General features: G+C 43.5%; 9 protein-coding genes and 2 non-coding genes across 39 annotated transcripts; 4 read left to right on the top strand and 7 right to left on the bottom strand.

Moving 5' to 3' along the window:
* Positions 1-65,331: 65,331 nt before the first annotated feature.
* TRIM66 (tripartite motif containing 66) lies at positions 65,332-145,335 on the bottom strand. 11 transcript variants are annotated; one of them, XM_059931056.1, is made up of 23 exons: positions 139,170-139,311; positions 136,685-136,823; positions 121,006-121,097; positions 113,429-113,533; positions 111,834-111,981; positions 110,795-110,927; positions 110,361-110,477; positions 108,627-108,741; positions 107,938-108,084; positions 105,628-105,745; positions 103,324-104,207; positions 101,813-101,974; positions 89,711-90,232; positions 89,358-89,550; positions 87,845-87,905; positions 87,218-87,392; positions 86,614-86,903; positions 86,024-86,150; positions 85,666-85,740; positions 85,119-85,271; positions 84,487-84,705; positions 83,697-83,750; positions 65,332-65,415 (listed from the first exon to the last, which is right to left on the bottom strand). In XM_059931056.1, exons 4-23 carry the CDS (start codon positions 113,435-113,437, stop codon positions 65,395-65,397), a joined length of 3,723 nt encoding a protein of 1,240 aa, XP_059787039.1. In that variant the 5' UTR covers positions 113,438-113,533; positions 121,006-121,097; positions 136,685-136,823; positions 139,170-139,311; the 3' UTR covers positions 65,332-65,394. The 11 variants fall into 11 exon arrangements, with proteins under 11 accessions (XP_059787039.1, XP_059787041.1, XP_059787043.1 ...); XM_059931058.1 differs by lacking the exons at positions 121,006-121,097; positions 139,170-139,311 and adding an exon at positions 145,176-145,251; XM_059931060.1 differs by lacking the exon at positions 136,685-136,823.
* RPL27A (ribosomal protein L27a) lies at positions 139,250-142,424 on the top strand. The gene is made up of 5 exons (XM_059931069.1): positions 139,250-139,491; positions 139,894-139,957; positions 140,391-140,466; positions 141,142-141,316; positions 142,257-142,424. The coding sequence occupies exons 1-5, from the start codon at positions 139,489-139,491 to the stop codon at positions 142,383-142,385; spliced, it is 447 nt and encodes a 148-aa protein (XP_059787052.1). The 5' UTR covers positions 139,250-139,488; the 3' UTR covers positions 142,386-142,424.
* On the top strand, positions 140,631-140,760 carry LOC132371146 (small nucleolar RNA SNORA3/SNORA45 family). Its single transcript, XR_009504771.1, has one exon. It is a non-coding gene; the product is annotated as a small nucleolar RNA SNORA3/SNORA45 family (small nucleolar RNA).
* On the top strand, positions 142,020-142,148 carry LOC132371219 (small nucleolar RNA SNORA3/SNORA45 family). The gene has a single exon (XR_009504837.1). It is a non-coding gene; the product is annotated as a small nucleolar RNA SNORA3/SNORA45 family (small nucleolar RNA).
* Positions 145,336-149,609: 4,274 nt separating the features above from the next.
* DENND2B (DENN domain containing 2B) lies at positions 149,610-300,076 on the bottom strand. 4 transcript variants are annotated; one of them, XM_059931072.1, is made up of 22 exons: positions 299,943-300,076; positions 297,587-297,649; positions 256,136-256,224; positions 199,289-199,393; positions 182,936-184,195; positions 179,401-179,537; positions 171,331-171,482; positions 169,208-169,423; positions 168,173-168,269; positions 167,506-167,550; positions 166,313-166,497; positions 165,118-165,227; positions 164,857-164,926; positions 162,007-162,084; positions 161,328-161,468; positions 158,324-158,472; positions 154,317-154,494; positions 153,992-154,033; positions 152,896-153,007; positions 151,903-152,142; positions 150,923-151,009; positions 149,610-150,389 (listed from the first exon to the last, which is right to left on the bottom strand). In XM_059931072.1, exons 4-22 carry the CDS (start codon positions 199,366-199,368, stop codon positions 150,355-150,357), a joined length of 3,414 nt encoding a protein of 1,137 aa, XP_059787055.1. In that variant the 5' UTR covers positions 199,369-199,393; positions 256,136-256,224; positions 297,587-297,649; positions 299,943-300,076; the 3' UTR covers positions 149,610-150,354. The 4 variants fall into 4 exon arrangements, with proteins under 4 accessions (XP_059787055.1, XP_059787056.1, XP_059787054.1 ...); XM_059931073.1 differs by lacking the exon at positions 297,587-297,649; XM_059931071.1 differs by lacking the exons at positions 256,136-256,224; positions 297,587-297,649; positions 299,943-300,076 and adding an exon at positions 255,402-255,639.
* Positions 300,077-322,556: 22,480 nt separating this feature from the next.
* Positions 322,557-330,443, top strand: AKIP1 (A-kinase interacting protein 1). Of its 5 annotated transcripts, none has more exons than XM_059931076.1 (6): positions 322,559-323,011; positions 323,491-323,571; positions 325,901-326,005; positions 327,334-327,405; positions 328,470-328,563; positions 330,217-330,306. In XM_059931076.1, exons 1-5 carry the CDS (start codon positions 322,628-322,630, stop codon positions 328,554-328,556), a joined length of 729 nt encoding a protein of 242 aa, XP_059787059.1. In that variant the 5' UTR covers positions 322,559-322,627; the 3' UTR covers positions 328,557-328,563; positions 330,217-330,306. The 5 variants fall into 5 exon arrangements, with proteins under 5 accessions (XP_059787058.1, XP_059787059.1, XP_059787061.1 ...); XM_059931078.1 differs by lacking the exon at positions 328,470-328,563 and adding an exon at positions 328,785-328,839 and having other exon boundaries at positions 322,561-323,011; positions 330,217-330,303; XM_059931079.1 differs by lacking the exon at positions 328,470-328,563 and having other exon boundaries at positions 322,562-323,011; positions 330,217-330,443.
* A 214-nt stretch (positions 330,444-330,657) lies between these two features.
* Positions 330,658-339,938, bottom strand: C8H11orf16 (chromosome 8 C11orf16 homolog). Of its 3 annotated transcripts, none has more exons than XM_059931082.1 (7): positions 339,881-339,938; positions 339,032-339,216; positions 337,621-337,777; positions 335,788-336,022; positions 334,494-335,150; positions 331,780-332,001; positions 330,658-331,045 (listed from the first exon to the last, which is right to left on the bottom strand). In XM_059931082.1, exons 2-6 carry the CDS (start codon positions 339,196-339,198, stop codon positions 331,814-331,816), a joined length of 1,404 nt encoding a protein of 467 aa, XP_059787065.1. In that variant the 5' UTR covers positions 339,199-339,216; positions 339,881-339,938; the 3' UTR covers positions 330,658-331,045; positions 331,780-331,813. The 3 variants fall into 3 exon arrangements, with proteins under 3 accessions (XP_059787065.1, XP_059787064.1, XP_059787066.1); XM_059931081.1 differs by having other exon boundaries at positions 339,693-339,923; XM_059931083.1 differs by lacking the exons at positions 339,032-339,216; positions 339,881-339,938 and having other exon boundaries at positions 337,613-337,690.
* Positions 339,939-342,576: 2,638 nt separating this feature from the next.
* Positions 342,577-346,587, bottom strand: ASCL3 (achaete-scute family bHLH transcription factor 3). Of its 2 annotated transcripts, XM_059929537.1 has the most exons (3): positions 346,559-346,587; positions 342,908-343,405; positions 342,577-342,755 (listed from the first exon to the last, which is right to left on the bottom strand). In XM_059929537.1, exons 2-3 carry the CDS (start codon positions 343,391-343,393, stop codon positions 342,696-342,698), a joined length of 546 nt encoding a protein of 181 aa, XP_059785520.1. In that variant the 5' UTR covers positions 343,394-343,405; positions 346,559-346,587; the 3' UTR covers positions 342,577-342,695. The 2 variants fall into 2 exon arrangements, with proteins under 2 accessions (XP_059785520.1, XP_059785519.1); XM_059929536.1 differs by lacking the exon at positions 342,577-342,755 and having other exon boundaries at positions 342,848-343,405.
* A 3,757-nt stretch (positions 346,588-350,344) lies between these two features.
* Positions 350,345-364,364, bottom strand: TMEM9B (TMEM9 domain family member B). Of its 3 annotated transcripts, XM_059931085.1 has the most exons (7): positions 363,916-364,006; positions 361,512-361,603; positions 359,124-359,208; positions 358,081-358,189; positions 355,837-355,971; positions 351,358-351,531; positions 350,345-350,871 (listed from the first exon to the last, which is right to left on the bottom strand). In XM_059931085.1, exons 2-6 carry the CDS (start codon positions 361,591-361,593, stop codon positions 351,376-351,378), a joined length of 567 nt encoding a protein of 188 aa, XP_059787068.1. In that variant the 5' UTR covers positions 361,594-361,603; positions 363,916-364,006; the 3' UTR covers positions 350,345-350,871; positions 351,358-351,375. The 3 variants fall into 3 exon arrangements, with proteins under 3 accessions (XP_059787068.1, XP_059787067.1, XP_059787069.1); XM_059931084.1 differs by lacking the exon at positions 359,124-359,208 and having other exon boundaries at positions 363,916-364,364; XM_059931086.1 differs by lacking the exons at positions 359,124-359,208; positions 361,512-361,603 and having other exon boundaries at positions 363,916-363,938.
* Positions 364,365-377,359: 12,995 nt separating this feature from the next.
* On the bottom strand, positions 377,360-396,000 carry NRIP3 (nuclear receptor interacting protein 3). 2 transcript variants are annotated; one of them, XM_059929538.1, is made up of 7 exons: positions 395,767-396,000; positions 381,757-381,918; positions 381,137-381,219; positions 379,137-379,276; positions 378,108-378,160; positions 377,898-377,992; positions 377,360-377,598 (listed from the first exon to the last, which is right to left on the bottom strand). In XM_059929538.1, exons 1-7 carry the CDS (start codon positions 395,938-395,940, stop codon positions 377,583-377,585), a joined length of 723 nt encoding a protein of 240 aa, XP_059785521.1. In that variant the 5' UTR covers positions 395,941-396,000; the 3' UTR covers positions 377,360-377,582. The 2 variants fall into 2 exon arrangements, with proteins under 2 accessions (XP_059785521.1, XP_059785522.1); XM_059929539.1 differs by lacking the exons at positions 377,360-377,598; positions 378,108-378,160 and having other exon boundaries at positions 377,904-377,992.
* Positions 396,001-415,712: 19,712 nt separating this feature from the next.
* Positions 415,713-480,078, bottom strand: SCUBE2 (signal peptide, CUB domain and EGF like domain containing 2). Of its 6 annotated transcripts, XM_059931087.1 has the most exons (23): positions 479,932-480,078; positions 478,621-478,743; positions 472,350-472,475; positions 467,919-468,053; positions 463,094-463,219; positions 460,605-460,721; positions 459,784-459,873; positions 457,252-457,368; positions 456,171-456,293; positions 453,625-453,741; positions 452,144-452,266; positions 451,608-451,724; positions 451,262-451,348; positions 449,443-449,547; positions 446,823-446,978; positions 446,222-446,428; positions 431,586-431,756; positions 429,193-429,360; positions 428,310-428,471; positions 422,240-422,437; positions 420,643-420,795; positions 416,692-416,771; positions 415,713-416,024 (listed from the first exon to the last, which is right to left on the bottom strand). In XM_059931087.1, the coding sequence occupies exons 1-23, from the start codon at positions 480,050-480,052 to the stop codon at positions 415,872-415,874; spliced, it is 3,075 nt and encodes a 1,024-aa protein (XP_059787070.1). In that variant the 5' UTR covers positions 480,053-480,078; the 3' UTR covers positions 415,713-415,871. The 6 variants fall into 6 exon arrangements, with proteins under 6 accessions (XP_059787070.1, XP_059787071.1, XP_059787074.1 ...); XM_059931088.1 differs by lacking the exon at positions 478,621-478,743; XM_059931091.1 differs by lacking the exon at positions 472,350-472,475.
* Positions 480,079-506,153: the final 26,075 nt, after the last annotated feature.

Below are 506,153 nucleotides of genomic sequence, written 5' to 3' on the forward strand. Positions count from 1 at the left end.
GTAATCATAAGCCTGCCTAAATCCAAAGGGAGTGAACATAAATCCATGTCTTGATAGGAATGACAAAAAAAATGCAGAAATGTTTTAAAACCACCACAGCAACAAATCTGAATTCTAGAGGAAATTAAGTTTCGAGCAAAACATGAATTCCCAGTCATGACCCAAGAAGAAGTAGAAAGCTTGAACAGATCAAATGCCATAGAAGAGATAGGAAAAGTGATTAAAGATCAGCCATTAATTAAATGCATCAGGTAGTTTCACACTTGAGTTACACGTAACTTTTAAAGAGAGAAGTGCCATGTTATTTAAACTTGAGGATCTCGAACTTTAGTGAGCACCAGAATCACCTTATCAACTGGTAAACATGCAGATGACTGGGCACCATCCCCAGAGATTCTGATTCACTTAAGTCTAGAGTATGGAACAAGGATCTGCATTTCTAACAGGTGATGTTGATACCATTTTTCCACAGATAAATTATGAGTAGCAGTGATTTAAACCAGTTAGCAAACTATGGCTTGTTGGCCAAATGTGGCCCACTGCCTGTTTTTATAAATAAAGTTTTACTGGAATACAGCCATGCTCACTCATTTACATATTGTTTATGCCCACTTTTGCACTACAATGAGAGCTGAGTAGGTGCAATAGAGACTAACCCACAAAGCCTAAAATACCTACCATCTGGCCCTTTGCCAAAAAAGTTTGCTAGCCACTGTATTATTCTACCTCATTACATTTTCCCTTTTCCAAACTTCAGCAGACTTTTGGTATCTTCTGTTGATACTAAAGGTTAAGGTGCAAAACAAATACAACAAATAGCTTTCATGTCACATGCATTCAGTTCACGACCTGGACCACCAGGTTGAAGAGGATGTGAGACTGTCCAAGCTCAGTGAGGAAGAATATTGTGATTGATTAGAGATGTCTTCCATGGGCATCTACTTGCTGAGCCTGATTATAAAGTATACAAGTTTTAAGAATCTTCTAAAAAAACTGTTGGATAACAGCAACAAAATATGGATATAATGCACACATTTTTAACTACACCATTAACAATGTATCAGATTTTGTTCCAACTGCTGTGGAAGCTATTGTAATAGTATGTAAATATTTCACATTCATAAAAAAGTGAAGAAGAAAAAAAAAGTGAAGAAAATAAAATCATTTTGTGATTTTATTAGAGTGTAATACAGACCAATTTTGTCATTTTTGTACACAAGATTTCTGAGATTGATGTCTGCTCTTGAAAGAATACTAATACTGTTTCAAATGCTATGAGCCTATATTTTATCAGTTGAAAAACGTCCCCGTTATTAAGATATCTTTCAAAGATCCTCTCAACTTTGGGGGTGATTTTTGCACATTAACACCATTTTCCCATGATGTTATTTCTAAAATTGTGACCCAGAACATACCAATAGGGAAATGACATTTTAAGATTTGCATATTTACATTATTATTTAAAAGGAAAATACGTATTTTTTTTTGTTCTAGGCAAAAGAAAAACTGTACAAGAAAATATATGTGTATGCTTGTTGTTCTAGGCAGGAAAAAAAATTGCAGATGAAAATTTCCAATGTGGGCAAGAAACAGTTAAATACTAAACCCCAATAAAGCAGGAAGTAAGCAGCAGTGCTGCCATGAAGCCCAAGGATGGTGGCACAGGAGAACTAACCACAGAGCAGAGGTCCTAGAGGAACAAGGCAAGGGTAACCAGGCATACCCAGACGTGAGTTTTTCTTACCACTGTATTATTCCTTGCATTAACAAAGCGTGGCCCACAGAAAAAAACTCAATAAACATTTGTGGCAGGAAGGACAGAACGCATGAAAGGTGAAAGGGAGAGAGGGCAGAAGTTCACACAACAAAGCTGTGGCTCCATTCGAATTACCAGATGGTGGTTATAAAGAACAGTTGGGGAAGGTAACTGGTAATAAATAAGTCTCTCCACTAAAAATGAAGACGGCCGGGTAATCAGCCTCCAGTTGCTAAGGGTCTGATGTGCTAAGGTCCTAGCGAAGGAGCAGCTCTGCAAAGGACACAATGGCTCCTGACATATCAGAAGCAAGTGTTTGTCTCTCCAGTTCCTGTGCACTGACTCTAAATACTATAAAGACAACTATATACCCAGGAAGAATAAGGATCCTCTGAGACTTTTAACCTTGATATGCAAGAGGAAGTTTTATTTATTATGTGGGTTCTCTGGTCTACAACACTGTATCAACAATACCTAGCAAGATAAAGGGAGGAAGGGCAGAAGATCTACTGTGCAGTTGATGACATTTGGTATGCTGGGTGACATGTATCAGCAAAGCTAGGTAACTCCAAATTTTATATGGCATAGAAGTTTTTAGAACTGGGAAGTCCATGTATATGCCTAAAGACTGTGAATCTCCTGAAAATGTATACAAAACATGTGTATGTGCATTTTTCTGAGAAGAGTCCAATACTTTCATCAGAGTGCCAAAAGGTCCACAATCTACCATACCCCCTTCCCAAAAATATTAAGAATCACAACTGCAATGATTCACAAACTAGATCATTTGTGGGACACAACATTCTAAAATTAAATATAAAAGAATATATGAGAGTATAACACTTGTCATAAAGGTATTATTTCTTCAAACTTGCTTCAGGTGTATGTGTGTGTGTGTGTGTAGCAAGGTAAATTTTTCACACTGAGGTCTGGGTCAAAATGTTTGGAAGCCACTGCTCTAAGGCATGAGAAATGTATATACACAACTCTGTAACATATTAAATCATCATCCATTGAAAACAATTAGGTTATTTGTGGTTCCAGTGGGTATTCTAGTGTTTTGAGTGACACATGATCCACCAAAACAAAATTGCTATTATTAGAGAACTGCAATCTGCAATACTCAGAAATGAAAGTATATCTTATATGGTCCTATTGATCTTAAGGAGACCAAGGACTACAAAGAGGTTGCCTTTGAAAGGACCCTGCACACCGGGTGTTTCTGAGAAAATGTGAAAAACTGAATTAAGTGTTTAGGAATGAGAAAAGTGCAAATATTTTTCCTGGGATGACAGAATCCTCTAAGCATCTCAGAAATATATCAGGGAAGGGAAGAGTATGGAAATTCATCCCTAAACATGGTACAGCAATGAGATTTAGAAAAATTATTATTCTTTTATACAAAAGAGACAAAAGAATATGGTAAATTTGCCATGACAGCTTGGGTTTGGGGGTGTCACTTTAGTCCCAATTACCAGTAACTGGTACTGTCCACTAGTCTCTTCTAAGCCTCAATACAAGAAACATAAATGGTCCAGGTATTGAATTACTTGGCTTATTGTCTGAAATACTACTAAAGCAATCTGTAGATTTGAGTTGTCCCAATCAATGCAAAAATTTCAAAAGTATCACTAGATTCTGCACAGCCAGACCACTACCTTCCTCAGTCTACAAAAGACTAAAAGTTACCCCTCTCAGATAGGTTCTGGCTTGTGGTTCAAGTATACCTGAAATCAAAAGTGAAGTACCATACTGAAATACTCCATCCCTCTTCCCCTGCTTACCTCCCAGAATGCTTGGAGCCAGGCTTATATCTCCTGGGCAGGAGACTAGAGCCAGTGAGGAATCACTGGAGAAACTGCCTGATATATGCGAAAAGGTGCACAGGTACTGACATATTGGGATTCTTCCCCTAATTCCAGCAGCCCCCAGGAAAAGAGCTTAGATCATTACCAGGTCACCTTTACTAGTTGACACAGATCTTGTGATGCAATTTTAATACCTCATTCTCAAATAGGAAAACATACACAAGGATAGTTAGACATTTTATGAAAGTCTCAAATGTGAAAGAGAACAAAACAAATGGAGGAAAAGGAACTCAAAGAAAACAGAGAGAAGGCCAGGAGCAAAATTATACCATATATTAAAAAAAATCCTCTGAGAGTTAAAAGATACTGTATCCATGAAATAAGAAGCTACAATAAAAGAACATGCAGAAACCAGCAGGAGTCCTTCAAATCTAAAGAGTTTATTTTAAAAATTAAATAAAGGAGTTAGATGATAAATTTGGAAAATGTCTTAGAAAACAGACCAAAATGACAAAAAGATGGAAATGGGAGTGAATAGATGAGAAAATTAAGGATCAGTCCAGGAGGTCCAACATTTGAATAACAAGAGTTCAAGCAAAAAAGAATATAGAAAATGAAAGAGAAGAAATTATCAAATAAATAATACACATAAACCTTCCTAGGAGTAAAGAACATCAATTTCCAAATTGAAAGAGCCCACAGATTTCATAGAAAAATTAATGAAAAATGATCCACATCAATAATCATAAAATTTCTTGGGGGCTTCCCTGGTGGCGCAGTGGTTAAGAATCCACCTGCCAATGCAGGGGACATAGGTTCCAGCCCTGGTCCAGGAAGATCCCACATGCCGTGGAGCAACTAAGCCAGTGCACCACAACTACCGAGACTGTGCTCTAGAGCCCGCAAGCCACAACTACTGAGCCTGGGTGCTGCAAATACTGAAGCCCGCGCACCTAGAGCCCATGCTTCACAACAAGAGAAGCCACCGCAATGAGAAGCCTGCGCACTGCAATGAAGAGTAGCCCCTGCTCGCCACAACTAGAGAAAGCCCGTGTGCAGCAATGAAGACCCAACACAGCCAAAAATAAAAAATAAAATAAATAATTTTTTTTAAATAATAATAATCATAAAATTTCAGAAAACCAAGAAGAAAGATTGGTGAGGTACCTTCATAATGGGGGGGGGGGTGTGAGGAGTCAGGCTGATACCACCTGAACCTATTGATTAGTATTAGTCTCACTAAAAGTGGGAAAACCAAGACACTACATGTCTGATGATGTGATGCAAAGCTTAAGATGTGAGACAATAGAAAATATACAGCACCACTAATAAAGTATTATTGTTTAATAATTGAACTAGAACTTAATCAAGCATAAATCTAGTGAGTTTTTTTAATTTCAATTGTTGTATTTTTGAGTACTAAAATTTCATTTGGTTATTCTTATATCGTCTATTTCTATGCTGAGATGTTCTATCAAGGGAAACAAACAGTAAGGGTGAATCTTGTCATTTTAGCAGTCATAAGTATACTTTTATAGAGTACTTTGTTGCCACTAACTAAAGAAAAAAGCCAATAGCAAGAATTTTTGGAAAAACAAAGAGCTCAAGAACACAGGCAATTTCCCACAAATTTTGCAGAGTGACCCAAACCGACAAGATGTGTCCTGCACTAATGTCTGGTGTTCAACAAATGCTGAATAAATGAATGAATGAACACATATGTATGCACATCTGTACAGATGTTGAAAGAGGAGCAGAATGTCTACCCCTTTTAAAAGGTGCCATGTGGGCTTCCCTGGTGGCACAGTGGTTGAGAGTCTGCCTGCCAGTGCAGGGGACACGGGTTCGAGCCCTGGTCTGGGAAGATCCCACATGCCGCGGAGCAACTAAGCCCGTGTGCCACAACTATTGAGCCTGCGCGTCTGGAGGCTGTGCTCCGCAACAAGAGAGGCCGTGATAGTGAGAGGCCCGCGCACCGCGATGAAGAGTGGCCCCCACTTGCCGCAACTAGAGAAAGCCCTCGCACAGAAACGAAGACCCAACACAGCCAAAAATAAGTAAATAAATAAACAAATTTTGAAAAGTGAAATTCTAAAAAAAAAAAATAAGGTGCTACGTATGGTCACCTTATGTTTGATAAAGGAGGCAAGAATATACAACGGAGAAAAGACAGCCTCTTCAATAAGTGGTGCTGGGAAAACTGGACAGCTACATGTAAAAGAATGAAATTAGAACACTTCCTAACACCATACACAAAAATAAACTCAAAATGGATTAAAGATCTAAATGTAAGGCCAGACACTATAAAACTCTTAGAGGAAAACATAGGAAGAACACTCTGTGACATAAATCACAGCAAGATCCTTTTTGACCCACCTCCTAGAGAAATGGAAATAAAAACAAAAATAAACAAATGGGACCTAATGAAACTTAAGAGCTTTTGCACAGCAAAGGAAACCAAAAACAAGACGAAAAGACAACCCTCAGAATGGGAGAAACTATTTGCAAATGAAGCAACTGACAAAGGATTAATCTCCAAAATATACAAGCAGCTCATGCAGCTCAATATCAAAAAAACAAACAACCCAATCCAAAAACGGACAGAAGACCTAATTAGACATTTCTCCAAAGAAGATATACAGATTGCCAACAAACACATGAAAGGATGCTCAACATCACTAATCATTAGAGAAATGCAAATCAAAACTACCATGAGGTATCACCTCACACCAGTCAGAATGGCCATCATCAAAAAATCTACAAACAGTAAATGCTGGAGAGGGTGTGGAGAAAAGGGAACCCTCTTGCACTGTTGGTGGGAATGTAAATTGATACAGCCACTATGGAGAACAGTATGGAGGTTCCCCAAAAAACTAAAAATAGAACTACCATACGACCCAGCAATCCCACTACTGGGCATATACCCTAAGAAAAACATAATTCAAAAAGAGTCATATAGCCCAATGTTCATTGCAGCTCTATTTACAATAGCCAGGACATGCAAGCAACCTGAGTGTCCATCGACAGATGAATGGATAAAGAAGATGTGGCACATATATACAATGGAATATTACTCAACCATAAAAAGAAACAAAATTGAGTTATTTGTAGTGAGGTGGATGGACCTAGAGTCTGTCATACAGAGTGAAGTCAGTCAGAAAGAGAAAAACAAATACTGTATGCTAACACATATATATGGAATCTAAAGAAAAAAAAAAATGGTTCTGATGAACCTAGGGGCAAGACAGGAATAAAGACACAGACATAGAGAATGGACTTGAGGACACGGGGATGGGGGAGGGTAAGCTGGGACAAAGTGAGAGAGTGGCATTGACATATATACACTGTCAAATGTAAAACAGCTAGTGGGAAGCAGCTGCATCGCACAGGGAGATCAGCTCGGTGCTTTGTGACCACCGAGAGGGGTGGGATAGGGAGGGTGGGAGGGAGACGCAAGAGGGAGGGGATATGGGGATATATGTATACATACAGCTGATTCACTTTGTTATACAGCAGAAACTAACACAACATTGTAAAGTAATTATACTCCAGTAAAGATGTTAAAAAAAAAAAAGAAAAGAAAAGATGCTAAAGAGGGGAGGAACTAAAGCTATAAACTCCTAACAGAGAGCCTCTAAAAGTTAGGGGTCAGGAACTGTTTCAGGTGATAATGATAGGACAATGAACCACTACTGGTCAATTAGTCATTCTGACAACAGGAAGGTATATAAAAGCTAAGAGAAATGTTTCCAAATATACTGATGATATAAACTGGTATGATTGAGTTTAAGAATTGTCCAGGGACTTTCCTGGTGGCGCAGTGGTTAAGAATCCGCCTGCCAATGCAGGGGACACGGGTTCGAGCCCTGGTCTGGGAAGATCCCACATGCCGCGGAGCAACTAAGCCCACGTGCCACAACTACTGAGCCTGCGCTCTGGAGCCTGCGAGCCACAACTACTGAAGCCCACGCACCGCAACGAAGAGTAGCCCCCGCTCACCACAACTAGAGAAAGCTCGCGCGCAGCAATGAAGATCCAACGCAGCCAAAAATAAATAATAAATAAATTAAATAAATAAATAAATAAATAAATAAATAAATAAGAGTTGTCCAAAATCTGTTCTCCCTTTGATGTTCAGCCATGTCCAAGAAACGTCAGATCTAGCCAGAAGGATTTCACTACTGAATGATATGGCAAGTTCACAGAAAAGGCATTCTTATATTGATATCAAGTTCAGTCCTCCAGGGACTTAATGACAATCTCTGGACACTATGCTGCATCTCAAAAGTTTTTCTTTCAGTGGAGGTGATGGACCTCTCTGTCCCAGTCTGATGAGAACATTAATAATCATTTGGGAAACAGCGTATCAGTGAATAAGGTGGACTAAGACAGCTGGCCAACATGGTGGAGATTAAAAACTGACTTGGAGACTCACCAAACCAAACTCTCAGCAAAAACAGGTTACATTCCACAAACAGGCGAGGATATTTTCACTTTTAGCCTAAGCAATGGAGCACCCGTAAAACATCAATACCAGTAAGGGCAAACTACCCTAGGTTTGGATTACAACAGGACAGCAAAAGATTTGAAGAATCTACCTGCAATTGTTTCTCTATGTTAAAGAATGCCCTAGCAACTCATGCAATAATTACTTGACATTAATACAGTCATGTGATTTATTTGGCACTTAACTAACATGAATATGTATAAAACAACTTGGGGAGGTTACCGTATCTCTTTTATAGCTAACTCATAACTAAAGTAATACACAAACAGAGGCTAATATAAATTTTAAGCTTCTATAGATTAATAAAGAATATTTGATATATCATCCTTCAGTGAGCCATAAACTAAAGATTATATGATCAATGTAGGTTCTAAACAACATTTTACAATGGAAAATAGACAAAGCAAATCAGGGCCCCTAAAGAATTCAATTCAGCTTTATACCTTTAAGATAGGAATGGGATTAAATTATATCAATTACTTGAGAAATGTGTACATTTTTCAATGAGCATATTATTTTAAAACTAACCTAATTTGCTAATGAAAGAACAAGAGGCTTTTCATCTCTCCTTTTCCACAGAGGGTTTTTTCTTAACTAGTTTTCAGTTTCTTGACTCAGTAGTGTAATACAATTTTACAATTCCTGCTTTATCTGCTGAAGCAAGATAACTCACTAGCTATTGTCCAGATAGATTTTCATTTCACCCAGTCCATAGTTTTGTACGAAGTGAACTTCCTAACTTCAGAGAACTTAATTATTCCCAATGAGAAACCCTTTAGGCAATGCCAGGAACCCCATGCAACCCCATGAAAGAAATTCTGCTCAAGTACAGTATGAACAACTCCTTACTAAATAGCTTTTTTCACAAACTTCAGTGCATTAGGTATGTTCCATGCGTATCTTTCTATCATTGTATATTTTGAAATTTAAAAATATATAAAATCATACAGTCCTAAGTCAGTTGCTCTTTTACTTTCCATTTGTTTCAAATGTTTCACAACTTAAGTCTGTGATATTACAAGCCCCTCCAGAAGACTTAAATAGTATTAAAATACTGCTTTCAATTTAAAGGGCTAAATATCTGGAAAATTAAGGTCACAATGTTAGAGAGTCTAATGGAGTATGGATTTCTGCTTGAAGTACTTCAACCAGAAACCTCAGCAATCTTAAATCTGTCTCTCCTGGATATAATAAGTTTTAAAGCTTTGAATGAATTTTCGGAATATGTTTCACATCTCTCATAACTTTAGAAAAGGATGCTGCAGAGAAGCAAAGAGAACAGTTTCTACAATAATAGAATTTTTATGCAGGACCAATAAGTTACAGAACCTTTAAAACAAAAGATGAATAGGATCACCTTTAAAGGAGGAAAATAAGCATTAGGTTTCTTTGTAAGAATTTGTTTGTAGGTACAAAGTACTTTTTAAAAGATCAAGAAATAGTAGATTATTTGATCCCAGGTGTCATAAATCCTATAGAATCATGATTAAATCAACCGTTAATTTTAAAATATATGGTTTTTATTTCAGTTATTTCTATAGGTAATACGGCTAGTTTCATATTCCATTATAAAACCTAAGTCATTTTTCCAGATAGGGCACTACCTGGGAAGTATTGAAAGATCAAATCACATGAAACATGTACAATATTTGAAATAGGGAAACAATGCAAAATACATTTCAAAAAATTTGCTTTTAAAATGTTCATTTAGAATAGTGGTTCTCAACCAGAGGTGACTTTGCCTTCCTGGGGACACTTGGCAATACCTGGGGATATTTTTAGTTGTCACAACTAGGGGAGTGCTACTGGCATCTAGAGGTTAGAAGCCAAGGATGCTGCCAAACACCTGCAATGCATGGGACAGGCCCACAAAGAATTATCCAGCCCAAAATGGCATTAGTGCCAAGGTTGAGAAACCTTGATCTAAAACAATACCAAGGACACTATCAAATGTGCTTGAACAATGAACAAATATTTGCTGAATGAATGAATGAATCTTAATAAGCAAAATTACTTCATTTCTACTTTTTATAGCTTCTTATTATCTCTATCAATCTGATTCTGCCTAATACAGACTCTATTTCTATTCTCAAGATCTTTAGCTACTCATTCATCAGATTCCCCTGTGATGTCAAATATGACCAAATGAAACCACATGTCTATCAAGGATCTTGCCCTGCGATATGGTTCCAAGGGAATCCAAAAGAGGGACACTATACAGACCATTTAATTGTCATTAAAATTAGCAGATGAAAACATTTTCAAGTGCCTTCAGTGATTAAGAGCTCAAAAATACATAGTTTTTTAACTATGGGAATTAAAACACTTATTTTATTTGGCAACATTTGTTGATAAACCAAGGTATTTCAAATTTATATTTCAAGACTAAACAATTAAAACAAATAGTCTTCAGCAAAAACTCATCATGTGAACAATGTAACTAGGAAAGGTTAAAAGGCCCATATGATCTTCCTAAATAGTAATTCATAATTCCCAGGTCAAAACAATCTTAAAGAAATATTTTAAACTCTAGGGTCCCCAATTTAATCTAATATGAAAACTGCATCCAGAGAGGAAATCAGATTTTTAAGTTTTTTAATTCAGATTTATATGTATCCTTAACTGGTATTTATTTAGAGATTTCTTTTTATTAACAAATACCTAGAATCATGATTGTCTCTGAAAAGAAGAATTACAGATATTTTATTTTTTCCTTATAACTTAAAAAATTTTTGTTTTACTACATACCTAATAATTTTGTAAGAAAAGTAAATGATACAGTCAAAGAAAAAGAGCCTTTGATAATTCACATATACTCCTCAATTTATATAGAATCTTATATTATTCAAGGGTTAAATTTTAAGAATAGAGTTAATCATAAAGACATGAAATTTCTAAATGATTTCTTTTTAAAGAACGTGCCACTTATATAAGGGGGAGAAGTGAATAAAACTGAAAGAGACTTATAAAGAAATGCTTCTAGCCAAAACAATAATGTTAAATGAATTACAAATACTAAATCAATCATAAATATTTACACATTATTCTGCAACTATACTTTGTTTTACTTGTCCTTGGAGACAAATGTTTCTATGAGAAATCCTGTATATTTAAATATTGCCTGAGATAATGTTATTTCAAAAAAAAAAACAAACCCAAGAATTACATCAACTAAAGCCATGACATGGTCCTATAGTCATAGATTGAAGAGCAATCTAAAAGCTGTTCAAATGTTTATTCAGACAGAAATAAAGGGCACAACTTCTCAAAGGGAAATGGCTTTTAATAAAAGCTTATAAACAAAAAGTTGTCCACCAGAGGTATAGGTCCACATGAACCAGTGAAAAAGGAAATTCTATGTGGGATTATTCCAAACTCATTTAAAGTCACACATACTTGGAAAACCCAAAACAATCAAAATAAGTACATTATCTAGACATGCTTTCAAATCTATTTCTCCCCGCTGGGTATCAACAACTGGAGAGGGTGTTGATTTGTTCTTTTCGTTCTTTTTTACAGCTAAATGAGCATGCAAACCTTCAAAAGAGTGGCAAAAATGGAAATGACAGCACCATTTCTGAATCTAAAGTAATCTCTGTGAATCAGTGTCAGTGAAATGGCCAAAAAGACATATAAACATCCCAAGTGAGTAGTATCTCTGTAAGAAAATCAGAATTTGGGATGACCAACATTACAAAGGATTTTTGTATATATCAATCCCTTGAAGCATTTGTTTAGAGGCCACTAACAACTGTCTAAGAGCAATCTAGCAACCAACAACTAACTCATAAACCCCTTCCAAAATTTTTTATTTAGACCCTACCATATGCAAGGGACTCTGTTAGGCACAGTGAGAGAAGCAAAGACTTGTCCATCACAGACTAGCCTCAAGAAGCTTACAAGCTTAGTGGGGAAGATAAGACATGACTAGAAATAACTTCAAAACAAAATAAAAAGGGTGAAGTGCTTAAAGAGCAGTAAAAATAAAGTGTCTTAAGAAGCAGAAGAAAAAGAAGTGACTTCCAGCTGGGGTGATCAGAGAAGACATTATGATTAGGTGCTAACATCTGTGATAGGTCTGGAAATATACATGTGATTTGGACAATCTCAGAAGGAGGTAAACATTGTAAGGGAACAGAAACAATACAAGTGAAGGTGGACCTATGAGAAAGCATCCATGCTCATCCAGAAATTCTACTGGCTAACAGAGAGTACTGAAGAAAGAGGAGTAGTTAAAGATGCAGTAGGACATTGAGACTAGGACCAATTTGGGAGGGCTGAGAAGTCTGAACTTTGTTGGGTAACTGGGAAGCTGGTAAAGACTTCTGAGCAGGAAAAAGCATCATCAAAGTTGTGCTTTAGAAAAATCAATCTAGCTGTAATTGATGTAACTGAACATCAATCAAAGGCAGGCGATATAGCACGCTGAATATAATGTAAGCCTGCAGGAATTCAGGAATTCATTTATAAAAATGTAATTTATATGCATCTTTTCAGTAACACAGCCCTATAAACTGTCTTGCTCATAGACTAGTACCTAATTATGTAAGCATCTAAAAAGGTCATAAGTACTATAAAATGATATCACAAAACCTCCCTCTGCCTGGAAAGTCTTCCACCCCCTTTCCCTTCCGGTAAACTCCTTATCCTGTAGGTCTAGTTTAAATGTCACTTCCTCAGAAAGGCCTTTTTAAATCACTTATCCAAATTAGGTCTCCCTGTTTTTTCTCTTTCTAAGGAATTTGTACTTTTTCCACATAGCATTTATCACAATTTATATATTTTGGTCAGTAATTGATTAAAATCTCTCTCTCCCACTAGATTGTGAAAGGAAGGACAGTACTATTTTTGCTCATCATCATATTCTCCAGAGCCTAAAACAGTACAACACAAGGTAGGCATCTAACAGATATTTGGTCTATGAAGAATGAATGAATGAAAAAGAACAGATTTTAAGGTCACTACTGTAATGCCCTTCTTTGCTAAATGTGCTATTGGCCAAGACACTTTCTTTCAAAGGGAAAATTTAAAGAAATCTTAAATTTCAACTTAGAAGAATGTGAAATTCCTATCTTCTAAAACCAGAATAAAATTTCTGCCTTCTAAAATCAGAATAAAAGTCTATACTTCTATAAGGAAAACCTTAAACCAATTATTCAAACCAGAATATACATTTCTACTTCTTATATTCTTACAGAAATAATTAATAAAGCAACTACTAAATGAACTGGAATAAGGAACAGAATCTGAGTACAAAGTAAGCATTATAAGTCATGTAAAAAAGGTGATCACATACTTGAGGTGACTCCTTGATCCATGCATATCACGTCAGAACCTCAAAGAGAACTTCAGCATTCAACAGGAAAGATTTTATGCTAACCTAAATCATCACTGGAGTAGATAAAACCCTCAAAAAAAGATGGCTAAGCTTCTTCACAAATAATTCATTTCCACATTAATAAATACGTGGCTTTGAATCACATTCTACTTGTACCTTTGATCTCCAGGCCATACACGTGGTATAATGTTTTCTTCATATAATAATAAACTCATAGAAGATTAGCAATGTAATGAACCTTGAGTCACAGAGGTCTGGAGAAGTCCAAAGGAGTTCAACATGTGGCATTTGGGACCTTATGACAAGATGCAGCCCTTATAAAAATTTAGGAAAATCACCCAATTCATTCGTATACGTGAACTAGGAAGGCCTAACCAACTATCAGTAAGGAACTAAAGAAGTTGGCTGAACTCTGGAAATGCTGAGCTAACTTGGTACAGTGGAGCACCTAGAACAAAGGGAAAGCATGATTTCCATCATTCTTTTGGGGCTCTTTGTGCAACTAAATTTTGCAAACCAGATGCACTATCCAAACTTAAAATGAAAAAAGATCAGCAGAGATTTGTTCAAGGAGGTAGTTAGTTTTGCTATAAAGAGACACCTGCATTCCCCAAAATCACTACAATATGTAAAAATCACAGAATAGAAAACATAGGCCTTACAGAGAAAATGCAGTTAGGGACACAACACTCAAAAATTTTGTCAGAGACACACACACACACACACACACACAAGATAGGAACCCAATACAAATGGTAGCATAGTTTCACACATGTTAAATGGTTAGGAAAATACATAAATATGGCAACTTATCTTGAAAAAGACCTGAAGTTTGCTTGTGGATGTGAACATTTGAAAGGTTGTAGCTTGTGAATTAATTGTTAAGTGGTGGAAAGAAGGTTATCTGAAATCACAGGGAAAGGTGTAACACCAGCTGTGGGTGGGTGTGGCCCATAGCACACAGTGAACTGAGGGAGCTGGTAGATATTCCAGGCGTGTGTATATGTGTCCATTTTGTGTATTCCTATATGGCTCGGTTCAACTGGGTGCAATATTCTGTGTTCACCTGGTGCTTCTTGCTGACAAAATCATACATAAGCAAACATGAAATTTACTTATGCTCAAACTGCTTCCTAATATATCAATCGTGTTGCAACAAATTCAAGTTTTCAAAACAAGCATTAATAGCAGAACTGACTTTATGGATATTTAGAATCAAACAACCAATGCCAACTTGATACTGCAATCATTTCCCATTGCTCAAATGTCTTGAGCTCACAAGATTTTGAGGAATCACAGAGTCTCTCATAGAAAAAAGTCACAATTCCTAAATAGATCTGTATAAATCACATGGCCAAACTCTAGAAAACGTTGGAGTCTGCTTGGCTCCATGAAAGTACAGTCTTCTTCATAAAATCATTGCCTTTAAAGCAATAAGTATATAGTGACATAAAATCTTAACATCACTGGTAAATATAGCATTTGATCAAATCTAGTTTTTACTCAGAAATTAGGATCTTCTTTTCCTATCATCATCACTATTATCATTAGCACACCTTCTCACATTTTTCTCTTGGTCTTCAGCAGTCACTACTGTGATAACCAAGGCACAAAAGCCAACACATTGGCATAGTTCACAAACCTTAGCAACAGCATTGTTCTTGCCCCTGGTGCTAGTTTCTAGGTTGGTTATCATAACAATTGTCATGTAGTGAAAATAGTATCTGTGAACAGACACCATTTCACTTTGATTTAATTAGGAAAACCCAACCTCTAGGAGAAATGTCTGAGCCTCTACTTTCAGCATTTATAAAGCATTACCTATTCCACAGGCTTGTGAGCATCAAGAGCACTCAGGTCAGTGCTTTATAAAAATTAGGGGCTTACGTAATTTTCATTAAATAAATGTTAGTTGAGCTTACTTGATTTGTTTTGCTATTTATCCAAAATAATTTTAGTCCCAAAATATTAAATTCCATTTTCAAAAGCAACATAGTCACCAGTCACCACTAGTCAAAGATTATTTTTGTTTGTTTTTAATTACTATCAAATTAGAAGATAATTGCTGTAAGAAAAAATTGGAAGAGTCAAGAGTGTACCAAAAGTCCACAGCATCTCCATTTCTCACCTGAGAAAGAACTAATTTTAATGGTTCTCATGTAATATTCTAGAAATTTTCTATTCATATATCTAAGAATAAATTATGTATTATTTTTAGCAAATAAGACCATACTATATTCTCATATAACTTACTTTTCCCCTAAATATTATAGCCCAGCCATTTTTCCATGATCAGTAATATATATATATACAACTTTCACTTTAGTGGCTATATAATATTCCAAGGTATATAAGCACCTTAAATTATTTAACAAACTCATATCAATAGTCAAGTAAATTGTTCCCACATTGTTTCTATTATAAGCAATGTTATAAAACAACATCTTATTACATATATCTTTGTACTCTAGGATAAATATATTTGTAGAATATATTCTTAGAAGAACTGCAGAAATAAAATATATGAACATTTATAATTTTGATAAATGCCAAATTGTCTTCAAGAAAGGATATGAGAATGCCTATTTTATTACATCCTTTTCACCATTAGATATTTTCAGTTTTTCACCTTTGTCAAATCGATAAATGAAAAATCGCATCCCATTTTCATTTCTACCTCTTTAATTATAAGTATGACTAAGTACCTTCTCAAATTTTTAATATTTTTATTTTTCTGTAAAATGTTTGTTCATATCGATTACCCATTTTCATACAGGGTTGCTTATATTTTCTTGTTGACTTAGCAGTGATCCCTCAATATTAACAACATCAATCCTTCTTCTGTCAAATATTTTGCAATTATTCTTCCCCACTTGTGTATTTGTTCATTGATTCTTATCATGGTGATTTTGCCATGCAAAGGCCTTTATTTTTTATGAAGTCAAATTATTAATCTTTTCCTTAATCATCTCTGGGTTTAGAGTTATACTTAAGAAGACCTCTGTCCTAAGATTATAAAACTATTTTGCCCATATTTTCTCCTTAAAATAATTAATAATAATAAGTAATTTTTATTGAATGCTTACTCAGGGCCAGGCACTGTTCTAAGCACTTCGTATACATTATTGCATTTAATCCTCACAACAAGCTTAGTAGGTGGGTAGTGTCATTATCATCATGATACAGATGAAGATTCTGTGACTACAGATGAGGTTTAAACTTATCTGAGGTTACACAGCTGGTATGTGGCAGTGTCAAGATTTCAACTCAGACCAATAAATTCATCAACTTTAAGCTGTACCTACTGATTTTCTCTGTCTCTCCACTAAGAAAAATGAGTTCACATACTTATACATAACTTTACCTCTTCTTTCTTCCCCACCTTATATTTATTATTTAATTCCTTTTTTCATTAATAATTGTATAGCCTTTACATTTACTTCTGTTTTCATAATATGCAGTTACTTAGATTTGACTTAGTTCCATATTTAAATGGATTCCACATACCCTGCCAATCTTTTAATAGATCTGCTTCTCCACTCCCAAGTTCTTTTTCCTTATTTACCACTTAACAGACTAATTTTATTCATGAGGCAGTTTGTTGGGAACTAGATCCTAGAATGGTTGAAAATATCACTTGTTACCTTTATACATAAACCACTGCTTGACTAGGTATCAAGTCTGCCCACATGTATCCCACCAAGCTCTAGAGACACTGCTCCACTGTCTCCTGGCTTTAACTGCTACCATGATATCTGAGGCCAATATGATTTTCCCACTTTTGGGTAACTTGCTTTTTCTGCCTGTAAGCCTATAAGATCCTTTTCTTAACCTTGTAGTACACTAACTTTACTATTATATACTTACCTGGTATTGATCATCCTGTCTCAGTTTTTCTTGGAACTGTGTGCCCTTTTGATCTACAAATTACAAATTTCCTTCATCTCTGAAGGTTTTTTTCCTCCATTATATACCTAAATATTTTCTGTCCATTTGTTCTGCTCTCTTTATTAGGCACACCAATAATGCATATGTTGGATCCTCTCTGCCTATCTTTATTATTTGTATTATATTAGAAATTTTAGTTGCAAGCCTATGGGAGAAGCTTAACTTGAACTAGCCTAAATAAAAGGAATATACTGAAAGGACACTAGAGTACCTCATATAACTCCAAAGAGCAGCTGTCCCTCAGGGATAACTAGAACCACAGACTTGACCACCAACACCACCAGGCCTATTAATCTACCAGGAGTGTCTCTCTCATCTTTTATTTCTTCTACGTGTTAACTTGGCTCTTACCACCACAGACAGACTCGCTTCCTTCATGAGGCAGGAAACACGGCCAACAGCTCCAAAGTCTCTCACATCCCATGATTCTCACTAGTGAGTGACTGCCCTGCTTTCCTTAATCCCAATTGTTAAAAATCTTATGTTCCCTTCAAATTATTTAAGTGACTATAGACGTATTTTTAGAGAATTTCTGTTTCCCAAAATAATTCTGAACCTGAAATGTATGCTTAGAGTAAAGCAGTTTAGCCAACTTTGGTTTGCTAATTTATTGTTTATTCATTTCTGTTCATTTGATTCTAGTCAACTTCTACAAAGCTCATTGTCATTTCTTCCCCCTCACTTCATTATACATTAGAAGTCAAGCATAAAAAGGTACCATTCCCTTAGCCTTATTTCTCCCTCTATTCTAAGATATGGAACTGGCTCCCTTGAGGATTTTCCAATTTTTCACATGGCCTGCCCCAATGTTTAAACCTCAAAGGATGGGGCATTCAGGGCCCTCCACTGACTTTCTGAATTTTTAGAAGTAATAGTTACTATTAAAATTCTACTTTGGAAAATTTACAATCCATTCACTCATCAAACATGCATGGAATGTTAACTATGTGCAAGACACTTTGAGAGGCGCTAAAGATACATCAATGAAGAAAGCAGAAACAGTTCCTCACTGTAACTATTCCTTGTAAATAGTTACAGTGAGGAAGACAAACACCTAAGCAAATAATCACAAGGATAATAGATCAATAAGTGAGTAAAAAAGTGGTTGTTAAAGCAGAGATTAAATAGAGGGTCCAGGAGTTATGGATTAAGTTATTTAGCTATAAATTCTCTGGGACTTCCCTGGTGGTCCAGTGGTTAAGAATCTGCCTTCCACATACAGATTGCCAACAAACACATGAAAGGATGCTCAACATCACTGATCATTAGAGAAATGCAAATCAAAACTACCATGAGGTATCACCTCACACCAGTCAGAATGGCCATCATCAAAAAATCTACAAACAATAAATGCTAGAGAGGGTGTGGAGAAAAGGGAACCCTCTTGCACTGTTGGTGGGAATGTAAATCAATACAGCCACTATGGAGAACAGTATGGAGGGTCCTTAAAAAACTAAAAATAGAACTACCATATGACCCAGCAATCCCACTACTGGGCATATACCCTGAGAAAACCATAATTCAAAAAGAGTCATGTACCACCATGTTCATTGCAGCACTATTTACAATAGCCAGGACATGGAAGCAACCTAAGTGCCCACCGACAGATGAATGGATAAAGAAGATGTGGCACATATATACAATGGAATATTACTCAGCCATAAAAAGAAACAAAATTGAGTTATTTGTAGTGAGGTGGATGGACCTAGAGTCTGTCATACAGAGTGAAGTCAGTCAGAAAGAGAAAAACAAATACTGTATGCTAACACATATATATGGAATCTAAAACAAAAACAAAAACAAAAAAGGTTCTGAAGAACCTAGAGGCAGGACAGGAATAAAGATGCAGACGTAGAGAATGGACTTGAGGACACGGGGAGGGGGAAGGGTAAGCTGGGATGAAGTGAGAGAGTGGCATGGACATATATACACTACCAAATGTAAAATAGATAGCTAGTGGGAAGCAGCCACATAGCACAGGGAGATCAGCTTTGCGCTCTGTGACCACCTAGAGGGGTGGGATAAGGAGGGTGGGAGGGAGATGCAAGAGGGAGGAGATATGGGGATATATGTATATGTATAGCTGATTCACTTTGTTATAAAGCTGAAACTTACACACCATTGTAAAGCAATTATATTCCAATAAAGATGTTAAAAAAAATCATAAAAAAAAAAAAAAGAAAGAATCCACCTTCCAATGCAGGGGACGCGGGTTCGATCCATGGTAGGGGAACTAAGATCCCACATGCCGTGGGGCAACTAAGCCCGCGTGCTGCAACTACAGAGCCCACACACCCTGGAGCCCACGCACCACAACTAGAGAGAAGCCCGCACGCTGCAACGAAAGATCCCACGTGCCGCAACTAAGACCCAATGCAGCCATAAATAAATAAATATTTTTTAAAAAAAGAAAGAAAGAAAGAAAGAAACTCCCTGAGTTGCTTCTCAGTATGGGGAGAGTCAAAAGCCTCCTTGTGGCTAATTTTATTTATTTTGTGATGTCACGTAAGTTGCCTCCCTTAGTGACAGATTGCAAGATGAGGACGTACCCTATAACTGGGTATAATAGGACCTTTCCTGGGGAGGGTCCAACTTAAAAATAACTACCTTTTTTCTTGGTGTGCAAAGCCCATTGGCCTTCTGGGAGTATTCCTTGGTATTCAAAGTTAGGGAAAACTGTTGGGATAAACCTGACATGGCACTTACCAAAGTCTTCTGTCAAGAAGGGATGCAGAGATTAACCAAGATGGCGGAGTAGAAGGACGTGCTCTCACTCCCTCTTGCGAGAGCACCAGAATCACAACTGGCTGCTGGACAATCATTGACAGGAAGACCCTGGACTTCACCAAGGAGGATACCCCACGTCCAAGGACAGAGGAGAAGCCACAGTGAGACGGTAGGAGGGGCGCAATCAGAGTAAAATCAAACCCCATAACTGCTGGGTGGGTGACTCACAGACTGGCGAACACTTATACCACAGAAGTCCACCCACTGGAGTAAAGGTTCTGAGCCCCACGTCAGGCTTCCCAACCTGGGGGTCAGGCAACGGGAGGAGGAATTCCTAGAGAATCAGACTTTGAAGCCTAGTGGGAATTGGATTGCAGGACTTTGACGGGACTGGCGGAAACAGAGATCCCACTCTTGGAGGGCACACACAAAGTAATGTGTGCATCAGGACCCAGGGGAAGGAGCAGTGAGCCTGGGGGAGACTGAACCAGACCTACCTGCTGGTGTTGGGGGGTCTCCTGCAGAGGCGAGTGGTGGCTCTGTTTCACCGTGGGGATAAGGACACTGGCAGCAGAGGTTCTGGGAAGTTCTCCTTGGCGTGAGCCCTCCCAGAGTCTGCCATTAACCCCACCAAAGAGCACGGGTAGGCTCCAGTGTTGGGTTGCCTCAGGCAAAACAGCCAACAGGGAGGGAACCCAGCCCCACCCATCAACAGTCAAGTGGATTAAGGTTTTACTGAGCTCTGACCGCCACAGCAACAGGGAGGGAACCCAGCCCCACCCATCAACAGTCAAGTGGATTAAGGTTTTACTGAGCTCTGACCGACACAGCAGCAGTCAGCTCTACCCACCACCAGAGCCTCCCATCAAGCCTCTTAGATAGCCTCAACCACCAGAGGGCAGACAACAGAAGCAAGAAAAACTATAATCCTGCAGCCTGTGGACCAAAAACCACACTTACAGAAAGATAGAGAAGATGAAAAGGCAGAGGGCTATGTACCAGATGAAGGAACAAGAAAAAACCCCAGAAAAACAACTAAATGAAGTGGAGATAGGCAACCTTCCAGAAAAAGAATTCAGAATAATGATAGTGAAGATGATCCAGGACCTCGGAATAAGAATGGAGGCAAAGATTGAGAAGATGCAAGAAATGATTAACAAAGACCTAGAAGAATTAAAGAACAAACAAACAGAGATGACCAATACAATAACTGAAATGAAAACTACACTAGAAGGAATCAATAGCAGAATAACTGAGGCAGAAGAACGGATAAGTGACCTGGAAGACAGAATGATGGAATTCACTGCTGCGGAACTGACTAAAGAAAAAAGAAAAAAAAAAAAAAAAAGAAATGAAGACAGCCTAAGAGACCTCTGGGACAACATTAAACGCAACAACATTCGCATTATACGGGTCCCAGAAGGAGAAGAGAGAGAGAAAGGACCAGAGAAAATATTTGAAGAGATTATAGTCGAAAACTTCCCTAACATGGGAAAGGAAATAGCCACCCAAGTCCAGGAAGCGCAGAGAGTCCCATACAGGATAAACCCAAGGAGAAACACGCCGAGACACATAGTAATCAAAGTGGCAAAAATTAAAGACAAAGAAAAATTATTGAAAGCAGCAAGGGAAAAACGACAAATAACATACAAGGGAACTCCCATAAGGTTAACAGCTGATTTCTCAGCAGAAACTCTGCAAGCCAGAAGGGAGTGGCACGATATACTTAAAGTGATGAAAGGGAAGAACCTACAACCAAGATTACTCTACCCGGCAAGGATCTCATTTAGATTTGATGGAGAAATCAAAAGCTTTACAGACAAGCAAAAGCTAAGAGAATTCAGCACCACCAAACCAGCTCTACAACAAATGCTAAAGGAACTTCTCTAAGTGGGAAACACAAGAGAAGAAAAGGACCTACAAAAACAAACCCAAAACAATTAAGAAAATGGTCATAGGAACATACATATCGATTATTACCTTAAACGTGAATGGATTAAATGCCCCAACCAAAAGACATAGACTGGCTGAATGGATACAAAAACAAGACCCATATATATGCTGTCTACAAGAGACCCACTTTAGACCTAGGGACACATACAGACTGAAAGTGAGGGGATGGAAAAAGATATTCCATGCAAATGGAAATCAAAAGAAAGCTGGAGTAGCTATACTCATATCAGATAAAATAGACTTTAAAATAAAGAATGTTACAAGAGACAAGGAAGGACACTACATAATGATCCAGGGATCAATCCAAGAAGAAGATATAACAATTATAAATATATATGCACCCAACATAGGAGCACCTCAATACATAAGGCAACTGCTAACAGCTATAAAAGAGGAAATCGACAGTAACACAATAATAGTGGGGGACTTTAACACTGCACTTACACCAATGGACAGATCATCCAAAATGAAAATAAATAAGGAAACAGAAGCTTTAAATGACACAATAGACCAGATAGATTTAATTGATATATATCGGACATTCCATCCAAAAACAGCAGATTACACGTTCTTCTCAAGTGCGCACGGAACATTCTCCAAGATAGATCACATCTTGGGTCACAAATCAAGCCTCAGTAAATTTAAGAAAATTGAAATCATATCAAGCATCTTTTCTGACCACAACGCTATGAGATTAGAAATGAATTACAGGGAAAAAAACGTAAAAAGGACAAACACATGGAGGCTAAACAATACGTTACTAAATAACCAAGAGATCACTGAAGAAATCAAAGAGGAAATCAAAAAATACCTAGAGACAAATGACAATGAAAACACGACGACCCAAAACCTATGGGATGCAGCAAAAGCAGTTCTAAGAGGGAAGTTTATAGCTATACAAGCCTACCTAAAGAAACAAGAAAAAGCTCAAGTAAACAATCTAACCTTACACTTAAAGAAACTAGAGAAAGAAGAACAAACAAAACCCAAAGTTAGCAGAAGGAAAGAAATCATAAAGATCAGAGCAGAAATAAATGAAATAGAAACAAAGAAAACAATAGCAAAGATCAATAAAACTAAAAGTTGGTTCTTTGAGAAGATAAACAAAATTGATAAGCCATTAGCCAGACTCATCAAGAAAAAGAGGGAGAGGACTCAAATCAATAAAATCAGAAATGAAAAAGGAGAAGTTACAACAGACACTGCAGAAATACAAAGCATCCTAAGAGACTACTACAAGCAACTTTATGCCAATAAAATGGACAACCTGGAAGAAATGGACAAATTCTTAGAAAGGTATAACCTTCCAAGACTGAACCAGGAAGAAATAGAAAATATGAACAGACCAATCACAAGTAATGAAATTGAAACTGTGATTAAAAATCTTCCAACAAACAAAAGTCCAGGACCAGATGGCTTCACAGGTGAATTCTATCAAACATTTAGAGAAGAGCTAACACCCATCCTTCTCAAACTCTTCCAAAAAATTGCAGAGGAAGGAACACTCCCAAACTCATTCTATGAGGCCACCATCACCCTGATACCAAAACCAGACAAAGACACTACAAAAAAAGAAAATTACAGACCAATATCACTGATGAATATAGATGCAAAAATCCTCAACAAAATACTAGCAAACAGAATCCAACAACACATTAAAAGGATCATACACCACGATCAAGTGGGATTTATCCCAGGGATGCAAGGATTCTTCAATATACGCAAATCAATCAATGTGATACACCATATTAACAAATTGAAGAATAAAAACCATATGATCATCTCAATAGATGCAGAAAAAGCTTTTGACAAAATTCAACACCCATTTCTGATAAAAACTCTCCAGAAAGTGGGCATAGAGGGAACCTACCTCAACATAATAAAGGCCATATATGACAAACCCACAGCAAACATCATTCTCAATGGTGAAAAACTGAAAGCATTTCCTCTAAGATCAGGAACGAGACAAGGATGTCCACTCTCACCACTATTATTCAACATAGTTTTGGAAGTCCTAGCCACGGCAATCAGAGAAGAAAAAGAAATAAAAGGAATACAAATTGGAAAAGAAGAAGTAAAACTGTCACTGTTTGCGGATGACATGATACTATACATAGAGAATCCTAAAACTGCCACCAGAAAACTGCTAGAGCTAATTAATGAATATGGTAAAGTTGCAGGATACAAAATTAATGCACAGAAATCTCTTGCATTCCTATACACTAATGATGAAAAATCTGAAAGAGAAATTATGGAAACACTCCCATTTACCATTGCAACAAAAAGAATAAAATACCTAGGAATAAACCTACCTAGGGAGACAAAAGACCTGTATGCAGAAAACTATAAGACACTGATGAAAGAAATTAAAGATGATACCAACAGATGGAGAGATATACCATGTTCTTGGATTGGAAGAATCAACATTGTGAAAATGAGTATACTACCCAAAGCAATCTACAGATTCAATGCAATCCCTATCAAATTACCAATGGCATTTTTTACGGAGCTAGAACAAATCATCTTAAAATTTGTATGGAGACACAAAAGACCCCGAATAGGCAAAGCAGTCTTGAGGCAAAAAAATGGAGCTGGAGGAATCAGACTCCCTGACTTCAGACTATACTACAAAGCTACAGTAATCAAGACAATATGGTACTGGCACAAAAACAGAAACATAGATCAATGGAACAAGATAGAAAGCCCAGACATTAACCCACGCACCTATGGTCAACTAATCTATGACAAAGGAGGCAAAGATATACAATGGAGAAAAGACAGTCTCTTCAATAAGTGGTGCTGGGAAAACTGGACAGCTACATGTAAAAGAATGAAATTAGAATACTCCCTAACACCATACACAAAAATAAACTCAAAATGGATTAGAGACCTAAATATAAGACTGGACACTATAAAACTCTTAGAGGAAAACATAGGAAGAACACTCTTTGACATAAATCACAGCAAGATCTTTTTTGATCCACCTCCTAGAGTAATGGAAATAAAAACAAAAATAAACAAGTGGGACCTAATGAAACTTCAAAGCTTTTGCACAGCAAAGGAAACCATAAACAAGACGAAAAGACAACCCTCAGAATGGGAGAAAATATTTGCAAATGAATCAACGGACAAAGGATTAATCTCCAAAATATATAAACAGCTCATTCAGCTCAATATCAAAGAAACAAACACCCCAATCCAAAAATGGGCAGAAGACCTAAATAGACATTTCTCCAAAGAAGACATACAGATGGCCACGAAGCACATGAAAAGATGCTCAACATCACTAATTATTAGAGAAATGCAAATCAAAAAAACAATGAGGTATCACCTCACTCCTGTTAGAATGGGCATCATCAGAAAATCTACAAACAACAAATGCTGGAGAGGGTGTGGTGAAAAGGGAACCCTCTTGCACTGTTGGTGGGAATGTAAATTGATACAGCCACTATGGAGAACAATATGGAGGTTCCTTAAAAAACTAAAAATAGAATTACCATATGACCCAGCAATCCCACTACTGGGCATATACCCAGAGAAAACCGTAATTCAAAAAGACACATGCACCCGAATGTTCATTGCAGCACTATTTACAATAGCCAGGTCATGGAAGCAACCTAAATGCCCATCAACAGACGAATGGATAAAGAAGATGTGGTACATATATACAATGGAATATTACTCAGCCATAAAAAGGAACGAAATTGAGTCATTTGTTGAGACGTGGATGGATCTAGAGACTGTCATACAGAGTGAAGTAAGTCAGAAAGAGAAAAACAAATATCGTATATTAATGCATGTATGCGGAACCTAGAAAAATGGTACAGATGAGCCAGTTTGCAGGGCAGAGGTTGAGACACAGATGTAGAGAATGGACATATGGACACCAAGGGGGGAAAACTGCGGTGGGGTGGGGATGGTGGTGTGCTGAATTGGGCGATTGGGATTGACATGTATACACTGATGTGTATAAAACTGATGCCTAATAAGAACCTGCAGTATAAAAAAACAAACAAAACAACTAATACTAAACTTTCATTGGGTTATTTGTATGGAAATATGTTAATATAAATGTTTCAGACATTACATGAAATTTCTAAAAATCATATTTGTATTTGTATGGAAATATGTATGGAAATATGTTAATATAAATGTTTCAGACATTAAAAAAAAAAAAAAAAAAAAAAAGAAGGGATGCAAATGTCACCAAAAGAGTACTTGCTAGGCAGGAGCTGTCTGAGTTGGTGACCCAAGCTCAAGCCAGCCTAAGGGTTTATGGAGGAAAGGTGACTCTAGCCCAGCCTATAATCACCATGATACAAGATTATGCTCAGAGGAACAATGGGTAAACGAATGTAAACTAATGATACATTCTACAACCTGAGCAGGTCATCACAGTGCAATAGATAATTGTGCAGGACCATCTTCAACATCAACAGTCTTTTTCAGCAACAGCTATATTGTACTTACCAGATTTCCAGTTCACTCCCCAACTGGTACATGAACCTTTAGGCTCTTAGACAACACACAAAGTGAAGGGAGAGTCCTCAAAAGGGAGATACTGACCTTTCTGGCAATAAAAGCATGTAGAAAATAATGCAATTAACTTGATAATTAAAAGAGATATGACTACATTGGGATTTCTCTCAAAGAGTGACACTTGAGCAGAGATCTGAAGAACAACAAGCAGCTATCTCGTTGTAAAGAATGCATTCCAAAAGAAGGATCAGGAAGAAACTTGGAAGATTTGAGAAAATTAAAGAGGGTCAGTATGGCTGGACTGTGAAGAAGGGCTACGTTGTTGACAGTCAAAGATGGTGAGGTAGGCAAGGGGCTGTCTCCTATAGGGCTTTGTAATCTACCTTGAGTATTTGAGGCTTTATCCTACGAGCAATGCGAGGTAATAATTAAGCTTTAAGAGTGACATGACCACATTTGTATTTGTAAAATATGACTTTAGTTGTAGGATGTAAGAGAACAAGAGTGGAAACGAGTAGGAAAGCCAGTTGGGAAGTTATCTGAGGAAGAGTGGGTGGGTGCAGGTGCAAGTAGGTTTATAGATTTAGTTGTAGGGAATTCCCATCAAATGTCTTCCTTCTCTATGATATAGCAAGTAGAAGAGTAAGTTGACTTTGGGCATTCATAGGATTCAAGTGATGAGTAAATTCAATCCCAAAAGTCTCTTGGAAGAAAGCAGACACTTTGGCCTTACAGAATTCTGCTAAAGGCTTAGAAGGGAATTCTGGCACTTATGGATTTAGTGTTACATTATACTGCTAGGTTAAGGATTCTGTGTTATTTTGTCAAAATAAATCAAAGTTTTACCCAAGAGATTAAAAGCTATATAAAGAAAAGAACTTTCCATTTGCTTGCCCTTGTACAGCAAGTGGATGTACTCTTCTTAAGTATCACCTTCAAGCAACTTCAGATGAAAAAAGTGAGAGAACTTAGGAAATACTTTTACAGTTGACCATAGATAGACCCTGGCTAGACCATAAGAAAAGAGGGCCTTATTAAAAGCATTCTTAGCTGATGGCCCTTTCACCATTTACCAGTCACTTAGGTCAAAAAACAAAAGATAAATGCTATTCCCCAGGTCTAGTGTCACCATCAACATGGAGGAAATGATGAAAGCCCTAGATTATAGGGGAAATTCAGCAACGGGTGCCTTTGGGAGAAGAAAGCTGACATTCTGTCCTCATCCCTTCAAAAACATATCCCAAGCAGAAAGAGATCTAGGATCAAAGCTATCTTTAAAGGACTAAAAGGTCTCAGAAGCACTGCTGCCTGCAGGTGTAAAAATAAAGTGACAAAAGTATACTGACAGACCAAATTAGTGATCCCTAAACTTCCTTTTAGGCTGGCCCACTACTCTTCTTATTAAGACTCTAGAAAGTCCTTGAGAGGGCACCTCCAGGAGTGTCATTTATGAAAAACCAAGGCAACAGAAAGAACACCTAGTAAGATAATTAGTGGATTTTAGGAGAGGGGAAAAAAAACAACAAAGTAGTGAGAAGTACAAAGGATAGATTCACCACCATCTAATCACTGCCACATAAAGAATATAGGTTTTACTGTGATTTATAGGCAAAGGTTAAAAAACTTCACATTTTTAACAAAAATATCCCCACCCCCATCTCCCTGGAAGTTATAACCCTCTACTTTTGTTGTAATTGGGGTTTACCTGTGGGGTTAATTTCCCACTGGAAGTAAGCCTATGAGCATCCCTATACTGCAGGCAGCATAAAACTGGGGCAGAAAAAAAAAAAAAAAACCTTCTGCATCAGGAAGCAGAGTTTCATAGCTGGAGTCACAAAGCACTGGGTTCAAATCCCAGTTCTACTATTTACAAGCTATATGTCTCCGGGCAGGTTACTGAAACTCTTTGAGCCTCAGCCATCTTGTTTGTATAATAAGATTATTATAAAGAGAACATGAGACATAAAGTGTCTTAGCATAGTATCTGACACACAATAGTACACAATAAGGGAAAGGTACTGTTAGAATTAGAAATCATAAATCCTTACCTTCATGTTCTTTTGTTCTTCTCTGCTGCCTTTGAAGAAGTCTTTGGTCTCAGATGCAACTTGTCTACCTGGAACCCCAATATCCTGTCTGCTTCTGCCTATTTATCTCTATCTACAGGACTCTGTTGTTCCTCACTCTACCAACAATCCTTGGACTTAACTTATTACCTATCCAGACCTATAAACTCTGCTGACTCACCCCTGCTGTGTATTCCCTCCCCGGCCTCCTCTTCTGCATGTTGCCTTTCATTTCCACTGTGACAAATCTGAAGTCAAGTCAGATTGTTTCCATTACTTTGAAGGCTGCCTGAAAGGCTTTATTTAACCTACAGTAGCCAGAAACATTAACTTACATATAACTAACATCATTGATCAACTGATAAATCACTCTGTACGCAGGACCACACTAAACTCCCAAAATAACTATATTTGATCCCTCCAAAATGTGACTCTCTCCTTTTACAATCACAGAAGTTGCCACAAAATGTTGCTTCTAAATGAAGACTCTTGGTTTCTGCATCTTAACTCAATACCTTAACTATTTTGAAAACTAGAAAGATGAGAAACAAAAGTCTCTAGGCTACTTTAAAAAAAAAATCTTAGACCTATACTGCTTTAAAATTACCAGAGACTGTCTATTAGGGAACATTAAATAATTTCACTATCTCATTACTCTCAGGTTATAGTCTAAGTCCTTGATTGAATTAAGTGAATCAAGAAAGGGAATTTGGAGTACTAGTAACCCAAGTTTGGTTTAATGTTTAATGTGTGGTTAGTTTAGAGGCAATAAAGAAAGGTCAAGGTCATTAGCCTTTTCTATGCTGGATATCATCTCACAGGACATCTTGATTAAATTCTGCAAATACAATCTATTGAGTCTACTGGGTCTTGTAATAGTCACGTATGCTTTTACTACTACAAAGATGACTCTTTGATTATATTTATAATTCAAAAATTACTCTATTGCCCAAGTCTCTTTCACAGCATAATTCTTTAACTTAGTATACTTGAAATTTTGTACTTCCAAGAACAGAAAGTATTGATAGATAATGTACATAAAAAAACTAGGTGATAGACTGCCCTCTAGTGGAAAGTAAAGAAATTACTGAACAAGCTTCTTGGACAGAGCTCGAATACAGAGTTACAGCTGTCTAACTTATGACATTATTTAAATGATGTTTAAAACACTGAATAAAATTTACTTGGGATTTATTAATCAATTCAAGCTATGCAGAATAGAATAGAGTAAAAGCAGAGACTGGTTCATAGCTCATCTCTGTTACTTTCTAGCTGTGTAATGTTTGTCTCAGTTTCCTCACCTGTAAAATGGGAAAAATAATATTACCTACCTCATAGGGCTGACATGAGGAGTAAATGAGTCAATATATTAAAAGTATATAGAACATTGTGTTACAAAGTTAAGTGATATAAAATTATTGGTCATTATTATCTGTAGCTATTATAGGAGGGATTATGGCTGGAGGCAAATCATAATTTCAGAGGATATGAAGAAAAGTGAAAGAGTCCTGGTAGGAACACATTTCTTTAGGGATTAGGCTGTAACATACTAGTAGAGCATCAGCTCAGTTTGTCCTCCCATTTTCAGAAATGCATGAGCTATGCCTGTATATAACAGAACACAGGGGGAACTCAGAAGCAAGTGAACTGTATGTGGATAACACTTTGTGGGAAATACTGGGAAGTTTTTTTGTTGTCCCAATGCAAACACGATGAAGAATACCGCATACTCTTTTAAACCAAAAACACTTGCAGCTTCAGCCCACCTGGATCTTTCAGGCTTTGGACTCCTTTTGTACCTAATGTCTATAGCATATACAATTAGTACCTTGCTGCACACTAACCATTAGTCTCAGATTCTCTGAATCACACATGTAGCACTTTTCTACAATCAACTTATTCACTGATTGGGCATATATTACAGAATTCTAACTTTTAAAAATAATATTCCGCTGCATCTAGAACAACATATCTAATTAACGACTAAAAGATGACTTCCTACAAAGTTAATAATATAATTTCTACCTCTTTTTCCAAGGAAAGCCCAAATCAGTAATTTTTTTCAGCTGAAAATAATGCCCATAAAATTGAAAAATGATCTATAATTCCCAGGTACTTCTTTACCACAAATAGTTGTCATCCAGAGCAAAATGGCTTGTTTTTCTCATAAAACAATATGATCACTCTAATAAAATCAATATAGTTCTTAGTTATTTCCATCACTGTCCTGAGGTGCCCTAATTCATTTAATTCAAATTTTTTATTCTGTGAACACTCCAAATTGAAATTAAAAGTTGCAATTCAGTTATTCAATACAAACACGAACCCATTAAAATGACATAAAAGTTCCTCTAAGATCTTATTCATAACATTTCCATGTATTTACTGCAAGCGAGTAAAAAGGACCAATTTATGTAATTGGAGTAATAAATTGCAGATAATGTCTTATATATGTAAAACTGCAACTCAGAAATAATTACAAAAATGAATACTACAATATGGTTAGGTAAATTCTAGAAAACTCCATACCTACTGTAATATAATTCTCTCTGTAATTTGAAGTCACTAAGAAATGTAACACTATTAAAGCATATAGTATTTGAAGATAATTGCAAAAAATAGGCTGTTTGAAGTTTTTGGAAAATTCAAGTTTATTTGGAAATATAAAAGCAATAAAGCTACTCCATTACAGTATTTGATATTTCACTAAGCACAGTGCCATAAAAATTGTGTCCCTGAATATGTCCCTGATACCTGTCTAGAATATATAATGTAGCAGAAGGAAGATCAATTCTGATACTACAGAGGAAAAAAGCTCATTCTGTTACATATCCTTTGTAGACGTACTTAATCAATGATGTGCCTGCTGTGTTGTCTTGTTTTTCTTGTACTAAGAAAAACACTTGTATTTCTTAAGACTGAGACAGTAACAATGCAGTTCTACCAAAGATGCCAAAATACACAAGGCACCTATGTACCCAAAGACCTAAAGAAAAGTATTTATTAGTATAAGTTTCCTTTTTAGAAATTAAAAGATTTTAAAGTTCAAATAGAATAAAGCCCAGTTCTCCTAAAGAGTATTTTCTAGAGAAGGCTCACAGGATGACTTCTAAGAAACATTACAAGGCATAGATTTACCAAGGTCTGTTCTGTGATTCTCAACCTTGCTGCACATTCTATAGAAATTGGCAAACTGATTCCAGAATGTATTTGTAAAGACAAAGGTCCCAGAAAAGTCAAAACAATCTTGAAAAAGAAAAAAGCTGGTTTCAAGACTTGATATAAAGCTACAGTAGTCAAGACACTGCGGTACTGGGGTAAGGACAGACAAACTGATGGAACAGAACAGAGGTCAACTAATTTTCAACGAGGGTGGCAAAGTAACTCAATGAATTAGAAAAATCTTTTCAACAAATGGTGCTGAAACAACTGCATATCCATATGGAAAAAAAATTTTAACTTCAATTCCTATCTTCCACAACATACAAACATTAACTTGAAATGGATGATATGCATAAATGCAAAAGTTGAAACTAAAAAGCTTTTAGAAGAAAATATAGAATATTTTCATGACTTTCAGATAAGTTAAAGATTTCTTAGAACGAATATAGAAAACATTAATAATAAAAGAAAAATTGATAAATTAGACTTCATCAAAATTAAAAACTTCTGCTCTTCAAAAAACACCAATAAGAAAGTGAACACGCAAGCCACGGACTGGGAGAAAATATTTAGAATACATATATTTAACAAAGGACTTATATCCAGAATTATAAAGAGCTCCTACAACTCAATTATAAAAAACATAAATAACCCATCACAAAAATGGACAAAAGAACAATACCTTACAAAGGATATATGAATGGCCAATAAGCATATGAAAAAATTCACAAAATCATTAGTCATTAGATGGATGAAAGTGAAAACCACAATGAGATATTCCTACACACCCTTCAGAAAAGTTAAAATTAAAAAGACTAACAAAACCAAATACTGGGGAGGATGTGGAACAACAATAACCTTCTCATGTTACTGCTGAGAATATAAAATGGCATAATCACTTTAGGAAACAGTTTGACACTTTCTTATAAAGTTAAACATACATCTATCCTATGAACAAGAAATTCAATTTGGTACATCCTAGGTATACACCAAAGAAAAATAAAAACATATGTCCACAAAAAGCCTTATACAAATATGTTCTCAGCAGTTCTATTTGTGATGGCCAAAGACTGCACACACCCAAATGTCCACCAACAGGTGAATGGGTAAATAGATAGTGGTACATCCATACAATGGAACACTGCCCAGCAATAAGAAGGAATAAATGATTGATACAGACAACAACATGGATGAATATCAAAGTAAATACACTGAGCAAAAGAAGGCAGACCCAGAAAAAGCATACTATATGATTCCAATTACAAAAATTCCAGAAGATGCAAATTAATCTTTAGTGACAAAAAAATGATCAGGGGTTGCCTAGAAATGGGGAGTTGGCATACAGAGGCAGGAAGAAGGTATTAAAAGGGGCATGAGGGAACTTTTGAGGGTGATGGATATGTTTATTATCTTGATTGTGGTGATGGTTTCACACGTGTACACATATATCAAAATTAATCAAATTGTACACTTTAAGCACATACAATTTATTATATGTCACTTATATATCAATAAAGCTGTTAAAAATATACACACACATATGCACACACTGGAGATTTCTACTTCCAGTCAAGATGGAATAATGGGTGACATATTTACCCTTTTGCCTTAAACTGAAAGAAAACTGGACAAAATATGTGATACAACAGTTTTCAGATATCACACAACAGACAACACAGGGTTGTGTTAGCTGGGAGAAGGAAAACAAACACAGTGAGTTCTACAATTGTACCAGCTTACTGCCTAGAAGCGGTTTCCAGAATGCAGTACAAGGAGGAGGAACCTCCCCTGCCCCCCAACCAAAAAAAAAAAAAAAAAAAGCCCAGCAGTCCAACTTAGTTGTAGGAGGAAATTCACAAAAAGAGAGCTCCAGAGATTTACAAAAAGGTCCATGTGAGTCTCTGGCTAAGAGCTGACATGCACATGTGTGAGACCCAAACTACGCAATATAGATAAAGCTGGAAGACATTATGCTATGTGAAATAAACCAGATACAAAAGGACAAACATTGTATGATTCTACTTACATGAAATACCTAAAACAGGCAAATTCATAGAGACAGAAAGTAGATTAGAGGTTAGCAGGGGCTGGGGGAGGAGAGAATGGGAAGTTATTGCTTAGTAGTTACAGAGTTTCTTTGGGGTGATAAAGCTTTGGAACCACATGGTGGTGACAGTTGCACAATATTGTAAATATAATTAATGCCATTTAATTGTACGCTTAAAATGGCAACTTCTATGTCGTATGTATTTTACCACAATAAAAAATTAATTTTTTTAAAACCCTACCCAAGGCTGAGGCGGTGGCTGGGGTTGGGGGATGGAGGGGAGAGGCAGCCTTGAGAAGAAAAAGCAGAACAACTTCCAGAGCTCATACAGGATTGGGAGCAGTTCTTGTTCACCCCAGCCAGAATGGAGAGACCTCAAAATACACAGAGCAGCAAAGAGAATTCTCAGAAGGGGCTCATCTTAGTAATAGAGACCAATCAGCCCTACACTAAAGGCTGCTCTGGACTTCCCTAATTAAGCTTAAACACAAGTCTCAAAAGGCTTCAGCTGACTCCAAGCAACTTAATTGCATACCAGAACAAAATCCAACACCGTGCAAGGAAGTCAACTAAATCCATCAACCAACAGCATGAAAGTCACAATATCTCTCATCCAATTAAAAACTGGCAGGCATGCAAAGATTCAGGAAAATGTGGCCCCAAAATGCAGAGATCATAGAACTAGCAGACAAGGATGTTAAAATAACTGTTATAAGTATGCTGTACATGTTTAAAAGGATAGAGAAATACATGAACGTGAGTAAGAGAGAAATGGAAGATACTGTTTAAATGATCCAAATGGAATCTCTACAGATAAAAAAAAAAAAAGAAATAAAAAATAGAGTGGATAGGATTAACAGCAGATTAGATACTTACAAAGGAAAAATCAGTTAATTTGAAGACACAGAAAAAGGAACTACCCAAAATGAAGCACAGAGAGGAAAAAAAAAAGGCCACAAAAAAAAACAAAACAAAAAAACAGAGCTTCAGTGATCTGTGGGACAATATCAAGCATCTAGTATACATATAAATGGAGTATCAAAAGGAGAAAAAGGAGGGCAGAAAAATAAATAATTGCTGAAATTTTTCCAAACATGATGAAAACTATACACCACAGAACCAAGAAATTCAACAAACTCCAAACTGAATGCCAGCTTTTTCAAAATAAAACAGATAAAAAGAAAAAACTGATATGTTAACTTCACCAAAATTTTTAAAATTTTGCTCTGTGAAAGACCCTGTTAAGGATTAAAAAGACAAATTACAGACTAGGAGAAACTATTTGCAAATCACATATCTGACAAGGACTTGTGTCTAGAATACATAAGAGCTCTCAAAACTCAACATTAAAAAAACCCAACTAGAAAACAGGAGAAACACAAGTAGACATTTCACCAAAGAAGATACACAAATGGCAAATAAGAACATGAAAAGATGATCAGCATTATCAGCTGTTAGGGAAATACAAATTAAAATCATGAGATATCACCAATCAGAATGGCTAAAATAAAAAACAGTGACAATGCCAAATGCTGGCGAGAATGTGGAAAAATTAGACCATTCATACAGTGCTGGTATACAGTGCTGGCTACAGATATAGCCACTCTGGAACATAGCTTGGCAGTTTTTTTAAAAACTAAAAATGGACTTACCATACAACACAGCAATTGAACTCTTGGGCATTTATCCCAAAGAAATGATAAATTATGTTCACATAGAAACTTGTACATGAATGTTCACAGCAGCTTTATTAGTACCAGTCAAAAACTGGAAACGACCCAAATGCCCTTCAATGGGTGAACCATTAAACATCCATACCAGGGAATACAACTCAGCAATAAAAAGGAAACAAACCTCAAGGGAATTATGCTGAGTGAAAAAAGCCAATCTCAAAATGTAACATACTTTATGATTCTATGTTTATAACATTCTTGAAATAACAAAATTTTAGAACAAATTAGTGGTTGTCAGGGGTTACAGAGTGGGAGAGGTGGGTATGGCTATAAAGGAGTAGCACAAGGGAGCCTTATGGTGGTGGTATAGTTCAGTATCTCGACTGTAGTGATGGTTACACAAAACTATACATGTGACAAAAAGGTCTACAGAACCATACACACACACACACACCCAATAAATGTACAGAAATTTCCTGGTATTGATACTACACTACAGTTATAAGATGTTAATGTTGGAGAAGGATGGGTAAAAAGTGCATAGGAATTCCCTGTACATTTCATTGCAACTTCCTATAACTCTATTATATGGGAGGGAGATATTACAGAGACTAACTCAATCTAAAGAGTTAGCCAATCAGTAACAAACCAACATTTGCAGATGGTGTAGAAAATGTTTGTAGGACGATGTGCCAGAAGGCAGCAAGCAGAAACCCGGCATCTGAGATGGAGAGGATGAAGAGAGAGCTCTAAGAGGAGGACTGAAGGGGAGCTAAAAACAAACAGCAGTAGCTTCCTAATCCTTCTCATTCTCTCACTATCGGCATTTAACCAATGCCTGGCAAATTCATACTAGTGATCATAATTTGCATGGACAACAAAAGAACAGTCTCTATTCTGAAGTGATCTCTCTCATTCAAAGCAAGAATTACAAGCAACAATCAAGAAAGTATATGTGCCTAGGCTTTTAAGCTTTCTTTTTTTTAGTACTTTCCAAACTATTTGATGTCCATGAAACCATCTGATGTTACAAGAGGAAATAAACCTGGAATCCATTTTCCAATTATAGATAAAACTCTTATGATACATTACTATATGACTAAATGTATGCCACAAATTGGTGTTATTTCAACTGCTTGATATGTGAATAAAACAGATATTAACTTTCTCATACTGAATAATAATAGCTAACATTTATTAAACATCTTTTATGTGACAGGAACTGGTCTAAATACTTTTGGAACACAGTCTCACTTAATTCTTATAACAATTCTATAAAATAAGCTCTAATGTTATCCCCATTTTACAGATTATGAAACCAAGATATAGAGAGGTTAGGTAATTTGCACAAAGCCACAGAGCTAATAAATGATAGAGACAGGCTTCAATCCCAGGAAGTCTGCCGCCAGACCAAACTCTTAAGAGTAATTCGATAAAATGAAACCAGTGCTAGATGTTCTAGAATTCTATCAATTCACAGAAGACTACTGGATGGCTTTAGACAACCCTGAATAGGATTTGAAAAGAACTGTTCTACCTCCCTGAGATTTAATGTTCCAAACAAATCATTGGTGGACTAAATTATCATAAAATGATTCAGACATTTCAGCAATATACACCTAAACTCAGGCATAGTCAGGGCACCATAACAAATTAAAATTTATCATCAAAGTAAAAAAACAAAACAAAACATGGGCTTAGAATATATGTTTTCAGACTCATGAAATGCATTTCATACCGTAACAGCATTTTATGTATAGGTACCACTCTGGGCACTGGAAACATGAAGTGGAAAACACAAATAAGGTCCCTACTCTCATGGAGCTTATATTTTAAGAGGGTAAAAAGGGAGAGAAAGACAAATATATAAACAATAAAATGAAAATAAGAGGACAATGAGATCAAGAGTAACTTGGGGGCTACTTTAGTTTGAATAATCAAAATAGTCTCTCTGAAAAGGTGATAGTTAAGTGGAAAGCTGAATTAAAAGCATTTTTTAATGTGTCAACTACACAGATTTAGTAACTCAGCATTTTAGTATATGAAAACTATAATTTATGCCCAGGGAAAGTAATCTACCTAGAAAACATTAAAGTGATTATTTTCCTATCAAAGAGAACCTTAGAACATCTAACAATGTAGAAGCAAACATTAAGAATCCTTTGCCCTTTTTCTTGTAGCTGTTCTTATTTTCAGACATCATGCATATGTAGGGAGAAAAATAATAAGGGACTTGTATATAACATTCTTGAAGTGACAATATTATAGAGACTAGATTAGTGGTTGCCAGGGGTTGAGTGAGGAGAGAGGGAGGAGGTTGTGGCAGGAGGGATCCTATACACACACACACACACACACACACACACAGGCATGTAAAACTGGTGAAATCTGAACAAGGTACACAGATTGTATTTATGTCAATTTCCCAGTTGTAACATTGTACTATGATTATACAAGATGTTATCATTGGGCTTCCCTGGTGGCACAGAGGTTAAGAATCCGCCTGCCAATGCAGGAGACACGGGTTTGAGCCCTGGTCCGGGAAGATCCCACATGCCGCGGAGCAACTAAGCACCTGTGCCACAACTACTGAGCCTGTGCTCTTGAGCCCGTGTGCCACAACTACTGAAGCCCACGTGCCTAGAGCCCATGCCCTGCAACAAGTGAAGCCACAGCAATGAGAAGCCAGTGCACCACAACGAAGATTAGCCCCCGCTTGCAGCAACTAGAGAAGACTCGCGTGCAGCAACAAAGACCCGATGCAGCCAAAAATAAATAAAAATAAAAATAAATAAATTTTTAAAAAATGTTATCATTGTGAGAAATTGGGTGAAGACTCCAAAAGAATCTCTGTATTACTTATTACAGCTGCATATGACTCTACTGTTATCTCAAAATAAAGTTTTTTTAAAAATATAAGGTGAATGTCAGATACACATTTAGGAAGCATCAGAATACTGCAAAGAAACAGCTTTCAACAAATTTCATGCACTAATCCATTGATCTAACTTAAGAACTAATCCTCACATCCATTCTCTACATCTGCCTTTCTATTCCTGCCCTGCAAATAGGTTCATCTGTACCATTTTTCTAGATTCCACATACATGTGTCCATCAAAAAGAGTAAATTAGACTTTGAGGTTTATAGACCAAAAGTTTAGAAAATATGCATTTTTTGTATGAGGCATCTGTAATCTCAAATTGTGACCTAACTGTAAATGTACTTTAACCTTCATCATTTTCAAACCAGGACTCAGAAAATAAACTTATACAGTTAAAAGTAAGCAAGTCAAATACACTAAGTAAATAGCAGCAACAAGAATTTCAAGTTTCCTGTATGTATTTTGAAATTAAATAATGCTAATAATACATTTTTGGGGGGGGATACATTCTTGAAACTAGAAATTAAAGAGGTTAATTTAATTTTAAAGTGAAAATGTTTCCCAATTTTCAAATGTAAAAGCTATTATTCTACATTTTTTTAACATCTTTATTGGAGTATAATTGCTTTACAGTGTTGTGTTAGTTTCTGCTGTATAACAAAGTGAATCAGCTATAAGCATACGTATATCCCCATATCCCCTCCCTCTTGAGTCCGCCTCCCACTCTCCCTATCCCACCCCTCTAGGTGGTTGCAAAGCACCGAGCTGATCTCCCTGTGCCATGCAGCTGCTTCCCACTAGCTATCTATTTTACATTTGGTAGTGTACATATGTCAGTGCTACTCTCTCACTTCATCCCAACTTAACCTTCCCCTTCCCCGTGTCCTCAAGTCCATTCTCTACATCTGTGTCTTTATTCCTGTCCTGCCCCTAGGTTCATCAGAACCATTTTTTTTTTTTAGATTCCATATATATGTGTTAGCATAAGGTATTTGCTTTTCTCTTTCTGTGTTACTTCACTCTGTATGACAGGCTCTAGGTCCATCCACCTCACTACAAATAACTCAATTTCGTTTCCTTTTATGGCTGAGTAATATTCCATTGTATGTATGTGCCACACCTTCTTTATCCATTCATCTGTCGATGGACACTTAGGTTGCTTCCATGTCCTGGCTATTGTAAATAGTGCTGCAATGAACACTGTGGTACATGACTCTTTTTGAATTATGGTTTTCTCAGGGTATATGCCCAGTAGTGGGATTGCTGGGTCATATGGTAGTTCTATTTTTAGTTTTTTGAGGAACCTCCATACTGTTCTCCATAGTGGCTGTATCAATTTACATTCCCACCAACAGTGCAAGAGGGTTCCCTTTTCTCCACACCCTCTCCAGCATTTACTGTTTGTAGATTTTTTGATGATGGCCATTCTGACCATTGTGAGGTGATACCTCATTGTAGATTTGACTTGCATTTCTCTAATGATTAGTGATGTTGAGCATCTTTTCATGTGTTTGTTGGCAATCTGTATATCTTCTTTGGAGAAATGTCTATTTAGGTCTTCTGCCCATTTTTGGATTGGGTTGTTTGTTTTTTTGATATTGAGCTGCATGAGCTGCTTGTATATTTTGGAGATTAATCCTTTGTCAGTTGCTTCATTTGCAAATATTTGCTCCCAGTCTGAGGGTTGTCTCTTTGTCTTTTTTATGGTTTCCTTTGCTGTGCAAAAGCTGTTACGTTTCATTAGGTCCCATTTGTTTATTTTTGGTTTTATTTCCATTTCTCTAGGAGGTGGGTCAAAAAGGATCTTGCTGTGATTTATGTCATAGAGTGTTCTGCCTATATTTTCCTCTAAGAGTTTTATACTGTCTGGCCTTACATTTAGGTCTTTAATCCATTGTGTGTTTATTTTTTGTTTATGGTGTTAAGAAGTGTTCTAATTTCATTCTTTTACATGTAAGCTGTCCAGTTTTCCCAGCAACACTTATTTAAGAGGCTGTCTTTTCTCCATTGTATACTCTTGCCTCCTTTATCAAAGATAAGGTGACCATATGTGCCTGGGTTTATCTCTGGGCTTTCTATCCTGTTCCATTGATCTATATTTCTGTTTTTGTGCCAGTACCATACTGTCTCGATTACTGTAGCTTTTTAGTATAGTCTGAAGTCCAGGAGCCTGATTCCTCCAGCTTCATTTTTCCTTCTCAAGATTGTTTCGGCTATTCAGGGGTCTTTTGTGTTTCCATACAAATTGTGAAATTTTTTGTTCTAGTTCTGTGAAAAATGCCATTGGTAGTTTGATAGGGATTGCACTGAATCTGTAGATTGCTTTGGGTAGTTTAGTCATTTTCACAATGTTGACTCTTCCAATCCAAGATCATAGTAAATCTCTCCATCTGTTTGTATCATCTTTAATTTCTTTCATCAGTGTCTTATAGTTTTCTGCATACAGGCCTTTTGTCTCCTTAGGTAGGCATATTCCTAGGTATTTTATTCTTTTCGTTGCAATGGTAAATGGGAGTGTTTCCTTAATTTCCCTTTCAGAATTTTCATCATTAGTGCATAGGAATGCAAGAGATTTCTGTGCATTAATTTTGTATCCTGCTACTCTACCAAATTAATTGATTAGCTCTAGTAGTTTTCTGGTAGCATCTTTAGGATTTGCTACATATAGTATCATGTCATCTGCAAACAGTGACAGTCTTACTTCTTCTTTTCCGATTTGGATTCCTTTTATTTCTTTTTCTTCTCTGATTGCTGTGGCTAAAACTTCCAAAACTACGTTGAGTAATAGTGGTGAAAGTGGGCAACCTTATCTTATTCCTGATCTTAGAGGAAATGGTTTCAGTTTTTCACCATTGAGAATGATGTTGGCTGTGGGTTTGTCAAATATGGTCTTTATTATGTTGAGGTAGGTCCCCTCTATGCCTACTTTCTGGAGAGTTTTTATCATAAATGGGTGTTGAATTTTGTCAAAAGCTTTTTCTGCATCTATTGGGATGATCATATGGTTTTTATTCTTCAATTTGTTAATATGGTGTATCACATTGATTGATTTGCGTATATTGAAGAATCCTTGCATTCCTGGGATAAACCTCACTTGATCATGCTGTATGATCCTTTTAATGTGCTGTTGGATTCTGTTTGCTAGTATTTTGTTGAGGATTTTTGCATCTATGTTCGTCAGAGATATTAGCCTGTAGTTTTCTATTTTGTGATATCTTTGTCTGCTTTTGGTATCAGGGTGATGGTGGCCTCGTAGGATGATATGGGGAGTATTCCTCCCTCTGCTATATTTTGGAAGAGTTAGAGAAAGATAGGTGTTAGCCCTTCTTTAAATGTTTGATAGAATTCGCCTGTGACGCCATCTGGTCCTGGGCTTTTGTTTGTTGGAAGATTTTTAATCACAGTTTCAATTTCAGTGCTTGTGATTGGTCTGTTATTATTTTCTATTTCTTCCTGGTTCAGTCTTGGAAGGTTGTGCTTTTCTAAGAATTTGTCCATTTCTTCCAGGTTGTCCATTTTATTGGCATATAGTTGCTTGTAGTAATCTCTCATGATCCTTTGTATTTCTGCAGTGTCAGTTGTTACTTTTCCTTTTTCATTTCTAGTTCTGTTGATTTGATTCTTCTCTCTTTTTTTCTTGGTGAGTCTGGCTAATGGTTTATCAATTTTGTTTATCTTCTCAAAGAACCAGCTTTTAGTTTTATTGATCTTTGCTATTGTTTCCTTCATTTCTTTTTCATTTATTTCTGATCTGATTTTATGATTTCTTTCCTTCTGCTAACTTTTGGGGTTTTTTGTTCTACTTTCTCTAATTGCTTTAGGTGTAAGGTTAGGTTGTTTATTTGAGATTTTTCTTGTTTCTTGAGGTAGGATTGTATTGCTATAAACATCCCTCTTAGAATGGCTTTTGCTGCATCCCACAGGTTTTGGGTCATTGTGTTTTCATTGTCATTTGTTTCTAGGTATTTTTTGATTTATTCTTTGATTTCTTCAGTGATCTCTTGGTTATTTCATAGTGTTTTGTTTAGCCTCCATGTGTTTGTTTTACAGATTTTTTCCTGTAATTGATATCTAGTCTCATAGTGTTGTGGTCGGAAAAAATACTTGATACGATTTCAATTTTCTTAAATTTACCAAGGCTTGATTTGTGACCCAAGATATGATCTATTTTGGAGAATGTTCCATGAGCACTTGAGAAGAAAGTGTATTCTGTTGTTTTTGGATGGAATGTCCTATAAATATCAATTAAGTCCATCTTGTTTAATGTGTCATTTAAAGCTTGTGTTTCCTTCTTTATTTTCATTTTGGATGATCTGTCCATTAGTGAAAGGGGGTGTTAAAGTCCCCTACTATTATCGTGTTACTGTCAACTTCCCCTTTTATGGCTGTTAGCATTTGCCTTATGTATTGAGGTGCTCCTATGTTGGGTGCATAAATATTTACAATTATTACATCTTCTTCTTGGATTGACCCCTTGATCATCATGTAGTGTCCTTCTTTGTCTCTTGTAATAGTCTTTATTTTAAAGTCTATTTTGTATGATATGAGAATTGCTACTCCAGCTTTCTTTTGATTTCCATTTGCATGGAATATCTTTTTCCATCCCCTCACTTTCAGTCTGTATGTGTCCCTAGGTCTGAAATGGGTCTCTTGTAGACAGCATATGTACAGGTCTTGTTTTTGCATCCATTCAGCCAGTCTGTGTCTTTTGGTTGGAGCATTTAATCCATTTACATTTAAGGTAATTACCAATATGTATGTTCCTATTACCATTTTCTGAATTGTTTTGGGTTTGTTTTTGTAGGTCTTTTCCTTCTCTTGTGTTTCCTGCCTAGAGAAGTTCCTTTAGCATTTGTTGTAAAGCTGGTTTGGTGGTGCTGAATTCTCTTAGCTTTTGCTTGTCTGTTAAGGTTTTAATTTCTCCACCGAATCTGAATGAGATCCTTGCTGGGTAGAGTAATCTTGGTTGTAGGTTTTTCCCTTTCATCACTTTAAATATGTCCTGACACTCCCTTCTGGCTTGCAGAGTTTCTGCTGAAAGATCAGCTGTTAACCTTATTGGGATTCCCTTGTATGTTATTTGTTGCTTTTCCCTTGCTGGTTTTAATATTTTTTCTTTGTATTTAATTTTTGATAGTTTGATTAATATGTGTCTCGGCATGTTTCTCTTTGGGTTTATCCTGTATGATACTCTCTGCGCTTCCTGGACTTGATTGACTATTTCCTTTCCCATGTTAGGGAAGTTTTTGACTATAATATTTTCTCAGAACCTTTCTTTTTCTATTCTTCTTCTGGGACCCCTATAATTCGAATGTTGGTGTGTTTAATGTTGTCCCAGAGGTCTCTGAGACTGTCCTCAATTCTTTTCATTCTTTTTTCTTTATTCTGCTCCCTGGCAGTTATTTCCACCATTTTATCTTCCAGCTCACTTATCCGTTCTTCTGCCTCAGTTATTCTGTTATTGATTCCTTCTAGAGTATTTTTAATTTCAGTAATTGTGTTGTTCATCACTGTTTGCTCTTTGATTCTTCCAGCTCCTTGTTAAATGTTTCTTGTATTTTCTCCATTCTGTTTCCAAGATTTTGGATCATCTTTACTATCGTTACTCTGAATTTTTTTTCAGGTAGGGTGCCTATTTCATCTTCATTTATTTGGTCTTGTAGGTTTTTACCTTGCTCCTTCAACTGTAACATATTTTTTTGTCGTTTCATTTTTTTTTTTTAACTTTGGGTTTTATTTATTTATTTATTATTTATGGCTGTGTTGGGTCTTCATTTCTGTGCGAGGGCTTTCTCTAGTTGTGGCAAGTGGGGGCCACTCTTCATCACGGTGTGCGGGCCTCTCATTATCGCGGCCTCTCTTGTTGCAGAGCACAGGCTCCAGACACGCAGGCTCAGTAATTGTGGCTCACGGGCCTAGTTGCTCCGTGGCATGTGGGATCTTCCCAGACCAGGGCCCGAACCTGTGTCCCCTGCATTGGCAGGCAGATTCTCAACCACTGCGCCACCAGGGAAACCCCGTTTTTTTTTGTTTGTTTTTTTGTTTTTTGATGGATGGTGCTGTATTCCTGTCTTACTGGTTGTTTGGCCTGAGACGTCCAGCCCTGGAGTTTGCAGGCAGTTGGATAGAGCTGGGTCTTGCTGCTGAGATGAGGACCTCCAGGAGGCCTCACTCCAATTGATATTCCCTGGGGTCTGAGGTTCTTTGTTAGTCCAGCGGTTTGGACTCGGAGCTCCCACCACAGGAGCTCAGGCCCAACCTCTGGCCTGGGAACCAAGATCCTGCATGCTTTGTGGAGTGGTTAAAAAAAAAGAAAGAAAGAAAGGAGCAGTACAATATTAAAGAATAAAAAACAAAATAAAATTAGAAAGATAAAAAATATATTAGGAAAAATAAAACTATAATTGAAACAACTGCAACAAGGTAAAATAAAACCACAGCAGAAAAAAGAAAAAAAGGGGGGGGGGAGGGGCAACAAGCCAAAAGGAGAGATCACTAACAAAGTACAAAGAATAAAATAAAATTAGATCAGTGCTTTGTGACCACCTAGAGGGGTGGGATAGGGAGGGTGGGAGGGAGACACAAGAGGGAGGAGATATGGGGATGTATGTATATGTATAGCTGATTCACTTTGTTATACAGCAGAAACTAACACACCATTATAAAGCAATTATACTCCAATAAAGATGTTAAAAAAATAAAATAAAATAAAGTAAAATAAAATAAAATTAGAAAAATAAAAGATGTATTAGGAAAAATAAAAATATAAAAGAATCAACAACAATGAATCAGTAAGGTAAAACAGAACCCCAATCTAAAAGAGGAAAAAAGAAAAATAAAATAAAGCCTTGGCTATGGGGGCAGAGCTTAGGCAGGGATGGAACTTAGGCAGGGGGTGGGGTTTAGGGTGGGGCAGGACCTAGGCAGGTGGGGCGGGGCCTAGCCAGGGTGACATTCAAGAGTGGGGCAGAACCTCTGCTTACAACCTTCCCGGAAGGGAGAGGCAGTACTTGTTCCTGAGTTTGGAGGTAGGGCCCTGGGTTGGGGGGGGTGGGGGCGGGGCTTGGGCTCTGCACGGCAGGAGGGAGGCTTGGAGGGCCGAGGATTAGGCCTGGGAGCCTAAGTGGACAGGGAAAGCACTGGCCCCATTCCCTTCCATTCCTTCATGCCCCTGCCCCCCCCCGTCTCCCCCAGGGTCTCCCCCATTGCTGCTGGACCCCTAACCATGGGTGGGTCCCACTGGATGTAGGAGCTCCTCCCCTCCCCTGGCCACCCCTCAGGGGTGCCATCCCAGAGGTCCAGACTTTACTTTTGCTTCCCCTTCCCTCCCTCTGACTCCCTCAGGACCCGCCTGGCTGGAGGGGGTCTAGGTGGGCAGAGGATCAGGCCTGGGATCTCAACAGGTTCCCGGGGGTCCAAGTGGGCAGGGGAAACCTGGCCACGCTCCCTTTTGATCCTCTGCCCTCCCAAGGGTTCCTAATTTCCCTCTTTGGGCGTGGAATCCCTTCCCCTCCCCCAACCTCCCCTCAGGGGCACCAGTCCCATCCGCCTCCACTTCTCCTCCCCCTTCACTCCCCCCACACCCCACGTCCTACCTGGTCGCTGGGGGTTCCTCCCGTCCCCTTAGGTGTCTGTGGTCCCCCACCAGTGCCTGGTAGGTGCCCTAGTTGTGAGGAGACACGAATTCCGCCTTTTAAAAAATTATTGGGAAAAAACAGAAATTAAATAAGCCTAGAATCTCCTTTAATAAAAGAGAAAAAATAATCCTACCACACCATTTTGGCAAATTTATGAGAAGCAATCAAAGCAGAATGTACCATGCAGGATAACTTTAAATAACTAATCAACTATTTTTATATAATACAAATCACTATCATCCATTACCACTCCTTGATTAATAATAAATGACCAAGAACAAAAGAACAGACTGCTGTAGCATCACCTGAAACTACTTAATCAGAGAGACTCAGAGAAGTATGATCCCATTGGTGGAATAATACTCAGATCCAACTCCTACTGTGCTATTGAACATTCAGTATTCCTGAGCAAGCTATTTAACCTCTGCACCTCAATCTTCTGAGCTGTAAAATGAGAACCATGATAGCTGCCAATTCATAAACAGGGATGCTGAAGCTTAATGTAAGATGCTGCATCTAAGCTACCACAACCCAATAGATTCCAGCAGTTCTTGCTCAAGTAAAACTTCCAAAAGTGCCAAAGTGAACCCCAAACTCTTATTGCTTTCCATTTTATCTCCAAATATGTGGACGAACATGAGAAGTTGAATATTATCACTAGAACATTTAAAAACCAATGCCTGACTCAGAGACATAGTAACTTTGTAACAGTAGCTGATTTAATGGTTATTTTATAAATGCATTAATTTGTTATATCAGACTAAATATAAATATAAGCATTCCACAGAAGTATCACAACCCATAAAAGAATGAAATAGTAATAAGATATATCGTATCACATCATAAAATTTGTTAATTCTTATTTTGTTTCTTCCTTCTCTAGCAAAGAGAATGTACAGAACATACAAAGTGAGAGGTGAAGATGCAGACAGATACAAAAAAGGGTATAGCCACTCTAGGCCCCCCTGAACTATATGCTAAAGAAAAGCTGCAGGTGTAACCTCAGCGCCAATATTGACAGACTTTGAAAAAGTGTGGGAAATAAGAGAAGTCCTTAGATATTGACAGTCAAGTGTTATAAAAATGAGAATATCTGATCATTTCACCTTTACATACCAAGGAACACAGGTCATACACTGCTGGAAAACCTAAGTATCAAATCAGTTAGCCATCTCTGGTCTAATCACACTTTCAGGGAGGACAGTTGGCTATGCCAAGAACTCAGATGTGTCAGAACAGAGGTTGTGGGACAGGAAGATTCATTTAGAAAATGCAGGAGGACAGGAGCCCAAAAAATCTAGTACAGAGTTAACAGAGAGTACTATAATAGCTTATATGATACAACTATAAAAATATGATAGCATCACTCTGTTACATGCAATAATTATCTATGAAACACAATACAAATAAACTAAGTTATATTTCTGGATAAGAGATTTTAATTTTTTCAACAATTAAAGTGACTTTAGTTTGCATCCTAAAGTTCATTAACTATAGATTCTAGAGCTAATAGCTAAGAAACAGAAAAGAGCCAGAAAGAAAAATCAACAAAGATATTCCAATGCATAATTAATAAATTAGAATATTACAGAGCAAATCAAACTCAGTCTTGCCCCTAATTTCAAAAGCCTATATGACTTTTCACAAACTTCATTTATTATTTACTATTTATCATGTGCTATAAGCAGAATAATCTTAGATATGTTTCCTGATTCTACCATGTTACCCTCCTTAAACTTGTTTATCTGGGCATATAAATATATTTCTATACTCTTCATGATTATTTTAAAATATCTAGTACCACTCCTGAAAAATAGTAATTGCCTACTCAGTAACAGAAAAATAAAAGTACTGCGTAATATTATTGTTTATCTTCATAGTCACTTTTTTTTTTTTTTGGCTGCTTTGGGTCTTTGTTGCTGCGCGCGGGCTTTCTCTAGTTGCGGCGAGCGGGGGCTACTCTTTGTTGCAGTGCGCAAGCTTCTCATTGCAGTGGCTGCTCTTGTTGCAGAGCACGGGCTCTAGGTGCACAGGCTTCAGTAGTTGTGGCACTCGGGCTCTGTAGTTGTGGCTTGCAGGCTCTAGAGTACAGGCTCAGTAGTTGTAGTGCACTGGCTTAGTTTCTCCGCAGCATGTGGGATCTTCCCGGACCAGGGCTTGAACCGGTGTCCCCTGCATTGGCAGGCGGATTCTTAACCACTGCGCCACCAGCGAAGTCCCCTAGTCACTTTCTATTCTACCAATGCAGAAGCTATGAAGATGTGAGTATGTATTCCACTCGCACACCTCTCCATCTGACAGCTCTGCAGGTCTTTCCACACAAGCTTACTTTAGTTCTCTTCATTTCACATATGGATCTTTTAAAATTCCCTTTTGCCTATTTTCTGGATATACTCAATGGCAACAGAGCCATTACAGCCATTTTTATATGGCAAATTTCTTGAACAAGAATCATACCATAATCCTACCATAATCATAAAGGTCAAATGCATCAGTGCTTCTCCAGGGAAGTCTTTCCATCCAGTAATGAGCCATTTTTCTTTAGGAATCAAAATTTCACTCTGTTGAGTAAATGACTGCTCACATGCAGACGTTTCTCACTCTGAGTCAGTCAACTATGCCATAACCTTCTCTTTTCTCATTTTTTTTTGAAATCTGCAAGCTTTTACATATATATGATTGCAGTGCTTGATGTAGAGCCCTGCTGATGGAAAAGCACTCACATATTTGTTGACTTGTCATACATCTGTACTTGGAATTTTAAAAACTTCCATATTAGTAATAAATAGAGCTCTTCCTATAGTGAATTTCACCATATTCAGAGCAATCCCTTTGGTTCTTGTTTATCAGACACAGTGGACTCACACATGTACAAAATAACCTAAATTCAAAGTTATTTATTATAGCATTGCTAGCAAAATATTGGAAATATTCAAATGCCCTTTGATAAAGGACTAGTGGTACATCCACACAGTGGAATACTATGCAACAATTGAAAAATGAAAAGACTTTTTTTTAACTGAAACAATCTCCTAGATATTGTTAGGCAAAAAAAATCAAGGTATAAAAGAGGAGTGAAATTATATTTATCTGTAATATACCAAATGTTATACACTAAATATATTTATATATAATATACTAAATGTTATTATATATGTATATTTTATATATTTAATTTATACAGACTCATACATCTCTGAAAGGATACTCATTGTAGGGAAATAAGTGTCAAGAGGACAGGGACAAAAGGAAGACTTTTTCACTATATACCCTTCTATTTTTAAATTATGTACCAAACACAATTATTATCTATTCAAAAAATAATTAAACTTTAAAAGAATATATAGTGTGGTAGTTACATACAAAGGTTCTGTAGATAAAAAGACCTGAGTTTAAGTCCCAGCTCTACCATCTACTAGTGTGTGACCTTAGGCAAGTTCTCCAAGCCCCAGTTTCCTCATCTGTAAAATGGGGGTAATGATAGTTACTGTGAGAATCAGAGCAAATCAAGTATATAAATCACTTAGCACAGTTCCTGGAAACTATTATTATTCAATGTTCTATTTAAATGGTACTGTAGACTTGGAAGTCACAAAGTTACAGTCATCATGAATCATTTTTTCTCTTATTCTCAGTGAGCAAATTTTGTTAGTTCTTCTTTCAAAAAGATACAGCATCCAACCATTTATGTCCATTGTATAACCACTAGAGATTGGCCCAGACCCTGAAGTATTAGCTAAAGACTTTGAATTTCATAAGAAAGTCAGTTAGAAGCCCCTGCACATTTGCCACTATATACAGACATATCTATATAATCTCTACTCTACTAAATACCAAATGCCATCAATTGATATCTGTATTCCCACTTTACTGTTTATAAAGTATTTTCAAACACTTTAGTTCAATTCCTGGAATTGCATCTTGGAAACAGAAGGTCCATTAAAGGACATTCTAATTTTTCAACCACTATGAAACAAGCAGAGCAGGCATTTTTGTTCCTCTTTTGTAGATAAACATTTTTAGTTGAAGAGTAACCTATTAAATATGAATTTAAATGATTTTTAAATAATAAATTAATTAAATGAAAGCCAAAGAAGAGGAGTGACGTGCCAAAGGCCACATGCTTTACAAGAAAAAAAAAATGCCTAGATTTCAGATCTTCTCATTTCAGCACTCATTTCACCTACAGTCTTGACAGGAAATGTCTCTCTTACCAGGACATCATCAAGCATACTGTTCTTCCCTTACCTAGAAGGCTCTTACCTATGCCAACCAAGACTTTGTTCACAGAAGCTTCCCTGGATCTGGTAGCCCCAGGTCTCTGAATTCTATCTACTGCCACAGCAAACAACTTAGGCCCACACTGATTATATCTACAAGGATGACCTACAAGCACCTCAAATTCAACATGTTCACAGCAGTAACATATTCACGGCAGTAACTACCTTGCCTCATTCCTCCACCCTCAACCCTTGCCTGGACTTGCTCTTCCACCTCCACCTCCTGGGACCCCTACTTCAGTGAATTGTCCCACCATCACCCACATGGGAAACCATAAATCTAAGAGTGATGCTACTCTCCTCCCTCTCCCTAAATCCACCAATCCTGCTTCTACCTCTAACTATCTATAGAATGAATCCGCTTCTCTTCAGAATGGATGTAGAGCAGGAGAAGAGAGAGAACTGGAGAAGAGGGCCCATGCCTAGTCCCCCAGACTTCCAGGACTGGAGAGCAGTGACTGAGAGGTCTGACCCAGGCACCAAAATAGCATGGTTCAAATCCCAGCTTAGGCACTTACCAGCTCTCTGACCTTGGGCATATTACTGAACCTATGTCTCATTTTTCTCATCTGTCCAGTTGAGAAAATACTAGTAGCTATCTCATAGGATTATTGTAAAGTGCAAAAGAATTAATATAAAGCGCTTAGAATAATGTCTGGTATACTTTATAGTATACACTACTATTTCCAACAGAAGCATGTTTTATTTTTAATGTCATAAGATATTTGTTCCACAATGGTGTAAAATCCAAAAGTTTTTCATCAAGACAGAAAATAAAAACATAGTCTAATGTCCAATTAATCTGAGTCTCCATCCCACTTAAAGTTTTAGTCATGTTGTGCCTATGGCCATGTCCCTACTGTACAACTGCAATATCTCTTACCTAGATTACTATACCAGCCTCCAATTAATTGATCTCTTTATCTCTAGCCCTCTCCAATATATTCTCCAAACTGCAGCCAAAATGATTTTTCTAAAATGCGTATCTACGTATGCCGTTCTCCTACTTAAAGCCCTTCGATCACTCCCTATTACTTTGAATTAAAGTCTAGATTTTTTTTAACATGGCTTAAAGAGCCCAATATGATATGTGTGATATGGTCTCAAGCTTCATCCTTATCTACCTTCCCACCCCGCCATCTAGGCGCCTGTCATCACTCTTTCCATTCCTAAAATTCTTTCAGGTCCCACACCTCTCAGGTCTAGGCTTTTATATATATTATGTCCTCTGCTTGAAACACCATGCCCCTTCACTCTTCCTCTTACCTGCATAATTGCTACCTACCCTTCAGTCTTAATTTAGATGCCGCTTCATCCAAAAAACACATCTCCTGGCCCCCAAATCTGGATTAGGTGCCCTTCCTATGATTCAAGCAGTACCATATACTTCCCCTATCAGAGCACTTTTCTCAACTGCCTATTTGCTTATCTATATTCCCCCATCAAACTATAAGCTGTACAAAGGTAGAGACCACACCTCTCTTTCATCCCAATGCTCACCACAATGCCTGCCACGTGGCAGGTGCTTTATTAAATATCTGTTGAATAAATTAATATCACAAATGGGGCTCCAGAAGGTTCATGAATATTTTGCAAACAACATTAAGTGTAAGGATTTTTTTAAACTAAAGTAAATCAAGTAAATTTATTAGTAATTAATACAGAAGTTGAAAGTCTTACAGAGACACTCAATATGACATAGAATCTAATCATTATGACTGTCTAGTGACCAGGTCAGAATATTTGGGAAACAGCAAAAGAGGCCTCTATGAAGAATATAGGTAGAAATAGTTTCCAGTAATACAGAGGTAAGAAATCATGAGCAACAATGTATCTCCTGCTAAGCCTCTGGAAACCAAAAAAAAAAAAAAAAAAAATCTATCATAGGAAATCTTTTAAAAATATAAAATACATGCTTTAATCTCCTGGCCAACTGTAAGTTCTACCACACTGAACTGAAAAATCAACACCTAAAATCCATGCAGATTAAACACACTGACAAGTAAAAAATTAATAAATATTCAATCTCACCTCTACCTTAACAGGCAATTTTCAATTCTCTTATTTTCCCCACCTCCATACACAAAGTAAGCTTCTCCATCCTCTATACCTGGTAGCAATTTATACACAGCTCTGGTATTACTTTCTTTTTTTTTTTTGGTATTACTTTTATCACACTCGATCGTTATTACTTAAGTACCTCTCCACCACCAGACTCTCAGGAAGACAGAGGTGGTGTCATTAATTCATCATTGTATCTTTAAGGCTATCACTGCACATAGTAGGTTTTTGGTGTTTGTGGAAAGGAGAAAAAGGAAGAAAGAGACAGGGAGAGAAAGAGCAATCTATTTATACAAGTATGTCAAAAGGTAGTAGTTGAAGTGGTAGAGAACTCCCACAGATGTAAGGAAAAGAAGCCTGAAAGAAGTTAAATTTCTAAAAGTTAACATGCAGATAATTCAGTGAACTTTAATATTAATTAATAATAGAAATAAGGACTACTCATTCTCATCCAATGGCAGTCTACAAGAAAGCTTACAGAGTAAGGAGTTCCATGTAGACTTCTTTATGTAGCCTATGTAGAAGCACAGAGCGCCGCCCCCAAAAAAAAGGAGGAAGAGGAGGGGGGAAGAGAGAAATGGGAAGAGAAAAATAAAAAAATTGTTCCATGCCCCACTCGGTGTCTAAGAAGTCAAAGTGATTCAAACACTTCAAAAATGGTTGTCCATGGCCAATGTTATTAACATTTTGAGAAAGATGCATGAGGATGTTTTACTATTGGGGGAGAGAAAAATGTTGGATATTCTCAACAGAAATTCATTGTCATATTTTCACTTAGCAACATGACTCTAAAATGTTCAAACATGAAGTGAAAAATTCATTTGTTCAGTGTTTGTAACAGATACTCAAATATTTGAAAAATCATTAGTTCAACATTAAATATCACTATTTACACTACACAGTATGCAGGCTGGAGTTAGAAGAAAAGACTATCATGTGGAAGATTTGCTTTTAGCAGAGTCAGACAATCTGTTCATTCTCCAAGATGCCAAGAATTTACCTCGCTCCCCAATAAACTTAAGGACATTCCCCATATACTCTAATACCAATAGCTGTGTAAGAGTTCGTGGAAGAGAGATGTAATCTGCTATCAACACATATGCAATGAAAAGTATAAAAGAATTCTATAAGTCCTATAAAACTTGTATCTTTCCCACCAGGGAAATTCTCCCAGCACAGTGACTTCCTTTTTCATAATACCAAATCAAAGCTTTAATAGCATCCACGTTGTGCTTAGGTTCAGCCCAGAAAACAGACTTCTCTAAAGACTTTGGAAAAGAGACCCAACACTTAGATGGAGGCTTATCACTTCAGAAGAAGGTCTATTCCAAAAGAGAACCATCTGTCCCTGAAGGCTGAGCTCATTCCAAAGAGAAGATATGTAACTTCCCCCTTTTTATTAATTTACTGGCATCATAACTCACATCAATTTAAAGGCATTTCATCCACAATGAGCAAACTGTTTGAAAGCTAAATGCACTAAATCTTCTTTCACGGGGCCTGTAAGTATTTTTTGAACTCTTAGTGGTTTGCACTTAATGTTTTATTTTAAAATCAGTTTAATCATTTCCTAAAACCAGTATTTCTTCAGGAAGATGGATTTCATTTTACCTCCATATCTATTACCCCAGGTCAGAATTGCAATGAATTGTGATTCCATTTGAAACCACTAATACTGCACTCAAAAATCCAATCAGTAAGGGAGTCTGAAAACACAATTTTCCAAAACGACTATAGTGCTCCTACTTCCTATTCTTAAATATCTAAGACACTAATTGAATGTCCATACTATTTTATTTATAGATCTTTCTCAAATACTCTCACAATAAAATCACCAGTTTTTAATTCCCACTTCCACAAAAGCTCTTTTTTTTGGCTTTATTTTGAAGACTTAACAACTGTATTTTTTAAATCAGTTTGATAAATAAATGTTCAAAAAAAAAATGTTCTTATGAGACTCAGAAGTCTCTACAGCATATAGCTTGATATGTTTTATAACAGCAGGAAGAGAGGACAAAACTATGAAAGTATAGTAACACTCAATTATACAAAACAGATGTATGAATATGTGTATAAGTATATATGTGCATGGGATATATATCCACTTGTGAATTATCTACGAAAACAATTTAATGTCAGGCAGCTTTTATCCACCATGTCTTCTTGGCTATGGTATGATCATGAATATAAAATCAATCATATAAATCACTAAAGCAAAACCTAGAATGGAGAAGTAGCCACGTCATAGTATCAGGCAATCACAGAATCCTGGAATTGGAAACAACATCAAAGGACATCTGATACAGCACGGAATTTCTTTCATAGATCTAATGAATGCTGACATGGACATTGTTAAAAGTTTTCCAACGACAGGGAGCCCATTCTTTACTTTCCCCAAGAAGCTCATTTCATCAGACTCCAGTGACAGGATGTTTCTCCTCATATCAAGCCAAAATTATCTCCCTATAAATTCTCCTGTCAGGTAGTACCTAGTCTGTTCTTACAGATATTCCTAGTCCATCTTTAACAGGTCTCTGTGTTCTAGATATGAAGGAAATGAACATGTTCCCCCTGGTCATATTTCCTAGAGGCTAGCCATCTTTTCTACATCCCCAATACCCTCAGCTGTCCTTCATATCATTTAAAGACCCTTAACCGTCCCAGGCACTTCAGTCTCCTCTTGGTGAAATTCAATTTGCCAGTATCTCTATTAAAAAACGGCATCTAGAACTAAAAATCATACTCCACAAATTATTACCAACATTTATTCACTAGGAAATAGATATTTGGGAAAGTGTCAAACCAAAGAACCCTCTGCTTCCTAGGGAGCAAGTTTTAACGTATACAATGGAAATGGCTAGATAAACAGAAAATATAAATCAATGCTATCCAAAGACAGTGATGAGAAAAATGGGGGTGGGAGGGGAGTTTAAAATACAGTGTCATTAAGCTATTCATTCTGAAAGAAATTAAACCACACTATGCGCTAGTCCACAACCTAAATTACCTGAGAACTGGTAATGCTAAAGTAATATGACCAAAACTTTCTAAATTTGCAATAAGCACGGTTATATATAGTCATAGCCTTTAAAATAAATTACTTTTAATCTCATTTAAAGAATCAAATGAAATCAAAATACTGGATGTAATTAAGACTGTTTAGTTTCCCTGGAGATTATACGAATCAGACATGTTAAGCATTCTAGGAATGAAACATTTGATACAATTAAGAAAATCCTATTGAAAAAAATTAGTCTGTAAAACAGAGATAATATGGGGCTAAGGAATGGCTTATTAATTACTCATTCAATTCTGAGTATAATAAATACAGCTATTACCATTTCAATTCACTAGTGGCTGAGCTCAGAAAGCTAAAACACTGCCACTCAATCTGCCTCCAGAATCTATTGATCTAATCAGTATAGTCACTGCCTGCCTCATTTATTGAATCACAGAATTATTTTAGGCTGAAAGGAACTTAGATGAAAAAAAAATGTAAGAAGGAGGACCAAAATTAAAGACCAAAATCTGGTACCTTGTCTCCTATACTTGAACAACCCTTCAAATACTTGAAAGCAGCTGTCATACCCTTCCTTCCCGCCCTAACCAATCTTCTTTCCAAGGCCAGTTCCTTCAATGACTTATAATATAAGGAGGATCTCAGAACAAAGTCCTATATAAGTGACCTCTGGAAATTCAGACATGTTCTTTCATGTCTGACAGGCCAGCTTAGACTGTGTCTTGAGGGGATAAATGAGTGGCTATCGGGAGGAGGCTGCCCCCAACAAGATGAAGCCTCTTGAGCCCCACTCTTCAACCCCTCAGTTACTCTGCATAAGGCAAGCAAGAGGGACCTGAGACACACAGCCCTGGAGCAGAGCCAATCAGTAAGTGACTATGGAAGAAGATCAGAAGAGACGCTATGACTATGCCAACATCAGAAACACCAAGGGACAGCACCTCCAGTTCAGGGGACTTCCCCTATACCTGGCCTTTCTCCAATAGCGCTCTCTCCACTAGGTCTCAGCCAACCTAATGGGTCTTTCCTGTTTCTGACTAAGCCCTGGGGCAAACAGGACAGAGACTCCTCCAGAGAGTATATAGCCACAGAGGGAGCTCTCCATGAGGATAAGGTCATAATCCCAAAGTAGACAGGCAAGTAACCTAGGATGATATTAAAGTGGCAGGATGCTATAACAAGAGAAGCAGGATGGCAAAAGCCCAAAATATTAGATGCTTGGGGGAAATGCTAAAGACAAAGAAAAGCATTTTTTTAAGCTAGGCTTAAAATAAGAAGAATAAAACCAAGACAGTTGTTAGTTCTTAACTACAAATTATGCATCTGTCTTCTCCATCCAAACTGACCTCAAATCTCAGCCCAGCATAACAGGCTCTTTGTAAAGCTGGGCACTGCTGGCCTGTCAGTCATTGTCTTCTATTATTCCCCTGGATATCAGCTTCCTTAACGACCTACACTTTTCCCCACCTCCAGGCTTTTGGGTCTGCTGCTCATCCTGCCTCAGATTCCTTTCCCCTTCAGCTCATCCTCCCCTGACTGCCCCAAGCAGACTAGGGAGTACTCTCCTCCAGCTCTGATAGCACCAATCCATGTGTCTCTTCCAGCACCTCCCACAGGATATGATCATTTCTTGGTTTGCTTCCCTCCAAAACAGACTGTAAGCTCTCAAAGACTGTATCTTCATATTCCAAGAATCTAGCATAGTGTCTGGCTCTTAATTTAGTAAGTGAATGAATCAAATGAGGGAAGTAGGATAAGTAAGGTGACAATCATGTGCCAGGCTTTGTCTCATGTATGTCTTTTATCTCTTCTCTACTGACTAATGACAGATATACAGAGAACAGTGCCTGAAACACATTAAGTGATCAATAAAAACTGACTGAATAAATCAAGTGAATAAACATGAAAAGAGCTTTGACAGATTCAGCAAAGTGATATAGTCATGAGTATGAAGGTCCCTTCCAGTGCTAAGATTCTATGGAGTTTTAAAAAACTGTACTTATACAAATTTCCCAGAAGATTTGGAAAAGAAAAAAGGGAAACTAGCATTTATTGAGGAGCTATAAATTTGTTAGGCACTTTATATATGATATTTGATCTGTTTTTCATAATAATCCTGGGAAGTTGGGATTATAATCCCCATTTTACAGATAAAGAAACCAAAGATAGAGATGCAGAGACAAAATTTGAAATCAGGTGAGCCTGACCCCAATCCTAATATTTTCCCACACTGCACACATGAATCCCTGGGAGAAACACAATTCTCCCTTCCCTATCACTCCATTCCAAGGAAAAGGAGTTCTGAAACAAGCCAAGGCTCAATCAGGTCATGATTCCAGAGGGTAGAGCTTTCAATGGGAAGTATGAAGAGGTGAAAAAGCTCTACCTTCCCTTAAGAATACCCCTCTTTTCCTTGTCGAAAGGTTCACAACTCTTCCCATGTTCCTCCCATGAGTCTAGAAGGAAAATTTTAGGACCTCTCCAGCTTATAAAGGGCCTCTCCAACGCCTCTTTTACTCTTCCCGGTCCCCAAAAGGTCAAGTGGCAATCAAGTTATAATTCAGAGGAATGATGGCAAGGAGAGAGCTATGGGTCTACTTGAGAGGCCTTAGATTAGAGGGGGAAGCAGCCCTGAAGCTTACACATCCCCTGCAAGCCTATTCACCAAGTTATAAGCCTACATACAAATGGTAACCAAAGTCCTAACTAGCAATACAGATATTTCTTTGCCTAGGATGTCTTCTGTGTAGGATGGTGGCATCTAATTGAGGTGACAAGGAATCAGCCAAATTTTGTTTCCCCAAAACATGACTCACAAGTTGACTTAAACAAATAACGTGAGGTGTACAACAAATGGTCCTGGGACAACTGGTTATACTCATACAAAAGAATTAATTTGGACACCTACATCACACATATACAAAAATTAACTCAAAATGGATCAAGGCCTAAATACTAGAGCTAAAACCACAAAACTCTTAGGAAAAAAACATACGAGTAAATCTGACCTTGAATTAGGCAACAGTTTTTTAGATATGTCATCTAAAGCCAAATGACCAAAGTAAAAACAGATAAATTGAACTTCATAAAATTAAAACTTTTGTTCCTCAAAGGACACTACCAGGGACTTCCCTAGCAGTCCAGTGGTTAAGACTCCGTGCTTCCATCACAAGGAGCATGGGTTCAAACTAAGATCCCACATGCCACAGGGCGAGGAGGCCAAAAAAAAAAAAAAAAAAAAAGACCCTATCAAGCAAGCAAAAAGACAACCTACAGAATGGGAGGAAATGTCTGCAAATCATATGTCTGATAAGGGTCTAATATCCAGAATATATAAAGAACTCCTCCAACTCAAGAATAAAAAGAGAATCCAAATTAAAAAAATAAAGAAGTTAAATAGATACTTCTCCAAAGAAGATATACAAATGGCCAAAGATGTTCAACATCATTAGTCATCAGGAAAATGCAAATCAAAAGTATAATGAGGTACCACTCCACACCTACTCAGATGGCTATAATCAAAATGATAGACAATAACAAAGCATTGGGGATGGTATGGAAAAATGAGACGACTCATACATTACTGATGGGAATGCAACATGGTGCAACCACTTTGGATAACAGTTTGGCAGTCTTCAAAACGTCACACATAGAGTTACTGTATGACCAGCAAGCCTACTCCTAGATATATACTCAAGAGAAATGAAAAGATATGTTCACACAAAAACTTACACACAATTCATAGTGGCATCATTCATAACAGCAAAAAAGAAGAAACAGCCAAAATTGCCATCTACTGAGGAATGGATAAAAACAATGTGGTATAACCATATGATGGAATTTTATTTGTTTATAGAAAAGAATGAAGGACTAATACATACTACAACAGAAACGATTCTTGAAAACATCATGCTACGTGAAAGAAGCCAAATGCAAAAGGGCCCATGCTGTATGATTCCATTTATATAAAATGTCCATAATAATAGGCAAATCCATAGGGAGAGAAAGTAGATTAGTGTTTGCCAGGGGCTGGGGGAGGGGAGAATGAAGAATGACTGCTAACAGATGTGGGGTTTCTTTTTTGGGGCAATGAAACATTCTAGAATTAGATAGTGGTGATGATTGCAAAACCTTGTGATATACTAAAAACTTAATTTTACACTTTAAAAGGATGAATTATATGGTATGTTAATTATATCTCAATAAAAAAAGGTGAGCTGCAAGTATAAAAATGAGCTAAGTGTACACATTATAACATATGTACCATCAAAGAGATAAAACAGAAAAGCAATTAAGTTAACTTGAAAATCACTGCTGGACATTGGTGTTTACTTTCATAATAACAAATATGAGAAGTATTACATTTTATTGCCATAAACTGCACACCAACATCAAGAAGATTGATAGGAAAAATTAATTTGATTCCATGAAAAACGTCCAAGGATAAATATTTGCTTTCTTCCCAATATCTCAGCTGGTTGGAAGCTGAGCTCCCTGGAGCAGATATAAGAGCCTCTATGTTAGATTTGCTGACAGCAAACAGACTTGAAAGAATTCAAGTATAAGAAACTGAGCCTCAGACACACTGCCTTTGGTAAATGGTAAATGGATTCTCTCCCAGCAAGCTCTGTCACTGCAGACAAGCATTCCACCATGATAACGATAAAGTAACAGAGTAGAACTTTCAATTACCAGCATCTCAACCTTAGAGACTGGATGAACATCTTCCATAAGGCTTTTCTCAGATTCTCTGAATGAATATGTGTGAGTCCAAATGACCAGTTTTTCCAGGTGAACACAGTTCATGTTAAGAATACTGAATCAGGGCTTCCCTGGTGGCGCAGTGGTTGAGAATCTGCCTGCCAATGCAGGGGACACGGGTTCGAGTCCTGGTCTGGGAAGATCCCACATGCCACGGAGCAACTGGGCCCGTGAGCCACAATTACTGAGCCTGCGCGTCTGGAGCCTGTGCTCCGCAACAAGAGAGGCTGCGATAGTGAGAGGCCCGCGCACCGCGATGAAGAGTGGCCCCCACTTGCCGCAACTGGAGAAAGCCCTCACACAGAAACGAAGACTCAACACAGTCATAAATAAATAAATAAAAGAACGTGAATTTCTTTAAAAAAAAAAAAGCAAACTGGGCTATTCATTTCAGTAACAGTCAAGTGGTCTTAGTTTGCATTCAATTTCCAATCAGTTTCTCAATCTATTAAAAAAAAAAAAAAAAAAAAGAATACTGAATCACAAGCACACTTTGTAAACATACAATGTAAAAGTAAAAACATAAGACAATATTCTAGAACTATGCCTGGAACATAGTAGGCACCCAATAAATACTTGTTGAATAACGTTTATATAGTTAATAATATCTACTACATAATTTAGATCAAATACTAAGGCAAACAGTAGCAGTATTTCTAAATCAACTTATCTTCATCAATAAAGCTGTTTTTTTCTTGCTTTATTCCTGATGTTATACCACACCCTTATTGAGAGTCAAACTGAAAAATCAATGGTTCTTAAGAAAGATAATTAGTCTATCATAAGTAGAAAGGATATTCTGATTAATTCTAAAACTTACTGCCCCTCATCTTACAAACCTTCCTGAAATAAAACAACTTTGGGTTAATAAAACTGCAGGAATTTGTGAGGTGGTTAGTCTTTCATGTACCCTAAGATTTATTTTAGTTAATAAACTAAGAAAAAGATATATTGATACAGTTTAATAATAAGTTGTTTACTCTTCACATTCTGGAACCCTAAGACAGGTCCAAGCAAAACACAATTCACCTCATTGATCCCTATTGGAGCTCAGTAGGAAGGGAAATTCTTTCTGAAGCACATATTAAAGCACACTAACTTACCAATGCCTAGAAGGTCAGCAATTAATTCTACATTACATTTTCCCTTTTTAAAGCCTCTTTTAAAAACAGGGAAATAATTTCTCAGAATCTAACAACTGTGGGTGCTTGAAATACTATATAGAATCATCAGATGGATAAAAGAAGTAGAAAATCTCTTCAGAGGTCACATCTTTTCCTCTTTCAGGACACTTCTAAAAGTCTCTAAGGATACCATTCTACAAGTTCACGATCTATGACAGACTGTCAGAAAAAGTCTTCGTCAGTTTCTTTTATAGCAGTATAAGCTCTTATCTTCTATCTTCAAGGAGACATGAAGATGACATGAGTATCACCCTTTACATCATCATCTTTTAGGTTTTTTATTGGAAATCACAATGCTCAATTCTCTTTCACTTTCATTAACTCTTCCTTGATTTGCTGACATCACAAAATAACATTTTTAAAGAAACTGTAGTTTGTTAACTGGTCTCTGCATGAAAAAGACTTTCTAAGCATAAAAAGCAATGAATCAAAAAAGAAAAGGTTAACAAGTAAACAACATAAAATTGTTTTAATTTCTATAAATCAAAAGCCATCATAAATTAAAAGAAAAGGCAACTGTAGGAGAAATGCCCCAATATGACAAGCAAGGGATAATATCCTTACTCTATAAAAAGTTCACACAAATCAGCGTCTGGCCAAGACAAGTGCCCCCTACCCCATCCCGCATTCCCCTCCTCATCCGTACAAGAAATTGCTAGGCCCCTACAAAAAAAAAGAGGTTACAGCTTCTTTCTCCCAGCTTTCAGAATCACTGTGCCTTTCTTCTGCCTTAGTCCTTTGCCTCCTACCCGGATGCCCTTTTTCTTCTCAGCCCTGTTAGCCAGGAGATTCAGATAAACAGCCTGATCTTGATTTCAGATTTTCCCCAAGATCCAGCCTCTGAAACACTGCTTTCTACATTGCTCTGTAACCAGTAGGCAAGTAACAACTCACCCCAGGCTCCAGGGATACCTTATCCAACTAATTGCAGCCAAAGCCCAACATACTGGCTCCTGCCTGGGCTGGGGAGGCAGAAATCAAACAATTAAACAATTAAGAAAAAAACTGAGACTCCAATATAAAAACCATCAAAGAGCTTGTGCAGGCAATCTAATAGCTAATAAGATTTTTAATGCTTTAACACATTAATAATGGAAGATGTGAGTTACAATGAGGTACTATTTTTAATCTGTGAAATTTGCGAAGATTTTTAAAAAATAATAATGCTAACACAGGTGTCATAAAACTGATAGCAGGATGGTAAACTGGTATAATCTTTATAAAAGTGGCAGCATGTGTGAAGAGCATTCATCTGTCCTTTGACCCTGTAATGTCATTTTTAGGAATTGATCTTCAGTAATCAAAAATCTAGTCAAAAGATTTAAGTATAAAGATATTCATCTCTACATTTTTGTACGTGAAATGTAACTATCCAACAGTAAGTAAATTGCAAATAAATTATGCTTTATCCACAGTGTGGATTATTATGGAGCCAATAAAAATGATATAGTAAGAGCTGACTATTCTATAGCACTGATTAAGGACCACTGACCATCCTAAGCAGTTAACATGTATTCACTCATTCACTCCTCCAACAACATAAATGGAAACTGTGAGGTAGGTAGGTGCTAGTATCATCTCCATTTCACAGGTGAGAAATCGGAGGCACAGAGAAGTTATGTAATTGGTTCAAGGTTACACTGGCACAGACTCACATGCCCTTTTCTGAAATTCTAAAACCCAAAAAGCTCTGAACACCACGTGTTCTCATAAATTTGTGGCAAATTCATTTGTTGACAAAACCTGACCTGAACTGAAGCAAAAGTATGTATAGTCTTTACTTACCCCACTTTGAGTGGTTATCTTGCTAAAGAAAACAATGCGTTTGATTACAGAGTGCTGCCCCAGACCCCACGAGAAGGGATGCAGTTTATACACCATGTTGTCTTTCTATAATCTGAAAAATTCTGAATTTTAAAGCACAGATAGCCCCACGAGTTTCATATAAGGAATTGTGGCAGAGCTGAAATTCAAATCTATGCATCTGCTTGGCTCTGGAGTCTATGCTCTTAACCACGATGGTTATTTTAAGAGCCTGTTTAATGGCATGGGAAAATTCTTATAATTAAAATATTTAAGTATTTATTAACTACATACTACGTGTCAGACACACAGACAAAATTAAAATTGGGACAATGCTACTAAGGACAGATAACTGGTGTCAGAAGAGCCTATACCCTAAGGGGGCTTGTCCTAGACAGACTGGTTGGTCAGTGGCAGTTTTCCTGAGGAACCATCTGATCTGAGAAGTGAAGAATGAGCAAGAGTTAACGAGAAGAGGGAAGAGCATACCTGGAAGGAGAAGAGCATATGCAAAGCCCCTGTAGTAGGAGGGAAAACGGAGACAAAGGACTCAGAGTCAGTGTAACTGGAACACAGAGAACCAAGAGAGCCTAGTGTAAGATAAGGCTAGAGAGGAGGTAGATGCTACAGGACCTTATAGGTGGAGTACCCCAGTTTGCCTGAGGGACAGTCCCAGTGTAAATAATAGCACTCTCTTTTACTCTCAAAGGTATATTGGTTTATATGATAAAATATATGGCCATCCAATTTATCGGCCATATTAAAGAGTTGTACTTTTATCCTAAGAGCAATAAGAAATCCTGATGGATTTTAAGCGGCAGGGGGGCAGAAGAAGGGTATCGTAATGAAATTTTAATTTTCAAAAGATTAGTCTTGCTACAGGGCAAAGAATAGACAAGAATACTGAAAGGACAGGGTGAATACCTTTAGACCAGTTTGGAGGCTACAACAGGAGACCAGGCAAGAGACAATGGCAGCTTGGTCTAGGGTGACAGCGGTAGAGACAGAAAGAAGTGGATGGAATTGAGTTTGGTTTGAACATAAACAGACCTTGATGATGATTTGCACATGGAAAGAGAGTGCAAGACTTCTGGCTTGCAAACTAAATGGATGGTGTTATGATTCACTAGAGATTTACATGAGCTAGAAATTTAAATATGTGAGGCATCTGCATAGCAGCTGTAATTTGAAGCGGGGGAGCCTGGAAGAGTGTCTAAAACAAGAAAAGTTTAGGTTCAAAACTTGCTGATGCTTCTTTCCATTGGCAGAGCCCTCTTCCGATGCATGACCCTATTTTCTGGTTGAATATTGGAGCTGTTTGGTGGTTAGACAAAAGAGAAGGTCCCCCTTGCCTGGTGATACGGGACAGGGGGAATCAAACCACGTGCAGCATGTAAACACCCGTTACAACTAAACCCCAAGTGCTTGATATTTACTGTTCACAACGCAGTCTCACATACAGGCTCCTTGGAGCCCACAACACTTTGTGAGAAAATGTGGTCTGCAATTACGGATGAGGAAACTGAGGTAGAGCGCTTAAATTACCTGTCTACACAGAGGCTGCTCTTATGCCATACTATCTCCTCAAATGTGCCATCCACTGTGTGCAAGCAACTACACTAAGTGCTGTAAGAACTACCAAATAATGAGGTCCTACTAGGTGCCAGGCTCTAGGAGATTAAAAAGAGAAAGAGAAAGGAAAAAAAAAAACAACGCAACTTCACAACTTTTAAGGATGTGTTACACTTACCCTAGAGTAAATTCGCTTTAAATTTCAAAAAGGTTCACGTCCCAAGCTGGGGTTGAGGTGAGAAGGTGGAGATGAACCGGGACAGCCAGGGACCACCCCAAACACCGACCCAGGGGGAAATGAGGTCCCAACGTCTGGGCCCCGGGAAACACTAGGAAGGGACGGCGGGGGCCACCAGCCGACTGAGCGGCGGAGGCCCAGCTGCCCGTTTGCCAGCGCGTTGCCACAGCAACGGCCAGGTCGGCTTTAGCCCGGGGCCTCCCGCCCACTTCCGCGGGGTCCGCCCTGCACCGCAACGCCAGGGGGCCACTCACCCGGGCTGTCGAGCGGGCTGGCTCCCAACTGGCGCGCACACTCCGCGCTGGTGGTCGCCAAGTCCGGAATTCCGCACCTGAAGAAACTTTTCGGCCGGCGGGGCAGCCGCAGGGAGGTGGACGGGGGCCGCGTCGGGACAAAGCGCGTCGGCTTGGCGCGAAGCCCTTCTCCCCGCGGCGGGGCTGGCGAGGATGGTGCTCCCAGGTGCGTTCGGAGGCGTTCCCGCGAGCAGCTCCTCTTAGCGATGGACCTGAGAAGCCTGTCTCGGGGACAGAGAAGCAGACACATGTTACACTTTATAACAGTGATATCACAGTGCTGAGGTGATGTCCAGGCTAATATTCTCGCTCAGGGCTCGAGGCCTTGTGGTCCAGCCGGTTGGAGCTGGGGCTGTAAGCCTCGCACTGCAGTGGTTTCCGAGCTGGCCTAAAAGTCAGGGAAATGAATACCAGTGCTGGGGGGACAGACCCCGGAGTGCAGGGTGTTTGTCCCCACGGAGGCGCTGAGAAGGCTCTTGAGAGATCAAATGACAATTACCAGGAATATGTTTTAGCCACAGAGCTCTGTGGAACCATCTGAATGCGTGCCCCCCTGCAATAGAGGCTAGAAATGCGGGCTCCAGCTGTATGCTAATGTATTTCTGACCTGAACTAGGAATGGCTTCTGTGGACACGGGTCTTGTTCTCTAGCAGCTGCCGCGGGGGTGGGGGGACGAGGGGTGGGCTCAACTCTCCAGATACTAGCCTAATTATTCAGGCAGATGTCCTCTAAAATTTATTTGATTAATAGCCAAGAACTTGGTACAGCAGGTCGATTCATTTTATTGCTTAGAGGTAGAAGTCCACCTTTGGCAACGGGTTCCTCCCGTCAGCTTCATCTGAAAACTCATAATGGCCGTGGTAAGCAACCGGTAACTTCAGTTTTGCAAATTTTCCGAACACAAAAATAATCCCCACCATGTCCTGTACTCTAGAACTTTGGGGTATTGGCCAGACTTTGTTCTGAAGAAGTACAGAACTGTTGTCTAACAAGGGTCTGGAATAGCCTGCAAGAATTTTCTCTCTGTCTCTCTCCCCGAACCCTGCCTCTATCCAAGCATGAGTGTTAGTGCCACAATGTCCAACAAAAGAAGATAAACTCTACCATCTGCTTCACTGAGCTGTGAAGTGTGTGGATCTGCCTTTAGTCAGCAGCTGTGTAGTCTTACACTCCACAGCCTTACCAAGAAATAACTTTGAACTGTCCACTTTCTCATGGCTGTGAAAAGCCTGGTGGAGAGAAACTACAGTTACGGAGAATTGTTTGAAAGGCATGCAGATGACCCCCTCCTCTACATAGTCTCTGGGTCAAGTGAGTTCCAAACCTGCTACATATCAGAGACATCCGGGGAGTTCTGTTTGTTTTGCTTTGTGTTTAAATACAGATTCACAGGACACGCTTCCAGAAATTCTGATTAAGTAAATCTCATGAAACCATTTTTAAAAGATCTTCATATGAGCTTGATACAAAGCTAGATTGGGAACCACTGGGCTATGTTTTATCCTGAATTAAGCCAGACCATCAAAAAGCTGTTTGTACCACTTTTTCTTCACCCTTACAAAATTGTCTCTACCAAGTCATGCTTTACCCTTATGCCATCTGCTTATATTGAGATGCTATTAAAAAAAGATACGCATGACACCTCTGAATTTACTGGAGGGATTATTTTAAGAATGATGTTTATTACATCCCAGTAGCAGAATCCTACCATATTGCCCAGCCCAGGGTTTTTCAAGTTTTTTGGACGATAATCCACCAAAAGAAATATGTTTTACGTTATCACCCAGTACACAGGTACCTACGCATTTAATAACTAAAACAAGTTTTATAAAATATTACCCATTCCACATGCATTTTATCGCTTTTTAATGCTGGTTTCCACCCGTTAAATGATTTATTGACCCCTAGATGAGTTGCAAGTTGCATTTTAAAATCAGCAGTATAGGGACTTCCCTGGCGGTCTAGCGGTTAAGAGACGTGGATGGATCTAGAGACTGTCATACAGAGCGAAGTAAGTCAGAAAGAGAAAAACAAATATCGTATATTAATGCATGTATGTGGAACCTAGAAAAATGGTACAGATGAGCCAGTTTGCAGGGCAGAAGTTGAGACACAGATGTAGAGAATGGACATATGGACACCAAGGGGGGAAAACTGTGGTGAGGTGGGGATGGTGGTGTGCTGAATTGGGCAATTGGGATTGACATGTATACACTGATGTGTATAAAATTGATGCCTAATAAGAACCTGCAGTATAAAAAAACAAACAAAACAACCAATACTAAACTTTCATTGGGTTATTTGTATGGAAATATGTTAATATAAATGTTTCAGACATTACATGAAATTTCTAAAAATCTTATATTTGTATTTGTATGGAAATATGTATGGAAATATGTTAATATAAATGTTTCAGACGTTACATGAAATTTCTAAAAATCTTATATTTGTATTTGTATGGAAATATGTATGGAAATATGTTAATATAAATGTTTCAGACATTGCATGAAATTTCTAAAAATCTTATATGTTATGGTATAATGTTATAAGTAATAATCCTAGTTATTACTTTAAAATGTATATCTCAGAAATAACTAATTTTCTTGTCAACTGCATTATTATGAACTTTCATCAAATCCTTAACAGTGGTCATTTTTAAGTCTTTTGTCATTTACAGACAGTTCTGGGTGTACTCTGATGATTTTGCAAATATGTTCCTATAAAAGGGTTTCATCTTCAAGAAATTCATGGAAAAGACTCTGACAAGTACAGGTTTCTGGTAACTGTACTGCTGAACTGAATGAATAAGCATTTTCAGAACTCTAATGAAAAACTGATGAACTCATAAAAGTGCTAACAAAAGATCAAGATGAAAAAAAAAATTAATTACATGGGACTGAGTGAACTGATGAGGATGAGTATAATTTTTGTGACTTTCTGTTTGAATTTAAAAAAAAAAAAATCCCACAAGGACTCAGAGGCAAAGAATATACAAATCAATTTTCACTGCAAAGTAAAGGAGCTGTTACAGTGGAGGATTACTGGACTGAATGTCAATATTATGACATAGTATGAGTGTGTTTCATGTTTGGAAATTGCAATCATTGTTGCTTTTGTTGTGGTCATCCATGTACAATGCTTGGTGTCAGTCTATTTATCTCTTGTAAAAATAAAATACAGTGTGTGTGTGTGAAAAAAAAAAAAAGACCTCACCTTCCAGTGCAGGGGGTGCGGGTTTGCTCCCTGGTCGGGTAGATAAGATCCCACATGCCTTGCGGCCAAAAAAAACCAAAACATAAAACAGAAACAATATTGTAACAAAGTCAATAAAGACTTTAAAAATGGTCCACATCAAAAAAAATCTAAAAAATTAAAATACAAAAATAAAATTAGCAGTATAGCCAGATATCTTTTTCTGGAAACTAGCCCTGATCCTCAGACAAACCAGGCCACCTGTCCACAGTCTATTGCTCCAACAGCAGTACCAGAGCCAACCCAATCACATCTTTCTCCCAGGAATCTGGAATTAGGACTGAGAGATTTTACTTTTTCTAAATCTAGGTAGCTAACAGAAACATAGAATGCTGTAATATTGAAAGTCAGAAGCTATCCACAGCCATGCCTTCCCATAATGTGGCCTGGAGAAATGCAGAAAACCAAGTTGCAGGAAAAATGTGAAAAGAACAGGAAGTATGAAAGAGATTCACAAAGAGGAGAGAAGAGACCAAAAGAGTTGTGACAGCTTTCCATCCCTGATCATTTTATTTCTTGAAATGAGCTGCATTCCTGCCTTTGAATTCCATGTAATATTCCAAATCTTTATAATAAGATGCACTCTTTTGCTTAAGCTAGTTCAAATGGCTGAGTTTCTGTTATTGCAACCAAGATGAATCTAATTATATTGGTTTTATATGGCTTTTGTAACAAATTACCACATACTTGGTGATTAAACAATGTAAGTGTATTATCTGGCAGTTCTATAAGTCAGAAGTCTGACACAGGACTCACTGGACTAAAATCAGTGTCAGCAGGGACTTGTTCTTTTCTGGAGGCTCCAGGGGAGAATCTGTTTCCTTGCCTTTTCCAGTTTCTAGAGGTTACCTACATCCCTTGGGTTCATGGCCCTTTTCCTCCATCTTCAAAGGCAGCAATATTGCATCTTTCTGACCGTGCTTCTGAGGTTACATCTCCCTCTGATTCTAGCTAGGAAGTTCTTAGCTTTTAAGGACCCAAATGATTAGATTGGGTCCACCCAGAAATTCCAGAATAATCTCCCCATCCCGAGGTCCTTAGCTTAATCACCTCCGCAAAGTGCTTTTTGCACGGAAAGTAACATTCACAGCTTCCAGGAATTAGGACATGGACATCTGGGGGGAAGGTGGGGGTGGATGCGCACTAACATACGATCACTCTGTGCCTTAATGTATTTCAATCCTGAGTGCCAGGGAAAAGAATCTTTTTCTCCTTGAAAAACTGATTTCCTTATAAAGAAAGCAAACCATGAAATTGATCACTTTTCCCTTCTCACCTTCGTTTCTAGGAAGACAGGAACCAAATTTGCAGCTCAACATTAGTAATTTTGTCAAACTCTACTGCTTGCATATCAGTGTTACAACTTTCTTCTGTTCTCTCTCTTCCATTTTCCCTCATTTCTACCTTTTTTTTTTTTTCACTGTATTGACTGTATTATTTTAAGCTGCTTCAGATATTTTGACTTGTTGTTTCCTCTGCCTGTAAGTCTCTGCCCCCATACCTCCACAAGGCTGGTTCCTTTTAATCATCTATATCTCAGCTCACATGCCACCTCCTCAGAGAAGCCTTCCCTGATCCCCCTATCTAAAGTAGTCCCTCCCACAGTCTATCACATTACTTTACTTTGTTGTCCTAGAGCACTGAACACCATCTAAGACCATCTGATTTATTTTCTTTCTTCCCTCACTGGAAGTTAAGCTTCAAGACAGTAGGGACCCAGCCTCTTTGTTTATTGCTTGCTCCCAGTACCTGGAACAGTGGCTGGCAGTTAGTAGCTATTTAATTAAAAACCATGGCATTAGTAAATGAAAGAATGAATAAAGGAAGCGCAGGAAGAAGGAAAGAAGAGACTTTGTAGAACATGTTGATATATAGATGGATAGATAAATAGGTAAATAGGCTGACAGACAAATATTCATTTCTAATGTGCAAATGTCACCAATATTTATAGGGAAGAATCAGAGAAACCACACAAGGAAGTAAAACATAACTCCCTACAATATGTTCATAGAGCTACTGGGTTTTCTTGGGGAACCCTTTATGTAAATGCCTTAGACAGAAAGTTTCTTGAAGTTTTCCAGTGGCTCAAGGCAGCTATGTTAAATATCCCGGCTGGTTACCATGTCTGAAATCATCAGTTCTCAGTGAGGTGATGGATTGCAACACCATGACCCCTAACAACAACAAACTGTTGACACTGCCAAGGGAGCTCAGTCTATTCCAGGGGTCATTACTGCACAGCAATGGGCTCTCATCCTAGTCCAGTAATTATCAAAGTCACCACTGCCAACAAGTGTTATATGCTGTTTACTTAAACACTCTATGGTAACATCATTGTTACAATGCAATATCAAATTGCTTGACATTTAAGAAGGGAGATCAGAATCCAAGTTTGTCAATGTAACAAAACATAGAAGCAATTAGTATAGTTTGTTCCAGGGTTTGTTGACCCTGTTAGTAAAAATACCAAAGTCTTGGAGGGAAGAGATGGACTTCAGTTTTTGTAAGTCAAGAAGCAGTTGATTTACACATTAATTACAATTTATCTCTGTTATTCAAAAGACTCTATATCACAAAAACATCACTCCATAATTTTTCTGTTCTATAAGATAAATTATGATATTTTAAAATCATTATGTGTTATATTAAGATTTCTTAAACTGGGGGACATGTCTTTGAAAAGTGTATAATGCAAAATGTAACTTTATCCTAATGATAGCTCTTTGATTATTGGTAGGCTCTACCAATTTATACAAAGTCTTTCCACTTTTCTCTTCTCCTACCTTGACAAAAGTAAAACTGTACCTTATCCCCATAGCTCAAAAGGAAATAAACATTTAGCAATTAACTCAGTTTTTCTGATCAACTGTGGATGTCTGACACAGCCCCCTTGTCAGATAAAACTAATAGAGTTCAGGTTAGTGCAAGCCAAAACTAAATTAATGGTTCATAGAGTGGAAGACTTGATATTGTTTAGATGGAAATACTCCCCACATTGATCTACAAATTCAATGCAATCCTTACCTAAATTTCAGCTGCCTTTTTTGTAGAAATTCACCATCTGATCCTAAAATTCATATGGAGATGCAAGAAACTCAGAGGAGGCAAAACAATCTTAAAAAGAAGAACAAAGTTGGAGGACTCACACTTCTGGATTTCAAAACTTACTACAAAGCTTTAGTAATCAAGACTGTCATATTGGCATAAGGATAGACATATAAAACAACAGAATAAAAATGAGAGTCCAGAAATAAATCCATGCATCATTGAACAACTGACAAGGGTGCCATGGCAATTCAATGGGTGACAGGATAATCTTCAACAAATGATGCTAGGAAAACTGCAAGTGAGTATATATGAACCTGTACCTCACACCATATACAAAAGTTAACTCAAAATGGATCAAAGACCTAAACATAGGAGCTAAAACAATAAAACTCTTAGAAAAAACACAGTTATAAATCTTCAAGACCTTGGATTAGGCAATGGTTTCTTAGATATGGCATCTAAAGCAAAAGCAACCAAAGAAAAAATAGATAAATTGGACTTCATCAAATTAAAACTTGTGCTTCAAAAGACTATCAAGAAAATAAAAGACACCCACAAAATGGGAGAAAAATATGTGCAAGTCTTATAAGTGACAAGAGTCTAGTATCTAAAATACATTAAGAATTCCTACAACTCAACAGTAAAAAAACAAATAACTCAATGTAAAAGTGGGCAAAGAATTTGAAGACATTTTTCCCAAGTAGATATACATAAAGCCAATAAGCACATAAAAAGATGTTCAATATCATTTGTCATTGGGGAAATGCAAATCAAAACCATAATGGGTACCACTTAATACCCACTAGGATGGCTATAATCAAAAAGACAGACAATATATGCTGGTGATGATGTGGAAAAATTGGAACCTTCATACATTACTGGTGGGAATATAAAATGGTATAGCTGCTTTGGAAAATAGTCTGGCAGTTTATTAAACAATTAAGCATAGGGTTTCCCTTGTGGCGCAGTGGTTAAGAATCCGCCTGCCAATGCAGGGGACATGGGTTCGAGCCCTGGTCCGGGAAGACCCCACATGCTGCAGAGCAACTAAGCCCGTGTGCCACAACTACTGAGCCTACGCTCCAGAGCCCATGCGCCACAACTCCTGAAGCCCGGCGCCTGGAGCCCGTGCTCTGCTACAAGAGAAGCCACTGCAAAGAGAAGCCCGCGCACCACAACGAAGAGTAGCCCCCACTCACCGCAAATAGAGAAAGTCCGCGCACAGCAGCAAAGACCCAACGCAGCCAAAAATAAATAAATAAAATAAATAATAATAAAATTAAAAAAAAAAATTAAGCATAGAGTTATCATACGACCAGTACCCAAGAGAACTGAAATTACATGTCCACACAAAAAACTTACACACAAATGTTCACAGAAGTATTATTCATAATAGCCAAAAGTGGAAACAACCCAAAATGGCCATTAAATGATGAATAGATAAACAATAAATTGTATATCCATACAATGGAATTGTATTTGGCTACAAACAGGAATGAAGTACTGATACATGCTACAACATGGATAAACCTTGAAAACATTATGCTAACTGAAAGAAGCCAGATGCAAAAAGCCATATCTTGTATGATTCCATTTATACGAAATGTCCCAAATAGGCAAGTCTGTATAGAGAAAAAGTAAATTAGTGGTTGCCAGGAACAGGGAAGAGGGAATGGGGAGAGACTGTTAACAGGTACAGAATTTCTTTTGGAGGTGATAAAAATGTTCTAAAATTAGACACTGGTGATGGTTGAACAACCTTGTGAATATACTAAAAACCATTAAATTGTACACTTTTAAAAAGTGAATATTAGGTATATGAATTATGTCTCAAAGAGTAAAGTAAAAACAACTAAATAATACTTTATATTTCATGGATTCTAAAACCCACATATTTTTCACTTTTTAAACTTCTTTGAAATTGGGTTGCATAATTGATTACATATTACTATTGCTGTCAGCCAGGTAGCAGTCCTGACATGTGTAAAAGTCTCCCTGAAGGACCAAGAAAGTGCCAGCATCTTGGTGTCTTAGTTTTCACAAAATACAGGTGATATTCACTCACCTAATATCATCAACTCTGTTCCAGGCACTGTCCCAAATGCTTTCTGTATTTTAACTTATTCAATCCTCACAACAGCTCCATGAGATAAGTACTGTTATTATCCTTATTTTACAGACAAAGAAACAAAAGTACAGTGATTTGTCCAAGATCACACAGCTGGTACGTGTGAGTCCCATCCAGGCTGTTCTGGTCCAGAGTCTGTGCTCCTAACCATTAGGCTTCACTGCCTCACTTACCTGTGAGTGCAAGACAGCCATTACTGTCAACGGTCTTCAAGGTTTCCTACCAAAGTTGGCCAAAAGAGTAACGAAAGCTAATAATGAGTCTTGCAATGGTTCAGTGATTAAAAACACCATTCATTTGGAAGTTTGACTGGTTCATTCAAACATCTTTTGGCTATGTCTAAGGGAGTTCACAGCCCGGAACTTCATTTACAGAGCTCAGATAAGAGGGAGTAACCGCTTCCTGCTTGACTTACAAGGTGAGTAAAGGGAGCTGGAGCTTTAGTCCAGACCCTCCTCATTTTTCCCAGCTGACTGCAGAGACTGACCTCCTTCTCCTATGAGCCTGACTGGGTAAGGGACAGGGCAGACCAGGTCCCAGCATGGGGATGGAGGGATGAAGTCTCTTTTACTCATACGTGAAGAGTGTGGAGCCAGAGGAAACACCAACAGAAGCCATCTCAGGAAGAAGTGCAGGATCAAACCTGAGGCAAATATTCCACCTCCCTATTACCTGACATCCAACCTTGCTGATTTAATGCAAAGTCAATCGTTGGAAGATTGGAAGGACTCCTGAGGGTTCAAGGGTGTATAGCATTCCAGGCTCAGGAGAGAAGATGGATTGTATCACTTCCAAGAAACTACAGGCAGAAAGAAAGGATAGCTAAGCCCTCCCTGTCCCCATTCTGCCAAGGCTCTTGCCACACCCACCCCAGCTGAGCCCCTTGGATACCAGATGCCTCTTTAAGATGACTGGGGAAACCTAGCCGAAGCCAGATTGCTTCCAACAAGCTGACCCCACAGACACCCTCAGTTCCTGGAGGCCAGAGTGAGGATGGAGACTAAACTCAGAGCCCTTCACTGCCTCTCCACATCCCCTTACAGAGACTAGCAGTAGCATTTTCCAGCCATGAGGTAATTTCACCTCCTCCAGCTTAGGCCTCTGCCTCAGAGTCCAGAAGCCAAACACAATCCTTTCAGTAGAGAAAAGACGGAAGCAAAGAGGACAGCAGAAGATACACCCAAATAAGGCAGGGTACCAAGCTCTGAACTGTTGCATAATGGAAAGAGGAATGGGTGGGCAGAGGAGGTGCCTGGAATCACCATCCTTTAATTCATTTTTTTCTCTTCTTAAATCTTCATTTGGTAACAATTTCAAACTTACAGAAAAGTTGTGAAAATAAAAATAGTAGAAAGAATACCCATATACCCTCTAAACCCAGATTCACCTATTAACATTTTATCCCATTTGCTTTATTTGTATCCTGTATATATTTTTCTAATTTTTTCTAATTAGGTATTTTTCTAATTAAATATATAAATATATTGAAAAATACAATATAGATAAATTATATTAAAATATATTTTTACATACTTAAATTATAAAAAAAATATTTTTTGCACCATTTAAAGGTAAGTTACATACACTATGGCCTTTTACACCTAAATACTCCAGTGCATATTTCCTAAAAAAAAGGGTAATTTATTATATAACCACAGCACAGTTATCAACTGTAGTGTAGTTAGCATTGATACAATACTGTAATCTACTATCCATATTCCAATTTTGTCAGTTGACCCAATGATGTCCTTTAAGCATTTCCCCCCTTCCACTACAGGACCCAGTTTAGTCCTGGATATTGCATTTAGTTGTCATGTGTCTTTAGCCTTTTTTAATGTGGAACATTTTCATAGCTTTTCTTTGTCATTAGTGACATAGACATTTTTCTAAAATCCAGCCCCCTATCCCCTGACTTTAACATAACATTCCTCATTTTGGGTTTGTCTGATGTTTCTCCATAATTAGGTTCAGAGTATGCATTCTAGGCTGCGATATTGGATGGGTGATGTTGTGTCCTTCTCAGGGTATCACTTCCGGATGCACAATGTGTCCACCTGTCCCTCACTGGTGACGTTATTTTGATCACACAGTCAAGGAGTTGTCTTATTTCTCCACTGTTTAATTACTGTGTATTTTTTTCTCCCTCACAACTAATGAGCCGTCGGTAGAGAGGCAATTTAAGGCTGTGCAAATATCCCGCTCCTTATCAAAATGTCTCCCTAGCACACTTTCCTGACTTTGCCAGAGAGCTAAATGAGCACCGCTGGCGCCACCTATGGGGCTTCTGGCACACTGCAACAAAGGGAATGGGCTGTGGATCCTCCCTCACTCCTGCCACTTGTCTGGTGCCCAGGAGCTATTTTGGCCTTAGACATTTTGAAAGAAGAGCTTTTTGAGACTTAAGTCACAAGGCTTGAGTTCTAGCTCTGACATCGCCACCAACTCATGAGGAAACTGGGACAAGTCCTTCCCCTTCTCAAGACTTCAGTGTTCCCAGTAAAATGGGAGGTTGGATGACAAAGACCTGATTTCATTCATTCATTCAACAAATATTTGTTGAGCAACTACAGGCACTGTTCTAGGGTCTGGGCAAGATTTCTGCTTTCAGGGAGCTTACACCATATGAGGGGCGACCTAGACAATGTACAAGAAAACAAATTAAGGAAATGGATAAATACACACAGTAGTAAGTGCTATGCTGACAATAAAACAAGATTGTGAGAGCGAGTGCCTGGGGTCCACTTTAGATTGGGTAGTTAGGAAAAACTCTCGGAAGAGGGGTTTTGGCTAAGACATAAAAGATGATATTTGAAATATACCATGATAAAAGTTTAAAAATACATATAAAAGTATTTGTATAAAAGCAGTACAGCATTTTAACACCAAAGTTTGGGGAAAAGACAGAAAAATTATGCATAATGCTACCACCCTAATATATTTTAGGATAATAACATTTTATATATTTGTATTTGTATCATTTTTCTTTTATTTTACATATAATTCTGTTTTGCTTTTTTCAATTTAGCATCATCTCCTAATTATTTTCCATGTTGTTATTCTAGATGCAAACATTGCATGCCTCATATTCCATTTGTTAAAATTATTTGCCCTTTTCCCTCCCAAGAACAGTGTAATAAACATCCATGTCCCCTTCATCTAGATTTACCAGTTGTTAACTTTTTGCCACATCTGTTTTACTTCTAATAATGTAATATGTAGTTTTTCTACCCCTGAGAGTTAGTTGCAGACATCATGATCCTTTGTCCCTAAACACTTTAGCATGTACCACCTAAAAACAAGGCCTTTTTCCTCTGTAACCACAGCTCAAAGTATCGCTCTCAGGAAGCTTAATATTAATACAAGTTATCAGCCCGTATTAAAATTTCCCCACTTGTCCCAATAATGTCCTTTCAAATGAGCTCGATAATTATTTTAACTGATATCTCTGCTTTCTGAAATACTTGAGAGGTTTCTCAAGCCAGAAGAAGTTTAGAATTTCTTTCTCCCTTTATGTATCTTCTGACTCTGTTGGATTCCTAATTCAAACAAAGACTTTGAGAGTCTTTGTCTCAGTTCAAGTATGCCTATAGACTCTTTAAATATCATTTTAAATTATATCATATTAATTATTTAACCATCTTCTATAGGCTTTTCATTGTTTCTAATATTCTACTGTTACAAATCTTGATCACACCTAAAAAGTAACATAAAAATTAAAGATAATATAAAGTAATAATAACACTAAAAATAATAAATCCTAATATCATCAAATATCCTGAGTTTTTATCTATTCCCAATCGTCTCATAATATTCTTTAAACCAGGATGCAAATAAGTTCCATACTTTGCAATTGTTTTATATGCTTTTTTAAGTCTCTTTAGTCTGTAGGTTTCCCCCCCATCTCTTTTTTTTTTTTCCTTGCAATACATTTGTTGGAGAAACCAGGTCATTTGTTCTGTCATTGCTCACAGATTGGATTTTACTGATTGTATCCTTGTGATGTCATTTTAAATGTTCCTCTGTTGTTTTTCCTCTCAATTGGGAACTACATCTGTAAATTGGTAGTTAAATCTAGAGACTTGATTAGATTCAGATTCTATTTATTTGGAAACACTTCATAGATGATGTTGTGTATCAGGAGACATGTAATGTCCGGATGTCTCTGTGATATGGGTAACCTTGGAGGGTCACTGCCTAGATCCATTCATTCACTGGGGGTTGAAAAATGGTGATATTCGAGTTTACCAACCCTTCCATTATTAGCTAGAAAACTTCTGAAAGAGATACTTCCCCTTGCAAACAAAGAAGAACAAAGAGCATCGCTCACCACCCAGTTGGACAAGGATTAAGCTATCAGTCACAGCAGGCACTGACTGACATGCACCCTGAGAGGAATTCAGGATGAAAAACAGGATGAGGCACTCTGTGCTTTGGAAAAACAGGGCCTACCTAGATAGTTAGGTCAAAATGAATGACAAATATTCATTACAGTGTCCTTAACCCCCACAGTGGCTAGAAACCATTGGGCAGAGAGGAGCACTAAGGTTAGGTAACTGGGGGATATCACTATATAAAGGATATTCCTAAAGCGTTTAACGTCCAGAAGTGGTGGGCATTCTTAAGCTGCTTTTCCCCCTAACTCTCCTTCAGACTTGCTGCCTGTATTTTAAAGAACAGGATGTGTTCGTGCAATAAGAAGCAGAGAGCTGAGTTCTTCCCTAGAGAGGAAGCTCCCCAGTCTACTCTTCCTCACCTTGTGTCTTAACGATGTTGGAGTCTGAGGGTGAGAAGACCATGAAGCATGTTCAACCATCTCCACTCAAAAAACACTCCAGGACACAATTACTGGTAAAGAAAAGTGCTATCTTTTAATTTGTTCTAGAATGTGTAGGTCCTATTAAGATCAGTGACACTTCCCCTTATCATGTTCTTCCCTCATGCCCCCAACCACTTGGGATCCAACGTCCACTTCTAGAAAAGGCCTAGGAGGAACTCACCCTACATAGCCAACGAAGGGGTGCAGTTTGAGGAATGGGTATATGGCTCCAGAAGCAGCACCAGCTACTAAAGACTTTCCTCAAAGCAGCTCATTTTGGCCTGTGAGTCCCTTTGCCCTGCCTTGGTCAAGACTCCCTAGCTGTGAACTGCTCCAGTGTTCCCTTGCTCCCTGTGTGGCCTGAGCTTTAGAATTAGAATCACCATTACCATCTTTAGAGCTGGAGAGCCTCTGAGAGAGCACTGTTTTCACCATCCTTCCTCCCCACAACTTTATAGATGGGGAAACTGTACCCAAGGTCACACAGTTCACAACTGGCAGAGCCAAAATTTTGGTGTTTAGCATCTCAAATCAGATATCTTTCTACCATACCCTCCTGCCTCCAAGAAAACAACCGGCATCTGCTTCTAGCTCCAGGAACAACTGGAGCAAGCAGGTGGTGGTGACCAGAACAGACGGGAAAGACCCAGCTAAAGAGGCCAGGCTGACCCCAGCTGAACCCCAAGCAAGTGATGAATCACAGCACTGCCCAGTTTCCCTCCGTCAGAATGTTATCAGTGGCAGACACTCACCCCCGCCCCCGCCAGGATTCTCCCCCTGGCTAGCAGAACTGAACCATGCATGGAAACATGCTTACCATGATTCCAAGACCTTACTGACTAAGGCAGGCTCTAACTGGTATGAGGATCCTGGTGAAGAGCTGCCCACCAGCTGGGTAATCCAGCTTACCAAGTTTCTTCTTGGTAAGATCCAGTCCACATTCTTGGGCTGATTTATATGGGGCCTCTTAGCAAACATGGCTAAAATCTGTCTCTGTGCTGCACTGGGAGAGACAGACAGAGACAATCACAGATGGTGTCCTCCCAGCAGAGCTCATACACATGCTTGGCATGAGGAGAACTGAGTCCAGGAGAAGAAATGAACTCAAAGAGAACAGGCAGACACAGACGGTAGGGAGCAGGAGCAGCTGTGCTTCCTCCTGACTATCCTACCCCTAAAGAGGAGAGACCACAGAAAGCTACAGATGTGTCCCCCTGTCAATATTTCAAGGAAGGCTCAGCCTGTGTGGCTGAAAGGTAAGAGGATAATCCAGAGAATTGTGCTGTCATGAAAGCCAAGTGAAGAGGGTTTTTCAAACAGGAAGTGGCAGATGATGTGAAATGCTGTAGAGAGTTCAAGACAGTTGAGGACCGAAAGGTATTCGCTTGATTTGGCAACTGGGTGGTCACTGGCGACTTTTATGAAAATCTATAGAGGATTGGAAAGTGATGAAGAAGAAATCAATGGAAAGATTTTTTTTAAAGAAACTTGGCTATTGAGGAAAAAACTGTAAGTGCGACAGACTCTAAGAAATTTTGTTTTAATCTTGGGGAGAACTTTGTTTGTTTGTAAGCTATGTGGAGGTAATCAATGGAGAGGGAGGTTGAAGACCCTGGAAAATGGGAGCAGTGGGATATGCAATGGAGCAAAGTCTTGGAAGACATATAGCAGGATTCAAGAACAGAGCACCAAATAGGAGCAACTGGAAAGGACCTGAGGAGGGATACAGACACAGAGGGATGGGAGGGGGAGAGGAGCACACGGACAGGAAAGTTTTTGCTTTAGGGCCTCTCTTCTGTGAAGCAGGCAATGAGGCCAGTCATTTGCTGACAGCAAAGATGAAGGGCATGGATAGAAAGCAGAGTAGTAACAAGTCAAAGACACACCAATCAATACTGAGAGCCCAACTGAGACTGTCAACTCTGAATTTTTCATGCTTAGGGGCCCAGAGAGAGGGAGCAAAAAATAGGTTGATGCAGAAAATGGAGAATGGTTGATAGTTTCAGCAGAAGTTGGAGGAGATGAGGAAGTTCAGGATGCTGACAAAACCGTCAGTGTGTCATGGGCCATGGGTTTAGGCTCAGGAGAGGAAGAAGTCCAGGAGAAAGCTGAAAGACTGGGAGAACAGAAAGCTAAGGTCTTGGAACTGGGCTAAAGGAGCAGGCAATTTATTTAATAGCAGTGTTGGAGTGGGAGAAGAGGAAGCATAGGGGATGGTAATCCAAAAGGAACAAAGTCTCAGTTCAGGAGTTCAGAAGAGAAGACTATAGGTGACACCATGGAGTGAGAGAGAAAGCAGAGCAGAGCCCAGGAACAAACAAGAAGAGGTCTAAGTCTTAGAGGCAAGGCAAAGACCTGTTGCCAGAAATGGGTACAGAGAGCCAGAGTCCGCCAGGGTTGATGGTAGGGTCTTCTGTGGAGCAGAGACTGCAGAGGATCTGGTGGCTGCTGCCAGGGAGTGGGTACCTGCAAAGACAGGCAGGGTGTGTAGCTGGCAATCGCTGGAAGTTAGGCAAGGCCAACCTACCCATTTCTAGAAGAGTGCACTAAAATCTCCTTTGCATCAACCGAAGCCACTCCATTCTTCTGTTTCTCAGTATACCCAAGAAACCCAATTTCTCTTCTAGGACTGCATTCTATACCATAAGAATCCAGAACTCATTGTATTTCCATTTCCTGACTTTGTCAATGACCAAAGGACTTAACTGACTCCAAAATGGGGCCATTTTGGGAATAAGTCAAAAACAGGATTAGCTCAAATGTTAGCAAAGAGCCAGTGAAGTCAGTCACTCAGCTAGTAGCCTTTTGTTCAACTTCTGAAACATCATGTTGTTTTCTGCATGCAAAAACAAAACAAAACCATCAGTTAAAACACTGGTGCTAGGTACACAGGAAAAGCCAGGGAGAGGGCACTGTTGTGGGGTAACCAACGTAGGGATGGTGGGCCAGGGCCTCGCACCCTTGGAGGAAAGGACACCCTACCTCCCACCCCTCCCCCACTGCTCAGGTGCCTAAAGGGAGCTTCTCAGCATGCAGGGTCTCTGCAGTGGGAAGGGAATATGTGACTCTCTACCACATTACTAAGGTCCACTGGCCCAGCAGGCTACACCCAAGCTGGGAACTTCACTGATAGAAGAGAAGCCAAGCACTTAACTAGGTATTTTGCTTCATATTTGTGGTTTCTAGCTGGTCTTGGAGAAAGATGTCAATTGGGTTTGAGCCTGTCATAGTCCTCACCCAGCTGCCCAACACAAAACACTGGTGAAGCTCATTCAGAGAAGGTGTGAAGGTGGGCCACACAAAGGAAAGATGACCAAGAGGAGGAATTAATGAGGTAATTACAGAGAGAACCTTGCCAAGCCAACTAAACAGAGAAAAAGATTTGAAAATTGAAAGGGAAGTGGTCAGAGCCCAAACCATAAAGTCAGGTGAGCTCCAAAGAGTAGAGGGTTACATGTAAAGATTGCCTGGCTACTGGATTATTCAAGACTTAGTTACCCCAAACTAGAAAATAGGATTATGGAAGTTCATCTGCTTAGGAGAGCTTGGCATGTGCTGGTGAAAGAATGGCAAGTCAGTGGGCACAGTCTGCTTTGAAGTGAAGATGCTCTCTCAGCCTGGGTGGAAAAGCAACGAGCAGTCCCATCCACTCACAAGGAGAGAAGAAATGTTTTCTCTGATCAAAATTATCCCATTAACAAGGGCCCTACAAATAAGAACTTCCTGAAACTGCATCTCTTAGCAAAAGTAAAGCCATGACCTACAGCCCCCTTGAAATTAGCTAAGCCATGACAGGACCAGGGAGAGCTGTCCCCAGGCCAAGCCAACATCAGTAATAGGTTCCTTCTCAACCAAGCCCTTGCTCGTGAGGTGGCCTGACCCCCAGCATCATCTGCCTATGCCTGTTCCTCCCAAACACCTTGCACAGACCACAACAATCCATCCGAGATGCAGCCTGGAGCTCCGCTCCTGTGCCTGTGACCTCCAGAACACTTCTCTCTGCATTCTAGGAGAAATAAAGTCCTGAAGTTGCTTCAGGGTCACCAAAGGACACCAAAGAGGCTTCTCGCCTCTCAGTTTTCCCCTTTTCCACCCCAGATAGAACTTCCACGAATGCTTAGGTCTGGCTCCTGCTGGCCCCTCTGGCCTTCTCCAACCTCCAACAAAAAAAGGGCTGCCAGCAGAGTCTTGGCTTTTTCTGGGCTGTGGACAGCCTGAGGGCAGGCGAGTCAGAGGACTCACTTCTGATCTTTGGCTCTGTGAAGTGGAGAAGTTGAGAACTAGGATCTCTAAGCAGGAGGAGAGACCCAGCAGAGTGAGCTGGTTGTGGGTCATTCTCCTTGGCCTGGAACCTCTGTATGTGAAGCAGACAGCAGCTTCCTCATAGTTTTCCCAAGCAGAACTCAGGGTCTGGACCTCTGAATGGACATAATGAAGGGGTGGCCACCAACAATCACTTCTAAGAAGCAGGTTCTGACACCAAAGTAGTGGCACAGATGGCACGCTCTGAAGTTAACATCTTCTTAAGCCTGCCAGTGAAATCTGAGCCTAAAGATGTAAGTGGTCTCTGCACAGCCACCCAGCCCCATCAAGAATGCCATACTATCCAGAGCTTCACAGAGGCCACCTAAGTCAGCATCAGGAAAGGGGGCATGAAAAACAAATACCCTGAAAACCGTTAGAACCCGAATAGGCACCAGTTGAGACCTATGGCCTCTAGAAGCCTCATTGCCCTGTCCAGGGCAGGTGCCTCTGTCCGAGCAGGCCAAACAAAGGCAAACAGTGACAGTCTTTGGCTGTGCTGGGCCAGGGGTCACAGGCCTGCCATATGTCAGAACCTCTCTCCCTTCTTTTACCCTCTTCTGGGCCCAGGAGGAGTTCAGATATATACATTGCTCCTGAGCCCTGCACACTGAAAGGTGAGAAATGTCTGCCTTCCTCAGCAGAAAGAATTCACCAAGGAAGTTTGGTCCTCCCAAGCCTAACTGGGCTTGGTCTTGTCAAGTGGACCCTACACATCTGATGGTTCTGGTAATAGGGAACACCCCCCTCTTTGCTGTTTATTCTCTGTAGTGGATGCACTATGGCTCCAAAATAAATGCTGTAAGATGCAAACGGCAAAGAAGGGCACTATGAGCTCAACAAGACTTGTCTCACATCCACAATCCAAAGAGAATGAGCTGAAAGGTGGGGAGGAGTGGTCAGCAGGATGGGGCACCAGCTGCCAGAGTACTTGGTCTCCTTCCAGCCCTCACACCTGGGAGATGCTGTTGGCCAGGCGGAACGACACTCTTTTTGCTCTTTCATTCTCCTGAAAGAAGAAAAAATATTTGGAATCAGAATGGCCCAGTGTAGGGTTTATCAACGTGAAAAGGCCAACTGTCCAGACTGGGATTCCCCAGAGCCAAAGTGTTTTATTCCACCCCAGGAATGCAACAGCAAAACGCACTGAAGCCACTGAACACTGTGTGCCAAGTGCTGCAAACAACCGGGGATGGCTAGTCAGACCCTGGCACACAGTGGGCAGGCAATACATTTCAGCGGAATTAAATAGCCCTGAATTGATGTTTCGGGTCTGCACAGGTGAGACCAGACAAAAGGTCAGATTAGATGTCTTTCCTGCAAGCAAAACCTCTCCTTCCTTCTCTACACCAAGGGGCTGAAAAGACTCTCCCTTTCTCCCAAACCCAAGTTGAGATCAGGCACTGAGACCAGGTCCTTCTCTTCTTATGGGCGTCACAGTGTGGAGTAACCCGCACTGAGCTGGGAGTCAGGAGGCCTGGTCCTGCTGCTAATTTTCTGGGTGGCCCTGGGCAGGTACACCCATGTCTCAGGGCTCTGAGCCTCAGTGGCCCTTGGAGCTGATGAGCCCTGCACTGCCTTGCCTTTGTCTTAGGCTAAGGGGTTGCAAGTGAGGGCTCATTGTCACCACTCTCTTGTGCCACCTGAGCAGCTTCACTTCCGGTTACTCTGTACATGCTGCGTGGGTGCCCCCTGCCAGCCCGGTCACCCACCCACCTGCCTGCCAGCTGGCAGCACCTCCTTACCATATGTCGCCGCCGCCTCTTGGGTTGGATGCCCTCCTGCATGTAGTGGGGCCATGGAAAGCCCTGGGGAGTGGAATTCCCACTCTCACTAGACTCCTCCTCAGAGTCTGAGTCCTCTTGCCTTGGCTGAGCAAACCGTTTCTCTGGGTAGATCTCCTTCAACCAGCCCTCAAAGAACACCTCCAGGCAGCGGCCTGCCTCTGCAACCTCTGAGTCGGGCTGAAGGGAGAGGAGAGCAGTGAGGGTCTGGCCCCCTTCCACCAGCCCATCTCTTCCAGGCCCCTCAAGAGCTATACAGAGAGTGCAAAGCCTGGCTGGGTCTCCTGGATGTCTGGAACTTTACATTTTCTCCTCAGGGCCCAGGATAACCAGTTTAGTATCAGCTCTTAAAGCAGACGTGACCCTGACAGTTACCCACAGATGGCCAGTCTCTAGCAGCCCCCATATTCCTCCTGAGTCCATGCTGAGGCCCAAATGTGGGAAAGAGCTTATAAACATTCACTACGGTAGGCCCCAGGAGGCCTGCTCCCAGTTCCTCATGGCAGCCCAGGCCCAAACCAGACACTTCTGCCCAGCCATGACAGTCTTGGGGTCATTGGAAATAGGGGAGAGGGAAAACAGGGAAGACATACATAATTGAACTTAGCACAGTTCCAGAACATGAGGCGGACGTCTGATACCACCTCCTCCGGGGTGGTGTAGTGAGCTGGGTCCTTCTTTTGCAGCTTCCTCCGGATGATCGACAGGTCCATGGGTCTCTTGATAATCTGGTAGTAATGCCGGGCCTTGCGGGAGGAGAGAAGAGGAAGCAAATAGGAAGAGAGAAGTAGAGGAAAGAGCGAAGGATAAGAAGGAAGGAGAGAGAGAGAATGAGTTGGAATGGAAATAATAGAACATAAGACAAAGGCAGCAAGAAGAAACGTGTGGAGGGAAAAGACAAAGAGAAAGGGAAAAGGAGGAGTGGTTTACATGTCAAGTCAGGTCTGACGCAGCAGCAGTTGTTGGCTGGGGGGCTGTAGTGGCCACGGCCCCTGGGTCCCCTACGCCATGCACAAATTACTCCTGCTTCCAGTGGCCACACTCTGAGCCCACCCTGGGGACCGCCACGACCTGCTCCAGGCCCAGGGCGCTCTGAGCAGAAAGTCCAGTAGCCGGCAGAAGCGGTGAGGCTTTCCTTACCAGCGGGCTGACAGGCTCGTGGAAGGGCAGGCTGAGGCTGTTGCAGCACAAGGACAGTACCAGCTTCTCACACTTCTGCAGAAAGCAGAGTTGGCAACCGTGTTACTTTGTTCTGGCCCCACCTCAGTAAGGACTAACGATAGTGACCCTGATGGCTCTGTCCCACATGGTATGAGTCACTATACTAAGGCACAGTTCAGCCGCCCAGGCCAGAGGGAAACAGCTGGCAGAAGAAAAATCATAGTCAACCCCCATAGGCATAGCCCAAAAGAGAGGGATCCAGAGAGGCCTCTCACACCCTCAGAAAAGACTCAGCCCCCATGGGCACAGGCAGGCTGCCCCAGGGACCCCTCCCTACCTTCTGGTCACACGCGCTCAGGCCAGGAGGGGCCCGCACTCCAGGCTGGTTATAGCGGGCATTCTCGCAGTCGTACTCCATCTCAGGCTGGGTCAGGCTGCGGCACAAGGTACACACCCAATCTCCCCTGCAGAGGCAAGTGAGGCCAAGTTAGCCCTCAGCACGTTGCCCAGAGCCCCCTCCCTTGTCCCACTACCCCAAGACAAGCTTGGGGGGTGGTGACATGAGAAACTGAGTCCCTAGCCCTGCCCTGTAGAGAATGGCTTCCTAGCCACAAGCTTGAAAGAAATTTAGTAACTCAGGATTTAGTGAATCCAGAAAACTAGGAGTTAGCAAGGGTCTGGGAGAGGGGTATAGGGACAAATCTGGACAGGAGGAAGCTGGGAACAGAGGAGGAAGGGAAGCATCCACCTGCCTGTGTGCAGAAGACACACAGCTATAGTGCCACGAAGTCACAGACCTGTAATTCATGCAGGCCCAGAGAGGGGAGGAAGTCCACCTGAGGGAGCTCTGTGGGCCTGGCCTGGAATAATCTCCCTTGGAAGATCACCATGCTATCCTGGCCAGGGCCTGGGGTTGGCGTGACTCACCCTGGGAAGCTGAGCAAGGCTGGCAAGTGGCAGGAAAGGTGGTACACTTTGGGGCAGCGGTCACAGCACAGCAACTCTCCCCCGTTGAGGCACACAGCACAGAAATCCTCATTCTCTATCGGTACTGGGGGCCCCTTCTTGGCTCCAGGGGTTCGAGGAATGAGCCTGTGTTCTTCAGGAGATGCACTCTCCACTTCTGGTGGCCGCTGCCCAGCCAGAGATGTGACAGTGACCTTTCTTCCCCCCAGGTTTGGGGCCTGGATGGCATCAGACAGGTGGTTCTGGCTGACCTTGGGGAAGAAGTGAGTCTGAGCAGTCAGAGCACGGCACCAAGTGGTGGAGGGAGGGAGAGGAAAGATGACAAGCCCTGGGCACCGACTTATTCCAGGACCCCAAGACAGCCAAGCCCCAGGAACACTAGGACAGCTCACTCCTAGTGCACATCTCACAGACTACTTGTAGCAGGGTACAAGGTCTGGCCAAGCTACAGCCCCATTCAGAGACTCAGAACAACGCCAGAGCCAGAATTCTCCCAGTAGCAGAGAGGAAAGAGAGGCTCCTAGGCTGGGCCAAGGTTCAAGGAGAAGGCAGAGAAAAGTGGTACCTTAATGGACATGCTGGAGGACTCAGTACCACATTCAATGATCAGCAGCAAGCTCCCATCCTGCTCATTCTTCTGTGGCTTCAGCTTGAACACAGGCATCTCTCCTGAGGAGGCAGCACAGATCTTGAGCCGCTCCAGTCGCACATAGGGAATCTTGGGCTCACTATTGAAGGGTCTAGGGCAAGAACAACATCCCTGGGTCTCGGTGGGAGCCTCCTCTGGCCCCAACCTCTAAGTCAGGCTCATCCATGATCCCACAACTAAATTGCTGCTCAAGATCTCCTCAGTCCAACCCTCGACAGGCCCCTATTCCACCCTGCTACCAGCTCTGCCTGGCCAGGTCCTGCCAGGCCCTGGGAGCCCTTTGATCAGAGAAAGGGGGGTCCCTGAAGAGGGAGGACCGCGCACAGACCGCATGCCTCACGGCGCAGGAGCCAGGACATCCTCCCACAACCATCCCAGACGCCCAACCACACACCCGACTCCAGGGTCTGGGGGTTGAAGAAGACAGTTGCAGGCAAACTTCTGCTTCTAGTTAAGTCATCAAGGATGCTCACTTCCTGTGCCAACCTCCCAGGACATGAGGTTGGAGGGTGAGAGAGGGAGGGTGGACCCAGCGTCTGTTACCTGATGCTCTGGTTCCCTTTTGTACCCAGGTCTAGGGCTCCTTGTTCAAAATTCTCACAGTCTAAGGCAAAAGACAAACAAATACACTTATGATAACACACCCTGTCACCCACACCTTCTACTCATATCTGCTACTCATACTTTGGCCACACACCTGTCACACCATTGTTACCAACATCGTAAGCACTCATAGTGGTGACAATCCTACCATATCTCCCCCTCCTGAGGGGGGAAGAAGGCCACTTTCTTTTAAAAAGATAAACAAAGGTAACACTCAGAGGCTGTCTGGGGGTGAGGGTTTGGTCAGGTGCCAAGGGTCCAGCTTCTTACCCTCAAAATGAGCTCAGAAATCACTTGTTCCCCATACATGCACTGGTGTCACCTGCTCTTAGGAGTCATTCTGTCCAACCCCTGCCTTTTCAGCCAAGTGCTGGGATTTCAGCACAGCCTGAGAATCCAGCTCACCCTCCAGGGGCAAGAGGCTCCCAGGAACCCTCCCCTGAGAAGTGCAATCTGTGTAGATGGGCAGGGAGCAGTGAGGGGAAAGAGGAGGACACTAGCATTTACTGAGCGCCCACTCAGCACCAGACACTGTCCTGAGCACTTTCTATGGGCAAGCAGGGTTCAAAAATTTAATTGCTTAAAATTCGGGGTTACATTATTGTGTAGTTAAGAAGAACCAGTGTGAGGAAAAAAAGAGAAAGATTGTTTCATTTTCATCTATTAAATATGTAGGAAATAGACCGATCATTTACACACTAAACATTTATGAATCATACACTGAAATGAGAAGGCCCCCAGTGCTCACTAGGCAGTTGCTAACTTCCCAACTCCCTCACTTTCTCCAGAAGGAAAGAGCCTTAGCCTAGCCGCATTTGAGAAGGGGTGTGGGTAGCTGAGAAGAGAATCAGAGACAACCTCCACCAGTCCAAATTCCCTTTACTATGAGGCACAAATCTACATTAATGCCAGGTGCAAGGCAAATTCTTGTTACTACAGAGTAAGTCATCAAGTGATTTCACTGTAGTTATTTGTCCCAATAGACTATGAAGTAGCTATGATTAGCCCCGTTTACAGAGAAAGAAACTAACTCAGAAAGGTTAGGTATCTTGCCCAGGTTCAAACATAAAGAGATAGAGCAGGTCTGCTAACTTAGATCTATCACACTCCGAAGTCAGACATGCTCTTTCCCCTAAAATATTTTGCCAAGGCTAGCCCTTCTAGGATGTGCTCTTCCTGTTTTCCCCTACCTATAACCCAGACCCCCGAAATTTTGCATGGGGAATTTTACAAGGAGGCTAATTTCTGGCCATGCCTGGATCAGTCATGGCCACAGTGAGGGAAACAGAACAGGCATCAATAAGTCAGTTCTGGGGGGAGAAGTGAATTTAGCCCGAGAGAAACACTGCTCCCTCAGGCTCACAGCAGCTCTGTTGACCTCTTTCTCACGGCAGCGCTGAGCCCATCTGCTCAAGTGTGTGGTCAGCACGAAAGGCAGGCTGCTGAGTCTCACCTTTTGGGCTCCGGTACTGCTGCAGGGCCACGGATTTGTTGACCACTGGGACCAGTGCAGGTTTTTTCACAGAGAGGTTAATTGGCTCCTCCAGTTCTGAGGGGATAGCCAAATCCTTGGAAGTGTCCGGACCAGGGGCTGTGGGGCCTTGTCCCAGAGAGTCAGTGAAGCGGGTAGAATCCTCATTTTCCATCTTTCAAAAGTGAAAGGCCAACAAGAATCAAAGAAATCAGACGTTTTTCCTGTCGGTGGTCACAGAGCTGTTAAGCTAAGGCCAGAATAAGGCCTTCAGGGGCTACTCTTTTGCCCAGCAACGAGCAGAGGAAGTTGAATGGCATTTCCCCAAGACCTACCTTACACAGGGCATTCCCCAGGGAGGGGTCAGCCCCATCCCCAGGGCACAGGCTCCCTGAAGTTCGGCCAGAGCCAGGACTGCAGCTGGATCCGGTTTCCGACTGCATGTTAGAAGCCGGAGGCACGCTCTGCAGAGGACAAGCTGCCAGGCTTGGTACAGTGTGGGTGGGACCAGACATCAGGTTGGGCCCAGTCTGAGAGTGATCACTTGCCAGGCTTGTGATGGCCTGGGAGGGATCACTCGTCAGGTTGGGCATGGAGTGGGGTGTGCCACGCACAAGGCTGGGCATGGTCGGCAGGTGACTGGCTGTCAGGCTGGGCATAGCCTGGTTCTGACCGCCCACCAGGCTGGACACGGTTGGTGGGGGGCCACTCAGCAGGCTTGGTACCACCTGGGGTGGGGCAGCTGTCAGGCTGCTCGCACTCTGGATCTGTGGTTCTAAGGTCCTCGCCAGCCTGGTAGACGACAGTTCCATCTCCAGTGTGTTGGAAAAGCCCATGACGCTCACAGAAGTGGAGTGCTGCAGGAGCAAAGACAGGGGACAGTCAGGCTGTTAGCTAGGAATGGTGGGAGGGAGAGGACAGATGCAGCCCACAAGAGTTCCATGCTCAGATTTCACTCTGCCTCAGAGTCTGGTAGCTGCAGGGAACTCAGACAGCACATGAAGTCCTATTTCCATTCCCCTACACCAAGGAGGCTGGTGGGCTATGACACAGAGAGGCAGGCACGGCTGAGGACACTGGTGTGCATGCATGTGTGCATGTGTGTACGTGTGTGTGAGAGGGAGAGAGAGACAGACTGACAGACGAAGAGAGGGAGAGAGAGAGGGACAGCCTACCACCTGACCTGAGGGTGGTACACACTCACACACACACATACAATCAGCCACATCCCTCACCCCCTTTCCAGTACCTAAGCAAAGGGTCAGACTGTAGGACTACCCTCCCACTTCACATTCCCCTCTGACTACAGCACTAGTGGCCTCTCTTCCCTTCTGGGGGTCCTACAGGATAGTTTCTGCTACATAAAAATGGGAGGAAGTTCAGAAGGCTCAAACCCTGATCTGCTGCAGACATTCTCTGAGATAATGCCAAGGCTTGGGGAGCCCCAGTCAGTCCTGGGTAACCTGGGTCAAACTCCAGAGCCTTCTCACAGCCTTGCTCAGATCAACTCCAGCACCACCAGCATCAGATTGAAGACTTTGATCAAGAGATGTGAAGGTCTTTTCTAGCCCTGCTATACCTGCCAAAGACATTCTAATCCAGGGGCAGAGAACATCAGAGCAGCTAAATCTTAATATGGACAATCTGGACAATCATTGGATGAGGCAATAATATTCCAACCCCCATAATTCCTTTCTCATTTCTAACTGCTTGGTGACCTAGGCAGAAGAGACTTAAAAGCTTGATAAAAAGAAGTTAAAGACATAGATACTGCACTGAATCCATTTCAGTTTTTCAGGTTGGAGAAAGAGATTTGATGGAAGGGAGACGGTGGGAAGACTGGTTCTAAATGCAACCTTCAGGAATTTATAAGTTTGATATCCTTGCCTTTTTTTAAGACAAAAGATATAATAAGTTGACATCTTTTGAAAATCGAAGGAGAAACAAGGAGTAAATATCTCTAAGTTTCCAAAATCAGTGTCATAAACCTGTCATTCTTTTTCCCATGAATAAGACATTCAGATTTCCACAGGAAAAGAAATACTTCAAATACCCTCTCAAGTTTCCATATTAAGTTAGTAAAGCTAATTAACAGTGAAGAAAAGACTCCTCACCTCAGTGAATGTCACCCTAGTCACCCAGTTCTTCAAGCTGAATCCCAGGAGGAAGACATCAGTGGAGCATCCTTCCTCCCTCACCCAAGCTGATACCAGACCTCATCAATTCCACCCCTTAAACATCTCTCAGATATTCCCACTATTCCTCTCTGCTGCTGGTGTCCTAGCCTGGGTTACACATTCATATTTTCCCAGACTACAGTAGTGGTCTCCTCAGTGGAGAAGGAGTTTCAAAACACAAATCTGACCACATCAGTCCTCTGCATAAAACTGTACTGTGCTCCACTGAGAAAATGCTCAGCAAGGCTCCTAAGGCCTTGATGCCCTCTTCCCTGTCCTGCTTTGCAGCCACAGTCCATACAACAGCTCTCTCCTCATTCTCTGAACTCCAGCCACTCAGACAATTTTTCAGTTCCTGAAACATGCCAGCCTCTCTCTTCAGACAGACTGCTTCTTCTGCATGGAACATTCTCCTAGCCCTGCCCCTGTTCCACTTACCTTCTGAATTCAGCTCACCTGTGAATTTTCGCTCTAACCCAGACCAGCTCCCCCCTTTTATGCTCTCATAACTCCTGGACCTTTTCTCATAGCACAATCTGTGATACCATTTGGTTAATATCTATTTCTCCTACTAAACTGTAAACTCCATTAGAGTGTGGATTTTGTCTGTTTTGCTTATCCACTGTATTTCTAGACGCAAGAGCAGTGCTTGGCTGAATAAATGAATTAATGAGCTATTCACAATTTTTTTAAAACAACAACAATGCATGACTGTTTATTACACAAATTGTAAGCCAAATGAATAGCAGCTTAGTTCTACTAACAACTAAGTCTATGAGTTTCTCTAAAATAATGCCTATTTTTTTACAAATTAATTAATTAATTAATTAATTTTTGGCTGCGCTGGGTCTTCGTCGCTGCGCGTGGGCTTTCTCTTGTTGCAGCGAGTGGGGGCTACTCTTCATTGCGGTGCACGGGCTTCTCATTGCGGTGGCTTCTCTTGTTGCAGAGCACGGGCTCTAGGCACGTGGGCTTCAGTAGTTGTGGCGTACGGGCTCTAGAACACAGGCTCAGTAGTTGTAGCGCACAGGGTCAGCTGCTCCGCGGCATGTGTGGTCCTCCGGGACCAGGGCTGGAACCTGTGTCCCCTGCATCGGCAGGCGGACTCCCAACCACTGCGCCACCAGGGAAGTACCTGCCTATTTTTATATAGCTAAAATTTATTGAGAATTTATTATACACAAGGCAATTTGCTAAGTGTTTTACATATATTTCCTCATTTAATTCTCACAGCAAACATTAAAAGGTTGTGAAGGTTAAAAGAAATAATCCATGTAAACATTTAGAGCAATGTCTGGCAGAAGGTACTCAATAAATCCCAGCTGCTGTTGCTGCTATTATTGTTATTGTTATTTTTGTCGTAGCCCTAATTTTACACCTGAGAAAAAATGAAGCTCAGAAAGGCATCTGAAGTTTTTTATGTTATTGAAAACATAATTTTATAAATCTCCATTTCTCTTTGTTTGTGTTCATGAACTTGCATCCAGGGACCTTACTAAAGTCACTTTGGGATTTTCTGTGCATACAAATCATGTCTCCTATGACTACTGAGTTTTATTTCTCCCTTTGCTTACATTTGTTTTTCTTGCCTTACTCCACTAGCTAAGACCTCCAGTATGAGGTTGAATAGAAGTAGTGACAGTAGCCATCCTACTCTCATTCCTAATCTCAGGGGGATCCTTTCACTATTCACCACTAAGTATGACATTTGACATAGGATTTTTATAGATTTAGAATCCAGATCTCTGGCACCAAAGCCACACTCTTCATTCTGGCCTGCTTGCCTCTGCCCTTTTCTGTGCTCACCCCCTTTCCTGATCTCTCCCACATTCTGTTCTTCCATCTCTTTGTCCTTCCTTCACCTGCTCTTTGTCTCTCTTGACCTTTTCTCTCTTCTCCTCTCTTTTTCTTTCTTCTCTTTTTCTTCTCCCTCCAACACTTTTCCCTTATTATTTGTTTAACTGCTTTAGTAAAGCTTATATTTTCTATTCTTAATTTTCAGTTTTAAAAGTAGATGAGCTAAATACCCTTTATTTCTCCAAAGAAAAGTTTGCTTTTTATATGTTTCTTGGTATTTCAATGGTCTTCAATAAAAAGCCTTCAATTTGCTGTATAGTCTAAATCCCAAGATTAAAAAGGTGAGGAAAAAGAGCAATGGGGGGGGGAATGCTCAAACCAAATGGGATAAAGTAGGCATAGAGCCCAGCTTAAGGGACTGAGGCCAGAGGCCAAGGGCTATCTCAAACATGCCCTGGCCTGCATCCCTTGGCGTCCTCTTGTTGTCCTGGTAATGCACTAACATAGCTCTCTAATATTCTGTATTTCCTTATCTTTGGATAAGAATAACCAATGATCATTGCATTCCCTTTTGTAATATATGACTGTCTAATCCTTTGAGCTGGACTCTTTCACCCTTTCCCTATTTTACATGTATACTTAATGCAGTCATCTCATCTACATAGATGACTCTCAGTGAGGTCCTTGGTGCCAAGCATTAAGAGCACCAAAATCCCTCTGGGACCATTCTGGGTAATAATGGTCATGTGCTGTATGTCACAAGATATGCACAAGATTAAATCCCCAAACACAAAACTTTCCAGATTAGGGGTAGAGATCACATTTGTATGATACCGACTCCCCTTTCCTGATCACTTATTGCACATCATGAAATGTGAGTTAGTATAATGATAGAGAAGAGAGGGCATGCAGATTGAGCCACGGAAGAATTGTGGAAACTCTGTTGCAGCTTATTTTGAGCTGGGCCTGCTGGACCTGCTCCCACAACACCTAGCAGACAGCATGAGGTCAGTAACATGTCCTAAGATACTGAAGAGTAGACTGGTCTCTTTCCTGTCCATATCTACAGCCAACCTCAAGGAGGCCAAGGCTATCAGTAAGTGGTGCAAAGCTCTGGTAACAGTAACAAGAACCTGGGAAACATCTATAGGGAAATTCTGAGAAGGGACTCAGAGAGAGTACTATGAGGAAGCCGGCCCCAGTCCCATATCTATAGGCTATGCAAATACAGTGGCATTTCTGGAACCTATTATGCTGTGTGTTAGTTATTTTTGATACTTCATCTGGCTCTCTGGAGTGAAGAGCTACAAAATACTAAAACAAAAGGTCCTTATTTCATGTACAGGAAGAAAGAGAGGAGTTGAGACCCTCCATCCTACCCTGCTACAAGGTGAGTAGGGGTAAGGGGAGGGCCAACTTTCAGGGCCAGGAAAGCAGGCTGAGTCTCTAGGGCCTGGAAGGAAGGAAAGGTCTTCTTGAGAACATACTAGGGTTGGAGAAGGACTTGGGAACGTGACCAAGTTGTCTGACATTTGGTGCCTCACACACAAGAGGAGCTCATATGTCAATGGAGATGATGCCACCTGCCCTCTCCAACACCCAGGATTGTTCAGAGGTCAAATGAGAGAAGGTGAAAGGGTATGGCCAGCTGGAAAGTCTGTATAGGGCAATCACTGACACCGCCAAGCTTAACTGGCACCTTGACTTCATCTTCACATATAAAACCTTCAGATTTCATGAGGGAAAATAAGTATTTTGAGGTTTCCAAGTAAAAATAAACTATTTTCTAGTTCAGGGAGGAAGAAAAGTCAAAAATGCAAAAAACATACTCTGGTAATCAGCTCAGGTCATCTTTGACGTATGAAGGGAGCTCCCTCTTACCTCCATGACCTAGTGTCTCCTTACTTGCCCCTAATTTTCTCTCCTCTCAAATTGTATGTCCCTGTGCCTTTGTTCTCCTTGTCTCTTATCTCTTTATCTCTGCCTCTTTATCTGTTTGCCACCTGCCTGACCCGTGACCTGTCTGAATCGTATGACCTTCAACCTCTTCTCCTAGTCACCTATGTAGTCCTTTACCCATCTAATCCTGTTGATCTGTGCTCTGTTACCTGCTGCCTTTCCTCTCCCCATTCTCACCACCCAGATCTTTTGCTGGAGTTCAATGTGCCTATATTGCCATTCCAATGATTGCCACAAGATGTTGTCAAAATTCAGAGAAAACACTGTTCTTTCATTTTAACAGGAAGGGAAACTGAGACACAGAGTGATTACCCAAATTTTCCAAGCTTATAAAGGAATCCAAGACTGGGCCCAGCCTTAGAAATCTGCTGGCTGGTTTTGATTTTGTGCCATTAGGTAGAAAGCTAGTGCCCTAGTATGATGTGATTAAGAAGTCAGTAAACAGACACTTGGTGCACATACCCTGAGTTTAATACAAATTTCAGGTTGTTACAGCAAGATAATATTGCTGGGGATAAAGTAGCACAGATAGGGTGGTGTTCCACAGAAGTCAATTTTCCAGATATCTGAAACATACCTCTTTCGATAACAAAATGCAGTTAGCTTTAAAATATTATTTTGAAGGGGAGTATTTCTAAAATGCTTTGCACACTACCCTGTCTTACTAAACAGAGCACATGATGCCTAACAAGACCATTTCTTCGTGATGTAAAAGAACTTTGATGGGGGCTTCCCAGGTGGCGCAGTGGTTGAGAATCTGCCTGCCAATGCAGGGGACACGGGTTCGAGCTCTGGTCTGGGAAGATCCCACATGCCGTGGAGCAACTGGGCCCGTGAGCCACAATTACTGAGCCTGCGTGTCTGAAGCCTGTGCTCCGCAACAAGAGAGGCCGCAATAGTGAGAGGCCCGCGCACCGCGATGAAGAGTGGTCCCCACTTGCCGCAACTAGAGAAAGCCCTTGCACAGAAACGAAGACCCAACATAGCCATAAATAAATAAATAAATAAGTAAACATTGCTGGGGTGTTCTGTAGTTCACTGGTGCTTTAGGGAACTTCTAGGAATGTAGGGCTTAGCTTGTCCTTTCAGTGAATGACTTCACATCGTGGCACATTTCCAGGTGAAGTTTCTTGTCTTCTCCCTTGTTGTTAGCTGCCATTATAGAAGTCCTGACTTCCTGCTTTTACTCTGCTTACTGCTATAATATAGGAAAACTAAAAATTTCCAAAGAAAACCATATACCTAAGCTTGCTAGATCAAGAATGCTGACTAGATCAGGCTTATAGTCTCATACAGAATATAATGAGTGAGGTTTGTGACATCTGTTCTTGCTGCTGCTCTGAAGCCTTGCCTGCTCACTTCTGCTTTCAGGTTTTTGTTCTAGAAGTTAAACTTGTCAAAAACTCATCACCATGTAAATGTACAGTAGAAGAAGAGACCAATGTGCCATGTTTTGGAAACATACTGAAGGCCTTCACCCTGGCTGAAGGAAACAGATAAGGAGACAAGGATGGAGGTAAATAGATTTGTGAATTAAATCCTTGGGATATTTGAGAATTTCAACAGCTTCAGATTAAGTAGACTTGTTTAACAGCAGCAGATCTTGAGACAGCTGAATCAGACACCTGAGGGGGGAACTAACTTTTCTTGCAAGTGGTTTCACAAGTTGATTTTTAATATGAAAGTTGCTCTTGCTGATGGTGAGTGCCCCTCCAGCTCAACAAAAAACTCTTGTATGAAGTAAGGCTATTGCTATAGATGTAACTATGTTGATATCTGCTAACTGACCAAAGTCAAATGGCAAAACAATCATGGCTGGTGAAGAGAGAAGAAATGAAGACTGCCCAGTGCCCTGATGATACAAGAAGATGGAAAAAGCAAAGAGGATCCCAGAGTCTGAGGTGGAAGGAAGAGGAAAAGAATAAGTGGATTCCAGTAAATCTGAAGTGAAAGCCAGAATGAGTAGAATCCTCAAAACCCAAATTTGGGAGACTAGGAAAAATTAAGCCAGAGGTATTTTTCCCAGGCTGGGTTAAGGAAATTTAAGGCCTAGGAACAAGAACCTGTTTTCACATGAACCAGGAGACCTAGACAAAGATCTTGGGTTTGGTCTGTGAATAAAATCAGGTTAGAATGAAGGAGACAGGCTTCCTAGAGAGTACAAAATTCAGGGAGCCAGACCTGGGGAGTGTTAGCTCTGTAGGACAGAACACACCTCTGTACAGTTCTGCACATGCTAACTGGGACACAGGCTATGCCCTAAGAAAGCCTCACCAAGCCCTGGGAACATTCTGAGAAAAGCTGCTGTCAGTGGCAGACTATGAGGAAAAGACGGTTGCTAACGTTGAGAACCCATGACCTGGTCCGTAGCAGTGTATTTAGAGACTGTGAAGGCGGGACGCCTAGTATTCACTTATGTCAAGGTTTGGAGTATGTATTTAAGCAAATCATTTTCCATCTCTGGGCTTTAATTTCCTCCTCTAGAGGTTAATGTAAATCTCACTGAGTTTTAAGAATCAAATCAAGAGCTCAGGCATCAAAATGCTTTGATAATGACATAAACGTTATTCATCTGAGTCATTATCCTTGACTCTTCTGCATCACTCTTAATAATCGGGACCACAGGAGTGCCTACTACTTCTGTATCATTTGCTGAAAATACATCGAAGGCTCCTCTCAAGCCTTCAGCAGCATCTTGGTGGCCTGAAAGTCCTTTGTTGAAGATCTGGGGCCACATTATGAGCAGAAAAGAGGTCTCTCTTGCAAGTGAACCGGGGTTCAGATAGGGCTCTCTGTGATGTGTACAGCCTTGACTCCATGAGTGTTTTGAGGAAAGGAATGTGTGTATTTTTCAGCAGTTGACTAGTTAAGAAGTATGAAATGAAGCCATCGAAATGGCTTCCAGTTTCACTTGGGATTTAAAGGGGTTCTGTTCCAGAGTTGTCTTTCTTCATCATCTTTCTTCAGAGTGGCTGAACCAAGATTAGGAAGCTTAGGCAACAGCTAGTGCCAAACAAATGTCCAAGTTCATACAAAAACATCCTGCTGGAGGCAGGGAAGGTGGTGGGATAAAATGCTCCCGAGACTGCAGAGCTCAAGCCGCTAGAAAACCCATTCTAGAACTTTCACTTCTCATTTTCAGCAGCAATCTGTTTTCACCATCAGCTTATTTAGTACCAGCTCCTAGGTACTTGTGCACAGCTGCTCAGCTGTAACAAAAGTCCTCCATGTGGTGACACAAAGCAGCTCCGAGCATGAATAGGTCCCTGTGGAACACACGGAGCAGTGCCTGGAGCCGCAGGTTCCTCTCGTCTGTGGCCTCAGATAGACTTCTGACGTCCCCTGGCACTCACAGGCCAGTACAGGCTGAGGAGTGGGCTGGGGGCTAAATGCCTTTACCAGATAAAGATAGCCAAGACCAAACCAGCCTGGGTCCTAAGACCTCTCCCCAGCAAGGTCTCAGGCTACTTCAGAGAGTATAAAGATAGGAAAATCCAGCAGGTGAGAGGCCACATGGAGTCCTACTTCTCCCACTGCAGTGCACAGAGAGAGGCAATTTAACCTAATCATTGAACACAGGGCTGAGGCAGGAACCTGTGCTCTGGTCCTAACACTGCCAATAGTTGGCTGTGTAACTCTTAGTTGATCACTGAAACTCTCTGTGTCTCAGTTTCCACATCTTTCAAAGGGGAGTAAGAAAGTGGCTTCCTCATAGTATTGCTAGGATAAACAAAGAGATAAAATGGAATAATCCATGTAAGAACCTATGAAAAAAGTAGAAAATGCTATACAAAGTATTATCAATCAATGATAAGATGCTCAAAATGTTGTTTGGTAACCTTGACCTTCATACCCCCACCCTGCCCGATCCCAGATTCAAGGCAATGAATTCCCTCAAAAAGAAAGCCCTTTTTCTTATTTCAGGAGCTTTGTGTATAAGCAGTACCTCTCTCAGTCAAGACCCAAAGGTTCCTCTGGGCCAGGATGGCAACCTTGAGGTTCCTTTTTCTGGGAGTCCAAGCCACAAAGAAGCCTACAAAACATCTGAAAAATGTCAGGCCACTTGCCCCTCCACACCTCTGCATGAACCCAGGTTAACGGCCGGGGGCAGCTCAGAATGAGAAGTTAGAGCTCTTAGGATCTTCATTAACCCCACTGCCACTCCATGCTTGCATGTGGCTCACCTCCTTTCCTCTGTACTGGGTGGAGGAGCAGAACTGAGACTCATTAAATAAGCAGAAGCATTTTCAGCATGGCTCCCACTACCAGTTGAGCGCTGGCAATGCCCATGCTTCCTACTGACCTCTAAAGCTAGATGCCTTCCATTCATCTTATAATGTAACTTCCACAGGAGAACACCAACAATTCAAAACTTAACTTTTTCCTCCCCCGCAAATATGCTTTTCTTCCCATGCTCCCATCTCAGGTGAATGGCAACTCAGTGAGCTAAGACACACCTTGGACTGTCTTTCCCTCACTTCCCATTGCCAATCAGACTCCAAGTCCAAAAGCTCCTGGGATCTGATCTCTTGAAGTCCTTGCTGCCTCTTCATTCCCATCATTACCTGATTTCATTCAACTTCTCCTATTTCTCCTCTGTACTATTTTGGTCTCTCTTACTACAACTAAAGTAACCTTTCTAAAATTTAATTCAAACCATGTCCCTCCTTGCTAGGAATCCTTCATTCACGCCTCACAACCCCCAAGACTGAATCCCAACTCCAGAGCATAATTTACAAGGCCTTCCAACCACTCTGGTTTCAATCACTCCCATTCCCCAGTACATCTCATGTTCCTACCAAGCCAAATCATCTGAAACCCCCTAAGTACCCCAGGCTTTCTCTCACTTCTGGACCTTCCTACTTGCCATTCCCTTTGACTATTTATTCTAGCCTTTCCCCCATCCCTTCTTCACCAGCCTAACTTCTCCTCCTTCAAATCTCAGCTTAAAACCATGTCCTCTAGGAAGTCTGTGAACAGTCCCTTCTCCCAGAGTTAGGTGCTCCTTCTATACACCCCAATGACTATCACAGCACTTTATCATACTTTATTGTTGTTGCTTGTTTAACTATCTCTCCCACTAGAATATAAGCTCCAGTGTGAGACTCTTATTCACCAATGTGTGTCTGACACCTAGGAAAATATTTGGCATATAATAGGAGATTAACATATATTTTTTGAACATTGAGTGAATACATAAATGGGTGGATAGATGGATGGTTGGATGGATAGGTATCTACCCCAGGTGTAAGAATGTAAACCATTAAGAGCCACAAAGGACCAATTTACAGCATCTCTATGGCCTCTAGGCCAGACAATTTTCAAAAGGATAGGGCAGGATGGGCATAGACAAAAAGCCATTAGTACCAGAGGCCTGCCCAGACTTCAAGGGATTTCCAAGTTAACATTTCATTTTTGCCATCTCTTACTTTTTAAAATTCTCTTCTCAAGTATCACTGAGTTAGACTGATCTAAGACATATATGGCAATGGTGCTGCTGGGAGAAACATGATGAAGGGTAGGTACACAGAACAACTAGTGGAACTGGAGTTGTATAGCCTAAGGGATGCTGCAGGACTGAGGGTGCAGGCTGGAAGGATACAGAATAGCTGACAGAGCTTCAGGTACAGGGCTGAGTGGAAGTACCAGGAAGGTTGAGGGGACTAGACCAGAAAAGGCAATTGGATAAGTGGAACAGGGCCAAGGAATACATGGAGGGCTGATGGGAAGGCATGGCACAGCACTGAGGTTCCAGCTAGGAGGATGACCAGGGTAGGGATGAAGGGCAGGGGTGAGAGTAGGACAGCTGAGGAGTCGTGGGATTCTGGGTTATTGCCATGAACGCTTCCACCAGCAGGTAGGTAGATGGACAGGAAGGGCTCCAATAGCTTGTCTCCAAGAGATCCCAGTGCCCCTAGATGCTCAGCTACCTCTGCAGGATATCCCTGCAGAGCACTCACCCAATAAATTCCATTAATCCAAATTCTAAGGCCAACGAACTTTGGATTGTGGGACCATATAAAACATTTTCCCCATTTTCATTCATTGCAGACAGGAGAAAGTTCAGGCTTTGGATTCTCATTTTAAATAAACCTTAGCCCTTCTATGTACTAGCTGTAGGACCCTGGATCTCAGTTTCCTTAGCTATAAAATTGGGGTGCCCACCTCACAGTACTGTTGGGAAGGTTAAGTGAAATCACCCTGTGAAGCACCATGCACAGTTCTAGGTACAGAGTGAGAGTTCAATAAGTTGGCTTTCTTTCCCTTTCTCCTTCCTCTCTAAATGAAGCTCAGTTGCTCCCATTTTTAGTGTATGTGGGTGGAAATGGGGTACAGGAGGACCTTGCAGACTCATTAGGACAGAAGGCATGAGTCAGGGCTGTGCAACATCCAGGGATGGAACAGGGACACTCCTCCCCCCACCCAATCATCCTCATCCAGGTCCCTGGGGTCTTGACTGGCAGTGGGTCCCGTATGGTCAGCGAAAGCAGGCTCCGTTAGTACCTTTCTCACCACATTCGGAGAGGAGTGCTGGATGGCGCTGTCCAGTGGGGGAACACTGTGAGGAGTTTCTTCCCCAGATGCCTGGGGCAAGTTAGCAGCAGTATTCTTGTCAAGAGGGAGAACTGGCTTTGGGCCTTCAGATGCTGGGGACTCATCTGTAGCCTGGAGAAGAAAATAAGAACTTGGGTGGGTTTTACCGCAAAGAGTAGCAGCAGCAGCAAAGGCTAATGCCCACCCTGCACTGCCCATTGTTACCACCTACACATTGTCAACTGCTTGAAATTTTTTTAGAAAGAAAGTTAGTCTTATCTAAATTCTTCCTAATATCACAATCTTAGGATAGAACACAGACCAAGAATTATGAGCTAACTCTGTCATAGTCACCTTAGCAATCATAACAGTTTTGACTTACATTTAAAGAGTTTATGGTCCTCTATAAACCCTAGACCCTTCTCTGCCATCATAAGGATTATTCCCTATCCCCTCAAAGGAACTGAGCCTCAGAGGAAGACATTTGAAGCATGATCTGAAGCTGTCAGTGCTGAAGCATAAATGTGAGGCCTTGTATTTTGTAATAAAGTAAAAGTCTGTAGAGCTGCTTTGAAGATATAAATGTGGTTACATGTTTAAAGGAGACACCACTATGAAAAAAGTGAGAGGGGAGGAGGAAGGGGCTGGAACAGGAAGCTCTGGGAACAAAGAAAAGCAAGAGTTAGGGATGAAGATGTGGAGTGCTGCAAAAATCCCAGAGACACAAACTGCACCTCTTCAATTGTCTTTTAGCTGAGAAAAGAGAGGAGCAGCCTTCATAATCCCCCTAGGGAGAGAACAAGGCCTCCTCTGTGGCATTTCAGTCAGCAGGCCTGGATCCAAGTCTTGGCTCTACCACTCAACGATTTATGATCTCTAGGCAAACTGCTTGCCCTCTCTGACCTCCACTTCTGCACCTAGAAAAACAGATGGTAATGCCTACATAACAACACTGTTGATAGGACAAATGACATAGTGTATATAAAACATTCCTAGCTTAGTAGGCTTGGAATAAACTCTAAGTCTCTATCTGCTCAGTGTTATGAAGTTGCTGCCCACTAGCATGTAGGGCACATCCTCACTGCCCTTCCCCCCATCTGGGATACACAAGTTACAGCAAGGCAAGTGAGGTTACAAAGGTAAGAGACAGCCTCCTTTCTGCCCTGGCACTAGCTAGAATCCAGCACAGCTCAGGAAGTTCCATTCATGGACAAGGTCCCTAGTGTCACCCAGGAGGACAGGACTAAGCCAGGCCACTGGACAGTATCAAGCCCAGATCTATGTTGGGGCTAAGTACTCTGTTCTCTGGAGCTTTCCGGAGATGGGAGGTGGAGCCCAGCACAGCCTTGAATTGTGAGGGCTGAGTTCAAGGCCACCCTAAAATGAAGAAACTGTGCTCTTGCGCCACCCTGTGATTGGGAGGCTGTGTTTCCTGCACTGTCCTAGGGAGAATATGTGTTCCAGGCCACCCTGAGGCTCACCTGCACTGTGTCCTCCTGGCTCTGGGACTGGACGGGCGCCGGCTGCCTCACAATGTAGTTGATCTGCCCCACGATGGTTTGCTGAAGATGCTGAGGCGATTTGGTCTGACTCAGCTGCAGGCTGGGCTGTTGAGCCTGAAGGAGAAGCTCCAGGTCCTTCTGCATTTCCTCCAGCTCAAACTTGTGGTGCATTATGTCCACATTCTGGGAACAGGCAGGCCCAGGAGGGCTCTCGTGCTGACTGGAAGCCAGATGCTGGGATGGAGGGAGAGGTGGGGGTGGCTGCTGCTGGGGCGGAGCAGGCGGCGGCGGCGGCTGCTGCTGAAAGTGGCTGAGCTTCAGCTTCTGGTGGTGGCCCAACTGCACCTGGACAGAGGGTGTCTGAAAGGTGGGCGGGGCGTGGGCTCCTTGCTGAACATCCTGCGGGGGGACGATGCACACGGGCTGGGAAGTCAGCTGCTGCCCCAGCCGCTGGGATGTGCTCTCTTGCTCCGCAGGGGGCTGGGTTTCCAGCCAGGGTTGAAGTAGCTTTGGTGGATGAGGACGGCAGGGCAGTTCCTTTTCCCTGGGCAGCAGCGGGGAGCACTGCAGTGACCTCAGCTGTTGGGGCACCGTCTCAGAGGGCTGCCTAAAGCTGTGGGCTGGGTGTATGCTGGGTGGCGGGACCTGGCCTTTGAGGGAGGGCGAGACTGGGGAGCAATGGGAGCAGCACACAGACGAGGAACACAGTGCTGGAGACTGGAACCTGTGTGAGGGACGGCTGAGAGTCTCCTGCTGAGCCCCTGGGGACTGGTGGCTTTGATAGAAAGATGTCGGTCCCTGTAAGCTTCCATAAGCAGGAGTATCTGCCGGGGACAGCTGTCCACCCTCAGTAGTTATACAGCCTAAAAATTCAGAATAGAGAGTGTTTCCAAAGGTAATCTGCAGCTGTTCCCCCTCTACTACCTCCCACTCCTGGGACCGAAGGATAGCATTCAAAAAAACTTGTACCAGATGCAGAGATTAAGAAATTCAACCCCTGAGCCCCAAGACTCAGTCTAGAATGCTTCCAGCAATAGGACCTATATAGATCTGCTTTTGGGGCTTGGGACACTTAGAAATTAGCTCAGCTTTTACTAGATGCTTAGTCCTGACTCTGTTTGTATCCCACTAGAGAAACCATGGGCTCCCTCAAAGAGCACCTACTTCTTTTTTAACAGAATAGCCCAAGAGAGACTCAGACCAAAAAAAATCAACACTGGGGGAGAAGAAGGAGTGTGCTGGAAAGTGGCAAAGGAGATTCATCCCCAGGACAAATGAGCAAGTCTTCAAATATGGTTCTGGGGAACTGTGTGTTGGGCAAGTAGGATGGAAGAGAGTGGGGAAGCTCTAACACCAGGGTCAATGCCAGGCACCAGTGCTGCTGACTGAGGCCCCTGGGCCCTCATGCATGAATAGATGATATCTATTGCTGTTTCAGGCTAACGGCTCCTTCAGCTCATCTGAGGCTTATTTAGGGGAAGACCAAGTGTCTTGAGGGCAGGAGGTGTGTTTTATTCACCTTTGGTCACTTGGTGGCCAGGGTGGGGCCTGACTCAGAGCAGGTGCTCACCAAAGGTCTGTTGAATTAAATCAAAATGGTAAGGGAAGCAAAAAATAAACCTAAATATATCATTTATCACTCTGTTAAGTTCAAAACACTTTCACTGAGAATAACAGCCCAGATGAAGGTAGCAGTTGGCCATTAGTTTAACAAACCTACCATTAGGTTGTCAACACAGGCACAACTTCAAGGTGTGTCTACATTCTGCCTAAAGACTGAATGCCAGCAAGTTATTGCAGCAGGGAAGAAAAATGCACAAGGTCATGAATTATCTGCTTATATCTCAACTCCAAAGGACACGTGTGACATTGTCTGTCTGTCTCCTCTCTGTGTCACTGAAATATCTCTGTTTGTGCTCACACACACGTGCACTGCCATACAGCATTCTGGAGAGTAGGGCCACTGTCTTGTCTCCTCTTCTAGCAATGAAAACAAGGGAACAGGGACATTCATGCAGAATAGGAAGCTCAGATTTCAACTGGTCCTGTTACAAAAGTCCTGTATTGCCATTGCTATTTAAGCTACCAACTCTCCCCACCCACACCCCAACCCTACCCTCATCACCCCCAGAAAAAGGTTTGCTGAATGACTCCATGACCACTGGCAGTCTCAGGGAGTGCTTTCTCTTGGGCATATGCTGATCTATCCAGTAAGCTAAGCAGATGGCCTATATGTGTTCTTAGCAATCATGCACAGGCCCACAGAGTAGGCCCTGGGCTCACCAAGGGAAGCCAGCTGCTTGGTCCAGAAGTTAGGCTCCCAAGTGAATCTGATACTCCAAGGGGAACCAGGGTCTGTGTTACAGTTGGTCTCCAGCAATCGCTGCATCTGAAACACAATCTGACAACAGCACCAAAGGTCATTTCTTTGGGCATCTTGTGCCTGAATGACAACACCCTCTCCCTCACTCTTTGGACAGGTTGAAGGGCCAAAGTCATGGCTGTTTAGCCTGTGGTCCTCCCCCATATGCTTGCTTATTTCCTTACACCTTAGTATCTTCACATTCCTCTACTTTCCCCCACCCCTACTGATCCCCTTCTTCTTACTGAGGCTTATGGAAAGCCTACATTCTTATCTCTTCCAGGCCTCAAATGATTTTAATTCTCCCTCAGAATATCACTTGCCTGGCAGCCTCTCAAGAGTGTTCCTTTCATTCTACCATAATCTCACATGAAAAGCCAATGGGGGCAGACATTCTCTGAGTTCCCCATAGCTGTCCTTCCATCCACTTGTAAAACTCCATTACATCCTAGTCAACTGCCCTCTTCCTCCCTCATCCCTTTCACCTATCTCCTATCACCAACTCTCCCATTTATCTAGGACTTTGGCAAGTATCCAACTACCCTGCCAACACCTAGTTAACCAATGTCCTAATCAACATCTTGGCCTCTTACTTCCTTGATCTCTTTAATGTAAATCACCTTCACCTCTCTTTTCAGTTCAGTCACCATATCTAGACCATTTTCATCATCTAGAACCATTCTACCTATGAGACCTTAAACTCCAACAACCTACTCCCTGATCATAACCAGCTCTCACTCTTTCTGAGCATGCTCTTCAGCCTCACTGAACTCCCCAAGCCCTGATCCCGCAGTCCATAGGGCCGTCCCAGTGTCCCATCATTTTCAGTAACAATGTCACTAGTGCCCTAGTTCCCTTCCCATCCCCAGTGTCTGACCTTGGGTCAATCCAGCCATCCCAAAGCCATGTTATCTGGGGTCGCTACACTGATCATTCCCCTCAGGGGTACCCTTCAGTCCTTCTTCTTGTCACTTCCTATCTTGTCAGCTTCCTCTTCCATGGTCCTTAATGACTATCTAAAATTTTACTTCTCTCCTCAATGTCATTTACCCAATGCCTAACCCTCTCATTATCACCTCCTACTTCACAGAGGGTGAAAAAAACCATAAAAGACAAATTCCCTCAAACTTGTATCCCTCCTATCTCCAAACTTAACTACATTATATTGACACCTTCCTGTCCTCCCATCTCAGAGAAAAGGAGTGCCTCTTGTTTAAGGTCAACAAGTTCACTCTAGATCCCACTTCTTTCTGCCCTTCCAGTATGCTTCCTCTACCACACATCTCTTCTACCTTCAACCACTTCTCCCAAATAAACATGTGCAAATGTCTTCCTTACTTTAAAAAAGTATCCCAACCCTGTCTCCTTCTCAAGCTACCTTCTTATTTCCCTTCTTTTCACTTCTGTCTCTACTTCCTCACCTCCCATCCTCAGCTTCCTCATTCTAGCTTTTGACCCTTCTACTTTGCGAGAATGTCTTTCAGAAGATTACCAGGGACCTCCTGATTCCCAGATCTCAAGGCTTCGCTTCACTACTCATGCCCTTTCACCTATGTAGCAATGATAACACTGATTACTTAAAATTTGAAACTCTGTTAATTTCTGTGCACCACACTCTCCTATTTCTCCTCTCACCTCTGATGCTTGCTTCTCATCTCTTTCACTCATCTTCTTCCTCTGTCTATGTGAAAATGACGGCATTTCCCTGGGCTCCAGATTTGTTCTTCTCTTCTTCCTTCACACACTCTTCCAATATCACTGATATCCCAGTGACTCCCACATCTCTCTCTCTCTCTAACCCTGACTCTTCTTCTGACTTCCGGACCCATCTATCAAAACAGATTTGGGACAGCTCCCTTTAGATGCCCTATAGGCACCTTCGCTTCAACATATCCAAATATAAACCCCATCAACATCCTTCAAAATTCTTGCTTATTTTCCTGGGGATCACCACCCTCCCAAGCCCAACACTTCAATGTCATCCTCAACTCCTCCTTTCCTCTTAGGCCCCATTTAAACCCAATAACTTCCTATGGAATGTTCAGTACACTGCTAGTATTAATGCCTGGATCCATGACCTAAGACAGAACTACAGAACTTCCCAGCTCAGTTGCCTGGAGGAAGGCAGGTCTATTCCAGCACCTGGGTCCTTTGCACTGTGGGGTTTGGTCAAAGATGGTTTTCACTTACTAACTCAAAGTCAGTGATTGAGGAGTGGGAGTTCTTCTTACCAGCTCTTTGCTGAAAAGGAAAGGGATGCTGGTTTTGCTGCAGACAGCCCAATTAATGAAATTCTGCACATGCTCAAACTGACGGTTGAGAACCATGATGCTCTGTAACTGCTGCTCCAGCTTCCGCTTCCTTTCATTAGTAATGCCCTGGTTACGAAGAGAGAAGACAGAGTCCCTGATCCTGTTCTTGGACTGCAGGCCACATGCCTGGGAAGTCTGGTGGTCTGTGTGTATCAGTGTAAACACAGATGGAATCAGATGAAACTGCACCCCTGAGAGGAGGACATGGGCTGCTGAGGGATGGAGGGAGGGAGGGAGGGAGGGTAGGTAGATTTTATACTACAAACATGGAATGGCTAATAAATGAATGAGGAAATGAATGAATGTCTGCATCTCTTGGGCATAGCTTGTTTCATGTCTCTTTCAAGGCTATAACCCTGCATAGTCCAGGAAGGCAGTTGCCTTACTGCCACAGCATTAATGGGAGTTGGATCTGATTCTCTAGCCCTTAATGAGCCAACTTCCCAAAATTAGACTGGACATTTTAGGATACAGGGAGCAGCAGAGAGCTATGGAAATTACACATCTGAATTGTAGCCCAGGCACCTCTGAGCCCTGAGACAAGGTTGCTATGTGCCTGGTTTCTGCCCCAGGGAGAGAAGAGAACCCATCCATCTGCTCACATATACCTCCAGCTCCTCTAGGAGCCCATTGGCCTGTTTGTTCAGCTCGTTCATCAGAACCATCTTGGCCATTTTGATCTGGTTTTCCACCTTCCTGTGCTGATGCTTCACCTCAAAAATCCTGTAAACAACAGGATGAGACAGAGCATGGTGAGCCCTTGCCCCGAGGCCTATGAGGGCCTACAGAGAGCAAACGTAAGAGCCTACAGTGTGGAGGCTGCCTACTGAGATCAGGGCCCACCAGGTACCAAATGTAAAGAAACAAGAACCTTCCTCCACCACCCAACCCACTCTTTGTACAACCCAGCCCACTTGATCTAAGTGGGACAATGGCCCAAAGTTCAGCGCAGTTTTCTCTAGGTAAACTGCAGGGCCACGCCCAGGTCAACCCAGTAGCTCACCAGTTCACACAGCACTAGAGGCAGGAGAGAGGGAGTGAGTACAGATATGACTTCATGTAATCTGTTGTTTTATTAAAAGGGGGAATACTCCACTAAACAGCATCATGCAGTAAAAAGAGCATAGGTAGAGACAGAAAGTAGACTAATGGTTGCCAAGGGCTGGGGATGTTGCAGGGTGAATGGGGAGTGACTACTAATGTGTATGGGGTTTCTTTTTAGGGTGATAAAAAGGGTCTTTCAAAAGTAGACAGTAGGGGACTTCCCTGGTGGCGCAGTGGTTAAGAATCCACCTGCCAATGCAGGGGACAAGGGTTTGAGCCCTGGCCCGGAAGACCCCACATGCCGCGGAGCAACTAAGCCCGTGCGCCACAACTACTGAGCCCGTGCACCTAGAGCCTGTGCTCTGCAAAAAGAGAAGCCACCGCAGTGAGAAGCCCACGCACCAGAACAAAGAGTAGCCCCTGCTCCCCGCAACTAGAGAAAGCCCATGCACAGCAATGAAGACCCAACACAGCTAAAAATAAATAAATAAATACATTTATATATTAAAAAAAAAAGTAGACAGTAATAATGGTTGTATAACTCTATCAATATGCAAAAAAACCCTCACAGAACTGTACATTTTAAAAGGGCAATTTTATGGTATATAAATTATATATAAAGTCATTAAAGCCATTTTAAAAAGCCATTAAAAAACAAACATGGGCTTTGAAGCCACATAGACTTAGCTTCCAAACCCAGCTCAGTCTCTGACTAGCTGTGTGATCTCAGACAAGTCACCTAACCTCTCTGAACCTTAGGCTCCTCATCAGTAGAATGGAGATAACCCCAACTCAAAGAATTATAAGAATTGATCAAAATGATGCATGCATGATGCCCAACGCAGTGCCTGTCATGATGATCTCTCAGTACATACTTATTTCTCTTTCCACAGAAAATACTGACGATTTCATGTCATGTGTAGGTTTACATGGAAAACACTGGGAAAGGGGTGATAAAGGGTAGATTGCCACTGACTTGTACCCACATGATAAGCAGCACTCTCTTCCCCAATATCTACTCTATGCCCTTGCTCTTAAGCACCTACCTTTGGCTAGTTCATGGCCACTTTCAGAAGGCATGTACTTTAGCCCAGGCTCACTGTGATCATCCTGACCTAGCTTGGCCCCATTCACCCAGTGATGACCCAAAACCCCCTTCCTGGCCCTGAGACCTCTAAGGCCAGGACATATGCCAATGTCTGCATGTCTTCCTCATAAGTACTCCATCCTAGTACTGTGACCCAGGATGAGAGGGAACAGGGCATTTCCAGGGCTGGCAAGGGGCTAGCCGATGTTACCTGTCCTCAATTTGCTTTGCAGATGTCTGTAGACTAGATTTCTTATGCGCCACCTGTGTAGTCACACTTTCCAGAAGCATCCTCTGGTTTTGCAAAACTTCTTCAAGATGTCTACACCTAGAGTAGGAGGCAGAGAAAAAGCTGAGGAGGACTGAGTCTTACCCTGAGCCTGCCAGCCAAGCGAGAATCCCCACAGTGCACTGTCTCAGCCAGGTCCACGGAGGCTGGGGTTACATGTAGTGAGTCAGAGACTCTTGGCCCTTCAGGCCTTCTCCAGAGAAAGCCCACAACAGGAACAGGGAAAAACTTCAGCCCAGGGGCTGAAGGTTGGCTTGAGCAGGGAGAGGATTTTGATGTACTGGGAGCCCAGCCCTCTCATAGGTAGAGAGTCCAGAGCCCTCCCAGTTCCCCTTTGGGCAGCCAGCCGGCCCCACCTGTGTTCTTTGTGTTCCACCATGAGGCAGCTATGGCATGTGAGCACATCACAGGTCTCGCAGAATAGCTTGAGCACTTCCTGTTTGTGTAGAGGACAGTACAAGGCGAAGTCTCCAGAACCACCATTCACTCCTGCCAGAGAAGATGGAGAAAGTGGGCTTCTCTTGCTCAGGAAGACCTCTTAGTTAAGTTCCACTGAGCAGCCCTCAGCCCTCTATGGACACAGGGAAGACACAGAGCTTGGAGGGAAGGTGGTGCAAAGTAAGAGAGGCCTCTCTCTGGGCCAGTGAGGTTCCAGGAACACAAGGAGGAAGGCAGGCTTAGACTGGCTGGATTTGCCCAGCTGTCCAGAAATAACTGGCCATCAAGCCCCAGGCATCCCACCCCCTGGTGAGCCTGAGGAAGGTGCTTGCTACCTGCTGCACATGGATCTCCTGCAGAATAGTGAGTCCTCTAAAACTCAACCTAAACCTCCTCATTAACCAGGATTCTGTTATGGTGAGGCTGAAACAAGCTACCCAGCCTTGCCAGGCTCCAGACCAGATCACGTGGGTCATGAACTTTGGTTCCTGTCTGACGAAGGTAAAACCTTTCTCACAGTTCAAGGGCCCTGAGAAAAGACTTTCAAGAAGACTGTCACTTAAAACAGATGGTGCTGGATGGATAAATGGACAAACCCTGATCCAGGCTGTCGAATTAATCAAGTAACTAAACAGAAGTGAGGGCTGCTTGCTTGAAACAGAGGTAAAAGATAGGGAACTCAATTAGCTTCCGTGGTAATTCAAGACTATTCCTCCCTGCACCACCTCACCCACCCTCACCCACTCCCCCTCCGCCCCCCAAGCAGGGAGAGCCTACAGTGAGCTTACATTGTGATGTGACTCTGCAGGGGACAGCTTTCCTTCAGGAAAGTCTCTGAGACCACCCCTACCCTCACCCCCAGCAGGGAAACGAGGTCAGAGAGCTATTCTCCAAAGATTCTATGGTTCGGTACAACTTAAGGGCATGTGAGCTAGTGGAGAGGGTGAGGAGTGATACCTGGAGATCCCTTCTGGGTCCGGGGAAAGAGTGGGCCCCCAGGGGCAGGGCCATGCCGGTGCTCCTCCGTGCAGGAGCTGCACAGCCAGCGGTTGCAGTAGGTACAGAGGATGTGTGCCGCCCTCTTCTCCTTGCACTCGGAGCAGTTCTAGAGGTAGAGAGTTCTGGAATTACTGACAGTATCTTCATCATTTGGGCCTGCTTTTATGAGTGGTAAATACTCTAGGGACTGGGGTCCTGCAGGGCTGTTCCTCCACTATTTTGGAGTGCAGTCAATTCTGGAGAGCTGCCTGGGAGTGACATGCAGGGGCGTGTGAAGGAAAGCACCCTTTGTGACTAAGAGTACTGCCCTCAGGAGCTATTCACACAAGTCCTGTGCTGAAGCTGAGGATACACAGATGAATAAGGCAAGGATCTGCTCTCAAGGTACACACAGCCTGGACGGGGTGGCAGACATTCAGTGGGTAATGCTGTGATGAAAGAATGCACCAAGTGCTAAGGAAGCAAAGCGAGGTTTCCAGGAGTTCCATCTAGGAGTGGCCAGGAAAGGTTCCATAAAGAGGTGACATTTGAGTTGGATACTGAATGACAAGTAGAAGTTCACCAGGCAGACAAGGGAGGAAAATGGAAAGCACAGGCGAAAGCAAAAACTTCAACGTGCCTATGGAGAGGAAGAAGCTGCAGCTGTATGAGTACACAAAAAGATGATCATATACAGCCAGGAAAAAGTAAGATGGACCAACTCTCAGAGCTGTGTTTCCACTGCTGCGGCTTGCCAGGACCAAGAGTCCCTAGCCTTCTTCTAGTACAAATGTTCATTCATTTGGTCAGCAAATATCATGCAGGGCTGATATAAAAGAAGAAAAATTAGTCTGTCTGTGCCTGAATAATACAGGCCACCAAACTGATGTGGATTCTGACAGCTTTGTCCTCACACTGGGATCTGACAAACCCACAGCAAGAAAAAGAAAATAGAGGAGAAATACAAGTTTTACTAACCAAACTATGAATTCCTTGAGGGTAGAGACATGGGTCTCTGTCTTCCTAGCACCCAGAACAGGCCCTGGCATATCAGACATTCAGTAAGAATTTAATACAGGTGCAAGTAAGTAAAATGGCAAATGAATAAAATGTAGTGGCAAGGATACCCCAGTGGAGAAAGGAACAGAAGGGATACCAGTCAGTAAGTGATGTGAAATTTCAGAAACTCAGGCATTAGTCGTTAAATATAAGCATAACTGATGAACCCATTTAACCCAGGCTGGTGCATGAGTTTCAACTCAGTGTGCTGGGGTGGGTGGAGGGTGGGGAATAAAAGCTCAGTATCCATAGTTTTCAGTAAGAGCTATAAGAGAGAGAAAACAGCCCAATTTTGCTTCCCCAACTGAAACATTCTGATTCTCTTCTGGACAGAAGTATGGATGGATGGATAGATGGATGGATGGATGGTTGGATGGATGGATGGATGGATGATTAGGCAAACTGGTGGAAGGTAACAAGTCAGATGGAGTGATGGGTGGACAGACAGACTTATGGACAGGGGTCCCATAGATTTCTGAACAGGATCAGCTGTTTCTTTGCTTGTCCTGACTTACCCTGGCCATCTTGGATTGCTCAGAAGAAAAGCACTGCAGCAAAACAATGTTCAGTTACATCCTTGGTAAGGTATACTCGCTTACACCCAGGACAGGAGATGAGCTCTGGGAGAAGGTGGGAAAGATAGCAAAGTCAGGGCAACATTGCAGATTATACATAACATAGGACCTAGACACAAGGCTTTCTAATACACAACACCAAGGTATGTACCAATACCACTTGTGCCAAAATGAAATACGTTCGATGCCATAGCCTGCACTTACCATCTAGGTACTCTGGACATGACCATCCCGTTAGCGGCCTGCCCTACAGAACTTCCCACATCCTCATCTTTGCCTGATCCTACATTCCTTTCCTCCCTACAAGCCATGTTACTACAGGCCCAACCCTGCTCCAGTTCTGATAATTAGGTGCCTTCCTGCTGCTCCCACTCTGCATTCCACAGTCCTGAGAGCCTAGTTCCCACTACTGGCTAAGTTCAAAGGGGTCAGTTTAGCCCAGGGCACAGCTCCAGCCATTTACATTACTGTGTAGTAGAATCACTTTAAAGAACTCAAAGCTAGAGCTTCCAAGAAGGTTCTAGCCAGAGAAAGGCAAGGACTCCCTGCCTGCTCATCTAGGAGGTATTTTTCTCTTGTTACAACCAATACCAATTGGTCTGCCTCTGGGGCTCAAAGAGGTTTTGCTGGGCCTTCTCCACACAGTCCATGTTGGGTGCACCACATATATGTATGTTCCACCCGTGAACATGAACATCTTGTCCTACTCCCCTCTCCCCAGAGAAATGCAGCAGTCTCCAACACATTCAGCAGCATGGTGGACTCCTGAACTATATAAGCAGCATGACACTGCCACCCTGGAGATTGTAGTACTTCAGGTCCACCCCAGTGGCACTCAGCCCACTGGGTACAAGGAGATGAGCTTCCTGAGGAGGGCCAGGTGCCTGCGCCCAGGGATGAGGACAACCTGAAAAGGGGCTGGCTATGCCAGTGCATGCAGCAATACCACCACAGTCTTCTCTGCCCCATATCACCAAAATGATACAATGGCAGTTGCTCTAGACTTGCAGGCAGACAAACTTAAGCCCAAACACCATGTCTACCACTCAGAGACCTTGGTTGGGCAAGCCACTTAATCTCACTTAACTCCTCTGTGCCCCAGTTTCTTCATATGTAAAATAGAAAGGAAAAACAAGAGTTGCTATGAGGACTGAATTAAACAATACTTGAGAATTCACATGATCCTCCATGAATGTTGACTTTGAATTCAAATGATTTCTCATATCCCATTCATGGTAGGGCAATAACCTCAATTATCAACTCTCCCAGGTGATGAAAGTCAGATAGTCTGAGAGAGAGACTGAAAAAGTGGTCACAAATTCTTCTCCTCCCTGTGTCCATGCCTTGCAATCCTATCCATTAAAAGTGGAGTCTTCTCTATCCTTTGAAGCTAGGCTGCCCTCATGACCTGCTTTGGCCAACAGAATGCAGCAAAAATGACACTGAATAAGTTCTAAGCCTAGACCTCAAGTGGCTTTATATGACTCTGCTCTCGCTCTCAGAACTCTAAGACTGTCACGTGAACAACCCCAGGTTAGACTGCTGGAAGATGAGAAAACATGTGGAGAGAGGCCTCAGTTGTCTCAGGTGTCCCACCTGCAGCCGTCACAAACCAGGTAGCCCCAACTGACCCACCAGCTGAACACAGACATGGGAAAGCACAGCAGAGATTAGCCCAGCCCAGCCCAGACCAGAAGAACTACCCAGAGCATCCCAGCCCAAACCCTCAACCTGTAGAATCATAAATAAAGCTTGGTTGTTGTTTTAACCACTAAGTTTTGGAGTGGCTTTTTATGCAGCAAAAGCTAACTGATATATTCTGGAAAAATCAAAATCTACAAAATCATGCAAAATAATATTTTAATACTCTTCTTTCCCCCACCTACCCCTCCGCTCCCCTGCCCCCCAAAAAAACCCTCCCCTAGCCTCCAAGAGTCATGGACTTTAATGACAGAACTGGATCTGCAATCTCCTAGATACTCTCCTGCCTGTCAAGAACAGTGCCCACGATTACTGAGCCTGCGCATCTGGAGCCTGTGCTCCGCAACAAGAGAGGCCGCGATAGTGAGAGGCCCGCGCACCGCGATGAAGAGTGGCCCCCGCTTGCCACAACTAGAGAAAGCCCTTGCACAGAAACTAAGACCCAACACAGCCATAAATAAATAAATAAATAAATAAATAAATAAATAAATAAACAAACAAACAAATAAACAAACAGTGGCCAGAGGTGGAGAAGGATGCTCTCTACAGGTGGCATCATCCAGGGGCATCACGTGACTGTCCCTCCCTACCACCTGGCTGCCCAGGGAAGATCCTCCTCATCTACTCCCAGGTCAGAAATGCTGTTCTAATTGGTGAAAATAATTTCCACAAGGCTTCCGACTCCCTGGTACCAGATGCTCAAACATTTGTCATAGTCACACAGCCTCATTATCATCATGAGAAAAAGAGAAATAACTGAATAGATCAGACAAGGCCCCATCACACATCCTGTATCTCCCCTGGCCTTAAGGACCAAAACCCTCAGCCTGTCACTCAAGGCCCTTTCCAAGTTGGCCTTAACTCTCTCTAGTCTCATCTCTAGCTTCACCTGCCACACACCCTATGTCCTTGCCATGCCAAATACCTCTGCTATCCCTAAATGCACCAAACCTTCGCATAACTCTATGTTTGTGAAAGTACTGTTCCCTCTCCCTAAAATACTCTGTCTTGCTGCCCCACTCCTTTTCAGATAAACTCCTATTCATCCTTCCAAACTTGTTCAAATGTTCTACCTTTGAGAAGCAGGGTTGATTTCCCTTAGGAAGAGTTAATTATTCCCTCTTTGGGGTTCCCACAGCATCCTGAACATCCTTCTAGTAAAACAAATATCACATTGCATTTTAACTATCTGTTCATATGCCTACATACAAAAATAATCCACAATTGATACTAAAAGATATTGCATGATTTTTATGTTTCTTGTGGGTTTGAGTATTCCACGTGTGTTCCTTGCACTCACAGCCAATGAAAGTAGTCAAAAGCCATTTGGAAGTTTTCGGGGTGGTGGAAAAAACCAGCCCAGGAAAATAAAGGAATCAGGTCTGATCCAGAGCAGAGGTGTGCGGCTTGGGAAAGGCTGTGAACTGGGAGATGTGGGTTCCAGGCCCAGGACTGTCACTAACTGTGCAACCTTAGGTAAGTGACCCCTTTTCTCTGAACTGTACTTTCTACATCCTTAAATGAGGGGAATGGGAATAAAAGGGAAGTATGGATTATCCAACCCTCCTCCTCTGCCTACTGCAACCAGGCTTCAGAAATATTCCCCTGGGCAAGATGGGAAGGGACAGACAACCACCTTCGTCAGCAAGTCAGGGACAGGCTTGTGGCTGAGGGCAGCCTGGATCTAAGACCTCCTCCAGTCTGAACAGGGGCTGCTGCAGCAGACAGCAGGGCTGGAGAACCATGGCAGTGATACACACAGGTACCAGGGCAACTGTGGGGACCAGAGTGGACACAGAGGACATGGGCTCTCTTTGTGTCACAACTTTTGCCCAGAAATTCTTATCTTCCCTCAGAAGGTCCCTAACCCCCATCGAGCTGTGTCAACCTTGAGCTCTTTGGTTTTTTTTTGTTTTTTTTTTAATCTAGGCATTGCTTTTTTTTTTTTAATTTTATTTATTTATTTATGGCTGTGTTGGGTCTTCGTTTCTGTGCGAGGGCTTTCTCTAGTTGCGGCAAGTGGGGGCCACTCTTCATCGCGGTGCGCGGGCCTCTCACTATCGCGGCCTCTCTTGTTGCGGACGGAGCACAGGCTCCAGACGCGCAGGCTCAGCAATTGTGGCTCACGGGCCTAGTCGCTCCGTGGCATGTGGGATCTTCCCAGACCAGGGCTCGAACCCGTGTCCCCTGCATTGGCAGGCAGATTCTCAACCACTGCGCCACCAGGGAAGCCCCGAGCTCTTTGTTTTTTAAAGAGGGTTCCCCATTTTTCAATGAGGATACCAAAACAAAGTTTTTTTAGACAACTAGAATACATGAACTCTTAGGGCTCTGGATATATATATAAAACGACCAAACATTAACTTATAATATTTAACATTAATTTAGTTTTTAATACATATTTAAATCACATAAAATATTATTTAGATATATTGCTTTTTTCTTTCTACTTGAATTATTCAAGCAACAGCATTGAGCTTCTATTTCATACAGAGGAACATCAGTTCTGAGAAATGTAGGGCCAGGGCCCAGAGGCCACACAACCATCCCCAAAGGGGGTGGGCTTCTGCTTCCAGAATGAAGAACACACAGGCACCAGAGGTTCTCTGAACACTGAAGATGTTCAGTCCATCTGTCACAAGAGTGAGCACTTCTGGTCCCTGGGAGGTATGGGGCAAATTATTCTTTTACCACCACTCCCTATATTAGGCACTTTACCTGTCTTATATAATCGTCAAACCATCTCTTAGAGGTAGGCATTGTCCCCATTTCATAGTTGGATAGACTGAGGCTCCAAGAAGTTGTCACCTACCAAAGATCATAGAAAGCAGAAGCAGAACTACAATTGGAGCCCAAGTCTGTCCACCTCTAAAACTCAGCCCTGTCCACTATGCTATACTCCTCTCTAATTCAAGTGTAAATAAACAAGGTAATTTTATTTTAATTAACTAAATGATTTGATTTTAAGTAAAATATTCCATAATAATGATCAGACTCTAATGATGACCTGGACCCAGCTTTGAACTTGGAATCGAGAAGGAGCTGGAAGCCAGCCCCAGCTATGCTTAAAGTTTTAAGAAATATGATCTTTGAGAAAAGGCAAATGAAGCAAGAGTTCTTCTGCCTAGAAAAAATAAATCTGGGGGCAGTTTCATTCTACAGATCAGTGGTTCTCAAACTTTGTTACATATTTGAATCATATGAGGTATTTTTAAACATCCTGACGTCCAGTCCACATCCCATTATCAATTAAATCAGAGTTTCAGGAGGTAGGAGCCAGGCATCAGTATTTTTTAAAATTCCCCAGGTGAGGGGACTCCCTGGTGGCGCAGTGGTTGAGAGTCCGCCTGCCGGTGCAGGGGACATGGGTTCGGGCCCTGGCCCGGGAGTACCCCACATGCTGCGGAGCGGCTGAGCCCATGCGCCGCAGCTGCTGAGCCCGCACGCCTAGAGCCCGGGCTTTACAAGACAAGCCACCGCAATGAGGGGCCCCCGTACTGCAACGAAGAGTGGCCCCTGTTCGCTGCAACTAGAGAAAGCCCACGCCCAGCAATGAGGACCCAACGCAGCAATCAAGCAATCAATCAATCAATCAATCAATAAATTTATTGCCAAAAAAAATTTCCCCAGGTGATTACAATGTACAACCAAGTTTGAGGACCAGTGCCAAAGAGAGAGTACCCCTTTCCCCTGTGGCTGAGCCAGATAGATCTGCCCCCTGTATCATGCAGCTGAGAAAGACAAGCTCACCCAGTTTTAAAGAGGCTCCAACAAGTTAAGAAAGACTCTGAATGCAGCCGTCATGTATTTCCCCTCTGGCAGAGAAGAGAAAAGGGCAGATGCCCAACAGACAGAAGGGTGTCCTGATACCTAGGTACCCTGGGGGTTGGTGGGGAACTGGAGGACAGCTTTTGCGTCCCCTAACTCCCAGCTTCACTGAAGGACCCATGAGCAGGCTTAGGGTGCAGCCTGAGGTTTGGCACTACAACGACTGCTGCTGGGGCCTAGAGAGTGTGCTGAGCCCAGGACTTAGTGAGGCAGCAAGGGAGGTGGGCCAAGACTAGGCAGTCCACCCTTAGACATGAACGGCAGTGCCAAGGCAACCTGGGCATAGGGCTGGGGTGGGAGAGAAGTCCCAAGGAGGTCTCAGAAGACTAGCATGGGTCAGCTCAGCCCACCAGGTAGGGACACATGCACATAAGCCTGAGCTCAGTGCTAAGCAACGCTCTGAGGGTTAAAAAGCCCTTCATTCTAGAGCTCTTGCCCAGGGCTCCATGAAACTTTGCCGCTGGGGCCCAAGCTCTGACTCCAATAGAGCAGTGGCACCATCTGGAGAAGACTGATGCTCCACTGCCGGCTCTCACCTGTAGAACCGAAGCTGGGCAAACCTAGTTTCCAGACCTAGCTTTTTCCACTGTTCATCGACCAGTTCCCTCATCATAAAGATGGTGACACAGAGGCCCAGAGAGAGGGAGGGACATAGCTAAAAACCACAGATCCTTGTAAATCACAGGTGGCACCTTGAACCACTGAGCAGTCCCTGATTACCTCTGTCAGGGGTATGCCTCTATCAGACATTATGCAAGGAAAAAAACACTCCAGTTATATTCTCTGGCAGGCTGGCCATCCTCACTAACCATTCCTGCCCTCCCACCCAAGGCAGCCCCAGGGTACTGGGCATCAGCTAAGGCCCCCACCACACAAGCCCCCGAAGCCTTCCTTTAGCCCATAGCTCAGAGCAGCACCACCTTTGAGAAACATGTTGCACCCACTCCCCAGATGCCCAGTCCCTGCTAGAAAGACAGATTTCCATCCTAAGGTGATTCTGCTCCTGCCCCTGGCTGCCAGAAGGCTTACCTGTGGGGCCTGCTGCCCTGTGATTAGAGCAACACCTGGGGGAGAAGTCAGAAGAGCGACAGGTGAGACCACCACAGGTCCCAGAGGATGGTGCTTACCAAGTGCCCAGGAACACCCACCCTGCACTCTGCAGCCAGCTGGGCTGCAGGGCCTAAGCCTCAGGGAGCTGGGTACGGGGTGGGGAAGGGGGAGCAGCCTGGGTCCTCTCCTCCTTTCCCTGATGCATCCTCAGCCAGGGCTGCATTTCTCCAGCTCACCTGAGACGCTTCTGCAAGAAAGGGCTTGGTTGGCTCCTCCTGTTCCTGTTTATCTCGAAGGCTCTGCAGTATTTTTCCCAAACTGAACAGCAAGAGGAAGACCTCAAAGAGGCGACTCTCTTCCTAGCTGCATCTCCTTCCTAATCCTCTGGGTGCCTTGGAACAGACGCTCAGAAGGAAGAAAACGAGATTTTCAACTTTCAGGAACTAGCTCTGTCGCCCTCTGCATAGCTCAGGAGGCCATCACTCTCAGCCTTTTAGGACTCGATCCAAAAATCCTTCAGCCCTCCATGTTCCCCAAAATGACAGTGCTCATGTGTGGCTGGAACCTGCCCCGATCCGGCAGCTCATTTAAATAGAGCTCATCACAACAACAGTGTTGGTAGAGAAGTGAGTAGCTGCAGGGCCCTGGGGACCCCCTGTTTATACATAGGAAGAATGATGCAATCTGGGTATCAAAATAGCAATCCAGAATGGAATAACAGGCTCACGCAGCAGCGGTGCCTGCACAGCCAGAGCTCAACTTGACACACTCTGTCAGCCCCACACTACTGCAGCACGCAGATGCCAGGCACACACTCTCACCACAGCATTTTAAAAATCAGCAGGAGCCCGAGATAGCCCTCCATGCCCCCGGCACTGAAGGAGGGTGGGGGTGAGGGAGCTTCGACAGACATTAAAGTCTGTCTCCTACACACTCACCTGCTCCTGCCACTTCACCTGAAGTCCTTATCCTGTGATGTCACAGTCAGTTGCCATAGTGACCAATTGTCCGTCACAGCGGAGGATTAGGACTTCACATGGAGAAGACACACATTTATAATGCACAAAGGTCCTGAGAGGTGTCCCTCGGCAGCTACCTCTACCCCTCCCCCCAGGGAGATACAGTCACACACAAACTGGGAGAGAAAGAGGAAGGAAAAACAGGGTCAGGTTAGAGGAAAGATATTAGGATGGGGCAAGATTACGAGCCCAGGATAATTGCAAAAGCCCAGAGTACAGGCAAATTTCAAGAGCACAGAGGGGAAGTGACAGGGAATGAACTTGGAAAGACTGGCAGTAGAGTAAGTGCCTGAAGAGCCCTGGATGCTAAGCCAAGGAGCTTGACATTTATCCTAAAAGCAAAGGCCACTCAAAAAGGTTCTGGCTTTATGACTATCTTGATGGACTGGAGATTGGGGGGCGGGCAGGGAGGAGGCTTGTCCAGTTAAGGATTAATGGGATCCTGAATGAGGGTAGAAATGGGAAAAAAAAAGGGACAGAAGAGTTGTTTCAAAGAGAACCAAGAGGACATGACCAAAGTAGGATGCTGAGGGGAGTGGTGGTGTGTGAAGGAAAAAGGGTCATGTGGATGGGCTGCCATGAACAGAGGTAGGTAACAGGAGGAGGAAGAGGGCAGTTGCCAAATCTTATCGTACCTGTATCCTACTTTCTCTGGCATCCATACCTTCTTAAAAGGATCAGGCCTCATTCTGCCCTGCTGGACCAATGATTCACAAATCTGGAGGGTTTGTTAGAAATCCCAAATCTACCAAATCCAAATCTCTTGGGTGTGGGTACGGGACCAGGAATCTATATTTTAGCAAGTTTCCCAAATAATTCTTAGGCATCCAGACCAGCACTGGTTCAAGGACCAGTAGTCAGAAACCAGTGGCCTGGACAACTACAGTAGCTTCCTAGCAGGTCTTACTGCATCCAGTCTTGTCTCCTCCAATCATTCTTCTCAGGAAGCCAGAATGACTTTTCAGAAATACGGATTTGATTATATTCCACTGACCCAAAACTTTCAGTGGCTCCCCACTGTCTACTGAATAGCCTAAATTGGTCAAGACCCTTCTGTTTGGAAAGGAAACTTGGCTCTAAATTTCCTTTCCAAACAGAGTTCCTACTTCTCTCCTTCAAGCAATCCTATATTCCAACCAAAGTTAATGCCCTTCTGTTCCTCCTGCCCTCTCCTCCCTGTGCCTCATGCTAACGCTATCCCCTACCTGTGATTCCCTTCCATATTTTTCTGGCCCTGCCTGGCTCCTACACAGCTATTCCTACTTGATGCCACCCACGGGTTCAAATCCACCAATTTCCCCAGGCAGAGCCTAAAACAGGGGTCAGAAAACTACAGCTCACCTGTTTTTGTAAATAAACTTTTATTAGAACACAGTCATGCCCATTCACTTCCATATTGTCTATGACTGCTTTTGTGCTGCAGTGGCAGAGTTGAGTAGTTGTAACAGAGCCTCTATGACCTGCAAAGCCCAAAATACTTTCTATCTAGTCCTTTACAGAAAAGGTTTGCTGACCCCCGAACTAAAGCAACAGCTACTTTGTTTTAGTCTCTCCCTTTGAGGTTCCATTCTGGTAATGGGGATCCTGCTTATTCCCAAGTCAACTCCCATCCCTGTGTGCTCCAGTTCTGCTAACTGGCTCACATTTGAGCTAGAACTTCAGTTTGGGGTAGGATGTAACAAACAAGGAAAGGACATTTCAGAAGGGGGGAACACCATAAACAGAGGATTACAGGTGACAAAATATGAGGCCCTCAGGGAATGAGTGATAAAGCTAGCTCATGCAGAGGAATGACAGATGAGGCTCTGAAATTAGCATGGGGTCAGACTGGGAAGAGCCTTAAAGGCCATGCTAAGCTTCTGTTCTGAACTGCAAGCAATTAGGAGCCCTTTAGGTAGCTAGAAATTCAGGTCCAGGATAGGAGAGAGTGATCAGAGTTGAAGCTAGAGGATTTCGGAGCATAATCCACAAAGGCAATAGGTGGAGTAAGGTCAGGCAGGGGGATCCAGGGACTGTGGGGCAGGGCCAGGTAGCAGATCTAAGCCAAGAGTCAGAATCTGGGCATAAGAGCCAGGTGACAGATTGAAGCTGGAGATGGATGATCCACAGCCTTCAGAGCCCATGCTCCTAGGAACCACCTGACTGTGAAATAAGCTTTCTGTGTCAAGAAAGTACCCATAGTGGAATGCAGAAGGTATGGGTAGGATGACCCTGGATTCACCTCATCTGATAGAGTGGTACCTTTATCTCTTTTCACTTCCTATCTCAACAGTCAATCCAAGGGCTGATGCATTGACATACTCCATGCAAAGCCACTGTCTCCATTTCCAACTGGGCCTGGACAGAGGACCAGTGGGGGAACCAAGGGCAGCACCCTACTCTAGGTCTGTGGTTCCTACTGCCGCTGAAGCCCAGACAAGCCCCAGATTGGCAGGCAAGGGAGCTGGATTTTTTTTCTGGCTCTCTGTAAGTGACCAATTACGTGACATTCAGCAGAATTCTAGAACTTTCTGGAATCCTGATGTCCCATTTATTCAATGAGGGGTTAGAGATACACTCTAAGGGCCTTTCCTGCTCTCCAGCCGTCATAGCAGTTAACCAGTGACTGGTCCCTCCTGAATGAGAGTTCCCGCAGACAAGAGGCCCCTCCAAGACCCTGTCCATCAATCACATCTACCTTGAACTCCCTCCCTAGCTACAGCTTTCCAAGTAGTGCCAGCAGCAGCAAGCACATCCCCCAAAACACTGCCTGCCTCCTTCCCATCACCAGGGGAATTGCTCTCCCAGTAACGGTTCTAAGGTACCAGTGCTACTCCCAGGGCCCTAGAGGGCCAATTAAGGTGGGGAAACTGTTCATGAACTAAAAAACCATCCTGCTGATAGGGCTCTGGAGCTCCAGCTCCTGCACCTGCTGCACACCCAGCTCAGCCCAGCTCAGCAACCTGCCCTCCACCTGGGAAACTTGGGTCACTGGCCACAACAGATCCCACAATAGTTGCGCACACTGTTCATCACCTGGAGCGAGCAAATAGCAGTCACCTCGCCTGCCAAGCTGCTGGTGCTGAGATCTCATCCCCTCTGCCTCCCGCTCTCACCCCAGGCCATTAGAGCCCCTCCAGCTGAGCTGCTCATTAAGATAAGTATCATTTCCCTCTCTGACTCTGAGGTTGTAGCATCTTGCATCAGGTCCCTCTCTTTGGATCTTCCCAAAGCCCCAAAGCCTGCCCACTGAGGAACAGAGATTGTTCCCCCTTTCAGCATTTGTAGTTTTCAAGGGATATGCTGTTACATCACTAGCTTCAGGAAGCAGGAGGCTATGGTGGTTATTTGGTGTTCTTAGAGCTCTTCAAGTCCAGTCCCAGAGAATACCCAGGATCACCCAGTCAGTTAGTGCTAGAGTCCAGACCGAGCTCCAGGGCCCATGACTTCCAGACCAGGGCTCTGCCCATATGTAGACTGCATCATCCACACTGAGATTGGGAAAATTAAGATACTAAACAAAGAGATTCTGGAATCTGGACCTCAGAGTCAAGGTCTCCCATCTAGGATATGTCTTTTAGTAGATTTGAAGAGAAAGAATAATGTTCCTTTTATTCACATGGGGAAGGAAATATTCAAGTAATGGCCTTCCTCCCCTAAAACAACACATAAAACCATAGGAGTCCTGAGAATTTTGAAGACAGATCCAGCACAGAGTAAACAGTTTCAGGCATGCCAGCTTCCTTCAGAGCTTGCTACATTTATTTAAAGTATCACTTGGGGACTCAATGGCCAACTTTCCAGGTAGAATTTGACCTGGGACCATTTTCAAATAGGCTTAAAAGCAAACAGTCCCAAGCAGATATTCTCATTGGTTGAGCAGATCCGTTTCCAATATCCAGCCTTTCTGGAGCCTTCCACTCCAGTCATCACATAGCACAGCTAAGACATTGTGTGCTCAGCATACTACTGCCTTTGCTTTGGTCCCCATCATCAGCTTTCAAAGACCTGGTCCAGCTGGTCCCCTCAGAGCCTAAGACCTAATGCAGACCTACTTCCTAGTGTGATGGAGTTGCTGGGGAGAATCTCAGTTAGGCTGTGGCTGCATTAATGCAAGATCTGCACCTGATGGCTCGGGCTGAAGGGTTGGTCCTCTCGTCAAAGATTCTCCATGGAGTCTCCCCATCAGTTCAGTGATTCCAGGTGAGAGTGGAATCTCCTCCTGAGCAAAGTGCTACAGTGCAAATCACAAGCTTTAAAGATGGGTGAACTTGAGTTTGACTTGACCTGACCTTACACTTAGACCTTACACTTAGACCTTAGACCTTACATAATCACAATTCCCAGGGTTTTTTATCTGTAAAACGGGGATAATACCTACCTTATAGGGTTGTTGTGAAGTTTAGAAAAGATAATACAGGCATAAGCACTCGGTACAGCATCTGCCAACCAGAAGGTGCTTGATAAATGTGTTTCGCACCTCACAACTTGAGGACTAGAAAGGGGCAGTGTCATAAGTGAAAAAAGTTTTCCTTCCAGGCAAGAGCCATGGGAGATCTTTGTGGATCCACTGATTAAATCATTTGTTCAATAAATATTCACTTAGGCCCTCGTCCTGTGTCAGGTCTATGCTGGGCTGTGGCATTGTAGAGATGAAAGGCAGAGCCCAGTTGAATGAGAAGATGCCCACCTCACACCCTCCCCCAGTGCTGAGCCCCACTGCAAACATGCAGGCCTGGGGAGGCTCCACTGAGGGATCAGAGTTGAAAACCAGCTGGACAGACACTGAGCTCAGGCACAGCCCCTCTTCCATTCAACTCAGCAACTTCTCAGTTCTGCCCAGCAACCAACAGGAACAGATTTATGGAAATGGACTCATCCCCATGCAATGTGGCCACAACTGGCTGGAAGCGTTGATGCTAAGGACCTATTTAATTCTTCAGCCTCTATCCATCTCCCCTGCCAACCCTCTACCTATTCCCATATTTAACTTTTGAAAGCTCCAGACTGGTAGAAATAGGATAAGCCTTTTAGCAAGTCTGTACTCCTATTCTGCTGGATACAGTGGCAGTGCTAAAAGCTCTTTCCAAAGAACCAAACTCCCAAAGCATGGCTTCTCAAATTACAACAGGAATCTAAGTTCAGGTATTGGGTATCTCACTGGACTTGCCAGAGATAGGTGACATCTCTGCTTTTCATCAGTCAGCTCATTTGAGTGACATTCTTTTAGTCCTTCAGAAAACATTCAGTGAGCAACTGATATCCACCAGTCCTTGTGCATGGAGAATCTCCCAAAGGTATTGCTCCTTTGCCTAAACTTTAAACAGTCTTCTCTTCACATTCTTACCACACTGTATCATTATCATCTGTTTAGTTATCTGCCCTTCAATAGAATATGAGTTCCTTGAAGGCAAGGGCCCTGTCTTTTCATCTCTGCACCCTAAATTCCATAGGGCCTGGTACATAAAAGTCAATAACTACCTGTGAAGGAGATAGACATACAAACCAACAAATACCACACAGCATAGAATCCTAAAACCTCCAAGTAGCAGAGGAAGCTTATTCCACTCTGATCCACAAATGCAAATATGGTAGGTAACAATAGCCTGGCCAGACCGCAGGACATACTAAATAATGTAAGATGCCACATATTCAAGAAATTGCCTCTCTGGTTCCAAGTCAAGCATGTTTGCATCTAACAGATTTTTTTCCACTTCAGTTTCACAAGTTCTAAATAATGGTATTTTTTCACATTTCTTGGTCTCTTACTATATCCTAAGCACAGTACAGAATGTTCTATGTGTATGTTCTCATTTAATCTTCATAACAATCCTATAAGTTATTTACTACTATCATCATCCCCATTTTACAGGGAGGAAAACTTACCAAGCTATACAACTACTGTATTAAGTGGCAGGTAGATTAGGACTCACACTCAGATGCCCAGATATATGACATCAAAGCTTATGTTTTCATTCTCCCTTGCACTTAGAATAACTTGGCAACAAACACTATGATTCTAATAATTGTCACTAGTATGAATTTAGTTTTCTGACTTTAGAGTCAAACATATCCTTGAGACATGCATAATTAGTTCATGTTAAAAACCTTTTTTTTTTTAAAGCATTATGTTGTGTTTTTTTTAATGTATTTTATTTGTTTATTTATTTGTTTAGGCTGCACCAGGTCTTAGTTGCGGCATGCATGCGGGATCTAGTTCCTGGACCAGGGATCGAACCCGGGCCCCTGCATTGGGAGCACGGATTCTTACCCACTGGACCACCAGGGAAGTCCCTAGTTCATGTTAAAAATCTTAAGTGAGATCAAAGACCTAAACATAAGAGTCAAAACTATAAAACTCTTAGAAGAAAACATAGGGGAAAAGCTTTATGACAATGGATTTGGCAATAATTTTCTGGATCTGACACCAAAAGCACAGGCTTTTGGAAAAAATAGGTACGTTGGACTTCTTTAAGATTTAAAACTTTCACTATGTTAACAGGACACTATCAACAAAACAAAAGGCAACCCATGGAATGGGAGAAAATATTTGCAAATCATTTATCTGATAAGGGTCTAGCACTGAGAATACCTAAAGAACTCAACAACAACAACAAAAACCTGATTAAAAAATGGGAAAAACTTGAAACTAACAACACTGTAAATCAACTATACTCCAATAGAAAAATAAAAATTTAAAAAAAGGCAAAACTGAAACTCTATATCATTAAACAACTCCCCATTCCCTCCTCCCCCCACCCCTTTGCAACCACCGTTCTACTTTCTATCTCTATAAATTTGGCTACTTTAGGTACCTCATGTAAGTAGAATCATAGAGTATTTGTCTTTTTATGACTGGCTTATTTCATTTAACATACTGTTCTCAAAGGTCATTCATGTTGTAGCATGTGTCAGAATTTCCTTCCTTATTAAGGCTGAATAATATTCCATTATATGTGTATACCACAATTGTTTATCCATTCATCTGTCCATGGACTCTCAGGTTCCTTCCACCTTTTGGCTATTGCAAATAAGGCTGCTATGAACACAGGCATAAAAATATCTCTTCTAGTCCCTGCTTTTAATTACTTTGGGTATATATCCAGAAGTGGAATTGCTGGTAATTCTATATTTAAATTTTTTGAGGAATCACTTTACTGTTATCCATGGAGTCTGCACCATTTTATATGCCCACCAACAGTGCACAGGATTCCAATTTCTCCACATCCTCACAAACACTTATTTTCTGTTCTTTTTTTTTTAATAGTAGCCATCCTAACAGATGTGAGGTGGTATCTCATTATGGTTTTGATTTGTATTTCCCTAAATATTAGTGATAGTAAACAATTTTTCATGTGCTTGCTGGGCATTTGGATATCTTGTTTGGAGAAATGTCTATTCAAGTTCTTTGCCCAGTTTTTAATTGGGTTGTTTGTTTGTTTGTTTTTATTGTTGAGTTGTAAGAGTTCTTTACATATTCTGGATAATAACCCAACAGTGCTGGAACTTTTAAGACATATTTAAGATTCACCTTATTTATACATTTAACTTACTGTATTTCCAATAGTTCTTTAAGTAATTTAGAATGCTTATTTGCTGGACAATGGAATTATTTTTAAAAATTTAGTTTATAAAAGCAAATATTAACTGTAAATATGTTTAAATATTAATGAAAGGCCCTTTAAAAGTGATTGTTAAATTTGCTATATTTATAAATAGAACAAGATTTGCAAGTTAAAATTAAAAGCTTAAGGAAGAACTAAGTCTAAGTAGTAAGTTTAAAAATCATGTATTAATTAAAAAAATCAAAGTATACAATACCTATTCTGTACTCTGAACTCTCAACAGAGACTCAGAGAGCTTAGGTAGCTTGCCCAAGGGTTTAGAGGCCTTGAAATTCAGATCTAAAGACAACTGCAGTGCTATAATGCCTCAAAGATAGCCTAGACTTGTGCTACAAATCACTTTGAAAATACTGCAGACAACAAAACAAACAACAATGATGATGTTTCTGAATGCTGTCAACTTATTTGGCTTTTTCATCCCACGAGTTCATTCAGCAGACACTCACTGCATCTCTGTTACATGCCCTGTGCTAGAATACTGAAACGAACGAAGGGACTTGGCTCTTGTCTCCAAGGACTTCACAGTTCTCAATGAGACTGTTTCCTAGGAAACCTGATGTTCAGAAGAAAGACAGAAGCTCCTCCCTGCTGGAGGAGGGAGCAGCTTAGATGGTGAATGGTCCATTAGTCAGTGCGAGTCTGTTCAAAATCTGTTCCTGACTGACCCTAGGAGCCCAGCCATTCTCCCCCTGCCTTGGAAGTTCAGTGGGTCAGGACATGTCCTCTCCTTCTGGGGAGTCAGCCAAACCTTGAATCAAAATCTTCCCAGGTTTCTTAGCCTGCCACCAATTTAAGGAAATCCCAAACATGAAAAATCCCAGCTTACAAAACATATATTAAGCATCAAGAGGATTTGCTTTGTCTCACAGATTCCCCAAAGAGTTGCTTTCAGCAATGAGTATCCCTTGGGCTCTTACATTCTGATTCTTTCTACACCTGAAATTCAGTACCTATGAAATGGGAAGAGACCTGTTATACAGAAGGGGGTGAACCTGTGGTGTTTTTGTACTTACCATCTGGGACAGTCCCATGAACCCCAGCAACCTGCCCTAGCTCCTGGATCAAGCCCTGGAAGCAGTCCTTACAGAGCAAATGCTGACAGGGTAGGAGCCAGGCACCTATATCTTGCAGGTCCTGTTGGCATAATGAGCAGATCAGTACAGCCTCTATCTGTCCACTTCTGTGTTTCTGGTCAGCTAGTGGTCGCCCCATAAAGCTCACACCTATATCCATGCCCATGCATGTGCCCAGAACCGGAGCTTTTCCATTAATATCCTCAAGCATGAAGCAGTGTGTACAGCGAGCAAGCTCCACTCCCTGTAAGTGAAGCACAAAGCAGAGTGATTTGCTTCTTTGGGGAGACAGATATTCCTGGACAGGCCAGAAAGGACTCAGAGACCAAGGCCTCAGAAGTCCAGGCTATGTCCCTCTCCAGAACTGGAGGCTCATGCCCTACAACAGGGCACAGACTCAACCTCTCACTTGGGCCCAAAAGACAGTCCAGCATCTTTGCTGTGGAAAACAAAGCCTGGAGGGGTATGCTGGGTTGTGTGTTTATTACAGGGTTTGTTTGCCTTCAAGTGTCCCAGATCTACCTGTGCCTCTCTTTATTAGTGGACAAGCTTGATCCAAGAGTTCATTTTGGAAAAGAGAAGGAAATTTATTAAATGCCAAGTTTATGCCAGGTGCTTTATATACTTTATCTCCATCCTCACAATTACCCTTGGAGATAGGGATTATGATATTTTTAAAAATTAAATAAAACCATCAGAGACAGGATGAGGAAACTGAGGTTCAGAGAGGTTGGGTAATTGCACAAAGACAGACAGTAAACAGCAGAGTTCAAATTCAAATTCAAATCCAGGTCAGTCTGATTTCAGACTCCATACTCTAAACTGAAATGATTCTCAAGCTGAGGTCCACACACATGTCCTCAGGAGCTCTCTCTGCCAACATTTTTAAATTAGTGTTTCATTCTGATGAGTTTTTTAAAGTATAAATATTCCGGATCATCTATATATTCATCATGATGAGATTTTAGAGGCAGTGTTAAGAGTTAGGATCTAGTTCTTACCAAGCAGTATTACTTTGCCTCAGGCTAATGAGAAGAGAAAGGAGCAGACAATATGTAAATGATGCACTCCTGCCACATGAAGCTAAAATGAGATTATGGCACACAATGATGAATGCTTCACAGTACTTGGAATAGACAAAGGTGGTGGGGAAAGTGGGGCACCATCATTGTGGCACAAGTTTGCTAAACTTAGCCACAACAGGGTCCACCACACTTAAGCTGTAGTGACAGTTTCGTCTAGCAACACATCATCTGCAAATGAAATTAACATTGTTAATTTGATTGTTTTGGTTTTTTATAATTTATAAACTGTATTAGGTTTTGTCATTGTATAAGAGCAGAAAGAGTGCACCTAGTTTTATATTTGTACTTATTTAAGAAAAAAACCAAAGATCATTTAATTCAAATCCGGAGCTCTGTAATTATGCAAATTTGAGAGAACTTTCACCTTCAATCCACAGTCTTTCAGAGCCAAGCCCATTAAGGACAAAGGACGAGGGGGTTGGGGGAGACCAGGCTTCTTGCGGGCCCAGCAAGATGCCACTAAATAAAGTAATGGGGGGGCTTTCACCGCTAATTCATTCTGAGGCTCAAAGGGCAGTTATTTCCCAGAGAGCAGCCATAGTAGGCGAGGTGAGGGCAATCTCTCTTAGAAGGTTTAAACGTGGTTGAGTTTATTTCATTAGACTTTGAGAAGATCAGACCTTTTAGTCTTAGAACTGCTTTACATATTTTAATTATTGAGCACCCCAAAGAGATTTTGTTTATGTGGTTATATCTACTGCCATTTACTATATTATAAATTAAAACTGAGATAATTTAAAAATATTAATTCATTAAAAAACAATAAACCTATTACAAGTCAACATGAATAACATACTTTTCAGGAAAAATTAACTACTTTAAAATAATAAATTTAGTGAGAAGAGTGACATTGTTTTTCCCTTTTTGCAAATTTCATTAATGTCTGGCTTAACAGAAGACTTAATAGAAGCTGGCTTTCCATACCTGCTTCTGCAGTCAATCTGTTACATGTTGTTTTGTTTATAGTATATGAAGAAAATCCAGCCTCACACAGCTATACAGTTGGAAAAGATAGGAGTATTTTAGTAGCCTTATCAGATAATTGTGGATATTCTTTGATACTACTGCAAAATTTAACAAGCGGTAGTTTCTTAAAGGTTAGTTGTAATGTGGAATCTGAAACTACATCAGTGAACTTTTCTTACTCTGTTATATTAACATCCACTGGTCTGTTTTACACTTTGAACTGCTCTTTTACCCAGGCATAATTTTTATAACACCAAGCATTGGTGATTTGGAAAATACTGGTTCAATGATTTACACAGATGCTGCAAATATTGACATGTTTCATTATAGAAAAAAATCACACTCTTTAATATCACCTCTAATTGCATCAGAAAATTCTGTAACTATTATGAAGTTGTCAAACTCATGGAGGCAGCTATAACTTCACCCGAAATCTAATTCTTGCTTGCAAACTCAAATTTTATCATTGGCAACAAATATTGTCAGTTTTCTTCCTTGAAGTGACAGGCTCACTTCATTGAGAAAATATCTGCCAAATTCCCAAGCCTGAATAATCACAGTTTGTCTGTCAGTTGTTCTTTCAAATAAAACTATTGTTCTACAATAATAATAATAATAATAAGGCTAGTGCAGCGTGCAACTCAAATAGTAGCACAAGTGCAGTTCCTCACTTTGGTAAGTAGCAGAGGCGCTTTTTGCATACTTCCAATTTCTTCACATAAAATATTAAAAAGACTTGTATTCAAGAATTGAAATTTAGGAACTTCCCTGGTGGCGCAGTGGTTAAGAATCTGCCTGCCGGGCTTCCCTGGTGGCGCAGTGGTTGAGAATCTGCCTGCCAATGCAGGGGATACGGGTTCGAGCCCTGGTCTGGGAAGATCCCACATGCCGCGGGGCGACTGAGCCCGTGAGCCACAACTACTGAGCCTGCGCATCTGGAGCCTGTGCTCCGCAACAAGAGAGGACGCGACAGTGAGAGGCCCATGCACGGCGATGAAGAGTGGCCCCCGCTCGCCGCAACTAGAGAAAGCCCTCACACAGAAACGAAGACCCAACACAGCCAAAAATAAATAAATAAAAATAAATAAATTTATAAAAAGAATCCGCCTGCCAATGCAGGAGACATGTTTTCGAACCCTGGTCCGGGAAGATCCCACATGATGCGGAGCAACTAAGCCCATGCGCCACAACTACTGAGCCTGCGCTCTAGAGCCCGCAAGCCACAACTACTGAGCCCGCGTGCCACAACTACTGAAGCCTACGCGCCTAGAGCCTGTGCCCGCAACAAGAGAAGCCACCACAATGAGAAGCCAGCGCACCGCAACAAAGAGTAGCCCCCGCTCAATGCAACTAGAGAAAGCCCGTGCACAGCAACGAAGACCCAACGCAGCCAAAAAATAAAATAAATAAATAAATAAATTTATTAAAAAAAAAAAAGAATTGAAATTTAATAAAAATGGACATTCTTCAGTGAAACTGGCTCTTTTCTTTTTCTTTTCTTTTCTTTACAAGCAAATGCCTGGCAGTGAAGAACACACTGACTCGTCTTTGGCTTTGGCTTTAGCATCATCAGTGCAAATGTCAACCCAGTGAAAAGGGCAAATAACATCTTAGTATTACTATGAAAATTGTTTTGACCTTGTGGAACCCCTGAAAGGGTCTCAGGGACCCCTGATGGGCCCTCAGACCACACTTTGAGAACTGCTGCACTAGACTCTGAAAAACAATTCTGGGCATTTGGGGGGGGTGGCACAGCTTTCCAAACCAGTGGGTACTACCCAGGGTAAGAATATAAAGAAATAAGTATTTCATTTCTGTCTTAGAAGAGCAATTGAATTAACTCTATGAGGGTAAAGGTTAAATTAAAGGCACAGCAATGGGTCTCTGATTTGAGGAGAAGGGGGGAAGGTCAAATGATCTCTTTTTTATCCCCTTCCTCCTTTTCACCATAACTTAGCTCTTCCCTCTCCTTCCTATCTCCCCTGACCTGGGAAAGTGAAGGGGATAGTTTGGCAGAATGTACTTAAGCCAGGAGTAGCCAATTCAAATGCCTCCAGGGGACAGCCATATAAAGAGTGTGGGTCCAGTGTTGCCAAGTCTTAGTTTTTTCAAAATACCAGAAATCCGGATTTTTATTTAAATTTTTAAACGTTGGCAACCAATTAAATTTTTAAAAACATAAGAAAACAGCATGAGTCAAACAGAATATACCAGCAATCAGTTCTGCTTTAAGTCATGAAGAGACCTGAACTAAATGAAACATCAAGTGAAAGACTGGAAGGACGGACAGGAAACCTCACCTATATTACCTTGCTTACAAACCACCTCCTTTAATATCCCACACCCAGATGTGAGAGAAGGGAGATATTAACTGGGTTTCTGTAACCTTGCCAAGGAATAACAGAGCAGGTCATTGCATGCCACATTGGGAGTTAGAATTTCAAAGATTGTTTGCATGGGTAGTACAGAACAAATTATCATCAAAATTGTACACATTTTAGGGGAAAAAATGGGAGGGAGAAACACCAAGTAATGGGAGAGCACCTACTCTAATGCTAGACTGTGTTGAACGTGATATATTATTTGTTTGTTTACTTGTTCACTGCCTGTTTTAGACACAGTCCTAGGTCAGGACTTTGTCTTTCTTGTTCACCATGGTACCTTCCCCTCTTTGCCTGGCACCTATATATAGTGCCTGAACATAGCACGCACTCAATAAATATTTCTAAAATGAACAAATGAATCTCAGTATTTTTTCACTATACAGACAAGAAAACTAAGACTCAAAGAGAATATGCTACTTGTTCAAAATCATTCAGCTAGTGAAAACAGAGGTAGGAAATGAACCAAAATTTTTGTGTTCTTTCCATGAATTTTATCATCTAAAATTAAATTAAAACCGAGGAGCAGTTCAATTTGTTGTGCTATTGGATGAACTGCCCTCAAAGATCCTGGCATTCCTCCCTTCACATTCTGCTATTCTGAGTTTAATGGCAGCGGGGTTTTCCATCCTAGCTTCCAACAAAGCTGTTAGGAATGCATTTGCCACGTAGTACAATGAGACTTTTGAAAATCTATCCAACACAGAAAGGAAGGACTCTTAGTCCTCGAGTTATATTTATTTTTACTTTGTAATGAAGAAAATCTTGTGTGGTCCTATGAATTTTCCCCTAAATGCCATATTGCCGTATATCAAAAACTACTGATAAAAGCAAAAACAAAACAAAACAAACAAACAAAAACCCTGAACCTGGAGTAGTTTAAATTGGAAACTATACATGCTGCTGGTGCATAAATTGGTACAGGTACAATCCATTTGGAAAAAAAAAAAAAAATATATATATATATATATAGCAACATAAAATGAATCATAAAAATGTTTATACCCTATAATACAGTAATCTCACTCCTGGGAATTTATCCTAGACAAGTTATTCAACAGAAGAAGAAAAAAGCCACATATACACAAATGTTCACTGCATCATTTTCTCCAATAGCAAAGAACACAATGAGAACAAGAAAAAAAAATACATGAGAAAATGGCTTAGTAAATTACAGTACGTGCTGAAGATAAATTACTCTTCAGCTGTTAAAAATAATAATCATGGATACTGGGTAGTGATACAGAAAAAAATGTAATAGTATTAAACAAAAAGCAGAATACAAAAGGATTTGCACACAATGATCATCAGCTTTGAAGATAGCTACGTCTAGATGTAAATAAAAACTGAAAGGTAATATTCAGACATGAAAACAGCATTGTAAGGTATTATAATTTGAGATGTTTACACTTATTTTTTTCAAAATTTTCTTTAATGTTTTACTGTCTTTTCTATTACATATAAGTTTTAAAATTCCTTCTGAAGTAAATTTGGATTTCTGAGTTTTTCTCAAATTCTCACTTAGAAAAGACATCCTGACTCTTCCCATCTTAAATTAAGAATCTTCTACTTGAAAAAGGAAAGCAACATAATATTTCCAAATGTCCAAGTCTAAAGGTGGAGAGCAAGAAAACAAGGCTGGGTGCCCCCATGCTGTTGCTGCTGTCTGAAGGACTGCTGATGAAGTCAGGCACCCAGAGAGGAGAGGAAGAGAGAGGGACCACCAGGGCCCTCTTCAGGGTGGCAGTATGTTTACAAGGCCACCTGGAGAGAGGGCTGAGGGAGCAAAAAGGTCAGCACTGCATATACCTGCCTCACCAGGCTGCTGCCTGGCTTCCTCTCCCTTCTGCTCATTTCACAGGCATTTTTCTGAGGCCCTGACCCTCTGGGGGAGCCCAGATGTCTGAGATATCACAAGGCCATGCTTTACTTTAGAAGAGATGCCACAGAGAAAGAGGCCTCTTACGGGTCATGTCCACCATCACGTCCTGTGTGCCTGGCGAGGAGGGACAGATCACCTAGTGCCTCATGTCTGGCTGCTACTTAACTTTGTATATACAGAATTCAGCTTTGTTTGCTCTCTCAGAGCTGGCTGACCCACAGTGACAAACCCCACAGGAGCCTTACGTTAAAGCTACATAATTTCCTCGGGAAGAAGAGGGAGCTGGCTAGAAAACCAAAACCAGACAACTGTCCAGGGCACTCCCCCTACCCTGGAGATCAAACCACCAATGAGGAGAATGTTCGGTGAGCACAGAACCCAACACAGAGTGCTAGTCCGCTCAGGGAGGCCTTCCATTCAGAAGGATGGCCTGAAGGATAGGATGTAGCCCCTCTGTAACAAAGGAACCTGACAAAACTATCCAGAAGCAGTGTCCCATCAACCAGGCTCTACCTCCATGCCCTGGGCAGTCTTGGTCCTTACTTCAGTCCCTATTTACTAGACACCTGAAGGTAACCGTTCATTCCCAAAACTCTGCCCAGCTTACCTCCATTCACAGACCATCTTCCCAAGGGTAGTTTCTAGGTAGCTCAGTTCATCACTTGTGCACTTACTGGCCAGTTTTGATGTCAAATAGAGGACGATCTCTTCCTAGGCCTTGCCCCCAACTCTCAAGGCCTCTCTTTCTGCTGGTAACAGACAATATGTGATTAAGGACTGAAGGAGTGATGAAGCCCATAATGCTGTGAGGTCAGAGGGGGAGGAGTCGCTAAGGTAAAAGCAGGAGATCCGGAGAAAAAAGACTAAAGGCTAGGCCCAGGCTCTATATCTTAGCAGCTCTATAGCCTCTGGCAAGTCAGTCAACCTTCTGTGCCTCAACTCTCTCATCCATAAAATGGGGCTAGTAGAGTTGACCACTCAGGCAGACACATTTTGTAAACTGCAAGGTGTATTTGGTTATTCTCACTGTGGGCTGGAGTGTTCTGGGAACACTCCAGAAGAAGAAGAATATAAGGTAGGGCTTAAAGGTTGAGGAAGCTTCGGGACATCTGGTCAGAAAGAAGATGAGTACTCCAGGCATGAGAAATGGCACTAGCACAGGAAAAAAGGTAGAAGGGATGCACCAAGTTTGGCTGCAGTAGAAAGCTTGTGTAGGGAAGAAGCTGAGGTTAGTTTGGAAAGGCAAGTGGGCTGTATTCTGTTGGTAATAGGGAGCTATCAGACTTTTTGATCAAGTAAGTGAAAGGATGAGAGTCATGTTTTAGGAAGATCAACCTGACAGAGGTGTGAAGGACAGAGGGATGGGAGGAGGGTTAGAATACAGGCAGGGTGATCACAGGAGGGTGTTGAACTCCAGATAAGAGATAAGATGAGGGCTTTAATGAAGGCTATGGCACGAGGGCTAAAAAGGAGAAAGCAGATTTGAGAGATAGGTATAGAAAAACGGACACGGTGACAGCGTATTAGAGGAAAAGAATGCTTGGGGACAATTTTCAAGTCTCCCTGACATCACTATCTGGGTGGACAAGGCTGCTCACCAAGCTATAGAATAAAGAAGGCACCAGAGAACTGGGAAGATCAAAGTCTTTGGATATGTCTATCTAGGATGTCTTAGAATGTCCAAGGAATACTAACCAGAAATTAAGTGAATATACGAGTCTGGAGCTCAGCAACAGAGATGTGAATTGAAGTCACCCAAGATGAGTTCACCCAAGAACACTGCGTACTAGGAAAAGTTAAGAGAGGCAAGGACAGAAGGTTGAAGAACACCAACACTTAAATGGTGGACAAATTTAGAAGAACCTGAAAGGAAGACAGAGAAGTAGCCAGAAAGACAGGAGGAAGGCAAGAGATTAGCTAGAAAAAGAAGTCAAATGGGTAAAGTACAACAGAGAATAAGTGGTATGAAGAGTACATTCAATTCGGTGTTTAGTTAATTGATGACCTCGGTAAGAGCAATTTCATTGAAATAATGAGGCTGAGAGCTAGACTGCAGTGCATTAAACAATGAATGAATTAGCAAATGGACAGGATTTGTTGACTATTCTTTTGGGGAGCTTGGCTGAAAAGGAAAGAGCAAGGGTAATAAATAGAAACAGGGAGAATTTAGGATATTTTAGCTAAAATGTATTTTAGCTGAAGGGAACAAGGCACAGAAAATACACCCAAACACACACTGAGTAACTGAGGGAATGTGATCTTGAACACTGGTTGAGACTTAAGACGGAAAGGATGTCTCTTGCACTTTAGTTTAGAAAGGGAGGTGAGGGTAGGTGCATTCATTCACTTAACGATCAACTGTTGAACATGTACCACATGCCAGGAGCTAGGAGTCCATGGATAAAAGAAAGTAATCCTCCAGCCTTTAAGAAATTTGGTCTAGTAGGAAAGACAAATGTGGATCAACAATTACATAAGAGCTCTGTACTAGATTTTGAGGTGGGACAGTGGGGGAAGGTGAGCCACTATGGCTGAATGGGTCAGAGAAGTATTACAAGAGGAGACCCTTGCATAGGGTCCAGAATGAGCAGGGGCTCTCTGGTCCAGGAGAGGAGGGGGTCACGGGCATGCCAAGTAGGTTGCAGTGAAAATTAAAACGTGGCGGGTAGAAGATTTACAGGGTCTGGAGAATAAAGAATCCTAAAGCGACCAGGCGTAGAGGTCCCTGAACTGAGATTGTTCAAACTGAGGACGCCCGGGACGATGGCACAAGAGCAAAGGAGAAAGGAAGACCTTGAGCCCACTAGGTAGTGTGGGTGAGCAGGTCCCAGAAGGTGGTAGAGACATCTAGAAAGACTTTAAAGGGAGCAGGAAGAGACATCGGGTGGGCACACAGGGTCAAATAGGGCCTTGCGGTTTCTCACTGCGGCCAGGGGACAAGCAAGCAACCGCTACCGCCCGGGCCGAGCCGACCACCAAAAACAGCGAGACGCATGGGGCTGCTCAGCATGCGGCAGTTGGTGAGCAGCAGAGGAATACAGCGTCCCCTTCAAACTCCTGGGCCGTGGCCCCTGGAAAACCGCCCGGCCCACCTGGACCGCAGCTGCGTGCACTACAGCGTCCCAAGCCCCGCCTTCCGCGCCAGCGCTCCGCCTCCGAGCCCGAGCGCACGCTGGACAGCACGGAGAAGGCTCTCGGCCCCCGCAGCCTCCGGAACAACGCTATGACGGAAAGTTCACCCCACAGGAAGAGGAAACAGCAAATCCTGCAGCCGCTCAAGACCCGCGACGCCAAAAAAGCTCCGCCCGCGGCCCGGCCTCCGGACCGGAAGTGAGGCGATTGGCTCCGCCCCCGAGCTCGATAGCTCGCGAGACTTTGCAGAGCCCTTCCTTTTTCGTATCGGTCGCTGACATGGTAGGTGATTTTTCTAATGCGTCCGCATAGTTGCTGGCCTAGGCCGCGAGCTTTACTCACCTTGCACCCCAGCCACCTACTCCCGAGCTTGGCCCGGTTCTCCAGGCCGCGCATGGCCAGCCGCAGGGCGGGGTAGCCGGCGTGGGTCCGGGGCGGGGCGAGGAGCCTGGGGCCGCGTGTTCATCCTGGGGTTCGGTTTCTCGAGACACGCGGTCCGGGGTGTCCGGGCGCCTCCCTGATGAGGCCGCACGGCCCCGGGCCAAGCCGTAACCTCGACTTTGCTGAAGGCGCAACAAAGCACATCCTTGACCCCTAGGCCTACAGGCCACTCACAGACTGGCACGCTTCGCCCCCTGCCCCTCTTCCCTTAGGCCTTATCACTAAGCATCTTTTCCCACACAGCCATCCAGACTAAGGAAGACCCGGAAACTTAGGGGCCACGTGAGCCACGGCCACGGCCGCATCGGTAAGTGCTGTCTCCCCATCCTGGTCGGCCTTGGGCTATCTCTGCACGGCGCTAGCTTGTCAGGAAGTAGGTAGCTTAGAGAAGTGGGTTAGTCAGAGCTCTGTGCAGTCGAGTTGGATTGAATTTGATCATTAGCTGTTGGCTTTTTCTTTGAGAATTCTCTAGTGTTCCAGTTTTAGAGAATTTCACATCAGTTGGGGGTTTGGAAATTGAGCGGGGTCCAGTATTGAATTGGTTGAAGGCATGGAGTACTGTGTTAGTGTTGTGATGTGGAACACTGTAAAGTGATGATTATCCCAGAGTCTTGAAGGAACAGCATTGCTGGAAGAGGTATGAAGCAAAGGTACAGAAGTATGGGGAAATGCTTTTGCGAGAAGTAACATCGAGGGGTTGGAGAAGGCTGTTTTAGCCATGTAGCTTTGTGTTCCTGCAGGCAAACACCGGAAGCACCCGGGAGGCCGCGGTAATGCTGGTGGCATGCATCACCACAGGATCAACTTCGACAAATAGTGAGTGTTTTTTGGACTCTGCCTTTACTGACACTGACAGCTTTGGATTTAGGGGTAGAGGGTAGTTAACATCTTCAACGGGAAGCAAGCCTCTTACCACTCAGAAACCTTGCCTGTGGCTGGGTTTTGTCAAGTTAATATTTGATGTGAACTGAGAACTTGTCACCGAGGCTAGAGTCACGCTTGGGTATCGGCTATTGCCTTAGTGTGCTAGAGTCCTCGAAGAGAAACTGCTGACCTTATTCACTGGCTGTGGCCCTCATGGCATAGTCAGTCACCGGGTTAGTGACATGCATCATATTGACTTACACAACTGTTAGATCCATTTAACGCCCACAAATTAGGGGGGGTTGTATTTTAACTATTTGTTTAGGAGACCTGTGTTACAGGAGTGTGGAGAAGCTGTCAAGTGACCTGAATCCTAGTCTTGGCACTGCCTCTGACCTTCTCAGTGACTTACTCTGGTTCCATGGAATAAGGCTAGTCTTTTTCACCTGATAGTCTTTGGTGGCTTTTTAAAGATTTGTTTTATTCGAGAAGTGGAGTACCTGCTATGTCACTCTTCTGCATGAGTGAACAACGTACACTGTAATGGGGGGAGATGGACTGTGGAGATGGTAAACATAGCTTCTTAGTTGGAGTGAGGTAATGGAAATGGTTGCCTTCTTTTCCCAGTCACCCAGGATACTTTGGGAAAGTTGGTATGAGGCATTACCACTTAAAGAGGAACCAGAGCTTCTGCCCAACTGTCAACCTTGATAAATTGTGGACCTTGGTCAGTGAGCAGACACGGGTAAATGCTGCCAAGAACAAGACTGGAGCTGCTCCGATCATTGATGTGGTGCGATCGGTGAGTGAATTGAATATTTTTTGCCTTTATGTGGACCCTTGCCTCTCAAAATTCTGGATAATATACTTGCACCTGAAGTCTGTACCCAGCTGCCTACTAGACAATTCCACTTTCCGTAGCATTTCCACGGGTACTTACTGACCAAAATTGAACTCTTGTTCAATTGTGATTCATGCAAAACATTTGAAGAGTAATTCTTCCACTCCCTCGTTCATTTACTTCGTTTTTCACTTGAACATTTTCCAATCAGTTATCTTATTCCTAGTGTTAGTGCCCTGATTTGTATGGGTTTCTCACCTGAACTATTGGTAGTGATTTAGGTCAGCTAGCTCTGGTCTGTTTTACACAAGACTGCATGAGGCACAGCCCTTGACCCTTTATGTTTCTTACAGAATAAAATCTTAATATGTTCAGTTGTTATTTAAGGCCTGACATTATCTGAAGAGAACCCCCCCCCCCCCCCAAAAAAAGGCATTTTGTTTATCATTAGGAGTTCTGGTCCTTGTGTCAGCCTTACCCCCTGTGGGTATGGAGGTGGTGGGAATCCTGAGGGGGCTTTCAGTAAAGTTTTAAAATTCCCTTTCTCAGCCTCTTCTTTGAGCATTTCTGATGACCATGACTTCTTGGAGCATTGCTGGAAATGTGATTTTCCTTTTTTGCTTATCAAGTCGTAACTGAATAGGAGAAAGGGATTTGAGCTCTGCCCGAGACTAGAGTCACATCCTGACAGCTCTTGTCCTGGTGTGCTAGAGTCCTCGGAGAGAATCTGCTGGTCTTGATTCACTGGCGAGGGCAGTCAGTGCCCCCGGGAGTGCCCAGATCAGAAACATGCCCTCCCTGGCTCCTAGATGGAGTGGCTTGGTAGGCATCTTTCTTCCTACCCATCACGGAGTTGGTGACTGCCACGGTGCATTATAAACCCTTTTCTCTGTTCTTCTAGGGTTACTACAAAGTTCTGGGGAAGGGAAAGCTCCCAAAGCAGCCTGTCATCGTGAAGGCCAAATTCTTCAGCAGAAGAGCTGAGGAGAAGATTAAGGGTGTCGGTGGGGCTTGTGTCCTGGTAGCTTGAAGCCACATGGTGGGATTCATTAAATGATAAGTGCTTTTCTCTTCTGGTCTGAGTGAGGGTTCTTTGGCACTTCTACCTCCCTACCTGTACAGAAACCCACCTAACAGGTTCTAGGAGTAAGGGTGTGAGGACCTGGGCTCTGCTACGAACTCCCCTCAAAGTATGGAAGAGATGGCACCAACACTTAGAATAAGGCCTTGGCTGGTTACCTAATTTGAGGCTTCTCACTCACAAAGTGAGAATGATACCTGTTGATAATGTATATATCGTATCATTGAAAGGCCTATTGGCATTGTATGCTCTGAATTTATAAAGGAGTGGGAGAATGTGCCCTTAATTGTTCCATGGGGCTCAAGGGGGGGAAACTCATGATCTTTACAAGATTTTGATGAGTCGTATTGGCAAGATGAGTCAGTGGTAGGATAGAAGTGGTTCTTTGGAACTTACTTCCTCAGTCTAAGGTTCTTCCACCTGGCTTCCTCATCTCAGACCAAACCATTCTGGTCATAATCAAAATGTTGGAATGGGGCCCAACAGGCTGAATTTTAAACACACCAGGGCTTTTATACATCAGAGTGGTTTGGATTCTAGAAAGCAGTTGTCAGGATTTATGTGTCCCTGTGCATAGGAGTCTTAATGTTCAAAGAAATAACGTCATGAAATGCTAATGATTTTCCTTCCAGTGTGAAATGTATCTAATAGAGAAATTTGGGGAATGCTAAAGGCCAGAAACCAGAATCAGGTTTTCTAGGGTTTGTTACCTCCCGCAAAACCAAGATGAGCAATGCTTGTGTGCAGATAGGACTCTCTTAGGTCTTGGTAAATTATAATTTGCTATAGTTTTCCAAGCTTTTGAAAGTTTTTTGACCCATAATAGAACTTGCAGGCTAGAACCCTGACCAAAGAATAGTTAAGATGGCACTTACTTAAGCCTACTGAAACTCTACTTACGTGTTTAGTTTGGTAGAGGGTGGTTTCTGTATTGCTTTGTGGGATCATAAATGGACTGGGAACTATGACTTTCTGTGAGAGTAATTTGTCATGACAGCCTTCAGAAGATACTGGGGATGGTCAAATGTAAGGAAGCACAGGGAAGGAAAATTGATTTGTATAATGGAGAGTTAAAGATGTCAGGAAGGCACTCAGTTGGATAAGCGAATAACTGGATCATTTACATCTTCTGCTGATACTGGTGAAGAAAGGTAAAAATCGGTTTTCCCTTAATGTCTATTGGAGGACTTATAATAGGGAAGCTTTGATGCCTTCTAGACACTGAAGGTACAGAAATATGTAAATACAGTGTCTTAAGATTCAGGCCGGATTTGAAATTTATATCTAAATCTAATAGCTGTGTGACTTAGGCTTAGTCCAGTTTTCTCATCTTTAAATTTAGGTAAACGTACCTACTTGAGGATTGTGTGGATTAAGTGAAATGGAAAGCATTTACTAAATTTTTGTGTTTAGCTCTTAGTAACTAGCATGTAAGTGAACCATTATTACCCGAGCAGACAAGTCAGTTAACCTTGGTGTGATTCAGTCAATGGGAAAGTGGTCTTAAACACAGGAAAGAGCAAACATGCATTTAGGAAACCCAGTTTGGAAAGGTTAGGCAAGTTGGGAGGTGTTTTATGGGAGATGAGCCTGGAGGGAACAGGTATTCTGGCCCGGCTGTAGTTTAGGCACAAGGCTACAGTGGAAGGCTGGAGGCGGGACCATGAGGATGGAAGACAGGATTCAGAAGACAGAAGGGACAGACAGGACTTGGTGACTGAATTGGGGTGGGGCTGGCAGCAAAATATGGTTCAGGGGGAGGATAGGTGGTCAGTAGTCCCTTTATGGCTAGCTTCTTCCAAGGTTTCATTGTTAGAACCTTCCAGCATAACTATCCTGAAACTGGATGGGATAATGCTCATCCCAATCCTATATGGAGGTGCTGCTGTTGGACATGCATGCTAAATATGAAAGTCAGTCACTAGTACAGCCATTCTGAATAGGGAGGATACCTCAAATACCATCTCCAAGCCTGGAGAGTATAGCTACTGATCTGTGTGAGCTGCCATGTTCCGGCTTGCTCGCTCACCATTATCTACAGGTAATAACTGGGCAGATGCTCTGATTACTCCCAGGTAATACTGTTGCCAAAGGAAGCTGGGTTACTGGTGAAAAGCCAAACATGTTCCAAGATAATGGAGGACACGGACCTAGAGCAAGCGCTTATCTTTCATAGGACCTAAGGCAAACCTTACGCTTTGATTTTATATCTATCATCTGAGAGTGAAACGTGCCAATGCTGAAATACAAAATATAGCCGATGCATAGGAAAAGCTCATGCATGAGACTGTCAAGCTTTGATTAGCTTGTCCGGTAGGCACAGACCCATACTGCCACTGCCTCTTTAGTGGCCGATGATAAGTGCACGGTGTTGATGAGATTCTCCCATGTAGGGGGAGCAGGTGCCCCCTAACTCAGGTTAACGGCTAAATTTTCTATAAGCTTGAGTTGCTAAGGATATTTCTAGCCTAATAATATAGCCTAATAATGTATGTGCTTTAAATACATTGTTACTCAAACCTCGGAGCTGCCGCTGTAACTTCCAATTTATGGGAAATGTCCGCCACATAATTAATTTGCAAAAGCCCTCATTGTCAAAACCAGCTAAATAGGATTTTAACTTTTCAATTCAAATAAACATTACTATTCGATGGCTAACTAGCCCAGTAGCAGCCAGCCCGGGATGAAAAGCAGCCAAAGGCGTGCGCCATCGGCGGGAGGCAGGCAGCACTCGCCTACCTGCGCTGCGGGGCGGGAGGTTACCGGGATACCGGCGGCTGGAGCCCTGCGGAGGCTGGCGTGGCGCCCCAGCGGCCGCTCTCGTTGGTCCCTGCCGCCTGACGTCCTTGGCGCCCTCAAACCGTCCGCACCGCACAGCCGCTCTCCTCTTCCCCGCCCCTGAGCCACTTCCGGAGGGTGTGAGGTTCTGGTTCCGGCGTCACTTTGATCTCTGTCCCACCCGACGGCCGGAAGCATGATCGGCGCCGGTCCACCATTTCCGGTAGGGGCGGGGCCGGGCCCGTGGCATGCGGACGAGGCGGGAGGTTTAACCCGGCCAGGGTCCAAGTGAGGCGTGGTGGGCGGAAAGCCCAGGTCGCCAGCCTCGCCGCACTTAATTTCCGCCTTGGCCGCGCGGAAGAAGAGATGTGGCCTTTCGATGCACTTTCACACTTTCAAGATGGGAATTTCCATATCAGATTACGTTGCCGTTAAAAGATAATGAGTGTTTGAGGTACTTTGGAATTAAAAAAAAAAAAAAAAAAAGCTTGTACGTGCATGGGAAGGTTCTGGAAGAACAACGCAGAAGGGATTTCCTCATGAGTTTTGGGAGGTGAGGAAGATGATGTATGCTTTGGTACAGTTTGAGTTTCTTCCTTAAGCAAATGCATATTACTTTCACGTTAAAAAGCAATCTAAATAGACAACTTTAAGAGTTATGGTGGGGGCTTCCCTGGTGGCGCAGTGGTTGAGAGTCTGCCTGCCAATGCAGGGCACACGGGTTCGAGCCCTGGTCTGGGAAGATCCCACATGCCGCGGAGCAACTAGGCCCAGTGAGCCACAACTACTGAGCCTGCGCGTCTGGAGCCTGTGCGCCACGACAGTGAGAGGCCCGCGCACTGCGATAAAGGGTGGCCCCCGCTCGCCACAACTAGAGAAGACCCTCGCACAGAAACAAAGACCCAACACAGCCAAAAATAAATAAAATAAATTTAAAAAAAAATAGTTATGGTGGCTTGTCAGTGCTGCAAAGTAATATTTTCTCTTATTCTAGAACTTCATGACCTTTTAAAATTACACCCACCCCCATAGGCAAGTAAATTCAAGATGTTTTGGAATGCCACATTGTGTGGCTCTAGAAACTAATTTTGTGTGTCGCCCCTAGGAAGAATATAGGTTAAATGTATGTTTCATTTCTGGCTCTGTTTTGCAGTCCAGTTTTTGTGTTACTTTCATTTCCACTTAAAGTTGGTTTAAAAAAAAAATACTTATGTATCCTTATAAATCAGACCTTTGGGGTACAAGGTGAGTTATAAGTCTATTTGCCAAATGAAGGGTATTATTTTTAACAAAATTTAAACTGATCTGTGATATAATTAGAATAATTTTCTTGGGGTCCTAATTCCACATACCATCCAATGTGAACCACAGTTGCTTTCCAAGAGCATTCCAAAATATTGCCTTTAAAAAGCCCATACTTCTCATTTCAACATTGTGTTTACCAGAGCATGGTAATTTACTGAAAAGAGCATTTAGAAAGATGTAATGGCGCAATCTGCCCTGCTGTAAAAGTTACCAGACTGATTACTGGAGAAAACCCCAGGGCCTTTCTTAACTCCAAAATGGAGGAGGGCTGACAGTTCATAGGCGCTGGGACTTCTGGTAGAGGAGACAGCATTGCACTGCCCCTGAGCAATTTCCCAGAAAGGCACTGTCTAAGCACCGTTATTTTCGGTAGTGGCGACACCATCCTCGGGGGGCTGGGGCGCATTTTGTAAAGGTACGGGAGCATTTTTGGTCACAATTATGGAAGGGAAGCAACCAGATATGCTTGATGTCCTGCAATGTATGGGTTGATTCTAAACCAGGGGTCCGCGGTCTGTTAGGAACTGGGCCGTACAGCAGGAGGGGAGCAGTGGGCAAGTGAGTGAAGCTGCCTCTGCTGCTCCCCATCACTCACGTTACTGCCCGGACAACCCCCCAGCCCCACCCCTTGCCTGGAAAAACTGTCTTCCGTGACACCGGTCCCTGGTGCCAAAAAGGCTGGCGACCGCTGCTCTAAACAGCAAAGGAAAACCTAGCTTACAACCTACCTTCATTTTACACACAATCAAAATCAAAAAGATGTGTTATTGGTTTTTTGTGTTTGTTTTTGTTTTTTTTTTGTAGTTTTCATAATACTTCTCAGTTTTCCAGGATTCCAACTATTGTTTAAATCAGGGGAAGCTCAAAATGTGTTTTGTTTAGAATATTGCCCAAAATTGTTCATTTCAGAAAACTCTCTTACCAAGTGGTTAACACCCACTTAGTAGAATCTGAGTTGCTAATTCAACACACCTTTTCTGCATGTGTAGCTGTTGCATTCACAGTAATTGTGTACAGGTGTAAGCATCTGACTTAATTATATCTTCTAATACAGTTGTGCCCAAGCATTCACGTATTTAAGTACATGTTATTTTATGACAGAATACTTTTCCTTTTATTTCTCCCCTTTTATATTATGGTTAAGACTATATTACAGTTAAGATGTGTTTAGGTACGTTACATTATCTATGAATTTCATTTCAGGATAGTAAAAGGGGGAGTTAACAGTATTTGCTATAGAGGAAGAGTGTTGCATCTGCTAGGATTGAGAACCATCAGTTTAGGTGTCCAGAGATCACGTGAAAGCAGAACTTGGAAAGAAGCCCTAAATACTTTTTGTCAACCCCAAACCAGGCCCCCTGGACACACCCTCCTCTACCTTCCAGATGAGACTTCTGTGCCTCGCCCATAGCAGTCACTGTATGGGCCCTTGCAGCCCATTCCAAGCCATTGTGTGCCAGTATCAGTTTTCTAGATTGGGATGAGAGCTGTGGCCATGGGAGGAGGTGGGAACCCCTAGGGTTAAAATGCAGTGTATTTTAAAGCTACATAAAAGTTACAGATTTTTAAAAGTAATAATTTACACCTATATATCTTGTGATCTGATCACATGTCTGAGGATTCTGTGGAGCCACATTAAAAAAGAGAGGGAGGGCTTCCCTAGTGGCGCAGTGGTTGAGAATCTGCCTGCCAATGCAGGGGACACGGGTTCGAGACCTGGTCGGGGAAGATCCCACATGCCGCGGAGCAACTGGGCCCGTGAGCCACAACTACTGAGCCTGCGCGTCTGGAGCCTGTGCTCCGCAACAAGAGAGGCCGCGACAGTGAGAGGCCCGCACACCGCGATGAAGAGTGGCCCCCGCTCGCCGCAACTAGAGAAAGCCCTCGCACAGAAACGAAGACCCAACACAGCCAAAAATAAATTAATTAATTAATTTAAAAAAAAAAGAGAGAGGGAGAGGAAAGGAGAAAGAAATAGCACCTTTTGTAAACTATTATTTTATTAAGGAATCCACTTCTATGACTCATGAAGCCCAGGCTGAGTTAACAGTGACAAGTTCTGGAGGTAACGATACCCTACTCTGGACTTTCCAGTTATAACCACTGTCTTCTCTCTCTACCTCAGCTGAAAACCCAGACTACTCATGAGGCCTCAATCCCTGCCCTCCTATTCCTGGAAGATGCCAAACCCAACTATGTAAGAGGCTTTCTCAGAGGAGAAGACGAATTTGTCTTCCCAGAAGACAAACCCTCTACTTTGCTTTATGAGACAGACAGCAACCCCAAACCACGGACAGGTTGGGACCTGTGCAGGGCTCAGTGGAGATGGGGAAAAGAAGGAAAGGGGATTCAGGAAGGGATCATCTCCTGTTTAACAAGCAGGCTAGGGTAGAAGGACAGGAAAACTTCACTCTATGATTCAAATCCACCAAACTCAAAGCCAATACCAATGAAGAGACTTCCAGCTTAATGCCTCATCCTGTGAATTTTCAAGGTCTCAGCTCTGTGAAGGCCTTGGGTGAGTGGAAAGCCTAAGCCACCCATATTCCCCACCTTGCTTCTCTCCTTGCTTTTCCAAGGAATATAGCAGAATTTTCTATATGCACACCTACACTTGCAATGGTAAAAAAACTTCACAGACTGACATGGAAGAGCCATAGACAATGGGCCAGGGCTATAAGCAAGCCCTGGATTGGCTTTAGCTGGGCTTGACTCCACCAGTGTTAGGATACCCAATGATGTCTTAAGGGCTTCATACTGAATAGGAAAATGTCAAGATTCACCTAATAGTGGAGCCAAGGGGCAATGAACATTCTCTCCATCACTGGAAACACATAGAATCTGAACAGTTAGCTGTTGGAGAGGGAAGCTGAGCTAGAGCAATGATTAGTTATCTTCTAAGAGCAGTCATACAGCTCAGGCCAGAGAACTCAATTTCAGGGGAGGTCAGTGACCCACACTAAATCTAAACTCTTAATTAAATCAAGTACTCAGTTCCCTGCATGAAGGTGTTTCATCCCTGATTGGCCTGCCTCAGCCCATCCCCCTGGAGAGAGAACTCTAGATAATAAAGCCAAGAAACACATGGGGCTCTGGGCCCAAACAACTATACACTGTTTATTGAGAACACCCGTAGATGATGGGAAGGAGGGATGCCCTGTACCGCATCATGGCCACCACTGAGTGGGAGCCGGGCCCAGAGGACACTAGCAGAGCTGGGGGGTGGGCTTCCCATGACTCACTGACCATCACAAAGGTGGGAGGAATAGGAGAAGGCCAGGCCCAAGAGCCTGGTACCATGCTGCAAATGGGGGTTGATTGGCCTTTGCCTTTCAAAAACAGAGGATTAGGGGAGGGGGACTACTAGAAAAAAATAGAAACTCTAAGATTTAAAAAAAATAGTCCTGTACATAACAAGACAGCATCTGCTCTCCAGGGCCCGAGACTGGCAGCAGGGGCCTTAGGCAGGCAGGCCAGGAGCCTCCAGGGGAAGATCAGTGGTTCGGCTGAGACAGTCAGCTGCACATAATTGGCCAGTCACCAGCACCCAGCAAAACTTCATCCATGCTCCGGCAGGGCAGGAAAGCACCCGGCCTCTTGGGAATATACAAATATTTACCGGATTCTCTTTGCTTGTTACAAAAACAGATAAGAAAGCTTACAGCAGATTATTTACAAACAGTATCCTGGGATATTGTGAAGGCAGAGGTGGGCTGGCTTGGGGGGTGGGGTCTGTGGGGGCAGAGCAGCCATAGCAGCCCAGAGGGTCCAAGGCCGGGCCCCTCCCCAGGCTCCAGGCTCTGCAGGCACTGGACTCTGTCACTGGGAGAGGGGCTTAATTCTTCTTGTGGAGGAACTTCATTTTGTTGCCTGTGGGCCAGAGGAGGGCAAGAGTGAGAACATTTCAGTATCATCTCTTCCAACAGCCCTGACCCTCTCAGTGGGAGAGAAGGATTAGAAAGACTGGATTACAGCTAGATATGATCCAGGATGGTGAAAACACTCTAGAGCTCTAATTAGAGCACTGGTATTAATCATGTATGGCTTTGGGCAAGCCATTTAACTTCTTCAGTCTCAATTTTCCTTTTAAAGTGAGACATGCTATGATTCTGTGATTTAGTTGGCTGAGCTCTTTGAAGGGCACTCTGGTGCTGCCACTTTTGTAGTAGACCCCTTATAGCCTCGAGGAGAGCTCACTGGTCCTAATGGCCCTTGTGCTCACTCAGGAAGAAATGCACCCAGAAAGACCTGACCTAGGTGAGGCTTTATGAGATCTCTTCCTGTTCTGTCTACAGCCCCGATACAAATACCCACTGGCATTGGTTTAGAGTAGTTTGGGGTACAGATTCCCCCAGTCCCTCCCTTCTTGCTGAATATGTCTCATTAGTGACAAAGCTACTTACCCAAACCGCGGAGAAACTTGTTCATTCCACTCTGCTCAGTGTCTGGCAGTTCCTCTAAATACTGCTCCACTCGCTGCTCAAAGAGGCCTGGGGAAGAGAAGAAACAGGAACAGGGAAGAGAACAGTCATAGGAGGGAGGGAAGGGGAGGCCTCCTGGAGGGGGACCAAAGGGCACAGATCCCAAAAAGGGGGAAACCAAAGATCTGCAATTATAACTTATAAGAGCATCCTACCAGAATTCAGACTGGCTCATCAAAACTATTATTAATGACATCTCACTGTGTTCACTGCTGATGGCAAGAGCCCCTTGCCTCCCAGTGCACGTTCCTGAGCCGCATTATGGCGAGGATGCCACTCCTCGTATCAGAGCTGCCCCCAAGTGGACACCTTCTCCAGCTCCTTTTAGACCACTCTACCATGTTGTTTCAAAAGGTCTGTTACACTAAATGGACAGTATTAGTGGGCAGAAGAAATAATAACCCTGAGGTTAGAAAGGTCTTGATGAGATGAAAAAGCCCTAGAGTGAGCAGAGCTGATGAAATAACAGAGATAAGATAACCTTTGTGCTCTGAGGGCAGACTGTCACCAACCTAAGACAGAGAGCTAGCTCAGTTCTCTTCAAGGGCTTTCTCAACCCTGGATTCTCAGGACTCCCTAAACTGCACAGTCTGGTCTTTTTCTCTGAGTAAGGAAGGACCTGTGAATGCGGGGATAGGTGGGGATAAGCCCCACTCTTGCCACGTGGCTCCAGCCTGTGCCCAGCCTTGTGAATGCACATACTGGGGCAGGAGGAGAAAGTGCCCTTGGCAGTCTCTCTCAGAAGAAAAGGGATGTTAGGAGGCCTGCCCTGGCTAATAACTCAAGAGCTTCCTGATGGGAGCTCACCAGTGCCTGGCTACTCAGCCCTGCGGGTAGCAGAAACGTTGGAGGACGCCTGACATCCCCCCAGAACCCCCCACCCCAGGCTCTTCTGGCCTTACCCTTTGCCCGACACTTTCTTAGCTCCCTGTCTTGGATGAAGCCAGCAAACATCTGAGACTCCATAAAAACTTCAAGAAAACGGCGGATGCTTTTGGAGGCCACAGACTTGCGGAAGGCCTCTCGCTGAAAGGCCCTCTCCCCCTTCTCACTCTGGGTCAGGAAGAGGGAGTAGTGCCCAACAGTCTCCACAAAGAACCGGATAAACACCTCTGACACCAGCCCATTGAGGGTATTACATTCTGGAAGAGAAGAGAAAATCTTTGAGGTTCAGGTCAAGAGCCTGCATCCCCAGCCTCCATCTGGTGGTGTCTCCCTCTCCTCGACGGAACTCCAGCCAGAACCACTTCTCTGTTCTTGAAACCTTAGCTCTTGTGCTCCCAGGCTTGTAACTAGCTCCTGAGCCAAGAGGTCGGAAACTGTGCTCTGAACACGGAAGCTGGGGAATACTTGCTGGATGAATGAGAATGGAGATTAGAGACCAGAGCGCCACTCCCCACACCCCTTAAGCTCGGTGGTTTCCCTGGCTTCACAGGAAGAGGAAGTTCCCTCCATCTCCTGCAGCGGCTCAAGGCAGGGCCTGAGAGGGAGGAATAACTAGTGTCCTGTCAGCGAGAAGAGTCTTTGCGGTTGCCAACTGTCTTTAGGGTTTTTCTCCCCAAACTTCCTGAGGTAGAGAATTAGAGGCAAGAGGTAGCTCTGTAGCCTGGGCCACCCTAGAAGCAGCCCCGATGTTGTCTAAGTTTCTGAACTCCCTCTGATAAGATACTACACTACTTCTCTCCCCTCAGACCCAGTCAAGCCACAACTCCTAGAACCACACTAGTGGGGCTAGAGAATTCTAGGCTAAAGTGAGACCAAGGTCCTATACCTGAGCTTCACTAGCCAGAAGGGTCTGGTGCATAGAATCAGGGTCCAAGCCCCATGAGGCCCAGGCCCAGAGCAGAGGGAGTCTGGGACCAGAACTGATTCTGCCTGGGGCAAGCCTCACTCACCATCATCGGAGTCGCTGTCAGAGTCCTGGGAGATCAGTTCATTCTTCCTCTCTAGAGCCTGCTCCAGAGCCGCCTGTAACTTCCTAGGTAACAACGTGTCCTCGTCATCCATCTGCAGGAGAAGGAAACCGCACAGTGACACTGACTGAGCACTTAACTTTGTGCCAGCCCTGTTTGAAGAGCTTGAATATATCATCTCATTTCATTCTCCCAAGAACCCTGATACTATTATCAACCTCATTTTAAGATGAGAAGCTGAGGCTCAGAGAGAGGTTAAGAAACTTGTCCAAGGTCACAAAGATAAAAAGCGGTGGAGCGGGTGGCATTCACTGCCCAGGACCAACAGGGGCTCCTACCCCAGCACCACGATGAAGTCTCCCCAGTTCCTCCATCTTCGGCTCCAGGGGGGGAAGCATGGTTGGCTGGGGGAGGGGAGACTGTGGCCCAGCCTGTGTCTCAGGCGTGAGGCGAGGCTGTTGTGCCTGTCTCTGTATTCTGGTTCAGTGTCTGCATCGTGACGCTTCGTACCCAGGAGTCGTAGCTCTGTCAGTGGTGTGTAACAGACTACATTCCCAAAGGCTACGGCATTGGGTTGTGTTCCTTTATAGAGAGCCAGGAGGATTTCCACCACTAACAGAGGCTTTTTGAAGTTGACAATGATTGCAAACCTTTACATTCCGCCGCATTCTGTGTGTCATGTATAATCCTCCAGCAACATTTCAAGGCAGGTGTTATCACCATGCGTGTTTTAGAGATGAGAATTCTGGTTCAGAGAAGTTCAGAGGCCTGTTCAAGATCATGTGTCTCAAAGGGGGCAGAGGGCAGAGGTCAAGCCTTTGGATCCAGGCCATGTTCTTCACACACCCACACTGCCTTCCAGAAGCTGATGATGCCGACCAGAACAGCAGATCCTGCTGAGGTCAAGACTTCTCAGACCAGCTTCTTTCTACCCTTGTCTGTCCTGTGAATGTGGAACCCAGAGGGCTCAACAATCAGGCTGTGAAGGTGGAGTCGTGTGTGTGACAGTGCTGGGTGCTCTGCATCAAACAAGCACCCACCCTGGGTCAGGCCATGCTCTGCAGCGTCCCACTCTTACCTGTCGGATGAATCGGTCAGACCCCAGATTCACCATCAGTGCCTGAGAAAGAGTCACGAGGGACAGTGATTCAGGATATGAATCCCTGCAGTGCCCTTCCCAGGCCTCCAGCCCTCCTGGATTCCCAGGGTCAGATAACAGGAATAACTCCAGCCAGGGAAAGACCTCCCAAGGAGAAAGGATAAGAGCTGGGTACACAAAGGAGAAGATCCCAGCAGCCTCCGCGCCACCCCCATCCCTCCTGGGGGTTTCTGTTCCTTCTGTCCCTTCCTTCCTCCACACCAACCCCCCCACCTCCCCACCGCTGGCTCCCCAGGTGGCCCACCTCCTCCACAGGCAGCTCCTTCAGTTTGGGGAGGGAGCTGGAGAGCAGACCAACCAGGAAGGGGGTGGGACAGCAGACGATGTCAATCATGGAGGCCGGGAGGACAGGAATGAAGGTGTGCTGCCAGGAGAAGGGGTAGAGCAAGGCCACCACCGCATGGGAGCAGCTGGATAGGGTACTGGCAGACAGACAGACAGACAAAGCACTGAGCCCAGGCCCAGCACCTTCGGGGAAGGGGCGTTACAGCCTGCTGGGCCAGACTCAAGACATCCTTTCATGTTAAAACTCCCAGTGCCACAAAAATGCTAAGGAGCCTTGGGCCTGGGTCTGACCTTGCAGACTGGTAAAGTTCCCACATTCCCACTGCTCGGGACCTCAGGGACAATGGCGCTACCCTCTTTGGTGGCTCTACCTAGGAACAGTCATAAAGGTACATAGCAACACTTGAACACACATACACACCCCCAAGAGCCACCCAAATGCACAGGTGGGCCTGACCTAGTGTGGGAGTATCAGCTCAGGCCAGGGAGTACAAAGGTAACCTGAGCAAGGGTTGATCACAAATTCATAGTAAGAGCTGGAAGGTCATCTTATCAGGTCCACATGTTACAGCTGGGGCCATTGATACCCAGGGTCAGTCTGGTCATAAGTGGCACACCTGGGACACAACCAGTTTTCCTGTCTCCCAGCCCAGTGTTACTTCTACCATTCTTCCTCTCTATCCGTTCCTCCCTCTCCTAATTGGAAAAAGCGGTCTGACTGAGGACCACTGACTGAGGTGAGGCTGGCACCATTCTTAACCACTCCCATCTGTCCTCTCATGCTCCAAAAAATAGCCAGAGGTCTCAGTGGGGTCACACTTCTCTTGGCCTAGAGGGGGGCTCCAGGCCTCCAGCACCACAGGGCTGGTTGGCCAAGCAGAACGACCAACGGGAGACTGGAAGGACAATCTCCCCGACGCTAAGCAGAAGGCACAGAAGTGAGTGCTGAGGGAGAGTGTGGGTCACCGGTCAACACAGGAGACACACCTGGCTTTAACCATCCACCCGTCAGGAGAGGGGTCAAAGGCACTCCCCTAAGGGCCACATTACATATGAGGAGACAGAGGCCCAGAGTCAAGTTCATTCTCAAGCCTGCCTTTCCCACCCTGTCTCTCCGCATCTATTGGTCCCACGTGTTAGCTATGAAAGCCCTGGGCTCCACTTGATCAGCTCCAGCAGGGACTCTCACCCTTTCATGACTAATGCCCACCAGTCAGAGAACATGGTTCCAACCCATGACAGAAACAACCCCTCTTTTCCAGAAGGACCTCGGTGGACATTTGCAAGCGTTTTGGCAGCCAGTGCCTTGCTTGGCTGTCCTACCACCCCATGGATGACTAAAATACCGCTGGGCCTTGAGGCAGAGACACAGGTATGCTGGCCCTGAGAGCCCTTCCCCTAGGGACAGCAGCTCCCCATACCCCAAGGAGAGCCATCTGAAAAAGATCTGGAAAGGGGCTGTCCAGGGTCAAAGGAAACACAGCTCCACAATGCCTTCCAGTGGGCCTGGGGCTCGGGAGGCAGAAGGCTTGTACAACCCTTAGGGCTGATCACTGCAGAGCCTGTGTATGCGTGCGTGGACGCGCGTGCACCTACACACACACACACACACACACCCTCCCACTTACACAGACATCAGAACTAGGCCAGAGGGACCAAGGACTTGTGGAAAACCTAAAATGTGAGCAACGGAACAAGAGGTGGCTGGGCTTACTGAGCCTTGACCCCAGTCCAGGCCTGTGTGCCCTCACTGGGCTGCCTATTCTGCCCCTCTTCAGTCAGAGGCAGACCCCAAGCAGGGAAGACATCTTTTCTAAGACCCAAGATTGGCAGGACTTGAATGCTGAGCCAGGCCAGATCAGGGCCCTGGGGTATTTTCCTCCCCAAATGGTCCAGGAGTGTGTTCAGAGGCAGCTGAAGCCACGGGAAACAATCACTGTATTCACAGCCCTGTTGGAGCCAGGCTGAGGGCCATGGGGGTGGCCAAGAGGAGGCTCTGTCCTGGGTAAGGGAGTGGAACCTTCAAGAAAAGAAACCTCGGGGTCCAGGCTCTGCTAGGGGCATCAAGGTCTGACCAGACCAGAGCCTCACAGCTGGGTAGCGGGGGCTTTGCTGGCAGACAGTGAACACGGATGGCAGAAAGGCACAGACGGGGCCCCAGGAAGCTGCCATACCTGGCTAGTTCCGGTTGCCGGCTCGGTCCCTTCACAAGGCCTGACGGGCCCATGACGTACATAGAACTGTGGTGTACAGAAGCACTGAGGCTGTGACGGGAAGTGGGAGACAATCTTCTTTTCTAAACCTGGCTCTCTCTGGAAAAGCCAGAAGCTCTGGGTTTTCCTCCTCTTTACTTCTCCTGGGCTGAGGGTGGCCCTGAGTTCCTGCGCCAATGCCCTATGAGGGCATTTGGGAGTCCATTTCCTCATGACCCTCTCAAGCACACAAAAGAAAGACCCCAGGGATCCTGGGCTTATTGGGGGACAAACCAGGAAGAGGAATCTTCTTTTCTGCCTCTCATATCAGCGCCTAGCGTATGTTATGGCACATAGCAGATAGCTTAATAAACGTCTAAATGACTAAATTAATTCCACCACTCTAAAGAAACTACTGCCCCCCGTGATGGGTTCTTTGACGAAAAATCATACAATGTGTTGCCGAGATCTCATCCTCTCCCTGCCTGTCCCATCCCCTACATATACCCTTTGCTATGGTCTGAATGTTTGTGTCCCCTCAAATTCTTTGTTGAAATCCTAACCCCCAAATATGATGATATTAGGACATAGGGCCTTTGGGAGGTGCTTAGGTCATGAGAGTGGAGACCTCATGAATGGGATCAGTGTTCTTATAAAAAAAGAACCCCCCTTCCACCATGTGAGGACACAGTGAGACGCCGACAGCTATGAACTAGGAAGAGGGCCCTGACCAGAACGTGACCATGCTGACACCCTGATCTTGGACTTCCAGCCTCCAGAACTGTGAGAGATAAATTTCTGTTGTTTATAAGCTACCCAGTCTGTGGTATTTTGTTATAGCAGCCTGAATGGACTAAGACGCTCTTTTAAAGAGGAAAAAAACCCTTGGCTGCCTAGAAGAGCTCGGCCTCTTCCAGAACACCTCATGTCCAGTGACATTTCTGCTGCCCCCTCCCATGGCCACAACCATCTGGAACTCCTCTGCCTCTAAAATCATAAATGCCAACATTTCAGACTAAGACTTGAGATCTAGTCAGCTCTTTTCTTATTCTTCTTAATCCAGCTCCCCTGCCTCAATGACACCTCCAGTCCCTGGGCTTCTTTCTCCCTTTCCTAGTTTGGCCAACCTTCCTACAACCACTCTCCTCCCCAGCACTCTCAAGACCCTCACCTGGTCCTTCTCTGCAAACCCCCACATGCCTGGCCCTGGGTCACTCCATTCAGTTGCCTTCTCCAGGTGACACCCTCACTGGCCCCCTCACTGGATGGCTCAGCACTCCTCATACTATCCCTAGTCAGTGCCCTTGCCCCTTCCTCACTGTGGCTCTTCCTAAAGTTCATCGCTCTCTTAAAATTCAGCATCCCACAGAGGTGGCCTTGCCTCCGCCTCCAGAGGAAGTGTGGCCCTCAGCTAGAAATCTTACTTTCTTACCTTTCTGCATGTAGATAGATTGGTACCCCTACAATCTTGGCCGTTGCAAAAGCAGCAGCGTTTGTCTTTTTCCCTCCAGCCAAGTCCTCCATTGGGTTCTCAACCCTGCCATCTTGTGTGCTCGCAAGCCCTGCTCCCTCAGTCATCCTCTCTGCCCGGGTTTGCTAACCTTTCCTCTGCATTTGATCTTTCTCTCACCACACACAGATGCACACATACACATACACACACACTCCACGCACTAATACGACAGTGGCTGGCATATACTAGGGCTCGTAAATCACATTGGATGAATAGTGGATGTGCTTTACCCCCTTCTTCACCTCACCTGCTGGGCCCTACCTGAGCTTATCTGCTACAAAAATGACGCGGCGCTCCAGCAGCAGTGAGGCGAAGATTCGGATAAGCTGGCGCACACTGAGGCAGGTAAAAAGGCACTCGAAGTCCACATGCTCCAGCCGGGAATCCATGGGCCGCCGCAGCTCTAACACCTGCAGGAGAGCAGTGGGGCAAGTGGGTCAAGGCAGATCAGGTGGGTGCCACTCCTGGGTCCTACACAAAGCGACCGGAAGCTGGCTCCCCTTCCCACCTGCTTTCCCAAGGCCTCTAATCCACCCCACTGTGTAGTAAGACCCAGTCTCCTCCTCCACTCAGACCACAGCTCTGCTCCCACAGTACTCAGACGCCCAGCCTGTGGGCAACAGGGCTAACTGAATATGGGGGAGGCTCCGGAAGGAAGGAGCTGGGGAGCCATATGCCAGGCTCTCAGCAAAGGGGGGAGGAGAGCTGACTGCTCTTACAGATGAGGGCGGGAGGGAGCCACACAACTTCATCTGCACTGCCCTCCCTGCCCTCCTGCCCTTGCCCCACGCGGAAGAAGTCACAGTGAAGCTCCCCCAAGCCTCCCTCCTGAGAGCCTGCATGCAGCCAGCGCCCCACTCCTACTACCCCGAGGGTCCGGGCTCCTCCAGGGAGTGAGAGTTCACACAGGAAGCTCACAGGACCTGGGCCTCTCTTCATCCACCTGCCCTCAAGGAGATCATAGCCCAGTGAGGCTGAATGAGCCTAAACGATCACAGCCCACCAGCTTGGTGTCAGGACAGGGGAAAGGTGTAATTAACATCTGCACAGGGCGCTGAGAGGGCTGAGAGGTCAGGGCAGCAGCTCAGAGCACAAGACGCTTAACTTGGTTGTCCAAGGAGAGAAGAAGGGAAGTGTCTACTAGGCAAAAGGAAGCAGGGTTCAGGGACAGTAAGCAAGTCAAGTCAGAGCGTTGAGACGAGGCTGCTGAGCGGGCTGGGCCCCATCCTGAAGGACTGACTCCCAGGCATGCTACTGGACTCTCAGGGTAGGGTCGGGGGTCCTGCCCCCAGGTCATGCAGGAAGCAGAAAGTCCCTCCGAAAGAGCGTGGGAGAAAAGATGCTACAAGAAAGGCCTTAAATGGCATTCGCCACTCCCAGCAAACCCAATGTTTCTTTAGTCAGACCCTCTCCACTCCCTGCAGCAACTAAGTTATTTCTTCTTCCCTCTCCTCAAACCCAACATCCACCTCTCACTCTCAGAGGATGACCTTCTTTTCCATTTTGAGAAAACTGAAGCCATCAGATGAGAATCCAGAATCTACAAGCCATGGCCCTTCCTTGCCATTACACAAGGAAGTACCCTTCTCTCCTAAAAAGCCAGTCTCTCCCTGGATCCCACTGCCCTGCCTTCTCACTGACAGTCTGACTGTCCCCTCCCTCTGCTGCTGCTTTAACCTCTTCCTCTGATGGGCCACTGCCACCAGCACCCAGACAACCACCTTCAACTGACTCTCCCCTGGCTCCACATTACCGTTCAACCACTGCCCCTTCCCCATTTCTCCCCACAGCCAAGCCTCTTAAAAGCTGTCTCTACAGGCTATTCCCCCTTCTCAACCCCATTCACTTCTCAAGTCTCTCTACTCAAGCTTCTCGGCCCCCTGACCCCCCACGTTTCTGAAACTCAAGGAATCCCGCCACGCCTCATCCTGACCTCGCCTGATCACTCCTTCCTTTCTGAGAGGCCCCCTTCCTTGGCTTCCTGGCACTCCTCCTGTCTTGGTTTTCAGGGCTGCTGCTCCTCTGCTGCAGGCCCTCTAAATGCTGGAGGCCCTTGGGACTATCTTCTCTTCCCTGTCTACACTGTTTGCTACTAAACGTCTTCTCTGGGGTGTCTCACAGGCATCGTAGACGTAACGTGTACAAAATCAAACTCTTCCCCCTCACAAGCCTCCCCCTCCTTCAGGTGCTCCATCCGCTGACCTGCTGCTCAAGCCAGAAAACTGGGAATTCGCCTTCAAGTCTCCCTAACACTATCCCCTACTTCCAATCAAACACAATGTGCTATTGACCCTAATTCTAAAGCACATCTCAAATCCATCTATTGTCTCCATCTTTTCCTCCACACCTTAATCCAAACTCCGATCATCTCTTGCCTGTACTACCGCAACATATCCAAGCTGGTCTCCCTGTTTTCACTCCAGTCCGTAATCTACATAACAGCCAGAGGGAGCTTTGAACATCATATCTCGGATCTTATAACCCTGCTTTAGAGACATTCCAAAACCCTGAACTTGGCCTACAGGTACATTGTGATTTGGCCCTGCTGTCTATCCCTCCTGCTCACTCACCTTTTCAACCATCCTGGTCTTTTTTTCCGTTCCTTGGCAAGCATCCACGCTTTCCCAACTTTTGCCTTTGCATGCTGTCCCTCTACCTGGAATAATCCTCTCCTGCCCATACCCTTCTCTTTCAGTCTCCCTCCTCCCACTTCATCTGGTTGACTCTACTCACCTTGGGTCCCCAGTAAAATGTCACTTCCTCAGAGGAGGCCTTTCCTGGCCCCTAATCTAAAGCACATCCCCTGTTACACACTCTCACTCTGTGCTTTCACTTGGCACCTAACACTTTTAGGAGTTATCTGTTTCTACGTACAAGTATTTATTTAATGTCAGTCTCTCCCACTAGACTATGAACTCCACAAGGGCCGAGCTGTGCCCCTCTTTAACTATATGACTCTGCCTCAAAGTCTGCAGGAACCCTGACTATAAGAGAGCACATATTCTGTAAACATTTGATGAATGAATAAAAGGTGGCCTGCAGTTTAGTCCAAACAGGTCAGGGAAGGCCCCTAGAAGCTGCAGAGAGTTGAGCAACAATTACAGTTCTGTCATTCACTTTTTTTAGCCCCTGTTGGTGAGGTATACAAATGTGTTGAGCAAGGAAGGGGCCGTGCTCTGCACCCCCAGAGATTGAGCCTTGGCTCAGCAGGTCCCACTCCAGCCCCAGTCCATGGTCTGAGAGAAGAGGCAGCAGAAATCCCTACCTCATTGCCAGCCCCCGGCAGGAATGTCTTCACTTTGATGGTCTTCCCTGGGGCAGGGAAGGGTGATTCCATGAGACTTCTCATGAAGGGATAGACCAGAGCGGCGGAGATCCCACGCCGGCGCTCCACCTCATCTAGGACCTGTGCCCACCGCCAGCAGCCCAAAGAGGAAGGGTGTCAGGGCGCCACCCTCCCCTACCTCCTGGGCAGAGAAGAGGGCAGCCCGGCATCTGACCAGCCTGGGCCGAAAGCTGGGAGATGGCGGACTATCTCGCCAGGAGTTTCACACCCTACCCTTCCCGTCTCCCTGGCCACTCGGTGTCAGCTCTGCTCCCTAACTAGTCCTTGCCTCAGACTCCAAGATCTGAGTAGCTGGGCAAAGGAAATACCACTTGAGGTCGGGTTCCTGGGCACTTGGCTTCCCGCAGGGTCTCTGTCCCCAAGGACTCAGCTCCGCCCATGGGCCAGGGTGAGCTGTGACATTAGCAGACACTGCCGGTGCAGGAGCTGGTAGATGGGGAGGGAGTCAGAGAGCTCCCTTGCACTTGCCCTTGCATTCTCGCCTTCTCTCACCCTCTCACACACACAGGTGGTTTTCTCATCTAAGCCGCATGCAGATACTCCTATGGGAGCTGTCAGCTCGGGGAAGGGGGAGGGAAGTAAGCCAGAGCCCTCTTACCTTGGAAAACAAGCCGAAGCAGCCAAGGCGGCTGATGACACAGTATACCTCTGGCAACCGAGGCCCTTTCCCACTTGGCTGGGCCAGGACAAGGAGGAGAGAGACACAGACACAGAGAATGCATGATTACTATATCTGACTCCTTTTCCTCGGGAACTGAGGACTAAGCACCTCTCTTCTAGTGAAGACTCCGGGCCTCTTCTAAACCTCTACTCAACCAGGCCCCCAAGGAAAAGGCTGCCACTCTTTGGGGGCAGGCTTCAGCCTCTGCTGGGCCTTCCAGCCCAAGGTGCCAGACTCCTGCCAAGCTCTACACAGGCTCCACCCTTCTCCCCCAGGAGGACACTGATGGGGGCTGGCAAAGGACGAAGAGGTTTGGCAGAGGCTATAGGGTGATGTGTGGATTTATATCCCTAAATCCCCAGGCCCCCAGTGGTAAGGGAGGGACTTGTGTACATCCTTAGGAGCAAGCCAGGCGGTCTTCTGCCTCCCAGAGGGGATTCTGCAAAACATTCCTTTTCTCAGTTGCTCTTTTCTCCCTTCCTTGATCCATCCCCATTCTAGGAAAGCAAACTGACACCAGATAAGAGAAGCAAACTACTATTTATTGAATATTTGCCATATCTGAGTCCTGGGCTTGGAACTTTCCAAGAACTTGTTAGATAGGCATTATTATCTCCCTTTTATTGATGAGGAAACTGAGTTCAAAATTATTAAGCCATTGTCCAAGGTCATGTATTTAGAAGTCATGGAACCAGGAGTCTGTTTCTGCCTCTGATTTGCTGTATTACCTCTAAAGTATGCTGCCTTCTGACAGAAAGGAAGGGAAAGAAACACAAAGAGACTGGACAGAGGCATGTACAGAGTAGAGGAGAACAAAGTAAAAGGGGGATTTAAAAGGTAGGCAGCTGAAGGAGATGTGCACTGAGAGCTCCCCAGGCCTGGAGCCCCCAAATGCAGGCTGGAGTGAGTCCACAGGAGTTGACTTCTCCAGCCAGGGGCTGGCAGGGCTCTGTGGCTGCCTCTGGCTCAGAGGCCTGGAGTGCCCAGCAAGGCCGAGCGGGGAGGGAGCAGAGCAGCAGGTGCTGGCCCCTCATGCAGGCTGCTAAGCAAATGCAGATGGGCTATTTCAGTCTCCAAACCTGCTGGCCACACGTCACAGATCTAAAGAGAAGGCAGAATCTGTTTTTGTCCATATTAGGCCTGAAACTCACTCCTCTCTTCTTCCCTCTCCCCCGCCTCCCCTAAAGCCCCAAGTGATTAAAACAAGTATGTGGGATTTGGGTTAGAATCATTGTGTCCAATCTGTAGGAATGCCGAGCCAGTGCCAGCCCCCTTGGCAGGGACCCAGCCCAGGCCCTCTCTGAGCAGCCAGGACAAACATGCTCTTCCCTGGGGGCAGCAGGCCCGCGGCAAAGGAGCAGCTCTGCTCCATCTCTGCTCCTGCAAAGGCAGCCTTTGGCACGCTACCCTCCCCAGGCCCAGGTGAACCTGCCCGGCTCCCCACCTGGCATCTGTACTGCTCTACTTTCCCTTAGCCCCACTCACCAGGCATTCTATCTCCAAGTACTCCTTCTCCCCAGACTACCCTTTGGGGTGATCCAGGACTACCAGATTTGGTGTTAAAGGACTTGGAGTCAACCTGGCTCTGGCCCTGATTGGCTGTATGACCCTGGGCAAGTCATTCCACCTCTGAGTCTCGGTTTCTTAATCTAAAGAACATATATAATAATACTGGGTTGGCCAAAAAGTTGGTTCGGGTTTTTCCATACGATGCTATGGAAAAACCCGAACCAACTTTTTGGCCAACCCAATACCTCATAGGCTATTATGAGTAACAAAGAAAATGACATACTTAAAGCATCTAGCCTGGAACATAAACAGATCCCAAATCACAGTTCATTCTCTTTGCCCTGCCTTCTACATTGAAAGTCCTACCTCCTCTACTGGACTATCTAAAGTTCCTTAAAGATAGGAGCCATGTCTAACTCATCTTTATGTGCCTTTAGCATATGCTGCCTAACCCTCAGCAGGTGTATGCTACATGTTTCTGAATGAATGAATGAATGAACAGCCCAGAATCCTTCACCTGGAGTCCCTGCTATACATCACCTTTGCCAAAGATCCCCCTCATCTGCCCCTTCTCCCACTAAAGCCTGGGAACCCTGAAACTCTGTCAACAACCCAAGCCAACAATACCCCTGGTGAGCCCCAGGGGAGTGTGTGACAGGACTCTCTTTATCTTTACCTCAATCTATTTCCCAGGACTAATGAGAAGAGGGATGGTGTAGTGCTTCTCTCTCTACAACATGGCTTATATTTTCAAAACCCTCCCTTTCCCTTGAGTTCAAGGCATCTCTCCCAGAATCCCATAGAAGGTACTGCTCTGTCCCTGCTCAGCCTCCAGCCCTACCAGACCATGGACAGGATGCACATCAGGTTGGCCAGGTATGGGGGCGAGGAAGGTTTGTCCTCCACCCCAATCTGATGCACACACACATACTGCTGGGTTGATGTGATCCTGCAATCAGGATCAGCAATCTGAGCCTGTAAGCCCGAAGTAAATGAACAAAAAGAAAAAGTATAGAAGAGCTAAAAACATATGACAGCCCAGTAGAAAGTGATCCAATCTCTTCCCTTATTGTAGATTATCTTAGATCCTGGGGCCCAATCAGAGGGGCCACTTTAAGTCCTGCCATCCCAGGGAGTGCTTCGTGGTGTGTGTGTGTGTGTGTGTGTGGCCTGCAGAACATAGAACAACTTAAGTTTCTACAAGCTCAAGTTAAAGAAGAGCATACACACATACAAACACTGTGGCCCAGTCCCTGAGGACCGAATGGCCCTACTTACTAGTAAGCGCCTGCAGTAGCCAAAGCGTCTGCTGCCATCTTCCCCAGTCAGCATGAAAGAGAACGTCTCACTGGAACATGGAGAAGTCTGGCATCAGGGAAATATCAGAGGACCCAGGAAACAGCCCCCAAGAAGAGGGACCGCCCAGGGAGGGGGTGAAGGACCAGGCTGCCGTAGGAGAGGAGACTGGGACTAGGGTGGGCCAGACTCAGCTGCCCACTGTTATGGGGGTAAAGGAGGCTATGCCAGGCCGGGCCTCACCTGCTGTACTCTGACACAGGAAGCCAGTCTTTGGCATCAGGGAAGCAAAACTGGGGAATGGCCTTGAGCCTCTCCTCTGCCTCCCGCATCTGCTTGGTGGGTCGGTCCAGCTGCAAGGAAGAGGAATGTGGGGAGAGACAGATAAGAGAAGACGTGGAACTTGGGGCCGGTGGGGGGTAGCTGACAAATATCTCCTCCCCCGAGAGTCCTAGGTGGCGTTTGCCCAACTGGCATGCTTCTCAGCAACCGTACCCTGACCCCACTCCCATTTCTCACAGAGAGGTCCGGGTGTGGGCTGAGTCATCATTTATTCATTCAATATATGCCAAACTAGCACTTTCTACGTGGCACCTGGCATGTGCTGGGCTACCAATAGAAAACCAAGTGGACAAGGTCCCCGTCCCTGTGCATTCTGGTCAGCAGAGTGAGATAATCAACAACAAAATTTCAGAGGGTGCCACAAAGGAAATAAACAGGGCGATATGACAGAGATAAGTGGGTGGGTGGGGCTACTTTAGAGTATCTAGAAAGATCTCCTATTTGAGCGGAGAATGAAGAATGAGAAAGAGCCAACAGCCAAGTGAAGAGCTAGGGAAAGAAGGTTCCCCGCAGAGGCAATGGCAGAGAGAAAGGGCCCGAGTGTTACAGGAAGAGAAAGGAGGCCGGGTAGGCTGGCTGGGGCGAGCAGGGAAGGAGTGGCAGGAGCTCCGGTAGGTGGGGGAAATGGGGAGTGAGTGCTAATGGGTACAGAGTTTCTTTTGGGGGTGATGAAAATGTTCTAAAATTGATCACATAACTGTGACTACACTAAAAGTTATTGAATCGTACGTTTTAAACAGGTGAATTATATAGTATGTGAATTGTATCTCAATGAAGCGGTTAAAAAAGAGAAAGGAAAAGTAATAAGGTAGGAGAAGTAGCTGGGGGCCCTTCCTCAGGACCCTTGAAGTCCTGTAAACAACGTGGATCTCATTCTAGGCACGCTGGGGGGCGTTCTCTCCGCCCTCATCCTCCGAATACTCACTGGCCCAAACCCACCCCCTCTCCTCCCTCCTGGCTACAGGCAGCCATGCTCAGGGCTAGCGCAGTGAGGTGAGTTGCTAAGGCAGGAACAGGATCTCTCTTCTTCCCCAGATGGGCCAGGCAGAAAGGAGGAGGCAGAGGAGGGGGCAGGGAAGGAGGGAGGGGGCCTCACCTTGGGAAACTGGTAGGAGACCTCAGGGAGGTAAGTGTTTCGGGATGGCTTCCTCTTGAGGGACACCACCACGAAGTACTCAAACAGCTCCCGCTCCTGCCACTCGAGCAGCTCCAGCTCCAGGGTCCGGTAGCTGGGTGCGCGCTTCAGCATGGACTGGATGTGGACCAGGCGCTGCGTGTGGGCTGGGGGCAGGTCACACGTCAGGGACAAGGCCCCCACGTTAGCCCCCTCCACCCCATGCTCAGGGCTCCATCCCCGTGGGTCACCTCTAAGTGCAGGAGCCTAGTCTGATGGCCTGACCCAACGAGGTCCGGGGGAGAAGTGGCAGGAGCAAGGTGTGTAGCCTGTCTGCCCTGACACAGTCAGGGCCTCCTGGAGCCTCTGGAGGCTGAGCTGGGGCCAACAGACTGCCTGAGCCAGGCAAATCCAGGGATGCATCAACGGCACCCAGCCACCCCTGCCCCTGTGCCAGCAGGACTAGAAGATATGAACATCCACGAAGCCTTCATCCTAGGGCCCCTAACAGTCCTTGGGCTTGGACCCTTTTTCCCTGTCCCCAGGCCCAAAGTCCACTTGCCCACTTGCCTGGGGGACCAGCAGAGGAGGGAAGGAGCAAGCTAGCTCCCACATACTTTAATCATCCAGAAAGGTCTAGGCAGGGCTTCCCAGTAGAGAAAGAACAGAGATTTGCCCAAGGCCCTGTGGAACATGAAGGTCCCAGAACCTTTCCAGGGAGGTGGCAGTTCTCCTTTCTAGGGAGAGGGAAGATGAGTGGCCTCAGAGCCTCCAGAGTACCAGTTTCCTCAGACTTTGGCACATTTCTTCCAACCAGAAGAGGTACTTGTAACCTACTGAACCCACCTCTGACCCTCCATATTCACATCACTTACCAGGCAAACCTAGCACCCAATTTTCATGGACAACGGCTTGGGAAAGTAAGGCAGGGTCACCAGCCTTAAATTTGGGAAAAGGGAGATGGTTGCAATTAACCTCTCAGGGCTGAGCTCCATGACTGTAGGAATGGACTCCCCTAGAGCTCCTTGCTCTGTTGGCCTCGTATCCTGCCTGCCAACGCCTCTCCAAATGGGGCCACTCTGGGATATTGGAACTGTATGTGCAGAGAAGGGAAGGCTGATTCCCCACAGCCAGGGCAGGAGAGGGTTCCATGCTCTTGGGGAGCCATGCCTCACCTTTGAACCTGTCGTCGGAGTCGCTCTCACTCTCACTATTCTCATCTGGAAAAGTTAAGAGCAGAGTGCATGCTTGCTGAGCCATTGCCCCACAGCAAATGTTTTCTGTGCCCCCCCACCCAACTCTTCTCATGAGGGATGTTCCTCGTCCGGGCTCCAAAGGGCCCCTGGCCAGGTGCTGCATGGCCTGGGGCCAGGGTCCCTCAGAGCTCAAACTGCAGGTGCTAATCTATATATAAACCCCTATCCATCCAGTCCTGATTCGGGGCAAGCTGAGGGCCGAAGTTGGAGGCTGAGCCAGCAGAGAGGCCTATCAGCCTGGAACACAAGGGTCTTGCCTCCAGGAGGCCAAGATTTGAAATGGGAAACAGACCACAGTGCTCAGTAAGTCTGGCCTTTCCTTTTGCCAGATGCAGATTCCCACACCCACTTTCCTATTCAGGGCCTCACAGCCCAAAGTCTGCACTAACCCTTCCCAAGGCTTTCTTCCCTCTTTGGCCCTCCCCTCCTATGTGGCCACTTTTTCGCAGGGCTCTACCCTCCTAGAAGACAGGAGGATCCCACGATTGCCCCATGGAAGGGTAAACTGAGGCTACTCCATGCCTCTCCCCACTTCTAATGCCCAAGGGCCCCAGAAACCTGAGCCAGCTCGGGCATCCAGGCCTACCTCTCAGTGATGATGTCTCAATGCTGGACATGGACAGCTTTTTTAACCTCTTCTTTCCCCGCTTGGCATTGTAGATGGAGTTAATTCTTTGGACAAGCTGGGTGAGAAAAGCAGGGAGGGTGAGGCAACCCTAACACCAACTGCCCCTGCTCCTCAGAAGGCTGATTTACAGAGGCCATCCGTTCCCTTACTGGTACAAGCCTTCTGCCCTCCCTGCACTGGGCCCAGTACTGGTCTCCCTGCTGCACTGGCCCCAAGGGCAGACTGGTGGCTCCCCATCTCCTTGTCCCCTTAGTGGTCTCCTGCCCCTAAGACAAGGACTTTACACTTAGCTCCCCAGAGGAAGGAACTGTGATCAAACTAGACAGGATGGGAGCTCCTGGGTCTCAAGAGTCCCTGAACCAAGTGAGACAAAGAGCTGCTCAGAGGCAATAACAGGAACAAGGACTGAGCCTTTCCCCTCTGGGCTACAACCTGGGGCCCTGGCAGGAAGGAGCTAAATTCCCAATATACCCAAGCATTGTTTGTAGGCTAAAAATACCACTTGGCTAAATCCTGCTGCTTTGGGCTGGGGATTTGGGCCTGGCTGCCTATGTGTGCAAATCATTGCTGAACACTCTCAATTCTGAGAGTTATAGAAAGGAAGACCCATGTTTGAATCCTAGGTCCTGCAAAGCCTGGAGATGTTTCTGTGTACACAGAGACTTCGCGCACCCCACACTCACTAATGGGGAGCTTCTTAAGGACTGTTTCCATCCTCCCAGCGGCGTGGAGCACTCCCTGGGGGCCAGGCTAGCCTGTTTTCCCCTAACATCTGCACAGCATTAATCACTTAGTGCATCTTTATTGATAAGAGAAGGAAATTAGCCAGATGAAAAAGAAAGGCCAGTGCCTGGACCTGAAATTGATTTCAGGAGAATTGAGGAAGCAGGCCCAGATTAGGGAGGGAGGGAGGGAGGGAGGGGGAGAGAGAGAAGAGCCACCGCCTGCCTGCCCACCTGCCCAGCCCCAGCCAGCTCCAGCTGGGGAGGCTACCTTGGGAATGCGGCGGGCCCGGCGGCTGGACAGCAGTTCACTCGTGGTGCTGAGGCTGTCCTCATTGAGGCTGGAGGGTGAAGATGGCAGGCTCAACTGAGCCAGCAGCAGCATGTCGTCATGGCTGTGCCTCTTGGGTAATCGTGGCAGCCGGTGGCTCTTCCTTTCTGACCAGTTCCCACTGCGTAGGGACTGGCTGCCGGGTTTCAGGGAGAGCTGGCATGGGAGAGGGGACATGGGAGAAGGACTCAGCACAGATGCCTTGGCCGGCACCTGTCTGCTGGGACCTGGACAGAGCAGCCACAGGCTGGCATCCCAGACTCCTCCAAATCCCACCTGGAGTTTCCATCTACCAGGGTTTCCTCTTTTAAGAGCTCAGCTGCTGAGCAGCAGGTCAGGGCTAGATTAGATACTTGCTTCCACAAAGGAAGCTTAACTACTTCTTCCAGAAAAAAGAAAGCAGAGACCAAGAAAACTGGGCTGTCATCTGAGTGGAAAAAGAAGGCCAAGCGAGAATTCTGCGGGCCCCTCCTGAGCTCTGGGACAAGGCTTAGACTCTGCTCATTACTGGGTGTGGTCGACGGAGCCAGTCTTCCCCACTCAGCCCCTGAGTTAGTCCTAAAAGGCTTCTCTAGCAGAGGCCAGAATCTACATGTCAAGTGAGCATGCCAGCCCTGCTCACTTCTTCCAGGGAGAATACAGGGCTCTGACCACCAAAGCCTGGCAAGGCAGGCCTCGGAGCCAGTGGCTCCCTCACCTACATGGTCCTGCGCTGCTCCCATCCCTGCCCGGATCTACTTTCTGCCTCCCTCTGGCTAGACTGACACCCTTCAGCACAGGGCACCTTACTCTCGGCGGATCCTGCTCACCACCAAAAAGGCAGCACCCCTGCAAACTTGGCATGCCTTCCACCTGCCGTCTGGATCTGGCATTGCCTCTCATCACTCTTCAACAAGTCCTCCTTCCCCCCCATCCCCCAATTTCCCCTTCCCACCCAATCAGTCTGGAAATACAAATTCAATGGAAGCTTATTTGAACAGAGCATATTAGAAAGGTAAATCTTTTATAAAAAGTCACATCATTCCAAAGCCAGAAGAAATAATTTTTATATTCTCTAGCCAGTGTTATAAAATATCTAGGAGAGGGGCTTCCCTGGTGGCACAGTGGTTAAGAATCCACCTGCCAATGTAGGGGACACGGGTTCGAGCCCTGGTCCGGGAAGATCCCACATGCCGCGGAGCAACTAAGCCCATGTGCCACAACTACTGAGCCTGCGTGCCACAACTACTGAGCCCACGTGCCACAACTACTGAAGCCCGCGCGCCTAGAGCCCGTGCCCCGCAGCAAGAGAAGCCACCGCGATGAGAAGCCTGTGCACTGCAACGGAGAATAGCCCCCACTCGCCGCAACTAGAGAAAGTCCACGCGCAGCAACGAAGAACCAACGCAGCCAAAAATAAATAAATAAATAAATATATAAATAAAATTTATTTAAAAAAAAAAAGATCTAGGAGAGTTAGAGTTGCTTGGGTAGGTCCAAGATAGGATCTCCATCCTCCTGCCTCCTGCCCACCATGGACAAGGCCAGAATGAGCTACAGTCTAAGAGCTTCCTTCGACTCTTCACCTTTCTTCTCATTCTGCCTCTATCAGTCCATTCCTTGGAGATTCATCCATTCAACCATTTACTCAGTGGGAGTGGTTCCAGGTCCTGGAGACACCTGTCTAGTTCTCCAAATCAGGTTCTTAGGCCTACGCCTGTCCCCTAAGTGCCAGTGCTGAGGTCAGTTCTGCCAGAGCTGCAGAATACCAAGACTCCAACCTGGGCCCTGTCTTCCTGTTTCCAGGAAGGGGAGGAGAAATAATGATTAGACAGGAGACTACAGGGGCTCCTGCCTTAGTTTTGCAGCTCAGAGCTCAAGCAGTGAAGGGAAGAAGGTGGGACAGGGTGCCCCTAAGAGCACATCTCGATTGTCCACAAGCATATCGACACGGCAGAAGTCCCTGAGTGCAGAGCTCTTCCCTGACGTCATCTTCGCCTAGCACTAGTGAGGCAAAAAGCCTGAGCGGAAGCTGGCCCACGCCTCGTGCTGACCCTACAGACCCAAGTCAGGGCTGCTGTTACCTGAGTGGGTGGGTTGTTGTACTTCCTGTCCTGAGGACTCCACATCCTGTGCAAAGAGTCCAAGGAGTTCTCAGACAGTTGCTGGGATTTTCGTCCTGCTCTTCGGCTCTTTAAGTCCACATCCTCATATGGATTCTCCTTGGGCAGATCTCCTGCAGAGGAGGAAAAGTTAGAGAAGGGGGCGAAGGGAAGAAGGAAACACACACACACACACACACACACACACACACACACACACATATAAACAAGCAGAATTCCTGTGAGCCAAAGAGAGTGGCTTCTGCCTGGCCCTTCAGCTCATGAGTCATGCAGCTGCCCGTCTGCAGTGGGGAGGCTACAAACAGATCCTGGCTCCGAGTCCAGAAGCTGAACCCCCCACCTCCAGTTCAGCTCAGCCTTGCCTGGCCTCTGCTTTGTAAATTCAGGGATTGCACAAGACTGGCTCAGCCACCCATGCCTGTGCCCAGCCAGAGGACAAAGCCAACACCAGGCGTCTCTCCTTGGCTCCAGTCCCTTTGCTGCGAAAGCCCCAGAGATATACAGTTCAAGGTAGGAAAGGCTTTCAGAGGTCACACGGCTGTCCCTTCACCCGCTGCTCCCTGAGGACCACTTCTGGAGATGGGCATGGAGGGAACTCTGCGAACGCTAGGGAGCCGGGCTTCACCAGGCCTCCCTCCTGCCTGTACACTGTGCCACAGCTCTCTCAGGACAGGGCTTTTGTCTGGTCCACTGAAGTAGTGAGCCCTCAGTATTACTTGTTCAATGAACCACTCTGACTACAGCGTCACTCCGCTTCCTCCACCACAGACCTCAGCAAAAAGACAATGGTCATCAATCCCCTTTCGGAATAAACTCTCCTGCTATGACACATGGGAGATGTGAAAGGCCTGAAAGGAGTTTGGGCTGGAGGGGTGGGGTTGGTGGGGAGTTCTTGTTTCTCTTCTCAGGACTCAATTCTAAAATCCCTGGCAGTAGGCACTGTATTGGCACTACGAGAAAATCACAGAAAGTCCAAAGTATAGTCCCTGCCCTTGAAGAGCAACCCCTTCCCACAAGCCATGCCCTCCTGCCTCTTTCCTGCCAACACACACCTGGACTTTTCTAAAATACAATACTATCATGAGCAGGGTCAGTCCTGGAACCACAGTCGTGCAGCAGAATCACAGTGGTGACAAGGTCCACGGGGACAGTGAGTAAATACTGCCCTCTACTGCCCTTCGTCTTGTCTTTCCTTAGCCTCCCCTCGGTATCAAGGCCACTGTTTGGGACGCAGGTACCAGTGGCCAGAACGCGGCTTTGCTGGAGGTGGCACACAGGAAGCTGCTAGCAGGGCTCACTCCAGCTTCTCCGATCAGCAGCGGGATTGAGCTTGGGTGATCACTGAGCCCCAGGGATGCCTGCCCGTGCCTCCCACCATAGAGGAGTTCAGACGTCACTTCTCAGGGAGCAGACAGAAGAAAGAGCCATAGACTAGCCACAAAGGCCACTGGGTGTGTAAGCTTTCCCAGGATAGGACACAGCAGAAAAACCAAATCCCTACATGCTTCTTCCAGATTTTTCCATTTCCAAAACCAAGATCTCCCCCAGTTGTGGTATCTACTTATTACTATCATGGAAAACCACCATGAACTTAGGAAATGCCTTTACAGAGGTGTAGGGGGGAGGGATGGGGGGGGCTGTGAAGGGGGGATTTCGGTCACAGCTAATTAGACTGCCATGGGAGCAATACAAATCTCTGTAAACTTATGAGTCAAAGATGGGTCAAGGAAGGATTTGGGACTGAATTAAGTGATTCCCAACACCAGCAGAGTCCCCAGCAATTGAACAGACGTTTTCCTGTAACACAGTCATGCTATGAAAATGACTTGTCTCCATTCCAGAGCCCTGACTAAGCAGAGCTGGCCCAGCAACCCTGCCTCCAGAAGCCAAATATGAAACCTGGCATCCCCTGCATGTTTTCTCCAGCCTACCCCACTGTGGGCACTTAGGGAGGAATCAGGATAGACTCTGTATGTCTTGGTCCCTCTCCAACATATATCCTACAGCAGTGAGGTTGGGGGACCAAGGACTGGAGAAAGCCAGGACATAGTCTTCCTGATCCTGTGAAACAGGACAGAGCAGAAGGGGTCAGGAAGAACATCTATTCCAGGCTCATCAAATCCAAACTGCTTTGGGCTGGATGACCAGCCAGAGTCCTTATCATCATCCCCCAACCTATAGGACGACTCTGTCTCAACTCCTTTAGAAGAGTTGCTCCAAACTACTGACACTTGGGGCTGGATAATTCTTGTGGTGGTGGACTATCCTGTGCATCTGTAGGACGTTTAGTAACAACCCTGGCCTCAATCCACTAGACAGATGACAGTAGCATCCCCAGTTGTAACAACCAAAAAAAAGTCTCCAGACACTGTCAAATGTCCCCTGAGCAGATGGGTGGATAAATGGATGATGGGTGGATGGGTGGACAGATGGATGATGGAAGGAAGGAAGGAAGGAAGGAAAAGGGAAGGAAGGAAGGAAAAGGGAAGGAAGGAAGGAAAAGGAAAGGAAGGGAGGAAGAAAGGAAAGGTGGATGAGTGGATGGGTGGATGAAACTGTACCCCCATCCCCACCCACCCCATTAAGAACCACTGCTTTAGAGAGATGTTTCTAAACTTCCTAATAGCTTCTGAGTGCCATGACGTGAGTCCCAAGGCAAACCCTCTTTTCCTCCCTCCTTCACTCTTTCTCCTCTCTCCCTTCTTTCTTTCCCCAGAATCAAAGCTGTGAACATTAATATAAAATCCAAAGCTCCGGACTTCCCTGGTGGCGCAGTGGTTAGGAGTCTACCTGCCAATGCAGGGGACACGGGTTCGATCCCTGGTCCGGGAAGATTCCACACGCCACTGAGCAACTAAGCCCGCGCGCCACAACTACCGAGCCTGCGCTCTAGAGCCCTCACGCCTAGAACCTGTGCTCCGCAACAAGAGAAGCCACCACGATGGGAAGCCCGCGCACTGCAATGAAGAGTAGCCCCCGCTCGTCGCAACTAGAGAAAGCCCGTGCGCAGCAGCGAACACCCAACACAGCCAAAAAATAAGTAAGAATTTTTTTTAAAAAGTTAAAAAAAAAAAAAAATCCAAAGCTCCAAGAAATAGATGCAGGAGACTGAGGCCCAGGGAAGTAACAGATGCACATCAGTGATAACATGGGAACTGAAAACAGTTGGGAACACCAGGCTCTCAAGCCCAGTGTTGCCTCTGGAAACTAAATTTCAGGAAAGCCTTAAATGCCTGCTCCTCCCGACTGCCCAGCCCTAACGTCAGCCTCTTTCTTCTCCAGCAAGGTTAACATCCTCTCTGATATAACCAGGCCACTAATCATTTCTCCAGGAAATGATGGCTGGCCCTGGCCCAAGCCCTGCCTCCCAGCCTTAGCTTGGGCCCTTCACAGCCCCCGTTCACCTATTACTCTCAGCTTCCTGGACTGTTCTGACTACCCTTCTGGAGCTGCCTCACGGAGACACTCCCAGCCATCTGTCCAGGTGGTAAGGGTGCCCAGGGGATGGGGATGTGCAGAGACCAAGCAGTCCCCGAGGCCTAGAGCCACTAAATGGAATCTGCTGAGAGCAAATCAATCCCAAAGCAATGGCTCAGAGCTGGGAGAGGAGGAGGGCTGGAGAGCCGGGCTCGGAACCTTCTCTGGAGGAGCAGAGACACAGCGAAGCAGAAGAAGCTGGAGCCGAGGGGAGAAACCTGGGGAAGCTTTGGCAGGGACATGGATGGGAGACCAGAAGCCTGGCAGACCTCAAGACTTTCACCTGCATTCTTGCCCACGCAGCTTCCTCGAGGGCGCTCCACGCTGCCCTTGGAGAGAGAGAAGAGGTAGGCCCTCCTCCCCCGAGGCCTGGCCTGAGCAGCTCCATCTCATCAAGCCCAGCTGTGGAAGCCAGAGGTCTCAACCTTTCCCAGCTTTGCTGATGAGACAAGGGACAGGGGCATCGCCAAGAATTTCTGCTTTGCACTCTTTTAAAGGCGCTGGTCAGAGCCCAGACTTATCATATGGATCCTCTTGAAGGAAGAACCCAGTCCCACCTAGCCCTGCCCCCACTCCTCCCCACGTCTCCTTTGGTCACTAACCACAGGTGCCAAGCACCCCACCCCCCAACAAATGCACAACTGGAAGAACCAGTTAGAGAAGGGGTGTGTGTCTGTGCACAAGCACTGAGAATTTCCCCAAACGGAATCTTTAGCTTCCCAGACCACACCCATGGCTAGGGCCATGGGTCTGCAGCTTCCCTCCCCAGCCCTCTCCTGCTTCCAACCAGCTGTTTCTCCTGGTTCTCAGCCTCTTCCCCTCCCTCGCACAGTGGAGACAGGGCCAGATTAGGGGCCCAACTCCCCCGACAATACATAGCACATCAGATGGGGAGCTCTAAGGGGCCAGTTGTTACCACCCTCCGAGGTTGGACAACATTTACCAACTGCCCGGGCACCGTTCCCTGGACTGCACCTCTGGGCGGCAGCCTCTATGCTGTTAGATGTCTCTGTCTCCCAGCCTTGGGACAAATGAGAGGAGAAGGCAGAAAGAGCAGAGGCTCAAAAAGCTTTGCAGTAAGGCTGACTGGCTCCGTCCCCAGCTCCCACCCCGCTCAAGTTCCTGGAAACTCTCCCTCAGCCCCAGCTAGCTGATGGGAGTGGGAATCTCTGCAGGAATGCAGCCCAGGCTCCTTGGTCAGGCGCCGAGGCCACGCCACATAACTCTCTAATAAGCTGCTTCCTTGGGTGCATTTTTAACTGTCAGGCTCAGAACGCAAACGATTATAAGGCTTTGTAGGATAGCAGCATCTTCCAGAGGCAGATGTCAAATTGGACAGGCGAGAATTAACCAGCCCCACAAAGCAACATGGCAGTAACTTTATTTCTGAACCACTCTATTGCAAATTAGCAAGATAACCTCAGCCTGCTTTGGAGTATCTCACCCCAGTTCCCAAGGTGTCGTGCCTGGCATGGGAAGGAGGCTAGCACACTCCCCAGGGCCCCTCGTTCAGGTCCAGGGCTCACGGAGAAGACGTGTTAGTGTCTGGGCCAACTGGCCCTCAGCCTCTTACAGACCAGGAACTCCAGACCAATGGGCTGGTCCCCGAGACAAAGACTCAGCACGGGAGCTCTGGCCCGCGCCCACCTCCTGCCACAGCCCGATTATCACACCCCCAGAACAAAGCTCCGTCTGGCCCTGGGCAAGGGAGGCAGCACAAGAAAGAGCTGGATAGTCCCAACCCGAGCACCTCAGCCTCGCAGAGCACAAGCTGGGCCAAGAAGACAGAGAAGGCTCCCAGGAAGTCAGGCACTGGTCAACCGGAGGCAAAAGTGAAAGTGACATTCAGAGTTCAGCAACAAGGGCCCCCCACCAGAGCCTCTACGGGGGTGGGTCCAAATTCTTGGGCCTGTCGCCAGGGAAGGAGAAAGGGTAAGTCAACCAGAATCTGAGAGAAAGAGAGATATTCTCCCTTGTATTTCCCTCTAGCCTCCCTGGTCAGGTCTAGAAGTTCAGACGGGGCTGCTAGGGGGACACTGAAGAAGAAAAACGTGCCCAGGGCACTGAACAACCGGAGACGCTGAAGCCCACCCTACCCTCACACCACAAGGGCAACGCAAAACACCCAGGTGCCCTCCCTCCTCCCTCCTCCCCATCCCTCTCCCCCCACTCTCTACACAACGCTCCAAAGACCCAGAAGCTAGCTGAGCAGCTAAGGAACATGCCCCAGCCCCAACCCCAACCTCACCTCGTACCAGCCCTCACCCCTAGCTTCCGGCTCGTCCAGCTAAGAAGCAACCAGGCTGCTCCTCTATTTTCTTGCCTCCTTGAGCAACATCTCAAAGTGGCCGGAAGTCCCCTCCACTGAGTGAGGAGGCTGAGGCTCAGATACGCTAGCCTCCCCCCTTCCTCTTCTAACCTGACCTCGGGACGCCCAGAGAACGGTTCCGTTGCCCAGAACGGTGCCTCCAAAATTCTCACCGCCCGCCGTGCCCCCCACACACCACACACCACACACCGTCCCCAAACAACCCCGAACAGAGCCCTGCAGTTATGGAACTCTGGCCAGGGAGAAAAGGTTGAAGCAGCCCTTTCTCTGTTCCAGCTCAGCTGATGCAAGAACATTCCCCCGCATGAGATCCCTGGGCAGCACAGAAAGGCTGCAAAGCCTCCTCCGAGAAGAGCGAGCAGTGAGGCCCCAGCGTCGGCAGCGCCTGGATCCTGAGCGGGGGCAGCTGAACACTGGAGTCTGCCCTGTCCCCTGCGGCAGCCACACTGGGTGCTCCCAAGGGCCCTGGGCAGCAACGACACGTGACAGTTCCTCTCAGACTGGAGGAAATAGACCTGTACCCTGCTCAGGGGTGGGAGGCAGATGGGGCTGTGCCCCTGATCCCCACAGCTCTGGACCTCAGCTCTGGGCGACCGTGCATACAAAGCTTTTTCCCAGTAGTAAAGGAAGAGGCCTCCCTCCCCAAACCCGTTTGCTGTTCTGGGGAATCTCGTTCCCACAGTCCTTCTGATATGACCGAATTTCGGACGGCTACATACTGTACACTCCCATCCTGGGAAAGCAGTGCCTGTGTGGACCTGAGCACTGATGCTGGCTTCCCAGAAATCCTGGCCCAGCAAGTTGTACGGAGAAAACTGGGAAACTGATGGCTCCAATCAAATCAGGGAATAGAGGACCCTCTCTTCCGAAGATTCCACAGTCTTATCTGGAGGGTTCTCCACTAGGGCCACTCCTCTCTGTATCATGCTCACTAAGACTATGTTCTTCAGCCCCCAACCCCGGCCTAAGGCAGAGATAAGAAAGAGACAGAGATGAGGGCAGGAGCGGTCAAGGGCAAGGGCACTTGACCTTCCTTTCTCTTCAGAGACCTACGCTGAGACACACGCTTTACTTGAACAAAACTGAAGCCCCCACTGAAGAGAATGAGGCCAGAATTAAAATAAAGGCCAAAAATAAACCCAACCCAGCCTAGACAATGGGCTTTTTGCTGTTGCTCAAACACAAGTTTGGCAACACAACATTCTCCCAGTTGTTGGAGGGCCATTCTCCACGGTGTCCTACATTTCTGACCTTCTGAGCAAGAGGAATTAACGGTTCCAGACTATCTTTTCAAAGATGTTTATAGAGCAAACAGCCTTGGAAGACAGTGTCTCCCTCCAGGGCAGAGGCAGATTTGTTTGCTGACCAGAATAAAAAGGATAAGGTCTCCTTATGGGGCAAAGGTTTGCTAGCAGCCCCTTGAAAAGCTTGGGGTTTCCTAAGCTTGAGGTTCCTCAGCTGGGATGCAGACCCACCACGTGTGCAGCCTCTACCTGGGCCTCCTCCCCACTGCTGCATGGGACTGGCGAGCAAGGGGAACCCATGTGAACATCAAGCTCACGTGGCCTGCTGTGCCATGAGTAACAAAGTCCTTTGTCTGTGATCCAAGTGTCTGTGTCTTCTGCCAGCATCTGTGAACTGGGGCAGGCTAGACTTGTTAGCTTGCAAGCAGAGTGAAATCTCAGATACTTTCACAGTTCTGACACCACTTACTTTAAGGGAAGAGTAGGTGAGATACATATTAAGGACCAGGCATTGTGCTAGGTGCTTTGATATATATTTTATCTCATTTAATCCTAACAATAATCCTGTGAAATGTTATTACTATTGTTATTGTTGTTGTTACCATCAAAATATCATCATCACCATTTCATAAGAGAAAAGGTTCCAAAAAAGTTAAGTGATTTGCCTAAGGATACACAGCTAAGAAAGGGCACCTGTTGGACTCCAAAGCCTTGCGAAAATAAAAGGAAGGGATGATGTGGTTTCCCCCTTCTTGTGGTCCCAGAAGCCCTTTGGGTTCCGATTCATTCAAGGCCAGGCTTTAATCTCTTAGCTGCTCAGTCTTTTAAGCTGCTTTCTCTGATGCCCGTTTCCTGGAGAAGTTCCAGAAGCTGGGCCAGGTCTGCCCACAGCGAATGAAGTGGAACCTGGAAGTGCCCCTCCTGCAGCCATTCTTCTGCAGCACCACAGACAAGCCAGCCCGCCACTCTACCCCTGCTTACCCACAATATCTTCATAGGCATTCTCTTCTAAAGTGCTTTTGGATCCAAACTTGGGTTGGCTCTCAGTACCATTCTCAGTGGGAGAAGAGGGGTACAGGGACTGGAGACTGGATGCATCCTCAAACTCAAAGGATTTTCTGCGGATAACAAAGAGTTTGAGTCATTCCGGCGGAACCCGACTCCTGCTGCCCTGGTGGGGAATGGCCAAGGGCAATAGCAAAGACCGGAGGTCCTCCTCACAAAACCAGCTACTGAGCAAAGCATCAAGATGGATCCAAACTTGCCATCCAAATGAAGAGACAGATGGTCTGAAAGGCCCCAGCCCCGGTGCCTGCAAATAATACCAATAACAACTACCACAGCTGAAAGGGATGTTACGTGTCAGATGCTGTGTCATATGCTCTACACATGTTAGCCCACTAATCTTCACAATGCTGCTACTAGGTATCGTGCCACTTTAACACTGATTAGCTGGAGGCTCAGGGAGATGAACTGATAGAGGTAAGACTCGCCCAGGATGTCTGACTCCACGGTCTGAGCTTTCGACTTGGGCCTCCAAGCCCCGGAGAACATCATTTTTGAGAAGTATCTACCATTACCAGAGGAATTGAGTGCCTCACCTGCTCTTAGAGTCTCACATCATGCCTGTATCCGAGCAAGGTCTCCGGCACTGAGCAGGCAGTAAGGGCTCAACATTGGATGGGTGATGCTCAGGGCTGTTTGGGGGTTGGGGAAGCAGCTGGTGGTGGATGGTTTGTTGAAACAAGAAGGCGCTGAACCCTCAAAACAAATCACACCACTTCTGAGGTAGAACTAGGAGGGGGCAGTTGCAGCCAGCAGCTACTTCCATGACCCTGCTTCCCTTCAGCTCGTCACCTGCTCCTTTCCATCCCCCAAATAACCTTCCCTTCTACTGCAGAATTTCAAAACCACAGCTGGTTAGCTTCTCAGACACCCTGAGCCCACAGTACCCTCTACTCCTCCCCTTCATCAGGGAGGTTCTTCCCTTCAACATCTAAGGCTTGGTCCCAGCTGCACGCTCTCCCTCTCCAAGGCAGGTCCCTCCCAGGGAGGGAGAGAAGGAAGTGCACTGACTGAATCCATCCTCTCACCCATTAACACCTCCCTCATCTTTGGGAACCATTAGGCCTTTCAGCTGATGCAGTCCTTTCTCTCTTGTCTAATGAACAACACCCCAAGGGCCCTGGGGTGCAAGTCAAGGACTAAAAGTGTCCTAAAGGCCACATCTTGTTCTCAGCTTGCCTGGCTACTGTGCAGCCCTCGACACAGACAAACACCTCACGTTGGCCCTCTCCTCCCTCCCCTCTGTGACACGGTCCCTCCTAGTTTTCAACTGCGTCTCGAGCTCCTGTGAGGGAGCCCCTTGTCTGCTTGCCTCTTCAATGCCACGGTCTCAGAGTCCGGTCTTCAGGACTCTCTTTCTCACTCTGCACTTTCTGGGGCCCCAATATTGACGACCATCACCATATCTACCATTTCTACCACGATGACTCCCAGATCTCTCTGTCACTGGCCCAGACTTCTCAACCAGCTAAATACCCAATGGCTGAGCACAGTGGTTCCTGAATGTTGGCCCGCAGACCACTGCTGGTCTGAGAGCAAGCTTTCACTGATGTATACAGTGGAGTCAACATCTTATGCAGGCGGTTCTCAAATCAGCAAAGGACACAAGTCACGTTCAGCCAAATTATCCTCGAAAATCCCTCAGGAAGGTTCCATGTCGAGGACCAACACACTGTCTTTTATTATAACTGATATAGTCAGTTAAAAACAGATTTCTTTTTCTTTGGTTGAATAGCAGAAATATATGGCTTGTATTTTTTTCTTAAATAAAGAAGTATATTAAATACAAGAATCGTACCTGGCACAGCAGATACAAACTTACTATTTCATGCTCCTCAGGGGAATACGCTCACTGTGTGGAAAGGCAAATAAAACAGCCTGTGCTTTTTGAACTGTTTTTCTTTTTTCTTTTTTTTTTTCTTTCCAAGAGCACAGATTTAAATTTGCTGTTAATTCTTACTGGAAGTGACTCCACCATATATGGTATATGTGTGTGTATATATTATAAATGTAATGTGTGTGTATGTGTAGAACCTTCAGGTTGATGTAACCTCCTCCCATCCCCTATTTTCACCTAGCTAAATGCTTCTTGCTCTTCTAAATTTAGCTCAGCAACTCCCTCTCTGAAGAGGCTTCCCCCACTCCCCACTCAGATGCCTCTTCCTCTGGGTTTCTGCAGCATCCCACCCAGAGGTGGATCAGGGCACGCAGCACAGCATCTATGATTTATTTATACATCTACCTCCTGCACCAGATCACCAACTCCTTGAATGGAAGAGCCACATCTTATGTGCCCCTGTGTCCCCTTGACCAGCACAAAGCCTTGGTGCACAGCAGGCTCTAGACAGATATTTCTAGAAACAGATGACTAAAGACAAAGCAAACACTCTTGGCAGGCCTGACGTAAAGAGTCCGTGAGCATGCTGACGTGGGCCAAAACATGGGATTACCTTTAGCCAAGGGCTCTTCTGCCTCATGAGTCTGAACCTTTGTGATGTCTTCCTCTCTGCACATGGCAGGAAAGTTTCTATATGAGATGGGATATGCTGGATGGAAGCCTGAACTATGGGGTCAGATTGAAGAATCTCCAGAAGCCAAACAAACCTGAATGCCCACCTGACTCTGGGTTAGAAGAGAAAGGCAGTGAGGGATAGGAGGACAGGCCTTCCAAAGGAAGCTGGCTCCCAGCCTACTCCAATTCAGAGAACAAGATGCCTGTCATCTTGCACCAACTCCAGCTGCTCCAGCTCCCAACTCACTAAAATTGTGGAGATGGCCGGGGTACTCCAGTGTCAGGAATACTGAGACTGACCAGGAAACCAATGTGACCAGGTCCTTCTTGGACATGGCCAAGAAGCAGATCAAATGTTCTTTCTCTCCTATTTCCATCAGTCTCCCCTTTCAGGATCCAAAGATCCCCTCTTCATATAAGCCCAGGGTTCCTGTATGGCCACGCAGCCCTCAGGAAAGAGGAAATCATGTTAAATGTGTCAACACTTCTGTGTTAATGGTAACATGCAATATTTAGATAATGCTTCAGTCAAAGAAATAAATCTCTAGCTGGCATTTCAGGTAGTTATGAGGCTAAGATCTTACTAGTCCTCAAGGGACTGCCAATTCTATCTAAAAGTAAGGTGGCCCTACCCTTCCCACAGAGGAATTTCCAACAGGGCTCTACCCCAAAGGCCAAACCCAGCCAGCATGTTCAGTACACAGCATTTGGAAGAAGCGCTTTCACCCTCCCACTCACATTGAAGTATCCTTACCCCGCAAGAGCAGAAGAACAGTCAATCTTTCTCACCTAGCTCATGCTTCACCTAACATTATTTGGTGCTCCAGAATTTATAAAGCACTACTGACTGTGACCCACAACTAGAGTCTGCTTCTGCATCCTCTACTGACAAGAAAGCCGCCGGGCCCAGCTCTATGTCACCGGAGGGGCATTCGTTACCTGCTCTGGGACTTGCGGTGACTGCGCATGTCCTTCTTGGGTCTCCGGGTGACTGGTGGGGCTGGGGTGGAGGGCAGGGGGGGCGGAGCAGCAGGTGTGGGTGAAGGAGGTAGACCATTGCTTGGCTTACTCTTGGGGTTCTTGTCAGCCTCATATTCAAAGGTGCGCTTGGGTTTGGGGACAGGGTTCACAGCGGGATCAGGGGAGCTCTTCGATGGCAGCAGCTGGGAGGCCGGGCTATTTCCAGGGGTCCCCGGCTTAGTGGAGCCACTACCTTCCCTCTCCGGGGGTGAGCCCGCCTCCCCCCCAACGCCAGCCACTCCTCCTGCCTGGCTGCCAGCGTTCACACTCGCGCTCCCTGTCGGTTCCTCCAAGGTGCCCAAGATCTCAGTCTTCCTTCTCCCTCGGTCTACACTGTAGCAGCTGCTGGGGAGCTGGGGAAGCCCCCCACCCGGCTGCTCCTTCAGGGCCTGTTCAATTTTCTGGATCCGACTCAGCACCGCTGAGCTCTCCTTCCTGCTGCCGTGCCCCCTGAGGAAGGCACTGGGCTCACTCCGGCCTGGCCGTTTCTCCAGACGATAGAAAGAGTCCCGGACAGGGAGTGCCTCTCCCTCCTCCTCGGTCTCAGGGTAGGAACACTCAGAGAAGGTCCTGCTCATCCTCCGGAGGCCCTTGAAGTCGAAGGTCTTTTCTGAGCTGCAGGGGGACGGCACTACACTGGGACAGCCCACACTGGGGCAGCCCTCACTGGCCACCCACTCGCCCCCAGAGCCCTCCCGCTTCTCTCCACAACCGCTCATCCTGGGCGAAGCCTCTCGGCGACCCTCCCATGCTGAAATCTTCTCCCGGATGCCCAGGCTGTGGGCACGGGGGCCAGTGCGGTTCAGAAAGATGCTCCGTGGGCCCGCTGCTGACCCCAGGGACGGAGTGCTCTGGGCGAGGGGGAGGCAAGCAGCTACTCCCTCTACATCCTGGGCTGCCCCCTGGACATTCTCCTTCTGGTCCTCTCTCTTGCACACTGAAGGGCTTCTGTCCAAATAACCGAAGCTGGTGGCCTCGAGGGGACAGACGGGGGGTGAAGTGTCTGGGGAGGGGGCTTGAGGATTTTGGGGTGAAGGATCACGGGGATGCCAGTCCTTGAGGAGCAGCCGGGAACTGCAGCGGCTTGGGTACCTGCAGGCTGACGTTTCACTGTCACTGAGAGGGTAGATGGGACTCCTCGGTGGGGAGAGAACTGGAGGTGGAGAGACTGACTGAGACCTAAGAGGGAAAAAAAAATAAAAAAGAAGAAGAGAAAATGGCAGTGAGTGGCCTGACAACACTGTTTCATTCTTAAAGAACTCAGCATCCCTTTCCTATAGGACTCGCAAGCTCAAAGTACTGTATGCAAGTAACGGACCTTCCAAGGCTGTCCTCAAGGAAACAGCTCCTTATCCACAGCAGGCTAAACTCAATGGTCCTCTCTGCCCAATTCATCCCTAGAGACCCTGAGTACTGTCTGCAACAGAAGCCAGTTCTATGACAGGCCAGGGCATCCCCAAAGTCCACATCTGTCAATCAGAGAACAGTAAGATCAGTGGTGTGCTGCTAAATGTTTAACAATCAGCTCCTTGGGCGAGAAAGCATAGATATGTAGCATCTGCCAACTTCCACAGTATAAATATTCCTACTATGGCTGATTTCAAACTACCAATGTGACCTCATTGGATGTGGACTTGGGAAGAAACACTAATGATCAACTCTCATGAACTGTTACAAAGCATCTCCAGCATGCCACTTCCCAAAGTGGCCCCAAATATGCACTCAAGCCCTTTGATTTATCTCCTTGACAAGCCCCATCTCCCCCGAGGCTTCTGCTACTAGACGCAAGATACCGCACCTCAGCTTGGGTCTTGATCAGAACTCAGATTCCTGAAGGTCTCAAAAGGATCAGGAGGGCCCTTCACGAAAGAATCCTTTCCACATTCTCAATGAGGAGGCTAATGGGGAGGGGAGACCAACTCCTTCGCAGCTCTAGCCTCTAGCAGTGGCATCGTATCAAACAAGCATCAGCCATTCCCCAGCTCCAAATCAACACCCCGGTCTTAGCAACTATCGGGAACAGTTCTAAATAAATGTTTTTACCTATATTTACTCATTGAATCTTCACAAAAACTCTGTCTTATTATTATACTTTATTATTATCTTCATTTTGCAAATGAAAAACACTGAGGCATACAAAGATCAAATATCTCATTCAAGGTCTCTAGCTAGTACGTGGTGAAGCCAGGACTACACTATACTGCTGCTCTGAAGAGGAAGCAGTGGCCTCTGCCATCTTTGTGAACTGCCCGGCCCACCAGACATAGGTCAGCAGAAATCCCTGCAGCACTGAGCACAGCCCTGTCTCCAATGTAGCGTTTGTAAGTATCAGGGAACCTCTTAGTCTTCCCTACTAGACCACGATTTCTTCCAGGTGGAGGGACACATACTCAGTGTCTAGAAGGTGCTCAGTAAATGATGAACAAATAAAGACAAGAAAAGGTAAAGGTGAGCTTACCGAAGAGAACCATGGGCATACTTCCTCTTCAGCACACTTTTCTAGTTGTCTACTAGGGTCCTCACTGTCAACTTTCAGAATTTTTCCCAAACCATTTTAGTTCAAAGACAGCAGGGCTTTGCCAACACTGCATGCTACCAAGGCCTACCTGACCCTAATGCTGTGGCCCTCAAAGCCAGGCGGTCCAGCCTCACAGGCTCCAGAGCGCCACACCATCCGCGGAACGCAGCCAGCTGCCCCTGAGCCAGGCTGCAGTCACTGCTCCATCACACACAGAAAACTGCAGCTCGGGTGAGTCAGGGATTGGCCAGCAATTCCCTGTTGGGTCATAGCCTCTGGCTGCCCCCGATCAACAGGAAACCTCAACATGCTTAAGTTGTTTTTAAAAGGGCAAGTCAAACAAGAGCCCTCCTACGTGTACATGGGCACAGATGAGAGAAATTCGGTGCCCAGCCAAGCCGATGACCAAAGACACTCAGCTCAGCGAGGAGGTGTGAAAAGAGTAAGCCTCGGTACTCCCTAGGGTAGGCAGTGGTAGGGCAACGAGCCAAGCTTGAGCCTGGGGAGAGCCCAACCTACTCACGATAGAGAAAGGCCCAGGCCCCTCACTTTTTTCACAGAACCATGGATGCAAAAGGTCATCCGTCCAGCCCTGGAAGCCAACAAGTGTCCGGGCTACACAAAGGACTCTATGTTTCAGTTATTCTCCGTTGGAGGCGGGAGAAGATGCCTTTTATAGAGGATGACCTTATCATGTGTTTATTCATTTAATAAATACTTAGTGAGCACCTACTATGTGCCAGGCCCTGTTCTACATGCTAGATACAAGAATAAACAAGAGACAAAAATTCATGTCCTCATGAAGCTTGAATTCTAGTCGGTGATGGCCAGTACCTAATGAGACGCAGAATCTTTTAGGAAGCCTTTTCAAACGACATATGCCTCATTTCTCCAGACATTTTGATAAACGCTCCCCTAGCCACGTATCTCTTTAACCCTCAAGGTGAGAATTCACCGGTCCATGAAGCCACCTATGGGAGGGTGGAGGGGTGGGGGGTGGCTCCCATAGGGGGACAGAAAAATGGTGAGAACCTCTGGTCTGTTTGATTCCAGCATGCTTCTGATGATTTCAGAAAGGATGATTCTGTAACTTCCCTCAGTAGTTCAAACATGGAGAAATTCCCACAAGTTAAGAAATTCTCTCCATGCCTAGTCTGCTTTAACTGAGGTTTAGTTTTTCTCCTCTGGTGAAGGATAAAACAGAGAAGAGACGGGTCCTTTCCTTTAAAGGTCCTGGTCTTCGGATCTTTGCTGATCTGGGGCCCAGAGCTGCAAGTGCTCCTCGCCCAGCCACCCCACACAGGCCAGGTCCAATGTGCTCCAGCAACTCAGGGTGAAAAGGGGGCCTGCCTATGCTGACCTGGAGCCCGGGCATACCCCGGCTCATCACAGAGAAGGCAATGTTCACTCACTCTACGATCACAGATAAGGCCCTGCCCTCATGGGGCTCCGGATGCTCACCTGAGGGTAGAGGTCACTGCATCTCTCTACATGTTTCTGATTCTACCTGTTATCAGGAACATGACCATGGGCAAAGCCACACCCTCTCTCTGAGCTGCCAGTTTCAATTCCTCAGAATTGTTCTAACTGTATCACAGGGTTGTCGTAACGGGCACATGTGACTATGGATATGAAACGATGTCATACATTGTAACTCATTATTACTGTTAATTATTAGTTATAAGTTTTTCACCAGGTTATCTAGGCCAGTTGTTCTCAGTAGAGGGTAAGAACATCACAGTTGCAGGGTTTAAGTTCCACCACAGCCACTAACAAGTTACATGACTTTGAGCAAATAACTTTCTCTAAGCCTCAGTTTCCTTATCTGTAAAATGGAGGTTAAAAGGACACATATCTCAGAGGATTGTTGTAAGGAATAGAGACAATACGCATCAAGTGTTGAGCTCAGTGGCTCACACTAGTACTCAATCTTAGCTTAATAATTACTAATAGTAACAAGGAGCTGCCTAATCAGAATAATCACTTGGCAAACTTTTTAAAACAGTTTACCTCTGTCCTTGGGTTCTAAACATTTGGGGTGTGAGGGGAAAGGAGTAAATTAAATATGGCCATAAATTCTTTGCAGCTCATGCTATCAAAAGGTTGAGTCTATTCTTCTGCCCCTTGAATCTAGGCTGACCTTGTGATTTGCTTTGACGAATAGAATATGGTGGAAAATAAGTTGTCTCAGTTCCAAACTTGAGGCCTCAAGAAGCCTTGCAGTTTCCGCTTCACGCGCTTGGAACGCTGCCCTGAAACTGTCACGTAAGAAAGCCAGTCTAGTGTTTCAGAGGAGGAGAGGCCGTGCGCAGCATCACTGAGGTCCCTCAGCCGACAGCCAGCCGCCACATGGGCCTGACACATGGTGAGGTCATCTTGGACCCAACTGAACCAGCTACATGAGCGAGCCCAGGGGAAGCCAGTAGAGGAACTTCCCAGTGAACGCACAGAAACACGAGAAATCATAGGTTGTTCTAGCCCACTAAGTCTTAGGGTGGTTTGCTACAATGTAATAGTAAAATGATGTGGTGGGAAAGGCACTGTGTGTAATTGGCCCTCCCCACCCCAGTGCAGGACCAGGGCCCTGGGCCTTCCATCCCCGTGCCTCTCTCTTCCTCCACTTCCCTACAGACCAGCTGCCAAGGTCTGAATGTTTGGACTGCATCCCTCTCCCCCTCTCTCTCTCGCCCTCCTCGAGGCTCTGGCACTCTTTTGGGAGTCTCCCCTGAACACTCCCTAGAAATGAAGCTAGTCCTGCAATCCCAAGAGTCAGCTTCTATCAGTGCTTGCTCCCAGGTTGAGGGAGGGCTCAGGAGAATCTGTTACCTAGAGAACAGGGAGGCTTAAGGAGGAACACACTGGGGGCTAGCAGTCAGGATGAGTGTGTCCTTGTGACAGTGAGTTTACACAACAGGTGGCACCTCCTTGGCATGGATGGGAGAGGGTGCTCACTTTTGGGCTTCAGTTTCACTCTCTAGTTGTTTCCCAGTTCCTCAAACTGAGGTCGGAAGTGAAAGCAATTCTCCCCCTGTTGGACAAGGAAAGACTATGGCCAAGAGAATGACAGTGCTGGGACCCAGGCTGCCTTAGGAAGCCAAGCGCCTGAGCAAAGCCTTCTTTTGGGTCTGGTCTCCCATTCTGCCACTGACCGTCTCCAGCTTCACTTCTTCAGGGCTCTTGGACAGCTCCTTGCCACCCTTCCCTGAACCCTGAACAAGGGAACAAAGGAAGCCACCTACTCCCCAGGCCACAGTGTGGTAACTGTACCAGGCTTGAGACACACACCTTGGTTCTTCATCCATTCAACCAGTATTTACTGAGCACCAACTATATACCAGGTACTATTCTAGGCATTAAGGATTGGCAGAGACTAAAAATAGACAGTCTTTCTCTACAGGTTACACTCTTTTTTTTAAAATTTATTATTATTTATTTATTTATTGGCTGCGTTGGGTCTTCGTTGCTGCACGCAGGCTTTCTCTAGTTGTGGAAAGCGGGGGCTACTCTTCGTTGCCGTGCGTGGGCTTCTCATTGAGGTGGCTTCTCTTGTTGCGGAGCACGGGCTCTAGGAGTGCGGGCTTCAGTAGTTGCGGCACGCGGGCTCAGTAGTTGCTGCGCGTGGGCTCTAGAGCACAGGCTCAGTAGTTGTGGCGCACGGGCTTAGTTGCTCCACGGCATGTGGGATCTTCCCGGGCCAGGGATCGAACCCATGTCCCCTGCATTGGCAGGTGGATTCTTAACCGCTGCGCCACCAGGGGAAGTCCCTCTACAGGTTACGTTCTGGTAGAGGGAGACAGTATGGCTTTAGTTGTCTCGAGTGAACAGACAATAAACAAATCAACCCTGTGAGATGGTTGTGGGGCCAGTGAAGAAGAATAAAGCAGGGTAAAGGGGTAGAGCTTAACAGTGAAGCAGATCAGGGGAGACCCCTCTGCCAGGGAACATGTGAACAGAACCTTGAGGAAGCAATGTGTATATCCGGGGGGATGGTGGTGGTGGGGAATGTTCCAGGCAAGAGGAGCAGTAGGGCAGAGGCTTGAGGCAACTGCAAACTTACTGTACTCTGGGGGCAACAAAGGGGCCAGTGTGGCCAGCGTGGAGTAAGAAGAGAAGGAGTGGGCTGGAGATCAGTCAGAGGCACCAGAGAATCCCATGGACCAACGATGAGGCTTGGGCTTTTACTCTGAGAGAGAAAGGAAGCTCTTGAAGGGATACGAGCAGAAGAATGACATGCTCTGACTCCATATGAGAGAATGAAGTGTAGGGATGCAGGGGTGGCCACAGGGAGATTACTTAAAGGCTACTGTAACAATCCAGGCAAGAGGTTACAACCGCTTGGATTAGATCGGCAGATCTATCAACATCTATCTCGAGGGCTGTGCCAATCAGAGTTGCTGACGGAGTGGATGAGAGGTATGAGAGACAAAGGGAAGTCAAGGATGAATCACAGTTTCTGGCCTGAGCACCTGGTAGAAAGGAGTCACGGTTACACCTTTCCATTTCGGATTCATCAGTAGTATATAGATATTATGTAAAACTATATGGCTAGATGAACCATCAAGGGAGTCAGCATATCTAGAGAAGTCCAAGGGTTGAACCCTGGGGCACTCCAGCATTTCCAGCTCACGTAGAGGAGGAACAACTAGCAAAGGAAACTGACTGGGAAGAGCACGTAGTGAGGAAGGAAGGAAACCACGAGGAGTGATATTCTGAGACCTTCGAGAAATAGGGAGTGATCAGCTGAGCCAAATCTGCTAACAACGGAGCAAGGGAAAGACTGCGGAGTGATCCCTAGATTTAGGTAGTCACTGTGACCTTGAGAAGAGAGGTTCTGGTGGCAAGGCAGGGAGGGAAGCCTGACTGGAAGGAATTCAAGAAATGGAAGAGAGAAAGTGGAGATAAAGAGCTCGGACAGCTCTTTCAAAGGGTTTCCCTAAAGGGGGAACAAGGCAACGAGGTGGTAGTTAGAGGGGAATGTGGGGTACAGAGCGTTTTGTTGGTGGGTTTGAGATCAGTTATTACAGCATGCTTAAATGATGACTGGAATAATCCAGTAGAGAGGGGAAAAGCTGTTAATGCAGGACAAGAGTATAAGTGCAGGCAGTGAGCAAAGTGAGCAGGCAATGAAGGGCTGGGGACTCAATGCCCATCTACAAGGAGCGTCTTAGACTGAAGAACCCCATTTGCTCTCATTCCCATGTACCCAGGCTGAGTGTTTTCTCACACGATCTCATTCCTATGCTGCTTTATGCTTCCTTCACCGTGGCTTTGACTCCTGCATATATTTCCAATTCATTCCACAGAGGGAAGAAAAGATCCAGAAATGTTCTTTCTTCCTGTCCTTCAAGCATCTGGATCCAGCTTCCTCTCCAACCTCAATGATCTACTCAGTGCCTAAGTCCTATCAATTCTACGTCCTTCACATCTCTCAGATCTGTCCCTCCTGTGCCATTCCCACTGCTACTGCTGCTGCCTTGATTCAGATCTTATCTACCGGGACCATTCAAACAAGCTCTCAACTTCTCTCTCTGCTTTCGGTCTTAACCCAGTTCCAAGTCCAGCCTCTCGTCTCCTGACATCTTTCAAAAATACAAAACTCATCATGCTTCAAACTCCCCACTATATACAGAATGAAATGCAAATTCATCGGCATGGATCACAAGGCCTCCATGATCTGGTCCCTATTTTTCCTTTATCATTTCATACTGTCTTTTCCTCCAAACAAATCTGCATCCCACTCTTAGTCACATCAAACTCCTTGCTTTTCACAACTTTAGGCCTCCACGCATTCAATATTTCCTTTGCCTGCAGTGCTGCCTTGTGTCCACTTACATGTCTCTGTAACTCCTCTATGGAATCTCTCTTCACCCTACCCCCCTTACCCAGGTGGAGATGTCTGATTTTTGATGCCTCCACTGTGCCTGGAAAAATGTCTATTATGGTACTTGTAACACTTTACTGGACTATATTTTTCCTCACCTTCCTCCCTTACTAGACTATGAGTGAAGCTACTTGAAGGTGGTGACAGGGTCTTGTTAATCTTGGTATCCCCTGCTCTTTGTACTGCATCTAGAATTTAGTAGGAATTAATGTATTTGTGCTGAGTGACTAAATGAATGAATACAAAAATAAATGATTAAAACCTAGGTCTCCTTATTACTCCTCAGGGCATTGCTTACAGACTTCGTTGCCTCTCTCTTTGTGCCATATGACCTGAAGAACAACACAGAAAGGTACGCAAAGCACTTAGTGCAGCCCAGCATGGCTGTCAGTCCCTAAATCCCTCTCCCATAAGGCAAAAATCGTACCCTAGACCAAGAGTCTAGAGACCTGGGTTCTGCTCTGGTCCTGGTTCCATCACGTCCTGGATGGGTTCATGAGCAAAGTCACCTGAATTCTCTGAGTTCCCCCTGCCTTGGAAACATGGAGTCTTAACCACTGGACCGCCAGGGAAGTTCCCTCAGGTTCTTTATCTACAGAACAGGAGGAAAACACTTGCTCTGAGTATCCTCACATACTAGCTGTGTGACTAAAATGATGTAAATTTTAAAAGTGTTTGAACGCCATTAAAAGTTCCATGAAGACAGAAGAAATATAAAAGAAAAGTAAATACACAGCAGCTAAGACACTTAATATGCTGCTCTTATCACCTCTTTATTGCCCTTTATTCTAAAATCTCAGAGCTTGCCCCTGGGGAGGCAGACACTGTGAAACTGGGCCCTCGTGCCACCACCTTGCCAGCAGGCAGCCAGCTCTGCTCCTCAGCAAAGGCGTGGATGCCAACGCTGCAGCACATGACTGGCCAAATCCAACATTTACAGGAGAGGGAGTAAGATAAACAGATAGAAGGAGAAAGAGAGAAAGGGGGCGGGGGAGAATGCAAAGGAAATTTAACAGAGGAGCATAAGCACGCACACACACGCACACATGCACACACGCACACACACACACACACACACACACACAAACGTATAAGACAAGTGAGCAGGACAGAAAGGGCATGAACTAAGGTAGAATGAGAAACAAACTTAAAGAGAGGGCAACGTGTGTGTGCGCATGCACGTGCACATGTACAGACAGAAAATGAGAGTTAAAGTGCAAAATACGTGCCCTTCCCTCCAGTACTGTTTCACAAGAATACAACCCAACCCTTGGGTTAGTGACCTGGGCCATCCTCCAGTAACATAGCAGGAAGCATTCATGCCAAGGGACACCCCATATATTGTCAAGGTCGCCTAGGGAGGGACTTTTTGGGAGGGAAGGCTGTCTTTAGTCCTTGATGACAAGACAGTTCTGAGCTCAGCATGCTCTGGCCACAGAGCTCCTGAAGTGTCAGTATCAGGAAGCAAACCAAATTGGGGCCAGTTGGAGAAGGCTCCTGGGAGTCCAGGAAACAGCCCCAGAGGCACCAAGATGGGCTGTGGGCTCCATGAAGTGAGCCTGTCCACAGATTAAAGTTACACAGGGCCCAGCTTCCAACATGCCTAGTCCCTACTGAGTAGGCGTCTAACCTGCTTCCAAATGGAACTGCCTGGGAGTTGGCCAACCACCCTCCCAGGGCTGCTCAGCTAAAGCGGGTCCTGGTGGCTCAGCGGGCAGCAGCATCCCCCCATCACTATGTGACCGCCCCAACTCTGGAGATGGCATGCTCACTGCACTCCCCCAAGGCCATATTCTGAGGCACCCAGAAGGAGAAAAGGGAGCAAGTCTGCCTGAGTCCTATCAGCAAGTCCAGAAGTTTGTTCCCCAGGCCAGAGCAAGGGCTCAGTTCAGTAACGGACATCCCACTCTGGGACAAAAGTCAAAAAGTCAAAAAGAGGGTAACACTCACAACTTGATCGTCTTGCTCCCAAATGGCTGGAAGCCCTCAGTAGGGTCCAGGACAGCCTCATCCTCCAAGTGGGGCTACATCTGGACCACTACCTACAGAGACTCAAAGTCAATCACAGCTTGTCAGGGTAAGTAGAACAGTAGCTAGGATCAGAGCAGAAACGGAGTCACCTTGTCACCTCCACAAAGCACATCTACCTGCTTGTCATCTAGCTGATTTCTAGGGAAGCACAAGTAGAATTGGTGAGCTCTTCTCTGGGAAGGAACCCCAAGTCCTCTAGCAAGTAACGGCAATGAACATAAAGAGAGCATTTATAAGACAGACGTCTTCTCTGAGACAGGTAAAAAAATGATGCCTATGGGAACGTCCCCAATGCCCTAGTCTGGCAAAAATGGAGCTGCTGTATAAAGCAGAACCAGGCACTATGCAAAGCCAAGAGGGAGAGAAAGGTAGTTGCAGGAAACCGTGCTAAAGACATTTGTGATGGTTTCAAAACATGGTCCCCGAATTCTTTGACATGCCTGCTGTCAACATGACCGCTTCTCTTGAACCTGGGCTCTGTGATTGCTTGACCAATAGAATATGGTAGAACTGAATCTGTGCTACTTTTCAGGCCCAGGCCTCAGGAAACCAACAGCTTCTACTTCCTGTCTCTCAGGCTGTGAGAGAGCCCAGGCCATGTGGGGAGGGCAGGTGTTCTGATGGACAGTCTCAGCTGGGGTCCCAGCAATAGCCAGCATCAACTCCCAGACATGTGAGGTAAGACGCCTCCAGGAAACACCAGCCCCTGGCCACCGAGTCACCCTAAGCCTTGAAGTCTTTCCAGCTGAGGTCCCAGATATCATGAGCAGGGAGCAGCCATCCCTGCAGTCTCTGTCTGAAATCCTAAACTACAGAGTCTGTGAGCATAATCAAATGGTTGTTTTACACTATAAAATTTGGGGTAGTTTTGTAGCAGGAGATACCTGACACAGATTTGGGTACCTAGAAGTGGAGTGCTATTGACACAGAATCCTAAAACATTGACCGTGGGACTGGGTGATGGCTGTTGGGGGTGCTTAAGGCAAAAATAAGGAAAACATTAGAAGCTAGAGGAAAGGGGACCCTCACAATGTTGAAAAGTTTGGCAACTCTGTCACCTGTGGTAACATGGAAAATAGGAAGTATATCTAATATATTAGATGAACTAGCCAAAGACATTTCCAGGCAGAGTGCCGAAGGTGCCCTCTGACTCCTTCTCGCTGTCTCTAGTGAAAGGAAAAGGAGATGAGCCAAACAGGGAACTGTTTTCAAACAAAATTTAAAGGAAACATAAATGAGAAAGGGCTTTCTGAGTTAGAAAATAAAACTTGTTTCAGTCTCTGTCTCTCTAGACAAGAAAAAATTCTCAAATTAATAAATGGCTTCCAGATTGTGGTGACGGTTCCATTCAGTGGGTGTGTGTATGTGTGTATATGAACTCATCAAACTGAAAACTTTATTCTTTTGGTTTTTTGTTTTGTTTTAACATCTTTATTGGAGTATAACTGCTTTACAATGGTGTGTTAGTTTCAAACTGAAAACTTTAAATTGCGTTTATGGTACTTTAATTATCCCTCAATAAATATTTTTAAAAAAATCTAGAGTTGGACTGAAAGATCCTTTGCCAAGACCTAAAAAAGACTTAAAGTGTTGCCTCACAGAATCTTACACACAGACAGACAAAAGGCCTTCTAAGGATCTTAAGGGTGAGCCCTGAAGAGCCTCTGTAAATAATAAGGCCTCTAAGACTCTTAACCACCATCGTCCCATAGCAATCTCACAGGGAAAAATCCACTTATCCACCTTCTGAAGTACCACAAGTGCCATTTGGAGGCTCTAAACCTAGGGTTCTAAGAGTGAATACAGAGAGGGGAGGGGAATCCTTCCTAGCTGAGTGGTCAAGAAAAGGACTGGGAGGAAAGTAACATCTGCATCCAGACTGGCAGAAATGTAAGGTTCGCATTAGAGAGCAGTGCAAGATTAAGGTAGAAAGAAAAACCAGGGCTTTTTATGAAAGCCTTAAAAAGCAGGCCAAGTTTGACTGTATCATAGATGACAGTAGTTTTTGAGCAGGGAAATCCCAGTCATGTTTACAGGGAGGTGAATATAGAGGTACAATAAAATAACAGAAGGAACAGGAGAGCTAGGCTTGCGTTCTTCCCCCCGTTAGCTTTGTATCCTTGGGGAGTACCTCCTCTTCTCTGTGTCTGTTAGCCAAACTGTCAAACAAGTGGGTGAGACCGAATGAGCTCTAAGGTTCCTCTTCAGCTCTGCCTTTCTCAGAGTCTATGGACTGAATGGAAAGGGAATCCAAAGTTAACAAGACCTATCATGGAAGATACTGTAAGGACTCAAATAGTACAAGTAGCCTGTGCTCTAAGAGGCTGATCTCCCAGCCATCTAGATAACTGGTCAACAAACAGTTAGTCTTCTAGGTACCAGGCACTGTTCCAGGCTCAGAGGAGACAGAAAGCAGTCAAAGTCCTTGACCCCAAGAAGTTTACACTTTTACAGGCACCCAAGTTTCCCACATATACATCCAGAGGTAAAGTTTCCAAAACACAATACAGACAGCCTATATTTTCAAGTCACAATGATCCAGATGCTGGAGTTTCACAGTGAAGAAGCTGTTGAGGAAATAAGCAGGCATGACAAGTCTTCTGAGAACAGCCCCTGCTGCCTGCCAAGTCTCACAGTACAAGTGAAATCTCCTGAGAGCAACAAGTGCAAAGTTTACCCCACCTAGATGGCCGAACTAGCTCTCAACGTAACACTTTCTTAGCAACCATTAGCATGACCATTTCTTTTTTTTTTTTTTTTTTGGCTGCATTGGGTTTTTCGTTGCTGCATGCGGGCTTTCTCTAGTTGCAGCGAGCAGGAGCTACTCTTGGTTGAGGTGCGCGGGCTTCTCATTGCGGTGGCTTCTCTTGTAGCGGAGCACGGGCTCTAGGTGCGCAGGCTTCAGTAGTTGTGGCATGCGGGCTTCAGTAGTTGTGGCACACGGGCTTAGGTGCTCTGCGGCATGTGGGATCTTCCCAGATCAGGGCTCGAACCTGTGTCCCCTGCGTTGGCAGGCAGATTCCTAACCACTGCGCCACCAGGGAAGCCCAGCATGACCATTTCTTAGCAAGCAAGTCACTAAACTGCTTCTAGTCCCACCCAGGTCATCAACACCAACATCATAAAGCCTGATCTCTGGAATTCAGAGGAGCTTTGAGAATCTCACCTCCCACCCCCAGAAATGGATGCAGCCAAATCTAACGAGCTGGAGTGGGAACAGCCTGTCGGGAGGTGAAGCAGCTAAGGGTGAAGCAACATGCCCCTTTGGCCTCACTAACAGAGAGAAAGGGAAGCCTGCTCCAGGAGACCAAAACATAGCAAAGAACAAAACTTTGGTGGTAAAACGAGAGGTTCAGATTTCCTCCTCCTGCATATCCTGCCAAATCAAGAATGGTCTATAAAGGAAAAGGAAAAGAATAAAGTAGCAAAACACTCCTAAGAAGCTAATAATGGAATGGAATCTAGGATCTTTACCCCAAACTAGCTTAGTGGTGGCACCAGGTGAAGTCTTATTCAAATTAAGGATATGGCCTTGCAAATACGTATCTTGGCATTTCCACAGGGTCCCATTTGCCCGTCCCCACCAGTTTTCCATGCCCCAAAGTACCCCTGCCCCCAAAGCTAGATACAAATGCCTCTCAGTATCATCGGGTTCCTCTGCCTCCGTCTGGATGATGCGGACAGAGGTCCCCAAAGCAGTCAGGGTTCAAAGGCCCAGCTTTCCAAGGCCCTAGCACCCCTGCACCAAAGTTCCGGTCACACCTGGGAGTCTTTTCTCACTGGAACTCCTGGGCTGGCAATGATTAAAGGTCCCCAGGTCACAGGCAAATGTCTACTGGAAGGTCAGACTAAGAAATCTGGGTGCCAAGGTCACCAATCCAAACTGTAAAAGCCTTGAAAAAAGAGAATGGGTCATCCCTCTTTTTTCCCCAGTGTCCACCAAAGAGCCCAGCACCTAGGAGGAGAGCCCTCAGAGTTCACTGACAACTTCCTAAGAACAGTCCCAGATTTGGCTGGGGGTGAAAGCAGCCAGAGAAACCACCAGATGATAATTTTGAAATAATAACAACTACAGTGCAGCAGTAGCCTCTGAGAGAAGGCTGTAGCTAGACACAGAGGCCTGTGACTCCATGCCAAAAGCCCAGGAAAGGAGGGAGGGAGGGAGGGAGGGAAGCGGAAAGGTGGCAGGAAGGAAGGGAAGTGAAGACTTAGAAGGGAAAAATGCCTTTTTTTAGGCACATCAGAGGCTCAGATATTTACAAATACCATCCGTCATGTTATGATGGCAAGCAGGCTGGGAAGCTAAAGGAAGAGCAATTTCTAAAAATGTTTAAAACATGTAGGTATATACTCCAAATAGAAACTAGGGTGCCTGTCAGCAGTTCTGATTCTGCTTTGTGACTTTATGTAAACACTGCATCTCCCATCCCGGTCCCCACAAAGTGGAAATTAGAAAAAAAAAAGAATACTTGAAGGAGTTGAGGGCTTCTGTGTACAGTAATTTCTAATTCAGGTTCTAAATATACTATTTCTTTTAATTTAAGAATAAAATGGTAAAATCACACACAATGCTTATTTCACCCATATAGTCTCATATAAAAAAGTTGGGAACCTTAATTCCCAGTCTCTATCTGCCAACTCAGAGTCAGACTGCAGAGTAAGAAATGCCACCAGACTTGGGGGGAACCCAGCAAAGTGGTTCCCGAGAAGTAGATAATGGGAGACAAAGACTCTGAGATCTAGACCTGTCTCTGCCTTGGCCACCGACATGCCCTGGGAGAGGTCAGTTTTTCTATCTGCTTTACCCAAGAGGTTGTTGGTCCCTGCCATCCTCAGCCTCACCCAGTTCAGGGAAGCAAGTATGCAAGCAACTCTAGTCCAGGTTAGACAGGGTGTGTGCGCAGGGGGTGTTCTTACTGGTCTTGCTGCCACAGAGTAGATATTCAATTTGTTTGTGTAAGCCCCAAGCTCTTATGTACCTAACAAGTCAGAATCTATCAATTTCTGTTCGGTTGGCACAGTCAATCCAGACCATTTCCACTGGGACCAAACCCTGCACGTATGGTGTACAGAATTCCTCTTGCCTCATTCACGCCAGTCACTCCCCAGGGGCCACATCCTATGCCCCATTCTACCAACCATACCTGGATATTAGCTCTGAACGAACCAAACATCTACCACTACCTCTGGCCAGACCTGAGTGTGTGCCACACTCCACTGGACTCAGCCTGGTAATGCACAGCCCAGACCTCCAGGAAGGAACTAGCCCGACCCCAGTCTAAGATGAGCATCCATGTCATCTATCCATTCTAGTGGCTGAGGTTCCAAAGGCCAAATTTGCCCAACTGAGATTCAGCAGAAGGGGCTATGAAAGGTACGTGGCTTTAATAAAAGAGGTTCTTCTAGGACAGCAGCATCCAGCCTTGGCCAAGACCCGAGAAGCCCCGGTGAGAGTTGTACAGCTATCTGCCAGCTCTGGAAGCTTCTACCCCATCACCAGGAGGAAGCTAACATTTACTGAGTGGCTTTTTGCCAGGCACTATGCTAAGCACTGACATATATTATCTCATTTAATCCTCACAGAAACTCTGTGAGATAAGTACTATTATTATTTTACAGATGAGTAACCAAAATGTTAGAGGGCGTAAGAAAATGCCCTGAGATCTCACTATTTGGTAAGTAGTTAAAGTTTGGCTCAGATTATGCACCTCTACGACTGTCCAAATCATGATGATAATCATTTACATTTGGCAGGAATCCTATCCAGGACACAGGTCATTAAGTGTCCTTTGATGCTACCCTCCAGAGAGCCCCATTCCCTCAGCAGTGCTCCCCAACTCACCTGCTCAGAGTCCCTCGAGGGGCCTTAGTGCCTCCAGCTCCGTGGGTGATACTGGAATTCTTGTTGGCAGTCATGGTCATTTCTGCTCTCTGCAAACACAGAGCCCTGCAAAGAAGACAAGACCCATAAGCCAAGTTTCCATGGGCAGCGAAAAGCACCTCAAACATTTCCAGATGACCTCCAAAACTGCCAACAGGGTTTCTGTGGTGGTTAGCAGGAACCACTTTCCCACATATATTTAATTTCATGTGTTACAGATTAAGAGCCTCAAGGGATCCCTGATCTGGGTTGGGGAAGAGTCTGTGAGCTAACAGATAACTTATCACTTCACAGAAAATGATTTTAAAAACTCCATTTCCATCCTGCTTCTTCTCATTTCTTAAGTTAGAGTTTCCCAAACTTCTGGCATGCCATACAGTCTTTATGAATTTTACCATATTTGCATACCTCCTGAACAATCATTTACTCAATGTTTTTCTTTAATCAACTTGAAACTGGCTTACTTTTCTTAAAATATTTAACCTTGTTCTAAACAATTAATCATTGATAAATATTTACTGAGTGAGTACCCATGTCCTAGGCACTGCCATCCAGCAAAGAATGAAACAAAGTCTCTGCTCTCATGGAGCTTACATCCTAGCGGAGGGAAACAGACGATAAGCAGGCACAAGTCATGTGTGTGATACATAAGTGTACATTTGTGTATAATATGTATAGTGATAAGTGGTAGGAAGAAAGCATGAAGCAAGGTAGAGGGAGAGTGAAGAAGATTTGTTTTTAAAATAGGATGTTCAGGGAAGAACATCCTGATAAAGTGACATCTGAGACAGAAACCACAGTTATGAGTTATCATATTTTTAACACCCATTAAAATAAAATTAATATACTTTAAGGTATTTAAGTATTTACAAAGTAAAAAATGTCTGTACATATACCATATACAGTTAGCTAATATAGTAACATTATTTTATGCTAAAATAATAAAAGGAAGAAAAATATTAAAACTTAAGGGTACATCCAGACTGGAAATTGTCTCCTATTTGCAGATGGTATGATCCTCCATGTAGAAAATCATAACAATTCCACTAAAACACTCTTAAACTAACGTATAAAGTCAAGCAAGTTTGCAGGATACAAAGTAATATTTAAAAAATCAGTTTTCTTTCTATACACTAGCAATGAACAATCTGAAAATGAAATTTTTTAAAATTCCATTAATAATAGCAACAAAAAGAATAAAATACTTAGGAATAAACTTAACAAAAGAAGTGCAAGACTTATGCACTGCAAGCTACAAAACATCACTGAAAGAAATTAAAGAAGACATAAATAAATAGAAAGGCATCCCATGTTCATGATCGGAAAACTCCAAGTTGTTAAGATGGCAATATTCCCCGAATTGATCTACAGACTGAACAGAATACTCATCAACTGCAGAAATTGACAAGCTGATCCTAAAATTTTGTGGTAGTGCAAGGGACCCAGAGCAGTCAAAACCATCTTGAAAAAGAAGAATAAAGTTGGAGGACTCGCACTCACCAATTTCAAAGCATACTACAAAGCCATGGTAATCAAGACAGTGTGCACAGACGTAAGAACAGAAATAGAAATCAACAGAATAGAATTGAGAGTTGAGAAATAAACCCATACATTTATGGTCAACTGATTTTCAACAAGGATGCTAAGACAATTCAAGAGGGAAAGAAGAGTCTTTTTAACAATATTCAGACAACTGGGCATTCATATACAAAAGAATAAAGTAGGACCCTTACCCTTATACTATACAAAAGAAAGTAAAAATGGATTATAGACCTAAATTTAAGAGTTAAAATGACAAAAGCGAAGCCTGGAATAATACAACATAGAGGTAAATCTTTGTAACACTGGATTAGGCAATAGTTTCTTAGATATGACACAAGTAACAAAAGAAAAAAGATATAAACTGTATTATACTAAATAAAAAACTTTTGTGCTGTAAAAAATACCACAAGAAAGTAAAAAGACTCCCATAGAATGGGAGAATTATTTGCAAATCATATATGTCTGCTAAGCAACTTGTATCTAGAATATATAAAGAACTCTTCCAACTCAATAATAAAAAGACACATAATCCAATTAAAAAGTAGACAAACAGAAACTAACACACCATTGTAAAGCAATTATACTCCAATAAAGATGTTAAAAAAAAAAAAAAGTAGACAAAGAATTTAAACAGACATTTCTCCAAAGATATAAAATTGGCTAAGAATCACATGAAACAATGTTCAACATCACTAGTCATTAGGGAAATACAAATCAAAACCACAGTGAGGTATTACTTCACATCACCAGGATGACTGTAATCAAAAAGATAAAAACAAGTGCTAGTGAGACTCTGGAGAAATGAAAACCTTCATTCACTGCTGGTGGAAATGTAAAATTGTGCAGCCACTTCGGAAAATAGTTTGGCAGTTCCTCATAAAGGGATACATAGAGTTACCATAAGACCCAGTATGATTCACCCCTGGGTATACAGCCAAGAGAAATGAAAACATGTCCACACAAATACTCATACCAATGTTCATAATAGCCAAAAAGTGGAAACAACCCAAATGCCCAAATGTCCATCAGTGGACGAATGCATTAACAAAGTGTGGTATATCCATAAAATGGAATATTATTCAGACATAAAAAGGACACATTCCACAACATGGATGAACTCTCATGCCATTTTTATGAAATGTACAGAATAGGCAAATCTGCAGAGACAGAAAATAAATTAATGGTTGCTTAGGGTTGAGTTGAGGGTAGGAGAATGGGGAGTGACTGCAATGAGTATGGGGTTTCTTCTGGGGGAGTGAAAAAAAAGTTCTGAAATTAGATAAACAGTGGTGATGGTTGCATAACTGTGAATATATTTAAAAGATGAATTGTACACATAACATAAGTGAGTTTTATGGTATGTGAATTATATCTCAATTTAGATGTTAAAAAAAACTTTAAAAAAATTTTAAGTGCCTTGGAGAATGGATGTGAGAGACAACAATAATTCACATTATTTCTAATGTGAATGTGCACTCTGTTCTGGGCCAACACAACCTTCACAACGCTGAACAGTTCAGGAACAATAGTTCTCGCACTCTGATCGGCATTCTCATCACATTGACCAAAATGAAGTATGTTTGGATGTGAAAGTTAAACATATTTATTTATGGCCACTAATGACCTTAATCCTGGAGGCCATCTTACTTATTATCTTGGTGCAAATAAGTGATTGGTTTCGATGATAAAAAATAAGCCAGACCCTAATTCTTGATATCATTTATAATTCTTTCCTAATTTCAACATGAAATGCACTCTCTCTAACTTCCTTACCTTTATGCGATCTCTCAAGGTTGTCGTTTTGGTGATGGTAGTGGTGAGTGAAGTGGGAGCTGGAAGGGAGAAAGCAGCCCGCAGGTACTAGCAATGGTGATAGCAATGAAACATCCCCCACGATGTTTTTAGAGAAAGAAAACAAACCCTGAGCCTCATTTTTATCCTTCATGAAAAGCCTTCCCGGGCTTCCCTGGTGGCGCAGTGGTTGAGAATTCGTCTGCCAATGCAGGGGACACGGGTTCGAGCCCTGGTCCAGGAAGATCCCACATGCCACGGAGCAACTAAGCCTGTGCACCACAACTACTGAGCCTGCGCTCTAGAGCCCGCGAGCCACAACTACTGAGCCAGCATGCTGCAACTACTGAAGCCCGCGCGCCTACAGCCTGTGCTCCACAACAACAACAAGAGAAGTCACCGCAGTGAGAAGCCCACGCATCACAATGAGGAGTAGCCCCAACTTGCCACACGCAGAGAAAAGACCCAATGCAGCCAAAAATAAAATAAATTTAAAAAAAACAAAAACAAAGAAAAGCCTTCCCTACATATTGAGGAAAAAATCTTTACAAACGTAAGTATATAGCATAATGTTAGTATGAGGAGAAGGAAGAAGGGGAGTCAATCCCGCCACCAGAGCAGCTGTGCACACCGGCTCTGGTGAGATATTCTTTACCTGCACCAGCCAAGGGCCAAGTTAAGTGCTTGGTGTATGGCTGTGTGTGTTAAACAGAAAGAAGGGAAAGGAGAGGCAGCCTCTGGAAGCTTTCCCAGGCCAGTTATCAGGGTCCTCAGGGAGCACAGTGCTACAAGGAATCAACTTGCTAAGCATCAGCTTTCAACTGTGCCCATGGTAACAATGGTCACAATAATCATCAGAACCCATCATAACAACACTGGACATGCTCTACCAGCTCCAGGGCAGGCCCTCAGGGAAAGGACAGAAGATTTGTGGAAAGACCAGAAACTGAAATATATTAAAAGAACATGATGAAAAATATATTCTTTCCTTCCCTGAATTTCTGATCTAAAATGCTCTGAAATGCAATCATATATTTGAATATGAGAACACAGAGCCAACTTAGTCAGAAGGAAAAATGTAGATAGCTGTGATATTTGCTTGGGCCAAGAAGAAAAATCCTGTGAAGATGCAACGAAGAGAGGAGTGGGTCAAAACTACCAGGGTCAAAACTACCAGGCCCACGGCATTGACCCTCGGTCACACTTCTGCAAGAAAACAGCTGCTATTCTCAGCCGCGGCCCAGGAGTTGAGGCATCTTGGGCAGGCACTGCTGAGAACCCCAGGAGAGCCTACTAAGTCAGAGATGCTTACTCATCGTGCTCCCTCCCACCTGCTCTCTCTAGCCAGGTCTACCAGGTTCAGGGAATAATCCAGCGGCCTGAGGAACTAAGGACCAGGCTAACCCATAACACCTGAAGCACAGACTTGAGCACTCTGCGTGGCAGGCTTCCTGGGGGACACTGCTTCTCCCAAGGCCCTAAGAGCCACCCGCAGGCTCCCATCTGTGCTTTCAGCCTGATTTCTTGGCTAGTCTGGCTGCAAAGAGAGAGACACTCCCAAGCAAAAGAAACACCCACTGGGAATAGAGCAGAGAAGCCAAGGGGATGAGAGGTGTTTTGCTAGCACCCAGGCCCATCAATGGCAAAAACTACGTGTTTGGAAAATGAAATTGTTCAATTAGCATCTACCACCGATCACGAATTGCTCAAAACCCCAGCTCTGACAAATTACAGACAACTATCTGAAGAGTTACAACCCAGAGAAACGAACATAATAAGGTACCACTAGAACTTCTCTACAAACCCTGCATCGAGACAGAGACCACAGTCCCAGGTTCTCGAGGTGCAGAGGGAAGAACACTCAACCTGGAGTCAGCCCAACCCTGCCTCTAGCAACTGCTGGCCAAGGGTCATTGTACACGTGAGTTTTGAGGACTCAACGTTCTCGCTATAAGAGCAATAATAATAACATGACCTACCTCACGTGATTGTTATTTTGGCACACTGAAGCTTAATAAATCATTTTTCTTCCAGATCATGCTTCTCTACGTATTTGGAAGGCACTCTCTCCATTCCCAAGCTGGATTCATTTTTCAGACTCCCCGGCACTGCCATCCAATCCATTTACTCTACGCTAGGCACTGTGCAAGGTACTAGGATATGAAAATGGACAGATACAGTCCCTGCCCTGGAAAAGCTAACTGTAAAGGGAGAAAAGTGAAGGAAAAAGTGGACTCCACGAAGGCCTTACAGAGAGGTGACATTTGAAAGTAAGCCTTCGCCTATTTGTTACCCATGGTAAGAGGACTTAAGAAGAAAAAAAAAAAAAGCAAAGGCACATTTATTATCAAAGGTGCTGCTAGATTCTTTATAAAATTATAATAGCTAAAGTTATAAGCATTTTAAAGGATTAAATCATTTAATCCTTGTGACAACCCTAAGAAGTGGGTACTATTATTATTTACATGTTACCAAGGAAACCAAGGTACAGAGCAGTTAAATCGCTTGTCCCAAGTCACACAGCTAGAAAGTGGCAAGGCAGGAATTTGAGCCCAGGTGGCCTGCACCAGCCCCTCCATGGCTCTGAGTCAGCACTCTGCATGGCCTCCAATCATCTTCCATTTCAGCTCTCACCATCCCATGACGTAGTGATAATACAGGCCCAATTTTCCAATCAGGAAATTGAGATTCAGAGAGATTAAATGATTGGCCCAAGATCACTCACCCAGTGAAGGAATAGGGCAGAACTGTGGACTCAGCTCTGACTCCACTGTCCACTTACTTTTCTTAACATTGATAGGGGTGCTTGTTAAAAATGCAGAGTCCCAGGTCCCACCTCCCCCTCTTGAAAGGAGCCTAGGAATTTGTATGTTCAGTAAGCACTTCAGGCTAGTCTTACACACCTGTAAGTGTGAAAACTTGAGTCCCACAACGTGCTGAGGACTTGTAAAGGTATGAAGGGTCACTACTGACCATCCTCCCAAGAGTCTGCCCAGCTGTGGGCAAATACAAGATGGACACTCGGTCCCCTTCCTCTTCCCACGCCCCCAGCTTCTTCCACCTGCACAGAACCACCGACCCTCAACAAAGGAGCAGGCACGTCACAGGATCCAGTGGAAGCATTATCAATGTCTGCTCTAAACAGTTCCCTCAGTCTTTGCTGTACTCTGAGTTCTTGTATCTCAAAACAGCTTTTCCCGCCACCCACCCCTGGTAGCTAACGACCGCTTTCCTCACTTTCCCCTCACTTCCAAACTCCTGGGAAAAAAGAGTTTACACCCGAAGACATTAACTGGTGGTTTGCAAGAGCAAAAATATGTTCCATTGGGTTTTCCCTTTATTTTTTTATTTTTATTTTTTTTTAAAATATTTTATTTATTTATTTATTTATTTATGGCTGTGTTGGGTCTTCGTTTCTGTGTGAGGGCTTTCTCCAGTTGCGGCAAGTGGGGGCCATTCTTCATCGCGGTGCGCGGGCCTCTGACTATCGCGGCCTCTCTTGTTGCGGAGCACAGGCTCCAGACGCGCAGGCTCAGTAGTTGTGGCTCACGGGCCTAGTTGCTCCGCGGCATGTGGGATCTTCCCAGACCAGGGCTCGAACCCGTGTCCCCTGCATTGGCAGGCAGATTCTCAACCACTGCGCCACCAGGGAAGCCCTTCCCTTTATTTTTTTAAAAAAGTTGAATTAGTTATCAAACGTTTTAAAAATTGGGTGAGTATAAATGAAATGCAAATAAAAATTCAGATTCTGGCTTCTCTTGAAAAATTAGAAAACCTGCCATCACCGTCTGCATTTCTATATGGCAGCAGTTGGCAGTCCAGTTAGATGTAGCAAGCGCTCCCCAATTTACCACTGTCCCTCCCCACCCAACGCCTACAGGTGGCCAGCTTTGCTCAGCTCTGTGACCTGACTCTCCCAGTCAGCAGGAGAGTGCTGCATCCCACGTCCCAGCAGGGAAGGGGTAGGGGGCACTGCACTGAGAGCAGCCGCACAAAGCCTCCTGGAGGGCTGGGCTTGAGCAGTGCAGGGAGGAGCCTACTCCGGCCGCTTGAAACCCTCCATCTATTCCCCTCACTGCCACTGGAGGAAAGACCCTCTGGAAGGCTCCCTGCTGTCACTCAGGCCAGCCTGCATCTTGCAGTTATCTCTCCAGCTCCCTTAGTGCTCCCTTTCCCTACAATCCAGTCTCATCACCCAATCCACAGATGCTCTGCCCAAGGTCTGAGAAGGGATCCCTCAGAGGTCAGTCTCTGAAGGGAGCTCCTTCTGAGGGGTGCCCAGCCTCTAAGAATGAACCTTCCTATCCCAGAGCAAAAAACTGTTTCCCCTCGTTAAGTGACATTTCTAAATGTCTGTGTGGTACTTTTCCGCAGGCCTAATTTTGGACATGACAGTATGCCTCGCCCCTGAGAAGGAGACATTTGAGCCCTGAGAGCGCTGAAGAATAGATGCAAGTGTTTGGAGGGAAGCCTCCCGTTCTGCTGGGGTTAAGGTCGCCACTGAGAGGAAACACAAACACTGCCCAGCACCCTGCTTGTCTAGTCTAGGTAAGAAGTCAGGACGCCCCCACAAAGGAAACCTCTAAAGCACATGAGAATTTCTGCCAACGTCGACATTCCACTAATCTCTTAAGCAATCTCTGGTGTGGAAGTAATAACTTAGGAAGCAGCCCAGAGGGAAGGAGAAGGTGAGAAAGGGAACGGAGCTCTGTGTGCCCCCAGAACCTGGCTTCAGCCCAGTCCGGCTCTGCACAGCTGTGGTCTGACTGCCCTGGAGTCAACCTGCTACTCACCCTGCCCAGGGAACACCTACCTGACCGCCCTCACCCCCTCACTGACTCCCTCCTACTGCCCTTGGTCATCTAGGCCCTGCGGCAGGCCGAGCAGAAAAGGATCAGACTGGCAGCTTCCCCAGAGGAGGGCCTACGTCTCTCATTTCTTCCTCCAGGAGTCTCGGCAACCAGCACTGGCACCGCAAGTTTCAGGGAGGGTCATCATTAGAGAGAGTTCCTTTTAAGTACCCAAACCAGAGTTCTCGAAAGCGGGAGCATTTGATTCCCCCTTTCTCTCCTGCAGGTGTCCTTGGACTGGGCCGAGGCGGGAGGCGCCTCATTTACCTTTCATAGCTCTGCCTGGACTGACAGCTCAGGCTCTGCTGTAGCGGCTCACCTGCACAGCCTTCCTAGGAAATTCAGCCATCCCACAGGTCCCCTGACATCCTGGCGCCCTCTGTCCCTATGCGGCTGAGAAAGCTGTAGGGCAGTGCTAGCTAGTTCTTCTCCACGTTTTGAACAATCCTCAGTACTTGGCAGAGAGTTCTGCACATAAAAGACAGGCAAATAAATGTTAACTGATTTGCTAACTGATGGCAAAAGAGGGCCCCCAAGGAGTCAAAGGCCAGGAAGAGAAAGGGCCCTAGAAATTCTAGCACTGGCCATATCTTTTAAGGTGCACTCCTTCGCTCCCCAAAGTCATGGCTGCAGTAAAACCAATGAAACGGAGGTTTCCAGCTGTAGCTGCCACCCAGTTGGACTGTCACCAGCAGGCCTTTTCCTCCCAGCCCTCAGCCAACCCTGTCTACCTCAGGAGTTTCAGTCTCCTCACAAGTGCCCCTATTATCTTCCAGGGCCCTCCTGCAGTAACAGTTCTCATCCAACACACCCATGAGGAAAGGCTGCTCCTGGGAAACCTGCCTTCACCTCGGTCATGCTGGCTTTCTCCTCCCCCACCCCTCTTTTCCCCCCTTCCTTTCCTGACTCATTTCTCACTGGTTATCTGCCCACAACCTTGTCTTTGGCTCTGTTGTGCCTAAAATCAAGGGGTTACAAGGGAAAGGGGAGAAAATGGGCTCAGAGGTTGGGTGGGTGGGTATCAAAAACTGTAGAAAGGGAGCCAGGAAGGTTTTTCTCAAGTCTGTCCCCTAATTCCCTCCAAAGTGCCAGACCCCTTTTCTCCGTCGGCACTTCTACATACCTGGTACCTTGGATCTTTTCCATTCCAGCCCCAAGCTCTGGGGCTCTAGGTCCAGAAAGCCCTTTGAGCAAAAATGTTGAGGGGATTATGAGCCTGGTCAAGTGGAGAGGAACCAAGATTTGTTTTGCTGGGAGATCAGAAGAATTGCTGGGTGTTTTTACAGGTCCCTAATGAGGCTGAAATCTGCCTCAACCAGTCACAAAAAAGATGATTTTTGTTGTTGTTGTTGTTAACAACCAGAAAAAAATTAAGCTCTCTTTCCATCTCCTGACTGTCCACTTATCACTCCCACATCCTCTTTCCCAACTCTCCTCCCCAAAGAGGCCTTTAAGTTTGGGTTTTCAACCTCAACCATTTTCAATCCCTTTTCCTGCCAGATGGTCCTTCTCCAGTTCAGTACAGATTCTGTGGAGGTTTGAAGTTGGGTTTAAATGTTTCCTGAAAGCCCAAAATGGGGTGAGGGCTTGGTTAGGCAATTCCAGGCCAAAGGAAATCTGGTTGCTTCCAAGACAGTTTTAAAAACCTAGACATGGCTCTTTCTGCCAGTCTGGAAACTCAGCCTCTCAGCAAGCGGCTTAACCCAGCTCTGCCAGGACGATGGGGCCCACTCTGTCCATAGAACGGAGGCCTGCCCCACAAAGAGCCCTGCCCGCTTTCACCCTTGGCAAGAAGAACCCGGTGGGTCCTGTAAACATGATGATGATTCCAAGGCCACAGACCTATCTCACACCAGTGCCTTCCCTCTGCCAGTCACAGCAGACTGATTGCCATTTCCAGCACATGCCAGGAATGTTCATGCCTCCAAGCTTTTATTCAACCAATTCCTTCCATCATGAAGTCCTCCACCACCATTCTTTCCAGTTCAAATGTTGACTTCTTTCTGAAGCCTTTCCTGACCCTAAATCTTGACCTCATTCTCACCCTTCCCATGCTCCCCAGCCTAGCTGAACTCAACCTGACTGATGGCAAGATGCCTGCCCTGATCCAGAAAAACACACCACCCACAAGCCAATTTTCTCAGAAGAGGACTAGGAAATAGTAAGGGCTAAAGGGACTGGGCAAGTCTCAATACCTCCGTTTCCCTATCTGTAGTATAGGAAGAATAGTCTACCTGTATAATGAGAACTTGAAGACCAATGAGAAGCCATGTGTAAAAAACAGAGGATACTCAGAACCAAGAGGGAACACACTTGAAGTCTCTGGCTTTCCCCCAACTCTCAGCCTCAGGACCTCTTCTCTTGTCCTCACTCTCTTAGCTCTTACTCTGTTTCCTATTTCACTGAGAAAATAGAAACAATCAGAACAGACCCTCAATAAGCTACCACCATCACATTTACCCACCACCAGCAACAGGGCAGATCTTGTCACTACTCTGCTCAAAACCCTAACATGGATCCCAATCACTAAAAGTAAGAGCCAAAATCTTCACAATGACCTACAAGGTCTTCATCATTTAGGTCTCTATGATATCTCTGACCTCATTTCAACTACTCTTTCCCTTTACGTTTTCCCCACCAGCCACACTATCTCCTTATTATTTCCTCAAATACACCAGGCACATTCCAACTCCGGGCCTCCACACCTGCTGTCCCCTGTCACTAGAACATACCCCCCCAAGAGAGCCTGCTCCCTCATCTCCCAGGTCTTTGGTCAGACATCATCTTCTTAGTGAGGCCTTCCCTGGATCACACTAAAATTTAGTGTTAAGAAATTACTATTAGGGACTTCCCTGGTGGCGCAGTGGTTAAGAATCTGCCTTCCAACGCAGGGGATGCAGGTTCGATCCCTGGTCAGGGAACTAAGATCCCACATGCCGCGGGGCAGCTAAGCCCATGCGCCACAACTACTGAGCTTGCGCTCCTCAACTAGAGAGACCATGTACCGCAAAACTACAGAGCCCACGCACTCTGGAACCCGCGTGCCACAACTAGAGGGAGAAAACCCGCATGCCACAACTAGAGAGAAGCCTGCACACCACAACAAAAGAGCCCGCATGCCTCAACGAAGACCCCGCGTGCCACAACTGAGACCCAACGCAGCCAAAAATAAATTAAATAAATAAATGAATAATAAATAAATCTTTAAAAAAAGAAAAAAGAAATTTGTTTTTAATGAAAAAACATTTGCCACCATCTCAGAGTGGCTCTACCTGGACAGAGTGAGCAGGCTGGGGCTCCACTGTCCAGGCCCATCTTCCAAGCCCACCAGCCTTCCCAGTTCAGAGTCTGACCTACCCTCAGCAAGCAGACCCACTCAGAAAATTGAAAAGTGGGCCACGTCCTATGAACACCCAAAAGATTCAGGGCAGGGGTGGCTTCAGCCCCAGAACAACTGAAGTCGCTCTCTGCAAAGATTACAATGATTTTCCTATTATAAAATGCAAAGATCCTTTCTCCGGGGCTTAATGAATTAGAGGACCTTCCTTTCCTCCTGTCTACTGTTTGGGACACTACTGATCAGCCCTCTCTGAAGCACTGTAATGTAGTTAACTCTCAATCTGGAGTACACTCTCTGGGGGTAGCATTTTACCATCTGCCTGGAGGATCCTTATGCTCATCAAAAGAGGGCACAGGTTAAGAAAGGTTGGGGGAATACTGTCAGAGAAGGAGAGAGAGACAGGTGTGGCACTAAGACTTTTATTTGTTTACTTACTTGAAGCCTCTGAGGGCATCTTCCCAGCCAGGCCCCCATGCTACTGTGCTATACTCTCTGGTCCTTGCCCTTGAGCAGCTCCCCATCCTGCCTGAGACAGACAAATAAAGAAAAGATTCTGGCACACTGTAACAAGAGCTGTGAAAGATGTATGAACACAGAGCTCTGAGAGCAAGGAGAAAAGACACCTAATCAGGTGGACAGGATGGATGTAGGGGAGGGCTTCTGGAGGAGACAAGAAGTGACACTGGGCTGAGTCTTGCAGGACTTGTGGAAGATACAGAAGGCATTAGAAGAACACTGCTGCAAGCAGAAGAAAAACCATGAACAAAAGCCAAGGAGATCTTAGAGCAAGAACAGGACACAAAAAGCAATAACCATAATGGAAAACATTGATAAAGCAGACTACACTAAATAAGAACTCTGTTCATTAAAAAATGCCACTTAGGCAGTGAAAAAAGACAGTGAAAAACAGGTTACAGAACTCTGCAGATTAGGAACATTAGATACACAGAGGAAACTTATCAAGAAGTAGAGCAACTGCAGATCTTGGCCAGATCATTAGGGCTGAATTTCCCTTTGGATAAAAGTCTCAGTTTTGGAAGGGAGTAGAAGAAAGTGCACATATACAGCCAGGCTCTGCTGGTTCTAAGTATGCATTTATCTCATTTAATCTAGCTGCCATTATCTCTATTTTATGGATGAAGAAACTGAGGCTCGGACTTCCCTGGTGGCACAATGGTTAAGAATCCACCTGCCAATGCAGGGGACACAGGTTTGAGCCCTATTCCGGGAAGATCCCACATGCCGCGGAGCAACTAAGCCCGTGCACGACAACTACTGAGCCTGCGCTCTGGAGCCCACTAGCCATAACTACTGAGCCCGCGTGCCACAACTACTGAAGCCCACGCACCTAAAGCCCGTACTCCGCAACAAGAGAAGCCACCGCAATGAGAAGCCTGCTCACCGCAACAAAGAGTAGCCCCCGCTCGCCGCAACTAGAGAAAAGCCCGCGTGCAACAACGAAGACCCAGGGCGGCCAAAAATTAATTAATTGATTTTAAAAAAAAGAAGGAAACTGAGGCTCAGGCTAAGTAATTTGCTCAGGGTTTCATAGCAAGTGGCAGACCCCAGAGTCTAGAGAGGTTGGCACTGAGCTCTCTAATTGACACCAGAGCACATAAGTCCTCTGGTCTCTGTCATATCTTGTGACAGGAAGTCATCCTCCAACCCAAGTGCACCCTTGCAGCCCAGCTCTGTCTGTAAAGAGTTAGAAACGGATATTGGCAGTAGTCTCATGCCTGGCCCCCAAATGCTTGGTGTTAAAATCCCATTTTTCTTTAAGCCATCTAGTTCAGAGGGCCCTGAATCAATTAAAAATAAACGTAAGAGATGTTCCTCTCTTGCTGTTCTTCAAGCCTTTTCTCCTTATCATTCTTCCCCACCTAGGGGACCCTGGTCAAAGAAAGGCCTTCCCCTAACAATGCAGTCCAGCTGGAGCTGAGACTGAAGATAAGGGGCATCTGTCTGTCCATCTATCCAACTTCTTTAAGGGTTATGATGGGGACAGAATTTGCCTTTTTCCTCCTTTAAATAAAGCAAGTGTTACTTGGCTTCTGTGGTTCTCAAACTGTGTGCTGAGGTGCCCTAGAGCACCGCAGTGAACTCACAGGCATGCCGCAAGATATATATATTTTTAATTAATTTATTTTTTTATTGGGGTATAGTTGTTTTACAAGTTGTGTTAGAAGATATTTTAAATTTTTGAGGGAAACGAGAGCAATATCCAACATTTGTTTGGACACCCCGTGAGTCCACAGTTTTAACATTAGATTGCACTACATTCTTTTCGATGATGTCATCTCTTTGTGAAGCTGGGTTTTCAGCAGCTGCTGTGATTAAAAAGCAATAACCGTGTGAAAAGCAATGTGGAACAGGAAATGGGGATGGCAGTATTCAATCTGATTCCAAGATGTGAGATGTTGTGCAGTGCCCAGTACATCCCATAAGTTAGTAACTGTGGTTATTTAAGAATGAAATAAAAAATGTTTGTAATTGAAATTGATGTACAATATTATGTTAGTTTCAGGTGTACTACATAGTGATTTGATATTTGCATACATTATGAAATGATCACCATGATAAGTCTAGCAACCACCCGTCCCTATACAAAGTTATTACAATATTATTGACCATATTCCTTATGCTGAATATTACATCCTCGTGACTTATTTAGTATATAACTAGAGGTTTATACCTCTTAATCCCCTTCACCTATTTCAACCATTCCCCCAACCTTCCTCTAAAAATATTTTTCCTTTCAATTTATATACATATATTTTTCAAATGGCTACTCAGTTATCAGGATATAAGCACTTACTAAATTGTTTACACCTAAACACTTAATAAATAAAAATAAGGTATTTCTTTTGGCCTCTGGGCACTGTGAAAAATTACTAAAACACGAAAGGCCCACGAACTGAGAAAGTTTGGGGACCTCTGGTGGCAGGTGTTTTTTTAAGTCTCTGTGTCAAGGAGTCAAGGAGGAGCTCCCAGGGCAGGCCCAACCCTGCCCCACAAGCAGGCAGGCAGCTAGCACTCAGGCCTATGGACGGCACACTCAGGCTTTCACTGCAGCTGACAGAAGAGCTGCCCCTCTGCCTGAAGAGAAGAGGCTGCACACTAGCTCCCTGTCAGCCCAGAGGCTGTGCACATCTGCCTCAGCTGTACCCCAGGCTCCCGGGCTCCCCTCTGAACTCCCTCCCTGAAAAGCTCTATTCAGCATGGACCTCATGAATAAAACCCAAGCCAGGCCAGAAGCCAGCAGGGGGACTTCCACACACACTCAGACTTGGGCAAAGTCCACAAACCAAACCATTAATCCACTGAGGGAGGGAGGGATGGGAATCTGGGAGAGGGCTTCCACTGACAGCCCATCCACTAAAAGGCCAACTGGGTTTTTTGGGTGAAGATTTACATGAAAATAATGCCATTGTTCCCCAGGGGTTTCTGGCCTGATATACTCCCTCCCTCCATTCTTCCCTGAAGTCATAATCCTCTGTTGGTGACATCACAGCTGTTGATACAATAGCCAACTGTTGTGATGTCACAAGACTCAACTTTTGTCATTTTCAGTGGGGAGTGGGGTTAGAGAATGTGACAAAGGGCTGGAATTGAATAAGGTTATAGAACTGGAATTTGCTTTTTCATGCTAATTTCCCTGGTAACGAAGGGCAGTGACTCAGAGAATGAAAGGCAAGCAAGCCACTGGCAGCAAGGCTGTGTGGAGATTCATCTACACCAAGGGGAGAGGGATGGGGTAAGGGGGGCTAGGGCAGAAAGGAGACAAAAGTTTTCAATTCCAGGATTAGCCAAATATGAAGATGTTCTCAGTCTGGCCAAGTTCAGGACTTTCTCTTTCCATTATCCATCATCTGAGCCCAGGGTAAGCAGAGAAAAGCTGAACTGCAGGAAAGGCTCCAGGCTGGAATGTTCCCTGGAAATTAATGTTTGGGATACTGCATTGGGTTCTGGACTCTACACTGTCCAAGGGATAGGCTGTGTTTGGACTGCATCCTGAGGACAGTGACCAGCATGGAGAGGGCACTCAGAGGCATGTCACAGGAGAAATGACTAAAGGAACTGAGAGTGTTTACCCTGGAGAAGAGAAGGCTGTGGATGGGGGAGGCTGATAATTGCCTTGAGAATTCTGAAAGGCTCTCATGTGAAGAAGGGACTACATATGCTATTTATGGTCCCCCAAAGAGACCTCAGACAATGAGAAGATCCAGAATGGCCAATATGAGAGAGAACTTTTTATTCTTAAATTCCAGTTAGAGACTATAAGTTTTTTTTAATTCCTAACTTCTTACTTACAGACGAGGCTCTTTGAGGACAAGGACTGTCTTGGTCACTTTAGTGTATACCCCAGAATTTAGAATAAGTGGCACATAGTAAGAGCTTATTAATATTTGTGAAATAAATGAACAAATGAAGCAAGGACAATGGTCTGCTGAAGTTGGTGCTTACTCATTCAATAAGTAGTTTTGAATCCCTACCACATGCCACTCACTCAGTTAAGATGCTGGGGATACAAGGGTGAAAGAAGCGGATAAGGTTAGTCTTCCCCCTCCCCCTGCTTTGTAGATTAGCACAGATGGCATGTAAGGTCCCTTCCAATACTGAGACTCCTTGATTTTTAGAGATGACTAAAATATTTTAAACTGAGAGGAAAGAGGACCCCAAAGGCCATAGATAAACCCTACCTACCACCGCTGCTATTATTCACAAGCCTGGAAATCTAGACCAAGCTAAGGCTGCCTTCTCGGCTGGGGAGGGGCCTGATGCTGAGACAGCCCTGTGCTGGGCCAGACCAGACCAACCAGACTGGGCATTTTATCAAAGCCTCCCAAGCACCCTAGACAAGACAGAGTAGGCTCTCATGTGAACCTGGGCTCCCTCAGCCCAGCAATAAGTAAGTATGGTCCAGTTAGGTAATATGAGGTATTTCAGATACCCTCACTTCTCTAGGGAACTTAAAATTTCCCCATCAGCCTCAGGGCAATTATCCTGCTAGGGGCCATCTGAATGACAACATAGTCACTACAGAACAATTTTCAAGGAGATAATTCCAAGATTTTCTAGGCTGTGCTAGGGATACAGGCTTGGTTCCAACTTCTGAGGGCATGAGAGTACAACTAAAGGTAATGAAACAGATGATTTAACAATAACGATAGACAATATACCAGAGACACAATACACACAGACATTATCCTCTTCAGGGTAGTCCTTAGAGGCCTGAATGTTTATTCCAATACATTCTCAAAACATTCTTGAAATTCCTGTTTGGAAATTGCCCTCAGAGACTTTGGAACATTATCTGAATTTTCTATGAAGGAAAATCTGCATCCTTCAAGGGTGCTAACTCATTCAGAGCCATGTGGCAAAAAGGGTGCAAACGAGAGAAAAGCATCTTGGGTCAGAATAAGCAGTATCTGTCAAGTATACTGTGGAGCATACTGTATACTGATATCAAAGGGGATGCATACTGACACCGTCCCAAATCTCTACTTTTTAGAGTACAGCTGTATGAGTTCACAGAGCTCTCTGAGTATCTAATAAACCCCAAGAACAACCACAGAAAATTTCTAAGAACATAAACTTCTGTCTACCCTTTAAGGATGTTCACAAGCTCCCAAAGTTCCTCCACAGACTCATTGTAAGAATCCTTGTCCTAACCCATTTTACCTGCCCCATAAGTGCACAGGTAATTCTGAATGGAGGCCTACAGAGCTCAGCAGGTATGCCAACGTTGGGCACTGAGAGAGTGGCAACAAGGCACCCTGCTTCCGTGAGTCCTTGCACCATTGCTTCAAACCTGGATGTCAGCAATTTACAAACTACTACACATCACAGGCCTTCAGGAGTGTTAGGAATAGTTAAATCCAAAAATATCAGACTTACAAATGCCAAAGACCCTGAGACTCAAATGTGACATTTTCTAACGTGGTTTGTAAACTGGCACTGAAGACAATTCCCAAAGAGGAATCAAATCTACCTATGGTAACCACAGGTGTTTAGCCGTGTAAGTGCACATATGAAGAGCAAGCCATGGTCACAGCACGTATTTTCTCCCCCTTCTCTAAGTCCCCAGTCTCCCTGTGTGAAGCACAGGGAAGATGTCTCCTGCCTTCTTCTGAGCCAGCCAGCATGCCCACCAAGCAGCTCCCGACATACTAAAAGCCACCCAAGTCACATCTGGCTCATGCCATTGCTCTCTGTAATGAGGTATGACATGTATCTAAAGCTCTTGTATATTTTCACATTTGTAGCCTACAATTAGGCATTTTTGAGGGATGTAGCTAACTACAGTTCTGTTCAGTGACCTATAATTATTCACACAGGCATCATGGCCAACCCAGGCAACTATCAGGGTGAAGGAAGGCACTCTGAGCTCAGACCTCATGGAAGAGGCTGCTCAGCTCTAAGGAGCCCCAGAGAACACTGGTTAGTGACGGGCCTCAGGGGGCCACATTGCTCTTCCTTGGCTATACACAGAGACACTGCCCTCTCTGTCCCCTGCACCAGTCTTTCTCATCCACCGCCTGGCTCAGCACAGCTCAACCCCAAGCCCAAGGGATGGCACCTTGGTGAGCCCAGTGCCCACAGAAATGGACCGCTTTGCCAGACACAATCTCCGTTACCAAGGCAATAGCAATTTAAAGCAATTTCTCAAACTCCCTACAAATCTCTCACCTGAGGAAAAACGGGTCACACCCACCAGGCCACAGAATCCTGCAGTCCACTGCTGTGCAGCTGGGCTGTGGCAGCTGACATGGGCCACCTCCCTGAGCCAAACTCCCTGCCACCAGTTGCAGTGGCCTCACTGCTCCCAAGAGCCCAAAAGAATAATTCTCCCCCTTGCAAACGCCCACCACCATTCTTCCCCACTGCTTCCCTGGCTAGAAGGGAAGGCCTGGTTAGCCCTCAAGATCTGTCTCTAGTGATATTTCATATATATATTTAGCTCCATTAAGAACTGGTTTCTTGATTCTTTAATGGAAGCTCAAATCCCGATTCTAAATATAACCAAAGATACTGCCACTAGCCAGCCCAGTGCACTGTGAAGTACAACTATGGCCCACACTCAGAGCGGCATGCACATTAAGTATGAGCCCAATAGCTCAACCACAATTCCTATGCAAGTTACCCTCTTCCCCAACGCTGGCTCCAAGTCCTTTAGCGTGCTTTATACTTTTCAAAAATACTTTCACATGCCACCTCATTTGAGTCTGCCAAACAAACCCCAGAGGTTAAATGCAATAGGTATTTTCTCTCCTTTTTACAAAGAAGACAGGCTCAGGGAGGCTGTCTTGCCCCAAGGTCACTCAGCTAGTAAGTGCAGAACCAGGTCTAGAACTACTTTGTAGCTGTGCGACCTCAGTTCTTCATATGTCAACAGTTAATAGCGGCAAACTCATAGGGCTTACTGTAAGAATGAAAGGGCTGAAATACGAAAGGTGCTTGGAATGGTGTCTGGTCCACCGTGAGGACTACGTTATTACTGTTGCTGTAGTTGTTATTATTAAGAGTACTATTACCACCACCACCCAGAACCCCCAGTTCAAAATCTAAAGCTCTTTCCTCTCCCTCCTTCTGCAACTTTGCAAGGATTACTCAGGAGGCAGTTTCATCTAACCTTGAGTGAGTCCAGACCCAGTCCCTGCAATATGCCTATGGAATCTGGAACTCACTGGGCCCTCTATCTTACCACTCCACAAACTTCTCCACGCTTTTGGGTGCATACGCATACACACATATACCACCTTTCTGCAAATCTGACTCTCTAGTCTCCTGGCCTCCGATGTCACTTATGCTATGTTAGCCACCATTCTGTGGCTCACCCTGCCTGCAGTACCCAACTTTTCATTCATTTGGTTCCTCCCTTCAATCATCAATAATGAGCACCCGACTCTCTCCCAAGCACTGAGGGGAATATACCTTGCCCTCCAAATACACCAAATGAAAAGTACAGGAAGAGTGGGGTGCACAAGGGGAGTGACAGCACAGAGGTGCCAGAAAATAACTCTGTCTGAGGGCAGCACAATAGATTTCAGAACAGCAATGCTTGAAATGAGTTTTAGAGAGTGACTAGAGTTTTCCAGGCAAAGGGAGAGAAGGACATTCAGAGCTAAGAGAACAGCATTTACACAGAGTTACAAGGCAGAATCATACAGAATTGATCATCTCACACTGCCACCATGGAGGGGCTGTATGTGTGTGCACTCGTGTGTGTGTGTGTGTGTGTGTTTGAGAGGGAGACAGAGAGAGAGAGGGAAACAGAAAAAGACACAGAAACAGAGACAGGGAGAGACAGAAAAAGCGAAGAGAGAAAAATTAGATGTAGGTGGGTGAGCCCATACTGCCTGGGGGTGGCCAGCAGCCGGGACAACAAACGTCACGTCTGCTTTCCATAGTCTGAGTGGCAATCTCGACTCCCTGGTACGCTTACAGTGCACCAATTTTAAATGCAAAATCCTTTAACAACTGTTTTCTCTTTCATTCTGTCTTCCCCTCCTTCTAAAGATCTGTTTATCCCAATTCTCATTTCTGCCCCGCTCTGAGCCCTGAGTTTTAGTGCCAGTGCTTTTACACAAATCCAGCTTCACGTCCTGAGTGAAATATAATTTCATAGGAATGTAATTCTGGAATGATCTCATTGAAAAAGCACACCCAGCAAAGGCCATGAGCAAACTTCAGGCCAGCCCATTCACACCCAGAGCCAAGGAGATTGCAGACCCCTTTCCCTTAAATGGACAATGTGCCTGGGGCCCAAGCAAAGCACACCAGCTGCCCACGGATATTATTCTGCCCACAGCCAGCCTGCCTGCTGGCAGACCAAGGCCTAGGCCCACAGCAGTGACCACCACAAACCATTCTGCACTGTACAAGGACAGACTCAGGAGAGCATCCAAGCAAACGGGCCTTACCGCACAGACGTTCCCCGTGCCCCTTGGGAGGGCTCTGGCTCCAGGCCAGGAGACATCAGCTAAAACTATTAAGACCCCCACCCCCCATCACATCCATGCCAGGCAGAGGAAGGTCCAGAAGCCAAGCTGGTAAGGATCCTCACCACAGCTACCTGTCTTCCCTACCTCTCTGAAACTCAGCCTCTATACAACTCTATGGAGAGAGTCAAGAAAGTAGGGTATTTGACTCTGGAACCAGATGGCAAAGCCAGGTCTAGCCCAGTCCAGCGGGCTGAGACAGGGTAGAACTGGGGAAGAAATAATATACTCTGATGGACTTTCAAAAACTCTAGCTGAAAAATCACTAAGTTGGAATCTTTGGAAAAAATGTCCTTACTCCAAATCTGTACCTCACCCCCAATGAATCCTCATAAAATGGACCAGAAGAAGAGGAAAAAAATGAATGGCTTGCAGGGTCTACAGGAACTCTATGTACTATTTTTACAACTTTTCTGTAAATCTATAACTCTTCTAATATAGAAAGTTGACTAAAATTAATGGTTTGTCATGGTTTCCTCTGTAAGGAACAATGGGAAAAGAGTAGTGTCGGGTATAAATTCCAACTCTACCTCTACTAGCTACGAAGCTGTGGATGAGCTTCCTAGGCTTCAGTTTCCTTAACGATGAGGTGGAGACGACAGTGTCTTTGTGCAGATTAAATAAGATCTTGCCCACAAAGGCCTTACCGCTGCCAAAAATGCTTTCTTCCTGGGCAGTAGCAGCTCCGCAGTTCAGTCAGCCTTCACCTTGGGTTCTCGGCGACTGCAGTAGGAGGCCTACCTCCACTCCACGGCCCTGTGGTCTTTATGATTTACAGCCTCTTCCACACATGGCATCACACTTTAAGCCCACAGTAATCACCCAAAGGGCTGAAAGCCGCCTTACAGCGAGTTCCAACTAGTGAAAGCTCCCCTTTGTTGACAGAAACATGTTCTCCTTCCTGCTTTCCCTTCCTCCAGTAGGATCCAATGTCACTGCCAGGAGCTGAACTACTTTCCTGCGGTTCACAGGGGTCAACCAGAAGGAAAGGCAGACGGTGACAGAGCTGGGCTCCCAGTTCAATCAGCCATCCATGGCAGAGGGTGGGCAGGGGAAGAAGTATGCTCTCCAAGTTGCCGCAAAAGACTGCACCCCTCAGCAGCACCACCACCCCCAACACCTCCCACACCCTCCCTGCCCCGTGCTCCCCACCAGGCCCCACATGAAGCTGGGTTGATAAACTACAAATCCACCAAGTTAATGGGCACAGCAAGTTCCCCAAAGCCAAGAGATAAGCCCCCGGGTCAGGCGTGAAGTTGCGCCCAAGCCCCGGAGCCAGGCTCTCAAGCCTCAGCCACCCTGACTCTTGGCTCCATGATGTGCTGTCCATTTTCCCCCAGCAAGACTGAGGTGAGTGGACAGGGGCCCCATCCTGGTCTCATAAGTGGATGGGCTGGAGGCCAAGGAAAGAATCAGGTGAAGAAAGGTATGCCTCTGATGTCACATTATCTCTTTGAAAATCACTCACAAGGATATCAGGTCCTTAAAAACTCTCCTAAAACAAAGGAGAAGGCTAATCTCACCCTGAAATTTTAGTGTCCAAATAAGGGAGCAGTCAGTGCTAGAGCTGTTAGCTTGTTCCAACTTCGAAAAGCCCTGTGAGAGAAGCAGTTCCCAAGCTTGAGATTCCACTGACAGGTTGTAACCCCTCGAAGCACTAATGGGTACATTCTAGTGGCTAATTTCTCTGACCTTCCAGATGGCTGTACTGGGGACACACCCCAGCTGAGGCCCAAGGACATTAGTTCCTGGCAAGGAGTATGCAAAAGCTCAGCAGCCCAGCCGAGTCAGATAACAGCCCCAGCTCCAGCGGCTTCAAGGACACGTTTTGGGAAGCAGAGCTCAGGAAGAAGATGTCCTTGGAGCTATTTCTTATTTAACCAAATAAGAGCCAAATATAGCCAAATATGAAGAAGCTAACTATGTCATCTTCCATGCAATTTTTCTCCAGCTAATCACCTCATATCAAGCTTACTACAATGGTCTCTGATTACATGAAGAACACTTTATCGAGTGCCAGCCCATCGAGGCAGTAAATAAATGTGAAGTGTTACTATTATCATTACTAGTTCTCCTTTCTTCTTCCATCTCTAGTCCTCCTGCTCATAAATGACAGACTAAGTATCCTAGAATCTCAATATCATCATGTCATTCCTCTGGGCTCCTTAACTGCCAAGTCCAGATTCTTCCGGTTCCTCCAGAACCTTGTCAAATGCTACCAACCAATCTGGCTTTCCTCTTCTTCCTTCCTCCTCCTTCCACCATCCCTCATCTTACCACCACCATTCCCCTACCATCCTCCATTCCCCTTCACACAAAGCCACACAGACTTGCATAGACACACACACACACACACACATACACACACACACACACAAATGCACTGAACTTCTCTGTCCAGGCAGGATGCCTCCCTGCTCCATACATATCCATTTCTGCACCCATCTTTTTATGTGCAAACCATTTCCAGCCTGGAGTACTCCCTTTCCCCCCTGCTATCCAAATCCTATTCATGCTCCATGGCCCAGTCTAAGGTCCCTCTTAAACTTAAGTTGGGAAACCATTAGATCCACAAACAATGACCAAGCATTTCCTCTGTGCCAGGCACTAGGCCACTAACTAAGGACACAGTAAGGAAAACAACACAGTCCTCCATGCTCCTAACTGGTGGGAGGGGCTTCAACAAGATCCTCTCTGGGGGCTTCCCTGGTGGCGCAGCGGTTGAGAATCCGCCTGCCAATGCAGGGGACATGGGTTCGAGCCCTGGTCTGGGAAGATCCCACATGCCGCAGAGCAACTAAGCCCGGGTGCCACAACTACTGAGCCTGCGCTCTAGAGCCCACAAGCCACAACTACTGAGCCCTCGTGCCACAACTACTGAAGCCCGTGCCCCTAGAGCCCGTGCTCTGCAACAAGAGAAGCCACCGCAATGAGAAGCCTGTGCACCGCAACGAAGAGTAGCCCCCACTCGCGCAACTAGAGAAAGCCCGTGCGCAGCAACAAAGACCCAACGCAGCCAAAAATAAATAAATAAATAAATTTATAAAAAAAAAAAAAAAAGAACCTCCCTGCTCATCTGAACTGTGCAAGTAGGAGAGTCAACAACCAGACCTCAGAGGCAGCTTGTTGTGACACTTGTGGGGGCAAAGGTGGAGGCGGGAGATGAAGCCCCAGTTGGGTGAGGTCATCTTGCCTCTCCTTCAGCCTTTCTACGAAGCTACCTAGGCTTGGTGGTTTAGAATGTATTCTATTACAAGAATCATCGTTCTCTCTGACCACCTTGTCTCCTGCCCTGCTTTGGAGTTTATCAGCTTCAGAGGTTGGCTGGGTCCAATTCCATTCAATAATAACCCTAGTCAACTACCCCTCCTAAGGACCAGATACACAGCTTCACATCCCCACCCTAAGCCCGGGAAAAGAAAGAAAACAACCAACCCTTTCCTCAGGAGTTCCCAGACTTTGTGTCACCGTGACTGCATAGCTACTGGAGGCCACATGGGAGGCAACTCCCTTAGGCCTCTCCAGGGTGGTAGACAATTCTCAGACCCTAATAATAACTTCACTTCTCTCTCTCCTATTCAAGAAGGGTTACTGGGTTAGGAGTCAGATTGCTATTATGACAGGAATAATCCTGCATACCTTCTAAATTGTAAAAATAGATAACCTATTCACATGTACCTCGGTCCTTTAACTCCTGTAGTAACAGATGTAATAACTCTACATGTCATAACTCTACCATATCAACGCAGTCGCTCTTTCTCCCTGAATCAGAAACAGAAGAGGCCCTCCAGAAGTAATCTTAGATACCTTTTAGACTCAGGGAGGAAGGAGGAGAGAACACCTAACCCATCCCAATTTACATTTCCAGCAATGGAGACTCACAGCCTTCCTCATCACAGCCTATCTAAACCTCAAGTCTCTGAATAAGCTCATGTCACTTGAGACTCAACTGTTACTTCTTATTACAGTTAACGATTCAGCCTCCTGCTAGTAAAGATCACCCTTCCTAGCAAGGCTGAATTGGTCTCAGGAACCATTCTAAGGAATGGAAGCTCACAGCGTTCAGGAGCTCACCCAAAACGGCAGTCATGTGTTTAGGTGTGCAGACCTCAAGGGCCTCCGATAGGTCAGGGCTGCCAGAAAGGCCACAGCTGCTGCTGATCAATGTACACCACATGTAAGCAATACAAGAGATCAGTGAGGAAAGCTTTACAGAAAAGGCAGGACAGAAGGAAGAAGCTGCCGTCAGCCCTCAGATCACTAGCACCTAGCTCAGAGGAGTGTATGCCTGAGCAAAGCTATGCACCCAACCATAACAAGCACCTAGTCTTTGAAACCCGTGGCGTCCAGACAGTATCATCTCATACTTGACCCTGCAGGCTGCCCCCACTCAGCTACCCTGAGGGCGGTCCATTGCCAAAGGCTGAAGGGAGGGCCCAGGGCACACTAAGCATCTTCAGAGACTTAGTTACACATTTTCAGTCCCCTTCCATCTCAGCCCCTCCCCCTGCCCCTGCCAACTCAAATTTTCAGTCTCCACACATGTGTGTCTTTGTGTCTGCGTTTTATTTACACTACCCATGTCTGTTGTTAGCAACAGAAACAAAGTACTTTAAGGCAGAAAAGGCAAGCTGGCCAACTGGCCTGCTGCTCCCTGTCCTGCTTCCAGCTCAGGGAAGAGGCTGTAAGGGATCCTTCGAGCTCCAAGTGACCATGGGGGCCGACAGCTCCCATGTACTCGGGGAGCGGGCATGGAGCCAGGTCACCCCAAGTCAAACACAGCTGTTTGGGGCCCCAACCACTGGCCCTCCCCCTTCTTCCCTGGAGGCCACACTCTGAACACCTCGTTCTCTCACCTGCCTAGATGCTGACTACTGCTGGAAGGCAGAGCTTCAAAAGCCAGAACTCAGGAAACCCACTCTCCTCCCTTATACACTAGGAGACTGTAAAGATGAACAGGCATTGCCTCCCCAGACCCAGACTCTATAGAGAAGCAGCCCAAGGCTAAGTTTTACCTTCATGTCCTTTCCCATCTTCAGTTTTTCTGCTACTGATAATCTTCCAAGTTCTAGTATCAGGCTCCTCAATAAAATCAACAGTAACTACTGATCACTGCTTTGTTTTTAGCACTGCACTCAAGGAGCTCACGGGCTAACTCAGGGAAACAAGACACAATAGGAAATAATTCAAATGTGAGATACAGACTAAAAGTGCTCTGAAGTACAGTGGGTGGGAGTGGAGGGGCTCAGGACAGGATTTCTGTGGGAGAGGAAACATGAGACAAGTTTTAAAGGACAAACAGTAGTCGGACAGAATGACACAAAAGGCTGTTGTAAGATTTAGAGTTAGACTCAAGGTCCCAAGGCAGGAAGAATGGCAGCCCTGGGAGGTAAGAAGGAAAGAGAGTGGCCTGATGACAAAAATAAAACCCTCCCCTCAGGGTCACCATGCTCTGCAGTCCCTCTGCTCCTGCCTCTGCCAAGAGCACGCTCAGTGCTTCCTTTTGCTGCACTACTGTGAAACCCTCTCCCCTAGAGTACACAGAGCGCAGCCAGCCCAGCTCCCTAACCCTGAGAACACCCCGAGGGAACTCCTGGTACCCAAGGCTCCTGCTCCCACAGCAGGACAAGCTGCACGCTCCCACAGCTGCAAAGCGGGTCAGGAGTTGGGTCTATTTTTCTGCTGGGTCAGGTCAAGCTAAGTCCGATTTTTCACTCACCACAGCAGGAGAAGGGGTATGAAATTTAAATACAGTCTCTAGTTAGCCAGGGCAACAGTCTCTCCTCCTTCCATTCACACTTACCATCATATGTATATTCAACTAATACATATTGAACACCAACCACGTGTAAACTTATGTGCTTAGTGCTGGTTGGGACACCGAAATACAAAAGGCATGGGTCCATCCTCAAAGAGCTTACATTCCAGTAAGGTGGATACAAAAGACACATAAATATAACAAATGCCAGGAAGACTATTTTAAGTGCCATTAGGGAGATAAAAGGCTGTGGATTTGGTTAGAGGGGGATTATTTCCAACTGAAGAAGCAGGAAGGGTTCATAGAGAGGACTGCCCTTGCACTGGTCCTGGAAGATCAAATGGCAAAAGAATAGGGGGGAAATCCTGGGCAGATGGAACTATATAAGCAAAGTCTTAGAGGCAGGAAAGTAGAAAACACACGAAGGACAGTAAGACGTTCAGTCTGATGGGAGTTTAACTGGAAGTAGACCAGAGGGAAGGAGAGCTGGAAAGACAGAGAAATGTCGGATCTTAGAGGCCTTTGAGAAACAAATTAAGGATCTATCTTTTCTCTGGGAAATCAAGGAAATTTTCTGAGAAAGGAATAATGGGTCAGGAGATGTGCTTCTGAAAGATGAAGCCATACTCAGAAATCTAGGGGCTACAGCAGAAAAGTCTGTTTTTGTAGTCTACCAGGACTGAAGATTATAGTTAGGATAAGAGAGGGAGGGAACTCAGGTAATCAAGTATATGCCTGGAATTCTTGTCTTTGAGGTTCAGGCGGATAGGACAATAAGTGGGCAGTCCTGAGGGCAGGGCAAGGCTGGAGAACCAGCGGTCCAGAGGGAGCCATGTAAGAGTCAGGGGGTGTAATCATTCAGGGGCTTGGGGAGGGAACAGAATTTCAGAGTTTAGCATCCTGAAAGTGGAATAGCTCCAAGTGATGAGGGCAAAGCTATGAGTACCTTAAGTGGAATGAGGGTAAAGTCTTTAGAGTTGAAAAGATTGAGGGACCTTGAGGCCAGAGCACTGAAGAATTCTCGGCATGAAGTCCCAAGTCCTATTGGGCCAGACAGGAGACCTGTGAAGAAGGCTGTAAGCAACTAACATGGAAGGCAAGGGGGAGTCAGCATCAAGAATGAGGAAAGGAGATATATGTGAAGGGAGAGACTGACTTCAAATAGGAAAGGTTGCCAGACAGGGCGGGAAGCAAGGTAGGGAGTAGAGAGTGAAAGTCAGGGGAGGAGAGGAAGCTGCATCATTAGAGAGGGTCCCAAGGGAAGTGAGATCTTCAGGGAAAAGCCAGGTTTCAGGTAGGAATGCTCAAGGAGAAGGTAGAAAACAAGAGGCAATACCACTTTTTGTCTATCAGATTAGGCAATCAAATGATAAAACTAATCCCAGAGTGAGGTAGGGTGTGGTGAATGGAGCACTCTCCGACACTGGTGGAGGTACTGGAAACCAGCACAACTTTTCTAGAGGACAATTTAGGAATACATAAGCTCTGAAAAATACACGCTCACAATGATACCCTACACAAAGTTAAAAGACAAGCCACAGCCAGGAAGAAAATACTGCAAAGCACACAACTGACAAATGATTAAATATAAGAACATGTTAAGAACTTAGAAAATCAATAGGAAAAAGACAAATAACCCAACTGAAAAATAGGTAGAAGATATGAACAGACAATTCAAAGAAAAGGAAACCCAAATAATCAATAAAATATGAAACAATGCTCAATCTCTCTGAAATCAGGAAAACACAAATTAAAGCAATGAGATGCTATTTCATATTCATCAGATGGGGAAATACTGAGAGGTGTAGAATCTTCAAGTGTTAGCAAAAATTTAGGGAAGTGAAAACTTGTATACATTGCTCAAAATACTTACAATCACTATCAACAGCAATCTGGTATGACCTAACAAAGCTGAAGAATCACATACCCACTCCAGGTGGCTGGTGTACATAAACTCTTGTGCATTCCTTGTATAAGGATGCTCACCACAGCATTGTTTGTAACACACAAAAAGTGGAAACACTTTTATCATCTCTCACTATCATACAATGGTACATCATATACCAATTAAACTGAATGATTTTATACATGCATACTTTTCAAAAATGACACTGAGTGAAACAAACCAAGCTGCAAGAGGCTGCATGCAGGAATGGTGTCATGTGTATAAAATTTTAAAACACACAATAATACATTACTTATGGACACATATATATAAAGGATAAGATATGCATGGGGATGATATGCATATCAATTTCTGAAAGGAAAGGACAGGGGAAAGCTTAGTCATATCTGTCATATTAAAATTTTTTTAAAATAAGAGATCTGAAGCAAATATGGTAAATGTTAATATTTATTAAATCTGGGTGATGGGTACACAGGTTTTTATTATATCAATTTTTTTCTTTTGCTTAAAATTTAAAAGATATTATTAAATAATTTATGTATATTATATACCATTTGATACAGCAATTCCATTTCTAGAAATTTATTCTGAAGTTATACTCATAAAATTAGGGGGAGATATTTAGATATTTACTACCACATAGCTTTTAATAGCAAAATAATAGAAATAACCCAAAGTCCACTGTCAGGAGATTAATTAAATAAGTATTGATTCATCCATACAATGGAATTCTCTATGCAGCATTAAACATTACAAAGTAGCTCTATATATGTCCCTGGAAGATACCCATGTAAGAATATTAGTCAGAGAAGGAAGTTACAAAACAATGTTATGTTTGTATTTTTAAAAAGCATATCTAGGGGACTTCCCTGGTGGTCCAGTGGTAAAGAATCCGCCTTCCAATGAAGGGGACGTGGGTTCGATCCCTGGTCGGGGACTAAGCTCCCACATGCCATGCAGGGCAACTAAGTCCGCACACCACAACTACTGAGCCCGCACACCACAACTACTGAGCCACAAACTACAGAGCCCACGTGCCACAACTAGAGAGAAAATCCACACACCACAACTAGAGAGAAAACCTGCATGCCACAACTAGAGAGAAGCCCGCACGCCACAAGGAAGAGCCCGCGCCACAGTAAAAGATCCTGCATGCCGCAACTAAGACCCAACACAGCCAAAAAAAAAAAAAAAAGAGCATATCTAGAACATGTAAGAAAAAAAGATCCAAAAGGATATATACCAAAAAATTAACAGTAATTATGCTATCTCTGGTAAAAGGATGACACGTGATTTTTACTGTCTTCTTAATATTTTTTGTTATGGACAAATATTCTGCAATGAGCATGCACTTCTTTTATTATTTTAAAAAATCAATAAAGTTAGTTAATTTTGCACAAAGGAATAGAAAAAGGAAAAGGAAATAGGAGGAGCTGGTCTGCCAGTAGGAGGGGGGGGTTTACCTGGAATAATGCAAGAGGTTAGCAGAAAAAGAGGGAGACGTTGCAGACAGAAGTGTAACAAAAGCTCTACAAAAATGAAAGGGTTGGGAGAGCAGGGCTCAGACGTTTTCACCCAGGGTAAGAATCTTCAGTAACAAGAGGAAGAAAGCAAGAGGTAGGAGGTCAGCTGGGGATAACTCTTTGTAACTGAAGGGCAGAGAATGTGGGTCAGAGAGAACTACACAGTTCCCAAATTTCACACAAAATGTTAATAATAATTCATTCTCCATTTCACAGATTCTGAATCTGCCGTGGAGACCAGCTTCTTTTGGTGTAGCTTGAGTGATGGAAAGAAGACTCTTGGCTAAGCTTCCTGGGTATAACGTCTGTCATAAGAACAGATTCCAGAAGAGTGGACTTTTCAGCCCAAACTATCTTTCCTTTATTCAACTCACCCCACACCCACACCCCTCATGCACCCTCGGAAGCTTTAAGGAAATGCCAGTCATGATTGAATTATCTGTGATGAGGAGGGTGACTGAGGCAACAGAAGCAATGGCCTCACAGTGACTTTGGTCTAGTCTGCACAACCAGCAATTCTGTTTCTCTAGAATTAGTGAGAAAGGCAAAGGAGACTCAAGGAACGGAATGAGAAAAGTGGGCTAGTGAGCAAGGTGGTAATCACATGCCAGTCTTGCATTTAGGCAAATGTGAAACATCTAAAACCTAAAACCAATCAAGAAAGTATTGGCTGTACAGCATCTACGAACCGACATAGATGTTCTCTTGGCAAGTATATCTTCTTTCTGGGTACAGTACCCCCTATCGCATAAGCCCCCAGAGGGTCAAGTAGTTGTTAAGAAAGCACAGGAAGGTACAACATCTGAGACTCCAAGAGTATCCACTGAAATGAAGCCACTCTGTGCTTTCACTAACTGTGGGTTTCATCCAAGGAGCCAGCTGCCTGCATTTCCACAGCAGCCAAGCTTTACTCTCAGGCCCCAAATCCTTAATTTGCGCTATGCCAGTGAAAAAACATCATCAGCTTTTCTTTACATTAAAAACTGACTGTGTAAAACTACAATGAGCTACCACCTCACACCGGTCAGAATGGCCATCACTTAAAAGTCTACAAATTACAAATGCTGGAAAGGGTGCGGAGAAAAGGGAATCCTCCTACACTGTTGGTGGGAATGTAAGTTAGTGCAGCCACTATGGAGAACAGTATGGAGGTTCCTTAAAAAACTAAAAATAGAGTTGCCATATGATCCAGCAATCCTACTCCTGGGCATATGGCCAGAGAAAACTATAATTCCAAAAGATACATGCACCCCAATGTTCACAACAGCAGTATTTACAATAGACAAGACACAGAAGCAACCTAAATGTCCATCGACAGATGAATGGATAAAGAAGATGTGGTATATATACAACAGAATATTATTCAGCCATAAAAAAAGAATGAAATAATGCCATCTGCAGCAACATGGATGGATCTAGAGGTTATCATGCTAAGTGAAGTCAGTCAGAGAAAGACATACCGTGTGATATCACTTATATGTAGAATCTAAAATATGACACAAATCAATATATTTACAAAACAGAAACAGACTCACAGATATAGAGAACAGGCTTGTGGTTGCCAAGGGGGATGGGAGGTTGGGGAGGGAAGGATTAGGAGTTTGGGATTAGCAGAGACAAACTATTATACATAGGATGGATAAACGACAAGGTTCTACTGTATAGTACAGAGAACTGTATTCAATATCCTATAATAAATCATAATGGAAAAGAATATGAAAAAGACTATATAATATACATATAACTGAATCACTCTGCTGTACACCAGAAACTAACACAACATTGTAAATCAACTATACTTCAATAAAAAAATTAATAAAATAAAAAATTGACTGTAATCATAGCAGTTTTTCCTGTTTTCCAGGATCACTGCTGCAAAGAGGAAAAGGTACAAGAGTATAAAAGAACACACAGGCGTGGGACTTCCCTGGTGGCACAGTGGTTAAGAACCCGCCTGCCAATGCAGGGGACTTGGGTTCGAACCCTGGTCCAGGAAGATCCCACATGTCATGGAACAACTAAGCCCATGCGCCACAACTACTGAGCCCACATGCCACAACTATTGAAGCCCGGGCGCCCTAGAGCCTTAGAGCCTGTGCTCTGTAGCAAGAGAAGCCACCGCAATGAGAAGCCTGTGCACCACAACTAGAGAAACCCCACGCGCAGCAACGAACATCGGTGCAGCCAAAAATAAATTAATTAATTAATTAAAAAAGAAAAAAAAAAGAACACACAGGCAAATTCTTCTGTGGCTCAATTTCTCCTCTTTCTACCTCTGACCAACAAGGATGACACAGAGCTAGGGTTACTTCATGCATGTTAAAGGCAGTCACCTGTCTGCCCTGTTGTTTTTCATCTTCTGGAAAAGTCACCCACTCCCACCTAGAATCTCTCCTTTGTCACTATAATCCCATGATTTGTTGTGATGTGAGCTTCATTCAGCAATTGCCCAGGACTGGTGTTATCTAGAAGTGATGACAGTCGTTTCCAGATCAGAAACAGTCACAGAGATAAAGCAAAGGACAATCCCTGCCTAGCATTTATGACCCAAGAGATGGAGAAGAGAAGGGAGGAAGGTAATGGGCTTGTTCACCTGATCTCTCAACACTGAGTCAGCCTCCCATTTGTAATTGGAGGAAAAGCCCGATACCTGGTATTTCAGAGGGAATTAAACGTTTGGTCAGTTCCCTTCTACCCCAAGGCTATTGTAAAGATTAAACAAAATAATGTTTTAATACAGGCAAGAGTACAAGTTGCGTGGCTCTGTCATGTAGGAAGTCAACCCTTCCATCTGTTTTCCAAAGTCCATGGATCTGCTTTCATTTGGAAATAAGTAAAGAATATGGAACTCAGGGCCTTGAACTGATTGCTGTCCAACTCTTGAAAATCCCAACTTTAAAAAGTGATATTTAAAGACCATCTACTGGGGTGTGATGAATATCCATGCCCCTGGGTATGTTAAGCTCCATTTTTCTATCAGATCACTGGAAAGCTACATAGATACACCATTAGCTCAGCTCCTTATAGGGTGGTTTTCACCGAGTTGCAATTTCATGTAACACATTTGTATTTTACCAGCAGTCACTATATGAGAACTATTGGAAATTGAAATCACATAAGCATTTGTTGTAAAAATGGTAAAGAAATATCCTGTGGTTGTAAAAACAAGAAAAAAATAAAAACATAACTCTCAATTTAAAAAATGGTAAGGATTACCATCTCCAACAACGATATCCATATAAAAAATTTCACTAACATATAAGACTTTGTCCACCTTGAGAAAATAGTACGTTTCCTCTTTCTTAATGGTAAGGTGTCAGAAGGTCAGTTTCTCAGACAGCCAAAGGACTCAAAAGTCGAAGGCCATTCATAGCAACAATCTTAATTAACAAGATTAGGACACTTGTATGCTCTTCTTTTCTTTGATGTTGATGATCTGTTTCCATGTTATAGAAATCTCCCTTTATCAGTCACCCACTGTGTGCCAAGCACTGTCCCCATGTGTTAACTGTGTTAATTAATTTAACGCTCCAAAACAATCCTAGGAGGTAAATGTTATCAATTCTATTTTACCAAATAAGAAAACTAATGCCCAAGGCCATACAGCTGGTAAAAGGAAAAGCCAGAATTCAAACTAGGTCTGACTAAAGTTCCTGTTCCTTCCACTATCCCATGGAACGTACAGTCAGGTGCTGTTTTTATTATGCCCTCTGTAGCCAGCCACCTCAATTCCTCTTGTGAAAGAATATAAAACCAATGAAAGAGAGTATGTGAAAATATTTTATATACTGTAAGTTACTATTCAAATGTAAATAACTATCATTATCCTCCAGGAGAAGATGCAGAAAGCAGGGCTGACGTCTCTGCTTACACGCACACACACGTGCACACCAGCAGTCGGCAGGAAATGAGCTCCAAGTACAGCCCAACAGGAAAACATTTCTCTCAACATTAAAACTCATTAAACCATAAATGCGTGTGGTCCAGACACTCCCTTAAACATAGGTGTTTGGCAAGATAGTGAGAAATCATCCCACTTCTAGCCTCCCCTGGGCACAGACTCCACTTGCTTCGGAATCAAGAAGATGCTGGTATTAAGTCAGCTAGGCCTTCTTTTCTCCCAATTCCCCTTAATCTCCTCTTCTTCCATGATGACCTTCCTAAAAGCACTATTTCAAGAGGTACTATCTTTGGGAGGAGGAATCATTGTTTCAAGTTTTCATTTCTGACTCACCCACAAATCCACGACTTTAGCTCAAAGTTCTTCAAAACTCTGAAACCCAGGATACGCTTCTTTCCTATAATGGATGGCCACACCCCAGGGGAGATATATATATGCCTTCCCTGGTATTTCAGAGCCAAGGTTCAGAATAGCCAAAGTCAGAAAAGGGGACACTCCACCTCTAGTCCTCAGGCATGAATGGCTTTTTAGAAGTTTAAGAAGCTAGTGGTCACCAGCAGCAAGAAAATGCCAGGAGTTCTCTGGACCAGTGCTTCATCCAGGGACAGGCACCCACTCTACCTGCCCCCAACCAAAGTCTATAAACAAAATGTAAAGAATGCAACACAAATCTTCACAGAGACTGGCTAACAAAATAACACTCAATCAAATGGCACCAGGGGCTACTACACAAAGGGATCCCTTAGGGATAAAACAGTGAGCAGGGACTCACTAGGCCATCTCCCTAATACCAGCGCTACTTAGATGATCAAGTATGTCTCCTCTGGAGGCGTCCTGCTTCAACCCCCCCCCCCCCACACACATATCACAACTCTTTCCCTGTTCATTTTTAATCCCCTACCCCATTAGTTTTCTCCCACCCCAACCAGTGGACAGTAATGTCTACTAGAGTACACAGGCTTAAAAGCTGCTTAAAATGAAGTTTTGCAATATCATATAATATCGCTTATATGTGGAATCTAGGAAAATGGTACAGATGAACTTATTTGCAAAGCAGAAATAGAGTCACAGATGTAGAGAACAAACTTATGGTTACCGAGGCGGGGAAGTGGGGGGTGGGATGAATTGGGAGATTGGGATCGACATATATACAGTACTATGTATAAAATAGGTAACTAATGAGAACCTGCTGTATAGCACAGGGAACTCTACTCAGTGATCTGTGGTGACCTAAATGGGAAGGCAATCTAAGAAAGAGTGGATATATGTATACATATAACTGATTCACTTTGCTGTACAGTAGAAACTAACACAACATTGTAAAGCAACTATACTCCAATAAAAATTAATAAAATAAAATTTACCACAATTGGAAAAAAAAAATGTTTTGCTTCTTCTTCCACCTTGCCTTCTGCCACCACTGACTGTGCTTCCAATCTATTCCATAGTGCTGCTCCTCTGCCGTAAAGCAACTACCCTCCATCTTCCAACTCTTCACAGATGTATGCACCATCTCCTACCCTAACATATACCAGCTCTCCCTGACGGCCCTTTCTTCACCCTGGCAACTTCAATACCTATGTGAATGGACCCACTCAAAACCCCTGTCTCACAACTGACTCCCTGACTTCAATTTTACTTTTGTCACCCATGCCTATGGACAAATCTTGGACCTTGTCATTGCCTGAGACAACACATCCCAATCTTGTCCTCCAAAATCCTACTCCCTGACCACAGTTTCCCTTCCTGCCTATCTCCTGATCTTTTTACTATCCAACAGCTGCTCTTTGACCTTGGTCAGGTCACTCATCCCTTGAGCCCTCCTTCTTTTTCCTAGCTTATATCAGCCCACCTTTCTGTCCTTCCAGGCAAGAATCCATGATCCATCACACCCTCAAATCCCTGGCCCCGGTCTCCTTTCACTGTACAGTCATCCCTTGGGACGAGAGGGACCCATCATAGATACCAAAATCCACGGATGCTCAAGTCTCTTACATGCCGTAGTACTTGCATATAACCTATGCATACCCTCTCATGTACTTTAAATCATCTCTAGATTACTTATACCTAGTACTATGTAAGTGATATGTAAATAGTTGTAAATACAATGTGAATGTTATGTAAACAGTTGTCTGTTTACATAGCGAATGTGTGTGGCAAATTCAAGTTTTTCTTTTTGAAACTTTCTGGAAGTTTTTTCCCTAATATTTTCCATCTGTGGTTGGTTGAATCCGTGGAGGCAGAACCCATGGATACAAAGGACCAAATGAAAGCCTAACTCTGGATCAATTCAATCATCAGTAATCTCTGTTCTTTCTTGAGGGCCACTAAAAATTGCTGGTCAGAAATCAGTATGTAGGGACTTCCCTGGTGGCACAGTGGTTAAGAATCCGCCTGCCAATGCAGGGGACACGGGTTCGAGCCCTGGTCTGGGAAGATCTCACATGCCATGGAGCAACTAAGCCCGTGCACCACAACTACTGAGCCTGCACTCTAGAGCCCACGAGCCACAACTACTGAGCCCGTGTGCCACAACTACTGAAGCCTGCGCACTTAGAGACCGTGCCCCGCAACAAGAGAAGCCACCACAATGAGAAGCCCATGCACCGCAACAAAGAGTAGCCCTCGCTCGCCGCAGCTAGAGAGAGCCTGCGTGCAGCAACAAAGACCCAACACAGCCAAAAATAAATAATAAAAAAAAAATTTAAAAAAAAAAATCAATATGTCTAAACATGTCTGAAAGGTCTTTTACAGGTACATTCTGAAGTGTTTATGGATGAAATGGTATGATGCCTGGAATTCACTTGCAAAAATCCACAGGAGAAAAAGGAGGGGTAGTGGACAAGGACAGAGAAAAAAGAAGCTAGTCCAAGTGTTGATGACAGTTGAAGCTGGATGATGGATATACGGGGATTCATCTTCTGTTTTCTCTACTTTTGTGTATGTTTGACATTTTCCATAATAAAAAGTTCAAAAAATAAATAACCGCTTAAGTTGAAGATTGATGGGGAGTAGTACCAAAGGTCACCCACAGATTATCTGCTAGTTATAAAATAAAAGCTATAATTTCACAATGAAGAAATTTGGCTTCCCCTACCTTAAGTAGTGACCAAATTTAGCATCAATAATAGTGAGGAAACCAGACGTTACGTGCCTCTGATCTGCTGCACCATTTATGGTTTTTTCCCAAAAAATGCTTAACCTAAATCTAATCAAGCCTCTATATCTAATTTGCAGTTTACAGAAAATACAGGGGAAAGAGGAAGAACTTAAATAACACCCCAAAGAAACAATCAGACAAATCCATAAAGTGGCAAGAAAATTTATGTTAAAAAACTTAAGGAAAAGGAATGCCTAAAACTGAACTCATCATTTCCCACTCCACCTCTAATAAAACTCATTCTCTCCTGTACTTTTTCCACAATGTTACCCACGTTTCTCCAAGTCATCCCTGACTTTTCATTCTCCTTCTTACTCTAGTCCAATCTGTCACCAAGCTGCAAATGCTACCTTCTTAATGTCTTATATTCACCTCCTCCATTCCCCTGTCACTCTCTGACCCAGACTTTATTACTGATTGCTGGACTTACTGCAATAATCTCCTAAAAACCATCTCCTTGTTCCCAGTTTTACTTTCTTCAAATCTACTCTCTGCAATTCAGCCAAAGTGATCTTACTAGCAAATTTAACCATATTGCTCCAGGGCTCAAATTCTTTTAGCGGCTCCACTGCCCACAGTAGTGCTTCCCAAAATGTGGTAAGGAATTGAACGGCAGGAACTCAACATCATATTACACAGAATTAAATGGCATGAAAGCACAAGGTGATGGAGTCATTCACTTTGTAAATCTTTCAAACCTTCTCACTAGATTAAGAAGAAAGTCTCCACTTGCTGAGGGAGAGGGAGGGGAAAGGGGAGGGGGAGGGGGAAGGGAGAGGGAGAAGGGGAGGGAGGGAGAGGAGACATTCATAGGCAGCAGTATCTGGCAAAATTTTTTCAACATTTTTTGCTTTCCTTGTATTTACTTTAAAACTTATCTTCTGTGTATAGCAAGTTATATTGATTTTCTACTTTAAGAAAGTGAGATAATGTTTCCTTTTAAAATAAATTTAAGTTTGAAAGTTAGCTGACTTAAATATGTAAATAATAGTTCAGAGAGGCCATGATAATATTGTGAAGATGGTAGGCAACGAATTAAGTCTGGGGAAAACTGCCCTACGGTTTTAAAATTTAAATTAATCTGTGTGATTGTGGTGATTTCAAAACAAGCTTACAAATTGTTTGATATTTCTCTCCTTGAACTGGAAGGGCCTCTGTAAGTACCTCAAGGAACAGAATGTGGCCTATGTGAAGGTGCTTGCCTTCCCAGGCTAGGTTAGATGGGGCCAGCAACCTCTGCCAGTCTCTAGGGGCGCCGGCTTCCCAGTCCTGAACCACCATGCCGGAGGGGCCACAGGGAGCAATAATGGGAAGGGGGTAGTAGGAGCCAGAGAGCTGAGGGGCCCCAGCTGAGTTTCCCCTGCTCAGGCACCACACATGGGAGTGACTGAGTCTTCTGATGAGTCCAGCCCAGCCACCTTCTGAAAAAAAGTACGTGAGAAGAGCCCAAGCAAGACCCGCAAAACCATGAGAGATGCTAATAAAATTATTGCTTAAACATGCACAATGTTTTGGGGTGACTTGGTACACAGAACAATGGTAGATCCTGCCTTACAAGAGCTATTCCCTGACACCTGTCTCTACAGTCTCATCTTAATGCTGCTCTCTCTGTCCTACTATGCACAGAAAAAATGACCAATTAGTAGTTATGTGCACATAACTTTGCACACACTGCTTCACTCTTCTCTGTCTCTGCATATGCTAATCCCTCTACCTGGAACACCCCTCCTTGCCTTGTCCATTTAAAAAACAACTATTCATAGTGGCCAAAAGGTACAAACTAAAAAAAAAAAAAAAAAAAAAAAATCCATTCATACTTCAAAATCTGAACCAGCACTATTCCCTCTGTGCAACTTTGCCCTTATCTTTCTCACTGTCTTCCCACCAGTGACTGAATTAATCCTTTCCTCCCCATGCCACTTGGATAGTGGCATAATTCTCACAGTAGTGTACTGACCTTGTATATGTCTTGTCCAGTAAACAACTATTTAGTTCCTTAGGGGTAGGGATTGTATGTCTGTATACAGCTGGTCCTCCAGGGCCTAATGAGTGTTTTGCTGATCTGAAGTAGTTTCTCCTTCTGCTTCCGTATTTGTTTACTTCCACTAAAAACACTTCCATCTAAGCTTCTGGCTGACAAGAGCAGAGATGACACCAGGTCAATGCTGTTCTCTCCTTGGTCTCTCACACCCTAACTTCCGGTTCCAGGATTTTACTTACTCTGACCTTGAATAAGGCTTTCTTTTCTGGGTTCACGACCCTTAGAAGCAGCAAGCCTAGGCTGCGAAAAGCTGACTTTTAAAACACAATTAGGGGGGACCTATTAGTTGAGTACCTGGGACATAAGTGGGTCCTCAATAAACATTATTCCTCTTCCTTCTCTCACTTCAAAAATCTTCCTTAATCTGTCTTCTAGCAGCCAAGTTTCTTCATACTTTTTCCAGCAGCTCCCCTCCCATAGTCACACCCTCCCTGGGTCTTAAAATCCCTTCAGACTTCCGGCCCCTGAATCTCCTCAGCACCAAACTGCACTTATTTAACAGGCAATTGCCACCCTGCTCCCACCTCAGCTAGGCTGAGCTCATCACACCAGATATAATTTAAGAGAGGCTTTTATGTCACACCATCTAGGTCTAGTGTGTCAAATTCAATCGCATATAGGATTCACTGTCAAATTTTCAAAAGGGGAGTGATGCAATTATTCCAAAACATTATGAAAAGGAATCTGGCTGTGTTGCGTAAGAATAATAGAAAACAAACCAACAAAAAAACAGGATTGGGAATCAGAAGACCTGGGTACAATTTCTTGATCTGAATCTCTCATTAAATGCTTTTTTTTTTTTTGTAAACTGAATCAGAAATGTTCCTCTATAAATGTTGCAGAAAATGTTTTCAATGGTTATGGTACATAATAAATAAGAAATATAAGAATTTGAATGTAGGTAGCCTCACTCACTAAAAACACTAAAGTGAACAGAAATTTACAGATATAATGGGAAAAAAGGTTATTTTAGGTTTTTTATCAATAAAAGTTAATTCCTACTTCACCCTACTACAAACTTAATTACAGTCTAAATGTAAAAACTGGAACCATAAAAACACTAGAAAAAAATTAATGAATGATTTTTATAATTCTAATGAGTGAAAAAAATTTTTCAAAGCATGACACAAAATTCAACTCAAAAGCCATGAAGGGGGGGAAAAAAGCCATGAAGGAAAATATCATATATTGACCTACATAAAAATTTAAAACATGTGAAAGGCAAATAATTAGCACAAAGTCAAAAATTAAAATAAAACAAACTGAGGGGGAAAATACCAGCAATACATATGGCAAAGAGTTCTAATGTAATATGTATGTAAAAGCTCTTACAAATCCACAAGAAAAAATAATGACAAAGTACAAAACTGAACAAAGTATTTAAACAGAAAATTCACATAAGAATAAGCACAATTGCCAGTGAGCATAAAAGGTATTCAATTTCACTAATAATTAAAGAAATCCTAAATAAAGCAACAATAAGAAAGCCTTTTTCACCTATCAGATTGGCAAAGATTGAAACACTCTAACACTCATGTTGGCAAAGGTGTGGTGGAAACAGGCATCATAATATACTTTTTTTTTTTTTTGGCTGCATTGGGTCTTTGTTGCTGTGTGCGGGCTTGCGGTGGCTTCTCTTGTATGGAGCACAGGCTCTAGGCCTGCGGGCTTCAGTAGTTGTAGCACACGGGCTCAGCAGTTGTGGTTCGCAGGCTCTAGAGCGCAGGCTCAGTAGTCGTGGCGCACGGGCTTAGTTGCCCCGCGGCATCTGGGATCTTCCCAGACCAGGGCTCAAACCTGTGTCCCCTGCATTGGCAGGCGGATTCTTAACCACTGCGCCACCAGGGAAGCCCCATAATATATATATATATATATTTTTTTTTTTTTTTTTTAATTTTTGGCTGTGTTGGGTCTTCGTTTCTGTGCGAGGGCTTTCTCTAGTTGCGGCGAGCGGGGGCCACTCTTCATCGTGGTGCGCGGGCCTCTCACTATCGCGGCCTCTCTTGTTGCGGAGCACAGGCTCCAGACGCGCAGGCTCAGCAGCTGTGGCTCACGGGCCTAGTCGCCCCGCGGCATGTGGGATCTTCCCAGACCAGGGCTCGAACCCGTGTCCCCCGCATTGGCAGGCAGATTCCCAACCACTGCGCCACCGAACCCGTGTCCCCCGCATTGGCAGGCAGATTCCCAACCACTGCGCCACCAGGGAAGCCCCATAATATACTTTTGATGAGAACTAAATTGATGCTACTTCTTTGGAAAGAAGTTTGACAATATTTACTAACATTTTAAACGAGCATAAGCTTTAATCAGCAAATCTTCCCTTCTAGGAATTTTGCCTAAAGTAATACAAGTACTAGAATGCTTGGGCAAAGACAGCTATATACCACTGTTTATTGCAGCACTGTTTATAATAGGAAACACTGGAAATAACTCAAATGTCCATCAATAGAGGTTTGGTTAAATAAATTATGATACATCCACCTGAAGAAACAGAGTGCTGCTGTTAAAACTAATGTACTGACATGGAAAAATAGCCTAGGTAAATTATCAAGAGAAGAAATTTCAACCATTTTTTTACTGTGTTAAAATATATATAATATAAAATTTGACATTTTAAGCATTTTTAAGTTTAAAATTCAGTGGCATTAATTACATTCACAATGTTGTGCGACCATCACCACTATTTCCAAAACTCTTTCACTCTCCCAAACAGAAACACTGTAACCACTAAGCAAGAGCTCCCAATTCTCCCCTATCCCCAGGCTCCTGGTAACTTCTAATCTACTTTCTGTCTCTATCAATTTGCCTATTATAGACATTTCATGTAAGCAGAATCATACAATATTTGTCCTATTATGTCTGATTTATTTCACTTAGCACAATGTTTTAAAGGTTCATCCCTGTTGTAGCATGTATCAGAATTTCATCCCTTTTATGGCTGACTAATATTCCACGGTACGTATACACCACATTTTTGTTCATTCATTTGTGGATGAACACTTGGGTTGTTTCCACCTGTGGGACAGTGAATAATGCTGCTATGAACACTGGCATAAAGTACCTGAGTTCCTGTTTTCACTTCTGTTGGGTTTACACCTGGGAGTGGAATTGCTGAGTCATATGGCAAGTTTTAGCTTTTTGAGGAACCAAAAGAATTCAGTCCCTCGACAACTGCACCATTTACATTCCCACCAGCAATGTATAAGGGTTCTAAATTCCTCCACACTGTCGCCAATGCTTTTTTTTCCGTTTCTTTTCTTTTATTAGAGTATAATCATTTTTTGTAAAAATAAAGTCAATGTATATACAAATGTAAGAAAAAAATCCATTGTTACACAACTGTTAACAATGATTATATTTCTGTGGCATGGGTTTACAGGATAGGCTCCTATTCAGACTTGCATATTTTTCTATTTTGTAAAAGTTTTTAGGACAAATGTATTGCTTTTGTTACCAAAAAAAAAGGAAAACAATCTTAAACAAAAATTAGCCTGAGACAGTTTCATGCGTGCTTGCTAACCTGAAACTGTAGCACCTCACAGTTCTTGTGTTGTGCGTACAGCAATGCCCTGAATCAGTAGCAGTGAAAAGGTGTGAGTCCAGTCCTAGCTCTGCCACCCTGGGCGCTCAGTTTTCTCACCGCTATGCTCTAACGCACCTAGGACCGGATCAGAGTTCCCAATCAGTTTGCCAAGGATGGGTTACAGCTGTGCAGACTCCATCAACGCCTGGCGTAGCACCAGAGCTCAGGGTTACCAGCAGCCTCCTCCTTCTATCCCAGTGCGCCTTACAAAAATCATCATTTTCTGTGGGTGCAGGGATATGAAAAAGGTTGGGCAGAAGTAAATCAGGTAACCTTTAATATCCCTTCCCACACTGAAACAGAATTCTGGACTAACGACGGGAGCTAAGAAAAGAAGAGCCCTGGGACAAATCTAAGAGTCACTGACCACGAAGGAGAGATGAAGATCCTCCTTCAAGGGGAGAAGCAAGCACAGGGAATCAAGAAATGAGAACTCCACGGAAGAGAAGGCAGCTTGTATTTACTAAGTCTAATGTCTCACCTGAAGTCACAGGTCCTTGAGGAGATAGCCAGGGGCAGTGCCTGGAGCCATGCTGCTCTGGGGGAAGCATCCCGAAGTTACCTGCTTGGGCAGCAGACAAGCAAAAAACCTGACCTCTGTGGGAAGAGGCACTGAGGCCTGGCTAAGTGAAAGCCAAGTGAAATCCTCCTGTCCAGGTGTTCTCAGCCTATCAGTTGCCAACTGTGGACTTCGCCCTTGAAATTCAACTCCTGGGCTAAAGAGATAATCTCCCAGGCATGTCCTGTGTAAACTTGGCTAATCAACAGAACAAACTCAACGCTGAGCCTCCCTGCAGTACTCGAAACAGTCCTGCCAACCAGGTGGCTGTGCTGAAGGGCAGGGGAGAGCTTATCCTGCCATTAAGGTCACCTATCCGAAAAGAATCATGTGCCCAGGACAGGCATTTTCCAAAAATCAGTCAACAGCTGTTTAGAGACAAGCACACAGCTGAAAACCTCACGCAGAGGTGACAGGGATATTGTGAGAAGAGTCCTAGGGACAGAGGGCACGGACCTTGACCAGGCTTTGTTGATGTTATGGGGTTAGTGACCCAAGAGGTTCTAAAGTGTAGACATGAAATTCTAAGTGAATGAAGAAGGCACACCAGTTAACATCTGGCCCTCTCACCCTCACTTGAATCTCAGCTGCTAAGCCTGTTAAGCAGTGGTTCCTAACCTCCAGCAGCAGCAGCAGTAACTTAGAAACCTGTTGAAAATGCAAATTCTCAGGCCCCACTTCAGACCTACTGAACTAGAAACAAGATCTCCAGGTGAGTTGGGGGCAGCTCACGTCTGAACACCACTGCTCTAAGGCCCTAGAGGGCTCTGTCATCTGGAGCACAGACCCTCCCTCCCCACCATCCAGACTTCCCTTACAGTCTGCTTTAAATGAATTTTGGGGAACTGGAATATTACCTCTCTAGTTACACCCAGTAAGACAGACAAGTTTCTTCCCACTCCAGTTCTGTCTTCCACATGGTCTCATAGGTTTCTTTTCTACCAACTAAATCCAGTTGTGTTCCTCTCCTCCTTTCAGAAGAACGATTCCCCAATTCCTGGAGCGTTCGAACACTTCAAGTTCTGACCTCCACCAATCTTTTCGGCCTCCCGCTAGCTCATCTGTGTGTCGCTGCTCACGGTAGTTGCGGGCTCAGTGAAGAGGTGCTGGAGATAAAAGCATTCTCTCAAGGAGTCTTTCCTAACCACAGAGCTCTTCCTTCAGAAGCAAAGTAGTTACTAACACAGACAGGGATAGGGGAAACAGGAAAGCAGAATCCCATTACTTAAAAAAGAAATTCCTCTGTGTGTCAGGAATCCATGTTAAATCTGAAATTCAATCTCACCCTGCTCGCCCTTCACAAACTATTCCATCTAGCCGGTAAACCAGGCTGAACACAGATCTCATGAACACCAAGGACTGAAAGTTTATAAACACCCTATACATTTTCATTTCAGAATCCTCACCCTTGATTTATAGAGTCCAAACAGGATCAGTCCCTTGAAAAAGAAGTATCTACCAATAGAAACTAGTCAATGTTCAATTCCCAGCAAGTGAAAGTTATGGCCTAACAAATTTCTTTCCTCAAACACTGCCAACAAACTTGAAGACTCTAAAAGAGACCTGTGAACTAGAAAATCAGAGTTTACTTACAAATGCTATTTTACTGACAAATTACTTAAATTTTCCAAAACCAAATTCCATCTTCTTACTACAAAATAGGGGGGGATCATAATAGGACATCTAATGAGCTACTTGTGGAGTATTGATCAGAAAGATCACTCTTCCTACCCAGGTAAAGAGAGGTGATTCAGGCTGTTTCCAAGTCTTGTCACACACCCCACCCTCCCCAGGTTTTGATATGCACTGGTAGTCTCAATATTTAACCTGGTACTCCTTTCAGAAAAAGATGGAAAAAAACCCAAAAAAAAACCTCACTCAACCCCACAAACATCCAAAATCTATCTTAGCTTCCAATGGACAGAAAGGAGAACATGACAGTAAACAACACTTAACAATTCAGGAAAAAAATGCTCATTAACTATTTTGGATAACTAAGAGGAGGTGGCATCAATCAGAGTGGGGATATAGAAAGAGCACATCCTTTGGAAACATACAGACTTAGATTTGGATTTTAAGCAAGTTAGCCAGTCTGAGTTCCTCAGCTGTAGACAGCAGAATATCAACAAATTCGTTCATGGATTGTTGTGAGGATTTGCTAAAATGATGCAAGTGAAAACACCTAGTAAAACACAATGTCTAGAATAGAGTAAGCATTCATTCTACTAATGATATACCACAAATCTAAAATCTACAGAAATTTTTAAAACACATATTGCTTGATCCCAAGAATTATGCAGAATTGAATTATATTTATTCAGCTTCCTTTAGCTAATCATTTATGTGTCTATCCCCACTCCAGATCCCTTCTATTTCCCCATATTTTGACACCTTATCCCTAGTTGTGCCACACCTAGAATATAGACCCCTCATACTGGTTTTCCAAACTCCTTACCATGGCCAAAAGGCTCTACCTGAACTAGCCTCTACCATCTTATACCCCCCTACATCTACCTGCTCCCTATATTCTAACAATGATGACTTTCTGTTCTCTCAACATGCCAAGCTCTTTCCTACCTCAGGGGCTTTGCCTTGCTGTTTCCTCTTCCAGGAATGTACTTTCCCCAAATCTTCATATTCACAGCTTCTTCTCATCCTTGAACTTGCAGCTCAAATGTCATCTTCTCAGAGAGGTCTCCTCTAACTTCTCTTTTGAAAATAGCTATCAAGTTCCTGTTTCTCGGGCTTCCCTGGTGCCACAGTGGTTAAGAATCCACCTACCAACGCAGGGGACATGGGTTCGAACCCTGGTCCGGGAAGATTCCACATGCCACGGAGCAACTAAGCCCGTGCACCACAACTACTGAGCCTGCGCTCTAGAGCCTGTGAGTCACAACTACTGAACCCGCATGCCACAACTACTGGAGCCCGTGCTCCGCAACAAGAGAAGCCACTGCAAGGAGAAGCCCGCACACCGCAACGAAGAGCAGCCCCTGCTCGCCGCAACTAGAGAAAGCCTGCGTGCAGCAACAAAGACCCAATGCAGCCAAAAATAAATACACAAAATAAATAAATAAATAAATAATTTTTTTTAAAGTTCCTGTTTCTCTCTCTTTTACATCACCATTATTTCCTTCATAGCTCATATCACTATCTTTATCTCATTTATTGATTTGTTTGCTTTTTTACTTACCGCCCCCCCATGACACAAGGACTTTGCTGTGTTAGTTATCTCTACATCCCCAGCATAGAGAACTGTGCCTAGAACAGGATGGATACTCAATAAAGATGTGCTGAATGAATGAATAAATAAAAAGTTTCTAAACAAGAGAGGCAGAGTTGGACACCCTCCCTGCCCCCCAGTGGGATCTCAAGGAAAGAATGTAAATTAAGAGAAAGGGCTGGGGAGAAATAAACCCTTAGGGAACACAAATGGATAAAGTCATCCCAACTCCCCCACTGACAGTAACTGCTATCAGGGGCCAGGACAATGTCGTAAGTGTTGCAATCTCCACAGCTTTCTTTTTCTCCCCAATAACTTTTCTTATTGTGGTAAAACACACGTAACTCCATGGTTTTCTCCTTTAGTTTCTACAGCTTCCCAGGGCTCAACTTCTTCCAGCAAAACTATGGAGACATGTGACCTTGGGTATTTTTCAGATGAAAAGGAGTCTGGATACCATTGCTTTTGAAACCCACCTGGGTTTACCAAACAGATGTGGGTTTTGAGATTTAAAAAAAAAAAAAAAAAAAAAGCTTTTCTACTTCCATTTAATGAGATTTAAATACAACAAAATTTTCCAGTTGTTCCTCATTGTTTTCTTTTTAATTTGACCCCTGCCACTTCCCTTTGGGCACTTACTCAGCGTTAAGAAAACCCACCGCCCTTCTTACCACCAGCATCCTCACAGCTGGCCCTCTCAGCACAGTTGAGCAGTAACCCAATCCTGAGCAGCAGTGATGACTCACAACCCAGAGAGACCGGGTCCCACAGAGGACAGCGCTGCCCACTCCATTTCAAAAACAGCAATTTGTCTGGCATTTCCATTTATGTTGGAACCCAAAGGGGTGAGTAAATCTGGGGGTTAGAGGGGGGCAAAGAAAATAAACTTCGGTGCTCTCTTTCCTTTCTAGATTCCTAAGCCTCAGTTCCCTGAGTTAGTGAAGTCACAGACTGCAAACCAAGGTCACTGACATTGCCAGGTTCAACTCAGCTATCCCAGGTATTTTCCTTTCACATTCAAATACCACACTTCTTTATAGGTGCCAGGGTCAGTCAGGTTCTTTAATTTCCTTTCCCTATTTGCATCCATTTGCCAAGTGACAAAGTATAGGTACACATGGGTCTGACCTTCTTATTCTTAGATCCCTACAAATGAGTACAAGGCCCCACGTGTGGTTTCTACACACTGTGGTCTTCACTTCTTTTAATCACTCCTTCAGAACACACAATAGGTCAAAAATTGCTAATAAACTAAATGAGGGAGGGGAGTCTGGCATAACTCTGTGCCAAGAAAACTTACCTCCAGTAAGGAGTGTGAGGCATAGTGTTGGTAGCTGAAAGTACCATCAAGGCTAAGCGTCTCCTGATTGTACAGGGAGCTACTGTAGAGAATGAGCTCCCGCCTCTGGGAGCCTACAGAAGCAAAACTGTGGAAGAAATAAAATGTTTGACCCTAATCCACAGAGTTTGGTCTTCTAAAGCAAAAGGAACCTTAAATCATAAACAGGCTCACTCAAAGGGAAAATCTGTGAAGCACCTACTCCCAGGAACTCCCCATTCTGCCCTAGGCCAGCCTGGGTTCAGCAGGCCCATAAATTGGCACTGTTGATATGACCTTCCCAGACTCTAGCTCAACAAGAGATAACAACAAAGCTGAGAGCTTTGGTAGCACTCAAAGGAGATTTGAGGGACTTAAAACATGCTGCTAAATATGGCAGCAGAAGTTCCTGTTTCTTGCAGTTGAACAAGGAAATCTCTTCATAATTACACTTGTAGATAAGATGCACCAAGCTACTTGGTACTACTCTTTCTTGTGAGGAACAGGTTAGCACCTCCTCGTCCCAATCCACCGCTCCTCCTCGGAGACTGGTCTCAGTGTTCACTGTCGGGGGCAGGTCTCACCTGGGGCTGGGGAAGCAACATGTCTCCTGGAAGATAAAGTGCCAGGAGCTTCTTACACAGCTCACTGTCTTAGCCACAACCATTTGCCTGGGGATAGTCACCACTCTTCATTCCCTAGCTCTCTCTGCCCCTGAATTTACACTCTCCCTCAGCCCACTTCCCTTCTTGCTCTTTTGCCCAGGGCTCTGCCACAGAACATGCATTACTCATCAGAGAGGGTCCTTTCAACCTAGATGCTCCTTTGTTCAGCCAGATTCCCCCTCTGGTTTACATAATTCTTTACAAAAGCAAGGTACAAGAGCTATGACCTCTGTACTGACAGGGGACACTTACTACTGCCCTGCCGATACTAGATATCTGTCCAAGACATGGAGGAAGGGGGTAGCGCCTCACATTTCTCAGCAGAACAAACTGGACAGACAGACTAGCCCCTCAGAAACAAACTCTACTTGGCTTACAAGGGAATAATAAATATAACTATAATGGCTCACATTGCATGAAGTGCTAGATATGAGGTGCTATTCTCAGCACTTGACATTTAGGCCTCACCACGACCCTATGAAATAGTACTATTACCACCTCCATTCTATAGAAGAGGGACTGGGGCATGGAAGGCTAAGTACCTTACCCAAGGCGACAGAGCTGGGACGTGGCAGAGCCAGAATGTGAACCCCGACAGCCCGACCAGGCTCTAGACATCACTCTTTCATTGGACGGCTCTTCCCTTAACACACAGGTTTGTCTCTGAGCACAACAGGCTCACTCCAGACTCTAAGGAGAGAGGGTCTGTCAAAAAACACTGCCAGTCTTCTCCACTGAGAGAAGGAAACAGTGTTGGCCGTATTTATTCACAGAGCTGGTCTAAGTCTTTACAGCAGAACAAATGAGTACTCCAAACATGTGTTGACCAAAATTTTTCCAGAGGCACTAAGTGAAACCACCACCTCCTTTCTTACTGACGTGGGAGACCTTCTAGCTTACTAAGGGCTAGAGCCTCTTTGCAAGTTGTTGCAACCAAGCCCTATGCAGCTGAGAACAAGTTCCCAGTCTCCAAGTTATATGAACCAAGGCAAAATGCTTCTTAGAATCCAGCTGATGGGGTTAAAAAAAAAAAGTTACCCAAATACGTTTTTAAGCATAAACTATAAGTATGTTGGTCAGTTTGAGGAAATAAAATGTATCAAATATTTTACTTAGCTTCATAGGACTTTAGGGAAATCTAGTTGGAAAGATAAGATAATGCATATCAAGAGTCAAGTCAGAATGTCAATGAAAACACTCAATCCAAACCTTCCACTTCCTGGAAGAGGAAACTGAAGCCTAGAGAAGCCAAGTTACTTCCCCAAGGTCACCCAGCAAGTCATAGCTAGAGCCAGGACTAAAGCTCAGATCTGCTTACTACCTGGCCAGGGCTCTTTCTACTCCTGTATGCGGGCAAAGAAGTTCATAGGAGGGAGAGATCTCTAACAGCAGCAGCAGCTAGCATTTATTGAGAGCATATGTGTGCCAGAAACTAAGCTAAGTGCTTTATGTAAATTATCTCATCTAACCCCTGCAACAGATCTTTAAGATGGGTAATATTACTCCCAATTTACAGATAAAGACACTAAGGTTTACAAAGGTTAACTCCAGAGGTCCACAGACAGTAAGAGGAAGCTCCAGACTATGAACCTCCAGAGCTGGCTGCAAAACCTATGTTCTAAGCTGGGTCTTGAAGGATACAGGATAGAATTCATGGAAGCAGAGGTGAGGAGTGCTAGGGTAGCCAGTGTCCAGAGCACTGAGAGCAGCTTGGGAAGGGCCTCCAATGCTGCGTTAAGGAGGACCTCAAGGTCCTACCTGGGCCAGCCTGTAGGAAAGGGGCAAGCAAGAAGCAGTTCTAGACTCCCATGACTGTGAAGGGTAAGCATCCTACAAGAGGGTAAAGCTGAGCCTATGAAGCTGGGTTGAGAAGGACCACGTCAGAAACTCTCCTGGGTTCTTGAAAGATGAATAAAGTACAAAGTATACACTCCTTCTAAAAGAAGAATATGATTTGACTTTCCTAGCATAGTAACCCCAACCTGATTAAGAGATGCCAGCCTTACTCTCTTCCAAGAGCTGCTCTAAGTTGATAATAATAATGGAAAGCATTGAACATTTACTGTGTGCCAGGCACTGGGCTGAGAGCTTTACGTGTATCATTTCATTCAATCCTCACCACAACTGTAACAAGCTAAGAGTTATTATTATATCCATTTTACAGATGCCTCACAGAAAACTGGGGCTCAGAGAGATTAGATAAATTACCCAAGGTCACACAGCTAGTAAACAGTAATGTCAGATTCTAAACCTATGTTTATATGACCCCTGAGTTCCAGCCCTTAATCACTTCACTACACTGCATGTAAGATACTCTCATTATGTGCAAATAGTTCCATCAGAGCTGCTCTAAGGCAGCACCATACACTCACTGAATATCTAACAGTCACTGAGAGTTGAACAAACACATTACAGGTTGACTCACTTAAAAGCAATCTATAAAACTCAGTTGTCAGAACTCCGTAAGGGAGACTGTGTTCCAAGACATGAATGAACATACCAAAATCAGTTCCTCAAACAAAGCTAAAGAGTTCTAGAAACTAGCTGACTTTATAGTTTTCCTTCCAATTTTCCCATTTCCCTTTTCCCATTCCCCACCCCTGCACACACACCCCATGGTCTGACGCTCTCAGAGAAGCCTAGGACGCCGTCCTCCTATTTCCAGTCCTTTAGTCGGCTCTCTCCCATTACTCAAACAGTGCTTCAAATCAGAGTCTAAGAGTTGGACCCTCTTCCTTTTTCCCAGTCTAAAGCATGAGATGGCCATTAACCCTACCATCAAAACCTAAAACTTCGGGGCTTCCCTGGTGGCGCAGTGGTTGAGAATCTGCCTGCCAATGCAGGGGACACGGGTTCGAGCCCTGGTCTGGGAAGATCCCACATGCCGTGGAACAACTGGGCCCGTGAGCCACAACTACTGAGCCTGCGCGTCTGGAGCCTGTGCTCCGCAACAAGAGAGGCCGCGATAGTGAGAGGCCAGCGCACCGCGATGAAGAGTGGCCCCCGCTTGCTGCAACTAGAGAAAGCCCGCGCACAGAAACGAAGACCCAACACAGCCAAATAAATGAATAAATAAATAAATAAATAAATTTATAAAAACAAAAAACAAAACAAAAAAAACCCTAAAACTTCAGTAGGTCTGTGTTTCTTCTCAGTCACACGGACAGAGGCTCACACTGGGGAGGAAATAACTATACTACAACAAGTAATACTATATATATATATATATATATATATATATATATATATATATATGATAAATCCCACACTTGATACTTTTTTAGATCCTCCCCAGCTCTTGGCCCAGACCCTCTGTATTCACTGACTAAATGGGTAAACAGACCAAGAGAACATATGGGCACCAGAGATGTCTCTGAGCCCAAAGAGCAAATGAACAGGGGTGCTGACCCCAGTGCCAGCCGCCCCCACCCACTCCTGCCCTCCCAGTGCTTGTTAGGACCTACACGACACTGTCTCCTTGAGCCCCTGGGGGTGGGCCGGCATTCTGCTATATCACGAAGGCCTCCTAGGTCAGCCCAGGTACACCCTCTATCACCCTTCCTGTCCCTGAGAACTACCCTCTCCTCAATCTCCTTCCCAGGGCCTCTCTCCTGTTCCTTCTAGTAATCTTTCTACTGCTTCAGATCTTGTCTCCCATAACCCTATGTTTATCTCATTTTTCCCAGGTTCAAATAGTCCTTCATCCACTGTGACGCTTCCTATAAGCCAATCTCCAGCTCACATACAAATCCCTTCAGTGACAAGTCACACAGAAAAAGAGTCTGGATCTTTGAGAAACAGGTGGTTTCATGACAAACTCTTAGGAACAGGTCAGCTTTGGTTAAGAAGGCTTCATATCCTGATTGCATATAATTCACCCTTTATAGAGACAGTGCAATCGAAGATTCAGGCAGTTTTCAGAGAAGAGTACCATGATCATTTCAACAGCCCCTCAACAGCAGTATACCTGAGCCAAAAAAAATGAGAAGGGATCTTTGGAGAAATCCTTCAATAAGGTAGTCTAGACTCATTCAGCATCCTCCTCTCCCCTCAACACACACATACACACACGCAGGCCAGTTTTCTAGGGCCCATGGCTAGAAACAGAGATCCTGGATTTTTCCTATCAGACAGTATCACGTGGCATGTTCCCCTCAGATGGATGCACCCAGCATTTCACCTCACCCACCTCCTGGGACAGGTGCACAGAGCACCTCCTCCCCAGCATAAAAGAGATGCACAGTCTCCCTCCCCACCCCCAGAAGAAGCCACTCACTCATGCAAGTTTTCCCACAGAAAGAGAAATCTCTGCAGACCATGCCAGGTGGTCTTTTTTTTTTTTCTTTCATGCCCTCCTGGCCCCTTCTCCACTTTCGCATGGTTCCTGCGAGGCCCCCTCCCCGCAGCCTGCTCTCCCTGCTTTCTGGAGGGACAGAAGGAAGACAAGCCAAAGCCCTGCAGGGCTGCTGCCCGGCCTCCCCCCGGCTCCACACACGTTCCCTTTGCTTGGCTGCCTCAGCAAACTCTCTTGGGCCCAACATGAGAAATCAGGAGTCTCCAGGGCAGTGACAGATAATAGCTAAGAGAAGCAACAGGATGACATGCTCTCAGCCTCTGAGTCCTGCCAGCCTGCAGGGAGGTGCTTTGGACGGCCCAGGACTCGGACCCTCTACCTCCCTCAGGTTCCTATCTCCCTGAAGTAGTCCTTAGAATCGGGTTAGGTGGGGACAGGGCGCAGCCTCTCTTAGTCCCGGGCCAGCAGTGTGGCCGTGATATCTGGAGTTGGGGTGCCCGTCCAAATGGTACGCCCAAGCCCTGCATTCCAGGGACAGGGGCAGAGCCAGCAGAACTGAGGATGGCCTTGGCCTGTCCTCCAAAGTATTTCAGAATTTCAACTTCCCTGGGTGACTGATTATTCTAATTTTACAGAGAGAAGGAGCCCAGGGGGAGAAAGTGCAGTAAGAGGAGTAAAGGAAGGGGGAGAGAGGGAGTAAGAACAGGAATGTTACTTTTTCACCCTTAAGGAACATGGAGGGATCCGATTTGTGACTCAGCTCTGGGAAACTGGGCTGACAAGGAGTGGGGAACAGCTGCAGCCCCAAGCTAAGCTGTGGACAGCTTCCCCTCAGGCTGGAGAGGATGCTGTGACAAGATTCACCTGGAAAAAAGGCTCCGTTATTAAAAAAAAAAAAAAAAATCTGTCTGTTCAGGGGCTTCTTCCAAGGCACTACTCCAGGGCCTGGCTGGCAGGTGTGCCCTTGCCCTACAACAAAAGCTGCGGCTGCAGATGGGGTGCCAGCCCCTCCCTGTGTTCCCACGTAGTATGCCAGGAGCCTCCCGGGGTCTCTGAGGACAGAGCTGGGACGCCCTTGCCCAGAGGTTCCACTCCCCTGCTATTCTGTTCTTTGCACAGTCCCAGGGCATATCGAGTATCTCTGCCCTTGGAATTCCCACTTCCTTGTTTCTTTCTTATTTCCCTCTAAGCTGTAGCCACAGGTTCCTAAAAGAGCTGCCCAGCCCCCAAGGACCTTTCAGAGCAATAACGCTTCCTGCCAGTTAGAACCCTGCCTTTCAAACCCAAAATGTAGGAGAAAGGCCTCCCTGCTCACTCGAAACAGTTTCCCCAGCAGAACCTAACAGGATGAGGGAACCAGCCCTGGCAACCAGTAGCCTCTCTTCCAGCTTCTAAAATCTATGACTCCGTAAGCGCCAGGCAGCTGTGGGGAAAAGCAAAGGGTCTCTTGGAATCCCTCTCCCCTATACTAAAACATGTGAGTCAGGTGACCCAAGGAAAGCTTCATCTCTGAAGGATCATTTATGGCTCAAAGTCTACAGTGAACATCACTAAACTTCCCAACCCAAAGAAAGCACTATTTGTTTCTTTTCACATCTTGAAGAAGTTTTAAAAGGATTTTCTCATTTTTATTTATAAATGCAAAAGAGAAGAAGGGACTTTATAAATGGGAAAACCAGAACAGAGAGCAAAGTGACTTTCCAGAAGAGAGAGGGACCATCCTTCAAGTGTCAATTCATAACATCTTACATTATATAGGACTTGACTTGTTTAAAACTACTTTCATGGAAATTATTTCATTTGCTCCCCCCAACAGTCCTATGAAGGAGCTATTATCATTATCTGCATCTCACAGCCAATAAATCTGAAGGTCGTAGAGGTTGAGGGCCTTGCCCGTGGCTACCTTTATGGTAAGTAGCAGAACCTGGCCATGGTTCAAGTCTCCTAAACCCAAATCCATTATTCATTCTGCTGCACCAAAAGAAAGATCACCTGCTAGCCCTCTTCACACGTGCAGGGGCCATAAAATTGGAGGAGCTGCCCAAACACAACCACACGAGTAGAGGAGAACTGAGATCCTGGATGTGAGTTGCCCACCGAAGGGCCCACTGACTCAGAGAGGCCTCCTCCTCACATCCCCCAACCTGAGTCCCAGCCAACAGCGCCATGCCACATCCCCCTAGTTAACCGAGGTGTCAACCAAGCAGAGGAGCCCTGGAGTGCAGTGAAAGGAGGCATCACTTTAGAAGCGGCCCGCCTGAGGTCCAGGGCCATGGAGTTCACCCTTATGGAGCCTCGGGCCACAACAGTGATGCACACATGTCCACATTCAGGGAGCCCGCTTGGGGACATGGCCAGTGCTTTCATTGGCAAGCTGACCCGAAGTTAATCAGAAGGCCCCTCTCATTGTTTGCCAGAGTACAAAAGACATTCTGTTCAGAAAGTTCAAGAAGAAAAACCAAAGAGCCAGGACGGCAGCTGTTCCCTCATCCCACAGAGAAACCAAAGGCATCCACCAAGTTTCCTGAGGCCCAGTAGTAAGTTTAAGATATAACATGGCTGAAGCGGAAGCACATCCTGACGGTTCTCCACGGCAGGGAGTGTCCACTGCGTTAACCCTCCTGATAAGATCACTGACAGCCTTAGCTACCTCATCACCTATGAAAGTGCCTTTCTGGAACAGTCTCTTCTCCTAGGCCACAATGAGTTCACCACACACTAGTCCTCTAGGTCAGAACAAGTTTCACCAAAACATAGGACAAACAGTGTAGAAGGGGCGTGCGGCATGGACACTGCATGCCCTGAGATTTGGTTAAAATATTAACCAAGGAATCCATTCAGCACAACCACAGCACTTCATGTCTCCTCAGGTAACCTAGCTCTTAGCAGCAGCTCACTCTGAGATATCTGGATAAGAAACCTCTTTGCAGGTCCCTCAGCCCCCAGACACCACCTGCCTCCACCCCATGTATTTTCTTAGGAAAGCCTGTGATGGACTTTATTAATGAAGGAGGACAGCTTGCTTCTTACCAAGCTACCTGGGGGCCAGAGAGAGAGACCGACCCCGGTTCAGATATCCCTAGGACAGTCCCTCTGTCCTAATAACTACTCCAGAGAGACTTTGAGCTCACCACAGGCTCCCAGTTGAGTTAATTAGCTTTTTTTTTTTTTTTCATTAGGTCAGACATAGCAGCACCAAGAGACAAAACAGACAGTGTTCACTAGAACAAACCAAGCCACTCAAAAGACACCGGAGTTTCCATGTAAGAACTACAAACACAATGCTGGAGTGACAATAACTCATTTTTTCTACATAAAAGACTCTTCCTGTAAAATATCCTGAGCCTTTGTGCTAAATAAAAGTAAGATGATGATTCCTATAGTGAAGTCTAAACACCTCAGGTTCAGTAAGAGTGAGATCAGCTAGATCTGCAAAGTCAAGAAAATTGGCTGTTTCCCTCCTCCTTAAGCTAATAGAATCCAACTGTTGGAGCATGACATCATTCCTGAGCCCCAAACCCCGAGCACAGAGTACAGACACTTGCCTGCCTCCCAGAAAACAGCCCAAGACTGGCCAGGAAAGGAGGAAAAACAATCCAAGCCCGGAGCTGACCTTACCTGAAAGTCCCGGTGCTTTCCTGCCCACTCCATTCTCAGCGGTTTGGCTCACACCACAGTCTGTTAGGGAGCCCAGGGCCCCCAAATCCACTCGCTCCGGCTCGGATACCTGCTGCGAGCTTCCCACGGCTCCTTCCTCTGACCTTTCGTGGCGCTCCTTCCAGCCAAATGAGCGGAGCACGGCTGGCCGGCCAGGCCAGTCGTCATGGAGACCCTGTTCTCGCCAGCGCTCGCTCCCGATCTCTCCCTCCCTCCCTCCCTTTCTCTCTCTCCCTCCCTTTCTCTCCCCCAACCCCTCCCTCGCTGTCTCCCTCTCTCTCCCTCAGTTCTGGGAGGCTTTCACGAAACAGCACTGTCTTTTGATCAGCTTGGTCTCTGCACGCATTCCACTCCTCCTACCTCCCTTCCAGTCAGACAAGGGCTCTGGGCTGCTCCTGGGAACTCGCTTCAACAGCTCAGAGGGGAGAAGGGAGAAGACAGTGAGTGGACTTGTTCTGCTCACCACCAGTGTCTCATTTTTTTACAACTTGGAAGAGTCCTGGCCAGGGGGGGAGGGAGCTAGCTGGAACACTTGGAGGGGAAGCAAGCCCTTCCTCTGGGTCCTGGAGTGAGGGTAGGAGGACCCAGATGCACTGCCTTGACTTGTTTGTGCGCTTGGGATTTTCCCCAGCAGCAGCTGAGGCGGAAATGCATTCACCTCCCTGGAGCTCGCCTGGACTGGCCTCTCTGCTTACCTTGCTGCCTGCCCAGGTCGTGGCGATGGCTTTAACCAGTGCAGGGACTCATGGTACTAGTGCTGGTGCCAAAGCAGTCTCTCATCTTCCTGCAGTGGAGAGGAAAGACACTAGGTCAGGTCCAGTAAGTGTCCTGGGCAAGTCAGAGTCACAGCCCAAGCAACAAATGTGATACAGATACAGCCTAAAGCCCAGGCTTTCTGTGAGCTGTCGTCACGGCCAGAAATAATATCAGTGCTGTTAAAGAGCTAGCACAGTGCCTGGGACACAGCAGGCCCTCTAAGTGTAATCCCCCGGTGCAGATTTCTGCTTTGTAATATATTTTTAAAAATATTTATTTATTTGGCTGTGCCGGCTATTAGCTGTGGCATGTGGGATCTAGTTCCCTGACCAGGGATCAAACCCGGGCCCCCTAAATTGGAAGCACGGAGTCATCCACTGGACCACCAGGGAAGTCCCCTGCTTTGTAATATTCTTTTACATGCACTATTTTGTTCGATCCCCAAAACCTTTTGAAGTATACTGGATAGATATCATTATCACCATTTTATAGATGGGAAAACTAAGGCTCAGAGGGATCAAATATTTAGTCCACAGTTACAAAGCCAGTTTGGCAGTCGAAGAACTAACAGTAGAGACCAGTCCGCTGCCCCTAGTCTGGTACTTTCCTCTAAAGTACACTGCCATCTGATCTTACAAACTAACAGCTTTTTTGACAGCCAGTTATGAGATACAAGGCTGGGTTCCCTGGGGAAGATAGAGACTCCTTCTGAGTCGTGATCAGATAGGCCCTACTATCATCTTTTAGCCTGAAGGCTCTACAATAGCCTCTATGAGATGTGAAACATACTGGTGCACAGATTAGAGAAAAAAAGTCCTGCCCTATAGCTATAAATTCCCTTACACTTCTCCAAAGTACTCTTACAATTCTTGGCTCATCTGTTCAACCCAAGAGACCCAGAGTTAGGATTGGTATTATCATACTAATTTAACAGATTTTTTAAAAAATCTAAAAGAGAGGTCAAATAACTTGGCCCAGGTCACAGAACCAGAAGATAACAGATCTAGAAATAGTACCCAAGCCTTTCAACTCTCTTCCGTATATTAAGCAGAGTAGTTCCAAGAGCACCAGACAGAGCAGGGGTCAGAATATCAGGCAGTGCCAGGCTCCACAACAGCCATGTGCCCTTGGGCAAATCACCTAGCCTCCCAGTTTCCACCTATAAAACCTACCCCCTGGGCAAGTGACAGGGCTGGGACAAGCATGAGAAGATGTGTGTGAAAGCATTCTCCTTCAATCGGGCACTGAGCTAAGAGCTTCATCTCAGCTGTTCTTCACCACCGACAAACAAAAACCTGGGGCAGTCAGTATGCCCCCAAGAGAACACTGAGGCTCAAGGAAGACATTTTTCAGTGTTGCTTCCTAAAACAGTGCTAGAGAGATCCTGATGGAATCTTTAATACTGAGATCCCTTGCAGAATTTCTGTGTTTTTGACTAATCTCCAATATATCACAAATTTCTTAAAACAAGATTTTAATTCAGTCGAGTTTAAAAGGTAAATATATGTCAGGAGGTAAGGTAGGAGGCGTGTCACAAAATACAACAGGAAATAACAGAATGGCACAAACCCTAAGTGGGGGACACTGTTGCTTCAGTAAAGCAATCAGAGCTTCAAAGAGGGCATACTCAACCACCTACTGGAAATACCCAACCCAATACCCTGACCCAAGTACCAACTCAGGAATTTCTCGTAGGCCCTAGTGTCCCCTACCCCCATCTGCAAAGGAAGACAAGATGAAACGGCAAGGGCAACACCATCAAATCACTAAACTTCTCCCCCATCCCATTCCCAACAGGCAGCCCTCTGCTCTTCTCCTGATGCCCAAAATGCACACTCCACTTGCCCAGTCTCCATGATGAGAAAGCAGAGGTGATGCCCATTCATTTCTACAATAAGACAATAGTCACAGTTATAATATTAATACCAACTAATGTTTATTGAGCACCTACCATACGTCAGGAATTCTTCTAAGCAGCATGAAGGGACAAGGTTGAGTACTAAAGCTGATACAAGTCAGTCTCTAATGTAAACTTCAAAAAGCCCTCCAGACCAGACACAGAATGCAGGCCATGCTCCCCCTAGTGGCATACGGGGTTACAGCGGTTCCTTAGGGCCCTCCCCTGGGGGGACCAGGTAGGGACATAGTAAGGGCTGCGTTAGTGGGAGAACTGAAATCGCTGCTTGGGTGCTGCTATTGTGTATAAGCTCCCTGAACTGGGCAGAGCAAAAGGACAGCTGAATCCTTCTGCTGCCTCTGCAAGGCTGGATTCAGATCAATCCTACCTGACCTTTCTGGAAGGATAGGGCTTTTACAGCCGTATGTGGTCTAGCATCTGCTGGGAGGCCACATGCAGACTTGAGCCAGAAACCCAGGAGATATCCTTGTACATCCCTACCTCACACTCCCCGCAGCCAATCCACTTACCGACTCCAAATAATTCTACTTCCAAGATTTATCTTTTATCTGTCCGTTTTTCTGCACCTCCATTGCCACCCCCGTCTTTCCCCTTAACCACTGCACAAACCTCCTAATCGCCCCAGCTTTCACTCTTGCCCTCACACCTCCATTCTCCACAGAGCTGTCTGAATCACCCTTTTACACCAAATCATGTCATTTCCTGCTTAGCACACTTCAATGGCTTCCCACTGCATTTAGGATAAAATCTAAATTCTTACCAGGACCTATAAGGCCCAGCATGATCCTTCTCCAGCCTCCTCTCCTGTCAGCACATTTCCTGCCCTCCCGCTCTGGGTGCCAGCTACACAGGCCTCCTTTTAGTTCCCCAAAGTGTCAGATTTTCTCCAGGCTGTTGCGACATTCCTCCACACCCTAGTCTTCACCTGGCTGAAGGTTACTCATCTGGCCTCAACTTGCCTCTCACCTCCTCAGAGGAGTCTCCCACGATCCTCCAGTCTAAGTGAGGACTCATCCTCCACGGCACTTACCATAACCTGCAATTGCTCATTTGTGTGATTCCTTGTTTCCCCCCTGAGCTCCTTAGGAGCAGGAAGCTTGAAAGTTTTGCTAACCGCCATATTCTCTGCATTTAGTATAGGGTCCAGCTCACGGCTGGCACACAATAAAAATCTGCTGAATGAATGCATAAAACCCCCTTTCTTCCTGTCCAACAGGAAGAAGAAACTTAGAACAGCCATTTCACGTCACTCATTGTATCTTTTCATAGACTTACAAACTATAATTACATGTCTTTTCCTCATGTGCCTTGCCTGTGGGCTCGACCAAAAATTCCTGTAAAGTCTCCCTGTGGTTTGTTTCCCAGAACTTTCCTCGTAAGGTCACTCTTCCGGGGACGCGCTCCAGGGTTTTACAGCCTTTCCCAGTCCCAGAGTGCCCACTCACAGGCACTCCACCACCAGCGTCACTGCCAAACCAAGCGGGATGCAGGAATGGCTCAACGCCCACAGATGAGAAGGTCTCCCAGGTCAGCTCCATTCAAGCACAAAAATGCTTTCTCTCACCTCCACTGTGCAGGTCACTGTGCTTACAGAAAATACACTTTTACTTTAAAAAGTCATCTTATGTTTTATAATTTGGAGATGGGTGTAAATAGTTTGAAAAAATGTTTTTCCATTACTAAAAAGAAACTGAAAACTACTGTCTGGGGGGAAAATAATGAAGGCCTAAATAATAGCAATAGCGGTGTGCCTAAGCCCAAACCCCTCCCGTGACAGACATCGCCACCAAAATCTGAAATCCCTTCTGGCTTCCTCTCCTGCCACACTCCCCCACGACCACCACTCCATTACAGGCACAACCATCACACACCAGCTGGTGCTCTGAAAACTGCATTTCTCCTCTCCCTCCCCAGCTGCTCACACTGTTATCTTTTTCTGAGTGCCTCTCCTCCCCTAACTAGCAAAACCAAATCGCCTTCAAGGCCCAACTCAGTTATCACCTCCTCTGTGAAATATTTCTTGATCTCCTGGCAGGATCTGTTTGTCTACTCTGCAAGCCCAAGCAGTTTAGGATGCCTTTATCATGGTATTTATAGCATTTTATCACTGCTACTTGCACTCCCTCTCCCCCACAGTTGTGAGCCCCTTGAAGTCTATCTACTTTCATATTTCATTCAGAGTGGGCGACCAATTAATGTGTTCGATAAATGAATCATTTAAAAAGACGCTTTAAAAAAAAAACCCACAGAAACAGCTGTCCCCTCCATTAGATGAGGGAATTTGAGTGGATAGACTTAGTCTATCCACTCAAATTCAAGAGAAGAAAAAAAAATTTTATATATATATATATATATATTTTTAATATATATGTGTGTATATGATCATTAGATTCTAGATTTGGTCACTAGAAGAGATTATAGTCTTTTCTTGCCCCTTTAAAAACTGAAATGCCAAATCTGAAAACACAGGAGCAGAATAAATCTTTTAAAGTCACTCCTTACTTTGGGATCACTGGAATTCAAGAAAAGAAAGCTGTTATCTCAATATTACTGGCTGGACCCTAGAATGCCTAAGAGATGCAGTATAACTTCAGATGCCTCTAGGGAGCCTAGCTCCCAGTGCCCACCTGACTGGGGTCCAGCAGCATGTCCGCTGAAGACACCCAGTGCTACCCATGCGTCCTGCGCATTTTCCTACACAGGGCTCTGGTTGCCATGTGAGTAGGCAGGTTTACACAAGAGCTCTTTAGAACTTAACAATTTTCCTTTTCTACCGCTGAGTGGCAATGTGGTTAAGAAGGGAAAAACTAAAAATTCAGGAGTAGAGAAAAGGGTCATCAGACTGGAGTCCAGGTCCTGGTTACAGGGCAGTGAGATCTTGAGCAAGTCCCTGTCCCCCATAGAGCCTCCGCTTTTTCCTGCATGTAATGAGAGGACTATTGGGCTGTTGGAACTAGCTGTTCTCCAATGGTCCCTTCTAGCTTCAATGTTCTACTGCATTGTTCTTTGGCAGTCACCCAGACCCATGGTTCTATCCTAGTCACCTAGTCCCCTTGCTTTCTGAATGAGTCCAAAGCAGCAGAAAGACTTCTTGTTTCAGGTGCTACAGAGCCTCCATCTAATCCTTTCAGCAGAACCCCATGGGGCTCTGGAGTCATCTGCTTGGGATCAGATAGAAGAAGATCATCACCAACATAAGGCAACCTTTCCTAGAGGAAAAGATGGAGATTCAGACTCCCTGCCTAAGAACAGCCGGCCTAAGAGAAGAAAGGCACCAAACACAGGATGGGGAAATTAGGAAATGGCCTGGGAAGTGCCTGGAAGAAGACTGCAGCTCTGCCTGGGACTCACTCCTAGCCATCAGTCTGAGACAAAGCAGCCTTTACAAAGCAGAAGCACTGGCAATATCTAACGAAGTTCTCTTGGAAGACAATCTGCTTACTGCCAATCAAGCAGTCTCTTCATGGGCTCTACCAGGGCCTTTGCATCAGCAAAACAAACGCATTCCTCCAGATAGCAATTCCAGCCCTCCTCTGCCTGGGAGCCACAGCTGGCAGGACCTTCAGTGTGCTGGCCACTGCTACACATACTTTGCTTCATAGCCTTCCTGGGAAAACAGAGAAAAACCCATTCTTTGCTCAAGTCCTGGCATTTTATGGTAGGAAATTCTTCCAGGTCCTTATTCTTGACCTAATCCCAACTGCCTCCAACCCTTTTCCCACCTACTACCCTCCAACCCTGAGGCTCTGAACTCAGAGAGCGTGGGCTCAGCCTATAATTATCCTAGATCCCACTGCCCTGTGGTGAAGCGGCTACTGGACCTCTTCATGCTGGGTTGAGCACACTCCCCTGTGCGCCAGCCTTCTAGCCCCAGTCCACCTCCACTCAGCTCACAACCCTCAATATGAGGCTCAAAGTTCAGATCCCCAGGACACAAGGTACTCAGTGCCTTGATCCAGTCCCTCGGAGTATCTGTCACAGAGTGCATATATGGGCTAATATCTGGACTCTCTCAAATCCACAGGCCCCTGACCACTGCCCCTTGTTAAGTCCAAGCATTTTAACACTGGGCCACATAAACACAGTCTTGGGGCCAGAAACAACTGGACCAAGGAGGCAGTATCCCAGACCCCCTCTAGAAGCCCCATTTACCCTTCCAGAATGGGCTTCTCATGTTTACTTGGCTCAGAACTCCAAGCTCAACCAAGATCTTACCCGTCATGACTAAAGCTTCAGGATGAGGGAGGGAGGTAGGGTGCAAAGTGAAGGAAAAGGAGATGGAGGAATAAGAGGAATGTGCACTCAAACAGGTTTTCCATGATATAACCAAGAAAATACCTTGAGCCTCAGAAAGGAGTACCCCTTAGAATAAGATCTGGGCAAAGCTGCGGGAAATGTGGGTCCAGCAATATCACCTCCTCCATACTGTCTCCCCTTATTTTCCCAGGTTGGACTGGATTCTCTACCTCCACCCCCTGTACTCCCTGGAACAGTTTACTACTCCTGCATCTGCCGTGTTCATATTTTAGTGATATTTAGTTCATATTTTCGTATTTTAGTGCACCAAGGCTTATCCAGCTCATTTCTCCTACTAGCCTATGTCGTAACTCTGAAGCCTAGTTTAGGGTTCTGTACCGAGTACAATTAATAAATTTTTAACATATGAACTAAAGAAACCAACCAACTAATCGATCTAACAAATAAGGGATCAACAATATCACCACAGAACCTAAACCATTTGGCGCTTAGCACCTCAGGGTGGTCCAAGGTTTTCAAGGTGTGGTACATATATACAAGATGATTACAAGTGGTATAAGAACATTTAAAAATTTTTTAATGCTCTTATATTTATCTTAATGTGTATTTTTTAAAAAAAGATAACCAGCTATTAACTCCATTTTCACTGAAGTCATTGAGTAGACCAATGCTAAAGAAGGTATATATGTTTTTTGTTTGCTTTTAGTTTTGTTTTGCTAAAATTAGTGGGTAAACGTTTAAAGAGAAATGGGATACTTACACAACCTCAAAGTATCTCTCTCAGAATATGTATTAATTACAAAGGCAGAAACAGGGAACTTGTCAGTGGAGAAACCTGGCAGACATTACCTTCACCAAGTGATCAAAGTTAACATTACTAGTAATAAGATACACTGACATCATGTACCCCTGACATGAAGCAATGAGAAGGGCACTGCACTTCTGTGGTGTTCTTCCCAAAAATCCATAACCTTAATCTAATTATGAGAAAACATCAAACAAACCAACTTGAGGGACATTGTATAAAAGGACATTGTATAAAATACCTTCCCAGTACTCCTCAAAAGTCTCAAGGTCATAAAAGGCAAGGACAGACGGAAGAACTGCCATAGACTGGAGGAGACTAAGACACAACACCTAAATGTAATGTGGGATCCTGGATTCCACCCTGGAACAGAAAAAGGACCTTAATGGGAAAGACTAATGAAATACAATTAAGGCTATAGTTCACATTATACCAACGTTAATTTCTTAGTTGATAAGTATACCATAGTTATGTTAGATTAGGGGAACTTGTACTGTCTTTGCAGACTTTCTGCAAGTCTAAAATTATTTAAAAATAAAAAGTCTTGTAAAAGCTAATTTAAAGATAAATAAATAAAAGTATATATGGTACATATCATAAACATGGGTAAGAATGACTCAAGTTTGAGAAGCAAGAGTGGCCACCCTTCAAACCCTACCTCCAAGGAAAGCTGCCCCAGAATAAGAAGAACAGCTGTAGAAGAATATTTACTAAAATGGGCAGTGTTTAGTCTATATTACTTGGAGAAAAAGTAATTATCCCATTTTGTTAAATATATATATATGCCACATATATAATGCATAGAAAAAATGTCTGTACTGAAATAAAGATAACCTATCCTGAACCAAGTACAGATGGCATTTATTAAATAGTAAATGGGATATAGCTTTTGGAAAGCACCTTGGCTAGATCAATTAAAATGCTCATATCCTTTGACTCAGTGGCCTCATTTCTGGGAAGCTGTCCTAAGAATAAAATGCCCAAGTATGAGGGAAAAAAATGCGTGTTCCCAGCATTATTTATAATAATGAAAATTAGAAACAAACTCCATGTGAGTCATTACTAAATTGGTAAATGTCAAGTGTTTTTTGACCACTACCCATACTAAAAAATAAATTTTATATAGTAATACAGAATGTGCATGTATGAGAGAGCGTGTGTGCACGTGTGTATGTATACAAAACTGAACCAAAAAGTTTCTGCAAACAATACTTACCTTTACTATGTGTGATGCTCTCTGCCATTTTCTATCCTAATCTATTTCATTAAGAAAACAAACAAAGCTTGTAGATCCCCACTAGACTGATTCCCCATCCCACTAATGATGACCTGCAGTCTGAGAAACACTGCACTAGATGGACAATTGTGCAGCCATTAAAAGAAATGACTATAATCCACAAACTGGTAACAGTGATCGGCTCTAGGGAAAGAAAAGAGAAAGAACGTAGGAGGAAGATTTGCTTTTCACTGTACATCTTTTTGTACCTTTTGAATTTGCAATACATACACGTATTATTTATTTAAAAAGTGACTGTGAAGACTTTAACAGTATCAGACAATGCTAATTTTGCATGACAGAGTTATAACTACATTAAAATGTAGAAAACACATACAAGCGAAAAAGGAAATTATACCAAAACAATAACCACATTAGCAATTTTTTCCTTCTTACTAAGTTCTAAATATGCCACACGGTTACTGTTTTACTTCTACAATTTAATATATATTTATTTTCTAAAATTAATGCAATTATTGGCAAGGGTACATAGGAGATTTCAAAGTTAATGGTAATGTTTTCTATATTAAGCTGGGTGGTAGATACATGAATACTCACATTTAAACTGTACATATAAAAAACATATACTCTATATTTTAATAATATTTTTAAAATGAAAGATTGCAAAAGTGGACCATTTTTTCTGGTCTGCCTCTCCTCACCCTCAAACTCAAGCAGACACTCCAACAAAGTGTGGGATAGGATTTAAAACCATCAGTCAAATGGATACCTTCCATTTTTGTAAACAGGTTGTAACATGTTAGAACCTGGCTTCTAAAGACTTCCATTTAGAACTTTGTAGGTGGGCTAGTTTCAGCGTTCCATTCACACTCAGGACTCTCTAAGTGTGTTTTCTTGATTTCCCTTTTCCCCCCTACTAAGCCATTGTTTATGCCTTCATATTTTAGATCACATATAAGCTCTTCTGAGCAAAGGGACCATTTCTTATCCATCTTTGAATTTCCAACAGGCTATAATGCAGTGTTTTCTTTACACACAGCAAATGCTCAATAAGTATTTATTAAATAGGCAATATCATAGGCAAAACTCCAGAACAGAGTATATGAAACACGAAAAGTAGCAAGGACATAAAGAAGGAAGCACTGATCACTGGAGATTAAATAAAGTCATGCTAAAGTCATTACTTTTATTTAATAAAGTTAACATGGAATTATAGTAGAGAATAAAGGAGATAATATATGTAAAACACTCAGCAATAGATAGTAAGTGGTCTATAAAAGTCTGGGGGTTTAAAAAAGAATATGCACACATATTTACATAATATATATTTACATATGATATATATTATGTATCACATAAACAAACACATACATATGCACACACATATATCAAAGAATGCCAGGACACAATTTATCTGGACTTCAGAAAAATCTCTCTTGATCTTATGGATTAAACAGGAAGGCACTGGCAGTAGCACAATCTGGTAACTCAGGACAGCTGGGTCCAAATGGAAGAGCAAAATGGATCAGTATCAACTACGAAGGAGTACTCTGGAACTCCTAGAAGTCTGGACATTCCCATCTGTTCTAATCCCATCCTGGTCACCCTTTTTTATCAATGACTCGGGTAAGGCACGCTTATCAAAAATGCATATAACAAATTAATTGGGAGGGAAAATTAACATATTAGAGATAATTCCCCAAAAAGGGCCGCCACAAACTTAGAACCATAGGTTAAGTATAACAAGATTAAATGTTAAAAGGACAAAAGATATCATTTTACACTTAAGTTTATTTTAAAAAACTGCATGACAACAGGATGAAAATGGTATAAGTAAATTTTTGTGACTTTCTGTTTGAATTTAAAAAAAAATGGTATAAGTGAAAGACACTTGAGGAATGGTTCAATATGAGTCAACTGATGAGTCCATGTGATTTTGAGTTTACTGACCGACATACAGAGTCCAGGTCAAATGAGGTCCATGTCTTACTTTGCTCCATTCTGGTTAGAACAATAGTGTAACCAGGGGACACACACTATATTTGCAGACCCAGGGGTAACTGGGGTCCTAATAATATCCCAGGCAAGTATGCTGAAGAGAAAAAGAAAATCAAGTCTGTGGAGTCCCTTAAATTGAGAAATAAGATAACATCTCTGGTTCATGAAGTTCTTAAGTCCCCCTACAGAACAGGAAGATAAAAAACTACCCCATCACTTACTCCCCATGGAGTCATCTCTGGGAACTAGTGGCTAGACGAGATAAAGAAAGCTCACAGAAAGAAGAGACAGCTGAGCCCTGCCTGATCTGCCCTTTGTGCCTTCCACTACTCACATCAGAGCCTCTCATTTGGGGCTCTGACCATACAAGTTCTAGTGAGGACGCAGAGAAGCTCAGGAATCCAAACAATTCTTACCCATCATCTCCCCAAACCATGGTTCATCATGATCAGAATTACAAAGTGATGTTTTTAACCATCAGAGTGAATTCTTGTGGATCTTTAACCTTCTATACTAAGCTGTCATCTGATAGCTGTTGTGAGCAAGGACTCGGCTTTGACTGTTGTAACTGAAACATTAGACAGTAGGAATGCAGCAGTTCAGCTCCATCAGGCATTGCTGGGACGTATACATACCAGCATATCTCCCGTAATGAGAAACTACAGTGCTTCTAAGGACTTAAGAAGAATCAGGAGGAGAGAAGAGCAGTGGCCCCTCAAAATTCAGTTCTTATCCTAGGGACATGGATGGTGGCCCTGGTCTACAGATGAGTGTCCTACTAAATAAACTTCAATGTCCTATGGTAGAAGATGCCATTTTTTAAACCCTTCTCTCTCTTTTCCCCCAAGGACAGGAACCTAGACGTTTCTAATTTATGCAATGATTAGCTCCTTCCTTAACAATACATACACTAGGTGTATCCCATTTTTATGTAAAATAGAGCTAGTTTGCCTTTTGTATAAAAAGAGGTGCTTATAAACGTTCATTCACTTAGAGATCAACACAGAGAACGGGTGAGATGATGAGAGGAAAAACAGGAACGTGGAGGGAGAGAAGAGTGCAATTTAAGATCCTGAAGGACAGAAACAGGAGGAAGCTTGTCTGGAAGTCTGAGAATAGCATATCTGGGGGAATTCCTGAGCATTACTCCCTGGGATGTCAAAGAACATATCTGAGTACCACTTAGCCTTTGAAGGACAGAAAAAAATTCAGAAAGTCTATATTCCTTACCTGGGTGAACATGATTGTCTATACCCCATGTAACGGGTTAGCTAACGTTGCTAATGACAGCATTATTAGGAAGAGGGCAGAGTAAAACAAACAAACAAAAAAACACACAAAAGGTCAAGGACTACCGTCCCCAGCACAGCAGTTGCCAGCAGAAGACTTCTTTCTCACAAGCTGTGGGACTCCAGAAGCTATAACTGGGAGACACTGGCTCTCCTCAAACCCAAGCAAGCAAAGGAAGTCAACCACGTTAAGAGTCCTCAAGGTGCTGAAAGACTGCAGCCACTCATCATCGATGCAGATAACATCTGCAATCAGTAATGCAGGGACACACCTCTTCCAAGGAAAAGGCCCACAGGAGCTGAGGAGGGGAAGTTTACTCAGGAAAAATCCACTAAGAAAATGAGGCATGACTGTGTCTATGTGCTTCCAAGAGAGTAACCACTGCTTATTAAATTAGTGTTCCTCTTCAGACTCAGGATTTCTCCAAACACAGCCCGCAGAAACATAGCCACTAGCCAATCACGAAGGGTCAGAGACCCAGAGACAGCTGTGAGAGCTGTGAGAGGCAAAGAGGAGACTAAAATGGGCTGCAGAGGTTTGCAAAATGTTTTTAAGGACAGTGAAGGTGACCCCAACTCTATTTTTCTTTCTTCAAACATGATCTCTCTCTCTCTGCTCTGTCTCCTGCTGTATGGGGCGGTGAGAATGAACACAAGGAGGGAGATCAAGAGCTCTTTGAATAGAAAGCAAGAACTTGAAGGGTAATTGACTGTGGAGGTGAGGGAGGGTCCAGAATGACTCCCAGATTCCGGCTTGATCACTGAGCACCAGCCATCACAGCAGGGAATAGAGACAAAACAGAATATTCCAAGGTGCTATGCTGTAGTCATGTCTGAGTTTAACCAAGAGAGGAAGTTGCTCCAACACAGGAAGTTATCTAGACAAGACAGACAAGAGTGGAGAGAACAGAGATGGAGGAAGGGGAATTAGACTAGAAAAATAGTTAAGGAGAAAAAATAAAAAAGGAAAGAGGAAAAGGGAAATGGAGAGAAGTGCATGCATGCGTGTGTGTGTGTGTGTGTGTGTGTGTGTGTGTGTGTATTTTAAGAGGAGGTGGGGAGAGGATGTGGATAACACAAACAGCCATAACTCTGCAAATACTGAGTTCAAATATTGGCCACAGCCTACTAACAGCAGAGTGTGTCCTCTTCGGTAGTTAGGTTCTGGGGTCAGCATATAACATGAAAATCATGTGGAAACAAATTACTCTTGAAATTCCCTTAGAAAGGCACCACCCTGGAAACCAGCCACAGTCTCTGAGGAAACCCAATTCAATACTTTTCATATACGTTATTTTCATGCACTCTTAAGAATCTCAGAACTAGAAGGACCCAAGGAGTCCGTCTTATCTACTGGTTCTCAAAAAGAGTTCCTAGTAGTAGAACCACTGATCTAGTCTGAAGCTTCTTGAATAAGCTTCATTTTGCGCAGAGAGACTGGTAATCACCTAATGTCACCTAACTAGACAGGACTTTTCTCTGACCCCAGACTCCTTCCTCCATGCTTCTCTTGTCTTAAATTTCCCCTAGGAGATAGAAGGCCAAGATTGGAGGTCCCATTATACCACTAAATAGTTGTGTGAGTTGCGAATAGTACCCTCTCCTTTCTTGGCTCTAACCTCCCCATCTGGAAAATGAAGCCAGATTAGATGAACTCTAAGAGCCCAGACAACTCTGAGATACTTACTGAATGAAAAAGTGCTTTGAAAAGCACTTCCTAAACATAAGATAAGATATCGTAATGGTCAACTCTCACAGGGCAGAAATGTTGGCATCCTCTGTTTTTCCCCTCAGTTTTACCCTTAATATCCCATGTCCAGGTCCTACTTATTCTACTTTTGAATATTCTCTAGGATTCACCCCCTTCCTCTCTATTCCGGTTGCGGACGACCCATACTCTTTGGTGGGTCTCCTTACTGCCAATCTCTGTCCTCTCCAAAATTAGCCTACTCTCTTCCACAAGAGTGCTTCCCACAAAATTCCACTTTCGCTGCCTCTCTTCCCATCCCCTGAGCACCAAGGCAGATCATCGTCGCAGGGACCCTGGAAAGCCACACCCTCTCTATGTCCCTGCTGTTCTCCACAACCAGAACACCTCTCCTTTGCTTATATAAAGTCGATCCAACCTTCAAAGATCAGAAAAGATCCTGCCTTCGCCAAGAAAGTTTTCCTATAGTTTTAAGAACCTTCTTATTTCTGAACTATAAACACATTCACAGTTAGTAACCAAACACAGTTAAGATCTCTATGTTCTCTATTTGTTTAACAAATTTTGTCTCTCCCAATAAATGATAAATTCCCTCGGTGAGAAAAAAAGCTTTATATAATATTTGAATCACAATGTTGGTTAAGCTGAAAAATTCAGCTAGTATTATTGACTGTTTGATGGCTGAAAAGCAAGATCTTTTGCCCTTGACCTTTCGCAGGAAATGTTGGGGGTGCGGGGAGTGGGGAAGGGAAGGGGTGGAATCAATACTCCCCCAACTCCTGAAGTACCTTCCCACCTTTTCCTCCCAACTTTCACCTATTCTGTTTGAACCCTCTATCATGGATTCAAATCAACTTCTTCCCTAAGGATGAGTCTCAGCACATCAGAGCAGGATGCTCTGTAATACTTAGTTATATTTAGACAGTTATATTTAGCTCCATTCTTAACCCTGATCAGTCTTGATCAGTCAGCATGATAGCAGCAGCTGCTTACAATCCCTGACAGTGATGGGAAGGTAAAGGCAAGAGAGAAATGCAGAAGGAGGAAGAGCCAAAACTAGCAGGGATTTTGTAATATACATTTCAGATTTGGGCCCTTGAGGGAGGTCTGCTTCAAATTAAGCCCCATCTGTTCTCAAGCGCCAAAGAGGCAGGACATCCATGGGAAGGCTCTGTAACCTGTCAGCACATAGACACCTCTATAGGCCATGCCACTGAGGACTGCAAAAATGCTTCTCATCCTCAGGGAGCCAACAAACTGGAGGTGGGCACTCTGACTGGCCATCCCTGCCAAGGGATGCTAACGTGTGCTGTCACAACCCAGAGTGTCAACGTAACCAGACTGGAAAGACACCCAGAAGACAGACGCTCTTACCTGCCTCTAAGCTCCTTCCTCACAAAAGGCATCTGCTGCACCCATCTCCAGAGCCAAAAGATCACAGGAAACCGAGCACTAATCTTCCTCCTCACCCCCTTCCTTCCAGAGTGGCAAGGAGACAGGGAAGCAAGTCAGAGAAAGTTTTAAGGAGAATCAATACCACACCGCACCCCATGAAAAGCTAGCTCCTGGTCCCAGGACTGCAAGAAAGGGCAACTCCACATTCAAACTCCTGGTTATCTCCAGGGGCTGGTCTCCATGGAACTGCCCTAGCATTCTGCATCACAGAGGCACGAAGCAACCGCACCCCACAGAGCCCCAGAGGCAGAGAGTTAGGCAGAAAGGAATGCAGACAGCTTCCCAGAAGTGCCCAGCAGAGAAGGAAACCAAGAGCTTACCACAGCTTCCTGGGCCCAGAAGGGGAGGAACTAGGCTCTCAGAAGAAAGACTTCAGCAGCTCAGAGACCTTGAAGGTCCTCATATCTGAAAGCCCAAAAGACGAGAAAAGTACCGTGGTGGGAAGACGTCTGGACAGAACAAGCCTGGGCTGGCCCCAGATGGCTTCCAGTAAGCAGTGGCTACACTGAACGTGAGCAAGAGTCTTAGAGAAACCCGAAGCTATTGATGGCCCCAAAGGAACCCAAGGCAGGCCTGGCATGGGGATGTCTGAACCACCTAGTATAAGCTTCTGCCGGTGGCTTTACCACCTGCCTTCCATGCAGGGGCTTCATTCTTTTCCACATCTTGGGGGAGGAGGGTGGAACGAGAGCAGGTACCCAACATCTGACAGGAAAACAAAGCTAGTCAGCAGATGGGCTTCACAGGCTCCAGTGCCTCCCAGCTCTGTTCTCTTTGTCATGCTGCAGAGGACACAAAGCTTCTTCCATTCCTACTGTGAGTTGTAGGCTTCCCAAGGAGCCCCACCACAGTTCCCAGAAACCCATACAGAGGCAAGGCTGAGCAAAGAGGAAGATCTTCCCTGCAGACGCGCCTTCTCCAATTTGTCACATAGTATGGCTTTGTGAGGCTCTGTTCTAGGATAAGCATAGGGGAAGGAGCAGAACATAGAAAGGAGGTGATTCGGAACACCTTCCTGTTGTATATTAATCTGCCACATTAAACATATCAAACGAAAATAATCAAATAATTTTAACTGAAAAATGAGTTAAATCATAAACTGCTTTCCCTTCCAAGAAAAGGGCAATTCCTAATACAGATTCCCAAAAACCCAGACAACGTTTCTCCTTCTCCTCTCATATCTAACCCCAGTTTGGAAACCCTCATCAGTTGTCAGCATTAACACAAAATACACACAGACACATACAGACATACACGTCTGTTCATTCCTCAAAGCTTTGTTCCCACAGCCAAGGTTACAAGACCCTTTCCAACTTCAGGTCCCTGTGGGGACAGCAGGAGGCAAGAATTAGACGAAGGCTTTTCCCAAGCAAAGGCCTTGTCTGCCAATAGGATTGGGGGTGGCTTTAGACACCCCCAAGTGCAGGAAGGAGGCTGAGCACCTGGAATCCCCCCTTCCTCCACAGCACCAGTAAACCAGCTGACGTCACCGCTCTGGTAGCCACATGTCTGCCTCGCAGCCTCTGGGATTTTGCCCATCCTCACCTCAAAATTGCAAAATAAGTGTCTGGAGCTAGTTAGTTCAGTTACTTACAGCCTGGTACCAGTGAGACAAAGGTGAAAGGTTTGCTCCTTATACAAATCATTAGTTTCACCCTGCCCTGCGGCCATAGGTTTTACTCCCGTACCTTGATCAAAATACATGCTGCTTTTTGCAGAGACAAGACCAAAGATGAGCTCAAACCATCTCTGGGCACCACAGAAAGAAAGACAAAGGAAGAGGTAATCAGCTACGGACCTACTTCTTTAGAACTACATGACATATACTATCCCCAGGCAAAAACATATGGATAAACTTTCCCACTCTAACAGGAAATTCTCAGTCACTTGGAACCTAGTAGAGCTTGGAATTTTATTCAAAAAATTGTTCCATTTTCCTGAATTGTTCATTCCACAAAGAGATGCTACAGTTTACACACAGAGCAGGGACAGCATCAGTTTTCATAAATTGGCAGCAGATTTATCCCACTGGAAATAGACACAGCTTCAAACTAGAAGCTTTCCATTTAAGACCTGACACAGCAACACAACAAGAATGTATTATTTCCTACTCAAGAATAGGAGCAGATAATTCAATTAACTCCACTAAACAACATGTTTCAAGAATGTGGTCCTGTCATAATTGGATCATGATATTCAAAGTAGGGGGACGTCTTCAGGCTTTAAGCTAAAGTATTTCCTGAAGTTACACATAGCAAAAAAAAAAAAAGAGAGAGAGGGAGAGGGAGAGAGAAGAGCTTAGTCAGGCACGGCACACTCCAGTACCTCCAGCTGCCACGCAGAGACTCAGACCAAAGGAAGGACCCAGCTTTCCTGATGGAGCACCAGGCCTCCTTTGGAAGCACTTTTCTTCCTCTCCATATGACAGGAATGGAGTTGGCCCCTTCCACAGCAATATCACCCTTAGGGGCCAGAGGATGAAGATTGTTTTTGCACTGAACACTCCTTTGTCAGTCAGTCACCTTTACAAGTTGAAGAAATTTTCCCAAAGAAACAATATTAGATATGGTAGCTGCATGCCCAAATAGGCTCATTACTGAACATGGTTAAAATATTGTTTATATAAAGATACAAGAAAAATTACCTGTGTAAATAAATACTTGCAATAAAACAAAACATAAGAGAAATAAAATTAAATAATTTTTACATATCCCAAAATTGTGGTACTGGAAGAAGGACAGATTAATTGAAAGATAGGTATTTTTAAGGATTCCAAAAGGTATTCACAAGGACAAGACTGATAGCACTGTTTTTTCACATCATCTCATTTCACTCCCAAATGTGTGACTTTCCTTTCTGAAGTATTCTTTGTGTCATGATTATCAGCTATGATTGGGGCTAGCTTTCACTCCACAATCAAAGAGGGAAGGGGACAAGGAGAGTATTTCTTGAGGTAACTACGCAAAATAGGTAGAAGAGAAAGAGAGTGGAGGAAGAAGGTTAAAGAGGATGTGAGTAGGATTTGAAAAACACCTACCTGAAGGGGAAATATGAGCTATGACTCGTGAGAAACACGGAAGGCAGAGGGTTTGTGAGTATCCAGGGCTGGAGTGGCAGGGAGGATACATCGGGCATTACGTGACAGCTATCAGTTGGGCCATCTTCCTAGGACAAGTTGGTTTAAGAACAAGTGAGACGGGGGAAAGTACCAAATAGCCAGACATGGGCTCACAACTCTTATCAAGCCCCAAATCAAACCATTATTTCGCCCAGATGATGCTGGCATTCACAACAAACACATCTATAGAGCCTATAGGAAACGTTTATGCCTGTTCTCTTGGAGCTGGATGCGTTGGAGTACCTAGCTATCTAAAGGAAAGAAACTATCCCAGAGCTCCACGTCATCTAGTTCTAACAGTCCCAGTAAAGTAGAAGGCATCCTCACTGGTGATGTAGGGTCAGGATGGAGTCAGAGCATATAGAGTACATTAAAAAAAAAAAAAAAAGAGAGAGAGAGAGAGAGAAAGGAGCCCTGTGGTGTATGTCACAGGGACTTAAGATAAATTAAAGGATTGCAGAATAGCAAAGAAGTCCCAGTTGAACGCATACAGAGTCAATTATGTAACTCTTCTCCCCAGAACTAGTCTACTCAGTTCCATGACTTTCTCTAGCAAGGTGCAGCAGCCTGAGAGCCTCCCGAGGTTGGGTGTAGCAACAGTGAGTGCAGGTCCTTATCACTAACCCTGCAGGGACAAGTATTCCTCTGAACTCATTTACCAAAGTTTCTGCTGATTATGCCTGACAAAGGATCACAGGGCAGCAAAAGACTTTGGAGATTGTCTTCCAAATCTGCACTGGAGGAAACCAACACAAATCTTTAACTGGCAAGAAAAAGTATAAACTAGGCAAGACCTGATTAAATCCCAGAATCATTTCAGAAGGGGACAGGGAGAGATCAGGAAGAAATGTAGCTCTGCCTATCTGAGTATGTGTGTGAGGGCTATGGTTTACATAGGCAGACATTAAACTACTTTGTTCTTCTTCGAAGACTTGCCTCTCACGAACACCAAGGAGGCATCTCTCAGTTCTTTTGTCTACTTTTATTTCCTAGTTCCTGGTGATAGGATCCCCCAAATATCCCCCCCTTCCTTGCTGGAACCAAACCATACCACCTTCAGGGCACAAGAACTGGAACGCAGCCATGCACAGAAGGAGTGATCAACAAATGCAGAAGTTGGACATGTTAGCAAACATTTAAGGTTTCTGGAAACTACAACTTCCAAGGACCATTCTCCACATGATGAGGAAATCAAAGCCAGGTGAAGATCTGGGCTGAGTTTCAAATATTTCTGGGTTTATGAAGGAGGTGGAAGGTGGGAGGCAGAATTCTGGAACTGAACCCGCAAAAGGCCCAGCCTCCCACACCTCAAGGGTGACAGCAAACAGGTGTGGACCTAGAGCAGCCCCAGTGGTGGACAAGGCAGTTATCTCTTGAAGTCATCCTTGCCAGAGAATTTCCACCACTTTGTTATCACAGTTTATACTTTTTCAATGTGACTAGACTTACTCATTTTATCTATATTTGGATGTGAGTTTCCTTCTGGCTCCACTAATGACAGTCATGGTCACGGTTCTCTGCCTCTAGCCCATCTACTCTCCTTGATCCCCCAGGCTTACTCTCTGGGTTCCTATCTCCATAGATTCCTGTCTTCTTTATCATAAGGTCCCTTTTGACAAAAGGAAATTGAGACATAGAAATGTGACTTGCGCAAGATCACACCGCAAATTAGTAGCACAGCAGGGATTAGAATCCAATTCTCTGAACTCTAGTCCAGCACTCTTTCCAACTGACCACAATACCTCCGTTATAGGAGAAACATCTGCCCTGGAGCACCAAGACCAAGAATCAAAACAGTTTATCTGCATGTCTTCTTAAGCAAAACAACACAGCCAGAATGTTTGGCAGAGACTAACTAAATATTTCCTCTGTGATCTACGCCGGAGGGGAAGACTGTGGGAGTGAGGTAGGCACAGAACACAGGGAAAATGAAGAGAAAACCACTGCAAAGGCCAGCAGATGGGTGACAAAAGAGGGAAAATGCAATCTTAAACTGAGGACAAGCTAGGGGCAAAGGAATCAGATTTTTTCTTTAATGTTGAGATTTAAAAATAGGATTCTAGATCTAAATGTGAATGTAAATAGACTGTCATCTAAGAACCGACCAAACAGAAGCCAGAAGAAAACGTATCACAATATCAAGTCATAAAGACAGGAATCTATGGGAGTGAGATGGGGGCGCCTAGGAACTCAAGGCTAGAGGCCGAGAAGCACTACCGCGGAGCATCACTAGTAGAACTGGAAGGGAGCTCAAGGGACCAAGACAAGGTTCTTCCAAAAGGAGGAAAAGCACCCAGATCATTCAGCTGAAAGAAGGCTGGGGGAGCAGAAGTCACTATACAAAACTAGGTCCACTGGCTTTAAAAAAAAAAAAGAAAAAGAAATCTACCTGATGATGCAAGAGAGAAACTCTCCAAAGAGTGTGAAAGCTGTGGAATGGGAAAGTTCTTACCCCCAAGGAAAGGCCACTTGAGCTTTCCAGGAACCTTTAAGAAAGAAAAGGCTTCAAAGGGCATAGGACTCCTCAACTGTGTTAAATGAACAAAAAGAAAAGGGAGGCTTCCACAACAGAACAAAGAGGTCTGAGGCAGGCCTTCTACCACTGCCCCTGGGGGCAAAAGGGTTTTCTCTAGCACTGCTGTGACCAGTTATCTCAGAGAGCACACAGTGAGGTCAGCCTCAGAGAGGCTGTTGGCTGTGCCTGCATTCTCGGTAGGCAGGCTGACCTTGGGAGCAAGGACAAGGTAACCTCACCAGCAAACGTGGCCACTGGTGGTCACACTCCGGCTGGAGGAAAGGGAAAGAAAGAACCTGGAGCTCTTACCCTCAACAGGTTTACGTTCTATTTGAGCAGCCAAGACACACATCCCAAAGAACTAAGAAATCCTGCATCAACACTTTAGCTCAATAAGCTCCAATAAGCCATCCAGCCTCTGGGCTTGGAAGACTATTCCCTTTCTTGAAGGAGAGTACTGACAACTAAGGCAGTGATGGGCAAATGAGAAAAGGTCTAATAGTCACAGAACACAGCAAAAGGGAATTTTAGGAGACAGAGGAATTGCTTCCTGATTGTGAACTGATTCACTCACTAAGCAAAGTCTATGAGACAAGGAGCTAAGCCAAGTAAAGTTTTTTTTTTTTAAAGATTTATTTATTTATTTTGATTGATTGCTATGTTGGGTCTTCGTTTCTGTGCTAGGGCTTTCTCTAGTTGCGGCAAGCGGGGGCCACTCTTCATTGCGGTGCGCGGGCCTCTCACTATCGTGGCCTCTCTTGTTGCGGAGCACAGGCTCCAGACGCGCAGGCTCAGTAGTTGTGGCTCACGGGCCTAGTTGCTCTGCGGCATGTGGGATCTTCCCAGACCAGGGCTCGAACCCATGTCCCCTGCATTAGCAGGCAGATTCTCAACCACTGCGCCACCAGGGAAGCCCCAAGTAAAGTATTTTAAAAGGACGGGGGGGAGTGGAGAGGGCAGCTCTTCCCCAGGTGGAAAAATTGAGAAGGCAGACAAAAGGAAGGAGAGAACTCCATGGAAACAGGGAAATCCCCCACCCCAAGGCTTCATGTGTAATCAAAGGCAAAAAGGACCAAACTAATGTAAACAGGCCAAGGGAAGCTAATGTGCCCTTCTCCAGAGAGGCCAAAACACACACTTCCCCAGCATGGCCGTGGAAATGCAGAAGGTAGGTGTTCCCTTGGATGAGAGAGGCAGCCTGGGGGAGTTGGGGAATTCCCAGGCTGCTCTAGGTCATTTTTTTTCCTCCGAGTTCCCAGGCAGAGAGTTCACAAAAACTCCCGGGCACAGAGACCAAGTAGAAGGTAAAGCTAAGACTTTACTGCTTGGAGGAAAATGCAGTTTGCCCAAAGTTCCCACAAGAGAGAATCAGAAGAAAATAACCAGGGGGAACAGCAGGACCACCTCCAAATCTGAGCACCTAGGCCACAGGCCTGCGGGCTTCCCACACTCCTCCCTAGCTCCGATGCAATAAACAGCTGCCCTGGAGAAAACAATGGGCCTTTGTCTGTGCCTCTGCCTTTAGATTATCTTGGAGAACCAAACAGGATAATTCCTTGAGAGGAGTGGTTCTCTTAAATACTGGGCCAGGCCATGATGAAAGTTTTTATCATGTACAGCATCCCTCTCAAATTCCTACCTGATCCACAGTGGGCAGTAAGGGTCCTGTGCAGCCCTGGCCTGGTACATGAACCAGTCGCAGACAGGTTCTGGCAGCACTCTTCCTGGAGCCCTCACCAGTCAGACACCAGAGCTATGACTTCTGCTTTCTCCTTGGCCTGGCCACAGAATTAAAAGCCGAACAACTTACCCCCTTCTCTCCATTCACCAGAATATTCCATGTTGTGTGAATTACTCTGACAGTTGATGCTGTTTTCATCAACATACCTGTTGAAATGCACTATCAACAGTAACTGTGATCAAATAAAGTGTGAAACAAGCTGGACGGTCAAGCTTCTCCTGATGTTGTACTAACAAATAAAAATTCCCCAAACTGACAAACACATCAATAAATTTTATGTTGTAATTTATCTTGATTCAAAATAGTTTAAATCTAACCTAATTTTGTAAAAGAGGAGAATTAGGTGCTTTCTTGCAAAGAGCTGCCCTATTATCCTATTTTATTTATTGTTTTTAATTTATTATCTGGTTTTCAAATGTCCTTTCTTATATGATGTGATGATGATAGGCTTGGGGTTTTTGTTTATTTTTGGCCTCTTTTCCTGGGAAAAATATCTTAAAATCTAGGAATTCTATATTGGCCTCAAAAAATAAATAAACAAACAACTGTGTTTTATGAAATTAATATCCTATAGTATGCTAGTCTTTTCCCATTTTCCCCCACAGAGACAACTGGTGGCAAATGAATTGAGGAGCCATTTCTTTCAAACCACCAAGGACTAGATGCCACAGCACAAAATCCCTTCACATGAAACAGACACAGTCTGAAGAATTCCTAGTATCTTCCCCCTCAAGACCTCTCTCCTCACCAGCATTACTCCTCTCCCCAAAAGCCTCCAAATAAAGCATACTCAGAGTTTTTCAGAACAGTTAGCTGGATACCATGAGTTTCCTAATTCAATCCAGAAGATCGCTCATTTTCCATGATTTCAGCACAAAGCATCATCACAATGTAGTGGAAAGGGCTTTGGAATCAAATGAGCCTGGGTTCAAATGTGGGATATTGGGAAAGTTACTTGATTTCTCTGAGTCATGATTTCCTCCTCTTCAAGACAATCAGTGGAATTTATGAGAGTATCAAGCAGTGACTGGCACAGAGTAGGTCTCCTGCACTGACTCAGTTCTTGCTTGACAGCATTCCCTCCTACTGTCCCCCAAGAGCTAGGCTTTTCAGAGAGTTCTTTGAAAACAGAGATCTGGAAATAATGAAGCCAAGTACAACCTTTTCCCACAAGAACTCAAAGTCATGCGGCTTTCCTTACCTTGCCTTGCTAGTTACATTCCATAGCTGTCCACAGTTCCTTTCCAGGCTCTTTTGGAAAGGCCGGGGTACCTACTTTATGGTATAAATCTCCCTCTTCTCCTTCTTAAGAGCCTAGAAGAATAAATAATTAGGTGGCTCAGGGTTCTCTAAGGGCAGGGCTTTCAGTGTCATCCTGGAAAATATTAAAGTGTGGAAAAACCACTCATCTCACCACCTCATGTTTCTGTGTATTATCGAATCAACCCTTTTGGAGTTCATTCAATCTGCTCTGAGCAAATACTGAATCAGGTCTCTAGTACTTTGCTGAACAAATGTTCCAAACAGGCAACAAAAAAACCATAATCAATTTTTTCAAGACTACATACAGCCTCATTTTATAGTACTCCTATTTTGATCCCTATTAATGGAAGCCTCTCCATCAGGAAAGCAAAAGAATTCCCAGTACCAGATGGGCCAGAAGAGTGACCTCACATACTACCTTTTCCAGGACCATAGAATTTTACACAGTTGAATTCTTTATAACAAGGGTTATTTAGTAAATGTAAATGTTAAGCTTGATTTAATTTGCAGAAATTTGTAAAAGTGTTTCATGTAAACAAATTCATAAATCGGAAAAAAAATTATTTATTGGTCCAAAGATCTCAAATTTCAATTCCAAAATTAGAGTCACCCTTTTAAATGACAAGCAAATGACCTCAACCAAGCAGGTGGCCAAAGGGGGTAAGAACCCTTGGACTCTAGCACTAGTCTCAGTCTGCCCATTGCTACTAAGGTAACAAAACCTGTAAGAGGAATAAACCCTGGGTGGGCCTCATTTTACTCCCCTAGCAAAATGTAAACAAGGATCTCTACATTTGTAAGAAGGAACAGAAGATTACCAACAAGGAAAACAGTCACTGGGAAGGAAGCACCATTAATGGATCGCTCTTGCCCTCACTACCTCATGCCTGGCCAAGAGCTCCCTCCCCATACCTCCAACCCCACTGCATCTCCCTTTCGGGCCATCAAAGTGTACTTTCAGGCTGGCTTTAAGTCGCCATCTGGTTCATGCCACTCCTGCCATCTCCCCCAAAGTTTTCACGTTCTTTTATACCTCTGGGCCTTTTGCATAAACTGTTCCCTCTTCCTGGAATGCCTTCCCACCTCTATTATGCTAGCCAGCTCCAAAAGTCCCTCAAGATTCACTCTCCACAGCACCGCTTCTAGCTGCTTTCTCTGACGCTGGGGCTTCCTTTGCATCTTTTCCTTATTATTCTTCCCTTTCCTCGCTATCATACTCTATTGTAAATGTTCATTTTTCAAAGATGCCCTAAGTGAATTTTGCAAAACAAGTACTCCTTCCATATATTTAAATCAACGTTTACATTTTTGCATCACAGATAGTAGTAGAGATATACCTTCTGGCACATCATAAACATTGACATTTTAAAATAAAATTACTACGTTACTCTCTTAAATGAATCCAAATGAATCCAATGAAATCTAAATACCACAGTGATTTGAAATCTACCATCATTCATTTAAAAAAAACATGAAATTTTATACCATTCTTTTTTCTCCATATACACTTATCATTTTTACTTCCTCCTCAGAATTTTACCCTAATATTTACGTTTGAAAATATTTTACTGGTAAGCCTATGATACTTCTCTGCATTATAAGTATTATATAGAAATTGATATATATAAATTTTTAAATTCTCCTATAACAGTAAGCTCTAAATGTTAAAAATTTTTTTTTCTTCTGGATTGGGCTTTCATTACCTTTGTTATTAATATACAATTGTATAATATACAATTGTATAATATATCAATTGTATAATATACAATTGATCAAAACATATTACAAATTTGTATTATTAAATATAAAAAGTAAAATTGTATTGCAAATACATTAATTTTCCATTTTTATAGTTGCAAGTGCCAAGAAACTCTGTTTACATAAATAACTAGACAGGAATGAAGGAAGTTTTGTTACAGTAATATCAGTCAACCTTTGCACTCCTGAGATAAATGCCAAAATTAGACAGTGGTCTATCATCAAAAATTATTTTTAATGATCTACCAACTGACAATTCTTTCAATTTTGTTGAAAGCAAAAACTAAAAACCATCTGATTTGGAAAAGGATTTGTTACTCAGAGTCACTCACTTTCTCTAAAAGCATTTTTAATTGCTCCTTTGCTAGCCAACTGGGAAGTTTTCACACAGCCAGCACACAAACGGCAATATGCAGGATGAGAAATGCTATGTCTTCTTTTTGTAAAGTGAGAGAAGAGTGACTGAGAAAGGGGACATCTTGAGTACAACTGTATTCACAGACCTGGAGGCTGTAGAACCAAGCAGCCAGCGTTCCAGAAACAGGACCAAATGGTGTGTCTCTCAGGTACAAACCACGTCTATCAAAAGCTTTCTCTTATCACTGGAGGGCTCTTCCTTCAAGTTAATCCTAACAAAGATGAAATGGGAATTCAGAATTCCATTTCTCTTATACAAAGTCATTTTCCAAAATGAGGGGTTTGTAATTAAGTGACCATTAATTAAATTCACCATCACAAAATTAAAAATGGCCCAATTCATTAACTTTTATAATGAGCTTGAAATGAAATCTCAATATATTGAAAAGGACTTCTCACAAATCTCAGTAAATACAGTACAAACAAAATAGTCTGAAACTATGAAAGGAGGATCAACAAGTAAACTTACAAAAATGAATAAACAGGAAAAAGATATGAGTCAAAGGAAAAAAAAAAAAAAAGCCTTACGGTAGAAAAGAAGAACAAAGCCAATCCCTTTAACTGAATGCCTTCCTCACAGTAAACACTCAATCAATCAAATTTACAGAATGGCTGATATTGATTCTCGAGGTATAAAACAGACTATCATACTGACTATATAAATAGTACAGGCTGCAAAAGAAATAGTAAAAACATAAGGTCCATACTAAATCAATGAATAGATGAATGTAATAAAAATAGAAATGATGCTACAGAAAAAGCTAATCAGAAAAAGACATAATATACAGAAAAAAAGTTTAATGAAAAAAAAAGATTCAAAGAATGCAAAAAATGACAATCATGAGAAGGCATGCAGCTCAGAAAACCACCTGCAAATAACAGAAATCTTTGAACAAATGACCTCAAATCTATAATCAGAATTTTAACAGAAGCAAACTGTCCAGAAGTGATTAAAGAGTTTGGTCCAAAAACAAGATTACAGAATCCTAAACAAAATCAACAATGAGGAACTAACACTATGTATGACATTCTCATACCTTTTAAGTATGAAGAGAAGAAAAAACTCTGCGTATAGAGAAGACCCAAATTTGAATTTCTTCCAGTTTTGCAGAGGACATAATTAAGGCCCAGATATGTATAAAAAGCTCTGAGAAAGTATTTCACCTCAAATTTTTTAACAAGATGAGAAGATGCCTTGAGAAAATGAAAACAAATTAAGAAATATACCCATCACATACCTCAAGTCCAACATATAGATCAAAGAACAACTTTGTGAGACTTAAATGTTTTAAGTTTAAAAAATAAGATAAAATAGCCACAATCAACAATTTCTTATTAAAAAGATAAATAAAATGCTAAATAGGGAAATAACAATTGTCAAGAATAAGTCATTAGTAAAAATATACAAAAAGTAAGAAGCAACAGACAAGAGGAGGAGCAGTATCAGAACATGAAGATAAACTAACAAGTAATTTATACAATGTCAGTGACATTTATAGAAGAGGCATACCAACCAAATGCAAAGTGTGGGCATTGTGTAGATCCCCATGCAAACATCCAATTCAAGTAAAAGACATCTTTGAGACAACTGAGGACATCTGAATGTGGCCTGGGTAATAGATGATATTAAGGAATTGTTGCTAATTTTGTTAAATGTGATGAGAGTGGTTATATATATACATATATATATATATATATATATTTTTTTTTTTTTTTAACTTGCACAAGATTTTTTGTTTTCTTTTTCAAATACTTTTCCCAATTAGGTTGCTACAGAATATTGAGCAGAGTTCCCTGTGCTGTACAGCAGGTCCTTGCTGGTTATCCATTTTAAATATAGCAGTGTGTCCATGTCAATCCCAACCTCCCTAACTATCCCTCCCCCTCAACCCTTCCCCGCCTGGTAACCATAAATTCATTAGCTGTAAGTCTGTGAGTCTGTTTCCATTTTGTAAATAAGTTCATTTGTATCATTTTTTTTTTTTAGATTCCACATATAAGCGATATCAAATGATATTTCTGGTGGTTATATATTTTTAAAGTCCTTATCAGTTAGATATGCTTTCTGAAATATTATTGGGTAAAATAACTAAAATTCCAGAAATGATGAGAGAGTTAAATAGATAAAACAAAGTTGGCAAAATGTTGATAATATTTGACGCTGGATAAGAATATATGGGAAAATTTAAAGTTTTTTAAATTAACATATTTATTGGGCATCTACTAAGTCTCAAGCTCTGCCTTGGTATTAGACACAGTGATAAAACAGCCTCAAGAAAGAAACACAGTAAAGTAAGTGTTCTTAACCTAGGGTTCACCTAGGCAAATATCTATGATTTCTATCAGTGACAAAGTCACAGGTAGTACTATTACTACTGTGCTCTATTGCCTATACTCATAATTAAAAGAAATACTAAATTTCAGTAAGGGGTCAGTGAAAATGATGATACAATTTTTTTCTACCCAAGTTGCAGACCCTCTGAATTCTATCCATGAACCTCCAAGGATTACAACATTCTGCAAATATTCATTAAATATCTACAAGGTGACAGTCACTACTAGGCACTGGGGATGCAAAGGTGAGGAGAATATAGTCTTTAAGCTACACAAATTAAAACAGTTTGGCATTATCATCATAAAAGACAGACAGCCCAATGGAACAAAAGTCTAGAAACACACCTAACTGTGTGTGTGTGTGTGTGTATATATATATATATATATATATATATATATATATATATATATATATGAATTTACCATATGATTAAAATTGGCATTTTCAAAACAGTGGGGAAAGAATGGATTCTTTAACAAATAACATTAGGACAATTCCTTGGCAAAAATAAAGTTAGCAGAGTAGTTAAAGCATGGGCTCTGGGGTTCAAATACTTGAACCTGAATTCTGTCTTTGCCATTTACTAGCCAGGCAAACAGTCAACAAGTCAATTTCACAGTGATACTAACAGAGAAAATAACAGTGCCGACATCACAGGTTTGTTGAACGTATTAAATGAGTCATTACATGTAAAGCATGTGCCTGGCATTAGTGCCTGGTGTATAATATGCACTCAAAAATATTAGCTATTACTATTATTTTATAGGAGAATAAATTCCAGATTGAGTAAATATTTAAGTTTAAAAAATGATATCATAAAAGAGGTAGAAGAATATATAATGGATATTTACTTAATCTTGCTGAGGGAAGATCTTTCTAAGAATGACACTACAGGTAAAAAATTTTTGTTGAAAGATTAATATATTTCACTACATTAAGTTATTTTAAATGTTTATATGTGGAAAGCAATAAAGTCAAAAGTTAAACTGGGGGAAATATATATATATATATATATATATATATATATATATATACACACATGTATATGTATATAGATATATATGTGTTGAGTCAATATCCCTAATATTAAAAGAGTTGGTAAAATCAGTAAAAGTAAAATATAAAAATCATGAACATGTAAATCACGAAAGAAATATAATTAAATGGCATTAAACATATAAGAAAATATTCAACCTCAGTAGCAATCAAAGAAATGCAAATTAAACAACAATGCAATACCATTTTTATCTTATCAGATTTGCAAATATTACTTTCATTCTTTTCATACTTTCATTCTTTCATTCTTGGCAAGGATGGCTATAAACAGACACTCACTCACCCTAGCAGAAGTGTACACACCTTAAAGATTTTCTGGAGGGTGATTTGGCTAAACGCATCAAAAGCCCTTGAAAATGTTCATCTCTTTCATCTATCCATTTTACCTCTGAATGAATCCTTCAAAAAAAATCAGGGAACCGCACTAAAATATAGGCATCAGGATGTTCATCACAGTGTTTTTATAATAGAAAAAATAGGGAAAAAACTAAATTTAAATAATAGGTTAAAGTGGATAAGTAGTATTTTATGAGTGCATGTTTATTTATTTATTTGTTTTAAAGTGTTGGTACAGATTTTGGTATATATGTAAACAATGGTCATCTCTGTATAGTAGAATTGTAGGTGATTTTTTTGTCTCTGTTTTCTAATTTTTCAAGAAAGAATATGAATTACTTGTATAAAACTAATTACGGGGGAAATGCCCCATCCATGGGCTCTTAAAATTGATGAATAGAGAGAAAGACATGTAAATAAGTAACTACCTATAATAATCATGCCTCCAGAGTGCTCTCTGCACTGGATTCTGTCTGGAGCTGAGTTTTAAAGGATGAATTTGCCAGGGAATGAAGTCAGAAGGCCAAGAGAATATCAAGCACAAAAAATGAAAGGGAATAAGAGCCTGTGTTGGCAAACCACAGGACATTTCAGCATGGCAGGAAGGGGAGGCCATGTGTGAAGGACTTGAAGTAAAAGCCAGATGACAAAGATTTTTTAATGTCATGTTAAATGAGTTTGGAATTATCCGCCAAAGAAGATTCAATAAAGAGCTTTTGTGATTCACTTACATGAAGATCAAGAAAAGGCAAAACAAATGGTAACAGAAGAGTGGTTAGGGCTAAGGATGCATATACTCGCTGGGAAGAGACAGAAAGCAACCTTCTGGGGCAGTGAAAACGTCCTTGATCTGAGTGGTAGTTATATGGGCAAACACAAATGTTAAAAGTCCATTAAGCTATATGCTTAATATTTGTACACTTTACTGTATGTTATTTCTCATAAAAAGGAAAGAGTTTTTAGCAAGGAAGTATGGTAATTGACTTGTATTTTAGAAAGCTCACTCTGGGAGCAGCCTGGGAGATTGACTTAAGAAAATCCAGGGGCAGGCATTCTGAGACATTAAAGCTGCATTCCAGGAAGAAGATGGTCAAGACTTTAAATGGGTTAGAGGCAGCAAGAGAGCAAGGAGGACTTTTGAGAAATGGCGTGACAAGACTTTATGAGTGTGATTACTGAGAGAGAAGGAAAAATCAGAGATGAGTCTGTAAAGGAGCTGGTGAATACAGGAGAAAAAAAGAGCAGCTTTCCACAGATAAGTATTGAATCGGACAGTCTGAGGTGCTTGTGGATCATCCAGCTGTCCAATAGCAATAATTATATACACTAACTATATGCCAGGTAGTTCTGAGTACTTTACCTATATTATATTAATTCATTTAACCTCACAAAAACCTTATGAGGTACCCACTATTATTACCCCATTTTACGGATGAGGAAACTGAGGCACAGAGAGGTTAAATGACTTGTCCAGGACCAGATATAATAAGTGGTGGAAAAAGGATTTGAACCTAGGCCGTCTGGCTCAAGACTTCACGCTCTTAAGGTGACCACTGAGATATAGGTGATACAGTCTCTCACATAAAGGAAATAGTTGAATCCCTGGGGATAGCTGAGATCTCACAGGAAGAGAGTATGCAAAAATACAGAATAACATGCTTCTTAGTGTTGTCACAAGGGTTAAATGAGATGACATTTGTAAACCTCTTAGTGATACACAGGTCACAGAGTCAGCACTCAGTCAAAGGAGTTTATTAAGGATAATTCTTCAACAAGATAATATCATACAAAAGGGACTGACTGGGTTAGAATAAAAGAAGTTTAAGGGACATAACAACCAGATATAGCATGTGGTTATAGGTTCGATGTTGGTATGGAAAAAATGACAGGATACTTGAGGATCAATGGGGAAATCTGAAACATGGCCTGGGTATTAGTTAAAATATAAATTCACTGAACAGGAAAAGTGGAGATAATTAAAAAATAAGATAGAATGAAATACAGTATGTATAGTGTGATCTTGCTTTGGTAAAAAAACAAAGAATACAAATATGTACATAGATATGCTTAGAGAAGGATCTAGAAGAGGGTGCACAAAGATGTTAACAGTGGTCATCTCTGGGTGTTGGGAAAGTGAAGGTTTTAATTTTTTTTTATAATTTACTACAATGCACATATTTTTATATATATATATATATACTTTTTTAATATTTATTTATTCATTTATTTATTTGGCTGCTCTGGGTTTTAGTTGTGGCATGCAGGATCTTCAGTGCGGCATGCAGGATCTTTAGTTGCGGCATACGTGATCTTTCACTTGCAGCATGCGGGCTCTTAGTTGTGGCACGCGGGATCTAGTTCCCTTACCAGAGATCAAACCCGGGCCCCCTGCGTTGGGAGCACAGTCTTATCCACTGGACCACCAGGGAAGTCCCACATACTATATTTTTAAAAGAACCAATTTAAAGTTGAAGATAAAGATAATTTTATATTTTGTAGTTCTCTATTAAAGAAGCCCACAGACACAAAGAAAGCAGAGCAAACCTCAAACAGTATACAAGCTAGTTCCAGATGCCAAGCAAAGGAGGGGAAAACAACCTCACTCCAGATGGCAATCTAAAGATTCAATAAAACACTCCTCTTTTGCAACTGTCTTCTTTTGTTCTGAGCAGCTGCTTTTTCCAAAGGATGGGAAAATTAGCATGATTGCCTCCCTCTCATTTGTGTCATTCATTCTAAGAAAACAAGACACCATGCCCCTCTCAGCAACCCCAAAGAGCCAATGAAGCAGGCAGAAGTGAAGGGCCTGAGAGATACCAAACTCTGCGTGCCCAGTGTCTACAACGCAGGCAAAGCAACTTTCAGAGGAAGGAAAAAAGTTCCCATGGAAAAGGCTCTTCTTAGGGATCACACGGGCAAAAGAAATTCTTCTGGAAAGACTGCAAACTTACTGGTTTCATCAGGAAGTGCTACCCTTAATGGAATTTCCCAAACTTAATGCAAAGAAGCTAATTTTCATTTCTCTTAAATGTAAACACAGGGCCAGGGACAGAGGTAAGGGAGAGAGGGGAGTGCCCAGTGTGGGTAGAACAAATGAAGGAGGTACACTACTGCTGACAACACTCCCCTCTTGGCCAGGAATCCCAGCAAACTGGAAGCTACCAGATCTACCTGGCAAATTCCAGTCAACCAGTTGAGGACCCTCACCAATTCTTTCTTTTCTTCAAAACTGCCTCAGCATTCAGCATATTGGCTGTTACACAGTACACATTCAACAGGTGAATGCAAGCATAAGTGAACAGTCTGAACTGAGAACTTATGGACCGAGCCATATAACCTTGGGGGCTTAAAGACCTTAATGCAAAATAGAACCAAATGTTAATATTCTATATTAATAACATTTGATGCAATATGATCAAAAGATTAAAGCTCCAATGCTCAGCACAGTATCTGGTGTTTAATAGGCCCTGCTCAATAAGTATCTGTTGAATGCTGAATACCCTAGGATTTTTTTCTGCAACCCAAACTCTCAGATCCAGTATGAGATATTATTTGAAGGTCTGTGTTCTCACTTCTTGCTGACTTTTAAAGTTTTTCCTTAGAGATGGAAAAAGATTCCTGAGGATGGAAAAAACTTTTAAAGTATCACACCCTGAAGGATTTTTGCTAGGCAAAAAAGGAAAGGAAAGGCATTCTCAAAGAAAGAATACCTGAGCCAAAACTTGTAGCTATGATTGGGAAACAGTGTACAGTGACTGTGGTGTGGTTCAGGTGTAGACATTATCAGAAGTGGCAGGAGATACGGCTAGAAAGATTGGCTCTGAAATATAAAGGGATTGTAATCTCCTTCATCTCTGAATTCCCCAAAGCACTTAACACGGTGCCTAATATGAAATCAGTGCTCAGACGCTCGGTAGGATGGATAGATGCATGCAAAACCTGAGCAAGCTTTTCAGCCTGGCTCAACACTGTTACAATCAGTAATAACCTCGTATCTTCATCTAATGTTAATGAATTGCTTTTTATAATGCTCAGAAAATAATTTATCCACTGACACTTTGAAATACAAACATCTGTGATTCATATGTGAATAAACCTGACTTGCTGGAAGAGTCTGTCACTCCTCAACTAATAATAAATGCTCACTGAAACTACAGTTAATTTTATAAAAATCTTTTCTTTGAAAATGTCTAAAAAGGAATGTTCCTTTCTGGTCCAAAATCTTGTTACAACATAAAAAAAAAAAAAACCCTCAGATTTTTTGATGCCAAAAATAAATAAATAAATAAAATATCATACCCTGTGCCAATTCACTGGCCTGGTAAGGACTGTATCAATCTGTTCTCATCAGCTCTGGTTGAAAATTTATGTGGACTACATGCATGGGCCTGGGCTTTATTGCAACCCATCCACCCAAAGCATTTGTGGGCCCAGGAGGCAGGTCTTACTTCCATCGGCCTCCTGAGTCCTAAAAGAACAGTGCAAAGTTGGGGTCCCCGGAGGCCTAACCCCCCAGCCACAGCACAGCTCCTCTGACAGAGAGGTCCAGGCCCTCTCTTAGAAGCTGCTCCCATTCATTGCCCATCTGTTCCTCCTGCCCTTCCCCATCCCCTCCATCACTGTTTTCACACTGGTATAGTGTTATCTTCTATCCCCACTTTCCTAACCTGGGTTGGTTTCTTTAAGAGGAATTATCATTTAGATACTAAAATGTCATTTACAACCATGTACAGAATTAAGGTAAAATACCAGTTCTCCAGGCTTTTTACTTCCAAACTCTCTTAAAAACCTAGGTACACACATCTTACCAAAGAATTACATGTCATCTTCAAAAACCACCACGAATTTCCAAAAACAAAAAACAAACTGAAATGCTACTAGGCCCCTAACTACACTAATACCTGGATCGTTACAAGGGCCTCCTAACTCCTCAAGGCTCCACTTTTCTTCCTCAATTCCAATCCATTTTCTATACTACCAATTATGTCACCTTCATGGGAGAAAAAAGACAGGGCAAGACTTAAAGCATTTTCACATGCCTCCCTGTCATTCTGAATTTAAAGTCTTCACGATAACATTCAAGATCCTCCAGGATCTGGCCTTTACTTTACTCAGCTTCCCATATCTCCCATGTATCTCTTGTATAAACCTGCTGATTCAATAGGATGGCCTAATTTCCATGCCAATTTCTATCCCACACAAGCCAACATCACTTGTATAGAGGAAAGAGAGTTGACCTAGGAACCTAAATACCTGGATTCCAGACACATTTCTGACATACACTAGTTGTGTACCTTTGGATAAGTCCTTTGCCTCTCTGGGCTCAGTTTCCCTGTCTATAAATAGAAAGATTGAACCAGATCATCTTAATAATCCTCCCAGCTTAAAAAAATTACACTATGGTACTTCCCTGGTGGCGCAGTGGTTAAGAATCTGCCTGCCAACGCAGGGGACATGGGTTCAAGCCCTGGTCCAGGAAGATCCCACATGCCCCGGAGCAACTAAGCCCGTGCGCCACAACTACTGAGCCTGTGCTCTAGAGCCCACGAGCTACAACTACTGAAGCCCACGTGCCACAACTACTGAAGCCCGCGCGCCTAGAGCCCGTGCTCCGCGACAAAGAGAAGCCACCGCAATGAGAGGCCCGCACACTGCAACGAAGAGTAGCCCCCGCTCGCCGCAACTAGAGAAAGACCGCACGCAGCAATGAAGACCCAACACAGCCAGAAATTAATTAATTTATTTATTTATTTATTAATTTAAAAAAACTACTCTATGATTCCTATATGACCAACCAAATCCATCTCTCCTTCAAAGTCTGCAAGTCCTCTGTGAATTTTCTCTCAGCACTCCACTCCACAATACTCTCTCTTCTCTGAACTCCTATGTCTGGAATTCAAAATAAATCAAACAATGCATTCATTCAACTAAGATTTTCTGAGCATTTTCTTGGCCAGATATTATGGCAAAGCCTTGGTAATAAACATAAAGCCTAGTAAGACCCAGACCTGTTTCACCTGTATATCCCTTTCCTCTCCACTATTTTTTATCCAAGTAAAGTAATGTTAAACATGAACATCAAATGCATATGACACCATTTATTCATTTAACAAATATTTAAGGAAAACTTTCCATGTCCTGTTCTAAAAAGTAAAGATACCAGGAAACAGATGGACCAACTACCTAACCTCATGGCGTTTGTTTATTTTTGTAAAAGCAGACAGGAAAAACACACAAATATGTAATGTAATTTTAGGAAGAAAAACAAAGCAAGCATTAAAGATTGACTAAGAGTAGTTTACATCGGATGGTCAGGGAAAGCCTCCCCGAGGAGGTGCATTTGAGCCGACACTTGAATGAAGTGAGGGTGCAAATGAGCAATATTCAAGAAGAGCATCCCAGGTGCAGGGCCAAGGCTCTGAGACAGAAGAGATGGGGTGGAAGGCGAAGAGCTGGTGGGAGGGCTAGGAGTTAGAGCACATAAGGACTTGGTAGTAAATGTGAATTCTATTTCTGAGTGTGATGGGCAGGATTCCTTATAAGGGCTAAAGAAGGGGACGAACATAATACTTAGGTTGCTATGTGAAGACGGGACAGGGGTAGAGGAGTTCAGGACCAGTTAGAAGGCTAAACAGAACCAGTTAAGGGCTTGGCATCCAGTCTCCAACTAAGTTCACATCTTGACTCTCCAGTTTATGAACTGTGTGATCTCAAAAAAGTTCATTTCTCTGACCTCAGTTTCCACATCTTTAAGTGAGGATAATAGTACCTACATCACCAAGTTGTCTGAAGATTAAACTAATGCATGTAAAGCCCCTAGAACAGAGTCTGGCACGAAGTAAACATTCCATGAACGCTAGTACTTTAAAGCCATGGGATCACCTAAGAAAAGTGCAGATAGAGAAGAAAAGGGGGCTGGAGCCCGAGCCCTGGGGCACTCCAACATCTCCAAAGGCCTCCATTCAACCCAAGGCTTTTCCATAAACCTGCAATGTCCTAAGCCTTGTCTGGGGCCCCAAACCCCCTGTACGCAACTCACAATTTAAAGCTTGATAACTTAATACTTTATAGAGTTCTTTAGGCAACAATTATACGTTCTAAGTTCAGGGTTGGTTTTTTTTGTTTTTTTCACATACTTGTATACCCACTACCATGCTTGGCACAGAGTCAGACACATACTATGGTGTTTGAAACTCACTTGTGGACACATCACGTAAGTTAAAAACTTTAAAGTCAATGTACTATACTTTCTCTTAAGGAAAAAAACTTCTTCGTCTTCTTCAAGGAATGATGTGGATTATAAGATATCTTTAGTACCACACCATCATCCAACCATCAGGCCCACCTTGCTAGAGATAGTCACAATGGCCAAAGCACCTGCCACGCCATTTTCCCTTCTGACTTCCAATCCTTATGCTTTGTGTATAAACTTTTCTGTCTCTTCTTTCCTGGAGGTTTGTCTAGGTGTAAAAGTCTCTCCTATCTGGCAACATGTCACACTCAGGCCCCTGGCCCCCAGTCCCTATAGCCCTAAAGAATTCTGGACACTGAAGCCAAATTATTCCTTAAAAATAAACAGGGCTTCCTTGGTGGCGCAGTGGTTGAGAATCTGCCTGCCAATGCAGGGGACATGGGTTTGAGCCCTGGTCCGGGAAGATCCCACATGCCGCGGAGCAAATGGGCCCGTGAGCCACAATTACTGAGCCTGCGCGTCTGGAGCCTGTGCTCCGCAACAAGAGAGGCCGCGATAGTGAGAGGCCCGCGCACCGCGATGAAGAGTGGCCCCCGCTTGCCACAACTAGAGGAAGCCCTCGCACAGAAACGAAGATCCAACACAGCCATAACTAACTAACTAACTAAATAAATAAATAAAATTAAATTAAAAAAGCAATGTTTTAAAAAAAAAAAAAACAGCATCAAAACTTAGGTGAAAAGAGGGAAAGAAAATGGGCATAAGCCAAATACACATCCAGAGAATCATCTAGGAGGGCTCCTTCCACCAATGCACAGGTGTCACAATGCCTTTGGCTAGTGACTCTGAGTGTTTACAAAATGACCTCAAGTGGTACGAGTTTCCAACAGAACAAAGGTAAAAGTCAATGAGGGGGAAAAAGAAGTTCTAAGAGTTTATTTCTTTACTCAATTTCCACAGAACTATATGCCCTTCTGTTTTTCTTCCCTGTCCCACCCACCTTCCTCCCCACGCCCCCAGCGCTGGTGATAACCACAGAAAATAATGCTGACCCACCGGGACCAACTCTTGATGTGGCTTCAACCACATCTGCGCCTCAGATCCTGAGATCTGCCCCTGGGCCCCCAGGGACCAGTAACAGTGACAAGGATATGGGAACTATGTCGGCGATTTGAATGTGGGCAGAGCTGAGCACATGAAACTGCTCCCAAATTGGCTTTCTCACTCATATCTAAACCTGGAACAGACAAAAGGCTGCTAAATGTTATTTTACCAATACCTTTCAGCAAAGCTATTTCTAACTAATTTGGACCACTGAGCTACTTATGGGGGTTTTAAAAATGGTCCATCTGAAATAAGATACAAAGTATCCTCTGCCCATCTCCCATGACTCTGCTATCACTTTCCGTATAAACACTTTGGTCCTAAATTCTATTCTAATTCAAGGCAGTGACCTGTCAAAACACAGATGTGGAGAAAAAAAACAGCAAAACAAAACCCTCACTGCTGTTATCTCTGATTAATTGTACATTAAGGACTCAAATGAACACTCTGACCTTAAATCCCATTTTTCCATGCTCTTCTTAACCCTACACAGCACTAAATATTCATTTGTAAGCTGGTTTTCTTCATCCCTAGGTCTCTGTGTACAGATTCTAATGTCCACTGAGAAGCACAAGCTTTGATTCCCCTCCCATAGCAGTACAAAATTTCAGGAGAACTTCCATTCCCTTTGGATCCCAGTGTTAGGATCACTCTGGTTTGTGGAGAAACCCTTCGGGTATAAGCACCTAGAATCCATCCCTGGCTCAAGTGGGAAGGCCAGACTTTCAGGAAAAACTTCTCCAGGCAATCCTTACTACTAACCCATTGGGCACTTTCTAATGCAGGAGATATTACACTAAGTGGAGTTCCCAGCAACAGTATATGTAACCTAACATGACTAATAGCAAAAATAACTGACGGCGCCCCATTCACTCACTAGAAAATATATGCCCACATGCTGAGCCTCTTTATCAGGGGTCATCTCAGCATCTAGAGCAGAAGCCAGAGTGATGTACAAACAGCCACTTCCCCATAGCAGTAATCCAATCGGGGGTATCCAAAAATTACTTCCCATCTAACTTCTTAACTCTACCCACTAATCAATTCATCAAACACCTAATATTAAGCATGTTCACTGAAGAAAAGCAATAAGAGAACAGATGCTTGAAAGCACTAGCCAGTGCTTTGTCCATAGCAGATATTCAATAACATTAGTTGAACACCAGAGTGTACAAATGGTAGCAATACAGAGTGCTTCCTTGAAGACCAGTGTCTGACAAAATGTCCCAAGACACTGACTCCTTCACTAGAGGCTATATCTACTCCACTCTAGCCTTCGAGAAAGGGAAGAGTAGGGAGAAGGGGGAAAAAAATCTACAAATATCTATATTCAAACTTGTCCTTAGCTAAATTAACACCAAGATCCCAACTTCATGTCAAAGAAAGACAAAAAGCCACTAACATTGACAACTGTCCACTCAAAGTAGTTTCCAGAACACTGACAATCAGGGCTCTCAGCATGTTCTAATCACTATGGCCCTTTATCACAAGAGGTCCATTAAAAAGGATTTTCTTTCTTATGCTATTAATAAAGGGTTAAGCAGATTATTTCTATCATATTTTCTTGGGGGTCCTAAATTCCGGTTTGAACAAATGATTCTCACACTTCTAGAAAGGCCTTAATTGGGTTAGTCTGTTACTTTTAGTGCAATCTTGCAAAGGCTGGATTCTTTTTAAGTCCTTAAAGGACTTGGGCAAAATTCTTTTGGTGATAATTTCTTTTTTAAAAGATCATCTCCAGAGTTTACATATGTTCCACAATTACTCATGCTGATAGGGGAGAAAAAAAGCACATTTTATTTCCAAAAGGCTCCCTTCAATCTGAAAGCTCTAATTGCCAACATATCTGATATTGACTTCCTGCATAAAACAACACACAAAACAACAAGTATAATCATAGGTCTAAAAAGCAAGACTTAAACAGAGAAAGCTCAGCTTGTTTAGCCAGAGAAAGGGAAGGGAAGGATGGGTGCAGAAGGAACAATCTGCACTTTTGGTAGCTGACGTTAGGGTCCAGGAAAGACAATTTGTCCACTCTGTGAACAACTATGCATTGAAGAGGGATGGGAAAACAGTAAAAGTAAGAAACACTAAAAGAAAACTCAGGCTAATGACAAGGAGATAATCTGTGATCATCAGTCTGGAAAGCTCAGAAAACATTTCCTGGAGAGGTTGTGAAGTCTCTTGAGAGAGAGCAAATCTCTTGAGAAAAATTTAAGGATATTTGGAGGTAGAGATTTAAGGATATCTGGAGGTGGAGTGGGTTAAAATAGTCAAGTGGTTCTACTATACTAGGAGATTACATCTGAGTATCAAAAGGATATTCTAGTCCTATTTTTCTAAGCTTTTAGCTATCTTAGAAAATCTAAATCACTCCTTTAATAAATTATAAAAATGGCAGATGCTTACGAAATATAAAAACATTAACAACTGTGTAAGCCATGAGCCAAAAATGCAACCAAACATCTCTGACATTTAAACAAGAGCACTGCCAAAGTCTCTTTCTGAGACCCCAACTCTCAAAACTAACCTCAAGAGCATTCTCACAGAAATCCATACCAAAAGATCACCAGTAAACTAACAATGAGATCTGCCATTCTCTGGAGAGAATCCTAGATGGTTTTCCTTTCTCATCTATAACCACAGGCTACAGATAAAGCAAAATGGCTTTCAGGTGATACAAGATACAAAATGCGAGAAGGAACCAAGGGACTTATCAGGACATGATATTCATCCTGGGAGACTAACCTGATCTAGAAGAACTAGATAAACTGAGCTAAGAAATCCCTCCAACAACGAATTCCAGACACTTCTAAATAAATGGCAAAGCTGGAAACTTAACCCATATCTTTGGACTCTAAATCCCCTACACCAAGAGGTCACATTCCTCAGAGGTCCAAAACCCAAACTGAGGCATGTCCTGACACGTTTAGAGGTGCTGGTGAGAATTTCACACACCAAAGCCTCATTCAATAAGACAAGCTCTCCAGTTAGAGGCTCCTAAAGGTAAAAATGGATTTGGAGAACTGAGATCAAACTTTGGTTTTGCATTTTTTTATTTTACAAAAAAACATGGTTGACTCTAACATTAGTTAAAACTTCTTTAGTTGACAAACTTGATTTTTCTGTCAGCTGCCCTTTTTTGTGCAGCTTCCTGTTACCTGATATTCCTTGGCCTAAGAACCAAGTCTTCAGAGCACTGACACATTCAGAGGAGGAAAAGGCCTAGAGGTTGCACAAGGAAGAGCAAGAAATCTAGATTGTATTCATTCAAAGTGGGAGATAATTCCAACAAAATGGCTCCACCCACTGCTGCCCTTCCTGAGCCCATTATCTGCAGAGAATCAAAGGGCCTGCCTATAAACTTGGATAGTCAATGGCCCTGTAAGCTCCCTAGCTGTACACATGAACAACACAATTAACTGGTAAGAAATGTGCCCAGGTAGAAAGAGCTCTGCACATCTCTAAATCCTGGCTTCCCTATCCCTTCTAAATTCCCACACAGTATCCTATTGCTCTTCCATAACAAAAAGTGAAATAAATGTACATTTTCTCTTAATTGGTCTTATTAATAAGAAAGGTAATCTCAATTCATTTTTACCTTGCTAGTGCCAAGTTTTAAAATTCAGCATTTATAAGAAGCAACGGAATGTTGGGGGAAAAGGGCATCTCAACTTAAACAACATCTTTAGGGCAGAGGCCCTAGTTTGGGAGCTCAACTTTGCCACTTAGGAAAGGCTCTTAAACAAATTACAACATTGATCTACATCCCAGGGTAGTCAGGAAAGAAAAAACTTTTTAACCAAAGCATTGAGAAACACATGGGGAACGTAAATGACAAACCGGCAGTCGTGCTGCTCCGCATACCCATTCCATGTCAACGCTCACCTGCTCGGACCCCGCTCTTCTCTGGTCCCTGGCAGCCCTGTGGTCTGTGCAACCCGTTCTTACCTAGTGAACAAAGCCATCGAAGGATATGGGAAACAGGGCAGGAATTTACACACCCAGATATCCTGACTACACTCACTTTCTTTAACCTGCTAATTAAGAACTACATCTTGCACTTTACCTAAGATGAGCATGTCACATTCCTGTACACAGATGTCACATTAATCTAAAAACATTGCCCATCACTTCTTTTCTCAAAAATCTTTAAAAGCTACACAACGTTACAGGATAAAGTCCCAGCTCCTGAGCCAGAATTCAAGCTGACCAGTCTGCTTCAACTGAACCTGCCACTGCCATTGTGGAAGGCAGCTGGGGAAGCACAAGCTTTAGAATCAGAACTCAGGGAGCTGGAATTCCAGCTCTACCTCTTACTATTTGTGTGATCTTGAACAGGTTACTTATCTTATTGATCATCTCTCTTTAAAACAAGAACAGCAATACCTACTTCATAGCACTAGAAGATGGAAGAGAGAACATGGCATATGGCACAGAGTAGATGCTCAGTAAGCATCACTTCTCTCCCTAGCTCCAATCCAAAAGGTCTACTCTCTCTTCTCTTGAAAATACTCCCCATCAACTTTCCACTAATTTCAGAACCATGCTTTGCTTCAACGCCTAATTGAAATCTTTTCTCTTCTATGAAACTACCCTGGCTCATAGTCATTTTCTCCTCTGAGCTTCTATAATTCTTATAGTCTAAGCCAATGGATCTAAAATTTTTATTGTTCTCTTATGTGTCACTCCTCTTTCCCCGATGAGTCCACCAACCCAAGAGCAAAGTTTTTATCAACTGTCAAGCCAATAACAATTTAAGTGTTCAATAAAAAATACTTTGAAGATTCAGTTGCCTTGGGGTTGTCTACCAATAATGGTTGCCCTTCTGGCCCAATTAGGGGATAATACCACTTCCCACATACACTTGAGCAAATCTCGCCCATATCTTGGGGAGTTTTTCCAAGGGTAATATTTATTGGGTAAATGAAAATGAAGCCTTAATCTATGTAGTCACAGGGGGACTCTCAGCCAAGCCGGCAGAGACCAAGAAGCTTTAATTCACTCCATGCATTCAACAGGTTCTTTTTGAGCCCTTGCTTTGTGCTGCCCTTAATTCAGCATGGGAGACAGATTAAGAGCAATCTGGTCTCTACCTTTGATTAGCTTTCTGGAAACTAGACTATTTCTGATCCGTTAGAAACCCCTATTTCTGAAAAATCTCATCAGTGAAGGGATTCACTTTCTGAAAATATTACTTGGAGAAAAAAAAAAAACAGTAATACAGTCACTTGGGTTTTAACTTTGTGGCCTGTCCTAAGATGGCCAACTGACGTATGTGCACATAAAGGATAGCTCAAAACAGTCCTGGAGATGGGATAATGACCCCTTCACCATTCCCAAGACCCTGTGGTCCAAACAGCAGAAACACCTGCATGGGGATAAAAGCAAGAGCTGGACTAAGGCAGCATTAAGGCCAATTCTCTCACTTAGTTAAGTTGTTTTACTCAGGTTCAAGTAATTATAAACCGCATTCTCACGAAGACCACAGGAAAATGCAATAATCTCTCTTTAGAAACACTTGAAAACGTTCAGTCTCTTGAACTCTACAAACTACTGAATTCTTTAATAAGGTGACATAAACGTTGACTGAAGTGTGCTCCTTTAGTCTTGGGTCACTTAAAAATACACTTTTAATACTTAGTGCACTTCAGAACAAGTGCAAGAAAGGAAAGGTAATCAAAGTAATAGAGTGAGAAGTTCATTTTCCTTTGTTTGAGTTTTGTGTGTGTGTGTGTGTGTTCTTGAAGGAGCCTGCACACAAACTACCACAGCTCCAGGTAAGAGCTGCAGAGCAGCCCGGGCGCGTCCAGGGGCTCGCACAGAGCCCACTCCCAGGACCGCTCGGACTTGGGGCTCCTCGTCGCACACCGCAGCTCTGCACTTCCCCAGACCCTCGGCTCCATGTTCCCCACCCCTGACTGCGCGCCCCAGCGGAGCCGGGAAGTAGGGCTAGCCACGAGCGTCCGGAGGGCAGCCCCCAACAGCCCAGCTCGTCGGCGCCTTCAGAGGCCCCCGAACGCAAACACTCCCAGAGCTGGAACACCTCCGGGGCGAGGAGTGGTGAATAGCGGGAAAAGGGCTAGGACTGCAGCGGCAGGGCAGGGCGCGGCAGAGGCAGAACCGGAACCGGCGGCCCTCCTGCCCGCCACCCGGCCTGGAGCAAGGGCACTGGGGCAAGCAAGCAACCTCCCGGCGAGAAGACGGGCAGGGAAAGCCGGGACGGCGGCCCAGACGCACTTACCTCTGCGCTCCCCAGCCAGGCTGGGCGCTCGCACGGATGGGGGCTTGACTGCAGCCGCGCAGCCCGGAGGAGGAGCCGCTCCGGGAGAGAGGGCGGTCGTCGGGCGGGCATCCGCGCCCAGGGCTGCGGCCGGGCTGGAGGGAGAGAGAAGGGAGGGAGCACAGATTTGAGTGGAGGGGGGCGTGGAGGAGGTGTGCCTCCACCCGAGACAGAAAGGGTGGGCTGCTGGAGCCTGGCGGAGGGGGTGTGCTCGGAGGCTCTGGAGGGAACAAGAAAACCGCGCTGAGAGTGCGCAAAGGGGGAAGGGAGGGCGCTGGGGATGGGAAGACGGGGCTCGGGGGCAGGGTGAGGAGTTGGTCCTCAAACTGGACCGGCCCTCACCTCGGACCATCCGACCAAGAATTGTCTGGGTCTGGAGCAAACCACAAGGGGGTATGAAACTTTATGTCATTTTCTCATACACACGTGACCCCCCTGCAGTCCAGATGGTTTCAATCACTGGAGGAAAAAAGCGGCTCTGCTGGTATGCATGAAAAGCCGGAGCTGGGAGCGTCTGGGAAAAGCTGCCTGTACAGCCCGCCTGCCTTCAAACTAACCGATGAGCTCTTTCCGCTCTCCCAGCCCTAGGCTGGGGGAGCCCTGCAAAACCCAAAAAGACACTAAAAGAAGCTACATTTGGTATTGCAGGAGTAGCGGAAGAACTCTGAAAGCACTAGGGTTCCAAGGCGTCTGGTCTGAAACGAAAGTTCTAAGGGCATTCTGAGAATTTGTTTTAAATACTCCATTAGCTTGCAAAACCAAAAACTAGAAAAGGGTGTCATTAAAGAAAAAGCAATGGAATACTAGCAGTGAGAATCTGTGATTTATTAGTGGAATTCTGAAAGAAATTGTTAACTCAGTATGACTATCCACTTGGAAAAGAATAATGCAAATCACTTAAAATCGAAACCCATACATATTTGGTGGGATGTTAGGAAGCCATGTAGCCCAATTCTCATCCCATAAATCACTATAAATAGAACTTAATGTTGAAATGCACAAAATTGACTTTCACAAACCTAGTTACATTTTGAAGGAGCAAACGTATATGAATGACCATACCTGGTTCGGGAAGATCCCACATGCCGCAGAGCAACTAAGCCCGTGCACCACAACTACTGAGCCTACGCTCTAGAGCCCGCGAGCCACAACTACGGAGCCCGTGTGCTACAACTACTGAAGCCTGCGCACCCTAGACCCCATGCTCCTCAACAAGAGAAGCCACCGCAATGAGAAGTCTGCACACCACAACGAAGAGTAACCCCCACTTCCCACAGCTAGAGAAAGCCCGCACTGCCAAAAATAAATTAATTAATTAATCAATTAAATAAATAAAATTTGTTTAAAAAAAAAAAAGAATGACCATAAACAGGCTCTAAGGCCAAGACATGTTTCCAAAGCCCAAGCCAATTCAACTGTCACATACCCTAAAGAAGTACTTACTCAGCTGCAGGGCAAGCATCAAAAATAATGGGGGGAAAAAATAATGGGGAGTTTAAGATATTGATACATCTTGAAGATAATTTAACTTGTTCTTGATCCAACAGAAAAAGTGGCAAGAACCAAACTGATAGTTTATTGTTCCTTTGCCAAAAAAGGATATTAACATGAATTACTAGTATTAATGCTTTATCTCAATAAAATTGGTGCCAGAGCATATGTTTGGCCTTTCTAGCAGAAGGCCTTACATAGTTGTCTATGTGTGAAAAATATGTCAGTCTTTGGTAAAGTGAATTGGTTCTACATAAGGAAAACCCAAGATTTTCATTTCTCTACTGGAAAACACAGGAGAAAACTTGAAACTAGGCAAATCAAAACAAGCTTTACTCCAAACTCAAAATCTAACAGTGAGTTTCTACTCTAGTTCACTGACATGCTTGAACCCTTCAGGAGACTTGGGCTATCTGGATGGACTGAGCCTTCTCCCGTCTTCTCCAATCTCAAATTAGGGTGGTTCTACCCTCCACAAGCAACAAGAGAAGTCATGTAGAAGAATCCTTAGGGAACACAAGCCACAAAATTTAACAATGCTCCAGGCAAATTCCACCTGCAGCTCCCAAGCTCTGTACAGAGGTTCTTAAGTTTCCCACTTCCAAAACTATTAAAACTTATATTAAAGTCTTGTTTTTCTTGTGTGTGACACCTGTAAAGAAAGCCAACTCACTGGAAAGCATCAAGATGTTCTCTCTTCAGACCCAGGATAGTAACTGTTTTCATCTCTGGCAGCTACTGCTGCTGCTGCCTCTTACATGTGCTAAAGAAAAGTAAGAGAGCAATAATGACATACGAATAGTTGTTCTTTTTGTTTGCCAATGTTTTGCAAATTATGCATCAAACTTTTTTAATTCCTAAGAAAAACCTTAATTAGATATTCTCTTTCAGAAAGAAAAGTAACATCCCTTAACTTTTCTAAATATAGTCTTGAGTCTAAACTCCACTGATGTCAGTATTAGTTCATCTTAATACTAGCCAAAGATTTATTAGAGACACTGACATCTGAAATGTTTTTAATGCTATTTTAAATGGTATTAACTTAGTGATTTGCATTAACCTAATGTCCACATCACTTGACAAAAAAAGCCAACTATGTATAAGGTGCTAAGGGAGGTATAAGCTCTATGAGGACAAGGACTAGGTCTATCTTGCTAAAAACTGTAGCCTATGTGCCTAACACAGTACCCAGCATGAAAGAGGTGCACAATAAGTATATGCTATTTGAATAAATGAAAGATAAATAAAAACACTCCTCATAAGGTTACAATCCGGTAGAGGCATGTGACTTGTAAACAACAGAATGAAATAACAGCTTTAGAAAGGACATCAGCAACAAAAAGAGAGGAAGGAATAATTAGCATTAGCTGGGTTTGGATTTTAATCACAATATATATTCAGAAATGTGCAGAGACTGCTGCAAATAAGAAGAGTTTATAAGAAGAATTTGGTGTATTTCGTGCCTAATTTAGGGATCTCAGAGATACACTTTCCCATGTCCCCATTATTCAGTCCCCTCAATACAGAGCCAAGACAAGATTTGAGCATAAACATCCTGGCTCTAATTTGGATAGTATGAATGCTGTTCCTTTCATCCTCTCTCATACATCTCCTCCACCCCCAAGCCATTTCCTCTGTACTGTCTTCTGTCAGTCTAATGAAAGTTTCCTAATCTTTAGAAGCAGTAGCTTTGGTTCTCTTTGTGTGGAGAAGCACAATACACTCTGATTACATGGTTATATTCCATACAGATGCCTGGCAACACATCTTATAGCTAAGGGTCTGTTTAATATTTTAACTTTGAGGGACTTATAATTCAACTATTTTGCCATATACCAAAATAGCACTTGACGTCACAGAGATGGGCTTTACTTCCTTTTGCTATTTTAAATCCTGCACTTGAGCATGGTGAGTAGTTTGGGTTTTCTGGTTCATGGATTTTGCTTTGGCATTTCTTTTTTCTTTGAGGAACAAAGGGCTTAAGATTTTCAAGGAAGTCTTTCAGGTGTACAGGTCTAGTACTCATGAAGCAGTTATTTCCTCCTAGGTACTCTGCCTATAATATTATATGTGGTCATTAAAAGGGCAATGGTGGCTTATTTATGCCACATGATCCAAATAACCAGGTTTCTCTAAGGCAGGCAACTGGAAAAGATGGTCGGCCCAGATGACCTTTAAGTTTTCCAGGTCATGCTTTTCCACATATCACTTCCTTTTTTCAAAAATTTTTGTTTTTAATAAAAATAGTATGTTTTGTTGAAACAGCTAAACTTAAATGCTAAAGACTGAAATCATCCTAAAACATTTTTTAAAGAAAATAATTACTAATCACTAATCCATAACCTCAACAAGTACTATTTAATCCAATCCTGCTTTCCATTCTCCCTAAATTTAAGTAGAGCCTCATTTCTAAAGCACCCCATATTTACCCTTGGAGTTTTTCCATAAGCTTTAAGACTTTGGGCCAGTTTTGACATAAAACAACCTCTGATCTGTAATCTCCAGGGGCCCAGCACACCTCAGAAATAGCTATCAAGAGTGCAAAGGGATGACCTTGTCACTCCCTTTGGCTTTTTACTTTCCTCTTTTCCAAGCCCCTCAAAAGGCGAATGGGGCTTACTTATATTCACACAGATGTTAACTAAGTCAGTAGTATGAATCCTCGCAACTAGTTTTTGCAGTCAGTAAAGCGTAATAGTGTGTACTAGATTACTAATTCCTACATCTCCTAACCCTTCAGAATCACATAAGAAGCTTGTCAGAAATACAGATTCTGGCTCCAGTCCCAGATCTACAGAATTAGAATCTCCAAATTTAAGAAACACTAGACTAAACTAATTCTAAGATCTTTGTCAGTTCTATGTATGGCAGTTTTCCCTTAGAAGAAAGCCCCTTTATCACCACACATTCATACAGGCTTTCTGAAAGGAATCAAGCAAGATATTGTATGAATTGAAATAGAATATAGTTCTTTCCTTCACAGTAAGCAACATACTGGAGCAGTTACCTTTACAGCCTAACTTTAAAAAAAAAAAATCCTTAAACTGAATGCTTTAAAAAATTATTCCTACTATACATTGTTTACAAAAGTTTAAGAAGATTTTAAAATTGAGGAATTGATTGTAGGGGGAAAGAATCACAGAACCCAAAATTGTGTACAAAAATTTTTAACATTGTGACTTAAGAAAACACATATATATATATATATATATATATATATATATATATATATATATATATACACACACACATATATAGGTAAGATATATACCTGGTTTAAAAACTTCAAAAACAGTGTAAAAGAATATATAAAAAAGTCTTCCTTCCCACTCTTGTCCTCCAGTTCCTCTCTCTTCAGGCAATCACTGGAGTTTCTTGTATATTTTTTCAGAAATGTTCAAAGGGAATGCACAATTATTTATGTGTGCATAACACATTTTTGAGAGGAGAGGTCCATATACTGTAACAGATTTTCAAAGAGGTTCATAATCTCAAAAAAGGTAAAAATCACCATTCTACAGCAAGGCTAAGGGTTCAAGTTCTACCCCAGTCTATTGGTAGGATTAGCAGAATTCAACTTTCAGTTTGCTTGTGAATATTACTATGCACAATTCCAGACTACAAAATAGCTTCAGCAAGCAATGTTGGTTAACGTACAGATATGGTTTAAAAATACCACATCTGTTTGTAAATAACCTCCTGATTTTATGTTTTTCTCAAACAATCCCTCCAATAAATAGTTCCTCCTGTTGACTGACTGACAATGAAAATCTGTAAGAAATTTCTGGCATATACATACACAAAGACAGTAGATATTTTTCTCTCACAACCTGAAAATTTTCTATTGGGATAAAATAAAGATTTTATTTATATCTACACAGAATTTAAGGGGGAAAATTAATAGTATTCCTGGTAGATATAATTAACGTATGTTTTGGGTTATTAATAAAGATCTTAAGAACCTATCCTTTAAGATACAAATTAATTTTGTCAAGATAATAAATCTCCTTTGGATTTCAGTGATTATTACTTTCTTAAGTGTTTTAACTGGGATTTTAACATAAAATTACAAATAAGTTATTAATTTGTTAAAGTATTTAAGGGATAATGGAACTGAACTACTTCACTTATCTCCTTTTTCATAGTAGAATCTATTTTCCTTGCCTGAATAGTGCCTTTCACTCTCCCCTTCCAAAGTACATGAAAGATATAGCACCTAAGAGCAAGGTTCTTTTTCTATAATCAGCTTACAAAAAGGTTCAGTCAGACCTAAGTTCATTTCTTTCCTTGTTCTATAATGTTGTTTGGGGTGTTATTCCAAATACCAGGCTATTTAGTATTTATTTAAAGAAAGTATTAGGATAGCTTGACTGATGATGCTGGGCGGGCTGGACCTGACAGAGAATAAGATGAGATGCCAGGTGCTCATTAGATGGATTAGAGACAAGAACAGGCTCAGAAAGGCCGGCTTAGTCAGCCTTATATCTAAGAAATATCTCTACATTAAAGAACGACTTGGGCTTCCCTGGTGGCGCAGTGGTTGAGAATCTGCCTGCCAATGCAGGGGACACGGGTTCGAGCCCTGGTCTGGGAAGATCCCACATGCCGCGGAGCAACTGGGCTCGTGAGCCACAATTACTGAGCCTGCGCGTCTGGAGCCTGTGCTCTGTAACAAGAGAGGCCGCGACAGTGAGAGGCCCGTGCACCGCGATGAAGAGTGGCCCCCGCTTGCCACAACTAGGGAAAGCCCTCACACAGAAACAAAGACCAAACACAGCCATAAATAAATAAATTAAAAAAAAAAAAAAAAGAATGACTTGCCCTTGTCACTAAGTTCACTGAATTTTGCCCAACAAGCATCCCCGAAATAAGAATTATGAGAATGTAATATCTTCTAGTCCATATTACTTGCAAAAAAGGAACCTATAATAAATAAGAAAAAATGATTATATAAATATAGCTATTTATTCACTCAACAAGTGTTTATTAAACATCTGCAATAAACTGATTTTGATCACGGGGAATAAAAGAGAAATAAACTGTACAAGCAAGTTTATAATCTAGTGAGGAAGGTAAATATAAACAACTAGTCAGAATAAAATAAGTGGTATAAAAGAGACAATGAGGAGGAAATATAGAAATTTGCAGAAGTAGTAGAGATTCTTACTGAGAAATGAGGGAGAGAGGGCTGGAACTGAACCTTAAATGATTGTTAGAATTTCCATTTCAATAAATAGAAAAGAAGGGGAGATAATTCAAAACCAAAGGAATTGCCTGAGCTGTGAAATAGTAGCTTTAGGAACAATGACCGGTCCTCCTTTGACTACAGTAACACAGACTAAAAATGTAGATTCAGTGGAAAACAGTTTGGCAGTTCCTCAGAAAGTTAAACACAGAATTACCATAGGACCCAGCAATTCCACTCCTAGGTATATACCCCAAAGATTAAAAACAGATGTTCAAATTAATACTTGTACACGAATGTTCACAGCAGCACTATTCACAATAACCAAAAGGTAGAAATAACCCAACTGTCCATCAACAGATGAATGGACAAACAAAATGCAGTATATTCATATAATGGAATATTATTTGGCCACAGAAAGGAATGAGGTATTATTAATACATGCTACAATGTGGATGAACATTCAAAACACCATATAAGTGAAAGAAGCCAGACACAAAGGTCACTATATCGTATGATTTCTCTGAACTATCCAAAACAGGTAAATGTATAGAGACAGAAAGAAAACTAGTGGTTGCCAGGGGCCAGGGTGAGGGAGAAATGGGTATAAGGACTCCTTTGTGGGTGATTAAAATGTTCTGGAACTAGACAGAAGCGATGGTTGCACAACACTGTGAATGTAATTAATGCCACTGAATTGCACATTTTAAAATGATTAACTTTTATGTTGTATGAATTCCACCTCAATTTTTTTTTTAAATGGTAGATTAAAGGTCGATGGTACATACTACTAGTGCTTACTAATATTCTTCCCAGTCCCCAGAAGTTTATATCACCCAGTCACCCTACAGTTAGGCAGGGCCATGGAGCTGTTTTAGCAAACAGGCTGTGAGCAGAAGCAACATGTCACTTCCTGGCCAAAGTACTGAAGAATGGGTAAGAGATGCCATGCCTCTCTTCCCTGCAAAGCCCTGTGAGACAATGGAGAAGACTGTGTCCCTGAATAAATGAGGGTCTCCCTATTGGCCCACGCTGGACATGTCGTATGAGTAAGAAATATGCTTTTGCTATCTTAAGTCACTGAAATTTTAGGGGTTGTTACTGCAGTGTAAACTAATCCTACTCTGACTAATATAAGGTCAGATCCAGGAAGACCATGAGAACATATTAAGAAATTTTAATCTTATTCTGAAGGGCGTAGAGAGACAATATTTTTGAGGAGAAAAGTGACATGATGTGCACTTGAGGAAAATAATTCGGGATGCAACGTGCTGAGTAAAGTAGGAACAAAAGCAGTCCTCAACCTCTGGTGCACATCAGAAATCACCTGAGGAGAACTATAGTCATCTTCTAATTTCTTTATATTTCTATAAAGAATAAAACATTTGTCCTTTGGGGAAAAAAATCATCTGAGGAGCTTTTCAAAATGCAATGCTCTGGTCCAGGGTGTCTCTAGATATTCTGAACCAGAATCTCTAGCGGTAGGGTCTAGGCACCTATAATTGAAAAAAACACTATGGGAAATTCTAGACTACAGGTTAGAGTCAAGGAGGAGATGTCTAGTCCTAAAATGACCAAGTTTACATGTCTAGTGATTTCAAATAAACACTATAATAAAATAACTATTTTCTTGACAAATGGAATGATAAACGTTTAGGGAGTTTTTGTTAAAATACTAAGTTATTGAAAGGTTACTCACATTAACATTTGTATATTGCTACTAAGAGCTGGATAAAGAATGTTCATTCGGTATGCAGGGATTTAAGCATTCAGGGCTTTTTGTTTAGTTTAGTTTTGGTTTGATTTTTCTTTTTAAAACCAGGCCACAATGCCAAATCTTACATTTTTTTCTTTTTCCTGTTGAACTGATGCTACATTAAGATATAGGCACAAACATCTCCTAAGTGTTTTAAATCCATCCAATTGTTTGAGAAGGCATACGTGCTGGGCCAAAGACGCCAAAACATTAGAGCTAGGAATTTTGATGAAGATAATAATTGCTTACAGACCAGCTTGTTTTAACTTGCTGAACAAAGAACACAATTTTATACCACATTTTCATCACAGGCTTTTTCTCTGCATAATCACTACTATACATAATGAGCACTTTGAAAGGGGAGATTATTTACAGGTTAAAGAGTAAGGAAGTAATCAATTAGATTCCATCATCTTCAAAATTTCACTTACTCAAACTTTACATTAATTAAAAAACCTCTTTTTGCTGGCCTAAGCACTGTTTTGAATCTTTACAACCCATTTGTTTAGTGTGCACAGCAAAAATCTAGGAACAAAGACACTGTTAATTTCTAGTTAATTTCCCTGAATGGTTCTATAGCCTTGGATAGGTCAATAATTTCTTTGTGTCTTAGTTCATTTCTAGGACATTCCTATATAGCAATACAGTTCCATCTTTCTCACATCTGAAAGCTGTATTCAGGCTCTGTGCCTATGTCAGGAGTTATGCCCTCACTCCTTCTCCCATTCAGTTACTTCCATCACTTGCAGACCCCATAATTCAATATCCAACCAATGTTTATTAAGGGCTTAATCCAGGACAGGCAATGCAGTGAGGGTGGGGATAAGTTCAGTCCACAAAGAACAGTGATGCTAGTTTCCTGACTAATAGAATGGATGTCTCAGTCATTTTGCTTGTTTCATCCTGATTCTGGATTTCCTATTCTTTACTTCCTCTGGAATATATAGCTGGAAGTCCTGAAAATCAAGGTAGTATAAATTCTCAGTATTGGGTTAAGGCAGTCACTCGGTGATCAGACGGTTATAGGGCCACACAGTCCAGAAGTCATTATGGTTTCAAGACACAGATTAAGAAGTCATGGAAGGAACCAAAGCCACCAATTCACAAGACCAAGATAACTCTTTGTTTGTGGTACCAGTGGTGACCCTAGGCTTGCTCAATCTTTTTGCCCTTACAACTCCAGCCTCTAAGGTAGAACTCTGTGGACCTCAGCAAGCTATGTTGATTTCTGATTCCCTTAAAGCAGGGAGCCATTCATCTCAGCACCTAAGCCTTCAGTATCAGTGTGCGAAAGCAGGGTCACAACTTCCAACTAAGTCTGAAATCTTGTAAATGACAGAGAGAAAGGAGGGTGGGAAGTGAGAGACCTATGTTGTCCAGATGTATACGGGGTCAGATTCTAATGGTAGACCTTAAGTTTGAGACTCCAGACCCTGGACATGTGCTCATTATTCCCCATCTACCCATGCCACTGGTGTTTGTATGTCAATCTCTTATACTCTTTGTTTTTGATCTGTTGCTTGCCCTGAGCCTTGCCATTCAGAGGCTATCTGATTCTGATCCATGGCCTTGTTCTGATCTTGGATCATGGATATGCCCAATCTCAAACACTTATCTGGCTCTGGATCCCTAGCCCAGGCCTGATCACAAACTTTATTCTCTTGCCACCTATGCTCATGCCACTTATTTCAGTCTCACCACAGCTTCTTGTCCTCCTTCCCCATCCATTGTTGCCTATAGTTTGGGGCTGGCTAGAATTTTAGAATCCTTTCTAGCTCATTCTGGCAGGACAAAGGAGGTAAGTAATATTAGTTTATTTAACAACGGTGTACAGAGAAGACCTAAATTTGCTCACATTTAACTGTAGTATGTACGTCACGTAATTATACCTTTCTGTATCTCAAATTTCTCTCTTTAAATTAATACATTTGCCATCACATTCCCTCAAAGATATATTTATACTTAATTAAAATAACATGTATTCTGAGGTTATAATAAAGCTATATATAATATGCTCCTGCATTCCTAACTGTAAAATGAGTATTAAGAACACTTAGAAACAAATTGGCTCCCTAAAAGGAATAAAAATTTTGAGTAATTTATTTGAATATAGTATAGCCCACTTTACAAAATATTTCTGAAATGTTACATAAAAAGAAAAATATTATAAATGAATTAAGTAGAACATATTCTTCAGAAGAAACTCAATGGTGGGTTCTTTTTCTTAGTGAGGAAAGATTTTGGAAATGTTATCAGTTGTCCCATAACTTAATAAGTTTTACATATTCAGATATAATTGCATTGAGTTTTCTGAAAGAGATTTATCTTAACAATCTTAGGGGAAAGAAATATTCTAAGTATATTTTATTGGGTTAACTCTGTTAAAGGCTTTGATTTTCCTAGCAGGGAATTACTAAAACAGATGCATTTTTCTTTTAAAGGCACAAGAATTCTCATTGTGCTAGTATAAAGAGTAGATTCTAAAGTGTTATATAAAGTATGCTTCTAAAATTTAAAAGAGTTAAAGGAGATTCCTCATCTCAATTCCTAGGAGATGCCGTATCTGGAAAGGGTAAACAGAAGCAAATAGTTTCCTGAAATTGTGCCAAGGCTACATGTCAACTGCCTGGCAGGAAATGCTTTTGGAGGGCCTAGATAAACAGACTATCATCTTTTTTTGGAAAAATCTTCTTCTTTGACTTCTCACAAAGCAAATGTACTGAGTCTAACTAGCATTATGAACACAATAAGCAGAAAAGGGCACAGAGGATTTTTAAATGATGGTATCTTTAGAATCTCTGACAAATGATCTGTCCTTCACTTTTAACACACATGGACCTCACTGCTCAACAAGCGTATACTCAGTACATGGTTGTTGAAATTTGGTGGTAAATTAAATCTTATCTTTCTATTAATTTTCATCATGATTTTGGTGAAGCTTTATCTTACGAGAAATTTTCATTTAGCAGCAGCTCTAAATATTCTAGCATTATACAATGATAAGATTTTCTTGCATTTATATAGCAATTAATTTTTCAAAATATTTTACATCCATTATCTTAATTTTTGTTTTAACATTTTATTTTACAAGTGCTAGCATTTGACGCTAAGCTAGCATCTAACTAACATCTCGTGAGATGTCAGTACAAAAATTAAATCAAAGATTAAGTTAGAGGACCAGACCTAACCTATTTGTCTGAAATATTTTCTAGTATATTTCCTTCTGTCCCCACTATGTACCAGATAATGGATCCAAAAATCCTACTGTCATATCTACTAAAATAAACCTTTGACCTCACCTCACTTTCTTAAACTGCAAAAAGCATGATGAGGATCTAGGTGTTGACTCAGAACATCTACTATCAGCTACAGAAATCTCCTGCCTTGCATACAGCCTAGTCAGCTTTTTTTTTTTTTTTTTTTTTTTTTAGTCAGCTTTTTTGTACCTCCTCTCTCCACCAGCCTACCTGTTCTATTCTGCTACAATCCCATCACCCATCTTCTCTTCCCCCTTTCTCACACTGAAAGCATCCTATGTCCCACTCATCTTATGCCGAATCTTACCCAGTCCACAACACAGAGCAAAATTTCCCTGGCCCAAGTAACAAAGTAATATGAAATGTGGCATACCTCTCTACCTGCCTGCCTTATCCTGTAGTCAGGGCACCTCAGATAACAATTTGAGCCACTGCAACTATGAGGTCCTTCTCCATATTCCACAGCCACCAGCCATTACTTCCAATATCCACCCAATCTGCTCCTTCCCTCCCAAACAGAACATCTTTGCCTTAGTTACTATTGGGCCTCATGGGAAAAAACAAAACAAAACAAAACTTTATGTGTAGACTATTTTATGCACTCTCCACAAAATGCAAAGGGGATGGTATGTGACTGGAAAAAAGAGTCACAAAACTGAAAGATACAAATATTTGAGTGTAAATAGTACATTTTAAATGATATAGTCACCCTATTATTTCTTTAAAATCTTAATTTATTTCTATTATTTCTTAAAATAGGGTATACCTATAATTATAATTAGGTAAACTTAGTACAGACCAGGAAATATAAGTAAAGTTTTCTCTAGGACTGGTATAAAACTAACCCTAGAAATTTGGTTTCCTGCTCCACTTGTTAGAGCTTCCGGGAATGGAAATACATCCAAACATCAATACAGAACAGAGGCTTAATAAATGACCACTGAACAAATAAAGAAATATTGACGGAAAAAATAAACATAAATTTCACCCTAAAGAATATGTAAAAGTAAATCTTAAGAGAGTTAAGAGTTATTAGGAGTTTGGGATTAACATGAACACACTACTACGTATAAAATAGATAACTGGGACTTGCCTCGTGGCTCAGTGGATAAGACTCCACGCTTCCAATGCAGGGGGCCCGGGTTCAATCCCTGGTCAGGGAACCAGATCCCACATGCATGCCGCAACTCAGAGTTCTCATGCCACAACTAAGGAGCCCCCGTGACACGACTAAGGAGCCTACCTGCCACAACTAGGAGCTGGTGCAACCAAATAAATAAATAACTATATTTTTAAAAAATAGATAACCAACAAGGACCTACTATATAGCACAAGGAACTATACTTAATATTTTGTAATAACCTATAAGGGAAAAGAATCTCAAAAAAAATAGATATATATGTATGTATAACTGAATCACTTTGTTGTATATCTGAAACTACCACAACATTGTAAATCAACTATACTTCAATTAAAAAAAGAGAGAGAGTTAAAAGAGTTATATTTTAAAAGGTTAGGAGGGGCTTCCCTGGTGGCGCCGTGGTTGAGAATCTGCCTGCTAATGCAAAGGACATGGGTTCGAGCCCTGGTCTGGGAAGATCCCACATGCCGTGGAGCAACTAGGCCCATGAGCCACAACTACTGAGCCTGCGCGTCTGGAGCCTGTGCTCCGCAACAAGAGAGGCCGCGATAGTGAGAGGCCCGTGCACCGCGATGAAGAGTAGCCCCCGCTTGCCACAACTAGAGGAAGCCCTCGCACAGAAACAAAGACCCAACACAGCCAAAAATAAATAAATAAATAAATTTTAAAAAAAAAGATTAGGAGGGTTACAAAATTGGAAGGGAACAGGAAGATCAATATATTAATTTTTAAAAAGCAGCTGGGTCTGTGAAGATATACTGTGTCAGTTTTTAGGACATTAAAACTCCACATTGGCATGTATTTTTCATTTGCCCCAAATGCAAAGAACATTTCCCTTTCATGGGATTTTTTTCCATGATGCATTTTTTTTCTGGAATCATACCTAGATTTCCAGCCTGGTGCAGGCACCTCTCAAGGTCCCCAAACTGGAAGTACCCTCTGCCACTCTCAACTCCCCAGACATTGTTCTATGCTACTTATCAAGTTCCACTGTACATCACGGTTACTCAGTCCTCTTGTTCACATAGTACGTACCTCCACTCTTAGATTATAAACTTCTCAAAAACAATGACTTTCTTACTCATTTCTTCTTCTCACAGCAAACTGTAAATGTCTATTCAATGTATTTAGAAAGGGCTTACAATTCTTTAAATTACTGTTATCAACATTCATCCAGTATGGAAATATGTATGGAAATATGTTAATATAAATGTTTCAGACATTACATGAAATTTCTAAAAATCTTAGATGTTCTGGTATAATGTTATAAGTAATAATCCTAGTTATTACTTTAAAATGTATATCTCAGAAATAACTAATTTTCTTGTCAACTGCATTATTATGAACTGTCATCAAATCTTAAAAAAAAAAAAAAAAAAAAAACATTCATCCAATAAAAGACTAGAACATAAAAAAAAAAAAACAAAAAAAACCCCTCCACATTGGCAACACTTCCAGAATTCTGGACTGAGGAGATTGACAAATCATCTATCCAAAAAGCTACATTAAAATTATACAAAATTATCAAAACAATCATTTCAAGATTTTGGGGGGGGGGAAGTAACCAGAGGTACACAACAAATTGAAAAGCATTATTTAAAAGAACAACAACAACTGAACCTCTGTTAAGAAAAGTAGGGATCTGGGGCATCAGAGGCTGTTCTCATTCCCTAGTCCCTACCGCCAACTCCAACATCATGATTCTATGAGGACAGGACAAGCCATGAAAACCAGCAGCTCTGCTGCTTGGAGGGTGATGGCTTAATTTGGTGTCCAGAGTATTGTCGGAAACAAACGATCTTAGAAAATAAGTGGTAAACGATCACGGAAAATTAATATTACAGCTGGCTGAGACTGCAGTACTGGTTGGGGCAAGCAATAGAGCAGCCAGAAATTTAAGTGAGATCCAGAGAAACTTATCAAGGTCTACTACTACTAAATTTAAGTAGTGGACCTTGATAAGCTCTCACATATCCTTGGTGGTCTGGAAGGTGTGCCCATGTCCAAGGTTATGCACCGGCTGAATGTGAGGCCTTGCATATACAGAAAATAAAAGTCACAGCAGACTTGACTGAACTTTAAATGTGTTGCTCAAGTCATACACAGATACTCAGCAAAGGGTAAAGCCAAACTAGGCTCAAGATATTTAAGTACAACCAATCATTACCAATCGTTAGCTGACCACTAAACTATGCTGACAATCCCTAGGAAGTCAGGCTTAAAAATAAAAACAAGAATTAAAAGAAAAAAAAAACTGAGGAGACACATCAGTGGCCACACATTGCAGGGGAGACAGACTCTACAGACTTAGTCCAGGCAAGTTACCAAACAACAAACAAACAACAGTAGCAGCAACAACCCCTGGGGAGGGTGCAGATCAGAATCGAGAGCTGCTATATTATCTAAAACAGAGGTCAGCAACCTATAGCCCATGGCCCAATTATGGCCCATTGCCTGTTTTTTTTTTTTACATAAAGGTTTTTTTGGAAGACATCTATGCTCATTCATTTACATATTGCCTATGTCTGCTTTCCCACTACAATAGCAGAGTTAGTTAGTTACAACAGAGACCACATAGCTTGCAAAGCCTAAAATATTTACTGTATGGTCCTTTATAGAAAACATTTGTTGGTCCCTGATCTAAAATGTTCAGTTTTCAACAAAAAATTATGAGACATACAAATAAATAGGAAAGGGAGGCCTATATACAGAAAGAGGACACACTTAATAGAAACTGGCTCTGAGGGGGCCTAAATGTTAGACTTAACAAAGATTTCAAGGCAGCTGTTATAAATATGTTCAAAGAACTGAAAAAATAAACAAGTTTTTAAATTAAAGTATGACAATAACTCAATAGAGAATATCAATCAAAAGATAGAGATTATAAAACAAAACAAATGCCAGAGTTGAAAAGCACAGTAACTGAAATGAAAATTCACCAAGGGATTCAACAGCAGATTTGAGATTGCAGAAAAAAAGAATTAGTGACCTTGAAGATATATTAATAGAGATTATCCAATCTAAAGAAAAGAAAGGAAAAACAATGAAGAAAAATAAACACATACTAACATATGTGTAAGGGGAGCCCCAGAAGGAGGAGAGAGAGAGAGAGAAGGGCAGCAGAAAAAGGCCCAAAACTTCCCAAATTTGAGGAAAAACAATCTACACATTCAAGAAGTGCAATGAACTCCAAGTGCAACGAGAATCCACAAAAAACCTACTAGTACTAGCAAACGAATTCAGCAAGGTCACAGGACACAATATCAATATGTAAAAATCAACTATATTTCTATATACTAGTACATAATCTGCAAATAAAATCAGGAAAACAATTCTATTCCCAATGACATAAAAAATTAAGTATTTAATACATTTGTTAAAAGAAGTGCAAGAGTACAGTAATAGCTATACAACATTGCTGAGAAAAACTAAAAAAAAAAAAAACTGAAATACACAGATGTTCCATTTTCATGAATTCAAAAACCTAATGTTGTTAAGATTACAATTCTTCCTAAATTGATCTATAGATTCAGTACAATCTCTATCAAAATCCTAATAATCATTATGCATAAGCTGATAAGCTGAATTTAAATTTTATGGAAATACAAATGACCTAGAATACCAAAACAATTTTGAAAATTAAGAACATAGTCAATGGATTCATAGCTGCCAATTTCCAAACTTACTAGAAAGCTATAATAATCAAGACAGTGTGATACTGACATAAGGACAAACACAGGTCAATGGAACAGAATTAAAAGATCCAAAACCTGAGCCTTATATTTAATTTGTTAAATAATTGATATTTAACAAAAGTGCCAAAGCAATTTAATGAGAAAAGGATAGTCTTTTCAACAAATGGTACTAAGATAATTGGACATCTGCATGTAAAGAGAAGAATAAAGACCCTTACCTCATAACACATACAAATGAATGCAAAATGGCATAAACCTAAATGTAAAAACTAAAATATAAAGCTTTTAGAAGAAAACATAGGGAAAAAATTTTCATGACCTTGGGTTAGGCAAAGATATATTTAGATATGACATCAAAAATATTGTACAATCCATAAAAGAAAAAAATTAATAAGTTGGACTTCCTCAAAATTTAAGATGTTTGTGCTTCAAAAGACACTATTATGAAAATGAAAGCCATGACACAGACTGGGAGAAAATACTTATAAATCACACAACTGATAAAGAATTCTTGCTAAAAATAAGAACTCTTTTTTTTTTTTTTTTTTTTTAGAAATTCACGTTCTTTTATTTATTTATTTATGACTGTGTTGAGTCTTCGTTTCTGTGCGAGGGCTTTCTCTAGTTGCAGCAAGTGGGGACCACTCTTCATCGCGGTGCGCGGGCCTCTCACCATCGCGGCCTCTCTTGTTGCGGAGCACAGGCTCCAGACGCGCAGGCTCAGTAATTGTGGCTCACGGGCCCAGTTGCTCCGCGGCATGTGGGATCTTCCCAGACCAGGGCTCGAACCCGTGTCCCCTGCATTGGCAGGCAGATTCTCAACCACTGCGCCACCAGGGAAGCCCTAAAAATAAGAACTCTTGCAACTCAATTTTTTAAAAAAGACAATTTAAAAATGGAGCAGATTTGAATAGACATTTCATGAAAGAAGAAATAGGAATGGCTAATAACCGCAAGAAAACATGTTCAACATCATTAGCCATTAAGGAAATGCAAATTAAAATCACAATGAGATACTACTTCACACCCATTAGAATGACTATAATCAAAAAGACAATAACAGGGACTACCCTGGTGGTCCAGTGGTTAAGAATCTGCCTTCCAAAGCAAGGAACACGGGTTCAATCCCTGGTTGGGGAACAAAGATCCCACATGCCGTGGGGCAACTAAGCCCACGCGCCGCAACTACTGAGCCCACGCACCGCAACTACTGAGCCCATGCATTCTGGAGCCCACGCATCACAACTAGAGAGCCCACACGCCGCAACTACTGAGGCTGCACGCCACAAGTAGAGAGCCTGCGAGCCACAACTACTGAACCACGTACTGCAACGAGAGATTCCACGTGCCGCAACTAAGACCTGACGCAGACAAATTAACAACAACAAAAAAAAGACAATAACAAGCACTGAGGAGGATGTAGAAAAATTGGAACCTTCATACATTGCTTGTGGAAATGTAAAATGGCACAGCCACTCCGGAAAACAGTTTGGCAGTCTCTTAAAATGTTAAACATAAATTTACTGTATCACCCAGCAATTTAACTCCTAAGTATCTCCCCAAGAGAAATGAAAACCTGTATCCACACAAAGTCTTATACCCAATCTTTCATAGCAGCCTTATTCATAACAGCCCCAAGCCGGAAACAACTGGTAAATGGATAAACAAAATGTAGTATATTAATATAGCAATGCAATATTATTCACCCATAAAAAGGAATGAAGTACTGATACATGCTACAATATGGATGAACCTCAAAAACATCATGCTAAGTGAAAGAAGCCAGACAAAAAGGTCACATATTGTATGATTCATTTATAGGAACTGGACAGAAAAGGCAAATTTATAGAAATGGCAAGCAGAATAGTGTTCGCCTGGGTCTAGGGGTGGGAGCTAAGACTGACTGCATATGGTGGGCACTAGGGTTCTTTTTTAGGTCATGAAAATGTTCCAAGACTGGATTGTGATGATGATTGCATAATTCCATAAATTAACTAAAATGTACTGAATTGTATACTTCGATCAGGTGAATTTTATATGTAAATTATGCCTCAAAGTAGTTTTTAAAAAACTCTACATGGATTCCAACTATTTATATCTTCCAAAATTACTATTCCTTTAATCTCTGATAGTTTTTAAAATGACAAAACTTTTCACTAATCATTCCTGCTCTGCAACCAATTTTTTAACTTCCAGTCAATTTTTAACATTTTGTGAAAGCTAATTCTCAGAAGTTGGATTCATTTTCTTCAATCTATATAATTGAGATGACAATTTTGATGAGTTTCTTTCATTCCCCAATAACCCAATGAGTTGATGTAACCAGGCAAAATGAATGATCTAATGACTCACTCAGTCATGATCTAATGACTGTAATACTACTTTACAAAGCTATAATGATTCTAAAGCTCTCTAAGTCTGCTGAAGAAATAAAAATACCACCTGTCAGATAAAATGATTTATACATTCTTTGGTATGTGCAGCATAAATCATTGTCTAACTGGCATGACACCCACTTTTGCATCCTACGTTTTTAACCCTTTTTTGCCCCCTCCACATAGAGAAAAAGAATTTACACTGCTCTTCACTAGATTTGTTTTTTGTCCTCAAAAAGTCCCAAATACGGCATCAATCTCTTTCCTCAGATCTCAGGAATAGAGGCTTCCTCCAGTCATCTATTCCCCCAAACATAACCTAGGCAAATAACTTCTATGTGTTCTCTGCAATGAATTTACCCTTACGAAGAGAGAAATCATGGAAGACTTATACCAATGGTTTCTTTCTCCATCAATGATCAGGTACATTCCTGATTATATGCCCTCCCTCTATTTGTTGGTCCATTTCTAAGTCTCTACCAGTGGCTTTCAGGAGTACCTGGCTTGGGCTGTGTTTGATTCACAAGGGCCCTGATGGCAGGTCATGTTCCATCAGTTTTTTCCATCCAATCTTAAAAAAGAGAAAAAGGATTCTCTCAATCTGTGGCATACAGTACAAACGTTGAAATTATTTTTAAATATATATATATACGTATACATATTTATAAACATAAAGACAAACACAAAGATTTAATTTCATGTCAGTTTTCAGGCTTCAGTTTCATTCCAAGCAACTTCTTTCCCATATATTTCTAAATGTTAAATTCTGGGAAAATTAGGTACAACTGAATATTCATTGAATTCATTAAAGTGTATGTAGGTGGTTTTTTTTTTAAGAAGCCAATTCTTATCTGGCCTAAAAGGAATCTATTTAAATTAAAAATTCAATCAGTAAATTCAACAAATATCTATTGAACACCTACTGCTCAACAGTCCCTGGATACTTAGGGACAAATAAGGAACAGTTTCCACATTCAAGAAGTTTATAAGCTGATAGGAGAGAACGAACCAGAACTACATATAATTTAAATCAGATTGGGATAAGTACCACAATATTAAAAAAAAAAAAAAAAAGCCACAAAAACATAGGTTGTACCTGGGAATCATGGAAGATTTCAAAAAGTTCCCTTGACAAAAAGATAATGCTTCAACTGGAATGGAATTGGGAGTGAAGAGTAGTAATAGAATCCTGGGGAAGAGAGTCAAGTGGGGTGCAGTATAGATGTAGTCTCAGATGAGTGAGGGCATATTGGGAGACAAGGCTGAAGTCTGATGAAGATAATAATACTAGCTAATATTTATTGAGCATTTACTATGTGCCAAGTACTATTTAAAGCACTTTACGTATATTAACTTATTTGATCCTCACAACTACCCTATGAGGAATGTACTGTTATTATTCCCATTTTATAGATGGCAAAACTGAGGTATAGAACAGTTAAGTAGTCTGCTCATGGTTACACAGACACAGATAACAGTTATGGAGCCAGGATCTTGAAATCCATAAATAATAAAAGAAGAACAAATTCTATCTCACCCCTAACTACATTCATTATAAGAGCAATTAACAGGCATCTTAACTACCCCTTCCCCCATTAACTCCTAGGCCATCCTTCAAGGCCCAGCTCAAATGTTTCCTTCCTACAAAACCTTTCTTGATCCCCCAGCTGAACAACATATATTTCTCCTCTAAGCTTCGTAGCACTTATCTGGATCAATCTTACAGCAAACATGTTGCTTATGAACAAAATCTTAATATTTCATTCCTAGCATTACAGATTTTATGTGCATCAGTCCCTCTTTTAAGTTCTCCTTTATACTTTGTATTCTCCATCACTCCTAGGACAGTACCTGGCACGTAATGGTAGCTATATCTATGGAGCACTTATTTTTGGCAAGGCATTGTGCTGAGTATTTTACAGGAATTCTCTCACAAAATCCTTACAGCAACCCTATTCACGCATTCAGTCGCTATTTTCAGTCCCTTCTGTGGCAGATAAAATAATAGATGCTGGGCTTCCCTGGTGGCGCAGTGGTTAAGAATCTGCCTGCCAATGCAGGGGACACGGGTTCGAGCCCTGGTCTGGGAAGATCCCACATGCCGCGGAGCAACTAAGCCCGTGAGCCACAACTACTGAGCCTGCGCGTCTGGAACCTGTGCTCCGCAACGGGAGAGGCCGCGACAGAAAGAGGCCCGCGCACCGCGATGAAGAGTGGCCCCCGCTCGCCGCAACTGGAGAAAGCCCTCGCGCAGAAACGAAGACACAACACAGCCAAAAAAATAAATATAAATTAATTAATTAATTAAAGAAACGTTTAAAAAAAAAATACTAGATGCCTCTTAAACTCAGTAAACAAGGCAGATATGGTCCATGTCCTCAAGAAGCTCACAGTCTATGGAGATTGGTACTATTGGTATCCTCTAGAATAGAGATGAGGAAAAGTGAGGCTCAAAGAAGTTAATTTGTTTGCCCAGAATCACACAGCAAAAAAGTGGCAGAGTCTGAATTCAAACTCAGCTCTCCAGACTGGATATTTGGGACCCTGTGCATACAACCACTATGTTCTAGAGGAGGCACCTGATAAACACTTACTGAAGGAAAAGTTTTAGAAAACTCCTACAATGAAAACTATCCCGAGGATAATGAAGACTTCCATTCAATTCCGCTGAGAGGAAAGCAGGAAATGAGCAACAGTGCAGATGGAGGTTGTAGTAGTATCCTCATACACACCTGATAGCTCAGAACTGCTCATCAAGCCATCTGCTGAGGAGACCTGCTCAGCACTGAGGATTTCCTCGTGTCCCTTAAAGTGGTCTCTCCTGAGCAACAAGGCTTCGCTGCGCGCCAGGATGGTGTAGCGAAGTCACTAATTCACAATGAGACCCTGTATCTCCTACCAGACAACCGGTGGCGTGGAATGGAAGGTAAAGACGCACGACTCCTTATTTAAACGTGGGGCAACTATTCTTGAAAGGTGAACCCCCGCCCCCGAGAGAAGCGGCCTCCAAAAAAAAGCGTGAGTCTATACTTCTCACCGGAGGAGTGAGGAAGCAACCACGAGGGGATTACGAGAGACCCTACTCACAACGCAGGCACCCCTGGCCCTGTGGGCCGGACATCCCACAGCCCACAGCCTGCTGGCCAGACAGACTCCCTTCTCCAAACGCCACTGTGGCAGCCGCACTGTTTGGCCTATCCTAGTCATCTCCCCAAACAAAAGAGGTTTTACAGTAGCGATATCCTAAAATATAGACCAGGCATTAATAGGCGCCTGGAGGCACGCGTCTTACTCCCCACAATTTCTTAGCCCAACAGACCACCTGACTTTACAACAGGTTCTCCGCATTAAGCGGCGGAGACGACCTCTAAGGGCCAGCTCCTGGCCCAGGGGCTCCTGCGACAGCGTGGACAGACAGCCTCAGCCACTGGGTCGACTCCGGCTCCCGCGACCCGCCAGCCGGCAGGCCCCGCCCCGCCCCCTACGCTCCGGCAGTTAGCCCGACAACCCGCTCACAGGAGCGGCGGCCGGGACACAGTAGGCTTGTTCTGTGAGGGCCGCGCTCTTCACCGCCCCCGCCACGCCCCTCGACCCCTCATCGCCAATGGCCTGCTGCGCCGGCGCAGGATGCTCCAGGCCCAGCCCCCCCTCGACGACCGGGCGCTGAGCGCATGCGCCTTGAGAGGCCGGCTGGGTGAGGGCTTCCTAGTGAGGGAGGGGGAGGCGGAAATGGAGGGGCTCCGCGCATGCCTTCGCCCCTGACACCGAGCCCGCTGGAGAGCGCGTTGGGCGGAGCCGGGGGCGGCGGTCGCCGGGGAGATCGAGGCCCTGGGTTCGACCCCGAGCTGGAGCGGGGTCCCGGAGGCCCGCTAACCCGCCGGTGTTTGTATGTGCCCTCGCAGGGAGACATGGAGAACTGTTTGGCGGCCGCGGCGCTGAACGGGGTGGACCGACGTTCCCTGCAACGCTCGGCTAGGCTGGGTCAAGAAGTGCTGGAGCGGGCCAAAAGGAGGGCGGTGGACTGGCATTCGGTGGAGCTTCCCACAGGCAGCGTGGGGGTCATTTCCCGGGAGCGGCCCTACAGAGAAAGAGGGCCGGCAGCCGGCCCCCATCGCCTTCTCCCAGGAGAGGTGAGGGCGCCAGTGCTGCGGGACCAGCCCATCCATTCGCTCAGCAGCGGCTTGCTGAGAACCAGGGCACGCCACACAGCAGCACCCGAGGGATCCTGTCCTTGGCGGAAGCTGTTAAGTATCAGGACAGTGAACCGGAAAGCCTTTTGAAAACTCTTGACATTTGACAGATTCCTATTGGCTAGCTTTAGGATACCGCTAGAGACCGCTAGTGCTCGGCCCTGGTTGGTTACTTTTTACAACAATTCTTACAGGCTATCATTTGATATTAGAGGAAAGCCAACAAACCTGTCTTTGTCCTGGAAAAATTGCATGTCTGTGTATTCCTTTTAGAGTTGGAATTCTTTCTCAGTAAAAGCCTTTTACTGACAAACTTGCAGAGGCCTTTCAAAAAGTAAAAGGGAAGGTATTCCCCAAATGACTTCCTTCTCCAGTAGGGAATACAGATCTCACCTGTGACTTGACGTTTATTCAAATAGAGAGAAGAAAGACACCCAACCCTCAGTGCTTCCTTCAGAACAATGGCTGAATTCATGGACTATACTTCAAGTCAGTGTGGGGTAAGTTGGTGTAAGCCAAAGTCATGCCCCTGATCTGCCTGCTGATGGATCATAAAGTGGATTTTTGTGGAATTTAGGGAGAATCTGGAGACTGCCTGTTCACCCTGCCCTGCCTTCGTGGGCAGGTTGTAATCAGCCAAGGATTTAAACCAGGTGATAAATCCAGGTTAGCATTCATTCAACAAATATTGAATGCCTAACTTTAACTGTTACGAGGATACAGCAATGCACAAGCCAGAAAAGATCTGCCCTCATTATTGTTTCGGAGGGCAGGGCTTATTTGCTGAATTCCAAAACAAGTCCGAATATTAGGGGTTTTTAAAACTTTGAACTGAAATTTTTTTTTTAAATCAGTAAGATCATTCTAAACTGGAACCGAGCCTCTCTGTTTTCAAAGCAAAAACTGAAACAAAATCCCTCCATTAGATCTTAATCTCTGTTCCAAGTCCCTGGTAAGGTAGTGTGCTTTTGTGTGTGTGTGTGTGTGGCCACACAGCATGTGGGATCCTAGTTCCCCAACCAACTTGCACCCCCTGCATTGGAAGCACGGAGTCTTAACCACTGGCCACCAGGGAAGTCCCCCTGGTAATGTAGTTTTTAAGTATGCCCCTTTGGGTCCATATCACTTGTTGGCCACAGAGGTGGTTATGTGGCACAGATGCAGTGCCCTCATCAGAGGTAGTGTGGCTTAATGGCAGGAGCAGCCTCCCAGGAATCAGACCTGTGTTCTGCCACTTCCTGGCTATAATGCCTTAGGCTAGTTAGTCTCTCTCAGCCTTACCTTCCCACATGGTAAAATGACGATGTTTCAAGTCCTTTCCAGCCCTTATAGTCTGCTTCTTTGGTTTCCACTGAGAGATGAACACCAGAAAATTGTCATAAACTGTAGCACAGGGGACTTATGTGAGATTTTTGGTCCCATTCATTGAAGTGAGTGAACAAAGGTTTTAAAGGCGCTCTTCTCAAAACCATACACTAAGGTCGTCTTTAAGTATTTTGAGGGAATGTTGAAGGCAGGCAGCCAACATTCAAGAAAATCACCTGCATGGAAGGTACTCTCTGTCTTCTAGGAATTAAAACAGACTCTGTGGTCTCTTCCAGCCTTAACATTTTATGATTCTTACGTGGTTGTAAGGGTGCTTGGTCTGCATGGCAGAAGGAAGAGAATACCTTGTTTCTGTCCTGCTTTTCAATTTCATAATGAATATTAAGATTCAAAAAATCTCTAATATTTCTACATCTTTTTTAAAATCCTTGTGACTCCAAGAATAGGATTCCAACCAGTGAGATATGGTTCAGAGAGTATTTTTATGTTCTTATTTTGTTAAATGGTTTTAGAAAAATCCATAACTTTGGCTCTACTGTTAAGTGATCAAGTTAAACACTTTGGTTCATGGTTCAGTAAAAGGAATAATATTTGTCTTTGGTTTGAGGTTTGGTAAATTGGTGTTCTTCATTTTGGTTTTCAGTTCATGCTCTAGTTCAAATCTCCATTAAGGAATGGAGGCTCAGAACCCCTCAGCTTTCTAGAAATAGAATTAAGAACAGTGTTCTGAGTTTGCTTTCAAAATTTTGAAGCATCCTCTAAATTACATCATTAGAGTCATGTCCTGACGTGCTTTCCGCAGCTTCTCATTCTTTTGGTCTCTTGCCTTAAACATTGTCCCCACCCTTTGTTCAAAACAAGCAGGCTTATGTTGTCCTCATCATTAGTCACAATCAGGGGCAAGTCTAAGGTTAACTTTGAGGGGGAGGAAGGAAGTAGACAAGAAAAAAACTGCATTCTCATCCTTTGGATTATTTTTGCTTAAATCGGAGGCTTCTCCCTCCCCTTCTTTGCATAGGGAGAATGGCTGCATAGCTGTTGGGTTTATGTTACATTTCCTGTTGTATTTCTAAATCTCAAGGAGATGCACCTCTCTCTTCTCTTCTCCTTGTCTGAGACTTAGTAAACACAGACCTGTTTGTCAGAACTTGTCATGAGAGGAGATGAAAGGGCTTGTGTATTTGACCTCGGGGTGAGGATGTTGTGAAAATTATTTAACCTGGCAGAGAGCATGGTCCTACCCAGCTTGAGTTGCCGGAGTTCTTGCCCTACAGAGGCAGCAGATGGCAGCAAAGTAAGGCCAAGTGCAGTTTCCTTCTCTGCAGCCACTTTACACGGGCTAAGATTTGTTATATGACTTCAGAGGCCTCTCAAGAGGGCAGGTAATTTACCTTTGCTCTCTTGCCTCCCTCCTTAACCATACTTTGCCCAAGTAACAAGGAGTTTTTTGAAAATTTGACCAATCTATTTGGTTACCCAACATCTTTCACATTACTTCTCTAGAAATATTATTCATCTGTGCCAGAGGAAGGAGGGGCAACCCACGTCTATCGTTATCACAGAGGGAAGTCGAAGCTGCACTTGTGCTCGGACACTGGGAATGGTCAGGTATGTATCCTCAGCTGTGCTGTGCTGTGCCCTCAGCTTCCCAAGATAGGAGGCCCTACATCTTGGAGCTCCTGCTGGATTGTATTATTGGATGCCTGGGTGACTCAGCATTACAGCGCTCAACGGAAATGTATCACCTCCCAGCCTTAGAGAACTTACAGCAATGAACATGAAATAGGAGTTTTTGTCCAAAATATGAGATTGATGCCATTGTCGGATCTTCAGTTGAACCTGCAGTCCTGGGCCAAGGGATTCGTGGACAGGCTTAACGAAAAGCGCTTCAAATATCCTCTTCTACATCTAGGGATATGAAAGAGATTTTTAATAATCACATATTTCACTCTAAGGTAGTGATAAGTATCATGTCTTTGGTAATTTTAAAAAAAGAAATGCAAGGAGGGGGTTTCTTTTAACAAAATGCTTTTCCTAAAGATAACAATTACAGGCCTCTCACTGCAGATTACCTGTATTTTACCACATGTCACTCTGGAAAGCCAAAGACTCTACTTGTTGAACTGATTCAACAGGAGTCCTTTGTTATTGTTTCTGGGGAGAGTAGGGGTTTTTTTGCTTTTGTTTTTCTTTTTAAGCTCCCCTGGTTGTACTCAAAGATAGCAAACTTAAGTTCAGAGTCTAATCCACAGGTTGGATTCCTGACTTCTCTGGCCTGTGAGTTTAGGGAAGGGATGGGAGGGTGGCTGCAGGGATGTGAGCCATTCTGTTTCCCTGGCCTGGGGTACAAGGGGTAGCACCAGAGCCTGGATCCTGGGCTTCCTCTGATGGCCTGGCCTAGGCCCTCTTAAGAGTGCTTGACCCTAAGGGAGTTACATGTGGGCAAGAGTCATTCGTATCCCTCCCATCCCTTCCTATAAAACGTAAATTGGTGCATCTAAGGGAAACTGACTTTCTCAGTTCAGCCCCTCCCACTGCTGGGAGAACCTTGGAAGAGAATTCTATTTTCTGAAAGCCTGTTAAATGTCAATCACTTTTGCACTTTAGATCTTCCTTACAGTGTAGTATCCCGAAGCTATGGACTAGGAAACCAAGGCTTAGAGAAATTAATCTGTCCCTCTCAGTAAATGACAGAGATAGGATTCAAACTCAGGTCTATCTGAGTCCAAAGCCCATGTAAGGATAAAAGGTAATCATGGTAAACATCTGACTAAAAATACTTCACAGAATTCACTAAAAGCCTTAAGAACTTAGGTGACAACTTGGAAAACACTGACAGAACAATTGTTAGTTCCTAATTAAGTAGGAAAAATTTTCTCTCTACCATCCAGAAGTCAAAGTTTGGGCCCTAATCAATGTTTCTACCTACTCTTCAGAGACAAGACACCCCCCTTGGTGTCGGAGGCATCCGTCAGGCATCAGAGTGTGCACTAGAGGCATCCCAGCCTGTGAGTACAGAGCTTCTAGGGTACTGGGCTCCACCACCACTGCAATTCCATGAACTGATCTGGTTACTATCGGGTTCTTTGTACTGGATCTATAGTATTTTTAAGTTGGAATATTTTTACCCTTGGGGACAGTGTACAACATTTTAGTTCAGTGTAAAATTATGTTTTCTTGGTATCCTTCCTTCACTTGAAATTTCAGGGATACTCTTTGTGCCTGAACTCATAGTTGCGGTTGGAAAGAATGCAAAGTATTCATATCTCCATTCCTACAGCTCAGCTGGGCTGGCACTGGGTCCTGTTGGAATTCCACCATCTGTTCAAGCAGCAGGAGGGGCCTGACCCTCCTGCTTACAAAGTGAAAACCATCGCTGAAATTCTGCAGCGTATACATTTGGTTAGATCAGGTTCCAAAACATTTGAAGAGATTTGTTCCTATTTTCCGCACATGTTTCTCTGTGAAAACATACAGTGATGTTTTTAGGATAAAATACTCATTAGTTCATGAACCCAGGGAATCTTTTGGAACTTGGAAGGGCTGGAATTCTGAGGAATGGAACTCTGGTGTGTTGCTGCAATAGTTTGCTTAATTTTTGTTTGTATACAGTGTGCTACTAGCCAGGATTCAGAATATACTAGAGTTAGTAGCAACTAAGACTATTCTGCTTTTAGTACAAGTTGTTAGGCTTAGATGCCTCCAATACTTACTGTATTTTGGTAATGCTAATCTTCCTGATGTTCACAGTGTTGGAATCACAGATGCCAATCTTGCCCCTTTTATGCAGACAATTGAAGCATCCTTGGCTTTCTGCAATTCTGATAAAGCTGTATTTTCTGAAACCTCCTTTTGTTTATTTTCATAGTTGATGACCAGTAAATAGTTGTGGCATTGTCATACACATTCACGTCAGTTAAATGATGATAAGCCTCCAATTTTGCAGTAACTGGGCATGAAAGGATATAGCATAAAGCAGCTTCGGAAAACCTTGGCTTCAAATCTATTTGCAAGATGGAAAGAGAGGAAGTTTCATAAAAGTATAAATATTATCATTTATTCCTCCTAGCAGAATTTACTGGCCAGTAGTTTGGTCCACCTGCCCCCCGCCCCCAGGGGTGATGTAGAAATGACAGCTTCTGCCTGTGGCTCCTTCTGAGCATTGAGTAAGCATTGTAGTGGTCTCCCAGTTGTGGGATAGGCGCTCTGGCTCTTAATTACAGGCTCTTTTCTGGTTTGTGACTTTGCTCTTTGGCCATTTGAGCTGAGACCCTTCCTCTGCCTGCACATCTGCCATGACCACTTCCCAGCCAGGCATGAAGTCTGTCCTTGGAGGATGGCTTGTGCTCAGCTCAGCTCTAAACATAAATCTTTCCATTAACTCCAGCTTCCAGTGTGTTGCAGTATCAATCTTCTTTGACTTACGTCCCGATAAACCCATTGTAAGTTGAAAATATCATAAATTGAAAGTGCATTTATTTTTTTATTTTTAAATTTTTATTTATTTATTTTTGGCTATGTTGGGTCTTCGTTGCTGCACGCGGGCTTTCTCTAGTTGCAGCGAGCGGGGGCTACTCTTTGTTGCGGTGTGTGGGCTTCTTATTGTGGTGGCTTCTCTTGTTGCAGAGCACGGGCTCTAGGCACACGGGCTCAGTAGTTGTGGCTCACGGGCTCTAGAGCGCAGGCTCAGTAGTTGTGGTGCACGGGCTTAGTTGCTCCGAGGCATGTGGGATCTTCCTGGACCAGGGATCGAACCCGTGTCCCCGACACTGGCAGCCGGATTCTTAACCACTGCGCCACCAGGGAAGTCTAAAAGTGCATTTAATACACCTAACCTACTGAACGTCATAGCTTAGCCTAGCCTACCTTAAACGTGCTCAGAACACTTACATACCCTGCAGTTGGGCAAAATCATCTGACACAAAACCTACTTTATAATAAAGTTTTGAATAGTTCAGGTATTGATAATGTATTGAATGCTGTACTGAAAGTGAAAAACAGACTGGTTGTATGGGTGCAGGATGGTTATAAGTGTATCAATTGTTTACCCTCGTGATCCTCGTGGCTGACTGGGAGATCGCTCACTGCCGCTGCCCAGTATCACGAGAGAGTATTGTGGTGCACATCGCCAGCCCGGGAAAAGATCAGAATTCAAAATTTGAAGTACGGTTTCTACTGAATGCATATCACTTTCACACTATCATAAAATCGAAAAACCATAAGTCTGACCATTGTAAGTCGGGGACCATCTGTATAGGAGAACCGGTCTCCAAGGGAGGGCTTTAGCCAGCCAGCTGACTTTCTGCATGACAAAGTGGAATCTACTCATAGTGTTCTCAGCTTTAGGAAATGTTTCATCCTCCTAATAATGAATTTAGCAAAGCACAGTTAAAAAGAATACTTCTCATTATCCCACAGCGCCTTGCCATTACTGCTGATCTGTGATAACAAGTGCCACTGCCTACTTTTGAGCCCCAAAGCAATCGTCATTAGCCTTTCCCTCTACCTGATTCTTAACCTTTCTACTCCAACCAGAGTGTTCCTTTTATGATCCTTCATGTTCCTATAACAATTTAGTGTTTTCACATACATGCTTATTTGTGAGCTAATTTTAGAAATAAGGAAACAAGCATAAGGAGAGGCTGAGACTGGCCTAAATGGCAGTCCTATTACGTTGCCAAGCCAAGCCTTGAAAGCAGAACCTCCATCTACCACGTTAGTACCTCACTCCATCACACACAGAGGGAGCCGGGTGGAGGTGCCCTGACGGCACTGGGACATAAAATCTCTAAACTGCTAATATCCACTTTTCCTTCCAGGCTGAGGACATCTCTAAGGACCTCTACATAGAAGTATATCCAGGGACCTATTCCGTCACTGTGGGTGTAAATGACTTGACCAAGAAGACTCACGTGGTAGCAGTTGATTCAGGACAAAGTGTGGACTTGGTCTTCCTCATATGATGTTGACCATCACAGACATCACCTTTTTTTTGTTTGTTTTTTAAGTATCAAGAAGAATAAAGTTACCATATGTCCTCTTAAAATTTACACATTAATCCTGCTTTTAATGCTGACTGACTGTAGAGGGTGAGCCTTCCTAGGAACTGGAGTTTGTCTCTTTCAGTGCCTATTTTAACCTGAAAGTCCCCTCACCCTCTTCTGCCTGAAGTAATAATGTAATGATGCTGTCTGAATAGTTTTTACTGCTTGCTTTCCAAGTAAAGGTTAATTATGATAATAAAGTAAGAAATTTGGAAATGAAGAGAATTCCTTTTTATTGGCATTAAGAAGTCAAACAAAATGTTGCTCATGTACAACTGAGGCTTTATGAAAAGATGGCAGAGAGGCTGTGGACACATTTGCCCAAAGCAGGCCAACCATGTTCTGTAGCTTCTGTGGAAGAGGCATCCTCAAGCAGATCGCACCAGGCCCCTGGCAGGGAGCCCTCGCCAGGGCCGCCACACTCCTGTGCCCTTAGGACAGGTGCCTTCCTGCCACTCATCTGCAGGGATGTCTTCCTGGGGTGAAGATGCTGCTGCTTATCAGACTATCACCTGTGGCCTGCACTGTACCATTTCCGTAGAAGAAGGCCTTGTGTCAGCCACTTTGTAACTAACTCCTCCTCAGGTATCTACTCTTCAGCTTCCTACAAGAGAAAAAAAAATCCTGAGAGTCTTATGGTGACTTTAAAATCAGTGACTTTCGATCCTGAAAATTACAAAGTCATTGATGTGTCCTAAACATCTTTAAGCTACCACACCAACAGGATTGTTGCATCTCTCAGTTTAGTTGCCTAGGGAGTCACCTCATTTTGAACATGTCTTTCCTCAGAAAAAAGGCCAGTATTTTATATGATGAAAACAAAGGCTTGGGGACTTCCCTGGCGGTCCAGTGGTTAAGACTTCACCTTCCAATGCAGGGGGTGCGGGTTCTATCCCTGGTCGGGGAGCTAAGATCCCACATGCCTCACAGCCAAAACACCAAAAAAACATAAAACAGAAGCAGTATTGCAACAAATTCAATAAAAGACTTTAAAAATGGTCCACATCAAAAAAAAAAAAGAATACAAAGGTTTAAGTAGAGCTGTATTCGCATTCCTAGCAAAGACAAGACTCTCACGGACCGAGGGCCTAGTAAAGCAGGCCCATGCCCACCACCATAGGGTAGAGGGGTCACTTAACTGGGGATCCTTGCACCCCTAGTGATGAAATTCATGGGTTCTGTAAGCCTTCTGAAATCATATGTAAAATTGTGGGTGTGTGCATTTTTCTGGGAAGAGGGGCCATAGGTTTTATCATTCTCAAAAGTGGTGTGACCCCAAAAGGTCAAAGAACCATGGAAGGAGTCCTTCAGAAGCCCCTTCCCAGCCATCTGCTTTACCTAGATCCTTGGAGCTTTTAGTTTAGGGGTAATTCTAGTCCCCCTGATGTGCCGCAGTACCCCGACTCAGTTTTTTGTGTTCAGCTTCCTCTGGCAGGATCTGCAGTGGCTTCATGCCAGTGGCTTCCAGGACCAGCTCCCTGGGACTCCCCACTGCTGCAGTTTTCACTGTCTGTTGTTTGTTGCCCTTCTCCTCTTTCCCGATGTTGCAAAGTCTTGTTCCTAAACCCAAAATTCAGTTAGTTGAATATGCCACCATTTTGATGGGATTAGACTTGACTTGTGTAGAACTGTATCAAGGATCACAGAATCCCTTAACTTTCTGAACCCTGTTTCAGTCATAAGCGAGGGTGGAGAGCAGCATGACTGCTGGCATGAATCCTGGCCCTCTAGGATTGTTAGGTTAGTCTCAGACAGTAACCTCACTGCCTGTAACTAAAAGGAGCAAAAAGTTTGGAGGGCGGAGGACCCATACAAGGGGATTCTTAAGAGGTAGAGCCTCAGACCAGACTGTGAAGCATCAGTACTTGATGGCAATCAAGCACAGTTAGGAGAAGCAAAGCGGCACATTTCCTTAAAAGGATACAAGATCTGGAGGGGAGAGAAGAAAAGCTCTGGTATTTGCCATTGTTTCTAGCCCAGGCACACACGTCGTTTTACACGCTTCACCTCACCAGTTCACCTCGCTAGTTAGTGTGGCGTGCAGCACTCCATCTGGGATGGGGGCTGGAGATGCCCCTTTCTCCACGCCCCATGCAGGCATACTCTCCATAGCTTTGGGTGCAGAGGTAGGACCTGGCAGAGGGCAGGCTCACTGATTCTCATGGTTCAGCTCCAAGAATTAACCTTTGCCCAGAGCATAACAAATGATCCAGTACCTAGAGGAAAGCCAGGCCAAGTACCTGAAGATACTATATTTCTTGTTATAGCCAATTATTATAATGTATTTGGGTGCGGGGGGAACTTTAGAGTGGATCTGTTTAAATATGGTGATGCGGGGAGAGAGGCTGAATGTAGGTGTGGGTGCCTGGGTAGTGGCGATAAGAGCGGTGTATGCTTGGGGCCAGGGGAGATTTGTTTGGCCTCAGTCAGGTTTAGAACCAGTCTGGATAGAACGCCATGGAGCAGGCACAGGCATGGGAATGCAGGCCTGGAGCCTGAGGCAGGTCTGACCGCCACGGCCTTCTGGTTACCCCACTGGCATTCCTCACCCTGAGACTGGGTCTCGTGCCACCTCAGTTGCTGCCCCAGAGACTCCTCCCTGTTGGAGAGATACAGCTTTTCTTTCTCCAGTCTGTGCTGAAGCAGGAGGGCAGTGGAAGCTATGGAGAATTTACCTTGAAAACTCTAGACTTTGGCACCATTTTCTTTATATCATCACTTGTTGGAGGGCATACCGTGTAGAAACAGCTGCTTCCAAGCAGCTTCTGCCAAGGCCTTTCACTGCAAGAGGCCCAGGAACACCTATCCCTGCTCCCACCTTTATATTTTCAATACAAGGTGTCCTCTCAGGGAGGGGAGGAAGAGCCCAGCTGGTCATAGCTATAGATTCTCATCCCTCTACTTATTTCCCTCTCAGAGGTGGGGGAAAGATCGCACACCTCGAAAGCCAAGGAAGGAACCCTCATCTAAAATACAACAGCAGCCAACACATCCATCCCTGCCCACTCCAAAGCCCAGGGGTCCAGAGGAGTCCCCCAAGAAAGTTTCTCAGTGTAGAAACAATTTCTCAGCCTCCTGGAACTGAAGACTAATAAAGGCCTTACTCCTGGCGTAAGATTAAAATCCTCGTGGGCTGAGAGGTCCTTCTGGTTGAGCAGCTGTCCTGAAAATAGGGCAATGGCTTCCAATGGGGACCCACAAAGAGTCCCAGTGTGGGCAGTACCTACAGATCCTTATGCCCTTGGCGGTGGTATTCTGAGGAGTCTCCCTGCCCCAGAGTGAATGTTCATTTAGTTCACTGAAGGTTGAATTGTCAGCGCAGGGCCCCAAGAATCTAGTCTAGGGCTGGCTTATCCAAGTCACCTCCTTCACAAAGCTCTGCCAGCTGCCTTAGGCATCTGCTCTTTCTGGGCCCCACTGGGAATTTAGATAGCACGGCATGAGTCATATCAATGATACACTGCTCTAAACCTACAAGGGCATGTTGCTTGGGTAGAGAAGTTTGGGGATGGCTGCAAGTTGCCAATGACAATGACACTGCCTCCCCTCTCAGTGGTAGAGTGAGACGCATAAGGCTGTGCCTGGTTCCTCCCGCTCTGACTTCCTAAGGGGCCCATCTGGAGAGTAGGGTCCAATGGCCAGTGTTTAAAGACCTGTTTCTGAGCTTCTCAGGGCACTGAAAGACTCCAATCAACACCTGGAGGCATTCTGACTATACATCTAGAGAAAAATCAACGCCTCCAAGGAAAACGAGGGAGGGGAGGGTAGAAATGGACAGTGGCAGAGTCCTGCCAGTAGAGACTAGTGAAGAAAGAAAAGACAGTTGTCAAACAGGGATGCAAAGCTTAGCACAAAGATCAGCCCATCCTTTCTTGTTAGGTTTCCATTTAATCAATAAAGCCCATGTTTCCGTCTTATCACAGCCCCCCCTTCGACATGACCAAGTGTTACTTCCAATCCCAGCACAGCGGACATGTGCATCAGATTCCTGAGAGACACCTGGGAGGGAAGGGAGCGGGGGGGCCTCAGCCCTGCCTTAGGAAAAGGTCTACCTGGCTTCCTGGGATGCGGCTCAGACCCGTTTCTCCTCCAGTACCTCCATTCCGGCTGGCAGAGGCCACCCTGCCTCCTTGGAGACTCCTCAAGAAGGATGGGGGCCGTGTTGCCTGTGCTGTCCACCAGCAGCCTCTGGGGAAGGCCCATCTCCAGCTTGTTCTCCAGATCCTCTTCTTCAGAAGAAGAGGAGGTAGAGGAGGAAGAAACAGCCATGGGAGCCTGCACTGCTGCTTCTTCCTCCTCAGGATCCTCAAGGGGCAAAAGCTGTGCCGTGGGCTTCAGCTCCGCCTGTAGATGCTCTCTGGCTGTGACCCCTGAGGTTATGGTTAGAGGCCACCAGGTGGGTCCGGCCAAGGGGCAGCAGCAGAGGCAGCCCTGGCCCATCAGCTGGCAGCAGGCATGCGGGTGGCACGGAGGGCACAGGAACGGAGTGCTCAGAGGAAGCCCGCCGGTGACACATCCAGCGACCGGCCCCACCAGAGAGCAGCAAGGGGCCCAGAGGAGGGGCCTGGGGTGCTCCGTGGTGAAAGGCTTGTGCAGCCTGTCCACAGCCTTCTTCCAGACGGCTGGGGGCACCCACCTGACCCCTCCAAGCGGCACAGGGGCTGTCCTGCCATTCCAGAAGTGAACAGTAATTTCTTCTTCTTTGGATGCTACATAACAGAAAAGGTCACCATTTTGTTACAGCCGCCTCTTCTATATCATGGGATAAGGGTTCTCCTCTCCCCAGAAGCAAAGCCTCATCACAGCCCCTCTGCTCTGCTTCTGCCCGTGCGCACCTCTCCCTGGAGAGCCTGCCAGGGACATTCCTCACCTGCCCCATGTTTACCACCCCTTCCTGTGCTGCCATGTCTTGGTTTTCACGTCAAAACCAAGCTGCATCCTCAGGTGGGGGAAGGGAAGGAGAAACCTCCTTCTGTCGCTTCTCTGAACACAACGATGCTGACTGGCTAGCCTTGCACAAGGGGACTGTCCTAGTCCCTGGACGACTTGGTGGGGGACCAGTCATGAGTACTGGTGTGACCCAGGATAACCTCACCACACCATAGGTTAAGTAACCAACATAGACATAGTAGCCTTGGGCTATTTTGCCCTGATAAAGAATATTTTATAATCTGAAAAATATGATTTGTCTATGTGTGGCCACCCTCAGGACAAAGCTGCAAGTGAAAGGGTAAGGATTTTTTAAGCCTCTAAGACCCCTAAGCTGGAGAGACACCCTTTGCTCTCTCCTCAGCCTGATCACCAGCCTGGCTCCTGGGGACTGGGAGGCCAGAGCAGCTCCCTTACCTCTCTGGGGGTCTCTTGCCTCCAAGCCCAAAACAACGGTGCCGGGGCCATAGCGCTGTTGGTCTGGTCCCCAGAGTGCCAGCACCTTGTCCCCAAGTCGCAGTGAGTATTCCACGGATGGCGAGAACTGAATGACATCTTCCTCCAAGACCACACTCTGCCGCTGGGCTGGCAGCCCTGGGCATGTGACAAGGGGAGCCTCAAATTCCACCAGCAGGACTCCCTGCCTCTCCAGCTGTGGGAAAGAAAACACTCAGAATAAGAGCTGGCATTAGGAAGTACTACAGGGAGCACCAGGTTCCCTACAACGCCTGGGGCCAGGCCCCGGGTCTCCCTCCCGTGCGGCAAGGCCCAGTTAGGGAAGGGGCCGGGCCAGGTGCTGCCCGGGAGCCCATTAGGGCAGAGACAGGCCGGCTGTGCGGCAGATGCTCTTCCCTCTGCTTCTTGCCGTGGCAACTCTTGTTTATCACTTCTTGCCTTTCCTGTCCCGTGCTCTTCCTTTTCCTGTTTTGTTTTTCTCCTATCTTTATATTTGGCCTGCAATTCACAGGAGTAACCTGGGTCCCCTGGATCTTTCCCCAAGCACACCCCCTCCTCCCAGCACTCCCAGGAAGTGTTGTCCCTGTGTCCACGGCCAGCCAGGGGTGGGGTATCATCCACAGGCCCTCTCGGGCGAGGACAGGCTGAGGCTGTTGAAGCAGCCCTCTGCACTGCCATTACGTCCATGAGGGGAGGCTGGGCAAAGGAAGCAAATGAGCAGCCTGGCAGAGAGGGCAGGAGAAGTACTAAGCTAATTAAAAGAACAAGCTTACAAATTGACATTTATCAAACCACTAGACAGGATCTATATTTGAGCAAAACCCTGTTAATATTTCATATGAAATTACATATTAGTTACTTGAAAATGACAAAATGACTTTTGATTGGAAATTCTATAACTTATATATATTTTTAGATATCACACTTGTTTCCCTCTATGGATCCACATTCACAGAGTCTGACTCTTTGTGGGAAGAGAAAATCCCAAAGAAGCAAGTAGCCACCAAAGTAAAGCCCAGGCCTGGCCCCAGCATGCAGGTACCATGCTCCTGTGTGGAGGGACACAGGCTTACATGAGGTACACACGTTTTGCTCCTCTTTCCCTTAGGCTGGCGCCCATAATTTGACACACTGAATTTACCTGAACAAAGTGCTTTTACTGTATATTTTCTTCACTGTTATGGATTGAATAGTTTCCCCACCAAATTCATATGTTGATGTCCTAGCCCCTAGTACCTCAGAACGTGAACTTATTTGGGAATAGGGTCATTGCAGATGTAACGACTTAAGACAAAGTCACACTGAGTACGGCTGAGTAGGGTGGGCCCCTAATCCAATGACTGGTGTCCTTACAAAAAGGGGAAATTTGAACACGGACATGCACCCAGGGAGAATAGCATGTGAATATGAAGGCCAAGATCAGGGGGATGCTTCTACAAGCCAAGGAACACCAAAGATTGCCAGCAAACCACCAGAAGTTAGGAAAGGCACATGGAACAGATTCTCCCTCGCAGCCCTCAGAATCACCAACCCTGCCAACACCTGGACTGCCAGTCCCCAGAACCGAGAGACAATTTCTATTGTTTAAGCCACTCAGCTTGTGCCACTTTGTTACCCAGCCCTAGGAAATTAATGCACTCACTGACATTACGTTTTCACTTCTGCATCCTGCCCATGGAAGATCTGTGCTTATCCAAGAAACTGAACTGCTGGGCACACACAGCTGAGGCATATCAGGTATGGCAGGGCCACCCAGAGGAGCATATGGGGAGATGTTGGGACTTACGGACTTGCCTCGGGAGCAGCCTTTATCTGAGCCCTGTAATAAAAGCCACCTGCTTCCCTTCTTGCCAGGACCCATGCGTCCGCAGCATCTCCACCTCTTCCCAGCCAGCCAGGCCCCTGCCATGCTGGGTCAGCAATGTGGAAACACGGGTCATAAGATGCATATCTGGGAAAAAGCAAATGGAATTAGGGAGTAGAGAAAACCAAGCCCTAAAACCATCAAGAAACACGTTTCAGAGTTAGATCTGAGCAGCGCCATGGTGTGTGCATGACATATAAGGCAATATGGAACAGAAATCCATGTAAAGAGTGGCAATCTGTGACTTCCAGTAAGATAAGGTAAACTACTGGAAGGGGCAGAAGGAGAGGAGAGTGAAGGGAACCGTCGTTTGAGGATTGGGAATTGTTTCAAGGTAATCAGGGTGGGATTAGCCTTTATATATTCTGGTTATGAGTGCTGGTCTGAGACTAGACAGCAGGCCAGGAAAGACTTCCAGGAAGGGAAATCCTGAGGCGGTGTGTGGGATTCCACGAGGAGGCGTGGAGGCTTGGATGGTGATGCCAAAGGAGCAAAACTGCAAGAAGGCTGAGCACTGTGGGGTAATGAGAGAGGAGGGGGTGTTTGAGCACGGGAAGCACGGAGGAGCTAAGAGGCTGTGAGACAGAAAAAAGGAGCAACTAGTTCTGGGAAATTTTGTGGACAGGACCAAGCTGTAGGGAATTGTTGAGTCAGGGTTTGGGTTTCTGAAAAAAAACTGTTTACTTTGTGGGCAAGCCTGGATACAGGGATGCTTAACTCAGGCTTTGAATGAGATGGTCCACACAGGCGAATCAAGAAAGGGGCTAAAGGGTTCAGGCTGGCATGTCTCTAACCTGGGCAGACTGACTTGAATAGCATGGACGTGAATCCCTGGGACTTGCACAACTTGTATGTGCTTATAGGCTGAGGTTCCTTTCCCCTCTTGTATTCACACTGTAGACAGCCAACTAAGGATTCCATTCACAAAAAGCCAGGATAACTGAGGGACACTGAGGGAACTTGAGGAGGGACCTGGAGACCTCACCTTAGCGGTTGGTAGCAGAAACCCTAATTTCTCATGTAGTCCCACGGCAAGTCTCAGAGGTGATGGTAAAATGAGCTAGAAGTTTTATAACTGATGATGCCTGACTGCCTTCCCTCACACATGCCAACTCTGACATCTGCCACTCCGCTAAAAGGTGGGATGAAAGCCAGGTCAACCCTTGATGTCACTGGGAGTGCAGTTTAGACTAGGGGAATATTAAACCCCAAGCAACTCAGAGCCCACACGGTAAAGAACCCTTTCGGCCTTCCCAGGAAGCAAGCTCTCTCCCTCCTGGGCCGTCTCTCCCACCATCGAGAACCAGGAACAGAGAGGAAAAAGGAAGCCGAGATCGATACCTGGTGAGGGGGTTCTGCCAGGTGAGCCAGGGTGCTTGGGAGGCGAGAGGGCAGGCGAAGGAGAAGTCCCAGGGAGGAGCAGTGCCGGCCCAGGCAGGGGCCTTCAGGGTTGTGGCCACGCTGCAGCATTTGGGCAAAGGCATCCCAGGCCCTGCGGAGGAGTCCATGGCCCTGGGAGAAAACACCTGAGAACAAGCGGCACTATTATCGGAGTTGCAGCCCACAGCCCAGGGGAGGGCGGCTGGCCGGGGCTGGGCTCAGCTCTGCGGTTTGCGGCCTCTCTGCGGCCGCACCCGGTCCCACCGACGCGCAGGGTGTCCCCAGAATCACCTGTCCGGGGAGGCTCAGCTCAGGAAATAGGGGAGGGGTTGAAAGAGCAAGAGCTGGGATTTCAGAGAAGGATTTATCTGTAGTAAATCCTTCACAGCCTGCTGGCTGCGTGCTCACTTCACCTCGGTGCTTCAGTTACCGCCCAGGAGATGAGATGTGGAAAGCACCTGGCATATTTAAGTAGCTCCACATACGTTAGCTTTTTTCCCCCCATCTCCACCCCAGTTGTAGCGACTTCGGGGGTAAGACCACACGTCCCTTCGCAAATCCTAGTCCTGGTGACAAACTGACCCCTAACCCAAGCCACAGACTTCCCTCCTAACCCAGTCACCTGCGGGACTAGACCGAGCTGAGAGCCCAGGGCTGTGGCCTCCGTAGACGTGCTCAGAGGCGACAGCTGCCACCCAGGGCCCGAGAGCCCACTCCGCTGGCCCAGCCCACCACGGCCCTGCTGAGTCTGCTCCTGCCCAAGTCCGCAGTTCTGACCCCAAGGGGACTTATCACAGCCTCAAACTCCACCTCAGCCGCAGCCCCTTCCAACGGCTGGAGTTCACGACCTCAGACCAACTGACTCCTGGTTGCCTAGCAGGTTGCCATGGATGCGAGCCAGCTGGGCCGAGGGAGTGTACTGAGCATGTGCAGAGAGGGGGTTGGGGCCTTGGGCCGCATGCGCGGGGCGAAAGGGTAGCGGGTAGTTCTCCGCCTTTCTGGGGAGGGGGTGCTGGCGGGAAAGGCCAGTGCGACCTCAATTCCCCAAAAGCTCGGGCTTCCCCTCTGCCAGAAGAGTCCGTCACGGTACGCAGACCTCACGGATCCCAGGAGAGTCTCGTGCGGGAGGGAGCTGGTCCCACAGGGACTCAAGGCTATTGACCTGCCTTCACCCGGTTCGGGCAGGAGGCTGGAGTGGAGGGAACCACTGGTTGGCCTAAGGACTCTAAGATAGAATTTGTCTTTAGTTTAAAAAAAAAAAATAACCCAAAGTGTGGGCATGTTTGTCTGTAACAGACAGGACTGCTGAGGAGCAGAGGTGTAATGATCACTTGGGGTGGTGGGAGTGGACAATGGGGACCAAAGGAACAGAAGTCTAGATTCTGCTCTCATTTGAACATCCAGAGGAGGAGGCTGCTATCTGAGGCATCTGACGGTCATTGTGCACCGGCTGTGTGCCCAGCACTGTGTTCAGTGGAGAAGACCAAAAAAGTATGCAGGGACATTTGTGGGTGTCTCTACCACATCCATCCCCCCCTTCCACCGGTTCCTGTTTCTGTTGTGGCTCTGTGTGGTTAGGAGAGGCTGACTGTACCCCCCGATTCATGTGTGTCCATCAGCACATTACATCCCCTGGCCACTAGGGCATGGGCATGTTCCCGTGCCTCTGGAATCAGAATAAATCTCAAGACTTTTGTTGGAAATCCTGGGTTATAGACATTCTTTTTCCTCCTATACATAAATAAGAAAGCTTGAGGTTCTGGGAGCTTCTGAGTCTTTCTGGGACACTGAAGCTATTCCCAGAGAGGATAGACCTAATGAAAACAGGTTCTTGGTGACAGTGTTGAGCCCTGCCTGAAGGCGGCCCTACTGCTAGAAGCTAAGGTGTGTGAGCCAATAAGTTCCCTTTATTGGTTACACCAATTTTTATCAGATTTTTGTATCGGTTGCAACCAAAAGCATCCTAACTGATGTCTACCCTCACAAAGCTTAACTTTGCAGCCAGGAGAACGACTGTTACCCTAAAGGCTGAGTGATTTGGTGCACAAAGTTAGAGTCTAAGAAACACTAATTAAGTCTCTGGCTATGAGAGAAGGATTCCTGAATGAGACAGGTGGGATTTCAATGGTGAAAGGAAGAAGGAGAATATTCCATTCCGTCTTGGTAGGAAGCAAGAGCTAAGAGAGAAGGATGCATTTGCAAGACTGTGATTTTCTTTTTGGGGTGGAGGGAATGGGGTGTCATGGGAAAATCAAGTGTGGATATTTGGGAAGGGGCCAAATTGATGGGAGCTTTGAAAACCAAGCAGATAAATGTCAACAATGTCATAGTCAAAAGGAAGTTGTCATGGGGCTTGAGCAATGAAGTGACATGAAATACTTTAAGAAAGAATATCAGAGTGATGATAGAGCCAGTTGAGAACAGAGCCCAGGAGGCCACGGAGTTATCCAGACACAATGTGACAGGATGGGAATAGGAAAATAACACCACCAAATATTTCCTGATGCCTACCTGACTTGAATCACTTTGCTGGGTGCTAGGAATATAGGATGAATAAGACTGGTCCCTATCTTCAAGGAGCTTAACATTCTACTGAAGACACAGATAGGTGTGCAAAGATAGCAGGAGTAAAGATAGCAGGATAGGAACGGCAAGGAAATATGTGTTCAAAATAAAGGAACAAGTAATGGCTGTGGTGGAAAGACTTCACAGAGAGGTGACAGTGGAGATGAATGTGATAGTGTGTTGGAAGTCCTGCCTGGGCTTGGTGACAGAGGGGACCTGGGAGTTAAGGAAGAAGGAAGAGCTGAAGCTCATCATAGGAACAGAAATAGAAACATTTTGAAGGCAGACTCCAAGATAGGGGACGTCACTGTCCTTCCCACATTTTCTGGCCTGGAGAACCTGAAGAATGTTAATGTCATGGGCAAAAAAGAAAACAAAGAGGATAATAAGTTTTAAAAATAATGGCTATGAAAACATTATGTGTTTTCATAATGTTTCACATAATGTTTTCACATAATGTTTTCATTATGTTTCACAAGCACTGTTAATACTGATAATAACATAAGGGGTAGCTGTTTTTCCTATAATTCTCATTCTGTGGATGAAGAACTGAGAAAACACAGTGGGGATGCAGCAGAGTCAGAATGTAAATGGAGGCAGTTTGACTGCGGAGCCTGCCTTCTTAAGCGCAAACTAAGCTACCTGAGGGTGTCTGCTGCATGCAGGAAAAAGATGACTCTGAAGTAATTTCAAATGACAACAAGGTTTTGTTAACTACTTTTGCTTTAGCCCCAAGATACTTCTGCATCATGTTATGAGTGAGGTATAGATTTCTCGCCAACCCCAAATAATAAAACCCACCAAACTTTGACAAATCCAGGGAGGTTCATTGTGATTGCTTAGCATGAAGCGTCTGCAAAGTGCAGTACAGGCATTGAATAGTCATTAGTCTTACTTTACAATACTTTTGTGAGTTTCTCACAGCTGAGACTCTGGCCAAGTGTGCGAGAAGGGCAAGGTGAGAGATATAGAGAATTCTGGGGACTCCTGCTTCCCTAAAGTTCTTGAAAGAAACTACCAAAGCTTAAGAAGCATTTTCTCAATCTACATAAGATAACGTTTAGTACATCTGAAACCCTGGTAAGAAATATCCAACACAGCTTAGCATTTGAACTATTATCTGCTCACCCAGAAACTCCATTAAGAAAACTATCAAATGATGTAAGGAACCACATTTTGTGAAATTATTTGTTTCTATTTAGAAACACGGAATCAAATGATTCTAAAAATGGGGTCAGTGTGGCGGCTGGTGGTTGCCATTATGGAGGAAACTTTCCTGGGGTTATTCTTGGCCTCAGCCTCATCAGGGTACAGAAGGGACTGCAGGTAATTAATGTACTTGATCGCGGCTCTGAGGGTTTCCACTTTGCTGAGTCGCTTCTCCAAGTACTGCTCTGGCAGATGATGTCGGAGCTGGGCATAGCCTTCATTGACACATTTCACCCGCTGCCTTTCCCGCTCATTCCTTTTCTGGATAAAGGCTGGCCTGTAGGAGTATTCACACCTTCTGTAATTTGGATAAGGCATTGGGAAGGAGAAGGCGCAGGGTTCCCCATAATCTTCCATGATCAGAGAGTCACTGGAAAAAGGCAGCAATGACAGGTCTTCAGAGTAAGGAGATGGCACCGGGCCCTCAGGGTGCAGGTGGAACATGATCATGGGGTCCAGATAGATGGACCTGGTCAGTGGCAAGTGGGTGGAATCAGTGAAGACAGGCAGTTTGTCTGGCAGATTGGAGTAGCTTCTGTTGTCCATCATTTCCTCTTTAGCCTGGAAACAGAACCAAGTTTATTAATTTGGCCAGATCAAAAGAGAACAGATATCGACAGAGATCAGAGACTTTTCTGCTTTGATGAATAGTTTCTGAGCTCATTCTGAAAACTTGATGGGGTTACAACATTCTGTGGGTAGTAAGGGAGAGGATTTTTGATGGTACACAGAAACAGCATGAAATAACATTGACTTGCCTTGTGAGAAAGTTATTCCCTTTCAGTTCTCTTTCAGTCCTTATGATTACAAGGATATATCTTTAGTCTGATGAGAGTGTGTTTTCCATACTACTAGAATGCTTTCTAATCCTCCTCAGATGGAAGCCTTCAACAGGAATAGTATCTAGCTAGAATCTAATAATATTTTACTATTAATTTCTATTTATTGTGAATTATACTGATTTCACATTTACAGTAGTGATACAAAGTCTCTTTTAAAAATAAAGCTACTTGAGTAAAAAATGTAAATTGATTTACAGAAAAATAGTAAGTAAATAGCAGTACAGGTGGAACACTAATATAATGAATATTGTGAAGGTGTATGCAAATACTGACGTTTGGGAAACACTGAAACACCACAATATTCAAATACGTGTTGGAGAAATTACAAACTAGTTAATGATCATGCAACCTCACAGGCATAGCCTTCTTAAATGATACCTGATATGCCTTGGGCAAAACTGAAAATAAAAATAAGAAAGGAATCATTTGCTCTTAAAAATTCACTGTAAGATTCCCTTAATGAGAAACTCCCCTAACACATTTAAAACATGGTCAATTTACATATTTTTACTTAGAACTTTAAATATATTGAGTAAAGTACATCTGTATTTAGGTTTTTTTTTTCATGGAACTTAAAGTATTATACTCCAAGACGTCTCATATCAACACATTCCCTTCTTCTGAATAGGCCTGCATCCAGCTTATTTATTACACTACCATTACTCTTTGCCTTTGACTGTAATAATGTGGTCACAACGGATTTCACAGGAACATTACAGTGTAACTAGTTAACTGGAAGTCAAGGAAGTGCTGTAGGAAAAGAGCGTTTTTCTTTCAGTCATTAACATTTTCAAGTTTCAGTCTTGGCTTTGCCTCTCCTTAGCTGTGTGTCCTTAGGCAAATTTCTTAACCTTTCCGAGCTCTGGCTTATTCCTATGTCCAACTGAGATATCAACTATTCTGCAGGGTGGTTGTGAGGATTCAATGAAAAAAAAAATACATAATACACTAAGTATTAGTTCTTTTCCTGTTTCGTTTCTTACCAGATGAATCCTTGTGCAGCATCCCTTTCTCACCTGCACCTTATAGAAAACCTGGCTTATATTTTCCCTAACACTGGAAAATCAAACATTGATCTATCCAAAGCACATTTGTTGAGAGATGAAGAACATACCCAAAATGGAAAAGGAAAGCCACATGAAATCTAATTTTGGGCTTTCAGAAAAGAAGGAAAGGTGGCTTTCTTTTTCCACAAAAAACCCAGCCCTAATGTTTAAGGGCAAGATTAGGTAAACACTGGCACTTGTTTCTCTACCTGAGTAAAACAAAATTCTGCAGGCTGCACTATGTAATGACAGGAGCAGTCTCTAAGCACCAGAATTCAAGTGCAATAAAGTGTATTACAATCCTTGTGAAAAAACCTATCCTATCAAGTATGGCTACCGAAAAGACAAATGACTCTGGAACCAGAAAGGGCAGTAAGGGATGGGGGATAGCAGATGAGAGGTGGGAAATGTGAGTGGTGGGGAGGGTTATAATGTCATGGTGAAAAAGGCTAAAAAAGGAATAAATGCCAGGAAAAGCTCTTCCTAATAGAGGTGTGGTGGTGAGGGAATGAGATAAGTGCCATAGGTCCAATTAAAAATCAAAACAGAGGAAATGAAAGATTCCAAATTACTGATCCAATAGCCTAAAATAACTAACATAAAATGAAAATCTCTGGATTACAAACTAGCCAAGATTCTGTCAAAAAGGAAAAGTTGCTGAGAGAAAAAGAGTTGGGAAATTCTCGAGCCAAGAATTCTAGAGGGTAAGAGATAAAGGATGTGTATGGCAGAAATTGGGAAATGATGGCACAATCAGTATGGAGCCCCTATTACTACATTTCTGAGAACATCAGCACCTTATTTCTGCCTATAGCTAACGAGCCAGAACTGATACAACAGGGTACCAAAAAGTAAAGCAGATGTCATCAAAGCTAATTACACACAAGAATTCTTTCGGTATAGTTCATCCTGACTGATAATTTTAACAATATCTTAAGCCTTGACCCAGATGAAATATGAGTAATTTGTATACGCAACAGGTAGTTAATAGTTTCTAGGTTTTAACAAGACATTGCATAATTCTTGGAAAAAGAGCCTGGTGTCTTTGGAGACACACTGATGAGAAGCCTTTTCTATTGAGCATTTCCAAAAAGTTCACCAATCAATGTAGCAGCATTTAAATGATCCTTTATTCAAAGAAGAAAATTTAACAACAACAGTGATAGAATGAAAAAGGCAGTAGCGAAGAGGATCGAGATAGGAAGCCTAGTGGCAGCTGGACATGTTTGTAGAAATTGAGTAAAGGTTTTAAAAGAGAGCCACACAGACTGTAAGTGCTGCGGCTCCAAAGCCAGATACACGCATAGCTAACAAATGCACCTGCCTTTTAGGGAAAATCTCAGGTGTCTGTCTTAGAACTCTTCTGGGAAATAAATGATGAGGTCTTAGTGATAAAATCCTAAGAGATTCTGGATGCTCTGCTGAGCATAAAAGCTTCAACTTTCTGAGACATTACAAATATCTAGCATGGAAAAAACAAAAAGCTACAACTGCACATATAATTGAATTACTGAATGTTAGGCCTAGAGGAACCTTAGAAATCTTCTTATCCAATCCCTCATAAATTGTTGCAGAGCTAGTAGCAGAGCAGAGGTCAGAACCTAAATCTCCTGACTTCCAAACCCAAAAACGCTTTCCACTCCTCCAGATGATTGAATCATCAGCAAAACTGACTCTTTCAACATATAAGCATATTTGATAGTTTAAGATAATGGAATAATCAGATAGCTGAAAAAATTCATCATTTATCAACTGTACCTAGGGATTTTCTTAAAAACCATGTTTTTATTCTCCCCCATGGGCCACTCTGGAGAAAAGTCTCTTACCTGAATTTTGTTGCCGAGAGGCTGTACTTTGGGCTGAGTCAGACATAAACTGATTTATAGGTGATCATTTAGTAACAACATGCAAAATAGCTTACAGTTAAACAGAACTGCTCAGTCTGGTTTAGCTGTTTTCTCTACCTAATATGTAGATATGACAACATACAACAATACTAAATAGAAAGCTTTGCTTGCAAAATTGGACTCTTGTAACAAATTCTTTTATAAAAAGAATGCCCCCCCATTTATCTGAGTTATATAATCTTATATCAAAATTATTTATGGAAAATATCTTTAAGTAATAATCTCATAATGTGCAAATATTCGCCAATATTTGTAAAATAGAGATTAAGGCCATAACCAGGAAGCTCAATATGAACCTACATTTTATTATATATCTAATAAAATTTTTTTCCTTCTAAATGAACTATTTTTCAGAGCAATTTTAGATGCACAGCAAACTGAGCAGAAAGTACATAGTTCCCATTTACCCCCTGCTCTTACCTATATGCACATTCTCCTCTACTACCAATATGCCAGCCCCAGAATGATATATTTGTTACAATTGATAAACCAATATTGACACATCATTATCACTCAAAGCCCATAGTTTACATTACGGTTCACTCTTGGTGTTGTACAATTCTATGGAATTTGACAAATGTATAATGACACATTATATACTGATTTTTTTTTTACTCCATAGTTTTGCCTTTTTCAGGATGTCATATAGTTGGAATTGTATAGTAAATAGCCTTTTCAGATTGGCTTCTTTCACTTAGTAATATTTATTTAAGGTTCCTCCACATATTTTTGTGGCTTGATAGCTCATTTCTTTTTAGCACTGAATAATACTCCATTGTCTGAATACCATATGATATCACTTACATGTGGAATCTAAAATATGACACAAAGGAACTTATCTATGAAACAAACAGACATAGAGAACAAATTTGTTGTTGCCAAGGGGGAGGGGAGTGAGGGAGGGATGGATTGGGAGTTTGGGATTAGCAGATGGAAACTATTATATATAGAATGGATAAACAACAAGGTCCTACTGTATAGCACAAGGGACTATATTCAATATCCTGTGATAAACCATAATAGAAAAGAATATGAAAAAGAATACATACCTGAATCATTTTGCTGTTCAGTAGAAATTAACACAACATTGTAAATCAACTATACTTCAATAAAATAAATTTTAAAAAATATTCCATTGTCGGGATGTACCACAGTTTACTTATCTATTCACCTAGTAAAGGACTTCTTGATTGCTTCCAAGTTTTGGCAGTTATGAATAAAGCTGCTATAAACAGCCATGGGCAAGGTTTTCGTGTGGACATAAGATTTCAACTAACTCAGATATTAAATACCAAGGTGTGCAATTGCTGGATCACACAGTAAGTGTATGTTTAGTTTTGTAAGAAACTACCAAACTCTTTTCTAAAGTGGCCATACCATTTTTGCATTCTCACCAGCAATGAATGAGAGTTCCTGTTACTACACATCCACACCAGCATTTGGTGTTGTCAGTGTTCTGGATTTTGGGCATTCTAATAGGTGTGTAGTGGTATCTCATTGTTTTAATTTGCATTTCCCTGTGGACATATGATGTGGAGCATCTTTTCAAATACTTATCTGCCATCTGTATATCTTCTTTGGTGAGGTGTTTGTTCAGGTCTTTGCCCTATTTTAAAATCAAGTTGTTTGTCTTATTGTTGAGTTTTAAGACTTCTTTGTATATTTTGGAAAATAGTACTTTATCAAATATTTCCCCCCAGTCTGTGGCTTGTCTTCTTGTTCTCTTGACAGAGTCTTTCACCAGAAGTTTTTAATTTTAATGAAGTCCAGCTTATCAATGATTTCTTTCTTGATTCGTGCTTTTGATATTGAATCTGTCATCAGCAACCAAAGGTAATCTAGATTTTCTCCTATGTTGTCTTCTAGGAGTTTTGTAGTTTTTTGTTTTGCATTTAGGTCTATGATCCATTTCGAATTAATTTTTTGAAGGGTGTGAGGCCTGTGTCTAGCTTAATTTTTTTGCACTTGACTGTCCAGTTGTTCCAGCACCATTCACTGAAAAGACTTTTCTCCGTGTTCCCATTGTTCCTTTGTCAAAGATCAGTTAACTATATTTGTGTGCACCTATTTCTGGGCTTTCTATTCTGTTCTATTGATCTGTTTGTATTCTTTTGCCAGTGCCAGTGCCACACTGTCTTGAAAACAGGTAGTGTCAGTCTTCCCATTTTGTTCTTCTTCATTAACATTGTGCTGACTTTCTGAGTCTTTTGCTTCCTTAGAATCAGTTTGTTGATATCCACAAAAGAACTTGATGGGATTTTGATTGGGATTGTATTTTTTTTTTTTTTTTTCTGCATTGGGTCTTTGTTGCTGCACGCAGACTTTCTCTAGTTGCAGCGAGCAGGGGTTACTCTTTGTTGCACAGCACAGGCTTCTCATTGCAGTGGCTTCTCTTGTTGCAGCGCACGGGCTCTAGGGCGCGCAGGCTTCAGTAGTTGTGGCGCACGGGCTCAGTAGTTGTGGCTCGTGGGCTCTAGGGTGTGGGCTGAGTAGTCATGGCGCACAGGCTTAGTTGCTCTGCGGTATGTGGGATCTTCCCAGACCAGGGATCGAACCGTGTCCCCTGCATTGGCAGGCAGATTCTTAACAACTGCGCCACCAGGGAAGTCCGGGACTGAATTGAATCTATAGAGATCAAGTTGAGAAGAATTGACATCTTGATAATATTGTCTTCCTATCCATGGACATGGAATCTCTTATTTAGTTCTTTGATTTCTTTCATCAGTTTTGTAGTTTTCCTCATATACATTTTGTACATATTTTGTTAGACTTATACATATTTCATTTGGGGGGATACTTATGTAAATGGTAATTGTTTTTAATTTCACTTGTTCATTGTTATTATGTAGGGTAGCAATTGACTTTTGTATCTTAACCTTCTATCCTGCAACCTTGCTATAATCAAATCACTTATTAGTACCAGGTTTTTTTTTTAATTCTTTTGGATTTTCTTCATAGACAATCATGTCATCTGTGAACAATGACAGTCTTAACTTTTCTTTCCCAATCTGTATACCTTTTGTCTTATTGCATTAGCTAGGATTTACAGTATGATGTTGAAAAGGAGTGGTGAGGAAGAACATCCTTGTCTTGTTCTCCTCTATTCCTAGTTTACTGAGAGTTTTTGTCGTGAATGGGTGTTGGATTTTGTCAAATGCTCCTTTCTGCATCTATTGATAAGATCATGTCATTTTTCTTCTTGAGTGTGTTGATGTGATAGATTTCATTAATTTTCAAATGTTCAAACTGCCTTGCATACCTGGAATAAATTTCACTTCGTTGTAGTTGAACTTATATCTTTTAATACTAACAATAAAATCAATAAGTTTAGGTTAGATTTTGGGGTTTAAAAAAAGTGCTTTTCACCAACCAAAAAATGCATTAACGGCTCCTAAAATCTCATCCTTATGAAATTAATGTAGTTAAAAAATTTCTTAGAACACTCCTTCATGCATTTTAAATCCCTGTTTATCAAAATGATATCTGTATACTTTCAGAGGCCCATCTAAGTACCCATACATTCTCCCTCCCTCTCTCTCTACACACCCACACCCACACACAGATAATTTACTACCAGTGTTTTATGATTAGACTGGTATAAAACAATAGTCTTACAACAGGGTACAAATTGTCTTTGCATCTTCAAGGTCATCATACAGCAAAAGAGGGAGGAGAGAAAAGTTAGGAGACATAGATACACTGGTAGGTGTTTCAAAAATTATTTTTATTGTTACATTTCAAAGAGGACATAGGAAGAAAAAAGCCAGTTATCCAATAACTGCTATACCTTTCAGAGGGAGGCAACTGGAACTCCAGTACTAGTTCAAAGCTGTACACACTACAGCTCAAACAGCTGCCTCTCAACCTGACTGGGGATGCTGACAAATATGTGTATGTCATCAATCCAGGGAGGCTTGGGTTTAAAAGAAAATTTCTTTATTGCAAGTGTCCAAGTCCTTAGGATTCATCCTTAAAGAAGAAGAAGACGAGAAAGACCACACACGAAGACTATGTTTATTCATTAGAGTAAACTAGCAAACGGCCAGCTTGTTCTAGGATGCATTGCATCAGACATCACAGTACAGGAAGAAAATCTGCATCTTGTGAAGAGCCACCAGGCATTTCAGATCCAATTTACCATGAAGTGCAGCCACAGGCCAACCAGATGTCCAGATAATATAGTCAGTGCAAAATTCAAATAGGTAAGTCAGGGCTTTGATGAGGCTGGCAGACTGCAAAATATAAATGAAACTTGAAAATAAAAGGCAAAGTCTATTTACAACAGATTGTTTAGTAAAGTGACTTGAGAAAAGTTATGTTAAGCACTTCCCACATATCCCTCCCCTTCTCTGCCAAAAACAAAAACAAAAAACACCACACAAAAACCACCCCTGAAAATTATCTTGAAAACCAAACTAAAACTGTGTGGTAAAAAAGAGAGTGCTTTTTCCAGGTAAAGGACTTCAAGATAATTTACAGGCAGACATATTTTTATTAGTAAAAGTCACAAACAGGAAAAGGCTAATGTTGTTTGAGGCGTGTGCTTTAAAAAATGCCTCCATTAATACATTAACAAGAAAAGAAAATACCAAGCATGTTTTTGTTTCCAGTTTTGAATTTTCCAGCAAGAGTTAGTGAAATCAACAGGGCATTAAAACAAAACCCAGGAAAACTCAGTCAATATTTTCCCATTGTCTGCCTCATTTCTTTCTAGTCACCTTGAATTCGATTCCCAATTAGCTGAGGACAACATGACGGTCAAAGACGGATTTTCGCTGCTCTTGAACTTGAAGCTTCCAACGCTGCTGGGCATACTCTACCTTATTCAGCACATTGGCTCGACTGCGGGAGCGGGCCAGCACATCGTGGGCGTTTGCAAAAGGCTGGTGATCCTGAAAGTCCAGGAATGGAGAACATCAGACGGCATGGTCCGTGTAAAACACACACACACGATAGCAGTTATCCAGCCACGGAGATAGGAGCAGCTGGCCTTTTCAAACAGACCATCTAATTTGGCCAAGCACTCTTAGGCACTCAACTGCCAGAAGCAGGATGAACTCAACTACAGAAATAGTTGGTTCAAGTAAAATAAGCGATGAGGAGGTATTTGTGCAAAGTTCCCGTGAGTCACCATTTCCAAAGACATTCCCTTAAGAAGTAGGGATCAAGACAAAGACAGTGGTCATTTATGTTAGAGAGAAGCCCTTCTTGATGAGTGGTGGAAAGAAAATCTATTTTGCATGTTAATATCTACATGTTACAGATACAGAAAGTAGGGCTTTTCCTTGTTTTATTCGATACTATATAGCTAATCTGTGGCTGAGGAAACTCCTATCTTTTAATTTCCTGACTCCCATTATATTAGAATTGTTACTTGCCAGCTTGGGGCCACATTCTTCCTGGGAGATGAGTTGACTGCATCTTATCTTGGTTGGTTTCCATCTCTTCTTATGCCCTCAACACCTACATTTCCCCCCTTCCCCAATCTGTAATGAACAGAGACATAGCTCAAGTGCTACAATTACCCTCTAGTGCTAAGGACAGTAAGGAATTATCACTTCAGCGTTTCTATTTGGTAAAGACTTGAATCTTTCATTGCTGAGCACACAGTAGCTTCCATGTTAGCTGCTGCATTAGGAAAGAGGCCATTGAAGGGTCACCCAGGTATCTGTGTAGAAAACGAACCTATCCTGGTCAAAGTAAACCAACGCCACTGATGTTTGCAGTCATTACACAGGAAACCACCATGCTAATCTATCTATGAATGAGATATAAACACAGCTGCCTAAATGACAAAAGGCATTCAGTACTTATTTATTGCTTTTGTTTGCCTTTTCCTTGATCTCTTTTTCCTGAACCTGGGTTAGCAAAGCTCCTAAATGTTCCAACATAGGATACAAGTCACAAGTCAGACCTCTTAAACTTTGCCTCTCGGAAAGAAACAATATTGTTTTGCATGTTTGCAAAAGCTCTATTATATACCCAGGGCAGAAGTCAGCGTGTCTATGGAAAGCTATACATAACTGCGTAACTATATATATAAAACTATAACTAAACAGTGTTATAACACCTGGTCTTCTTTTTAGAGCAAGATATTTATATAATGTCGACATTTCAAAGACATCAAAGAGTTTTCTGTAAAGAATCTATCCCTGCCTTCTTTACCAAAATTGCTTCAACTTTTCACTTAATTTAGGTAATATCTTGTGCAAACCCCATTATTTTTTTTAACCTTACAAATGAAAATAATAAAAACAATTCCACAAAGTTCAAATGTTTCAAAGATGTAAGAAAGAACGTTAGGAAAAAGGAAGGTGGCTAATGTTGTTGGATTACTTTATTTCCCATGAGGAAATAAACCGATCCAAGGTCATCTAACAAATGAGCACAAGCACAAGTCTTAGCTCCCCTAAACTTGACTTGGTGTCACATTTTCTTAACACACTGATTTTGTTCAGGTAGATTAAAATGACACTATCCGAATATGGTGCTTCAGTGAACTTGTATATAAAACATTATTACCATTGGTTTGTTTTGACATAAACAAGACTGGGAAGAAGGATGTACTTTACCAGCAGAGTGTTTCTCAATTTCATAGTCTTGTTATCTACTCTTCAAGGTAGGGGGAGAAACACCTTCTTAAGGAACAAATTTAAAGGACTAAACAAACCAGTTAATCCTTTTGGTCTATTCTCCATCTATCAGAACAAGATTGAACTAGCTGCTCATAGTCATGGATGCCGGGAGAATGCAAATAGAGATTTACCCTTTATATATGTTTGTTCTTTTTACACCTGATAAAATTACAATAAATATAAAATATGTTTTAATGTAATGCTTTGATAATAGCAATGATGTGTCATGGATATATAATACAGTAAATATTGTGACTACTTGCAGTGAGCTTCTTAACTATTTGTGCTAACTCTCACTTGATTCAAAGTGCTCTACACTCAACAAAAATGGAAAAAATTAAAACAGAATTGAACTGAGAATTTAACAAAAGCATGTTTAAAGGCACATACAGAGTGAAGAACTCTCATCTTGGATTAGCAACAATTGTAGGAATTTAAATTGAACTTCTTTTTGAACAGAGTTGGTACCATAAATTCATACCTGTGTTTAGAAAACCTCTCTCTGCCCAGAATCAATTTAACAGATATCCAAAAGTCAGCCAGGCCTCTCAAGACAATGTTCTCATATGATCGACATGCTCACAGAATCAATCACTGGTGAACAAAATGGTTACTAAGCACATGGTCCCATCAAATGCCTTTCCTACATGTTTTTATCTACACATTTGTGCATCCATTTCTTTTATGTTCTGTGTATTACATTAATATTGTCTATCCCTAAAATCAGGAACCAGATATTTAATGCTATAAGGGATGTAGTTTAAGTCAGAGTTTCTGTCTCTGTGCCTATAATGAAACGGTTCAGGTGGCCTTTGATACATAACGTTTTCATATGTTACTAGTTCTCAACTGGGGGTGATTTTGACCCCCAGGAACATTTGACAACGTCTGTGGACATTTTTGATTGTCATGATTGGGATGAGGCTTCTAGTGGGCAGAGGTCAGGGATGCTATTAGAGATCATGCAGTGAACAGGACAGCCCCCTACAACAAACAATCATCTGACCCAAAATGTCAATGGGAAATGTTGTATGTGAATGAAAATTAACATGGGAATAGTATTTGAGACTCTAATCCTTCCTGATATGGAAAAGTTACTTGTTATGTGTTGGTTGAATTACTAAAGGAAGCAAGGGGAAAAGAGGCAAACAGAGGTATTTCTATGAAAGTTCTTCACAAAACAAAAATGAAATCTTGCTCAAATTAAGTTGAGTATTCAATATCGATATTCATGAGACAAGCAGGCTCTGTAATTATAACTTAAGCCATTCATTCAGGATCCCCTTTCTCATCTTTTACCAATGGGTCCACAAGCCATTCCAGAGTAAAAGGACTTTTTTTTTTTTTTTTTTTTTTTTTTTTTAAAGATTTATTTTTTTATTTTTATTTTTTTTTTTAAATTAATTTATTTTATTTTATTTATTTATTTTTTATTTATGGCTGTGTTGGGTGTCCGTTTCTGTGCGAGGGCTTTCTCTAGTTACGGCAAGTGGCGGCCACTCTTCATCGCGGTACGCGGGCCTCTCACTATCGCGGCCTCTCTTGTTGCGGAGCACAGGCTCCAGACGCGCAGGCTCAGTAGTTGTGGCTCACGGGCCTAGTTGCTCCGCGGCATGTGGGATCTTCCCAGACCAGGGCTCGAACCCGTGTCCCCTGCATTGGCAGGCAGATTCTCAACCACTGCGCCACCAGGGAAGCCCTAAAAGGACTTTTGACTGTGATTGGCAAGGCTTTATCCTGGCTTTGGCTTTTGGAATGGATTCTTGAAACTCTACTAAATTTTATTCACTTTAAGAAACATAGTTCAATAAAGTAATCCAAAATAAAAAGTAATTTCTAAAGAATATTATATATGTAATAATGAAATAGTGGAAAATTTGGAAACAAACCCAAACAGGATAATGACAAAACAAACAATATAATTCTCTAAGCCATACTGAATAACAAATTTGTGGACTATGTCAATTTCTCAAAAGTTTTGAGTGAAGTAATATTAATTATATATACAAATATGAATGTGTTTTAAAGATAGGAAGAGAATCAGGAGTGATGGTTTTATTTTTCTCTAAAGAGCACAGATTTTTTTAAAGAAGGAGGAAAATAGGAAATATAAAACATCAGCGGGTTATCAAGCTGTACTTCATTAAGTAAAGAACATTATGGTTTTCATGCTTCCCTTCACTAAAGCCTCTTTGCCTTTTAAAATATTTGGTGATGTTGACAGGGAAGGTGTTCAGGCAGGAGCCTAGGAAGAAGACTATCTCCGATGCTTTTCTCAATGTAAGCAGGAAAAGGCGATGAAAATTATGCCCTTGGTAGTGAAAGGCAAAGCCTTGTACAGCACACTCACCAAGGATCATCGGTCTAACCACCAAATTTATGGTTTACAGAGCAATTTCCTCATCAAGAGACATACACTAATATTAGAACTGTCTTTAGGTTCTCTAGTGGAGGATCTGCTCCAGATATGGACATCTATTATGTAACTACTCTTCACATGCACTCTATATCAGATGATGACAGAGACTGGCTTTGAATAGCTAGGGCATGCTAAGAACTTACCCCAACATCATCATCGCTCTGTATCAATTGTGAGTGTCCAAACAGGCGTCTCTTCAGTATGGGCTCAACCAGAGTAAGATATACCATGTACAGAAGCAGAAGGCCCAAAATGGAGAGATAAATTATAATGGTAACCTAAAAGAAATTGAAAATAAGTTATATCTCTGTTCAAGCCAAGAAATCTGAATTTTGTATAATAATGCTAAAGCCATAGTGAAGACTGATCTATCTGTTAAGCATATAGGATGTCTATACAAACCAGATTCCAACATAAGAAATAAACTCAACTCTTCACCAAAGTATTATTTATAGAAAAAAAGGAAAGAAAGCATTTTGCCTTTGGGATCTTCTCACGAGTCTTCAAATTCCACCTTCACCTACTGCTAATCATTTGCACCACTGCTAGCATAGTAGTTCTCTTTTTTCACCCTCAATACAGTGTCCTAGATTCAACAGCACTGCAGTCAAGACCACTTTCTGTTAGGATCCCTTACAGAAAATGTAATTCAGATGAATTTCAACAGCATACTGCTTTAGATCAATTTAGATACACAAAAATACATTTTAGGCACATGATTTTCTTGAGATCTTAATTCGTGCGGTGTCAAGCAGTACAGTGTGACACCTCCCACTAGAATGGCTACAGTTAAAGACAGTCAACACCAAATGTTAGCGAGGATGTACAGAAACTGAACCCTCATATGTTACTGGTGAGAATGTAAAATGGTACAACTACTTTAGAATACAACCTGGCAGTCTCTTAAAAAATTAAATATAAACTTACCTCTCTTAGGAATCTACCAGAGAGAAAGGAAAACATACAACCACACAAAGACATGTACGCAGATATTGATGACAGCATTATTCATAAGAGTAAAAGTAAAAATCTGGAAATAAATGTCCATCAACTGATGAATGGATAAACAAAATGTGGTATGTTCATGTAATAGAATGCTATTCAGTAATAAGAAGGAATTAAGTACTGATACATGCTACAACATGAAGAGGCCTCAAAAACATTATGCTGTGTGAAAGAAACCAGTCACAGAAGACCACATATTTTATGATTCCATTTATATGAAATGTCCAGATCCGGAGACACACAAAGCAGAATAGTGATTGTCTAGGGCTGGGGGTAGGAATGGGATTAACTATAAATGGTTATGAGGGATCTTTTTGGGGTGATGGGAATGTTCTAAGACTGGATTTTATTTTTTAAATTTTTTTTTAGAAAGTCATCAGGGCCAATACCCAAAGTATTTATTTATTTTTATCTTTTGGCCACGGGGCATGTGGGATCTTAGTTCCCCAACCAGGGATTGAACCCGTGCCCCCTGCATTGGAAGTGCGGAGTCTTAACCACTGGACCACCAGGGAAGTCCCTAAAACTGGATTGTAAAAATTGGTTTTAAATTTGCTAAAATTTATAAAATTGTACACTTATAATGAGTGACATTTGGGGTATGGAAATTATACATAAAAATTTTGTTAAAAAATAAAAAAGTACAGTGATGATTTCTCTATGGGACAGTACCCTGCTGGAGCAGGAGCTCTCCTGCAGGGTCAATCACAACAGGAATCTTTGTAACTGGTATAGCTGACCACCCCAGATTCCCCTAAGGTATTTTTTTTGGGGGGGGGAACAGGAATGGGGACCTCCATATAAAAAAATTGGGGAAAAGAACTATGAGCCACCATAATAAAGTAATTGAACTCATTAGAGGTCCAAATTGTGATGAGAGTGATCTACATTCCATTTCCTATAAAAGATAAAGAAAGGAAATCTTAAAATCTAGAAGTGATGTTTTCTAGGATAGAGTAGTCACTCTATATATAACTTTTTCTAAGGGTTGAGAGGGCAGGAAGAAGAAGGTCTAATCATCCTGCTTTCTCACTAATCTTTGGCATACGTGGCCCGCAGAGAAGCTGGAATGTCTTTCTGGGAAATGCAAATTACACTCAGGGCTTTTTTTGTGCCATTTCACATATCACATCTATCTAAGGTATCCTAATTAAGGCACAAGGCATCTATCTCTACGAGGCAGGCGGAGAGCAGGTCCATTGATCCTTTCAGGGTGCGGGCTGGGGATGAGAAAGGAGGAGGTAAGAGGGTGCTTGGAAGAGGATGGAAGAGCAATAGTTTAGGTAACTAAATAGAATTCAAATGTCCAAAATTTTCTTTCTTGTCTAGATACCATCAAAAACTGTTCCAGAAGCAGAAAAGATGGATTATTGTTTTTTTACCTTGATCGTAACAGAACTTCTCTCCTCATATTTGCATTCACAGCGTAGACAGTATGCTTCTACATCAGGCCCCCGCACAGGCATGGGGTCCACAACATGAAGGCAATCACTGAAAAAACAAAGATAAAATACTGCCTAAACCTAGCTGGATTTTCTACTTGCACTGATCAAACCTTTCCTGAAATCCAGAATAATCACTGAACTTTCCCAATGAAAGAATGAATATAAGGAACAAATAATCAGTAAGGGAAGGGAAATCATTTCCTCTCTCAATATTAGCAATTTGGTAAGCTTTAACAGTCTAAGAGACCATAAAGACACATATGTAGCAGCTATTTTCAAAAGTGCTATTTATAGTTAAAAATGCACTTGAAAAATCCCAAATGGGACTGAAAACTACTTAGCAGATCAAGTCATATTAGACTTGTTCATTTAGCAAGTAAAACTGCTTTAAATGATTTAAAGTGACCTGGAGCATTATTCAAATATGAGATTACCTCTTTTATGAATTAACTAATATCATCTAAACTGCCACAGTGTGGTATATGAATGGCTAATCCTAACAGTTGGTAAATTATGAAACTCTGAAAGCTGAACACCAGAGTAAGAAACAGTTACTTTTCTTAATGAGCAAAAGTCTATTTAAAAAGCATGGAGAAGTAGGATTAGGACAACAAAAATATTTTAAAATGAAAACACTACCTGGCAACAGTACCTAAAAATAGTAAAAGGCTGAATGTTTTTGTGGTTGGATGTTTATTTTCTCCCCATTTTCCAGGTCACTTATTTATGGCTTATGAAAAAGCAAGCCTATCCAAAAAACCTTTTTCCCAGAAATCTGTCAAGTCTAGGAAATAACTAAATTCTTACTCTCCCCAGCTATTAAGAGCCCACTACCCTGATCACCTTCAGCAAAGGCAGGCAAAGCTTTGCTGTCCTCCTGCTGGCTGCTGGGCAGTTTCCCTCCCTCTTGTCCTCTCTCCCTTAGGCATGGCTGGCTGCCTCAAGAACTCTACCACAGCATCCTGTCTCACTCCACCCACCTTCTTGAGGGCATCCAATGCTCCAGGCTGATTCTTTCCCTTTGCCCTATCAGAACGTACTTTTTTGTGTTCTGTTCCCTCTGAGCTGTGGCATAAGAAAGAAAACCCAAAATGGCATAAATGATCAAAGTTCAGTCAGTTTTCCTTAACAGGTAATTTAATTTTAACAAAGGTAGTAATGAAAAAATAAGTCTCAACTGGCAGAATTTCAAATAAGAGTAAGGTCCCACAACTCACACCATACAAGTGTGTGATATTTGTTCCAAATGTACAAAAGACCAGTAATGTATCCAGCTGGATACAGGCATAAAATAGGCAGAGGAAACTAAATCTCACTGCAGGGGTATCTAGCTCATAATCATAGAGGTCATCCAGCCCAGCACTCTCGGAGAGGTCACCTCTACAGGTCACAGAGTAAATTAATAGCTAAAAGGACCAGAATCCAGGGCTCCTGCCTCCTAGGACAGCCCCCCTGTATCTCTCTGAACCTCAGGAAAATGAGACTTATCTCCTACTTAGTTTTCTATTTCAGCTTCAGAAGCCTTAGTAACAATACTTAAGAATTACTTGGGAATCTAAGTGTTGAGTATTTCTTTGGAAGTACAAATACAGTTTAATAACAAGGAGATTTTCAGTGCTGTGCAGGATGGGAGAGGAACCAGGAAGGTTGGTTCTGGCTGGCCACTCAGTGTAAACGCAGAACCCAGACACAGAACACAACCACTTCAGGAACTAGGCGACACCTCCCCCTAGTGCCAAAAGGAGGACATTATCAGCTTCAAATCACACCTCAAACACAAACCAGAGAACTCAAATTTTTCTTAAGTTAGACAGTATAGGTCAATGAAGAATTAAAGCTAACAACTGGACAAAATGGAGAGGCCAGGAGGTAAAAATATATATAGGGTCAGATAAGATATTGGAAGCCTCGGAAAGCCATAACATCTTGATTAGTCATAACATGCCTACCCTTCTAAAGCCAGTTAAAAAACTTTCAGTGACATCTGTGAACCTATCCGTAGTAAAAGGCCAAGCTGCAGGAAGGAAGCAAGGGAGAGAGGGAAGAAAAATTCCAAAGCAAGGCTTGTTTTCAACTGTTTATTTTCAAAGCTCCCTATTTTCACCAATAACCAGGGATAAATGATATACGGTTCTCTGTGAACCTGGAGAAACAAAAAGTCAGTGAAAAGATTAGTGCTAAACACTTGAATAGTGAGTTCATTTGCCACTCAAGTAACAGGCATCATATTCTATTACTGATAATAGAATAAACTGATTGTAAGTGCTCAATATATTTGGGAAATTTATAGGAATAACTTATTTGAGTTTTCTTTTCATATAAAGTAACTTCCTGATATGAAACCTAGAAGAATAGCTAAATCACTTTGTAGTATGAGACAATTTAAAGTAGAACACAAAAGCTCACAAGAAGTTCTCAAGAATACACTTACCACATGTCGGATTGAACCTAAATGCACATCATGGGAAGAACAGACAACGACATCAGAAAAGCTAAACATGCTCAAAGCCTGCCTTTTCTTACTCAAAGTCAGCTTGGAATATTGTAACAGAATGAATTTAATTCGGCTTTCAAACTTTCAGGGCTATTTAGCTGTGAAATAGGGTACATGTGAAAGTACGGAACATTTGGAGCTATTTTTATTCTAGGCCTATCCTGGCAATCTTCCATTATAAACCATAAAACGTCCCAGTCCGGGGTAAGGAGCCCACCTATCCTGCTACAAAACCACTGCTTCCCAATCATTTTATGGCACATGTAGAAAAAGCTATTATTTGTAAGGTCCACTGGGATAAATAGAGAAGGCTGCTGGTGGCTAGCTAGTCAGGATCCCAGTCATCACAGGCCTGCCTGATTATATGCCAAGGGCTGAAGGGATCAATGACTTGGCACACCTATAACCTATTAATGGCACACCAATTGGTAAACTCTGATATCCATGGCTCATTCCCATTCCTTCCTGAGCCTTTTGACACTTTTAAACATAGTCTCCTATATCTGACAATATATCATCAAAACCTACAAATTGTAAAAACTCTGACCCAGGTAAATGAGGCTTGCTTACCTTCCACTGAGAAGCAAGAGGGAGGACCAAAATTTAAGGGGACACAGAAGGGTAGCTATGGGTAGTTTGGGTGCCACAAACTCAGCCCCATCCCAATGTAAAAGCCTCCCTGCCTGGGGATTCTGGCTACATTCCTTTAGGCCTACATCATGCACTCAGGGCCTTACTCTCACTTTTTCAAATAGAAATGGAATTCAACACTTTTGCTTAAAGAGAAAACAATACATTGGATGAATATCCAGGGCTAACAGTGACAACCAAAGAAAGAAATTTGACAGGTAATTCAGTAATCCAGAATACTTACCAGTCTTTTTGGGATATGTTCTTATTATAAATACGCCCAGAATTATCTTTATAGGGAGGACAGATACATTTACATCGGACATCCTCAGAATTCTATAACCAAAATAGAAACTTGTTGACAGTTTATCATCAATATTTTTAAAACCTGCAACTTACACATTTTGCTAAGCATCCCCTGCCAAGTATTCTAAAACCATTCATTTAAAATTTTAAATAACTTTGAGAGATACACGTTTTTAAAAGCCATTGGTAATGTTAATGAATGATTATATACTACATAAAATTATTTTGAAATAACATCTAGTATCTGTGACTTGTTAATCACATTTTTGTGTCACATGACAATCAAACTGTGCTAATGTTATCACCATCTACCTGCCAGTAGAAAGACGAGGTAGACAGACAGCTGTGCCTGCAGATAAGAACGCTGATTACAGAAGGATGGGGAAATATCAAACTAAAAATTACTCACAAATCACAATTCTTCTTACTCACCATCCTTCCACCCTTTGGTAGAAAGGTATTGATATGGATAAAATGGGTTGGGCCAGAGTCCTATAGAAGGGATGAAGTTTTGGAGGCACTCAGCTACAATTAGAAAGGAAGTACTGGGTTGGCCCAAAAGTTCGTTTGGTTTAAAGTAAAAATAAAAGACACATTCTTCATTTTCACAGAGAACTTTATTGAACGTGTTCACTAACCGAACGAACATTTTGGCCAACCCAATACATAAGGGAAGTAGTGTGAGTGCAGCTGAGATCAGTTTGGTCTACCCTTCCCAGGAAACTTTGCTTCTAATCCCTGGGAGACAGAGAGGACAACTACTGATAAAGCAAGTTTCAAGAAGTGGAGGAAGGGGTGACTAAATTTATGAATAGAGGGAGAAGGAGATCCTTCCCCAGCAAAGGGGAATCTAATCTGATAAGGCAGCAGCTCATTAGTCTCCAGAGGACCAGGTCCAAAGCTCCTATATATGGTGGTATATCTGGCAGAGTTGGTAATTCATTTACTCATTGAGCAACTACTTAGTGAGCATGTGTCCTGTGCCAGGACTTGTGTGCAATGAGGTGGATTCAGATAAGCGTGAGACATGGTTCCTGCCCATAATTAGGACATGCCCAAGTAAAGGAGACTGACAAGTACATGGTTACAATATACCACTTAGAGTGATCACAGAAGATATGCAGAGGGTGCCAGCAGTGTTTTGAAAGTCAGGAGACTTGCTGCTGTCCCTGTTTCTGAAGGGAAGTAGGGAAGATTTCAAAAAGAACCCTTGACCTAAACAACAAGGATCTATTGTATAGCACAGGGAACTATACTCAATATCTTGTAATAACCTATAATGGAAAAGAATCTGAATTACTTTGCTGTACACTTGAAACTAACACAGCATTGTAAATTAACTACATACTTCAATAAAAAAAGAACCCCTGACCAAAACCCCCCTGATATGTATACTTGTCACCCATCTTTCCCAGCCCCTATATTTAAAGGTATTATAGAGTAAAGCTCCAATTTAAAAAAGAAAAATGTCATTCTGTTTTCCCATCACATTAATGTGCAGGCCATCTGTTCTCCCTAGTAATGAGGTAGTTCATCAAGGACAGGTCTGGAGGGTATGGGCACGAAGGGGACTAGATAGCAGCATGAGGCGGACCAGAAGGGCCAAGAAATGGAGCAGGGGAGAAGGCCACAACCTCACCTCTCCTGTAGTTTGGATCCTCCCTTACCCACTAAATTATCAAGAAGAGAGAAGGCAAGAAAGGGGCCAGGAGGTCCTGGAGGGAGCCAGGTGAGGATATGAGGCTGGTGAGAGAGACTCCTGTAGGTCGTATTGAGAAGGAAGGCTGCCAGGAGAAGCAAGTTCCCACAGTGGGAAGGGAATCTGTTCAGGGGTGAGTTGAGAGGAGTTAGTTCCTAAGAGGGAAGACAGCTGTGAGATGCGGGCTTCCTATCATTTTGGCCTGGGGAATTGGGGCAGTGGTCTGTGAAGCCGGTGGAGGGCGGCGGTGACTGTCAGAGCTCAAGCGTATAAAGTTAGTTAAAGGCTCTTAGAGTTGGAAAAGCTGTCAAGTTTGGGGGCGGTGCTGTCGGGGCTGGGAAGGGAAATTCAAGGAGGCGGAGATGCTGTCCCGACTCTGGGCGCCGTCAGGGCCGGGTGGAGCTGGGGCGGGGTGTCAGCTCCGGGGGTGGGAGGGGTGCGGGCGGGAACCGTCAGACAGCTGGAGCGGGAGGGCTGGACTGCTCCCTGGCCGTCGGGAGGGTTCCGGGTGGTAGTCGGCCAGGGCTGAGAAGCTAGGGGTCGGGCTGTCAGGGCTGGGAGAGGACTTGGGTGGGACGCAGGTGGACAAGGCCGGAGGCAGGGGAGGAGCTCCGGTCTGGGGTGAGCGCTGGGCGGGACTCACCTTGGCGGCGTCCGACAGCTGCACTAGCAGCAGCACCGAGAGCGCCAGGCAGGACAGGCTGAGCATGGAGCCGAGACGAAGGAGGCCGGCCCACAGGGTCGCCATCGCTGCCAGGGCCAGCAGTCCCCACAGCCGGAGCCCCCGAGACCTGCTCTCGGTCGGGCTCCGGCTCGGGCTCCGGCTCCTCAGCCCGCACTTCCGTCTGGGCGCTCGCGTCACGGGCCGCGCCGGGTCAGCTACGAAAAGCATTCGCCCCGGAAACGGTTCCCGGTGCGAAGGCCGGGAGGCTGCGCTGTGCCCCAGGAGCAAAGGCGGCCTCTCGGGGGCGCAGCGTGGGTCCGGCGGAGCTTCGAGGTGATAGGCCATCTTTCCCCGGCACCGAGGCTGCGGGGCTGTGGGCCGCCAGTGCACTAGCAGGTCCTCCCGCCCAGGGAGACCCCCACCCACCCACCCCGCAGCAAGCCCGGGCTGTCAGCGTGGGGGGGGGGCAGGGCCCGAGCGACCCCTGCGAGGCCGGAGCAGTTCGTTGCCGGACCCAGAGTGAGCCTAATAAGCCCCGGAATTGCTGAGAGGCGGCCCGTCCCGGCCGGCGCCGGCGGGGCGGGTGCGAGGCGTGGGGACAGGTATGGGGCTGGCCGAGCCATCGCTTTCCGGGAAGCCCACCCCCAGTCAGAGGGTCGAGAGGTCCTCTCTGGCGCTTTGGGTACTGACCTGCGGCCCACTCGCATCCCGGACCCCACTCCCCGCGAAGTTGCTAACAGTCTGTGAGCTGCCTCCTTGGGTGTGGCCTCCGTGTGGGGCTCCCCGCTTGCCTCTCACTGGGGGGCTGACCGCCTAAGCCCAGCCTGCCGCCAGGAACTGGAAAACAGCGGAGGGGCTGGGCCAGGCCAGGCTCCGGAAGGTGTGGAGTTGGCGAGAGAACCGCCCTAGTAGCCTCCTCCGTCCAGGATTCCATAACGTGGGGGCTCGCGGCGCTACAATCCTATTCAGGGTGGCTGGTCCCCTAAGTCAGAAGTCGGGGAGGGCTGACCCATCCTTCCCAGAGCGGGTCATCCTGAAGCGTAATTTAGGAGAACCTTGGAGACGGCACAGTGTCTCCAATTAAAATATTTTTCAGTTAGTAGGGACAGTGGGGTTGTAGTGGAAAGGATGCAGGGGCTCATCACAACCTCTGCGGATTTTTTGAATGACCTTGGTCCAAACACTTCCCTTTTCTGGTCTCAGTATGAGGTGACTGAACTCTTACCTATGGATTTCAAATTCTGCTTTCATGGAACACCTCGTGTTTCCTTTCTCTAAGCGAAACTTAAAAGGTGGTCTTTTCCTAGTTTGTGGAAATGTTTTAATTAACGGACAGAATTTTCTCAATATTTTTCTCCCATGTGATTCTTGTTGATGCTAGACTCTAACACAAGGTGTCTGATGCTACGCCAAATATTTTTAGCCCCTTTCAGTCCCAAATGGCAAGTGGTTCCCAGTCCCAACCAGAACCAGAATGGCAGGACTAGATGACTTTTCAACAAGACCCCTCCAGACTGCCTTCTGAAGATGCTGTTAACATTAGTTAATTATCACGTTTTCTTAGCGGGTGTCCTGCTGGCCAGAGGACAATCTGGAGACACCAGGGATCAAATGTGTCTGACTGTGAGGCACTTGTGGATTTGTGATTGCTAAAAGCTGTCTTATCAGCAAGTTTGAGATCAGTTTTGGGTTAGTTGTCTAAGTCTAGCATCTGAAGGGAGTGATTACTCTTTGGCTGAAACCTCACAGGCCTTCCCTTTCTTCTTCAAAATTGTTCTCAGGGCCTTGACTCGGGGTACAGAGACCTAGAGGAAATATATAATAGTGCCTCACCAAGTACACTCAGTCTGGGCAGAATTTTAGAGTTACACTGTCGGACATTGTAGTCACTAACCACATGTGGCAATTGAGCACTTGAAGTGTGACTGACTTGAGATATGCTGTAAGTGTAAAATATACTGAATCTTGGGCTTCGCTGGTGGCGCAGCGGTTAAGAATCCGTCTGCCAATGTAGGGGACACGGGTTCGAGCCCTGGTCCGGGAGGATGCCACATGCCACGGAGCAACTAAGCCCGTGCGCCACAACTACTGAGCCTGTGCTCTAGAGCCCGCGAGCCACAACTACTGAGACCGTGTGCTACAACTACTGAAGCCCATGCAGCTAGAGCCCGTGCTCCACAACAAGAGAAGCTACCGCGATGAGAAGCCCGCGCACCGAAGAGTAGCCCCTGCTCGCTGCAGCTAGAAAAAAGCCTACGCACAGCAATGAAGACCCAGTGCAGCCAAAAATTAAAAAAAAAAAAAAAAATATATATATATGCTGAATTTCAAAGACAATATGAAAAACAAAATATCTCAATAATGTTTTTATATTAAGGTTGAAATATTTTGGATGCATTAGGTTAAATAAAATGTTATTAAAATAATTTCACTTGTTTCTTTTTACTTCTTAAATGTAGCTACTAGAAAATTTAATATTTATATTAGACATAGCTGTTCTAGAATATAGGATGTGGCTGCCATGAGTAGAATGTGACTGTAATAAGATGGTTGGTTGCCTGGCTAGAGTCTGAATGAAAACTCAGGCCTGGGTAAGGAGAGGGGTGGCACAGTTGAACTGGCACAGCTAGCGCCAAAGGTTTGAGGTTGGGGGGATATATGTCACTAAACAAGGAATGTAATTCCAGGTGACACAATGGAAGTGGAGGAGTCAGTTCTTGTTCTGCCCTGCTCATGCCTAGATAACTCTTACTTTCCCCTTAGGTCAGGGGTCTCTTCAACTAGAAAGCCTTCCCTGCCTTAGGTGCACTTCCATCTGTATTTGTGCAGATCTCTTTCCTAACTTAACCTGTTAGGATGAAATTATGTTTTCGTATCTGCCTCTATACTCCCAACCTCCATCAAAATTTTGCAAACTCTTTGAGGGCAGGGGCCTTGTTCATTATCTTTGTACCTGGAGACTGGGCTAGAGTAAAAACCAATAAATGTTTGTGGGGACCTGGAAAAGAGAAAAGGAATGGGAGAGGCTCCTCTGGTCAGTCTCCAAGAATCAGGTACCTAGTTGAATTCCTACTTCATTCCTTTCTGACCATGTGAGGGCAATGCTGAGATGCCCAAAGAAGTGTAGATGGGATCTGGGCACCATAGTAGGCAGGAGAGGGGAGATTTTCTGTCCTAGGGTCTTCCTAGACCTTCAGGTCACATCAGAGTTGTTCTGTTTACAGACAAGACTGGCCTTAGTGAGTACCCACTCTTTTCCCTGCTTCCCTGTGACTACGTTTCCTTACTCTATTCCACTTAAGGAGTGACAAGTCCAGGTGCACCTTCCTACCAGGTATGCGCCCTCTCACTTCTTTGTAAGGCCTAAAAAATTCCGTGGTGGGGGATGGTCAGAAGAGTAAGAAGACTCTTCTCTAAATTTAAGTGTGGAAGTCAGAAGGTTAGGAAGCAGAAGTGACAATTTATGTATCTGGGACCGAGGTTTTGCTAGCTCTGTCTGCAGTCCCCTCACCCCTTTTCCCTCCAGTGCTCAAATAGTTCTCTGGATGCCCCAGTCTTCTTTCTCCACCTCATCCTTTCTGATCTACTCAGCACTTTTCCAGGCCACAGCAGTCCAGGAGAACAAATGGAGTCATGCACAGCATCAATATGATGGTTTCCTTGGATGATGTCTCCAGTCACAGCAGGACATACAGAAGTTCTTCTGAGCATACCCTGGGAATGTCTCATGTGAGCCCTCTCCTTTACCATGTGCATTGCCAGGGTGCTCCCTCCTACTTAAGCCCCCTTTAGTAAGATTTTCTGCCCCCTGCTACTTGTAAAGCCACATAAATATACTTGCTGGCTCCCACCATGGTAACAACAATGTATGAGGCCAGAATTACATCTTTCTGTTCCTAGAGATGCTGGTTATCAGCAACAGCTGACAAGTTACTGGAGACTGTAAAATAACAAAGCAACACAAGGTTTAGTACCAAAGCAGGGAGAATTTTTAAAGTTTCTTTCAGAAGGGTGCTAAATCAGTATTCTTGGTTTCCCAGTGTCTTATATCTTACAATACCTAAAGGAAACAGTTCCTCCATTCTGACTGCTAAGATTTTCAAATAAATGAAAAACTATACTACTTGTATTCATCTTTATTTTTATCAATACAGTACATTTTTTTTTGGCCGCATCACACGGAACTTCCCCGACCAGGGATCAAACCTGTGCGCCCTGCAGTGGAAGCATGGAGCCTTAACCACTGAACCACCAGGGAAGTCCCCAGTATAGTGCATTTAAAGATATCAAATGGTACTTCGCAGTTGACCCTACCCCAGCCCTCTACATTCTGAATTTCTGCTCCCCAGAGACAAGTTCTTTCTTATCTTTTAAGATAAATCTCTTCTGGGATTTATCTCCCTATTTCTTAATAGCATGCTTATACTACTAGTTCTTGATTTTTCAGTCTGGGCTATTATTTTACTTCTTGCTATAGGAAATAAGCTATTATTTATAATAGCTATTATTTATAATACTTTCAGTCTGGGCTATTATTTTACTTCTTGCTATAGGAAATAAGCTATTATTTATAACAGCTATTATTTATAATACTTATAAATAAGTACTTACACTCCAATGTCCTCTCATAAACACATGTATTATTTCTCCATCCTCCATCCCTCAATATATCTATATCATCTTACTTAGGTAAATCACTATTCCTTACATTATTATAACTGTGTACATATTTATTCACGGTTGAATAAATTAGCATAATATGATTTCATTTCCTTTTTTTGACTGAAGTTAGCCATTGCCTCTTTTTCCATGTTTCTTAAGTACTTAGCATTCAAGTATCTATAATTAATTTATCCCAAACTCTCCTCTCAATACTTTCAAACACATCAGGTAGCCTATCAGTTTAGTTTTTTTTTTTTTTTTTAATTGAAGACAACCCTCCAGGGCTTCATCATACTCCTTCATTCTGGACTAGTTATTCTTTAAGCCTACTGCACAGGTTTTGCCCTAGAATAATTGAATAATTTTATCATTTCTTCCCCATTTCTACCTCTTTTTGTTTTTCTGAAAGACTTCTATCTTCCAACTCTTCTTTTGAATTTTTACATTTCTGTTATCCTGTTTTAAATTTACTACTTTCTTGACTGCCCCGCCCCCTTTTAAATAGCAATCTGTTCCATCTGGGAATACAGCATCTTATTTCTCTGACGATATTTTTAATGTTTTGAGTATTTCAGTCTTTGTTTCGTGGCTATGTTTTTGTTTTTTTTTTTTATGTTAGAAGCTTTTTTTATGGCCATGCCATGCAGCTTGCAGGATCTTAGTTCCCCGACCAGGGACTGAACCCAGGCCACGGCAGTGAAAACACAGAGTCCTAACCACTGGACAGCCAGGGAATTCTCAGAAGCTTTCCTTAAATGTCTGGAGATCCTTGGCTATCTATTCACATGCAAGAGTTAGGCATTAGAAAACTGACTGGAAGCTCTGTGTACCTAGACAGGGCTTGTGATTAGTAGAACACACTGTGGTATTTTTCAAACTTCTGGTTGCAAACCCATTAGTGGTTTGTGAAATCAATTTAATCACTTGCTACAAACTTTTTTCCCCCAAAAGACAGAATAGAAAATACTATGTCAGAATACATCACACATAAAAAGGAAATTGTTTTGGGAAACTTTGGTTTCACATACACACACATACATCATATGTACATATTATGTACTGGGTCAATTCCATAAAATGGGGATTTCTTATTGTGGGTGTTTTCTTGAAGAAGTTTGAAAAAAATACCACTTAGGGCACTCAAGATCAACTGCCAAGATACATAGTTTCTTTCTCTTGGAAGGAGAGGTAAGTTTCCCTAGAGAAAAATTCTCTACACTCCTGCCTGCTGGTCTGGTAGCCAATGTTCAATCAAGCATTTGTTGAGCACTTACTACGTGCTAAACACTCTTCTAGGTACTTGGTGTACAACAGTGTGTAAAACAGATAAAACTTTCTGCCCTCCTGAAACTAACATTCTAGTTGGGGAGACAATAAACACAGTAAGTTATACAATATTTTGGTTTTGTGCTATGGTAACACAGTAACAGAAGGGAAAGCTGAATTCATGCACAGAGATGCTGGTAAGAGGGTAGATGTGGTAGGAGTGGTGAATGTTCTGATTATTTCATGAATGAAGTAGAAAGCAAGGCCATCATCTGGCAGTATTAGAAGTCAGTATTAGAGACTTGAGAAGAAAAGAGAAGGTGTGAAATAACTTAGGAAGACAGCCCAGCAAACTAGAGCCCGTGGCCAAATCCTGTTTTTGTACAGTCTTCTAGGTAAGGATAATTATTATACTTTTAAATGGTTGGGGAAAAAAACCTAAAGATGGATACTAAATTGCGACATGTAAAAATTACATAAAATTCAAATTTTATGAGTTGTATGGCAATATGTAAGGCAATACTTATATATTGCCTTTGGCTGCTTTCTTGTTACAATGGCAGAGTAGAGTAGTCGTGAAAGGGACTGTATGACCTGAAAAGCCTAAAATACTTACTATATGGCCCTTTGCAGAAAAAGGTTGCAGACCTGTGATCTAGAATAAAAAAGGTGAATGACTAGGGAAATATGATTGTTGGGTGGTGTTAAGGGCCTGGGAGTTATGGACATGAGTTTAAAATGAGGCCAGTCAGCATGGTTGCTGCACAGGGGTAGGCAAAGAGCTGGCTCTGACTGGAACTGTGGTTTTGCAAAGTGAGTGTGACAAAAAGAGAAGGTAAACTGAGTTAAAAGTATATGCAAGTGAATCATTATATCCATTGACCCAGGGATTTAATAAGTTGCTTATGAAGAGAGGAGAGAAACTCAGGTTAGGGACAATGAAAGGTGATAATCAAGGGAGTGTTGCAATCAAGTTGCTAGGAGATGTCTGGAAGACAGAGCTGGTGGTCAGACAGTCAGATACATGAGCTTGAGATCATGAAAGGGTTATAGTTTCTGGTAATAACAAGATCTCAGGTATGACCATCGGAGTAAATGGCAGGGAAAGGTAGAGGATAAAATCAGTGGAAGACTGTTTATGCAAGGAACCAATATGTCAGGGTGTTGAAAGGATCATCCATTTATGTAATTAAATCACGAAGAATTAAATCTGGAGTAGTGTTGGAGGGAGTGAAATGAGCCAAGAGCTAAACTTATTGAAAACTGAGGGGGAATGACCCAGGGGCTTGTAGATTTTGTAGATGATAGCAACAATGAAGGGACAGAATTGATATAATTTGATGGCATGAGGCTCAAAGCTGGGGGGGTTTAAGGGAAAGCAGAGGGCGAAATGTCTGCAAGAAGTAATAAGAAGCAAGAAGACCACCTACCCCATCTCTAGGACCAGTAATAGAACTGTGGGAGAAAAAACCACCTTGAGAGAGCTGCAGTGAAAGCACTGTCCTAAGAGAACAGCCACATTTCAGGGTTCTGGGATCCAAGTCAGTGTAAGAGGTATCTGATGCTTCAGAATGCTGAACCTTAGGTCCCCATTTTCAGTAGGATGCCTCCTCTCAGCTGCCAGTTGTTCCTGGTGGCTCCAACTAGTTCAGTTTCTCCAGGGGATAAACAAATTGACAAATGAATGACTAAGGGGTGAGGATCTCAGGTCTAATTTACTTTATAGTCTTTCGAGTAATCACCTTGTTTTTAGTGGCTAATGGAGTCTTTGGTGATATGTATTTTACCACCATGAAACAGAGCAAATTAAAATTATTATGAGATGTATAAATCAAATATGAGTTATATAGTATGGTTTGTTAATTTAGGTATACTTCAGTATTGGTGCCCCTTATCTGATTATCAACTTAGGCTGATGCTGAGCTTCCCACCCATTTGTCCTTCCCTTTAATTGTCACTCTTTTCAAGTCCTGGCCTTCCTCCTAGCCCTTACCTGCTGATACTGAGCCTTTACATCTGAAATTGTACTCTCCATGGGGCATATCCAGTTGGATTCTCCTCTCTGGCTACCCTTCCTCAGACCTTAGAATAGGTCCCCTTCATACAGCCCTCTGACTGAATTGATCTTTATGAAACCTATTCACTTTAATGTACTTTCTATTCTCCAACTGGTTCTTATCTACCACAGAGAAACTGTTATGAACTCAGACACATGGGGGATAGTTTCTGTAGAACCTTCAAAACAGAGTAGTTGACTCTTCATATGGGCAGCCCAGAAACAATGAAATTCTCATGTTCTTACCCATTTTCAAATAAGTAAGATGAGAACCACTATAGCAGCCCCCCAAGTACAAGGGCATCCAGTGTATCCAAGGAGTTCAGCATTTCACAACAGAATCCCAAGATATTCCATGTTAGTTTGCCAAATGATGAAAGCAAAGTTAAATTCCCGTTATCCAGGCTCACAGCACAGAAGATTATATGTCTCCACTCCCTTTGTCCTCGAAGTCTCTCCTCTGGCAAACACAAGTATCTCTACTAGATCAGCCACACCCCCTCTTCCAGGCTTATTTCTCCTGTTCAAGGGTTTGAGTATGTCAGCATTGGAGTATGTGGGTTCCCTGAAGAGTTAGGTTTTCTGTATTAAATACACATTGGGAGGCTACTCTGCCTCCAGTAAAAACAATGCCAGGATTGAATTCCCCTCTCTGATTTTGGTGGCTGGGATTTGCTGGTTAGGGGCATAGGTCCAGAAAAGAGTGTGATAAAGGTGCTGGAAAGAAAGAACAGGGCTTGTAATCATCAGGCTGCTAGAACCTTGGGACAAGTCACTACCTAAAAGCAGCTAAAGACCCAGCTTTTTCTCCATTCTGGTCAGGCATCTGGCAGCCCCAGTCTTCTGAAACATACCACAACCCTTGAATAAAAAGGTCTCTGAGAAAATAGATGTCACAATGCCCACATGCTTGACACCATGTGAGAAACAGCTGCCAGTAGGTCACTGACCAGACAAGTAAGCATAAAATAAGATAGGAGTATAGCTTAGGATGCACTGATAATGGAAGGAAGAAGTAGCGGCTAACAGAGGAGACCAAGCTATAACACACAGACTAGTACGTCTCTGCTTTCTGATTTCTTGAGAACAGTAGCCTGCATCTCTTCAAAGCTGCATAAAAAGCTGATAATTTCAGTCCAAATTAATGAGTCTATGTTTGTAGTGATGGCAATGAGTCAAAAAGAAACTACATTTGATTCACAATGCCATTTAATAAAGATGTCCTAGAATCAAAGAATTTTGGCATTAGAAATGACTTTGGAAGTCTCCTTATCTAACCTTCCAACCAATGCAGAAATCTCTCTCCAATATTGCTAGGAAATGATCATCCCACCTTTCACTCCTAGTGAAAGAGAATTTAGAGACAGTCCATTTAATTGTGCTAAGCAATTGTGTCTTGATACTACTCTGAGCCTTAGCTTTTCCTTCTGCAAAACTGTGAACACTACTACCTTCTTTGTATAAATTAGTATAGTACCTGATTAAAGTAGATGCTTCCCTCCAACTGAGTCAGGATATGCCTCTCTGCAACCTCCACCTATTGGAAATGCTTGCTTTCTGGTGCCAGAAAGAACACTTTCCACATGACAACTCTGAAGACCATAATGAGGTTACCACTGCCCTTTTCTGGATGTTCCACAGATTATATATACATCCCTGTCTTACAAATGACATCTCCTACACACAGAGTCCTTGATACTTCTACATTTAGAATGTGCAATCAACTAAACACCAATATCATCTTCACAGGAATTTCTGTTAATCCAAGTTCTCCCCCACTGTGCAAGTGCAATAGATTTTTTTTAAATGGAAGTCAGGATGTATTTTTTAAACTCTGTTAAAACAATTTTGTTGGTTTCATTCTATTAAGGTGATTATGAATCTTGATTCTGTTGCTCATTGTTTAAAAGTCAGATTGGTTAAGTCTTTTTACATTTATTATATTTAGAATAAATGGACAGAAAACCTTTTGAGGTGGAATGGTAATATCATCTGAGTAGTAGGAGAAGCATAATTCTAGATTGTGATAACCACTGTCATAGGTATAGAATGTTTCTTGTTGACTATTTAATAACTACACTGTTTAAATACTAAAAATATTAACACTTAAAAGGTAAGTTTCTATCATCTGTAAAATGCAGTTATTTGCAATGTCATTTAGACCTTAACTTTAACTATATATTAAGGTTCATTCAACCCTTCCCCTTCCCAAACCTCTTATTTGTTGGAACCAAATAAATATTTCCTTTCTAAATAAATAAATCTATTTATAAAAAGTAAATTCGTAAATAAAATTTCTAGAAGTAAATGTTCTCTCACACACTGGGGATCCACCATAAAAGACTGTTCTCACAAACAGTTAAATCTTTGAGGGACTACCATAAGCCAACCACTTTACACAGGTTATCTCAGTTGATACTGTAAAGTAAGTACTATTATCACTTCTGTTTTATAGATTACAAAGCCAAGTTCACAGAGGTTCACTAATTTGCCCAAGGACATACAGCCAGTAAGAGGGAGCAAAAGGGCTAGTAGCAATGGAGGAAATGAGGACGACAAAGCCTTGATTTCAGAAGATCCTTTAAGAGAAACACAGATGCAGCTGGGCTATGCCTGGGCTCCCCCATCTTCCAGGGGACCTGACACAAAGACTTTGTCAGACAAGCACACAGAGGGGAAGATTTCACTTTATTGTTACATTAATCTCACAAATAAACTCAACACAGCCAGAAACACTGAGCAGATAAAGTGCCAATGCAGAGGCCTGGCAACAGAAGGAGGGAGGAATCCAGTTCGTCTCCTCCATGTGCCCAGCCTAGAAAGATATTTCTATTATACAAGAGTAAGGGCAGCTGACATACCAAGCAACCCATCTATAGACACTTTGAGCTAAGGAATAGAAAATCTTACCAGGTGGGGTCTGTGCAGGGCAAGGAAATAGAAAAGTCAGAAAACATTTTTTCCTCAAATATGTCAGGCATAGAAATACCAAACGACAAAGACTATTTTTCAAACTCCCTGTGTTTTATTTGGACATCTAATAAGGAATGAGAGGGTTACAGTTCTACAGGGTTACTTCTTGCTACCGCCTGTTTTCAGACCTGTGACCTGAGTAGACACTCTCTTCCCACACCTTCAATCAGAGGTACCAGAGAGAATTTTCTAGGATTCTGGGAAGAACTGACCTTCCCTGCTTAGCTAGCCAGCCTCAGAAAAGTGGACCCAGTGCTTCCTCATGAATATCAAGGAGATATGGGCTATCAGAGTAATCAACCTGGAAGCATTTAAAGAAAATTAATGAGGCTCAAGACTTCCTATAATTACCTTTAGACATCTTTAGGTACCTCTATCAAGCCTGAGGTTTAAAGCACAATTATTCAGTTAGTGAATTCAAATGATCTGACTGCATGGAGTGAGATTATGATACCATAAGCTCAGATCACCCCAACTGTCTCTATTCCAAAACTGGAAAGTCACTGACTGATTTTCAGAGGCCAGAAAGATCACTAAAGGCCATCTGATCAACCCCCTGATGCCATATAATCCTGAACTCGAAGGGTCAAAATCAGTGGCATCTTTCTAACACCTGAGAATTCCTGGCCTCACTTGGTCCACAGGGAATCCAAATAAGGATAAACCAGGCCAAGGAACTTCTAACATGCCTCACTTGTGGCCAAGAGTCAAGGCTCAGAGTGGAACTTTCTACTAGGGAAGAGGTGAAGTATTTCAACTCAGTCCTAGGATGAGAAGCAGGCCAAAGTGGTTCCATGATAGGTAAGGGAGGAGAGTGGAGAGGCCTCAGTGGAAAGGTGCAGGTGCCCCCATGTAAGAAAATGGGGGTAGTTTGAGGGGGTACTGAAGGCTGGTAACATGGGATCACCCCTGCTGAGCTTCAGATGTGGCCTCCCCTACTGTGGCTGTGCTTAGTTTTCCATCTTGCTTTCTCTGTAGAGGCTGATAAGAAGGGGGCCTGGGGTGATGCAGTGACAACTGGCTACAGTATGGCTGCCTAGTTGTTCAAATGGGGGTCACGTCACCAAGTTCCTAGTCTTTAGGGAGCTTCTGAAAAGCTGAAAACATTCAGAGTTCCAAAGAGTTGTTTGATAGAGACAGTTGCTTAACGCTAGACAAGATTGTTGGTGGGATCTGGCAAAGTTTGAAGTAGGATCATTAAATATTCGAGGAACTGCTGCTATGAACCAAGGGTAGACTTGGGAATCTCTTAAAGGGACACCCACAGCTGGCTATTTTTCTGACTTCTCTGAGCACATCTCTGACCAAACTGAAGGGGAGATTCCATTACAGGTATCTATGTGCCCAACTGACACCCCAACAGAAAGGCTTCAAGAAACCCCATGACCTCTTTGAGAGGGGTCAGGAAACATTGAGGAGTCAGAAAAAGTTGTTGTGAACTCTTGGGCAGGCTCCTGCCCTGCCTCTTTCCTTATACCAGGACAGAACTGAAGAGCTTCCCAACCATCAATTCCCTGCCAGGAAGTTTCATTCCTGGCCCCCATCCCAGAAATGCTTCCCTAGGTAGGCTTTCCCACCAACTGATTCTATCCTTCTATTTTGGACCTGCTCTGGGTTTTTTCATCTCCTTTCCCCACTCCTGTTCCCAGCTACTTGAGTCTGATGCAGACAAATAACAGGCTAGGCAGAAATACTGACTGGATCTTGGGGTTATCAACATCTGACAATGATGCCCAGATTATTTACTGAAGCCTTCAATTCCATCTCAGAGAGTGGTTAATGTTCTTCTGTCTGTGAGTCCTTCCTCCTCCTCCCCTCCAAGACGTTCAAGGTGAGAAGCCACCTCATTCATCTTTATACCCATGGCTTTTAGGCACCAAGATAAGCACCTAAATGTGACAGTTTGGGTCAGGGGACTTCTAGTGGGCTTAGCACACAGGAGAGAGGGCTACCCAGATCCTCTGGCATCCATCCCCAAAGCATAGCCTTCTCCTACCCTGCCTTTTTACAAACCGCCCCCCCCCCCCCTTCATCCTCCTCTCAAGGCTTGACGCAACAAATGAGCATGAACATGGCCTTGGCCTTGGCTTGTCAGGTCTGAATTCTAGGTCCCCTCTGCCACTGACTCAGTATATGAGCTTAGACAATTCAATTGCCTCTCCAGACCTTTAAATGAAAGGGTTGGACTAGATGATTTCTCTGGGCTCTTTCAGATTAATTCATACTTGAGAAATCAATGAATGAATTAGAAGAAATTCTAATTCTGAGCCATAGGTACCCTGCATCTCTTTGAAATAGCTGAAAGGAGGTAAAGGTCAGACACTTTAACTACAGGAAAAGAAGCAAGTGTATCTATGGAGAAATAGAACCTGGCAGTCCCTATACTTGACTAATAAAAGCAATTTCCTTGAAGAAGCAGAGAAATAGGCCACAAGTGAGACCTGGCAGTGTCAAAAAGGTCTATAAATTAAGTGATCAAAGGAGTAAAAAACAATGGCTATAACCAGACAAGATCTCTAAGCACAGACTAAAATCTAGAGAGGTCTGGGTGGGAAGGACCCCCTGGAGCTTCTATTAGAGGGGAGGACTTGGTCCAAAGCAAGTTGCTACTGCATTTGGTTCAAACCCAGTTTTCTTAATCTGTCAACCTGGTATGTGTGCACATGTGCAGACATGCTGCAGGCTGTAGTTATGCTTCTGAAGTGCTGAAATGAGAAAGAAATAAAAGAAATGATACCAAATTCAAAGAAGTTAGACTGAAGGCAAGTACAATTTTAGTTTAAAAGCTACTCATCTTTCCCACCACTCTATGCAGTATCATCACTGCTCATTCTGAAATGTGGGCTATAGAGTTTTGTGGGATTGTGAACTCTGGGGGTGAGGAGGGGTATACTTGTGGTATGACCGAAGGTCAAAAGCAGGATACAACCCAATATCCTGTGTGAGAACCCCTCCAGTTAATGACCAATGGATTTTACTTGACCTGACCCATTTGGGCACTCACTTGTCTTCATTCAAGGAAACTGTTTCCTCAAAAGGGATTTCTTGCTTGTCTGTCTTCCCCATGATCAGCCGGTGCTTATCCAAGTTTATGATACACTGAAAACAAAGGAGAATCACTGGTTACCGTCAATGATCCCACTATGGGGTCTCCATGTAAGAGGACCCTTGCCTCAGAGAAGAAGTACCAATGGGAATGTAGAATCAATCCTACCTTCAGGGATCGGAGAGTCTGGAGACCAAGGGACAAGTTTTTCTCATTGTCCTCTAATAAAAAAAATTAAGATTTAACCATTTTCATGTTGGTTTAGAAGTCAGCCTTATCACCATTAGGTTCTATGCAACCTACCTTCCTTCCTTCCTTCCATCCATCCATCCATCCATCCAATAAACATCTGTTGAGCATTTATTATATTAAATAATTTTCCCAAATCATTATAGTTAAAAGGTGGGGCTTCCCTGGTGGCGCAGTGGTTGAGAATCTGCCTGCCAATGCAGGGAACACGGGTTCGAGCCCTGGTCTGGGAGGATCCCACATGCCGCGGAGCAACTGGGCCCGTGAGCCACAACTATTGAGCCTGAGCGTCTGGAGCCTCTGCTCCGAAACAAGAGAGGCCGCGATGGTGAGAGGCCCGCGCACCGCGATGAAGAGTGGCCCCCACTCGCCGCAACTGGAGAAAGCCCTCACACAGAAACGAAGACCCGACACAGCCAAAAATAAACATAATAAATAAATAATAAATAAAAAATTAAAAAAAAAAAAAGGTGATAGAGTCAAGATTCAAACTGAAGTCTTTTTAACTCTAAAGGACAAAGGCTTTTGGACAAAAACCAGGAACTTAGAGTACTCTAGAATAGAGTACATGAGGGAAAGTATAGGAGTTGGTGGGAAATTATGAAGGGATTTATGGCAAAGGAGTAAAAGGATCTTGCCCTCTACCTCCAACTAGCCCACAGAAAGCTCTCAGGGGCCATTTTTACTGGCACACAGAAATGTTTGTTTTCTTACCCCTTGAATTTTTTAATTCTCTCAGTGATTCTCAACATGTCTTGAATGTAGCTCAAGGCCCATCTGGTACTTCAGAAGGCAAAAACTGGGACAAGATTTATAGTACAAAAAAGTGGAAACCTGGGATTTTGAAGAAGTCAATATTTACAGGCATAAAATCCCATGAGGGTTTGGTGGAAGGAGGGAGAGGGTTTAACTTAGGGGTCCATGGGTCCAGTCCCCCATTCTACTCACCAACCACGGCTGCTGGGCAGTCCAGGTGGAGGGAGCCCAGTGTGATCACTAGGTGCTCAATCTGGCCCACTACTTTCAGATGTCGGGGTAGAGAAAGCTTCTCTCCTTCATGCTTGTGAGATCTGACATGCTCCTTGAGTCTGCACAAGAGAGGAAATACCAGAATCCCCTTGGCAGAAGTTTCTGGTGGAATCTGGCAATGCCTACCTTCTGACACACAGCTGGAATTTTCCAGAGATTTCCTGGGTTAATTTACCAAAATAAAATGCTAGTCTACACTTCTTGTTTCAGCACTTTATCCTAAACATGCCAGGAGATATAAAAAACTAAAGATTCAGCTCCTGTTCTCAAAAAGCTATGTCACTATCTGCACTGGTGGAATATGAGAGTTGACACACTCAGAGAACCCTTTTCTGCATCTCAACATCCCTACCTATGTGCAAGGCAATTTAGTTAACATATCCTTTTATCCATCTGTGGGTAACAGATCTCAGAGAAGGCAGGTAAATCCTAATTTTAGAAGATGCTTTGTTCAGTGTCTAATTTTCTCTTTGTCTATTTCAGTCTATCCTCATCATTTAGTCTTAGGCTATAAGGATGGTGGAGGCAGGTACTTATTTGTTAAGTGCATTGATATTGGCATCAGCAAGGCATATTGTGGAGAAAGTCCTAATTAACTTAACTTGTCTATCTAGGGGAGGAAGGCAAGAACAGCACCAAGGTTTCACACAGTTATGTAAGCTGATTGGAACAGCTAGCACCGAGCTATTATGAGTTGGTGGATAAATACTTAATTATGGACTTTCTGTGCCAATACTTCTGCTTTACTCCATTTCCTCTCTTCTGGTGTTATATCCCATCCAAAAGAAAAATAATTGCAATTTTACAGACGGTTATTAATTCCTCCGGAATCATGGCAGTCTTCTGCCTAATTATGCACCAGGACATTATTAGTCTTTCTGGAAACATCATGTTGCACTATAGCTCATCTCTTCACCACATAAAAAGCTCAGGATTCTTCTCATAGGAGCACTTGTGTCCTTGCACTCCTCCCCCACCCCACCCCATCCACCGCCCTAAACAACAATGCACAAAACCCATAGAGCCAGCTTCAAAGAGTCACAGTGGTGGTGAGGGGCGAGGAGAAGTTAGAAATGAGAAGGAACAGAACATGTGGCAGAGGTCACTGATTATACAAATCAAGACTTGTGCAAGCCCTGCCTAAGAATAGGGATATTTTGAAAGTAGCTTAAAATGGGCCATTATATCTACCCTAGTGATTGTTTCAATACAGAGATTTAGGCTGGGGAATGCTTTGTTGTACTTAGGGCTAGAGAAGTGGAAAAGGATATTGGGTTGATCCTCCCATTTCTGGGCTAGATCTCAGGGCCCATCTAGTACTTTGGAGGAAAGAGAAGGAAGAAGAAAGGAAATAAAAGTACAGATTGAGTGAAAAGGAGGAAAGATACAAAATGGCTTTCTCTGACTAAAAAAGAGGGAGAACCCAATTCCAGCTGTTAAAGAACTGAAGATATTCAATATATGAGATGTCTGCCTCACACCCAGTCCCCAGCAGGGGCAGCAGTAAGATCTGATTTTACCTGTTATTTGCAGGGAGGAAAGGTACTAATCACCCCTGTGATGGTTCAGGCCCAACAGCAATAGCAGCTCTATTCCACGGTCTCACTGATGCTTCTTGGGACAGGCAGTGTGGTCTCCAGAAGGACCCCAAGTAAGCTAAGGCCAACCACATCCCTGATTTTACTTCTCTGGGGTACACCAGCAGGGCAGATCCTTCTAACTTGTTGTCTGGGCAGGGCACAAATCAGGATCAGGGCATGGCATGCAATGAGCCAAGGATCTCATACTTTCTCATTCCAGAGCCCAAAGGTCTTTGCTCAAAACTTAATTGGTGGGAGTTAATGGAAAGCCTGGACTTCAAAATAAATTTAAGCAAAGAGTGTATTAGCATCTGACTTCTAGCACAAGTGGCTACTTACCCCAGTCTGTCCACACAGGCTGAAGAGATGAGATTATACTGACAGCCTGTGTCAACCAAGGCTTTCACATCCTTTCCAGCACACTGTGGAGAGGAAAACATACTGTTCAATAGGAGCCAGAGAAGCAAAAGGGAAGGGAGATCCAAAGAGCAAGCAGCAGATGTCATATGAAAGGCAGGGTTGGAGAGCATCCTCACAATTATGGGTTGGCAGTGTCCCATCTTTATCCATTGTTGAGTCTCCTTTGAGGGGTTCTTTTTCCTGCTGAATCTAGAGCTTACAGAGGATCCCAAAGGACTTTGGGTATTTCATTCTATACACCAAGTGGCTCTTAATTTTGTGTGTGTGTGTGTGTGTGTGTGTGTGTGTGTGTGTGTATCACATACTCCTTTGCAAATCTGATGAAACATTTAGTCCTTTTCCCCACAAAGATGCACATGCATACAAATTACTGCATATATTTCCAGTGTTGCATGGAGTGCCCCCCTTAAAACTCATTTATGAATTCCATGATAAGACCTACATTCTCTACAATTTGGAGAAGAGGGCCCCATTATTGGGATAATGGGCCCAAATCCTATTCTCCAGAAAACCTGGAAAAGCTATTCTCAGAACATTACCTGGCAAGAAACCAAAATCATGTCATCATCCTCAGACTTCTTTAGCCCCTCAGACTTGGCATGATTGAGTTTGTTGGTCTTGGAGGCCCAAGGGACACGACTGCTTCGGAGCTTTGACAGGTTGGTTTCCATGAGACGCCTCTGCAGAATGTTATGAGGTTGCTTGAGGAAAAGAAAGCAGAGGCTTCTTAATGACAGGTCATTTCCCCCTTCTCTCATTGTCCCCCAGGTGCTGCAGAAATAATGAAGGAGCTGCCCATAACTGAGCTCCATCTTTGCTTCTTATTTATTCTTCCTTCAAGTAGGGACTTCGTGGGTATTATCAGAGCAGGAACTATAAACCAATTTGCAGTAGGTAACCCTGAGTGAATGAAAGAGCAATGTGGGACCCTGGGAAATGCGGACAGGGCTGATAGTCCATGGCTAAAGAGAACTAAGGGACCCTTGTGATTTGTACTACCTGGGCTTTCTGCTTTCCCTTCCCTTACAAGGGCATTTCAGGAGGAAAGTGGCCATAGTCTATGTGGAATAAATGTATCTTTCCAGGGGACTTATAGAAAGGGAAGCTAATTCTCACAGGCCAAAGAAACCTTCTTAGCACTGGTTTTCAGTAGTTCTGCGTACTTCTATTTCAAGTCTCACTCCCTCACAGTATTATCCTTTGGACCCAAATACATGTGCCTTGGTGACTTGGCTCTCCTGTGGGCTGAGTTATCCATGGGTGGATGAGATAGGAAGACAGGGATTCATACCTGCTGCATAACCCTCTTAGGAGACACACTTTAGAACCTGGCAGATCCCAGAGGAATCATCCTTACTGTTATCCTCTGGACCTCAAGGAGCATAAGGCTCCTCCTGCCATGTGCTTGTCATCCATTCCCGCTCTCTTCAATGGGTCAAAAGTGGAGTATAAAAGGGACAGAAACTGACCAAGAAGCAGGGGACTTAATTAGACCTTATATCTGTGCCAGGATACCTAAGGTTAGGGAGAAGAATGAGGAATATGAAATCAAGTCTGCCCTTTGATAGAGCTTAGGAGAGTTACTAGGGCAGATATATCTATGCTCTATTGTTTCTACTCAAAGTGGCCTCCAGGAAGTGTAAGCCACCTCTTAAAGTCATTTGACCTGAGAAATTTCTATACAAAAGCATATTATTCCTAGTTTACAATAATATTAAAAATTCCTCAAAGGATGGAGTCTAACCCCAAGTTTCTATGTGACACATACTAGATGGCATTCCAATTCTAGGGGGGAAGAGAGTTACTCCTAGAAGTCCAGAGCCTAGAACCTTCCCCAGGAAGGGGGTAGAAGTGCAGGAGGTCTTCATTTCCACCATATTACAGATTTCTGAGGAAGAATGGAGTCAGAGCCATGACTCACTGTAACCCTGGTGAGGCGAAGAAATGGTTTCCCAAAATACACTGATTCTTGGCAAGGCAGATTTTAAATTAGTATCCTTGGGAAAAGGAGAGAGAGGGGCATTTAAAAGAAAATGAGAGCTTCTTAACTTGACAAGGAGCTGGAGGAAGTGCTAACTCTGATTTCCTGATTGGACCCTGGGAGAATGCTTTGCTCCTCAAAAGAAACAGAAATTCTTCATTCTTATCTCTCTCACTAATAAGCCTAGATTCATACTAAAGCAGGTGTTTGTTTCTGTCAGGTCCATGCTTAGCATGACCAACTCAGATAAGCTGGATTTGTAGAACTGAAGACTGGAAGGGACTTCAAAGGCCATCTGAACAAAGCCCTCCTAACCTAAAGTTCGAGGCTTTCCTTCTACAGTGGTCTCACCCAACACCACTTTACCTGGTTATTCTGAATCTTGAGAGGAGTCTAATCATCACTGGACAGATCAGGCAAACAAGGAAGGTTCTGAAATCGTTTTCCTTGAAGTCATCTCTCTTTGAATTTTCCTACTCTACCCTTTCTCCACAGGCTATACACATACTCAAAGTTCTCCCACACTGGGAAGAAAACTCCTCCACAAACCCTCAGACCCTGCCTCCTCAGTGCCACGTCCTAATCACAACCCTGCCTTAAACGGTCTTAAAAAACGGTCGAAATCACTAGTCTATTTCCTGACATCCTATATTTTCTTCACTAAAATCACTTCTGATCCCACAACACCAATAACGATCTCCTAATTTCCAAATCCGACAGACATATTTCAGCCTTCATTTTACTTGACTTCTCTAGGGCGTTCGGCCCTGCTGACTATTCCTTTATTTAGTAACCCAAAAAAGGTTCAAACATAATACATCTTCAATATAAAATATTCAAATGTCACTTTAGTATATACAATTAAAAGGGAAAGTCTCTGCAACCCTTCAAACCTTCTCAGTTCTACTCCCTACAAAGAACAACCATTAAATTTAGAAGTATATCCTTCCAAAAATTTTAATACATCTACAAACATAAATAAAAACAGGATCATACTGTAACACTCTTCTAAATTTTTAAATTTTTGTTTAATATATGAAAGGCATTTTTCTATGTCAGTACATATAATTCTTTTCATTCATTTTTATAACTAGGAGTCTTCATAGTATAGTTCGGGAGTTGAAAATTCACAGCCAATAAACTCATATGAACCTCAGAGATGCTTTTCTGTAGCCATTTAATTATGCCCTTATGTTTGTTTGTTTGTTTTTTTGGCCACACCACATGGCGTATGGGCTCTTAGTTCCCTGACCAAGGATCAAACCTGCACCCTCCGCACTGGAAGTGTGGAGTCTTAACCACTGGACCACCAGGGAAGTCCCTGCCCTCATGTTTTAAATGACAACGTAACTGCACATTTACCTCTGCTTCCAACGAAAATTTCACTAAAATGATAGTCAAGGAACAAGAAAGGCCTAAACCTACAAGAACAAAGAGAATAGTAAAGTAAGCAACAACAATAACAAAAAAAGAGATTTTGACAAAATTTTGGAATCTAAAAAGCAGACGAAAAACTGGTAACTGACCTAGACTAGAGAAAGCTAAGTGCCTCACACCATTTTACTTCATGGAACACTGGAGTCACGGAGACTGCCAGTTGCTAATTAAAATCCATGATCTCCTCTTCTTTCTGGACAGATACCTAGATTATGTTTCCCAGCCTTCCTTGTAGTTAGGCAAGGCCATATGACTGAGTTTGGCAAACAGAATGTGAGTAGAAGTGACACACTAGGCCTGACCTGTAAACCTCTCCTGTGTACACTCCTCCATATTCTTTTCCACTTGTGACGGGCTGGAATGGAGATGACCCTTATGGTAACCTTCCTGGAGGTAACATGTTGAAGACAGAAGAGCCACTCACTGTCAGCCTGGGTCCCTAAATGACTACATGGAAGAGGGCTGTCTTGTTGACCTTTCCACTAGAACTGTTACCTAAGAAAAAATAAACTATTATATTTGAACTATTTTATATTTGGGGGTCTAGCTGTAAAAGCAGTTTTCCTACTTAAACTAAAACCCTGGAAAAGCTGAGGAATTAGAGGTATTAGAACCTCTACAAATGGAGGGTATGATTAGGGTTGGAAAGAGATTAGTATAAAGCCTGCATAAGACCCCTACTTGATCCAGACAACTGGGAAGAATGCCAAAACTTTATTCTTTTTGTAAGAGTAAATCAAAAGACTCTGGTTGGTTGACAGTTTGGCTAGGCTTAGAACAGATTCCTACAGCAGCTAAGAATGAGGGTGGAGTGCCATACTATACCAGAACTGAAGAATATGAGTTGAAGGGCTCACATGGAGCCTTGCATAATGAAAGATAAAAGACCCAAACCAAGATTTCACATCATCAAGAATTTCTGGAATATCATGGATGACAAAGATTCCAAAAGTTTCCAAAGAGAAAAAGATGATTTCAAATACAAAGGATTAGGAACCAGAATTACATAGGACTATTCAGTGGTAATAATGGAAGCTAAAAGACAATGGAATGATACTTTTAACAAATCTGACAGCACATAATTTCTAAACCTAGCCAAGCTATCAATTAAGACTCAGGAAAGTTATTTCCCAAGAATCCTTAAAGCAGCTTCTGAAGGATATACTCCACAAAAGCAAGGGAAAACAACAAACAAAGAAAAAGCATAGGATCCAAGAAATAGAGTATACAATAGAGAAGAGAAACAAGGGAAATTCTGAAAATGGTGTTGAAGGAAAAGTCCAGGATATTGGCTGTGTAGTGGGCTTTGAGAGCAACCAGTCCAAAATGAAATGGGAGGATAGAGCACTCCAGGAAGGATGTCTCCAAGAAAAAAAAAAAAAGAACCTGCTAGATCATCTGCAGTTTTAAGGTACTTGGAGGAGATTTAAATTTTATATAGAAAATTAAACAAAGGGAAAAAACTAGGCAATTATTAATTTTGATAAAAATAAATATTTGTATGAGAAAGGAAACATAATTATGGTATAGTATTTGACTCAGCTGTGAATAATATGAATATAGTCATAATAATGTAAGCAGTAAATGCTGATTTGACCCCAAATAGCTATTTAATTGTTATTAACATATTACAATATTAATATAGTAGGAGAGGGGACATGATGGGAAGGTATAAGATAATTAAGGAACAGTTTAAGTTTTTTTAAGTTTTAAATTATATACATGTGTTTTTTGATAAAAAGTAAATTTTAAAAATATACCCTATACATTAAGAAAGCATACAGCCATAAGAAAAGCCAACTTATGATGGCTTAAATGGAGGTGTATTTTTTTCTCACATAACAAGAAGATTGGAGGTAGGCAGCTGCTGGCATTAATTCAGCAGCTTAACAACTTCAGGGCTACTGTTTCCGTAATTCTCTTGGATACTCCCTCATGGTCATATGATGGGTGCCCCAGCTCCAGGCATTACATCCACATCTAAGGAAGGAGGAAGGAGGAAGGGATTCTGTGCCATCTATCCTTTTTATCAGGAAAGCAAAAGCTTTCCCAGAAGTTCCCTCAGCAGTCTTCTGCCTATATCTTCTTGGTCAGAATTCCCACAGCCACTTCTAACTGCAAGGGGGTTTGGATGAATTTAGCTTCTGTGTAGAAGAGTCAGGTAGATAGAAAAGGGCTGAAAATGGGTGATGATTTAGCCAACTAACAGTGTCTGCCAAATCATGCAAAAACTGAAGTGTGTGTACATGTGTGCACATGCACATACATGTGTGCACACACACGTACATGCACACATCAACAATGTAACTTAGGCAGATGTAATGTCAGGTTACCCCATAACCAACCACCTTAGAACCTATTTTTTTTACATCTGCCCTACTTTATGCATTTTAAAATAGCACATCATCTATAGACCTATGAGTCTGTGGTACAAACATACCTCAATTTACTTAACTACTAATGGACATGTAGATTATTTCTACATGTTTGCCATTAGAAACAATGCTTCAATAAACTCAACATTCCATTTTTTTGTAACTCTCCTCCACTGGCTTCTAAAACCACTTTTCTGTCTATTCTGCATCTGTCTCATTTATTGGCTCCTTTGCCTCTGCTCATTTCCAAAATGTTAGTGTTCCTTGTTGCTCTATCTTAGGTCCCTTCCTCACTCTACAAAACCTTTTAGGGCAATCTTATCTGCTTTCATTGTATAAATTACTACCCTTATGATGAAGACTCCATCTCATGCCCAGCCCTCACTTCTGAGTTTCAGACCCATAGAACCAACTGCCTCTTTGAACTTCTCCACTTAGACACCCCACAGGCACTTTCAAACTTAACTTGTCCCACTGACTTTCCCACAAAACTTGTACTTTCTCCAGTATTCTCCATCTTGGTGAGTGAAATTCTGCCTCTTTAACACCTTGTAGTTTCCTCTCCATTTCTGCTGTTATTGCTAAGTTCAAATAATCTCCTAAAACATTATGTTCATGGTCTCCTTCCCCTACAGTGGCTCCCTTTCCAGCTGTATCAAACACAAAATACTCAATTTAGCATTTAAGATCTTCCACTAATTCATCCTCCTTCCCAGTCTTATCTTTAATCCTCCATGAAGGCGTTCTACTTTAGCAAAAGGAGCACTTATCACATACTACCTTGGGCAAATCACTAATCTCTCTAAGCATTACTTTTCTCTCAGTCTCACCTTCTTCATCAGTAATAAAAGAGGTTTGAGCTCCAAAGTCCTGTTCTATTTTAACATTCTGGATTATTCCCTTTACACCAACCTGGTAAAATGGCATCACTACACGCCCATCCATTCTTGATTCTTTTCTTTTCCTAAACTTCCATCCCAAGTATAGATAGTCCCCAACGTACAATGGTTCAACTTACGATTTTTCGACTTTGTGATGGTGCAAAAGTAATACACGTTCAGTAAAAACTGTACTTTGAATTCTGATCCTTTCCCAGGCTGGTGATACGCAGCACAACACTCTCTCATGATGCTGGCAGAGGCAGCAAGCTGCAGCTCCCAGTTAGCCTCATGATCACGAGGGCAAACAACTGATACACTTACAACTATTCTGTACCCATACAACCATTCTGTTTTTTCACTTTCTATACGGTATTCAATAAATTAGATGAGATATTCAACACTTCATTATAAAATAGGCTTTGTGTCAGATGATTTTGCCCAACTGCAGGGTAATATAAGTGTTCTGAGCACTTTTTAGATAGGCTAGGCTAAAATACAATGTTCAGTAGGTTAGGTATATTAAATGCATTTTCAACTTAACAATATTTTCACCTTACAGTGTGTTTATCAGGATGTAACCCCATCGTAGGTCGAGGAAGATCTGTACTGTTGCTACTTCCTCCAAAACTTATCTGGTATCGATCTACTTCTCCTCATCTTTACTGCTTCCAATCTAATACAAGCCACCATCATCTCTTATCTGTGCTACAACAGCCTCCTAACTTGTCTTCCACCTCTTCCTTCACCCTTCTCCAAATCATTCTCTACACAGCAACCAGAGTAAGCTTCTAAAAATATAAGTGAGATAATACATTCCCTTACTCAAAAGACCTTCAATGGCTTCTCATTGTTCTTCAGACAAAATTCAAACTTCCTACCACGGTCTATAGGGCTCTGTGCCATCTGGTCCCTGTCTATCTTTCAAACCTCCACATACCTACCATATACACACCACTCTACCCTTTATTCATCCACACCTCCTTACTCAAAAACTCTTTCCCATTCTAATGCTCTTGTACCTGCCATTCCCTCTGCCTGAAATGTTTTCCCCTAATATTTCAAATAGGTAGCTTGATCTCATCTTTCAAGTCTCAGCTCAAATATCACTTCCTCAAAAACATCTTCCCTGACCATACTATTTAAAGTAGGCACTCCACTTCTTTAGTTACTAACATATCCCACTATTCCTTTCAGAGTAATTATAAGTCCAGAATTATTTTGCTTATCTAGTTGTTTATTATTTCACTCCCCCACTAGAGTGTTAATTTCACAAGGGCAAGGACCTTCATTGTCTTGATCACAGCTATATCCCCAGCTCTTAGCATAATACCAAATGAATAAATCTCTACACTTTACTTCTTCAAAAAGCCTTTCTTGATTAATATCATCCAGTTCTTTCCTTCAGAATCCCTTCAGTACTCGTACATTACATAGTTTGTACTACTTGCATTCCCATTCCTTGACTGTTGCTTTGTAAATATGCTTAAGTGGTTTATTTTTCTGTTTATTGAAATATTGCCTTTCCAAGGGCTATCTTCTACTTTCCAGGTGTACTTCAAGATACACAGTATTAGTTAGATAGGTGCTGCAGGTACTCTGGTGGCCTTTTGGACATAGCTATGTCATCTTCCTGACATGGATCCTGCTTTATGCTTTAGCTCAACAAGGCAACACTAAGCAGTCACAGGTTCTCTACTGTTCCTGCAGTGTGGCTGCTAAACCCTAACCAGCATTTAGGCATCTAAATCCTAAGCGGGCAAACTCAAATGTGCTGCTTTTATCACCATCGGGAGCTTCTGAAAGAAATGGGCACAGTGGGCAATGCTGTATTCCAGGTAGACATAGCTGAGGTTCCTCAATCTAGAACCCAGTCTGATTAAATATCTCTTCTAACCAGGCTGTAAAGTGGGAAGAAAAGTGAGGTGAGAGGAAACAGGCTATACTGCAGGATACCACAGAATCATGATTTGAGCAAGAACTTCTAAGGCCACCTTCTCAATCCCTTTACCTACGCTGCATTGAATCCAGACAGAATCAAACTAATAGATTTCTGTGGTCCACAGAATGGATCAGACTGGAAAATAGGAGAAATTATAGAAGTCTGCTTTCTTTGTAGCATTTACTCTCAGAGGAGAAACCCAAGGTTTCTAGCTTCCAATAGAACTACAACTAGAACCACTTAGAAATAGGGGTCAGCAAATATGGCCCACAAGCCAAACCCAGCCTGCTGCCCATTTCTGTAAATAAAGTTTTATAAGAACACAATCAGCCCCATTTGTTTATTGCCTATGGCTGTTTTGCATTACAACAGCACAGCTGAGTAGTTGAGACAGAGACTGGCCTGCAAAGCCAAAAACAATTACTATCTGCTCCGTTACAGAAAAAGTTTGCCAACCCTTGACTTAGAGTATTGTTTAAACTATATATGCTTTGGAGTCAGACAGAGCTGAGTTCAAGTTAGTAACCACCTTGCAGAGCTTTTGGGAGGACGAAATGAGATGGTTTTTACAAAGCATTTAATACCGTGTCGGGTATAAAGTAAGCACTCAAATTTTAATAATTATATGTATGTGTACATATGTATTTTAAATTCTCATGCTCGGCTTAAAATTGAAGCTGACTACCATTCACTTCCTTTTTCTTAAAAGGGCATGAAATCATCTTACTCCACTTTCGTCCTCATGTACAGTTTGTAGACAGACATGGGCTCCTGATTGACTCTCACTTCAAGCCCAATATACACATCTCTGTCTGGTCTTGGAAGTCTAAAAGGGCACTAATATCTGTGCCTTCTCTTCTTTATTTGCTAGCTGAATATACAACACGTGACCCTTTCTACACCACAGGAACATAGACAGATTGTCCTTAGGTTTACTGCTGCTCAAAATCACATGGAATCTACCTAAGGCAGTCTGTCACATTGCCCCAGGACTTCTGTATTCTGTCTCTTTGCCTTTGCCTTATGACCCAACAGACATGTTATTTCAAAGAGAACAGCCTTATTCCTGATTGTTACCTGCTGGTGTGAGATGGTGGTTTCTCAACCGCCCATGGCAGACTGCATTTTTGTTATAAAGGATTCACACAAGAGCAGGGAATTCAACCAGATAACCTGTAAAGTTCTTCTTACGCTGAGGTTCTATAGGGCACACTCAAAGCAGCCTCCTCTCCATATAATCTCTTAGTCAGTTGACTCACCAGGGAATGATGAAACTCTAGTCGGATGTTGGTCACCATCACTATTGTCGCACCAGACCAGAGTAATCACTGCTTCCACTGAACTCCTCCAGCGCTTATTGACTATAATATCTTGACAACTACCATAGGCTTCCTGGTGGTATTATTTACATTTTCATGGAACTATCTATTCAACATCTACAACTGAATAGCTAATAGACATCCTAAACTTAACTTCTTCAAGAATCAAATTCCTGATTCTTATTCCCTATCCCTAACCCACTCCTCTTGTATTCTTAGCCATCTCAGTAAATGAGAAACTTTATTCTTCCCATTGCTAGATCAAAAACCTTGAGGTCATTCTTGACTACTCTTTCTTTCAGATCCTTAATCCAATCTCTCAACTAAACTTGTCAGCTCTGTCTTCAAAATAACCTGAGGGTCTGATCTTTTCTTGTCCCCTTCACTGCTAGCACACTGCTCTGTGCCACCATCAACTTTCACCTGGATTACTATCTAACAGCTTCCTAACCAGTCTCCCTGCTTCTACTTTTGCCCTCTATAGTGAAATCCACACAGTAGTCTACTTTGTGAAATAAGTCACGTCGTGTCACCCCCTGCATAAAATTTTCCACCAGTCCCATATCAGATTAAAAGTCAAATATCTGTATGTACAATGATCTATAAGGCCCTAAGTAGTTTGGCCTCCCACTATTTCTCTGATGTTATCTCCTATCGCCCTCCTGTTGCTCACTTTGCTCTGGCCACAATGGCCTCCTTACAGTTTTTTAATCACATCAAGCACACTGACAATTCAGGCCTTTGCACTTGCTGTTCCTTCTGCCTAGAACATTCTTCTCCAAGATATTTTGCTCTCTCATTTCCTTCAGTATCTTGTATAATGTAATCTTATCAGACAGGCCTTCCCTGACCACCCTAGATAAAATAACAAGGCTCTACTCCATCCTACCCTGGCCATTACACTCCCTGTTCCCTTATCCTGGTTTATTTTCTCCATAGCACTGATTACATCCTGATATATTATATATTTACGTGATTTATTTTCTGCCTTCTCCCCCCCACAAGAATGTAAGTTCTATGAGGGCAGGAACTCCGTTTTGGTTCACTACTATATCTTCAATACCTAGATTATGCCTGACATGTAATAAGTGTTCAATAAATACTTGGGGAATAAATTAATTAATTGGTCCTATCCTTCCCCCTAATCTATAAACTCATTGTACAGGTAAACTTTGCTGTCTTCTTCTTTGTGGTCCTAGCACCTAGCATTGTGTCCTGAACATAGCAAGTGTTCAAATAATGTTTGCTGTAATTAGGATTCGATCACGGCTCTGGAAATCTTCAGTTTGCACTAGATCCTGATGTTATACTGGTATTTCATGCTCCTCTTCTAAGACTCCCAAGTTCTCTGGTCCAAAATCTATAGCACTATGAATGTCTTGTGGCATTATGAATAACTTATCTACAGGATACCACCCAGGGCTGCCCTCATTGACAGAAATTCTGATCAGGTAGATCAGATACTAGGAGTACAGGGCTAGTTATTTCATGGTCAGTTGGCTTTGCTGTGTTCCACCATCCTTCCCCCCAGCCTTCTCCTAATTCTAGTGAGTTTTGCTAAAGCACTTGGCTAGAAGCAGAATCAATCATATATAGGAAAGCAAAACTGTCTTTCTATTGCTGAATAAGTAAGGATATAGCCTGATGGTCAGTAATATTATCATATAGGAAAGACAGCATATTATCCCATGACATGACTGTTTTTAAAAATTAAAAAGTCCTTACCTCAATGAGAAAAACAGTTACGAACCTGGTAGCTAAAAGAAAAGAAATTAGAATACGCAAAACTCCAAGAGTGATTTTTTTCTCTACCCTCATCAACTAGAAAAATAATAATAAACGAAATAAAATATTACTCACTCATATCTCTGATTTTGGTTCTTAATCTAATACACAAAAAAGAGCACAAGATAAAAGGACAAACAAAAATAAGACAGCCAGACATAAGAAATAAAATTAATTTAGACTTTGTAGCAGCCAACTACACACAAACAGGAAAAGGGCAAAGGCACCTCCCTAGGGCCAAGAGAACAAGAACACACTTGACTGCCTATGGATGCTCTTTGCCAATCCAAAAAAAGTTGGCAGGCTGGATTCAAATAGTGAACGTTACAGAAACAGCATGGTAAAAGGTAGATAATTCAGAAAACTCAGCAGTATAATTCTAATATAGGTCACTAGTAGGAGGGAAACAACCCACAATCTTCTCACTGGCACAAACCCCAGAATCAATTAAAACTAATTTGTCCTTTCCCCCCTATCTCCCTCTGGTGCCATCCCTTCCCTTTTCTTGTCCCTCTTTTATTGAGTTTGTACTATAGATTTATACAGTTAATTTTTGTATCCTCAAAAATTTCACTTTGGTGAGAGAACACTGAGTCAGCACTGGTCTACACTACCAGATATATCCATAAAGTGAAGTGATACAGTATTTCTAAGGTTATTTCTAAGATTATCCTGATCCAGGAGCATAAGTTCCAAGAAAGCTTAAGCATGCCACCTCACCCCAGTACTCAGAGCTCTCCTAGCCCTATCTCAGTCTGCCTTGGCATCTGTGACTTGTTCTAGCTCTTCCGTGCAATCACTTGCACATTACAGGTGTGAGAACAGTGAGAGAGGGACATCAACTCATGGCAGTGGGGGGAGGCAGGGGAGAGAAGCTGTGAACCATGGTTCAGGGTCTCACAATAAACTGCTGTGTGTCACATCCACGGCTATAACCTGCTTCTTGAGGAAGCGTCTTCCTTCCAGCCTACTGCCTATGTTCTATGCTATCAGTTCCTGTGTGGCTCAGCTAAGACAGACTGGAGTCAGAAAAGCAGATGGAGTTCTTCCTACACAGGATGAAGCAGTATAAAGAATGCTAGGCAGAAGAATGGAGAGGCAGTTCCTCAGGGCTAGGAAATTCCTTGACATCCCAGGACAACCAAATGTCAATCATATCTTAAATCCAGCATGAAGGGAAACAAAATTCCACATTGTACTTATTTTCCTATTACTGTTTATTGGCTGAGGCTTCCAGGAACTAGGATTATTGTGGCAGGAACTAGGATTATTGTGGCCTGAAGGTAAGAAGACTTGAACCTGATTTGCTAAATGAATCTAGACTGTAGTAAAGTGAAAGGAGGGAAGAAGGACAGTTATCGCTTTTCTAGGAATACATTTCAGTCACTCACCACTCTGAGTTAGCATGAATCAGATTAACTATCCTGTGGCTTGTGCAGGTAAAATACCTTTTAAAAAACAGAGCAGGATAATTGAGTAGACATCCCCTGTACAATAAATAACTAAAAATGATTCTCTATCACAATGGGGGAGGGCAAATCTGATCTTGGTATCTATGTGTCATTAGAGTTGATTTAAAAAAACGAAGAAGAAGAAGAAGTAGATTCAGCAGCTCTGCCCTCCATACTCATCTTGTGGCGGGAAATGGCAATTTCAGTGGCCCAGGCTGACACCCCCCTTCCCTGACAAATTAAACATTCCAAAAGCTCAAAAAATACTGGAAAAATTAAACTGAGCATCTACTTCATTTAAAAGACATTTAAGTAATGCTTCATAAATTATTGCCTAGATGAATGAAGTGATCGTGAAATTCAAGAAAACAAGTTAAACTACAAGAAAATTCCAGATAAAACTACAAAGCTAAACATCAATTTGGTCCAGTGACTTAAATACAAGAGTCAGATACAGTTCTTTACACTAGTAACCCTTAGGCCCCCATAGGATCCCTCCTATAGATAGAGGACAGTACGGTCTTTGAACTCAGACCTCCAGTCCTGGAGTTTCTCCTTCTTAATGCCAAGAACAACCCTGCTAGAAAAAAAAGACTGCGCCAGCCCCAGCTCCAGCTCCACACGTGAGCCGGCTGATGAGCTGGAGCAGCCTGGCCTCCTTCCCCTATCCACTCTCTGGGGGTGGAGTAGCAGGAGAGGAAGATGATGCAGAGAGGTTTGGGGCTCAGGAAACCTTCAAGGTCCACCCTTTTTTCTCTCCCCAACCCCCGCCCTCCTGTTGGAAGGTCAAAGGTAGATGAGACCAAAATCAAACGGAGAAGTAGATTTTGTTTAGGGGGGGGGGGAACGGATTCAACAAAACTCAAGTGGATCTGGATGTGGTGACTGCCCAGAAAGCCCCTTCCCACTTCGCTCTCTCCTTCTCACGCCACTTAGGAGTCACCTCTGTCTGGGTCACGGCCCGGCCAAGCAGCCTGGGAGGCAGCGGGAGCTACCCTGGCTGCGAGGCTCAAGCCCCAAGCAATCAAACTCGGTATTGCGGAAAAATGGGAAGGAAAGGGGACCTGAGGGCAAGAAGGCAGGGCTGGGTCTCTTCTACTCCAGAGGAGAGACACGGAGGGAGGAAGCTGCGCTGAAGGGAGAGCGAGCTGGAAAAGCTACGACGGAATCCCGAGAGAAACTAAAGCAGGGGGATGCTGGATGGAGAGGAATCCGAAACAGAGCAACAGCTAGACAGCCGACAGTGGCCGGCGGCCGGCGGGGGCCCGGCCGCTGACTCAGTGAAAGCTGCAAAGGGCGGGCCCCGGGAGACCTCACAGCGCGATGGTGACGGGCCGCCGCGCGCGGGGACCCCGAGGCGGGCGCGGCCGCGGGGGCTCACCGTGTCCTTGGACGAGCCCAGCTTCTTGAGGCCGTCCAAGGGCAGCAGGTCGGCCGAGTCCTTGTGGATGAACTGCACGGCCTGCTTCATCCGGCGCTGCTGCCGCAGCGACGCCGCCTCCCGCCTGTCCGTCTCCTTGCGGCCGCCCTCGGTGAGGAGTCCTGAGTAAAACATCGCTGAGGCGCCCGCGGCCCAGCGTCCCGGTCGCTGCCTGATCCTCAGCAGCCCTCAGCCTCGAGCTTCTCCAGCGCCGCGAGAGTCGCGCGCCGCCTTTTTTATAGCCGAGCGTGACGTCACTGGGAGCAGCCAGTGTACACGCGGGGGGCGGGGCCCGCACAGCGCCCCGAGCCTGCACGCTGCTTCCCAGCGTCCCGGGCCGCTCGCTGCCCACCCCCGCACCACCCCGCTGGGGCACAGGGCGGGAGAGGAGGAGTGGCGCTGGCGAGACTGACTCCGAGCACCAAGGTCTACCGCGGCAGCTTTACCCAACCGGTCCCTCGCGTTGTGGGTGCCCCGCATCCCCTGGACCGAGATGAGGTGTGGGGAGGCCAACGCAGGAGCGGTCTCTCCCACGGCAGCCGCCGCCACCTCCTGGTCCCCGCTCACCTGTCCACGCCGTGGCCGACCCCGGGATCACCGACAGCCGGGCCATGCCCCGAGTCCTGCCGCCTGCGCCGCTGCTGCTCGGCTTCACCAGTTCCCACTTTCGCGCCCCTCCTGGAGTCCTAGCGCCCAAAGCCCCGGCTCCAGAGGACCGGCGGCGCGCTCCGAAGTTGGATTGCTAGGGATTTCTCCAACTTCAGATCGGTCCCCACCCACCAGGCCCACGTGATTGGGGAGGGGGCAGCCCCTGCGGGCCAGCCGGAGTCGGCCTTCCGGGGACCCTCCCTCCTCCCTGCTCCCTCTGCCCGCGGACCCAGGACCCGCGCATCCGAGCCAGGGAAGCAGGGCTTGGTGGATGCCTGCGGGTCACCCTGGGGCTGAGGAGTGGCGAGGGTCCCCGCCTCCGCGCGACTGCACACGAGTGCGAGCCTTACTTCTGCTCTTCGGAACACCCGGCAGAAAAGCATGTTTTTCTCAGCCAACACTCGGGCTCTCTCCAGCATGACTCCGGGAGCAACTGGAACCCGGTTTTCTTTGTGAATCTGTCATACTCTCAAGCCATTCCAATCGGGCCTTCAGGCATCCTGGGTCCTGGCCTCGACGTTGTGACTTAGTACAAACCACGTTTTCCACCCTAGAAACTACCACCACTGCACTCTCCCACCACATCTCACAGGAGCAGGCATGAAATAGAAAGATCTGCTCCCTGAAGAGAACCAACAAAAGTAAGAATAACGACATTTACTGAGCCTTTACCATGCACCAGGCACCAGAATAAATACTTAAAATGCAGTCTCTCATTGAATCGTGGCAACAACTTATGAGATAGTATCATTATTCCCATTTTACAGGCAAATGTCTGAGACCTCCTAACTGGTCTCCTGAATGTGCCTTGGTTCCCTTCCAATCCATTGTTCCCTGCTGCCAGAGTAATCTTTTCAAACTACACATGTGATCATCTCACCTCCCTGCTTAGAGCACCACAAAAGGCTTCCTATTGCTCTCAAAAGACCCATATTCTTGCATGGTCCGCCCCACACCTGCATCTCCACTCTGTACTTCAGCCTCATGAGCCTTCTTTCCTCCAGTTCCTTGAAGGAGCCATTGCCCCTCTTGCCAAATGGCTGACCTTTGAATATCCTGTTCCCTCTGTGTGGAATGTCCCCTCCAAACCTGTGTAGTAAACAGACCTCAATTCCACTGTCATGTCTTTAGGAAAGCCTTCTCTAACCTCCCAGAGGGAATGAGTTCTTCCTAATTATAAACTACGCATTTCTCCTGGACGTTCCACTTTTTTTCGTGGTAGTGGTGGGGGCGTTATTGGTTGTTTGGTTAATATTTATTTCCTTAATTAACTGTAAGCTCCAAGAAGGCAACTGAGTCCATTTTTTGCTTACCATTGAATCCCTAGCTCACAGAAGGCGCTCAGTAAATACTAGTATAAGTACAGCAAGAAGTTAAGGTCTTATCTGAGGAAAGCAAGAGGTAGAGCTGGGATTTTAACCTCAGACTGTCTGCCCCCAGAACCTGTGCTGGACTTCCCAGACCTGGAAGGGCTGGGTTTGACCTTGCTTCTTTCCCTCAGTTCCTGCCTTCAGCACTTGCCCTAGATTCAGAGCTCACATATTCCTGTAGAGAAATAAATCCAGAAGGTCAGAAGGCTGCTCACCTGGCTTCAAGGAAGCCCCAGGGATTCCCTGTCCCCCAACACACATTGAGCGCACAGCCTCCTGGAGGGGGGCAAAGGGGGGATGGGATTGCAGTTCACCTTCCAGTTCCCTGGCACACTTCCAGCAGTGAACAACAGTGGCTGCCTTGGGCCTTTCTGTCCTGTCGCCTGGATCCCTGCCTAGTCACTCCTCCAGGCCTGAGTCACCCAGGGAATGGTGAAAGACAGCCTTGCCTTGTCTCTCTAGGATAGGTGCCTCTGAGCTCAGCAAAGCATCAGGACAGGTCCAAAAGTGAGGGCCCCTGGGGCTCCGGCCAGGACAGCTACTTTCCTCTGAGAGGAAGCCAGGCAGGCAGATTCCAACTCCCCATCCGCAGGCAACTCAGCTCAGTCTTGCAGCCTTTTTGTTGGGGATGGCCCGACAGAAGAAAGGGACTCCTTTCATAGTGAGATTCCCCCCACACCCCTACCCAGAAAACCAGGAGCTGAATGTCTCTGATTGAACCGGAATTTGTCCATATCAAGTGTTACGGGAAAATAAATAGAGCCTTGGCTGGAGCTGAGAGTCTTTTTGTGAATGCAGAGCTCTTTGCTAATAGTGGGATTTGTGTTCTGCAATTGGATCTATGGCCACAACACCTACTGGTCCCCTCATCTCTCAGAGATCTTCCTCAGCCAGACAGATAGCATCACTGCTCTTAAGCATGGGGCAAGGTGTGAGGCCAACCCCACTCCCTGTAAACACCCTATGAGTTTCTGCAGACTGCAGACCTCTGGGCAGTTTATCCCGTTTGACCAAATGACTTTGAGCAAGTCACTTCCTACCTCTAAGCCTCAGTTTCCACATCTGTAAAATGGATGCAGCAAGATTGCTTATAAAATTGGGCTTTGTAAATTCTGGAAGGCTGTACCAAGGAAAGATCATTATTAATTCTCCATATAGCCAACCTCCCCTGCCCCACTGACCCATCTAGAAAAAACTATAATATAGTTGTTAAAAGCACAGGTTTTGGAGTTTGATACACTAGGTTTGAATCCCTGCTCTTCTACTTACTAGCTATGCAACTAGTAAGTTACTAAGTTACTTCACCACTCTGAGTTTTAGCTCCTCATCTAGAAAATGATGCTAGTAATGTATCTACCTCTCAGGGCTGCTGTGAAGATTAAATGAAATAATAATACACATAGCACATTGTGGCATGTAGTAAGGGCTCAGCAGAAGGTAGCTACCATAATTACCAGGGACAGTCTCAGGATTGCTGAGCCTCAGAATGGGCCCTGGTCTATGCTTCCTCCAAGCCTCCCTACAGACCTGAGCATCTCGCCCCCTCCCTGGAATCAAGGTCTCCTGGGGTAGCAGCTGGCCTCCTCTCTTCCTCTCTCTGGTGTCTCTGGATTCTGAATTTACCATGTGAAGTAAATTCTGTTTTAAATTCTGTTCTAAAATCCTCAACATCCTGCCTTGGCTGTTATAGAGGGTACGTCCTGGAAAATTATGCTAGATAAGCTGATGCTGTTTCAGTTAGGATTTTATTCATGTTGTTCTTATTATAAGTGACAGGAAACTCAGCTGAAAATTTCCTAAGCAAAAATGAAAACTTTTTGCTCCTGAAACTAACACGATATTGTAAATCAACTATACCTCAATTTTTTTAAAAAAAGGAAAACTGTCCCCTTAATTTAAAAGTGCAGGGGTTTCAGGCATGGCTGAATCCAGGGGCTCAAACAACATTAACAATGTGTTTCAACTCTAAGCTGATGCCACTGTAGGCCGGTTCTTCTAGTGTGATGGCTGTCAGCAGCTCCAGGCTTATAATCTGTTCACCTAGAAACTCTCTTTTGGGTCTTCAGGTAACAGGGAGACCTTTGAGAATGGTCTACAGGATGAGTGCTGGGGGTGAGAGTCCAGAAAAGTAGATGAGAAGATTAGAGGAGAAAGAGGAGATAGTCAAGGAACTTTCATCCCCCTTCCCTTCCCACCCATGCATATTTTGCTCTGACTTTGCCCTTGGGCACACCCTGGAAGTAATGGCCACTGCCCATCTCCCCCTTCACTCACCATCTCCATCCTTGTAGCTGCAGAGTCCCCCTTTTCCTCTGGTGCCCTCAGTACCACTCCAAATCCCTCTGGCAGGAAGATTCTTCAAACAGCTGTCCCCTGCAGGTGTTGTATGTCTACCAGGATCTCTGGCTACACGTTGCCCCCAAGTTGACACCCAGCCCTGAAGACTGTCGACTTTGGCAGGTTAACGCAAAGACAAGCGTTACCTCTGTCTTCTTCCTTCAGGGTAATTGCCAGTGTCACCATAGCCTCATAAAACAAGACTGATGGCAGCCCCGCTGGTGTTTTCCAAAGTTGGCTGGGTCTTTTGGATCCATTCCTGTCAGCAGTGATTTTGTTTCATTTCCTGGCATGAGAACAGGATGTAATCTCAAATAAGATAGTGAAAGAGGACAGAAAAGTGGGGGGGAATCTCAGTATCTCAAGCGAGAATGTCTGGTGGAAAGAGGCTTGGCATTGAATTGCAGCTCTGCTCCTTGCTTGCTGTGGGACCATGGCCAAGTTTTTGCAGCTCTCTGAGCCTCAGTTTATCCATCTGGCCCGGCTCTGTGTGGTTTAAATAAGATAACATGTAAAGCAAAGGGCCTGGCACAAAGTGAGCCCTCAATAAATATGAGTCCTTTTCCTCTTTCCTTCCTCTGTCCAACATAGGTAGAGAAACTATGGAGAAAGGGCGAGAACCAGAGGCCAGGGGAGAGCTCTACCGTCTGGAAACAGACCTGTAAAGATGGCAAGCTTCTGAGAATGCGGCACAGCCTCGGTTTGACAGGCCGGCTCCAAATCTCTTTCTGTCACATCCAGCCAGAGGTAAGAGGGCCTGCAGGGCAGCTCAGCGCACCTGGTTACCTCTGTCTACCTCAGGAGCATGGAGGCCTCCACTGCCTTCCCCCAAAGGAACTAAGCATGTGGCTTGGGTGTGACAGTGACAGGTCAGTGGCCCTCACTGGGCAAGCTCCGGCTTGTGGGCAGTGGCAGCAGAGAGGCCAAGGGCTCTGTGCTTGGGCGTGCAGACATCTACACACCACACACACTCACACAGCATTCACTGACCTATTTTCACACAGCTCTGCACTGACTGGGGAGATAAGTCCTTGTGATTATTTTTAAAGGTTTTATTTGGAAACAATTTCAAACTTACCAAAGTTTGCAAAAATAAAAGCAATACAAAGAACACCTGTATATTCTTTAACCAGATCATTAACATTTTACTCCGTTGGCTGTGTCATTTGCTTTCCCTCAACACACACACACACAAACACACCCAAGCAAAACATTTTTTCTAAACTATTTGAGGATAAGCTACATACATTATGACCCTTTACCACTAAGATTTCATTATATATTTCCTGGGAATAGGGATTTTTCTCATATATAACACAATGCAGATATAAACCTCATAAATTTTCATTGATACAATACTTTTATTTATTATTGTTCGTGTTTCAGTTTTGTCAATTGACCTAATAATGTTCTTTATGACATATTCCTCTAGTACAGGATCCAGGCTAGTGTCAGGGGTTGTATTTGTCATGTCTCTTTCTTTTTCTTTTTTTTTATAGATTATTTTAATTATTTACTTTTGGCTGTGTTGGGTCTTTGTTGCTGCGCGCAGGCTTTCTCTAATTGCGGCGAGTGGGGGCTACTCTTCATTGCGGTGAGTCGGCTTCTCATTGTGGTGGCTTATCTTGTTGCGGAGCACAGGCTCTAGGCGCACGGGCTTCAGTAGTTGTGTGCGCGGGCTCAGTGGCTGAGATTCGCAGGCTCTAGAGCGCAGGCTCAGTAGCTGTGGTGCACAGGCTTAGTTGCTCCAAGGCATGTGGGATCTTCCCAGACCAGGGATCGAACTCGTGTCCCCTGCATTGACGGGTGGATTCTTAACCACTGCGCCACCAGGGAAGTCCCCTGTCATGTCTCTTTAGCCTCATTTAATCTGGAACATGTCCACAGTTTGCTTTGTCTTTTATGACACTGACATTTTTGAAGAATACAGCACTCCATCTTTTTATTAAATAACTTTTTTAAAAATAAATATGAGCAATTTTATTCTAGAATTCCATCTTTTAGGATATGGGGGGATGACATTCTGGGTACCAATAATTCTATTAGTTAGGGTTGCTTCAAAAAAGAGATGCTATACTTTATTTATTTATTTATTTTTATAGTCAGCCATCTTCTTGTTTTGTTGAATCTTTTTTTTTGAATTTTTGTATTTTATTTTATTTATTTTTTTATACAGCAGGTTATTAGTTATCCATTTTATACATATTAGTGTAGATATGTCAGTCCCAATCTCCCAATTCATCACACACACACCCCCGCCCCACCACTTTCCCCCCTTGGTGTCCATATGTTTGTTCTCTACATCTGTGTCTCTATTTCTGCCCTGCAAACTGGTTCATCTGTACCATTTTTCTAGGTTCCACATCTATGCGTTAACATACGATATTTGTTTTTCTCTTACTTCACACTGTATGACAGTCTCTAGATCCATCCACGTCTCTACAAATGACCCAATTTTGCTCCTTTTTATGTCTGAGTAATATTCCATTGTATATATGTACCACATCTTCTTTATCCATTCACCTGTCGATGGGCATTTAGGTCGCTTCCATGACCTGGCTATTGTAAATAGTGCTGCAATGAACATCGGGGTGTATGTGTCTTTTTGAATTATGTATTTTTCTGGGTATATGCCCAGTAGTGGGATTGCTGGGTCATATGGTAATTCTATCTTTAGTTTTTTAAGGAACCTCCATACAGTTTTCCATAATGGCTGTATCAATTTACATTCCCACCAACAGTGCAAGAGGGTTCCCTTTTCTCCACACCCTCTCCAGCATTTGTTGTTTGTAGATTTTCTGATGATGCCCATTCTGACTGGTGTGAGGTGATACCTCATTGTAGTTTTGATTTGCATTTCTCTAATAATTAGTGATGTTAAGCAGCTTTTCATGTGCTTCTTGGCCATCTGTATGTCCTCTTTGGAGAAATGTCTATTTAGGTCTTCTGCCCATTTTTTGATTGGGTTGTTTGTTTTTTTAATACTGAGCTGCATGAGCTGTTTATATATTTTGGAGATTAATTGTGTGTTGATTCGTTTGCAAATATTTTCTCCCATTCTGAGGGTTGTCTTTTCATCTTGTTTGTAGTTTCCTTTGCTTTGCAAAGGCTTTTAAGTTTCATTAGGTCCCATTTGTTTATTTTTGTTTTTATTCCCATTACTCTAGGAGGTGGATCAAAAAAGATCTTGCGGGCTTCCCTGGTGGCGCAGTGGTTGAGAATCTGCCTGCCAATGCAGGGGACACGGGTTCGAGCCCTGGTCTGGGAAGATCCCACATGCCATGGAGCAACTGGGCCCGTGAGCCACAACTACTGAGCCTGCGCATCTGGAGCCTGTGCTCCTCAACAAGAGAGGCCGTGATAGTGAGAGGCCCGCGCACCGCGATGAAGAGTGGCCCCCACTTGCCGCAACTAGAGAAAGCCCTCGCACAGAAACAAAGATCCAACACAGCCATAAATAAATAAATAAATAAATAAAATTAAAAAAAAAAATTCACCCACTCCATCTTCCCAGAAAAAGCCTATTTAAAAAATAAATAAATAAAAAATAAAAATAAAAAAAGATCTTGCTTTATTTCCCACTGACCTAAACTTTAAGTGTTTCATGGAATAAATAAATAAATATTCTACACCAAGAAAAAAAAAAAAGATCTTGCTATGATTTATGTCAAAGAGTGTTCTTCCTATGTTTTCCTCTAAGAGTTTTATAGTGTCCAGTCTTACATTTAGGTCTCTAATCCATTTTGAGTTTATTTTTGTGTATGGTGTTAGGGAGTGTTCTAATTTCATTCTTTTACATGCAGCTGTTCAGTTTTCCCAGCACCACTTATTGAAGAGACTGTCTTTTCTCCATTGTATATCCTTGCCTCCTTTGTCATAGATTAGTTGACCATAGGTGCGTGGGTTTATCTCTGGGCTTTCTATCCTGTTCCATTGATCTATATTTCTGGTTTTGTGCCCATACCATATTGTCTTGATTACTGTAGCTTTGTAGTATAGTCTGAAGTCAGGGAGTCTGATTCCTCCAGCTCCGTTTTTCTTTCTCAAGACTGCTTTGGCTATTCGGGGTCTTTTGTGTCTCCATACAAATTTTAAGATTTTTTGTTCTAGTTCTGTAAAAAATGCCATTGGTAATTTGATAGGAATTGCATTGAATCTGTAGATTGCTTTGGGTAGTATAGTCATTTTCACAATATTGATTCTTCCAGTCCAAGAACGTGGTATATCTCTCCATCTGTTTGTATCATCTTTAATTTCTTTCATCAGTGTCTTATAGTTTTCTACCTACAGGTCTTTTGTCTCCCTAGGTAGGTTTATTCCTAGGTATTTTATTCTTTTTGTTGCAGTGGTAAATGGGAGTGTTTCCTGAATTTCTCTCTCAGATTTTTCATCATTAGTGTATAGGAATGCAAGAGAATTCTGTGCATTAATTTTGTATCCTGCAACTTTACCAGATTCATTGATTAGCTCTAGTAGTTTTCTGGTGGCATCTTTATGATTCTCTATGTATAGTATCATGTCAGCTGCAAACAGTGACAGTTCTACTTCTTCTTTTCCAATTTGTATTCCTTTTATTTCTTTTTCTTCTCTGATTGCCGTAGCTAGGACTTCCAAAACTATGTTGAATAATAGTGGTGAGAGTGGACATCCTTGTCTCGTTCCTGATCTTAGAGGAAATGCTTTCAGTTTTTCACCATTGAGAATGATGTTTGCTGTGGGTTTGTCATATATGGCCTTTATTATATTGAGGTAGGTTCCCTCTATGCCTACATTCTGGAGAGTTTTTATCATAAATGGGTGTTGAATTTTGTCAAAAGCTTTTTCTGCATCTATTGAGATGATCATATGGTTTTTATTCTTCAATTTGTTAATATGGTGTATCACATTGATTGATTTGCGTATATTGAAGAATCCTTGCATCCCTGCGATAAATCCCACTTGATCATGGTGTATGATCCTTTTAATGTGTTGTTGGATTCTGTTTGCTAGTATTCTGTTGAGGATTTTTGCGTCTATATTCATCAGTGATATTGGTCTGTAATTTTATTTTTTTATAGTACCTTTGTCTGGTTTTGGTATCAGGGTGATGGTGGCCTCATAGAATGAGTTTGGGAGTGTTCCTTCCTCTGCAATTTTTCGGAAGAGTTTGAGAAGGATGGGTGTTAGCTCTTCTCTAAATGTTTGATAGAATTCACCTGTGAAGCCATCTGGTCCTGGGCTTTTGTTTGTTGGAAGATTTTTTTTTTTTTTGGAAGATTTTTAATCACAGTTTCAACTTCATTACTTGTGATTGGTCTGTTCATATTTTCTATTTCTTCCTGGTTCAGTCTTGGAAGGTTATACCTTTCTAAGAATTTGTCCATTTCTTCCAGGTTGCTCATTTTATTGGCATAGAGTTGCTTGTAGTAGTCTCTTAGGATGCTTTGTATTTCTGCGGTGTCTGTTGTAACTCTTCTTTTCCATTTCTAATTTTTAAATAACTGTTTCATTGAGACATAATTCATATACCATACAATTTACCACTTAAAGAGTAGAATTCAATGTTTTTTAATATATTCACAGAGCTGGGCAACCATCACTACAATCAATTTTAGAACATATTGATCATCCCAAAAGAAACTATGTACCCATTTCTTTTGGGCAGTCAGTCCCCATTTCCTCCTAAACTCTCCAGCCCTAGGCAACCTGTCATCTACAGGTTCTGTCTCTATGGATTTGTTACATTTCATATAACTAGAATTGTACAATATATGGTCTTTTGTGACTGGCTTCTTTCACTTAGCATGTTTTCAAGGTTCATCTATGTTATATCATGCATCAGTACTTCATTTCTTTTTATGTCAAATACTACTCCATTTTATGGATTTCTCACATTTCATTTATCCATTCAACAAATGATGGGCATTTAAGTTGTTTCCACCTTTTGGCTATCATGACTAATGCTGCTGTGAACTTTTGTGTACATGTTTTTGTATGGACATACGTTTTCATTTCTCTTGGAGTGGAATTGCTAGGTTACATGGTAATTCTATGTTTAAACTGTGGAAGAACTAACAAACTGTTTTCCAGAGTGGCTGCTCCATTTACATCCCTACCAGCAATATATGAGGCTTCCAGCGTCTCCGCATCCTCACCTATGCTTGTCTCTTTGATTATAGCCATCCTAGTGGGTGTAAAATGATGTCTCATTGTGGTTTTGATTTGCATTTCCCTGATGACTAAAGATGTTGAGCATCTTTTTAATGTGCTTATTGGCCATTTGTTTATCTTCTTTAGAAAAATATCTATTCAGATCATTTTCTCACTTCTGAACTGCGTTATCTATTATTGAGTTGTAAGAGTTTTAATATATTCTAACTCTAAGTCTCTCGTCGGATATATGATTTGCAAATTTTTTCCCCATTCTATGGGCTGCCTTTTCACTTTCTTGATGGTGTCCTTTGAAACACAAAAGTTTTTAATTTCTTTGGTGTGAAAGTTATTTCCCTTCCCTTTTAAAAAATTGAGTATTTCTCATTTCGTGTTTATCCAGTTTTCTTGTATTGATATTGAGGTTATGCATTCTTGGTCTGAGTACTGTGTAGGTGATGTTATGTTCCTCTCAGGGTATCACATCTGGAGCCACATGTTGTCCATCTGTCTTTTATAGAAAATGTTAATTTTGATCATCTCATCAAGGTATTGCTTGATTTCTTTACTGTACAATTATTGGCTTTTTTTTTCCCTCTCCCATTCATGTTCTTTAAAAAAGCAGTGGGAGTTCTTTTCCCAATGGTGTAACAAAATTCTTTAATAAAACTTATAAAAATGAATATTTAAGGATAGTTTTTTCAGCTTGAATTGTTTTCCTTTTCCACTCCCAAAGAAAATACAAAATTATCAGCACCCACACACATATACACTCAAAACTATAGTGATATTCTCTACACAGAACTACTTTAGAGTTTAAATGCATGTAATACTTTTGCAAGTATTGTGAGTTAGGTATGTTTTGAAAAGAGTAATTTAATTTTTGGGTGTCAGGAAATGGGTTTTCTCAAAGTCCATTGCCGGCAATGAGCAGGCCTAATAATACTGGCACAGAGCATTAACTGTACATCTTATTAACAGTGAGGTGAATAACTTTGAATAAATTTTAGAGAAATAAAAAAATAACTGGGATTGGAAGTTTGGGATTGGCATGTACACATTACTATATTTAAAATAAATAACCAATAAGGACCTACAGTATAGCACAGGGAACTCTGCTCAATACTCTGTAATAACCTAAATGGGAAAAGAATCTGAAAAGAATAGATACATGTATATGTATAACTGAAAAAAAAAGAATTTTCAAGTTTATCAGTTACGCTGCAGTGACGCAATGAAGACTTGCTTTTTGGTTCTGCCGCATGTTGTTTGAAGGTGGGCAGGAGGCACCACTCTACTCCATCCTCAATATGGAAAAGAGAGTGTGGTGAAGCACATGCTGTTTTCTCAAAATGTCAATCTAGAAGGGACCCAAGCCTCTCTTGGGTGACCAAGAGTGACACACATTTCATTGCCCAAAATGAGTCCCATGGACACATTCAATTTTTTTTTTTTTTTTTTTGGTTGTGCGGCATGCTGAATCTTAGTTCCCCGACCAGGGATCAAACCCACACCCCCTGCAGTGGAAGCACGGAGTCTTAACCACTGGACCGCCAGGGAAGTCCCTGAATGCATTCAGTTTCAAACTCAATGAAAGTGCAATAGAATGGCAGGATCGATGTGGAATACTTGTGAAAAAACATACATCTTCTATTGAATATATAAAAATGTTGAAATATACGAAAAAATAAATGTCAGTGATATAAGGGATCCATAAGGAATGTCAAAAAAAAAAAAAAAGTAAACACAGGATAGACCCTCAAGCAGGTATTTCACATACCATAAAGATCGCTTCAAACTAAGGAAAACCATAACGGAATAAAATTCTGTCTTAAATCAAAAAAAAAAGATGAAATTCTCTCTTTTCAGACTGTCTACACTCCACTAGCACATTTCGCTTTGAGTTCTGTGCTCTTTGAGGCACATGATGGTCAGACCCACCTTGGCCAGGCCTATGTCCTCCTGTCTCATCAGGGACTTGTCCCACTGACCACAAGCCTCATGCAAATTACTCATTTTTGGAACCTGAATTCACACCCTGACAAAGTAAGTGTGTTCATTGGCCTTACCTGCCTATGGCCCTGAGCACTGCCTCTCTGGGGTCAAAGGTTGGACTTCGTCATGCTGGAAACATCAAACCTGAGATGAGCAGCTCTGAAGAATGTGTGACTCTGAGCTCAGCAAGGAGATGTATTGCCATCTTCACACATCAGAGGCTGAGGACTGGAAATAAAGATGATGGATTGACAGGTCTCTGTATATGGGTGCTGTTTCTGATCTGAGAGAGATAGTCTTAGGAGATTGGAAGAACACACTTCTCCTTTCCAGCTCAGGAAGATAGGGGTTTTCAGAAGGTCCTGTGGAAGAACCCAAGTCAGGCATTATGGTCTTTCATTCCTACTTCAAGCTCCAATTCTTCTGGTCCTAGAACACATCCTACTAGAAAGCCTGAAACTAAAGGATTCTCTATTTCAGTGAAATGGGAGAAACTAGCAGAGTACGAACCCATTTTTAAAATGTATCTTGGATTTAACTTCTCTAGTCTGAAGTGGTGGAAGATGATAATGATGATGATAGTTAACATTTATTGAGCCCATACTACATTCCAGGTAGTTTTCTAAGAGTTTTCCATGTGTGAACTCATTTATTCTCACAACAACCCTATCCAGTAAGTACTATCTTTTTCTTTATTTTACTATATGAGGAAACTGAGGCACAGAGAGGTCAAGTAACTTGTGCAAGGTCACACAGCTATTAAGTGGCAGAGCTGGGATACAAATCCAGGTACTGCAAAGGACATAATGGGAATCTTGGAGAAAATGAACATTATGAAACATAAATCTTTGAGAAATCTTTCACTAAGATAAACAGAAAGAATGCATTCTCAGAAAAGTACATTAGGAATACTGAGAGGGGGAATATTGGGTGAGTCATGCTGCTTGAATCCCCTTAGTTCCTCGTTGGAAACCCCGAGTGAGGGTTTACCAAGCCTCTTATAGTTGCACCCACATCACTCAAAATTTCAGCTTTGGTGCCTGATGTGGCTGCTAAAAGCTGCCTTCCTCAAGCCAAGTCACCTGGACCTAACATTGGGATTCTGAGCACATATTTTTCCTTTGCCACCATTACCATCTGGCTGTACTGTCCACAGTTTTATGCAATGGACAGGCATCATTTACTGCAGCTGCACTGGCACTGTGTAACGATGACCAGTTTGTGGTCACGCACAGTGAGTTACACACAAGGCTGCAGAGGGCTGAGCCCAGCAGGCCCGGCCAGGGTTCACCACAAGCTCACACTCTTTACCACCACACTCTTCTGCTGGCCATGAGTGTGTCAGTCACACATTGCTGGGTCTATCCTCCCTGGGGCATTGGTTCCATTTTCTGCTCAGAAACTATTAATATTTTTTCAACCACAAAGTGTGTATAATAAGGCAAACATAGCACCAAAGCTCAGATTTGAGGTAGGTTTGTATTTCTGCTTTTTGTGCTGCACAAGGAAAAGACAGAAAACTCCAAACTATGCCTCAAAGTTATCCTTCAGTCCTAGGATAAAATATAGGATCAGAAGACACTCCAAGTCAGTGGGGTGTGTTAGCTCTTGAAACGACACGTGGTGAAAATTACACAAGATTATAATTTGCGACTGAGTGTTCCCCCTCATTTTTTTTTTTTTTTAATTTATTTTTGGCTGTTTGGGTCTTCGTGGCTGTGTGTGGGCTTTCTATAGTTGCCGCGAGCAGGGTCTACTCTTCGTTGCGGTGCATGGGCTTCTCATTGCAGTGGCTTCTCTTGTTGTGGAGCACGGGCTCTAGGTGTGCAGGCTTCAGTAGTTGTGGCTCGCGGGCTCTAGAGCACAGGCTCAGTAGTTGTGGTGCACAGGCTTAGTTGCTCCGCGGCATGTGGGATCTTCCTGGACCAGGGCTCGAACCTGTGTCCCATGCATTGGCAGGTGGATTCTTAACCACTGCGCCACCAGGGAAGCTCCCCCCCCCCCCATTCTTTCAAGTCCGTTTTCCTCCTGTCTCAGGAATATGTATCCAGACTAGCATGGTGCCGAGACCATAACAATGAATGAATGAATGTGGGGTGTGTGTGTGTGTGTGTGTGTGTGTGTGTCTTTGGACATGGATGTGATTCAGAGAATTGTTGATAGTTTGAAAGGACCTGAAGATCAATGACTTCTCACCTGGTCATTAGTCATTAGGCCAGGCAGAGGGAAGGAAAAGATCTAAACAGATACATTCCGAGGGCTGTTTGAAAAAACATGCAATCAGTTGTCAAACCACAGCCCTAGTCCCCAACATCCCATTGGTAACATTTTTGTCTTGAATTATGAGCATTTAAGCTCCAAGGTCACTTAAGCTCCAAGGCAGTGGGATGACTGAAACACAGGTGGATTCCATTTACAACCACTAGGTGGCATCTGTTCTAGGAATTGCAAAATGGCTTGTTCACAAGCTGGAGCTTTGGTCAGCCTGGCCTGAGCCAAACTGTCAAGTTCCTGCTGGGTGGGTAGAGGAACTTGCCAGGGCCAGTGCTGCCAGGCTTGGTTTAAGGAGCCAGTGCCCTGGGAGGGGGCTGGATTCATGATTCCAATGATGAGCTCACCCTATCTAGAGTAGCAGCTCCCTCCCACCACCTCCTCATACTCTTATCTTTTCACCCTTTTTAATTTTCTTTATAGCAGTTATCACACTTGACTTTACTATATGTTTGTTTATTTTCTGTCTCCCCCCACTAGAATCTAAACTCCACAAGAGCATTTTGCTCATCACAGGATCACCAGTTCCTGAATACCTAGCACTTTGTAAGCCCTCAGTAAATATGTTGTATAAATGAATGAATGAGCAAACAGGTAACAAAGAATTATTAGTAACTAAGGTCTGTAGTCCATTCCCCTAATGAGATACTCTGAAAACCAAGCAATGCTGAGTTAAGATCATTGTTTATAGTAGGTGGGTTTAATTTGTATCCCTTTTATTCAGCTAGAGCAACCTGCCTGTGAATGAGTGGTTTCACTTTCTAAATCTATTTCAATCCTACTGTGTTCTCTGGAAAGTGATCCCTGCTGAGTAGTTATGTCTTTAGAGTTGTCAATCACAGGAGCAGCCTTACTGGGCCATCAGGCCCCTGCTGTTGGTCTCCTGTAGGCTGATCAGGACTGCCTGAAGGGAGAAGGAAGCAGGTACCACAAATATCCAGGACACCCCTGAGCTGGCTTCACAAGCCCCTGGAGTAGAAGATGACACAGGGAGGAAGCCTCTCCAAGGCTTCTAATTTCCTGTGGGTGGGCTCCTAGTGGCAACGCCCAGGACCTGGATTTGGAGGCAGCTGATGGTTTGCCTAGCAAGAAGGCCACAGGTAACAAGACTCCCTTGACATGGTGAGGAACTGCTTTACTCCAGCCTCACCTAATCCATGTGCCTCCCAAATACTGACTAAGAGTGATGTAGACTTGGGTAAGGCTCCTGGGACCCATCCTCCTGCGTGAAAAGAAGCAGAGATACTGACAGCCCCAGTAAGAGGCATGTCTTCTGAGTTGAGGAGGAGATCGAGGGGCACAGGAGGGAGCCCGGGGTTTCCCGGTGCACAGGCCCACTGGTTGCAGCGGTCTACAGTGGTGGGCAGCAGGCAGCAGCCCTGGTGCATCTTCCTGCAGAGATCCACAATTCCTTGCTCTGTGTGGTGCAGCTGCTGCCTTTCCCAAGTTTCCACATGACAATTATACAATCACCTGCAAACCTAAATCCAGTGAGTGTCTACAGATGACACACTCAACAGCTCAGAGAATGATTCAGAGGAAGCAATTTTCCAAAGTGAAGATAATCATCTGTTAGTGTGAAAAGGCAAGCACTCTTTTATTAGCATTGGAAGCTCAAGGGAAACGTGGCTAAAGCCATAAAAGCAGCACTTCAGTAAATGGCTCAAGAACAATATCCACAGCTGGAGGGAAGGACGTGTACAGATTCCTCTCCCACTCAGAGTTCTACCACAAAACTTGTTCTCGTGGAAGGAAGGCAAAGCTCAGCTCTGACCTCTTCCTGTTTACTTCATCAACAGCTCCTGTAAGTTCTGTCCCTGTGGCCACACAGGGAACCCCAGAATTCAGAGTTGACTGGTCTTTTATCTACATACTTTTCCCAGGTGACCTCAACCTGTCTCATTCTTTATTCTGTGACATTAAAATTAATATTCCAGCCCTGAGCGCTCCTGGGACTTCATAGAACCAGTTGCCTATTTGAACTCTTTATTTGGATGCCTAATAGACATGTCATACTTAGAATGGCCAAAATTAAACTCTTGATCTTCTCTTCTTTTCCAGTGTCTTATTATTGCATAAGAAAGCACCCAAAGCCTAGTGACTAAAACAACAATAATCATTGATTTTGCTCACAAGTCTGTCATTTTGGTACGGCTCAATGGGTACTGCTGAGTGAAGCATCAGCTGGAGAATCCATTTCTAAGGTGAGCTGGCAAGTTTTGCCAGCTGTCACCTGGGAGTCAGCTGGGCTGTGGGGGGGTTGGGAGGGCTTGGTTTCTCTTCACGAGCTGCTGTGGCTTCCTCAAGGCATGGTGACTGAAGTCCCAGTGAGTTTCACAAGAAGACAAAGTGGAAATTGCCAGTATCTTAAGTCCTGGGCCCAGGAACTAGTAAAATGTTACTTCTGCCATATAAGATTGGTTAATCAGTCACAGATCCCAGGTTCAAGGGGAGGGGCAAAAGGCCCCCAACTTTGCATGGAAGGAGCATCAAAGAATTTGTAGGCAGGTTTTTAGATTGTCACATGTCCCAAACCTGCTCCCCCTGCAGTCTTCTCCATCTACCAGTTATTCAGACAACTAGGGGTCACCTTCAGTTGCTGTCCTTCCCTTCCCCTTCCACCCAATCATCAGCAAGTTCTGGTGACTCTCTCCCAAAACATGTCCAGAATCCTTCTGTTCTCTCCTCTCCACTACTCCCGCCTTACCCAGACAACCTCATCTCTCACTGGATGGCTGCTTGGTTGGTTGCAGTAGTTTGTTAACTGCTCTCTGCCTCCGTTCCTGCTTTCTAAAACCTATTCTTCATACAGTAACCAGAGCTATCTTTTAAAAACATAAATCAGATCACCCCACTTTTCTGTTTAAACCCCCTCCAAAAGCTTCACAACACATTTAGAATTAAACCCACACCCCTCATTCTGAATTCCAAAGCCCAGTGTGCTCTGGCCCCTGTCCAGTTCCCTGGCCTCATCTCATACCACTTGCCTTCTCACTAGTCTGTGATCCACACACATGCTTGTTGCTGGCTGATAGACTTTGCACCTGGCTTTCCTCTATCTGGAATGTTCTTCCCCCTGATTTGTCCAAGGCTGGTTCCTTCTTGCCATTTATTTTTCAGTTGAAATACCGTTTACCTAGAGAAACCTCCACATTTCCCAAACCTAAAGAAGCCACACCATCATCAGTTATATTAACCTATTTTAATTTTCAACATAGCACTTACTATTAGCTGATACTTTCCGTGTTGATTTGTTCATTGTCTCCTCCCTCTAAAATGACAAGACCTTCTCTGTCCTGTCACTGTGCATCTCTAGGACCTAGAACAGTGCCTGGCAAAGAGCAGATGTTTGATAACTATTTATTGATTTAACAGGTAGCAACAGTAGCCCCTGCCACCCAGTCTTCCAACGGGACCACAGAGTCTCTCAGAGTGGTTGATGGGTATAGAGAGGAAGCTTCAGGAGGGCCTCAGTGGCTCATGCATGGCCCAGCTCCTGGAGGATGCTTCACAGAGACCAGGTTTATGCAGCCTCCTTCCAACCCCTGGTGTACTGCCATCCCTAGCCTTCTTGTGAAACCAGCAATACAGAATCAGACAGTCCTAAGGACAAAGTTACTAACATGCTTGGACGGGGTGGCGCAGTTCTGCTGCCATCGGTCAGGTCATTAACTCATGTTATATTACATTTGAATTTTCATCTTAGGGTCAGACTCAGAAATGTAGGCCAAGTTCCGGCATCACCAATTCCAAGTACTTGTATTAATGATTATTTTTTAAAATGAAGATGCTCAAATTTTTGAAGAGAGACTTAGAAATGGGTATTTAGGACCATCCAAATAAATTTTTTAAAGTTTGATTAGGGCTTTTAAAAACTCAATGTTATTAATAGGTTAAAAAACAAAACACTGAGGTGAAAAGGGAATTCAGCAATAAATGAAATAATCTTTGTTTTCTTCAAAACTATTTGTTAATCTTTTTTTTTTTTTTTTGGTACTTTGGTGTAGAGAATTGATTGTGTGCAGAGTTAGTTGCTACTGAAATAAAACACTATGGTTGTGTGTAGTCAGGCCATTCATTAGGGAAATGGCAGCTTGTTTGACAGAAGTCTTTTTTATTCACAGTAATGAGATTTTTGCCTGTGGATTTCAATTTTTAAAAATTCAATAATATTGAAAAATCAAATTCCTGTGGGAGAAAGTGACTGTGAGGTCCCACTGTGCCGAGAGAAAGTGAGATGATTCTGCGGTACTGAGAGGCCGGGATTTGTGTGCTTCCGGCAGTGGGTGACCATTAAGGGCCTGAGACCACCCTGAGCCATGCAGCCCGTGCCCTTGGACCCCAGTCAGGCTCTGAGCTTGGCGAGGGGAAGGAAGGCAAACATGACAGGCTGGTCTGTACCACGTCGCACCTGGACCTCGCATGCCCTGTGCTGGGAAGCCCACGGAGGAAGGAGAACCCTTGGCGGTATTGACTCGGGGTGTGTGAAATCTCCTTTTCATGATGGATGGATTCTCATCCATCGAGGAGATCACATCCTGTCTGAACTCTCCAGGCTCTACCGCGGCACCCAGAAGAGTGGGGCCCTGAAGGCACAGCTGAAGGTGTAAGACAAGCACTGTGCATTTGCTCTGAGGTGGAAACTGGCAACAGGGAAGGCCATCGACAGGTCTACATTATGATGTCTGTGGAAGTGCTTAGTTTCTACCTTTTTATTTCTAATTCTTTCTGCTGTAAGTAATTTTTAGTGATCACTGCTTAGGACTCAAGCTTCTGGGATCAAACTTAGGTCACACAGGCTGGAGAAGGCGGTGGAGTCACCGAGTCCTCCCAGGTCCCGGGTGGGTAGATGACGCCTGGAGGACTCTCCCTCCCTTCCTCCCCCCTTTCCTGCTCTGCCTGGTCGGAGCCGACACCTGAATGCAGAGGGCTCCCTTAGGGAGGGCTATGCTGGAAGAAGCTGAAGTCTCAGACAAGGCAGCCCCCTCAAGGAGGAGTGAGGACCAAGAAGGACACGTGAGTCTCACCTGAGCTGACTGAAGTCCAGCTCGGCCAGCCCTTGACATATCCAAGACATGTGCCCACAGCAATGAGAAGCGAGTAAGACTCAAAGCCATTCTCAGTCCACATCCACAATGCTGGGAAAGAAAAACCAAGTTCAATTTACCAAAATATCTGTATTATCTAGAAAAATTGAACTCTAACCAGCCACTGCTACTAGAGGCAGCGTTATCCGGCTATGCTGGCTGCAGAAGCAGATCGCTGTGTTCCACCAGCCCACAGCCCAGTGCTGTGCTGAGTGGCACGTGGGCAGGCTCATTTGTAAGGCCTCAGAAACCTGGACACTTTGGAACGGAGCAATCGGATGAAGGATCTTGGAAACATTTCCCGGGACTCCTGGGCCGTGTACTTGAAATAGTTCTGGGGGTGGGCCAGAACGTCAAACAGAGCCTTGATCAGTTTCTTATCCTGAAAAGAACAGAATTTTGTTACTGGGCCAAAATATTTTAACATTATGACATTTTGCCAATGGAACTATAATGTCCTACTGTTAGGCGGTAGGTTGATCAGCTGAAAAACACTTTGTGAAAATTGTTTCCTCTGATTTTTATCTTTTTTCCCCGAATTTTTGTTTCCTAAATATCTATAAAGAGCACATATTACTTTTATTTTAAAAATTTAATATGTAAAAAATTGTTTTTCTAAACCACGTGATAACTTTGGAATTTGGGGAATATTTATTGCGTTAGTGATATGGCAAGTGTTTATTTATACTTATAAGTATCTAAAATTTGGTGGACTTCAGGCTTGAAGGATGAGCAAGGAGCCAAGAATCTTCAACTATTTGGAGAATGAACATGGAAACATGAGTTGCCGCTGGCTTGGATTTCTGAATAAACAAGTTTCCCACTGCTCCTCCACACATTTCCAAATTAAAAAATACAACTTTATTTGACAACACTACAAATGGCTCCTTGAGTTTTTTTTTTAAAAAACTAAGTCTGGTGAAGATATAAAACTGACCTCAGCCCAGAGCAGGCTCAGTGTCTGAAAGGTAGCAAGAGGAAACCCTTCCTTGGTGGTGCTTGGCGAGCCCTGTGGGTGACTGCCGTGGCCCCCTCGGGTACATACTCACCTTAAGTATTTCCTGATGGTTCTCTGATGCGTAGAGCCTGCCGTCTCGAACTATGTCTTCAATGAGTTCTTGGTAGTCCTCTGTTTGAATAAAGGACATATTTTGCATTTGTATGGTTTAGTTCTTTCCAAGCTGACTCTTTCATTTTTCAAATAAGGTTCTGAGAAATGCCCCTTCTGTAGCTGCCAGCAGAACAGTGACCCCTCTGATACTAAGCAGGCAATCAGAGAGGACTTCCACGGACTCACCCACCACCTCCTCTCACCCACCAGCGTCTGCACCCATCTCTCCTCTTCCTCCCTCAGATGAACCTCTGTACATCCAGCCAAGACCCATCCCTCCACTTTGCTTACCAGCTCCATCTTCTCTCACCAAATCAAGGACGTTGTTCCACTAGTTCTGCCCTTCCTTTCCTACGTGATGAAATTTTCTCTCTGCTGGTCTTTCACATCAGCATGCAAACATGCTGTTGTGTCTCCAATTTTTTTTTAAAAAAACCCTCTCTAGATCTCATTTCTCCCTCCAGCTTCCATCCCACGTCTCTGCTCCCCTTTGTAGCAAAACTCCTTGAAAGAATTGTCAGCACTCACTATCTCCAATTCGATTCCTTTCCTTCTCTCTCACACCCATTCCAGTCAACTCTGGCCCCCACCACTCCTCCAAAACTGCTTGTCGGGGTCACCAGTGACCTTCATGCTGCTCAACTCTTATTTCTCATCTTCCTTGAGGCATCAGTAGCATTTCAAAGTCTAGCCTATTTCCTACAGTCATAATTCAAATCAAGCATATGCAAAACACAATCGTTTTTAAATTCCAGGCAGAAAAGAATGCCTCTTTGTATGCATATCATGTGCAACAAATCCAAACAAATCATAAGAACATCACTGGAACTGTGTGGGAGAAAAAGTTTCCCCTGGTCAAGTGATGGGAAATGGAAATTCATAGGATAATACTCATAATTACTAATTTAATACATGTACAATATCGCTGGTCCTCTATTCATGTGGTCTCTTTCTTCTTATCCTTTCATTTTCGTGAATACAAAATCTATAAAATATGAATAAGGGTACCATTTTTTTTTTAAATCTTGAATTCCTCTGCTGCAGAGTCTCTACCTCAGAGAATTAGCTCCTTTTGATGAGGAGTTCACCATTAGGAATGCCTATCACTGTTCTAGAGAGCTGTTTGCCACTATCCCAAATGCTTCCAAACCACCGTCTTTTTAAAAAATCTTTCCTCTGCTTTTAAGAACTACAGTGTCGGGCTCCCCAGTGTTGGGCACAGTGGTTAAGAATCCGCCTGCCAATGCAGGAGACATGAGTTCAAGCCCTGGTCCGGGAAGATCCCACATGCTGCGGAGCAACTAAGCCCATGTACCACAACTACTGAGCCTGCGCTCTAGAGCCTGCGAGCCACAACTACTGAGCCTGTGCCACAACTACTGAAGCCCATGCGCCTACAGCCCATGCTCCACAACAAGAGAAGCCACCGCAATGAGAAGCCTGCACACCACAACGAAGAGTAGCCCCGGCTCACTGCAACTAGAGAAAAGCCCGCATGCAGCAACGAAGACCCAGTGTAGCCAAAACTAAATAAATAAATAAATTTATAAAAAAAAAGAACTACTGTGTCTCCTCACTTGCTCCAACTGTCATGAGAAAAGCACTCCAGTGTTGTAGGTAAGAGCTCAGGAGTCCCAAAGACCCCTGCAACTTTGTCCTGCTGTGCTCTCAGAGTGGCCTCATCTGTAAAATCTCCTAGGAGAGTCGTGTCCACTGTATGGGTGGCTGTGAGGAATGTGCTGTGTCAAGGGCACTTGGCATATGCCTGGTCCTCATAAGCTCAGCACATGTTAGCCACAGCTACAGTGCTCCCTGCTCTCCAGGCCAGTGGGCTAGTCTGTAGCAGCCTCAGCTGCCCCTTCTCAATGTGACTGCTATTCTTCTGGGCTTGGAACCAGATATCAAAACTGTCTGAAATATAGGTTGAAAGAAAAAATTAAATAGGCTCTGGGGAAGACCTAAAAGGCTTCTGCGTGGCCAAAACAGCAGTTTTCAACTATTTTCTGCTGTGACAGACACTCTTTTTTTTTTTTTTTTTTTAATTGGGGTATAGTTGTTTAACAATGTTGTGTTAGTTTCTGCTGTACAGTGAAGTAGAGTTCCCTGTGCTATACAGCATGTTCTCATTAGTTACCTGTGTTATACATATTAGTGTATATATGTCAATCCCAATCTCCCAATTCATCCCACCCTCACCCTCTCTTCTCCCCTTGGTGTCCATACATTTCAGACACACTCTTGTGGGCCTAACCAGGGTTATATGTCATTTCCCCTGGTTCAAGCTACAACCCTTTATTTGAATTAAAGAAAAAAATCAAGACGTTTTCATGTGTCACAGAGTTGAGAGCAGCCTGACTAAAATGTGTGAACTTTGGTGACATTTGTTCTGGAGTCTCTGTGGCTTTCTGGCTCCTTCCTGATCCTAGATGGGGGAGGTTGTTGGCTGGCTGCCTTTGGGGAGATAAGATGCTCTGAATCCCAGCAGAGCCACCTGGGAGCCATGTGTGTCCACCTAGGAGTCTGATACTAAGGGCCCTTGTCTTAGTGTTTGACATGGTTTCAGGCACCAGGATGATGATTCTAGAGTTTGTCACATGTTAGAAATAAACTATGTGAGGTGTTTTTAGGAACTCCATAGAATATCGTCTTTCCAAAACACCTACTTTTCACACCTGTCTGCCTAAAAACCTTCAGTGGCTCTCTATAAGATTAGGTTCACCCTTCTGAGCTTGGCATTCGAGACTCTTCATAGCCTAACCCCACCTGCTTGTAATCTCATCTCTCACTGCTGAGCCCCATGCACCCTACCAACTGGCCAAATCATTAGTCCCCAACACGCCAGGTACTCCATTCTTTGGCCTATGTCATTCCCTTTTCCTGAATGTTCTTCCTCCCATTTATAAGAAAACTTACATATTCTTTCAAGACCCAAATCTCTTGAGACTTTGCTCTATTCTTTCCAAAAACCCATGCAAAATGAATGGCTGCCCCTTTTTCTGCCTCACACAGAGCCTTGTACCTGCCCCGTTGTAGCATCTATGACACCATATTCTTTTTTGTATCTCTGTCACTAACCGTGTTGTCTCCAGCACCTCACCCAATACCTGGCATACTAGACGCTCATTAAATATTTGTGGCATGGATGAATGAATAAGTTCACGATGAACAGATAACTCTTCCCCCACTAGGTTATGAGGTCCTCCAGGACAAGGTCCAGTTCATTTTGTGTTCCTAGTAAATGTTTGTCACCCAAGTCTCAGAGCTTGGTAGGGCCCCAGGGCTCACACAGGCCACCCCTTCGTTTAACAAGAAGAAAATGAAACCAGAGAAGTCATCTAACTTGCCCAAAGTTACACAGCAAGTTAGTGGCAGAGACAAGACCAGAACTCAGGTCTTTTTCCTCATTCCCTAGGATTCTGTATAAAAAAAGCTGCAGTTGTAGTAAGTTAATATTTATCGAGTATTTCCTATGTGCCAGGCACTGCACCAAGTCCTTTACGGATTATCCTATTGAACTCTCACATTAAGTCTAACGATTGTCCTTATTTACACACTGAGAAAATGAAGCCTAGAGATGGTAAGTAACATCCACAAAGTTGCAGAAGAGATTAAACCCAACCTGGCTGACTCCATCGCCCATGTTCTGACCCACAAAGCTATGCTCACTTTTATTTACTTTCTAAACATCTCTTCATCCTTGCAGTCAGTGTCCCCAAATGCCTGTTTAAAACTTGGCACCTGTGAGTCAGCAATGTCCTTTCTCCGTATCCTGCCTGCCTTTCTGAGCATGCGTGCTTGTCAGCAGTCTACCAGCTGGCCCAGGAGTTGATTCTGTTCAAAGCAGAGAACCTTCTTACGCGTGCTGCAGCCTGAGCTTCACAGTGCTTACCATCGTATGTCACATACGGGACCTGGAACCCTCTGGCGCTGTTCCCCTCATTGGACTTAAACTGAATCCACAGCTTCTTGGATCTGGAGGTGAAGGCGATGGGGCGTTCATAGGTCTGGCAGGTTTCATACGTTGTCACAGAATTGGACGAAGCTGCCAAGGGAAGTTGGAGGGGATGGGGTTCAAGACTCATCACTGAGTCTGCAGACAATGAACACTCATCTTTTCAAATACTCACACCACAAAACAAGTTATGTACAAGGGCTCTTCAGGACCAGCTGAGTCCTCGTAAGGGCCACAGTTGTGAATGTGGGCCCCAGGGAAGGCTAACTGCAAGGCCCATGGCTGGCAAACAGCAGCAGCCCAGGCTGCAGCACTCACTGCAGGAGCTGAGGTCAGGGCCCTCACACTGCAGGGCCAACCTGCTGTAACCTGGTAATAATCTCCGCCATTCGCTGCATGGTTCCTTAGACCAGGCGGTGTGCTCTGCACTTTATGGACTTTATCTCACTTAACCCCCACCCCCCAAAACCAGAGGAAGTTGGTGCAGTGGTTATCTCACTTACGGAGAAATTAATTACTTGCCCAGGGTCACACAGCCAGTATGTGGAAAAATCAGGATTCAAACCCACACCTGACTTCAGACACTGTAACCACTAATAAGAATGGCAAATACTTATGTAGTAGCCCCATGTGTCATTATTATTCTAAGTGCTTTACAAATAAAAATGCATTTATTCCTCATGATAACCCTATGAGGTAGCAACAATTATTATCGCCATTTTAACAGATGAGCACTCTGAGGCAAAGAAAGTTCCCGAATGTGTTCCCAAGATCACAGAACTAATAAGAGGTGGAGCTGGGATTCAGATCCAGGCAGAGCCCCCTCATGACACTGTCTCTAAGCTGCGTTGATGACAGTATCCTTTTATGGATACTGGGTCATGCATCAGGATGGGAGGCGGGTCCCTCCTGGCTGGACCATGCCCTTGGTCTTGGTCAGTCCCTAAGCCATGAGTTGCTTCCCAGGGTGAGGCAAGTGTCTGGGGTCCTGAAGTCAGCCCTGCATGAGCTTCACTGACACTCTGTGTCCTTATGGAAGAGGGTTCCCAGTGAGCACAGAGGGAAGACTGACCTTCAGGATCGCTTCCTCTAGGGTTCAATAGGAGGCCTCAACTTGTGATTTTTGTCTAAATTTTGTTTTCTTGGCAAACTCTAGAAACTCATGTCCCATCTCTGTTCTAATACGAGGTGGCATTCTAGGCCAGCTTCTCCCATTTAAAGCCAGGCATAACCAACAAGGACCTACTGTATAGAACAGGGAACTATACTCAATATTATGTAATAACCTATAAGGGAAAAAAATCTGAAAAAGAATATATATACACATATATATATATATATATATATACACACACACACACACACACACACATATATATGACTGAATCGCTGTGCTGTACACCTGAAACTTACATGATATTGTAAATCAACTATACTTCAATAAAAAATGTTTTAAATTATAAAGCCAGGCAGCGTGCCATCAGGCTTTCCAGCTGGCCTCAGAAGAGGAGGGGAGCAGACAGGTGAGACGCACCAGTTTTCCGCATCACCAGGTAGTCTCCACAGTCATCCTCTATGGGCAGGAAGATCTCAGGGACCACAATCAAGATGCGGCGCTTGGGGGGTGGGTTGATGGTCCAGGTACATTCTGTGTTGGCAGGGTAATTGCCTGGGTAGTTTGGGGATTCGATGTATCCAGTGAAATCACCTAGCTCCCCTCCACATCTTCTGTCTGGAAGAGAAAATGCCATGAGTTACAAAGGCACAACACAGCCATCATAATGTGATGGCCAAAAAATAATAATAACAATGATGGCATGGCCAGCCCCTGCTCAGCTGAGGAGAACCCTATTGCCCCTGGAAATGACACCATCGCAGGAATGAGTCTGCCCTGTAGTGCCCACAGCCCCCACTGGGAGCCCAACTACATTAACTTCCCACACAGAGCCCACCCCTCTGGGTTCCCAGGGCATCATTTCCTCATTAACTTGAAGGCATTCAAGGTCAGGGACAGGTGTTTGTGAAACAAAAGGATAACTTTAGTTTTTACTGTTTTGTTTACAAAGTCCAAGTGCCAGGAGAACGCATGGCACAGAACTTGTAGGTCTGTCAAAATAGGGAGAATAGAGCTTACTGCTCAGCAAAGGATATTTGAGCCTTTCCTAGAGATCTTTGATGAAGACATGACAGCCATACTCTTTCACTTTTCTCTCTGGTCAAGACCATGTTTTATTTTTAAGTGGGGAAGAGAATTCCATTCAGCTATCAGTCAGTATAGGTCATGCTGGATACTCACCTCTGGCACCAACGGCAAGGAGCGTACGCACTTGTGCGTATACACACACACACACACACACACACACACCCCACCCCACCTCAGCCACACTTCACTCACTGAATCTCCACTCATCCAACAAATATTCTTGCCCTAAAGGAGCTTAATGTTTAAAACTGTCAGGTGAACCTGTTCAAGAGAAGATGTTGAAGGATTACCTTTGGCCTCTCTAGCTGTAACTGGGATTTATTATTCCCAGTAGGAAAAAAACCCCCCAAAAAACAAAAAACAGCCTTTTGTTCCTGGAAGAGAAGAGGGAGAGGAGAGAGTCATGGAGTCAAGAAAACTGCCTCCGAGCCTGACCGGCTACCTGAGGAACTGTGCCATGCAGCTCATAAGGGCCAACCAAGGACCAGGGGTGGGAAGGCAAGGAAACAGATTTCATCTTGATGGGGAAAAGAATCTTCTTACACTGTGAACTTCCCAAGTTTAATCTACCAACAGACTAGGATATTATGAGCGGCAGTAAGCTTCTTGTTAAGGCAGGTATTCAAGAAGACACCAAACAAAATGAAAAGACAACCCACAGAATGGGAAGTTACAACTGACACTGTAGAAATACAAAGGATCATGAGAGATTACTACAAGCAACTCTATGCCAATAAAATGGACAATCTGAAAGAAATGGACAGATTCTTAGAAAAGCACAATCTTCCCAGACTGAACCAGGAAGAAATAGAAAATATAAACAGACCAATCACAAACACTGAAATTGAGACTGTGATTAAAAATCTTCCAACAAACAAAAGCCGAGGAACAGATGGCTTCACAGGTGAATTCTATCAAACATTTAGAGAACAGCTAACACCTATCCTTCTCAAACTCTGCCAAAATATAGCAGAGGGAGGAACACTCCCAAACTCATTCTACGAGGCCACCATCACCCTGATACCAAAACCAGGCAAAGATGTCACAAACAAAGAAAACTACAGGCCAATATCACTGATGAATGTAGATGCAAAAATCCTCAACAAAATATTAGCTAACAGAATCCAACAGCACACTGAAAGGATCATACACCATGATCAAGTGGGGTTTATCCCAGGAATGCAAGGATTCTTCAATATATGCAAATCAATCAATGTGATATACCATATTAATAAACTGAAGGATAAAAACCATATGATCATCTCAATAGATGCAGAAAAAGCTTTCGACAAAACTCAACACCGATTTACGATAAAAACCCTCCAGAAAGTAGGAATAGAGGGAACTTACCTCAACATAATAAAGGCCATATATGACAAACCCACAGCCAACATCATCCTCAATGGTGAAAACCTGAAACCATTTCCACTAAGATCAGGAACAAGACAAGGTTGCCCACTCTCACCACTATTATTCAACATAGTTTTGGAAGTTTTAGCCACAGCAATCAGAGAAGAAAAAGAAATAGAAGGAATCCAAATTGGAAAAGAAGAAGTAAAGCTGTCACTGTTTGCAGATGACATGATACTATACATAGAGAATCCTAAAGATGCTACCAGAGAACTACTAGAGCTAATCAGTGAATTTGGTAAAGTTGCAGGGTACAAAATTAATGCACAGAAATCTCTTGCATTCCTATACACCAATGATGAAAAATCTGAAAGAGAAATTAAGGAAACACTCTCATTTACCATTGCAACAAAAAGAATAAAATATCTAGGAATAAACCTACCTAAGGAGACAAAAGACCTGTATGCAGAAAACTATAATAAGACACTGATGAAAGAAATTAAAGATGATACCAACAGATGGAGAGATATACCATGTTCTTGGATTGGAAGAATCAATATTGTGAAAATGACTATACTACCCAAAGCAATCTACAGATTCAATGCAATCCCTATCAAACTATCAATGGCATTTTTCACACAACTAGAACAAAAAATTTCACAATTTGTATGGAAACACAAAAGACCCCGAATAGCCAAAGCAGTCTTGAGAAAGAAAAACGGAGCTGGAGGAATCAGGCTCCCTGACTTCAGACTATACTACAAAGCTACAGTAATCAAGACAGTATGGTACTGGCACAAAAACAGAAATATAGATCAATGGAACAGGATAGAAAGCCCAGAGATAAACCCACGCACATATGGTCACCTTATCTTTGATAAAGGAGGCAAGAATATACAATGGAGAAAAGACAGCCTCTTCAATAAGTGGTGCTGGGAAAACTGGACAGCTACATGTAAAAGAATGAAATTAGAACACTCCCTAACACCATACACAAAAATAAACTCAAAATGGATTAAAGACCTAAATGTAAGGCCAGACACTATCAAACTCTTAGAGGAAAACATAGGCAGAACACTCTATGACATAAATCACAGCAAGATCCTTTTTGACCCAGCTCCTAGAGAAATGGAAATAAAAACAAAAATAAACAAATGGAACCTAATGAAACTTAAAAGCTTTTGCATAGCAAAGGAAACCATAAACAAGATGAAAAGACAACCCTCAGAATGGGAGAAAATATTTGCAAATGAAGCAACTGACAAAGGATTGATCTCCAAAATTTACAAGCAGCTCATGCAGTTTAATGTAAAAAAAAAACAAACAACCCAATCCAAAAATGGGCAGAAGACCTAAATAGACATTTCTCCAAAGAAGATATACAGATTGCCAACAAACACATGAAAGAATGCTCAACACCACTAATCATTAGAGAAATGCAAATCAAAGCTACAATGAGGTATCACCTCACAACAGTTAGAATGGCCATCATCAAAAAATCTACAAACAATAAATGCTGGAGAGGGTGTGGAGAAAAGGGAACCTTCTTGCACTGTTGGTGGGAATGTAAATTGATACAGTCACTATGGAGAACAGTATGGAGGTTCCTTAAAAAACTAAAAATAGAACTACCATTCAACCCAGCAATCCCACTACTGGGGATATACCCTGAGAAAACCATAATTCAAAAAGAGTCATGTACCACAATGTTCATTGCAGCTGTATTTACAATAGCCAGGACGTGGAAGCAACCTAAATGCCCATGGACAGATGAATGGATAAAGAAGATGTGGCACATATATACAATGTAATATTACTCAGCCATAAAAAGAAACGAAATTGAGTTATTTGTAGTGAGGTAGATGGACCTAGAGTCTGTCATACAGAGTGAAGTAAGTCAGAAAGAGAAAAAGAAATACCGTATGTTAACACATATATATGGAATCTAAAAAAAAAAAAAGGTTCTGAAGAACCTAGGGGCAGGACAGGAATAAAGACGCAGATGTAGAGAATGGACTTGAGGACACGGGGAGGGGGAAGGGTAAGCTGGGATGAAGTGAGAGCATGGCATGGACTTATATATACTACCAAATGTAAAATAGATAGCTAGTGGGAAGCAGCCTCATGACACAGGGAGATCAGCTCAGTGCTTTGTGACCACCTAGAGGGGTGGGATAGGGAGGGTGGGAGGGAGACGCAAGAGGGAGGAGCTATGGGGATATATGTATATGTATAGCTGATTCACTTTGTTATAAAGCAGAAACTAACACACCATTGTAAAGCAATTATACTCCAATAAAGATGTTAAAAAATTTTTTAATTTAACAAAAAAGAGACTAGACAGCTACTTGTGAGGATGTTGTTAAAAGGGCTTCGTTGGGATAGACAGAAAACTAGATAAGCTTCCAGTCATAAATTCAAATGATTTACTGCCCCCTTCAATCCCCTACTCTTCCAGTTTGGGGAGGCCTCTTGCTCCCCTACATTGCTGAACCAGCTGAGGTCGTCAGCTGGCCTTCACTAGAGAATTTTACATAATAGTTAAAAACAAACAAGCAAACAAACCAAGTCCAAACAGCAAGTCCTTGAATGATTTACCTCCCCATTCCTACAGAATACAAACTAAGCTCTCTAGTCTGGCAGTCAAGACTGTCAATGAAAAAACGTTGGGCTTCCCTGGTGGCGCAGTGGTTAAGAATCCACCTGCCAATGCAGGGTACACGGGTTTGAGCCCTGGTCCAGGAAGATCCCACATGCCGCGGAGCAACTAAGCCCGTGTGCCACAACTACTGAGCCTGTGCTCTAGAGCCCACAAGCCACAACTACTGAGCCCATGCGCCACATCTACTGAAGCCCCCATGCTCTAGAGGCCGTGCTCCGCAACAAGGGAAGCCCCCGCAATGAGAAGCCCCTGCACCACAACGAAGAGTAGCCCCCACTCGCCGCAACTAGAGAAAGCACGCGTGTAGCAATGAAGACCCAACAAGACAAAAATAATAAATAAATAAAAATAAGTAAAATTAAAAAAAAGAAAAAACGTTGCCTGCCATATCAGTAAACAAAGGATGTTGCGACCATCAAGCCATCACACTGCAGCCACCCCAAATGATGCACCCTGAGGAGACTCAGGATGAGAAAGCACAGGATACTGGCCCCAGATAGCTGAGGTGCACATCAAAGGAACGATTTCAGTGAGCCCAGACTCTTGCATCTTCCCTTACATAGAAAAGCACTAACTTCCTTACCTTGAGATATCGGGTCTTGTTTAATTAACAGTAATCTTGATGTTCTGACTACCTGGTCTTTGTTGCAAAAACTCCTATGTATCCTGGTTCCTCCTGTCTCTTTGGAGCAGTCCCTCAGAGCTATCAGAGAGGCTGCGTCCTGGGCTGAAGTTCTCAGTTTTGTGAGCCGAATAAAACATAACTCTCAACTTTTAGGTTGTGCTTTTCTTTTTTTTCAGTCAACAAGGCTTCCTTTCTTGGTCTGCTTCAGACTCCCTACAGCACATTCCATGATCAGGTCCAGGGGTCTCTTCCCATAAAGCCTTTCACTTTTCTGAGTCTGTGCTTCCTCCCAGCTGCTCTCTTGGGCATGAAGTTCTTTCTCCCACTCTCCCCTAACCCTCCCCATCAAAGCCTTCTCTTGCCCTGTCGAAGCCCTTCCTCGTCTCTCCAGACAGAGGGAGTAGCTCTTTCCTCTGCAGTCCCGCAGCCTGTGCTGCTGCAGGGCCAGGGACTGATTCTGCTTGCATTGCCTGGCACACAACAGGTCCTCAAACAGTGCTTGCTGAACAGGGCTGAACTGACATTTTACCCTTGGGAGCAAATTACAGCAAGTACAGCTTGTGAATGTGCCTGGAGAAGTAGCCTGGATCAATACAGGTGAGCGCCTGCAGGTCCAGCACTGATCTGCAGAGCCCTGAGCAGGGCTAACAACGGCTCCGCGGTCCTGAATGAACCAGGGACCCCTGCCAACCCGCCCCCCTAGGTGGACCCAGGCGCTTGCCCTCTTAATCAAGGACTGTGAAAAGCCTTAGAGAGAGACCTACTTTTACACTGGGTTATGTTTGTGGAGCCATCAAAGTCAGTCGTGGTATTTCCTGGGCAGGAAACACAATTATTTTTTCCAAATTCTGGCTGGTATGTTCCTGCTGGGCAACGAATACATCGGTGAGTGGTGGTGTTGTAGAAATGTCCAGGTGAACATTGAACTGTAGGGGTGGGGGAAGGTGGAGAGAATGAAAAGGAAAAAAAAAAAAAAAAAGACTATTTTCATCAGATGTAACACGAAAGGTTTCGCAGTTTGTGACAGGAATGTTTATGCCCAAATGAAGTACTGCTTTCCCACTACTCTGGGGCTAATCAACACTTAATTCCCTAAATAGCCAGCTTGGGTGGGACTTGTGACTCATGACACTGAGAAAAACACAAAGGGAACGAGGTACGGGTGTATCTTCTGAGTTCACTGTCCGTGCCGTCGGGCGTGAACGCTTGCAGCTCTGTCTTCATGCACAGCGGGCCTGGGAGCGTGGAGGGGCGCAGAGCTGACCCCGGGCTTGGGGCTGGGCTCCTGCAGAAGGCAGCGGGGTGAGGCTCTGGAGAAGGCGTAGGGCCTGTTCCGGAGCGGCGAGCTCTAGGTAAGGGTGAGGAGCTAGAGGAAGCCTGGAAGCAGGGAGCAGAGGGAGCCTGTGCACTGAACCTGCCCATCTCTCCCCAGCTGTCTTGCAGTCAGCCCCGTTCAAAGGGGAGGACCATGTCTAGGGAGTTCCTGTGCTCCCTGCACATCCTGCAGGGACGAATGGCCCTGGGGACCTGTCCTCCCTGCCACTGGGGCCCACACAGGGCACCTCGGCTGAGCTTGAGTGGGGCTTTACCATGGTTCTCAAAAGGGGAAATTCAATTCCGGGAAAAGGCAAGCTGCCAAGTCCTCACCTCTGGTTTCACAGTCCTGGAAGGAAGTGGCTCCCAGGTGTTTGGTGAGGAGGCCTCCTCCACAGGGAAAGCAGGAAGTACGGCCAGCTTCAGGCTGGAATGTGCCCAGGGCACAGAGCTGGCAGGGTGCAAAGCCATCTGCGGAATATTCACCAGGTTGGCACAGACCTGGGGGGAATCAATGACCTTAGGTGAACAAGGCCCCCTGGGCAGAGCCTCTCCCGTCTCTGCAGATGAGATCAGAGAGATGTGGTCAGGCCTGTTGCCCTATGCGGACCTCAGCTCCCACCTCAGTGAGAGAAGCCTTGTCCGGCCGGGCTGCGGATGCTGACGAGGTGGCATGTGGGTGCCTGATGTTTACACACAGGGCTACACAGCACAGTGCAAAGATGGAGACAAGTGTGGACCCTTCTGAATTATGGAGCAGGCCTGGGTAGGCTGCAGGCTTAGGACTACCCAGGGCCCAGGCAGCCGCTGCAGTGCAAGAGCCCCTAGAGGGAGGGTTCTCTGCCTGCAGTCAATGTGGTAATTCGACCCAGAAGTACACCCTCACCCAGCTGATTACATCCTAGTGATATAAAGACTCTTCTGGTCACGGAAGAGTCTCCCCTTTTTACCAATTATATTTACTAAGTTACATCTCCTTACGCTGAGGTGTGTCCTGGCCTCCCTCAATTAGTGTACTAAATACAACCAATCCAATCCACATTGACAGAGGGATCCAGAGGCATTTATTTACTTTAAACACCTTACCTTATTATATTTTTTAAGTTTATGACAAGGATCACAGCCATAAACAAAAGGGTTTCTAAAAGCACACGTTCCATAGGAATTGGCCTGGCGTTGGCAAGATGCTATAAAAATCTGCTGTCTCTTATATTCCTAATCATCTCTCCTCTATTAATTGTCATGGTTTTCTTTCTACCCATAAGGTACAGATATAATGGCATTTAACAAACACACCTGAGGGAGAAGTCTGGCGTCTGTCAGACCTGGCTGCTGATTCCAAATCCCCCACTCTTTGGCTGTGTGACCTTAAATGAGTCTCTTTAACCTCAGAAAGTTTTTGTAGTGATACAATAACCATATGAACAACTCATGGAATTATTCATGAATGCCTGCATGATGCCTGGTATAGGCAAGTATACAATAAATGTTAGCAATTATTATTATTATTACTAATATTCTGATTTACTATAAATATATCCTACTAAGGTCACACGCAAGTGTGAACAGATGCCCCAAAGTACCTCCTTATCAACCTCGCCGTTAGTTCCAGGATTTCATAACAGGCCAAAGTATGCTAGGAGTCACACAGTCAATGTGAGGATCTGATTTTTAAACCAGAAAAGGTCCTGCACTTGAGTTTGAAGTCATTTAGGTGGGAACTAAATCTGGCTCTGGGAATCACTAGAAGGAGAGGCAGGGCTGCCAGAGCTCCGGCGCACTCTGCCGTGGACATCACCTACAAATCGCCTCATCAAATCACACCTTCCATTTGAGCCCACAGAGTGTCAGTACAGCTGGCTCTTCGCCTGTTTAATAGAGACATTTACTAATAAAGTAAATAGGAAAGAAGCCCACAGAACCTAAGTAAGCGTGGCTCCAGGGTTAACATTTTATAAGAGACGATTAAAAACTCTTCACAAGAATCACGAACATAGAGAACAGGCTGGTGGTTGCCAAGGGGGAGGGGGTCGGGGGAGGGGTGGAGCGGGAGTGCAGGGTTAGTAGATGTAAGCTGTTATATATGGAATGGATAAACAACAAGGTCCTACTGTACAGCACAGGGAACTATATTCAATATCCTGTGATAAACCATAAAGGAAAAGAATATTTTAAAAAAGAATGTATATACATTATAACTGAGCTGTACAGCAATAATTAACACAACATTATAAATCAACTATACTTCAATTAAAAAACAAATAAAAACTAAAAATGCAACACACACACACAAACTCTTCACAGAGTTTTAACAAAATAACCAGATGGATACTTTTTTAAAAAAAATCAATAAGCTCTGACTTTGAGACCAAAGCTAGAAAAAGAATCAGGCTACTTCCTCCATTTTTTGACACTTTCAGGTAGTCCCTACACACTGGGAGATCACTCAGGTCTCAGGTGATATTTATTTACAGTGATTGAACATGCAATTGCAACATTTACACATTTTTTTCCTGTCAGTGTATTCTATTAGATCTTCATTCATTTGTTCAGCATGTGTCAGGCATTGAGCTAGGTACTGGAGAGCCAATGATGAGCCCAATATGGTCCCTGCTGGTAGGAATTCCATGGTGCAGTACGCATTGTCTGCACTGAAATGCACTTATGCCTTCTGCTAAACAATACCGGAGACTGGAGGAGTAAGAAGGGACAGAGGGCATTCTCACCTCCACATTCAGACGCATTCCAAGCTTCTGGAGTCTCCAGGGCCCCAGGATTTTCTGGTCTTGGGCATGGTTCGCATGTGATTTGCCCCTCCTCATTTTGGAAGGTTCCATTTGGACATAAAATGCAGCGTTCTTGTACTCCATCGTAGTATGTTCCAGCCCTGCAACTGACTAGCCAAAGGGGGAAATGATCTTGTCAGTGAGGGCACAGAGGCCAAGGAAGGATGATGTGAGTGCTAGAGATGAAGGTAAACAGATGGCACTGACCCCACACTCCCCCATACAAACCCCCTGAACACAGAATGTGTGCCACCTCTGGGTTCCCTGTGCACACCTCTCTGCCATGGTCTCTGTCACCCACTGTTGGAGGCATTTACAGGTCCTCCCTCCCTAGACCATGAGCTCCTTGGGGGCAGGGATCACAGTGGTCCTAATTATTTTTGAACACAAGCACTTGATGACATTCCCTACTTCACAGGAGGAGTATAAAAGTGAAAATCATTCACTGAACACAGGACTGGTGCTGGAAGAATAGAGAGGAGGGGGCTATTAATTCTGGCCGGTGGCATCCTGGAAGGCTTCCTAGAAGAGGCCACATTCGTGTCAGGCCTTGAAGGATGAGTAGGAGCTCCCGAGATAGGACGAGCGGCAGGTTGTAAAGATTCATGCCTGACATATGGGAGGAAAGGGAAGAAAGGAAGGTTGGGGATAGATTGAAAAAGTCCTTGAATGCCAGGCCTTTGGATTTTATCCTGCAGGTAAAGGAGCCATTGAAAGGAGAAGAATAAAACCAGAAGCTGTGTTTTAAAAAGCTCACTCTCTGTTGGCTGTGGGGAGGGTGATCTCAAGGGTCTTACAGATGACCTCTGCAAAACAGCATGCTTCATATTTGTAATAAAATTGATACATTACAAAGAGCAAAGCCTAGTAAATGTCTCCTGAAAGAATAAACTACAAGGAAATTAATAAACTATGCTTCTGATTATATTTTGGTGTTCTTAGTTAAACATGGGCTCATATCTTATTTTAGGATATGAATACAAATATACTGAAGTGGGTTCCCTAGTATATTATTTAAAGAATATCATCATAACCACCAAAGCAGGCTTTCTGATGTCTGACGTTTGTTGAGTACGTACGATCTACTAGATAGTGTGCCACGAGTTTTACACACTTTATCTCATTTAGTTCTGGAAACAACCCAAAGGAGCTAGGCGCTATGATTAGCTCCATTTCACAGAAACAGAGACTTAGGGACATTAAATAATTTGGCCAAGGTCCCACAGCTAATCTGTGAAATACACCTACAATGAGATCAAGAGCTTTGAGTTTAAAGAGGAAAAAGGTCATTGAATAAAAGTGCCGACTGAATCACAATTCCAGACTTTGCCAAGGATTCTCTATGGGGCATTAGGGGAGTTTGACTGGAATAAAACACATTTTCTTTTATACCTAAGCTGCTAAGAAATAGAAAACAAAATATCACATGATAAAATTAGCTATTATAGCTCTTGAATGTGTGTAAGGGGGAATACTGGTTTTCATCCTACCCTACAAATGCAATTTGTACATGTACTTTTAGGGTTAAACATGGCAAAGTTCTCTACTACCAGTAATAAAAATGTCTTTTCATTATTTATTTACCCCATAATTTAAAGAAAACTGAGGCTTTTTAAAAAAATCATAGTAAGATGAAACATGCCACATTTCAAATATTATTTTTACAATTAAATGACAGCAATCAAAGTCTACTCTAAAGTCTACATCTTAATACTTTTTTATATTGTTTGGATTTTCTTTTACAATATTCACATATCATTTTTATTTAATTTAATGACATTTTTTAAAAAATTAAAAGTGAACCAAACTCTTGGCAAACGACATTATAATGGGTATGAGGCACAGAACTCTGGCAGACAGAGCCTATAATTCCAGACTTAGTCTCTAAATGCAGCCCTACAGGATAATGGTTTCCATAATTACTCTGGTTTCAGCTCACCTCCCATGAAAAGCTGGGCTGAATTATGTACTAGGAATTCATGGCTTTTTATCCTGTGTTCCACCTGACTATCCCAGTGCCTAAAGCACGCCGGTAAATGAGAGCATAACCCCTTCATGGCTCTAACAAGCCAGCTGTCATGAAGACTGGCAGCAAGAAAATAAAACTAGGGCTGTTAGGAGCTCCTCTAGCCCAAGCCATGTCCATTTTGGGAACGGCTGTTTTCATAACACTCATTCACCTAAAGGGACGGTGCCCATACGACGGCAATGATTCCAACAGCCCCATGAATCATAACTTAAGAGTCAGATCAGTTTGGTCTGTTCCATCACTGTTCCTCTGACAGAAAACGATCCCCTTCATATAGGTGGACAAGAATGGACCTGGTTCTCTCTGCGAAGAGTAACTCACGCTGCTCTGGTTGTCCACTCCTTCTTAGAACTATTGAAACCCCGCAAAGCCTTTTCAAGGTTACATTTTGTGAAGCCTCAAGATATCCCACATCTGTTGCAATTTCTCAAGTGAGCAAAGGACTGAGAAATGCCCCTTGGGCCGCCCTGCAGAAAAGAGGGCACCAGTTCTTTTTTCTCACAGTGAAAGGCCTGCTCCACATAAACAAGCTCATCTTGTCACTCACAGTTTCCATCTTCCTTCCAGAGAGAAAGACGTACAGAAATAATCCATGGCAAGCACCTTCCAGATTAATTTGTTCCTTTCACAAGGTAAAAATGGGCTAAACACTAAAAAGCGATTCTGAAATGTCATGAAGAGACCCCTGAAAACAGCTCTTTGCAAATGTGCTAAAGATCTGACCTAAAGAGACCTCAATGCCAGTTCCAGTTGCTTCTCTTTTCTCCTTGAGCAGCCAGCTTGTTTTGCTGCCCCAGACAAAGGAGTCAATTGCCCCCAGAACACTTTGCGATCACAGCAAAGCTTTTGTGTGTCCTCAGTGACCATTAAAATCCCATTCTCAAATCCCACACAGCTGTTTTCTCTCCCCTTCAAAAAAAGAAAGCCTTTCTGATGCAAAAGGGAGAGACCAGTGGGGACCAGGATTAATGGTGACAAAGAGACCTGAAGGCTGGCCCTCTTTTCAATACCACAGCCTTTGAGTATTTCAGGCTACGGACAAACACTATGGTCTCTCTGTGGCTAAGATGGTGAACCTAATAAAAGGGGTCACTTTCCAGCATCTGACTGTTTTCTTAAGAATCACCCCTTGCCTTCTGAAGGAGACCCACAGGCAGCCCACGTGGATTCCCAGGGTCTCCTGGAGCTGCTGCTTTGTCACGGCTCAGAGGCAACGCCGCTCGAGGCAGTGCTGTGGCCTCAAGATCCTGATTTGAACTCCTTTTAAATGAGTGTTTCAGGATAACAGGAGAGAGCACTCCCTTGGGCCGAGAGGTTGATTTGTCACGTCTGTCCAGGTTTTTGGTGTGTGCTCAGTTTGCTATTTGAAAACATTCTTATAGTTGGGGCAGAGAGATGAGCCGGACTTGACGCCTTTCTTGCTGAGTTTCCCCAGTGCATGCTTTTTTCTTCATGCCTAGTTAATGGGACTGAGATTTCACTTCTTCTAGAGTGCCTCTTTTGCCCTCAATTTAAATATTTCCCCAAAGATTTGCCCTTGGCCCTCTCTTCTCTTAGTGTTGGCAACTATCCTTGGGATTTCATCTGTTGTTCCTGTGAAGATTCATCTACTGATTTATTCAATTAAATACTTAGCACTGATTATGTGCAGAGTACTGTTCTGGGGGCTGGAGATACAGCAGAGGAGACAGACAGGGCCCTGCCCTAACGGGGCTCTCATTCTAGTGGAGAATATGAACAATAAATGAGCAAACAAACAAATACATAGTAGAATGCTAACTAGAGGTAAGTGCAATGAAGAAAAGTAAAACAGGTAGAGAGGGTAAGGCAAAGAGTGGTGGGGATGGAGTTTGCATGAATGCTATTTTAGAAGAGTAGCCAGGAAAGGCCTCTCTGAGCAGACAGCAGAGTGAAATGAGAGAAACAGCCTTGTGATGGTATTGCCTAACAGCAAAAGAGCCAATATAGCAGGAACATAGTGAAAGGGGCTGGGTGATAGGATATGGACTCTAAAAGCAAGCAAGGGCCAGCTTACGGAGGTTCTTGAAGGTCATGGTAAGGAAATTAGACCTTACTCAATGTGTGCTGGAGGTTTCAAATGGGGCAGTGAAATGATCTGACATGCTTCTAGAAGATCTTCTAGCTACCGTGTGGAGAACAGCCTGAAGACAGGCAAGGGTAAGGAGAACAATTCAGAGCCCATAGCAATAGACTGGGCAGGAGATGGTGGTGGTTTGGAACAGAGTGGTAATAACAGAGGAAGAGAAAACTAGTTAGGCTCAGGATATAATGTAAAGGCAGATCTGACAGGATTTGCTAATGGATTCAGTAAGGAGCATGACAGAACAAGAGAGGCCAAGAAGACTGAGGCTTTCAACTTGAGCAACTGGGCAAATAGGGATGCCAGTTACGGAGATGAGGGATGAAGGAGATGAGGGAGAAGTGGGTTTTATTTTGGAGGGAGAGAGGAGAATAAAATGTTTTGTTTAGACATGTCAAGTTTAAGATATTTTCTGGCCACGCAAGTGTTGGTATTGAGAAGGCACTGGTTATACCGGTGGTCTCCAAGGTAGACTACTACACCTCAGGGGTATCATTTACATTTACAAAATGATCCAGAGTGTGAGCGAAGCATTTTCATATCTATGTGTATTAATTTTTATCTAAAAAATAAGACATAAAGAAAGGTTCACTGGTTTAGTAATTAAACCAGATTTACCATGGTGATCATTTTGAAATGTACAGAAATATCAGATCACTGTGTCACATACCAGGAACTAACATAGTGTTGTATATCAATTATATTTCAAAAACAAACAAACAAACTCACAGAAAAAGAGATCAGATTTGTGGTTACCAGAGCTGTGCAGGGCTTGGGGGTGGGAGAAAGGGAGATTGGATAAAGGTGGTCAAAAAATACAAACTTCCAGGTATAAGATCAATAAGTACTAGGGATGCAATGTATAACATGATAAATATAATTGACACTGTTGTATGTTACATATGAAAATTGTTAAGAGAGTAAATCCTAAGAGTTCTCATCACAAGGAGAAACATTTTTTTTCTATTTCTTCAATGTTGTATCTATACGAGATGATGGAGGTTCACTAAACTTATTGTGGTCATCATCTCATGATGCATGCAAGTCAAATCATTATGTTGTACATCTTAAACTTATACAGTGCTGTATGTCCATTATATCTCAATAAAACTGAAAGAAAAATAATTTTTTAAAAGTTCTTCTGTTAAAAAAAAAAAAAAAAAAGATTAGGGACTTCCCTGGTGGTCCAGTGGTTGAGAATCCGCTTTCCAACACAGGGGATGAGGGTTCGATCGCTGGTGGGGGAACTAAGATTCCACGTGCTGCGGTGCTACTGAGCCCGCGCGCCACAACCAGAGAGAAGCCCACGCGCCGCAACGAAGAGCCCGCGCTGCAACAAAAGATCCCGCGTGCCGCATCTAAGACCTGACGCAGCCAAAAAAAAAAAAAAAAGATTAGTCCCTTAGTCAGTCCACATCTCCACAAGTCAGAGACACGTGTGAAGACACAAGGTCCCCAAGAAAGAGACCTGTGGGTGGGGAGGGACTGACTGACTCACTTCTTTTCAGTGTCTCGAGAAGAATTTCAGTTGTGCCTCATTGAATAGATTTCCTGATTAATATTATCTAGTTTCAACCAACTGAACCATCACAAAGTAGAAAGCAGCTTCAAACAATTCCTGTAGAAATCCTGGGCCCATGATGCAGAACCAATGATGCAAGTGCAGGTGAACCACAGGGAAGTGCAGAGCTGACACACCTTGTTCTCCTGGTACTAGCTCTTGTCAAACCACATCACGGGATAGAAACAGTGACAATCTAATCAGATCTGACAAGAGTTAAGCCAAAACACTAGTAATGAACAAAAAGACTATTTGAAAAATGATTTACCACCACTACTGTTCACAATGAATCTTGCCTAGTTGTCAATACAGTCCCTCAGAGACTAGCCAGCTATTTGAAATTTTATGTAAACTGTATCTCATTCTTCTACTTGTTATGTTGTACACAATATATTAGCCAATAGTACGAGTGTATAATTTTAAAATAAGTAAGCATTCACAAATTCAAAAGTATTTCACTGTGTGCGTGTATATGTGTGATCAAAAACGTTCAGCACCTCTAGAACGGAGAAGTCCATGATTCAGATAGAGGTTAGAGCTGGAGAGGGCAGTTTGGGAGTCACTAGCATGTGGTGGTATTTAAAGCTATGGCGCTGGATGAGGTCACCGAGGAGAGTGTGAAGATAGGCGAGGGGCATGGAGGACTGAGCCCTGGGATCCCTGATGTTTAGAGATAAGAAATTAGGGGAGAACCAGTATGGAAAATGAGAAGGGAGCAGCTGGTGAAGCAGAAGAAGAACCAGAGGTGTGTGGTGTGTGAAACCCACGACAAGAGTTCCCAGGAGGAAGGAGTGATCAGCAGAGTCTGAGGGACAGCTGGCAACTAGAGTTGGTAACATGGAAGTTGCTAGAAATCTTGGCAAAAGCAGTTTCAGTGGAGAGGTTGGGAATGAAAACCAGATTGGCTAGAGTGGAGGAGAAAATGGTCGGTGAGGTAGCAAAGACAGCAAATTTGGATGAGTCCTTCAAGGAGTTTTGCTTTACAAGGGGGTCAAAGAAAGGAGGCAGGATCTGGAGAGAAGAAGGAAGTCAAAGGAGGATTTGTGTGGGTTTTAAAACAGGAGGTAGGTTTGTGTGCTGTTGGAAATGATCCAGTAGAGACGGAGAATTCTGAGACGGGGGTCGGTGGGGACAACGGCAGGAGCATCGTTTTTGAGACGATGAGAGGGAATGGGTTCCGGAGCCCCAGTGGAGGAGTTACCCTTAGGAAGCAGCGTGGGCTGTTCATCCATTTCAGCAGCAGGCGAGTCAGAGCATGTATGGACAGACGCAGGATAGGAGGGTCAGTCCGCACATGGAGAGGTGAAGTCGTTTTCCTAGACTCCCACCTGCCCGTGGACATTTCTGCCTGGGAGTCTTGTTGCAAGTCAAATTCAACTTTCCCAAGGGGAATGCTTCTCTTCCCTTCCCTGCCCAAGCCTTCCTACCCCTCTGGCTTTACCCTCTTTCTAAACAGCATCTCTATATTCCCAGTCACCAACGCTCCAAACCACAGTTATCACAAACGTCTCTCCTCCCTGCTGCAGCATCCTACAGTTGTGTCCCTTTTGTCCATCCCCTATGCTTCATCCCCATGGCACTAGTGTCCTTTGCTCCTCCCCATCTCGTATCTAGATTTCTACAATAACCTTCCAATGATTTCCCTTGCCTTGTGTTCCTCCCGGCCTCAGCTCTGTTATTACATGCTGCCATCAGATTCACCTTCCTAGGGGCTTCTGGTGGCACAGTGGTTACGAATCCGCCTGCCAATGCGGGGGACACGGGTTCAAGCCCTGGCCAGGGAGGATCCCACATGCCGCGGAGCAATTAAGCCCGTGCGCCACAACTACTGAGCCTGTGCTCTAGAGCCCGCGTGCCACAACTACTGAAGCCCGTGCGCCTAGAGCCCGTGCTCTGCAACAAGAGAAGCCACTGCAATGAGAAGCCCACGCACCGCAGTGAAGAGTAGCCCCCGCTCGCCGCAGCTAGAGAAAGCCCGCGCGAAGCAATGAAGACCCAATGCAGCAAAAAAAATAAAATTTTTTAAAAAATTAAAAAAAAAAAAAAAAGATTCACCTTCCTAAAGTGCTTCTCTGACTGCTTCACTCCCTGGCTCAAAAACCCCCTTGACTTGCCTCCCCGCACTTTTCAAACTCAGCCTTTAGTCCCCTTTTCTGTATCTGAGTTTTCATTCTTTCTCATGCCCTCTCAAGAGCCCATTTTTTTCTGCTTTTCCTATAAATCTTTTCTGATTATTTCTTCCCCAGTGATCACATTCATCTAGCCATTCAACCAACCCACAGGCTTTTTCTCAGTGCCTCCTGCATATGAAACAGGCTGGGTGAGATGAGGGACATATAGGAAGCAAGTGCAGGATCAGAGGCCAAGTCAGAAACCTCTGAGCTCACCCCAGCTCTTTCCTCGTCTCAGTCCCCAACCCAATTTATCACCAAATGCTGTTCACGTTTCCTCCTAAATATTTCTCTAATCCACTGCTTCTATTCTACTCTATCTAGTGCCTTCATGTTCTCAATATCTCTTATGCAATGCATTCAGAAGCTCCCAGATCGGTTTTTCTGCCTCCAGTCCTGACCCCCAATTCAGTTAGAGAGATCTTTCTAGAATATAAATATGACCTTATGCTCCCTGATTAAAGCCTCTAGTGACACCTGTCACCTAGAGATAAATTCAAGGCTCCTTAGCAACATATTCAAGGTCTCTCATGACTTGGCCATGTTTTTCCCACTAGCCTAGCTGCTCACCGCATCCTACCTTCCACTCCAGGGTTAGTAATACTGAAATGCCAATAATTCCCTGTGCACATCTTGCTCAACCTCACTACCTAAGGCTGTTCCTCTGCCTGAATGCTCCTCCCCATTTATGCTTCATCTGTGCATCCTTCAAAACTCACTTAGGCTTTCTCTCTTTGGGGAAGGCTTCTCTGACTCTTCCCTGGGAGGGTTACGACTTGAGGGGTGCTGTCATATTTATTCAGACCTCCTCAGCACCCACCACAGAGCTGGCCCATGCAGGGCACTCCATACGAGTGCGGCATGAGTAAGATAATCACAGGGCACAGGCTATACGTGGGAGACGTGAGAGCATTCAATTTGAGATGGTTAGGAACATAGGCTCTTGAGTCAGATCTGAATGCAAATCCTGGCTCTGCCACTGACTTGTTGCATGACACTGGGAAAACTGCTTACCTTCTTATGCCTTAGTTTCCTTATCTGTAAAAAGGGCATGATGCAGAATGACTTGTGATGGGACTAAATGAGATGAGACATGTAAAGTGCTTAGCACAGGGCTGAACACATTAAGTGCTCAATACATGTCAACATTTTATTAAATTATGTTTTTTATATTAAAAGCGTTTCCTACCAAGTCCATGTGCTAAATATTGGTTTAATATTGGTCTATATTGCTAATATACACTTTATATTTTCCTTGATTTAAAACAGAAAAGAAATTTGCTGCCTGTTCAGTTCCAAATAATTTCTCAATTTTGAAAACTTAAGAAGAAAATGCCTGGCTCCTTCCTGCCTCAGGCCCTTTGCACTTGCTGCTATCCCCTCCATCAGAGCACCCCCTGCCTCTATCAGAGTTTTGCATGGCCAGCTCCTCCTTCTCAATTAGGTCTTAGCTCAAACGTCACCTGCTCTGACGGCCTCCCTGAATACCCTGTAGAGACTAGTAATCTCTCCTCCCCTCTGACCCTTTCTGTTTTATTATCTTCAATAACACTTATAATTTCTGAAATTATCTTTCTCTTTACTTTTTTATTGTCCTTCTCCCTCCATTAGAATGTGAACTTCATAAAAGCAGGTTTCTCACCCATTATGTTCTCACTGCTTCAACCTAAGTTCATAGAGTGGCAGAGAGTGGGATCTCAATAAATTCTGTTTTAATTAATTTTTCTCAACTACTGCAGAGGAACGCTACTACTATTAAAAGTTGAATTAAACTTTCCTAGTCTCTCAAGAACCCAGGCACTAGGATACTTCCCAGTTTGCTAGTTGCCTGGATTGTGTCTTTTTAAAATTTCAACAAGTTTTCAAAATAATCAAATACAAAAATTTATACTTTAGCAAGTATATTCCTTAAATAATGTATCCTTTATGAAAGAAAAATAGAAATCCATTTCATCATTAATTTTTTCTTTTCTTTCTTCTTCTATATATGAAGGACTTTATGAATTACTGTGAGCTTAAGGAATTTGTTCCTTGGAGAATATAGTAGCTATTTTTTTTTTTTGCCATCTTACTAAAATTGATCACAGATGGTATAAAGGTCACCTGCAGAGCAGGCTGTCCCCAAAGTCCTTAAATGTCAAATTAATGAGACTTTACTGTATAAAAATGACTATAAGAAAGAAAATGTTTGGTCAGAAGTGACTATGTTCTTTGATATAACTTGGGACTTAAAATTTTATTTTTTAAAAATGATATTGGAAAACCAAAAAATTCAATGGAAAAATAGGCAAAGCATAAGGATATTCTCAGAAGAAGAAATCTAAATCGCCACAGACATATGAAAGCATGCTCAGTCTTACTAATAATCAAAGAAAAACAAGTTAAAATGACTATTAGTTTTACTTATCAGATTTGCAAAAATTTAAAAGATCAGTAGGGCTTCCCTGGTGGTGCAGTGGTCAAGAATCCGCCTGCCAATGCAGGGTACACGAGTTCGAGCCCTGGTCTGGGATGATCCCACATGCCGCGGAGCAACTGGGCCCATGCGCCACAACTATTGAGTCTGCGCTCTAGAGCCCGCGAGGCACAACTACTGAGCCCACATGCCACAACTACTGAAGCCCGCCCACCTAGAGCCCGTGCTCCACAACAAGAGAAGGCACAGCAATGAGAAACACGCGCACTGCAACGAAGAGCAATCCCCACTCGCTGCGACTAAAAGAAAGCCCGCGCACAGCAACAAAGACCCAACGCAGCCAAAAATAAATTAATTAAGTTAAATTAAAAAAAGAAAAAGATCAGTAATATATAATCCATGTTAGCAATGAGGCAGGGCAAAAAACACTCAGATACAATGTTGGAGGGAGTATATATTAGTATGTTTTTGGAGGGTAATTTAGCAGCATCTATTCAGTTTTAAATATGCATGTCCTGGGCTTCCCTGGTGGCGCAGTGGTTGAGAATCCGCCTGCCAATGCAGGGGACACAGGTTCGGGCCCTGGTCCGGGAAGATCCCACATGCGGCAGAGCAACTAAGCCCATGCGCCACAACTACTGAGCCTGTGCTCTACAGCCTGTGAGCCACAACTACTGAGCCCGCATGCCACAACTACTGAAGCCCACGCGCCTAGAGCCCGTGCTCCACAACGAGAGAAGCCACCGCAATGAGAAGCCCGCACACTGCAACGAAGACCCAACACAGCCAAAAATAAATAAATTTATTAAAAAAAAAATGCATGTCCTTTGACCTGAAATTAGACATCTACACGTCTATCCTTCAGAAATACTGGACATGTGCACAAAAAGAAAATTCACTGCAGCATTATTTGTAACAGAAAAATCAGGAATAACTTGATTAAATGTCCACCAATAGGAGTATGGCTAATAAACACTGATGTCTTAAAACAAATATAGATTAGGAAGCTTTAAAAGAAGTATGGTAGCTCCTCTGTTAGCATGGAAAGATGTCCATGATCTATCCTGTAGTTAAAAACAATACACAGCACTATTAAAACTGCATTGATATATTTTGTTTTTTTCACACATAAACCTACAGCCTATTTTCAATACAGCAGCCAAAGTTATTCTTTTGAAACATAAGTCAGAACCTTGTTACCTCTTCACTCAAATCCCTTCATTGGCTTTTCTCTCACTCAGATTCAGAGTCCTCACCAGGATTTCCACTCCCCACATGATCTGGCCCTCTGCTACTGCTCTGACTTTCTTCCTCTGCCCTCCCTCCCTCAGCTCTCGTCATCTTGGCCTTCTCTCCAGCCCTCAGGGGTTTTGTACTTGCTGTTGCCTTTGCCTGGGACTCTTTCCCCCAGATGTCCCCATGGCTGGTTCCTCCCATCCTTCACATCTCTACCCAAACGACACTTTCCAATGACCACTGTCCCTGAACACAGTGTTTTGGGGGAGTACACGCCTCCTCACCCCTCCCCTTGCCAGAACAGAATTTTCTATTCTACTTCTCTGCTTACCTGTTCGTCACCCCCTTACCACCATTTGCTACAGGATATATTTCCTTCTTTATTGGTTTGTGGTCTGTCTCCCTGCTCCAGAAATGTAAACTCAATGAGGGCTGAGATTTTTGCTCTTTTGTCTCATTATTGGATTCCCAGCACCTAGGATAGTATCCAGCACACAGTAGGTGCTCAATAAATATTTATTGAATGAGTAAATAAAATTTCATTTTTATACGTGCATAAAAACAGATGTGGAAAAATAAACAGCAAACTATTGACAGAGATTATTTCTGGGGAGTGGGATTGGGAGCTGATGGGAAAGTTTCCATCCTAACTGTGTACATTTCTGTATCATTTGGACTATGCACCACTTAGGTAATTAAAAACTAAATAAAAAATATTTTAAAGGAAAAACATAATGGTCCCATCTCTTCTTCCAAGTGACTCAAAGCAGTCTTTGGGCTCTTTTCTAGAAACACAAAATAATTTCTAAAAAGAACTATCCTAGGTTTGTCTCCACTGCATGTGCCATCCGAGCTCAGAAAATACCAGTAAGCCTGGTTTCTATGATGTTCTAACACCATTAAATAGATCAGGAATATAAGACACACACACACACACACACACACACACACACACACACACACACACACACACACACACACACCATGGTTTGCCCGTGTCAGGAGTCTGCTGGGTAAAAAGCCTTTCTAACTAACACACCTGACTCCTCTTTACACCCACTTCCTCCCTCCAGCAGGAGAAAGGAGTTTCACTGGTAGTTCCTTGTGCTGTTTCCTTGACATGGTAAAATCTTTAACACTGCCGTCAGGCAGGGTGAACCTGATGTTGTGGACTACAAAATTCATCCAGTGCTAGAGGGAGCTCTTGAGACAAGATACATGGCCTCTCATGGAAGCAAATCCAACCTAACTCAGCGTGATAAGCATCTCAGGGACACGTTCACACACACAACAGCCACACAAACCTTGTACTGAGTGTCTCTCACCAGCTGTCACGGTCATGAGGCCCCTGTTAAGTAACTCCTGATCCTCACCCTGAGGCCTTTATTCCCCAGAAGCACACCCATGGTAGTATTAATAATACTCTCACTGGGAGTTGTTCCACAGGGCCCTTGACACTAGCTTTTCCGGAACTCTTAACTGGCCATAAACCTCCCTGGTGAGCCTGCAAGGCCTCTTCCCACAGGACAGAGGCTGGGGGAAGGGGTGCAATTCAGCTCTGAGAGGCCAGAAGGAGGCTGGCCCGCCTATCCCTGACAGTTTCTGCAACTCACCCTGGAAAGCAGGGCGGCAACAGCCAACTCTCATCACCATTTTGGTATGGAAACTGGAACTCTTAGAATTTTCAGTGAGAACCAACCAACCAGTTGGGTTGTTCTTACCATTTTTTTTTTTTTTTTTTAGGAGAGTCAGCTGGAATAAAAGTCAAGACTATTTGAGAACCAGCCCTTGGTGGACAGTTACACTGATTTTACACATGATTTTCACTATGTTGTGGCAAAGCAACAGAGTTGGGCTGTGGACCTATTGCTGACAATTCTTCTGAACAAGTGCCTCTGGGCTCAGCTTTGCTTCTTCAGAAACACTGGTTTATTACTCCTTAGCTCAAGCATCATTTCTCAGGCCTCATGATTCTAATGACACTTCAGAAAGGACATCAATTTACTCTGGAGGGGTCTGGTTATCGAAATGCACCTTTCTTGGGACCAGAGCACAGGCTTTGGAGTGGGACCATCCATGTGACCTTGAGCAAGAGCACTTATCCCTCTGAGCTCCAGTTTGCTCATCTGTAAAATGGAGATAATAATACCTACCTGGTAAGATTACTGGGTGGATTGAATGAGGTCATGCAGATATAATGCTTAGTGTTACGCTTGTGACAGATGAGGATTCAACAAATGGTTACAGTATTACTGTAAAGAGAGACCCTAATTTCCCCCCATCAAAGACTTTTTAGGTAGAATCTCTCATAATTGCCCAGAACACTCTCTCACAACAAACAAATCTCAAGACTGACCACCCTGGAACGTCTTGCCCAGATTCCTCTTGCCTGGAACTTCATCAGAGGAATAGAATTGATATTGCTCAAGTTCCGGGCCTCAAGTTTAATTCTGATACATGCACACACACACATACACACACACACCACCACCACTGCCACCACCACCACCAACATACACTGGAACTGACACTACTAGAAAGCTTGGGCCATAGCTCAGGGATCTCATAAGGCAGCTGAGTGACCCCCAGCCTTGCCTCTGCACAAAACTATGGACAGGAGTTTGTTCATCGCCACCATGCGTCACACCAGAGGGATGATAGGGGAACTGTTGATAGTGGAGTGTCGAGAAGGCTCATGGATGCCTTATACTTGCAGTCCTGCCCCAGTTGGGGGACCACAGTGCTTTGAAGACCACGGTCCCTCAGATCCTTAAGGGGCAACACTCCCTCTTCTCATCAACCCTGCCTCTTCCATTCTGTCCCTCAACCCAACAGACAGTTATTAAGTGCCAGACACTATGCCAGGTGCTGAGGGGCTCCTGATCCTGTAGGCAAGGCCAATATCCACATGTAGTTCTCAAATGAGTGTGGGTGTCCCAGGTGTTCTCTGGAAGAAGCCTGGGGAGAAAGGATGGGCCAGACTTGCTTTTGGTTACCCTTAGTATTTTTGGAGCTCAAGACAGTTCTGTTAGCAAGAATGTCCCGGCCAGCAGGCCACTCACCACATTGGTTTCCTACATGGCCCTGACCCACTCCACAGGACTCTGCCCAGTGTTCAGATGTTAGGGGAGACTTTTTAGCCACTTCGAGGTCCACGCCTGAGAGCTGGAGGTGAAACTGCTCCCTGTGGGCAGCCTTCCGGAGCGTGCGGATGGCCTTCCGGAGCCGCTTCTCTGTTCGCTTTATGATGCAACTCGGATCACAGGAGGCTGCAGAAACGAGAGGGACAGCAGTGGAGGGGTCAGGCTGCAGGATGTGAGCATGTCCAGACCAGCTGCAGGACCCACAAACACCCACAGCTCCCTGTGCACAGCATGGGGAGAGGCTTGGAGCTGGGCACCTAGCAGGCTGGGCAGCATTCAATTCAAACAGAAATTTGTTGACCAAAATGGTAGCTTTGGGTTTTGATGAAGCAGATAAAATCATCAGGTTCCAAACCAATTCAGTTTAGTTTGGGGGTGAAAAAAACAGGAGATACTTCAGTGGTTTCACTATTTCCGCCCCCCACCCCACCCCCCCGGCAAGAATGATGAAAAGTAAAAGGCAAAGAAATAAGGAGCAAGCTGTGAGAAGTCTGGCAGCACAGACTGTTTTCAAACCAACCTGTCACCTCCTTTTGGTTAGTTTCAAGCTCAAACTCAACAGTGATAAACATTTCCTTAGGGGTGCTCGGTCGTCCGGGGGCTCCCGGGACTTGCTTGCCAGAGCTGCATGTAAGGTTTGCGTAGCGGAAGCTCTCTTTTACTGAGCTGTGCTTCTCTGTATGAAGAAACAAAATTATCGGAAGCCAAATCCTGGCAAAGCACTCAGCTGAACATTCGCTACAACTCTGTAAACATTTCATTAGAACAACTCTCAAGGGACTAGATGATTAACTCCATATGCCAAGACGCTGCAAGCCCTCAGCTTGGAGCAGGATGACACTTTAATCCTGAAGAACCAGTATTGCCACCTATATAACTTTACAATTTAGCTCTTGAAACTTTTTTTCATGAATAAATGCTGGATGTTTCTGACTGACCGGCCACATCTGTGGAACATGGGGACCAAAGGTTGTCTTGCATTACTGACTGGTAATTTGTTAAGGTGCGTTCATGTTCTCACAGTTGGTTTCTTTAAAGCTGAACTATGATGTCTCAAGCAGGGGCTGAGGGGCTTCAAGTAAGGAACGAGCACAAGAGTAGAAAGGAAATTAACTCCTGCTTTCAGACAAACTGAGCTTGGAGTAATTCCAACCCAAAGGGAAAGCTGGAAAGCACATCAACAATGATGGCTCATTTTGAAATAACCAGGAGCAATAAATGGCACAAAGAATCAACAGAACCAAACAATATCATGAAGGCACGTAAGATGGGAGTGAAAGTGTTACGTAAGGCAGGGCTTTGTGCATCCTCATTCCTGACTTTGGCCATCACTCCTCCCTCCATGGCTTCCAGTGAATCTTTTAACTAATGATTGTTAACCAGAACCAAAGAGCAGGTCCACATACCATCCACACAATTAATTTATCTTACTTTATTGAACTGAAGAATTATCTGTATCATGTTCTTCTCTAACATTATAAGGATGTTCAAATCAGCAGGTCATCAGGACCAAAGGAAGGAGAAGGCAAATTAATTTTTCCCTAAAGATCTATCTTACCGTTTCAAAAGGCTAACTTCACATCTCAAACTGAACAGATGCTCATTCTGAACCTGTTTTCCTTTCCATTTTTCCATATCTATTTTTTTTTTTTTTTTTTTTTGGCCGTGTTGGGTCTTCGTTTCTGTGTGAGGGCTTTCTCCAGTTGCGGCAAGCGGGAGCCACTCTTCATCGCGGTGTGCGGGCCTCTCACTATCGTGGCCTCTCTTGTTGCGGAGCACAGGCTCCAGACGTGCAGGCTCAGTAGTTGTGGCTCACGGGCCTAGTTGCTCCGCGGCATGTGGGATCTTCCCAGACCAGGGCTCAAACCCATGTCCCCTGCATTAGCAGGCAGATTCTCAACCACTGCACCACCAGGGAAGCCCCCATATCTATTTTTTAAACTTTTTATTTTGAAATAAGCTTAGATGTATAGAAAAGTTGCTAAGAGAGTACTCAGAGTTCCCATATACTCTTCACCCAGTGTCCCCTAACGTTAACATCTTACATTTACGCGTATCCTTATCAAAACTAAGAAATTAACATTAGTACAATACCATTAAGTGAACTAAAGACCAAATCTATTTTTAAGTAATGCTTTCCCCTCTGATTAAAAGTATAAATGCTCACTGTGGGGAATTTGGAAAATACAGGAAAAAAATTAAAATCACTCATCATCCTTCCACCCACATATAACCCACTAATAAGGACATGGTGAGTTTTCTGTGTTTTTCTTCTACTCACGCTTTTTCTTATACAATTTAGGTCATATTAGATATACACAATGTTACTCTCTCTTTTTCCATCTTAGCATTATAACAAGAACATTTTCTAATGTCATTAAACATTCTTTGAAAACCCATAATTAATAGCTGCATAATATTCCATCAAATGGAGGTGCCCAAATTAATCTTGGTTAGTTACTTAAAATAGGCAGTCAAATGTGACTAGAGTGATTTTGCATTTATTTGTTTGTACAATTTATTTGAGGGTAGATTGGGGAAAGAACCCTCCCTAATACATGACTCCTGATTTTTTTTTTATTCTCTAAAATTATTCTATGAAATAATACTGGAAATGTGAGCTGGGGAAGAAAGAGGAATGTTGGATTCTGCTCTTTTCATAAGGCCAGGTCTACTTGGAGAGTATTTGTTCTGCTGAAGCCAAATGGCATCACTGCCTCCAAAAACTAAATCCAGCAGGAAAGCTGGATATTACATCTTTGTTCATCAAAGATTACCCTTTCTGAGCCAAACCTTTTTTTCATTTCTTTGGATTCGGATTTTGGATTATATTAAGCAAACTCTAAGGTCTAGAAAATTTAACCCAGTATGATCACAAATTACTAATGCATCTTAAGCCCTCATTGATTCCTATTAACTCACAGCTTTCCCCAGAGCTTCACTCTTTGTCCCCTGCAAAGGAAACCCTGAGGTATAAGGCCAGAAGCATACGGAGGTGCCAGGTGAGACTCTTCTTCATCTTATGAAGAGAGTCCACAGAGATTCTGAACTGTTTGATCCCACCTGAATGGCTCGGCTCATTACAGGCCCCTTTCCCACCATGCAGGCAAGCTCCCTGCACCAGCCATCTGATTCCATACCTGGTAGTACTGGTCGCAGACCCTCGGGAAACAGATCAGCCTTTTTCAAACTACACTTGCCTTCATTTAGCTTAAAGGTTACACTTGTCCTGACGGTGGCGACATCTTCAGAAAGAAACAAGTGAGAGATGTTACCTTCAGAGGCAAAGGAATGGAAACACCAGTGGCTAATGGAGAGCTGTCCATTGCTGGAAGTACTCCCTGAGCCCCTCTCTTATGCTGAGACCAAGAAAGTTTGGGATTGGGGAGCGCCCATTCCCAGGGACTGGGGGCACCAGGAGCCTCCTAAGAGTTACACTTATCGCTCCATCTGAGATGAATCCAGGGCTCAAACATCACAAAGGAAGGGCCAAAAACGGCCTCAACAGTGAGATGAAAAATGAGGTCATTTCTGTGCCTTTCCAAGAAGGAAGGCCAGAATCCCCCAGTTCAAATTTGGGCAAGACAGCTGAGGGAAATGGAAGGGCAGATTCTCCTAAATAAGCCTGTCCTGGGAGGACAGGGCTGAGGGAGCCACCATTCCAGACAAGGATGGCACTCACTAAACGTGGCTAGGATTTTCAGGGTCTGTGAGGGAGCAAGTCCTACTTTGAGGGCCTCATATGGAAAATTCTGTTCTCCTTCCATGGTCAGTCTTAATCATGTTAGGCTCTGGAGCCAATGACCAGGATTCAAATTCCAGCCCTTCGACCTGTGATGAGAACTTGAGCAAGGTACTTAGTCTCCCTAAGCCTCAGTCTTCTCATCTGTAAAATAGACATAATTACAGTCCTTACATTACTGGGCTGTTGTGAGGATTAATGAGATAATGAAAAACAAAAAATGTTTAGCTTACTGTCTGGTACATAATAAGAACTGAATAACTGTTAACTATTTGCTTGCTCACCCTTAGGGTGGCCTTAATTTCCAAGTGATCATCACTACGAGTTTTGGTGAAACAGACCGTGAAGTCCCCTCTGGCTGGGTCCAAACATCAGACAAGAGGGGCAGTGAAGGATAGTGCTTAAAACTCTGGACCCAAACTGCCTGGTCAAAATCCTGGCTCCACTATTTCCTATCTGAGTCACTCTGGATATGTTATTTCACCTCTCTGAACCTCAGTTTCTTCATGTGGTTAATGAGGATAACAGTAAAATTGCCCCAGAGGGCTGTAGTGTGGATTAAATCAGCTAATACATGTAACACAGCGGCCGGCATGTTTTAACTGCTCCATCAATTCACACGAGCTGTTATTATCATGCTTTGCGCCTCTATCTTTGCTTATATACATAATATGGACATCAAGAACCATTTCCTTATTCAGATGTTCACATGACATCATCACAGATGTCTGTCTAAATCTGGGAGGACAAGGCCTCTTAAAAGCTTTAAATGTCCTTCTTTGTCTTTTGATAAACCAGAAAGGGTTTGGGCCCCTTTCCATGGTCAGAATCCTTGCTCCCCTTGTCATATCTCCACTGACGCCATGTGCCCCAAGCCCACCTTTCCTGCCGAGCCTCTGAGGTGCTCTATGGTACAGGGAGTTGGGAAGACCTGCGTCTCCTGGTCCCAGAGCTACGTGGGCCTCTGCCCAATATGATGACCCACCAGGACTGCACGGAGCCTTCCGGCACACAATGGACACTCAGTAAGTGTCTGTTATGTGGCGAGTCAGATCGCAGGCACCAAGGCTACAGGCAAGAACATCCTGTAACGTGCTTGCGGCATCAAAGAGATTAAGAGAAAAGAAAACAAAGCCAACGCCCAAGAACAGTATCCCACAAATGAAGCCCATTGAACACGGTGAGCCCCAGAGACAACACGCAGGTTTGGTAATTACCCCCGAAAGCGGAGTCATTTGAGTTTTGCTGTTTGCTCCTGAGAGGAGAGGAAGAGCCGCAGGTGACAGAATAGGCCTCTTGCAGTCCTGACAGACAGAATGTGGATTGTCAGCAGGTAAGCAAGGTTACAGTCTCTCCCGGTGGCAGCTCAAGTCACCCGCAACCCCACTCCACGTGAACCACTAGAAAAGCCCCCAGAATACAGGGTCTCAGAGCATGGGCCTCCAGGGGTCAGGGGGCAGCTGGTCAAAGACCTGGAAGCCCTTTGAAGCCATCTAACACCTGAAGGCCAGGAAGGCCTGGCCCTGGCATGAGGACCTGCCCCAGGGCCTGGGACCCACTCACCTGAAGAGAGGTGAATGCCAGAGAGACATCTGAGGAAGCACCTGTCTCCTCCACCACTCTTACCACACTGCAGGGACACGTGGGGTGATACGCTAGTGGGCAGGACCCCCTCCACTTCTAGACAGGACAAAATACAGACACTTACAGAGAGAGAAGGTGTGACAAGGACAGCTGAGTCCCATGCCTCAAAGGCCCCAAGAAGAGAAGGTAGTGCCGACGCCCAGCACATAACACAGACACCACGTTTATTCCCCCCAGGGTAAAGGAGCGCCTTGTATTCTATTCTTTTCATGCAGAAAAGCAACCAGGGAAACAGAAGTGAGTTCCAACCTATGCAGAAGCACAGAAGGAAACGCCGAAGGGCCTGCAAAGTATCTCCTGTTTTTGAAGGATTTAAAGAACGGCTGCTGCAGCTCAGGGGAGGAGAATTCAGTGGAGGACTGGTCAGCCTCACTGCGGGTCCAGTGGGACGTGGGAGAGTGCTGCTGGGCCAGCGGTGAGCCCGTGCACTGAGCCCGAGCCTCGGCGCCTCTTACCCACACAGTCTTTTCTATTCCAGTGGAGCTTGTGCGCAGAGTGGCACCGGCACTCGTAGCTGCCCACGGTGTTCACGCAGACCTGCTGACAGCCTCCGTTGTTGACGCTGCACTCATTGGTGTCTGTGGAGCAAAACGCTCTCCTGTCACAGCAGCCCATTGCTGACCTGGCTGACACTATCCCTCCATCGAGGAAGGAGCAGGAGGCGAGTCACACGGCTGAAGCTCACTGAACTAAGGGAAGGTGCTGACTGCCTTCAGAATGTGCACTTGGCACCAGCTGACCCACTCCCCACTCAGTGGTCTTCCTGGCAGGAGCCTCACCAGCATGGTCTCAAGTTCCATTCTTGACCAAACATTTCCGCCAGTGAGGACACTCAGAAGGGGTCACACTCTATTTTCAGGTGTCAAATTCAGACACTGCACAGGCTTCCAGTTTAAAACTCCACCATCCTCCTGGGCTACATCCCAAGAGAGATAGAGAGGATTAGGATTCCCCACTTGGCAGTTCATATAGTTGGGATATAGATAAGAAAAAGGACTTGCACTAATCCCCATCAACTTGAGACTGAGTCCAGGTCAGAAGGTGACTCCAACTAAAACCCAGATACACGTCCATATTCAGGGAATATTTCCTTGGGGTTTCTTGACGGACGGGAGGGGCATGTGTTCAGCCACGCCAGGGATGTGTTGAAAAGGGGAAGAGAAACAACACTGTCTACAGCAAATCACAACTATCCATTCTTCTTAAGGACACAGGAAACAAGGACTGAGTAGGAAGTACTAAGGCCAGGGGTCCCCACATCCTCAGAGCCCCAAAATCACCTTGAAGCCCTAGACTTTTAGAATAAGAATCAGAATCTGTATTCTCAAAGATTGTTGAATGAATCTGATGATTAGAGAGAGCAGAGTGACGCCAAATCTGACTTAAGCCACAGTCTACTTAGCTGTAAGGTCATGAGACATCAGAACATGTTGCTGCAAGGGCTCAGAGCAGGGAGATAGAGTCCACGGTCCCACTTCCAGCTCAGAGACCTGCACAAAGACCCGCTCAAAGAGCTCAAACCAAGCTCCGCAGCCAGTTCCTACGCACAGTAGGGCTGTGGAATTGTTTGGTGCACTGCCAAGCCTCTCCGAGGGCCGTGACTTTACTATCTTGGGAAGTTCCAGCAGACAGGGCACCAGCTCCTGAGAGACTCACCCACTGTCTGAGTACAACTGTATCAATAAAGTCCATAAAGAATTCACAGCTGAAAGAGCTCAGCTCTTCTCTCTGCTCCATTTCACACCTGACGAGTTAAAGGGATCAATGTGGGACGATTTCCCGTAGCAGCTGCTTCCCTCGAGTCGATGGACTCCCTACTACTGTATAGGGCCTGGTATGTCCGGTTCAGCCCCCAAGGTAGAAAAACTGACCCTGATCTGGGGAAACCTTAGGAGTAAGGCCCAGCCTCATCCAACTCTAGAGGGATTCCACTCACCTCCACAGTGGGTAAAGCCATAGAGGGTGTACCCCTTGTTGCAAGCACATGCAAACGTGCCAGGGTGGTTGATGCAGCTGTGGTCACAGGTCCTATCCAAAGAGCATTCATCCACATCTGTAATTGTCAAAGGGAGAGGGGAGCTGAAACCAACTCTGAGGGACAGTGGAGAGAAGAACACACTTATAAGAACACCAGTTGCTGACCAATAACAAAAACAACAAAGTGAAAATTATCTATCAGTTCTCCCTGCTCACTTGTGTTAAACAAAGTGTTGAGCAGCCCACAATAAGTATACTCACAGCCAGGACCCTTATTTCCAAATTCTGTTGCACACTGCACTTGCCTAAAAGCTCAGTTGGTCTCTCTCACCCACGCTTATCTGCAGGGCTGAATAATTTAAAATATTTAAATGAAGTCAAATGAGATAACATAACTATAAAAAGTGTTTGTAAACTATTAGGGTGCTGCCTGTGCATTATTACTGTTCTATTACTAATTGGTAAAGGAGCAATAGTAATTTTATAAGCTATGGCCAATCAAAAGGAGAAAACACTTGAGCTGGAGATAAATCTAGCTCCTATCTCTTTTGGGTCTTGCCAGAATTCACCTTCTGGCCCCAGGGGGCCAGTTGATCCTGGGTTTTAATGCCCTCTGCACTAAAACGATGCATTAACATTAATATCCTCAGTAATTTTCTATTGCAGACACTGAAATGTGGTGCTTAAGCACCAAACAGGATCCTCTTGGCCAATCCCTTGGCTTTGTTCCTCCCCCATGGTTCAGTCCCAGGGGGCCCCTCCCTTCCCGGTTCAGCGTGAAGGCATCCTTGGCTGCATTTGAGGTCATGGAAACTAGCCTCAGGAGGCTGTATTTGTCAGTCTAATCATCTCTTCTTCCCTGGCCTGGTTCTTACATCTTTCCTGTACACTAGAATCTCAGTGCTTCACTTCCTCAACTCTCTGGAAGATTTTAACAGAGTTATGACTTCTATCTCCAAATGGATAAACCAGGACCAGCGCAGGACTCAGTGGAAGCCAACTAGACCATTGTTAGATCCCTTTTCAACACCAAACGTGCCACGAGAAACTATGTTAATAAAAAACAAACATTTGGAAGGGACTGGAGGAATGAAAAACACGAAATAGAAAAGGGCAAAATCTTACAAAACCTCTTCATCCGTAGCTTTTCCCAGAAGTCCTGACAATTTCTTTAGTAAGTTTGTTCTGTGTAAATATTTGTCCTACCAAGACTGATCAGTGAAAAATGAGAAAAAGTCCACTTCTTCTGTAGTAATTGATATCATTCTATGAATTCTTTTATTAATATCAGCCAGTTACCGAGAAAGTGGGCTCGTTCAGTAGCTGACTTTGGCTGCTCACAACAGGCTTTTGCTTTGTCAAAAAATGAGTAGATCGCTTTTCTAATTCCTTTTTAATGTGTTTACACAGCTTAAATAGTATTTCTTGCTCTATACATTATGAAACATTATGTGGAACAGCAAACTTTCCTTCCAAGTCAAACAGAAGAAAACTGTGCAGTAGTCATCTAGAGTGAACTCGCTGAATTTAAAGGGTGTGAAGTGTCTGACAAATTATGTACCAAGAAGAAAAAACCAAGAGAGAAACCTAATTCACACCGTAAGATTATAAAAAGGTAATGTTGCATCTTTATTATATGAAGTGAAATCAGATATTATTTTCTGATTTTGATTTAATTCTGGGATTTCTAACAAAATAAGTTAGGCTGTTCTTATTCTCAGCAATGGATCAGAAATAAATGATAGCACATCTTTCCTGAGAGTTTCTTTCTATATATCAGTGGGGCATAAAATGTGCTCATCTGAAAATATAAATGATGCCCCCAACCCAAAACAGCTTATCACTGTGCAAAACACTTATTAGTATCAACAACTGCTACCCAGAGAAGTTCCCTTGCTGCGCCCCTTATATGGGAAGGATGTGTCTGAGAAGGGGTCTGAAATCCTGCCCAAGGACTGCCCAGCCTTTCCTCCACTTAATCCCTTCCCTCCCTCACCCCTACCCTCTCCCCAAACACCAAAGGCTGGTCATTCAAACAAGGCCTATAAGGAAGGGACCAACTGGTTGACCCCAACTTTTTGCTGAGAAAAGGTATGTTAACTAAATCAACATCTTTTTGTCACCAAATTTTGTTAGAAAATCCATAACATTAAAGGGAATTTTAGAAAGGGAAAATTATTCATAATCTCAACAGCCTAATGCAACCCTGCTTGCATTCTGTGATCCATTCCATTTCTAGCAGCGAGCTCCGCTGTAATCACACCACATGGGTTCATTGAGGTGTTCTCTAATCATTAACAGCTTAATTTCCAAAATATACCTGTGAGCTACCTCAGTGTTTTTATTTTACTTAACAGATGAAATAAGTGAAGCACAGGGTGGACGTTGGATTAATGACTCCGTAGAGAAGCCCAGCGAGCCGGTCTCTGCCCGAGCAGGGCTTCGTCTTCTCCAATCCAACCAGTGGGCATTACACAGCACAGCTAGCTATGTTTCAGCACATACCTTGGCAAGACTTCTCATCTGTTAATAATTTAAATCCCTTTTTGCAGCTGCAGTCAAAACTGCCCACGGTGTTTTTGCAGAAATGATCGCAACCTCCATTGCGCGTCTGGCACTCATCAATATCTGTAACAGTCAAGCATCGGCAAATCAGACAGCGATACTTGCCTCGTTATCCACAAATCCCTGAAGTGCTATTGTGTGTGCTTCATTATTCTCTGAAACAAAACAGACCCATAAAAGCATTTAAGGATGTTTGCTGATGTTTTTAAACTTACATACGTTCTCTTGTCTGGCTTAACCCATTTTGAAAGACAAGTGCCTGGTCCCCTGGAGAACTCTGACTTACACTGCCCCTCCCTTGACTAGCATCAAGGAAACAAGCTATGGGAAAGAACGGTGATGTCCTATTATATTCTCATCCTTGCACAAGTCTCTCAAGATAAGATGGCTTCCTTTCCTATACTTCCCATTCCAGTTTAATGATTAAAGTTATAAGGAACTAGAATATTTGTTTTGGCAAATTACACCACGATCAAATAGCCTCAATGCTTTTAAGTGATTTCTGATACTCAATTAATTTTATCTTTTCTCAGTTTCATCTGGTAACTGTTTATCTACTTTTTTATCACGTTAAAAAACTAAGCCTTTGTACTCTGGCCCATGAAATACTAGGTCATCGGGGTCTCTATTCACCAGTACAAGTTAATGGTACAGTTATTCATTGTTCTCTGGATAACAAACTTGGCTGTTATTTACATGATAATCTCTAGGCTGTTATTTATGATATGATGATATTATCTCCTGCAAATGAATGTTCCCTTGAACAACTGCTCTCTTCTAATAAGGCCACTGCCTGAAATGGATCACTTGATGTTTGTAGAAGCTGACCTTCTCAACAGTTAGTGTAATTAAGCTGGTTCTAGTTAAGCTTACTCAGTTAAAACCTTCTACTAGCCCAGGGAAGAAAAGCTTCCTTTTGATCAATATGAATCATAAGCAAATCTGGAGTCACTCAGGAGGTGTGGAGGGGAAGAGCTGCATTTACTCCCACACATTAGCCGCACGGAGAGGCACAGGCTACCTTTACAGGTCTTCCCATCCAACTGGAGACTGAATCCGACGGGACAACTGCAATGAACACCTGTCGAAGTATCCTTACAGGTGCGATCGCAGCCTCCATTGTTGACAGCACACGTTTCTGCCACGGAGGTAAGAAAAAGGCAGTTAGCCTCCTAAAGAAGTACTCACACAGCTGGGAAGAAAGGGGTATTGGTGCAGTGTTAATACTTGACAAAAATTCATGAGAGTCAGGAAGCGTGTGGGGTCCTCATGGTCACATCGCAAGCCTCTGCCACCCGCAGGTGAGCTAGAGGGAGGACAGGGGCAACTCCGCCCCGCACCCATCTAAATAAGTGACATCTCCCGAGGAAGCCTGATAGGGTGAGAGAAGGGAAAGATGCCTCTGCCAACCTGCTGAGCCTTTTTAGTGGCAGATTTGAAGCCACTAAAAGTTCCTGTTGATCGACAGCCAGTGACCTGCAAGTATGACCACATCTAGCAGCCTAGATGTGAATGCAAAACAGAGCAAAGGGGGATGTTCCTTCCTCTATCCTGAACCTTCTCTATTCACCATGTGTAATGGGCAAAGCAAGAGAGGGTAAACATCGCCCACCCCATCCATTCCCTTGCCGCAGACCAATGACTTCCTCCTGGCAACTGCCAAGTAACTCAGATTAGAAGCTTACCTTTCCTTGAAAGGAGAAAGACCTGTCATAGTTACATGAAAAAGCAGCCGCAGTTGTTAAATCATGTCTATAGAGATGAAGAACAACAAGCTAATGGCCTTCTATTTCTGTATATCATGCATGAATTCCAAGTAATACACAAATGTTATTCAACATTCATTCAACGGTTAGCACTTAGGCATCCAGAAACTGATTTTACTTCCATAGCTACCTCTGTAAAGCCTCGGGGGTGGGGGAAGGCAAACTTAATTCTGATTAATTATGACAGATAGAACATGTATGTTTACCTCTGTTTCCTCGCCAAACCTCATTAAAATGAGAGTAAATAAATTTTTTAAAGTATAAATCCTTAAGGACAAATAAAAAACAATAGATGAAAGATGTCAAATCTTCTGGAAGTGGCATGTCAATGGAGGAACAGTAACTGGCATAGCAGAAAGTTAAACCCTAGCAGTGGGGCTTCCCTGGTGGCGCAGTGGTTAACAATCTGCCTGCCAGTGCTGAGGACACGGGTTCGAGCCCTGGTCCGGGAAGATCCCACATGCCACGGAGCAACTATGCCCGTGTGCCACAACTACTGAGCCTGCGCTCTACAGCCTGTGAGCCACAACTACTGAGCCCGCGTGCCACAACTACTGAGCCCGCATGCCACAACTATAGAAGCCCGTGTGCCTAGAGCCTGTGCTCTGCAACAAGAGAAGCCACCGCAACGAGAAGCCCGCGCACCGCAACAAAGAGTAGCCCCCGCTCGCTGCAACTAAAGAAAAGCCCGCACACAGCAACGAAGACCCAACACAGCCAAAAATAAATAAATTTATAAAAAAAGAAATAACTGTATACACGTCCCTTTTCAGAAACATGTGGGAGGGGGAGTCAGGAGAAGAAGAAACAACTAGGAGAATTGAAAATTGTGGCCCCTGGCAAATGGCTAGTTAGGAGACAGGGAAATGATGTATTGCATTACAAGCTTAATAGTGCTAATTAAGTCTTTAAGGTTTTTATATTATTCATATGTACTATTTTAAGGCAATTAAAAATAATAATTTTAATAGGGCAGAAAAGAGCTCAGAAATGTCACCTGCCTGGTAATCAATGGCTGCTTAATATCTTACCTATTAAATCCAGAAGCTATCGAAAGATCAGTTTTGTTGAGGCCAGGCCGAGCTTTCTCCAGAATAATAACGTCAGATGATCTGATGCCCTCCCTCCCAGCCACCGTTGAATGTCTGCAGTCACCTCCAGCTCCAGCAGACCGGCTGCCAGACCTTCCTGTGTCCCCAGCCAAGTGCCACTCTTCTCCATTCATCTCTTCTGCCATTAACATGGGCTGAGTCCGAAATAGAAGACTCAGTGGACAAAAACCGAGCCAAATTGCCATATGCTAAATAGGGACTGCCCACAATGCTTCTCTCGTCACAGTTACTCAGAGGGGGGGTGGTCTGACATGCACTGACCACCCACTAAGTCCCAGACAGCGGACTCTGGGCACTTTTGCACATTATTGTCTTAACCGAGCTTCCTGATAACCCTAAGAGGTCGACTATATTACATCCATTTTAGAGGAAGACCAGGACACAGCGGCTCGGGACAGTTTGCCCAAGTCTCAGCGCAAGTATCAGCAGCGTTATGACGCTAACCCAGTTATGCTGATGGCTGGGCCGGCACTCTTCCCACAATACCAGGGGTCCTGGATGGTGACTAAGCAATAGCAGTGAGTGGAGAACAGACACACACTGGCTGGACAGGAGCTGCTGACTCTAATCCAGCTGGTCTGAGGGCACATGGGCCCCAGGTTCAGGTCTGATGCAGTAAGTTGGGGAGGGAAAGGGACAACATCAGTGGTGGGGGAGGGCGGGGGAGGCGCCTACCCATGAGCAGCCGCCGTTTCACCCGTTTATCCCCATCCGCCACGGATGTGGCATTGCTCTCCATCACCTCCGGGGCAGCGTCCTCTCGCTCTGCAAGAGATGCAAACAGCACAGTTCTCAGACTGAATGAGTCAGATTGTTCATCCCCTGCACAACCACTTCTGTGGAAATCCCAGACATGAGAACAATGTGAGAAATGTGACTCTGTTCATTCAATAAAAATATGTTGTAATGAGGCTCTGTGCTAAATGGCCTCAGAGCCTTAATAGACATTAAATACGGAAAAGATTTTTTTATTCTACTGTACTAACCAGAGACCTTGGGGAATGCAAGCTTCAGATTCACTCCAGAACCCTCAGTCCAGGACAAAAAGAATCTTGGATTGGGGAACATCTGAAATGGAGCTAGCAAAGAACACGCCATGAAGGGCAGGGCAGGCAGACATCCCACCAGAAATATGCAACCCTGGCTGCTGCTGATGGCAAAGGCCACCTGTCACCATGAACAGCTAGCTTTAACTTTGCGTTACCCTGGCCTCTTGGGATGTGTTGTTCCAATTTCCAGAATACCAGCTTCAGGAGCAGCCTAGTCCAGGAGAGGAAAAAGGGCTTTCCAAGGTCTCACAGGGAGAAAGGGGCCCCCAGTCCGGGCCTGGACTACTTCCACTGCCACATGTGAGGCAGCATAGGACATGCTTGAGGGCATATGCACTGGAAACACCCTGCCTCTAGTACTAAACAATATTAATCGTTAGGGTCAGGGCTGGGTTGGAGTGAGCAGGCTGGGGAAGACCCTAACCCAGTGTTGGGGTCACCATTCACCAAGGCAGCTCCTTCCATCCGTGTGCATCTTGTACTGGGGATGGCAGCTACACTCTGGGCCTTCTGCAGTGTCCTCACAGGAGTGATGGCATCCACCGTTTCCATGGTTACAGGTCACTGAAAGGAAAATGAATCAAACCATAAAGCACGGAGATTTCCACAACTGAGGCTGTGTTTGCTCCAGAAGACCTCTGATTTTCATTCAGGAAGTATTCGAGCACCTAGCATGTGCTAGGAATTGTGCATAAAAGAGAGAACCTTGACTCAGACCACGTCCCTGTCTATATCAACAGGTAGTCACAATATGACTTGCAGAAACGCTGAATGACAGATTTGAGCAACGTTATACAGAAAGATAGACATGGGAAGGTCAGGGGAGATTTTTCACTATTTAAAGGAAATTATACCAAAAGATTCCAAACTACTGCTTTGCTCTATCACGAGAAGTACTAGGGCGTTTGGAAATGCTGTAACACTTTACGTCTGGAACAGACAATATTTAATTTGTATGTATATGTCAGGATTTCTCTCATCAGATTCCATCTGGATTAGTTAAAAGGGAGGGTAATCGGAGGAAATGATGACTCTTTGCACACAGTTAATGCAACATTAACCAATAATTACAAAGACTATGTATGAACACATTGATGACAAGCCAAGGGGGAAAAAAAGCCAACTACAAAACTATCTATTCATCAAACTCAACAGTGGTTACCTCTGTCAAAGGAAATGGCAAAGGAAAAGGGGGAAATGTTATATGTTTCTTTGGACTGTTTAAATTCTTACACAACCATTTTTAATTTTCTAATTTAAAAGAACTGAAAACATATTTGCGCTGTGAGAAAAAACTGTTCTGTGACTATAGCTGTGTAAATATTGTGTATGCATATCAACAACAGAATAGGAATATGAAAAAAGCAAAACAACTGATTATGTGGTGGAATTCTGGATTTTTTCTTTATTATATCCTCAAGTTTTATAATATCTGAATATAATCTTATAATATTATTTGAGCAGTGATACCTTAAAAACTTTTTAAATTTTTAAAAATAAGTTTTCAGATATTCTACTGGCTCCCAAAAAGCTGTAAAATGCTGATTCTCACTCCACAGGTGACTCTCCTGTGGAGACCTGGGTCCTCCTTTTGAAGACAGCTGGAGCCAGCCCCACTTTTAGGGGCCCTGTGAGGCTGTCAGAACCTGTTGTTGGTGACGGTGGCATCAGCCCTGGTTTGTCAGGCTTTGAGGTTGCACTCTGGTTTGCGATGGAGACAACGGAGAGAAGTCTCTCACCGACGAAACTGCCTCTCCTTCTCTTAACCACTGAGGTCTATTCACTGTAAACAACCATCCCCAGCAAACTGCAGGCGTCTTCTAGAGGGTCCATGACTTTGGGAAGAGTTCCTACAGGGAAACCCTCAATGTTTCCTCTGGCGTAAATAGTGGTTTAGAAGCACCTTTAATGGCCGGTTGTTTCCTATTATCCATTGGAGCTATTATTGTGTTTCCTCATCATGTGGCAGCTGCATCTGGACTGTGTACACCATTCATTGACTCATCCATTAAACAAATGTGGATTGAGCACATCCAGGGGAAGACTGAGAGGCAAAAATAAGACAAGATCCCTGACTTGGTGGGGCTCGTAGTTGGGGAGACAGACACATAAATTCAACCCCAGATTCAACCCAGTCGTGTGGTTGAATCAAACACACGATTCAACCCCAGAGTGCCACGTGCTATCATCGAGGAATAAACAGCGCTATGGGCGCCAAAATACAAACTGGCTGCCTTGTCTGAGGCCATCGGGGAAGGCTTCTGAGGTCATGTAGCACGGTGACTAGGAGCACAAGCCTTACAGTTAGGCAGGCCTATGTGTGAATCCTACATTTGCCACTTACTTCCTGTGTGACCTTGTAGCTTTACCTTCTCCACGATTTTCTCCACTTAGCTCATAAGGTGGTGACTGTAAGAATTAAATGCAATATGGCACCTCTTTAGACAAGGCTTTGCACATAATAAATGCTCCCCCAAAGTAGCTATTACCTTTATCATGATTAGAAGTTAGGCAGGAGATTAAAAATTGAGCGAGAATTCACCAAGCTAGGAAGGAAGGAAGGCTTGGAAAAGCCTTGGAGGCATGAAAGAATGGAGGCTTTCTCCAAAAGCCAGGAGTTTGGTGTCTGGAGAAAGGAGGCTGATGAGGCTTGTGTAAGAAGCGGGAATCAGGTACCAAAGAGCTGCCAGATGAGGAAATTTGACTCTATTCTATGGGAACAGAGAGACCTGGCCCCCAACATTCACACTCCTTACTCCTGAGTGTTATTTCCTTCCGACTGGTTCTTTTAGAAAACATCATTTCCCTTCCCTACAGGAGATCACCCTCAATATCTCACGTGACTGCCTTCCCTGATGTTTCTGGTGCTGGGCTGCACAAGACAACCTCTGGGGTAGGATGGTTCCCAGCACAGCTGTGTGCCAGTCTGTACTTACAGGTGCAGTCTCTCTGGTTCTTGGCCAGCTCAAAACCAGGCCTGCACTCGCAGGCCACGCTGCCCCTCGGGGCCTCCTTGCAGATGTGACTACAGCCGTGATTCTTATTCATGCAGCTCAGACCCTCTGCAAAACAGCAGCACGCAGCCAGTGACCAGGTTGCAACAGAATCCTGACCCCGGGAGTGAGGCAAGGGTCTGGGGGGTGGGCCACAGACCTGCCTGCCTGGGTGTCCATCAGTCCCACGTTTTAAAAGAGTACATCATTCAAATGAAGCCAGGTCATTTAACAGAGATACGAAAACTTTCTTATGTCACCCAAGAGATAGGATGTTTCAATTCCCCTAAAGAGGTAGGAGCTCTCCCAATACACTGAAAAGAAAGTACCCACCAGGAGGGAATTCCCTGGTGGTCCAGTGGGTAGGACTCCGAGCTTTCACTGCCGAGGGCCCGGGTCGAGTCCCTGGTCGGGAAACTAAGATCCTGCATGGCGTGGCCAAAAAACTTTAAAAAAAAAAAAAAAAAAGAAAGTACCCACCAGGAGCTCTCTGTTGGGTGTGGAATCAGAACCTGTGGACCCCAGGAACATGTCCTCAGACTCTTATCTCTGCCATGTTGTTACCCATGCTGATCAAGAATACAAACAGAAAAGGAGAATCTCTCTACAAAAATCTGCAGATAGACTGATGAAGATTCCCAACCTTTTCACATATTCTTGAAGATGACTTTCAGAAAATTTCAACCCTCCACTCTACCCCCACCAAATCCACACTTTGGAGGTGACTGTGACTACTGTATTTCAGCATCACCCCATGGACACCTGCCCAGGGACCTCTCTTATGTGACCACCTTCAGTTAGTCCCTGGGCCCTCCCTCAGTGGGCTTGGAGGACAACAGCAGAGAGAACAGAGAGAGACCTCATATATGTGGTTTCCTTCTGCTGCTGTAAAATCCTTCTCAAGTATAATTTTCATTAGGCCCGATCTCGTGGTAACTGTGGTAGGAAAGGGGATTATTTTCCTGGATGGTTTAACATGCATCTAAATGATGGGGTCATAGCAAAGTAGACACCTGTGTGGTTTGCCAACATCAGGCCTCTTCTCAGTACCAATTCTTTAGGGGGCTCTGCCGCCTCCCAGCACTCTGAAGGAACTGTTATCAAACCCAAGAGTAAACTCAAAACCTCTCCTTGGTTTGTACAACATTAATAAGTACGTATTCATGTGATGCTTCTTTGCATTTGTGCAACGTTAACTCTAAAACATCTTTAAGAGTAGGGATTTTGTTCTCACTGATTCTCCACTAACAAGACATTTTCTAATACTGGAAGTGGCACTGTTTTAACATGAGTACAAAAAGCTTTCATTCAGCTTCGCTAGGATCCAATACTGTTCCGTATTGTGCCCCTAAAACCTTAGCCAATTGGTTCTAATGAAGTCAAAAGTCATTTCTCTCCAGTTCTCACCATGGGGCCGTTGATCTGTGCTTAACTGGAATGATTGTTTTAATACAAACAGATGTCATTCCTATTCCAAAAGACAGAGCAACAGTTAATACATCCCATATTCTCTTAAAACTATCTTGTTTTTTATCTGACAGTTACAAGCTGTTTGAACTCCACCACTCAATCTGCTGGAAGTTGCTGGGATTCATTCACCCATGCCAAGGGCTGCTGTCAATTAACACAGAAAGAAGCTTGCACGGGGTCAGTGGAAAGCTCTCTCTTTGCTCTGGCCGGTGACTTCTGAAGGCGTTATTTGCTCCCAGTAATAAGATGGCACAGAAGGTAAGAGTTGCCTCCAGAAGCAGTGTCCTGTCCTCCTAGGAAGGCCCAGCAAGCATTAGCTTTGTTCTTGGATCAGCAGAACATTTGAAATAATAGGGTCCAGGAGCACCCAAGGGTAAGCGTAACAGTGCCCAAGAAAAGGCAGCAGTAACATCTGCGAGGTACACTCCTAAACAGGTCAGCTGCTTCTTCCTCCTCTTTTTCTTTTTCATTCTGTTTACAAGTCTGTTCAGACATTTGCAAAGTGACCTTTACTGCCTCAGGGCAATCCATTTACACAAGAGATATTTAGTAAGAACTGATTGTGTGCCAGATACCATGGGGATACAAAGAAGTTGCCCCCTGATGTCATATCATATCAAGCAAGACCTAAAGTTACCAGGAGACATCGGAGGTTTAAATGGCTCTGGAAATGCTAAGGGCTTTTTAAGAGGTGACCCCGAAGCTTTTCACAGTCTCCTGGCTCAAAACAAGGTCACTGCTAGGGGTGGCAGATGGATCTGGTCCAAACTGCGAGGCCCAGCTATGGTTCTGGCTCCCCCAGAAACTGCCCTGGCAGTCCTGTTTCTGGTCGTTAGTTCACCAGGAAGGAAACAGCTCAGAAATGTGAGAAATATCCCATTCTGGTGGTCCCCAGGCTGAGGGTCTCACTGAAGAATATTTCTGGAAACCAAATAAAAATATGCCTTGCAAATAGGGCAAGAAAAGGGGGAAACAGCCTCTGCTGAGAGCACAGCCTCTTCCTCACTAACCTGACACCTTCCTTACTACTCTAAAAAGGCAGCAGTGCAAACATCTAAAAATACTCTCGGAGCGGACAAAACAAAAGAGGAATGCTCATTTTGAGAGCCTGAGCTCCCATGAATAGGCACAAAGGCAGGCTGGGGTGGTGTGTCTCCCTCTAGCCTACCCCCATTACATGGGTGAAAACACACAGTCTCTTTACCAGAGCTTTGGGGTCTCTAAGGATGAAAAAAACACAATAGCTTGAGTTTCTCTCAGAATCAGCTATTAAGATCCCCTATATTAAAGAACATTTAGTAAATAATTATTAAAAACAACAACAGCTACACTAGAAAATACTAGCTTGCGGTGTTTACCTTCTTTCAACCATCTTCAGAGTATCAGCTGTGGGTTTTAACGTCTATTTTAATACAGTTTCTAAGGGTTTAATATGCACATCAAGGAGGAAACCCTACAGGAACACTGTTTACAGATGGCTCTATTTGAAGAGTTAAAACCCTAGGATGGAAGGGGGCAGCTGCAGACCGCTCCAATCTGCTGGCTCACGCTGCCGTGAATTTGCCCAGCAATCGGGTTGAAACACAACAGAAAATCACAGAGAGTGCTTCCAGACCACAACTCAAATTCTTGCATTTTGGTTTTTAGCTCCAGACAAATATGCTCATCTTAAATACTCTTCAGGGGTTCTAAGAATGTCTGAATTGTAGGAAATTTAGAAAACACAAATCGCGGAAAGGAACTGCTCTTGTATTTACTTCTGGTGTGAGAAGCCCGTGTCTGTAATGAGTCTGGGGGGCTTGCAGCCTTGTCCAGTCTGGGACAGGAGAAAGGGGCTGAGCCACTGCTCTGGAAGAGCGAGGGTAAGAGGTGATATTAACCACCGAGAGTGGTTGGACCCGTACTGGGGGTTTTCAAGCCCTGGCTTGACCTACAGGGCGCCACCCCCCTCCCCACCGCCTGAAGAGAAAGCCAGAGTGACTTTCCAGGAAGCAGCTGTGAGCAACCAAAAGGGAGAGGCCCTGAGATCCAGATCATTCGTGCTGCTGGCATCTTAGTTCAGCCTCTGACCAGAGGCAGAGCTCACCCAAGAGTCCAGAGAACCCCGGCAGGAAAGTGAAAATGAAACCTAACTGCTACTTAATCAAGGGTCGCACACCTGTATGAGATAAGAGATCCACCTGATTAGGGTCAGAGTCTATGACCACCCATCTTCCACACTGACAATGAGCAGGCTTGGGGAAAAAGAGCCTTCGACTCCCCATTTCTCTGATCCTTCTTCTTAGTACCCAAACAGGCCTTCTGGTTAGGGATAAGAAAGGGGCCATCACTCTTGGAAAATGAGGCAAAAGTCATCTTCCACAAAGAAACCCTTGAAAAATCACTAAAACCACCACGATTAAAACAATAAATCTACAAATCTACAAATAGTAGAAGAACTGAAAATCACCACATTCTTAAGTTATGAGGATGAATACGCAGCACATGCCAAAAGGAGTTAATAGTCTAGGATTTGGGGCACTTCCCTTAAAAACAGGCACAGGCAACCTTGGGAGACATACAGCCATCAAAATGTGGTTCTTTGGCTTAAGAAAGAGCAGAGAAGAATTAAAAGCACATCACTGAGTTCAAAGTGGCTGATTGGCCACAAGTACTTAATTCCTCTCCCTCCTGAGAATCCACTGAACTAATAGAAGAATAAAATAGGTATAAACTCAAAGCAGAGAGAACGAGCCATCAGAGGAGAAGAACTTTCTGCAAATTTATGGAGGAATGGTAAATGACAACATGGGTGAAGAAAACCATAGTATAGAGACCCCCAGTCTGGGGAGGGGGTCCACCTGCCCCCTGGAATCCCAGAAGCTCAGAGTTCAAAAACGCAAAACACAGGGAATGCCAGGTCTTGCTGAAAACAGGGCAATTCACTGAGTCTCCAAAGGAAGGCTCCAGCCCCTCCCTCCCCAAAAAATGTGCTGTGGTTTCCAGCACCTTTCTGAAAAACTGGGCAGATCATCCATTGCATTTCTCCTGAGACGTCTAGTCATGTTTGAAATGTACTCCATTTAGAGATTAGAATCAGAGAATGTGAGAGTTTGAAGAGACCTCAGAGCTCACCCAGTCCAACCCACTTTTTTAGCAGGGTGAGAAAGGTGCAGCTAAAATAACCTGCCCACTTGTCCTCAGGCCTCCAGGCTTTCTAAACCCCGTGCTTCCCCTCTAGAGCCTTTGAGGATGGGGGTGGGGGATTCTCAGATGTGACCCTGCCCCCTGCCCCCTGCCCCCAGCTGAGCAGAGCTACCTTCTGAGCGGTGAATGCACGTGTGCTGATTGTCACTCAGGAAAAACCCCTCCTTGCAGCGGCACTCGTAGCTTCCCATGACGTTGACACAGGTGTGCTGGCAGCCGCCATTGTTCTCCAGGCACTCGTCCACATCTGGAGGGGGAGAAGTCTTAGCCTTTGCTTTTGTGACTGCTTCACACACCGCCCCACCCACCACCCCCCTGCCCGGCAGCTCAGGGGCTCCTGCTAAGCAGAGACGGCGAGGTCTCTCGTCAGGTTCTTGCATCACAGAAGCTCTCAGAATTGAAGCCAGTGGGGCCGCAGGTAATTAACCCAGCCCTCATGGGTCTAGAGCTCCCTTAAACAGGCCCTCCACCTGGACACCTGGATAATCAGTAAGTATTTATTGAACACCTCTTTCTTAAGCACAGTGCTAGAGGAGACAATAAAACACAGATGAGTAAGATCAAATTCCTTTGTTCTGGAGCATCTCCTTCAGCAGAGGGAAAGAGACAACTGTACACGTAATTGTGTGATTCTAGGCAAAAGAAAGGGTGTGAGCGTAGTACGAAGGCTGGGAGACACGGAGTATGTTCAGATAACAGGGTGTTATTCAATTTGGCTGAAGCACGGTACATGCAGGGAAGTTACAGGAGACAGAGCTGGGAAGATAGACTGGGTCACACTGCAGAGGACCTTGAATAGCAAAGAAGTTCCTGCTTCATTTGAGAAGCAATTGGGAACCCCTGGAGCAGGGTGACACGGTCAGCCCCTCGTGTTGGGAAGGATAAGGCAGCAGCTGAGGGAAGGACACAGGGAAGGGGAAGAATTGAAAGCCTGGGAGTCCAGCTTCACGCGTTTGCCTGAAATAGCCATGGCTGGCGCTAGTAGGGGACCGGACCTGGGGCCTGGCAGTGGGGATGCCTAGGATGGAAGAAATAGAAGGGGACTGTGGACAAGGTGCCATGTGGACATGGGGTGAGGTGGCTGAGAAACATGGGGAAGACCAGTGCCGGGTACAGAATTGGGGGTGGAGATGTGGTTGGTCCCCAGCAGGGCAGGGAGGTGGTAAGTGTGAGATGCTGACATTCAGGGCTAGCTCCAACAGGCTGTGGGAAGCCTGAGCCTGGTGTAAAGACAGCTTTGAAAACCACTTACTTGTGGTGTCCTGATAAAGTGGTGGATGCAGATGAGAAAGTCAAAGGCAGGAGTGTAGGAAGGGAGAGAAGGGGAGAGAAAGGAGATGGCCAGAGGTAGGATTTGGAGAACACTAAGGGGTAGCAGGAGGAGACAGCAGAAGCCCCAGAAAAGGAGCCATCAGCAGGGAGGGAGGGAGCCTTGACCCAGTTCTATGCCCCCAGGGCGAGGTTAGGGGACCTTCCTTCCACTGTGTCACATACTACCTTGTGCGCGGCTCCATCAATACACTTACCACCATGCATTGTCAAAATCTTTTTTTTTTTAATTTGTACCTTTTGACTCCTCAAAATCTTTTACTTATGCATCTCCACTAGATTGCAAACTCCTTGAGGACAGATTTTTACAGATTTTTTTTTTTAAATTTAGCATAGCCCTGGAACCTGCAGGCACACATTAACTCTTCAATGCATGAACAAACCAGCAGGAGAGCACAGCATCATCAGAGTTAAAGAAGAGGAAACTTCTAGAAAAATCTCAGACATGACAGAAGCTCAAGGAGAAGGCTGATGTGAAAGCAATTTATTTTCTCTAGCCCTGATTTCCCATGTGCCTGTCACTAGCTCCTGGGGGCATCCGTAACAAGAACATTCACATTTAAATATCTGTTATCTGGTTTCAAGCTTCAGATTTTACAGTCATCTGTCCTCCCACACTACCCAGCAGATGCCTTTCTAAACTGATGGGACTTAAGCCATCCCCTGAAGCCTAACAGACTTGCCCTTCTCTGTGCCAAAGGGTGAAGGGAGCACGTTCCAGGGGGCGAGATGTGCTGGAACACACCTGGCCCCGCTGTTCCACAGCGAGGACTGGGGTGAGCAGGAGAGATGTTTCCCTGAACACCAAATCCTGGCCTGGCTCTAAGTAAAGGTGTGCTCCCCTCTGAGCTGCACCACCCCACTCCATGTTTAACCCACTATTCCTTTTCTCCAAAGCAATTAGAAATGTATCAAGTTGGGTGATGCACTCTGATTGAATTAATACAAAAGTTCACATGCACAAATGTGTATCACTAGGCTGGTGAGTTTCTGCAGAATGTAAAACAGTGTTTTACAACCCTGGCTGTGTGTTAGAACCCTGATGTCCAGACCCCACCTCCTAAGACACTGATCTCACTAGCCTTGGATGAGACCTGGACAGTGGTGTCATTTTAAACTTCTCAAGTGATGCCAATGTGCTACAGGACCTAGTAGCTATGTTGTGCTCCCAGACATTCAATAAGTAGAAGCCGAATTCAGGTGGGGTGAGCTGTGTGGAAGAGCTGCATTTTGTTTTTCAGGCTCACAGGCACCCAGGATATCCGAGCACTCTGGGTCGAGTGCCAGAGCTAAGTGGTGTTTGTACTCTGCATATCCTGGCTAATATAACGGCGGCTAATTGTGCGGTCACGGGGCCGAGGAGAGGTAAGGGTCATCCCAGAGAACACAGGAAACTGTCCCTCCTAAAAAATTTTGGCTCTGAGCTCCTTTCTTGTCACAAAATGCTTGTGCTCTTTCAAGTCCAAATGGCAGCAAAGTCTCTATGTGTGCTGGTCCTGCTCTTCTCCATGTACCACTGTATTTTCTCGTGCCTTCCTTTTCATAGAATCCTTAGCCCCTTCAGATATACTCAGTGGATGCTCCAGGTTTTTCTCCCAGGCAGACCCTTGCTACCAAACCCACAAAGAGACCCCAAAGAGGGGAAATGCAGATACTCTGCTGAAATATCTGTGTTAGCAGCCAGGCAAGGAAGGACCTGGGGCCTCAGGCCTTTACTCCAAACCACCCCACCCAACCTGGCCCAGGTCCTTAACTCTTGGAAGTTTCCACTTTTTGTTCTTAGGAAGCTCATACTTCCTCCAAGCTGTGGGTTTGGGCACAACTGTGATGACTGGGTCTTCCATCAAATACAAATCCTCAAAATGCCACTGGCTAATCAAAGGGAAATGAGTGATTTCCCCTACAAAATGGTTTTTAAAAAAAACCACACTGTGTGCTTCTCAACAAATTACACACTAAAAGTGATTTCTTTCTTTTTTTTTAAAGTTTTTATTTAATCTCAATGTATTGCTGCTCTCAGGATTGTCTCTCTAATGTGTCTTTTTGTGGTGCTAATGGCCTAGAAAGTCTGCAGAGGGGTTAGCGACTCCCCAGCCCTCAATCAGTTCTTCCTGATAGCTGCAGGCTTAGAAGGCCAAGTGGTCTGACCAGTGCTTGACCTCTCACACAGGGCTCAGACAGGAAGGGACAGAGTCTACATCAGGATGGGGCTCCAGGTGACATGATAAAGGTCATATCAGGGCTTAGTTAGTCCCAAATACTCTCCTTCCCCAACACGAAAAATTCAAGTTCTGCCTGTACTCATTTAGTGACTTTTATGCTGATCTCAAAGCATTTGATCAAGTGGCCATTCCCACTGCAGAGCAAGGGAGCATCTGAATAGCTGTCCCCACAGAGCCAGGGCCTGGCTCAAGCTGCTCCTTGGTTAGCCAAGTGGATATAAGTGGGTCAACCACATGAAGGATCATCAGTGTCAAAGGAATGTGATGCCATCTGGGTCCCATGTCCTTCTGTACCACTGCTAACACCAGTCTTAAAGTGCAAATAGACCACAAACACTTGCCTTCCAGGTGTGCTGCATCTTCTAAGACCATCCAACATTCAACCCTATCCAACTGCTTGCTATTTTTAAATTCTGTTTTATTCCTGGCATAAGGAACCAATGTAAACAATACTCTTTGCAGTCCCTAACTCAGAGACTGAAACTCCAACAGATGTTTCTGGTTTGTGGAATACTAGGAGGACGTTAATGGAAGGTTTCTATTTGAATTTCTCTCTCTTTTAAGAAAAAAGAGGAGGGTCTACCTGGCTGAGATCCAAGCACACATGTGGAATCTTCAGGACAAGTAGTTTTACATGATTCTGGAAGAGAGACACTTACCATTGAAGAAATGGTTATAAGTCAAGACCCTTTTAACACAAGACCAAAGATCTTAAAGGTAACAAGTCAATGCCAGAAAATCAATAAGTAGTAATGTCAATGTCCACTCACCTCCTTGGACTAATGGAGGATTTATATTATGAATGACCACATAAAAACTAAGATACTTAACCTGGTTTTCTATCAGGAAGTGTGATTTCTAGGGAGCCAGAAAACAAAGGTCTCTGATCCCATTTTTCTTTTAATGAGTATGTTTTTGTCAAAGAAAAGAAAGGGGTGGAGGTGCCGGAGGGTAGGTAAAGGAGAATTACCATTTCCAACCGTTTTCCTTACCAAGACAATTATGACCGTCATGAGCCAACATGAAGCCATCAAAACAAGTGCAGCGATAATTGCCGGGAATATTCAAACAATCATGGACACAGCCTCCATTGAGTTCATTTTCACATTCATCAATATCTGAGGAGTAAAACAGAAGTAAACCACACAAGCACTATTTCTTTAGTGTGGAGAAATATGCATTTACCTTTTAATCAGCCATCCCACATCTAGCAATCTCCAACAACAGAAAAATAAATATGCATAAGGTTATTCGCTGCAGCATTTGTAATTACAAAATATTGGAAACAACCTAAATGCCCATGCACAGCAAGCAGTTGAAGAATTAAGGTACATTTACTTGGTGGAATACTATGCAGCTGTTAAAAAGAAACAATGAGATAGATCTCTACAAACTGATTTGGAGTGATTTCTGGAATATACTAATAAGTAAAAAAAAAAAAATCAAAATGCAAAAGAGTATATGTAGTATGTTATCTTCGTGTAAAAAATAAGGAGGTACACACATACACACACACACACACGAAATTCCAGCACATTTTTTTTGCAGAACTTGACAAGCTTATCTTAAAATTTATATGGAAATGCAAAAGACTCAGAAGAGGGAAAACAATTTTGAAAAAGGAGAACAAATTTGGAGGATTTTCACTTACTATAAAGCTACAGTTATCAAGACACTGTGTGGTACAGGCATAGAGGCAGACAAATAGATCACTGGAACAGAATCAGAGTCCAGAAATAAACCCTTATATTTATGGTCACTTGATTTTAGACAAAAGTGCTAAGGTAATTTATTGGAAGAAATGATAGTCTTTTTAACAAGTGGTGCTGAGACAATTGGATATCCATAGGCAAAAATGGTTGATTTAGGCCCTTAACTCAGACCATACACAAAAATCACAAAATGCATCAGAGACCTAAATGTAAGAGCTAAAACTAGAAAGCTTTTAAGAGAAAATATAAAACTTTCATGAGAAAATCTTTGAGACCTTGGGTTAGGTAAAGATTTTTTAGATACAACACCAGATACAACACCAAACACACAATCCATAAATCTAAAAATTAATAAATTGGACTTTGTGAAAATTTAAAACTTTTGTACTTCAAAAGACATTAAGAAAATGAAGAGAAGTCACAAATTGGTAGAAAATATCTGCAAATCACATACCTTATAAAGGGCTTATAAAGAACTCTTACAATTCAATAAGAAGACAAACAACCCAACTTTAGAATGGGCAAGAGATTTGAATCAACATTTTACCAGAGACAATACGCTAATGGCTAATAAGCACATGAAAAAAATGTACATCATTAATTATTTGAGAAATTCTAATTATAATCACAATGAGATACCATTTCACACTCCCTAGAACAGTTATAATAAAAAAGACAGACAATGACAAATGTTGGCAAGGATGTAGAGAAATGGGAAACCTCATACATTGCTGATGGTAATATAAGATGACATAGTCACTTTGGAAAGTTCCTTGGCAGTTCCTTAAAAGGTTAAACACAAATTTACCATATGACCCAGAAATTCTACTCCTAGGTATGTATCAAGAGAAATGCAAAATCATGTCTACACAAAGACTTGCAGGTGAATATTCTTGGCAGCATTTTTATTTATAATAGCCCAAAAGTAGAAACAACCCAAATGTCCATGAAATACTAGTTAACAATAAAAAGGAATGAAATACCAGTACAGGATACAACATGGATGAACCTCAAAAACATTATGCTAAGTGAAAGAAGCCAAACACAAAAGACCACATCTTGTATGATTTCATTTATATGAAATGTCCAGAAAAGGCAAATCTACAGAGACAGGAAATAGATTAGTGGTTGCCTGGAACTGGGGCTGGGAACAAGGATCTTACTGTGACGAGGAAAATGCTTGAAAACTGTATTATGTGATGACTGCACAACTCAACTAATTTACCCAAAATCATTGATTTGTCCACTGACTTAGAATTGGTGAATTTTATGGTATGTAAATTATAACTCAATAAAGCAGTTAAAAAGAAAATACATAGTTAGCTGCTTATTTGTGCAAAAGAAATACAGGAAGGATAAACCAGAAACCACAGAGATTGGTGACCCATGGTGTGTGGGAGAAGGGGTGGAAATAAGGAGGAACGGGAACAGGAAAGGAACAGGAGGAAGGAGTCACACTTCTCTGAGTTTTTGAACTGCTTTGACTCTCAGAACCATGGTGATGTTTTACATACACACACATCAACCAGGAAGCAAGAGTGAGGGTGACAAGAGGGATTGAAAAATGGAACACAGAGAGAAACAAATGAACCTAACTGTATTGTAAATGAGTAACACACCACACTGAAGGGGATGGGGAAGAAAAGTACTAGCCTAAGTATGTTTGAAAAATAGTAGCTTGACTGGATGTTATAAGGCCAAATACAAAAATAGTTGTATACAAATACTGTACCCTAATTATTAAATCCGTTTTACTCCCAGGATTATAGAGTAGTAATTCTGTAAATACTTTATGTGTATACTGGGATTGAACAAATAGGTGCATATATTGCAGATAATGAGAGCCAGGTTTTTCACTGTTGGAGAAAGAAGTTATGAATAAGCCAAGAGGGAGGTTAGAATGAATCCTGTGATACTGTTTTGGAATCTGAAGTATCAGTGTAACTCACTGTTTTTAATATATATATAGAAATGGATAGATACAAGGAATAAATATAGATACATGTGTATGTGTGGGTTAGTACACATACATATATTTCCTAGCTCTGTCCACTGAGAGGGCCTAGGAGGAATGACATCCCAGTAACAATGAAAACACCAAACATCCAGATCTTGGTTTCTATACATCCTTTTCCAATAAAAGGAAAACCAGTGCTCCCAGAGAAGTAATTGACTCCGGGGCTGGGGAGGGGAAAATACAGGTGGAGGCTGGAGCATTTTGTGGTACCAGAAAATTAGGAATTTCTCAAAAAATGATGGAGCCATGTCAACAGGACACAGGAGACCATGTGAAGGAGCTCCCAATGGCTAAAGCTGGAACAACTTGAGCCAAAAATAAATAACTATATAATTAAATAAATACCCGTGAGTCCATACTGGCATAAATACATAAACACATAAATCAATGCATAAATAAATGGGGGAGGAGGGACAGATCTTCCTTACAGAAGAATCCCAATTAATAGATGTGTAAGGAACTAGAGAAATACAAAATTACCAAGTCACATATCACAGTAATAATTGTTGCAGGCAAGATCCACAGTTGGGTGCTAAAATCAGCATAGGCTGAAAATATCTGCCCCGATATATATATATATATATATATATATATATATATATATATATATATATATACTGAAAGGGGAAAAAATAGTAACTTTGTAGTGGAGAAACCCAGAATACACCATTTTAACCAGATGATCAAGATTAACATCACCTGTAGTGGGAATGTTGCCATAATGTGCCCCAGATGTGATGCACTGAAAAGCACACAATAGCACTTCTGTAGCAGCTTTGCCGAAAGCTTCACTTTTGTATTACTACAAATGCGTAACCTCAATTTTATCGAGAGAAGACATAGGACATTCTCTTATCGCATCAGTTCCTACCATACTACTTCTCATCATGTGAAAACATAAGGCCGACAAAAGAACTGAACAGTACTCATCAATGTGTCACTGCCATGAAAGACCAGGAAAGACTGAGGAACCGTCACAGAATGGAAGAGACAAAGGAGACAATAGTTAAATGTAATGTGGGACTTTGAGTTGGATTCTGGAAGAAAAATAATAGAAAAACTGTTAGGGAAAAACTGGTGACATTTGAGTGAGTCTATAGTTTATTTAATAATATTGTGCCAGTGTTAATTTCCTGGTTTTGATACTGTACTACGGTTATATAAATTGTTAACATTAGGGTAAGATAAGTGACAGACATATGTGAAGAATTCTGCACTAGTTTTGCAAATTTTCTTAAGTCTAAAATTATTTCAAAATACGAAGTAAAAAAAAACCAAAAATACAAAGGCCAAGTCTAGATTCATCCCTGTTAAACCTGATTCAGTTCCTTAAACTGAGAAATAAGGACCATATAATTAATACTGACCACTGAAACATCCCCTCCCCAAAGTCTGGGATATAAAGTAAGATCATTTAGCATAAAACATCATTTACCTAAAGCCACTTCTGAATCACATTATTTTATAAATACTTATTCAGGGCCCATACTTTCATTTTTCCAACATTTTGGCAGAAGAAATTTGTGGAGGATAAAATTCTGTTCACTCTGAGCAAACCAGTTCCCATCCTTGAACTTAAATAGGGGCAAGAGACTTCGGTGATAATCACAACACAAATGATACCACAGATTGGACCCAAGAGGCTTAAAAACTAATAAGCCAGGAAATACACATAAAAGAGTTACATCTTTGAATATCTACATTTTTGAATCTTTGCAATCCCCATTTTCTTTCCTTTTTCTTCCTGGAAGAAAGTTTCCATTTCTGGATCCCTGTACCAGAAATCCAAACTAAACAGGGACATCCTTATTCACTAGGTTTATAAACACTACAAGTATTCAAAAGATCAAATCCTTCTTAACAGGGAGAACATATGGTCTCTGTTAATAGTGATTACCTGCGGATAAATAGGAAGGTCTTTACTTTTCTATTTTACACATTTTTGTATTGTTTTGTATTGACTTTTTATAACAATAATCACATATTATTTTAAAACCAATTTAAAGGTATAAAAGCAGCGATGCCAGTCAATCATTCATTATTTTAAACTAAATAGTAGACTTTTCACTCTAAACTGCTAGCAATTCAATTTCATTTGTGATAAGCCAAACCCAACAGCTAAGAATAACCAAACTCTTGCCACTTGTTATTCAACATTATTTACTAAATAAGTACTTTAACCAAAAGAAACCTTGGCAGGGTTTCTACCCCCAGAGAGCATACAGTGACTGAAGGTCACAGTGAAAAAGTGAACATTTTTTTCCCCAAACAGGGTACCAACATGTGTGAATTCCAGTACTGTAAATAGAATATTTAATACGGTGAGGATGTGGTATGGAGGAACTGGCGGAGAGATGTTTCAGAAAGAGGTACTCTTTTGGCCTCCCATGATGTAGGGCAGATAGAGAGATGGCTGTCTGTCTCTGGGAAAATATGAGCCTGAAGAAACAGAAGGGCTTTATGGATGGACCACCAATTCCACTTGCTGCGAACCTGACCAGGAGCACGTCTCCTTTGATGGGAGAGGCAGGAGTTTTGCTCCTCCTGCACAAAGGAGACCATAAATTTATTAGGATTTCTCACCCAACCAAAGAGGGGCACCAGGAGGCTGCGTGAACAGCAGAGACGTGGGGTCGGGGTCAGGGACAGAGCTAGAGTGGGGATCTGACTTTTTTTCACCTGCCGGCTAATTGTGTGATCATGCCCACAACCCCTTTCCCGATTCCCCTGAGCCTCAGTGTCCCCATCAGTGACACGAGGGAGAGGATTGGCTCAGAGCTCCCTGAAGAGCCCTGCCAGCTCCAACATGCCACAGTTTCCATGCCCCAAGCAGCCTCTTCCTATGACAGTCCAGTCTGCAGCTAGTTCTCAACGGCAGAGTTCCTGACACTGAGCTAATCCCCCATGGTCCAGAACACAAAATGGCAAAGTCCAGACTTCAGGCTCCCAGATCTAGAGCTCTAAGGGCTTAAAATATCACTCCACACATCCTTCCAGGGCCAACTTGCAGCTCCAAATGGGGCAGGCTCTTGGTGCAGCTCTAAAGCTTGGCAGGTCACAACACCAAACCGCCCGAAGTCAAGGACAAGATGGAGCCACCAGAACCTCAAGGGAGGGCAGGACTCTGGCACTCAGACTTCAGAGCAAGGGTGCTGCCCCAGGGAGGAACAGGATCAGCACAGGATCAGCCCTGTTCTGGAAGTATGGCTCTCCTGATCAACATGGCTGTTGACTTTCTGCCCCCAAACTGAGTGGGACCAAAAGATACTAAAGCAGCTCTTTTCCTTTGCAGAAGCTAGACAAAAGGACATTTCAGAGCCAGATAAAACTGTATGATCAGCTCTCGGGAAGACCTGATGTTCCCTGTTTTTTAAGGATCTGACATGCATTTCAGAGAGTAGGTGATGTGACCCGGGGTGGGGGGTGGGAGGGCTGTTGAAGCACTTTTACCAACGCAAGTGGCCACGGCAAGAGCTGAGGAGGTAGGGAGCTTCCCCTGCTGGCCCACCCACTGCTGGTCCCCAAGTCACTTACCCTCACACTGCCTGCCCTCCCCTTGGTAGCCAGGCCTGCAGGAGCACTTGTAGGAGGTGGGTGTGTTCTGACACAGGGCATTGGTGTGGCAGTCATCTAGCCCCTGGGCACACTCGTCCACGTCTGCAAAAGAGCACAGCAGCTCCTGATATGGTGCCCCAAGCCCTGGTGACCTGGCCTTGGCCCCTCTCTAGCATCGTCTCCCACCAGCCCATCCCACTTCATGCCTCGCCAGCTAAACTGCTTGGGAGCCCCTGGGATGAACTGAACCATGTCCAGGCCCCTGTTTCCAGGCACAGACTGTTCCCTCTGACTGGGATACCCTCTCCACTGGCCTTCAAGACTCAGCTCAGATCCACCTCCTCTAGGAAGCCTGCCAGGACCCCAGAGTGTAGGTGAGGTGTCCCCCAGGATATGCTTACATATCACATTGTCACTGTTTTCCTGCCTGCCTCCCCATCTAGATGGTGTCTTGATTACATATTGGACCTGTGTCCCTGAGGCCAAGCACAGTGCCTGGCACATGAGTAGGTGATGGTAAAGGCCTGCTGAAGGAAAGAGCAAGTTGGCAAAAATGCTCTGAAAACCGAGCAGTGTCTGTCAGCTTTCTCAGGGTTTGGGGTATGGGGGGAAAGCTCGCCCTGGGCTCTGAGCACACCGTCCTGAACCCTCAGACCATGCAGAGAGGTACTGGTGCCCCCCTCCACCCCTTCACCGCTGCCCACCCTCTCAACCTGGAAACCGGCCTTGGCAGAAGCCTTTCCTTGGCTGATACCCCTTCCAGGATGTTCATTAAAAACAAGAGTTTTGAAAGTATTCCAAGTCCAGTTAGTGCACAACGGGTATTCCCAGATTCTCAAGCAGCAGCTGTTCCACAGATAGAAAAATCCCTGGAGCCGACCCTGAAGCCCCCAGGAGAGCTTCCCGGCCCCAGAGGAAAGGAGCGCGGCTGCCATAACCTCACTATGGACCGCGGCCGGAGCCCTCAGTTTCCCCATCTCCGCAAGGAGACTCCAAAGCCCTGCTCCCCGCTCAGCCCGCGCGAGGCTGCCCAGCAGGCGCTCCCCGGGGACCGCGGCGGGAACTGTCATCAGCCCCGGGTCCGAGGCCGGGCCGCGCACTCAGGCCCTGGGCCTCTGGCCCGCGCGGTGGCAGCGCCTCTGCCTGGCCTGCGGGTGCGGCCCCAGGGGAACGGGGGCCACGCAGAGCTCCGCAGCCGAGCCCCGGGCGCCCCCGTGAGGGGCACGGGACCCCTTCCCGGCGCCCGCCCCGCCCGCCGTGCCAGGTGCGCCCCCGCGGCCGGACACTCACCCTCTGGCGGCCCTGCGACGCGGCCCCGACCGGGCGGGACGGCCGCCGTCAGCAGCAGCGGCAACAGCAGCGGCAGCAGCGCCCGGGCCGCCCAGGGGCAGCCAAGGCCCGCGACCCCCATGGAAGGCGCGGCGGCTGCGGGCAGAGACGGCGGAGCGCGGGCGGCGAGCGCGGCGGCGGCTCCGGGAGGTGTGTGCGGGCGCCCTGCCCGCCGCGCTCTGACACCCCCGGCCCGGCCCCGCCCGGCCCCCGAGCCCCGGCCTCATTTTCACACGGTCCTCCGCGGGCCGCCCCTCCCGGCCCCCTCCCTTCCCCCTCACGGCCCGGGCGGAGGGGGCGCGGCCGCGGTGGCCGGAGGACGGCTGTCAGCCTGGCGGGGGTGGGCCCGGCGGGCCGCGAGGCCCCCGCCGCGCAGGCCCCCGCCCCAAACCCGCTGCTCCCGCACCGCCGCGGCGCTCCAGCCCGCAGAGAGCCTCGTGCGCCCCCCGCTCGCGGCGTCTTCCAACTTGACCCGGTCCCTCTTGTGAAGACAAACAGCACTTCTAGCCTGAAATACTCGGACACGGGGCACCCAGAAAGTGTCCTGTGTAGCTCAGAGTCCCATAGTCCCCAAACCCCAAAACCACCTATGGGGCTTACCCGTCTCTCCACTTAGGAGGGGGAATGTGGATGGAATGAAAGTGATTCCACAGACTTCGGATCCTCAGGAGAACGCAACGGAGAGGGTAAGCCCAGCTTCTCTGCTCACCTCAGCACACGCTGTCTACTCTGTTCTGCCCAACCCAGGCCTTCTCTGATCCCCTGCCCTCAAGTCCTGGGAGGACAGTGGCCCACTTGTACCTCCCTGGGGCACTGCTGAGACTGTCCCTTTCTGGCACAGTGCTGGGCCCAGAAGCACGGCACAAAGTATTCATTTCACTGAAAACCGGTTAAATGTATCTTCAGAGCAGCTTAAAGGTGAAGGGAAAGGGGGCCAGAATGTCAAGGGTGAGCCACCAGGGACAAGACAGCCCAACATGGGCACAGGTGGTATCTACGACCACCCGAACTCATAAACATCAGGTCTGGCCAGCTGCAGATACAGGCAGTGTTTGTCACCTGGCCCTCCAAGCAAGACATCCTTATAAGGGAACACACCTGCACAGGGCCTTCCCGCACCACCCTAGGCACAGGTGACTGGAGCCAACCACACGCAGCATCAGAATCGCTCCAGGAACAAAGGTAGTAGCAATTCTCAGATGCAACAAAACACCATACTCAGGGATTTTAATGTTCTTTGTTTGAGCTTCTCTGTATTTATTAAATTTTCTCCTGTGAATATATGCACACATATGTATGTATGTGTGTGTATATATATTCATTCCTTTGATAATCAGAAAAAAATAAACATCACAAAAAATCCACACCGAGCTCGTGCACAAAAACATGTCTTCCTAGGGTCCAGTGCCCTCTCAGAGCTCCCCACTCTGCACCACTCCTCGGCTGCCCCCTGCCCCTTCCGTCCCCACGGCACCCAGGCTGAGACTGCCTCTTTGGGTCTTCATTCCTGGTGTTGCTGTCTAATGGAGAATCTGAGAAAATAACTTTTCTGTGGTGGTTTTTCTTTTGACCTTTTCATCCCCAGCAAAGGCAAGCAGGTTGCATCCCTTTTTCTGTCTTTCACCCCTCCCTCCCACCCCCTTTTGTTTGGTGTGGAGAGAGACACTCAGCTATTTCTAGTAATAAGGGTTATTTTTACACATTTGTAAATCTTCACTTAGTGAAACGTTCTCTCCGCCTATGCCTTTGTGTTCTTAATGGTAGCCATAAATTACTGCCTTCTTTTCTCTCCGCTGCATCAGGCTTCATTGCTTTTGAAATGATCAAAGTTATTTTCTTTTAAAATCCAACTGGAAACTGCCCATTGTGTGGCACAGACCTCGTTAGCTCCAGTCAAAGCATATAAATACATAAAGCTACCCATTAAACTCTACAGGAGCCTCCTCCAGCCCCTTGTGCCTGGTAAGAAATAAGATGCACTGTTCTTCCCCTTCACTGTTTCCCCAAGTTTATATTTCAGTAAGAATACAAATTAATTATGAGACCCAATGCTTTTTTGTCTAAGAGTGTAAGTTTTCCCCGTGTTTCCCGGAAAAGTTTACCACTGGCACAGATCTCCAAAAATGTTCTGAATCCTATTTTGTTTGCCCTAACTTCCATACAACCGTGCTTTCAGCTGGTCGGCTCCCAGATTCCTCAGCAACCTTTCTGACACTTCAGATTAAAGTCAATATGGTTTATGACCAGGAATTTCCATAGGGGAAAGGCTTCAGGGGAAATTTGTGCTCAAATGCCAATGTTTTCCCTGTTCCAATGTCAGGAGGGACTTCATGGGTCCCGAGCTAGCTGTCGTCTGCCCTCTATTGTCCCACTGAGGTCCCCACACTGTCCCTGGACTAAGGCTGAATCTCCCTCTCCCCTCCCTCAGGCTGAGAGGCCATGAACCAGACCGGAGCGTAGAGACAGCCCAGCCAGCCCCATCTCACTGGTGTGGGCTGCTGGCACTAAGAAGACTGTGGAAGCGGAAGCTGTGGGTGCTCCTGAACTGCATATGGCTAAGGTAAACTCTGCATTCACCGGACACCTTTCAGTGCCCATCTTCTTTGACTCTTCAGCAGCCTTTGGAAATTCCTTTTAGAAACTCTCCCTCCCTTGGGTTTTCATGGCATCAGGCAAGCTCCTGATTTTCCAGCCTCTCAGGAAATGCCTTCTAGGTCATCTTCTTGGGATCCTCCTCTTTCAACATCCTCTCCCTGATGGTTCGCTCATTCCCTTGTTTCCATAATAGAAATCTCCCTTTAGCTTCAGTTCTGTGTATTATCCCCAATTGTCTACTGTATACCTCCACCTTGATCTCCCACAGGTCCCCCAGATTCAAGATGTTCAAAACGGAGTTCACCTTCTTCCTCAAACCTGCTCCTTCTCAAGTACTTCCTCTCTTAGAGAGAAGGGCACCACCATTCTGCCAACACCAGGTCAGAGACCTGGCAGTCATCCTAGACTCCATTTTCTCTCTTCCCACCACAGCCAAACCCTCATGTCAACTCGACCTTCTTACCATCTCTCAAAACCATCCTCTTCCTCCATGCAAGCTTCCAAAGCTCAGGCCTCATCATCCCTCCCCTGGTCTGTTGCTCCTAGTCTGTGGTTCCTTATCGATTTCCCGGTCTAGAATCTCACCCCGCTTCAGTTCATCTTCCACAGTGGCTGCCAGAGTAAAATGTAAATTTCATCACACCAATCTCAGTCCTCCTCAGGCTAAAGTCCAAACTCCCTTGATATAACCACTCAAGCAAAACATGACTACCCACTTTTAGGTATATACCCGAGAGAAATGAGTGCGTATGTTCACCAAAAGACACATACAAGAATGTTCATAATGGCTGTATACAAACTAGCACAAAACTAGAAATAACCCAAATATCCATCGACTAGAGGATACATAAACAAATTGTGGGATATTCATTCAATAGAATACTATAAATGAATAAATAAAATGAACAAACTCTAATACGTTCAACAACACAGAGGCATCTCATGATTATTATATTGAGTGAAAGAAGGCAGATACAAAAGGGTACATATTGTGTACTTCCACTTCTATGAAGGTTAAGAACAGACAGAACTAATTAATAGTGATAGAGGCCAGAATAGTAGTTCCCTCTGGGGATAGGTATTGACTGGGAAGAAGCATGAAGGAACCTTCTGGAATGCTGGAAATGTTTTAGATCTTGATCTGGGTGGGGATTATATGGATGTATACATATATAAAAATTCATTGAGATGTTGGCTTACACTTAAAACACTTTATGCACTTTATTGTATCTTTTTACCTCAAAAAATAAGTTAAAACAAGAACTGCTTAGCCAAAGACCTTTGTGATCTGACTCCCTTCTACATTTCCAGCTTCTCTCCTACTACACCCTTACCCACAAGCTACACTCAGCAACATCGAACTACTTGTACCAGGAATTTGTCATTTACCCCCAGATACATCTTTTCTTTTGCTCATGCTCTTCCCTTTGCCTAAAAGACATGAAGTGGGTCTCAATAAATACTTGAGTAAATGAAGTGCAACATCTTGATTAATAAATATTACTAACAGAGGGCTAACTGTACATATAAAAACTATCAAATTATACACTTTAAATATGTATGACTTAACTAAATGTCAATTATAACTCAACAAAGCTGATTAAAAATATTAAATTAAATTAAATACATACCATTAAGAATCAACCAGAAATGAATGAGACTAGCTTTCTATTAAAATCACCCCCAGAAAAAAAAAAAAAAAATTACTATACCCCAAGGAAAAAGATGTGTGCTGAGATGTCCCGCAGACAGCAATGAGGTATGGATGAAAGTACTAGAGTCTGCAAGTTAGCAGGTTCTGAGAACTAATGCAGAAAGGAAAATCCATTTGCTCTTGTACACACATTAATTTCTCCTCCATGGATGGCCTTCACATCTCCTGGAAAGCTTTTTCAGCACGTCTGAGCTGGATATGAAGTAGTAAATTTTTCTAGTTGCTTAACCCATCTCCATCTGCTCCTTCCTCCTTCCTACCAGATAGTCACCCCTTCCCCAGACAGCCCATGTTCCTAGGAGGAAAGCTGCCCCACTCTCGACTTCAGGCTCTGGAGTTGGATTAAGACAATCAATATCTTTCATTCCATTCCCCCTGCAACAGTCATTGGTTCAGGGGTAAACACTGGTTCACGTGTTCTAATCAGAAGGAATCTCAGTCCCTTTGCTTGAAAGGTTGGAATGGAAGAGTTCTCTTTTCTTGCTGCGATATGGGTGTGGTGAACGAGACACTGTGGCAGCCATCTTGATACCAACCCAAAGAGGGTAAACCAAGAGGCATATTGAAGTCCCACCTGAGCCACGCCCCACCTCGGGACCTCCAGGTATATGTGCCAGTACACTTCCTTAACATTTGAATTGGTTTTTTCAAAATACTTTTATTTTTATTTTTAAAATTGTAATAATATATATATATATAAAACATAAAATTTACCATTTGAACCATTTTAAAGTATACGCTTTAATGGCATTGAGTACATTTACATTGTTGTGCAATCAACACTGCCATCCATACCCAGATCTTTTTTCATCTTGCAAAACTGACACTCTGTACCCATTAAACAATAATTGTTCATTCCCTCACCCCACCCCAGACCCTGGCAACCACCATTCTACTTTCTGTTTCTATGAATTTGACTACTCTAAGTACCTTATATGAATAGAATCATACAGTATTTATGACTGTCTTACTTCATGTACCATAAATTCTTCAGGGTTCATCCATATTGCAGCATGTGTTGGAATTTCCTTCCTCATTTAAGGCTGAATAATATGCCATTGTATGTGTATACCACACTTGGCTTATCCATTCGTCTGTCAATGAACACTTGGGTTGCTTCTGCTTTTTGGACATTTTGAATAATATAGCTGTGAGTGTGGGTGTACAAACATCTATTTGTGTCTCTGCTTTCAATTCTTTTTAGTATATATCCAGAAGTGGAATTGCTGGATCACATGGTATTTCTATTTTTAATTTTTTGAGGAACTGCAGTACTAATGACCATAGCAGCTACACCATTTTACATTCCCACCAGCAATGCACAAGGATTCCAATTTCTCCACATCCTCACCAAAACTTACTTTCTGTTTTGTTTTGTTTTGTTTTAAACAATAGCCATCTTAATGGATGTGAAGTGGTGGCTCATTGAGGTTTTCTGAATTAAGTTTTCTGTTATTTACAGCCAAAAAATATTCCTATTCAGTTCCAGATAAGCCTCCATTAGGAAACTTTAGCTGGGTAGCAGGTGATCCTCTGAGTGAGGTGGGAAAAAGATAGTTGGGTAGGGTTGAATCCTCTCAGGAGCCTAAGTAACAAATAAGTGTTTATTCACAGAGTTGATGCTATCTTGGTGTAAATGCCAAGACTCTATTTCCTCAATGGTTCTGAAAACTGCACCAACACTCCTTTTTGCTTACAGGGGATTAAAAATCCTTCCAATAAATTTTTCCTTAAAATGATAATAGTTAATATTTGAATGAATACTAAATGTCAGGCATTATTCTAAGTACTTCATATGCATTAGCTCATTTAATCCTCATAGAAACTCTATGAAGTAGATATCATCATTAACCATATTTTACAGATATAGAAACTGAAGTGAAGAGAGGTTAAGTAACTTGCTGGGAGGGGACAGACCAGGACTTAGTGCCAAGATGTCTGGCATCAGATTCTCCTTCTTAACCACTGCTCCTTGTGGCCCATATGTGTGCCAGGTATTGTGTGAGGCACTATGGGAGATGAAAAGATGAATGAGAGGCAAACCCTGCCTCAAAGAGCTCACAGTCCAGCAGAAAAGAGACTTAATGAGTATTCATCCTCAGTTCCTCTCTCAAAATATAAATATGATAATTCTTGTTGGTGCTCCCCAGCCTGCATTATCTGTACCATAGGCCAACCTCATGGGCAGGACCAGCTCTTAATTAAATTAAAATGCAAGGCTCCTTATTCAAAAAGCAAGGGAAAAGTTTCATTAAAGGTACCAAAAATAGTTTTTTCCTTTAAAACTATTTTATAGGGGTAATAGTGATATATGAGTAACAACAAACTTACAAAGTACAAAAATAACATTTTAGTATAATTTTATAGAATGCAATAAACAATAATACCTTATTAATGTGATATCTTGATTGATCATCAGATTTTTTTCTGGGTCATTTTTCTGAAAACTCATTTATTAGGTCATTGAATTTATACTTTTGGGGTCTTCATTTTCAATCAATATAATTGAAGGGACATCAGTCATTCTTGGCAAATGAAAGGTCACAAATAATTTTTGATAATTTTTAGTTATGAGAAGGATCTTTCTGCTGATGAAACTATTACTGGATCTGTTAAAAGTATTTTATAGGCTGTAACACACGGGGATAAATTTTTGATAAATTACTTTGAAATATAAATTTTAGTACATCTAGAGCTGATGATTCTTGCAGAAATTTCTTCTTAGAAGATTTAACTCTTCATACAAATCAGTTTGGCGTAAATCTGAATTTAATTTTAAATGTAAATTTATACAATGGCATTTCAATGTTTTCCCTGACATTTCCTGTAATTTGTGAAGGTCATATAAGAAACCGAAAGTGGCTTCATGATTTGTGTATAATTCAAAACATTTGTTTATGTATTCAAGTGTTCATTGCTGTATCTTCAATTACAAGGAAAAATTAATTTTAAAATTGTCTTCCTTATTAATAATTGGTTAAGCTGAAGCTTCATATGTAAATAGTGTTCTTTTTCATCTAATGGAATGATTTTTATATTTGGTTTCTATTTCTAAGCCTGTGGACATTTGCCTCACAATGTTGCAGCAGTTTTAAAAACCAGAGACTCTAAACTCCTCAAAGAATTCTAATAACTCCCTGTTATGCTTGATTGCCACGTGCATGTGTTTGCTTTCCTTTGTAATAATTTACCGACAAAGTTTACTGCCTGAGTGTTGGCAATTTCTGTCCCAGTGCTCAGGCCAGAGCACTTGTGCAGACACCACAGGAACATGCTCTGTGGATGGAGGGGCCACCACGGGTCTCAGTTGTGCCCCCATGCAGAGACCCTCCTCTCTTCTTGCTGCTGCCACTGCCTCAGCTGCCAGTCTGGGCCCTGTATTAGGATATGAGCTAGTTTTACTGTTTTCATAGTAGGGAAGCCATAGATACTACCTAAAGAAATGGAGGATGAAGGATGTCATAGAAGGTTTTAATTATAAAGGCAACTTACAAGAAGAAAGTCCAAGATTTCTAAATAGCAGAAGAACCTTGCACACAAAATCGGCCTCAGAAGAGAGAGAAATGATGGAGAACAATTTGTACGGAAAAAATAGAGAAGGTTGTCAAAGAGCTACCCTACCTCTTTAACAAGCAGCAGGACCAGATAATTTCACAGGAAAACACTATCCAAGAGAAAACTTGAACAAGTAGAAATATAACATGCTCTTGGACAGGAATATGTAACATCATAAAAATGTCAGTTCTCCATAACTTAATTCAAAATTTTAATGTGATCCAATAGGCTTTTTAAAAATATTTATTTATTTATTTGGCTGCGCTGGGTCTTAGTTGTGGCACACGGGATCTTTGTTGTTGCGTGTGGGGTTTTAAGTTGAGGCATGTGAACTCCTAGTTGTGGCATGTGGGATCTAGTTCCCTGACCAGGGATCAAACCCAGGCCCCCTGCAGTGGGAGAGTGGAATCTTAGCCACTGAACCACCAGGGAAATCCCCCAATATACTTTTTTTTAATTAGATAAATTGATTCTAAATTTACATAGACAAAGAAAGGAGCAAGAATAGTGATAAAAAGTGTGAAAAAGAAGAGCAATGGCAGGGGAGGTAGATCAGCACTACATATATTAAAAGATATTATAAAGCCTCAGTAATCAGAACAGTGTAATGCAGACAGATAGGCTAATGGAGTTGAATATAATATCCAGAAATAGTCACAAAATCATACATAGATACAATATAATAAAGCTGACATCTCAAGTCATTGGAAAAAATATGGACCACTAAATAAATGGTATTGGAACAAATGGGTAGCCACTTAGACAACAATGAAGTTGAATCCATTCCTCATGCCTCACTAAGTTAACTTCAAATGAATAAAAAATTTAACTTTCAGGGAGTTCCCTGGTGGCCTAGTGGTTAGAATTCCAGGCTTTCACTGCCATGGCCTGGGTTCAATCCCTGGTTGGGGAACCGAGATCCCTCCAGCAAGCTGCATGACCAAAAAAATTTTTTTAACTTTTTAAAAAACCTCAACAGTTCTAAAAGAAAAATGAGAAAATACCTTTCATCTTGTAGTAAGGAAAGTCTTTCTGTCACCCCAAATCCAGAAGCCATAAAAGATTAATACGTTCAAACATACAAAAGAAAATACTCTAATGTTTAAGAAACATTATAAATAAAGTCAAAGAATAAATAAGTAATAAATTGGGAGAAATGTTTTCATGTTAGATTACAAAGGAGTAATCTCTTTCATATGTAAAGAGCCTCTAGATGTAAATAAGTAAAGACCAGTTACCCAGTAGAAAATGGGGAAAGGACACAAATTAAAAGAAATATAAATGAATCTTAAACATATGAAACAAAAAATCCAAAGTTTGATAACATTTTCATGGCAAGTCTAGGGAAACAGGCATTTCAAACATTAGTGGTGGGAGTGTATATTGACATAAGTTCTACAAAAAGCAGTCTTACACATCTATTTAAATTAAATAAATAAACATATTTAATATATATTGACTCTCACATGTGCAAAATGACATATGCACAAAGCTATTCATCACAGCATTGTTTGTAGCAGCAAAAGATTAGAAGCAACTCAAATGGTGAAAAACCCCAGGCAGAAATATAAATTATGTGACATCCATAAAATAGAATATTACATAGCTATAAAAAGGAAAGAGGAAGCTCTATATGTTCTAATATGAAAAGCTCTCCAAGATATGCTTTTAAATGAAAAAAAAAGTACAGAACAATGTGTATGTTCTGCTACATTTTGTGTAAAAAAGAAAAACACAAGAATCTGTATTTGTATTGTATATACATAAAGAATTTCTAGAAAGATATATAAGAAATTAGGAAGATGGCTAGGTAGATGGAGGTCAAGGATAGGAGGGAGGTTTCAGTGATTGTGTCTTTATACTTTTTAGTGGTTGAACCATTTAACTATATTGCCATAGAAGGAGGAGGAGGAAGAGGAGGACTGGAATAGAGGTGGTTTTTATTGTCATGACCACCAAAGTACCTTAAAATTGAATGAAGTCTAGATCCCAAACATTTTTGAAATTTTCAATATGAGGTTTGTTCATAGTTCATTTTCAGCCACAGAGTATAAGTGAATTTCTCCTGCTGCCTTCAAGATGTTGAGACCTGATTACAGTGAGTTATCATCCTGGACCAATTTAGGCTAAACAGGTAACAGATAGCATCTTCTAAATTCCTGTAGCCACATTTTTAACTATTGCCTAAAGCCTGTGGGAAGAGAATGGGCAACCAAAACACACACACACGCAAATACACACACTTTGGTAAGTCGTTAAAATGATCGTATAAGATCACTGATATGAGAGATGCTGTAATCCTTTTAAATTAGCTCATATAGCCTATTAATAAGATTATAAGTTAAAATGTGACCTGTGATTCCTTTCAATTATCCATTTTGCAATTTTACTGCAGGTAACTAGCTATGCCCTTTCATTTATTAATGTGTCAACACAAGTCAGTGTGTCAATTATTTCTTATTTCTGAAACATTGTTCATGCCAGTGTTCAATTAAAAAGAAAAGAAAGAGAAAAAGAAAGAAAATAGAGTTCTTATATCCTATATCAAAAACTGGGCAGCATATGTAATAGAAGCAGAGACTTTACAATTTTGTAAATTCATTTGTAGAAAAAGTAACCCTTGCTTCCATCCTGCTACCATGACACCAAAGGGATGATGACAAAGCTTCTACAATGAACATATATTACTTTTATAATTAGGAGGAGAATTTTTAAAATGTAAATGTGTATACGCTGAGTATGTAGGCAGACTTGAATGTTAACTCTGAGCATCTTGGTCAGGTCACGTTAACCTCTCGGAGTCTCAGTTTCCCCATATGTAAACTGAGGGTAATCATACCTGCTTTTCAGGGTTGAGTCGTGGATGTGATGATGTTTGTGAAGTACAGAGCACAGGCTCTGGCACATAGTAAAAATGGGCACATAGTAAAAGAGATTCTCATTCCCCACACACCCGGTGGAGGCAGGACCCATGGAAGCCAAGCCCGGCTGGTGCCCTATTTCCTGACTTCCTCTATTCAGGCTCTTCTACAGCTGTGCCAAAGCACAGGTACTTGCCCCTGCTTGTTGGGAGAAACTTGGCTATTAATCCATACCCATGGTGTGATTATAATTAGGAAACCTGGGATTTGGGGAGATAAGCTAGCTCTGTCCAGATTCCAGAAGGGTGTTTCCCTACTATTATGTTAGTGAGAAGTTTTCAGTGCAGGAAACTGAAATGGCTCTGAAAGTATATAACAGAAAGAACTAAGCACTTAACAAAATGTTTGGAAGCAGTGAAGGGGTGAGCCCTAAGCTGGGCCTTCAGGAACAATTCCCAGACCTAACCCGCCAGGGAAGCCACTACTTCTGCTCAACCGGGGCAAACCTCGAGAACTCTCCAAATAGCCGTGAATTCAGACGACTAAGCTTGAACTCTGTCGTTTAATTATCTACGTAACCTTGAACAAGTCACTTAAACTCTTAAGAATCAAGAGGAGGAGGCTGCCATCACAGCAACTGCTTCTCAATACCTGGAAATTGGTTGTTAGGCTTATCTCCAAAGCCTTGTTCATGAACCAAACAAACAAAACCAGAAGCAGTTGGAAAATAGCCTCTGCCTCATTCCTACTTTTCAAATCTCACATGAATACATTTCACTGGCAGAATGTAAATCACATCCAGGACCCTAGCTGCAAGAGAGCCTGCAAATGCTGTTTATGCTGGGGTTTTTTAGCTTGTTAGCTTACGCAGTGCAGAAAGGCATTCTAGAAGGACTTGGAAGTCAGCACTGACTACCAAACAAACAAATCCGTCACAGAGAGAGTTATTTAGTTCACGTGAAATTGGGAATTAATTTCTCTGCCAACACCTGTTTGTGCTGCAGAGGCTCCAAGAGTAGTCAAGGCTTAAACTCATTGTGCTCACTGGAAAATGTAGCAGACATTTTTTGTTGCCTCTCAAGCATCCGTCACCCACTATCTCCTGCTAACAATGCATAGATTTTCATTCATTCATTTCATTCAGGTATCCACCTCTCCCCTAAGCTACCTGTGTGCTTTGGAAAACCGACCCCAATTCCATCTCCAGGAGTGAGCCCTCATTGTTTTAGATAAATTAGCACATTCCATCCTCTTGGCCATTGTCATTGGTACAAAGGCAAGTCTCTCCCAAAAGAAGTAACTTAAATTTCACATTCCCTCTCCACACAGGATCCAAATAGTGAGAGTATAATTTACAATTTATCTTTTTCAGCTGTAGGTTTCTTTGCTATTGCTTGTTCTTCATCCATTCCTATATCCGTTTCTTTGTCGTCTTGCTCTGTGTCTTCTGTGTGTGTCTGTGTGTGTGCATTTATTTTTATATATATATATGAATATAATTTTTTAAATAAATTTATTTTATTTATTTATTTTTGGCTGCATTGGGTCTTCATTGCTGCGTGCAGGCTTTCTCTAGTTGCGGTGAGCAGGGGCTGCTCTTCCTTGTGGTGCGCGGGCTTCTCATCACTGTGGTTTCTCTTGTTGCAGAGCACGGGCTTTAGGCATGCGGGCTCAGTAGTTGTGGCTCACGGCCTCTAGCGCACAGGCTCCGTAGTTGTGGTGCACGGGCTTAGTTGCTCTGTGGCACATGGGATCTTCCCAGACCAGGGCTCGAACCCAAACCCATGTCCCCTGCATTGGCAGGCAGATTCTTAACCACTGTGCCACCAGGGAAGCCCCAATATATGAATATAATTTTATTCAGCCTTAAGAAACAAGGAGATCCTGCTATTTGTGATAACACTGGTGAACCTGGAGGATATTACACTAAATGAAATAAACCAGGTACAGAAAGAAAAATACTGCATGATCTCACTTACATGTGGAATCTAAAAAGGTTGAATACATAGAAGCAGAGAGTAGAATGGTGGTTACCAAGGGCAGGGAAGTGGGAGAAATGGGGAGATGTTGGTCAAAGAGTACAAAGTTACAGTTACGTAGGATGAATAAGCCCAGAGATCTAATGTACAGTGTGATGACTATCGTTAATAATATTGTATTATATACTGGAAATTTACTTTAAAATAGATTTCAGGTGCTCTCACCACACACAGACAAAACTCAAAAATTTATATTTATCAAAATTCACCATTAACAGAGTAAAGGTAAACCACAGAATGGAAGAAATTATTGCAATATGTATTACCAATAGTCATATCCAGAATATATAAAGAACCATTATAAGTCAATAAGAAAAAGATAGATAAATCAATGGAAACATGAGGAAGAAACTTGAATGGGTACTTCATCCAAAAGAATATCCAAATAGCCAATATGCTTATGGAAAAGTAATCAATATCATCAGTCATCATGGAAATGCAAATTAAAACCACAATGAGAGAACACTACACTCCTACCAGAATGGCTAAAAATAAAAAGATTGACGGCATCAAGTATTGTGTAGGATGCAGAGCAAGGAGAGCACTCACACCCTGCTGTTGGGAGTAAAAATTGCTACAGCTGTTTTGGAAAAGAGCTTGACACGTGCTGCCTACCAGCTATTCCTCTCCTACATGTATATACCCAGCAGAAAGGTATGCACATTTTTTTTTTTAAAGACACTTTTTTTTTTTCTTTCTTTTTTTTCTTTTAATTTTATTTATTTATTTATGGCTGTGTTGGGTCCTCATTTCTGTGCGAGGGCTTTCCCTAGTTGTGGCAAGCGGGGGCCACCCTTCATCCCGGTGCCCGGGCCTCTCACCATCGCAGCCTCTCCTGCTGCGGAGCACAGGCTCCAGAGGCGCAGGCTCAGTAATTGTGGCTCACGGGCCCAGCTGCTCCGCGGCACGTGGGATCTTCCCAGACCAGGGCTCGAACCCGTGTCCCCTGCATTAGCAGGCAGACTCTCAACCACTGCGCCACGAGGGAAGCCCAGGTATAGCACATTTTCACCGAAATACTCTAAAGGAATGTTCTTAGCACCATTATTCATAATAACCCAACACTGGTAGTAGCCCAAATGACCATCAACAGCAAAATGGATAAATAACTTCATACTATACGGTACAGTCATACTATTCAGTAGTTAAAATGAATGAACTTCAGCTACATTTTTTTTAAAAAAGGGATAAATCTCACAAAGTTAATTGTGAACGAAAGAAACCATACACCAAAGAGGACACACGGTATGATTCCATTTGTTTTCAGTTGAAGAATGGGCCAGTAGTTCTCAGCAGCATCAGCAGCACCTGGTACCTTGTTATAAATGAAAATTCTTGGGCTCCAACATAGACCTACTGAATCAGAAACTCAGAAAGTGATTGCCAGAAATCTGTTTTATTACTTGATTCTTAAGAGTTTAAGTAACTTGTTCAGGTGATTCTGATGCACGCTAAAGCTTGAAAACAACAAAGTTGATTCATGGTGTTAGAAGTTAGGATCCTGATGATTTGGGGGGAGGAAGGGAGTGGTGATGAATGGGGCAGGAGAGGTAATAATAGATAATAATAATCATCTATTTTTTGGCCTGGGTTGGAGTCATGCAAGTGTTTTCAGTTTCTGATGAGTCACTGAGCTAAATGCATACTTGTGAGTTGTGCACTTTGCTGTTTAGGTGTCAGGTTTCATTTTAAAAACTTACTAGAAAAGTGATAGATAATAAAACTGAGGAAATCTTCCAAAAATAAAAACAAAAGATGGAAAAATGAGTGAGTGGTAAGATGAAGTACAGAACATACAGTGCCTCAATAATAGACATTCCAGAAAAAGAAAACAGAAAAAGGAGAGGAAAACAGCCAAGGAATAATTTAAGAAAATTTCCTGGGAATGAAGCCCATGAATTTCCAAATGAATTGAAAGGGCCCCTCAGGTGCCTACAATGGATAAAAGGAAACACATACATGCACACACGTAGGCAAATTTTATCATCAGAGACAGAAAAGATCCCACAAGCTTCCATAAGGTAAAAAAAGTCTCATACAAAAGGTCAGACATCAGAGTGGTTTTGGACTTCTCAGTAGCAATGCTGGAAGCTAGGAGGCATGAGGCAATGCATTTAAAATTGAGAAAAAGTATTTCCAAGCTAGAAGTCTATCTTTTTCCAAACTAGGAATATGTAAGGGTAGAATAACAACATTTTCATATATGTAAGATCTCAAAAAAATGTATGGCCCATCACTCTACTTTCTATGGATGTTACTGGAAGATATGCTCCACGAAAACAAGAGAATAAACTGAGAAGGGGGCTTCCCTGGTAGCGCAGTGGTTGAGAGTCTGCCTGCCAATGCAGGGGACACGGGTTTGAGCCCTGGTCTGTGAAGCTCCCACATGCCGCGGAGCAGCTAGGCCTGTGAGCCACAATTACTGGCCTGCGCGTCTGGAGCCTGTGCTCCGCAACAAGAGAGGCCGCGATAGTGAGAGGCCCGTGCACCGCGATGAAGAGTGGCCCCCGCTTGCCACAACTAGAGAAAGCCCTTGCACAGAAACAAAGACCCAACACAGCCATAAATAAATAACTAAATAAATAAACTAAGAAGGAAGACGGCATGGAACACAGGAAAACAGAATATCCAATACAGGGGAGTACAGTGACCAGAACCTTTATACAATGTGATGCCCTGAAGCCCAGGGTGATGGTGAAATGAGAGCCCAGAATGACAGCAGCCCCAGGAGCCACCAGTCCAGCCTGGAGCAGGTCCAAGGGTCCAGGAGAGACTTCTTTAAGAAGATAGGAATGCACTGACTATCTGGTGCAAACTAATGCATTGAGAGGAGCTTTTGACAAGTGGCCAAGGATCTGGGGTTAAATTCGTGATTAATGCAAGGAAACAGGCACTGAAGGGACCATTCCAAAGTCCCACTCTGGCTCCAGAGCTCCCAGGGCGTCGGTCAAGGCTGTGCTTGACCTGCATGGCAGGCTGACTTCTTTCTCTCCCAAATCCTCAGTGCTGCCTGAGACATCCTACACACTAAGATCCATCTCAGAGTTTGCTTTCTGGAAACACCAACCTGCAACACAAGACAACTCCAGAGAGAAGAAAATTTGTGGAGGAAAGGGCAATTCATCATATTGTACCACACCATGCAGCAGTCAACAGTGTTTACATAACCTTAATAATGTAAACTTTACATGTTGATCTAGCCAAAACTACCTTATCATTTTATCAGGAGGACATGAGAATGGGGAGATGTGTCCCGGGAATATAGGAAGAAAGTGAGATAAGTCCTCAATTTCCATAGCAAGAAATGAAGAAATAATACCTAAGATAAAAAATCAACAAGTAGCGATTCGAGGCAGTTGTTTAGAGGCACAGGAGTAAATACGAAAGTAATTAGCTTAATAGGACATGAAAGTGATTGCTTCTGTTCCTGGGCAGAGGGAGAATGTGTAAGGGATTGCTATTTTTCATAGCAAGATTAATAGAATTATTTGATCCTTCAAACTATGAGCATGTCTAACTTTCATAAAAACACAACTAAAATCAAAACATTAAGCCTTGGTAGTGCGATCAGGTGGGTCAATTATGGTATCTCCATACAAGATATTACACAGCCCCTAGAAATGATGCCAAGATGAATATCTATTGAAAAGGAAGGATGCTCTTAATACCATGTTAAGTGGAAAAAAGCAGACTTCAAAATGATGTGCACATTAAATCAACTTTTAAAATTAGATACAGAACTATATAAGTGCGTAGAAGTCTGAAGGTATATACACCAAAATATTTGGAGTTACTCTCTTTACAAAGAGTTACTCTCTTTACTCTCTTTACATGGTGGGGAGTGGTGGGATTTTTATTTTCCTCCATTTGTTTATCTTGTAGCCCAAGCCATCGCTGTATCCCCCAGTCTTCCAGCCTCGCAGGATCACCCTTTCTTTTAACATTTAAATAAAAATGGCTGAAACCTTCATCTTATATACTAAGGAAAGTATATAGCAAATGTATGTAAGCAAGTATATATATATATAAGCAAATTCCAATGCTCTCCCCCCACGCTGGTGCAAATTTCCAGATGCCTAGTTCTCATGTTTACTCTGATTTCCTCTTCCTGCCACCCTCGGTTTCCCTGGCATCCCACTTTCTGCAGCTGTTTCCTTCTCTCTATCCTTAGTTAACACAAACATGGAACATTGTCCTTTTTCCTTGATTTCTCCAAAGAATGTCTTACATGAGGCACTGCTGAAGGACTGCAGCTCTGCATGGCGTGGTAGACAACTTAAAATCAGCGGGAGCATCTCTGTTCCAGTGTGTCCTGGCTGACCCTGCTTCTGGGGGATTCTCACTGGACGTTCTTCTTCTCTGACCCCTGCCTCTCACAGAGCGGCTGGGTCCCTTCAGGATACCCTCACTTCTGGCCCAGGACCCCAGTCTGGGTCCTTACCTTCCACCGAACCACCGAATCCTTCAAGTGCTTCATTTTCCTATGCAGAGTGTGAGGTCTCCCTCGTGGAACATGCTTTTTCCAGCAGGAATATCTTGACCTTTCATATCCAAAAGACCATCAGGAACCCTTTAAATAGTCACCTCATCCAGCTTGAATTAGTAGCCAGAGCCAGTTCTTCCGTTTTGTCTTTCCATTACAGGTGTAATGGCTGTGCATTTTCTGTAATGACTCGGTATTGCTTTCGTAATTAAATTACTTTCAGTAAGAGAAGCGCCATGGAAGTTAGGAGTTCAGGCCATGAGCAAGTGTAAATGTCAAGTCTTAGGACCCCAGCAACTACCAGCAAGCTCCTGCTCCTTGCCAGGCTGAGGAGATGCTCATTAGGGCAGTGTGGGTTGTGGAGGCTACGGCAGGCCCAGGGTTCCACGGGGCTGCTGAGCCCAGTGTGGGCAGGTCATCAACAGGACTCCAAGGAGACATGTGGCCAGTGCAGTCAAGGTGAGGACCTTGCCCCAGCTGACCATGACGCCTGCCCCTTTCCTCTCTATCAATGTCATCAGCCCAGGCCTGGCACAGGTGCAGCCCCTTCCCCTGGAAGCGTTCCTTCTGTGAGAGTCCCTCTCTCAGAAGCTCTGCTATTTATCAGCTGTGTTGCAAGTTAGTCCACCTCCCTTGTGCCTCAGTTTCCTCATCTGTGAAATAGGGATAATAATATTTGTAAGAATCAAATGAGAGGGACTTCCCTGGTGGCGCAGTGGTGAAGAATCCGCCTGCCAATGCAGGGGACGCAGGTTCGAGCCCTGGTCCGGGAAGATCCCACATGCCGCGGAGCAACTAAGCCCGGGCACCACAACTACTGAGCCTGTGCTCTAGAGCCCGTGAGCCACAACTACTCAGCCTGCGTGCTGCAACTACTGAAGCCCGTGAGCCTAGAGCCTGTGCTCCGCAACAAGAGAAACCACTGCAATGAGAATCCCGCACACCACAACGAAGAGTAGCCCCCGCTCGCTGCAGCCAGAGAAAGCCCGCGCGCAACAACAAAGACCCAACACAGCCAAAAATAAAACTGATTAATTAATTAATTTAAAAAAAAAAGAATCAAATGAGAAATACTTGTAAAATGGTCGGAATGGTGCTTGGCTCAGAGTTAGTACTCCATAATGTTAGCGATCATCACCATTATCATCATCATTATTCTTGTCACCGTGTCCATGGACTCTGCCCTCGACAAAGACAGCACATGGACATGTGTGGGAGGCTGCCTCGGGGAGAGCCCGGTATGATTTATCTCTGTTCTCATCACAGCCAGCATAGGTACCAACATGGAACTCATGCTCAATGCCTACTTGATTAAAACTTTGGAGAGAAGAAACAGCCCAGCTAAGAAACCACACATGAGCATTACCTGCCCTGAAACCCATTTTGAGTTAATTTTTGTATGTGGTGCTAGGTAGGAGTCCAACTTTATTCTTTTGCATGTGGATATCTAGTTATCCCAGCACATCTGTTGAAAAAGACTATTCTTTCCCCACTGACCTACTTTGGCACCCTGTCAAAAATCAATTGCCTGGGGACTTCCCTGGTGGTCCAGTGGTTAAGACTCCACACTCCCAATGCAGGGGGCCCGGATTCGATACCTGGTCAGGGAACTAGATCCCACATGCATGCCGCAACTAAGAGCCCACATGCCGCAACAAGAAGATCCCGCATGCCGCAACTAACCTGGCACAGCCAAATAAATAAATAAATATTTTTTTTAAAACCAGTTGACTGTAAATGTGAGAATTTATTTCTGAATTAAATTCTATTCCAGTGATCTATATATCTATCCTTATGCCAGTACAACACTGTCTTGATTACTGTAGCTTTGCAGTAAGCTTTGAAATCAGGAAATGTGAGTCCTCCAACTTTGTTCTTATTTTTCAAGCTTGCTTTGGCTATTCTGGGTCCCTTGAACTTCCACATGAATTTTAGGATCAATTTATTAATTTCTGTGAAGTCAGATGGAATTTTGGTAGGAATTGCATTCAACTATAGATCAATTTAGGGAGTATTGCCGTCTCACCAGTATTAAGTCTTCTGATCCATGAACATGCATATCTGTTTATTTACATCTCCTTTAATTTCCTTCAGTGATGTTTGGTAGTTTTCAGAGTATACATAGGTGTTACACTTTTGTTATAGATTCCTAAGTATTTTATTTTTTTGATACTATTATACATTGTTTTATTAATTTAACTTCAGTTCGTTTATTGCTCCTGTAGAGAAATACAATTTATTTTTGTATACTGATCTTGTATCCTGAAACCTTGCCAATCTTTCGTTTATTAGTTCTAATAGTTAGTATTTGCTCACAATTGCTTAAGTGCTTAGAACAGTGGCTGGCACATAATTGGGACTCATAAATTTGTTGGATAAATGAATGGAAAAGTGAATGAAAATACTCTCAGTGTTTTAAGGGTCACGTTAGAAGACTGACCTACTGGACCACCTGTGAACAAGATCATTCTCTCAGTGTGCAGAGTGGCAGCAGGCCCAGACGGAGCTAAGGGAGTATCTGATCAGCAGAGAAGATGCCAAGATGGTATCTAAAACTTTAAGTTGGAGTCAAACCACAAAAAGCATGACCTGGGTGAGAGCACTTATTTCCTCCAAGATGGGTGTTCTGTTCACAGTGAAAGGAAAATCACCCAAGGCCCCTCACACTGGAAGAGCACACCATGTACCTGAGATTATTGACCTAGGACAACCAACACCAAGTTATATTTTAGTAAAATTACTTAACTTTAAAGAAAAAGGAAAAATCCTTTGAGCATTTAGCCAAAAAAAAAAAAGCATGTGATTTTAAAAAGAAATAAAGTGATCATTGGACTTTTTAACAGTAATAACTCATGCCAGAGACAGAATAAGGTATTTCAGATATCCAAGGAGAGAAAATGTGAGCCAAGATTTAATATCTAGCAAAACTGACCTTCAAGTAAAACATGTAAGGACTCTGGAAATAATATTCCTATGAGTTGTCCCTAAGGAATTTATTAAAGAATAAATAAATAGTGACTGAGTGGGAAAAACAAGAGGTGGCTAGTTTATTGGAAACCTTAAGACACGTGCTCCAGAAGGTGGGTAATAAACCCTATGAAGACTCAGGGACCTGCTACCTCACTGAAGTTTTTAGGTGTCCAGTGGTCGTGGGTGTGCCAGAATATCCCCTTCAAATTAAAAGACAGATTGATGCCTCTTTCATCCTCTACCACAAAGAAGGAAGCTCAGCACCTGGAAGGCCTCTTTGGTCTCTGGAGGTCCCACATTCCACACCTAGGAATTCTTCTCTGGTGACACAGAAAGTGCCAGCTTTCCGTGGGGCCTGGAGCAGAAGAGTGCTCTACAAGAGGTCCAAGCTGCTAAGCAAATAGCCTGTCATTTGGGTCACACGATCCAGCAGACTCTATAGTGTTGGAAGTGTCAATGATGGGTAAAGATGCAATCTAGAGCTCATTGCAAGCCCCAGGGAAAGAATCACAAAGTAGGCCCCTGGGATTCTGGATCAAAGTCATGCCATCTACAGCAGAAAATTACACACCTTTTGAGAAGCAGCTCCTGGCCCTGGGCCCTGGTTTAGATGAAATGCTTATCCATGAGCTCAAGTGAAAAGACATCAAGAACTTCCTATTATGAACAGGGTCTGTCAAGCTGGCCAAGTCATAAAGTCAGGTGCAGCCAGCAGTAGATCATTGTAAGATGGAAATGGTAACCTTGCTTGGTTTGCTGGTAGGTCAGCTTGGTATGTGGGTGGAAGCCAAAAAGGACAGTGGCTGCATGACAGTCACATTCAAGAGTTGCCTTGAAAGACAGTGGGAAGCAAGGGAAAATCTTCCCAATGAGCTGCAGACAGTGTCCCTGGTTATGGAAGGAGAGCTGTATACAAGAAGCTGGACACACATTCCGGGCAGTGGCCCGTGGCCTAGCTGGCTAGTCAGGGGACTGGAAGGAAAGGGTCTGGAAGACTAGCGACAAGAAGGTTTGGGGTAGGGGCCTCCCTGGTGGCGCAGTGGTTGAGAGTCTGCCTGCCGATGCAGGGGACACGGGTTCGAGCCGTGGTCTGGGAGGATCCCACATGCCACGGAGCGGTTGGGCCCGTGAGCCACAACTACTGAGCCTGTGCATCTGGAGCCTGTGCTCCGCGGCAAGAGAGGCCGCGATAGAGGCCCGCGCACCACTATGAAGAGTGGCCCCTGCTTGCCGCAACTGGAGAAAGCCCTCGCACAGAAACGAAGACCCAACACAGCCAAAAATAAAAATTAATTAATTAATTTAAAAAAAAAATTGTCCTGGCCGAGGCGACTCTTCCGAAGACCTAAAACCCGGTCCCATACTGAGCGACCATTAAAAAAAAAAAAAAAAAAGAAGGTTTGGGGTAGAGGGGTGTGGTTGGAAGTAGACAGGCAATATGTCAACCATCACCACCCACCAGACAGCATCCACCACAGAAGAGAAGTGAATTAAGTAGATTAAATGACTCAGCCACTTTGTCACTGGCCACCCTGGAACTGGCACAATAAGCACATGAATGGAGTTGGTCACAAGATAGATACGGAGGCTATGCATAGGCCCACCAGCACGGACGCCCACATACCAAAGCTCATCTAGCGACTGCTGCCTCTGAGTGTCCAATCTGCCAGCGAAAGAGACCAAAGCTGAGCCCCAGATACGGCATTATTCCTTGAGGAGACCAACCAGCCACTTGGTGGCAAATCAGCTATATCAGGCCCCTTTCATCCTGGGAGAGCCTGCAGTTCATACTCACAGGGATAGAGATCTATTCTGAAAATGTTTGCCTTTTCTGCCCACAGAACCTCAGCTAGCACCAATATCCAGAAGCTTAGCGAGTACCTGATCCTCAGGTACGGAATTACATCAGCATAGCATTCAACCAGCGCACCCACTTCACAGTGAGGCAAGTTAGGGAGTGGGCCCATGACATTAGGATCCACTGGTGATATATATATATATATTTTTTTGTTTTTTTAATTGCACCATCCAGACGTTACCAACCTCCAAGAGCCCTGACATGGCCTACTAAAGGCACAACTGAAGCACTAGCTTCAATAATCTGAGGCAATAATCTTCAAGGGTGGGGTGCAGGGCTTCCCTGGTGGCGCAGTGGTTAAGAACCCGCCTACCAATGCAGGGGACACAGGTTCGAGCCCTGGTCCAGGAAGATCCCACATGCCGCGGAGCAACTAAGCCTGTGCGCCACAGCTACAGAGCCTGCGCTCTAGAGCCCGCGAGCCACAACTACTGAGCCCGCGAGCCACAACTACTGAGCCTGCGCACCTCGAGCCCGTGCTCCGCAACAGGAGAAGCCACCGCAATGAGAAGCCTGCGCACTGCAACGAGGAGCAACCCCTGCACACCGCAACTAGAGAAAGCCCGCACGCAGCAACCAAGACCCAACGCAGCCAAAAATAAAATTAAATAAATTAAAAAAAAAAAAAAAAGGTGGGGTGCCATCCTTCAGGATCCAGTCCATGCATTAAATCAGAGACTTTCATGTGCTGCTGCATCCCTAAGGAAGAATACATCGTTTCAGGAACCAAGGGGCAGAAGAAGGAGTGGCCACACTTACCATCACTTCCAAGGGCCCACTGAGGGACACCGTGCTTCCTGTTTCTGCAGCTCTGGGTTCTGCAGGGTTGGAAGCACTGGTCTCCAAAGGGAGCACACTCTTTCCAGGGGACACAGAACTACATTCTTTAGGTCCCGGTGCATTGAACTATAGGCTCCAGCTGCCACCAGGGCACTTTGCATTCCATGTGTCTGAGGACCAGCAGACAAGAAAGGAGTCACCATTTTGGCAGAGATAATTGAGCCTGAAGAGCAGGAGGTGGCAGGGCTGCCTTTATACATAGGGGATGGGTAAAACACACGTGAAACCCAGGGCTTCTTAGAGAAATAGCTGATTCCAAGTTTAGGACAGAAAATGTACAAGAGGACCTTGGGACATCTTGAAATGCCAGAAAGCAACCACCAGAGTCTTGTCAAACAACTCCGGAGCCAACCAACTTGAAGAGGCTCCCAACAGCCAAGACGGGACAACAAAGACAATAATTGCAATGAAATGAAACCCATCAGATACGTTTATTCATAAGTTCATAGTAATTTTTTTTAAATAGCCACCTTCTGAGGATAGCAGGGAACCAATCCAATTCATTGTCTTAAAAGTTGAGTAAATAAAAGGAAAGAATTAAGCACTTATTCTGCCTTTCCTATACAAACTCTACTGAGAAATCAAATAGATGAGGGGGCAGCATCTCCTTATAAAATTATTCCATCTAATAAATGAAAACAAAATGATAGATTAGAATATCCCCATGTTGCAACCCCCGGTGAATTACTTACCGGATATAGGTGTTGAGCATCAGTGACTGCCAACACCAATAAAAGTGAACACCAGACATGAGGTGCCTCCTGGTAAATGAGCACACACTGCCTAGAGTCTCATCATCAGAGGGATCCCACCTGAGGCGAATCAGGTCTCTGGATCTAGCTGCTGATTTGCAGGAAGTGCAGAGAGTAAAGGAGCACATGGAACTGCACCCCCCAGTGTGAAACTAGCAAAATCCAGGCTGTGGAAAAACTACAGGTCAAACTGTCCAGGTTCCTCGACAGATAAACTGTAAGGAAAAGAAAGGGGTAGAGGAAACTCGTTAGATTGAGAGATGTATCAAGCCTAAAAAAAAAAACAAAACAGTAAAACTATAGTGTGTAGGGATGCACACTTGGGTGATAAAGCAATAAAAGAAACTCAAGGAAGTCATTACTATAAAGGTCAAGATGTTGGAAGGAGGGAGGCAGCTGGGACAGGAATGGGGAATGGGGAGCTTGGAGGATGCTGGGGAGGCTGGTAAAGCTCTATTCCTGGCCAGGGTGGTGGTTACAAGGGTGCTCGCTTCGTAACAATTCACTGAGTTCATCTGCCTGTTTATTGACCAGTCCCTGAAATCTCAGAGTCTGAGAAGCACTGAGTTAGAGCAGGTGCAGAAGCCGAGGCAGGAAGGGCTGCTTGCTGAGCACAGTGACTGCACTTTATCTACCCGGAGCTGCTTGAGAGGCAGCTGACTCGAATGTCCTTGAAACATTGAGCTACTGAACACGTCTGTTCTCTTATATCACACATCATTCCGAAAAGGGTTTGCTGCAGATTATAAAACAAAACACAGTAGAAAGTGAGACATTCATAGCACAATCAGCTGTTAGAAGGAGCAGAACACAGATGGTTCCAGGAGAGCCCTGATCTATAAAACATGATTCACACTTACCTTCTCAGCAGCGTCTGCTGGAAAGGGTGTTGCTTCTCCACTGCTTTTGGCTGGCTGAGGCCACCAGCATCCTCCATCAAAGAACATAATCAAGTGCTGGGTGCTGTGCACACACCACACAGAGCCAGGACCCACTGGACCACTTTACAAGTTAGACCCATGACCACATCCAGGAAGGTCATTTAACTCTAACCGGCTCGACCGCTGGCTGAAGGCAGAGGAGAAATACTCCCAGGTTACCTAAACAGTATCCTCCCCTTGCTCCTCTGAGACGTGGTCCGGTCATGGGTGAATCTGCCAGGCAGTAGACCATACACGTTGGTTATGAGTGTATGTTGCCAGTGACCTGTTCAGGCCACACAGTTGTCGTGTCTCAGCCCAGCAGTTATGCTCTGACCACAGGTTTCCATTTCTCATGTCAGAGAAGGAGGGGCCAGAGCAGCAATAACATTCTTCACAGGTGTCAATGTGCACAAGGAATGCCACATACTGGTGGTATGGCTTTGGTTTTTGTGCCTGCAGCATGGGTTCAGTCATTCATTCAATCCACATCTACTAAGCACCAGCAATGTTCAAAGCCCTGGGATACCTGTCAGCCTTTTCCTTGTCTCCCACTTTGTGGATGCAGAGCCCACACATATGCTCTCCTCCCTGTCTCGGACTTGACTCTAGAACTAGACTTCCCCAAGCTTCACAGTACGGCAGGTACCTTCATATCGCCATGCCTTTGCACATGCTGTTCACTCTACATGCAATGTCCACTCTTGGGACAATCCTCCACCCTAAGCACAACTCATTGTGGTCAGTATCTTCCCTGATGTCATATTCTCCTGCAGCACTTGCCTCTGAGCTCTTCAAGGACAGGGGGTCTGGGTCTCAGTCAGGAGCCAGGACAGGGCTTGATACAATGGGGTAATAACAACAACCAACATTTACACACAGCTGACCTATTCCAGGCATATATGCAGAGTCATTTAGTCCCCACAACAACCCTATGAGGCAGCCACTATTACCATTCCCATTTCATCGATGGTGAGTAAACTGAGGTTCGGCAAAGTTACATAGCTTGCTCTAAGTCCCAGTAGCAGAGCAAGAATTCAACCCAAGGACTTTGGCCCATAGTCTGTGATGTTAACCAGTGCCAATGAATTCACGCATTCCACAGACACCTACTAGGTACATAACCTGTGCCAGTTACTACTTCATGAACAAAGTGGATTGGGTTCCTCCCTCATAAAACTTACATTTAGAATTAGCAAATAATTACTATAATGGTTGCCGATGTTAGGAAGAAAAATAAAGCAGAATAGGGGAAAAAAGTGACTGTTGGTATTTTAGAGTGGTCAGAGTAGGTCTCTCTAAGGACATCTGAGCAGAGACCTGAATCCAATAAGGGAGCAGTTGTCAATGGAAAAGCCACAAGCTTGGAGTGAAACAGTTCTGGTAACTGCAAACTACTTACATGATGTGTGGCCTTGGGCAAGTGACTAACCTTCTCCGAACTTCGATTTCCTCGCCTATAAACTGGGAATAATCTAAACTTGCCTTGCAGAGTTGTGAGGAAAAGGGAGAGGTATGTGTAAAGCACCTGGCTTAAGGTCATCTCTGATCTCGGCCCACAACATACACAGGCTCCAGAGGCACTGCCTACCTGCC

The sequence above is a fragment of the Balaenoptera ricei genome, chromosome 8 (genome assembly GCF_028023285.1).
Source record: "Balaenoptera ricei isolate mBalRic1 chromosome 8, mBalRic1.hap2, whole genome shotgun sequence".
Taxonomy (NCBI): domain Eukaryota; kingdom Metazoa; phylum Chordata; class Mammalia; order Artiodactyla; family Balaenopteridae; genus Balaenoptera; species Balaenoptera ricei.

Excerpts from the sequence above, each read along its gene's own strand:
- TRIM66 (XM_059931064.1), bottom strand. Across the intron at positions 105,746-107,937 it reads TCCTTTTCAGCAAAGAGCTG|ATTGTGTTTCAGATGCAGCG; the intron begins GTAAGAAGAACT and ends TGCTGTTGTCAG. Across the intron at positions 87,906-89,357 it reads GCAGTACCGGAGCCCAAAAG|ACTGTGAGAATTTTGAACAA; the intron begins GTGAGACTCAGC and ends CTTTTGCCTTAG.
- RPL27A (XM_059931069.1), top strand. Across the intron at positions 139,958-140,390 it reads CCACGGCCACGGCCGCATCG|GCAAACACCGGAAGCACCCG; the intron begins GTAAGTGCTGTC and ends GTGTTCCTGCAG. Across the intron at positions 141,317-142,256 it reads TCATTGATGTGGTGCGATCG|GGTTACTACAAAGTTCTGGG; the intron begins GTGAGTGAATTG and ends CTGTTCTTCTAG.
- DENND2B (XM_059931073.1), bottom strand. The coding sequence starts at position 199,368 with ATGACCATGACTGCCAACAAGAATTCCAGTATCACCCACGGAGCTGGA. Across the intron at positions 153,008-153,991 it reads CTGACCGATTCATCCGACAG|ATGGATGACGAGGACACGTT; the intron begins GTAAGAGTGGGA and ends CTTCTCCTGCAG. Across the intron at positions 150,390-150,922 it reads CAAGTTTCTCCGCGGTTTGG|GCAACAAAATGAAGTTCCTC; the intron begins GTAAGTAGCTTT and ends TCTGGCCCACAG.
- AKIP1 (XM_059931075.1), top strand. The coding sequence starts at position 322,628 with ATGCCTTCGCCCCTGACACCGAGCCCGCTGGAGAGCGCGTTGGGCGGA. Across the intron at positions 323,572-325,900 it reads ATACTTCAAGTCAGTGTGGG|AAATATTATTCATCTGTGCC; the intron begins GTAAGTTGGTGT and ends TTACTTCTCTAG. Across the intron at positions 326,006-327,333 it reads CGGACACTGGGAATGGTCAG|AGACAAGACACCCCCCTTGG; the intron begins GTATGTATCCTC and ends CCTACTCTTCAG.
- C8H11orf16 (XM_059931082.1), bottom strand. The coding sequence starts at position 339,198 with ATGGACTCCTCCGCAGGGCCTGGGATGCCTTTGCCCAAATGCTGCAGC. Across the intron at positions 337,778-339,031 it reads TGGCAGAACCCCCTCACCAG|ATATGCATCTTATGACCCGT; the intron begins GTATCGATCTCG and ends GCTTTTTCCCAG. Across the intron at positions 332,002-334,493 it reads GCCGCATCCCAGGAAGCCAG|GAACAAGACTTTGCAACATC; the intron begins GTAGACCTTTTC and ends TTTTGGGTTTAG.
- ASCL3 (XM_059929537.1), bottom strand. The coding sequence starts at position 343,393 with ATGATGGACAACAGAAGCTACTCCAATCTGCCAGACAAACTGCCTGTC. Across the intron at positions 342,756-342,907 it reads CCAAGAATAACCCCAGGAAA|ATAATAGTTCAAATGCTAAG; the intron begins GTTTCCTCCATA and ends CTGGGTGAGCAG.
- TMEM9B (XM_059931084.1), bottom strand. The coding sequence starts at position 364,281 with ATGGCCTATCACCTCGAAGCTCCGCCGGACCCACGCTGCGCCCCCGAG. Across the intron at positions 361,604-363,915 it reads AGCTGTCGGACGCCGCCAAG|AATTCTGAGGATGTCCGATG; the intron begins GTGAGTCCCGCC and ends TTTTGGTTATAG. Across the intron at positions 358,190-361,511 it reads AACATATCCCAAAAAGACTG|TGATTGCCTTCATGTTGTGG; the intron begins GTAAGTATTCTG and ends TTGTTTTTTCAG.
- NRIP3 (XM_059929538.1), bottom strand. The coding sequence starts at position 395,940 with ATGTTTTACTCAGGACTCCTCACCGAGGGCGGCCGCAAGGAGACGGAC. Across the intron at positions 381,220-381,756 it reads TGATTTTGGTTTCTTGCCAG|TGTGCTGGAAAGGATGTGAA; the intron begins GTAATGTTCTGA and ends TCCTCTCCACAG. Across the intron at positions 377,993-378,107 it reads AGACTCTCCGATCCCTGAAG|TGTATCATAAACTTGGATAA; the intron begins GTAGGATTGATT and ends CTTTGTTTTCAG.
- SCUBE2 (XM_059931087.1), bottom strand. The coding sequence starts at position 480,052 with ATGGGGGTCGCGGGCCTTGGCTGCCCCTGGGCGGCCCGGGCGCTGCTG. Across the intron at positions 468,054-472,349 it reads TGACGGTCATAATTGTCTTG|ATGTGGACGAGTGCCTGGAG; the intron begins GTAAGGAAAACG and ends CTCCCCCTCCAG. Across the intron at positions 422,438-428,309 it reads AAACATAACCCAGTGTAAAA|ACAGAAGATGTGGAGGGGAG; the intron begins GTAGGTCTCTCT and ends TTTCTCTTCCAG.